The 576,716-nt window shown below is 45.4% G+C and overlaps 2 protein-coding genes and 2 long non-coding RNA genes across 7 annotated transcripts; 2 read left to right on the top strand and 2 right to left on the bottom strand.

The window, feature by feature from the left end:
• Positions 1-52,475: 52,475 nt before the first annotated feature.
• On the top strand, positions 52,476-85,492 carry LOC143930462 (uncharacterized). Its single transcript, XR_013262774.1, has 3 exons — positions 52,476-52,597; positions 73,646-73,698; positions 84,517-85,492. It is a non-coding gene; the product is annotated as an uncharacterized LOC143930462 (long non-coding RNA).
• Positions 85,493-155,216: 69,724 nt separating this feature from the next.
• Positions 155,217-256,440, bottom strand: RPS6KB2 (ribosomal protein S6 kinase B2). 3 transcript variants are annotated; one of them, XM_077454777.1, is made up of 16 exons: positions 256,174-256,440; positions 250,286-250,320; positions 248,596-248,716; positions 232,703-232,771; positions 221,090-221,237; positions 212,733-212,790; positions 210,048-210,148; positions 209,648-209,738; positions 208,837-208,927; positions 202,221-202,328; positions 197,000-197,062; positions 195,246-195,323; positions 182,431-182,535; positions 178,687-178,781; positions 169,053-169,192; positions 155,217-157,975 (listed from the first exon to the last, which is right to left on the bottom strand). In XM_077454777.1, exons 1-15 carry the CDS (start codon positions 256,408-256,410, stop codon positions 169,081-169,083), a joined length of 1,512 nt encoding a protein of 503 aa, XP_077310903.1. In that variant the 5' UTR covers positions 256,411-256,440; the 3' UTR covers positions 155,217-157,975; positions 169,053-169,080. The 3 variants fall into 3 exon arrangements, with proteins under 3 accessions (XP_077310903.1, XP_077310902.1, XP_077310901.1); XM_077454776.1 differs by lacking the exon at positions 155,217-157,975 and adding an exon at positions 165,067-165,518; XM_077454775.1 differs by lacking the exon at positions 155,217-157,975 and having other exon boundaries at positions 165,067-169,192.
• On the bottom strand, positions 155,217-351,159 carry LOC143930456 (uncharacterized). The gene is made up of 2 exons (XR_013262773.1): positions 351,048-351,159; positions 155,217-157,441 (listed from the first exon to the last, which is right to left on the bottom strand). It is a non-coding gene; the product is annotated as an uncharacterized LOC143930456 (long non-coding RNA).
• On the top strand, positions 290,099-556,517 carry RAD9A (RAD9 checkpoint clamp component A). 2 transcript variants are annotated; one of them, XM_077454778.1, is made up of 12 exons: positions 290,099-290,263; positions 323,270-323,340; positions 342,386-342,456; positions 344,247-344,366; positions 346,262-346,376; positions 372,583-372,682; positions 378,882-378,991; positions 381,227-381,333; positions 462,788-462,852; positions 500,541-500,639; positions 554,519-554,735; positions 555,815-556,517. In XM_077454778.1, the coding sequence occupies exons 2-12, from the start codon at positions 323,295-323,297 to the stop codon at positions 555,896-555,898; spliced, it is 1,134 nt and encodes a 377-aa protein (XP_077310904.1). In that variant the 5' UTR covers positions 290,099-290,263; positions 323,270-323,294; the 3' UTR covers positions 555,899-556,517. The 2 variants fall into 2 exon arrangements, with proteins under 2 accessions (XP_077310904.1, XP_077310905.1); XM_077454779.1 differs by having other exon boundaries at positions 290,101-290,292.
• The last annotated feature ends 20,199 nt before the right edge of the window (positions 556,518-576,716 follow it).

Here is a 576,716-nt window from a genome sequence, read left to right as displayed (position 1 = left end):
ACCCGCGTGCTGAAAATTCTATATCCCTAACCAAACTTGCACACTACTCAGCGCTTCAAGATGAATAAACTTTAAGTGAATAGAAACTACCTAAGCACTTAAATATCAAAATAAACCGTAAGCATAATGAAAAAACAATAAAAAATAGCTGCTGCTTGTTTTATGACAAATATCGTAGAAAATATATAAATAGTTCAAGTCCTAAAAGCAAGAGTCCACTTATTATATATAGCAGCGCGTAAACATGCACGTCTGTTCAAAAGGACTTCATCAAGTGCTCATGAGATAATGGTGATTGGATACAGTTCAGTTTGTGAAAGGGGAGAGATACAAAAACAGCTTCCACCTCACGATCCACCTTTTGTGCTCCAAAACAAGAGCCCCTTTTGAGGATACACTCACCAAATCTCTAAATGGTTTGAACCTTCATAATATCAAAACCAATTACTCCTTGGCCGCTAGATGTCTCTATGATAGGAGGTCCGATGTTTCTCATATAAAAGGAAAAAATGTGCCAACATAGCATAATATTGCTTCAACCTTTTTATTTTAAACCACCCATACAAATAAAATATGCGTACCAAAAAAATCAAGAACAATCGTTTAAAATCTAATTGTGTACTGTGCTTTTCCTTGTTCGGTGTACCCAAGCAATCACGGACGTCCGCTCTATAGCCACTGATTCACTTCCTGGTGCCTTGGTTATCCAGAACTTGGAATGTGGAACGCACACGTCACTTCCGGTGTGTATTACCTCCTGACACGTTTCGTCACTTCCGACTTCGTCCAAGGACGTCCAGTTCCCCAATATCCCTTTTGAGAATTGGTGCCCAAAACTGAACTGCATATTCCAGATGATGTCTTAATAATGATTTGAACAGGGGCAACATTATATCTTTCTCTCTGGAGTCCATACCTCTCTTAACCACTTTCAGACCGGACCATTTTGCTGACTTAAAACCAGAGCACTTTTTTGCGATTCGGCACTGCGTCGCTTTAACTGACAATTGCGCGATCGTGTGACTTGGATCCCAAACAAAATTGACGTCCTTTTTTTCCCATATATAGAGCTTTCTTTTCGTGGTATTTGATCACCTCTGCGGTTTTTATTCTTTGCACTATAAACAAAAATAGAGCGACAATTTTGAAAAAAACGCATTATTTTTTACTTTTTGCTATAATAAATATTCCCCAAAAGTATATAAAAAAACATTTTTTTCCTCAGTTTAGGCCGATATGTATTATTCTACATATTTTTGGTTAAAAAAAAAATCGCAATAAGCGATTATTGATTGGTTTGCGCAAAATTTGTAGCGTTTACGTAATAGGGGATAGTTTTATGGCATTTTTATTAATATTTTTTTTTTTTACTAGTAATGACGGCGATCAGCGATTTTTATTGTGACTGCGACATTATGGCGGACACATCAGACATTTTTTACACATTTTTGGGACTATTGTCATTTATACAGCCATCAGTGCTATACAAATGCACTGATTCCTGAGTAAATGACACTGGCAGTGAAGGGGTTAACCAGGGGTGGCAGTGTAGGGGTTAAGTGTGTTCTAGGGGCGTGTTACTAACTGTGGGGGGCTTGGCTGTGTGTTAGTGAACACTGTGATTGGAGCAGAGATCAGTGTCACTTGTTGCCTGCCAGAACGGGGAGATGCTGTTTACATCAGCATCTTCCCATTCAGCCTTCCCGTGAGATGATCACGGGTATCCCCGCGGCGATCGAGTCAGCGGGACCCGCGACCGGACTCACTGGGGTCCCGACCGGCACGCGCGTGTGGCACGCACGCGATGGCAGGGCGGCAAATACAAATGGACGTACCTGTAGGCCAATTTGCCTGCCCATGCCTTTCTGCCGACGTACACTGTTGTGCGCCGATCGGGAAGTGGTTAGTACAAGAAAGGACTTTGCTCGCTTTGGAAACCGCTGCTTGGCATTGCCTGCCATTATTGAGTAAAACTCCCAGATCCTTCTCCACTATGGATACCCCCAGTTGTACTCCCCCTAGTATGTATGATGCATGCATATTCTTAGGCCCCAAGTGCATAACTTTACATTTATCAACATTAAACCTCATCTGCCACATAGTCGCCCAATTAGACAGAGCAATGAGGTTGGCTTGTAAATCGGAGACATCCTATAAGGACGTTATTCCACTGCATAGCTTGGTGTCATCTGCAAAGACGGAAATGTTACATTTGATCCCAGACCCAATATCATTTATAAAGATATTAAAAAGTAAGGGTCCCAGCACTGAACCTTGGGGTACACCACTGATAACCTTAGACCATTCAGAGTAAGAATAATTAACCACTACTTTCTGAATTCTGTCTTTTAGACACTTTTCTATTTATTTACAAACTGATATTTCCAAACCTGTAGACTTTACCTTACACATGAGCCCTGTGTGCGGAACTGTATCGAACGCTTTTGCAAAGTCTAAGTATACCATGTCCACCACCACCTCTCTGTCCAAGGTTTTACTTATCTCCTCATAAAAAGAAATCAGGTTTGTCTGACAACTTCTGTCTTTCATGAATCCTTGCTGTCTGTTGCTTAAAATATTTTTTTCCTACAAGAACCTGTCTACGTGGCAGAACAATATCCTGGTTTAGATGAAAAACTGAAACCACCTTTGGCAGAAAGCTAGGATGAGGATGCAATACTACTCTATCGTTGTGAATGATTAAATATGGCTTTCTACAAGAAAGAGCCCCCAATTCTGTTACCCTTCTTGCAGAAGAAATGGCTTACCAGAAAAACGTTGAACCACGCCGATGCTGAGGCTCAGCCCCCTTCTTCCAACCACCCCCTTTCGCCCCCTCATCTTTTTTCAAGAGAGACTGTTTTCCCACGCGAGTGGGGGCTCAGATCCGACTGGATCGCACGTGGACGGGGGCTGGGGTGGAGGAGAGGAGGAGAGCTGCTGAATGGAGAGCCGTCGTAATGGTGGTGGCAGCGGGAGTGGTGCGGCATACCGCCGACTGACCCATGCCCTCTTTGCCTGAAAATAAGCTGTGGGGGGACATTCCAAAGAGAAACCCCCCCATCCCACATCCTACCTGGAGCTTGGGCTCAGAGGAAGCGTGCAGCTTGTGACACAGAGCGAGAGTCATATGCATGGAATCAGCTATGTGCTCTTGACAGCCCCCCGATGGTGACTTTAGGCATAACACATTTACTTAAAGGAAAAAACCCACAATTAGAACAATTCCTTAGGAATCTGCCTTACCTTATCTGGCTGCAGGGTTCTGTGTTAAACCAAACAGACCCAATCTTCACCACTCGCAGACAGCTCCGTTAAAAAAACCTTCATGAACCGGGGTTTCTTTTTATGGGGGGATTCACAATCCTAGGCCTGTGAAGCACCCTGCCAGGAAATAGAGCTGAAAAAACCATACACTGGATCCCGGGGTCCAGCGCTCTAAAAAGAGAAGCCTTACAGGCAGAACCCCTTTCTTCCGACATGAGGCCTGGGTACCATTCGATTCGGCCTGGAAAAGACACTTTGAATGGATCCGGTTACATGGCTTGCCCCAGAAAAGATTCCTTCAGCCGAGCTCAGCCCAGAACATCTTTATACGTGACCAACACCTAAGACACTGGCGAAAAAAGGTACTCCCAGTTAGTGATGTAAGTAACTCAGTTAAAATAAACAGAGTTACTTAATGCAGTTACTTTAGAGGGTAACAAGTAATCTAACTGTTTACTCTTCCCCTCATGGTAACTCACTATCCATTACTTGGGCGCCATTACCGCAATTACATCTACCACCCGGGAGGCCCACCGTGGTCGCGCTGCCTGGTTGTTCATTCCACCACGGGGAGGGTGGCTTTCTCACGCTGAGCTGAGAAGAGGCTGAGACTCAGAGAGACTGTCTGGACCGCCCCAGCCCGGCCTGCCTATCCATTGAGCGAGAATGTAGGGAGGCGGGCGGACACTGAAAAATGAAGTCAACTGACCAGCTGACACCATTCGAGTGAAGGGGAGGGTCTCTCTCTCTCTCCCCATGAGGAAAGGCATCCCTGGAGGCATTCAGGTAAGTGACTCTCTGACGATTCGAACTGCAGTGCAATCGATCCATCCCAAGTCCTCCACCACCTCTGCTTCTTACTGATCCCATCCCTACCCACCACCATCACTTCTACAACAGAGGTGATGGGGGGGATACGGTAGGGATGAGATCAGTGGTGGCGGGGGATGGGATCAGTAAGAGGCAGAGGTGGTGGGGAGAGAGGATGGCACCACCATCGCTGCCACCCCCCCAAGAACCACCGCTGCCTGCCACCCCAAGTACTGTACACCACCACCACTGCCATCCCCCCTGTATACCACCACCGCCACCCCCTCAAGTACCACCGCTGCCAACCCTCAAATACCACCGCTGCCACCCCTCAAGTACCACCGGTGCCAGCCCCTCAAGTACCACTGCTGCCACCCCTGTCACAGTTAATTTGCTGAGTAACTAATTACTTTTCCAATGTAGTAACCGAGTTACTAACGCAATTACTTTTTGGGGGAAGTAATTTGTAACTTAACTAATTACTTTTTTAAAGTAAGATGACCAACACTGCTCCCAGTAAGGGGAGGGGTTTACAACACTTCACTTCTAGCCTCTCTGGACTCATTGGCCCCCCTCACTACACACAGAATCAAGCCCCGACCCCTTCAACCTTGGCAAACAGATGTCACTAGAAGTCTGAAAAAACTAAGTCGTGCTCATGAGCGCCTGTGGCGCAAGACCAAGTCTCAGAGAGACAACCTATCATCCCGTCCCCGTCAACTCTTCTCTACTTTCAACTCTCTACTTCGTCCTTCACCGCCTCCACCCACCAACTCACTCACTGCCCAGGAGATTGCTAATCACTTCAAACAGAAGATTGACACAATTGCGCGGCGATCTCTACTGTTCTGATACCCTCCACGCTTTACGCATCATGCCCACAGGCACAATCATTACTTCCCTCTTTCAACCCCACCACTATAGACGAAGTTGCTAAACTACTTGGTAATGTCCACCTTACCACCTGCCCTCTGGATCCTGTTCCCTCGCAAATGCTGCGTTCACCCTCTGGCTCTATGCTACACTCTCTAACTCACATCTTCAATCTCTCCCTCTCTTCTGGCATCTTCCCCAACTCTCTAAAACATGCACTTGTCAGACCCATATTTAAAAAACCCTCACTGGACCCATCCAATCCTAACAACCTACGCCCCATCTCCTTGCTCCCCTTTTTATCCAAACTACTCGAACGTCTGGTCTACAATCGACTGAGTGTCCACCTCGCTGATAATAGCCTTCTTGATCCCCTTCAGTCTGGATTTTGTCCTCAACACTCCACAGAAACTGCTCTCCTAAAACTAACAAACGATCTACTAATGGCCAAAACCAATCGACATTATTCTGTACTCCTCCTCCTGGACCTCTCTGCTGCCTTTGATATGGTTGACCACCCCCTCCTTCTCAAAAAACTCCACACCTTTGGTCTCCGTGACCTTACTCTACGATGGTTCTCTTCCTACTTATCCAACCGCACCTTTAGCGTTTCTTACAACTCTACTTCCTCCTCTCCTCTTCCTTTCTCTGTTGGGGTCCCCCAAGGTTCTGTTCTTGGACCACTCCTATTTTCAATCTATACCTCCTCCCTGGGTCAACTGATAGCCTCCCATGGCTTCCAATACCACCTCTATGCTGACGACACCCAAATCTATTTCTCTACCCCTCAGCTCACTCCCTCTGTCTCCTCACGTATCACTAATTTACTATCAGATATATCAGTCTGGATGTCACATCACTTCCTCAAAATCAATCTATCCAAAACCGAACTTATAATTTTTCCTCCCCCATATGCCCCTTCCCCTGATCTCACTGTCAAAATTGATGGCACAACCATAAGCCCATCCCCAAGGTTCTGGGTGTAGTCCTGGACTCTGAACTCTCCTTCAAGCAACACATCCAATCACTGTCCAAATCCTGCCGCCTCAACCTCCGCAACATCTCCAAAATACGCCCCTTTCTAACCAATGAGACAACAAAGCTCTTAATTCACTCGCTGGTCATCTCCCGCCTCGACTACTGCAACTCCCTTCTCATTGGCTTACCTCTACATAGTCTATCACCTCTTCAATCCATTATGAATGCCGCTGCCAGACTCATCCACCTTACCAATCGCTCGGTGTCTGCTACTCCTCTCTGTCAATCCCTCCACTGGCTTCCGCTCAGCCAAAGAATTAAATTCAAAATACTAACAACTACATACAAAGCCATCCACAACTTTGCCCCCAGCTACATCACTAGCTTAGTCTCTAAATACCAACCTACTCGTCCTCTTCGTTCCTCTCAAGACCTCCTGCTCTCTAGCTCCCTCATCACCTCCTCCCATACTCGCCTCCAGGACTTTTCCAAAGCCTCTCCAATCCTATGGAATGCCCTACCCCAATCTGTCCGCCTATCTCCTACTTTATTAGCTTTTAGACGATCCCTGAAAACACTTCTCTTCAGAGAAGCCTACCCCACCCACACCTAACTGTATTTTCATTTTCTCCATCAGCTCATCCCCCCCACAGTTAATACCTTTTGTTTCAACTTGACCCTCCCTTCTAGATTGTAAGCTCTAACGAGCAGGGCCCTCTGATCCCTCCTGTATTGATTTGTATTGTAAGTGTACTGTCTGCCCTCATATTGTAAAGCGCTGCGCAAACTGTCCTGAATAATAATAATAATAATAATATAGGGAGCTAAACTTCCTGCCTAGGGTGTGCCAGTGTCCATCACCTAAAGGTGCTTATATAACCCATATAGTTACTACTATGGCTCTGTGTCCCGCGATGTACGATAAAGAAACCTTTTTTTTATATATTTATTTTAGGTATGCTTTGTGAATGGGAACACTTAATAAACATATAGAGGGGTTTTCTGAAATTTGACTTCAAAAGTGGGAACTGAATAATTGTATGTAAATGCTAAGAAACACTTCTCTTATTTGCTGCCTTTTAGTCTGTTAAATATATTACTGAAAGCATTATGGTATATCTGTTCAAATGCAAAAATACTGGTTAATCCTGCCAAAAATCTAGTAAGATGTTAAGTGACACTGGCATTTTCCTTATTCCATACCTCTCAACTTTTTGAGATGGGAATGAGGGACACCTATAAGAAAAAGTATGTAGGCATATGATACACACCCCCTGCCACGCTCCCTTAAAGGGTAAATATACAAAAAAAATTAGTTAAACCCAAAAGTGCTTTTATTTTTATTTATTTTTTTTACCACTATGTACTATTCCTTTTTACTGGCTTTTGCAATTTACAAAATCCAACAATTAAGAAATTGGATGAAAGGTTTAGCACTGTGAAACACTATTTGAAAGATAGATAGTGCCTTTTTTATACAACTATGTAGATCAGATTAAAATGAGGGACAAATGAGAAGGAAAGAGGGACAGCGGGACTTTGTTGCAAATCAGGGACAGTCCCTTGAAATCAGGGACAGCCAGGAGCTACATTATTCTCCCCTCACCTCCTCACAGCCTCCCTTCCTCCAAGAGCCCCTTAGTCTCCTCCATCCCTTAGAACCTATCAATCCCCATTCTTCTCTCAGAGCCTCTCCAGATCCATTTATTTCCATGCCCAGCTTCCAGCTCCCCCCCCCTCATCCCACAGACATAGATACCAAAGCATTCTTCCTCAGATTGTCACCACAGATGCATACATTCCCCACTGACACTGATGCAGCTCAATTTTTCCTGTTTACAACATCACTAATGCAAGAATACATTTCCCTTCCATTGACAGTACAGATGCAGGGACATTTTTTCTATTCAGTGACACCACTGATGCAGGGACATTTTTTTTGTGACACCACTGATTAACTACTTCTTGCCCAGCCTAATGTCAAATCATGGACGTGGGGCTAAGCTTCAGTGTGATCTGTCATCTACTGTGTCCACTAGACACAGCCAATGGCTGATCAGTGTACCGGTCCATTACCAGTACCATGTGATTACTGTGACCAATCATAGCAGATCACATTACAATTTTAAGCAATGGATGGCTTTAATTCATGCCATTCATTGTGCACAATTGTGTTGCTACCTATGATTTGTCACAGTGTTCACATGGTATAGACATGGCCAATCACAGCTTATCTGTACCATGTCTTTAGCTGTGGCCAATCACAGCTAACCACAATAGTAAACACTGAATGAATCAGTTTCATTCAATAAAAATGGTTCTTATACCAGTACACTGGTATAAGCAATCATAATGTGTAAAAAAAAAATACAAATCCTGGTCACTTCCCCAGAGTAAAACAGTGTTACTATGTTTTTCTTTTTAATATAATCTTTATTTTCAAAACTTATGCAAACAAGATCAAGCTGAACATGATCATCAACCATGTGCAATCAGGCCAGATAGAGTATCTCACAAAAGTGAGTACACCCCTCTCATTTTTGAAAATATTTTATTATATCTATTCATGTGACAACACTGACAAAATGACACTTTGCTACAAAACTACTGTAAAGTAGTGAGTGTACTGCTTGTATAACAGTGTAAATTTGACGCCCCCTCAAAATAACTCAGCACACAGCCATTAATGTATAAACCGCTGGCAACAAAGGTTAAAATACCCCTAAGTGAAAATGACCAAATTGGGCCCAATTAGCCATTTTCCCTCCCTGGTGTCATGCGACTCGTTAGTGTTACAAGATCTCAGGTGTGAATGAGGAGCAGGTGTGTTAAATTTGGTGTTATCGCTCTCACTCTCTCATACTGGTCACTGGAAGTTCAGCACTCATGGCAAAGAACTCTCTGTGGATCTGAAAAAAAGAATTGTTGCTCTACAGAAAGATGGCCTAGGCTATAAGAAGTTTGCCAAGACCCTGAAACTGAGCTGCAGCATGGTGGCCAAGACCATACAGCAGTTTAACAGGACAGGTTCCACTCAGAACAGACCTTACCATGGTCGACAAATAAAGTTGAGTGCATGTGCTCAGTGTCATATCCAGAGGTTGTCTTTGGGAAATAAACGTCATTGCTGCAAAGGTTGAAGGGGGGGGGGACAGCCTGTCGGTGCTCAGATCATACGCCGCATACTGAATCAAATTGGTCGGCTGTCATCCCAGAAGGAAACCTCTTCTAAAGATTATGCACAAGATAGCCTGCAGTTTGCTGAAGACAAGCAGACTAAGTGGTTCTGTGGTCTGATGAGACCAAGATAAACTTATTTGGTTCAGAGGGTGTCAAGCATGTGTGGCAGTAACCAGATGAGGAGTATAAAGACAAGTGTGTCTTGCCTACAGTCAAGCAGGGTGGTGGGAGTGTCATGGTCTGGGGCTGCATGAGTGCTGCTAACACTGGGGAGCTACAGTTCATTAAGGGAACCATGAATGCCAACATGTACTGTGACATACTGAAGCAGAGCATCATCACCTCCCTTCGGAGACTGAGCCGCAGGGCAGTATTCTAACATAACGACTCCAAACACACTTAAGGCCCATACACACGATCAGACTTTTTGACAACAAACATGCAAATTAGCTGTTTTGGAGCAACATCCGACCGTGTGTACGCGCCATCGGACAAACCTTTTTGGTTTTCATCAGACTTTTGTTGGCTGTGCGAACAGACAAACTTTCTGGCAACAAAAGTCCGATGGAGCAAAGTCTGATCTTGTGTACAGAAAACCATAGGACTTTTGTACAAAGTACAAACAGGCATGCTCAGAACCAATGCAAAAGATCAGCCAACAATACAGAAGTTGACCAAAGGTGGTGGTAAAGAGCAGAAAAACCACATGATTTGGTGAAAGTTGGCTGAAAAAGTCCTGCCATGTGTATGCAATACAAGTTCTTGGCCAACGCCCTTTGTACAAAAATTCACAGGAAAGTTTGTACAAAGTCCGATCGTGTGTATGAGGCTTTACAAGATGACCACTGCCTTGCTTAAGAACCTGAGGGTAAAGGTGATGGACTGGTCAAGCATGTCTCCAGATCTAAACCCTATTAAACATCTGTGAGGCATCCTGAAATGGAAGGTGGAGAAGTGCAAGGTCTCTAACATCCACCAGCTCCGTGATGTCATTATGGAGGAGTGGAAGAAGACTCCAGTGGCCACCTGTGAAGCACTGGTGAACTCCATGCCCAAGAGGGTTAAGGCAGTGCTGGAAAATAATGGGGGCCACACAAAATATTGACACTTTGGGACCAATTTGGACATTTTCACTTAGGGGTGTACTCACTTTTGTTGCCAGCTGTTTAGACATCAATGTCTGTGTGTTGAGTCATTTTGAGGGGACAGTAAATTTACACTGTTATACAAGCTGTACACTCACTACTTTACATAGCAAAGTGTCATTTCTTCAGTGTTGTCACATGAAAAGATATAATAAAATATTTACAAAAGAAGGGAGAAGGCGGAGCCTAGCCGAGAGGTAATGCTGGCTTAGAGCTCCATTCTCAGCAGGACAACGGAGCCATATAACGGCGGAGGTAACTTGACCCTCCGCATATATATCATACCAAACGGTAGATAAATATCCCTACCTTACATTGGTGACATTCGGGGGGGTCAGAGGAGACTCATGAGGCAGAAAATTAACAAGAAAATGCCGCCTCACACACACAGCAGTATGGCACTGAAACCCTCCCCCTCTGAGGGGAGACACAGTGAGGAGAACAAACACCTCTTCTGCTGCTTTACATAAAGATGTTCTCTCATTAAAAGCACATAGTCTCTCTAACCAAATACCTGAGAAAAATATGTCAGTTCTGGAGAATTTAGAACTTTCCACACAAAAAGACTTATCCCCTCCTGTAACGCTGCAACAAATAGAAAATCTGCTTCAAAAATCACTAAAAACCACTGCAGATATCATCACCACAAACCTTACCAAAGAAATTAGAATACTTGGTCAGCGTACATCAGCACTGGAAATTAGAGCAGACGATCTGGAAAATTATACATCTAACATTGCCTCAGAAATTGATTTTCTTAAAGAGGAAAATGACATATTACAATCCAAATTAGAGGATTTCGAAAATCGTGCAAGACGCTCCAATATACGTATTAGAGGAATACCCGAATCTGTGACTGATTTAAATGGTGCTATTACTGCACTTTTTCAAGAATTACAACCAGCTATCCCACTAGAGCGTCTTGAAATGGACCAGGTTCATAGAGCCCTAGCACCAAAGAAAATAGATGGTCCTCCCCATGACATTATCGCAAAATTGCATTTCTACCGCACTAAGGAACTACTGCTAAATACAGCTAGAAATAAAGATCCCCTAATTCTCCAGGGTCATAAATATCAATTATTCACAGACCTCTCACAGATTACAGTCAGCAAAAGAAGAACCCTGAAACCACTACTGCAAATATTACAGCGAAATGACATAATCTACCAATGGGGCTTTCCTTTCTCAGTGCGTTTTACTTTCCAAAGTCGCAAATATATGTGCCGAGCAGCTAAGGACCTGCAAACTACTTTACAGAAACTAGGGATGATAAACACATCAAGAGATTCTGCGGACACTCGCCAAAAATCATCCTCATATGCTGATACTCCCTCCTCTGCTTCCAGAAGAGAAGAAGACTACAATCCACAGAAAAGAAGTCGCATACAATCTCCACCTCCAGATCTGGCTGACACTATGGACTGATAAACACTTGTACTGAGGCTACTATCTTGCCTTTTCAACAGAATGGCTACTGCCGAGTTTTTTCTCTGACTTCCAATCAATATTTTTATCATAATCTTATTTAAGAAATGTTCCTAATAATTTAGGCACCTTATTATAACTGTTTTTTCTCTCTCTTCTCTTCTTTGTCTCTGAGGTTGCCTTAATCTTACATTTGAATTTTTTGCTTGAAAAATGAAATGATATGGTTGGCTCTTGGTGTCCTGCAGGGAAGTTCCTTGCACCCTCTCTTGTTACCCTCAGCAGCTCGGTGTACACCGGGCAGTTGACAGTGGCTCATGTACCCTTGGAGGGAGAGATTTTCTCCTCCCAACGGACACATTAAGAACATAGATATGTTAAGATATATTTCAATATTGTATATTAATTGTATTTTCTTTTTCAGTCATTATCTCCTTTCCCTCCACCCCTATACTCTGGAGACAAATAATTTCTTATATGACACACGTTCTAACATAAACACCAACACATATTTACTTTTCCCAACTCCATGGCCCCATTAAACATCATATCATTAAATACTCAGGGACTAAACGTTCCACACAAACGCACTAAAGCCTTCCGCACATTTTCATCCAAGAAAGCACATATAGTTTGCCTCCAAGAGACTCATTTTGCGTCACAATCCACTCCCAAATTTTTCAGTAAAGACTACTCCCAAGTGTACACAGCTTCGGCCTCCTCTAAAAAACGAGGCGTGCTTATAGCTTTCCATCGCAATACACCATTTTCACTAATGAAGGAAATCAAGGATCCAGAAGGTGGTTACTTGATTCTTAAAGGACACCTACTTGATACCGCTATCACCATTACATCATACTACGCTCCTAACAAAAATCCTATTTCTTTTCTTTCTCATTTATTTCAAACTATAGAACACCACAAAATAGGTACTACAATTCTATGTGGAGATTCTAATCAGACCATATTCCCATTTTTGGATAAATCACCAATCCCACAGTCACATACAGCAGACAAACAACTCTTATCAAAACTAATTACAAAACATAACCTAGTAGATACTTGGAGAGAATTGAATCCAACCAAGAGACAATACACACATTACTCGTTCCCTCATCGCTCATTCTCTAGGATAGACCATATATTTATGTCCATAGGGCTAATTCCAGAAATAATATCTACAAAAATGATTCCCATCCCATGGTCCGACCATAGTGCACTCTACATTACTGTTGCCTCTATAATTCCAAAAAAAAAAAGATCCAACATGGATATTAAGAGATTTCCTACTCAAAAATCCAGCTCATAAAAATAATATTGAAATTGCGCTCAAAGATTATATAAAATATAACTCCACACCTGACGTCTCTCCGACTACATTATGGGAAGCACACAAACCTGTTCTCCGTGGCATATGTCTACAGCAAGCAAACATATTCAACAGAGAGCGGAAAATCCTTTGTCAGACTTTAGAAACAAATTTCAATAAATGTCACACAGCTTTTTTTAAAATAACCCTTCTTCTTTATCTAAAATAAAATCTTGACAAAGCTAAATTGGAATTTGATCTATTCCTTACTTACTGAAGCAGCGGATAAAACCATCAAGCGAGCACAACACAATTTCTATATCAATGCGAATAAACCTCACACACTATTAGCCAGGGCATTAAAATCCTGCCAGAACCCAACGAAACTGATACGTCTGAAAATCTCTAGGGGGGTATACACAAATAATCCTTTAAAAATAGTACAAAAATTCAAAACACAATTAAAAAATGTATACTCTTCTAATAATGAGTTGGACCCTTCTAGAGCAAATGATTTTTTCTCTCATATATCTCTACCGACACTATCTAAAACACAAATGGAAATGATGGAGGAACCAGTGTCAATTATAGAGGTATCTGAAGTTATCAAAAATCTGAAACTAGGGGGGCATGGCCGGCCGAGACCGAGGACGGGCGCTTTTTAGCAGAGCTCCGCCAGGCCTCTGTTAATCTGGTGCCATCCTCCGCTCCAGGACGCCCTAAGTGCCAAAAAAACACCTCATCTTGCTCCTCGGACGCTTCTCCACAGGTCGGGGTGCATTTGTTGGCCATTTCTCGCTCGGGGACTGCGGGATTTGATCCGTTCTGGCCGCTGGAGGCCGCCGCGCCGGGCGCCATCTTGCGGCCTACTAGGCCTCCATAATCCCCGGACTTTCCTGCGGGGCTGCCCGGCAGCGGAACCAGGCATCCCGGAGGAGACATACTCGGCCGCCGCACCGCTGCACCGCTGCGCACAGGAGGCTCCTGGGATCACCTGCCCTGCACCCCTCCGGCCTGGTGAGTCCCCTGTGGGGATATTTGGACTTCCACCTGCCTGCTCCCCTCCAATTGTCTCTCCCCCCCCTCCCCACACCGTCAGGAGGATCCCTTGCTAGGCCACCCCTGGGGGCTTATGAGGACTGGTTCACTGCTATCCTTTTACCATTGCATCAGGCAACAATCATCCCTGGCAACACCCTCCAGGCGAGACCCTGGCTTCGGCCTATATTGGTTCCTGGTGGCCATCTTGCTACACCCTGCTACACCCAGATTTTCACAGCTCCCATTGCCACAGCTCCACAGGGTGAAGGGGTTAAAACAAAAATAAGCCTCCTGACATTGACTGTACCTGTCGCCAGTAATTAATATGACCACGATCAACTTTAACCTCCGTGGCTCCTAAATGAGTTAGGGGGCCCATCTGCTCTCCACGACCCCCGCTAAACAACGCTAGCTACTAATAGATCCGGGGGTAAGCTTTTCTTATCTCTACAGTACCAAAGCACCCCATGGGAAAAATCGGTCAGCAGCAGGAACATTACAAGCATATCCCTGAACAACAACAGACAGGGCCTATTATGGATCGTTTTGTCATCAGATCTCAACTTGCGCCCTCTCATTATCCGCCGGATCCCTTCGCCATTCTGGATTCAACTCTTGGGACTGAGGGCTCTAGCTCCTCCTCGGCTAATGCTCTCCAGGCCCCTGAACCGGGTCCCCCCTCAGCGCAGGGGGTTCTTACCCCTGCTATCTTGGATGCCAAATTGGACGCCAAGCTGCACCTTTTACTTCAACAGATCGCGACTAATGTCTCGGCCGAGGTAAATAAGCTTGCGGTGGAACTGAGAAAGGAGATCAACCAGATGGGTGAGCGTACAGACACACTTGAAAATAAGTTTGACGAGATGGTTAGCTATGTCCAAGCCGTTGAAGAAGACAATCACAACCTCCGCCTCTCTGTCTCCCAACTACAGCTGCAACAGGAGGACCTGGAGAATAGAGAGAGACGCCAGAACTTACGCTTTAGGGGTATCCCGGAGACTGTGGGTGACTCTGATCTACGTTCTTACCTCCTGGGCCTTTTTAACACCCTGGCCCCCACGGTCGTGGACATAGACTGGTGCCTTGACAGAGCACATCGCTCCCTGGCCCCCAAACCTCCAGCTGGAGCCAGACCCAGGGACGTTGTTGTCCGGTTTCACTTCTTTGAAAGCAAGGAGGCACTGATCCGCTCCACACGCAATAAACCTCAAATAACCTACCAAGGGGTGAAACTGCAAATCTTCAGTGATCTTTCTCCCATCACTCTGGCTAAACGTAGGAACCTCCGGCCGATCACCTCCCAACTGCAACACCACAAGGTCCCATACTTCTGGGGGTTTCCCTTTCGCTTGATGGTGTAAAAAAATGGAACTCAGCACGTCTTACGGGACCTTCCGGAAAGCGAAACCTTCTTAAAGAACCTTGGTCTTCCTCCCCTCCCTGAGGAGGACATACATCCCGCTGAAGTCCAGATTCGTCCGTTACCCAACACTCCAAGCCGCATCTGGACGCCCGTGCGAAGCAAGACCAGGAGGCACCTCTCTACACCTCAGCGCCCACGGTTCTCCAAGCAACCTCCCTGAACCCTCTCGACACTTCTCTTGTGGTTCAGTTTATTTGCTACTTTGACCCTCTTATTTCTCCCTTCCTCCTGTGTATGGGAAGGGAGAAGTTCCTGTTGCTGTGGCATCAATCTGTTTGTCCTTTGCCTTGACTCGTCAAGCTGGGACTTTTTTCCCCACCCCATGGGGCTCCGTTTGTTTTTTGTTTTTTTTTCTACGAGAACTATAGGTTGTTAATGCTATTTGTTCATCTACGAATTCATACGGAGAGTTGATGGCCCTTCCATTTTTTCAGTCCGACCACCCCTGGTGCTCGTCCGGCCATGACCCTCTTGACCTGGGTTGACTCCCTAGGTCCCCTGAGGCACATGATGCCCTCAGGTCATGCTAATGTTTTTTTCTTTTTTTCTGCTCTTCTTATTTTTATTTTTGTTGTTTATTTTTTGTTGTTTTTGTTACTGTATTTTACTAATGTTTTATGTTCTCCTGTGTCCATTTGTAGAGCTCAGTTTCATTACTCTCCTATGCACTACAAAGGTTGGTTAGGCCTCAGGCTATCCTGGCTTTGGGCGCTCCTATTTTTTTCTCTTTGCCGGGGTATATCTGACGCCAAAGTCGCATTTTCTTCAATGATGCCCCAGTATAATGTTGTTTACTATAATGTTGTTTACTATAGGCTGTGCCACTACTCTCAGGTACTTACCATTGCTTATCTTAATAACGCATCCTTATGGCTTTAAAAATTCTGTCCTATAATGTTAAAGGCCTGGGTTCCATACGTAAGCGCTGGTTGGCCCTGAAGGAATTCAGGTCTTCCGGTGCGGACGTGATTATGCTGCAAGAAACTCATTTTAGAGCGGATGGCTCCCTTAAGTTTGCCTCCAAACATTTCCCTACCTCCTTCCTGGCCTCTGACCCCACAGGCAAGGCAGGGGTTGCAATTTTGATTAAGAAGTCGTGCTCTATTAAGGTTACAAAATCCCATGCAGATCCCCATGGCAGGTACCTAGTTTTAGAATGTCAGCACTTGAGCACCTCCCTGACCCTTGTCAACCTGTATGCCCCTAATGTTGGGCAGCTTGACTTCCTTAGTACCTTGCTTGACTCCCCTCATTGCCCATCCCAGCCTTTCATGATAGTTGGGGGGGATTTTAACTTCGTCATGTCTCCCTCCAGGGATAGGAAAACTCTGTTCTCATCCACACCCTCCAGGAAGTTGGCTTCCCAAGCCACCTCTTTCCGTCAGCTCATCAGGTCCCATCGGCTCTTCGACTCATGGAGGATCAAGCATCCCACAGCTCAGCAATTCACCTTTTATTCTCCAGCCCATAAAATGTACTCGCGGCTCGATCACTTTCTTATTTCCGCCCCTCTCATCCCACACGTGGTCGACTCTGAGGTGCTACCGATTACCTGGTCCGACCATGCCCCCATTACCCTAAACCTCTTGCTCACTCAGGCTTATCCTAGATCCTGTCACTGGAGGCTTAACAGCCACCTCCTACATTCTGAAAGCTCCCGCGCGGTCCTTGCGAAGAGTCTCACGGAATTTTTCCAATTGAACACTGGGTCGGTCCCGGATTTTTCCACCCTGTGGGAGGCCCATAAGGCCGTCTTCAGAGGCGCTTGTATTGCAGAGAGCTCTAGATTGAAGAGGGATAGGTCCGCACTTATCCGATCACTAACCTCTGCTCTTCTCACGGCTGAACGGAAGCTCCTGGCCGCCCCCACGGTGGAAAGACTCCGGAGGGTCACTCTCCTTAGGGAACAGATTAAAACAGCACAACTCAACCGGGCAGCCAAATCGCTGCTTTGGATGAGGCAGAAATTCTACGAATTTTCCAATAAACCTCATACAATGCTAGTCAACAAATTGCGCCCACGTGCATTCAATTCTTTTCCTGAGTTTCTTTCCCGACCTGACGGATCTAGGACCTATTGCCCTCGTGAAATTTCAAACATTTTCGGTAAATTTTACCATAAACTCTACAACTGTCTTTCCCCGGAAAACCATTTTCACTTTACTCAAGAGAAATTTAGAGCCTTCTTCTCCAATCTTAAACTCCCCAAACTCTCGTCGAGCGATCTGGAGACCCTTAATAAGGCGGTATCGGCGGAGGAGCTTTCTGACGTAGTGCGGGATCTTCCATCGCATAAGTCACCTGGCCCTGATGGACTCCCCTATTTCTACTATAAAACCTATCTAGACATTTTAGGACCTCACATGCTCACTCTATTTGATACTTTACTACAGGGGACCCATCCCCATCCACATTTCTCACATTCCTTCATCTCAGTGATCCCCAAACCGGGTAAGGATCCCTCCATCCCAGATAATTATAGGCCCATAGCCCTTCTGAATTCTGACTACAAAATATTTACTAAAATTCTTGCCTCCCGGCTATCGGTTCTTGCCCCCAAACTTATTCACAGAGATCAGGTGGGGTTTGTGCCTGGCAGACACGCAGGTGACAACACCCGCCGCACGATCAACCTGGTCGATCTTTTGGATAGGACCAACACACCAGCACTCCTACTTAGCTTAGACGCCCAAAAGGCCTTTGATAGGCTCAGCTGGCCTTATATGTTCGCCACGCTCAGGGTTTATGGGTTTCGGGGCCCTTTTTTGAGGGCATTGGAAGCTTTATACTCAACGGTCACTGCCCAGGTACAGATGTCGTCCTTTCTGTCGCCTCGCTTCCCCCTGTTGAATGGTACTCGGCATGGCTGTCCTCTATCTCCGCTAATATTTATTTTATGTCTGGAACCCCTGGCCGAGGCTGTACGCTCTCATCCAGATATTCGTGGGGTGGTGATGCGACAGGGGGAGTACAAATTGTCACTTTTTGCTGACGACGTCCTGCTAACTATTACCAACCCCCAGATATCCCTCCCCTCATTGCACAAGCTACTAACATCCTTTGGGGGTATTTCTGGGTACAAGGTTAACACCTCTAAGACTGAGGCCCTCCCCATACACATCCCTGCCACACAACTTTCTAGACTAAAAGAATCTTACCCCTACAGATGGTGCAGTGATTCACTCAAGTACCTGGGGGTTTTTCTGACCCCTTCTTATTCCCACCTGTTCCGTGCGAACTTTCCTGCCCTGTTTCAGGATATAAATAATTCACTACTGACCTGGTCTAAATACCCTATATCCCTGCTAGGCAGGGTCAACGTCCTTAAAATGTCAGTCTTGCCCAGACTGCTCTATCACTTTGAGACACTGCCAGTTGCCGTTCCGTCCCCTCAGCTTAAACTTCTCCGACGACGTTTCCTTAAATTTATTTGGGCTGATAGGTCTCATCGCTTTGCCAGCTCTGTGGTGTTTGCGCCCGCGGGTCGGGGGGGGGGGTTGGGTGCTCCGGATATTGTGAAATATTATCAAGCTACCCATTTACGAATTATTGCTACCTGGTCCTCTCTTAATGCCACGAGTCGGTGGGCTACTATTGAAAAGGGGGTCCTGTATCCGGCTCACCCATGCTCCTTGATCTGGGGCGCACCATCCCCACTACCCTCCACCCTCAGACGTCAATGTACGGCCCCGATGTCATTTACCTTGGACTTGTGGCAGAGGTGTAACAAAAAGTACTCCCTCTCTTCGGCCTGCCCCCCCCTCACGAATGTCTTATTTAATCCTAATATCCCTGATGGACTGTCCATGGGTAGGATTTCCCCGTGGCTAGACCCCCCTCTTTTCCAACTTAGAAACCTGGTACACCCTGTCTCCCGTAGACTCCACGCCTTTGAGACCTTGCGAGAAAAATATGACATTCCCAAACATTCGTTTTACTTCTACCTACAGGTGAGACACTTCTTTAACTCTAAATCTCCGACCTTAACCCTTGACACTCCCACAGCTTTTGAGCACCTCTGCGCTCAAGGCCCACATCAACCTAATTTAATTTCCTCTATTCACCGCATCCTCCATGAGTCGACCCCTCTAACTGAATTTACGCATCTGTATATGAGTAGATGGTCTCAGTTGTTGGACAAGCCTATCTCCCTGCAGACGTGGGATAGGATTTGGTCCTCTACTTTCAAATCCTCTAAGTGTGTTACGCAAAGGGAAACAGCAATAAAAATCCTTATGTTTTGGTATAAGACCCCCGATGTTATCCACAAATACGATTTTTCAGTCTCGCCATCTTGTTGGCGATGTGGCCTTGACATTGGGTCATTGTTCCATATCTTCTGGACATGCCCTTTGATACGGCCTTTCTGGATAGCGGTGGGGTCTTTGGTGGTGGAGTTGACGGGGGTATCCCTCCCGATTGATCCCCTATATTGCTTGCTGGGTCTCCCTATACCAGGTATACCTAAAAACACCAATCGACTGGTTTCCTACATTTTGCTTGCTGCTAAGAGGCTTGTCCCATTGTGTTGGTTGTCCAATGCAACTCCCCCCTGGCCTAGGTTACTCCAACTGGTGTCTGAGATTCGGAGAATGGAGTATTTGACAGCCTCGGTACATGATTTGGTTCCCCAGTTCGATAAAGTGTGGGAACCCTGGGATCGATCAGCATATGGGGCCCCCCCTGCCGGTACGTCCATCTGACTGCAGCTACCGATCGGGGCCCTTTGTTGATGGCTTCCGTCCCCCCCCCCTTCCCTACCCTGTCTTGTCCCCCTCCCCTCCCGGGGACATACTATGCTGACCATGTGAATATTCGTTTTTTATTTTATTTTTTTTTCTCTTTTTGCCTCTTTTTGGCCTCCGGCCTCTTGATGCTCAGAATGGTTTGTTTGATTTACACTGACTGTTTGTTATTTATAGTACGAGATATGGATACGCAGTTCACCCTTGTGCCTGCGTTTGTGGACATTTTTCTCTGTCTGTTGTAACTTATGCCTTACATCTTGATCTATATCTTTCTATATTTACTATATTTACTGATTTTTCTAATGCTCTAGTGTATTGTTTTTGTTTTTGCTTTAAAAATTAATAAAAATTACAATTATAAAAAAAAAAAAAAATCTGAAACTAAATAAAAGGCCAGGTCCTGATGGTTTTTCTGCGCTGTATTACAAAACGTTTGTAGACACCCTATCTCCAGTCTTGACAAACACTTTTAATTCCCTTTTGGAAGGTCATTCTTTTAGAAGAGAAACCCTAACTGCAATTATCTGTATGCTCCCTAAACCTCACACAGACGATTCAATATGGTCTAATTATCGCCCTATTTCGTTATTAAATTTGGACATAAAAATTTTAGCCAAAATTCTAGCTAACAGATTAAATACTATTATAGGCAATCTAATACATCGTGATCAAGTGGGCTTCATTCCATTACGTCAAGCAGGAGATAATATTAGACGTGCAACACTCCTGTCACATGCCGCTAAAAAAAGACGTATTCCCACTTGTTTTCTTTCTTTAGATATTATGAAAGCTTTTGACACAGTATCTTGGTCATATATGAACTATACCCTTTCCAAATGGGGATTCGGCCCTCATTTTTTACGATGGATCTCTAATTCGTAAAGCTTATATCAGATATGCAGGGTACAAATCAGACGAGTTTAATATACTGAGGGGGACTCGTCAAGGATGTCCACTTTCGCCATTATTATTTGCTTTACTCTTTGAACCTTTAGCACAAAGAATTAGGATGGAACCCACTATAACAGGTATTGAAATGGGTGGCTTTCATCATAAGCTCTGTTTATTCGCAGACGATATTCTCCTTTTTCTATCTTTTCCACATGTTTCGGCCCCAAATCTTATGGTTGTACTACAAGAATTCTCATTTATTTCGGGCCTTAAGGTCAATATTCAAAAATCTTCAGCATTAAACATTTCACTTGTCGAAAAATATAAACAATCTTTACAAAATTCACTACCCTTTAAGTGGGTAGATCATAGCCTCCCATATCTGGGTGTGCAGTTTACTCCTAACCCCTTCGATTTATTTGAAGCTAATTACCCAGCTCTATTAAAAAATATTACAAGGTCGTTATCTAATTGGTCATCAATGCCGATATCATGGTTTGGAAAATCAATATCATAAAAATGTCTGTTCTTCCGAAATTTTTATAATTTATTCAGAACTCTCCCGATTCATATTCCTGCATATTTTCTTAGGCTGATTCAACAAAAAGTAACTAAATTTACTTGGGGGAAAATAAAACCCAGACTTCACAAAAAAAATACTTGTTCTCCCCAAAGCTTTGGGGGGTTTGGGATTCCCAGACTTCAACATATATTATAAGGCAGCTCAATTATCTCAATTAACAAAATATCACTCTTCTACAGAGATTCCTTTATGGGTCCTCATTGAAGCTGTAGACTGTGATCCTCTTCCTATAAACAATATATTATGGTTACAACCTGCGGATCGTAAGTCTATAAATAACCCCATTTCTAAGCACTCTCTATCTATATGGGATAGGTATAGAAATTCACATGGTCTGCAATCTCCACAAAATCCGCTATTATCTTTCCACAAGAATCGGACTTTTTACCCATCCTGGAAATATCCCAAAACCTTTAAAGCTTGGTCTAAGGCTGGTATCACTTGTCTATATAATTTAACTTCAACTATATCAATAAAATCTTTTACAGATCTATGTGAATTATATAAGCTTCCACAATCAGAAATATTCAGATATCTCCAAATCAAAGATTTTTATACTCCTCTTCTCAATTTAAATGTAAACTTACATAATATTTCTCAATTTGAAAGATTTTGTCTCAAGGAACCACATGCTAAAGGTCGTATTACATCATTGTATACACAATTGATATCTAATTCTAATACTGTTATACCTAAATATGTGGCCAAGTGGGAAAAAGATTTGGATTGTACGATCGATTCTAGGTCTTGGTCCAACATATGGTCTTTCACAAAATCTTCCTCTATAAATATATTGGCGTCTGAATCATCATATAAAGTTCTCACACGCTGGTATTTGGTTCCTGCGAGAATCGCCAAATTCTCAACAGACAACACTGGCCTCTGCTTTCGTGGCTGTCCAGAAAAAGGTACCTATATACATACCTGGTGGCATTGCTCAATTGTACAATCATTTTGGAAAAAGATCTTTCTGATAATTACAAAATTTTTTGATCGTCCAATTTTTCCAGACCCAATTATAGCTCTCCTTAATTTAAAACCAGCCTTTCTGAATCAGAAACAATTCAAATTAGTTCTTACACTCCTGATAGCCGCAAAGCAGACTATAGCCAATGCGTGGAAAACAGATGTGGTGAATATTGCAGAAACCAAACGTAGAATGAATCAATCTTTCATCCATGCTAAAATGGACGCTATAGATAAAAACCAGATGACAAAGTTTGATATCATATGGAAACCCTGGATTAAATATTATACGTCAGATAATATTGACAACCGAGTTTTATTGTTATGGTGATTAAGATTTTTTATAGAATTACAACATTAGATGATATATAAAACCTCCTGCGGAGAATTATTCCCTCCCCTTCCCCTCCTATATACCTTTTATGTTCTTCCCTTACTATATAATACTTACTATAAACATACTTTAGAAGTTATGGTCAAAACTTTAAAATCATATATTTTGTTTTAGACATATTTATATTTTCTTGGGATTAAAATGTTTAAAACTCAGCTATAAGAATGTTTTCAAATTCTAAAATATATAAGGCCATTTATTGTCATTCCCACGAGAATATCTTGAAATTCTTCTTTGCTTTGTATCATCCGTACTTCAATATGTCTACTTTTTATTTCTGGTATCACATAATTTATCTTATATTCTGTACATGTAATTTATTTTAACATAAAATAAAAATTTTTGAACAAGAAATATTTACAAAAATGTGAGAGATTTGTTTACTTTTGTGAGATACTGTATATAATTGCAACAAATATATCGTAAATCAACCTGAAGTTATATAAAGTATGAAAGAACAGCAAAGAAAAATAAAATAAAATAAACGGCATAACATCAAAGAATGTAAGAGTGGCAAATACTCTAAAATATCGCATGGCCTGGGATAGGGGCCAGGAATTGGCGACCTTGCAAGTAACGATGTTGGACAAGGGCCGACCTGGCAGGGTAAGGAGCCCGCCTTGGCCCTCCTGATTGTCATAAAAACAGTTAACTGACTACAGAAAGGGAGCACCATTCAGGCATATGTAGTATGTAGGCATATGATAGCCAGGAACGTACACGGCAGGTGCCGGCAGGGGCCAGCGCAGAGGTGGGTGGAGACAAAGAGGTGCAGGCACTAGCAAAGAGTAGATGGGTGACAGTCAGGAAGGGTAGAGGGGCAAGTGCCAGGGAGGCCAATCCAGGGCTGGAGCATCCCAATAAGTACGCTCCATTGAGTGACATTGGTTATCCCAGTGAGGGACCAGCACTGCTGGAGCTGAGGGATTCTCCTAGCTGCCGGGGGAAGAACTCCTCCAGTGAGAGTGGGGGGGGAGCGAAGGGAAAGAAAAGACAGATTCTGGTGGTAGGGGATTCAATTGTTAGGAGGACAGAGAGGGCAATCTGTAACAAAGACCTGAAGTGCAGAACTGTATGTTGTCTACCAAGCGCTCGGGTTCGGCACATCACTGATCTCGTGGACAGATTACTGGGAGGGGCTGGGGAAGACCCAGCTGCCATGGTGCACATTGGCATCAATGACAAAGTCAGAGGCAGATGGAGTGTCCTAAAGAATGATTTTAGGGACTTGGGAGCTAAATTGAGGAAAAGGACCTCCAAGGTAGTATTACTACCTTGTAGGAATACTACCGGTACATCGAGCCACACCAGAAAGGAGGAGGGAGATTAGGGAAGTAAACAAGTGGCTCAAGAGCTGGTGTAGTAAGGAGGGGTTTGGGTTCCTGGAGGACTAGGGGTGACTTCTCAGTCGATAACCAGTACTATAGAAGGGACGGACTGCACCTAAATGAGAAGGGTGCAGATCAGCTGAGATTAAGGATGGCCAAAAAGTTAGAGGGATTTTTAAAAAAGGCAATGTGGGGGGAGGGTCCAGAGATAGAGATAGTCAGCGTGGAGCATATTCCAGAGGGTAATATTAGGAGCATTAGTGGTAGGGTAACCAAAGCACATAAACCCAAGGTAAGTATAGTAACAAGTCCTAATTGTAATCTCGGAACACCCAAGAGGATAGTATGTGACCGGTCAAAATATATTAATGCATTAAATGTTTGTTCACCAATGCCAGAAGACTGCCAAACAAAATAGGTGAGTTGAGAGCTCTGGTGCATCAGGAGAGCTATGATGTAATTGGTATTGCTGAAACTTGGCTTTATTCCTCACATGACTGGGCTATTAATATTCCTGGCTATGCACTCTTTCGGAAAGACAGAGTAAAAAGGAAAGGTGGAGGGGTCTGTCTGTATGTGAGAAGTGATCTCAAAGTGAGTGAGAAAGAGGACCTGTTGGATGGAGAGTGTGATGACTCTGAAGCATTATAGGTGCAACTGTATACAGATGTGCGTACTTCAAAGTTAATCATTGGAGTTTGTTATAGACCACCCAATGTTAATGAGGAGGTGGAGACTCAGCTCCTTGCACAGATAGAAAGGGCTGCAAGGACTGGGACAGTGATAATAATACCTTTAGGCACTGTAGCCTCAGGTAGGGCCCATATGCGTATGTTTGCTCGCCTGCTGCGATTCATCTAGCTGACAGAGCAAGGCCTCAATTTCCTGAACCTGGGCAATGCATTGATCTTTCAGTAGAGCAATGGAAGTGAGGGTCTCCTCAAATTTCTGTTCTAGAGTCTCCATCCTGCCCCCCAATTGTGTGATGTCTGCCTTAAGCTACTTCAAATCTTGTTTGAAAGCTCTCTTCACCTGGCTGGCAAAATGCTCCAGGTCCTCTCTGGTGGGGAGAGACCATATATGCTGCTTTAGGGCTCTGTCCCCAATAAAGCCAGATACATCAGACCCCAGGTCTTGGGATGCAGTAGAGTGAGGAGAAGCAGGAGGAGTCGTATCACTCGCCATGCAAGGTGAGGAGATCAGTGATATTGTAGGCTGGTCAGGCAATGGCAGAGCTGCGGCATTTGCTGGGTCTCCACGCCCCAGCACCATCTTGGAATCTCCCTTCTGTACCCGCTGGCTCTCCAGGAAGAACAACTCCAGCGATCCCTGTCTATCGTGGCCGGTTCAGTGCGGCTAGGAAGATGCCCGTCAGCATTTTGGCATTGTAAGCGGTGTCTGGGATTGTAGAATCACTCCTGTGGCTTGATTATAGCTGCAGTGCGAGGGGAGATTGGAGCTGAGCTTCCTCGCTCCTTCATAGCCAGGCCACGCCCCCAGTGTTACTATGTTAACTGTGACTGCATTGGTCACAGTGTCCCTGATCACCACCATACCAGTTATATAACAACTCTGTACTGCACTGGTTACAGTATGTAAAAAAAAAAAAGGGATTGTGACAATAAATTACAACTTTAAAAACTTGACATGTCTCTTTATAAATACACTGGACTGTCTACTTTCCAAAAAGGGGTAATTTGTGGAAAATTTGGCATTTTCAGGCCTCAAGAAATGAGATCAGATTGAGATCAGGATCAAATTTCCTTGTCAAAAAATGCAAGTAATTAGTTAACAATTTTGAACTAAACCAATATTGATGAAGACATTCAAATATTATGTAAGAGTTACAGTATTATTATTAAGAGTATGAAAAAAAAAAAATATTTCCTGAATAATCTTGATATAATGAAATATGTTACATTACTAATGATTTCTTTGTAGCCGAAGGTATAGCTAAATAATGAGGTATAGTAATAATGAGATAACGCCCCTCAGGGTCTTTAATTTCTGATTTGACTAAGGACAGGGTAGATCTGTGGAAGACTATAAGGGTACCTCTTTTTTTGACACTGACCGAGGCTATAAAGACTTGAGGGTAAAAAGGACTCATATATTTAGGAGTAGAATTTTCGGTAAAGTGAGTTTCTTATAGGCATATTATATGAGCCTTCTTAGCTTGAAAAGAACAAAATGCTTTTGTTCTTTTTTGTGGTATGTTGATTCCCTGAATATTCAGGGAAAAAATGTTTAAGGGTGCTATAATAAATGATTCGAAAGGTAATTCTCACCATAGTCTGTTAGTGTCTGACTGGAAGAATCGCCCCATGTGTACCCAAAGAGGGGATAAGGAGGACTAAAGCTGTTAGGAGTCTAGAAAGATAGAGAAAACTGAAAATAAAAAGGATAAAGTTAGACAAGATGCATAAAAGCATGTAATGAAAAGTAGGGTTTACCTGTGATGGGGGGAATATGCCACCATCAGGGGGAATGTTGCCTGTGTCATCCGCCCACATATTATGTATGGGCGGATGAGGAGGGCTAATTGGGGCACACTGAATTTCTGTGTGAGGTAGAAAAGCCCTATTAATATTATTTAAACAAAACAAGAAACAAGAAAATGCGGAATGATTTGACGTAAAATTAATACAAATACAGGATCAAATTTCAGATGCACTGAATACACAATAGTTTTTAGACTCTATAACTTTCCTACAGGCTAAATAATATACACTAACTTGGGTTATTTTCACCAAAGAAACGTAGCAGTATACATTTATAAATTCAGAAATTTATGAAGGAAGATTATTTATTAGCAAACTTTTATAACAGAAACAAATTATTATTAATATTTCAAAATATTTGGTATTTTTTAAATGTATTTAGCAAAAAATAAAAAACCCAGTAGTGATCAAATACCACCAAAAGAAAGCTCTATTTGTTTGAAAAAAGGGATAACAATTTCATATATGTACAGTGCTGCATAACTGCACAATAGGGGTGTGGAATTTAATCGCTGCATCGATGCATCACGATTCGGGGGTCCCCGATGTGACATCGATGCATGCGACCCCGAAAAATCGATGTTGGGTGACGTCATCCCGACATGCCCCGCCCCTCCCGGAAGAGTGATCAGAGCGTTTTTATCAAAATCCTTTTTTTTTATACATACAATGACCATCCGTTAAGTGGTCACCTCTGTGTGTGTTTTTTTTTTATATTTGCAGCTTTATACCTTGTTTTATAGCGTGTGTATATAACTGTATACACCCCTCATGTGACTGCTCGGTCCGGCCAGCCCCTCTCCTCTCACGTCTCTCCTGACGTCAGCCCCGCCCGCCTCTCTTCTAATCTGATAGTTACAGTCGGTGGGCGGGGCTGAGAACTCCTACTGACCTGAGGAGAGACGTGAGCTTGAGAGACGAGAGAGGCGGGCCAAAACGAGGAGAGCAGAGAGCAGTCACATGAGCGGCTTATACAGTTACACACACACTAAGAAACAAGGTAATTAATAATCGCATTCACCTCTCGCATGGTCCATCGATGTGGCCGCACAGAGCATCGCTCCTCTCTCCCTCCTCTCCTCAGCGCCATCATCTACTGTCGGCAGTGACACGCACTCGCGACAGCTTACGGCCGGGCGTGCACTGCGCTCTGCCATTGGCCAGACAATGGTCCCAGAAGATCGCTGGCAGAGAGGGGCCGCCTACTATTTTTGTTGTTTATTAAAAGTCAGCAGCTACAAAAAAAGTTTATCTTCTGACTTTTAAAAAAGACACTCACCTGTCCCACAATCCAGCGATGTGGCCACCCGAACCCTCCATTCTCTCCCCTGCCTGTCAACAGCGCTGGCAATACTACTGTGGGCATCCAGGTGCGCATGTCTCACTGCGCTGTCCTGCAAAGCCGGGCAATCTTCTGGGAAATGTGATGTGTCCCAGAAGATTGCAGAGAGGTAGGTGGCCCAAGCAGAAGTGGGAGCATGTCGGTAATCGTGATGCATCGCCGAATCGAATCGAATCATTGACCAGATAATCGTAATCGAATCGAATCGTGAGACCATTGAAGATGTGCACCCCTACTGCGCAATGGTCATTCAAAGTGCGACAGTGCTAAAAGCTGAAAATTCACCTGGGCAGGAAGTTACTGAAGTGGTTTAGGGACATTTCTTTCTTTCCAGTGACACCAGTGATGTTGACACTTTTTTTCCTTTCTATGACACCACTGTACACAGGTAAATTTTTTCCTTCCAGTGACAACACTGATACAAAGACATTTTTTCCTTCCAGTTACACCACCAATGCTGGAACAATTTTTCATTCCAGTGGCACCGCCGATGCTGTGCCATTTTTGTCCTTCCAGTAACACCACAGACAAAAGGACATTTTTTTCTTTCCAGTGAAACTATTGACACTGGTATATTTTTTTATTCAAGAGACACCACAAATGGAGGGACATTTTTTCCTTCCAGTGACACCAATGATGCCACCAATTTTCTTTCAACTGACACCATCAAGGAAGGGACATTTTTTTTCTTTCAGTAACACCACTGATGCAGGAATTTTTTTTCCCTTTTAGTGATACCACTGACCTGAGGAAATGTTTTCCTTCCAGTGACAGCATCAACACTGGAAAACTTTTTCCTTTTAGTGACACCAGCGAGGCAGGGACATTTTTTTTTCCTAGCCACTCTTATACCCATATTTGTGCAACGTTTTTTTTTAACTTTTCAGTTTGATGTAGTGCACCACAATATTTGTACTTTGTCCCGGCATTGCCACCAATATAAATATCATCAAAAGTGTTAAATATAAAAAGATATATAATTACCAAGGGGGTCCCAGATCCCGATCCCCCCCCCCTCCACCCTATGTGAATGAGTATGGGGTAAAAGTGTCAAAGTGTTTTTGACAAAGTCATTTATTGAAGCAGCTACGGTATCTCTTCTCCTTCTGATTTCTTTTCCCTCTGGTTCTTCTCCCTCCGCTGGTGACATCCTCCGTTTCGGTTCTTCTCCCCCTGCCGATCTCTTCTTCCACTGCTGGTTCTCCTCTCTCCACTGTCTTCTCCCACTGCCTGTTCTCCTCTCTCCGCTGTCTTCTCCCTCTGTTCTTCCTCTGATCTTCTCCTGACGCTCACTCCCACTCTAATACTAGGTCCACTGTGTGCCATTACTTATATAGCCATGAGGTGTGGCCACCCAGTGACATCATCCCGGAAGCCCACCCCCTTGTGACATCACTGTCCATGGAATGATAGGGTGGTGACATCACAAGGGGGCGGGGCCTCATGATGCCTTCACTGGGTGGCAATGCCCCATTGCTATACAAGTAATGGTATACGGCGGACCTAGCATTACAGTGGGAGCGAGCATCGGGAGAAAACAGGAGGAAGAACAGAGGGAGAAGACAGCAGAGAGAGGAGAAATGGCAGTAGAATAGGACATTAGCAGAGGGGGAAGAACCGAAGTGGAGGAAGTCATCAGCGGAAGGAGAAGAATCGGAGGATGAAGAAATCGGAAGGAGAAGAGCCACCAGAGCTGCTTTAATAAATTCTTTGTCAAAAACTTGTATACTGTTTTTTATTTTTGACACTTTTTTTTGTTGAATGGGTAGGGGTATGATATCCTATACTCAATCACATAGGGTGCGGGGGCTGGGATCTGGGAGCCCCTTGTTAAATATGCAATAAATAAATAAGCCCCCCCCCAACCACGCAGACCCCCTCAACCACCACCTGGGGTTTTAAGGAAGAGGTGCTTTGGGGTGGAGGGGGCAGGGTCCCCCCTGCCCCAAAGCACCCACCCTCCCATGTTGAGGGCATATGGCCTGGTATGGTTCAGAAGGTAGGGGGGCTGCTCATTCCCACCCCCTTTCCTGACCTGCCTGGCTGTGTGCTCGGATAAGTGTCTAGTATGAATTTTCTGCCTTTTTTTGGAGTGGGGGTTCCCCTTCAAATCCATACCAGACCGAAGGGTCTGCTATTGTCTTGGAGGGGGAACTCCTATGCTGTTTTTTTTTATTATGATTTTAGCGTGGGGTTCCCCTTCAAGATCCTCAGAACACAAATTCGGATCAGTTAAGACGAGACGATAATCCGACTTTGATCCTCCTTCAATGATATTCAATGGGCTGAAGTAGGATCAAAGTTGGACCAAAGTAGTGAAGGAACTTTTTCAAAGTCGGACCGACTTGTGTCAGACCAGCTAAGACGGCTTTCATAGGGAACCATTGATTTATACACGTCATGCAACATGTGCTCCCAATGTCGGAGCATTTGTTGCACCAGTGTGAACCCAGCCTTTAGGATCAAATGTAAAACCAAATATTCATTTCATCATGACATTTCAATTATTTCTAGCCTACTCCTAGTAATCTGAACAATCTTGAAGTTTGCAAACTTACTTTGTGAAGATCCTCACACAGTTACTTTATTGGATTCTGTGACATACAATATATGCACCATGCCATGTACAGTAAGTATGCAATGTTGTCACACATTTCACACAGCCTGTTTTCTGAAATACAGAGGCGCTAAGAGGAGGAGTTTCTAGACGTGGGTCAGTGCAGGAATTTTGTTTACAGGCGGTACCATGTTTATTGGCAGTACCATATCCCATCGGTACCATGGGATATGCAATTTCTTTATTTCTTGTCAAATATAACTATTGTTTGTATTAAAATTAAGGTGTATGCTGTGACCATAGAACTCCTTTAGGCCCGGTTCACACTGGTGCGATGCGAGAACCCTGCGAATCTACTGCGGGTTCCCGCATCACACCAACTCGCATGGCAGGTCACACTGCCATATGCGAACTGCTGGGGAGTGTCAATACACTGTTAATGACACCCCCAGTTAAGCTTGCATATTGCTCTGCGAACTGACAGTTCGGACATGAATCGGATCACACAGGTGTGGGCACCCATGCGATCCGATTCTGGTCCGAACAAAAAAAAAGGGTCCTGTGCGTGTTTGGACCGAATGCGGTGTGATGATATCAGCCATACTATCTGTATGGCTGAAATCGCATTGCACAGACATCGCATGTGATGTGAACAGCAGTGCGCTGCGGATTACATGGCATTGCAGCAGTTTGAACCAGGCCTTAAGATCACCATCTCAAGGCCTCAATCAGGCCCTGGATTTTTCTCAGTATATTGTATGCCATTTCTGATCCTGTATACAGGAGACCTTGTTAACAGATTACTGGACCATGTGTTTAACCACTTCAAGACCGGACTTTAAACCCCTTCCTGCCCAGGTCATTTTTCATATATTTACACTAACACTTTGATAATTACTCAGTCATGCAACACTGTACCTAAAATAATTTTACACATTTTTTGAGACAGATAGAGCTTTCCTTTGCTGGTATTTAATCACCCCGGGGGTTTTAATTTTTGGCTATGTAGCGGGGTCTCTTTAAGGACTATAAAACTACTTTTCCCAGAACCCCGCTGGTTCCCAGGATGTTTGGAGTTATGCCCCAGAGACTCATGGGGGAGGGCATATAAGGAGGGGGAGAGGCCTAGTTCGCTCTCTTTGGACACCCCCCTCTCCTAGCAAGAGGAGGTCTGTGCTGAACTGCTGGAGGCACAAGGCCTGAAGCCTGGGCCTTGTGCTCTTTTCCAAAAAGCCCTCTGCCAGCCTAGCTGCACCTGAGAGACATTTTCTCATCCTTGCTGCAGTACACCAGAAGGATTGAAGACTCGGAGGTCGGTGGATTCCTGTTCCTAGACGAATCGGCGGAGGAAACGGACTTGGACTTGTCCGGGTGGTGAGAGCTGTTTAAAGACAGATACTTTATCTTTATTATTCGTTTGGATTACAAAGTTGTTCTTCAAGTGCACCACCGAAAGATTGCTAGCGAATATTGTTTCAATGGACTTCCATCTAGATCAGTCAGGCCTGACTGCATAGGTAGATAGTGCTGGGTGTTAGTTTACCCATGCGGGGAAGTAGCTGAAAAAGGGCAGCGCTAGAGTTGCATAGCAATACTTTATTATGCTGATTACTCTGTTTATCTTTATTACTGGTTACTGCAGGGACCTGCTTATGTGTTGCAAACCAAATGTTCGATTCATGTTATTCCTTTTATAAAAACAACAAGTAAAGTCAGTTATATACTTTCAAAGATTGTCTATGAGCTTGAGTTATCCACCCACGCACACACACATATTTAGAGTATAAGCGATTTAATGTGTATTGCTAGATACTAACTGTGCCAGAGTGGGTAGAGCAGATTGCCGGGGGGGGGGGGGGGGGGGGTTGGCGGAGCTGTGCTCAGGGCCCAAACCAAACTTGCGGCCCTCTTAAGTGAGGGTATCGCTATACGTGGGGGCTCGTAAATCCGGGATTTCTGAGACAGCGGTGAACACGCCAGAGGTACCGGCATGGACCCACATGGAGTCAGAGCGTGGTGTGAAGCGGCTAAGGCCGACCCAAGTCAGTCAGTGGTCATTAGCCTCCCAGGGGAGAAATGGTCGACTGAGACCGTAGAGAAGTTAATGAAGTCAGTGTCCCCAGACCATGAACCATGGGTGATGGAGATAAAATCAGACCCAGACATCTCATATCAGTACGCGCTAGTGGAATACTGGGATGGGATGCCGGAGGCTTGCAAGCGCAACTGTGTATGGACACAAGACAACAGATCCTATAGGTTGGCGCACGCAACAAAGGAGGAGCCATCGCCAACGGGATCACCGCAGGCTGCGGCCCGTACCTCACCCGAGAGTCTCAGATCAGCACCGGCCACCCTTAGCGCAGAACTGTGTGCTGTCCTGGGGGAGATTGTGGCCCAGTGCAAGAAGGATCCCACAGATTACCCGATGTCGGGGTACAGAAAACTCTGGATGTTTTCAGGGAGGAAACCTGTACCTTCGGAAGAAGAGGGATTTTAAGAGTGGTTAGATAGCGCAACTCAGGCACTAGAGGAATGGGAAGTTCCAGAGCGCAGAAAGAAGCAGAGGATTGTGGAAAGTCTAAAGGGGCCTGCTCTAGAGGCCGTACGCAACCTGAAGATGAGCAAGACAGACTGTAATGCGCAGGAGTACCTAGATGTATTACAGAATGTGTTTGGTGGGACAGAGAAAATCTCTGAGCTTGCTTATCAGTTAGAGCATTGCTACCAGAAGAAAGGTGAAAAACTATCAGACTACATTGGACGTTTAGATAAAATCCTGCATAGGATGATCCTAAGGAAGGGGATCAGCCCAGGGAAAGTAGACGAGGCCCGTGCTCAACAGGTACTGAGGGGAGCTCAACCCATGGATCCTATTGCATGGACACTGCGTGCCCGACAGGATGGGAAGAATCTGGAGTACACTGACCTCATCCGAATGATCAGAGAGGAAGAGGCCCTACTGGAAGAGAAAAGGGAAGAACATCTCACCGAGCACGTCAAACAACCGGTAGCAATAGTTACACCGGCCATGACTCCCGCTAGAGATAAGGAGGTGGACACTTTGAAGTTACAGATGTCCCAGGTGATGGAGATGTTGACTGCTATGATGGCGAAAGGTCAAGGGGGAGCCGAGAAACCAAGTCCTAGGAAGGAGTTGTTGTCCAGATACACCAACACCAAGCCCCACTCGAGACCGAGAAGAGATGCTATGCTACAACTGCGGGGGCAGTGGCCACTTCGCCAGTAGATGTTCCAGTCCCAAGAAGAAGAAGATAGATAACCGCCAGCCGGCGGGAAACTCCAGAGGGCCCCGGTGAGGGAGTCAACCGGGTGCCCATGCCTTTCAGTGAACTCCAAACTGAATAGAAGGAAGAGAAAGAGAGAAAACCAGACACCTCAGAAGGAATGTCTACAAATAAGAAACAATAACATCCCTCAGCGGGTTTGTACTCCCATTACTGTGGGGAGGGTCAATGCATACCAGGCTCGAAAAAGAATAAAGTCAAAAACCAACTGGATGAAGACGGGTCCCCAGAAGAGGGTGGCCTCAACCCGGCCCTACCCAGAAGAATTGGTCGGCCCGTCCCCCACTGTCTCCATCCAGGTGGAAGGAGTCTACACGAAGGCCCTCCTGGACACTGGAGCTCAAGTGACTTTGTTGTACAGAGACTTCTATGATAGGCACTTGAGCCATTTGCCTATACAGAAGATAGAAGAGCTGGAGATATGGGGCCTGGGAGCTCAGAATTTCCCCTACGATGGTTACCTGCCCATAAAGCTGACCTTCGATCCATCTGTGGTGGGGAAAACAGAGGTGTTTGACACCCTGGCAGTTGTGTGTCCTAGACCGCCCGGGGCCAGCAAGATGTCCCTCATCATAGGGACCAATACGGATCTGGTGCGAAGACTTCTGACCCCTCTAGTGAAGACGAGAAACCATCAAGATCCCAATATCCATCCCATGCTGAAGACAGCCTACCAACGGTTGGTCCTAGAGCAAAAGACCCCAGGAGAGGGGATAGGGAAGGTGTGGAGGCTTGGGAGAGAAGGAGTGGTGCTGCAGCCCGGAGAGGTAGCCTGCCTCAGGGCCACGGTGAAGCTTACCTGGGAGCAGCCTGGCCCCTTTGTCATGCTGGAATCCGATCCAAGGGAGGACCACTCAGGCCTGGAAGTGATACCGGAAGTGATTCCAATCAAGGCCCTGAAGAAGGCTCGAGGAAGAGTCCCAGTGAGTGTGAGAAACCCTACGGAGAGACCCATAGAGATCCCTGCCAGGATGCTGTTGGGGCAGGTGAGTCCTGCGGCCCCAGTCAGCTGGTCAGAAGTAAAAGGAACGGGTGAAGGAGGAGATGTTTGGGAAAAACTTTCCATGGAGAACCCGGACCTACCTGGAGCCTGGAAGGAGAGAGCCAAGGCCCAGCTGACTAGATGGGAGAGGATTTTCTCAAAGGATGAGTTTGATGTGGGATGTGCCAGGAGTGCCACCCACCGAATCCGCCTCCAAGAAGACAAACCCTTCAGGGAAAGGGTTAGGCGGGTCCCTCTAGCTGATCTGGAGGATCTGAGGGAGCAGCTTGCGGAGTTGAAGAAGACTGGTGTGATTCGGGAGTCTAGAAGTCCCTATGCCTCCCCCATAGTGGTGGTCAGGAAAAAGAATGGGTCGTTGAGGCTTTGTATCGACTACAGGACTCTCAACAGGAGGACCATCCCTGACCAGTATACCACACCGAGAATAGAGGATGCCCTACAGAGTTTGTCTGGTGCCAAGTGGTTCAGTGTAATGGACCTCAAGAGTGGGTACTACCAAATCCCCATGCACCAGGAAGACCGAGAGAAGACAGCTTTCATAACCCCAGTGGGATTCTTTGAATTTAACAGAATGCCTCAGGGCCTGTCTGGAGCCCCTGCTACCTTTCAACGCCTCATGGAGAAGACCGTTGGAGACATGAACCTCATAGAAGTCCTTGTGTACTTGGACGATGTCATTGTCTTCGGGAAGACTTTGGAAGAACATGAGGCCAGGTTGAAGAAGGTGTTGAGAAGACTCAGCGAAGAGGGACTCAAGCTTTCTCCCGAGAAGTGCCGGTTTTACCAATCCTCTGTGAACTATCTGGGACACATAGTGCCTGAAAAGGGAGTGGCTACAGACCCTGAGAAGTTGGAGGCAGTTACCTCTTGGCCAAGACCGACAACAGTCACAGAGCTCAGATCTTTCCTGGGGTTCTGCTCCTATTATAGAAGATTTGTGGATGGGTTTGCCCGGATTGCCAAGCCACTAAACGAATTGCTCAAGACTGAAGGAGAAGAGGATGGCTTGGGACCTAGGAGGGCCGGTGAGTCGGTTCAAGATCAGTGAAACCCAAGGTGTGAAGAGGCTTTCCGAACCTTGAAGAGGAGCCTTACCACGGCCCCAGTCCTGGCCTATGCCGACCCCACCAGACCATATGAGCTACATATCGATGCCAGTCATGAGGGCCTAGGCGGAGTGCTCTATCAAGAGTATGAAGAGCAGCTGCGACCAGTGGCCTATGTGAGCCGGAGCCTGACTCCCTCGGAGAAGAACTACCCCACTCATAAATTGGAGTTCTTGGCCCTCAAATGGGCAGTAGTAGACAAACTGAAGGACTATCTCTATGGGGCGGAGTTTACCGTAAAGACAGATAACAATCCTCTGACCTACCTCTTCACTACTGCAAAGTTAGATGCAACCGGACACAGATGGTTGGCTGCATTATCCGGATTTAACTTCAGTCTAAAGTACAGACCAGGGGCTGGAAATAGGGATGCAGATGCCCTGTCCCGAAGATCTCATGTCATGGTCAATGACTGGGAAGACTGGACCCAGGTAGCACCGGAAGGAGTGCGAGCACTCTGTCAGGGTGCTGAGTTTCAAGCAAGAGGGGGCTCCAGAGCAGAGGAGATAGGAGTCACCGCAGTGGGAGTCCCTCAACCCTACTGTGGGGTAACTCAACTAGCAGAGGAACTCCTGCCAAAGCTGTCCAGAAAGGAGCTGAGCTATGACCAATTGGAAGACCCCATGGGGAGATTGGTCCTTGAAGCTTTGGAGAACGAGAATCCAGAGGGACTTCGACATCACCCTTCCAAGGAGGCTCGCCTGCTGAGGAAAGAGTTGGATAAGCTACAAGTACATCAGGGAGTGGTCTACCGAAGGGGCCCCTCTGATAACTAAGGCAATAAGTGGCAGTTGTTTCTCCCAGAGAAGCACCGAGAGACGGTACTAATTGCCTTACATGACCAGCATGGCCATCTAGGGGCGGAGAGAACTTTCCAGCTTGTCAGAAGCCGGTTCTATTGGCCCTGTATGAGGGCAGAAGTGGAGGAATATTGCCATTCTTGTGCACGATGCATCCAGAGGAAGACTCTACCCCATCAAGCTGCCCCAATGGGCCACCTACAGAGTCAGGGTCCAATGGATCTGGTGTGCATTGACTTTCTCTGCCTCGAACCCGATTTGAGTGGATTGGGAAATGTTCTGGTGGTAACCGATCATTTCACCCATTATGCCCAGGCTTTCCCCACCAAACACCAAAAGGCCTCCACTGTGGCCAAGGTGCTCATGGAAAAATACTTTGTCCACTATGGATTACCACAGAGAATCCACTCAGACCAAGGAAGGGACTTTGAGAGCCGTCTGATCCGGAACCTACTGGACTCATTGGGAGTAGAGAAGACCAGGACTACACCTTATCATCCACAAGGAGATGCCCAACCTGAGAGGTTTAATTGGACCTTACTAAACATGCTTGGAACTCTAGAGACAGAGAAGAAGCAACACTGGAGCCAACACATATCAGCTTTGGTGCACGCTTACAACTGCACCACAAGTGATGTGACGGGTTACTCCCCCTACCGGCTCATGTTTGGGAGAGAAGCAAGATTGCCGGTGGATCTGGCCTTTGGCATTTCCCTAGACCATGCCTCTGCTACCTCCCACAAGGGATATGTGGACCGACTTAGACACAATTTGAAAGTGGCCCATGAACGAGCTCAGGCGGCCTCGGACCAAAGGGGAGCCCGCAACAAGAGGAACTTCGATCTGAAGGTTCGAGTGCAAGACCTGCAGCCTGGGGACCGTGTACTGCTACGCAATCTGGGGATCCCTGGGAAGCACAAGCTTGCTGATAGATGGAGATCGGAGCCCTATGTCATTTGCAGAAAGCTACCTGGATTGCCTGTGTATAAGTTAAAACCAGAGGGGAAAGTGGGGCCCTTGAAGACTTGGCACAGGAATCATTTGCTCCCGCTTACTGAAGCAGTCAGAATACCTCCAGTGAGAAATCCATCTGAATCTGTTTCCATTCTGGATACCCCGGGACCTAGCACTCGGTCTCAGACCTCCCGGGTTAGAGATGGACAAGATTCCCAACGAGGTGAAGGTGGAAGAGGAGAGCTTGAGTGGCTGTGGCCTTCATCAACTCCAGGAAATTCTGCCATAGATCTCCCACCTACTGAGGATACACAGGATGGGACGCTGAACCCAGAAGCTACAGAGTTCATTCCATCTAGTGGTGTGCCTGAAGGCTGGGAAGATATCCCTAGCATTTACTCAGAAGAGGAAAGGACCGATGTTCCAGAACCAGTGATGCTGTCAGAGTGTGTTCCTGAAGTAGAGCTTGTGGCACCAGAGCCTGAAGTCCCAAGAGAACAGAGAGCTCGCCGAGTTGTGAGACCCCCCAAGAAGCTAACCTACTCTCAAATGGGGGAGAGCTCTGAGGACTCTGTTGTGACTGCTAGAAGAAGTGCTGAATGCTCTAATCCCTCCACTGACCATTTGGTGGAGGGCAACCCCAGCTCACTCTCTGGCACAGTTAGGCAGGCCACTCATGCCAGTGTGACCTGTGGGACAGGGAATCCCACCTCTGAGTTCTGGTGGAAATTCCCTGTACCAACATCATACCCAGCACTTTCAAAATTGGTACAGGATATGTGTTAAAAGTTTATCTTTGGGGACCAAAGAGTTTAAGTGGGGGGAGTGTGTAGCGGGGTCTCTTTAAGGACTATAAAACTACTGTTCCCAGAACCCCGCTGGTTCCCAGGATGTTTGGAGTTATGCCCCAGAGACTCATGGGGGAGGGCATATAAGGAGGGGGAGAGGCCTAGTTCGCTCTCTTTGGACACCCCCCCCCCTCCTAGCAAGAGGAGGTCTGTGCTGAACTGCTGGAGGCACAAGGCCTGAAGCCTGGGCCTTGTGCTCTTTTCCAAAGAGCCCTCTGCCAGCCTAGCTGCACCTGAGAGACATTTTCTCATCCTTGCTGCAGTACACCAGAAGGATTGAAGACTCGGAGGTCGGTGGATTCCTGTTCCTAGACGAATCGGCGGAGGAAACGGACTTGGACTTGTCCGGGTGGTGAGAGCTGTTTAAAGACAGATACTTTATCTTTATTATTCGTTTGGATTACAAAGTTGTTCTTCAAGTGCACCACCAAAAGATTGCTAGCGAATATTGTTTCAATGGACTTCCATCTAGATCAGTCAGGCCTGACTGCATAGGTAGATAGTGCTGGGTGTTAGTTTACCCATGCGGGGAAGTAGCTGAAAAAGGGCAGCACTAGAGTTGCATAGCAATACTTTATTATGCTGATTACTCTGTTTATCTTTATTACTGGTTACTGCAGGGACCTGCTTATGTGTTGCAAACCAAATGTTCGATTCATGTTATTCCTTTTATAAAAACAACAAGTAAAGTCAGTTATATACTTTCAAAGATTGTCTATGAGCTTGAGTTATCCACCCACGCACACACACATATTTAGAGTATAAGCGATTTAATGTGTATTGCTAGATACTAACTGTGCCAGAGTGGGTAGAGCAGATTGCCGGGGGGGGGGGGGGGGTTGGCGGAGCTGTGCTCAGGGCCCAAACCAAACTTGCGGCCCTCTTAAGTGAGGGTATCGCTATAGCTATATAATGGTAAAAAGGCCGAAAAGTTTTAAAAAACTTGTCTCTCTTAGTTTCTGTTATAAAATACTGCTAATAAATAATCTTTTGTCATAAATGTAACCCAAATGTATTCTGGCACATTTATTTGTTAATAATAACCCAAGTCAGTGTATATTATTTAGTCTGTGTGAAAGAAATAGAGTCTACAAATTATAGTATACAGTATGTATTTGAAAATTGATCAATCCTGATGTTCTGACTGCCTATCTAATTTCTGGAGGCCCTGAAATACCAGGACAGTACAAATCCTTATAGAGATGGCAACGAGGGACAGCTTTTAGCAAAAGTATATAGGCATAGGACACACACCTGCTCTGCCCCCGTAAAGGAGAATATGCAAAAAGAACAAAATGGTTAAATCCACAAGTGCTTTTATTTTTATTTTATTATTTTTTACCACTATTATTCCTTTATACCGGATTTTGACATTTACAAATGCAGCACTTTAGAAACTGAATGAAAGGTTCAGTACTGTGAGACACTATATGAACAATAAGTAGTGCATTGCATATACAACTACCGTATATACTCGAGTATAGGTCGATCCGAATATAAGCCGAGGCCCCTAATTTACCACAAAAAAAATGGGAAAACGTATTGACTCGTGTATAAGCCGAGGGTGAGACATGCCTGTCAATCCCTGTGTGTCCATCCCTGTGTGTCCATCCCTGTGTGTCCATCCCTGTGTCCAGCCTACCTGTGTCCTGTGCCTCTTTGTCCTTCTGCAGCCTGTGTCCTTCTGCAGCGATCTGCATGTAAAAACATGCCAGGATCGCCGCACCTCTTCTCCTCGTCTGTGACAGACGGTGGCCATTCCACTGTTCAAAAGCCGCGCCTCCGTCTGTGATAGGCGGAACACTCAATTTCCCAGCAGTCAGTGTTCCGCCTATCACGGACATCCTCTCATCCTCGTCCGTAGTATGAGGATGAGCGGATGTCCGTGATAGGCGGACCACTGACTGCTGGGAAATTGAGTGTTCCGCCTATCACAGACAGGGAGGCGCGGCTTTTGAATAGTGGAATGGCCGCCGTCTGTCTGCACGACACGCTGATCGGGTAGACAGACGGCGGTGACTCGAGTATAAGCCGAGGGGGGCACTTTCAGCCTAAAAAAAGGGGCTGAAAATCTCGGTTTATACTCGAGTATATACAGTATATAGATCAGAAAGAGAAGAAATTAGGAGGATAGAGGGACATTGTTCCAAATCAGGGACAGTCCCCAAAATCAAGGACATTTGGGAGCTATGCAAATCCCACATATGCATAGTTGCCAACTGTCCCAAATTTCCTGGGACATTCCCGGGATTAGGACATTTGTCCCAAATTCATTTTGTCCCGGGAAATGTCCCGGGAAATTCGGTTTGTCCCGGGAAATAGAATTTCCCGTTTTTTTGGCGCTGGCCGCTAGAGGTCGGCGGCCGGCGGAGACAATGTCTCCGCCGGCCGCCATTTTTAAGAAGACCAGAAGTTGGTCTACAATATAGAGTACCTGTGGTGCACTGTGTGTATATGTGTAAAGTGCAGTGGGGGCGGCGCCACACTCTCTGCGCGGCAACGGCGGCATGTCGGGGGGCCAGTGTCTGTCACTGTGGATGTCGGGGCGGGGGCCAGTCGTCGGATGTCGGGGGCCAGTCTCTTAATGTGGGGGCCAGTGGTATGTTGTGGGCCAGTCTGTGAATGTGGGGGCCAGTGGGATGTCAGGGGCCAGTCTGTGGATGTCAGGGGCCAGTCTGTGGATGTCGGGGGCCAGTCTGTGGATGTCGGGGGCCAGTCATATATCGGGGGGCCAGTCATATGTCGGGGGGCCAGTGGTATGTCGGGGGCCAGTGGTATGTCGGGGGCCAGTCTGTGGCTGTCGGGGGCCAGTCTGTGGCTGTCGGGGGCCAGTCTGTGGATGTGGGGGCCAGTCTGTGGATGTGGGGGCCAGTGGTATGTCGGGGGGCCAGTCTGTGGATGTGGGGGCCAGTGATATGTCGGGGGCCAGTCTGTGGATGTGGGGGCCGGTGGTATGTCGGGGGGCCAGTCTGTGGATGTGGGGGCCAGTCTGTGGCTGTCGGGGGCCGGTGGTATGTCGGGGGGCCAGTCTGTGGATGTGGGGGCCAGTCTGTGGCTGTCGGGGGCCAGTGGTATGTCGGGGGCCAGTCTGTGGATGTGGGGGCCAGTGGTATGTCAGGGGGCCAGTCTGTGGATGTCAGGGGCCAGTCTGTGGATGTGGGGGCCAGTGGTATGTCGGGGGCCAGTCTGTGGCTGTCAGGGGGCCAGTGGTATGTTGGGGGGCCAGTGGTATGTCGGGGCCAGTCTGTGGATGTGGGGGCCAGTGGTATGTCGGGGGCCAGTGGTATGTCGGGGGGCCAGTCTGTGGCTGTCGAGGGCCAGTCTGTGGATGTGGGGGCCAATGGTATGTCGGGGAGGCAGTCTGTGGCTGTCGGGGGGGCAGTCTGTGGATGTGGGGGCCAGTTTGTGGATGTGGGGGCCAGTGGTATGTCGGGGGGCCAGTCTGTGGCTGTTGGGGGGCCAGTCTGTGGCTGTTGGGGGGCCAGTCTGTGGATGTCGGGGCAGGTCTGTGGAGTATGTGGGGGCAGGTCTGTGGAGTATGTTGGGGGGGCCGGTCTGTGGATGTCAGAGGGGCACCAGATGTAAGGAGGGGCTCCGCTGATGGACACAGATGTGAGGAAGGTACCTCTGATGGGGCACATGATGTAAGAACAGACTCCACTTGGGACACCTGATGGCATCTGGTGGCAGGCAACGTGGCTAGTGACGTGCTCAGGGCTCCCACTGATTCTGCATTATGGTGAGTTGAATGATTTCATTTCATATTACAATGTAATAATAGAAATAATGCGCTTCAATCATCCTGACACCATAACAATCATGGCGCCGGGATGATTGAAGCGCTAACACCAGGTATTTGGAGTATCTTTATCTGCTGATTGTCAAACTCTGGAAAACACATATTGCTATTGTGGTGTAGGATCGGGGGGCTGCTGTCCCTCCTTTCTCTCTCCCCCTCCTTTCCCTCTCTCTCTCCCCCTCCTTTCCCTCTCTCTCTCCCCCTCCTTTCCCTCTCTCCATCCCCCTCCTTTCCCTCTCTCCATCCCCCTTCTTTCCCTCTCTCCATCCCTCATTCATCTCAGACTCTAACCACACCCCTTTGAGCCACGTCCCATGTAAGCCACATTTTTTACCTTTTCTTATGCCACACCTATAAACGCATACCCCGCCCCCTAATTATACCACGACTCCACCTACTGCCAAAAAAGTGTCCTGAATTTTTTTTTTTACAATATTGCCAACTATGCATATGTTAAAGTGGAAGGCAACCTTCTAAAAAAAAAAAAAAAAAAAAAAAAAAAAAAAACAGCATTAATATTAGTAAAAAAATTAAATAATCTTCTCTCCTCCACGATTTGTCTTCTGGGTAAAGTGCGTCCGTTTCACAAAGAGCCACGCGACTCACGCATGCGCAGTAGGAAATGGGCAGTGAAGCTGCAAGGCTCCACTGCCTGTTACCCTTAGTGAGGATGGCGGTGCCAGGACCCGAGAGCCGAGGGGCGGGTAGGCCTCGGACAGCCGACATCGCAGGCACCCTTTTTTAGCTGCTGACTTTAAAAAAAAAAAATTCCCCGCTGGAACACCCCTTTAACATCTAATTTACTGACTGCTTATCACATTTTTGAAAGCCTTGGAGCACCAGGACAGTGGAAAGCATTCTTTTGAAGATGTCATTTTTTTGCCACACGTTTTTGGGAAATGCAGAAAGAAAATGAAAAAGTATTGTTTTTACACAAAGCTGTAAATGAATAAGATATTTTAACACACGGTATAGGTGTAGCACCCTCTAGTTAGGTAAATGCTAGAGTGAGTTTTTTTTTTCCTGGAAAGAAGGAAAATTTGGGCAGGCCTAGCTGGTGGCTAGGCCTGTACATTTTCATTCTTGGCTGGGAGTGGCTCAGGGCAGTGTTGCCAACCGCCCATATTTTTACGGGCAGCCCATAAAAACAGGGCACTTTTCTCCTGCCCCTAAATGTCCGTAGCAGAAGAAAAGTGGCAGAAAAAATGGCTGAGACTGGCTCAAGTCGGAACTGTGCATGCGCAGTTCCCGGAGATGCCCGAGCTGCTTCAATCAGATTTGCCCTTTATTCTTTTGGCGGTGCCGGGCGGGGCCCAGTGCGTCGGCAGCGGGTGGGGCTCAGGGCGGGTCTGGCAGAAGTTGTGCAGTGCAGCGAGACAACTGGTCAAGGAAAGATGTCATGGCAGTGTTTCATCAGACAGCGGCTGTGCATTCCTGTCACACACACCTCCTCTACCATGCCCTGCAGCCTCTGACATATTCTCTTCCATGCCTGCAGTCTCTGACATCTCCTGTACCATGCCTGCAGCCTGTGACATCTCCTGAACCATGCCCGCAGTCTCTGACATCTCCTGTACCAAGCCCGCAGTCTCTGACATCTCCTGTACCAAGCCCGCAGCCTCTGACATCTCGTGTACCATGCCCGTAGCCTCTGACCATCTCCTGTACAATGCCCATAGTCTCGACATCTCCTATACCATGCCCGCAGTCTCTGACATCTCCTGTATCATGTCTACCGCATTGAACCATTACTTGTATCAGCATCTACAGCATTGAACCATTACTTGTATCATGTCTGCAGTCTCTGAGGGGGAGCTTGGAGAGGAGTCAAGAGCTAGAGCACCGCTGGATGGGAGCCATGAGAGGAGTCCGATGTGTGTGGACTGTGGGGAGGAAACTAAAGGATAAAATTGGAGCCGCCAAGCTGGAGCCTGGAGAGGATCGACTGACTGAGCCCTGCATGGGTACACCTGACAGGAGGTCAGCGACAGTGCCTAGTGTATGGTGGGAGTGAATACAATGATGTAAGAGGGCACTGATATAAGGGTTCCCCTTTTAACAGTAACCCCCCATGCCTTAGTGTATTCACTCCGCGGAAGGTGGTCTATGGTCCCTAGAGCCCCCCCACATCAGAGTTCCCTGCGTTCCCGTTTGCATCAGAGTTTGCAGGATTTCCCTTTACAGTGCAACGGGGAACTCTTATGTAAAGGGGAATGCAGTGGACTCTGATATAAAGGTGATCTCTGGTCACTAGAGCCCCCCTCTTACATCAGAGTTCCCCCTTAGATCATGATCTGCAGCCTTCCCCTTTACATCAGAGTTCCCATTCACTATAAGGGGAAATCCTGCAGACTGATGTATGAGGGATCTCTGTGCTGGCTTGGATATATTAACCTGGCCTTCATGTAAATGGAGAAATATGTTTTTTGACTTTTGTTTTAACTTAAACACCTTGCTAATAGCACTAGCTACATGTTTATAGTTTAAATGTTGACATTTGTACTGTTCTGCACTGAAAATGGCCCTTTTATGTACTTTTTTGTAGTGTCTGTAAAAAATGTGGCTCTGCCAGTAAATTTCATAATTTTTGCCAGTAAAAAATTGATGCAGTTTGTAAATTTTGATGTCCTGATGATAAATTTCACTTCAGGGGGTTGGCAATGTTGGCTCAGGGTAGCTGGTGACTCACAGGTAGCATCACTCTTGCCTCCCTCTTCTTTCTAGAAGGTACTAGAAGGAGAGGAGAGGTGGGGCTGTCTGAGGTATTTTAAGGAACCCTGACCAACCCTCAACTTGGATTGGCAGGGGGCAGACCTCCTTAAATGCCTAGGGTCAGCCCAGCTGGGGAGGAGTTGTCGGGCAGAAGAGCTGGAATGAGAGATTGTGGAGGCTGTTGGCGCCCACAGGGAGCTCCCCAGTCTGGGGAAGTGACCCTGGGCCAGGGCTTGGGTGCTTCCAGGAGGAATGACGAGAGCAAGGAGAGGACAGTGGGAGAGAACACTTCTAAAAGTCTCCAGAGAGGACAACTGGTCGCAGCCAAGAGGGCTGGTGAGTGAGCACAGTCATGAGGACTGGGGAGGCATGTCTGAGAGAACCGGGACATTGCAGTTTGGGTGCAGAACCAGAGGAGAGGACTGTGGGAAGGGCAGTGGAAAGAGGTCTTTGCAGCCAGGCTGGCTGGCAGGGCCTGAAGATAGCTATCTGGGAGTAGAAGCTGAATATAGGACAGCTAGCACCTGAACTATTCTACACCACAGGGGCCGGAGGTCCCTGCCCGCAAAAGGCAGTTCATGAGGTCTGACTGCAGTAGTGTCAGGCCTAACCATGTGGTGCTAGCTAGTCTGGAGGAATAATGTAATGAGCAAGTGAAGTGCTGGAGAAGTGAAGTATAAGAGGCCTTGAGCAAGTGAGGCATTGGAGTGTATATACTTGATTGTATATAGCAGTCCCAAGCAAGCTTGCACTGAATATTCCTGGGCATCTCAATTCCAAATTTCCCATCCAAGTTTAATCCCCTCAAATAAAGCAAAACAAAAAAACAACAAAGCTATGGACTGTCCTTTGTCTCTGACTGGGAGATGGATGTCTGGCTGGGTAGGGTGACAAGTGAACCACTACAATTAGCAACCCCTACGTAGGCATGGCTACAGTACATAGACATACTTAGAATTATACCCCAAAACACATTCTAATACTCCTTCCAAGTATAGTGATACCAAATGTCAGACACTTTTTCACAGCTTAACCACATAGAAGGCCCAAATGCCAAGGAGCACCATCAGAATTTCTAGGGGTATACATTATGCAACAAATTTTCTGACTACCCATCACCTTTTTGGAGACCCTGGAGCACCAGGACAGTAGAAACACTGACAAGATGACCATATTTTGGAAAATAAAAACCCCAAGGTATTTTTTAAGAAGCATGGTGAATCTTTTGAAGACTTCTTTTTTGCCATAAGTTTTGGAAAATGTGAAAGGAAAAATTAACATTATTTTTTTTTTTTTTTACACAAAGTTGTTAGTTTTATAAGATATTTTTCACACACAGCATAGGCATACCTTGAATTTCACTCCAAAACTCATTCTGCTACTCCTGCCGAGTATGGGGATACCCCATCTGAGATGTTCAGTGTTTGGAGGGATTATGTACAGAACATTTTTTTTCGTGATACACAAAATGCAATCAACACTGCATAGAAAACAATGTATCATAATGGTCGCCTCTGAACGAGTGGTCAGGTAATATAGCTTAATGTAGCATCGCCCATAGCAGTCTGGCTGGGACTGGTGTCTCACAGGAATGTAGTCAGTGGGACGTGCAGGTGGGCCAGTTTAGGCAGCAGGCAGTAAGATGGTCAATAAACAGGCAAAAGATTGGTCCAGACAGCAGGCAGAAACGTGGTCAATAAACAGGCAAGGGTCATTACAGGCGGCAGGCAAGGGCAACTGGTGGTGATTATGAATGTTTTGCTGTCTGCGCTGGCTCTGGTGACACTGTATTGATGTGGCAGAGATCATGGACACTGTTGATGGCTGTACTGGTCTGGTGACATTGTCACTGGTGTGTCAGCGATCAGGAATACTGTGACTGGCTGTACTATTAGGCCTCATTCATATGGGGTGTATCGATGTGTACTCAGTGTGAGGGCAAAGGTGTTATGTGCATCCCCGTGCAGGCAGTCCTATTTATAATTATTGCAATGCAGTGGCTGCACGGACACAGCCACTTTTTCCAATCTTACATTCATACGGTTGCATGTGCCCAAAATCACACTGTCTTTGTTTGGGCCTTGCACCTACATGGATGTCAGATTGAGAGCAGTGGCTGTGTCCGTGCAGCATGCATTGATATGCTCAATGTAAATGAGGCCCTATGGTGACACTGGGACTGGTGTGGCAGTGTTCAGGGACACTGTGACTGGCTACACTGGTGTGGTGAGTGTGTAAGGGTTTGTTTACATTTGTGGTTTGGGGGCAGTAAAACCCCTCCATTGAGCCACATTTTTAGCTCTGCTCAAATCCTCCTGCCCAGCCGTTTGTATAAATATAGTAGTTATAGTGGTTAAATTCCCCTGCTCCAGCTTGCCTGCCCCTCATATCCCCACTACAGACTTGTTCTGCCCCACTTACATGTATTTTTGTTTTATTGAAGAGCTAATCTGCCTGTGGATAGTGCCAAGTCAGCAGTTGACCATAGTGTCCAGATAAACTGGGTCTAAGAAGGTATGTCACTGCATAAAGCAGCATCTAGGGGCAGCATAGAGGTGTAGTGGTTAGCACTCTCACCCAGCAGTAAGAAGGGTCGCTGGTTTCGAATCCCAACCATGACACCACCTGCCTGGAGTTTGCATGTTCTCCCTGTGCCTGCGTGGGTTTCCTCCAGGTACTCCGGTTTCCTCCCACACTCCAAAGACATGCAGGGAGGTTTATTGGCTTCTGTCCAAAATTGGCCCTAGTATACAAATGGGAAAACAACAAGGCCTGGGGAATGCCCAGGAAAAACCCAAGCCTACTTACCACCAGCTCACAGACAACCAACTTAACCTGTCTAACAGGGGTTTAGTCCACACGCATTTGCAAAAGCATGCGTAAGCCACGGAGCCTCATCAAGGCACCCTGGTATCTGTGGTCCTAACACTAAAATGAGTGCCCCCCCAGGGGTGGACTGACAACTCATGGGGCCCCCGGGCAATAGGAGATTATGGGGCTCCCCAGGCAATCAGAGATTATGGTGCCACACAGTAGACACAAACACACACACACAGTATACAATCACACAGTATACACAGACATGTACACACAGTATACACAGACATGTTTCTATTGGCTGAGAAGGTACTGGAGAAGTGGGGCAGCTATAATGTCAGGATTTTCAGACCAAAAGGATGTCGGTAAGAGACATTTCAGAGACAGATGTAAAAAAAAAAACACAAATTTTTACATACTGTCCCTGGTTTTACTGAGGCTGGCAACCCTGATGCGGCCCCGTAGTGGCATGGGGGCCCTTGGACAGTGCCCGAGTAGCCCAATGGTCAGTCCACCCCTGTGCCCCCACAGTGGAGGCACATGCATTCTAATGGACAGATGAGGTCAGGTGGACTGAAGGGGAGCCCACCCCTTCTTAAAGGTACATGCAGCACACCAAACATGCTGTTATCTGTACCCAAATGAAAATGTTATCATCTTTTTCCCCACAAATAGAGCTTTCTTTTGGTGGTATTTGATAATCTCTGCGGTTTTTATTTTTTGTTTAAAAATTGAAAAAGACTGAATTTAAGAAAATTTTTTGTCTATATATATATACATATATATATATATATATATATATATATATATATATATATATATATTATATTTTGTCCTAAAATTTTGTAAACAGGTCATTTTTCTTCTTCATTGATGTACGCTGATGAGGCGGCAGTGATGGGCACTGATAGGTGGCAGTGATGAGTGGCAATAATGGGCACTGATTGCTTAGGCCGCGTACACACGCGCGGACTGTTTGCCCAACCTTGTTCGTCAAACAGTTTCGGCAAACAGTCCGCTCAAAATTTGCATGAGCGGACTTGCCCACACACGAGCGGACTGTTTGACGAACAAGGTTGGGCAAACAGTTCGCTCAACTTTTGAAATGAACGGACTCGCCCACGTAAGGAGGAGGCAAATCCGCCCATTTCGAGCGCGTGTACAGGTAGGCGGGGCCCGCGAAGGAGACGTCGCGGGCTCCGCCGCCTGGAATGGGCTTAAAGGGGAACCCCAACGCCGAAAAAAATCGGCGTGGGGGTTCCCCCAAAGTCCACACCAGACCCTTGTCCGAGCACGCTACCCGGCCGGCCAGGAAAGGGGGGCGAGCGAGCGCGCCCCCCTCCTGAGCCGTACCAGGCCGCGTGCCCTCAACATGGGGACAAGGTGCCTTGGGGAAGGGGGGGCCGCGCGGCCCCCCCACCCCAAAGCACCTTGTCCCCATGTTGATGAGGACAAGGGCCTCTTCCCGACAACCCTGGCCGTTGGTTGTCGGGGTCTGCGGGCGGGGGGCTTATCGGAATCCGGGAGCCCCCTTTAAGAAGGGGGCCCCCGGATACCGGCCCCCCACCCTATGTGAATGAGTATGGGGTACAATGTACCCCTACCCATTCACCTGTGAAATAAAGTACAAAAAAAAACACAACACAGGGGAAAAAATATTTTATTGCACAGCTCCGGGGGTCTTCCGTCTTCGGGGGTCTTCTCGCCGGACTCCTCCGCTATGTGTGTGTAGCTCTTTTACTAGCGGAGGAGTCCGGCTTTCTTCCTCCCCGCCGCCGGCCTCTTCTCCCGACTTCGGGGGTCTTGTCCCCCTCTTCGGTTCTTCTGCCGGGCCACCGCGCCTTCTTGTAGCTCTTTTGCAGGCGGTGGCCCGGTCTTCTGTCGCCGCTGCCTTCCGTTCTTCTGTCGCCGCCTTCCGTTCTTGTTCTTCTTCTTGTTCTTCTTCTTCCCCAGGAGATGTTGACACGTCGCTCCCTCCGGCCGGAATGCCAGAGCCGCGCTGTGCGGTCACTTATATAGTGACAATGGGGCGGGGTCACATGGTATATGTCACATGGGTTGGTCACATGGGTTGATGTCACATGGGGACTATGACATCGTAAGGGGGCGGGGTCACCATGTGACCAACCCATGTGACATATACCATGTGACACCGCCCCATTGTCACTATATAAGTGGCAGCGGAGCGTGTCCCTGGCATTCCGGCCGGAGGGAGCGACGTGTCAACATCGCCTGGAGAAGAAGAAGAAGAACAAGAAGAAGAACAAGAACGGAAGGCGGCGACAGCGACAGCGGCGACAGAAGACCGGGCCACCGCCTGTAAAAGAGCTACAAGAAGGCGCGGTGGCCCGGCAGAAGAACCGAAGAGGGGGACAAGACCCCCGAAGTCGGGAGAAGAGGCCGGCGGCGGGGAGGAAGAAAGCCGGACTCCTCCGCTAGTAAAAGAGCTACACACACATAGCGGAGGAGTCCGGCGAGAAGACCCCCGAAGACGGAAGACCCCCGGAGCTGTGCAATAAAATATTTTTTCCCCTGTGTTGTGTTTTTTTTTGTACTTTATTTCACAGGTGAATGGGTAGGGGTACATTGTACCCCATACTCATTCACATAGGGTGGGGGGCCGGTATCCGGGGGCCCCCTTCTTAAAGGGGGCTCCCGGATTCCGATAAGCCCCCCGCCCGCAGACCCCGACAACCAACGGCCAGGGTTGTCGGGAAGAGGCCCTTGTCCTCATCAACATGGGGACAAGGTGCTTTGGGGTGGGGGGGCCGCGCGGCCCCCCCTTCCCCAAGGCACCCCCCCATGTTGAGGGCACGCGGCCTGGTACGGCTCAGGAGGGGGGGCGCGCTCGCTCGCCCCCCTTTCCTGGCCGGCCGGGTAGCGTGCTCGGACAAGGGTCTGGTGTGGACTTTGGGGGAACCCCCACGCCGATTTTTTTCGGCGTTGGGGTTCCCCTTTAAGCCCATTCCAGGCGGCGGAGCCCGCGACGTCTCCTTCGCGGGCCCCGCCTACCTGTACACACGCTCGAAATGGGCGGACTTTCCGAGCGGGAACAGTCCGCTCATTTCGAAAGTACAGCGGACAAGCCCACACACGGGCGGACTGTTCGCTCAAACACAGTTTCAGCGGACAGTTTTTCGGAATTTCTGAAAGACTTTGTCCGTCCAACTGTCCGCTGAAACTGTCCGCTGAAAGCCCACACACGAGCGGACTGTCCGCCCAAACACTGTTCAGCGGACAGGGTTGGGCGAACAGTCCGCCCGTGTGTACGCGGCCTTACACTGATAGGTGGCACTGATTGGCACCACTGGTGGGCATTGATAGGTGGTATTATGGGCAATGGCAGGGGGTACTGATTGGTACAGGTGAGGTGCCTGTGTTCCTTCCTCTTTGGGACCGATGTCCCTTTAACATAAGGCAGCGATGGGCTTTTTTTTCTCCTCATGATTACCGAGCTTTTGTTTACATCATGTGATCAGCTGTCATTGGCTGACAGCTGATCACATGGTAAAGGGCCGAGACCGGCCCCTTACTCGGATCTGTGATTACCTGAGTCTCAGTGAGCGTGCACAGGGGAGTATGTCCTATGACAACCTCCCGGAAATTGAGGTCCGCGCTGTAGCTGTCATTCGGCTATGGCGTGGACCTCAAGTGTTTAAAAGACATTAGATGTGGGGGCTGTATCAGTTTTCTTTTCTGTTGCTTTTTCACTTTGTTTTCACCTGGTGATCTGGCCAGTAACACACCTCCTGTATTCGTGAGACACAGCTCTGGATGAATTAGAACAGTAGGCACAGAAGACAGATGCATTGTCAGTCTGGGGAGGAGGGTAGTGTTACATGTATTAGCAGATTTGGATGTACTAATAAATTGAAGCCAGACCCCACTTTTTTAAGCAGTTATAGCAAACAGTTTTTTACCTTTTGGTAAAGGTATTGCATGAATATATAAAATCTGATAATTCCAATAGCCATTGCCAGTGTTAAGCTGTTTGTCTCATTCATATAAAGCAATACATTCTGCTGGAGAGCTCAAGTTTGTGAAAAACAACAGACTTGCTGGCTGGGTCACCAGAAGGAAATAAAAGAAAGAAAGCCAAAAAAAGGAAACAAATGTAACCATCACATCTAAGACTAGTTAAGCTGCAATATATCAAATGTTTGCTTTTGGGTTTAATATTGCTTTAAAGAGGACAATGTAACATGTAAACCCACAGGGGCTACAGATGATATTGTATGCATTAATATACAGATGTTTTTTTTTATGTCTGAGTAGTCTTTGCATTACTGTCACTTCTGATTGTGTTACTAAATATCTCACTGCCTACATTCTGTCACCCGCCTCTGCCTCTCAAAACTTGCTCAGGCGTGGCCTTGCCTTCAAACCCACAGGAAGTATATTAAAATAAATGTTAGCAGAAGACTGAAATCATTTTCGGTGAAGAAACCATCAAAGCTGGAGTAACAAGTGCTTCTCACAACCAGTGGTCAGTACATTGTATTTGTCGATTATGCATCTGTTCTCTCTTTAGAGCTGTGTCCATGGGCCTTTTATTCAACTCTTGAGCCCTTTTTTGTAAAATGTATTTTAAATGAATTAAAATTCACACAGAAGTAGATACAGATAGAATTAAAAAGGTATCAAACATTAGGTTTACACAATACATAACTAAAAAGGTATATATTCCACCTTTTTCAGTTGTATAAAATTGAGTATAGACAGATGAGCTGTAAAATATTTCCCATCATTCTCTAATGGGTGAGGATTTTACATTATCCAAACTTTGGCTATTAGTGACTTACACACGATTAGCATTGGGTTAATAATGCATGGTGTACAATTTTCTATGGGGATATAGAGTATAAACTCTTCCTTTTAAAAATATTTTTATATCTCTGATATGTATTAAAGCAGATATTCACAGAAATTATTAGGTTTATGGCATATAACCGTATGTTGCTGTATGCGCCTTAGTTGAACATCTTCAACATTCAGTACATAGTTACATAGTAGGTGAGGTTGAAAAAAGAGTCCAACCTATGTGTGTGTGATTATATGCCAGTATTACATTGTATATTCCTGTATGTTGTGGTAGTTCAGGTGCTTATCTAATAGTTTTGTTTAAACTATCGATGCTCCCCACTGAGACCACCACCTGTGGAAGTGAATTCCACATCATTGCCGCTCTTAAGCTCCGTACACACGATCGGACTTTACGACGGTTGGATGTCAGGTTGTTGGCAGAAAACCGACCGTATGTACACTCCATCGAACAATTGTTGTCGGACTTTCCGCCAACAAATGTTGGCTAGCATGTTTTCAAATTTTCCACCAACAAATGTGTGTTATCGGATTTTCACAAGTCCGTCAGACAAAAGTCTAAAGTACACACACGCATGCTCGGAAGCAGAAACGGTCAGTCTTGTAAACTAGTGTTTGTTATGTAGAATTAATATTTGTGACGTGACAAATTATGAAATCTCCAAATGAAGCGCATAATTATCTTCTTCTTTAATGGGATAATATTGAAACTACTTTGCTGGTGATACTGATGGAGTTATTGCAAACACAACACTTTTTTGTTCTAGTGATATCAAGAATAATATTATTATGTTTTTTTTTTATTTGTTCGAGTTACCACAACACCATTATCCCATAGTTTATAAGATCAAAGATACAACTATGTTGGTGTCCCTTGTCAATTTTACATTGTATTTTTTTTTAAATGTAACTGCCTACTCCCAAACTGTCATTTGAAGTAAAACACATAGCCAAGTATTATTCTGCACAATTTTTTTTCATTGTGCATAACAAAAAAAAATAGACATGCCATCTGCCAATAGAACTTAATCAAAAAGTGCCTTCTATGCATCCAAAAATATAGAAAATATACCAAATCAAATCATTATTCAACCAAAATAATAATGTCAAAGCAATAAAGCCAAGGTCAATAATAAATAACATGTTATCTCCGATTCCGCAACAAATCTGGTTGACGAATGGGCATTCAGAAACTAACTGAAAAGCACAAAATGAAAAGCGCGAACTGAAAGGCACTAAATGAAAAATGCGAAAAGAAAAGCACGAATCAACACTCACCAAACTTCTACTCACATGAAATTAGCAGAAGGAGCCCAAAGAGTGGCGCTAAAGAGCTGAAAAGCCACATAGTACGTCACTATGTTCGTAATTGTTGGCCAACATTTGTGTGGCCGTGTGTATGTAAGACAAGTTTGAGCCAACACCCTTCGGACAAAATTCCTGTGTTTTGTTGGCCAACAATCCGATCATGTGTATGAGGCATTACAGTAGAGAACCCTCTATGCAGTTTAAGGTTAAAACTCTTTTCTTCTAATTTTAATAAGTGGCCACGTGTCTTATTAAACGCCCTTCCGCAGAAAAGTTTTATCCCTATTGTAAGGTCACCAGCATGGTACTTATAAATCGAAATCATATCCCCTCTCAAGTTTCTCTTCTCCAGAGAGAATAAGTTCAGTGCTCGCAACCTTTCGTTATAGGTAGTATAATCAGGACTGAATTTAGATATCTCTATGGGTGTTGGACACCAACTGTGAAGGATCATGTACTGTAGTTTTTGAAATATTTTTGTAGTCTGAAATTTTATAAAGGTATGGTTGTGATAACTTTTTTTTTTTTTTTTTTAAGGTGTTATTCTGTAAACTAATTAATGCTCACCATTTCTGCCATATGTCTAAATTCATGTCTAATGGACATAATAGTACTATTTTGAAGTTAGTTATCGTTTTGTGTGATTTATTATAGGATTTCTTTGCACTGCTCAGAGCTTAAACCAAAAGAAGGAGCACCGGACCAAAACATACCCACTCCCCCATCAGGGATATGCAAGAGAAATACAAATACAAAAATCCCAAAAAATATATATTAAAACATTTATAAATATTGGAAATAAAATGATGGCAGAGAGCATATTATGAACAAGACCAAAACATGTCTTGCATAGAAGTACCAAAATAATTTGTGAGCTGAATAAGTAATGATATAATGGTCTAATCCTGTCACATCCTGTTAGAATTTTCTCTGATTCACCTGTTGGTGTGGATTCTTGCCATAAACTGGGAGACAGATTGGAGGGAAGGCACAAACCCCTTATCCACCATAGGCAGAAAAAGGAAGAAACAATGCAGAGCTGTGCTGTGAATTGACCAGCTCTCTGCTAATCTATTTATAGACCAAACCCTGATACAGAATTCAGCCTGGTTTTATCAGAGTTGTCAGAAGATATCATGCAGAAGAAAACCACGGAACTGAGGGCGTTGAAGAGAGATAAGAAAACACTGCAGAAATTTCATTAATCGGGTTTACATCAATTTTAAGGATGTTTTGGACTCTTATCTGAATTTGGTCTGGTGCTCCTTTTTGTTTAAGCTCTAGTTAATGTTCCTGGGTGCATATTGAAGTGTATCCCTGCTTGCATATGTAAGCCACCTAACCACAGCCAATTAGCTTTTTGAATGTTATCGTTCTCTTTACTATCCTGTATTGAAACCCCAAATCCTCTTGCATGCATCTCTTTGAACCTCTTTACACTGCTAGCAGCAAGATTAAAATAGATCCTACAGGGATATTATAAAACAGAACAGTGTCAGATGCTTATTTATTCTCCTTTCTGCCCAAATGCACCCCAATGAATATAACGTATTTATCGGCGTATAACACACACCCCACGTTTAGAAGGGAAATTTAAGGAAAAAAACTTTTAGGAGGGAAGTTTAAGGGAAAAAAACGTACATTTAAATGCCCATCAATGCAGCCTTATCAGTGTCCATCTGCAGCCTTGCCCATCATTGCAGAATGATCAGTGTCCATCTGCAGCCTTGCCCAGTGTCATTTCAGCATTATTGTTTAAAATTACCGCTGCCGAGATACACAGATCCGGATGTCCTGTGTACTTGGCTCCTCTCGCAGTCCCGCCCAGTTGGGTAAGAATTCTGGTTTCTGTACTGCCATCAGCTAGGACCGCATACTTTTTTGCTACTACGAATTCCATTATAGTACCAATAAATGGTAATGGCCTACGCATCAATGTTTAGACAAGTAAGTAATTATTGTCCTTGGAAGCCAATAAAGGATAGGTGCATTTTTATTTATTTTTATTATACAATTAAAAATCATCCAATGATCTAACTTCACAAAATATTTCATAATGGATTCTCTGGTGAGATCTTTCTACTTGCAGTACTATTTCAGAAAGCTTTTTCCCCTCTAGAGAAACATTCTGATTTCAAATGCATATTTACAAGATCAAGAATCCAAAAAGCCAGCACTCAATTCAAATTCACTTTAATCTTTATTAAACATGTGAATAAAAAAAAAAATGGGTGCTGGCCTAATAAGGACTGTATGCACCTTTAAGGGAGTGTTGCTGTACACCGTACACTAGGTGAGCTGTTCAGTGAGACTGGTATGCATCATCACAAGATCAAATAACAACATCGATAAGAAAAAAAGGATAATACAAAAATCAAAAAATTCGTTTAGCATAATGGTGTGGTTAAAAAAGGAAATTTGTGTTTATCCAACCACATCCTTCAGGTTTGTAGAGTCATTGAATATGTGGACATTTATAATTACATGACTTTCACATAACCCATATTCTAGGCTTGTTTGAGCTTACCCACATATAAAATGGAGCGAAGAATAGGGAGGGGCATACAGCTTCTTTTACCACTAATCCTGGGAGTATTATAGTAATCAAATTAGACTCTCTATGGCTCTTCTGCCATTACATTTCTAATCTTTCCCTCAAAAATAAAAATATGTACTAACCATGGTGCTGTCAGAAACCATGAATCAGACTGAGACAGAAGTACAGTTAAATCTCACTAGTTTAATAATAATAAAAAAAGGTAAACAGTGAATGTAGTCAAAACATAGCCAGAGTTCAGGATTCGATATGGATAGTCAGACAAGCCAAAATCTCAGGGAGCCAGAGATGAGTGCAGTAGAACGGCAAGCAGACGGAAATCCAAGCAAGTCTTTAACAGGAACACAGGAGAGCAGATGTTGAGATGTGACCAAAGTGAAGGCAGAGATCATCTGGGCTGGACAGCTTAAGTAGGCCGGACTGACAAGAAGGATATCAACAGGTGAATCACTGTGGAGAGATAGGAGCTGGCAATTAGCCGACAGCAGAGCGGCCAGCCCAGAGAAGGAAGGGCTGAGCCCAGCCATGACAGGTGCATGCCCAAAGCTGTGTACAATCCCAAGCAAAAGCTTGGAGCAGGAACAATGTAGCTCCTGTGTACATGGCTGGGAATTGTATCATCCCTGTTCAACCAGTGAAGAAGACTCCAGACCAAGAAGACGACCTAGAGAAGATGATGATATCTGCAAGGAGAAGAATGGACATTGCATTGCTGAAGGAGGGAACAATAGGAAGTAAATAAGCCACCCATGCTGTGTATACTTGCGTCTTATGACAAGAGCTCTGGGCACCAGCAGTGAATACAGTCCCACTTTAACCACTTCGCGCCCACGCTATAGCAAAAAGACAGCCACAGTGCGGACGCTAACTGCCGGGAGGGCGTCCCTGGACGTCCTCCTGTTTACTTTCCCTCTACGCGCCGCCACGGGCATGCATCAGGGAAGTTCTGTGTTGACGATGTCCCTTGGACATAGCCAATCACAGATCGTGCTAAATGGCCAATCACAGCGGCCATTTAGCACTCGATCGGCGTGTCCAATGAGAGGTGATCTCATATGTAAACATATGAGATCATCTCTCATCGCCGGCTCTCCCTCCTCACACAGAGACAGTGTGTGAGGAGGGAGAGCTTTCGTACTACCTGTCAGTACCATATGTCCCCAGTGCCACCTATCAGTGTCATCTGTCCCCAGTGCCACCTATCAGTGCCACCTGTCAGTGTCTCATAGTTTCATAGTTAGTAAGGTTGAATAAAGACACCAGTCCATCCAGTTCAACCTGAGTGAGTGTCTACAATTGTCCCTATCCCTGTACATTGCACACTTACATTTGTCCCTACCCTCAAGGAGCCCACAATACAAGGTCCCCACTCATATACTAGGGCCAATTTTTTTTGGACAGAAGCCAATTAGCCTACCTGCATGTCTTTGGAATGTGGGAGGAAACCAGAGTACCTGGAGGAAACCCACGCAGGCACAGGGAGAACATGCAAACTCCAGGCAGGTAGAGTCATGGTTGGGATTTAAACCAGTGACCCTTCTTACTGTTAGGTGAGAGTGCTAACCACTACACCACTGTGTCACGTGTCGTGGCACAGTGGTGTAGTGGTTAGCACTGTTGCCTAGCAGTAAAAAGGGTCGCTGGTTCAAATCCCAACCCTGACTCTACCTGCCTGGAGTTTGCATGTTCTCCCTGTGCCTGCATGGGTTTCAGCCGGGTACTCCGGTTTCCTCCCGCGCTCCAAAGACATGCAGGTAGGTTAATTGGCTTCTGTCCAAAATTGGCCCTAGTATATGAATGGGGACCTTGATTGTGGGCTCCTTGAGGGTAGGGACTGATGTGAGTGTGCAATATACAGGGATAGGGACAATTGTAGACACTCGCTCAGGTTGAACTGGATGGACTGGTGTCTTTATTCAACCTTACTAACTATGCAACTATGTGTCATTAGTGCCATCTGTCATCAGTGTCCCGTGTCATCAGTGCCACAAATTAGTTCCATCTGTCATCAATGTCACGTGTCATTAGTGCCATCTGTCATCAGTGTCACATGCCGTCAGTGCCACGTGTCATTGTCCTGGTGCTCCAGGGCTTCACAAGTGTAATAAGTAGTCAACAAGTTAGATGTGTAATTTCTGCTCCTAGAACACGTGATGGCGCTCCCTGCATGTTGGGCCTCTAAGTGGCTAGGCTGTGAAAAAGTCCCACACATGTGGTATTGTAGTACTCAGGAGGAGTAGCAGAATGTATTTTGGGACATCATTTGTGGTATACACATGTCATGTGAGAGAAATAACCTATTAAAATGACAATTTTGTGGAAAAAAAATCTTCATTTTGCAAAGAATTGTGGGAAAAAATTACAACACCGAAAACCTCACCATGCCTCTTACTAAATACCTTGGAATGTCTACTTTCCAAAAAGGGGTCATTTGTGAGGTATTTGTACTTTCCTGGCTTGTTCAGGTCACAAGAAATGAGATAGGCCACCAGTACATCAGGTGTGATCACTTTTTTTTATGATTTGCACCACAGCTTGTGGACTCTATAACTTTCACAAAGACCAAATAATATCCACTTATTTGGGTTATTTGTACCAAAGATATGTAGCAGGATAAATTTTGGCCAAAATTCATGAAAAAAAAAATCATTATTTGCAAAATTTTATCACAGAAACAAAGAAAAATTCTTTTTTTTTTTCAAAATTTTCGGCCTTTTCCATTTATAGCGCAAGAGGTGATCAAATACCAACAAATGAAAGCACTATTTGTATGAAAAAAGGACAAAAAATTAATTTGGGTAAAGTGTTACATGACTGAGTAATTGTCATTCAAAGTGTGAGAGCACTGAAAGCTGAAAATTGGTCTGGGCAGGAGGGGGGTTTAAGTGCCCAGTAGGCAAGTGGTTAAGAACAATATAAACACAATGGGGGTTATTTACGAAAGGCAAATCCACTTTGCACTGAAAGTGCACTTGGAAGTGCAGTCGCTCTAAATCTAAGATCTGAAATGAGTGCAAGCTAAAATGCTGTTTATTTTCCTTGCATGTCCCCCTCGGATCTGCAGTGACTTTACTTCCAAGTGCACTTGCAGTGCAAAGTGGATTTTCCTTTAGTAAATAACCCCCAAATCCCTGATGAAGTCACGTGATGTGACGTAATGCATAGGGAAGTAAATGGACTATGAGAAAACCGGAAGTGATGTAAAGGGGCACCTCTAATGCTGTGTAAAATTACAGATCTGCTGTTTTTAACTCTTGTCGTTGCAAGTACCCATTTGGCTGTTTAATAAACTAGTGAGTTTTTATATACTACACTATGGGAGATTCCTTTTTATCCCTTGTTTATACTCACTGTGAATGAACGGCCGTATGGACCGATTGGATGCGATCATTCATAATACACCATTTTGAGCGTTATCATCCTTTGTTGCTGGATCCAGGGGAGGCCCCAAACGGTGATCTCTGTGGCGTTTTTTTACCCATATTGTGGTAAGAATATAGAGAGCACTAAATGGAGCACAGGAAGATCGCGCATCGGAAACCACCTATTGAAGACTTTATTTTGATACTTTGTTACACATAAGCACTTTTTGCACCTTTTATTATTATTTTTCAGAGCTAATGGACTATTATACTGCTATTATCATCTGATTATATAGAATTGTTTATTTCATTACTCATATACTGGGAATAGCAATCATTAACCTTATATATAGGATTAGTTATTGCACTGCGTTTACGTATATTTACCCATACAGGATTACTAGTACATCATTGTTTATTGAAGCTGCACATAGTTATTTGGTTGCACAGTAATATTCACAGAGCAATATTTACACATTTATTTTAAGATATACACAGCTGTTAATAAGTTGCGCTGATCACTCTTTATATCAAACCAACCCCCAATGTGTATCAAAAATATAATCATAGTAAAAAATTTGGGACTTTTGAGGCATAGCATTTTAGTAAAAATATGTAACATTTTATTTAATTTCTTTAAGGTTAAACATGTAATAGCAGACTTATAATAAAATACAATTATAAACAGTTATTTCCAGCCACTGCAGTGATGTATATAATATAGGGGGTCATTTACGAAAGGCAAATCAATTTTGAGCTTCAAGTGCACTTGGAAGTGCAGTTATAAATCTAAGGGGTAAATCTGAAATGAGTAGAAGCTCTGCTGATTTTATCATCCAATCATGTGCAAGCTAAAATGCTGTTTATTTTCCTTGCACGTCCCCCTCAGATCTACAGCGACTTTACTTCCAAGTTCACTTGCAGTGCAAAGTGGATTTGCCTTTAGTAAATAATCCCCATAGTCTTTCCGCTCAACACGTTTCATGGACATGAAGGAGCTAACAGACTTTGGTTGCTGCCATCTAAATAGAGTGACAAAATCGATCTTAAATAATCATTTCAATATAGCACATTTCCATACATTATGCCATAGCACCTCCCTCAGGGACAGCAACGTGTACCCAAATATTCCTCGCAGTTCAGCTGTATATGGCATGGGGGTCCCAAAGGTTACTAAACAGGATATGACTTATACATACAGTAGATATACTTTAACCCCCCTAGCGGTAATCCCGAGTCTGGCTCGGGGTAGGAATATACTGACAGGAGCGGTAACCCCGAGCCAGACTCGGGATGGCTTCGCTCGATGCAGGGGAGGACACAGGGAGAGTTACTCACCTTGTCCCCTGGATCCAGCGATGTCCGCCGTGCTGTGTGATCGAGCTGTCCTGCGCTCGATTCACAGTGCCGAATGCCGCCGAGCTCCGTTCCCTGCGACGTTACGGCGCACGGGAGCGGAGAACGGCGGCAAATTCAAAAAAGTAAAAACACACAAAACACACACAGCACTGTAATCTTACAGATTACAGTGCTGTATTAAAAAATACACACCCCCTTTGTCCCTAGTGGTCTGTGCAGTGGCCTTCATGCACTTTTATATTATAAATACTGTTTTTTACTGCCTAGAATTTGTAGATTGTCCAAAGCAACCAAAAAGTGTCAATTTTTCATTGTTTTTGGATTTGATTACATTATTGAATAATTTTTATTATTCTTTATTATATTATAAACTTTATCTTCCCTGGGAAGACTGCTAGACTCTGGTTTGAACAGATTTAAGAGCGTTATTCCTAAGAATTACAGGACTACAAAATAAAAGCCAGATTTCCGTGCAAAATAATTGTACCACTTTCAGCACCTAATTCCAGACTCAATCATACCGCCAGGGAGGTTAAGACCCAACAGGGACAATAAGTAAATGCATCAAGGAGAGAGAAATTTAGGTCCAAAAACAGGATAATTATGAACAATTTAGCTCAACCTTTACCCCGGCATTTGAAAAATGTAACTTGCAAGTGTTTTGCTTTTAGGGTATGTGGTTTCGAGATTAATCAGCAGGGGAAACATCTACTACTCTGCATTTAGCACAGAGTCACATTATCTACACATACTGTAGGTTTTCTCTTTTGCAAATTCAAACTAGCCGTACTTCCCCTATCAGCCTCTAGGGACCACTGATAGATAACTTTTTCCACACCTTTAATTAATTAGAATTCACAAGTTGTTTAGTTACATAGGTTGAAAAATAACGACACCATCTAATTCAACCAATAGAAAAAGAACAAATAGAAAACCTACATATACAGAATTTTATACCCACATTTACCCACAATTTATCCAGAGCAAGGCAGGGAACCCTATAAACAATGGTCCAATTTAGCTTTAAAGAAACCAAAAAAGCTCTCCTATAAACCAGTATGAAGTACAGTAGAGCCTGCTTAAAACAGCACGTATCTACGTCTTTCACTTCTGTTACAAACCAAAACATAAAAGGGGTTTACTTCTCTTTTTTTTTTTTTTTAAAGGGCAGACCCACGCTAATAATCTTTTTTGGCCTCAGGCCAACAAGATTAAAGTATTAAGCCAGCTGTATGCAGTTTGAATAAATAGCTCTGATATTGGGCTCCATCTGTACACAATAGTTCTGGATACAGAGTTGGCCCAGGGGCAATGGAAGAATGATTAGCGCGATTCTTCCCACTACCTTACAATGAGCAATAAACCCTTATTTTTTGTTATTTTCAGATTTTATACTGATTTTTCCTTCAAATTTACCAAAACCATATAATATGAGGTCAAACCTTAGGAGTTTCCATTTGTATGCAATCAGGCAGCCCCTTGCACTACATGGTTTCGGTAAATCTGAAGACAAAAATCAGCAGAAAATCTGATAGTGTGTATGGGGCTTAAAAGTATTTTCCACTGCGTATTTAGAAATTTGGTTGGCATTCTGATTTTTAACAACCTGTTCAAAAGTTGGTTGTTCACATGCTTTAAACAATGCTGCCCAGAAAGATAATATTTTCAGTGCAACTTTCCTTAACCCATTTCGGATGGCCGCATATGTCCTTACTTATATCTTAGCCTTAAGACCAAAATTGAAAATATTGTATCTGTTGGCTGCATTTTTAAGTTTCCTTTATTTTATTATTCTACAAGTAGCTCACTTCCTGTTCTAGTGCAATGATAGGTTATGCACATGCAACAAAGCATAAGGTAGCTACCCATTCAGTTGTTCCCATGCTTTAAACAATGCTACCCAGAAAGATAATATTTTCAGTTCAACTTTCTTTAACCACTTCCGGACGGCCGCATATGTCCTTACTTTGAAGCGGAATATTGTTCTTATGGCAGCAGCTAGTTGCCGTAACCCTGGTATCCTCTTCTTCGGCCGGCGGTCCGTTTTCTGATAAGAGTCATCTCTGTGGTGGATTCGCTGCAAGATCACTTTTAACGGCACCGGGAGAAGGGCCTCCCTCCCACCGTGATCCGGTTCCCTCCAGCAGCAGCGAAGGCGATCGGATCTTCACCATTACTGGGCATGAAAACGAGTGAGGGGAAGATGGTCCCCACCCGTCTCCATAACATTGCAGGGTCATCAGCGACATCAAAACCTCACTTCTGCCCATAGCTCTTAGCCACTTAAGGACCGCCACATGCCAATGTACGTCATCAGAATGGCATGTACAGGCACAAGCACGTACATGTACGTGCTTGCCTTCCAGCGGGTGGGGGGTCCGATCGGACCCCCTCCTGCTGGATGCGGCAGTCCGTTTCGCTTCAGGAGCGATCCGGGATGAGGGGATGGCCGTTGGTTTCTGGCCATCCCCTCTCGATCGCTCCTGGCGAATGAGAAGCTTCCCCCGCTGTGTATAGTAAACACAGAAAGGAAGGAAATTAATGTCAATCTCCTCGGGCGGTCTTTTTGACCGGACTACGAGGAGAAGAGGGAAAGTAAGTGTGCACCAACACTACACTGACATGTAGGCACACAACCCCCCCCCCCCCCCCCCCCCAGTCACAGTGTCACTGATTGCAGTGATCATTTATTTTCTGATCACTGCATTCAGTATCAGTTGTAAAAGTAAAAACTGTCAGGGCAGTTAGTGTTAGGTCCAGGGTAGCCCCCTACCACCCCCCAATAAAGGTTTAACCCCCTGATTGCCCTTAGAGTTAACCCTTTCACCCCCTTTTGCCAGTGTCACTAAGCAATCGTTTTTCTGATCGCTGCATTAGTGTCACTGGTGTCGCTAGGTAGTTAGTTATTTTTTTTAGGTTCACCGCCAGGTTTTTATAGCGCTAGGTACCCCGATATACTACCCGATAATGGTTTTAAACCCCTGATTGCCCTAGTTAACCCTTTCACCCCCTTTTGCCAGTATCACTAAGCGATCGTTTTTCTGATCGCTGCATTAGTGTCACTGGTGCCGTTAAGTAGCTAGTTATTTTTTTAGGTTCACCGCTAGGTTTTTATAGCGCTAGGTACCCCCATATACTACCCAATAACTCCCCGATTGCCCCTAGTTAACCCTTTCACCAGCCATCACCATATAAGTGCCACTGGTGACGCTGGTTAGCCAGTTAGTTATTTAGGTTCCCCATCAGGTTTTTATATAGCGCCAAGGACCCCCATTCACTACCTAATAAAGATTTTAACCCCCCGATTGCCCCTAGTTAACCCTTTCACCAACGATCACCGTTTAAATGTTACGGGTGACTCTGATTAGTTTGCTTGTTATAGCATCAGGGCACCCACCATTTATTACCTAATAAAAGTTTAACCCCCTGATCACCCGGCGGGTGATATCAATTAGGTTTTAGGGTCAGGGTCTGCGTTGCCCCAGGCAGCGCTAGGTCAGTGGCAGTACCGCTAACACCCACGCACAAAGCATACACCTCCCGTAGTGGTATAGAATCTAAACAGATCAATATCTGATCTGATCAGATCTATACTAGCGTCCCCAGCAGTTTAGGGTTCCAAAAAAACGCATTGTTAGCGGGATCAGCCCAGATACCTGCTAGCACCTGCGTTTTGCCCCTCCGCCCAGCCCACCCAAGTGCAGTATCGATCAATCACTGTCACTTACAAAACACTAAACACATAACTGCAGCGTTCGCAGAGTCAGGCCTGATCCCTGCGATCGCTAACAGTTTTTTTTGTAGCGTTTTATATTTAAATCCGGAAGGCAGTGCTTGGTTTTCGGGGTCCCGTACGTGGCTAGACTCCCAAAAAGTCCCCCACATGTGGTATCCCCGTATTTGGGAGAAGCAGCAAAATTTATTTTGGGGTGTAATTTCACTTATGCCCTTAGCATGTGTGAGCAATATATCATTTAGTGACAACTTTGTGCAAAAATAAAAAAACATTTTAATATTCCTGCAACTTGTGGCAAAATATAAAATATTTCATGGACTCAACATGCCTCTCAGTAAATAGCTTGGGGTGTCTACTTTCCAAAATGGGGTCATTTGGGGGGGGGGGGAGGGTTTGTGCTATTTTGGCATTTTATGGCCTTCGAAACTGATAGGTAGTGAGGAGTGAAATCAAAAATTTGCACCCTTATGCCGCGTACACACGAGAGGACTTTTCAACATCCAAAGTCCGACGGAATGATTCCGTCAGACTATTCAATCCTGTGTGGGCTGCAACGGACTTTTGATTCGCAAAAGTCTGACGGACTTTAGAAAATGGAACATGCTTCAAATTTTTCCGACGGAACTCCGCCGGACCCGGTCCCTCCGAAAAATTCGCTCGTGTGTATGCTATTCCGACTGACTAAAACCGACGCTAGGGCAGCTATTGGCTACTGGCTATGAACTTCCTTATTCGAGTCCAGTCGTACGTCATCACGTTCGAATCCGTCGGAGTTTGGTGTGATTGTGTGTGGCCAAGTCCGCTCAGTCGAAAAAGTCCGTCAGAACTCTGTCGGAACTCCGGCAGAACTCCTTCGGAAGTCTGTCGGACATAAGTCCTCTCGTGTGTACGGGGCTTTAGAAATCCTGAAGGCAGTGATTGGTTTTCGGGGTGCCGTACGTGGTTAGACTCCCAAAAAGTCCCACATATGTGGTATCCCCGTACTCAGGAGAAGTAGAAGAATATATTTTGGGGTGCAATTCCACGTATAACTATGGCATGTGTGAGCAATATATCATTTAGTGACAACTTTTTGTAAACTTTTTTTTTTTTTGTGTCATTATTCAATCACTTGGGACAAAAAAAATATTCAATGGGCTCAACATGCCCCTCAGCAATTTCCTTGGGGTGTCTACTTTCCAAAATGGGGTCATTTTGGGGGGTTTGTTCTGCCCTGCCATTTTAGCACCTCAAGAAATGAGATAGGCAGTCATAAATTAAAAGCTGTGTAAATTCCAGAAAATGTACTCTAGTTTGTAGACGCTATAACTTTTGCGCAAACCAATAAATATACACTTATTGACATTTTTTTTTACTAAAGACATGTGGCTGAATAAATTTTGCCCTAAATGTATGACTAAAATTTAGTTTATTTGATTTTTCTTGTAACAAAAAGTAGAAAATATATTTTTTTCTCAAAATTTTCGGTCTTTTTCCATTTATATCGCAAAAATTAAAAATCGCAGAGGCAATCAAATATCATCAAAAGAAAGCTCCATTTGTGGGAAGAAAAGGACGCAAATTTCGTTTGGATACAACATTGCATGACCGCGCAATTACCAGTTAAAGCAGCGCAGTGCGAAATTGTAAAAAGACCTCCGGTCCTTAGGCTGTCAATTGGTCCGGGGCTGAAGTGGTTAAAGGGCCATTTTTTAAAAAAATTGCATTTTAGTGTAAATATGAGATCTAAGGTCTTTTTGACCACAGATCTCATATTTAAGAGGTCCTGTCTTGCTTTTTTTTTCTATTACAAGGGATGTTTACAAAACCCACCCTCCTCCTAGACCAGCTTGTGTGATAGACACAGTGTTCTGTCTATCACACAAGCTGGTCTAGAAGGAGGGCGGGACTTTTGTCACAGCGCGGTCAAAGCGTTTTTTTTACACTCGCCTCTGACTGCTGTGTGACTGACGTAGTGGAGAAGGAGGGAAGGGAGCGCCTCCTGTCATTCAGCCACAGACAGAACAGCCCAATCGCCCATACACCATTCGGCCACTCGGTCTGCTCTGTCTGCGGCTGAGTGACAGGCCCAGCCGGGATGCACCCGGGGACTAGGTGCCCGCACCCAAATGCGGCTGACTCCCGCAACTCGCGGGAGAATCAAGATGAGATGTTGAGATGTCTGGTGTATGTATATATGTATGTATATATGTATATATATATATATATATATATATATATAATTTGTGATATTGTGGCAGTGGGACCCTGTGCTACCTGGAAGATTGCTGGTTTACTCCAGATTTTGGAGAGACAGGCACGCTGATTGCACAGCTGTGTGCTGGGCTATTTAGTTGTGACCAGACTATGGCTTAGGGCCCCATCCAACAGATAGGAAGTCTGTGCATGGGAGTCAGGTGGACTAAGGTGACCAGATTTTTTAAATGAAATCCGGGGACACATTTTTTTTTACTAGCAATGGCTAGGGCTGGGGAAAAATTGATTTAAATCTTGAATCGAGTTGAGAGGTCAAATCATAGTTACATAGTTAGTCAGGTTGAAAAAAGTTCATCCAGTTCAACCACAAAAAAAAAAAAAAAAAAAAAAGAATAATATCATATAATCCCATATACCCAAATTCTATACCCACAGCTGATCCAGAGGAAGGCAAAAAACAATAGCAGAGCATGATCCGATTTGCTAAAGCAGGGGAAAAAAATCCTTCCTGATCCCTTGAGAGGCAATCGGATTTTCCCCCTGGATCAACTTTACCTATAAATGTTAGTACCCAGTTATATTATGTACACTTATGTAACTTCAGCAAATCAATTTTTTTAGATTATTTTTTTTTTCACCAGGACTGGCGCTGACACCACGCCGGTCCTGAGGTGCTGGACGCGGCCTCGCCTAAAAAATCCTGCCCGCAGCTCCTCAGGACCGGCGCGGTGTCCATAAAAACAAAACAAAAACCCTTGATTTGAATTGTGAATTTTTGGGGAGAAAATGACGGCAACGATGACGGAGTAATGGCGGCAACTAGCGCCTTTCTGTCCTTCGCCACCACCGCCCGCCTCACAGCCTGTCAAGTCTTACTCTCTGGGCCCCGGCTACTACTGGGTGGGGAGCGGAGGAAGGTCACTCTGCCAGGGAAGGCAAGGAGATGGGCAGGTGGCTGGCCGGGACTACAGCCAAGGCAGAAGAACATGTGAGCAGGAGCTGAACGGGCATGAACCCGAAATGGAAGAAATATTCTCTCTGCTCTGACCAGCACATGATCAGAAAAGGGCACAGATAATGAAAAAAAAAATACACCCCCACCCTACTGTAATATTTTTTTTTTTAAATTCTGCGGTGACTTCCCCCATGTTCAAATCCAATCCGGGGACAAAACCGGGGACATACTTTGTTCCGTGGACTGTCCCCGGAAGTCTGGTCACCCTAAGGTGGACTCCCATTCCTCTGCAGGAGTCAGAGGCTGCATGGGTGCAGCCTAGGGTTGCCACCTTTTCTTCAAGTCAAACCCGAACACTTTAGCAGCGCACAGCAATCTTTTTTTATAGTATAAATTATACATATTTTGCAATTAAATAACATTTCTAATCAAATTAAGTTAATTACAAGAGTCCCCTTTACATCAGAGCCCACAGAGTTCCCCCTTTACATCAGAGTCCACAGAGTTCCCCCTTTACATCAGAGTCCACAGAGTTCCCCCTTTACATCAGAGTCCACAGAGTTCCCTTTTTACATCAGAGTCCACAAAGTCCCCCTTTACATCAGCGTCCACAAAGTCCCCCTTTACATCTGTACTTGCAGAGTTCCCCTACACTGTAAGGGGGGAACTATGCAGATTCTGATGTAAGGAAGATCTCTGGGGGCTCTGACATGAGAGATGTTCTGGGAACTCTGATCTAAGGGGGAACCCTGAGAACTCTGAGGTACGGAGAGGACTCTGATGTAAGGGGGAACACGGTGGCCACTGGTGTAAAGGGGAACTCCGATGTAACGGGTGCTCGGAGAACCCCGATTTATCTTATTGTACTCACTCAGACGCAGGAGAGAGAAGGGGGGGGGACTTCAGTCAGAGACAGAGATGGATGGTGAGCTCACTCACCCCTTGGCAGTCAGCACCTCTCATCTAGATGTAGCTGAGGCTGCTGGACTTCAAATTTCTGGCCCCCATTTTCCTTTTCTGAGTTCTGAGGCACAGCGCCAGGGATTGAAGTGTGGACAGACACAGAGGAGTAGGGTTGGGAGGAAGAGGAGCATATCAAGCCCTCTCTCCTCTCCTGTCTGTGTGTGGGGGGGGGGGAGGATATGGTTTGTTAGTGCTGGCTTTGGGCAGTGTGAAAGAGAGTGTAACAGACACTCTCGGCTTAGACAACTGCAGCCAACAACCCTGCTGGAAAGCCACAGTCTGGTCTGAATAATGTGTCCGGGTTGCAGGTGGTCTGAAACCCGAACGCATGATTCCAAACCCGAACTGTCCGGGTGAATCCCGGACAGGTGGCAACCATAGTGCAGCCAGAACATGTATGTCTGCAGGAGGCAGATGTAGTTTGTCACAGCGCAGCAAGGAGCTGATCAGGAGTAAGCTAGGAGAGAGCTTGACTCTAAGAAAGTCTTTTGGTATGAGGAGCAGACCTAAGGCCTAAAGCAGCCGTGTGGTAAGAACATAAGCCAGGAGGCTTAAGTATTTTGAGTGTGCAAGATACAGTAATGGTGGAAACCTTTGCATTGGCTACTGATGTCTTTGTAAAGCTTTCCATGCTTTTACATAAAAGTGGGCTACCATGCTCTTAAAAATACAGTTTTGGACTGGCGCTCACTGAAAACACACCTACCGCTTGAGTCTGATCACCCCAATCTTTATATATATATATATATATATATATATATATATATATATATATATATATATATATATATATATATATATATATATATATATATATATATATATATATTTTATACATATATACACACACACACACACACACACACAAACTATATGCTAGTACTTGAATAAAGACCTGATGGTCTGAAACACAAGATCACAAGGTTCAAATTCGGTATTTTTTCTCTGTTAAAATAGAAACTAGCTTTTGTGAGATCACTGGAGAGGTACTGGTGGACCAAATTTGCGTGTGCATGATAAATCATGTAAATGTGGGGATGTGGTGTTTTATTTATTTTGCAGTGGGCAACAGTACTTTTTTTTTTTTTTTTAACCAAGTCAAAGTTTATTGAGCATTCAAAAAAAAAGGAGTAGACATAAGGATACACAGTCGAAAACAGGTGCAACAGGCACCAAACATCAGGGAGGAGCACATAGTCCATGTCTGACATAATAAAAGAGAAGACATAGTGTACAAGGTGCAATATCCATAAGCAGTATACAAGTGAACCCCACTAGCCCCCCGGAAGGATACCCTGAGGGGTGACAATACACCCCCTTCCCACATCCCATCACACACAGCTGAGGGAACTCTCTAGCCACCTATCCCAGATCTTGTGGAATTTCTGTGGGCACCCACGATTAGAATAGATGAGTTTTTTATATGGTATAGTTCGGTTGATGGCACTCTTCCACTGCTGAATCGTTGGGGATTGGGGTCGAAGCCATAGTTGAGCTATTTGCATCCTAGCAGTGAAGAGAACCTCTTGAAGAAATATCCTAAGATATTTGCTCTCTTCGCGGGTAGGGAGAAGGCCAAGAATACATTGGCGAGGGCATAGAGTGAGGGGGGAGCCCATGTGATCGTGCAGAAATTGAATTATTTGTGCCCAGTACCGCTGTATGGGGGGGCAGGTCCAGATAAGATGATAATAAGTGCTAGCCGCGTCGCCACATCTAGGGCACACAGGGTCAAAATCGGGTTTATATTTTGCTAGACGGGTGGGGGTGACATAAGAACGGTGTAGTATGTAAAGGTGAGTGAGTCTGTCCGACAGCTTGGGAGAGACCTCGACGGACACCACCAGGGCCTCCCCCCATTGCTCGTCATCCACCTGCCCAACGTCAGCCTCCCATCTTGGCTTGAGATTATAAGCATAAGCTGTGGCCGCAGGGGTAAGGAGATGCGAATATATGGCAGAGATAAGTTTACGGGAGTCATCACCAAGAATCAGTTGCACCAGGGGCGAGCGCGGCAGGGGCGGGGACGCATTCCCAAACTGGGCCTGCAAGGCATGGCGAACCTGTAAATAACGAAAAAACGCGTGGTTGGGGAGGCCGAATTCCTCCTTAAGCATCTGGAATGACTTGACACCGTGAGGCTCGTAGACCTGGGACAGATAGACGACCCCCCTGCATATCCACACCTTATAGTCCGGTATCCCCAGCAATTCAGGCAGATCCAGGTTGTCCCAAAGGGGCGTGTGCGCATGCAGGGGGGTGGCGCCAGCCCTGAGCTGCGCCTCCCGCCAAACACGGGCATGGTGACCAAGCATGGTACGTCCAGTCCCCAGTCCGGAGAGACCCCGGTGTTTACAAAAGATAATTTGGTAGGGGTGCGCTATTAGATCCGTCACCGAGGTGCACACCAGGTGGGAATATCTCAGTTTGTCGTGGGAATTGAGGTAGTACAGGTGAGAAAGCTGGGAGGCCAGATAGTACAACTCCAGATCCGGCAACGCAGCTCCCCCAAGGTGGACAGGGCATTTGAGGGTCCGCCAGGCCAACTTGTGCCTGGAGGAGCCCCAAATGAAGGAGTTGAGAATGGACTCCATGTCACGGAATAAGTGACGTGGTAGATAAAGTGGGGCGTGCCAGAATAAATAGAGCAACTTGGGCAGGAGGATCATTTTTACAAGACCCAGTCGGCCCATGACCCCGATAGGGAGTCTGGACCAGACCTGGGTCCTGCGCTTCAGAAATGAGAACATGGGTTCCACATTAAGGCTAGCATAGTCCGCGGGGGAGCGGGAGCAGTGAACGCCAAGGTACTTAATCTGAGCCGTACACTCGAGGGGTAGCAGGGACTGTTCTCTCGTGGGAACGGAAACGTCAATGGGGAGAATTTGGGACTTAGACCAATTGATGCGAAGGCCCGAGTAAAAACCGAAGCGACGAATCACATCCAGCACCGCCGTCAGAGAGGGGCCTGCGTCTTCTAAGTACAGCAGCATGTCATCCGCATAAAGGCTGATAACCTCTGTGATCTGCCCCATGCGGAGGCCGCGGATGCCCGGGTGCGCTCTGATGGCAATAGCCTGGGGCTCCACTGCAACAGTACTTTTTTACAGTGTTTCTCCAATCAGAGTGTATTTCCTCTGCCACGTGCTATTTGAGCATGCTCCTGCAAGGGTTGGGAGGAACCCCTGAAGGTGTTGGCTGCTGGATTAAGAGAATAAAAATGTAGAGAGGTAATGGCAAGTGCAAAGTTATGCAAAAGAAACCTTACCATGCTGTCCTTACCTGGAAGTGAAGATTGTGATACCACTGGAATCTCAGTTTTCAGGAAGCCCGAGGTCTGCAGGCATCAGCTAGCACAGTTTGTGATTTTAGTATAACCATTTAAGACTTTGAAAGATCTAGAGGAGATTAAGGCCTAGTCTAATGTGGGTGATCTGGTGTACTTGGGGATAATCCTGACCATGCTTCACCCTTCATCCCTCACTGCCACGTACATTAACCTCTTTTTCTATTTTAAAACCTAATAACATTGCTTTCTGAACAGTCAGATAAAAGAATCACACTAAATGTTTCTAGAACATTACTGTAGGTAAATGCAGCTGTTTAATAACTGAAGATCAATATTCAGGCATAAACTATTGAAGTGCAGTAAGTATTAAAGTGGTTGTAACGCTTTGAGTTTTTTTGTTTATATAAAAATAACAAACATGCCTATACTTACCTGCTCTGTGCAATGGTTTTGCACAGAGCAGCCCTGACCCTCTTCTTCTGTGGTACCCCATGGCACTCCAGGCCCCTCTTCATCGGGTGCACAAGTGCGGGCTCACTCCCAAGTTCTGCTGCTGCGTCCATTGACACAGACAGTGGGACTCGGCCACACCCCCTGCTCCCGTGTCACCAGATTTGATTGACAGCAGTGGGTGCCAATTGTTTCACCTGCTATCAATCTGTCCAGTGAGAGAGACAGCTGCGCTCATGCACATCGCTGGATCGGATGGGCTCAGGTAAGGAAAAAAGGGAGAGGGTCTGGGGGGCAGCTGCAGCACAGTAGGTTTTTTACCTTAATGCACAGAATGCATTAAAGTGAAAAGCCTTAAGGCTTTAGAACCATTTTAATAAGCTATCCCATTTACAAATCTTTACACATTTTCTTTTTTGCCCTTTAGTCAGACCCATGTTTTCTCATCAATTACAATTAATTAGCCACATTGTTAACTGTATTAATCTGTTCTGTATAATTGTTTTATTATTTTACTTATTTCAGTTCTCCTCTCCAGGTTTAATCTGAAATCCCAGACCTTCTATTATGTACTGTCAAATCAGTAATATGGTAAGATGTTTATGGTGTAACTGTATTCATTCTATGACCATAGAATATCGATCTGTAGATACCTAGGCCAAATTTATCATATTTATAATGCATATTTGTAAAGCAGTGAATGTGACATTCACCAGTCATTCATATTAGGCGAGTCTTCTTGGTGGTTTAAATTACATTAAGGCCTCTTCCACACAAGGCGGAGTCCGCTAGCTCAGCAGGAGATTGCGCCATTAATCTCCGCTGAGCCGGCGAATGACAGGTCTGTCTCTGCTCACTGAGCGGGGAGGGGTCTGTCAGAGCGCCGCTAATTCCTATGGAGAGATCGGATTTCTATGAACCTGTCCTTTCAGCATACCAGCATCCACTAAAACTAAAATACCAGTTAATGTCTGGGCAAAAAAAAAGTAATACAGTACATCACTACAATACATGCATGTTTCCCCATGTATTGTCTCTTTATTAATCCTGCAAGTACAGAAAAATACCTGCTGATCTGTCAAAAATCTGTTTATGCTGCTAACTAAGCAATGCTGCCTCTGCTGCACTAAAATCCCAAGCAGTGTTGTCAGCACTTCCCAGTTCTCCCCTGATGGGCTACAGACCAACCCCTCTCTTCATCGTGTAACATAAAGAGCGCATTCTGTAGTCCAGCAGAAGAAAACTTGACAGGGCTGACTTATCAGTGCTGCAGAGGCAGTGATGTCAGATCACTACATAGAGTTATGAGCTTTCTGGATTTTTGGAGGGTCAACAGTCATTTTTCTGTACTTGCATCAATTTAAAGAGAGAAAATATAGAAAAATGTGCATAGATTGTATTTTATTTTGTTCAGATGCACTATTGGGATGGACACCCACTTTAAATGAGAAATTGAAATACAAAATACATGGGCAATACAAGTTTCCTTATGCAAACAAAATATTTCCATTATTACAAAAACTAGAGCTAGTTAAAGTACTGTCATGAGTGAGATGACATTAAAACCACATTTATTGTTCAGGTTTCCTGTAACCCATATCTTAACTATAGGTATGCTGTCTAAGCACTTCCCCAATGGCTTAAAAGTGTGATGTCACAGCTTCAGTCTTGAGCAGAATACATGCATCGTTTGATTTTAATATTTCATGGAGATATTTTATCATATTTAGGGCCATTTTCTTTCAAAGGTACCACACATCTGCTTTTTTTCAAGTTGCTCTAAATTTAAAAACTAGAGGAAAATAATTCCTAATAAATTGCATTTACATTTATCTCCAAACAGTTTTCACATTCTAAGCAGGGCTGGTGCAAGGATTTTTGACACCCTAGGCGAAACCTAATTTTTCTGCCCCCCCCCCCCCCGGCTCCACCCCCTTTGCCCTGCCCATGTATACCCTGCCTTTTTAAGGAAGTGCCCATCAAAGGCAGTCTCACCAGCGCCCATCAAATGCAGCCTACCAGTGCCCATCAATGAATGTTTGCTTGCTTCCATTCATTCAGGAGTCTGGACACGGGCACAGCCCTCCGCCGCCGCGCCTCAGACACTATGCGGGAACAGAGCAGCGGCTGCCTGCTGATGCTGAGATTTAGTTGCTTGCTGCAGAGAGAAGGGAGTAATAACACCAGTGGCCGGGTGCCCTAGGTGGCTGCCTAGTTTGCCTAGTGGTAGCACCGGCCCTGATTCTAAGAGATCAAATAAAAAACAAATACATTTAATTATGTCCCACATGGTACAACTGTATTGAAAACAAAATTGGTTAACTTATCCAACTGCTTTTTATTTGATTTATTCAAAAAAATTAAAATGTATGAAAAGCTGCACATAGTTTATTCTTTCTTGGATCCTAACTTAACAATTGGATTTGATTGTGTCTAGACACCTTATGGTCCCGTTTGGACAGTAAGTTCATAACATGGTTGTGGTTATTTTAAATGGTCTACCAATGCATCTCAGCATGTCTCAACCTGGACCTAACCCTCTTTGGCAGCCCAGCATACCACAAGTTTATTACATAATAATTCGGGGTGTCTTGAAATGAATGCCATTACACTAATAGTACATGATGTGGCACTGTATGTTACTGCAATGCAAGGGTGTAAGGCCAGCTTATTTGGAGCTTTATACATATATTTGCAACATGTTTTGTACACATATCTTAACTAAATTAACTTTACATACATAATTCGATCAACACAAATAAAAATTTCCAGGCAAACGGTTAAATATGTAGTTGAAGTACATAGCCATTTTACCTGCTAAAAGGATTTATATTTCTCCATACTTCTATGGAAAAGATTAAGATTTGTGACCTGACCTTTCTGGGTTGCAGTGAAGAACTACAGTTGGGTTACCTCCCTGCCTCCAGACTGACTTGACAGTGTAGGAAAAGCAGTAGGCTGAGGAGCACATCCCCTTGTTTCCCTACTGTCAGCACCTGTGCCTTCCTCTCCTACTCTTAAGGCTGGGTCAGACTAAGGTCTTGTACACACGGTCGGAGATTCCGACAACCAAATCCGTCGGATTTTGTCCTACGGATCGTGTCCGAAACTGTTGCATAGCATACACACGGTCGGACAAAGTTGTCGGAAAATCCGATCTTTCAGAACGTGATGACGTAATTTCATTACAATGGGACTACGTTCAGGCTAGTAGCCAATAGCTTTGATGTAGGAATTTGATCTGAGCATGCGTGGCACTTTGTCCAATCGGAATTCTCTACACATGATCGGAGTCTGTCCGATTGGAGCATTTTGTCGGAAAATATTTCCGGCAAGTTGGAAAATTTGGTCCGACGGATATTCCGACGGAAACAGTACGATGCAGACCACACACAGTCGGAATATCCGACAAAACGCTCCGATCGGACACATTCCGTCGGAATCTCCGATCGTGTGTACAAGGGTTTACTGGCACAAATCTTTGCCTGATTTTGGACCTAAAACTGAGCCAAAGTTACACAAGACCCTTGTGCAATCCACTCCACGGCCACCACGGAGATGTGTGAACCGGCTCCGTTGAGAGCCGGGCACACTCTCCTGTCATGCGAATTGGATGCAGAGAAATCCTCATCCAATTCACACTAGTGTGAACCCAGCCTAAAGGCTATACAGAGGATTGCAAGAGGCCAATGCCAAGTCTGACCCCAGTACTTACACAAGTTTAACCACTTGACCACTGGGCACTTAAACACCCTTAATAACCAGACCAATTTTCAGCTTTCGGTGCTCTCACATTTTGAATGACAATTACTCAGTCATGCAAAACTGGACCTATATGAAATTTTTGTCCTTTTTTTCACACAAATAGAGCTTTCTTTCGGTGGTATTTAATCACCGCTCTGCTTTTTATTTTTTGTGCTATAAAAGAAAAAAGACCGAAAATTCTGTAAAAAAAATGAATTTTTCTTCGTTTCTGTTATAAAATTTAGCAGATTAGTTATTTTTCTTCATAAATTTTGGCCAAAATTTATACTACTACATATCTTTGGTAAAAATAAATACAAATTAGTGGATATTATTTGGTCTTTGTGAAAGTTATAGAGTCCACAAGCTATGGTGCCAATATCTGAAAATTGATCACACCTGAAGTACTGACGGCCTATTTCAATTCTTGAGACCCTAACATGCCAGAAAAGTACAAATACCCCCCAAATGACCCCTTTTTGGAAAGAAGACATTCCAAGGTATTTAGTAAGTGGCATGATGAGTTTTTTGAAGTTGTCATTTTTTCCCAGAATTCTTTGCAAAATCAAGATTTTTTTTACTTTTTTTTTTTTTCACAAAATTGTCATATTATCAGTTTATTTCTCACACACAGCATATGCATACCACAAATTACACCCCAAAACACATTCTGCTATTACTCTCAAGTACGGTGATACCACATGTGTGAGACTTTTACACAGTGTGGCCACATACAGAGGCCCAACATGCAGGGAGCACCATCAGGCGTTCTGGAGCACCCAATTCTGACATTTCTCTCCTACATGTAAAAATCATAATTTATTTGCTAGAAAATTACATAGAACCCCAAAACATTATATATGTTTTTTTAGAAAACACCCTGTAGAATACAATGGTGGTCGTTGCAACTTTTTATCTTGCACGGTATTTGCGCAGCAATTTTTCGAATGCTTTTTTTTTTTTATATATTTTTGCTTAAAAAAAAAAAAAAAAAAAAAAAAACACAGTAAAGTTAGCCCAATTTTTGCATAATGTGAAAGATGAAGTTACGCCAAGTAAATAGATACCTAACATGTCACTCTTCAAAATTGCACACGCTCGTGGAATGGCGCCAAACGTCGCTACTTAAAAATCCCCATAGGTGACGCTTTACATTTTTTTTTACTGGTTACATGTTTTGAGTTACAAAGGAGGTCTAGGGCTAGAATTATTACTCTCGCTCCAATGTTCGCAGCGATACCTCACGTGTGGTCTGAACACCGTTTTCATATTTGGGCGGGACTTACGTATGCATTCGCTTCTGCATGTGAGCACATGGGGACAGGGTCGCTTTAAAAAAAAAAACATTTTTTATTGTTCATTTTACTTTATTTTAGTTTGACATTTTTTTTCCCCAAAAATACATTTTTTGATCACTTTTATGCCTATTACAAGGAATGTAAACATCCCTTGTAATAGGAATATGGCATGACAGGTCCTCTTTACAATGAGATATGCGGTCAATAAGACCCCACATCTCACCTCTAGGCTGGGAAGCCTGAAATAATAAAAAAAATAAAATAAATAAAAGATTCTGGCTTTGATCGTATTGGCGAGTCGGTAGAAGCACCGGAGGGCGGCGGGAGGGGGGGGGGATGTCTATGGTTGGGTATTGCAGGGTATCACCGAGTATGGCTGGGTATCTCCGGGTATGGCAATTAATGGCAGGGTATTGCAGAGTATTGGCAGGGTATTGCAGAGTATTGGCTGGAATTGTACTGCAGAGTATTGGCGGGTACTGCAGAGTATTGGCTGGTATTGCAGAGTATTGGCTGGTATTGCAGAGTATTAGCGGGTATGACGCCTGTTTGTTTACAAATGATCACTCTGTCATTTGACAGAGCGATCACGTGGTAAACGGCCGCAATGAGCGGCCGTTTACCGTGATCCTCTCGAGTGTGCGCCCCAGGGGGCGCACGAGAGCGGAATTCTGGGAGGACGTCATATGACGGCCTCCCAGAGTTAAACAACCACCCTGTAGCCGTCATTCGGCTGTGGGCCGGTTGTTAAGTGGTTAATTAAAAAATATATTTATAAAGGATAAATAACTGTGTTTAATATTATGTTTTAATGTCTGCTTTGAGGCCAGCTTTAACTGCTTCAGCCCTAGAAGATTTTACCCCCTTCCTGATCAGAGCACATTTTTTTCCCCCTACAAATAGAGCTTTCTTTTGGCGGTATTCGATCACCTCTGTGGTTTTTATTTTTTGCACTTTAAACAAAAAGACCGACAATTTTGGAAGAAAAAATGCAATATTTTTTTACTTTTTGCTATAATAAATATCCACCCCCCCCCCCCCCCCAAGAAAAATAAATAAATTATATATATATATATATATATATATATATATATATATATATATATATATATATATATATATACACACACACACATATATATACACACACACACACAAACACACACACACATATATACACACTGCAACATTATGGCGGACACATCGGACAATTTTGACACATTTTTGGGACCATTGGCATTTATACAGCGATCAGTGCTATAAAAAGCATCGATTACTGTAAAAGTGTCACTGGCAGGGAAGGGGTTAACACTAGGGGATGATCAAGGGGTTAATTCCCTAGTGTGTGTTCTAACTGAAGGGGAAGGGGACTGTGTAGGGGAGATGACAAATCGCTGTTCATACTCTGTATGAACAAACGATCTGTCTCTTCTCCCCATTAGAGAACCGGAAACAGATCCCGGTTCTCCGTGTGTCAGCAGCAATCACGGGAGCCTGGCGGTGAGCTCGACTGCTGGGCTCTGGGGGCGAGCAGCACGCGCCCCTAGTGGCCACAGGGTGAAGCAACGTAACATAACGTTGTTTTGCCCAGCCATGCCATTCTGCTGCAGTAGAACTGGGGCGGTTGGTTGGCAAGTGGCTAAAGTACAACAGGTCACATATGCCAGTTTAAACCTGTACCAAATCAAGTTACTAAGTGATCCACAAGCTTCATAAAATAGACGAAAAACTTCATTTACTTTCCCTAACTGACCAAACTCTCCTATATTTGTACCTCCCAAACACTGCAGTTTACAATTTGAGGGTTTAAAATCATAAAATATATAAATACAGCGCTCGCAAACATATTGTCCCACATATGTTTGCGAGCGCTGTATTTATATATTTTATGGTTTTCAAGCGATTAGCACTTTGTGTATAGCAGATGCAATTGTTTTCACATCATTGATTTTGTTTTTATATCATCAGCGAGAGTTTATATTTAGTTTATATACATTTTTCAAATTTGAGGGTTTAAGCAACAGAGTAGACATGTGCGGTTTATTCTGAGATACCAGAATTACAATATAAACAAATTTTACCAAATGCTCTGAATAATGAAACTAAATTTGTCCAAATTTCGAAAATTTGGTCTGAAATTCAAGTAGCATTTTACATTAAACTCCAGTCGAATTCTAACTGTACACATAGTGCTGAAATCAAAGACTGTGGGGGTTATTTACTATAAAGAAAAATTCACTTTGCACTGCAAGTGCACTTGGAAGTAAAGTTGCTGTAGATCCGAGGGAGACATGCAAGGAAAATAAAAAACAGCATTTTAGCTTGCACATGATTGGATGATAAAATCATCTGAGTTTCCAATCATTTCATATCTACCCCTTAGATTCAAAGCGACTGCACTTCCAAGTGTACAGTGGATTTGCCTTTCGTAAATAACCCCCTGTGTGTGTTATTGCAGTACCATTTCAAAATAATGCTGTTTTTGTTAAGCCAAAAGGTGATTCATCAAGAGTCATTGTATTCATTTGATGAAGATTTTTCTTTTTTTTGTTCACTTGCCACATTTGAATCGAAAAAAATAAATAAAAATCTAGTTTTCGATTTGACTGATTCAAAATGTATAGATTTGAACATTTAGAAAAAAAATTTTGTAAATTCAAAGAAAATTTGAAAAGACATAGAACGAATTTCCGAATATGAATGAATCAACCGAATTTATCAGAACTAACTAGATTAATGAATCGAAACAAAAACACATTTTTTAGTCATGCACATGTCTACTATAGAGGCAGTGCAGTCAATCCAGAAGGCAGTGAGCAGGACTAGGTGTGGGCAGGTGCTGATTGACAAGCTACAGGTTCTGAATCAGCAACAACAATGCTGGTAGCCATGCCCCTGTCAACAATTTTTCATCCCACTGAATAGTGCTTTCAGGCACAGCTTACATGAAAGTGGCAACTCTGCTGTGACATGAAGAGCCATTCAGTATCATCATCATATCAGAAACCATCACATAAAATTTGCATTAGGTGGTCTTTTCTTGCAGGCTTAAAAGGAGAAGTCCAGCCTGAGCTTGTTTGGCTGGGCTTCTCCGAAGGGTCACAGGAGTGCAATTCGTTTTGCACTCCTATGACCCATTTTCAGCAGAGAGCCGTCTGAAGTCCGCTCTCTGCTGACGCAGGGCCGTCTTTAAGGCAGGGCAAAAAGGGCAACTGCCCTGGGCCCTTTCATTGTTGTGGGGCCCAAAGCAGCTGCCTCATACTTGCCAACTATCCCAGTTTAAATTCCCTTATCCCTTGAAGTTTTAGCCCTGTGCTGTGTCCTGATATCTTAGTGTGAAGTGCTGGTACTAATGCTGCCCAGCCCTGCCCTATTGTTGTGTACAGATGACTCACCCGCAGACCATGTGTTTACATGTAAATAACTGGCATTCAAACGTAAATAGCGGCAGCATTACTAAGTAAATACCGTATATACTCGAGTATAGGCCGACCCGAATATAAGCCGAGGCCCCCAATTTACCCCCAAAAAAACTGGCAAACTTATTGACTCGTGTATAAGCCGAGGGTGAGACATGCCTGTCCATCCCTGTGTGTGTGTCCGTCCATCCCTGTGTGTCCGTCCATCCCTGTGTGTCCGTCCATCCCTGTGTGTCCGTCCATCCATCCCTGTGTGTGTGTGTGTCCATCCATCCATCCCTGTGTGTGTGTGTCTCCATCCATCCATCCATCCATCCCTGTGTGTGTGTGTCTCCATCCATCCATCCCTGTGTGTGTGTGTCTCCATCCATCCATCCATCCCTGTGTGTGTGTGTATCCATCCATCCCTGTGTGTGTGTGTGTCTCCATCCATCCATCCATCCGTGTGTGTGTGTCTCCATCCGTGTGTGTGTGTGTGTGTGTGTGTGTGTGTGTGTGTGTGTGTGTGTGTCCAGCCTACCTGTGTCCCGAGCCTTTGTCCCGAGCCTCCGTCCCGTGTCGTGCCTTGCCTTCGTCCCGTCCCGTCCCGTCCCGTCCTGTCCCGTGCCGTGCCTTGCCTTGCCTCCGTCCCGTGCCCTCTTCGTCGGCGGCCATTGTAAAATTCAAAAGCCGCGCCTCCTCCTTCGCCTGTGATAGGCGTAACACTGAATTTCCCAGCAGCCTGTGTTCCGCCTATCACGGACGTCGTATCATCCTCGTCCGTAGTACGAGGATGAGACGATGCCCGTGATAGGCGGAACACAGGCTGCTGGGAAATTCAGTGTTCCGCCTATCACAGGCGAAGGCGGAGCCGGAGGCGCGGCTTTTGAATCATAGAATGGCCGCTGTCTGTCTGCTCGACACGCTGATCGAGCGGGCAGACAGCGATGACTCGAGTATAAGCCGAGGGGGGCACTTTCAGCCTCAAAAAAGAGGCTGAAAATCTCGGCTTATACTCGAGTATATACGGTAGCTGCGGCTGGCAGCATTGATATGTAAATAAAGGTGGCATTCATATGTATATCATGCGCCCCTGCAGTGAGGAGATGATGTCCTGTAACCTCTAGCAACCAATCAGTGAGCAGTATTATTGTACAGTAATCTCTAACAAGCAGAAATCATTTGCTGTAACCTCTAGCAACTAATCAGTTAGCCGTAACGTGTGCTGTAACCTCTAGCAATCAGTCATTAAGCAGTAATGATATGCTGTAACCGCTAGTAACCAATCACAATTAAAGCTGCCTGATCTGATACAGTAAACAGATCTTAAGTCTAGCTGCTATTTATTGTATGTCTCAGAGCAGGTGGAGAGTGAAATTGCAATGGGGGGGGGGCCCAAGAATTTTTTTGCCCAGGGCCCAATCAATATTAAAGACGGCCCTGTGCTGACGTCACACAGATCAGTCCAGGTCATAACACGATAATGGAAGTCGGAATCCCCCAGGTGCCTGGACTGATAGATGTCTCAGCCGCTCTGAGTATGGAGGAGCAGAGCAGGAGAGCTGCTGATTGACAGGCAGCAGCTCTCCACTCGGGGAGCTGAGAGAACCGAGCCATCGGCAATGTTCGATGGCTCGGTTCTCAGTGCAGAGGCCTCGGGGGACAGAAGCAGCATTGGACCTAGGTAAGTTTGATTAAGGGGAATTTTTATTGCCCATACTTTTTTTAATAGGCATTTGTGGGATTTCTCAGTCGTACTAGGACAAAACTAAGTGCAGACACACTAATTAAGTGCTGCAACACAATTTTATAATGGGAGGCCATAGTTCTACTTTAGGGTTCTCAAAGCCATGTTTGTTTGTATAGTGCAGCATAGGCCACTTCTCTGCCTCACCTCCCACCTACTCACTCATAAAAAAATCATTAGCATCACCTCTATTTAAATTAACAGAAATGTTATCCAAGAAGCAGTACAGGGACTGAACATTGTAGAATAGGTGTCTAAATCAAGAGTGACTGAACAAAATTAGAAATTCTTTGGCATGTAAATCTTTGTCCAAGTGCCTGCATGATCTAAACAGGCCTACTTGGGTTTTCCAAATAACAGTCCAGGGTAGTATGCCTCATCCTAACTATGACTTTACAAGCCCTGACGAAGGAAGAGTGTTGAGCCCCTGAAACATGTTGGTTTTTGTAGCAGAATAAAATCTTTTTATGGTCTGTAAAAACGACTGTGGTGGTCCCATCTTTTTGGCCTGTAAAAGACACTACATGTGTGTTTTAAAATTCCACTTTACTCAAAATGTTGAACTTGCTGACAAAACTCAGCAACAACTTTAAGAAACCACTGTGCATTTTTTATTGGCAAGTCAGGGACATTGTATGCTGGTATGTGAGGAAAGGGATTAAATAAAATAATTTAAATTTTTAGTGGCTGAAAATGTATTTAGTACATTTACTATTGTCTACATAATACGTAGTTAGTCTGGCTGAAAAAAGGCACAAGTCCATCCAGTTCAACCAATAGAAGGGAAATAAAAAATATATGCAATCATATACCCACAGTTGACCCAGAGGAAGGCAAAACATCCCAACAAAGAAGGATTCATTTTTCTCCAGCAGGGGAAATTTCTTCCCGATTCCCCCCAAAGGGCAATCGAATATTCCCTGGATTAACTTTACCTATAAATATTAGTATCCAGTTATAATATGTGCTTCTAGGAAATATTCCAGGCCTTTCTAAAAACAATTTACTGAATGGCCAGAACCAGCTCTGGACGGAGTCTATTTGTATTTGGAGAATAAATCTCTTTTTCTCCAGACGTAAAGTGTGCCCCCTTGTCCTCTGTTATGACCTTAAAGTGAATAACTCAACACCAAGTTCACTATATGGACCATTATGCATTTATACATATTGATCATATCCTCCCTTAATCTCTTCTTCTCAACTATGTTTCCTGTTCCCTCAGATGACTTCAGTTTTGAGATCATGGACCAGTTTGCTCCTGATGCTACCAGTTGCACTAGCTGCATCCACAGGACAGGGCAGCACAACCACAGTTGTGTTACTTTTTCTGCTTTTAATTGTGATCTGCATTGCCCTTGTCCTTGCCTGGAAAAAACTTGTCCATACTGAAGGTGGGCAGGCTTACCATCCATGGGAGCTGTGGCAGAGAGCACAGGAAAAGGTACAGAGTGTGAAGAACAGATGGACTCATGAAGATGAGGAGGGGAGTATTGGAGAAGATCAAGATGATGAAGAGAAGGAGGCTGATCTACAGGGGGAGGAACCAGACATCACAGCTTTGTGATGGGACTTTTACCTGAATAAGATGCAGAAAAACATGACATTGTTTATAACAGTTTTAATAAGAATCTAAAGTCTTTTTTTTTTTAAAGAATATATTATATTGTCTTTCTTGCCTTTCTACTGAAATTCTTGCATCACCACTGGTTATGAGGCCTCTGCTGAGGGGCTTGGGGAAGTGATGTTCAGGCCCACACATTGCCTTTAACCAGACAGCACATTGCCTCTTTTGGAGAAGAGCGGTATTGCAAGGATTCCAAAAGCAGACTTTTTCTAAGCTCACTTTTCTTTTAATAGCAATTGGGAGGGTTGTATATAAAAAAAGATAAGGGCAGGGTTATGAATCCAATGTAAATAATTTTATAAGCATGTTATAATTCTTAAAACTTGTTTCTATATACAGTGTAGAATGTATAATTGTATTTGGACATTAGTTACATTCAGGGGTCAAATCCTGGGGAAAAAAGTGTGGGAACTCCCACCCAAGATCCACTCCCCCACCAAAAATAAAAAAATGATACGCTCATATGCACGAATGCTTCAAAAGTGGTATTTTTTATCCAATTTTTGTATTGTGTGTATGAAGCTTAACTGTAAGTACATAAAAAAACAATCCTTAATAAACCTAAATATGGTAATTCTCTGAATAATCAGCATTCATTCAATTGTGCTTCCAGGCAAATGTGAACATCATGTTCTGTTTTTTATTGGGTAATGCTATTTTGTATATAGAGTGTTTATGTGGTGAGTTTACACTTTTCATTGAACAGAGTTTGGATAACACAGGGATAAACCGAAAGGTCATAAATTAACTGCTCATTATCTGGACAGAATGCTTGGGGAGATAGTGATGTGTTCCTGCTTAGGAGATGTATGTTAGCTTGGGGGGCTGCAAACTCTGCAGGGCTCCAACACACACTCGCTGCTATTGCAACCCTTCACATATTTCCACATAAACTTCCCTCCTGGCATTAAACTTTGCCAGGTATTGTGCTCAGCTTACCACCCCAAACTGATGTTCCTCAGCTCACCTCTCTCCCTGTATGTCCTGTGAGCAGAATAGCTGATCTACCCGTCAGCTAGCTGTGATTGACAGGTAGATCGAAGCGGAAGCTGTCATGGGGCCCCCTAGTGGCAATGCCTGAATGGTCAGTTGTGTGGCACTTATTATTGAGAGCTGTGTCGGCAGCTGCTGGTGTAGCACCTGCCACACAGCTCGCATACTTCATAGTCTTGCAGGACACGGCTGCTAACGGGAACTGAGTTCCTGTTGTGGGAAAAGTACAGGAACTCGGTTCCCATGCGTTCCCGCAGGACTTGAGCCCTGGTTACATTTGTGTCTCATGTACAGTCGTGCTCAAAAGTTTGCATACCCTGGCAGAAATTTTGGCATTAATATTGAAAATATGACTGATCATGCCAAAAAAAAACCTGTCTTTTATTTAAGGATAGCAATCACATGAAGCCGTTTATTATCACAGTTTTTTTGGATTGGCATCAATAAAAACCTATTTGATAATAAATGGCTTCATGTGTTTGCTATCCTTAAAGTGTAAGTTCACCTTTACAGAAAAGTCTGTAAGGTGAACTTAAACAGGTCCTGTGTAAGGTAACCTAAAGCCGCGTACACACGGGCGGACTGTATGGCCAACTTAGTCCGTCAGACAATCCGACGGACAGTCCGTCCTACTTTCGAATGAACGGACTTGACCACACACGATGCACAAACAGTCCGTTGAAAGCTTGCGCAATGACGTGTACAGCACGTACGACGGGACTAGAAATAGGACGTCCAATACACAGCAATGCAACCTTCGGCCGTGTAAATCCTTTCTGAGCATGCGCCATACTTAGTCCGTCCAACTAGCCTACTCACGAGCGGATTGTCCGCTGAAACCAAAGTCTGACGGACAATATTACGGAAATTCCGAAATACTTAGTCCGCCAGACTGCACGCTGAAAAAGTCAGCTGAAGCCCACACACGAGCGGACTGTCCGCTGAAATGTGTTTCGACGGACTAAGTTGGCCAGACAGTCCGCCCCTGTGTACGCGGCTTTAGAGAGTTTTCTGTGTAGGTGAATTTACCCTTTAAACAAAAAGACAGTTTTTTTGGCATGATCAGTCATATTTTCAATATTAATACCCAAATTTCACAATTTCTGCTAGGGTATGCAGACTTTTGAGCACAACTGTATCCATACTGTGCTTCTTGCTTGGCAGGGCCTTACAGGAAATATGGCTTGAGAGTTGGTATCTGTAGGTTTTAATTTGGTGGGGTGTGCAACACGGACTGTTCTTATTTAAAAAGTACTGATCATAATTAAAATATGCCACTGTCACTTGCTTGTAAATTTGCAGACTAGGGGGCTATCATCCCAATACTTGCTACACTACTTTGTGAGCCATTAAAATGGAAAAAAAAACAAAATGTCAGGGGTTTGATCAGCTACATAATTGCTCCATATTTAGGAATAAGTGGTTAAGTATGATAAAGATGACTGCCTTAAAGTCTGCAACTTCTAAAACAAGCCAGCATTGTCATCTCTCATATTTCTTTACAAGTGTGTTAAACGGACCCCATTTTTTACACTGCACTGTTTATATTTTGAAACACAGCCAACAATTTTGCCAATACATTGTATAAATCTGGGCTAATGAATAAAGAAAAAAAAGTTACCTGGTTTAACCCTTTGTGATTGCTCTAAAAGGACCACCTGAGAAAAAAGGTTACATTTACAAACCTACTTGGTGTGTGTAGATTTAATGAAAGAGAATGTGTTTTATAAATGCCCGATGTAATGTAATGCAATTTCCTTATTAAAAAGAGGGTCATAATGTAAAAAAAAAAAAAAAAAAAACTGTTGCTAAAGGACTTACAGAAAACATACCATTCAGAAACAAATATGTAATATTAGCATCTATTTAAATGTGTCTAATAAGAATTATGTTTTTGACCTGCAACTAGAAAGCAAGGATTATTCTATGGGTGCCTGACAGGAAACTGAACACTACCAATGAAAACAAGCAGCTCCTTCCCCAGGAAACTTGCCTTTGTCCTATACTATACTATAACTGCCATGGCAGGTGAGCAGACCTGGGAGATGAAGCCCAGAGACAGTATAAACTTGGCGGTTTAATTCTTCTGCATGTGAAATATCAGTTTTGAAAGTGTAGATACCTCTGTAGCCCATAATGGAGATATGCCTGGATACGATACAGTCAGTCTTCGCATGGCAATGAAAAATCTCCCAGTAATTTTTTAAATTGTCATATATTTGATTTCAGTTTAACAGAAGATTAAAAAACAAAAAAACTTTATTTACCGATTAATCTTTTCTTGGAGTACATTGAGGAACACAGAACAAAGTATTCAAGCACACTGGTAGAGAGTGAGTAGGTGTCTCGGGAGCCACCCATTAAGTCAAAGCCTGCTGTATGATGGTGAATGGCATCGCTCTCTACCATTGCCTGGAGCATAAACAAGCTATATTCCCAGCCAGCACTTACAGTGGTGGGCACAGGACTTCATTCCCATACAGCCTGAGCAGCTCACACATATATCTTGGTTGAACTTCAAGTACATTGGGTTATGCTGTTGGGTTATGTATGAGCAGTGAGCGTGTACCCACAGCCGTGCACAGCAACTCCCCCCCATAATTGGCCGTTCTTCGCCAAAGCGAATATATTGGAATTCCTGGTGCAGGGTAGCTTTGACATGTGCACATTGACTGGGCCGTGCGAGCACACTGGGAGTGAGGCGTACTCTACTGTGATTTATGGGGGCGTATACACAAGGGAGGAGAGTCAGTGATTTCACAAATCCACTTCTCCAGTCCTGACTCGTGGACATGCTCAAGGACCAGAGACATTCACAGGGCTGTGACAAGCACTAACTAGGATTAAAAAAAAGCGGAGGTACAGATAATGCAATTTGGATTTGTATGGAGCAAAGTGTAAAAAGATGCGTGTCTTTTAAAATTGATGACGATTGGGTTTACAACTACTTTAATGTACTTCCAAAAAAAATAATCTTAGGGAAATTAAACCAGTAATTTATAAATAAAAACATAAGGAACACAGGATGAAGTATTCAGGTACATTGTGCACAACATAGCTAACTAAAAGAACCTTACGATTAAACTGAGCTTCAGCTGAAGCCTGAACATCCACCTGGTAAAACTTAACAAATGTGTAACAGAATACCAGGCAGCAGCCTTGCAAATCTGAGAAACAGATGCATGATGCTGAAAAGCAAACACATTAACTGATTTAGTAGAGGGTGTTTTGAAAGGAAAAAAAAGGCAAAAACCTTATACTTGAGTTTCTAGGCTTAAATAAGGAGTTGTTGAATCCCCCTGGCTATAGTGGAGCGTGAAGCAGTTTGTTCCCTATTGGGACCTTCATGATTGGAAAAGCATCAGATTGTCGAAAGGGAGCAGTGGCTGAGAGGCAGACTCAACAGCAGGTATCACAAATCAGAGAATAAAGGGAGATCTTCTAAGGTGAATGGAAGAAACCACAATGGGAAGAAAAAGCCTTGGGCTGCAAAACAACCCTGTATTGTATAGCACAAGAAAGGGTTCTTTACGTGTTAAAGCACAAAACAAGGAGGCATGCCTCACAGAAGTGATGGCAAAAAGAAAGGCAACCTTATGAATAAGGGCAGACAGAGGAATATCTCTGATAGTTTCAAAGGGTGATCGAGATCCAACAGAGTCTCTGGGGAACATAAACAAAGCATAATGTTAGCTGTCTCTGGAAAATGAAATAAAACAAAAGAGTGGCACAAAGGATTGGTACTTGCAGACTACGGCAATGTATAAGACAATATCAAAGGACATGCATAACAAAGATACTAGGTCCAGGGTGATCAAATGGATATGGTAAACCAAGAAAGAAAAAAAGTCCAATGGAACGTTGTAGCAGCACTCGTGGCAGCTCCCTTAAGTAGTCCCACAGAAGACAGATAGAAGAACAAGGTGCGCCAGACTAAGTGCAGCATAAAATCAAACAAGGGTTTATTAAAAGTATCAGCCAAATGGCTACTCACAAACTGTAGAATATAAAAGAGCATATAAACCAAGAGGAGTCCGTGGTCACTCTGGGGGGGTCCAGGGGTATAACACAGCAGTTCAGCAATGTTCGTGGCAGGGTAGATGGAGACGCTGGCCTGAGTCCTGCCTCGCAGTCGAAGACCCAGCATGGAACGCATGTGGAGCCCTTCCGGAAGTGACATCAGGACACGTTTCAAAGCTTACGCTTTTTCATCAGATCTGATTGCCTGTTAGCATTGTCAGTCTTATATATGCTTGCTCAAAGTCAAGCAGGAGACGCAGTGTCAAATAAATCTGTGGAGCTCAATTTAAAGGGGACCAGCACATTATTATAGGGAAAAAAACATGCACGTATAGAAAAACGAACTGAATAGACATGTTGAACATATAGTCAACCCATTATAAAATGAGTATAGTAATTCTTGTAATTAATATTTCTGGGTCACAATGAATACAAAAATGCTTAAAAACATACATGGAAAAGGGAGGAAATTATTAAAAAACACGTAGCAACCTCTACCTAAAAGGTAGGTGCTAGAGTAGGATTTTTCTAAGGACAGGGCTCAAAGGTAAATTTAGCCAGGCCTGTGCTTTAGGCTGAGCCTGGTTGATGTGCTTTGAAACTGGGAGTGTTCAGTGTAGTGGGGAGTGTGGCCACCTGTGCTCTGGCTCAGATTCCTCCTGTGCTTTCAGATGGATGGTTCTGGAAGATAGGTTGGACTTGAGACCTGAGTGGCAGGCAACTCATGGGAGGAGCCCTGAACAATTATCTTTCTGTATTGGCAGGGGGCAGGCCTCTCATATAAGCTGGGGTCACATTCTTCTAGGGGGGGCTTTGGAAAGTAGGAACAGACAATGGAGTACTGAGCTGCTGTTCCGGGCATCCCCAATCAAAGATACGCCAAGCGCGGAGGAGGGATTGAGGAACTGCTAGGAGGGAGCCCTAGATAGAGATCTTCATCTCTGAAAAAGTATCAAGCTGCTGTGCCCAGGGAACACAGGATTTGCATGCTGGAGGAGATTTGGAAGGAAGAGGTAGCTGTTAAGCGGAGGAGAGTAGAGCAGAGTTCTGTGACCGGGGACAAAGAACGATTATCCTCCTAAAGAAAGGTCAGTGTAGAATGCTGTGGCCGGGGGAACACAGTGTCGTTAGTCCTGGAGTGGCTGAAAGCAGTGGTCCGCTCACTGCCATGTGTCAAGTCATCGTATGAAGATAACAAGTCATCTCCAGCCTGGTTAGCACAATGGTAGTGCCTTCCAAAGACTGTGTGGCTGTCTGATTCTCTGGGCCATCGGGGAGAAGCAGTGTGTGCTTTTGGCTCTTTGATTCGTATGGGCAATCCCATCATGGTCAACAAGAATGAGTTATTCAGAGTGATTCTTTTTGTTCAAATGGAAGGAAGAAATATAATGTTTTGCAGTAAGGATTTGCACAAGGAAAGTAGAAGCAATAGTCTGCAGAAGAGTTGCTCAAAAGGAAGAGATTGAGGTGCAAGCAGTGTATTCAGTCTTCCTTTGCAAGGCCACGGCCACTGAATAACTACATCTAACTTGAAATGTGTTAAATACTATGGACATCTCATGTCACCCTTTTTCCCCAAGTTCGAGTAAAATCCCACAATAAAAGCAACAGAACCATGAAATTGACTGTTCTTTGAGTTTATTGATCGTGGGGTGGATGGTAGCAGGGTGATTGGTGGATTGCTAAGTAACCAAATCAGCAGCCCTTACGAGGGTACCGCTACACACACACAAAAAAAAGAATCCAGCTATGGGTAGATAATTGTATATAACCTAATCAGTGGTCAATGATATGGGCCTGAGCAGAAAACATGTCTCTATTAAACTGAATAATCAGCAATATCTCTCTAATGGCAGTTGTAAATAATAACCATGTTAAACATTTTGAGCTGTCTACTTACCACCCTACAATCTACAGGTGGTGGAGTCACAACAGATGAAAAAAAACGAGAAATTACCCCAAACAGCTAGACAATAATGTGAAAATGTCAGTGGAGAAAGCTATGCATTGGGAAACAATATGAAACTAAATTATAACATAAGGACAATTTTTATAATATTATATCTTTAATTACTTCATTAAGGCCTGTTGGCATCAAAGTATTTACAGTGTAAATCCAGGTGGTTTCTTGCTTACAGAAACATTGAAACCGTTCAGCTGGCAAGTATTTATCTGGCATGGATTAAATAATCTCAGAAGAAGTTGTGATGATGAAACACATCAGGCATGACATATAGCGACCACAAGTGAGGTTTGCGTTCCACGGTCATGAAGAGACAGCAGGAAGTAAGCGGTGGACGCTGTCTTCCTTTCTTGTGCTGTGAATAACACATTTTTAAGTGTTGACATAAGAACCATCTTACTGTCAGATTTTATGGAGCCTGTCATTTGAGATCAATAAAAGGATAAGAAAACGGAATTACGCTATTTTGAGCCTTTTTTCTAACGAAATCTATTGGATATTTTAAACTTTTTTAGCAAATAAAAAACTGAAAAGTGGTGTGTGCAAAATTATTCGGCCCTTTTACTTTCAGTGCAGCAAACTCACTCCAGAAGTTCAGCGAAGATCTCTGAATGATCCAATGTTGTCCTAAATGACAGATGGTGATAAATAGAATCCACCTGTGTGTAATCAAGTCTCTGTATAAATGCACCTGCTCTGTGATAGTCTCAGGGTTCTGTTGAAAGCGCAGAGAGCATCATGAAGACCAAGGAACACACCAGGCAGGTCCGTAATACTGTTGTGGAGAAGTTTAAATCCGGATTTGGATACAAAAAGATTTCCCAAGCTTTAAAACATCCCAAGGAGCACTGTGCAAGCGATCATTTTGAAATGGAAGTAGTATCAGACCACTGCAAATCTACCAAGACCTGGCCGTCCCTCTAAACTTTCAGCTCAGACAAGGAGAAGACCGATCAGAGATGCAGCCAAGAGGCCCATGATCACTCTGGATGAACTGCAGAGAACTACAGCTGAGGTGGGAGAGTCTGTCCATAGGACAACAATCAGTCGTACACTGCACAAATCTGGCCTTTATGGAAGAGTGGCAAGAAGAAAGCCATTTCTCAAAGATATCCATAAAAAGTCTCCTCTAAAGTTTGCCACAAGCCACCTGGGAGACACACCAAACATGTGGAAGAAGGTGCTCTGGTCAGATGAAACCAAAATCGAACTTTTTGCCCACAATGCAAAACGATATGTTTGGCGTAAAAGCAACACAGCTCATCACCCTCAACACACCATCCCCACTGTCAAACATGGTGGTGGCAGCATCATGGTTTGGGCCTGCTTTTCTTCAGCAGGGACAGGGAAGATGGTTAAAATTGAGGGGGGAAGATGGATGCAGCCAAATACAGGACCATTTTGGATGAAAACCTGTTGGAGTCTGCAAAAGACCTGAAACTGGGACGGAGATTTATCTTCCAACAAGACAATGATCCAAACACATACAGCAAAATCTACAAAGGAATGGTTCACAAATAAACGTATCCAGGTGTTAGAATGACCAAGTCAAAGTCCAGACCTGAATCCAATCGAGAATCTGTGGAAAGAGCTGAAAACTGCTGTTCACAAACGCTCTCCATCCAACCTCACTGAGCTCGAGCTGTTTTGCAAGGAAGAATGGGCAAGAATTTCAGTCTCTCGATGTGCAAAACTGATAGAGACATACCCCAAGTGACTTGCAGCTGTAATCGCAGCAAAAGGTGGCTCTACAAAGCATTAACGCAAGGGGGCCGAATAATTTTGCACGCCCCACTTTTCATTTTTTTATTAGTTAAAAAAGTTTCAAAAATCCAATAGATTTCGTTCCACTTCACAATTGTGCCCCACTTGTTGGTGATTCTTCACAAAAAATAAAAAATGTTATATCTTTATGTTTGAAGCCTGAAATGTGGCAAAAGGTTGAAAAGTTCAAGGGGGCTGAATACTTTCGCAAGGCACTGTAGAACTTCAACATCCCTATTAATACCAACACACCTGCTACTGTCAAATTTCTCAGTCTAACCTCCTCCTTTGATCTGAAGCAATCGATACATGCTTCTGCTCACTCTGAAGGAAATACTCTTGACCTTGTTTTCTCCCACCTATGCATTCCCTCGTTCTGATCACTACCTTATTAGTTCCACTCTTTTCCTCTCCCTCCAACCACCAAGTCAACCTTTCTCTTCTCTACTCTGCTACTGACCACCTCTATGACAAAAATTCACCAGTCCTGCAAAGATCTAGCCACTTCTGTCTACAACACTTTTTGCTGCCTTTAATACTGTTGACCACCCCCTCCTCCACAAAAAACTTGGCGCCTTTGGTCTCCATGACTGTACTCTTCACTGGTTCTCGTCCTACTTTTCCAACTGCACCTTTAGCGGTACTTACAATTCTACTTCCTACTCTCCTCTTCCTTTCTCTGTTGGTGTTCCCCAAGGTTCTGTTCTTGGACCTCTCCTATTTTCAATCTACACCTCCTCCCTGGGTCAGCTGATAGCCTCCCATGGCTTCAAATACCATCTCTATGCTGACGACACCCAAATCTATTTCTCTACCCCTCAGCTCACTCCCTCCGTCTCACAGATATCAGTCTGGATGTCACACCACTTCCTCAAACTCAATCTATCCAAAACCAAACTTATAAAACTTTTCCCCCCCACGTGCCCCTTCCCCTGATCTCGCTGTCAAAGTCAATGGCACAGCTATAAGCCCATCCCAGCACGCCTAGGTTCTAGGTGTAGTCCTGGACTCTGAACTCTCCTTTAAGCCCTATGTCCAATCACTGTCTAAATCTCAAAGGCCCCTTTCACACTAGCGCCGTTTTAGCGGTTGTATGCGCCCGCTAGTGGGCGGTTTTAACCCCCGCTAGCGCCCGGAAAAGGGTTAAAACCGCCCACAAAGCACTGCTGCAGCAGCGCTTTGCCGGCGGTATAGCCACGCTGCCCCATTGATTTCAATGGGTAGGAGCGGTGTATACACCGCTCCTTCACCGCTCCAAAGATGCAGCTAGCAGGACTTTTTTCACCGTCCTGCTAGCGCACCGCTCCAGTGAGAAAGCCCTCCAGCTTTCACACTGGAGTGAAAGGGGCCAGATTTTTTCAGGTGCTATACAGGCACTATTTTTAGCGCTGTAGTACCTGAAAAACACCCCAGTGTGAAAGGGGCCTAAATCTTGTCGCCTCAACCTCTGCAACATCTCCAAAATATGGCCCTTTCTAAACCAATGACACAACTAAGCTCTCAATTCACTTCCTGGTCATCTCTCGCTTTGACTACTGCAACTCCTGCAGCTCAGCTTGGCCAAACTGCTGGTTGGAAGCTAAACAGTGGAGCTTTGAGTAGAATGTGAACAAGTATTGCTTTTTGACTGCTGGTGACTGCTAGGTTGCATTTTTAGGTTCTTTTTGGGGCTTTTCCTTGTAGCTTTTTAATACCCTTTTCTGACACTTTTTAAACAGGTTTTTTTTTCTTTGCTTCCTTCAGCCTACTAATTAAGGGGAGTGGTTAATTGGGCAGAGGTGCTTGAGGCCTATATAAAAAACTTTGTGTAGAGCTCATTGTGAGCCTGCTCATCTGTAGTCTGTGGGAACTCTGTCTAAGTGGAACTGGTCAAAGTGGTGAGTTAAAAACTAGAGTTTATAACAGGGGTCCATAGTACCTGTGTAGTGTGAGTACCTGAGTGTTGCCTGAATAGTGTGTGTGGGTGCACGCTGGTCTGTGAGTACCTGTGTACTGTCTTGTTGAGTATTAGTGTCAGGAAGCTAGTTGTTAGGTAATTTGGACTGGGTATAACCTCTAATCCTCATTAAATTAATAGGTACGATGCCCAGCGGGTGTGGAGTGCCAGCGATCCAGGGCTGGAGCATCCCAATAAGTACTCTCCATTGAGTGACATTGGTGATCCCAGTCAGGGACCAGCACTGTTGGAGCTGAGGGATTCTCCTAGCTGCCAGGGGAAGAACTCATCCAGTGAGAGTGGGAGAGGGGAGCGAAGGGAAAGGAAAGACAGATTCTGATGGTAGGGGACTCAATTCTTAGGAGGACAGAGAGGCCAATCTGTAACAAAGACCTGAAGCGCCGAACTGTATGTTGTCTACCGGGCACTCGGGTTCGGCACATCACGGATCTGGTGGACAGATTACTGGGAGGGGCTGGGGAAGACCCAGCTGTCATGGTGCACGTTGGCTCCAATGACAAAGTCAGAGGCAGATGGAGTGTCCTAAAGAATGATTTTAAGGACTTGGGAGCTACCCAAGCTGGAATACTAACAGTACATTGAGCCACACCAGAAAGGCAGAGGGAGATTAGGGAAGTAAACAAGTGGCTCAAGAGCTGGTGTAGTAAGGAGGGGTTTGGGTTCCTGGAGGACTGGGATGACTTCTCAGTCGATAACCGGTACTATAGAAGGGACGGACTGCACCTAAATGAGGAGGGTGCAGATCAGCTGGGAATAAGGATGGCCAAAAAGTTAGAGGGGTTTTTAAACTAGGCGATGGGGGAGGGTCCAGAGATGGACATAGTCAGCGTGGAACATATTCCAGAGGGTAATATTGGGGGCATTAGTGGTAGGGTAACCAAAGCACATAAACCCAAGGTAAGTATAGTAGCAAGTCCTAGTTGCAATCTCGGAACACCCAAGAGGATAGCATGTGACTGGTCAAAATATATTAATGCATTAAAATGTTTGTTCACCAATGCCAGAAGTCTGTCAAGCAAAATAGGTGAGTTGGAAGCTCTGGTGCATCAGGAGAGCTATGATGTAATCGGTATTGCTGAAGCTTGGCTTCATTCCTCACATGACTGGGCTATTAATATTCCTGGCTATGCACTCTTTTGGAAAGACAGAGCAAAAAGGAAAGGTGGAGGGGGTCTGTCTGTATGTGAGAAGTGATCTCAAAGCGAGTGAGAAAGAGGACCTGGTGGATGGAGAGTGTGAGGAGTCTGAAGCATTATGGGTGGAACTACATACAGATGTGCGTAGTTCATCATTGGAGTTTGTTATAGACCACCCAATGTTAATGAGGAGGTGGAGACTCAGCTCCTTGCACAGATAGAAAGGGCTGCAAGGGCTGGGACAGTAATAATAATGGGGGATTTTAACTACCCAGAAATTGACTGGAGTAATGGCACTGCTGGGACAGTTAAAGGGCAAAAGGTTATGAACCTATTACAGGACAAATTTTATGGTCCAGTTTATTGAGGCCCCAACTAGGAATGATGTTCTGTTGGACCCAGTAATCTCAAACCATGCAGAGCGTATTACTAATGTTCAGATAAAGGAACACCTGGGTAGCAGTGACCATAACATGATTCCATTTGATGTTAGCTGCAAGCAAAAATCACATACGGGAAAGATAAAAACACTTGATTTCAAGAGAGCAAATTTTCCAAGGATGAGGACTGCTCTCCAGGACCTAGACTGGGAGAGAATATTGGCATCAATGGGCACAGAACAGAAATGGGAATTCTTCAAAAAGACTGTTTGTGATCTCACTGCAAAGTATACTGCCATGGGCAATACGTTTAAAAGGCTAAAAATAAAACCTATGTGGCTCACGGCCAAAGTTAAAAAAGCTATAAACTATAAGAAAAGAGCCTTTAAAAAAATATAAACATGAAGGAACACTAGTGTAATTTAACTGTTACAAAGAATATAACAGAATATGGAAAAAGGAAATCAAGGATGCAAAAATTCAAAATGAAAGACAGATTGCAAAAGATAGTAGGACAAACCCCCCAAAAAAATCTTCAAATATATTAATAGTAAAAAGGTCAAGTCTGAGCATGTAGGCCCTTTACAAAATAATCTGGAATGGGTGACTGGGGACAAAGAGAAGGCTAATTTATTGAATACTTTATTCAGCTCTGTGTATACAAAGGAGCATGGGGGAGCTCATATCCATAATGGGGGTGGTAGTGACACAGCCCTAAATCCACAATGGCTAAAAAGTGATATGGTCCAGATACATTTGGACAGAATAAAGGTGGATAAAGCACCTGGACCAGATGGTATCCACCCACGGATCCTAAAAGAATTGAGCTCTGTAATTTCAAAGCCATTGTATCTAATTTTTAGGGACTTAATGACAGTAATAGTACCACTGGATTGGCAAGTGGTGCCTATATTTAAAAAGGGAACAAAGTCTTTACCAAGTAACTATAGACCTGTTATATTTAAAGGTGTTGGATGAAGCTTAGTTCCTCAAAAACATGGTAACCACATCCCAATTGTTGAAAGTGAAAGAAGTTGGAGATACAGGACTTTAACGATGTCAAAGTAAAAAATACAAAATAATGAATAAAATAACAATGAAATGTTTATTGAAACACATTTAAAAGAACATATGTAATGCCTGGAACCATATCTGTTGTTGTAGGCCTATACACATAGCTCATTAAAAACATGACAGGGACTACAATGTTCAAATGGCTAAATCATTCTGTTCCCATTTTTCAACATGTTTCGCCCATAGGGCTTCCTCAGAAAAAGGAAACAAAATTATTTGTCTCAGTATACAAAAGGGTAGGTCCTCAAGGTGTATATAACTAGAAAAGAACACAAAAATGAGTACTTCCAAATATATTTACACAATATTCACATAAACACAAATTTGCAAATGCGTGGCTTCAGAACCCCATATCCCTAACAAAATTTATGAAGGCATATATTCCAATGCACAACATGATATTACATGTAGCCCCTACCTCCAAAATAGGGGGCACAGGGATCAGATCCAATGCAGAAATAGTTCCCAAAGAAAAAGGTCCTGTTTCGCACATATACCAGAGAGATGGTCCATAGAGTGCTAGATAACCATATGGTGGCTAGAAACCAATGCGTCTCGAAGAGAATGCGAACGTTTAAATGTAATTTCCGGATAAGGATGGATACATTTTGAAATTCTCTCATCTGCCACTAGGAGGTGCCAGAATTTTTTTTTATAAATTCTGGCACCTCTTAGTGGCAGATGGGAGAATTTCAAAATTGAAATGAATGAATTGAGAGATGAGAGAATTTTGAAATTCTCTCATCTGCCACTAGGAGGTGCCAGAATTTCTTTTTTCTGGCACCTCCTAGTGGCAGATGAGAGAATTTCAAAATTCTTCCATCCTTATACGGAAATTAGATTTAAACGTTCGCGTTCTCTTCGAGATACATTGGTTTCTAGCCACCATATGGATACAAGAGCTGTCAAGAATAGAACACCGGGTACATATCAATGTGGCAAATGCGACTTTTGTCACTTCATCCTGGTGGGTAAAAGTATCTCACTTCCAGATGGCAATACATGGACTCCCAAACATAGAACGACTTGTCAATCAATAGGCCAGTCTATATTATGAAATGCTCCTGTGGAGCCTTTTATGTGGGCAAAAAAAGATGGAGACCCCGATAAGCCACCATGTAGGGCTATATCCAAATCTTGATTTGGGTACTATATGTTTTTTTAGCCTAGAGCATCTACCGCCACAGGGTCGGAGAGGTGATCTAGATAAAAAACTGTTGCAGTTAGAAACTAAATGGATTTATTCATTACGGGTGACTCGGTTTCCGTGCTTGAATGAGGTAATTAGTTACAAACCTTTTCTGTAAATGGGACAAAGTCTCCTCCCCAGTGCGGGCTCGGATACAATATCATGTGAGTGATGAGTCCATGAACGCCATTGCCTAGGTTTGTCTGCTGTTGGTTCCCTCCGAATGGAGGGGACCTGTATATATTTGGATATTCGATATTTGAGTGTAAAATAATTTTTCCCTTTTAATAGGGAACTTTCTCAAGTGTAACTTGCTAATTATTTTTGTAATGCAGTTGCGTGGCTCCGGAGTGAGGTATTTTTATGTCTTGGATTAGATATGTGGAGATCTCCCCTCTTTGGCCCCTCCCCTCCCCCCCTTTCCCCCCCCTTTCCCCCCCCCTTTTTTTTTTCTGCTTTGCCATTGGGTCCATGTGCCATAGATACCCACACGGACGCCCAGGGGATAGTGTATGGGAGCACTCGACCGTCACACTGTCATTTGATAGGTCGGGTCACCTGTTCCCCATGCTGTCCCATTCTTGGAGATCCCTGACTCCATCAAGCTCATTTGCTTTCAAGTGGCCTTCCCCTTTAACATCATCAGGGCTCTTTGCTCCTTGGTATCAGCAATAGGGTACTTTCCAACATGTCTTGTAAGTTTGCACTGGAAGTGAATGCTCACTTCCGGTTCCGGCAGCTTCCTGGTAGGCTGTGGACTTCTGGTTGAGCGTCCGCATGGCGCCATACCGGCGTGATGTCACACGATGGTGTTTGGCGCCATGGAGAGGTGCTATTTAAACCCGGTCTATATTTATAGCCGCTGTGGTATACAGAGGAGCTCGGGTCACTCTCTTATTGCGACGTTAAGGTATTGAACATGTTTCTGTGAAACTATTTCTGGGGATTCTTTGATTGGAATACTTTAGTTTGGTGTGTTTGCCATGCTCCGATTTGCATCATTACTGTTTAAATTTAAATTCTGTTCAAGGGTGTGGGCATTCGTGTGTACTTGCCCCTCCCTTTGTGGTGTGGGGGGGGATCCATTGAGATACCCCACGTTGAAGTTATGGAAGTCTTAAAAAGGTGAGAGATTTTGTATCGTGGATAAATATAAGCAATAGCTCTCTTCTTTTCCAGTTGTCTTTGCGTGCTACAGCACCAAAATTGTGACAAACCCCTATGTATATTATTTGTATACAGACTTTGTTGATGTCAGGTCACCATTTATCTGATAATTGTGCAGTGCATCGTCAACCCGAGCTCCTGAACTTTTTCTGATTTGTGTATTCATCCATTAGTGGGAGGGAGTTTTAGTCAGTATCAGAAGCCTGTCTTGATCTTTTTCCTCCTTCCTTCTATTTATGTTTTATTAAGTTTATTTTAATTTTTGTTCTTGGTGACTTGATGTCTCTACAGGCAATATATATCTATGATATTGAAGCAAGTTTGCAGTAAATTTTTACCCCTCTCTGCGGGTTATCTGGCACTCCATGGACCATATCTCTGGTATATGTGCAAAACAGGACCTTTTTCTTTGGGAACTATTTCTGCATTGGATTTGATCTCTATGCCCCCCTATTTTGGAGGTAGGGGCTACATGTAATATGTTGTGCATTGGAATATATGCCTTCAGAAATTTTGTTGGAGATATGGGGTCCTGAAGCCACACATTTGCAAATTTGTGTTTATGTGAATATTGTGTAAATATCTGGAAGTACTAATTTTTGTGTTCTTTTCTAGTTATATACACCTTGAGGACTTACCCTTTTGTATACTGAGATAAAGCATTTTGTGTCCTATACTGAGGAAGCCATATGGGCGAAACATGTAAAAAAAAAATGGGAACAGAATTGTAGTTCCTGTCATGTTTGTAATGAGCTATGTGTATAGGCCTACAACAACAGATATGGTTTCAGGCATTACATATGTTCTTTTAAATGTGTTTCAATAAACATTTCATTGTTATTTTATTATTTTTTTTGTATTTTGTACTTTGATATCGTTAAAGTCCTGTATCTCCAACTTCTTATAGACCTGTTAGTTTAACTTCTATAGTTGGGAAGATACTGGAGAGATTAATAAAAGACCACATAGACGAGCTCTTCCAGGAAAAAATTTTAAGCAACAGACAGCATGGATTCATGAAAGACAGAAGTTGTCAGACAAACTGGATTTCTTTTTATGAGGAGGTAAGTAAAACCTTGGACAGAGGGGTGGCGGTGGACGCAGTATACTTGGACTTTGCAAAAGTGTTCGATACAGTTCCGAACACATGGCTCATGTGTAAGGTAAAGTCTACAGGTTTGGAGATATCAGTTTGTAAATGGATAGAAAACTGGCTAAAAGACAGAATTCAGAGAGTAGTGGTTAATGAATCTTACTCTGAATGGTCTAAGGTTATCAGTGGTGTACCCCAAGGTTCAGTGCTGGGACCCTTACTTTTTAATTACTTTATAAATGATATTGGGTCTGGGATCAAAAGTAACATTTACGTCTTTGCATATGACACCAAGCTATGCAGTGGAATAACGTCCTTACAGGATGTCTCCAATTCACAAGCTGACCTCAATGCTCTGTCTAATTGGGCCACTATGTGGCAGATGAGGTTTAATGTTGAGAAATGTAAAGTTATGCACTTGGGGGCTAAGACTATGCATGCATCATACATTTTAGGGGGATCCATAGTGGAGAAGGATCTGGGGTTTTGTAGATCATAAGCTCAATAATAGCATGCAATGCCAAGCTGCGGTTTCCAAAGCGAGCAAAGTTCTTTCTTGTATATATATATATATATATATATATATATATATATATATATATATATATACGTATGTTCGAATCATTAGTAAGACCTCATCTGGAATATTCAGTACAGTTTTGGGCATCAGTTCTCAAAAAGGATATTGGGGAACTGTAGAAAGTGCAGAGAAGGGCAACCAAACTGATAAGAGGCATGGAGGAGCTCAGCTATGAGAAAAGAGTAGAGGAACTGAATTTATTCACTCTTGATAAGAGGAGATTAAGGGGGGATATGATCAACATGTACAAATATATAAGGGGTCCATATAGAGAATTTGGTGTTGAGTTTTTCACTTTACAGTCAACAAAGAGGACAAGGGGGCACTCTTTACGTCTAGAGGAAAAGAGATTTCATCTCCAAATACGGAAAGGTTTCTTCACAGTAAGAGCTGTGAAAATGTGGAATAGACTCTGCCTCTTGGGGGATCAGGAAGGAATTTTTTTCTCCTGCTTTAACAAATTGGATCATGCTCTGATGGGGTTTTTTGCCTTCCTCTGGATCAACTGTGGGTATAGAATTGGGTATATGGGATTGTATGATATATTATTATTTTTTTTTGTGGTTGAACTAGATGGACTTGTGTTTTTTTTTTCAACCTGACTATGTAACTCCCTTCTCATTGGCTTATCGCTATATAGTCTATCCCCCCCTTCAATCCATCATGAATGGGGGGATAGACTATATAACGATAAGCCAATGAGAAGGGAGTTACATAGTCAGGTTGAAAAAAAAAACACAAGTCCATCTAGTTCAACCACAAAAAAAAGACTCATCCACCTTATCAACCGCTCAGCATCTGCTATTCCTCTCGGTCAATCTCTCCACTGGTTTCCACTCCCCCAACAAATTAAAATTAAAATTCAAAATGCTGACAACTACTTACAAAGCCATCCACAATTTAGCCCCCCAGCTACATCACTAGCCTAGTCTCAAAATACCAACCTAATCGTTCTCTTCTTTCCTCTCAAGACCTCTTGCTTCCTAGCTCTCTCGTCACCTCCTCCAATATTCCCCTCCAGGACTTTTCCAGAGCCTCTATTAGCTTTTAAAAGATCCCTGAAAACCCTTCTCTTCAGAGAAGACTATCCTACCCACACCTGTATGTCCATTTTCTCCATCAGCTCATCCCCCCCCCCGTTATTACCTTTTGTTTCACTTGACCCCCTCCCTTCTAGATTGTAAGCTCTAATGAGCAGGACCCTCTGATTCCTCCTGTATTGATTTGTATTTTAACTGTACCGTTTGCTCTCATGTTATAAAGCGCTGCGCAAACGGTTGCCGCTATATAAATCTTGTATAATAATAATAAATTATAATAATCTAATGTTAACCTAATATTTTTTGGCAATGCCCAGTGATTAGACAGTTTTGGGAAGAGGTTCAGAAAATTTCTCAATTGTTTACTGAATATCATCTTGAGGAAGACCCAGCCTTTTTTCTATTACAATGTACACATATCCCATTAGAGAGATACAAGAATGCAATGCTATGTAATTTGGTGAATGCAGCTAAAAGCTGCATCACCATTTGTTGGAAAGAAACGGGGGCTCCACGAATTCCGCAATGGTTAAATAAAGTAAGGAAAAGTGGGATCTTGGCGAGTCTGATCCCTATGCCTCCCAAGGAAAAGGAAGCTATAGCGCAAGTCTGGGCCCCATGGGAAATATTTTTACAGTCAGAGGAAGGGAAGAGGTTGATTGGAGAGGAAACTTAGGACTAGATCAACTGGTTGAGTGATGTAAACCTTACCTCTTGGAGGGGCGACGCCGGACTCCTCCCCTTTTCTCCCTCTTCCCTATCCTCTTTCTGTTCCCCCCCCCCTTTTTTTTTTTCTCTCTTCCAAAGGAGAAGGTAGGGAATTGTTGAGGGGAATTGATACTGTATTGATATCGTACGGATATTGTTTTGTTTGTTTATAAAAATGGCAAGATATGGTTATTAGAAAGTGTTTCTTATATATAATTATTATTAATAACCCATGTACTGTTTTGTTCTTGCAAAGAAATAAAGAATTAAAAAAAAATAATAATAATCTAATGAGACCCATAGGCAAGAGGGCTCCCAGGTGTAGGGACGTAGCAATTCTAAAAGATGGGTGCCGCCCCGGATGGGCCTGTGCTAGCAGTTGGAGAAAATGATCAATATACTGTATAGAGAATAGCTGGAGGTAATGCTATCCATGAAGGCCACAGTGGGCCACCCTGGTGGACATGGGCGTCCGCAGAACTTTTTCCAAGGGGGGGCATCATTTCAAGGCCACTCATGCTCCGCCCCTTTTTGGCAATCTCATGAAAATCTTTCCACTGGTAATACATATGTGTTATATAACAGATAATTCATCTTCACTTTGTATTGGAAGTTACTCTGGTGGCTGCTGTGTTCCATGCCCATATAGCCTAGAGAATGTACATCTTTTTACATTGCAATACATCTGTTGTGGCCATATTTTGATCTCATATTGTTACTGTATAGGCTGTTTTCATCAAGATAAAAATATGGCAACAACAGATGTATTGCAATGTAAAAAGATGTACATTCTCTAGGCTATATGGGCATGGTACGCAGCCACCTGAGTAACCTTGCGGACGCCCATGCTTTCAAATACCAGCCCTGGAAAAAAATTCATATCAGCCTCACAGCATTATTATACCAGCCCAACAGCATAACGTCATTATTTTCTTGTTCATGAAAGGGAAAAACCATACATTTTAAAGCACATTTGATGAAGAGAGTATTAGATATAGATATGAAATCACATAGGGCCTATATATATATATATATATATATATATATATAAGAAGGCCAGTATGGTGGCCTGAATTTATGGGAGGAGCCCGGGGGGTATTTAACCAGCCCACTCGCCTGTGGTCTTTGTCGGTTTCCTGTGCGCAATACTACGTTACTAGGCCGACTGCTCGAGTTTCGTTGCCATTCGGATAACTTCTCTCTACTAGAAGTCTCGTGGTTTTAGTTCCCGTTCGTGTTTTGTACAACGTCTCTGGGTCGACTGCCGCAGGTAAGGGTCTCGATTGACCTTCCTTTACTAGAAACATTTCTATTTTTGAGTGTCGTTAAACCCTGAAATCTCAAGTCATTCGTTGCGAAACCGGGTTGTTAGTCACTCAAAACGCACCATTCTCGCAGCGCCCTTCATTTCACGGGCCTCATTTCAGTAGAAATTGCTTGAACAAAAATATTGCACTATTTTCGTAACTTGTTATGTTGTCTGCCTCATCACCGTGTTCCACAGACAAATCGTTGCCAGTCGCATCACACGGCACAACGATTCGTGCCTCTGCCACGCTGGCTCACGTAGGTCATTTCATCATTTCACTCATTTCTGTCACACACTGCGCTCCGATTCGAATCCAGTCGCATCCGCTAAATGCGCCGATTCGTTCCAGTGTGCCCCTAGTTGCTCGGCCTCATTTCGGTACATGCTCCAGAGCCCACTCGTTGCTAATCGATCCGGGTCTCTGTCATGGGAATCATTTCACTGTCACCTATTACGTCTGAATCGAAACCAGTCGCATTCTCAACGCACAGGTTCGATCGACGTGTCCCAGTTGCGTTGGCCTCATTTCAGTACATGCTCTAGAGCCTGCTCGTTGACGGTCGCAGGCTGCGTCCTCTCCGATTCGCATCTCTATCATGGGAAACATTTCATTATCACGTAGTACGTTCAGTTCGAATCCGGTTGCATCCCTGTGCATCGATTCGTCTGGACGGCCCCAGGTATTTTTTCAGCCTCATTTCAGTGCATGCTCCAGAGACCAGTTCGGTTCCAGTCTCAGTTCACGGCCGGCCGATCTAGGCCTCTGTCATGACAGAAGTTGTTCGTTTCATTTCACTGTCACGCTCAGCGCTCCGGTTCGAATCCAGTCGCACCTACACATGCACCGATTCGTTCCGGTTCGCCCCAGGTTATTTCCCACATTTCAGTACATGCTCCAGAGTCCGCTTTGTTGTCAGTCGCACTTGCGACACGACCATTTCGTGCCTCTGTCATGGCAATCATACTTCATTTCACTGTCACTTACAGTGCTCCGACTCGAATCCAGTAGCATCCGTGATGCATCGATTCGGTTCGGCGTGCCCCGGATGGAACGGCCACATTTCACTTTCTCCACAGGTTGCCTTATTGTACGGTCACAATTACAGCACTTATTCGCGCTCCCGCATTGGACACGGGTCATCCCACACTTCATCCTTTACGCAAATGATACGTCGGATTGGGACAGCAGAATACAAAAAAAAAAAAAAAAAATGATGATGAATAAATGGTGGTGATAATGAAAGAATTATGACGAAAACTGTCTACTCACCGGTGCAGCTCGGTCGTATTAGCCAGCCGTTTACGTCACTCTTCAGTTTACTTGTTAGGCTCCTCACCAGTTGTCATCTGTTGTTTCTCTCTCCAGGTCAGTCAAGTTCAGTAGGTCCACCCTGCACCAGCTTGGACGTTATCTTCCCAGGTAAAAAAAAAAAAAAAAAAAGGAGAGAGGAAGGCGTGAAAAATACATACATGCTGGCATACATATATATGTATGTGAAGGCACGTGACAATATATATATATGTATACACGTTCGCTCCCGCCTTAGTACTCAGCAACAGGTGGATTCGCTTGGTAAAATAGAGAAACAGTCTTGACTTATGTCACCCTCTATAGGTTCCGGTCGTCCATCCTTCATCCCCAAAGAGATAGGACATCACTCCTAGGGCACGATTCACCTGGAGCCATGTCCCAAGTCGGCAGCGAAGACCTTACCGCCCCCTTGTCTCCTCGCCCGCCTTCAGTGAGCGACAGCATACAGTCCTTCAGGGGTTGGACTATCCCCAGGCTGACAGCAGAGCTGAGACGCAGGGGCATTCCCTTCCCCGCTACGGCTAGGAAGGCAGAGCTTTTCAGGCTCCTCTCTACCCCGCCGGGCCCAGTACCCCGCCTCAGGCTTCTCTCCAGTCCATCTCAGCGGCTATAGGCCAACTGCATTCTATGGTGTCGTCCTTAACCAATATGGTCACGGACGTCCAGGCCAGAGTGACGCTCCTAGAAACTCACCCAGCCACAACCACCCCTGTTCCAGTTCCAGTCCCGTCACCACTGCCGACAGGTAACGCAGGGACATGTCCCATTGTCTGTCCAGCACATCTGGTGCCAGCCGGCATAAGGAAGGACATCTTGGACGGCAAGGATGTCAACCTTGCCTCCCTGCTTATTTCGGTCCATGACCTCGCAGAGAACAAGGCTTACACCTGGGGAGATGTCTCCGTAGTCCTCAAAGCTAAGGACCCCAGGCTGAATCGTAAACTTTCCATCCCAGAGTTTGCCCTAGCCTTTGGGGTGCTGAGAGACGTCATTTGCTCAGCATCCCCCGCCAGGAGGGAAGAGCTGGATTTGTACCTCCACACGGTGGTGGACCTAGGGTACAAATACGGAGGCTTCTCCTTTTACGATTATCATCGTTCGTTCTCAGCCAAAGCAGCCGCTAAACTGGCACAGTTCCAGTCACCCACAGACTGGAGCCTTATGGACACCGAACTGTTCTGCCGGCATTTTGCCGGCCTTCGTTCACCCCTGTGTGCCATCTGCCAGTCCTCCAACCACACCGCCTCCTGGTGCGCCAACATGTCGGTTAGCCGCTCGGTAGAGTTCCCCTCCACCTCTGGTGCAGCCCAAGGCCCATCAGGCCCTGCGCCAAAGAATCAAGTGGACAAGTTTGGACGTTCGGTTCGAACCGTAGGGGGAGCGGCCATCTGCAACAATTATAACTATGGCTCATGCAATTTTAGCCAGTGCCGCCTACTGCACGTCTGTGTCATATGTCACAGAGCGCACCCCAGAAATTTGTGCGAGGTCAAAGCTCACAAGGGCTCATGACTGAGCCGCATAGACGTCCTATGCTTGGGCTTCTACCTCACCATGCACCCCACTCCTTCACTAGCCACCTTCCTCATCGGTGGCTTCACGACAGGCTTTCACACCGGCCTCATGTCCCTGCCCCACACAACCTACGAGTGCAGAAACCTCCGCTCAGCAGCCTCTGATGAGCAGGCCATTGACCAACTGCTGCAAAACGAGGTAGAACGAGGCTTCGTCATAGGTCCCTTCACACAGCCCCCCTTCAATACGTGGAGAGTTAGCCCTATTGGGCTCGTCAAGGGCAAATTTTCGAATAAAAAAAGTTTGGTGTACGACCTGTCTGCGCCTCATTCTTCCCACATTCCCAGCCTAAATTCCTTGATTCCTTCCGAAGAGTTCTCATTAAAATACGCCTCTGTGGACATGGCGATTCAGGCCATCCTTAAAGTAGGCACAGGTGCGTGGCTGTCCAAAGCCGACATATCCAACGCCTTCAAGCTGTTGCCTATCCACCCGTCCCTCTGGTGCTGGCACGGCATTAAATGGAGAGATCAATATTATTTCGCCACTAAGTTAACATTTGGCTCCAAAAGCAGCCCTTGGCTGTTCGACACATTCGCTCAGTCTCTTGCGTGGATCCTCCTGCACAAGGCTTGTTGTCAGCAAGTTATCCACTACCTGGATGACTTCCTATTGATTGAACAGCCGGGCACACCTCCAAGGGACCTCGACAAATTAAGGACCGTCTTTGGGAACCTCAACGTTCCCATCGCTGAACATAAGGTGGACGGGCCCGCACAATCGATCACCTTCCTCGGAGTCAATCTCGACACAAGCTCCATGCAGGCCAGCCTGCCCCTCGACAAACTGACCCACATCAGGTCAGTTCTCCGCAAATTCACCCACACCAGGGGATGTACAAGGAGGCAGCTACAGTCGCTATTGGGCATGCTCAACTTTGCCATGCGAATAATTCCACAAGGTCGCTCCTTTATCTCGCGCCTGTTGGTCTACCTTTCTCAGGCACAAGACCCGGATCAAATTCTCAGCCTGGATACCGCAGCCATAGCAGACCTGTCAATGTGGGACGAGTTCCTGTCCACCTGGAACGGTATCTCCCTGTTCATCCCGTGTATCTCACCTCTCTCGCCACAGGTAGTGACAGATGCCGCAGCCTCCACAGGGTTTGCGGCAATTTTTGGCCACCATTGGTTCGCCGGACCCTGGCCTTCTCAAATACTCATGATCCCTGGGTTTAGTCAGTCTTCATCCCTTTTCGAGCTCTACCCCATTGTAGCAGCCGCCCAGCTCTGGGGTCATACCTGGACAGGACAAACCGTAGGTTTTACCACAGATAACCAGGCCACAGCCGAAATTGTCAACAAAAGCAGGTCTAAGTCTCTCTCCGTGATGTCCTTCCTACGCAGGCTGGTGCAGCTGTCTCTGCAGCATCAGTTTAATGTATACTGCACGTTTGTCACAGGAAAGTACAACCTTGCAGCTGACATACTGTCCCGCTTTAATTTCCTGTCCTTCTTTCAGCAGGTTCCCGGAGCAGATATGGTGTCAGCTCCTATCCCGCATTGGTCTCAGTTGACCCTGGACTAGAGCCGCATCTACATAGAGCCACTCAGCTCATCAACCGATCACTCTCAGACAATACTCTGAGAGCCTACCGGGTAGCCTGGAAAGCGTTAAATACATTTCTGGTTGCCTCCACAGTAGGCACCCCCACAGATGCCAGGCATATACTAGCCTTCACCTCATACTGCCATAATCAACTGGCCTTGTCCTTCAACACCATCCGTTTATACTTAGCTGGCATACAGCACTTCCTCTCACTTCAGGATCCTACCAAACCATCCATCTTCTCGTCCCACGCGATCCGAGCCATCCTGCACGGCATCCAGAAGCAACAGCCGCCAATAAAAGTCAAACGACTCCCCATCACCAGTTCCATCTTCAGGGACATGCCCACCATGCTTACCAGCTACCCCTTTGGTGTTCTCCCCAGTCTGGTCATACAGGCAGCCATTTACCTGGCCTACTATGGCTTCCTATGGCCCAGTGAGTTCACTCATAACAGCCCACACAGTCCAGTCCTTCGCAGACGTCATCTGCTCCGTCACCAGGACCACTTCATCCTCCACCTCTCGGTAACCAAGACCCAGCAGGCAGGCACCGGCGTAGATATCCACCTCTACAAAACCAACAACGCCTGGTGCCCGGTCGCTGTGCTTACGCAGTTACTCTCTCTGCTACCCGAGCTCCCGGACTCTAGCCCTCTTTTGCCCTTCCCGGTCAAACCACTAACGAACTGCCAGTTCATTAAACATGTTAGAATTCTCCTCCGCAACTTGCTCCTCAATCCCGGTGAGTACTCCGGCCACTCCTTCCGCATCGGAGCAGCTTCATCCGCATCCCGATATGGGGTCCCGGACCACGTCATCAAAAGATTGGGCAGGTGGAAATCGGCCTGCTTCGCTCGATACATCCCTAACCCACAGGCAGAGATGTCTCGGGCATTCACCCAACTGGCTCAATAAAGATTAAGCTGGAAACAATAAAACTCTTACCCCTACCTAAGTGTTTTGCCCCCTTATTTTGGTATACCGTCCATTAGACCAGGGCACACTTTCAGGTCCATTTCATATAGGGTATCTCATGATAAGTTTGTATTGTTCAGATACGTATCGGTCATAGGGCTTCAGCCATATATATATATATATATATATATATATTCAAATTCCAGTTTATAGTGGTGAGTGATCAATCATCAAGGGGGACCCCAGAAACTCAGAACGTGGGGGGGGCACCTTCTGCAGAAAGAATACTCTAAGGTAAGGGGTGGGTTACTAATATAAGGAGGAAACCCTTTATATCAGTGCCCCTTACATTATCGTATTCATTCCCCCTTACATCAGTGACCCCCCCCCCCCCAACTGGCCTGGCGGTGCTTTCACTGACCTCCTCTCAAGTGCACTGTGCAGGGCTCAGTCAGTCGGCTCCAGCTTGGAGGTTTTATCCTATAGTCTCCTGTCCACAGTCCACACAAGTCTGACTTCTCCCATGACCCCCATCCCGGCGGTGTTCCCACTCTTGACTCCTCTCCAGACTCCCTCAGAGACTGCAGACATGCTACAGGAGATGGTCAGAGACTACAAACTTGATGCAAGAGCTCAATTCAGCCTCACCAGTGCCCATCAAATTCAGCCTCACTGTGCCCACCAAATGCAGCCTCACTGTGCCCATCAAATGCAGCCTCACTGTGCCCATCAAATGCAGCTTTACTGTGCCGCGAATGCAGTCTCACTGTGCCCATCATTGCAGCCCCTCCTGTGCCCCATATGCCAGTCTGCAGTCCCTGTCTGTGGGTAGGTGTGTTGTTGATGCTCAGTACAGTACCTTGCATGCCAGCAGGATATCCATGACGGCCAGCAGCAGGCAGGGTCTGTTCTCGTTTTGGATGGGGGCGGTGCTCCTTCCAGAGGATCTGTCTGCTGTGAGATGGAGTGGTCCCTGGCCACCTGCACCTTCAGCCGTCCTCATTTTCCGGCCCCAGTCAGCCTGCCCTCTGGTCCTGGGGAAGTGGAGAGCACTGAGTGGGAGTTGGAGAGAAGGGGGAGCAAAGAGTACTGGCGGGGTTGGAGAACACATGGGTGGGGGCAAAGAGCGATAGGGAGTGGAGATCACAGGGGTGGGGAGCAGAGAGCGCTGGGGGGGAACTTGAGAGTACTGGGGGGGGGCAACAAGAACAGGGGTAGAGAGCACGGTAGGCTGAGAGCACTGGGGGCGCTAAGAGTGTGGGGTGGTGAAGAGCACTGGGGGGGCAGAAAAACAGGGGTGGAGAGCACGGGAGCTGGAGAGTACTGGGGGGGTACAAAGAGCAGGGGGGAGTGGAGAGCAATGGGGGGAGCTTGAGAGCACCAGTGGGGGCCAGAAAGAACAGGGGTGGAAAGCACGGGGGACTGGAGAGCACTATGGGGGGTGGAGAGCACATGGGTGGGGGCAAAATGCAGGGGGAGTGGAGAGTACAGGGGTGGGGAGTGGAGATTGCTGGGGGGGGGGAGCCAAAAAGAACCGGGGTGGAGAGCATGGAGGGTAGAGAGCACTGGGGGGACTGAAGAGCACCAGGGGGCAGAAAGAACAGGGGTGGGGAGAATGGGGGCTGGAGAGTGATGGGGAGAGCTGAAGAGCACTGGGGGGAGAACGAACAGGGGGGAGAGCACTGGGGGGAGTGGAGAGCACTGAGGGGAGAACAGGTGGAGAGAGGAGAGCACTGGGGGGGAGAAAGAACAGGGGGAGGGCACTGGGGGGGAGGGCACTGGAGGGAGTGGAGAGCACAGGGGGGAAAGGACAGGGGGGAGAGCACTGGGGGGAGTGGAGAGCACTGGGGGGGGAAGAACAGAGGGAGAGAGGAGAGCACTGGGGGGCAAAGAACAGGGGGGAGAGCACTGGGGGGAGAGCACTGGGGAGGAGAACAGGGGGGAGAGCACTGGGGAGGAGAACGGGGGGAGAGCACGGAGGGGAGAGGACTGGGGGGAGTGGAGAGCACTGTGGGGGGGAGAACGGGGGGGAGCACTGGGCGGAGTGGAAAGCACTGGGGGGGGGGGAGAGCACTGGGATGGTGGCTAGAGAAGGATGGGGAGAGCTGGAGAGCAGCAAGGACAGGGGAGGAGAAAACTGGGGGGGGCAGGAGAGTGTGGTGGAGGAGAGCACTGGAGGGGGTGGCAGGAGAGTGTGGTGGTGGAGGAGACCACTGGGGGGGGGGGGCAGGAGAGTGCGGCGGTGGAGGAGAGCACTGGGTGGGGCAGGAGAGTGTGGTGGTGGAGGAGAGCACTGGAGGGGGTGGCAAGAGAGTGTGGTGGTGGAGGAGACCACTGGGGGGGAGCAGGAGAGTGCGGCGGTGGAGGAGAGCACTGGAGGGAGGGCAGGAGAGTGTGGTGGTGGAGGAGAGCACTGGAGGGGGTGGCAGGAGAGTGTGGTGGTGGAGGAGACCACTGGGGGGGTGGCAGGAGAGTGCGGTGGTGAAGGAGAGCGCGGTGGTGGAGGAGAGCACTGGGGGGGAGGAGAGTGCGGTGGTGGAGGAGAGCACTGGGGGGGGCAGGAGAGTGCGGTGGTGAAAGAGAGCACTGGGGGGGCAGGAGAGTGTGGTGGTGGAGGAGAGCACTGGGGGGGGCAGGAGAGTGTGGTGGTGGAGGAGAGCACTGGGGGGGGCAGGAGAGTGTGGTGGTGGAGGAGAGCACTGCGGGGGGCAGAAGAGTGCGGTGGTGGAGGAGAGCACTGCGGGGGGGCAGAAGAGTGCAGTGGTGGAAGAGAGCACGGGGGGGCAGGAGAGTGCGGTGGTGGAAGAGAGCACTGGGGGGGGGCAGGAGAGTGCGGTGGTGGAAGAGAGCACTGGGGGGGCAGGAGAGTGCGGTGGTGGAAGAGAGCACTGGGGGGGGGAAGGAGAGTGTGCTGGTGGAGGAGAGCACTGGGGGGCAGGAGAGTGCGCTGGTGGAGGAGAGCACTGGGGGGCAGGAGAGTGTGGTGGTGGAGGAGAGCACTGGGGGGGGGCAGGAGAGTGCGCTGGTGGAGGAGAGCACTGGGGGGCAGGAGAGTGTGGTGGTGGAGGAGAGCACTGGGGGGGCAGGAGAGTGTGGTGGTGGAGGAGAGCACTGGGGGGCAGGAGAGTGTGGTGGTGGAGAGCACTGGGGGGGGGGCAGGAGAGTGCGCTGGTGAAGGAGAGCACTGGGGGGCAGGAGAGTGCGGTGGTGGAAGAGAGCACTGGGGGGGCAGGAGAGTGCGGTGGTGGAGTAGAGCACAGGGGGGGCAGGAGAGTGTGGTGGTGGAGGAGAGCACAGGGGGGGGCAGGAGAGTGTGGTGATGGAGGAGAGCACGGGGGGGCAGGAGAGTGCAGTGGTGGAGGAGAGCACTGGGGGGGCAGGAGAGTGCGGTGGTGGAAGAGAGCACTGGTGGGGCAGGAGAGTGCGGTGGTGGAAGAGAGCACTGGGGGGGCAGGAGAGTGCGGTGGTGGAAGAGAGCACTGGGGGGGCAGGAGAGTGCGGTGGTGGAAGAGAGCACTGGGGGGGCAGGAGAGTGCGGTGGTGGAGGAGAGCACGGGGGGGGGGCAGGAGAGTGTGGTGGTGGAGGAGAGCACAGGGGGGGCAGGAGAGTGTGGTGGTGGAGAGCACTGGGGGGGCAGGAGAGTGCGGTGGTGGAGGAGAGCACTGCAGCCCCCCTCCCCCCTCGATCCTCCTACTCTATCATACAAGCTGGTCTGGGGGAGCGGGACTGTGTTACAGAGCGGCCGCCGAACACAGAGGCAGCGCTGTGATCCAGAGGAGAGAGCGGAGGATGCCGCCGCCAGCGGACTCAGAAAAAAAAGCAGCATGGCGGCGGCAGCAACACCTTGGGGATTCCAGGGGGGGGCACTTGACCCCCCTTGCCCCCTGCTGCGGGCGCCCATGCTGGTGGATTATTTATACTTTTGTGAACCTTTGGCAGATGGTAGAAATAAGGTACGTGGAAGAATGGCCTGCGGAAAAAAATCTGCCTCTGTTTTATGGCGTACGCCTTCGGCCTGAGTGTTGGCTACTATTTTATTGGACTCTTCACTGAATTTGGGTAAGGGGGTCTCATGTTTTAGGTTCCTTGAGGTGTAAAGCTTGTGAAAGGTAGTCCGATATGTTTTGTAATATAATACCCCCTCCCTTACCAGCTGGCTTTATTATTATGTTGGGTGGTCCTTATGTCATAATTTAGTTTCACATCGTTTCCCAATGCATAACTTTCTCCACTGACATTTTCACATTGTCTTTAGGTGTTTGGGGTCAATTCTCACTTTTTTCATCTGCCCGCCGCATATTAAATAAATATATATATATATATATATATATATATATATATATATAAAATAATTTTTGTTAGGACAGGTAAATTTAGGCAGGCCTGGCTGGTAGTCAGGCCTGTTCATTTTGTTCTGATCTGAGCTGAGAGTGGCTCAGGGTAGCAGCTGGTGGCTCACAGGCAGCATCATTGAGACCTCCCTCTTTCCAGAGTTTGTGAGATCTGGAAAGAAGTGGTGAGGAGAGCTGGAGCTGCCTGGGGTTTTTGGGGAGCCCTGACCAATTCCCAAACTGGATTGGCAGGGGACAGGCCTCCTGAAATACCATATTCCACCCAGCTGGGGAGGAATTGTCAGGTGAAAGAGCTGGGAGTGAGAGAGTGTGGAGGCTGTTTGGGCCTTTAAAGGAACTCCCAGTCTGGGGGGGGGGGGTCGATCTTGGGCCTGGGCGTGGTCGGGACCACCTTCAGGAATGCACGAGGAGGTCTTGGACCAGAAGCAGATCAGTCAGGTAAAACTAGCGTTCGTAATAGTTATAGCACATTCGTCACGCTGCAATGTTAAAAATTGTTTAATGCAGTGCATTCTTTTTCTTTATAATGTTACGAGAATGAAGTTGTTTTGCTGCTCATATTCACACACACTTCTCCAAAACATATTCTTTTTCCTGATTTCATGAATAGAATATTTTTAGTCATCAGATCTCCTGAATCATTTTGGTTTGGTTTAAATTTTGTGGTTTGTTTTTTAATCAAGATGTCCTTTTTTTTTTAATTTTGCTCATCTTCGTAATTTTTTTGGTGCGTTTTGTGTGTCAACTTACCAAAATACCATTATTACCTTTTTATTTTATTGTTTTTTTTTAATCTCTAGGAGGTTGTTGGTGCCCCTTGTTAATTTGACTTGGTATTTTTGAAATGTACCTGCCTACTCACAAATAAACTGTCCTTTTTGAAGTAAAACACATAGGCAAGTATTTCTTGAACAAAAAAAAAAAAAGTGTTAAACAAATAAAGAGGGAGGCAACGCTGGAGAAACTGGCAAAGCCTTTGGCCCCCAGGGTACACATGAATTATTTAACCACTTCCCGACCGCCGCACGACGATGTACATCGACAGAATGGCACGGGCAGGCATAAGGGCTTACATGTATGTCCTTGCCTGCCCGCGGGTCGGGGGCCCGATCGGGCCCCCGCCCGGTGCCTGCGGCGGTCGGTATTCGTTCGGGAGCGATCCCGGACGAGGGGACGGCCATTCATTCATGGCCACCCCCTCGCGATCGCTCCCGACGAATGAAAATGCTCCGTGACATCACTTCCTCTCCTGTAATGTAAACACAGGAGAGGAAGTGATGTAATCTCTCCTCCGTGTCGGTATTTTTCGTTCCGACACCGAGGAGAGAGGATCGGTGACAACACTACACAGTAGAACATGCCAGGCACACTCACACCCCCCGATCACCCCCCCAATTACCCCTGCCCCCCAGTCACAGTGACACCAATGTCATTTTTTATTTTTTTTGCATTGGTGTCAGTTGTGACTGTAATAACTGTTAGGGCAGTCAGGGTTAGCCCCCTTTAGTTCTAATGTACCCCCCTAACCCCCCCAATAAAAGGTTTAACCCCGTGATCACCCCCCGTCGCCAGTGTCACTAAGGCTGGGTTCACATTGCAGCGGTTTATGAGAACGAATGTGATTCGCACCGCACTGCAGTGCAAATCACATCCGATCTCTGTGCGATTCGAGTTCAGCCATACAGATAGTATGGCTGAATTCGCATCGCACCCGCCGCAAATTCGCACGGGACCCTTTTTTTGGCCCGCAGCAGAATCGGATCGCATGGGTGTTCACTGCACTGCGATATGCGAACTGATCTGGGGGTGTCATTAACATTTCACTGACACTCCCAGCAGTTCGCATAGGGCAGTGTGAACTGCCGCCGGGAGGCATGCAATGCGGGAACCCGCCGCGGATTCGTGGTGTTCCCGCATCGCTCCAGTGTGAACCCAGCCTAATAAGCGATCGTTTTTCTGATCGCTGTATTAGTGCCACAGGTGATGCTAGTTAGGCAGGTAGGTATTTAGGTTCGCCGCAGCTTTTTATAGCGCCAGGGACCCCCATATACTACCGCATAAAGCCCCCTGATTGCCCCCTAGTTAACCCTTTCACCAGTGATCACCATATAACTGTTACAGGTGACGCTGGTTGGTTAGTTATTTTTTTATAGTTTCAGGGCACCCGCCATTTATTACCTAGTCTCACTAGTGTACCCCTAAATTTAGGGGTGTCTACTTTCCAAAATGGGGTCATTTGGGGGGGGGGTTTGTGCCATCTTGGCATTTTATGGCCTTCAAAACTGTAACGCCCTTAGAAAGCCTGAAGGCGGTGCTTGGTTTTCGGGGCCCCGTACGCGGCTAGGCTCCCAAAAAGTCCCACATATGTGGTATCCCCGTACTCAGGAGAAGCAGCAGAATTTATTTTGGGGTGTCATTTCACATATGCCCATGGCATGCGTGAGCAATATATCATTTAGTGACAACTTTGTGAAAAAAAAAAAAAGTTTGTAATTTTCCCGCAACTTGTGGCAAAATATAAAATATTCCATGGACTCAAAATGCCTCTCAGCAAATAGCTTGGGGTGTCTACTTTCTAAAATGGGGTCATTTGTGGGGGTTTTGTGCCATCTTGGCATTTTATGGCCTTCAAAACTGTAATAGGTAGTGAGAAGTGAAATCAAAAATTTACGCCCTTAGAAAGCCTGAAGGCGGTGCTTGGTTTTCGGGGCCCCGTACGCGGCTAGGCTCCCAAAAAGTCCCACATATGTGGTATCCCCGTACTCAGGAGAAGCAGCAGAATTTATTTTGGGGTGTCATTTCACATATGCCCATAGCATGTGTGAGCAATATATCATTTAGTGACAACTTTGTGTAAAAAAAAAAATATATATTTTTTTTGTCATTATTCAATCGCTTGAGGCAAAAAAATAATATATTCAATGGGCTCAACATGCCACTTATCAATTTCCTTAGGCTGTCTACTTTCCAAAATGGGGTCATTTGGGGGGGTTTTGTACTGCCCTGCCATTTTAGCACCTCAAGAAATGAGATAGGCAGTCGTAAACTAAAAGCTGCGTAAATTCCAGAAAACGTACCTTAGTTTGTAGATGTGACAACTTTTGCGCAAACCAATAAATATACAATTATTGACTTTTTTTTTACCAAAGACATGTGGCTGAATACATTTTGGCCTAAATGTATGACTAAAATTGAGTTTATTGGATTTTTCTAATAACAAAAAGTAGAAAATATTTTTTTTCAAAATTTTCGGTCTTTTTACATTTATATCGCAAAAAATAAAAATCGCAGAGGCAATCAAATACCATCAAAAGAAAGCTCTATTTGTGGGAAGAAAAGGACGCAAATTTTGTTTGGGTACAACATTGCATGACCGCGCAATTACCAGTTAAAGCAGCGCAGTGCCAAATTGTAAAAAGACCTCTGGTCATTTACCAGCAAAATGGTCCGGTCTGAAAGTGGTTAAAGGCAAAAATTGGTGGCCTGAGAAGTACATATCTAAGGGAGAACAGTCTTGTCCAGAAGTCCAAGAAATCCGGAACAGCAGCAGAAGACATCTATGTCCCCAGGCTGTGGTCATACAAGAGCCTGAATGTTCTGTCAGACCAGACTGAACCCAGGTCATCACACTCTGGTCTTTCTTTCACGCTTCCTTCCAGGCTGTGGTGCTGGAGGTGTGGCAGAAAGACGAGGAGGAGGAGGAGGAGCACAGTCCAAGTCACACAAGTGTGTTGTTTGTGTCATTATTTAATATTCTCACAATGGATTTCCTCACACGAGGTGTTGCCCCTCCTCCATTTGGTCCAGTTTGCACACAGCTAGGCTCCCAAAAAGTCCCACATATGTGGTATCCCCGTACTCAGGAGAAGCAGCAGAATTTATTTTGGGGTGTCATTTCACATATGCCCATAGCATGTGTGAGCAATATATCATTTAGTGACAACTTTGTGTAAAAAAAAAAATATATATTTTTTTTGTCATTATTCAATCGCTTGAGGCAAAAAAATAATATATTCAATGGGCTCAACATGCCACTTATCAATTTCCTTAGGCTGTCTACTTTCCAAAATGGGGTCATTTGGGGGGGTTTTGTACTGCCCTGCCATTTTAGCACCTCAAGAAATGAGATAGGCAGTCGTAAACTAAAAGCTGCGTAAATTCCAGAAAACGTACCTTAGTTTGTAGATGTGACAACTTTTGCGCAAACCAATAAATATACAATTATTGACTTTTTTTTTACCAAAGACATGTGGCTGAATACATTTTGGCCTAAATGTATGACTAAAATTGAGTTTATTGGATTTTTCTAATAACAAAAAGTAGAAAATATTTTTTTTCAAAATTTTCGGTCTTTTTACGTTTATATCGCAAAAAATAAAAATCGCAGAGGCAATCAAATACCATCAAAAGAAAGCTCTATTTGTGGGAAGAAAAGGACGCAAATTTTGTTTGGGTACAACATTGCATGACCGCGCAATTACCAGTTAAAGCAGCGCAGTGCCAAATTGTAAAAAGACCTCTGGTCATTTACCAGCAAAATGGTCCGGTCTGAAAGTGGTTAAAGGCAAAAATTGGTGGCCTGAGAAGTACATATCTAAGGGAGAACAGTCTTGTCCAGAAGTCCAAGAAATCCGGAACAGCAGCAGAAGACATCTATGTCCCCAGGCTGTGGTCATACAAGAGCCTGAATGTTCTGTCAGACCAGACTGAACCCAGGTCATCACACTCTGGTCTTTCTTTCACGCTTCCTTCCAGGCTGTGGTGCTGGAGGTGTGGCAGAAAGACGAGGAGGAGGAGGAGGAGCACAGTCCAAGTCACACAAGTGTGTTGTTTGTGTCATTATTTAATATTCTCACAATGGATTTCCTCACACGAGGTGTTGCCCCTCCTCCATTTGGTCCAGTTTGCACACAACCAAGGCAGCAAAGGCCTCTCGATATGTGGGGGTGGCTTTGAGGGCTGCAGAAGCCTCCTTAATTAGCTTGAGTGCTGACTCCTCCACATTCCCCCCCTTTCTGGCCCTTTTGGAAGGCGGAGGGGAGGGACTTATGATTGGGTCAGGCTCCCAGGCCTGCCCACCTCTTGGCTGCCACTTACCCCTGCCTCCTCCTGGCTGCCACATTCCACAGCTACCTCCTGGCTGACACATTCCACACCCTCCTCCTGGCTGAGGTCTTCCTGTGTATAAAAAGGGACATAGTTTTAGTTTTTGGTTCAAACACACACAATTTTCAGCTCTTGACTGTTGCAAATTGTTAACAAATAGAAAAGACTATCATTCTTGGCCCAAATATTTTGGCCACTACTGTCTATTGATATGTAAAACACTATAAAATCAGCAATTAGTGAGCAAAAATCAAGTTAACATCATTCATATTTACTCCAAAAATATTTAGAACAATACTATACCTGGCTCAAGCTGGACTCCTCCACACCTTCCTGGCTGGAAGGCCCAGGTTGGGCATCGGAAGCCTCAGCAGGGGTACAATGAAGCTTAGAAGGAAGCGTGGAAGGAAAAGTGGAGTGTGACCCCACTCTGGTCTGCCAGAAAATGCATCCTCTCATAGTACCACAGACTGGGGACTTAAACTTCATCTGCTGCAGCTCCAGTTTTTATGGCCTCCTGCACCTTCTTGTGCTCCCTCAGATATGTACTCCTCAGGCCTCCAATTTTCGTTCTTAAATAGTTGATGTCTGCCCTGGGGACCACCGGCTTCACCAACTCCAGCAGTTTCTCCATCGCTGCCTGCCTCTTTAATTTGTTGCTGTAGAGGGGATGTTTAGCTTGCCACAGACAGGGCAGCTCCCTGTACTTGTCGATGAACAGGGGGAGAAAGCTGTGGTCGTTAAACCCATCCATATTATCTGCAAGACACAACACAAGACAAAACCTAATGTTAGGCCAAACGCTCCTAATCTTCTCCCAATATAGGCCTCAATCTAGAAGCAGTATAGGCTGGTGATATACCAAGTTAAAATTGTACCTTCGTTTGAATGATTGGCGCGTCAGTTCCTCCCTCTGCTCACAGATCGTATGCACGACACACGCGTGTTGCAGTTTATATATTGTGCGCATGCGTGAAACTCTGCCCGTCCCTGGCGTTCTTTCTAGTCTATTCCCCACCCCTTCTCTTTCGGCGCAGTGGGGAGAGCACATGGCGGAGACACAGCAGGTGCGCACAAAGCATACCAGTAACGAGGAGGAGAAAGACGAGGAAAGCCAGAAACGTCCCGATCCTGGAGGAGAAGATTTAAGGCCTCAAATATGTATTTTGCAGAGATGTTGGACATACTGAAGAGGAACGACTATGATGGGAAGTATGGACCTTACCCAAACCCAAATGTCAAAAAGACCAAGATCATGACTAAAGTTGTGAAGAGTGTTCAGAAGAATTTTGGGGTACGACGATCTATGGATCAACTGAGGAAACACTGGTCAGACCTGAAACTGAGGGAGCACGATCAGTACAGAAGGATCAAGTGAGTTCTTCAAAAAAGTAAGTAGTTATCGTGTGTTCATATTAATATTATTGCTTGCATACTGCTCCATGTGCTTTGATTTAATGTTGTACAGTTTAAAATGGCCACATTCATATTCATGGGTTCAATCGTTCGTAATAAACATCGTTCGTTAGCCCACTACAAAGACGATGTTTTGGCAAGTTGCACTTGACTACATTTGTTCACAAAACAGGTAAGTATTCCAGCTTTAGAAAGTGTCAAAAATAATGTTTTCAGCTTTGAACTTTGCCGAAAAACACAATTGTACGACACTTCAAAGCAATATTTCATATTCCTATTTCTGCCCTCAAATATCTGTGTGCTAAGAATTCCTTTTTTACATTCTGATAGGGGAGAGAAGACTCTGGACTTCTGAGGACACCAGGGACCCCCCCCCCCCTCCTCCCAAAGAAGGGGAAATACCAACACCAGAAGCAGAGGAGGAGGAGGAGGAAGGAGAGATTGTAGAAATTGGCACCACAACAGGTGAGTGTCTGAGACCACAGCTTCAGGTAAGCTAATCAATGTATGCCTGCATATGTATAGTTTTTTTGGTTTATTTTTAGGTGATGTGGATGTTGTGGAAGAAAAATCACATTTTACCAGTGAAAGTGTCCAGATCCTCATCAGGGAGATAATAGGGTGCAATCGCGATTTAAATAATATCAAGAAAAACATCAATGATGTTCAACAAAAAAAATGAAGAACATCATTGATGTTTTAGGGAGAATCTGAAACACCCAATACTAGCTAGCATCCATTTTCATTTTTAAAAAACACTTATATTTTTAGAGAAGCCAAATTTGGTAGATGCACACAGTGTGTCAACATGCACTATCTCCCATCATGGGGGATCAAAGTATGGGTTTTGTGGGTGCAACCCCTTCCTTGCTACTAAAGGAGAGGAAGAGAGTTGGCTGAAAGGAAGGTGTTGCACCCCCAAAACACGTACATTTATCCCCCATGATGGGAGATAGCACATGTTGACATTAGGCATGGGATCAGGAGGAAAATGGCCACTTTTTGATTCACAATTTGTGTGCATCTTCCAAATTTGGCTTTTACAGGGGTGACACCCCATGTGATGAAGGCAATATCAACACAGTTTGTACATACTCATGTCTGATATTGTCTTCACTTTTTGAAGTTGAACTTTGTAAGTTCCTGTGTTCTGTATGTTATGCTTTGATACATGCCTGTTTCCACAAAAACGCCAAGTTATATTAATGTTATCAAAAATAATGTTATATACACCAAACATGTTGGTTTGTTGTAAAACCCTTCTAAAACGCACATATGAAAGTGTTTTGAGTAAAAAGTTTAATTATGAACAATGTGTGGCTTCCTTTTTCAATGCGCAAAAACAGTATTTATAGTAAAGTTGTTGTTTTCTGTGACAATGGGTGTTATTTACTAAAGGCAAATCTACTTTGCATTCCAAGTGCAGTTTCAGGTGCACTCATTTTCAGCACCATGACAGAAATGTGTGGAGTCCTGAAAATGGCGTGATTGGGGAAAATTATAAAGCACTGTGGGTGTTATTTACTAAAGGCAAATCCACTTTGCACTCCAAGTGCAGTTTCAGGTGCACTTTTGCAGTGCACTTGTAGTGCATAGTGAATTTGCCTTTAGTAAATAACACCCACAGTGCTTTATAATTTTCCCCAATCACGCTATTTTCAGGACTCCACACATTTCTGTCATGGTGCTGAAAATGAGCAATATTTTTGTCAGTAATGCACTACATACATGAACAACAAAAACAAGGTGTGTGTGTAGTAGACCCACAACATAATATTATCTGAAGAAGAGACTGTCACCTCATCTCGCACAGAAATTGGGTTTGCACGGTTGAAGAAAAAGGCCCAAAAAAATAACCAAAAAAACAAAGCTAGGAGACGCCTTAAAAAAAACCCAAAGCAGTAAATGAAAACAAATATTATTGCAGTTTGAAAGAAAAATGTATTTAAAAAAATGCCTCTCAGACATTGTCTGGCATATCAATGGCCCCCCTACCCACAAAGTACTCCATATATCTTGTTCTGACTTTGCGGGCATTTTAGGGGGGGCAAGCCAGGACAGCCAGCTTCAAGGGCCATCAGGTTGGCATTTTCAGGTAAGTCTTCATCAGGCCCAACTGAGGCCACATAGTTCGATGAGTGTTTCTTAAAAAAATTGTGCAGAATGCAGCACGAAAAGCACAATATGATTAAGTTTATATTCCGCCATGTGGATTGGAGTTAAAAATAGGCAGAACCGGCTGGCCATTATCCCAAAAGTGTTCTCCCCTACTCTTCTGGCTCTGGCCAGCCGGAAATTAAAGACCCTCTGGTCCGGGGTGAGGGTCCTCATCGGGAATGGCCACATCAGATGGTTTCCCAGCGCAAACGCCTTATCCGTGACAAAGTCGAAGGGGAATCCTTCCACATTCTCCTCTGGAGGTGGCAAGTCCAGACTGCCACTCTGGAGATACCAGTAGAACTCAGTCTGCGTGATCACTCCACCATCCGGCCATTTTCCCCATGTCCACATACAAGAAGTCCTATGTCGCTGACACCACCTCCAACATCATACTATTATACCCCTTGTAATTATAATAGTAGGACCCCGAGTTGGGGGGTGGGACACGTTTCCTATCAATTACACCTCCGTAATTGGGAAAGTTCCAACGGGTGGCAAAGTGAGAGGCCACAGTCTGCCATTCCTGTAATGTTGAAGGAAACTGTGGAGTCAAATAAACATATTTAAAGCCAAAAGTATAAGGTCCCCTTATCACATTCCTCAACCCCCCCCCCCCCCCATCTGATGGCCCATTGCAAAAAATTAGGGGGGGGGATGTTTTGGACGGGTAACCCTCTCCACTTCATTGAGAGCTGAATGCATAAATAATGTGATACTTTGGCCAGACCCTCCTTACTTAAACTACTGGCAGCCCACCGGTCAGGTAAGAAGTGTCATAATACAAAAAAAAAAAAAAAGGAACAAATGGAAGCACATTTTTACATTTTGCTATTACCTATCAAGATAACAATAGGAGAAAAAAAAACTTAAAACGGTAGCATTTGAAAATATTGAGGCAGGCCCTTGCACTACAAGCTTTGGTGAATTCATCCATAAATCTGACCACAAAAGAGGTAGGTATAGTGTGTATTAGTTTTGGCAAAGTCAGCAGATTGCTATGAGCTGACCTAGCAGTTGGGGGAGGGGGGTTCCTAATGAGTTTGGCCCACCAAAAAAAAAAAAAACCTCTGGCGCTCTGCATGAATTGAAGCACACACATTCAGTAAATAGTGTCAGGTTCCAAATCTTGAGTAAGTAGTATAAAGAGATAGAACCATATAGTGTAATTCTGTATAACCAGTATTGTTTATTATAATTATTGTAATATCACACTTACATTTTAAAAGAAGTTTTAAGCGCTTTGCAAAAAATGGCGGCAATGGAGTCCTTCCGTCGCGTACCTCCATTGCAGCCTTACTCATATTTATAGAAAATTTGGTGCCAGTGACGAGAATCCATCTCTGTGTCACCGCAGTGCATTTCCGGTTGTCACCAACAATATGTCGGTTGCACAATAAGGATGTTTTCTGTGAGAGTAGGCGAACATATTGCTTTAATCAAGAGCAAGGGTTCTAAACATGGTGTCCCCAGACACTACAAGGAATTTCATAATAGCAATCCAAAGGGAACGCAATTTGTTGCTATAAAAAAATACGTTCCCCCTTGGAGAGGGGGTGCTACGACCAGAGGAGAGACTTTTTGGATTTATGGAGCTTAAGTCCCACTCCCCGTTCAGTATGAACATGTAGTGGGAGATTAATGCTTTCATCAATGAATCTTGAGGGGTATATCGTGGGAGTAAATATAAAAAGAGGAAGGAGGAAAGGGGGAAGGAGGAAAAAAAACAAATAAAAAGGTAAAATTTTCCCCCCTTTCCCTTTATCATTATATACATTTCATATAAAATGTTTATATACAGTGCCTTGCGAAAGTATTCGGCCCCCTTGAACTTTTCAACCTTTTACCACACTTCAAGCTTCAAACATAAAGATATAACATTTTTATTTTTTGTGAAGAATCACCAACAAGTGGGACACAATTGTGAAGTGGAACAAAATCTATTGGATTTTTGAAACTTTTTTAACTAATAAAAAAATGAAAAGTGGGGCGTGCAAAATTATTCGGCCCCCTTGCGTTAATACTTTGTAGAGCCGCCTTTTGCTGCGATTACAGCTGCAAGTCGCTTGGGGTATGTCTCTATCAGTTTTGCACATCGAGAGACTGAAATTCTTGCCCATTCTTCCTTGCAAAACAGCTCGAGCTCAGTGAGGTTGGATGGAGAGCGATTGTGAACAGTAGTTTTCAGCTCTTTCCACAGATTCTCGATTGAATTCAGGTCTGGACTTTGACTTGGCCATTCTAACACCTGGATACGTTTATTTGTGAACCATTCCTTTGTAGATTTTGCTGTATGTTTGGGATCATTGTCTTGTTGGAAGATAAATCTCCGTCCCAGTTTCAGGTCTTTTGCAGACTCCAATAGGTTTTCATCCAGAATGGTCCTGTATTTGGCTGCATCCATCTTCCCCTCAATTTTAACCATCTTCCCTGTCCCTGCTGAAGAAAAGCAGGCCCAAACCATGATGCTGCCACCACCATGTTTGACAGTGGGGATGGTGTGTTGAGGGTGATGAGCTGTGTTGCTTTTACGCCAAACATATCGTTTTGCATTGTGGGCAAATAGTTCGATTTTGGTTTCATCTGACCAGAGCACCTTCTTCCACATGTTTGGTGTGTCTCCCAGGTGGCTTGTGGCAAACTTTAGACGAGACTTTTTATGGATATCTTTGAGAAATGGCTTTCTTTTTGCCACTCTTCCATAAAGGCCAGATTTGTGCAGTGTACGACTGATTGTTGTCCTATGGACAGACTCTCCCACCTCAGCTGTAGTTCTCTGCAGTTCATCCAGAGTGATCATGGGCCTCTTGGCTGCGTCTCTGATCAGTCTTCTCCTTGTCTGAGCTGAAAGTTTAGAGGGACGGCCAGGTCTTGGTAGATTTGCAGTAGTCTGATACTCCTTCCATTTCAAAATGATCGCTTGCACAGTGCTCCTTGGGATGTTTAAAGCTTGGGAAATCTTTTTGTATCCAAATCCGGCTTTAAACTTCTCCACAACAGTATTACGGACCTGCCTGGAGTGTTCCTTGGTCTTCATGATGCTCTCTGCGCTTTCAACAGAACCCTGAGACTATCACAGAGCAGGTGCATTTATACAGAGACTTGATTACACATAGGTGGATTCTATTTATCACCATCAGTCATTTAGGACAACATTGGATCATTCAGAGATCCTCGCTGAACTTCTGGAGTGAGTTTACTGCACTGAAAGTAAAAGGGGCCGAATAATTTTGCACACACCACTTTTCAGTTTTTTATTTGCTAAAAAAGTTTAAAATATCCAATAGATTTCGTTCCACTTCATAATTGTGTCCCACTTGTTGGAGATTCTTCACAAAAAATTAAAATTTTATTTTATATCTTTATGTTTGAAGCCTGAAATGTGGCAAAAGGTTGAAAAGTTCAAGGGGGCCGAATACTTTCGCAAGGCACTGTATACATATTTATGTATATTTTATGTATCAATTTTAATGTAATGGCCCGTTTAAGAGAATCCATCTTGATTAAATGCCGGCAAAATTACAGTACTGGACCGTATAATTGACGATCCAGTGTTTGAATATTCAACTTGACGATATCCATGTAATTTAAGGATTTATCGTGGGTTCCTTTTCTTTTTCTCCTGTTTTGAGTGAACAATGTTTTTTCATCTGTTTTTTTTTTTTTTTTTATAATTTTCAACGAAGGACTTGTGTTAATTTCTGAAAATGACCCCCGAGGCTGACTGCCTATGGGCAGTCAGTGTCTGGTTATACACTTCAGAAATGTTATGTCCATTTCATTTATTCACACATACAGGGTTTATTGCAATACAAGCCTCGATTTCATACCGAGGCTTGAAACACAAATTGACGCTCTGCCCTGGATGGACCGGAAGTATGTCCATGGAATGCAATTTTTGATGCGGTGTACAGACGTAGAACGTTCTTCACATAAAGGTTGTGGTGTAGATGTCGGAGTATACTTTTCGATGTGGAATAAAGGAGTGGAATGCCTTTCACATCAAAGCTTATAATATAGATCGGCCCCCCATGTAAGGAGAACCGGAAGTTCCTAGTTGGAACGCAATCCTAGCTTTCAAACAGAGGCGTGGAACACACGCCTAGCGGCCATGTTGGTGACAACCGGAAATGCACTTTAGTGACACAGATGGATTCTCGCTATTGGCACCAAATTTTCTAAAAATGTGAGTAAGGCTGCAATGGAGGTACACCCCAGACGAAGTCTACTGAGAGGAAACGCATCGGGAGGACTCCATTGCCGCCATTTTTTGCAAAGCGCTTGAAACTTCTTTTAAACAGTGTGATATTACTTTTTAATAAACAATACTGGTTATATGGAATTACAATATATGGTTCTATCTCTTTATCCTACTTTCTCATGATTGGAACCTGGCACTATTTACTGGAGAGAGACCTTTCAGAAATTTGGGGACGCAACGTCAGATGCCAGAATTGTCTATTGATATTATACAGCGTGCAAGACTCACAGAACATATGTTCTTGGGGGTCCGAGTTATTTGGTAAGCCTACATCTGCAGAGGTGGTGGTGTTGTCACATTGGTTGCTATACGTTGCATCCTCCGGTCTGGTGGTCTATTTATCTTTCAGCAATTTTCAACATTTGGTTTAGGGCGCTGCCTCTGCGCATTATTCTAAAAGTTCTTTGGTGTGGGCCTTTTTTGAGACGAGTGCATCAGATCGCACCGCTGCTATTTGCAACATATGTCTCAAGTGTATCTCGCGTGGCCAAAACATCAGCCGCTTGGGCACCACATGCTTGACCAGACATATGTTGACCTGCCATGCAGCTCGTTGGCAAGTGTACCTCAAAGACCCACACCAGAGAACAAAGCGGACCTCTCCTTGCTCCTCATCATCTGGGATCTCCAACCCCACTAGACCTTCAGTCCTCTCTGAAACCTGCTCTGAGAATGAAGGTGTAGAATTAGGTGTGTCACAGCCAAGTGCCTCCGGGTACTCTGCTAGCAGTACACCCACGTCCGATTATAGCAGGCAAATTTCCCTGCCCCAGCTGCTGGACCGTTGAAAGAAGTTCACTCCCAGCCATCCACATGCCCAGCGGTTGAATGCTAGCTTGGCTAAATTGCTAGCACTTCAACTGCTGCCTTTTCAGTTGGTAGACTCGGCCCCCTTCCGTGAGTTTGTACAATGTGCGGTTCCTCAGTGGCAGGTCCCCAAACGCCACTTTTTCTCACGGAAGGCGATTGCGGCTCTCTACCGGCATGTGGAAGGCAATGTCCTTGCCTCGCTGGACAGGGCGGTCAGCGGTAAAGTGCATATTACCGCTGACTCATGGTAAAGCAGGCAAGGACAGGGACGTTACCTGTCTTTCATGGCCCATTGGGTCAATCTTCTGGCAGCTGGGAAGGATGCAGGACAAGGTGCAGTAATGTTGGAGGTTGTTCCACCACTACGCCTCCAAAATGCTACTACTGGTTGTGACACACCTCTCTCCTCCACCCCCTCCTCTTCTTCTTCCTCCATGGCCTCTTCCAGTGCTCTGTCCTCAGAACCAGCGGTGCTCTGTAGGCGTTCAAGGGGCTACGCAAGTACGCAGGCAAAACAATGCCATGCCGTGCTTGCGCTGGTTTGTTTGGGGGACAGGAGCCACACTGGGGCAGATATTTTGTCAGCTCTGCAGGGGCAGGACGAGAGGTGGTTGATGCCATGGCAGCTTAAGCCAGGAATGGTAGTTTGCGACAATGGCACCAACCTCCTCTCCGCCCTCTGACAGGGACAACTGACCCATGTGCCCTGTGTGGCTCACGTCCTTAACCTGGTTGTGCAGCGGCTCTTGGGCAGGTACCCGGGCTTACAGGATGTCCTGAAGCAGGACAGGAAAGTCTGTGTGCATTTCCACCGATCATTTAATGCCTGTGCTCGGCTGGCTGAGCTCCAAAAGGAGTTGAACCTGCCCAAGAACCGCCTTATATGTGACATGCCCACCAGGTGGAACTCAATGTTGGCCATGCTGCAGCGGCTGCACATGCAGCAGAGGGCCATCAATGAGTACCTGTGTGACTACGGCACCAGGACAGGGTCAGGGGAGCTCGGTTTTTTCTCACCACGCCAGTGGGGCATGATCAGGGATGCATGCACTGTCCTGTCACCGTTTGAGGAGGCCACAAGGATGGTGAGCAGTGACAGTGCATGCATCAGTGACACTGTACCTCTTGTCCACCTGTTGGAGCATACGCTGCGTGGAATAATGGACAGGGCACTCGAGGCAGAACAGAGGCAGGAAGAGGAGGACTTCCTTGCCTCTCAAAGCCCCCTTTATCCAGACAGTGTTCCTGTTGTCCCACCCATAACACAGGAAGAGGAGGAGGAGGAGGAGAATGATTGTGTCAGCATGGAGGTGGAGGCTGGCACTCAGCATCAGCCATGTAGGGATGATTTACAGTCCCAAGAAACCCATGGACTTGTACGTGGCTGGGAGGAGGTAGCTGCGTATCATGTTGTCCTTAGTGACCCAGAGGACTTCGGACCAAGTGCCTCAGCTAACCTACGCTGCATGGCCTCCCTGATCCTGCGGAAGGATCCTCGTATTCTTCGGATCAAGGAGAGGGACAATTACTGGCTGGCCATTCTCCTTGATCCACGGCACAAGGGTAAGGTTGCCGACCTGATCTTGCCATCGCAGAGGGAGCAGAGGATGAGACATCTCTGGGAGGCCTTGCAGAAAGGTCTGTGCAACGCGTTCCCAGAGACTGGGAGGTTACAAACTCCTGGTCCTGGACAACGTGTTGCTGAGACATCGGTCAGAAGGAGCGGTGGAGAAGGTGGCCATCTGACCGATGCGCTCAGACAATTTTTTAATTCGCAGCCCCAAGGTATGATCGGTTCCAGCAACCATCGCCAGCGTCTGATTTACATGGTACAGGAATACCTAGGGGCAATGTCAGACTTGGACAACTTTCCCACCGAAAATCCTCTGGCTTACTGGGTCTTGAGGATGGATCGCTGGCCAGAGCTTGCACAGTATGCAATTGAGCTACTGGCCTGTCCTGCATCCAGTGTTCTTTCGGAAAGCACCTTCAGTGCTGCTGGAGGCTTTGTTACCTATCACAGGGTGTGCCTGTCCACCGACTCGGTTGATCGACTGACCTTCATAAAGATGAATCAGTCTTGGATCACCCACAGCTACCAAGCACCTGAAGCTGATGTAACCGAATAATTTTTTTTTTAAATATCACATCCCTTCAAGACTGCCTATGCTGATGCTGAGTGACTGTCCTGTTATGTTGATTGTCTATCCTCTTCCTCCTCCGCTGATATGTTGGAAGAACATTTTTGGTTCTAGGTGATGCCACCAGCCCAATTTTTCATCCCCTGTTTAACAGGGGTGTGCAATTACAATTTTTGATGCAATGCTTGGCAGCAGGACTCATTCCTGCACCACAACTAGTGTATATGGGAGAGGTTGCAGTGTCGTGGCACCAACACCAGCGCCACCAGCCCCTGTTTAACAGGGGCGTGCAATTACAATTTTTGATGCAATGCTTTGCAGCGGGGCTCATTCCTGCACTACAACTAGAGTATATGGAAGAGGTTGCAGTGCCGTGGCACCAGCACCAGTGCCTAAGGTCCAATTTTTCAGGCCCTGTTCAACAGGGGCATGTAATTACAATTCTTGATATAATATTTCACAGCAGGGCCCGTTCCTGTGCCCACCGAGAGTAACTGAGGACTTATAGTGTTGTGGCACCAGCACCAGCACCAGCACCAGCACCAGCACCACCAAAGGCCCAATTTTTCTACCACTGTTCAACAATGGCATGTAATTACAATTCTTGATATAACTGTTCACAGCAGGGTGCTCCAGCGCCCACCAAGAGTCACTTTGAGGGCTTACAATGTTGTGGCAACACTAACACCTTGTTCCGCCATTTCTTCAGAACATATAGGGCAGGTCCCTACTTTCAAACATCCAACTTACAAACGTCTCCTACTTGCAAACGGAAGGAGACAACAGGAAGTGAGATGAAAAAAGACGGACGGCAAAACAAATTATATAGGGGTGATAACCCTTCCCTATGTTTTCCAAAAAGCTTTAAAATAGATTTTTTGACTGGAGCTACACTTTAAAAAAATGTACCAGTTCAAAATTACAAACAGATTCTACTTAACACAACCAACCTACACAGTCCCTGTCTTGTTTGCATCGCCTGTATACTACTGTTCTGAGTATATAGGGCCTGGGGGCCCCACGTCTTTCCTTTTATTTAATATGGGTACAGGGTTCCCCTTAATATCCATGCAATACCCAAAGGGGCTGGTAATGGGCAGGGGGGGCTACCCATGCCATTTTTCTCAATGATTTTCATCCATATTGTCGGAACCAGATATTACATTAAAAACGCAAGCAGTTTTAAATGACTTTTTTTCTGTTAAATGTCATTCTGTGCAGGGATTGTTCTAAACACGGGAAACACGTGGCACTTCACAGGCATACTATAGAAACCCCCCAGGCACGATATTTAAAGGAATATTTCACCTTTTTTTTTCACTTTAATCGTCATTAAAATCAGTGCTCCTGCCAAAACTGACATTTTTAAAAACATTCTAGGCATTGACCCATGTCCTCTGGGGCAGGAGCCAGGTCCCCAAACCCTTTTTAGGACAGTATCTTGCATATTAGCCATTAAAATGAGCACTTTCGAACGTTCGAGTCCCATAAACTTCAATGGGGTTCTAAAGTTCGTACGAATTTGCGGTCCGTTCTAAAGTTCTGATGCAAACCGAACCTAATGTGGGTTTAACCACTTGCTTACTGGGCACTTAAAGCGGGAGTCCACCGGGACTCCGCGTTTTTTTTTTTTTTTTTTAAAAGCCAGCAGCTACAAATACTGCAGCTGCTGACTTTTAAATAGTGACACTTACCTGTCCAGCGCGCCCGCGATGTCGGCACCCGAAGCCGATCGCTCGCTCGGCTGCCGGGTCCCGCCGCCATCTTGGGTATGGGAATCAGGAAATGGAGCCTTTCGGCTTCATTTCCCGGTTCCCTACTGCGCATGCGCGAGCCGCGCGGCGCAATCCGGACGGTCCCCGCTGCCTCTGGGAGCTGTGCGTTTCCCAGCAGGCAGCGGGGCACTTGCTGAAGGGGGCGGGCGCTTGCGGAACGGGGGTGTAACGTACGCCCGTTCCGCAGAGAGCTAGCCCGGAAGTGGGTGCAGTTACCTGGATTATCCAGGTAACTGCACCCCCCTCCCCCCTGAAAGGTGCCGATTGTGGCGCCGGAGGGGGGGGGGATTCCGATGAGCGGAGGTCCATTTTAGGGTGGACCTCCGCTTTAAACACCCTTCCTGCCCAGACCAATTTTCAGCTTTTCTGTGCTCTCATACTTTGAATGACAATTACTCAGTCATGCAACACTGTACCCAAATGAATTTTTTGTCCTTTTTTTTCCACAAATAGAGCTTTCTTTTGGTGGTATTTGATCACCTCTGGGGTTTTAATTTTTTGCGCTATAAATGAAAAAAGACCGAAAATTTTGAAAAAAAAACGCATACCGTATATACTCGAGTATAGGCCGACCCGAATATAAGCCGAGGCCCCCAATTTACCCCCAAAAAAACTGGCAAACTTATTGACTCGTGTATAAGCCGAGGGTGAGACATGCCTGTCCATCCCTGTGTGTGTGTCCGTCCATCCCTGTGTGTCCGTCCATCCCTGTGTGTCCGTCCATCCCTGTGTGTCCGTCCATCCATCCCTGTGTGTGTGTGTGTCCATCCATCCATCCATCCCTGTGTGTGTGTGTCTCCATCCATCCATCCATCCATCCCTGTGTGTGTGTGTCTCCATCCATCCATCCCTGTGTGTGTGTGTCTCCATCCATCCATCCGTGTGTGTGTGTGTGTGTGTGTGTGTGTGTGTGTGTGTGTGTGTGTGTGTGTGTGTGTGTGTGTGTGTGTGTGTGTGTGTGTGTGTGTGTGTGTCCAGCCTACCTGTGTCCCGAGCCTTTGTCCCGAGCCTCCGTCCCGTGCCTTGCCTCCTTGCCTCCGTGCCGTGCCTTGCCGCCGTGCCTTGCCTCCGTCCCGTGTCGTGCCTTGCCTTGCCTCCGTCCCGTCCCGTCCCGTGCCGTGCCTTGCCTTGCCTCCGTCCCGTGCCCTCTTCGTCGGCGCCTCGGCGGCCATTGTAAAATTCAAAAGCCTCCGCCTTCGCCTGTGATAGGCGGAACACTGAATTTCCCAGCAGCCTGTGTTCCGCCTATCACGGACATCGTATCATCCTCGTCCGTAGTACGAGGATGATACGATGTCCGTGATAGGCGGAACACAGGCTGCTGGGAAATTCAGTGTTCCGCCTATCACAGGCGAAGGCGGAGCCGGAGGCGCGGCTTTTGAATGATAGAATGGCCGCTGTCTGTCTGCTCGACACGCTGATCGAGCGGGCAGACAGCGATGACTCGAGTATAAGCCGAGGGGGGCACTTTCAGCCTCAAAAAAAGAGGCTGAAAATCTCGGCTTATACTCGAGTATATACGGTATTTCTTTGTTTCTGTGACAAAATTGTGCAAATTATTAATTTTTCTTCATAGATTTTGGCCACAATTTATACTGCTACATGTCTTTGGTAAAAACCCAAATTAGTGGATATTATTTGGTCTTTGTGAAAGTTAGAGAGTCTACAAGCTGTGGTGCGAATCATACAAAATTGATCACATCTGATGTACTGGTGGCCTATCTCACTTCTTGCGACCCGAACAAGTCAGGAAAGTACAAATACCCCCCAAATGACCCCTTTCTGGAAAGTAGACATTCCAAGGTATTTAGTAAGAGGAATGGTGAGCTTTTTGATGTTGTCATTTTTTTCCCACAATTCTTTGCAAAATTAAGATTTTTCATTTTTTTTCCACAAAATTGTCAATGTAATAGGTTATTTTTCTCAGATGGCATGTGTATACCACAAATGACACCCCCAAAAAAAATCTGCTACTCCTCCTGAGTATTACAATACCACATGTGTGGGACTTTTTCACAGCCTGGCCACATAGAGAGGCCCATTATGCAGAGAGCGCCATCAGGTGTTCTAGGAGCATAAATTACACATCTAACTTTTTGACTACCTATTACACTTTTGAAGGCCCTGGAGCACCAGGACAATGACACGTGACACTGATGACAGATGGCACTGATACGTGGCACTGATGACAGATGGCACTAATATGTGGCACTGATGACACGTGGTACTAATACGTGGCACTGATGACTCGTGACACTGAAGACAGATGGCACCGATAAGTGGCATTGATGACACGCGACACTGACAACAGATGGCACGTGACACTGACAGGTGGCACTGATGACAAATGGCACTGATAGGTGGCACTGATGACAGATGGCACTAATATGTGGCACTGATGACAGATGGCACTGGGGACAAATGGCACTGGGGACAGATAGCACTAACAGGTGGCACTGGGGGCAGGTAGCACTGGGGAGGATGGCACTGGGGCGGATGGCACTTTTTTTTTCCACTTACGGCTGCTGCAGCCGTTCATCTCTCCCCTCTCACACGCTGTCTGTGTGAGGAGGGAGAGTGGAGCTAAGAGATGATCTCATATGTTTACATATGAGATCATCTCACATTGGACACGCCGATCGCGCTGTAAACGGCCGCTGAGATTGGCCGTTTACAGCGATCTGTGTTTGCCTGTCTCCGGGGGACACGGCAAACACAAAACTACCCCTATGCATGCCCGTGGCGGCACGCATTGCGGAAGTAAACACCAGGACGTCCAGGGACAGCCTCCCGGACTAAAGCGCCTGCTCTATAGCCGTCATTCGGCTATAGGGCGGGCGGGAAGCGGTTAATGTTTCACTACAGGAGCCACATTACTATGAATTGTGTATTATATACGTTTGATATTATAGTATATTCACTATACACATTTTATTTGTTCACTTATTTATTTTTGTTATAGGATTGCTTTTTTGACACCAATTCAGTTTAGGTCATTAAACCGATAGTTCTAGCGCTACACTTTATGTAATCACCTATTTTGAACAAAAATAATCTATTTTGTTGTGTGAGCTGCTATTTGATAGGTTGACAGCGCAGTGTTTGGATTCCCTTTTTTCTTGCACATGAGAACAAAGGGGCACAGCATATCAATTACAGCATATTACAATTGTAGCACTAACCCCCGAAGGAGCCGCTGGTTATTTTTGGGCTTACCATTACCTTTCGTTCTCCTTGTGACATGTCTAGGGGATGTCCCGTGGTAGATGGCCCAGTAACTTGAGACGGACAATAGATCGAGTTGAATGGATTTTATTTGCAAACGTCAACCATTGAACAGTCTTAACTTGGGATCAGAGGGTTGGAAAGGAAAGCTCAGGTACTCTCAATGTCAAAGTCTATAAACGTTAAGGAACTTGCTTACTTTGACTGCATCCAGAGAATAGCCATTTGCAGCTGGATGAGCACTCAGGTTGGACAGTCCCTCTCTCACAAGGTCTAGCAGCCAACAGGGTGCTTACTCAGGAACAAAGTCTTTATCACCGATGTTGTAGCAGAACACGTAGCGAAACTAAGATGTAGAACACTTGTAGGATACCTGGATCTTTGAGCCCACTTGGCGATATCCCCAAGACAGGATTCTCTCGGTTACTTTAGCCCTTCCAGGCTCTTGTTAAGAAACCAACCTCACGCGTGGTATTCTTCCAAAGAGTCCTCCTCTGGAAGTATATTGGGTCTATACACCTCAGACTCCTTCCTCAGTTCCCTTGCCTTGGGCTAGACAGGCCAGAGGCATCAAAGAACCGCACCCCAGGTCATAGCCTTCCTGGGGGCTGGTCAGGACCATATACTCAGCACAGCATACTGGACCGGAACCCAGAACCACGTGATGTCCATGTCTTAAATACCCTCTCCCAGGGGGGCACAGCGGGAGGGCCTGACTCTGAGAGGGAATAATTCAAGCGCCTAACCCAGGCATGTCCAAAGTCCGGCCCGCAGGTCAATCGCGGCCCGGTTTTGAACGGCCTGCCTGGTGTGCTGCGGGGTCAGGGCTGTCAGATAAGCCCGATCCCAGCACTGTGTGAAGCTCCGTCGGCTTCAAAAGTGAAAGTAAAGTGCAGGGAAGTGTGCTGTGCTCTCTGCTTCCCCCTACAGTGCAGTACCCGGCTGAATGAGGAAGCTGGAAAGGCACTGTACTGTGCTACAAGCTACATTTGTTTTAAAAAGGCTTTATTTATGCGTTTGTCAGTATGTGTGTGTGTGCGCGCGCATGTCTGTATGTATGTGTGCGCTCATGTCTGTCTGTATGTATGTATGTATGTGTGTGCGTGCATGTCTGTATGTATGTGCGTGCATGTGTGTCTGTATTATGTGTGTCTGTGTGCGCGCGTGCATGTATGTCTGTATGTGTGTGCATGTATGTACGTGTATGCGTGTCTGTAAGAATGTGTGTGCACGCATGTGTCTGTATGTATATGGATGCATCTGTATGTGTGGGCATGTGTCTGTATGTATGTTCGTTCATGTGTCTGTATGTATGCATGCAAGTATATGCATGTGTCTGTATGTATGCATGCAAGTATATGCATGTGTCTGTATGTATGCATGCAAGTATATGCATGTGTCTGTATGTATGCATGCAAGTATATGCAAGTGTCTGTATGTATGCATGCAAGTATATGCAAGTGTCTGTATGTATGCATGCAAGTATATGCAAGTGTCTGTATGTATGCATGCAAGTATATGCAAGTGTCTGTATGTATGCATGCAAGAGTCTGCATGAGTCTGCATGAGTCTGCATGAGTCTGCATGAGTCTGCATGAGTCTGCATGAGTCTGCATGAGTCTGCATGAGTCTGCGTGTTACTTTTAATCCAGACCCCCCCCTATTCTTGTACCATCAGAACTGCTTTTGTGAGACTTGTGTGTGTGATAGCAGCCAGGACTGCTGCTCCTCTGAAAAGCAATCCATACACAGATCGCTTTTCAGAGGCATTTGAAAGGTGGTAAAGAGGCATTATGTTGCCTCCTAACCACCTGTTTTAAGCCCGTAAATGCAGCATCACTATACCACAGCTGTGCAATCCACACAGTTGCAGTGCTGGCCCATTCACCCTAGGTATACCTCCAGCTGCAGCCACAGCATGCGTACACCCCTAGCTGCTCCCTCTGCAGCTAAAAGGGGAGAAGTTGGGGGTGGTAAAAACAGCTTAACCATGTGGTTTTACTGCCCCTCCAACAAGCACTTGGTTCACATGTGCGTGGCTGCATGCTGCGTGTAAGGCAGCCCATGCATTTCAATGGGCTTCCCTACCCACAAAAATGCAAGGAAAGAAGTCCCAGAGCTTTTTTTTTTTTTTTTTATTGCACTGCACCAAAAGCACCCTATGTTTCCAATGTGTGGGGTACCATTAAGAATTAACGGTACCCCTAAAGAGCAGAGCATTCATCTGTGTGTCGGGAACGAGTGTGGCAAAGGCAAGAGAATACTTGTTGGGCAGTGTAATGAGTGCTCGAACGACCAAATTTTAATGGTTCAAAGAATGTCAGGCAAAATGGTCGGCCCTCACGCATGTTCACTTCATCAAATCTGGCCCTCTTTGAAAAAGGTTTGGACACCCCTGGCCTAACCAGACCATAGTTCCATGCCTGCCACCAAAGACCGTGCCCCCTGTGGCCAGGCTGAACATTCCTCAGTCCAGTCAGACTGACACAGCCAAATTTAGTCAAATAGACCCAAACCAAACTGCAGCTTGGGTAAAGCTTTTAACTTTGAAAAACATAGCACATGCTCTTCAGGAGCCTGCTGCTACACAATCATGGTAATTAGGGAATGATGAAAGAAATACAATACATTAGCGAACCTTAAATGCAGGACCTGAATGATGGCAGAACAGGTCTCTGGAATAATGATCCCCAGAGCCTGGAGGGAGATGCCTGTGGAGAACTTGAAGTCCTGAAGGCTTCTCCAAGTCGCCAAGAGGCAACTAGCCTCTGCTCCGGAACGATGGCTTGCCGCATGCAGGTATCCTGCCTGCTGATACAAGGGGACAGCAAAGCCAACAGATGGTGAAAAACGGGGTCCGTCATCCAGAGATAATTCCTGAAATCATCAGGATTATTCTCCCGGATCTCACGAAGCAAAGGCATGTGTGAGAATTGGTCACGCTGGAGCAACCAATTCTTGCTCCATGAACTCCTCCTCACCCTGTTCATGGACTGGGCTTGTGTCAAAGCTAAAAGCCCAACACCAAGCCCCTGCACAGCACGAACTCTACGACGAGTACGTACACAAACATGGCTTCAAAACGGTCGGCTGGTCAGAACGGACTAACAGAAAGCACCGATAAAAAGCAAGGCTTGAAAGCACGAACTGAAAACCAGAAACGAGCGGACAATAAGCACTGAAAATCAAAGCGTATTATATGAAGATATAGTCCGCAATGAACAACAAATGTGAACTGATTACACGCACTGATAAGCACATACGCACCCACAAGCACAAACTGTAGAGCAGTAACGATCTGAAGCACAAATCTGAAAAAGAGCGAATCATCTCTAAACTTCTACTAACATGCACTAAACACAAGATCAGCAGAAGGAGCCCACGTTCTTGGCGACTGGAAATTCCATAACTTTGTCCGACCATGTGTAGGCACCACCAGTTCCGGACTAAATCCGTCGGAAATTATCCAACGGATTTGTGATCGGAATGTCCCACCGTGTGTACGGGGGCTTATTCCTGATGAGTGGCATTAGCAGCCAACAGTAAATTATGTGCGGTATCGTTTTCAAATTAGAATTTGCTAGAGCAACCTGACGACGATTTTTTTTTTTTTTTTTAACCAATGACAGTTTTGCTTAAAACGATAACTTTTCAACAATTACCTATATTAATAAGCACCTGTTACAGGAAACCTGAAAAAGTAGGTAGTCACTGCTGACTTTCCCACAATGCCAGCTACCTGGCCTCAATACCTTCTATTTAATTTACAAAAAACAAGGATGCAATATTCTGATGTGCATACTAGTTTGTCAATCCAGTAACCTTTGAAGTTACTGGATTAGACTGGCACCTCAGCAGCTGGCATTTTCAAAAGGAGAGTAAGGGTCCTTTCACACGGGGCGGATCAGTTCTGATCCGCCCCGTGGATATCCGTTTGCTCAGCGGGGATCACTCCGTCGATCCCCGCTGAGCAGGCAGATGACAGGTCTGTCTCTGCACACTGTGCAGGGACGGACCTGTCACAGCGCCGCTCTCCCCTATGGGAGATCGGATGACGACGGACCGCAGTGCCCGTCGTCACCCGATCCGATCCGCAAACGGATGGAAAAATAGCTTTTTCCTCCGTTACACTTTTTCGGATCGGAGCGGGTCGGATGTCAGCGGACATGTCACCGCTGACATCCGACGCTCCATAGACCTCTATGGAGCACACGTTCAGGTCCGCCTGAAAAACTGACAGGCGGGCCTGAACGGGACGTCAATGTGAAAGGACCCTAAACCTGTGCTTCTCTGCTCTCTCAGTGAAAGCTTTATGGCAAAAAGTTATTTTTTTTAATATCTAAGATATATTTTAAAGTGGACATGGTGGGGTTGATTTACTAAAACTGGAGAATGCTAAATCTGGTGCAGCTCTGCATAGAAACCAATCAGATTAAATTTTTTTTCTTGTAAAAGCTTAATTGAAAAAGCTGAAGTTAGAAGCAGATTGGCTACCATGCACAGCTGCATCAGATTTTGCACTCTTCCGTTTTAGTAAATAAATCCCACTGTATATTCTGGCAGACTTATCCTCGCACTTACAATAAGGTGCTCTTTTGCCCATCCCTACTTTTCAGAGCGTGTGTGGAACAATGCTATTCCTAGACTCTGTCCCCTAATGACACCATTAATGTAATCTAGTAATCAGAAGCATGGTTGGACAGGATAAACTCCTAATAGGCTCCTGTAAAGCTGGAAGAGCTGTGTTTATCTAGGCACTGTCACATGTAAGAAATTGCTCAGATACTTGAGACCCCATTAAATGCCTGAGTAGCTTGTTGCACAATTCTTGAAGCATGCGAATGCTCAAGATGGAGAATCCCAATATTTTCAATGAACTCATTCACACATGATTGCGACCAGGAAGACAACTTTTAGTGTCAGGTACCAGAGGGAGATGTTTTCCAGCGGAAAAAAGGGTTCTTTGGATAGTACCTCTAAGACGACTGATAGGTCCCATGTTGGAAAGGAGGACATCCTAGGTGGTCTTAGTTTAAGATAGGCCTTCTGAAATTGCATAACAAGGGGATTGTGAGCCCATTTTACCCCTGTCAGGGCAGATAGAGCTGACACCTGAACTTTCAGAGTACTAGAGCTAAGAACTTTGTCTAAGCCTGATTGCAGGAACTCTAGGCTCAGAGGAGCCGAAAGGGAGGACAGATCCCGGCCAAGGTCCTGAGAGAAGGTAACAAACTTCTCCCAGACCCTGCGGTAGGTGCAGTTGGTGGTAGGTTTTCTGGCCTGGAGCAGGGTATCAAGTACCTTCTGGGAGCAGCCCTGATCTAGATACCTAGCCCTCTCAGCCTCCAAGCCATCAAGTGCAGCCTCCCCAGATCTGGATGTAGTAGCTGGCCCTGGGAGAGCAAGTCAGCTGACAGGGGAAGAGCAAGAGGGTCTGCCGTGCTCAGTTGGAGGGTGGTGAACCATGGCCTCCTGGGCCAAAAAGGAATCACCGCTATCACCAATGCTGTTGATCTCTTGAGCCTTAAGAGTAATCTCGCTATCAGGGGAGTCGGAGGGAAGATATACCCGAGATGGAAATTCCAGGGATGCTGGAGGCAATCTGTCCCCTCCGCTGAGTGAAAGGGAAACCTCGACAGGAACAGGAGCAGATGAGGGAGAAGGCCTGAGGGCTCAGGGACCACTCGTTGTTGGAGGCGAACTCCCTGCTGAGCGTGTCGGCTAAGAGGTTCTCGACCCCCGGGATGTAAGTCGCCCTCAGGTCTGACAGGTTCAACTGTGCCCCTTCCATCACAGGGAGAACTTCCTGCATCATGGAGAGACTCCTGCCCCCCCCCCCTGTCTGTTTATGTAGGCGACAGCAACCTTGTTGTCCATCCTTAAGAGGACCTGCTCCCCCCTTAAAAGGGAGCTGAAAGCCAGGAGAGCCTGGAGGGCTGCCCTCATCTCCAGCACGTTCGATACCGAGTCCCGTACTTCGAAAGGCCAACGGCCCTGCACTACACGGGACTGGTAGTGGGCTCCCCAACCTTCTAGACTGGCATCCATGGTCACTACCTCCTGAGGAGGGATGACTATGTGTTTGCAATTGTTTAAGCTGTGGGGACGAGTCCACCAACGCAATAAGCGCCTGTCTCCGAGATCCTGATCGTTTGGGTCATGGATGAACCATCCCACTGATGTAGGAAGGAGTTCTGCAGAGGTCTGGTGTGCCACTGCGCCCAACGGAACATAGGAATGGTCACTGATAGGGAGCCTAGAAGGCTGAGGCATACTCTGGCCAACAGGGATCTTGCTAAAATGGCCTTCTTCACCTTCCGAACCAACAGGGAAGACTTTTCCGGAGGCAGCTGCACTGTATTCAACTGGGTATCTAGTTGGGCTCCTAAGAAGATCATTCTCTGGGTGGGCCGAGTCTGGCTCTTCCCCCAGTTTATCAGCCATCCCAGATTCTGCAGAGTGGAGACGAGGATCTTCCGATGTTGTAACAGCGACTCCCTGCTGTCTGAGAGGAGGAGAATATCGTCCAGATAATGGTGGACTCGCAGCCCCCTCTCCCTCAGATGCGCGATAACAGGAAGAAGGACCTTTGTAAAGGTCCTGGGAGCCGTAGAAATTCCAAACGGAAGACTTCGGAACTGAAAGTGTCTGTGGTTTAGCGAAAAACAGGGGGAACTTTGGAGTTCTGAATGGATAGGGATATGGAGGTAGGCGTCATGTAGATCTATGGAGAGCATCCAATCTTATGAGATTTATGGCCTGGAGGATAGACTGGAGGCTCTCCATTTTGAAAGCTTCTACCCGGATAGAGCGGTTTAATTTTTTTAGATCCAGGACCAGACGTAGGTCCCCTGATTTCTTTTTTACTAGAAATAGAGGGGAATAGAACCCCTGACCTCTTTGGGATAGGGGCACCTCCATAATTGCTTCCTTTTGGAGCAGATCCTGAACGCATCGAGCCAAGGCTAACCTCTTTTGCCGGGATGACGGGAGGTTTGTTGGGCAAAAATGGTCCCCCGGGGGAAGTCCCCTGAATGACCATCTGTGCCCGACGTGAATGGTGGTTAACGTCCAGGGGTCGCTTATCATTTCCGCCTAGACCAGCGTGAACTTTGAGAGTCTGGCCCCCACCACTGCTGGCTGGGCGGACACACCTTCAAAAGGACTTCTGGTCAGTAAATGCTGGTGTCCTGGGCTTCTGGAACTTCAGGAAGGACGTTTGAGGGGCCTTCCAGTTCCTTCTGTACTCCCTACCAGGCCTGTAGGACTTGGCATCCCTGTACCTGTTCGGGAGGTTACGCTTAAAGGGAGGAGGCCTCTGAAGCTTTGGCTTTCTATCCGAGGGGATAAGCCCTGATTTTCCGCCAGTAACCTTAGAAATAGCAGAGTCCAATTTGGCGCCGAAAAGGTTCTCGTCATCATACGGGATGCGGCACCAATTGGACTTGGAAACAGGATCTGCCGCCCAGGGTTTGAGCCAGAGAGCCCGTCTGGCCATTACCGAGGACAACATAGCCCTGGATGCAGACTTTTTTTTTGCATAACCAAGTTTATTAAAACAAGAGAAAGTGCATACATATTACATACAGCCAAGGTGTCACTGATATCAGAAGGGTGTACAGTAAGTAGAGTACAGCCGGTTCAAAACCGGTGTCATGAATAACAAACATTTGTAAGAGGGAACAAAAACCTCTGGATGCAGACTTAATAGCATCCACAGATGCCTCTGCCACAAAATCCCCTGCAAGGCTTACTTGCTAATCAGTGCCCACCATTGTGCACCAGTGCCCATTAGTGATGCCAGTCAGTGCTGGCCATCAGTGCTGCCCATCACTGCTGTCCAATACCCAGTGTCGCCCAGTGCCACCCAATGCCCATCAGTACCCACCAGTGTCACCTATCAGTGCCACCTAACAGTGCCTATCAGTGCCACCTATCAGTGCCCACAAGTGCAGCATATTAGTGCCACCTAATCAGTGCCCATAAGTGCCACTTCATCAGTGCCCACCAGTTCAGCCTATCAGTGCACATCAGTGAAGGAGAAAATTTACTTAGTTTCTGTCAGTAAATTTTGTAAGAAAAAAAAAGAAGGATTTTGGTACTCACCGTAAAATCCTTTTCTCTGAAATTCATTGACGGACACAGCTCCATTAAATCTTGACCGTAGGGTTATCACGCCACCTTCAGGAGAGGACTGGGCAGAACATGTAATACATGTTAACAACAACAACAAAACTGTGCAGTTCCGCCCAGGGGGCAGTCCCTCTGGCTATAACCCCTCAGTCTGCTTCCTGCAGCTCAGTATGTCAACAAGAAGTTCAACGTAAAATAGGAGTGGTGGGTGCTGTGTCCATCAATGAACTTCAGAGAAAAGTATTTTACGGTGACTACAAAAATCCTATTTTCTCCTTCGTTCATTGAGGGACAGCTCCATTAAATCTTGACTGTAGGGATGTCCCCAAGCAGTGTCAGAACGAGGGGTGGAAACAGCAAACATAACTTCACCCACAGGCGCTCCTCAGAGGCGTTGCCACCTGAACCGACCGCATCAGAACTTGCGGCCAACGTATGCATCAGAATTAAACACCTAAAATAAAATATAACTGCGCTACCAGAAATTCAAAACACAATACAAGCAGCCAACATTGACAATAATACAATTGCATAAAACATAAAAACCAAAAAATGTAGCGCTTATGATAGAAAACACCTCGTGGAGAGAAGTGTTATTGTAACACAAAAAAATATAAATGTAATAGATAGCGTAGCCAAGCTACACCAAATAAAGTGTGAAAAAGTCTTTGTGACTCGTGACATGAAAAAAACAAAAAAAGTTCAAATAATGGATGTACCAAGTGGCCTGGGACTATACCAAGACCCTACATAAGAAAAGACAATAGTCTCTATAATCCTAGATTATCACTTCACGGTAGAGAGTAGTCAGGATCTGTTGCAATGCCACACGTCAAAATACCCCAGAGGGGAATACAGCAGCTGGATGTCACCCTTCATACAGATACCACGTTATAAACAGGAAAGGTAATGGATACGCTTACCCGAAGGTGTGGACCCACACACCTTGGTGGTGAGTCATTCAGACATCAAATTGCGATAGACAGCAATTCCTCCATCCAGGTGATGTAAACCTCAGCTATGCCAATACACCATCCAATCTCGGGGTATCCAATCCGGGATGTTTTTCGGCTCCAAGGTGGTAAAAAAGGACAATCACACCCCAAATAGGTGCGTAAAAAATACAAACAGAAAAAGAGCGAAAAAAACAAAAAGCCTCTTCATAGAGCAGATTAATCCGATAGGAAATGTTTTATTAAAACAAATTTAAAAAAAAACAAGATACATGTATGTACAAACCCTCAATGAAGGGTACAAAAATACAGATATCAATAAAAAAAGCGTAGAAAGTCTGCAGGCTATGTACCCGACATGTTTCGCAATAAACTTGCTTCAACTGGGGCATAACCTGCTGTGAAATCCCACGCTCATATATACTGCTCTGTCATCACCTCAAAATTAACATCAGCTGCTGTTCAAAGACTGGGGCGGCAAAACGAATACAAAAAAGTTACTCCTACACACCTTTGCTGACACTGACAGGGATAAGCCAATCAATGAAGGGGCAGTATCACATCTAGCTTCTGTCCCTCCCATTCAAAACCAATCTACCGACCAATCAAGGGGGGGATGGACATGGACCCAATCAAAACGGGTATAAGGGGAGGGGCGGAGTGAACCCCCAGTCAAAACCGCCCACCACTCTACTATCACAGGGGAACATCATAGAGGCAGACATCATAACAATAATATCCGCCTCTAATCTAATCTACATGGCAGAACATGTCTCTCCTCCTCACATAGGGGAGAATCGGCAGTCGGACGTAGACATCCTCACACTGAGTGCCACAGCGTTGCCCTATACAGGCATCAGACACTGACACATACGAATGTCACTGCATCACGCGCATTACGTCATCACGCATCGCCTTCCAAAAGGCGATGCGCTCCAAGCCTCCCTGTGAATCATTCTCTACCAAATGGAGTGACTGACTCGCTCCTGGGAAGCTAGACAACACGGGGGAAAGTATATATATATATATATATATATATATATATATATATATATATATATATATATATATATAAAACCATAGCATAATACACCATGGTTTCAAATATCTAACAATAGTACTCAACTGTTGATATGTTGTCAGATATTCGAAACCATGGTGTATTATGGTATTATTACCCAAGGTCACCGAGGCCAATCTGGGGGGACCAGAATCACTGGGATCCCCTCGACTTCCAATCTGCGGAGCAGATGCGATAACAGTTTCAGTGGAGGAAAGGCGTAGATCAGCTGGTACTGATCCTACGGAGCCACCAGCGCGTCTGACGCGTCTACCCAAGGATCTCTTGTCCTGGACAAGAATCTCGGCCACTTTGCGGTTGAGATGGGAGGCCACGTCTGGAGTGCCACACCGGAGGCACAGTAGCCTGAATACCTCCGGATGCAACGCCTATTCTCCTGGGTCCAGCATCTGGCGACTCAGATAGTCCGCCTACCAGTTCTCCAGTCCCGGGATGTAAATGGCCGACAGGGCCGGTACGTGTCACTCTGCCCATCGAAGCGGCTGAGCTTCTTGTTCCTCCTTGATGATTGACGTATGCCACAGCCGTGGTGTTTGACTGGATCCTGAACGGACGCCCCTGTAGTCTCATTGACCATGTGGAGAGGCATATCCTGATCGCTCTTAGCGCAAGCAGATTGATCGGCAACTTGGATTCTTCCATCGACCAGAGGCCCTGAGCCAATTGAACTCTCATCACTCCACCCCAGCTGGATAATCTGGCATCCGTTGTGATCACTGTCCACTTCAGAGGTAGCAACGACTTTCTGGACTTAATCACTGGGGACCTCAGCCACCAGGGACAACTGAGATTTGTCCCACTTTGTCAAAATATCCTTCTGCAGGACTATGTGGAACTGGGCATATGGTACTGCCTCGAAGGAGGCTACCAGGAGTCCCAGGACTCGCATGCAGAAGCGGAGCGACGACCACTTGCGGTTCATCAGCAGTTTTACCACAGATCTGAGAGTCTGCATCTTGTCTGAAGGGAGAAAAACTCTCGCTTCCATGGAGTCCAGCAGCAAGCCTAGGTACTCCAGACGATGAGTCGGTACAATCATCGACTTCTTTAGGTTCAACAGCCACCCAAATTCTTGCAGGGTCTGCATGGTGATCGCCACATCCTCCTCTAATTCTGAGGCGGAAGATGCCTTCAAGAGGAGATCGTCTAGGTATTCCACGTTGTCGCAGCAATGCCAAAACTGGAGCCAATACCTTGGTAAAGACTCGGGGGGCTGATGCCAGACCAAAAGGAAGAGCCACAAACTGGTAGTGGGCTTCCGACTGCAAATCGCAGAAACTTTTGATGCCGGAGGCATATGGGTATGTGCAGGTACACATCCTGGATGTCCAAGGACGCCAGGGAGTCCCCTTGATTAAGTGCAGCGACTACTGAGCAAACTGATTCCATTCTGAACCTCTGCACTTTTACAAATTGATGGAGGGCTTTTAGGTCCAATATTGTAGTTCCCAAGGAAGGGGTACATCCACACATATTTGAGTAGAATCCCTGGAAACGTTCCAATTCCGGAAATGGTACAACCACACCGCGACTTTGCAAGTCCCTTACTGCCCCCAAGAGGGCCTCCCGGCGAGCCGGGGATACGGGTATGCTGGAGGGGAAGAATCTGTTTAGCGGCCAAGAGAAACTATCTTGTAGCCTGAGAAAATCAGATCGCAGACCCATTGGTCAAATAATCAAGAGGACCACCCGGCTGCAAACTCCCGAAGGCGACCCCCCACCTTCATGCGGCAGTACTTTTGTTCGCAGGCTTGCGGTTCCAGGGACGTTTGTCCTTCCGTGGTCGTCTTGTCGGGCTGGGGACATTTAGCTAAAGCTCCGGGCGGACGAAAAAGCCATTTGTGAGTGGAAAAAGAGGGCCCTTGCCTACGGCGTGGCTCCTTAGCCTTCCTGGCCTGTGGGAGTAGGGTACTCTTACCAACAGTGGCATTTTTAATAATGTCATCCAAAGAGGCTCCAAAGAGCCAGTCGCCAAGGAAGGGAAGATCAGTCAGGGCTTTCTTGGATGCCTGGTCAGCAGACCAGCATTTTAACCAAATCAGGCACCTCAGCACCACTGCTGACACTGAAGCCCTGGATAACAGAGGAAGAGTATCCAGGGCCACGTCACAAACGTACTTAAGGCCTTGCACTAGTTGGTCTGCTAGTTCCACGCAGACAGGAGAAGCCTGTTGCACCTCGAATTGGGAGAGTAACAGTTTTGCCCATTCAGTGTCTGCGACACCAGTGCAGATGCCAGTACTGGTCGCACAGCGGACCCCACAACCGTAAACAAGGAACGAGCCACTGCCTCGGCCTTCCTGTCCCTGGGATCCTTAAATGCAGGAGTCCCCTCTACTGGGATCGTAGTTACTATATTTAACCTGGATACTGGGGGTCCATGACCGGAGGAGCCGATCACTTCTTGAGTAGGCTCTCCTCAAAAGGGGGTAACGCAACGCCATGGATTTGGGGACCGAAAAGGTCCATTGCGGGCGACCCCATTCCTTGTAAATTAACTTGTCAAAATAAGTAAGATACGGGAACACCTTAGGTGAAAGTGCTGGCTTACGGGACCCAAAAGGGACCGCTACTTCAACAGAGGAATCTGCTGGCTCCTGAATCTTCAGGGTATCGCACACAGCTGTGATAAGTGCTCCAACAAGCGCTTTGTCGCACACAGACCTGGACGGGGACTCATCCTCACTGTCTGAACGGTCCTGGTCAGCGTCTGACGAGACAGAACAGCGGTCACTAGGCTCAGCAGGGCCCAAGTCTGTCAGAGCTCTCCCCAGAGGACAGGGGGGGGGCAGGGGCCACTTTTTTGCACCTTTTTGCCCACTTACCGCCTCCATCTTGGCAACTAATGAATTGAGGACCGCCATCAGGGTGTCCAGGGGCACTGCGCAGTCTGGGCAACCTGGTTGCAATTGCCTGGATTTCGGGGGAAGAAACACCAGTTTCTGAAGCCATGCTGACCCTACCCTGCCTGACACCTGAAGGGGACTTAGGACAGTGACAGTCCCACCCTCCTTACTGCTGCTGGCTGAGGGGCACTTTCCCGCAGGACTCACCACCCTGAGGGGTTCTGCACTATCCAGTAGGTAGTGCCTGCAGTCTGTTGGCTCCCAGGTGCAGAGAAAACGGCGCTGAAACTGCTCTGAAGTGTGATCAGGCTCCAAGAAAATGGCAGCCCAGCGTCCCGCATAAGGACATAAAACACAGGAAAAATGGCCATCAGAGCACAGGTGTACATGCTGCCGCTAGATAACACTGAAAAAAACTTGTTCAGGCTTCAAAATAATGGCTGCCGGCGTCCTGTATAGGGACAATACAAGGAAAATGGCCGCCGAAGCCTAGGAGAGCATGCTTTCCCTTGCCCACACCTAAGGTGGCCGCCAAATGCAAGAGCCATGAGGGATAGGGAGCAAAAATGGCGGTGAGTACAGCGCTGCTCAGGACACCAGCATAGCCTCAGACACCTTCCAGGGACATGAAAAACGGGACCCAGGACTCAACCAGCCAGCACCACCCCCCCAGGTGAGAGCCCCCCGGAGAGCCCCTGCACAGACACACACACCGCTCAGCAGAATCCCCCCAAGGGAGGGGGGGGGGAAGGGACAGGGAGAGAAGAGCGGGAGGTGAGGGACCCCCGAATTGACCTCCCAGGGAATGCCCAGCCCCACTGAGGCAGGGAGAGCTGTACTTACCAGTTGCCATGGTTATGCAGTGATCTTCCTGTTTGCTTACCTCCCCTCATGTGTTCAGACTAAGAGGCCAGCCACTTCCACCTGGTGGTTTTTATAACCTCTCCTCTAAGCATGGCTCCACCCCAGGCCCTATCAGGGAACCTTATATTAACCTGTGCACTGCAAGCCAACAGTGCTGATCAACCATTGTGTATTCCTTTGTGCGTTAGCTTCCTGTTACCTGCCTCGTGCTCTTCTGTTGTTCCGTTACCGACTTTCCCTGACTATCCCTGTTTGCCTGTGATCCTGACCTTTTGGCGTGTCCCTGACTATTCCTGTCTGTTTGTGGCCCCGACCTTGGCTTTGTCCCTCACTATCCCTATCCTCCTGTTGCCTACTGTGGGTGTGAGCTGGGGGACCCTGGGGGTCGTGACCTGGAGCCAGTTGCAGCCAAGTCCATCCTCACCACTAGAGGCGCTGGTGAACACCTTCTGGCTCTTAGACTCAGCGCCCCAGGGAATCTTACGCTCTAACCCCAGTGGGATCTGTCCCCCGTCTGCAGCAGTCAGCCGTAGGGTCTACAACCTTGCGGTGCACTCCTGATCCCTACGGTGTGCATCTGTCACCTCACCTCAAGGTGACCTGACAGTTTGATCAGCCATTGACCCGGCTGACGTGTCGCTTCCTACAGTCGATCCGTTGCAGGGCTTAGTTCGCAGACTTGAGACCCAAGAATCGCATCAGACCCAGATGATGCAATTCCTTCAGGATTTGGCATCCCGTTTTGAACAGGTTCAGGCCTCATTAGGACCTCCAGTTCAACAACCTCAACCGCTATCTGCTGCTGCACCTATCGCATCAGTCTCAGCCACACATTCATTACAACTACCAGCTCTGGTCCGTTTCTCTGGGGACTCCAAGGCTTGCAGGGGGTTCCTTAGCCAGTGCACAATTCATTTTGAACTTCAGCCCCAAAAAACTTCCTGTCCGATCAGGCAAAAGTTGCATATATCATATCCCTCCTGTCCGGCGAGGCGTTAGCTTGGGCTGCCCCTCTGTGGGAACTGAATGATCCAGTGGTTTCTAGCCTGTCTGATTTCTTGAAACTTTTTCGGAATATCTTCGAGGAACCGGGTCGTGTCTCCTCAGCGGCTAGCGCTCTTTTATGTCTCCGTCAAGAGTCCGCGTCTGTGGGACAGTATGCTCTTCAGTTCCGTATCCTCACAGCTGAATTGAGCTGGAATAATGAGGCCCTAGTTGCAACCTTTTTACATGGCCTCTCTGATAGAGTGAAGGATGAATTAGCAGGAAGATCCCTTCCTGCTGATCAGGACAGTGTCATCACCTTGTGTAACCAGATCGATATTCGCTTTCAGGAGAGGGCCCTGGAAAAAAGATGCCAGCACTCCCCGTTCTTTAGGTAGCCTGAGCTCCCAGTCCCTTCTCTTCGATCCGAGGAACACCCCCTGCCTACTGAGGAACCTATGCAGTTGGGCTGGACTAAATTATCTCCCGAAGAACGTGATAGGCGCAGAACTCTGGGCCTATGCCTCTATTGTGGGGCCAAAGGCCATTTCCGTGACACTTATTCTCTTCGTCCGGAAAAATGCTCAGGGCTAATACATCTGGAAGGTGAAGTATTAGACTCTGAAATATCACCTTCACCTTCTCGTCTTCTCCTTTCTGTGTTGCTTCATGTCGGTGCTTCCTCTCGTTCGGTCTCAGCACATATGGATTCCGGAGCCGCTGCCAGTTTCATGGATTGGGAAACTGCATCCTCCATGAGACTTACCCTTTTGCCCCTTATAACGCCATTGGTGGTCTTGGTGATTGATGGCACTGTTCTCCCAGGGGGCCCTATCCGCTTCCAGACTCTTCCTGTTAAGATGTCAGTAGGGACACTCCACCAGGAGTGGATATCCTTCCTTGTCTTACCTAAGGTTTCATCTCCTATCATATTAGGTCTTCCTTGGTTACGGCTCCATTCTCCACACGTTGACTGGTCTGCTGGACAGATCCTGGCTTGGGGTTCCTCCTGTTGCTCTTCCTGCCTACTCAAGAGTACCCCAAAAGAGAAACTTCCTGTTACCACCATCCCAGTATCTTCTGCTCTTCCCGATGTATATAGCGATCTCTGGGATGCGCCCTGCAATAGTCAGACTGATGCACTCTCTAGGTCATGTGGTACTCTGGATGAGGGGCCCACCTATGAGCTTGAGTCGATCATTCACTCCAGTTTGCATAACCATTTACCTGTGCCTGTCCCTAATCTTCATTGTACGCACAGCCAGGCTAACTTGTCTGCAAGTTCCACAGTCGCTATGCCCTGTGATGTGATTGAGATGGTCGCTACACCCGACAATACTATTCAGTCGGCCTCTGCACCAGTTATGCCAGTCCAGCCCATGCCCAATGAGCTTCCTGCTTCTTGTTCAGGACCTTCTGTGACCTGGCCTCACCCTACTGCTACTATGTTCGTTCAAACCCATTTAAGAGGCTCAATCCATCCTTTGAATAGAATACCTCATTCGGCCAGGTGGGGTTTTCAATCTTTTTCTCAGGGCTCTCTGCATTCTGTTTGTGTTTCAGCTATCTAGCTTGACTCTTGTGACAGGTCACCTTCTAACCAACCTGACCTCAGGGATCCACTGACCTCTGCCCAGTCTGGTGGTCCTGTGCTGGATGTCCAGCTCCTCTTTAAGGGTGTGGGGGACCCTGCTCAGACTCCTGATCTTCTCATGCCATTACCCACTCCTAAAAAGCCTTTAGTCCTCAAGTCCTCTCGTCCTCTCCCTACCTCGGTTCCAGTCTCTGAGGATAATCTAAAATACGAGGTTAGTCAAGTTTTGGATTCCCGGCTCCGTAAAGGCATTCTACAGTACCTCGTACATTGGAAAGGGTTGGGCCCTGGAGGAGAGGTCTTGGATCACTGCATCTGAGGTATTTGCTCCTCCTCTGTTGAGGAGGTTCCATCTGGAGTTTCCCTTTAAGCCTGGACCCAGGCGGGGGAAGGGGAGGCCTCGTAAGAGGGAGGGTACTGTCATGGTTATGCAGTGATCTTCCTGTTTGCTTACCTCCCCTCATGCGTTCAGACTAAGAGGCCAGCCACTTCCACCTGGTGGTTTTTATAACCTCTCCTCTAAGCATGGCTCTACCCCAGGCCTGATCAGGGAACCTTATATTAACCTGTGCACTGCAAGCCAACAGTGCTGATCAACCATTGTGTATTCCTTTGTGTGTTAGCTTCCTGTTACCTGCTGTGTGCTCTTCTGTTGTTCCGTTACAGACTTTGGTGTGTCCTTGACTATCCCCGTTTGCCTATGATCCTGACCTTTTGGCATGTCCCTGACTGTTCCTGTCTGCTTGTGGCCTGACCTTGGCTTTGTCCCTCAATATCCCTATCCTCCTGTTGCCTACTGTGGGTGTGAGCTGGGGGGACCCTGGGCGTCGCGACCTGGAGCCAGTTGCAGCCAAGTCCATGCTCACCCCTAGAGGCGTTGGTGAACACCTGCTGGCTCTTAGACTCCGCGCCCCAGGGAATCTTACGCTCTAACCCCAATGGGATCTGTCCCCCGTCTGCAGCAGTCAGCCGTAGGGTCCACAACCTTGCGGTGCTCTCCTGATCCCTACGGTGTGCATCTGTCACCTCGCCTCAAGGTGACCTGACACCAGTCCTGCAGAGTAGGGAGACATTACAGTCACTTTGATAAGAAGATTGTCTTTATCACACAGTGGCCTCACTGTTTCCCTTTATATTATTACATGATTTTTTTTATGGAATTTATCTGCGCTGCACCATTTAATTTTGTATCATACTACAACGCAAAGCATTTGCTTTAGTTTGGGACTCTTTGAAATCTTGTTTACCCAAATATAATCTTTACCTTCCCAAACTTAAAGGTGGACTAGGGTTTCTTAATTTCACTGCATATTACCATGCAGCTCAAATAGCACATATATCTAAATAGCACGCAACACAGCAAACTCCGCTTTGGGTATCGCTAGAAGCGACAGATCGTGACCCATTTTCCATAACAAACCTAATATGGTCTAACCCAGACTGTAAAACTATCAAATGTTATAACTAAACATACAATGGCTATCTGGGATAAATTTAAATTAGTTAATGGACTAAAATCAAATGTTCCTCTATCATTTATTAGAAACCCACTTTTTTACGTGACATGTTTGTTTCCTACATCTTTTAAAGAATGGACCTCCTCTAATCTAACCTAACTGTGCGTTATCATCCACCTCATTTAAAACATTTCTTGAATTATGCGCTATATACAAGGGAAAAGTAATCTAGAAAAATTTACGAGTTTTGAAAGAATATGCAAACGTGATCCCCATTCAAAGGGTCTCGTAACAATAATCTACAACCATTTTATTAATTTACCTAATATTGAATCGCCATCATATGTAACAAAAACGGGAGAAAGACCTTGGATTTCAGGTAGCAGCAACAGGATGGGATACAGCAAAATCTTCTTCACAGAATATTACTGCCTTAGAGACAAACTATAAAGGCACTCGCACACTGGTATTTGGTCCCTATCGGAATCGCAAAATTTGCTCCCCAATATTCTCCATTTTGTTTTTGTGGCTGTGGTGAACTAGAATCACATATTCACATATGGTGGGATTGCCCGGTTGCAAAAAAACTTTTGGAAAGATGTTTTTCTTATGATCAAAAGTATTTGAGATTTCTATCAAACCCGATCCTACAATTGCACTTCTAAAACATAAAAAAAATGACCAATAATAAGACTAATTCTTATAGCAATTTCAAACTCCTACTACAAATAACCACTGCCGCAAAACAATTGCAAGCTTGGAAATCCTCATCCTTAATAAAATAAAGAAGGTGTGATGCGCTAATTTCAAAAAGTTAAATAGCCACAGTAAAACCAATAATGTGCGATTAAGAAATTATATAAAGTGCAGCCATGCATGAATAAATGAAAAAGTGACTCTGTGCATAATCTATAACAATGAGCTTAAAAGCCAAAATTAAGCTACAATAAATCATAAAGTGACTATATGTGCAAAAACACGAATTCACCATAAGTATCAAAATTCATATACAGGAATGTGTAAACATCATTAAAATGTGTAAAAAATTGAACCAAAATATTAATGTGAACAATAAAAAACAACAAATTCTTGATCCAAGTGACAACCGTGATTCGTAATGGAGTGTCCCATACACAATCAGATCAAATCGTGCAATTTGGTAAACACACTAAATTAAACGTGCAACGTGCTGGGCCGCCAATCCATCCGTGATGATCCGTGCAAATAGTGCTAATGCTATGCAATTACCTCACTGCTGTGGGTAAACAGCAAAATTGGTAATGGACACCAGAGTAGCCAGGGATGATTGCAGGGATGGCTGTATATCAGGCTCTTATGGAAACTTCTCTAACTTCCTCACTTGTGTTGAATGGTGGATAAACTCAGGGGAAATAGACCAGAGAGAGCCGCCATAGTGTAGTATTTAAAATATATGAATTTTATTGCAAAGATTAAAACTACTCACAAGTAAAGCAGGAGTATGCACATTGACAGACAGCAGATAGACCGGATATGGACGTCACTTCCGGGTTCCTACGCGTTACGTCGTCAAGACTTCAACTGAGATATTTTCAAAGGGTACCGGAAGTGGTTTATAGGTGTACTGGGCGGGACTACGCCGCCCTTCCATTAGCATACCATCGCTGTGTAAGCATACTGGTGCTAGGCGGGGACGGGCCAATTCAAATGGGCAGGCGTGTCTATAGCTAACTTCCCCTCCCATCTGAAAGCACACACAATTATGGGCGGCCGTCAGGAGAGGCGAACAGGCAAAGGGGCGTGGAGGGCGGAACAAACAATATAGTTACTAACATTCCGACGGACTGTTGATGCAAACAGATAATGCATTCCGTCCGCTGCAAGTGGCGCCGTGTTAGATCTTACAGCGTAATGTCTATCGATATGATATTTAAAGGCGATAGAGCGCGCCCGGCGGCCATTTTGTTGGAGTTGATTTAGAGCTATGTAGGCGGCCATTTTTTTGGTGGTATACCAGCATCTAAAACAGCAGTTCTATGTAAACAATAGCTGGTAAATATAACTTATAAGGAAACATAACAAATATATTTAGAACGCTGTGTCAGAGGTCAAGAAGGGAAATGGCTAATAAATAGAGGATGCCCACCCTATATCCATAGGTACAGATATGCATACAAAATATGTATGCATAAACAGCTAAGGCAGGGAAACAGAGAAAAATAGAGTAATTACAAAACATGTTTAAAAATGTTTTAAAAAATATATGTTTTAAAATAAAATATATCTCTAAAAATTGTTTACTAGGCAAAAATTTATATATATATACATACGTGTATATAATTTCGCGGAGACACGGAGATGACGTACATATTACAAATATCATCAAAACATAGCAATTATTATAAAAGGCATATTGGTATATAATAGGAATATATGTGAAAAAGGTATATATCTAAAAACTTAAAATATATAAAAATCACAAAAATATTCAAACCATATGCACTAAAAAGCAGAGAGATGTGTCTTAAAAAGTCGCATGGGACTTAATAAAAACGTATAAATGATAAAATGGAGATGTCTGAAAAAACCTAAAAAAATCCATGAAAAAAAGGTCACGCACCAGAATATCTCTAGGGGGCTAAAAATCGCTAATAAAGCAGTTCAAATCGAACTCTATATTCAATCCCCTGGGGGCAAAAGTATCAAGGGTATATATCCATTTGGACTCTATCTGACTTAGAGTCCTCACCTTGTGTCCCCCTCTCCAATGTTTGACGTAGGGGACAATGCCCCAAAATTTTAGATACTTGGGGTCTCTGTTGTGGTGAATAGCGAATGATTTCTGAAACTAAAAAGTAGAATAAACCAAGCATTGATTCATTCCAAAACAGAAGCCATATTCCATGATAGAGTACACAACTTTGAAAAAATATTGAGTCCTTGGTTTCCTCCCAACTTTGACACCTCCCTACTAAGGCCTTGGTAATTCTACTTCATACATCTATTCTATATATGTTCATAGTGCACAGCTTCCACCATGTGATATCCTGAGGATTCCCACCATTTTTGAGGTCTTCTCTCATTTTCCCTTTTCAAACTTTCTTCCTTCAATTTACTTTATACACAAAGTTGGTAGTGGATTTCTTATTTTGTGGTTTCCTTGAAAAGCATTATACAAATGTTATAATGTTCCATTATACAATGCAAACCTATTGATTCTACACAAAGCCAATCTTTATTATCTTCTACATTATATTTAAATGATTTATGTGAGTTAATGTTTAGATTAGGGCTGTGGAAATTAAAGATGAATTCCTCAATTCATTTTTTTGATTGATCAAAATTCTTTTGATCGGTACTCGCCTCTCTGCCGGCTTCCGGGTCTTCAGGGAGTTCCATCAGAGATCCTGTGACGTCATGGACATCACTGTCACTGGACTCCTTCGCCCTTCACCAAGTACCTCCATCTGCCAACGAAGGCAAGGGGGGGGGGGGGGGGGTTCTGATTGAATGTAACGTGTACAGGGGAGGAGCTACACATGACGTCACCCGCTGCTGCCCTACAAAACCAACATGATTGTCAGCTTTACATGCTGTGTTTTTATCATCTTTATGTGAGTACATAGTAAGGTTGAATAAAGACACCAGTCCATCCAGTTCAACCTGAGTGAGTCTACAATTGTCCCTATCCTTGTATATTGCACACTCACATCAGTCCCTACCCTCAAGGAGCCCACAATCCAAGGTCCCCATTCATAAATTTTGGACAGAAGCCAATTAGCCTACCTGCATGTCTTTGGAGTGTGGGAGGAAACCGGAGTAGCCAGAGGAAACCCACACAGGCACAGGAAGAACATGCAAACGCCAGGCAGGTAGTGTAGTGGTTGGGATACGAACCAGCGACCCTTCATTACCGCTAGGTGAGAGTGCTAACCACTACACCACTGTAGTAGTTGGTGTTTGAACACAAAAACGTAATCTTATACATAAGCGGTGAGCACTTAAATCTTTTCTTTCTACCCATGACCTGGCGTCCTTGCTGAGAGCTGAGGAGACGTGAGAGAAGTTTATGGTCCGTGTTAACCCTTTGGATATCCGCTTGCATGACCACCTGTTTGCACAGGGGTCCATGCCATAATGTGAGAGAGATTAGTTAGACCAGAGGTGGAGGGATTGTCAGCCCCATCAGGTCCGCTACTGTGGAAAAAATTATAATATATATATATATATATATATATATATATATATATATATATATATATATATTACTTACGTCAGTGCTACAGTTTGAATTTAAAAACTTATTTGTGTGGACTGTGAAGTCAAGTCTTGGATTGTGGAAACTAACTAGTATGTTGGGTGATTGTATATAGTATACCACATTTACCACCAACAACTGCAGAGTTGCAAAGCAAGGAGATCAGCTAAAAAAGTAGTTGGATCTGTATGTGCGTTATTATTAAATCAAAATTAGTCGATTTAAAAAAAAAAAAAAAAAAAAAAAAAACCCACACACGATTAATTCGTACACAAAAATTTTAATCAGTAACACTAGTTCAGATCCCTTCTTTTTCTCTCCATCACTTGAGATAATATAACTATGTACTCTATTTTTTTAAGTTTTAACCTCTCATTTTCAACATAAAACATTTTCCTGTCACATCATGGCAGCATACACTCTGGGTTGTGACTCCGCCCCTACAACCTGATAGGGCCACATAGCTATAAGATGAAGATACGCCCCACCTCCCCGGTATTCTCTTATTTTTCCTCACCTGTTGGGACCGCACGGATCATCACCCTCTTACCGCTTCGCCCCAGCTAGGTTCTAGCCTCTCCTGGGAGGAAGTCCTTACCGGTACAGCCTCTAAAGGAAGCTAAATGGAAGGAACCCCACTCTGGTGATCTCAGGGGTGTGAATACTTTTTCTCTGCAAACAGAGCCTTGCCTCTATAGTCATTGGAAGTAAGCCTTAAACAGGCTGAAGGCATATAATAAAAAGATTGGTCTTGAAGTCTTAAATAGGCTTAGTACCTGCGGTGGTCTCCGGTTTCCTTTTCCTGCCTGGTGTCACTCTGTATGCAGCTTGACAGCATACTCTCTGCCTTCAGTATCTCTTGACACCTTAGGTTGCCTCTCTGCCATATTTTACTTCCTTTTGCTGAGCTCTGTAGTCCCACAGCAGCATCAGCACTCTTCCTGGTCACTCTGCCGCTTTGCACATGCTCACTGTGCACTTTGGGCAGCCTGTGTCTTTTCCCTTTTCCAAGATGGCGCCGGCGGCCATGCTGCACTACTGAGCATGTGTGGGCTGGACGTGACCCCGGCTCCAATTTTAAAAGGGGAAGATGCTTTTTTTAATGCAGATGCCTTTTTTGCCTGTTTTTGTGCTTAGCTGAATTTCCTGACTACTGCACTTTAGTTTTTTCTGCCCCCGTGTTGCCTCTGTTTGGCAAGTGTCTCCCCTGTATTTTTCTTCCCTCTATTCCCCTCTTGTTTCGGTTGTGGCTTTATCTTCCTTACCCTTTTTGTGTTGCCTGTGTCTTCAGGCTTCCTGTTTCCCATCCATGGAGACCCCTGCTCCAGCAGATCACCACCAGCATACTAGGTAAGAGGGGAGGAGTTTGGTAAGTAGAGAAGATCGAAAAAGAGCAGGACACACTAGCGCTACCTAAATGGTTAGCCCCATCAGGTCCGCAAGATCATCTCGCAGAGATTCCTCGCATAGAAGAAGCCACTCTGGCCATAGGCAGAGCCATTCGGGTGGAGGAAGTCGCTCAGGGAAAGGGAGTCGCAGGAGGAATCGCTCCAGGTCTCGTTCAAGGCGCAGCCATTCCCGCCGAAGAAGATCCCCTGACCGGAGGCGCAATTCACTAGCACGCCACTCCCATCCTTCTGAAAATACCTGCTAAGTATGCGGGGCCATCGCCCTTCCAGACAGGTTGGCATGCCGCAGGTGCTTTGAAGAAGCCACCAGAGAGAAAGGACAAGAACACAGAGAGCTCACGGAGTCGTCTGGCCCACGTGTCACTCCAGACACCGAGTTATCTCCACGGGGTGCTTCGCCGACTCCCAAGTACTTCCAGAGAGCAGGATTCTCCTTCAGATGAGGAAGAACTAGAGGCTTCAGCGGGCTTTGACTTCTCCCTAATAGAGCCTTTTGTGAGGTCAGTGAAGGAGGCCATTAGCTGGGAGGAACCCCAGGAGGCCCAACCCAAAAAGGAGAAAATATTTCCCGAACCTGAAGAGAGAACCCAAAGCCTTCCCCTTCATTGAGGAGTTGGAGGAACTTATCAGAGACGAGTGGCAGAGACCCAAGAAGAAAGTAAGTCTCAATCGGCTTGCCAAACTATATCCTCTAGAGGAGGCTAAAATTTAATCTCTCATGTCCCCGCCAGTGGTGGATGCTTCCCTCATGCGCCTGGCCAGGCGCGTTATGCTCCCTATCGAGGACGCTGTGTCATTCAAGGACGTCCTGGATAGGAAGATCGATATTGATCTCAAAAGAGCTTACCTAGCAGCAGGAGATGTATGCAGACCAGCAGTGGTTCTTGCAGTTGTGGGTGAGGCTATTGCCAGTTGGTCAGCAAGCACAGAAAAGCTTGTATCCGAGGACGCTGATCAGGACCAGATAGTTAAGGCCCTGCAAGAACTAAGCCTTGCAGGGGATTTGGTGGCAGAGGAGTCTGTGGATGCTATTAAGTCTGCATCCAGGGCTATGTTGTCCTCGGTAATTGCCAGACAGGCTATCTGGCTCAAACCCTGGGCGGCAAATCCTGCTTCCAAGTCCAATTGGTGCCGCATCCCGTATGATGGCGAGAACCTTTTCAGCGCCAAATTAGACTCTATTGCCAAGGTCACTGGCGGAAAATCAGGGCTTATCCCCTCGGATAGAAAGCTAAAGCTTCGGAAGCCTCCTCCCTTTAAGCGTAGCCTCCCGGACAGGTACAGGGATGCCGAGTCGTACAGGCCTGGTAGGGAGTACAGAAGGAACTGGAAGGCCCCTCAAACGTCCTTCCTGAAGTTCCAGAAGCCCAGGACACCGGCATCTACTGACCAGAAGTCCTTTTGAAGGTGCGGCTGCCCAGCCAGCAGTGGTGAGGGCCGGACTCAAGTTCACACTGGTCTGGGCGGAAACGATAAGTGACCCCTGGACATTAACCACCGTTCACGTCGGGCACGATGGTCATTCAGGGGACTTCCCCCGGGGGACCATTTTTTTCCCCCAACAAACCTCCTGTCAACCCGGGAAAAGAGGTTAGCTTTGACCCGATACTGTCAGGAAAACCCTTCTCACGGGCATCCGAGTGGTGTAAAAAGCAGAAGATCATCTGTGCGCAAGAAGAGCGTTATTGCGGTCGGCGGTGCAATAGCGCTATTTAAAGTGGATCTTTGCCTTGCTGCCCGATCAACAGCGTTCCTGTGTGCTCTGCTATCCTGTATCTGAACTCACCTGATCCGTATTGAACCCGGCCTGTTCCTAACTTCTGTTTGCTGCCTGCCCCCCATTTTTGGCTTCCTACCCGACTACTCTTCTGGATTTCGTTTCTGTACCTGATCTGCTCGCCTGTGCCTGACCTGGACCGTTGTACTACTTTGCTACCTGCCAGTCTCCAGTTTACCATTGCTGGACTACAGAACACCTCCCAGTCCGCCACCGTACCCGGCTGTTGTCTTCCACTGTGTCCTGTTACCTCTTGCTGCGGACTACAGGACTCCTTCCACTATCCGCTGTATCCTGTTGGCACCTGCACTCCGCTGCTGGACTACAGAACTCCTCCCGCTGTCCACTGTACCCTGCAGTCACCTGCATTCTGCTGCCGGCCTACAGGACTCCTCCCGCTGTACCTTGCTGTCATCCGCACTCCGCTGCTGGACTACAGGACACCTCCCATTACCAACGGTCTCCTGCTTCCTACACCGGCCATCCAGTCAGGCACTTGTGCTCCTCTGTGCTCCCGAGCCCCTGTCATCTCTACCAGGGCCTCCCGAGTGAGGTTTACGAGAGGCCGCTCCCTGCATTCCGGGCTCTACTTTAAAGGTACGTGACAAATACGTTCAGGATCTGCTCCAAAAAGGAAGCAATTACGGAGGTGCCCCATCCCAAAGAGGTTGGGGGTTCTATTCACCTCTATTTATAGTAAAAAATTAATCAGGGGACCCAAGTCTAGTCCTGGATCTAAAAAAACAAAAAAAATAACTTAAACTGCTCTATCCAGGTAGAAGCATTCAAAAAATGGAGAGCCTCCAGTCTATCCTCCACGCCATAAATCTGGGGGACTGGAAGCTCTCCATAGATCTACAGGATGCCTACCTCCATATCCCTATCCATTCCAAAGTTCCTCAGTTTTTCGCGAAACCAGACACTTTTAGTTCCGAAGTCTTCCGTTTAGAATTTCTACGGCTCCCAGGACCTTTACAAAAGGTCCTTCTTCCCGTTATTGCGCATCTGAGGGAGAGGGGGCTGCGAGTCCCCCATTATCTGGATGATATTCCTCTCCTCTCAGACAGCCGGGAGTCACTGTTACAACATCGGAAGATCCTCGTCTCCACTCTGCAGAATCTGGGATGGCTCAAACTGGGGGAAGAGCCAGACTCGGCCCACCCAGAGAATGATCTTCTTAGGAGCCCAACTAGATACCCAGTTGAATACAGTGCAGCTGCCTCCAGGGAAGTCTTCCCTGTTGGTTCGGAAGGTGAAGAAGGCCATTTTAGCAAGATTCCTGTTGGCCAGAGTATGCCTCAGCCTTCTAGGCTCCCTATTAGCGACCATTCCTATGGTCCGTTGGGCTCAGTGGCACACCAGACCTCTGCAGAACTCCTTCCTACATCAGTGGGACGGTTCATCCATGACCCAGACGATCCAGATCTCGGAGACAGTCAGGCGCTCATTGCGTTGGTGGACTCGTCCCCACAACTTAAACAATTGCAAACACATAGTCATCCCTCCTCAGGAGGTAGTGACCACGGACGCCAGTCTAGAAGGTTGGGGAGCCCACTACCAGTCCCATGCAGCGCAGGGCTGTTGGTCTTTCGAAGTACGCGACTCTGTATTGAACGTGCTGGAGATGAGGGCGGCCCTCCAGGCTCTCCTGGCCTTTAGCTCCCTTTTAAGGGGGAAGCAGGTCCTCTTAAGGATGGTCAACAAGGTTGCCGTCGCCTACATAAACAGACAGGGGGGGGGACCATGAGTCCCTCCATGATGCAGGAAGTTCTCCCTGTGATGGAATGGGCACAGTTGAACCTGTCAGACCTGAGGGCGACTTACATCCCGGGGGTCGAGAACATCTTAGCCGACACGCTCAGCAGGGAGTTCGCCTCCAACAACGAGTGATCCCTGAGCCCTCAGGCCTTCTCCCTCATCTGCCAGACCTGGGGTCAACCAGACATAGACCTTGCTGCGATGCCGGCAAACTCCAAGTGCCAAAGGTTCCTGTGGAGGTTTCCCTTTCACTCAGCGGAGGGGACAGATTGCCTCCAGCATCCCTGGAACTTCCATCTAAGGTATATCTTCCCTCCGATTCCCCTGATAGCGAGATTTCTCTTAAGGCTCAAGAGATCAACAGCATTGGTGATGGTGGCAATTCCTTTTTGGCCCAGGAGGCCATGGTTCACCATCCTTCTACAACTGAGCATGGCAGACCCTCTTGCTCTTCCCCTGTCAGCCGACTTGCTCTCCCAGAGCCAGCTACTACATCAAGATCCGGAGGCTGCACTTGATGGCTTGGAGGCTGAGAGGGCTAGGTATCCACGTCAGGGCTGCTCCCAGAAGGTAGATACCCTGCTCCAGGCCAGAAAACCTACCAAACAGCACCTACCACAGGGTCTGGGAGAAGTTTGTTGCCTTCTCTCAGGACCTTGGCCGGGATCTGTCCTCCCTTTCGGCTCCCCTGATCCTAGAGTTCCTGCAATCAGGCTTAGACAAAGGTCTTAGCTCTAGTACTCTGAAAGTTCAGGTGTCAGCTCTATCTGCCCTGACAGGGGTTAAATGGGCTCAGGATCCCATTGTTATACAAATTCAGAAGGCCCGTCTTAAACTAAGACCACCTAGGAAACCTTCCTTTCCAACATGGGACCTATCAGTCATCTTAGAGGTACTATACAAAGAACCCTTTTTTCCCCCACTGGAAAATATCTCACTCTGGCATCTCACACTAAAAGTCACCTTCCTGGTTGCAATCACATCAGCGAAGAGAGTTTCAGAGATGCAAGCATTACTGATTAAGGAGCCATATCTGATCATCCATCCGGACAGGGTAGTTCTAAGACCCTTGGATCACTTTATCCCAAAGGTGGCATCCTCTTCACTTCAACCAGGAAATCAACTTGCCAGCTCTTAACACAGACCAGGGTGACCCTCATCCTCTGGATGTAAGGGGCAGCATCATAAAATATATCTTTCAGTGTCCGAATCCTTTAGAGGATCGGAGAACCTCTTCATCATTCCCTACGGCCTTAGGAGAGGTCAAGCAGCGTTGGCCCGAACCATTGCCTCCTGGTTGGTGAAGAGCATTAAATAGGCCTACTTGCTGAGTGAGCTGCAAATTCCTGAAGACTTGAGGGCTCATTCCACCAGAGCAGTGGCCACCTCTTGGGCAGTGTATTGTAGGGTTTCAGCGGAAACCATCTGCAGAGCGGCCACTTAGTCCTCCAGGAACACTTTTATCTCTCACTACAAGGTGGACTCAGCTTGGCTATCAACAGTAGAATTTGGAAAGTCCATTATTCAAGCCAACTCTACTATTCCTCGCTAATAAACGTTTGCCTTTACATCTCCCACCCAGTCTGCGAGTTAATCCCCAGAGTGTATGCTGCCATGATGCGACAGGAAACCGGAAAATTATATACTTACCTTTCCGTAATTTTCCTTTCCTGACACATCTTTATGGCAGCATACAATATCCCACCCACAAAAGGTGATTCATATATACAGAGAATACCGGGGCAGGGGGGGGGGGGTGTATCTTCATCTTATAGTTATGTGGTCCTATCAGGTTGTGGGGGTGGAGTCACAACCCAGAGTGTATGCTGCCATGAAGATGCGACAGGAAAGGAAAATTACGGAAAGGTAAGTATACAATTTTCTGGTTTTTGTGAGATGTTAGATTTTTACCTAAATAGGTTAAGTCACAATATCTTAATATAATATTGGAACTCTAGATTGATACCATCTACCTGTATATGATCTTTATTTCTGCTACCATGAATTGTATCCATGTATGTTACTTATCAATTACACCTATGTTGGTAATGCTTGAAATGCAATAAACAAAATTGACCACAAATACTTAAGAGATGAACATTCCCTTTTGTGCGACTTTATTTGCTTTCATATACACACAAACACTTCATGCCAGTAACAAATTTAAAGGAGATTATTAAAAGCAGTGTCAGTTGTTAATAAGGTCTGTATTAACAGTCACATACAGCCTGAAAACAAATGCACATCATTTAGCTTAGTTCCAAAGTAGATATCTTTAGTTGGGTTACTTGAAATTTTTTCATTTTCCAGACAGGAGTAGAAAACTAGTTCACTTGCCCCTCTCTGCTAGTTCACAAGAGTGTCCTGCTGAGACACCCCACTTGGAACACAATCAGCTGATTTACTTTCTCCAATGAGCAGCCCAAATGTTACTGTAAGCTTGACACTGCTTTGCTTTCATCAATGATCTTGGCCTCCCTCCAAAAAGGCCTATAGATTTCCAGAGCAGGCTAAATCATGTATCCCGCTGATCAACAGCTGGAAAACAGGGAGTGGGGGAGATGTCAGTATATAGCTTTCTTTCTATCCTTTATAAAAATATATCAATACTATTTCCACAGTTGACTATATAGTATGTAAACTTCAGATTTCTCATCTTAAATCTCATTTCAGGCATCTCTATGCCATATTTCTATCCACTGCTGATAGCTCAGTAATCGGAGTGCATCTATGCGTTTATAATGGTGCAATGTTAAGACACATAAGTTGAATGAATTATTATAACACAAGGTGCCAATTCCATGTGTAAATGAAGAATAATTTATATATATATATATATATATATATATATATATATATATATATATATATATATATATATATATATATATATATATATATATATATATATATTATACATCACTTAAAATCACAACCCATAAAAAGTACTCAAAGATTCTAAAAACAATTGTAATTTGATAAATAAAGTGCTGACAACTATGTCTGAATGATATTCATGCCATAAAAGCATTCAAAACTGATCCTACAGTGCTCTTTTTGCAATGTCCATTCCCTTTGTTATAGTCCACAGATAAATCATACATATCTTCTGTGCAATAAAGAGTCACTCAAAAGGTGCTTTCCTCTAAAGAAATTAGTGTCCGTGTGCTACTCACCTCACCATGTGCGAGTTACACCTCACCAGATTTTATATGATCTCTTGTCACATGTGAATAAGAAGGTCCCAAGCACTTTATATCACACACTCCCACTCTTCCAGGTTTCCGCCTTACACAGTGTTTAAGGCAATTTTCTCAAATCATTTTCTAGTGCCATCTTGTGAATGATTGATATACTACATTGTATGCACAAACTAAAAATGTAATATATGAATCATCTACAAGATGGAGCTAGAGGGAATTGTTGTATAATGCTTTCGGCATGTGGATTAGGATGACTAATCTACATGCCATGGCATGGCATGACTAGAACAAAAGAAATGGACATTGAACTAGGAGCAATTTAGAATCAGTTTTGAATGCTTTTTTTTGTTGCACAAATATCATTAGCCATAGTTGTCAGCACTTTATTATATTAGAATGGTTTTGAGAAGCACTTTATGGGATGCGATTTTAAGTGAAATATAAGCATGCTTTTAATTTACAGAATTGGCAGTTTCATTCATTTCAATCATTTGATTTGCAGCATTGTACAATATTTTAATACACAATTGTAATCCAGGGTATTCTATATATAAAAAGGGAACATGGTTTATATTTAGTAATTGTTGTATATTAATGCCCTAAAGGCACAAAGATGCTCTAGATGCCCCTGTTGCAGCTAGTTACATGACCTGGTTCTTATTGCTATGGGAAGCATGTGACCTCCTTCTGCAACAAATCAATAGTTCCAAGTGCTGACAAATGACCAAGGAAGTGACATTTCCACTTTCCTTAGCGCCTGACCTCAGCTAACACAAAGCATTTGAATGCCAGCTGCAATAGAGGTAGGAACAGAGAGGGAATTTGGCATGGTGAGCAACAGGGATTTGGGGACCCCACCAAACATCCCCTTACGCTGCATGGGCATAAAACAGCGTTTCCATAATATTCCCATCTAAACATCTCTATTAACTGAAATACAGTATGGACCCATTCACACCATGCCAGGATTGGTGTGTGTTGGGCACACATGGTGTGATGTTAGAACGCACCGCAGAGTTTGCTTTTTCTTTTACGTTTATTTAAATAAGATTTAAGTAACTCCAAGCTTGACAGTGCATTGCAATACATTTCCTTGTGTTGTAAAAGGCTTCATTATGATAACTTCCATACCTGCATCATTTTAATGCAATGCACTCCAATGCAGCACATTGGTGTAAATAAGCCCTAAGAAAAAAAAGCCAAGGCATTTTATTTCTTGCTTTTGCATTGGGACTGTGTAGGGCAATTCTGCCCAAAAGTGCTGGAATGAATGAGCCCTTAAACAGGCTGCGTTTATGCATTTAGTAAACTCACTCAAATGGGTATTTTTTCCTGAGGGCAGGAATGAAAGAGCAATAAGCAACAGATTTGCTTAATAAATCATATAGCTTATGACTGAAAAATATTATAGATAACAGACAAAAATAAATAAGTGAGAGGTATATTTTGCATAACTTGTTTGTAGCAAACAAGAATATGCGTTTGAAGCTCATGATGCAAAGTAGTTTTCCCTACACTCTTACATGAGGTATGCTATCAGAGTATGAGGTGGAGTAGTGGGGAAGTCACAGATTATGGGCATGTTGGGTACAGGACTGCATTTTAGTGTTTTTTTTTCCCCATTCTAGCCAAAGTAAAATGGTCATCTGCATCACTTCAGACGAAACAAATCTTGATATTTACTTAGACTCTAGTCCATGTTCTTTAACATATTAGGAGATAAAGTTACTTGGTGGTGAGATTGTAAAAGTAATCTGTGCACTGTAATAGGTTAATGGTAATACTGTGCAGTGAAGCAGTCTGTTATTTCCCTGAGTGCTGCATTCTGTATAATTAAAAGTTAACAAAGCTGCTTAACGGCCTGGTTGCTGGCTGATGCATTGTGTGAATACTTTTTGGGCCGATTCAGTAAGGTAAAGGACAGTATAATGTAGCAAGCAAATAGAATTCACCATTGCCAACCTAATTAAAAGTTTAAGTAAACCCCCCTATCGTTCAAGGAAGCCGCCACCTTTGCCTCGGTTTAATCTACAACTGCCATGATGCTGCACATGTGATCAGTTATGACACCAGACATTGGATGGTTTGACAGTTTGGTTGAGAGCACAACCAGTGGGAGGGTTACATTTCTGTCACGTTCTGGAAATTAAACTGTTTTATGGATGGGTTTACTTGCGCTTTAAGAGAAACTCCAATTTAGTTGAGGGAACCAATCAGATCTATACACATACATAGCTTTCATATTCTAATCTTATGTTTTTAAAGTGGTACTAAAAACTTAAAATTTAGAATGTTGCCCTACCGGTAACCATATAGCTTACCTGTGGGTTCTGTTAAGATCTACTAAACTTGCGCTTAGTAGACATTCACACTGACCCCAGGTAGTTACATCACTGTGCATGCGCAGTATGCTCTGCATTCAGGGCACATTCAGTGTGGCCTGAATGCAGAGAGCACTGTGCCATGATAGTGACTCCTATACGTATGCGCAACAGAAGATATGACCTGGCCAGAGTGCTCTAACCCAGAAGGAAGACCGGGCAGAGCTGATCAGACCTCCCTTTGGATGTCCAGCACTCTTGATAAGGAAAGACTGCTCACAAATACTTTGCAGGGTATGCCTGTAATAGGACTTCAAAATCTCTGCTGACTTCTGCTAAAGGACATATGAGCAGAATAAATCAGAATTCTGGGTAGTCTGTCCTACAAACAATACTAGCTGGTAAAAAAAAAAAAAGAAGTACAAATTTTTCTTCTTTACAACTATGTCACTAATTTTTTATAACATAACATAGGTAAAGTGGAGTTTCCCTTTAACTGTAAGAGGATAGCTTGTTACAGGCTGCTTTATGTATGACCATTGCCTTACAGAACAAGCCCATTTGTGTTGATATGTATTATCTGGCTCGCCTTCCTTTATCCTTGCGACCTTTGGAGGAAATCGGAAGTGGCTGGGAGGACTCGAGGGGTTTTACTTCATGTTGACAAACTTGAGGAGCACTTCCAGGGCTGCAAAAAAATTAAATAGAATTAAAAAAAAGCCAATAAATATGCATGTGAGTGAGCGAGAGACACTAGGCATTGAAGCATAGGTAGTCATGGCCACTTCCTACATAAAAACAAGTCAAGAATAGTAGCTCACATTTACAGCCTTAGCCAAACGTTTGAGAAAGACACAAATATTTATTTTCACAAAGTCTGCCGCTTTAGTGTTTTTAGATCTGGTTGTCAGATGTTACTATGGTATACTGAAGTATAATTACAAGCATTTCATAATTGTCAAAGGCTTTTGGCAATTGCATTAAGTTTATGCAAAGAGTCAATAGTTGCAGTGTTGACCCTTTTTCCAAGACCTCTGCAATTCACCCGGTATGTTGTCAAATTCTGGGCCACATCCTGACTGATAGCAGCCCATTCTCGCATAATCAATGTTTGGAGTTTGTCAGAATTTGTGTGCGTTTTGTTCACCCGCCTTTTGAGCATGGACCACAAGTTTTCAATGGGATTAGGTAGAACCACTGAGATTAGCGCACATACAAAAAAAAAAAAAAACTTTTTAAATCTCTGCAGGCCATTTAAAAACACCTGATCTTAATAAATATGGGGATTGGCCATACCATGCTTAAGCCCACCACTGAGTCAAAGTACCCCATTTTCAGTGGGTCCTACACTATTCATAAAATTAAAGCGAAATCCCACTTCTCTTAAACCATTTTTTGGGGGGGGGGGGGGGTTAACAGATTCTATACCTTTAAGGCATGTTATACAGCACAGTGTTTGTGCTGTGTAATTTGTCACCCTGCAACACCTGTAATAGCTGTAATACCTGGCTGATGCTGCCTAGCTATACCCTCCCCTCTGCAAACAGACCACATTAATCATGCCAACTGAGCCACTGACGTTGTGGTTTGTTTGCGTGCCTCCATCTGCAGCCTGCTCTTCTGTGTCCTCCTTCCCCCTCCCTTCTCTACACTAATATTTCATTAAAAAACATCCCATGTGTGCTCTAATATACCAGTAAATGTTCTTTTGTTAGGTAAAAAATATGCTCATCTATGTGTATGACTTGGCTTCCACTCTCCTCTCTGGCCGACATCAGCGGAACGCTCGGCCCTGCCAACTGGAGTTGCAAGTTGGATAGAGGAGACCCCAAGAGGCAGCCGAGCGCTGGGAGCCACGCTGTTATACATACAGATAAAAAATATGCTTCTCTAACACTTTACTGGTTTATTACAGTGAAGATGGGACGTTTTTATATAAGTGGGTTAACAACCACTTTAATCATAGGAGATAATCACTCCTTACATGGGAGAAATGTGCTAGCTGCAGATTTACTGCTAAACTGTGCTATACACGGAATATAGGTTCATTACACACAGAATAATGCATTTCATTCTTTTAAATTTTGAGGATTACGACTTACCACTAATGAAAACCCAAAATTCGGTATCTCAGAAGATTAGAATTTGTGAAAAAGTTAAATATTGTAGACTCATGGTGTCACTCTAATCAGCTAATTGAAAACATTTGTAAAAGGTTACACAATCATGGGGTATACTGCTGACTTGGCAGTTCAGAAGACAGTCATTGACACCCTCCACAAGGAGGGCAAGACACAAAAGGTAATTGCTAAAGAAGCTTGTTCAGAGTGCTATATCCAAGCATAATAATGGAGTGTTGAGTGGATGCAAAAAGTGGTAGAAAAAAAGTGTACAAGCAACAGGGATAACCCTTGAGGATTATGAAGCAAAGGCCATTCAAGAATATGGGGGAGATTCACAAGGAGTGGACTACAGTGGTTGTGAGTGCTTCAAGAGCCACCACACAGAGGTATTCAGGACATGGGATACAACTGTCACATTCCTTGTGTCAAGCCACTCCTGAACCAGAGACAATGTCAGAAGTGTCTTACCTGGGCTAAGGAGAAAAAAGGACTGGACTGTTGCTCAGTGGTCCAAAATCCTCTTTTCAGCTGAAAGTAAGTTTTGCATTTCATTTGGAAATTAAGGTCCCAAAGTCTAGAGGAAGAGTGGAGAGGAACGGAATCCAAGTTGCGCGAGGTCCAGTGTGACGTTTCCAGTCAATGATGATCTGGGGAGCCATGTCATCTGCTGGTGTTGGCCCACTGTGTTTTATCAAGTCCAACGTCAGTACAGCCCTCTACCAGGAAATTCTAGAGAACTTCATGCTTACCTCTGAGGACAAGCTTTATAGAGATGCTTATTTACATTTCCAGAAGGACTTGGCACCTGCCCACACTGCCAAAAGTACCAACACCTGGTTTAATGAACATGGTATTACTGTGCTTGATTGGCCATCAAACTTGTCTGACCTAAACCCCATAGAGAATCTGTGGGGTATTGTCAAGAGGATGATGAGAGCTGGGCCTAACACTGCAGATGAGCTGAAGGCTGCTATCAAAGCAACCTGGTCTTCCATAACACCTCAGCAGTGCCACAGGCTGATCACCTCCATGCCATGCCATGCCATGCCGAATTGATGCAGTAGTTTATGCAAAAGGAGCCCAGACCGAGTATTGAGTGCATAGTGTACTGTACGTGGACACCTTTTAGTAAGCCAACATTTCTGTATTAAAAAAACACTTTTTGGCCTTACGTTTTATTCAAATTTTTTGAGATACTGAATTTGTTTTTCATTAGCTGTAAGCCATAATCACCAAAATGAAAAGAATGAAATGCTTGAAATATATACCACTCGGTGTGTAATGAATCAATATAAAAATTTGTCACTTTTTGAACTCAATTACTGAAATTAACTTTTTGATGATATTCCAATTTATTTTTTTAAATGCACCTGTATCTTGCCAAGTTTCTTTTAAGTGTCTGCAGTGATTTACCAGGATTGACCAAAGATCTAAAGCTTTAGACATTGGTCGCATCTCTGCCCTTGCATACCCTTACACTACCAAACTATTGCCAACAGCACTCAGGACCCTCCCAATAACGGATATTAAAGTGGAACTGCACTGCATCTGAGCACCACAAAACTAAAAATGCTATTTTTTAATTCATTTGTATTATGCAAAGCAATCTCCCCCATCCATCCATGCTTGAGATTGCTGAGAAATCATTTGAAAAACATCCTAACATTTGTGGCTATGGCCATCTTGAGTAAGGGCAGGGGATTTGTGTATCGTTTACTTCTATCTGCCCTTAGTTCATGCATAGGATGAGCAGAGAACTCTCCCTCCTCTCCTGAAAACTCCTGGGATGCATGACATTTGCCTAGGCATGGAAACCAGGAAGTAACATTAAAAAGTTTAAACACACGTAAATACGATATACTTCGCTATCTATTTACGAATGCTAGCAGCATAAGGATTAAAAATAGTCTCTGTTGATAGAGTGAAGTTCCACTTTAAGGGTTAAAGACCTGCTGTAAGGTGGTATGCAAGCTCACCTAAAGCAACACCAAAATGAACTATAAAAGAACCAAAAATTCTCACACATTTCATCAGACCCACACAACAGGATGCAGATATATGAGCTGGCTGCAGCTTGGTAGAGCAGGAAACACTCACCACATATACCACATGCAGCTAAAGAACACAATTGTATGAGTGAGGTGTAGTAAAACAAAGGAAGAGCAGTGCAGAGTGGAAAATTACACATGCACAGGCAATCTCAACTTTTGCAGAAAAGCCAATCACTACATTATATTGTATGAAGAAAGCACAAGACTGCATCTGTCCTGCAATTTCTATACCATGAAAGTGAACCTAACACATTTAGACGGTGAAGGTGGGGAAAAAAAGTAAATAAAGTACTTTTTTTATTTTTCAATTTTCTACTTCTAAAACACTTACTCAATATTTACCTTTACTGGGCAGATTTCTGAAATGGTTAGTGCCGGTTGACACCAGCGCAATTTTGAAGCAGTCATCCCTGCCCGACTTCATTGCTGCTTGTATACAACTTCAACACAAGTCAATGCAAGTTGTGAATAACTCAAGTAGTGCAGGAACCTTTTTCTAAGTCGGAGCGACTTGAGTCACACTGATTAGAAAAGTTCCATTGCTGTTAATAGGGCGCAACTTGTCATGTAACTTTGCCACATAAGTCGTGGCAGTGTAAACCAGCCCTTAATAAGGTAAAGTGATTTCATTACAGTTCCTTATTTACAAACTGGTGCATATATAAAAAAAAAAATAAATAAAAAAAAATATGCATCTAAAACAATCACATAAGCGAAACTCCAGACCAATAGGAATTCCTACTTGGATAAAAACTAGTTGCCACCATTCATTGTGGCTTAAAATTAGTTCCTAAAAGTCAGTTTCTACATTTAAGGAATAATTGTTCTAATATTGAAGAGTTCTGGTTCCAGTCTCAACATGTTCTTAATGAGGTTCATACAGAAAGGAGAGTTTGATCCTAGGTTTTGGTACAGGAGGTGACCTCGGGAGAGAGGGAAAAAAGTTGAACCAAGATAGATAAGAGCTCTTCTGTTTTAGATAAATTTAATCTGGTCTTGTTTACTTCTTACTCTGTCCAGCTTATGGGCAATACAAAGATCAAAAGGCATTGCCCATTTTGAAAAAAGAATCGGTTCTGGGCCATCTGATGTAGTGTTTAGAGGGAATCCTTCCTTGAGGAATCTGATAGCCCCCCAATGTTATTAATCCCCCTAACAAAAAACTTCTTACATGACTTTAAACAGGTTTTTGCCCTTGCCAGAAATATGAGGTCTGTAGGGTAAATAGTTTTACAAGTAGAAAACAAACGTCCTTCACCGCCAAACAGGAAGTTTTTAGGATATACAATCTTTTGTCACGTGTATTATAAAGAAAGTTGTTCACACGATCATTTGCCCTTTTGGTCATCAATATGTTGGAAGAGTGGCAAGGAAATGACAAACTAGGTTATAGGAACATGTTGCCGATATTAGGTCTGGATCTTTGAAAGCATAGTTTTCCTAAGCATTATGCTAAGGTTTTTGGTTAGAATCCTGCCGATACAACATTTCTGCCGATTGATACCTTTTCTCCTCATTAGAGGGGTAGTCAAATCAGAAGGTAAATTTCCGATTTAGAGACCAAATAGATCTATGACCTAAAAACCTATTTTCCCATTTGGCTTAAATGTAGCATGGGAAATAAATATAGTTTCATTAACATTAGTTTACGTGGTAAAAAGATGTATTTGAAAATTTGGGGTGTTCGTCCCCCATTTATATAGTGATGTCCTTAAAATTATTTGAATAAAAAAAAATACAAAAATATTACATTCTTATTCCTCTGAAATTACGCTTTTAAAATGTTATTATTTTAGATCATAGTAGGTGAGGTTGAAAAAAAAAAGAAAAAAAAAAAAAGACACAAGGCCATAAAGTCCAACCCATGTGTGCGATTATAAGTCAGTATTACATTGTATATCCCTGTATGTTGTGGTCGTTCAGGTGCTTATCTAATAGTTTCTTGAAACAATCTCTCCCCGCTGAGACCACCGCCTGTAGAAGGGAATTTCACATAGTCGCCGCTCTTACAGTAAAGAACCCTCTACGTAGTTTAAGGTTAAACCCCTTTTCTTCTAAGAAGAATGAGCGGCCACAAGTCTTGTTAAACTCCCTTCTGTGGAAAAAAGTTTTCCCCCTATTGTGGGGTCACCAGTATGGTATTTTTGTTTGGTGAAATCATAAACCCTCTCAAGAGCCTCTTCTCCAGAGAGAATAAGTTCAGTGCGCACAGCCTTTCCTCATAACCAATATCCTCCAGACCCTTTATTAGCTTTGTTGCCCTTCTTTGTACTCACTCAATCTCCAGTACATCCTTCCTGAGGACCGGTGCCCAGAACACTCTAGGTGCGGCCGGACCAGTGGCTTATACAGCGGGAGAATTATAATTTTATCTCTGGAATTGATCCCTTTTTAATGTATACCAATATTCAGTTTGCTTTGTTAGCAGCAGCTTGGCATTGCATGCCATTGCTGAGCCAATCATCTATGAGACCCCCAGGTCCTTTTCCCATCCTAGATTCCCCCAGTGTATAGATTGCATTCATATATTTTTGCCATCCAAATGCATTATTTTACATTTTTCATTAAGGTTTGTAAACAATGTAGTGGGCTGGTGAAATTTTTCACCTGTTATTCTTAAACATTGATTTTCTTTTATATATTATATATTATATATTATATATTATATATATATATATATATATATATATATATATATATATATATATATATATATATATATATATATATATATATATATATATATATATATATATATATATATATATATATATATATAGTGGGGGGGGTGTTAGATAAGTCCGCTGGTGGGGGGGGGGTGTGTTAGATAAGTCTGCTGGTGGGAGGGTGTTAAGCCTGCTGGTGGGAGGGTGTTAAGCCTGCTGGTGGGGGGGAGGGTGTCAAGTCTGCTGGTGGGGGGGGGGAGGGTGTCAAGTCCGCTGGTGGGGGGGGGGGGAGGGTGTCAAGTCTGCTGGTGGGGGGGGGGGGGAGGTGCTAGAAAAAAAAAAAAATAATAAAAAAAAAAAAAAAAACACACGCTGCCACTGCCAAATTTTTAAATGGTCTTGATGACTATGCATTATTAATAAAATTTACAACTGAAGCGGATTTTCTCATTCTATTCCATTTTGTGAAGGTTATCACAGATGCCTTACTTCAGGTTGGGGAGCATTGATTCAGTGAGGACTGAAGACACTGAGCCAGGTCCTTGCCACTCTTCGGGGGGGGGGGGGGGGGGTGATGATCCTGAAGCAGGTCTCATCTTCTCTGCAGATTGCAGCTAGCCACTGCTCCCCATAAGCCCAGCAGGTCACGTGCGACGTGACGTTCTTGACGCCGGGCGTCCCCTCCCCTAACGTGCCACACACCTGGCCTGCCTCTGAGACTCCTGGGAGGTAGGAGTTGTAGTCTGTTGTGCTCACACCAGGGGCGTACCTAGAGCATTTGGCACCCGGGGCGGATCCTATATCTGGCACCCCCCCCCACCATAAAATGTAAAAACACCCACTGTGTCCCCTGCATACCTCTGCATCCTTCAATATCTTTTTGTCACTACTGTGTACCCCCCCTCTCCACAAGTGCATCTCTGGACCCCTTTACATTACACAGCACCCTGCACCTCCGGACCCCTTTACATTACACAGGACCTTGCACCTCCGGACCCCTTTACATTACACAGCAGCCTGCACCTCTGGACCCCTTTACATTACACAGCCCCTCACAGCTCTGGACCCCCTGCATGGTACACAGACCCCCTACAGTGCAGACCCCCCTCCCTACCATACAGACCCCCCCCATCTACAGTGCAGACACTCCTACAGTACAGACCCCTCCACCCTACAGCGCAGACCCCCCTACAGTGCCGAATCTTCCCCTACAGTACATACCCCTCCCCCTACAGTGCAGACCCCCCCCTACAGTGCAGGACCCCCCACAGTAAAGAACCCCCCTAAGGACCCATAATGTACCTCGAGCCCAAGGCAGTGGCATTGCAGGGGGGAGGTGCGAGCAGCACCCGAGTGGAGTGACATCTGTCGGCTCAGTGATCCGGGACCCGGCGCAATAATCCTTCTGTCTGTGGTCACGTGACTCACGTCGCGCCGTTCTGATCAGTCTCGGGCAGTGGCTGTCACTCACAGCCGAGCAGAGTGAAGCCGCCTCCCCCTCCTCCTTCATGTCTACACAGTGCTGTGCATGGAGGAGGGGGGAGGCGGCTTCACTCTGCTCGGCTGTGAGTGACAGCCGCTGCCCGAGACTGATCAGAACGGAGCGACACAACCACAGAGAGAAGGAGATTATTAAACCGGGTCCCGGCTGCCCGTCACAGCGTAAAAAAAGAAATTAACAAACGGCCAGCGGCCGTTTTAAACATAATGTAGGTGCCGGCCTGGGGGGGAAATTTCCACCCTGCCCCCCGGCCCAGCCCGCCCCTGCACTTTACAATTATGTGCAACTGTGTTGGTCTAGTACATAAAATACATGCATGTTTTTGGTTGTAACATGACAAAGTGTGCAAAATTTCAAGGGATATGAATACTTTAAGACACTGTATTTGTCTTTATTTAGGAGCTCAGCTTAGTGTTAGACCAGTCCCAATGACAATTTCCAACAAAAGACTTTGGGCCTGGATTCTAATAAGACATCATTACACATGCCCGCCAGAGTCCGACGGCATCTATACAGCCTGCTATATTGGATCCTTGCGGTTCACCTGTCTTTCATATTTCATCACTGTGGATTGCACTGTTGGCATTTTTTTTATTAGGTGCTTTACTATTTCACAATGAGCTTTTGTTATTGCATTTTATTCCACCAGCCACCTTTTGCTGTGGCAGAGCTGATCCATGTGGGATGGTCACATTGAACCGGTAGACTGGATTATTCTTGTGCTTTTGACAATTTAGAATTTAAAAAGGTCTTGGCTGTTTGGCAAGAGGCTTTTATACCAGTGATCAGTGGTGGCAGAACTTATTTTTCCAATGGAGTGGAAGACTTCTAGACAATAGCACAGCACAAGATTCCGCACAGGACTCGTTTGCAATCTTTTTTGCACCAAATTAGGTGGTGCATGTGGTGGACCACTTTTATAATCTGTGCACATTTTTAATATACTGGTTTAGGAGTCATCATAAAATGTATTTGTAGGTGGTTTACACATTTATATTTTAGTTATTGGATTGCAATGTATATTGATCAATGAATTGTTTGATTTTTATTTGTATATTTTATTGCTACTTTGAATATTAAGTTTCTGACAATGTTATGTACTGAGCCACATACAGTATATGTGCATCATTGCATTATGAATAATGGATGTTTGTACTTATCCAAAAATTTCTTTCATGGAGTCCATTGAGGGACACAAGATTTAAAAAAAAAAAAAAACATGGGTTATACTGCCACCTATATGCTCACTTTAACAAGCAGCATCAAAAGCATCAAAAGCCATGAGGCACAAACAGGGACTACTGCCAATGGACAAAAGATTTTTTACAGGGACTACAAAAATGATAGAGGGGCACAGCATTCTTAAAATCATGTAGTCCAACAAAAAAAAGACAGGCAGCACAGCAATACAGACTACCTGCATCAGCATCCACTTGGTTTGCAAAGACATCCATCCTCCTAATGACACTAGTAATAACTGAGCATGGTGGATGTAAAAGAGGCTATAGTCCCTATGACTAGCCTAATGTTTGTTTCTGGTCCAGTGCTCCTTGTAGGTGAGAATAGAACAAATGGTTTTCAGAACCCCGTTCCCTTAATGGACGATCAAAAAAAAAAAAAAATAGGGCTTTTTTTTTCCTGGTTTTGACCTATTATGCTTTGATATCCTGAAGCAAAGTAAAGGTTATACATGTTAAGATTTAAATGTATGCACATGTTTGTTGATTGACAAGTTGTGCAGGTTTAAAGAGACCATGTTAGGCCTATGCAGCCATTTTAGATATATCAAGTGCTGAGCCAAGTTCTAAATTTAAAGAGAAATAGCATGTTACAGTGCTCACCTCTGAGATGGAAGATGAGGAGACTGATGCCATGATTGGAAGCTGAAGACCTCACGAAGATTTTCCAAAACTGAAGGAGCGATGTAAGTGAAACCCTATTCAGTGGTAAAAAGATGCAAGTTTACAATCATAAAAATGGGGGGAGAACAAAACACCACCCAAAACATAGGAAATCATTAACTGAGCCCCAACCTCCACCACCCACCATCACCACTGTACAAGCTAAAATTGAAAATCTATGCCTTCAACTCCATGCCTCACTTGCTTCAGATACAACAACACATTATTGCACCTCTGTATTCATTAGCAAGGTTATGAATTTTATCTTTGAGTACCCAAATTTGACTTGATAGCTTCTCGCAGTCCCTGTACAACAAAGCTCAGGCTAGGAGAGGGGGATGGGAAAAGCAGCACAAGGAGCCAATTGGTTGTAATGCAGTGCTCACAGGCAAAAAAAAAAAAAAGTCACAGGTTTGAGAGTGATCCTGTCATTGGCATCAACGCACCAGCTAAAGAATCACTATAAAAAAAAAAAAAAATAAGTTAGAAGGCAGGAGAAACACTCGCCTGTTTCCATCTGTGTGACTTGCTACTACTTTGCTGGAGACTTCTAGATTCTATAAAATTTCCATCAATGAGGAGCAATGTACTCCTTTTCAGTCACATGGGGGCGGGAGGGATCTGGGGGCCTCCTCTTACAGATTCTAATAAGCCCCCTGCCTGCAGACCCCCACAAACACTGCCCAGGGTTGTCGGGAAGAGGCTCTTGTCCCCATCGACATGGGGACGCCCCCTCAAAATCCATAACAGAGCGAAGGGTCTGGTATAGGGCTGCACCTAACGATTTTCATAATCGATTAGTTAGCAGATTAGGGTAACCTTGAGAGAGAGTGTGGTGTGTAATTTAATTAATATGTAAAGTAAAAAAAAAAAAAAAAAAAAAAAAAAAAAAAAAAGATTTAAGAATAAAATTTCCTTTATGCAGTGGTAAATATAAATAACTAACTATATGGTTAGGGAGCAAAATCTCTACTCCACTCTGAGAATGACAGAAGAGATATACTGTATATACTATTAGGAGGTTGAATCTGGTAAATATCAAACTCCGATCAAATTTTTTTATTTAAAGAAAAAAAAAAGTTAACTGGTTGCCGACCAGCTGACGCAGTTTTACTGTGGCAGAAAGGCACAGCTGGGCGAAACAATACTACCTTACGTTGCTTCGCCTTTTCGCCACTAGGGGTGCGATGACTGCCAGGCACCTGCGAATGCTCGTGACAGAGAGAATGGGGATCTCTGTGTGTAAACACACAGATCCCAGTTCTCACAGGGGAGAGGAGAGAAATTGTGTGTTCATACTATGCATGAACACCGATCTCTCTCCTCCTAGACAGTCAGTTAACCCTTTGATTTGATCGCCCCCTAGTGTTAACCCCTCCACTGTCAGTGATTTTTATACAGTAATCAGTGCATTTTTATTGCACTGATCGCTGTATAATTGTTAATGCTCCCAAAAAGGTGTCAGTGTCCAATTTGTCTGCCGCAATATCGAAAAAAAATTAAAATATTATAATAATAATAATAATAATAATAATAATAATAATAATTCTATCCCCTTCTATCCCCTATTTTGTAGACCAACTTTTGTACAAACCAATCAATATACACTTATTGCAAAAAATAAAAAAAAAATTACCAAAATATGTAGAAAACAGATCGGCCTAAACTGAGGAAAAAAAAAAAGTTTGAGGGGAAAAAAATAAATAAAAAAAAGGGGTATATTTATTATAGCAAAAAAGTAAAAAAGATAGTGTTTTTCCAAAATTTTCACTCTTGTTTATAGCGCAAAAAAACCCCCAAAAAAACACCTCAATTTTGTTTGGGTACAGTGTTGCACGACCGCGCAATTGTCAGTTAAAGCGACGCAGTGCCGTATCACAAAAAACGGCCTGGTCATTGAGCCACCAAATCTTCCGGGGCTGAAGTGGTTAAAGACCGTTTTGCAGATCTTCAAACAGAACTGTAATATATTTTATGCTGGCCATACAAAAACAATGTCTTGCTTCAAAAAATAATAATAATTTTTTAATTTTAACCACGTGACCACTTAAACCCCCTTCCCAACCAGATAAGTTTTCAGCTTTCAGTGATCACATTTTGAATGACAATTACTCATTCATGCAACAATGTACCCATATGAAATATTTGCAATTTTTTCCACAAATATAACTTTTTTGGTGCCATTTAATCACCTCTGGGTTTATTTTTTTTTTATAGAAAAACACAGCAAAATTTTATAACAAACTAAAATGCTGTGTGTGTGTGTGTGTGTGTGTGTGTGTGTGTGTGTGTGCTAATTAGTATTTTTTCTTCATAAATTTTGGCCAAAATTTATACTGCTCCATATCTTTGGTAAAAATAACCCAAATCGGTGTATATTTGGTCTTTGTGAAAGTTATAGCGTCCACAAGCTATGGTGCTAATCTCTGAAAATTGATCACATGATGTACTTATGGCCCATCTCAATTCTTGAGACCCTAACAAGCCAGGAGAGTTCAAATAACCCCCCAAATAAGCCCTTTTTGGAAGGTAGACATTCCAAAGGTATTTAGTAAGAGGCATGATGAGTTTTTTGAAGCTATAGTTTTTTCCCACAATTCTTTGCAAAAATCAAGATTTTTTTTCACAAAATTGTTATATCAGCAGGTTATTTCTCACACATAGCATATGCATAGCACAAATTACACATTCTGCTACTCCTGAGTATCGCTATACCACGTGTGAGACTTACACAGCATGGCCACATACAGAGGCGCAACATGCAGGGAGCACCGTCAGGCGTTGAAGCATAAATTACACATATAATTTCTTGACTACTTCTTAGCCCTTGTACACACGGTCGGACATTCCGACGGAAAATGTCTGATTGGACTGTGTTGTCGGATAATCTGACCGTGTGTGGGCTACATCGGACTGTTTCCGTTGGAATATCTGACCGACAACATTTTAGAGCTGGGCTATAAAATTTTCCGACAACATGATCCGATCGGACTTTGTCCGATTGTTTGTAGAGAATTCCGATCGGACAAAGTGCCACGCATGCTCAGATCAAATTCCTAGACCAAAGCTATTGGCTACTAGCGTGAACCTTGTCCCGTCGTAACGAAATAACGTCATCATGTTACGAATGATCAGATTTTCCGACAACTTTGTCCGACCGTGTGTATGCAACACCAGTTTTGGACTAAAGCCGACGGATTTTGTTGTTGGAATTTCCAACCGTGTGTACAAGGGCTGACACTTTTGAAGGCCCTGAAGCACCAGGACAAAGGAAACGTCCCAAAAATTACCCCATTTTGACAAGAAAACAACCCAACGTATAATCTATGAGGCATAGTGAGTCTTTTGAACATGTCATTTTTTTCCACGAGTTTCTGGAAAATGTGTAAAGAAAATGAACACTTTTAGACTTCTGGAGCAGGCGGTCACGGATGCTCCCGGGTGGGCGCCTGGGAGGAAGTCAATGTACGCCCTCCCAGAGTTATCGAGCTAAGTTGTAGCCGTCATTCAGCTATAGCGCAGTCGTTAAGTACGTTCATTCTATTTTCGAAACGTTAGTGTTGTCAAAAGCGACATTTGTAAAATTACATTCATTTTAAAAACGATGTTAAAACGAAAATTAGCCCTTTATAGAAAATAATCGCTACTATACAGGGTTCATTATAAGAAGGTTGTTAAACTTACCAAGAAGGCTTGGCTTGCGCTCTCACTGATAACAGCATCAGGACTGTCAATAGGGGTCAGTCGGGTAAAATGGGCACCAAAATGGCTGGCATCATCCTCAGACAGCTAAAAAGAAAAAAGGGAAGGAAGAACAGTAAAAACAGTAGTACTGCCGAAGTAAACAATGGTTAAAGAAACAAAATATGGTCTTATTAAAACAGAAGTGCCTAAAATAATTATATATATATATATATATATATATATATATATATATATATATATATATATATATATATATATATATATATATATATATATATATATATATATATATATATATATATATATATATATATATATATATATATATAAATAAAATATAAAATTTCCCCATCATACTTACCGGTACCTGGAAAATCCTTTCGAGTACATTATGGGTTTATCACCTACTTCCTCTCCAGGTGAATGGACACTGGTAGACCAAAAGGTCTTTTAGACAGGAAGTGATCCCCTATACAACCCCTACCATACAGGAAGTACTTCAGTTTTGAAGCAAGCACCGAATCCTCAAAAAGAGGGGCGGGACCTCCGTTTCATGATGTACTCAAAGAAAAGGATTTTACAGGCAAGTATGACGTAAAAATAAGATTTTTATAACAGCTTACCTGTAAAATCCTTTTCTTGGGATTACATCATGGGACACAGAGCAATCGTATTAACTATATGGGTATATAGGCAACTTCAGGTGATGGACACTGGCACACCCAATACAGGAAGTTCACTCCCTATATAACCCCTCCTCCTACCAGGAGTACCTCAGTTTTTGTAGCAAAGCAATATACCTAAACCCCAGAAAGAGGGGAGGGACCTCTGTGTCCCGTGATGTACTCCAAGAAAAGGTTTTACAGGTAAGCTGTTATAAAATCCTATTTTCTTTAACGTACATCATGGGACACAGAGCCACAGTAATAACTGTATGGGATGTCCCACAGCAATGCCACCTGAGGCGAGGGGACACAACAAAATTACGGGGCAATCAGACCTGAGGACCTATACTGCTGCCTGCAGCACACTGTGTCCAAAGGCAATATCCTCATGCCTTCTTACATCCACCATATAGAATCTGGTGACTGTATGGACAGGTTGCGGCCTTGCAGATTTGAGCCATGGAGGCTTGGTGATGCACTACCCACGAAGCACTAACAGTCCTGGTGGAGTGCGCTTTGACCTAAAAAGGTGGAACCTTTTTCTTCAAGCCATAAACTTGAAGTGCCTGCCGAATCCATTCGGCAATAGTGGATTTTGAGGCTGCCTGTCCTTTCCTAGGACCTTCAGGCAACACAAAGCATCTGTTTTTCGAATCTGAGCAGTCGCCTTCATACAGACCTTGACTGCTCTCACTATATCCAAAGAGTGTAGTAACTTTCTTCCTTAGAACAGGGTTCTGAAAAAAAATTAAGGTAAAACAATATCCTGGTTTAGGTAAAAACCTGAAACGACCTTTGGCAGGAAGCTAGGATGAGGATGCAATACTACTCCATCCTTGTGAACAATTAAATGTGGCTCTTTACGAGAAGGAGCCACCAACTCTGATACCCTTCTTGCAGAAGAAATGGCTACCAGAAAAACTAGTGTCCTTGTCAAAAAGGACCAAAGGAATGTCGTATTGGCTCAAAGGGCTGTTTCTGCAATGCTGATAGAACTAAATTCAGGCTCCAAGGGTTCAGGGATGCTCTAACCGGTGGATTAAGCCATGTTACCCCCTGTATAAAGTTTTGAATCAAAAAATGCAAAGCAAGCGGATGCTGAAACAATAGTGATAAAGCCGAAACCTGGCCTTTGATAGTACTCAAGGCCAGTTTCCTCTCTAGCCCCACTTGCAGAAAGGCAAGAATTTTACCCATGGCATACCTCCTAGAATGCCAACCCCTGGATTCTATGATAAATGACTCTGGAAGCTGATTTTCTTGCATCAATCAAGGTAGTTATGCCCACGATTCCTTAGAAAATGAGTTTCAATAGCCAAACGGTTAAATTTAGTGTTTGTAATGTAGGATGGAACACTGGTCCCTACTATAGCAGGTCTGGATGTGGTGGTAGGGTCCATATCACCATCTTTACTATTTCTGCATACGAAGATCCTCTGGGCCACAAGACTACAGACTTCCTTTTCCGCTTGATCCTACGAAGAAGTCCAGGTAGCAGCAGAATAGGAGAGAAAGCATAAATCGTGAGAACTGATCCCACAGGGTCACCAATGCATCTGTTCCGCATGTGAGTGGATCCCTTGTTTGACACAAAGTTGTCGACTTTGTTGTTGAACCTGGATGCAAACAGACCTACATCCAGGATCCCCAATCTTGGCATATAGCCAGGAAGACTTTGAGGTGAAGGGACCATTCCCCCAGGAACAACTGCTGGTGACTTAAGTAGTCTGCCTGACAGTTCTCTACCCCTGGAATGAAGATTGCTGATATGCACGGCATGTTTTTCTTCCCAGGTTAGGATATGGGTTACCTCTGCCTGACTTCTGGTGCCCACTTGGCGATTGACATAAGCCACTGCTGTGGCATTTTTGGATTGAATTCTGACAGGAGAATTCTGCAACCTGAATGTCCAGGCCTTTAGGGCTGGACGCGCTGCCCAAATTTCCAGAATGTTAATGGGCAAGGTCCTTTCAGTTCTGATCCATTTCCCTTGGACAGACCATTCTTTCAGGAGAGTCCGTTGAGGATTTCCTCTTCTGCAGATTCTCAGATAATCTCCCCCAACTGAGGCTCTGGCGCATTTTTTTTTTTTTTTTAAATCTAGTGCCTGAATCTTCTTGTTCCAGGCCGATAGGATACTGTCTTGCAGCAGTCTTGAATGAAACTGAGCATAGGGAACTGCTTTGAATGAAGCCACCATCTTCACCAACAAATTTATACAAAAGGCGAATAGAAGGGCCCTTCTTTGCCCTGACCCCCTGGACCAGCTCCTTTACGACACTGACCTTTGCCTGGGGTAAAAACACCTTCTTCTGGGCTGTATCCATGACCAGACCCAAGTACTCTATTCCTCTCCAACCTAGAGAAATCTTCTTTAATTACCCAACCTAGGCATTTCAGGTAATTGACTGTGGTGACCACTCTTTGGTCCAAGCGGACTACCGACTTGTCCATCAAGCAGGTTGTCCAGGTATGCTATTATTGCTATACCTCGAGTCCTTAATTTGGCCAGAAGAAGAAGTTTTGGAAACAGCCGAGGTGCAGTAGCTAGCCCGAAGGCAAGGCCACAAACTAAAACTGAAGTTTTTCTACGCAGATGCTTCTGGTGAGCAGGGAAATGGGTAAATGCAGGTATGCATCCTTGATATCGATTGTGGGAGAGCTTTTGGCATCAATCTATTCAGAAAGATGGAGACTACTGAATAAATTGATTCCATCCGAAAACAAATCTTCAGGAACCGGTTTAGATCTTTCAGATCAAAAATTGTTCTGACATCCCCATTTGGTTTTGGTACTGTAAAAGGTTTGAATAAAACCCTGATCCCTGCTCATCCACGGGGACCACGATGATCACTTTTGCGGCAAGTCGGTTTAACGCTAGAAAGACTTCTCTCTGGATCTTTGGGGACATTTGACCTGTGGAAAATGGAGGAGACGGGAATTCTCGGAACTCCCAAAAGTCTTTCGTGCCAGACCTTAGAGAGCTGCAGAAGTCTTCCCCCTACTTGAGCTAGCGGGGTTGCCTCCTCATAGAGGCTTTAGCGTTCTGTATTGCGGGTTTCCTCCCCCAGGACTTTTGTCCCTGGGGTTGACCCTGAGGTTTACCTCTTGAATCTGACGGCAGAGGCCGCCACAACTGCCTGGAGGCTGATGCTCCTGGCACTGGGGAAAAAATAAAAAAAATAAACAGTTTAAATGAGGGGCGTTACTCTTTTCCTTAACTGGCACAAAAAAAAAACAAAAACAAAAAAAAAAAGGGTACTTTTCCCCCCATTTGATATTTTTTGGATATATTTGTCCAGATCCTTCCAAAACAGCTTTTTACAGCGGAAGGAAAACCAGACAGGAGATTTTGCATGACGCTTTGGCTGACCAACTTTTCCAACCATAAGATTATACGTATATGTACCAACCCAAGTGTAAGGCGAGATGTTTGAAGAATAGAATATCTGATTGCGTCATTTATAAAACACAAAGCCACTGGCAGCTCAGCTAATTCCTGGGCCTGCTGTTCAGGGAACACCTTGAGTACCTGTTTCAAATGGTCTCTGAAGGGTTGACATACCCCAATTGCCGCTCCTGCAGTTTGAGCCACTGAACCTGCCAAGGAGAAAAATGTTAAACAGGAATTCCATTTTTTTATTAGTTGGATCCCTAAGCATTTGTGCATTGTCAAGCAGACAAGTCAAACTTTTATTCATAGAGGATATTGTAGCCTCAATTGCTGGTATAGTCCACCCCTTAGTAATTTTTTTCCCCCCATAGGATAAAGTGTTAAAAACTTTTTGGGAGAAAAAAAAAAAAAAAAAAAAGCTCATCTGGGTGAACCTACTCAAAAATTAGAGTTACGCTTACCGGTAACGTCTTTTCCAGTAGTCTTTCAGGACAGCCACTATGAGAGATAGACTCCTCCTCTTCCTCTGGAAACACTGCGCCAGCCCATAAATTCTTACTTCCCCTGCCGGACCTCAGTTTATATCGAGAATACCTCCGGCCAGCTGGGGAGACACAAGAACACATTAATAACATTTATCAAATACCATTATCTTGCTGCGCTCTGGTCTTTTGTAAGACTCCCCCCAATTTTCGGGTGAGAACTAGGGCTGTCCTGAAAGACTACTGGAAAAGACATTACCGGTAAGCGTAACTCTAATTTTCCCTAATCGTCTTTCAGGACAGCCACTATGAGAGGATAAGCGAGCACTTATAAGTTAGGGTGGGACTACAGCTTGCAAAACCTTTCGCCCAAAGGTCTGCTCACCTGCCGACACCAGATCCACTCTGTAGTGTTTTACAAAAGTGGAATAGCTGGACCATGTTGCTGCTCTGCAAATCTGCTCTGGCGTTGCTCCCGCTCTTTCTGCCTGGGAGGCTGCCATAGCTCTAGTGGAGTATGCTTTAATACCCACTGGGATTTCTTTCCCTGCAACTAAATAAGCCTGCTCGATGGCTACTCTGAGCCACCTAGCAATAGTGCGCCGGGACGCCTTACAACCTTTCCTGGCCCCGGAAAACAAAACAAATAAGGAATCTGACCTTCTAAATGACTTGGTCAGTTCCAGATAGTGTAGGATACATCTCCTAACATCCAAATAATGGAATTTTAGTTCCTTCTCACCGGAGGGATTGGGACAAAAAGAGGGCAAAACAATTTCCTGGCTTCTATGAAAGCTGGATGCCACTTTCGGCAAAAAGGCTGGATCGGTCTTTAAAACTATCCGATCCGGAAAAATAACGCAAAAGGGAGCCCTGACCGATAAGGCCTCCATCTCACTAACCCTCCTGGCAGTCGTTACTGCTACCAGAAACACTGTCTTCAGAGTAAGCTCTCTCAGAAAACACTCCTTTAAAGGCTCAAAGGGGGGTCCAGTTAAGCTCTGCAAAACTAAAGATAAATCCCATCTGGGAAAGGACAGACCCTGGACCGGTCTCTGTCTGGACAGGGCCCTAAAGAACCTGACTACCCATGGGTTGGCAGCCAAATGATCCTCTAAATAAACACTGAGGGCTGATACTTGACCCCTAAGGGTACTAATGGATAAGCCCTTATCTGCCCCACATTGTCTTTCCCTGCCATTGTTTCTGGACGCGAACAGGTCCACCTCCGGAGACCCCCATCTCTTTATTATGAGATTGAAGACCTCCTGGTTGAGAACCCAATTGCCCTCCCTCAGCCTCTTTCGGCTGAGAAAGTCTGCTACCACGTTTTTCTCTCCCCTCAGAAAAACTGCTGAGAGCGAAAGGGTGTAGGTTTCGGCCCAGGACAGGATCTCTGTCGCTAAAGACAACAGGGCTCCGCTTCTCGTGCCACCCTGTTTGTTCAAATAGGCCACTACGGAAGAGTTGTCCGACCGCACCTGAATGTGGTGACCCCGGAGCTCTTTTTTGAAGAATTTGAGGGCTAGTCCCACTGCCCTTAATTCTTTCCAGTTGGACGATCGAGTCAACTCGCCGTCCCCCCAAGTGCCCTGGGCTAGAAGGGAACCCAAATGTGCCCCCCAACCTTTTCCACTTGAGTCTGTGGTTACTACCCGAGAAATCGGGATGAGCCACAGATGACCTTGCGACAGATTTGTCACTTTCTTCCACCACCAGAGGGATCTCTTTACCTGGTGTGGAATATGTACTAGGGTGTCTAGGGCCTCCTGACTGTGGTCCCACACCCCTAGGATGAAGGACTGTAGGGGACGAAAGTGTAGCCCTGCCCACTGCACTGCTGGAAGGGTGGATGTAAGGAGACCCAGTACTGACATCAGAACCCTTATGGAAACCAGCTGGTTGCTCTGAAGAGCGGCCACCGCACTGTCCAGTTTTTGTACCTTTTCTCTTGGTAGAAAAACTCTCAGTGTTGAGTCCAACAGGAAACCTAGATAGGAGATCTGTTGTGAGGGGATCAGGCTGGACTTTTCCAAGTTCAGAAGCCACCCCAGGTCTGTAAGGACCCCTTTGGTTAGATCGAGATCCCTGACCAACTGTGTTGGGGATGCTGCAAATAAAAGCAGGTCGTCCAGGTAGGCAATTATACATATCCCCTGGAGCCGAAGAAAGGCCATGGCTTCTGCCAGGACTTTGGTAAAAATGCGGGGTGCAGAGGATAGCCCGAATGGCAGGGCCTGAAACTGAAAGTGTATTGTTTCTCCGCCCAGATCTATGGCAAGGCGTAGAAACCTCTGCGAGGCTTCCGCTATAGGGATGTGTAAATACGCGTCCCTTAGGTCCAGGGATACCATGAAACAGTTGTGGGGCAGAAGCGCCTTTACTGAAAAGATCGATTCCATGCGGAATCTTTTGTATGTCACTGAAGCGTTCAGGGGCTTTAAGTTCAGAATCAACCTGAACTTCCCTGAGGGTTTTTTTCACTATGAAGATGTGAGAATAAAACCCCCTTCCCTCTTCTGCTTTTGGGACCCTGAGAATAACATCCTGATTCTCCAATTCCCTCAGAGCTTCTAGCAAGGCCTCGGCCTTTACCATGCACCTGGGTAGATGCGTGACAAGGAGCCTTTGAGGGGGTGGTCTTAGGAATTCCAAGAGGTACCCCCTTCTTATTACCCCTAAAATAAACTGATTGGGGGATATTGTCTCCCACTGTGGAAGAAAGGGCCCCAGTCTTCCTCCCACTGTAGCTGGAAAGTCACTGGGTTTTACAGGGCTGGATAGGAGGGCGAAAAATCGCCCCTGCCTTTTTGGGGCCAGGTTTTCTTTTTCCCCTCTGGTTTAGAGGTTTCCCTACGCCCCTGCGGACAGAACCCCTTTTTTGTTGGTACAGGGGTTTTCCGTTTGAGAGGAAAGGACTTTTTCCTGTCCGCTGTCCGGTCTAGAACCGTCTCTAGCCCTGGGCCAAAAAGGAGGTCCCCCGTCAGGGGTATCCCACATAGCTTTATCTTGGAGGCATTATCCCCTGGCCATGTTTTTAACCAGAGGGCCCTTCTGGCCGAATTGGCTAGAGCCTCCGTTCTGCCCGACATGCGGACGGACTCAGCAGAGGCATCAGCTATGTAAGTGATCCCTCGCATCATAGTAGGGAAGGATGACAGAATGGTTTCCTTATTCTGTGCCTGCCTCAATATGTTGTTGGATCTGAGAGAGCCAGTGCTCTAAATTGCGAGCCACAACTGTAACTGCCATTTCAGGCTTTAAATTGCCGATAGCCGAGTCCCACGTCTTTTTAAGCAGAGAGTCAATCCTTTTGTCCATGACATCTGCCAAGGCCCCCCATGTCTTCAAACGCCAAATCTGTGTGTCTGGAGACCTGGGAGAACGCGGCATCCAATTTGGGATTTTTATTCCAAAGGCATGCCGGGTCCTCTGAAAATGGGAACCTTCTTTTGAGGGATCTAGATAAAAAGGGTTTTCTCTCCGGATCCTGCCACTCTTTTTTAACTGTTTCCATTAAAACTTCGTGTACTGGAAACACCCTTCTTTTTGGCTCCCCTAAACCTGAATCATTTGGTCATGCAGGGTTAGGGGCTTTTTATCCGTCTGGATACCGAGGGTTGCATAAATTGCCTTTAAGAGGTCCTCTACCTCATGAAGGGATAACTTATATCTGGAGGCTTTCCTGGACCCGTCCTGGTCCTCCCCCTCGGAACCCTCCTGGGAATCGGAAGAGGAACTGTCTGGAAGTTCCCTCCCTGTCCCTGAAGGGCCTGCAACCTCTGTCCCCCCTGTACTAGCAGGTTGGACTGGAGCAGAACTCTGTGCTAGAGGTGGGGTTGTATCCTGGGGAGATGGACCCGTGGGAAGCTGAAATTTTTCAAAAAGGGACCTAAAAGAAGAGAAGGTGGACGAGAGCTCCTTGACTGAAGCTGCTAGTCCTGACTCCTGTTCTGATTCCCTTTCCCTAACGAGGGAGTCAATACAGCCTTTGCACAACACTTTGGTCCAAGATTCCCCTAAAATGTCCCTACAGGAGGCACACTTCTTTTTAGAGCTATGCGTAGACCTAGTTTTTTTCCGTAGCTTTCTAAGGAAAAAAGAAAAAAAAAAAACAGAAAAAGACAAAGTCAATCAAAAGCTTGGGATACAACCCTGGGAGTGCACTAGACCCTTTTTTAAAACGAAGGGATCTGAGCCTCCCCTCCCCCCTGGCCACCCAGGGGGTCTGCCCCCCCACCCATGATAGAACCATACATTGGGGTGGGGGGATCCTAGATAGAGAGTACCCCTCCCCAGGGTGCTCTTACCTTAGGAATGCTGGAGATGGAGTCTGTCGTTTGAGCCTCAGCTTCCGACATGACTGCAGGTGGCTGCTTACTACAGAGTTCCACGCTGCCTGTGCACGTTCTGAACTCATCTCCAGCTTGTGCCCGGCCCTCCTATCAGCTCCACGACCCGGAACTGGAAGTCGATCGTATTCGAGGTCAAGCCTTCGTTTCCGCCGGATACGACGTCGCCCGTCGTTCGGCCCGCTCGGTTCAAAGAAAAAAAGGGGGCGGACTGTACCCATGTACAGGGAAATCTTCCGAACGGCTTGCCAGCTGCGTCCCTGTAGACGCGATGGGAGTCCCCCACGACCTGAAGACGCGCTCGACTTCGGAAGGGGTGGCAGTACCTGGTGAGGTAAGTAAACCGTTTGACCTGTCCGACACGCGGACGTTGGTTTCGAATGGTTTGAACCCAGCTTTTTCCAAACGAAGCCCCTGCTTCTTTCAACCGGGTTCTTTTAACGACAAAACGGCCACAGCCTCCCCGACTGATCGCCTGGTTCCTTGCACAGTGTCTCCCCGCCGGAGGAAACACTAATAACTGAGGTCCGGCAGGGGAAGTAAGAATTTATGGGCTGGCGCAGTGTTTCCAGAGGAAGAGGAGGAGTCTATCTCTCATAGTGGCTGTTCTGAAAGACGATTAGGGAAATACATAATCTCTTAGTAATGAATGGACAGGAAAAAGGCACACAAGGCTTGCGGAGGCTTTAGTGAACCCAAACAGGAAGTGGGCTCTGAAAGCTACCTTTTAACAGAGTCGGTTAAATGTGCAGCGGACCCAATTTCTCAGCATGAGAAGCTGAAGAAAGTCCTTTCCAACTTGATCCCACAGAAGAGGAATCAGCCTCTTCACTGTCCCCTGAGGGGGATTCATCTTCCCTCTCCAACAGTTCCTCCGTTTGAGGACCCTGTGTAGTAAAAACGGGACCTAATGCGTTTTTTCCCCCACTCTGAAGATGCGATTAAAGCTGCTATTCGGCTAAACCACTCCTAGCTGAGGAGAAAGCCTGCTCAGTGTCGGAAGCAATTGCAGCCCCTGATGACTAATGGTTCACTCTGACCAGCCTCTAGATCGGGATGGTGTTGCAGAGGGAGGATCCCTAGGACCCAAGGGCAACCCCTTTGTGTCCTTGGTCTTTGTGGCATTCGAACCACCTCCTCTGGTCATAGTGCTGAGCAAAAACGCTACCACAAAAAAAAATAAAAAAAATAAAATGCACCCATTGCTGAGTAATAGTCCAGCAACTGCCACTGCTATGAAGCTCAGCCTGATGCTTTAAAATAAACGTGCCTGGGGGAATGCCTGTGTCACCCACTCACATGCCTCTCGTCCACTCTGTGTCCCTCCTAGCTGTATGCATCTGAAAAAGGTGCATTTTATAACTATGCAGCCAGCGTTGTGGAAGCTCAATTAGTGCCCTGCCCCCCCCCTTCCTCCAACCACCCACCGTGCCCCCCCCCCACCCCATCAATTTTAAATTAGATTGATTCCCATGCAAGTGGGCTCCGATCCGGACCAAGCTGCATGGAGGACTGGGGGAGGAGGAGAGCCGCCGAAGGGAACCACCGTAATGGAGATGGGAGCAGAGCGGTACAAAACACTCCCTCTGCCTGGAGGAAGCCTTCTAGGTGGGGGGGGGGGGGGGGAACATTCCTGGGAGAAGCAAACCCCCCTTTCCTACAACTTTACCTGGAGCCTGGGCCGGAGGAAGCATGCAGCTTGAAACACAGTGGCGAGACTGACAAGCATGAACAGGTACGTGCTCGACAGCCCCTGGTGGTGACTATAGGCATAGCAACATTTACTTTAAAAAGGCAAAAGCCAACAAGAATCAGAAAAATTCCTTAGCAATCTCCTTTACCTTATCCAGCTGCAGGGTTCTGTGGTAACAGACTTCTTGAACTTTGACCCTCTCACGCTGGGCTCCGTTAGAAAACTTTCAGGGCTGGGGTCCCCCTTAAATGTGGGGATCCACAGCCCCGGGCCTGTAAAAAGCACCTCGCCAGGAATATGGCTGAAAAAAATAAATAAATAAATAAATAAATACTGGATCCCAGGGTCCAGCTCTCTAAAAAGAGAAGCGTTACAGGCAAAACCTCGTTTCTTCGGTCACGAGGCTCGGGTACCGTAATTTGGCCTGGAAAAGACCGACACTTTGAATGGCTCCATTTGCATGGGTTGCCCCAGTAAGGAATAAGTCACCCAAGTCACTGGTGAAAAAAAATGTAGGTAATCCTGATAAGGGGAGGGGTTATATGGGGAATTGAACTTCCTGTTTAGGGTGTGCCAGTGTCCATCACCTGAAGGTGCCATATAATCCATAGAGTTATTACTGTGGCTCTGGGTCCCGTGATGTACGTTAAAGAAACTTGAGTTGAGCAAATGAGAAGTACACCGAGCTTACATCCATTTCAAACTAGAAGATGTGTGTCACCCACTATCAGCTCAAAACTGGAAGAGACCACTAGAACCCTGGTACATCCACGTACAATTCAATATAAGTTTAGAAGTGGCCTTCAAAGTTTTGACCACAAAGCATTACTGTAAGGTCCTTTAACAAAATTGTCTTCAAAAGAAAAAGTTTAAAAATGTTTGATTTACAATGCGCTTCACCACTTACCACAGTTGTGAGACCAATCACACCAAGTCTTTAAAAATTGTCCACTTCCACTACTCACATTACATAAATCAAACACTTACACTAAGTGAGGAAAAGGTATTCTTTAAGCCAAACACCTCTACCAATGATAGGACACCATTCTTCCGCTGACACCAATGACAGGCATTCCTACTACTGACCACAAGCGCTATGCAAGTTAACTCCCACTAATCACCAAGATTGACATATTTTTTACTCCCACTGGCCACAGTCTGGTCCCCTAAAATCTAAAGTACAGTAAACTGGCCTTTTGTCTAGAAAGTTTAGCGACACCTGCCATGGAATGAAGGCTGACATTCAGAAGCTAGTTCATAAATATGTGCCTGCACTCCTTTAACTTGGGCAGCAGCAACCTACAGTGCCAAGAGGGGAGCTTCCATGGTAAAAGCTGTCCTTAATAGATCACTTTAAAATATGTCCAAGGAAGATCTTTCAAGTGGGTGTGCTATTCTGTATTTTATCACAACAACTGTGAAACAACTTCAGTGGGTTTTGAACCTGGTGCTAGAAATGCACATAGAACGTGGGTTTCCTGAACTGCTTTGTGGTGTGAACAGGAACCAAGTTGATCTATCAGGGGCAATACTTGGTCTTGGAGACTAGACCTCAACAGCTACTAAGTGTTGGCCCCCCATCAAAGAGAAGCAGTCAAGACAAATCAATTCAATGTAGTTCTAGCAGCAGACAAAAGTTGCCTGTACTGTGGCCGAAACACAGCACCTCTAACTGATGCAGCTATTGCTACTACAGTGCACACATTGGCCACATCAGTTGTTAATGAACATTGTTTTGGGTTAACTTGGCCCAAACAATTTATTGTCAAGGTAAATCTGGCAGCTATAAAAAAGGAGAGTAAATTCAGGAGCCATTTTGCTTTCTTTACATATATAGGCAACTAGTAAAAACATGTTTTTTTTTCTGAGGGGCCAAAAAAAAAGACACAGACACAAAAGCATCAAGAAGCATGAACAACAAGGGAGGAGAACAGAATATATATATATATATATATATATATATATATATATATATATATATATATATATATATATATATATATATATATATATATATATATATATATATATATATATATATATATATATATATATATATATATATATATATATATATATATATATATAAAAAAAAAAAAAAAAAAAAAAAGAAGAATTCCGGCCAATAAGAAAGAAAAGTGACAAGAAAAGTGACATTGGTATTGTTCAATGCTTCCGTTTGTCTGCCAACTTACAGTATGTACTCACCAGGTAGGGTTTGTATGGGGGCTCAATTCTACAATGCAGCAGGTCATCCCACTGAATGTGTCTGAAAAAACGGTGCTTCTGCAATTCAGAATGAACAGGAAATGGGGTCAGCAAGAAAGACAGACTTGGCAGCAAAAGTGGCCTAGCCAAGAAGTATAATACTTTTCTTGCAAGGACTGAACAGTTTTAAATCTTTAGACATCTGACAGGGTCTGTTTAACCCTTTAGCTGCCAAAAGCCTGTTTTGCAAACATTTAAATAAAACCATTTTATGCCTGAAGATAACAGAAAACATCAAAAACATTACATATTTTCTGAAAGAGAATACCATATAAAATAAAAAATAGGTCAGATTTTTGTGTCACAAGCTATTAGTACAAGCGTTTAGTGTATTTACTGAAATGGTGCATTTAATAAAAGTTATTTAGGGCACACAAACTCCACTAATTACTACATCTTTAGTAAAATATAAAAAAGATAAGGTTGCATCAAGTAAATAGATAACCAAGCATATCAAACCTTATAACTACACAAGCTCGTGAAATGACAACAAACTTCAGTACCCTATATTTTCCATAGGTGACTCTTTTAAAGCCCCTATAGGTCATCCGTTTAGAGTTAACTGTGAATAATGGGTCCAGAATTATACTCACTCTGGCCAACACGGTGATATTTAAAATATGTAGTGCAAAGCATTTACGTTCAAACATTCCTTTATGTGGGAGGTAGATTGTAAAGGCAGAAGCTTCTTTTCATCTTAATGTATTCTATACATCAAGATAAAAATCCTGTGTGCAGCAACCCTCCTAACACTTACCCTCTTTGTCCAGCGATGTTATGATTGTCTCAGCTGTCCAAGATTTTCCTTCTGGATTACCGTGTCTCAGCCAATGGCATCATTGGCTCCCGCTGCTGTCAACGTGGGATAGCCAATCAGGGGAGAGAGGGGGTGGGGCCGGGTCAGGGCTCCGTGTCTGAATGGACACAGGGAGCGGTGACTCGGCTCGGGTGCCCCCATAGCAAGCTGCTTGCTGTAGGGAGACTGAACAGGAGGGAGGGGCCAGGAGCACAGAAGAGGGACCAGAGAAGGAGGATCTGGGCTTCTCTGTGCAAAACCATTTCACAGAGGAGGCAAGTAGAACGTTTGTTTTTTATAGGAAAAAAACAAGACTTAATCACTTTATTTTACATCAATTCATTAAAGAGGTCTATTGAAGTAAACGGTAAATGTGCAAAGGTGGACAATACACGAGGACCTCATTTTTTATTGTTGTCTGTGCTCCCATTGGGGAGATTCATCCTATTTACCAATATCACTTAGAGTGAAAAATTAAGGAAATTCACAAAATTGAGGAATTCACCAAAATAGGACTAGAAGGGAAATCTTTTGATGGAGATACTAGTTCTGGTGACTAGGGATACTCACTTGTGGGTTTTCCTCTCAAATTAATGCTTTGTTTATGGGACAGGAAGTGAAAAGAAACATCCCCAATGAAACAGATGGCAAAAAACAAAACAAAAAAAAAAACAAACAAACACTGACAGGGGTTACAACTCCCTTATTCTAACCAAAATGGAAAAAGTGTCATTAGTTTTAGCACAACTAAATTACGTTTTGGTTAATTGGTGTCCTTTAACCCATAAAATTGATTATTCATTCAAAGGACTATCAAATGCCTTACTTGTATTAACTGAAAGCGACACTTGAAACAAACATTTGTCAAATATTAAAAATATTGATTGATTTAGGAGACCTGGATATCTGCCACATCAGAAGGTCCTGATCCGAGTCTCTGCGTAGGATTCTTCTTAAACAACTGAAACAGAATGAAAATAAAAATAAAGCATGTAACAGTTACTATGAGCAGGGACTTCCTAGGTAAGGTTGGCTAAGCTGTGAAAGGGTTTACTGCATGAGGTAGTCATTGCAAAGTAAAAAAAGATTTTTTTCAAAACAAAAAAAATAAATAAATAATAAACTTCATAGTCATATCCACAGTCATGTTTACCAATTACAGTTTAGAAATATTTTAAAGCGATAGTAAAGTCTGCTTTTTTACTTGTACCTCCAGGTAAGTCTATAATAACTCTTACCCAGGGGCGGACTGACCATTGGGCCACTCGGGCACTGCCCGAGGGCCCCGTGCCACTAGGGGGCCCCACCAGGGTAGCTAGCCTCAGTAAAACCAGGGATAATATGTAAAAATCTGTGTTTTTTTACATCTGCCTCTGAAATGTCCCTTACCGACATCCGTTTGGTCTAAAAATGCTTATATTATAGCTTCCCCACCTCTCCAGTACCTACCTGTCTGATTGCCTGGGGGCCCCATAATCTCATATTGCCCGGGGGCCCCATGAGTTGTCAGTCCACCCCTGCTCTTACCTGTAGGTACAGTAAATATCTCCTAAACATGCATCATTGAGGAGATATTCAGATATGTAGCAGCCAGTAAGCATGACTTCTATGCATACGTGCGTGTGTGATGTCATCGTGGCCTGACCTCTCAAGCTGCTGGAGCCGTCATATGACGTCCTCCCAGAATTCCGCTCTCGCGTGCCCCTTGGGGCGCGCACTCGACAGCATCCATGACCGCCGGGTCCACAGTATCATCGCGGCCGTTTACCACGTGATCGCTCCGTCAAATGACGGAGTGATCACTTGTAAACAAACCGGCGTCATGTTATGACGCCGGTTCCTCCCTCCCCCTCTCTGTACCATTCGGTACAGCGGAGGGGGAAGAGATTGGTGTCAGCAGCGCTGTGGGCTGCATCTGCAGTGCCCACATCGCTGCTCACCGAAATTTAACCCCACAACACCCTGCAATAAATGGCCATACTCGGAGATACCCAGCCATAGTCGGTGATAACCTGCAATTCCCCCCCCCCCCCCCCTCCCGCCGCCCTCCGGTGCTTCTACCGACTCGCCAATACGATCAAAGCCAGAATCCTTTTTTTTTTTTTAGTTCAGGCTTTCCAGCCTAGAGGTGAGATGTGGGGTCTTATTGACCCCATATCTCACTGTAAAGATGACCTGTCATGCCATATTCCTATTACAAGGGATGTTTACATTCCTTGTAATAGGAATAAAAGTGATCAAAAAATTTATTTTTGGGGAAAAAAATAAAAAATAAAAAATGTCAAAACTAAAATAAAGTAAAGCAAAATGAAAAATAAAATTTTTCTTAAAGCGCCCCTGTCCCCATGTGCTTGCATGCAGAAGCGAACGCATACGTAAGTCCCGCCCACATATGAAAACGGTGTTCAAACCACACATGTGAGGTATCGCTGCGCACGTTAGAGCGAGAGCAATAATTCTAGCCCTAGACCTCCTCTGTAACTCAAAACATAACCAGTATAAAAAAAAAAAAAAGCGTTGCCTATGGGGATTTTTAAGTAGCGACGTTTGGCGCCTTTCCACGAGCATGTGCAATTTTGAAGAGTGACATGTTAGATGAAGTTACGCTGAGTAAATAGATACCTTTCACATTATGCAAAAATTGGGCTAACTTTACTGTTTTTTTTTTTTTGCACAAAACTTTTTCCAAAAAAAAAAGCGTTCGAAAAATTGCTGCGCAAATACCGTGCGAGATAAAAAGTTACAACGACCACCATTGTATTCTCCAGGGTGTTTGCTAAAAGAAAAAAAAAAAAAAAAAAACACACATATATAATGTTTTGGGATTCTATGTAATTTTCTAGCAAATAAATTATGATTTTGATGGTGCTCCAGAACGCCTGATGGCACTCCCTGCATGCTAGGCCTCTGTATGTGGCCACGCTGTGTAAAAGTCTCACACATGTGGTATTGCCGTACTCAGGAGTAATAGCAGAATGTTTTGGGGTGTAATTTGTGGTATGCATATGCTGTGTGTGAGAAATAAACTGATAATATGACAATTTTGTGAAAAAAAAAAAAAAAAAGTAAAAAAATTAAACTTGATTTTGCAAAGAATTGTGGGAAAAAAATGACAACTTCAAAAAACTCATCATGCCCCTTACTAAATACATTGGAATGTCTTCTTTCCAAAAAGGGGTAATTTGGGGGGTATTTGTACTTTACTTTGGCATGTTAGGGTCTCAAGAATTGAAATAGGCCATCAGTACTTCAGGGGCGATCAATTTTCAGATATTGGCACCATAGCTTGTGGACTCTATAACTTTCACAAAGACCAAATAATATCCACCAATTTGTACTTATTTTTACCAAAGATATGTAGTAATATAAATTTTGGCCAAAATTTATGAAGAAAAAAAAATTACTAAACTGTTAAATTTTATAACAGAAACAATTTATTTTTTTTATACAGAATTTTCGGTATTTTTTCTTTTATAGCACAAAAATAAAAAACCGAGCAGTGATTAAATACCACCAAAAGAAAGCTCTATTTGTGTGAAAAAAAGGACAAAAATTTCATATAGGTCCAGTGTTGCATGACTGAGTAATTGTCATTCAAAATGTAAGAGCACCGAAAGCTGAAAATTGGTCTGGTTATTAAGGGTGTTTAAGTGCCCAGTGGTCAAAAAAAAAAAAAAAAAAATTACAAACATGTCATCCTGTGCAGTGGATTTGTACAAAGCTGCTCCCATTCTCTTCTCAAGTCCCTCGCTGGTGTACTTGGCCCCTCCCTCCTGCTGAGTGCCTCCAGAGCAAGCAGCTTGCAATGGGGGCACCTAAGCAGGCTCTATCCCAATATGTGTGTGTTTCTGTGGCTTGAACTGGATGGATTAACTACAGTATGCAATTAGTAATCTCGCTCTATATTTGCTTCTGGGTCTTGTGCTAAGCAGCTTGGAGACCACTACAGGAGATTGGACACTCATCACCAGTCAAAGAACGCTTCGCATTTTCTGAATGAATGCAATCGTTCTGTTTGGACAAGGTAGAAAGAGGCAGTGCAGTGTCATCACACTTTCCACCTTATTAAATCAGAGGATACTTTGCATTCATTTCAGAAAGTTTGAGTAGCGGACTTCCTGTGCTTATAATGCAGCAGGCCAGAAACTCAGCATGGGACCCAGAAGTAAAGATCCTTGGAAGAGTGAGGTCTACTTTAATGATTTCCAGCTTGCAGGGACATCGACGATGTACGAATATACCACACATGAAAAAAAAAAAAATTCTTTAACGGCTTCTGGACCGCCCAGCATACATTTACTGCGGCAGAGAGGCCCGGGTGTGCAAAATCACGTACCTGTATGCGATTTTGTGCATGTGGTTTAGGGGGGTGCGTGCGCCACTCCTGCTGTGACTGCACACAGCAGGAGCCAATCAGTGAGTCCAGTGGCCACTGCAACCCGCTGATTGTTCACACGAGAGACGGCACAGGAAACACATTTAACCCCTTGATCGCCTCTGTAGTTAACCCCTTCCCTGACAGTGTCATTTATAAAAAGTATCAGTGCTTTTTTTTTTTTTTTTTTTAAAGCACTGATCACTGTATTGGGGTCATTGGTCCCCAAAAAGTAACTTAGGGTCAGATTTGTCGGCTGCAATGTTGCAGTTCTACTAAAAGTGGTAGATCGCCACCATTACCAGTAACAAAAAAAAAAAAAAAAAAAGTCCCTAAAATCAATCCCCCATTTTGTAATGGCTATAACTTTTGTGCAAACCAAATCACTATACACTTATTGGGATTTTTTTTTAACAAATATAAGTAAAATAATACATGTTGGCCTAAATTGATAAAGATATTAGGTTTTTTTAACTTTTTTTGGATATGCATTATAACAAAAGTAATTTTTTTTTTTTAAACAATAAGGGTAGTCAGAAAGTGGGTAAAACCTTCCAGGGCTGAAGTGGTTAATAGTCTCATGCTTTATGTAAACTTATTTAGCTATATATGCAAGAGAGAAGAAATTATATATTCAGGCAGAAAAAAACGCAATGACAATATGCAAACTGCAGTAAATCTACAATAATCACATTTGCCCTTATAAGCTTAAAGCTGTTAGTTCAGTGAAGAATGACTGTTCTTGGTTAATGTAACGGATGTCACAGTCCTGCCTATTAAAGCAAAAGTATAGCAAAAGCCATTTTGGCTATACTTCTATGAATCACTGGAGTGCAGTTAGTTCTGCACTTCTGTGACCCAGTTTCAGTCGGCAGCAGGCTAAATTCTGCTGTGGGCTGATGTCACTCAACTGGTTCAGGCTCGGGAAAGATCCCGACTTTACAGTAAGGATCCACCCAGATGCCTGGACCAGCATTGGATTCAGCCTCAGGGACATACTGAGCCATCTGCAGCTCCCTCCACAGCCCAGTGCCTCAGAGCACAGGGGAGAACTGACCGATCAGCAGTGTTCCATCACTCAGCTCTTGGGGTAGCACCGGCAGGGGACAGCTGCAGCTGGGATTGGTGCTGCAGCCATCTAGGAGAGTTGGGGGCAAATAGAGGCTCGCTATTTTCTCCAAGAAGACCTATGTAAGCTGATAGAGAGATCTCTCCAACACAAACATATATATTTAAACATAAAAAAAAAAAAAAAAAAAAAAAAAAAAAACCACACAAACAAACTTTATACAATGAAGCATCTATACTGTCACTGGGAGCAAGCCCCTGCTGAACAGCTGGACAATAAAGCCTAGTACACACTAGTAGTTTTTTTATGCCAACCGGGAAAAATAAAATAAAAAAAATGGCAGCTCAGGAGGAGCCGATATACTAACTATCCAATGTTAGTACAGCGATCCCCCCTGCTGTGCTATTGTGTTCTTAGAGGGGAATACCCCCCCCCCTCCCCCAGAATACTCTGGTTAAGGAGCTGGTCAGCAGACCTTTCAGCCATGACCTTTCCACAGATACTGGCCGAATGGCTGGCTTCTGTCAGACCAACTCCAGTACACATGGGCCAAATGTTGTCTAGTTTCTATTGGCTTTAGGAATATTGCAGGCCAATGCTCTAATACTAGGCAACTGTCAGCCCACTTTAAAAGTACAATGTAGAATTTATTATGCCTGAAACTGTCAAGGCTACCTTCTTCAGGAGATCACTGGCATCAGGTGTCAGGTATGGTGGGAAGAATGGTTTGCCCTTTAGAATCTTGTCAATGATTTTCTTCCTGTTATTTCCAGTAAAAGGAGGCTATTCATCACACAGGGATGAAAAAAAAAAAAAAAAAAAAAGGGGAAGGAGAGACAGAGGTCAGTTACATACTGCTCAGGCATGTCTGTGCTCAAGAAACAGGCCACTCTTACTTGCAGAGTAGTCCCCAGAAACATTTAGCCTGGTTAACACCAGTACAATTTCAAAGTTGCACAAAAAATGGAGTTACGTACCGGTAACATCCTTTTCCGGGAGTCTTTCAGGACAGCCACCTTTGAGAGACACTGGCTCCTCCCCTCTTAGGAAACACCGCCTTCAATTTCACAATTTAAGCCTCCTCCTCTCTCCGTCCCTCAGTTCTTCCAGAGTACCTCCGGCCAACTGGGGAGACACAAGAACACGTCAAAATAAACAATCAAACTTCTAATCTTACCTGACGGTCTCATGTGATGAGTTCCCGAAGATCTCCAAAAACCTGGGTGGGAACCGGTGCTGTCCTGAAAGACTCCCGGAAAAGGATGTTACCGGTACGTAACTCAATTTTTCCCCAAGTTCGTCTTTCAGGACAGCCACCTTTGAGAGGATAAGCGAGTACCTTGTCTTAGGGTGGGACCACTGCTTGCAGCACTTTACGACTAAAGGCTTGGTCTTTGGCTGACAGAAGATCCAGTCTATAGTGCTTCACGAACGTAGAAAAACTGAACCACGTTGTGGCTCTACAGATCTGTTCAGGAGACGCACCAGCCCACTTTGCCTGCGAAGTTGCCACTGCCCTGGTTGAGTGTGCTCTAATTCCAACTGGAGACTCTAACACCCCAACCACGCAAGTCTGCCCCAATGGCTGACATTAACCATCTGGCTATCGTACGTCTAAAGGCTTTGGAACCCTTCCTAGCCCCTGAAAAGAACACTAAAAGTGAATCAGACTTGTGCAATCTAAATAATGAAGGACACATCTTCTAACGTCCAATTTATTAAGATGTGTTCCTGTTCTCTCACTGCTTTGAACGAAAAAACAGGCAGCATAATCTCTTGGACTCTGAGGATTAGAGGCTACCTTAGGTAAAAAGGCCGGATCTGTCTTAAAAACTGAATGGTCCGGAAAAGGAGTGCCCTAACAGACAGGGCTTCGAGTTTACTCACTTTCCTTGCCGTAGTGATCGCCCCAAAAAACAATTTTGAGAGTGATCAACCATAACGAGCAAGATTCCAATGGCTCAAAAGGTTCTTTTGTGAGAACCTGTAAAACTAATGAAAGATCCCGACTGGGAAGGGGGCGACCAAAGGCTTGGTCTTTGCCTACTTAAGGCTCTAAGGAACCTTACTAACCCAAGGTCTGATATTAGATGCCTTTCCAGAAATACGCTTGAAGCGAAAACCTGACTCTTCAATGTTTCAGGGGCTAAACCTTTATCTGCCCCTGACTGCAGGAACTCTAGAACGGCTACAAGGCTGTGCACATTGAAAGAGTTCTCTGAGAACCAGCTATTGAACCGCCTTGGTGCCGTGACCCGGATACGAACCGGGGGTGCTGCGGACACAACGCAGAGTACTAACCACTATACGATCACGGCCCCCTACCTTCAAGAAAATGGTCTGAGTTTCTATTTACCTGCCATACAGAAGAAGAGTGGCTACTAAACAGTCTGAGACTTTGCCCTTAGGCAATTCCTCCTCAGTAGCCAAGCTGCAAGGATCCACCTGGGGACAGCAGATTGGACCCTGGGAAAGGAGACACTCCTAGACCGGGAAAACCCGGGGGGGTTCCACAGACCGGCCCTTCAGAATGGAGAACCACGGCCTCCTGGGCCAATGAGGTGCGATTAGAAAAAGGTAGTAATCTCCACCTGAAACTTCCTTGACCCTGCAGGAATCAGAATGGGAGGGGGGAAAGCATAGCACCTAGAGAAACCCTAACTCTGTGCTTTAGTGCGTCTGCTCCCGACCTCCCATCTCCCCTGTTCATGGAACAGGAGATGGCTTCTTTTGCGTTTTCCCCTGAGGCAAAAGAGGTCTATCGAAGGAATCCCCCACCTCTGGGTGATCTTTTCGAAAAACCTCCTGCTTGAGAACCTGGTTGCTTTCTTCCCGTGTTCTCCTGCTGAGGAAACCTAATACCAGAATTTGCTCTCCTTTCAAACGGATTACTGGAAGGACAGGAATTTAACATTCGGCCCATCTGAGGATGGCTTTCGCTAGGGCCCATAAGGATCTGCTCCAGGAGCCCCCGTTTTGTTGACGTAAGCCACTGTCACGGGATTGTCTCCATGACTCTTACATGAAGTCTCCAGAGCACTCTCTGAAAGGTCCTGAGAACCAGATCTACTGCTCTCAACTCCCTCCAAATTGAGGATCTCTTAGACTCCTTCCTCTCCCAGGTACCCTATACCAAAACGGGAGTCTAGGTGTGTACCCCAACCTAAGCCGTTCGTATCGGTTGTAACCATCCTGGATATTGGCAAAATCCATTCTAGGCCTTGTGACAAACGTGCTCCCTTTCCCAAAGGGATCTCTTTACCTGAGTTGGAACCGAAACCAAAGAGTCCCAAGACCCCTGACTGTGGTCCCAAACCTTCAAGATGAATAGTTTGCAGAGGACGGTAACGTGACCCCGTCCACTGAACTGCTGGGAGCGTGGATGTCAGTAAGCTCAACCTGCCCTTCCTCATTGAGTTCTGACGGTTGCCCTGGAGAAACAACAGTGCTTTGTCTACCTTCTGGATTTTCTCCAAGGAGGGAAGACCTTTTGTTCTGTTGAGCCCAGCACCTACCCCAGGAAGGTGACCCCTTGGGAAGGATTTTAAGTTGGGTTTCTCTAGGTTCAGAGGCCAACCCAGGCTCACTAACAGGTCTTTTGTTACCTGTGGAACCCAAATCAACTGCGCCAGAGAAGGGACAAACAGGAGAAGATCGTCAAGATACACGATCACAGAGACTCCCCTGAGACGCAGGAAAGCCAGAACCTCTACCATCACTTTGGTGAAGATACGAGGGGGAAGGGGATAGCCCAAAAGGGAAGTGCTTTGAACTGAAGGTGTAGCACCCCTACAGAGGTTATCACTGCCAGCCTGAGGAAACGCTGGTGGCTCTCTGCGATGGGAACATGCAGGTATGCATCCTTACTATCGATGCCCTAAAACAGTTTTGGTGAAAGAGGTGCCCTCACCCAGTGACCAAAACCAACCAAAGCCTTCTGTAGGCGACTAAGACACACAGACGCTTCAGGATGAGCCTGAACTTTTCCGAAGGCTTGTGAACCACAAAAATGTGAGAATAGAAGCCTTGCCTGACTATCCTGCTGGGACCTGTATTACCACCTCCTGTTCCTCCAACTCCTGGAGAGGAAAGAAGGGCACACTTTGGCAGCTCAGTGACAAGGAGTCTCAAAAGGGGGGAGCTCTGCAAACTCCAACCGGTAACCTCCTCTGATGATCCCCAACACAAACTGATTGGAGGCGATCATCTCCCACTGGGGGAGGAAGGCCCCTTTTTTTTTTTTCTCTGCTCACCCTATTTCCTCTTAAGGGAAAAGGCCTTTTTCTTATCAGCCGTGCGATCTAGCACTGCTTCAAGACCTGGCCCAAACAGCAGGTCTCCTGTAAAAGGATTCCACAGAGCTTTGCTTTGGACGCCTTGTCCCCCTGCCATGTCTTCAGCCTTAAGGCCCTCCAGGCTGAGTTGGTCAGAGCCGAAGACCTTGCATACATTCACCTGGATTGAGCCGAAGCATCCGCAGTGTATGCTAACTCCTTAAGCAGCATGGGAAAGGAGGGTAAAAAAGTCTCCTCTGCCGTCATTGCTTCATGCATTAATCTGGATAAGCCAACACTTCATATTACGAGCCACCACTGTGGCTGCTATGGCAGGCTTAAAGATTTTCTTATGAGAAATCCCATGCATCCTTCAGAAGTGAATCCATCCTTCAGACCATAGGGTCTGAAAGTATCCCCATGTCCCCAAGGACAGGTCAGTATGCCTGGACATCTGAAGAAAGGCAGCATCTAACCTGGGAGATTTTATTCCAGACAAGAGCTTCCTCGTCCACCCAAGGAAACCTTTGTTTTAATGCACCAGAAAGGAAAGGTTTTCTTTCGGACCCTGCCATTCCTGATGGCATCGATCAAGATGTCATGAACCGGGAACACCCGCTTCCCCCAGGCCCTAGTACATCTGATCGTGGGGTGACAATGCCTTCTTTTTCTCTTGTATACCTAAAGTGGTATGAATAGCTCCCAAGAGCTTATCCACTTCATCCAGGGGAAGTTTATACCGTGAGGTTCTTTTGGGTTCCCCATCCAAGCCCTCACCATCAGATTCCCCTTGGGAGTCTGAGACGGCACTGTCAACTTCTTCCTCAACTTCCTCTCTGAAACCCTCTGGATTCTCCCTTAACCTGCAGGAGGAACATCCATCGGGTTAGGTGGAACACTCTGCTGTGCTGGTGAAAGAGTGCTTTGGAGCTGAGGCCACTGGAACCTTCACAGAAGCCGCCAGATCTGCACCCTGTTCTGCTGTCTGCTCCCTGATGGCACCCAAATAGGGACCTGAACCCTGGACCCTCAGGTTAAAGGTCTGATGCTCCACCGACTGAGCTATCCGGGGCTTCAAAACACTCCTTACAAAGTGCCTTGAACCAGGAATTCCCCAAAAGAGGCTCTATATGAAGGACACTCCCTCCTAGAACCAAGGGGGGACTTGCTCATGTCTTTCTGAGACATAGAAATAAAAGAGAGGGCAGCATAAAATTTAAAAAAGAAAAAGAAACCCCAGCACTACTTAAGAGGACCACCGGGAGTGCCCCCCCCCCCCCCAGGATCAATCTCCACCTGGATCCCAGACGCACTGCCCTTCCCCCCGACCACCTAGGGGGAAAAAAAACACCAGTGGAGCTACTGGTTATAAAGTAAGGGAACCCCTCCCCAGGGTTTTCCTTACCTTTGAGTGGCTGGTGCCGTTAACTCCAGGAGCTCCTGAAGCCACTGCTTCGGACATTCTCCTGTTGAGGAAGAGTGGTACGAACGTGCCTCCAACAGCTGCCTGTACAACTTAGAAAGAGAGGCCGCACCAGCCGAACGCTTGGTCCTCCTTCCGACCGCGTCCGGAACCGGAAGACGCGGGTCCAACGAAGATGTCTGCCCCCACCAGAACTGACGTCGCCCGTCATCTGGTCCGGCCTCCAGCTCCAAGCCGACTGCAAACACAGGGGGACCTTGGACGTCTTCGTTGCAGCGCCCCACTGGGCGAAACGAAAGGATGGACCTCCCCAAAAACTTCCTGCTTTCCCCAAGCGAAGATTGGAGTGCGTGTAAAAAAAGGTCAGTACAAGAGTTCAGCTCCTCAGCCGACCGGACTGCCTAACCCGTTGAAGCACCCTCCTGGGCGAACGAACGGATGGACCTCTCAAACTTCCTGCTTTCCCCAAGCGAAGTTTAGAGCACATGTAAAACGGTCAGTACGAAAATCCAGCTCCCTGGCCGACCCGACTGCCGACCCCGTTGTAACACCCGACTGGGCGAACAAACAGATGGACCTCACAAACTTCCTGCTTTCCCCAAGCGAAGTTTAGAGCACATGTAAAGCGGTCAGTACGAAAATTCAGCTCCCCAGCTGACCGGACTGCCGAAAGTAGACCGATAGACGATCGGACTGCCGAGTGGGGCCGGAGCCCCGCTCAGATAGCTTCAGTCTCGCCAACTGATTTAGCTAAGGTTCAGTAGCGGTGTCTCCCCACCGGAGGAAACACCATAACTGAGGGACGGAGAGAGGAGGAGGCTTAAATTGTGAAATTGAAGGCGGTGTTTCCTAAGAGGGGGAGGAGCCAGTGTCTCTCAAAGGTGGCTGTCCTGAAAGACGAACTTGGGAAAAATCACATTACAATGGAAATCACATGGTTTTCAATGGTGTCCATTCACATCAAATCAGCACAGTGCTATTTTAGATAAGGTCCTGTACTACTTTGGTGCAATTCCAGCACAATTTTAGTCCCGAAGAACATGCAAACCAAATCTAAAGATGCAACCAAGTTGCACTACATAATTGGCCATCAGGTCAAAATCGCAGCCACAGTAGTGTGAACCTGGTCTTAGAGTTGAAATTCAGGCTAAATACACAGTTAAAAATTCATATAAAAAAGGAAGCGGTTTTACATGCCAAAGAATTTTGATTTCTCTCTATCCAGTTAGGAAAAGTACCAACAAAAGTATCTGATAAAAGTGCTAAACACATTTATAGACAGTATGAAATCCTGACTGTGTGATGTTTCAAAGCTATCGAGGGGGGGGGGGGGGGGGGAAGACGACGACATTAGACCTATACATATATTAACATTGGATTGTTAGTACATCTGCAAGCTTGTACTGTTGAAAAACAGACTTAATAGCTGGATCACCAGGTGAACATAAAAGGAAAGATAACTAATGCAGCCATCACATCTAAGAATTGTTAGGCTACAATACAGTAAAATGTGTGCATTTAGGTTTAATAAGACTTTCATATTTAGACAATTAGCAATGTTTGGACAATTAACCCTGTATCAGAGAATGCTTACTGAGCCGGTTAGCATATCATATAAGAGAATCCCCAGACTCCACCAATCTACTGCTCGGTTGTGTCCTTTGTGTGCCAGTATTTCAGGTGCCCTAGAATTAAAAAGGTAAATGATTAGGATATACTTAATTCACGAGTACATCTTCGATCAATTAACCAACTTGTCTTATGAAAGGCGGATGCTCTTGAATGTGGGCCAGACAATATACTGTCGAGGTGGGATATAACTTGTATAATCTAACTGCAAATCTCTGCACAGATTGTGGTACAAAGATGCATTAATATGGAATATGCATTTGGCTGTAGTATGTACCACCTGAAGCCTGGCCAAAATTTTTTTTTCAGAGATGGAGTCCACACATCCTGCCTTGTTGCTAGGACTTTGCTGCCATTACTACTCATCTTGTGGTCTCCTTCACATTTGGTGCACATTTACTGTAACATGGAAGAGGGAGTGCACATGCACAGGGATTTGAATCAGAGACAGCTCACTGCTGTGATAGAAGGGGTATTTAATGTGCCTGGTGTCTACAAACCTCTGCTGATAAACTGATATCACTTCTTACAGCTGTAACTACATTGAAATGTCCAAAACACATAGCACCTAATTGCATTTCCAATTTTCAGAAAAAGAGGACTACTCTACATTGCCCCTGGCAAGAAGATTTTTCCTTTAAAGCTCCGGTGTGTAGAAGGTAACAAAAATGGGAATATGACTGGTTGAGGTTGGTTACTGCTCTGCGGCTTACCGAATAAGCCTTCAGGAATTCCCTTTTTCAATTCTAGTGCAACAAATGCTGTCAAATACATACATATATTCCACAGTTCCACAGAATGTGTGTGTCACACTGTCTCCATGAATGGACTCCTTGCACATTCCAAAGTCGGTGAGCTTAATGTGGCCTAAAGAAAAATAAACAAAAACTCAGCTAGAATAAAAATGGAACCAGCGCTAAAGAAGGTGTCAGGGCTGTATGCTAATGACTACCAATCCCTCCTCAATTTCCCCAAATAGGAGCATTCATGCAACAAAAAGGGAGAAATTGGTCAAGAAGACACCATGAGAGGGTTGCATTATACAATTATTTGTGTTTACTAAAATATAAAGATGGTGTATACCCACCAAAACATGGTAATCAGTACGGGGTGGCCGTTTCTTTTAAGATGTCTACATAAATCAAAAAATAAATCAAAAAAAATTCTCAGGCATACCATGTACACTAAGCATAACATTTTCTGGCTTCAGGTCCCTGTAGATAATCCCCAAAGAATGCAGGTGTCCAAGAGCCAAAGCAATCTCTGCCAAGTAGAAGCTGCAAAACAAGCAAAAAAATTATTACCTAAAGTAAACTTGCTACAGGAGTACTCATGCGGGCTCACACTGCATGCTGTGTGTCCATTGATAGACAGTGAAGCTCAGCTCCACCCCTACTCCCTCCGAACAGGCTGTGATTGACAGCAGAAGGAGCCAATGGCTCCCACTGCGACTTCCTTCATGGCCAGTGAGGAAAGAGCACTGCTCTCAGGCACAGGTAGGTATTTAGGGAGGGGGCTAAATACAGAACTTTTTTTTACCTTAATGCAGAAAATACATTAAGGTAAAAAAACCTTCTAACTTCAGATGAACTCTAAAAATATTCGATTTTGTATTTTCCATAAAGTGGAAAGGAGGGACACAATTTTGAAACTTAGGTCAAACTGCCATTCACAGGAGGCAGAGAGGCTGGGAAACTGTAAAGTCATAACCCAGCCCCTGTATAACTTCTCCTTTACTCAGCATGCCTCAGTTTAATGAGAAATACACAGCACCAGCAAATAAACAAAAAATAAAAAATAAGGTGGGACTGGTGTCCCTCAGTTAACTGAAGAAAGAAAAAAAAAAAAAAAAAAATTCACAGTAACTACAAAAATAGTATTTCTTCCAGTTGTCCATTAGGAGACACATGAGCTTAGAAACAGTTGGGGCACCCAAAAGCAAACAAATGAGGGATGAGCAACAGCAAGTGACAGACACAAGTTATTATTAGGAACCATCTAGAACAAAGACATACCTACAGAACCTACATCCAGAAGCTGAAACAGAGGAGAACCCTCGCAGGACAAGATCTGCCAGGACCAGAGGGAAAGCGAATCTTGCCCCCCAGATGTTTTGGAACTATGTTTCCCATGATGCTCAACTACACTGCAGAGTGCATGAGCATCATGGGAAATGTAGTTCCAAAACATCTGGGGTGCCAAAGTTCGCCATCACTGTCCTAGAGGATCAACCTGGTGCCCCAGACCAGGACAGATGGTACAACCAAGTGGAATGACACGTGGTAGAACACTGAGCTTTAGAAAGTGCAAGGCTGTGGGAACATATCAGCAATCCACCAGAACAGGTGGAACACCATAACCTGAAAAAACAGGAACTTGACCAATAAGAAGTGTGGTCAACAATATGGGATAAGTCTTAAAATAAAAGAATGGGACAAAAACAGGTCCACTACATTTTTCAAAAACACTCCAACGCTAAATCCAGGGGTTTTCTTCAAACAATGCTTCAATTCTCCATGCCTCTTTGGGTGCAGCCCTCCCCAGACTGGGAAATCTTCAATAAACTGAAAAAGCACAGGGCGCAAACACATTGAACATTACCATAGACATTTATTGAATCCCCCCCCCCCCCCCCAAGACAAAATGGATACGCACAAGCGGATAAAAAACAGCAGACAACTGGTGTAATTCAGCCAAACAAGGTGCAATCCGCCCGGGAAACAAACGTTTGGATGGCCGACATTTCGGAGACAGCCCCCTTCCTCAGAGCTAAAGCTCTGAGCTACCGCCCATGGGTTTCCCCATTCCAGGATCTGTGAGCCTCTTACACCAAGAGGCAGGCGTGACATTTACTGGCATTCAGAACAATCTCCCAACCCGTTAGGGAGGAAGTATGTCTTTCGAAAACCAGAAAAAATGGTTGCATGCAAATGTGCTAGCTGAAACCAGCTACTGCTGCACAGACTGAGGAGGGAAAAAAAATAAATAAATAAATAAAAAAAAAGTTAACTCAACTGGACATACCTGAAGGAAGGGTGTGCTCACCATTCCTAGTGCCACATATTGTATAAATCTGGCAACAAAAAGCCACTAAGGCCCTTTTCACACAGGTTGGATCTGTTATGACAAACTGCTTGCTCAGCGGAGATCACTCCGCTGATATCCAGGCAGATAACAGGTCCGTCTCCATTCGCTGTGTAGAGACCAACCTGTCAAGAGTCCACTCTCCTCTATGGGGGGGGGGAATTGGATGAAAAACCGACAGCCTGTGAACTGAAATGAGTGAGGAAGCCACTAGGTCCACAAAAGCAAAAAAGGAGAATAGTTGCCTTTCCAACTAGGAAAGGTGGAAATTTTAGGTAAAACTGTTGCAAAAAAAAAAAAAAAAAAAAAAAAAAAAAAAAAACACCACACCTCTACCTCTTCTGAAAAGAAATTTTGCTCACCCTTTACTTAAAGCATTCAGACTGACGGACCTGGAAAACTCCTTGGACCTGGTGGGGTCCTGTGCATACTAACAAAGTAGCCTGTATGCTTTGTTTTGCCTATATTAGGTGAGCAAAGCCATGCTCTCTCAAGTACTATCCTGGAAGAGGATTAGGGAAAAATTCAGTTAGACTTTTTGCAGGAGGTGGGGGAAAAAATGTAATAAAAAAAATTTATAAAGAAAAACCTGAGGCACGCTGGGCACAGGAGGGGTTGTACAGAGGCTGGCTTATGTCACAACCTCCTATAGGCAGCAGTATAACCCAAGTGTTTCTGAATACTGTGCACCCCATCAGGTGATAGAGAAAATAAACCTTGATAAGCCATATAACAAATGACTCACTATGCACACTATATCTATGCTAATATACATACCAGGCTGTATCTTCCATAAAAATCCTCTCTCGCTCCAGCTGCAGGAACAGTTCTCCACCTGCAATAAGAGCCAAAAGTACTCATTATGATTAGCAAATCTTCTGATATGCAACCTATGTTAGCTGCACTGAAAGTCTTAACATTCCAGTGTACAGTATAAAGCGGCTACATGGCTAGTCAGACTGTGCAATCCTGTTTTTAATACATAGTTAAAAAGGACACCAGTCACTTGGTAAACAGCAGAAATTTGTAAAGGAGTAAAGTAGGGATAGTATGTACAATTTTTGTTCTCCAAAAAACTCGAGATATGCCTGTAGGCAAGCAAATTAACACTATTTATATTGCATAATAAGGTTTTGTCAGGAGTTAAGCTTTGAAGTGCACCTAAATTCAAGAACAAAAATGTTATATTGCAGCAAACCAGTCCTCAGATGTGGCAGCTGCTTTATTTTATTTTCACCTGGTAACCCTACCAGGAACACTTCCTGTCCTAGGGTGACACTCACTCGCTGTACAGCAATTAGCCCCTGTTCACACCTGTGGGACCGACAGGTCCAAATCACATGACAAGCCACATCCCATTGTCAAATGTTCAAATAAAAAACAAAAAAAAAACAAAAAAAAACACCCGTTCACTACTTTTGCCGATTTCAGGTGTGACTTGCAAAATAGACATCTGTGCATGAAGTAGCCAAGTCGCACTGACATGTGGCTGGGAAAAGTCAATCAAAAAAAAAAAAAAAAAAAAAAAAAAAACACACACACCACACACACACACGTCCTCCTATTTAGCTTATCCTATTAAAGTTATACACTTTGTGCAAAATCACTTACCTGTACGGCATGAAGTTGTACGATGAAGTTATACTGGGGTGATGCCTGCAGCAGGAGGCATCACACGGTTACGTTTTTTTTTTTTTAAGAAGCCTGTCAGCTTTCATGTGATCACAACCGATGTGGCTAAACAGCTCGGCTGTTATCACAAGCAGTGACATGCGCCCGCGCTTCCCCCCCCTCCCAGCTGGCTGCCCACTGGGAAACCTGAGTGACCAGCTGGCACATCCACTGCCTGGCTGGAGTCTTGAACAAAGCCAGAATCCGCTTAGATTGGGTCTGCGATGTAGTAACCTGGAACCATCAGCATTGGTATAAAAAAAAAAAAAAAAAAAAAAAAAAAAAAAAATGCAGATTTTGGCGTTTTGAATACCTTGAAGTGCAGACCCCAGAACCCTCCATAAGGAGTACCTGTCACTGCCTATTACTGTCACAAAGGGATGTTTACATTCCTTGTGGCGGCAATAAAAAGTGCTCATAATTTTTTTATTTTTTTTTAAAAAGGAACAGTAAAGAAAAAAAAAAAAAAAAAAGAAAAAATTATATATAAATAAGAAAAATAATTTTTTTTTTTAAAGTGCCCCCATGCACCAAAGAAAGCGTATAGGCAAGTTGCGCCCAAAAAGGTAAACCGAGTTTAAAAATCACACGTGAGGTATCGCAGCGATCCTTAGAGCGAGAGCAATAATTCGAGCAAAAGCCCTCCTCTAACTCTAAACTGGTAACCGTAAAAAAAAAAAAAAAAAAAAAAGAAAGCGTTGCCTATGGAGATTTTTTTTTTTTTTTTAAGTATTGTAGTTTGTTGCCACGCAATTTTAACGTGTAACATGCTGTTAGGCATGTATTTACTTGGCATAATATCATCTTTCATAATACACACATTTTTAAAATCAGTGAAGTGTAATTTTTTTTCCCCCCCAAAAAAGTTGCATTTGGAAGACTGCTGTGCAAATACTGTGCGGCATAAAATATTACAACGCCCCCCCATTTTATTTTCTAGGGACTTTGGTAGAGAAAGAAGAAAAAGAAAAAGAAAAAGAAAAAGAAAAAGAAAAAGAAAAAGAAAAAGAAAAAGAAAAAGAAAAAGAAAAAGAAAAAGAAAAAGAAAAAGAAAAAGAAAAAGAAAAAGAAAAAGAAAAAGAAAAAAGAAAAAGAAAAAGAGGGGGCGTGGCCTGGACATGTCTGAATAGAGGTGTGTTAGCAGGGCTTCTGGCAGTCTCCCTCCTGCCCGACCTTTTCAGCTGATATAACACACTATGCACTCCTCAAAGAAGAGGACAACAAAAAGGAATACCAAGCCAGCAAAATCCTCTCCCCTCACTCAACCGTCAAGTGAAATAAAGAGACTATAGCAGCCATCACATTCGGCCTCACCAGAAACCAAGATGGTGACCGCACTTTGCGATGGGATGAAGGGACAGACCCCAAGTAGCTCACCGACTACATACAGAGGCTTCTGGATCCGAGGTATTTCTCGGCACCCCCCTGGACTTCCACTCTAGCCTTGGAACCATCGCAGCCCTGTATTCAACCCTGCACAGCAGATGGGGAGCTACGTGCCCCAATTCAGGCGCTCCCTACCAAGGTGGATATTATAGCTCTGATTGGGACAGTGGAAGCTACTCGCGTAAAGAGCTAAATATAGTGAAATCTGAGGTGAAAGCACCCACCAGAATTACGACGGGTGAGTCCTCCCTGACAGCACTGGAAAACAGAGTTTCAGCCCTGGAAGAACTTCAGGATGCCTATGTAGAAGCCCTCATCAACCAGCAGTTACATCTTGATAACTGGAGCCGCAGGAACAACCTGCGACTCCGAGGTCTTCCAGAGGCTGCAGGAGCAGAAGACCTGGCCGACGCTGCCTTTGCCATCTTCCGCAGCATTGACGAGGTGGATCTGCTTGAGCGTTTGGTCCTAGATTTGATTCACAGAGCTCTGGGACCTAAGCCAACGGACACATCCTGACCCCAGGCTGTGATCTGAAGGATCCACCATTACGTGCACAAGGAGCACATCCTCCGAAAGGCTTGGGAAGCACGTTATCCAGAATTTGATGGAGCAACCATTAAATTAAAATCGGATCTCCTGAGCTACGCTTCAATGGAGGGCTATGCTCAAGCCTCTATTGGATCTTACCCGACAGGCAGGCACTACATACCGATACCCATTATTGGTAACATTCAGAAAAGACCTGAGATTTTAACATACGCTCAAGGAGGCCTTACCTACTCTTTACGTTTCTGGGAACGGACCCGATTGCATTGCCAAACTGGCTAACCCTGCTCCCACGACCATCCGGCCAGATGAATCAGAGAGGGGACCACCCGCCCAGACAGCAGCAGAGCCACCGCCAACTCAGAGACATCTCTGGAAGATTCACACGAGTCATGATCTTCAGTAAACCTACGCTGTCTCCCGCCAGTAACTTGCAGATTACACATCTGAAACTGCAATTTTCCCTTTTCTTTTGATTTGGCTGACATTTATTTACTGCCCCCATTGAACAAACTGTTACTCTACGTGGTACACGGAAAGTTATGCCCAGCCTACAAAAGAACATTCAGGTAATTCGTCTGTCATGTTGTAAGTGTTCCCAATCTGCATCCGGGTCATTTTGTGAGGAAATCTCATTTACTCCCTCACATCAACCAAAAAAAAGGAAACCAATCTGATACCTGCTAAATGATAGAAGGAAGCCGAGATGCGAAGGCTCTAAGAAAAAGGTCTGCGGGGTTGGATATGGAACCCAGAGACAGACATGATCTCCAACACCATGAGGAACTTATCCATATGCGGACATGGTACAGGAGATGGTCAGAGACTGCGGACATGGTACAGGAGATGGTCAGAGACTGCGGACATGGTACAGGAGAGGAGAGATCAAAGCAGCCTCACCAGTTCCCCTCAGATGCAGCCTGCCTGATAAAAATACATGCAGTGTTTTCCATGTATTCCAATGGCTTTAGTTCACACCATGCAGTCAGTTTCCGGTGCAGAAACTGACTGCATGGTGTGAACTAGAGCCATTGGAATACATGGAAAACACTGTGCATGTATTTTGTGAAAAAAAAAAAAAAAGCACACGGAACTGCATCTGGTGTGAACTGGCCCCCCAAGCAAGCTACCTGGTTCCGTTCCAACAGACTTCTATTGGGAATACTCATATCGTTACCTCTACTAGTAATAACTTAACCCTTCCCCATTCCATCACATGGTGATAAAAACCTAGCTGGGTCAAAATCAAGATTATTTTTTTTTTTTATATGGCAAATAAAGGGAGTACAGCCTTTGTCCTGTGACCTGGTTTATATAGAATGGCTACATTCACACAAGTGGCCAGAGGTAGATAGTTTCAGACTTGTACTTTATTTTTATTTTTTTGGGCCAGTTTGATATATGCAGTAAGCAGCATGTTGCATCAAGTACCAATGTGGTCTCTAATCAATTTGATTAGTTCTATTACTTTGTCCTAAAAAGGGATGATTAAGGCACACTGCCACCAAATATGTATTAAGGATCCAATGTAACACATGCATCTCCGCTTACCCATGCCCGGATCAGTGCATTGAATTTCCCGGGGCGGATGCAGTAACAATGTCCCGCCTCCTGTAATATCGTCACGCTGATTCAATGTCCCGCCATTGGATCAGTGTACCGTCTGTCACAGGAGGCGGGACATTGTTACTGCAGCCGCCCGGGAAATTCAATGCACAGCTCGGTGACACGGAGATGACCGCACTGTCGGGCGGGAGGAAAGGAGGAGGGAGGAAGAGCCAGGAAAACACCCGTGCAATGGGCGGCACCAGGGGGCGGAGCCCCGCAAGGCCCCATCCCCATTTTCGGCCCCATTATCGGCAAGATTTTCCTTTCGGCAATTTGCCGAAAACACCATTTTCGGCCGATATGTTTCGGCGGCCGAAATTTCGGTGCATCCCTAGAAAAAACTATGGCAGGATAGTGTCTTGGTTCAGGTGGAAACCAGAGACCACTTTTGGTAAATAACCTAGATGAGGGTCGCAACACCACTCTGTCCTCATGAATAATCAAGTATGGCTCTTTACAAGAAAAAAAATAGCCAATTCCGAAACCCTCCTTGCTGAGGCTATAGCAACCAAGAACACCAATTTCCTTGTTAGAAGGATTAAGCGAGCAAGTTATATTGGTTTGAATGGCTGTTTTTGTAACACTGACAAAACGAAGTTCAAGTCCCAAGGGTTCAAAGGAGGCCTGACTGGCGGACTAAGCCGCATCACCCCTTGCATAAAACCCTGGACCAAAGAATGTGTAGCAAGCGGCCTTTGAAATAAGACCAATAAAGCTGAGACTTGGCCCTTAATAGTACTCAAGGCCAACTTCATCTCTACCCCTAATTGTAGAAAGGCAAGAATTCTGCCTACGATATACCTCAAAGGGTGCCAACTCTTGGATTCACACCAGGAAACATAAGCCCTCCAGACTCTAATATATAGTTCTGGAAGCTGGTTTCCTTGCATTAATCGAGGTAGAGATAACTGGCCTGGAAAGCCCATGTTTTCTTCAGAATATGGGTTTCAATAACCAGGCCATTAAATTTAGCGTTCGTAAGGTAGGATGGAATATCGGCCCCCGTGAGAGCAGGTTTGGCCATAGTGAAAGGGACTATGGATCCTCCACCGCCATCTTTGCGATTTCTGCATACCAGGACCTTTTGGGCCACACTGGGACTACCAGAATTACCAGCTTTCTTTCCAGCTTGATCCTGCAAAAAAGTTTTGGCAGAAACTGAATGGGAGGTGGGATGCATAAATCGGTGAGAACTGATCCCACGAGGTCAGCAATGCATCTGTTCCGCATGCGAGTGGATCCCTTGTTCTGGATACAAAGTTTACTATGAAACTGGACACCAGAAGAAGATCTACGTCTGGAGTACCCCATCTTTGGAAAACGGCCCAAAAAAAATGTTGGGGTGAAGAGACCACTCCCCCGGGAATAACTGCTGGTGACTCAGGTAGTCTGCCTGTCAATTCTCTACTCCCGGAATGAAGATTACCAATAGGCAAGGAACATTCCTTTCTGCCCAAGTTAGAATATGGTTCACCTCTGTCTGTGCTGAGAGACTCTTGGTGCCCCCTTGGTGATTGCCACAGCTGTGGCCTAAATCATTGTCAGATTGGATCCTGACATGACAATCCCATAACCTGAAAGTCCAGGCCTTCAGAGCCAGACGCACTGCCCGAATCTCTAGGATGTTGATGGGCAAGGCTCTCTGTTCTTGACTACTGTCCTTGAACAGTTGTCTTCTCTAGTACTGCTCACCAGCCTGCAAGGGCTTGCATCTATCTTTACCTCCTTCCAGATAACTGGTCTGAAGGATTTTCCTTTCAGCAGATTCTGGGTTAGTAACCAACTGAGGCTTTGGGACACCCTTGGGGACAGTCGCATTGGCAAGTCTAAAGCTTGAATCGTTTTGTTCCAAGCAGACAGGATAATATCTTGCAACAGTCTCAAATGGAACTGGGCATAGGGGACAGCTTCAAAATGAAGCCACCATCTTTCCCAACAACCTCATGCAAAGGCAAATTGAGGGATATCCTTTTGACCTGACCATCCGCACCAGCTCTCGTATGGAGTTGATTTTTGCCTGAGGCAAGAACACCTTTCTCTGGGCTGTATCCATGATTAGACCCAAATACTCGATCTTATTAACTGTATTAAGGAAGACTTCTCTAGGTTGAGAATCCAACCCAGATTTTTCAGGCAATTGGTTGTAATGCATACACTTTGCTCCAAAGTAGCCATTGATGGGTCCATTAGCAGTAGATCGTCTAGGTATGCCAAGACTGTTATGCCCTGAGCCCTTAACCTGGCTAGAGGTGGGGCCAGCACTTGTGAATACTTGGGGTGCTGTAGCTGGCCCGAAGGGCAAGGCTGCAAACTTAAATGCTGTTCTACGTCGATCCGCAAAGACCTTTGGTGAGCAGAAAATGTAGGGACATGCAGAGATGCATCCCTGATGTCGATAGACACTAGAAGTTCTCCTTGTAGGATAGAAACTACTGACCTGACCAGTAGGAGCAGATCTTCAGGAACCAATTTAGATTCTTTAGATCCAGAATGGGTCTTTTGAATAAAACCCTAAAGCTTGCTCTTCTGTGCATGTACAGGAAACGCCTGAAAAGACTGAAGATTTTAAGGAACCTAAAAAAGAAACAGATCAGTTGACTCAGCTAGCCGTAGCTTGAAAGAGGCACCAACCATCTCTGTAAGAGATTGTACCCACAATCTCTCAGATTGCAAGGCTGAAAAAAGATCATCTACCGTTGTTTCCTCCGCAGGGGAGTAATCGGTATACTTTTCTTCCTGATCACCTGAGGGTAACCCTTCATCCTCTACCCGCTGTTCCCTTGATAAGGGATCTAACGTGGGGAAGGGGAACTCTAACACTTCCTATTATTTTGTATAGCGGATGTGATTAAAGTTGCTAATTTTCCTTCTAGGTCCTGTAGAGCGGAGGGAAAAAAACAAACAAAAAAAACAAACACATTTTCAGTCATGTATATAGGGGCTGAATTTTCTGTGCCTGACAGAAAATTCCTCTACAGAGTTTGACAGAAGCCTCTGGCGCAGGGGAAGAAGTCAGTTTAAATGAAGGATGTTTATACTTTCTTTTGGGTAAAAGTACCTTTCCCACTAGAAATCATTTGATTGACCCATATGAAAAGGGAAGCTAGTCAGAAGCTTTTTGCAAGGTGCTTCGGCTGACCAAAAATAAATAAAAAATTATCCACATTGCATGACTTCAGATCAACTTTCTTTGCAAACATTCTGCACGCAAATTCTGGCTCTGTTATGCAATAGTCATCCCACCACAGGGGTCACTGTGGCTGAATTTTTATGCTGTAGACTTGCAGAGCTCTTTCTGTAGACTCATCACTGCAACTTTGCTCTTGCTCGAGACTTGCAAGAAATTGGAAGTGTCGACTAGAACTTGTGCTTCAAGTGCTCTGCAAGTGGTCAACTTACCAGTGAAAGTGCGTAGCAAATTAACAGACTTACAGATCAACACTGCCAAAAATTTGTAGCAAGTTATCCTTGCCATCTGGGTGGTGATTTGGCAAGCAAGTCTATTTTTCAACAGGGCAAGTTCTCCTGCAGATGTAGCAGTTTGGGACACAACATTTATAATGGACAGCGGGTGCTGACAATGATTAGCTTTTATGTAAAACCTTTACCCCATAAAGAAGAAAAAAAAAAAAAAAGCTGTTGCTGTAACTTTAACTTGTTAGTATATTTTATTCTGCTAGTATATTTTACGCTCCACTCCCCCCAGACTGTCAATGTTGCTCTCCAAAAAGGTGCCTCTGTGCTCCATTTTGAGTGGAGCATTCTAATAAAAGAGGGTGTTACTAGCTAGATCACCAGGTGAAAACAGAGGGGGGAGCCTAAAAATAACTAATGCAGCTACCACATCTAATTGGTAAGCTGCAATATATTACATTTTTGGAGAAGGAGAAAGAAGAAAAAAAAAAAAAAAAAAAAATTACCACTGAGGCACTCCAGAATGAGATAGAGTTTTCCATGGGTTTGAAATGCATACATGAGATCCACTATAAAGGGATGCCTAACAGATTCCAGGACATTGCGCTCTGCTGTTGCATGCTCTGTGTCTTTAGCTTCACAAATCAGCTTGGCCTGTTTAAAAAATAAAATAAAGTTTAAGTACTTGGGAGCAAATATTTATATACAAAACAAACTAGGAGGAGCTCATTACTTATGGATATCTCTTTGCGTTTTGCTATATACAGCAGCGTTACCCCCACACTTCAGACCCCATTAATAAAATGCAGGCAGTAGTATGTCACAGATTTCTCTGCTTAACACAGCAGTAAGAATTCCATGCCAACATGGCTGACATGTGACGTATCTTCATTATATACCCCATGCAAATGGTGATACAGCTTTAAGATTCCATGTAGAGGGGCATAGTGGCTAGACTAGTGACCACTAGATTTTGTTGATTAAAAGTGGTAAAATTCCAGTTGATACACAATGTCTTTTTGGATGGACAATACTATCTCTAAGGATGTAGTATCATTACAGGAAGACATTGACTAAATTTGAGGTTGGGCAGCTATATGGTAGACGAGTGTCAAAAATAAACATGCAAATTACACATTAGGAGGGTGTGGAGACCAAGAACTGAGTGACCAGCAGTCTTTGATTGCTCAGTTATCAGTCTTATGCTGCGTACACACGATCACAATTTGTTGGAAAAAGCTCTGATGGTTTTGTCGACTGAATTCGGACAGGATTTCACTCAAGCTGTCTTGCATACACACGGTCACACCAAGTTCCGATCTTCAAGAACGCAGTGCCGTACAACACGAATGATGGGACTAGAAAAAAAAAAAAAAAAAAATATATATATATATATATATATGAAAAATTAAGGCGAGCCATGCACTCACACACAGGACCTCTGCCTGGAGAGAGCGCAGCCCACCCACAGTTCCTTGCAGCGCTCCACCATGGAGGAGGAAACACTACAACTGAGGCCATGGTGGAAGGGGGCTGCCTTAAAAGGAATTATTTGCAGTGTTTGCTGGAGCTATGCTCTCTCCAGGTGCTGTCCTGAAAGACGCTTTGAGAAAATATGTAATGACTGATGAAACCAAGGTTAAAGTTTTTGGCCATAATTCCAAAAGACAAGTTTGCTGCAAAAGCAACACTGCACATCAAGAGAATACCACCATGCCCACAGTGAAGGATGGTGGTGGTAGCATCATGCTTCGGGGCAGTTTTTCCCTATAGCTGGAACAGGGACCTTAGTCAAGGTAGAGGGAATTGTGAACAGTTCCAAATACCAGTCAATATTGGTGTTTTTTTTTTAATTGCATTTTATTCTAAATTATGAGATTTGAGGTCTTTTTGACCCCAGATTTCATATTTAAGAGGTCCCGTTGTGTTTTTTTTTTTTTTTATAATTTTTTTTTTTATTTTTTTTTATTTCTAGCCCTAGACCTCCTCTAACACAAAACATGCAACCTGTAGATTTTTAAAACGTCGCCTATGGAGATTAAGGGCAATTTTGAAGCATGACATGTTAATATCAATTTACTTGGAGTAACATTATCTTTCACAATATGTAAAAAAAATAAAAAAAAAAAAAAAAAAAAAAGCGCACACACACACACACACACACACACACCTTGGTCTAACTTTACTGTTGTCTTATTTTTTTATTCAAAAAAAGTGTTTTTTTGGGAAGGGTATAATGTTTGGGGTTCAAAGTAATTTTCTAGCAAAAAAATTTAAATAAACTGGGTTTTTAACTTGTGAACGACAAATCTCAGAAAGAGGCTCTGTCCTTACGTGGTTACCAACGGTGTGTAGACTTTTTATATCCACTGTAGGTTTGTTTTTCTTTACATCCCAAACTTTTTTTTAAACGCATTTTTTGATTAAATTTTGTTGTGCAGGGCTAGTTCCTGAAATTAACTCCGTATCAGTCTTTTACAGTCTCTGTACTGTGTCCTCAGCTCAAACTAGGGAAGGGAGAAGCAGCAGAAAGCCATTAAGTTGTGCTGCAGTGCTTGTGCACCAACAAGGAGCATGCTTAACTTAACCACTTTCAGACCGGACCAATTTGCTGGTCAAAGACCAGACCACTTTTTGCGATTCGGCACTGCGTCACTTTAACTGACAATTGCGCGGTCGTGCGACGTGGCTCCCAAACAAAATTGACGTCCTTTTTTTCCCACAAATAGAGCTTTCTTTTGGTGGTATTTGATCACCCCTGCGGTTTTTATTTTTTGCGCTATAAACAAAAATAGAGCGACAATTTTGAAAAAAAACGCATTATTTTTTACCTTGTTATAATAAATATCCCCCAAAAATATATAAAAAAAAAACAATTTTTTGCCCTCAATTTAGGCCGATACGTATTCTTCTACATATTTTTGGTAAAAAAAAAAAATAAAAAAAAAAAATAAAAAAAATCGCAATAAGCGATTGATTGGTTTGCGCAAAAGTTATAGCGTTTACAAAATAGGGATAGTTTTATAGCATTTTTATTAATAATTTTTTATTATTTTTTTTTTTTTTTTACTAGTAATGGCGGCGATCTGCAATTTTTATTGTGACTGCGACATTGTCGGGGACCCATCGGACATTTTTGACACATTTTTGGGACCATTGTCATTTATACAGTAATCACTGCTATATAAATGCAGTGATTCCTGTGTAAATGACACTGGCAGTGAAAGGGTTAACCAGTGGGTGGCAGTGTAGGGGTTAAGTGTTCCTAGGGGTGTGTTACTAACTGTGGGGGGGTTGGGCTTTCATTTAGTGTACACTGATCTCTGCTCCAATCACATGGAGCAGAGATCAGCGTCACTAGTTGCTAGGCAGAATGGAGAAATGTTGTTTATACAGCATTTCCTCCATTCGGCCGCTCTGTGAGACGATCGCGGGGATGCCCGCGGTGATCGAGTCCGCGGGTCCCGCGACCGGACTCACAGGGGTCCCGACCAGCGCGGGAGCGCGCCGCCGGCGGCGCGCTCCCGATGGCAGGGCGGCATCGAATATTGGACGTACATGTACGCCAATATGCCTGCCCGTGCCATTCTGTCGACGTACATCGTCGTGCGCTGGTCGGGAAGTGGTTAAAGTGGTTGTAAACCTCAGACATGAAATGTGAACAAAGCATGTCTATAGTGAGTAGGGCTGCAACTAATGATTATTTTCATAATCGATTAGTTGGACGATTAAGAACCTTTAAAAAAAAAAATAAAGGGGGGGCGTGACCGGAAGCCGAGCTGGAAGGACGCTGTGAGTGAGAGCTCTCCTCCAGCCCAGCGCTACAACGGCCTATTTCGGGGGTTTTATAGCACAGCACGATGGGGAGATCGCGAGCCACCAGGTCCTCGTCTGCCCGGGGATCATCCCAGCCACCCCCGGGCCCGTCATCCTCCCTGAAATCATATTTCCAGCCGCCCGTGCTCCCGCCGGGCGAAGGCCGCAAGATGGCGCCGGACGACCCGACCACGATGCCGCGGGACCTCCCACCGCCGCCGCCGCTGATGGGCGAACGCCGAGCGGTGCACCTGCACCCGTCTGCCGTGGACCCCCCTTGGGAGATGGAAGACTTGGGACACCCCCCGTGTGATTCCGGCCGTAGCCAGGCCGCGGGTGTGAGCGGGCCGCGATCCGGCCTAGGCCGCGCGGACGGCGTGGAGCCTGCAAGCCTGGAGGCCCAGCGTAGGCACACAGAGCTTCTTTACCCTCCTGGCCACACGGGATCCTGGGATGGCCGGAGGGCCCAACAGGAGCCTCTGCTCGCTACATCAGCACAAGGGGTGAGTCAACAGCCTCCCCCCCACGCCTTCTCCCCCACCTCTCCAGGGACTTATACTGCCATCCTGCAGCCCCACCTGCCCTTCACACAATGCTCAGAAGCATTCCCCCGTCTGTTGCGAACGGCCTCGGACCCAGAGATGAGAGGGTCCTCTCCCCCCGTTTCTTCAGGAGCTACAGGAGATCCCCATGGCCTCCCCAGCCGAGCGGTAGCAGCAGCTCTCCCCCTCTCTGATGTGGGGCCCCAAGATGCCTTGAGGCTACTCGCTCCCCCCAAGGCCCAGAGACAGCCCCGCTCCCGGGAATCCAGCGCAGTCAGAGGCCAGGACACTGCCCGTCTTTCTTATGCCCAGGCAGCCCACCCCCGCTCCCCACGGTCCCAAGGGGCCTCTCCGGACCCTATGACTCTCTCTCCCCATGCTACATCCTGGCCGGACCATGGACACCCTTTGTCCCCCTGGCCCCCCTCCACGGCCTCGGGACCCCCGCAGGGAGGCTCCCCCCACCGTCCCCCCCAATGTCCTGCGAGTCCCCGCTTCCCCACGGAGCGACATGGGGATGGACACCCCCCCTGGCACGCATATTTGACCGCTATCCCAACTAAGGACGACTTCAAACAACTGGTGGCGGACGTGAAAGCCACCTGCCGAGCTGAAATCCAGACTCTGCATGCTGGCCTTAAACACCTAGCTGAAAGGGTTGAGATGGCGGAGGAAGAGATTCAGGAGACTAAAATGGCTGTACACCGCACCCAACTGGAGAACTCGGATCACCGCCTCCTCCTGCGGGACATGCAGCGCCATGTAGAGGACCTAGATAATAGAGGTCGCAGGAACAACATTCGTGTTCGGGGACTCCCGGAGACAGATGGACCCGAGGACCTACAGACTTCCCTGCAAACGCTATTTAACGAAATGCTGGGAGAGGACCCGGCCAAACATATTGAGATGGACAGAGCACACCGGGCCCTACGTCCTAAAGGCCCTGCTTCCAAACCAAGAGATGTTGTTTGCAGGATACACTCCTTCCCCCTCAAGGAAGACATTATGTCCAAATCCCGATCAATTCGCAACCTCATGTTTGATAACGCCCCGATCCAGGTGTACCCAGACCTCTCCTGGATAACCCTCCAAAAACGTCGGATGCTGCAGCCTCTCCTCCGCACCTTGCAAGACAGGAACATGCCATACAGATGGGGTTTCCCCTTCTGCCTCACGGCCAGACATCAAGGGAAATCGGCCTCCCTTCGCTACCCGGAGGACCTCGACTCCTTTTGTGACACCCTGGGCATACCTGTCCCTAAACTCCCGGCCTGGGACTTGATAGCCTCCCCGCCACCCCCGCCAGTGCTCTGGCAGAAGGTACCCTCGGCCAAGAGACAGAGGACCGGACCCGGATCGCAGATCGCCTACGCACAAATGACATGGATTCCCCCGCCGGTGGAACTCCCTGCAGTTTATTTTTGACCCGCTTTCCTCCTTTTTTCTTTTTTGTCCTCCCCGGAGTGCTCTCTCTCACTTTTTTCTCCCCACATAGGGTCTGCTCCCCATTCCCTCCCCCGAGGGCCTGAGCTTTACAAGGTTTCTACTTGGAACTGTCTTTTACCTAGGGCTGGACTAGGAAGAGTCCGAGAGCAGTTCGACTCCCAGGTTACTGATCCCCCCCGTGGTTCATTCCACCCCTTGGTTCCTCCAGAGACTATTAACTGTTGGTGTCTACCTGCCCAGACCCCCCCCTCCTCCTTTTTTTGGTGTTTCCGGGCCAGGAGACCTATTGGAACCGTTTAGGCTCGGTGTCCCTGTAGGGCACCCGGACCTAGCGTATGTTACAGCTAATGCTGGTTATGTTCTTTGTCTGTGTTTCTCTCTTTTCTTTTTCTAGGTCTTCTCTCTACCCCGCCCTCTGTGTGGATATCTCTCAGAAGTCGTCTTGGTCGCCAGTCCTTCCCCGACGGTCGTCTCTCTCCCCGGGACATTCGTCGCTTCATCGGTCTCAGCTAAGTATGACTACCCCCGACCACCCCTCTGACTATGGCTAAGATACTGTCGCTCAATGTCCATGGGCTAAACTCCAACAAAAAACGCCATCTTGCGCTTCGGGAATTCCGGCAATCCGGGGCGGACATAGTGATGGTCCAGGAAACTCACTTTAACCAGGGCGATTCCTTTAAGTTTGCCTCTAGACATTTCCCCCAGGTCTTTCAGGCCTTCAGTACACGCAAGCGGGCGGGGGTGGCTATACTTGTCCGGAAGGGTTCCCCCTTTACGTGCACGTCGACATACCTAGACCCAAAGGGCCACTATGTCATACTCCGAGGTACCTGGCACACGCAGGCCCTCACCCTGTGTGCCCTTTATGCCCCTAACGCACGCCAGCACCGTTTTCTGTCCGGAGTTTTGTCCCGCCTTTTTAAAACACACTCCGAGCTTCTGGTGATAGGGGGGGACTTCAACCTTGCTCAGTCAGTCCCACAGGATCGCCATGTGGGAAATCCACAGGCGCCCCAGCCCAGAGTCCTGAAGGACTCCAAGTTGTTCCCGCCAGATCACCAGAAGACGAGCCTTGTTTGACGTTTGGCGAACCCTGCACCCCCAAGCCCGCCAATATACGTTCTACTCGGCCCCCCACCGCACTCACTCACGCATTGACCACTTTTTTGTAAACAATCACACGTTGAGGGCTGTCCGCTCCGCACACATCCTACCTATTTCCTGGTCTGACCACGCCCCGATAACCATGACGCTAGACATTGATGTCCCGCTTCGCAAGCCTTGCAACTGGCGACTGAATAATTACCTATTGCAGCATCTCCCGTCCAAAGCGGAGCTGGAGTCTTCACTCCAACTGTACTTTGCTGAAAATGACACTCCAGACGTTACCCCCCCCACCTTGTGGGCTGCCCACAAAGCCGTTATACGGGGTCGCTGCCTTGCCCTCTCCTCGGCACTGAAGAGAGACGCACAGGCCGCCAGGCTGCTGGCTGAAGGTCGATTGAAGACCCTCGAGGCTAAGCTCCAAGGAGCCCCTTCCCTGACACTGATTAAGAAAATCGTACAGACGAGAATGACTCTAAGGGATCTTGCTCTGGGATCAGTGGAGAAGGCGCTTGTCCGTCTGCGACAGCTCTATTATGATAAGGGGAATAAAGCACAGACCCTGCTGGCTAGGAAACTGGCTGATCAAACACAAGCCTCTACGCCTTCCCAAATCAAAACCAATAAAGGGGACCTTCTGTCTCATCCACAGGCCATCGCGGACACATTTGCGGCCTTTTACACTGATCTCTATAACAAGCAGGATATACCCCATAATCCACCCTCCCCCGCATTGACTGCCCGCATTAACAGTTACCTGGAAAACATGACACTGCCCCGACTGAAGGACTCGGACCTTCACGACCTTAACGCCCTTAACGCCCAAATTACAGATGAGGAACTGCTGGAGACTGTAAAAGCGCTCCCGGCTCACAAATCCCCGGGCCCTGACGGATTCCCATACGAGTATTATAAGACATTCCTACCTATCCTGAGTCCCTACATGACCAAGTTGTTTAACTCCTTCCTAGCGCGCACCCCGGTCCCGACTGAGATGCTGGCCTCCTTTATCTCTGTCATTCCGAAGCCAGACAAGGACCCGACTCTCTGTGCCAGCTACAGGCCTATTGCTCTATTGAATTCAGATTTGAAAATTTTTACAAAAATTCTAGCGAAATCGCCTTAACGCGATTCTTCCGGCTCTGATCCATAAGGATCAGGTGGGCTTCGTACCTTGCAGACAGGCGGGTGATAACACTAGGAAAGTCATCGACCTAATAGATGTAGCTAATAAGACTGCTCTCCCCTCCCTGGCCCTGAGTTTAGACGCAGAAAAGGCATTTGACCGCCTGAGCTGGCCTTTCATGATGGCGACTTTACGCCACATGGGATTTCAGGGTCCTTTCATGCAAGCAATACGGCACCTCTATACCACCCCCACCTCGCAAGTTAAAACGCCGTATGCTACGTCTCCAACCTTCTCCATTGCCAATGGCACCCGCCAGGGCTGCCCCCTTTCTCCTTTGCTGTTTGCTCTCTGTGTAGAGCCCCTGGCGGAGGCCATTAGAAGCAATCCAGATATCAGGGGCATTTTAGTTCGGGATAGGGAATTTAAAATATCTTTATTCGCTGACGATGTCATCCTCACCCTGACTCAGCCTAGGACATCCCTGCCCATCTTGAGTGCGGAGCTGCAGCGATACGGGGAGATCTCGGGTTACAAAATCAATGCCTCCAAATCAGTGGCCCTCCCGATTAATATGCAAGCGACGGAAGAGGCTCACCTACGAGCGGTGTTTCCCTACAGATGGGAGAAATCCTCTCTTAAATACCTGGGGGTTCTCATTACCCCCTCCTTCCCCCCCCTCTATAGGGAGATCAGGGCACTTCTCCATAAATGGAAGGCTCACCAAATATCGCTCTTAGGGCGGCTCGCTTCTATTAAAATGGTGATCCTCCCCAAACTTCTTTACTTATTCCAGACGCTCCCAATCCCGATCCCTTACGCGCACCTCCGTATGCTCCAGAGGGACTTATTGAAGTTCCTATGGAACTATAAAAAACATCGGGTTCCCGCCTCTGTCATGATTGCCTCGCGCTCGGATGGGGGTCTGGCGTTCCCCGACCTGGTTAGGTACTACCAAGCGACGCAATTACGGGCTATAGTCTCATGGTACACGCAGTAGTCATACAACAAATGGTCGGAGATAGAGAAGCTATGGTTAGCCCCGATGCACCCGAATAGCCTCCTCTGGGGCACGGACACACAGGTTGATACGAATCGCCTACTGGGGCCGATGGTCCAGCTTAATCAGCTCTGGAGGAAAATCTCCCGGGAACACAGGCTCCACTCGGAGGCGTCCTTGCTAACCTCGTTTCTTTGTAACCCTAAACTCCCGGACGGCCTTACTCACCAGATGTCTTGGCCCTGGGCGTCCCGGGGTCTATTTCATCTGGGACATCTAGTGGACCCCAGATCGAGAAAACTGCTGTCTTTCTCGGACCTACAGACTAAACACGACCTCCCCCAACGGACGTTCTACAGTTATCTACAGATCAGACATTTTGCGCAAACAATAGCTCCGAGACTCCAATTTTCCCCGCCCACCCCCTTTGAACTGATCATACTCGAGGGACGGAACCGTCGGGGCATGATATCAGATATATACCGCATCCTTAACGCGCACCACTTTCCCACAAAGGGCAAGCACAAGTATATGCCGAGATGGGAAAGAGAGCTGGGTGAGGAACTCCCCCTCGAAGCTTGGCAGGGGGTGTGGAGGCAGGCGGCCAAATCCTCCTTGTGCACACTTTACAAGGAAAATTTTTATAAAATTCTCTACCACTGGTACCAGACCCCAGCCGTGCTCCACAAAATCTATCCCTCTGCCTCTGATCGATGCTGGCGCTGTCTACAGGATAGAGGTACCCTACTTCATATATATTGGGCTTGCCCTTTGATAGCCCCATTCTGGACATCAACCCAACAGCTCCTTGGCCGGGTATTTGAGGTGCCTATCCCGTTTACGCCCAAGTCATATCTCTTTGGCCTGTCCCAACCGCGGATGGCTAAGCCGTCTCGGCAGCTCCTGCGGCATATTCTTACTGCAGCTCGTTGTCTAATAGCCCTTAACTGGAAGAGTCGACTGGCCCTATCTATGGAGGCCCTCTACTCCAGGATTAAGGATGTAGAATTAATGGAGAAGATGACGGCCAGATTGAGGGACAGGCTGGAGGAATTTGACCGAATATGGGAGAGATGGCGACTGCGGGAGGACTAGGGGCGAAATGGGTGAGGTATGACGACCTGGATTTCTGGCACTTTCTTCTCTTTCTTTTCTTTCCCCTTTCTCTGTTTTTCTTTCTCATCTCTCCAGTTTTTATAGCGATTCTCACTTGCTATGCATTTTAGGTTTGGTTTAGGCCACTTGGCAGCACGTACTGGGTCGTGGGGGCTATGGATGACTGATTTTTGGTGCCTCCCGCCCCATGACACTCCATCGCCCGAAATACTGGACTCTATTGCACATGTCTGTGCTCCGCTGCTGCCTGTCACATATCTATATTTACTTTTGCATAGCCCTATATGTGATTGTCTTTTATTGCACTACTGTACTGTTTCTATGCCTCTGTTTTCACTGATGGTGAATAAAACGTTATTTGGAAAAAAATAAAAAAAAAATAAACAAATAAACAAATAAACAAAGTGGGTCAAATTGATGTTCACTTCCAACCACAATGATGGGAAAATTTGGAAATAGAAAACTTCTAAGGAATTTTCAGACAGTATGTGGTTTTCGTTCAGAAATTACATTCATTTTAAAAACAGAATGTTAAAAACAAGTGAAAATTTAAAAAAAAAAAAAAAAAAAAAAAAAAAATTCTTTCATTCAGGGAATGTACAAAGATTTTTAGTCGGAATATTCTCATCTGAAAATTGATCCGTGCGGCCAGCATAAGGCTTAGTACACACCTATGCAGTTTGCTTTTGATCTGTTTCTGCAGTGCTTTTTGCTGTACGTTTTGATTTTTGCGCATGTGATTTTACTGCAATTTGCATTTTTTTGGGGCAGATTAAAAAACACAAATTTCTGCAAAAAACGCATTACATGCTTTTCTGCAGCTTCTCCATTGAAGTATATTGAACCAATAAAGCACCATTTTGCGTTGAAAGTCCCTGGCCCTTTCAGATGTGAGCGTGTCCCATAGGAAGCCATGTAAATGAACTGTAGTGCATTTCTGCAAAAAGCACCAACAAACACATAGATGTGAACCAGGTCTAAGACGTTTAGTAACATAATGGGGTTAAAAAAAAAAAAAAAAAAAATTAAATCAGCCCTTTATAGTAGAAAAAAAAAAAAAAGCAGATAATCACTACTGTAAGGGGTTCATTTTCTACTGTAGAACAGTGACAGTAATATTTACAGTAGCGATTATTTGCTCTTTTTGTACTATAAAGGGCTCATTTTCGTTTTTTTAACCCCAATATGTTCCTGGTGATTAATAGATTATGAAAATAGTAAGCAATTAATTTCATAATCGATTAGTAGTTTCAGCCCTAATAGTGAGTACTTGTCCCAATTAAAAGCATTAAGTGTCATTTCTGTCCGCTTTGTTCCCCTGCTATCAGCATGAATCACTTCTGAAATTTTTTTACAGACACCAAGAGAAAAATGGTGACAAGGGAGGGATCTCCAGCAGATTGACATCCTCAGCTCTGTGAGTCTTCCCTCCAATCAGGTCTGCTTGATTGAGAAGACTTAGAGAAGCGTTTGGGGGGGGGGGGGGGGTATGCTGTTCTTCTAGTGGTTGTAAACCCTTACATATACCCAGTGATATGACTGGACCAGTGAAGGGACTGGCCTCAGGAGAGGCAGGTTGTACCCATCTATCTGCAGTCTTCTCTACATACGTTCAAAGTTCAGAATTCACACTTGTCTGAGCTGGGGGTGGGGAGCTGAAATTACACTCTGCAGAGCTCTGTGAGCAGATTGGAGTGAAGGGACACAACCATCTTCACACTGCTCACAGGAACATAATTGAGGCCGTCAATCACAGACTGTGTGCTGGAGTTTCACAGTCACCTTTTTACCTCTAGGGGACAGAGAAACCTGTCAGAAGTGACTAACGCAGATAGCATAGGACTGAGGCAGCAGACATAAATGACAATTAGTGCTCTGGATTGCAACATGTACACACTACAGAGGGATATGCTTTATTCATATTTAATGTCAAAGGTTTACAACCACTTTAAGTTATAAATCTTACCTTCTGTAACACCTTCATGGCGAAAATCTTGCCAGAATTGGAACCAATCACCTTCCTCACCTGAAACACCTGCAAAGAAAGCGACATCTTTAGAGCAAACATGTGGGTATTGCTGCTATGAGCATCCAGCATAAAAAAATTAAACAAAAACAACAGTTCAAAACTTACAGTTGGCAGGAGTCTATACCTCACTTCACAGGAGCAGCAATCAGTGTGCAATAGAAAAAAATAATTACTAGGATAGGAGCAAGAGAAACTTTTTTTGGCAGAAGAGACATGCAAACTACCTCCTAATAAAATTTTTCCATAGGTTAGTTACAGTATAGTTGACATAAAAGGCATTCTCTGGTTGGGTGAGATGGAGACAATTTGGTGCCCTTCACCATTTTGAGAAAGTGCATAGCATTCTAAATGGTGGCTGTACTGAGCAGCTCCCTGCATTCACCATGCAGCCACTTAGCACAGTACCCAGAAGACCAGCTACAGCAATTCTCCACTTCCTCAGGGATTGGGAAGATATGGAATATGCATACTTACATACTGGAAAATTAATTATATTTAAATAAATAAAAAAAAAACACACCTGGAAGGCATTTTTCAAATGTATCTGAAAGAGCCCACAGAGCTTCCACTAAAAAGTCCAATCAGGTTACAGTACAACATCCACCTGGGACTGTCCAGACCTACAGAGGATCACTTCAATACCCTTTATTTAAACCATGCACAGAAGATGGAGGAATAGGATAGCTCAGCTGTACTGATCCCACAGAGCATCCACAGATATATGCTACCGCTGTGGCACTGTCTGACTGCAACTGGATCAGGTGACCCCTCAGACTGAACATCCAGCATTGCAGGGACAACCAAGTCTCCTGAACATTATTCATGAGATGAAATTCCTCCAGAGTCTTCTGCACCAATAAGGGGTCTAGGACTCCTCCCCAGCCTAATAGGCTGGCATCTGTTGTAATGATCATCCAACATATTGGAAGGCGGGACACTCATAACTCCAGAACTGGATTCCTGAGCCACCAGGTCAAGGACAACCTGGTCTTTGGTGACAGGTAAATCAGTTTCCAATTTGTCCCACAATAACAGAATGTTAAGTTGTAAGGATTTGGAGTGGAGCTGGGAAATGATATAATCTGTCAGTAAACTTGTGCAGAAGTAAGGTGAACCTGCGGTGCCAAGGACAGTCCAAAAAGGAAAGCCCACAAGGTGAAAGTACTGAGGGCCCACAGCAAAACGAGAAATGCTGGTGCACTGGAAAAATAGGGACATGTAGGTACACATTACTTGACCACACAAACAAGAAAGACTCCCTAGTGAAGAAAGGCTATGACAGATCTAGATGATTCCATGTGAAATTGCTGGGCCAGAACAAATATATTTAGTAACTTGAGATCCCTGATGGGCAACTGCTCCCTTTTGGTTTGGAAATAGTCAAAAGCTGAAGCAGAACCCCAAGAACCTATCCACCACTGGTATTTTGACTACAACCTCTTGATCTAGAGAACCTGCAAGAACTGCTACTCTATGCAGTGATAATGGTAGGTTGAAAGACCGGAACTGATTAAAAGGAAGAGAGCAGAATTTGAATTTGTAACACCCGGAAACTCCCTCGATACCCAGAAGTCAGACGTGGCTGTCCAGATGTCATGTAATGCAGAAGAGGGTTTATAGGTGGGTAGGACCTCAAATCCAAGGTTTGTGGCTAAACTGGGTGCCTGGCTTGGGTTTCAAAGCAGCAGTTTGAAACTCCTTGGGGACAATATCGTCTAGTAAAAAGGATTTTAAAGACTCAGCAATGTCGAGCTCAGTCAGTCAGCTGCTGCTACAGGGAGAGGGACACCAGACTGTGCATGAGCAGTTCTTGAACACTGTTGAGCATGCACTCTTGTTTTGCTGGGGGGAGAGCACTCAACATATGCCACACCCTAGCAACTATCCAGGATGGGGAATGCTAACAATATGGGAGTTTCTGTAGGCTTCAAGTGGCCTACAGGTATAGCAATTAAATTAATACTTTCAAAACTGAATCGTGTATATTTTACCTACTGGGGCCCCATTTGACAGCATAGTTTAAAAAAAATAAAAAAATTATATGACAGTAGCCTTTAAAGTCAGTTACATTCTGCTTAAAGTCACAAACATTTGACCAGATAAAAAACAAAAAAACAAAAAGGGGATTCTGTTGTTATAGCAATTGCTAAATGTCCTAGTCAGGCATACCCCCTCCCCTTTCTCACCACAAGTCTTTTTTTAGGATGCCTTCTATGAGGAAAGTGGGCTTTATGCATTTACACCATCACAGACCACTGGAGTGGGAAAGCAGGAAAGAGATTTCCAAGTACAGAAAAATAAAAATTATATTCATATACTATGGGCTTTGAGTCCAAGTATCAAATCGTACCATGTATGCTATATTGTTAAATGGCTGGTTGTCTAGGAAAAGCTCTAAGGACTCATTAACAAATAGCTACATAGGTTGGTTCATGGGGATCAGGTGGACCTGATACATCAACATTGCTTCAACATCATAGGATTCCAGGCTCTCTTCCCTCGGCTGATATCTACAAACCGTTTGATTCGCTTTCCTGGCAGTACCTGCAATATGTGGATACCTAGAACGTCGGGGCTTTGGGGAAATCAATCCTTCAGTGGAATTCAGCTCTCTTCTCCTACAGGGTTGCCCTCTATCACTAGACTCTTCATCCTGGCTCTAGAGCCCCTGGCCATTGCCCTTAGATGATCCCTGTATCTCAGAGAGCCCATATGCCGGCACTCACCATAAAGTCAGCCTCTTTGTGGATGATGCTCTCTTGACGCAAACTAATCCTTTGACCTCCCTACCCAATCTCCAAGCCCTTCTTTCACGTTTTTTCAGCTTTCTCCAGGCTCCACAGCAACCCTCACAAGACCTCTGCCTTAAATAATATTTCCTTGCCCCCCTCCACGGTGAACCAGCTACAAGCCTTCTTTCTGTATCATTGGAATTCCTCCTCCCTGGACTACCTTGGCATCAAGCTGACCCCTCACTATTCATCCCTCATTGCCAGGCAATTACTACGCCTTATGCAATCTTGGGGTCCCCCCCCCCCCCACTATCCTGGGTAGGCCGCATTCATGCCATTTTTCCCAATGCCCTCTATTTCTATACCCTCCCGATCCAGGTTTTTTTTTTTGTGCCTACTGCAGAACAGGATCTTAGCCTTCATCTGGGCTTATAAGTGCCCCCGATTGTCACGCTCCACCCTTTACAGACACAGATTGGAAGGAGGTCTTGGGGGTCCTAGCATACTTCTCTTAACTATGGCTTTTTTTTTTTTTTTTTAAATCCATCATACTTACCTAGGTGGATGCAGCATCGAACCGGTGCTGCATCTGTCCCCTGGTGTCTCTGCACTGAGAACCGAGCCAGCGAACTCTGCTGATGGCTCAGTTTTCTCAGCTCCCTGAGCAAAGAGCTGCTGCCTGTCAGCAGCTCTCCCCTCTGCTCCTCCATGCTCATTGGAGTGCTGAGTTGTGGAGGGGCAGGGAGCGCCCATCTCAGTCTCAGAGGCTGAGACAGGCATCAGTCCAGGCACTTGGCGGATCCAGACTTTGTTGTGTTGACCCGGTGCCTGGACTGATTCCAGTGACGTCAGAGAGCGGACTTCAGACCACTCTGCTGAAAACGGATCACAGGAGAAGCCAGCCTGAGCTTGTTTGGCTGGGACTTCGCCTTTAAGTATTACCAGGCTGCCCAAATCTCCCAACTAACTTTATTCCATGCAACCTCAGACATGTTGTGGGTGCTCCTCGAACTGCGCCAAGATTCCCCTTACAGCCTTGCTGTGGCTTTCTCAAACTTCGCCCCCCCCCCCCCCCTCTTCCTTAGCCCCCTTATGTTCCACAGCTTAAATCTTTGGGACTCTGTCCGTTGCTGGAGCAATTTGATGTCCTCTTTTCTTTTGCTTCCTCCCATGGATTTACGGAGGTTTGACATTTTCTTTAATTCCATACTCTTCCCTCCTGGTCTTTTCAGAACACCCTTGAGGTTACCATTTACGATGGTATTGGGCTCCGGCTGGAATAGCAAGCTCAAACCCATCTTCTAGCGACCGGTGCTTCAGAGGGTGTGGCCGATGAGGGGATGTGGTACACATCTAGTGGCCCTGTCCCCACACCACTGGGTTCTGGTCCCCGGTGTTTTGTCTTCTACATTACTTATTCCATATACCCATACATAGGAAGCCAAAACCACCTTGTTGCATTGCCCAATTCAGGGATTGTTCTCTTATCAGCCAAAACTGGCTTCTTATCCATTTATAGCTGCTAAACAGGTAATAGCCAGTGCATGGAAGAAACCCTCTGTTCCGTTTGCTATGGTGAAGAGCACTTTACCCTTACTTTTTAATATCTTTATAAATGATATTGGGTCTGGGATCAAAAGTAACATTTCCATGTTTACAGATGACACCAAGCTATGCAGTGGAATAACGTCCTTACAGGATGTCTCCAATTTACAAGCCAACCTCAGTGCTCTGTCTAATTGGGCGACTATGTGGCAGATGAGGTTTAATGTTGAGAAATGTAAAGTTATGCACTTGGGGGCTAAGAATATGCATGTATCATACATACTAGGGGGGAGTACAACTGGGGGAATACATAGTGGAGAAGGATCTGGGGGTTTTGGTAGATCATAAGCTCAATAATAGCATGCAATGCCAAGCTGCGGTTTCCAAAGCGAGCAAAGTCCTTTCCTGTATTAAGAGAAGTATGTACTCCAGAGAGAGAGAGAGAGAGAGAGATATCATTTTGCCCCTGTTCAAATCATTAGTAAGACCTCATCTGGAATATGCAGTTCAGTTTTGGGCACCAGTTCTCAAAAAGGATATCGGTGAACTGGAGAAAGTGCAGAGAAGGGCAACCAAACTGATAAGCGGCATGGAGGAACTCCGCTATGAGGAAAGATTAGAGGAACTGAATTTATTCACTCTTGATAAGAGGAGATTAACCTCCTCCCACCCGAATGACGGCCTTAGAGCGGGCGGGTTCCTTCGCCTGGCCGTCCCTGGACGGCCTGGTGTTTACTTCTGCAATGCGCACCGCCGGGGGCGCGCATCGCGGAAGTATTGTATTCGCCGTGTCTCCCGGAGACAGGCAAATACAGATCGGCGTGAACGGCCAATCAAAGCGGCCGTTCACAGCGCGATCGCAGCTGCCAATGGGAGATGATCTCATATGTAAACATATGAGATCATCTCCCATTGCAGTGTCTCTCCCTCCTCACACAGAGACAGCGTGTGAGGAGGGAGAGCGATCTGTGTGTCAGTGCCAGTGTCAGCCCCAGTGCCAGTGTCAGCCCCAGTGCCATCTGCCACCTGCCAGTGCCTGCCGCCAGCCCCAGTGCCACGCGCCAGTGCCACCTGCCAGCGCCACCCGTCAGCCCCAGTGCCATCTGCCAGTACCACCTGCCAGCGCCATCCGTCAGCCCCAGTGCCACCTGCCAGCGCCGCCAGTGCCACCTGCCACCAGTGCCGCTTGCTAGTTCCACCTGCCAGCACCAGTGCCGTCAGCCCCAGTGCCGCCAGTGCCAGCGCCACCTGCCAGCGCCAGTGCCACCTGCCAGCCCCATTTGCCAGAGCAAATAGCCAGCACCATCTGCCAGTGCCAGCGCCATCTGCCGTCAGCGCCACTTTGTGGGCATTTCCATTGTCCTGGTGCTCCAGGGCCTTCAAAACTGTAATAGGTGGTTGAGAAATAAGATGTGTAATTTATGCTCCTAGAACGCCTGATGGTGCCATTTCAATATTGGGCCTCTGTATGTGGTCAGGCTGTGTAAAAGTCTCACACATTTGGTATCGTTATACTCAGGAGGAGTAGTAGAACGTATTTTGGGGTGTCATTTTTGCTTTGTACATGCTATGTGTTGGAAATATCTTATAAATGGACAACTTTGCGTAAAAAAAAAAAATGCGTTTTCATTTTTTTTTTCCACATTTTCCCAAAACTTCTGGAAAAAAAAATGAACCATTCAAACGACTCAATATGCCTCATAGATTATACGTTGGGGTGTTAGCTTTCCAAAATGGGGTCACTTTGTGGGCATTTCCATTGTTCTGGTGCTCCAGGGCCTTCAAAAATGTAATAGGTGGGGGGCGCATGCGCAGCGCGATGGAGAGCGGACGTCCATAGAGAGAGCTCCAGAGGCACGGAGACTTCTCGCCTTCCCGCAGGGCTAATATCCCACCAAACCTAACCGAAATTGCCAGACACCCCTGCGGGAACTCCGGGTGTATGCCGTCCCGCAAAAAACTGAAAAACAACAAGCCGCAAGGGTCGCTTTCAACTTACCTCCTCCGCACAACTCCCAGAACAAGCATGGCTAAAGATGGCGCCCAGGCGCGGCGATCCGCTTTATCTCCGGAGGTCTGCCCTGGAATCTCCTCTCCTGTCCAGGATGATGGCAAGTGCCCCGCACATCTCACTAAAGCAGATTTGGAAGATAGCCTGACATCCATGTACGAAAAGTTAGCTGGGACTTTCCAATCAGAGCTGCACAAAGCTACGAACACTTTATCATTGGAAATTACGAACCTAGGCAACCGAACGGATATCCTAGAGACCAAACACGATGAGTTGGCACTAGCGCATGCGGATCTTCGTAAAGAATACGAATCCCTTGCCGACAACTTTCACATGGTTCAATCACAGGTCGAGGACCTCGACAATCGTAACCGCAGAAATAACCTTCGTTTGCGTGGCATTCCCGAAACTGTCACCGACCTCACTGCGGTGGCCATTAAAATATTTCCATCTCTTCTCCCCACTACCCCTTCTTCAGCGTTCACATGCGACAGGATACACAGGGCTCTCCGCCCCAAGCCTCCCGCAGACAAACCGCCTTAAGACATCATTCTGTGTCTCAAAGACTATTTAACTAAGGAAGAAATCCTGCGCTCGGCAAGAAATTCCACCAATATTGAATTGGAGGGAAACAAAATTCAAATCTATCCAGATATCTCCCAAGCTACATTAGACTGTAGACGTAAGATGAAAGAAGTCACCTCTGTGCTACAAGCTGCTAGGATCCGCTACAGATGGGGATTCCCGTTTAAACTTACGATACCTCATAATGGTTCAACATATACAGCATACAACGCAACAGAAGGAAAGGAGATACTGATTAAGCTGGGCCTCATGGAACCGAATACTCCAAACCGCCGCCCTTTTACACCGGCACCCAGTCCTATTTGGAACACACCTTCTTCACGCCGTGGTCAAGGTAGTTGGCGCCAATCCCTCCGTGACAAGCCAGCCTGATTCATCATTTCCCTCACGTTTTTGGTCATCACGATCTCAAACTTTAATCCAACAGCTATTTTTTACCCACTAGCCGTTGGCCACTTGGCCTATTTGTTCACCACTTAACATTTCAATCCGTCCTCTATGACCAGTCTCTAGGTCTATGGCTGAACATTGGATTTTCCCCCCCCTACCCCCCCCCCCCCCCTGCCCTGTGTGTCTACTTTTTTCTCCACCCTTTTCGCCTTTTATATCCAACAAAATGGGGACGGCCTTCCTACACCTATGCACTTTTAAGTTTGTTACTGTAGTCCTGTTGGGCGGCTGGTCTCCCCTCGTCCGCTGTTATGCTCCCCTATCAGCCACTGGTATCCTCCTTTTTCTGGATCCACTGGCTGATATTGGACGTATTGTCCATGGTTATTTTGTATTTTTTGGTCATTACGATTTTTTTTTCTTATGACCCCATTGCCTTCAGATTAATGAGAAAGAGATCTGGCCTTTTTTCCGGCCTCTCATTGATCCACTTTTTTTCTCTGGGTCTTCTCTTTTCAGATTTTTTCAATGATGCTAGAAAATTTAGTTACATCATTTTGTTCTTTTTACACTCGTTTAAATATTCAGTGTGTTATAGTCGATCAGACGGTTACTCGTAAAATACTAACACATGGATTTGGTCATTATTTCTGTTACTATGTATGCATTCTGCTTATGGTCTCTCCACGATACGTAATCCCCCTCTATCCTGTCTATGCTATCCTAATCAAAGTGTTGATATTTTACCAATGGCTTTAAAAATTTTATCACATAATGTTCAAGACTTTAACCTACCACAAAAACGCAAAAAAGCCTTTTATCAATATAAAAGCCTGGGAGCTGATATCCTCCTGCTCCAAGAGACCCATTTTTCAACCGATAAACACCCACAATACTTTGATAAATCATTTAAACAATTTTTTGTATCCTCTTATTCTTCCAAGTCTCGTGGAGTGGCCATATTCATTAGAAACTCTCTATTTTTTGACCCCGAACATATTTATAGAGACCCTGATAGCAGATTTATAATTCTACAAGGCAAACTGCAAGGCCGTACCACAACAATTGCCTCTGTCTACGCCCCAAATGTCGCACAAGCAACTTTTCTTCAACAATTTTTTACCATTCTGGATAGGTACATATCTCCCCATATGATAGTAGGTGGCGACTTTAATCTAACAGCACACCCCACCCTTGACAGAAGCAGTGTTACCCCTTCCTCCAAGGCCTTCCCTAAATCACTCTCACACAGTTTATACACACATCAACTTTTAGACGCATGGCGAGCACACAATATCGGCTGTAAATCATACACTTTCTATTCTCATCCACATGATAGCTCAGCCCGCATAGACTACATCTTCTGTACTCCTTTAGTTCTTGCAAATTCCACCAATGCTGACATACATGTCTGCCCATGGTCAGACCATCAAATTGTGGCTTTCAGCATCTCTAGATTAGGTCTTAAGCCCACCACTTACACCTGGAGACTGAATGACTCCCTGCTAACTGACCCGTCAACCATGGAGAATCTTACAACACATCTCCATAACTACTTTAATGAGAATCAGCTACCAGACACCCAACCTGGTTCTCTTTGGACTGCCCACAAAGCAGTGATGCGTGGTCATCTCATCAACAGCCTCCAAGAAGAATAAGGCTAGGTTGTTGGAACTCAAATCACTTACTAAAACACTTGATAAACTTTACAATTGTTACAACCAATCACCCACCCCTGACTTATTACAGCAAATAAATAGCAAAAAACAAACCTTAGACCTTTTATTATCTGACAAAACAGAAAAATCCCTACGTTGGGCTAAAGCTAAGTTCCTCCTTTACAGTAACACTGCTTCTACAATGTTCGCTTGCAAACTCAATCAAACGGTTAAACCGACTCACAATTACAAACTCCGTAACTCCACAGGCTCCTTGGTTACACACCCTGAAGATATACTTAGAATCTTTGTAGATTATTATGAAAAACTTTATGCTGCTCCCTCTCCTACTAAGGATCCTTCCTCCCAATCTTGGTTCTCCAACCTCTCACTGCCATCTTTGTCACCTCAACAAATAGAGTCATTGAATGCCCCATGCACAGAGCTAGAGATCTTGACGCTTATCAAATCACTTAAAACTTCTACTGCGCCAGGCCCCGATGGATACTCAGCCTCTTACTACAAAAAATTTGCACACATCCTATCACCCAAACTGACCTCTCTATATAACCATGTATTAAAGGGTAAGGACTTCCCTACAGAAAATGTTATTAGCCAACATGTCCCTTATCCCCAAACCCCACAAAGACCATACTCTCCCCCAAAATTTTCGCCCAATATCAGTGATTAACAACGATTTGAAGATTTTCGGTAAGTTGTTAGCCAACAGGTTGGCTGCTGTTATATCTTCTCTCATCTCACCTGACCAAACCGGATTTACTCCAGGCAGACAAATTACCGACAATATTCGCTTGGTCACCAACATAATCCAGGAAACCAAACACTCCTGCTTAGTCTTGACGTTCACAAGGCATTTGACAGCGTCAGCTGGTCCTACTTAGACCACCTATTACCCAAATTCGGTATCTCTGGCGAATTCTTACACGGCTTCCACGCCTTATATAGGGAACCCCAAACTAGAATCAAATTACCAGGTAATAACTCCCAATTTTTCCCACTGCAGAGAGGCACAAGGCAGGGATGCCCTTTATCCCCCCTCCTCTTTGCCCTAGCAATAGAGCCCCTAGCCCGTGCCATTAAAGATAACACTAACATTCAAGGTTATCACAAAGGCCCAGATGAATTCAAAATAAGCCTATATGCTGACGATGTACTTTTTATAACTAACCCCTTAATTGCGCTCCCCAACTTGATTACTCTGTTAGATTCTTTCTTCACTATCTCAGGGTTAGGAGTTAATTTAGCCAAATGCTCAGCTATGCCCATTAACATCCCTAACGACTTAGCCTTATCATTACAACGCCTCTTCCCCTTTGCTTGGTGCACCCAAACGTTTCGCTACCTAGGCATACAACTTACCCCTGATTTTAAAACTTTGTTCCAAGCAAATTATCACCCGGTAGTTGCAAATATTAGATCGCTTCTACTTACTTGGGATAAGTATCATATCTCATTTCTTGGCAGGGTCACAGCCATTAAGATGGCTATATTGCCAAAATTACTCTTTTTTTAGATCCCTACCTATTTATATCACAAAAATCTACATAGACTCTATTCAAAGAGACATCAAATTTATTTGGCACCATAAAAAGCCCAGATTCCACAAATCCTTGCTATACAGACCTCTTCATGTGGGAGGCCTGGGACTTCCAAATTTATGGCTTTACTATTTATCCGCCAGACTAGCCCAATCGGCTCAATGGCATAGCCCTCCAGCCGATATCCCTTGGCTTAAATTTGAAAGCAACTCCATCTTCCCCTTCCTACCCTCAGGATTACTATGGTCTAATTCAATCAAACCCAGTTGTTTCACCTCTCGCAATACAATCATCTATCAATCCATATATTTATGGTCACTCTATAGAAAGAAATTCCATCTAGCCTCCTCTATCTCGCCCTTACTGTCATATCTAGGAGACCCTGAGTTTCCCCAAGCGTTCCATGACTCCTCAGTTTTTTTTTTTGGCGAAAGGCTAACCTAAACACACTCCAGTGCTTTATAACAGGATCTCACTTTAAGTCTTTTCCTCAAATACAAATGCAATACAAACTTCCTTCCTCACAACTACATAATTACACTTTAATTAAACAATTTTTTCAGTCTAGAGGCCCCTTAGACTCACGCCTACAAAGTACCTGCTTTGAACATATTTGCTCTCATTCCCCTAGAGATAGAGGTATAATTTCTATCTTATACCGCTCACTTATGGAGACCACAATAGATGATAAAACCAAACCAATGCTCAAATGGGAAACAGATATGGGCTTATTTAGTCCATCTGATTGGCAGAAAATGCTGTCCAATATGTTCAAAAGTACAAGATCTTACTCGATACGTGAGACCGCTGTCAAATTACATATGAGATGGTACATGACCCCTGCAAAAATCCATTCGATTTACCCTGCAGTTTCCCCACTTTGCTTCCGTGGATGCAACGAAACAAGCACACTATCACATATCTTTTGGAGCTGTAGCCGCCTTTCCCCAATATGGCAGAAAGCCTCGGCCGTGGTCTCCTCCATAGTAGGCCGTCCTATTACCTTTACGATGCAAACCTGCCTATGTTTTTCTTCCATCCCTAATATACCAAAACACTGTAGAAAGATTATTTACACACTCTTTATAGCGATCCATTGGGTTATTGCTTTTAACTGGCGTTCTCCATCTCTTCCTTGGGCACAAGTCTTGACAAGAATGGAAACTATTAAGTTATCTGAACGCATCCACCATATTTTATTCGACACTATGCAGTTATTTGATGATAAATGGAAACTTTGGAACACATCACTACTATAAATGCCTTGTACGTTTTCCAAACTTCCACCCCTCAGTTTTTGTCTTGCTTTTTACCCTTTCAGACCAATTTCTGTACCTACTAACCTTTTATATCCCATCCTGTATATGTAAACTTTATCTCACTCTGTATGCCAAATCCGTTCTGACGCTACTGTTGTACTCATTTTTACATTCATTGAATAAAAACTCTTTGTAAACAAAAATGTAATAGGTGGTTGAGAAATTAAATGTGTAATTTATGCTCCTAGAACGCCTGATGGTGCTATTTCAATATTGGGCCTCTGTATGTGGCCAGGCTGTGTAAAAGTCTCACACATTTGGTATCGTAATACTTAGAAGGAGTAGCAGAACGTATTTTGAGGTGTCATTTGTGGTATACACATGCCATGTGAGAGAAATAACCTATTACATTGAAAATTTTGTGAGAAAAAAAAAAAATTCTTCATTTTGCAAAGAATTGTGGGAAAAAGATGACAACATCAAAAACCTCACCATGCATCTTAGTAAATACCTTGGAATGTCTACTTTCAAAAAAAGGGGTCATTTGGGGGGTATTTGTACTTTCCTGACTTGTTCGGGTCGCAAGAAATGATAGGCCACCAGTACATCAGGTGTGATCAATTTTGTGCGATTCGCACCACAGCTTGTAGACTCTCTAACTTTCACAAAGACCAAATAATATCCACTAATTTGGGTTATTTTTACCAAAGATATGTAGCAGTATAAATTGTGGCCAAAATTTATGAAAAAAAAATTATAATTTGCAAAATTTTATCACAGAAACAAAGAAATATGCGTTTTTTTTCTAAATTTTCTGTCTTTCATTTATAGCGCAAAAAATAAAACCCCCAGGAGGTGATCAAATACCACCAAAAGAAAGCTCTATTTGTGGGAAAAAAAGGACACAAAATTCATTTGGGTACAGTGTTGCATGACTGAGTAATTGTCATTTAAAGTGTAAGCATCAAAAGCTGAAAATTGGTCTGGTCAGGAAGGGTGTTTAAGTGCCCAGTAAGCAAGTGGTTAAGGGGGGATATGATCAACATGTACAAATATATAAGGGGTCCATATAGGAAACTTGGTGTCGAGTTATTCACTTTACAGTCAACAAAGAGGACAAGGGGGCACTCTTTACGTCTAGAGGAAAAGAGATTTCATCTCCAAATACAGAAAGGTTTCTTCACAGTAAGCTGTGAAAATGTGGAATAGACTCCCTGCAGAGGTGGTTCTGGCCAGCTCAGTGGATTGCTTTAAGAAAGGCCTGGATTATTTCCCAAGTGTAATTAATATAACTGGGTACTAACATTTATAGGTAAAGTTGATCTGGGGAAAATCTGATTGCCTCTCGGGGGATCGGGAAGGAATTTTTTCCCCTGCTTTAGCAAATTGGATCATGCTCTGCTGGGGTTTTTTGCCTTCCTCTGGATCAACTGTGGGTATAGAATTTTTTTTTTGTGGTTGAACTGGATGGACTTGTGTCTTTTTTCAACCTGACCAACTATGCAACTTTAACAGACCTCATTATTAATGAGAAAATGTCAAGTATTCTCAATGACTCTCACTCCAAATTTCTCAAAGTATGGTCACCTTGGTGGTCCTATGCTCTTCCCACCTTACACCTGAGCAGGCTGGGTCTATCCTAATTATTAACTTGCTACCTTAACCTCTCCCCCCCCCATCCCTGTATTCCCTTTCATGATCAATCTGCACTGTCTTTCCCCTTTTCTTCTCTTCTTCACTGCAGAAACCAGGCTCATGGCCACCCTTGGTCTTTTCTGTTCTAGGGTGGCCCCAAGTCCCTGGATTTGGGACCTATTCTTGGTTGGCAGGCAGCAACTGTTGCCAGACTCCAAAAGGTTCCTCTCTTGTGTACCTCCCTATAGACAGGTCACCCTGACCTGTGTAGGGGATGTCCAATAGATCAGTTCATGCATCACTCTCTGCTGTAAACCAGTGCACCTGCAACCTGAGCCCCTGTTAGATGGCCCTTAGTGACCTTTGGTTTATCCCAGTAGGCAGTTATATATAAAAAGTTATTTCGACCGGACTTCTCCAGCCCACACCTTTCTGTTAAAGTGGTCGTTAATCCAATTTCAAATGGAAACCTAATCCATTCTGTCTCCCAATACAGTGCCCCCGTCTGTTTTATTAAAAAAAAAAAAAAAAAAAAAAAAAAATCCTCCTTTATCGCATTTCAGGATGGCTCCCTGCGCTCATGTAACTGGCCATGTCTCCTCTGTCCATCTGACAGAAGCAGCAGGCGGGGCCAAGGTTTCCCTGCTGACGTCAGCGGGACACGGGGTGGAGAGGAGACAGCTGGTCACGGGACCACCAGGAGCTGCCATGAGATGCGGTAAAGGAGGATTTTTTTTTAATAAAGCACTGTATTAGGAGACAGAATGTCTATATAAAAATATACTGGTTATTCATGCAGCAGGAGGGAGATGGGGGCGACACTGTCCCTAGGTGACACGCAGAGGGGGGAGGGGACAGACATCTGCGGATGACGTTGCCATGCAAACAGACCACAGTGTCAGGGCTCAGCAGCCATGATTATTGTGGTCTGTTTGCAGAGGGGAGGGTATAGCCAGGGAGGATCAGCCAGGTATTACAGGGTGCCAAAATTACAAAGCACCAGCACTGTGCTGTATAAAATTCTTTAACCACTTGCTTACTGGGCACTTAAACCCCCCTCAGTCCCTGACCAATTTTCAGCTTTCAGCGCTGATGCACTTTGAGTGACAATTACGCGGTCATACAACACTGTACCCAAATGAAATTTTTATCATTTTTTTCCCACAAATAGAGCTTTCTTTTGGTGGTATTTAGTTACAGCTCGGAGTTTTATTTTTTGCTAAACAAACAAAAAAAGATGCAAAAAAAAAAAAAAAAAAATCATGTTTTAATAGTTTGTTATAAAATTTTGCAAACGGGTCATTTTTCTCCTTCATTGAAGTGCGCTGATTAGGCGGCACTGATAGGCTGCATTGGTGGGCACTGATGGGCTGCATTGGTGGGCACTGATGGGCTGCACTGGTGGGCACTGATAGGCATAGATAAGGCGGCACCGATGGGCACAGATAAGGCGGCACTGATGGGCAAAGATGGGCACAGATAAGATGGCACGGATGGGTGGCACGGATAAGTGGCACGGATGGGTGGCACGGATGGGCACTGATAGGTACCACAGATAGATGGGACTGATGGGCACTGATAGGTGGCTCTGATAGGTGGCTCTGATGGGCGGCACTGCTGGGCACTGATGGGCGGCACTGCTGGGCACTGATGGGCGGCACTGGGGTGCAGCACCTTTGAGGCAGATTTTGGGTGGCACTGTGGGTGGCACTGTGGGCACTGACAGGGGGGCACTTACTTTATTTCAGGATGGCACTGCGGGTGGCAGGTGTCCGTTTAAATTGCTGGCCGTGATCGGGACTGATGTCCCGAACACGGCCGCCGGCGATCGGCTTTTTTTTTTTCTCCTCGCGCTGTCAGCGCGAGGAGGAATACTAGCCGATTACCGGCTCCGTTTTATCACATGATCAGCTGTCATTGGCTGACAGCTGATCACGTGATAAGGGGTCGGGATCGACCCCTTACACGGATCGGTGATCAGGCGAGTCTCACGGACTCGCCGATCACAGAGCGCGCCGCGCGCGCCCCTCAGGGGGCGTGCAGGCCGCTCGTAACCGGGACTACGTCAATAGACGTAGTCCCGGAAATGTGGGTCCGCGCTGTTGCCGTCATTTTGCAATAGCGCGGATCCCAAGTGGTTAAAAGGAGCAGGATTCATATTTTTTTTGTGTTTTAACAAACTATTTAAGTCCATTGTGCTGTACCCCTGCATGGGGGAATGTTTGTCAAAATGGTATACTTGTTACAATAAAAATAAAAAAATGATCGTACCAGAAAAAGGTTGGTTGTCAGGAACAGAAGACTTTTTTACCCATCAATGTATAATTGTCCAACAGAAAACATGTTTTATTGCTGTGACTGCTCTAAACTCTAAACTTGCTGCAGGCAGTAAAGTGAAATCTGGCAGCTCAGGGTTGCAGCACTTTGCAGAATAAGCTCATGAGTTACACACTCACCTTTCCATAGCTGCCACATCCAAGTACTCGCAATATGTGAAAGCACTGGGGAGACAGGGTCTCTTGCCCTGGGCACATTCTGCTATCTGACAGGTCATACTCGGTACAAGGAGAAACAGGCCTGGAAAGCAAATAAATTTAGGTTTAAATTAATAAATATGTAAATAAAAGTAAAAAAGGGAATACTTGCTACAAGTTTCTGCTATGCAGTCTTTAGTTTTCAGTGCAATGCAGAGAAGAACTGTTAAAGCTTGAGTTTAATGTATACCCAACATCTACTCCAGAGGAGAACACAACTACTGGATGTATATCTACATTTAAAGTGTTACTTAACCCAGGACCCTGCATTCACTATATTTGGTCTCCCACAGTACACAGAACATGGAAATGCAATAGAGTTTGGAAATAAACTGCTAAATACCCTTTCTCATCAGCAGTTAGAGCAGTCTTGTGACTTCTATCAGCATCTGGTTAAAGCTTATCGGAGGACCATTAGGGGCGAACGGGTAGACTGTAGGCACAGCCCACAGCATACAAAGGCCAATAGTGGGCCTATGTTTCAGTCCTTTGTTAACCTGTTTTATTGGTTCTGTATTAATTCTACTTGTGTTCACCCTCAGTCATAAGCGTACATATGCTACTGTCCGAAGTGATTGTATCCCATGTGACTGTTTATAAACTTTTCTGCCTTTCTTATATATACACACCTTAATAAAAACATTGAGCAAGAAAGCTTGTCAGAGGAGTTTTTCTTCTCCCCAGATTGTCCAATGAGGCTGCAGGACCCCTGACCCTGTCTGGACAGTGCTGATTGGCCCTGTGTTGATCACATGCACTCATCCAAAAAAAATAAAATAAAAAAAAAATAAAAAAAAAAATAAAAAAAAAACCCCACCACACACATGCACTTTTTTACCTTATATCAGAGAGTCCCTGTCGCTCACGTGACTCCCAAGCTCTCTCCTCAGCCCATTTGACAGATACAGCGGGAGGGGCCGAGAACTCCTGCTGATATCAGCTGGGAGGAGAGGGCCAAGGAGTCACGTGAGCGCCGGGAGACACTCTGGCAGTGTAGAGGCATAACACTATTTTACAAGCTGGAGGGGAGGATCGTGGAGTGGACAGAGGTGACAGGTGGGGGGGTATTGGGGGGGGGGGGGAGAGAGAGGAGAAACTGCGGAGGCACGTGAACTGACCACACACTGTCAGGGCTCAGCAGCCATGATCAACCGTGGTCAGTTTACAGGGGGGAGGGCAGAAACTGACAGGATTTTTGGGGGCGATACAGGGGGCCAAATGACACAGCACAAGCACTATGCTGTATAAAAATGCTTTAACAGGGTCATTTTTTTGGCTTACAAACACTTGAATAAACTGTACAAACAAGATTAGTCAGTTTTCAACTGTCCCTGAATTGGAACAAAGTCCCTCTGACCCTTTTACCTCCTCATTTGATCTGATCTACTGTTTATAGTTGTATACAAGTTACACTTTTTATCAAAAAAGAAAAAAAAAAAAAAAAAAAAAAAAAAAAAAAAAAAAGAAAAAAGGAGGACACTGATCATATTATTTTGTAGAATTTTCCTTTAAGGGGGCGTGGCAGGGTATGTGTCCTATGCTACATACTTTTCCTTATAGTTGTCCCTCATTCCCATCTCAAAAAGTTGGGAGGTATGGTTCTTGTACTTACACATCGCAATACCCAACGCCTTCTGTGTCGTCATCCTGGAACAAAAGAAAAGATTTAGTGAGTGCAATATATACAACAGTGGTAAGGGAACAGCAACAGAAGTGACTAGGTCTGTGCCACTAGATGTCCTGTAGAGTGTCTGTTCCCCATTAATAAGTGCAACTGGAGTTTCTTAGGTAGGCGTATTAATTTAGGACCTCTAAGACATCATGTAAAATATAATTGTATGAAACATGGGTGGACCACTGACAAAGGACGCAACACATTTGGGGAATTAGGAGCCAGACCCTTGGATGTCATCCTGCGGCCACTGATAACCATTTGAAGCATCAACACTGAAGAAATGGCTGCACTCCAAGATCCATCAAAATTCTTATTTAATAAAAACGAACATCCCAAGTGTTACAGACAATACAAATGGTAGACACACTAACAGGTGGGCTTATTCATTACCATTACTATTTGAAGCATGCTGGGACAGTGTTGCCCATTACACTGGCACGGTTGAGTGCCATTTATGTGAGTTTACAACGTAGGTTCTAGCCGCTATTATTTAAAAAGAAGTATACAGAAAGCACAAAAAAATACAATTTATAATTATATATATTACATGCACATGTGAAGCTTACATCTGGTGTCACAGCTTACATCCCTATTCGGGAACTGCATGCTTGGACCTGCTGGTGAAAGTGGGTCTAAGCGTAAGGTGAGCTGCCAGCTTACCCCTGGTGGAGCATTTTGAGAGCACTTTTGCATAAAAGTATACGTTATGCACAGAGGTGGAAGATATATGTTGGATTTAAGCAGCCTTGTTTAATATGGTTTCATTTTTGGACACTTATCCACCAGGAGTTACTGCCATTTATTGGATACTATGGTTACAGGTTTATGTTATTTTCACTCTGTCCAACAAGATAACTACAATAACCTTAAACCACGCTACGGAGGAAACACTCAACTCCCTGAACAGGGCATTGCTGCAATCAGTAGACTCGGTAGCACCAAAACGCAGGGCTCTCATCAGGAAGAAAAACTCTGGATGGTTTAATAGCTCCCTCGCCGTACTAAAGCAAGAACGCAGAAGAGCGGAAAGAACGAGAAGAAATACCACTGAGGAAAACCACTTTAACTACAAAGGTCTCACAGAGAATTATCGGAAAGCAATCTTCAAAGCCAAAAAGGACCACTTCTCATATACAATCTCAACGGCCGCAAACCAACCACGGGAACTGTTTAAACTGGTTAATCAATGAATCCGGTGTGCCTAGAACCCCCAGAAAGTGAATCCCAGGATTACTGTGACAAACTGTCGGATTTTTTCATCGATAAAGTCAAAACCATCAGGGAAACAATTTGTCAGAAGAAAACATCCAACCTCAGCCAGCAAATACATAAAGAGGATGTCTGCACCAACATACAGCAAATGCCGAAATGTTCACTATCCCCAATTACCGTAGACACCGCAAAAAAACATCACTAATAAACTGCGTGACAGTACCTCACCTATTGACATCATCCCCACAAAACTACTGAAAGAATGCTCCGACATCGTGGCTCCAACCATAACCCACCTCATAAACCGATCATTCCACGAAGGGATTGTTCCCAGCATCCTCAAACAAGGCATCGTCAAACCTCTACTCAAGAAACCAAACCTGGACCCTCAGGATCCAAACAACCGTAGGCCAATTACAAGCCTCAACACCATTTCTAAGATCATGGAGAAAGCTGTAGTACATCAGCTACAACTTCACCTGGATACTCACAAACTCCTGGACCCGCTTCAATCAGGCTTCTGCCCAGGTCGTGGAACAGAAAACAGCTCTCCTCAAGATTTGGGATGACGCCCTCGAAGCAGCAGATGACGGAGAGCCGTGTCTCCTCGTACTGCTAGACCCAAGTGCAGCGTTTGATACAGTAGATCACAATACTCTACTCGTCCGACTCACAGAAGTAGCCGGAGTCCAAGACATAGATCTCCAATGGTTCGCATCCTTCCTAGGAAATCGGTCACAGACAGTGAAACTAGGAAAATTCCTCTCTGAAACTCAGGCAGTCACCTGCGGAGTCCCTCAAGGCTCTCCTTTGTCACCCGTTCTCTTCAACATTTACATTCGCCCACTCCTTCAAATCATCAGATGCTCAGATCTCTGCTTCCACTCTTACGCCGACGACACGCAACTTTATTTCCGGATCAAATGGAAAAAAAGATCACCAACAACAAGTTGAAAACTGCCTCAAATCAATAGAGGACTGGATGACCACTAACTCCCTCCAGCTGAACGAATCAAAGACAGAGCTTCTTATCTTACACCCAAATCATAAGCCCGCAACCAAAACCTCCTGGTCTCCACCAACCGTCTTTGGGCAGACTATCTCCCCAAAGACCAAAGTAAAGAGTCTCTGGGTTATTTTAGACGCACAAATGTCAATGGATGCGCAAATAGGAGAAGTAGTTAGTGGATCTCACCATCTGCTGCGCATGCTTCGCAGACTCATCCCTTTTATCCCAAAGAATGACAAAGCAGTGGTAGTTGGAACAATCATTAATTCATGACTGGACTACGCAAACTCACTTTACATAGGATTACCACAATATCAACTTGCGCGATTACAACTGATCCAAAACACGGCGGCAAGGCTGATAACAGGAAAAAAACCCTGGGAATCCATCTCTCCTTCGCTGAGGAGCTTACATTGGCTAACCGTAAAAAAAAAAATCGGATCACGTTCAAGACCCTTTGCCTCACCCACAAATGCGTGCATAGAGAAGCTCCGCAATACCTAATGGAGAAAATAAATCATTACACACCAAACCGCAGTCTTCGATCAACCAACAAAAACCTCCTCCTCGTGCCCAAAGCCCGGTATAAATCCAAGGGGGATCGGAGATTCGCTGTCCAAGGGCCTCGGCTATGGAATGCTCTACCAATCAACACCCGCCTGGAAGAAAATCACCTGGCTTTTAGGAAAAAACTCAAGACCTTCCTCTTTTAGTAGATGATCAAAGCTCGCCACAGCGCCTAGAGGCGATTCAGTTCACATTGTGCGCTATACAAGTATTTAATTCATTCATTCATTCATTTTCCTTTGACACACCTTTACTGATCTCAGCTGCAACCATTTGTGGACACATAAGCTGGCCATACACCATACAATTTTCTTTAGAATTACCTTCAACTATGTAGTTGAAGGGCCTGCCTGATTGCATACAAATTGAATGGGTTTAGGTCTGGCCTCATATTATATGGTTTTGGTAAATCTAAAATGAAAATTGTACAATGTACGGACAGTCTTACGCCCCATACACGGTTGGACATTCCAACCACTCTTGTGTTGGCCGAAACTTGTGTTGCATACACACGGTCGCACAAAGTTGTCAGAAAATCCGATTGTTCGGATAGGGTGACGTACAAAATGTACGACGGGACTACATAGTTAGTCAGGTTGAGAAAAGACACAAGTCCATCCAGTTCAACCCAAATAAAAAAAAAAAAAAAAATTATTATAATATATATTTATATTTTAATTAAATACCAGCCCATATACCCAATTCTATACCCACAGTTGATCCAGAGGAAGGCAAAAAAAACGCAGCAGAGCATGATCCAATTTGCTAAAGCAGGGGAAAAAATTCCTTCCTGATCCCCCGAGAGGCAATCGGGTTTTCCCCGGATCAACTTTACCTATAAATGTTAGTACCCAGTTATATTATGTACACTTAAGAAATAATCCAGGCCTTTCTTAAAGCAATCCACTGAGCTGGCCATAACCACCTCTGCAGGGAGTCTATTCCACATTTTCACAGCTCTTACTGTGAATAAACCTTTCCGTATTTGGAGATGAAATCTCTTCTCCTCTAGACGTAAAGAGTGCCCCCTTGTCCTCTTTGTTGACTGTAAAGTGAATAACTCGACACCAAGATCCCTATATGGACCCCTTATATATTTGTACATGTTGATCATATCCCCCCTTAATCTCCTCTTATCAAGAGTCAATAAATTCAGTTCCTCTAATCCTTCCTCATAGCTGAGTTCCTCCATGCCTCTTATCAGTTTGGTTGCCCTTATCTGCACTTTCTCCAGTTCCCCAATATCCTTTTTGAGAACTGGTGCCCAAAACTGAACTGCATATTCCAGATGAGGTCTTACTAATGATTTGAACAGGGGCAAAATGATATCTCTCTCTCTCTGGAGTCCATACCTCTCCTAATACAGGAAAGGACTTTGCTCGCTTTGGAAACCGCAGCTTGGCATTGCATGCTATTATTGAGCTTATGATCTACCAACACCCCCAGATCCTTCTCCACTATGGATTCCCCCAGTTGTACTCCCCCTAGTGTATATGATGCATGCATAACTTTACATTTCTCAACATTAAACCTCATCTGGGACTAGGTAGAGGCCAGTAGCTAATAGCTACTCCAAATTGTTTCTGAGCATGCGTGGCACTTTGTGCATCCGAATGCGCTATAAACAATCAGAAAAAAAAATACGATCGGAATTTGTTGTCTGAAAATTAGAGATCCAGCTCTCAAAATTTTTCCGTTGGAAATTCCAACAGAAAAAGTCAGTTAGAGCCCACACACGATCGGATTTTCCAACAACATAATCCGATCTGACTTTTTCTGTCGGAATTTCCGGCCGTGTATATGAGACATTTACACGGGACAATGGGTCAATTTGTTACCAGTTGCACTGTACTATGTATGTAGTTTGCTGAATTGAAAAGCGAGTGAGAACACTTGTGAGCAGCAATTAGGCCCCTTTCACACCGGGGCGGTGCGGCCGTCGGCGGTAAAGCGCCGCTATTTTTAGCGGCGCTTTACCGTCGTTTTAGCGGCGGTCTGCGGGCGCTAGCGGGGTGGTTTTAACCCCCGCTAGTGGCCGAAAAAGGGTTAAAACCGCCCGCATGGCGGCGCTTTGCCGGCGGTATTGCCGCGCTGTCCCATTGATTTCAATGGGTAGGAGCGGTTTAGGAGTGGTGAATACACCGCTCCAAAGATGCGGCTAGCAGGACTTTTTTCACCATCCTGCCAGCGCACCGCTCCAGTGTGAAAGCCCTCCAGCTTTCACACTGGAGTGAAAGGGGCCGGTTTTTTCAGGCGCTACACAGGCGCTATTTTTAGCGCTGTAACGCCTGAAAACCGCTCCAGTGTGAAAGGGGCCTTAGGGAATTTTTAGTTTTATTTCAATTTTGCCTTTACCTTGATTAATGCCACTGTGGTTGAGGGAAGGCTATTCCGATTAAGCTTGCGATTTTAAATAGAAGAGAACATCCTGTCTATTTACTAATGCTAACAGAATATGGATTAAAAATAGTTCATGTTGATTGCGAGAATTTAGGTTCACTATAAGGATTTCAGTCAACCTGCGGCTCAGCCGCGTTTTTACCCCCCCCCCCCAACAGCAACTGTAAAGCAATGTCATTTATTTTTAGATAGCAGATGCTGAAATATTGTTTTGTTTCTTTACTCCAGCACTCAGCTTCCACTTTGTCCTCTACAATTACATTTCACATGATGGATAATAACCACCCTACAAACAGGATCTGCCTGGGTTGGCCACACATTCCAAGCCAGTGACTCAGAATATACCAGCACCCAGTGACGTCAGAGCTCCTGAGAGATTTTCATACATACACACACACACACACACACACACACACACACACACATAAAAAAAAAATCAGCAGGACAATCGTGAAATGGGTAAATAGTTTGACATTAAACCACGCCCACATACACAGCAAGCCAGCCCATCAGAGGCTGATCCATTCAGCCTTGTGTATGTTCATTAGCCACTCCCCACTATATCCCCGCCCCCTATCTGTGAGACCCTCTGTCCCCCCTTCTTCCCCAGCAAAGTTGGGCTCCCCGTGGTCCTCACCACTTCGTTCTCCTCACTCCCCTCCTCCGTTTCCAGGTCCAGATCAAAGACCCCTGCCATCGTGGTAGCAGGACCGGAACAAAAAGGACTCCTGGTTTCCGGGATCCGGGAAATATCTCCGTAGCCGTGGCAGGTTTTAATCATCTGGTTGTCTTTACTTCCTGTCTTCGGGAAAGGTGGTGTTGCATTGCGTGTATCCCTATGACACTTGGTCTCCGGTATCATGGCGTCACGCATAGACTCGGCTCACACGAGTTAGAGACACTTTTTTAGTTTTCACTCAGCTGGTTTAGCGGCTTTTAAAATGAATGACGTGTATACCGCTGCTCTCTAGTGGAAGGTATGGAGACGTGCAGGAGCTAGTATTATCTATGGACACGTACTAATAGGGATAACAGAACACTACACTATATTGCCAGAAGTATTGGGACGCCTGCCTTTACATGCACATTTTACTTAGTCTGTAGGGTTCAATATTGAGTTGGTCCACCCTTTGCAGCTATAACAGCTTCAACTCTTCTAGGAAGGCTGTCCGCAAGGTTAAGGAGTGTGTCTATGGGAATGTTTCACCATTCTGCCAGAAGCGTATTTGTGAGGCCAGGCACCGATGTGGATGAGAAGGCTTGGCTCGCAGTCTCCCCTCTAATTCATCCCAAAGGTGTTATATTGGGTTGAGGTTCGGGACTCTGTGCAGGCCAGTCAAGTCACATACCTCCCAATAGTCCCTCATTTGGAACAATGGCCCTCTGTCCCTCTTTCCTCCTCACTTGTCCCTCATTTTGGTCTGATGTATATACCTGTATTAAAAATGCACTATTTGTCTACCAAAAAGTGTTTACAGTGTTAAACCTTTCATTCCATTTCTAAATTACTGCATTTGTACATTTCAAAAGCCAATATAAAGGAATAGTATTGTTAAAAAAAAAGGGTGGGTTTAACCAATTAAAGTGGAGACTGTGAAGGCCTTCTCATCTACATCAGTGCCTGACATCACAAATGTGCTTCTGGAAGAATGGTCAAACATTCCCATAGACACTCCCAAACCTTGCGGACAGCCTTCCCAGAAGAGTTGAAGCTGTTATAGCTGCAAAGGCATAGTTGCCAACTGTCCTGAATTTCGCGGGACATTCCCACCATTAGGACATTTGTCCCGGGAAATGTCCCGCGAAATTCGGTTTGTCACGGGTCGGCGGCCGGCGGAGACATTTAAGAAGACCAGAAGTTGGTCTACACCTGTGGCGCCGCCCACCCCTGCTGCTAGTGTGTGTTTGTGTCAGTGAAGGGCGGTGCCACAGTTATGTCTGCGCGCGGCAACGGCGGCCAGTATGTCAATGTGTATGTCGGGGCGGGGGCCAGTCAGATGTCGGGGGCCAGTGACAGTCATGGTATGTGGCCAGTCTGAGAATGTGGGGGGCCAGTCTCTGAATGTGGAGGGCCAGTCTGTGAATGTGGGGGCCAGTGGTGTGTCGGGGGCCAGTCTGTGGATGTGGGGGGCCAGTCTGTGGATGTCGGGGGCCAGTCTGGAGATGTGGATGTCGGGGGGCCAGTGACAGTCATGGTATGTGGCCAGTCTGTGAATGTGGGGGTCCAGTCTGTGAATGTGGGGGCCAGTGGTATGTCGGGGGCCAGTCTGTGGATGTGGGGGCCAGTCTGTGGATGTCGGGGGCCAATTGTATGTTGGGGGCCAGTCTGTGGATGTTGGGGGGCCAGTGGTATGTCGGGGGTCAGTCTGGAGATGTGGATGTTGGGGAGGGGGCCAGTCGGATGTCGGGGGTCAGTCGGATGTCGGGGGCCAGTGACAGTCATGGTATGTGGCCAGTCTGTGAATGTGGGGTTCCAGTCTGTGAATGTGGGGGGCCAGTCTGTGAATGTGGGGGCCAGTGGTATGTGGGGGGCCAGTCTGTGGATGTGGGGGGCCAGTCTGTGGATGTCGGGGGCCAGTTGTATGTCGGGGGCCAGTCTGTGGATGTTGGGGGGCCAGTGGTATGTCGGGGGCCAGTCTGGAGATGTGGGGGCAGGTCTGTGCAGGATGTGGGGGGGCGGTCTGTGGATGTCAGAAGGACACCAGATGTAAGGAGGGGCTCCGCTGATGGACACAGATGTGAGGAAGGTACCTCTGATGGGGCACCTGATGTAAGGACAGACTCCGCTTGGGACACCTGATGGCATCTGGTGGCAGGCAACGTGGCTAGTGAGGCGCGCATGGCTACCACTGATTTTGCATTATGGTGAGTTGAATGATTTCATTTCATATTACAATGTAATAATAGAAATAATGCGCTTCAATCATCCTCACACCATAACAATCATGGCGCCCCGGATGATTGAAGCGCTAACACCGGGTATTTGGAGTATCTTTATCTGCTGATTGTCAAACTCTGGAAAACACATATTGCTATTGTGGTGTAGGATCGGGGGGCTGCTGTCCCTCCTTTCCCTCTCTCCATCCCCCTCCTTTCCCTCATTCATCTCAGACTCTAACCACACCACTTTGAGCCACGCCCCATGTAAGCCACGCCCACTATTTTACGTAAACCACACCGCATTTTTACCTTTTCCTATGCCACACCTATAAACGCATTCCCCGCCCCCTAATTATACCACGACTCCGCCCACTGCCAAAAAAGTGTCCTGAATTTTTTTTTTTTTACAATGTTGGCAACTATGCAAAGGGTGAGCCAACTCAATATTGAACCCTATAGACTAAGCCCTTGTACACACGGTCGGAGAATCCGTCGGAATGTGCCCTATCGGAACGTGTTGTCGGATAATCTGACTGTGTGTGGTCTGCATCGGACTGATTCCGTCCGAATATCCGTCGGACCCAATTTTCCAACTTGTTGGAAATATTTTCCGACAAACTGCTCCAATCGGACATACTCCGATCATGTGTAGCCTACTCCGACGGATAAGGTGCCACGCATGCTCACATTCAAATTCCGACACAGAAGCGCTCGTTCAGGTAAAACTACTGCTCGTAAGCGATATAGCACATTTGTCAAGCTGCAATGTTAACAATTCTTTCATGAAGCGCATTCTCTTGTTCTTTACAATGCTACAAGAAGGAACTTCTTTTGATGCTCATAGTCACACACACTTCTCCCGAACGGATTTCATTACTCTTTTTTAACCATTTCAGCAATACAATTTTAGTTTGCGTCACATCTACACAATTTTAGATTTGGTTTATTCATTTTTGGATGCTTTTTTATTTTTAATTCCTAAAAATCTCCTTTAAAGACAGTTTGCTAATTTCTCCTTTTTTTTGGGGTGTTTTTTGTGTGTAAACTTACCACAACAACATATTTTAGTTTTTATCTTTGGTTTTTCTTTTTCAATCTACAGGAGGTTGTTTAGTGTTGGTACCCCTTGTTATTCATTTCACTTTATATTTTTGAAATGTACCTGCCTGCTCACAAATAAACTGGCCTTTTTGAAGGAAAACACATTACACAAGTATTTCATCAAAGAAAAAAAAAAATTATTTTGTTTGCTAGAAAATAAAACTAGGAACGCAGCACTGGAGAAACTTCTTAACTTTGGTGCAGCCTTTGGCCCCCAGGGCAGACATGAACAAATTAGAATAGAAAAAATTGGTGGCATGAGGAGTAGATATCTCAGGGAGAGAAGTCTGGTCCCAAAGTCCTAGAGAACAGGAAATTCAGATGCCATTTCTGTCCCCAGGATGGTGATCTTCAAGAGGCTGCATCTTCTGGCACACCAGACTGAACCCAGGCCTTCACTCTCTCGTCTTCCTTGGGCACGCCATGATGGGAGATAGCACATGTTGACACACTGTGTGCATCTTCCAAATTAGTTTTTTTCAGGGGTCACACCCCATGTGATGAAGGCAATATCAGTCCAGTTTGTACATACTCATGTCTGATATTGTCTTCACTTTTCAAAGTTGAACTTTGTAAGTTCCTGTGTTCTGTATTTTATGGTTTGATACATGCCTGTTTACACAAAAACAACAAGGAAACAAAATTCTGATTAAACTCTGTTTTGGATACACAAAATCTCTTGGTTTGTTGTAAAAACCTTTTCAAAACGCACATATGAATGTGCTTGTATTAAAAAGTTGAATTCCCAACAATGTGCGGCTTCCTTTTTCATTGCGCATAAAATGTATTTGTAGTAAAATTTGAGTTTGTGCTGAGAAGGAGTGTGATTTACTAAAGGCAACTCCACTTTGCACTCCAAGTGCAGTTTCAGGTGTACTTTTGCAGTGCACTTGTAGTGCATAGTGGATGTGCCTTTAGTAAAAAGCACCCACAGTGAGGTGTAAATTTGGACAATCATGCCATTTTCCTGCCATGGTGCTGAAAATGAGCACGATTTTGGTCAGTAATTCACTATATATATTAGTTATCAAAAACAAGGTGTGTGTGTGTAGCAGACCCACAACATTATTGGATTATCTGAAGAAGAGACTGTCCCCTCATCTCGCTCTGAACTTGGGTTTGCACTGTTGGTGAAAAAGGCACAACTTAAAAAAAATGGCAAAGTGGGAGGCCACAGTCTGCCATTCCTGTGGCGTTGAAGGACACTGTGTAGTGACACAAGAAAACAAACTAGTAATTTGACAAATCAACATTGCAAGCAGATTAGACACCCACATTTTTGGTAAAAATTCTTATAACATTTTGGGAACTGAGTATTTAAAGCCTAAAGTATAAGGTCCCCTTATGAGAGTCATCACCCCCCCCACCCCATATGATGGGCCCTTGCTAAAAAAATTAGGGGGGATGTTTAGGACAGGTAACCCTCTCCACTTGATTGAGAGCTGAATGCCTAAATAATGTGTGATACTTTGGGAAGCCCCTCCTTAGTTACACTATTGGCAGCCCACCGGACAGGTAAGAAGTGTCATAATAACAAAATGGAAGCACATTTTGACATTCTGCTATTACATAGCAAGAAAATTAATGAGTTAAAAAAATAAAAATAGCATTTGAAAGTATTGAGGCAGGCCCTTACACTACATGCTTTGGTGAATTTGTCCATAAATGTGATCATGAAAAAGGTATTTAGAGTGTGTATTGGGTTTGGTCAAGTCATCAGATAGAGGATTGCTATCAGCTGAGCTAGCAGTTGGGGAGAGGGGGGTTCCTAATGAGTTTGGCACAACTCCAAAAATAAAAAAAATGTCACTGCATGAATTGAAGCACACACATCACATTTGTAGACATTTTAGGGGGTGTTTAGGGGAAAGCAATACTATGGAGCTGCCAAAAGACATTGTTAAGTGACTAGACTATAGTTTTATGGGCCAAGAAGAGCATGGTGGGGAAGTTAGTGAGGCAAATATGCATGAGGACAAAGGGGCAGAGTATATGAATTGGAGCATATTGCAATGATGGTAATTAGGGAATGAGGAAAGAAATGCAAGACATTAGCAATCATGAAATACATAGAATGTGATGTTTAAGGATAAAACTTAGCTTCATATAGTCCTTCTGCAGGACCTGAATAATGATCCCCAGAGCCTGGGGGGAGATGCCTGTAGAGAACTTGAGGTCCTGAAGGCTTCTCCCTGTCGCCAAGTAGTGCAACGTGGCGATGAGCCTCTGCTCCGGAGTGATGGCTTGCCGCATGCAGGTATCCTGCCTGGTGATATAAGGGGTCAGCAAAGCCAGCAGACGGTGAAAAACGAGGTCCGTCATCCGGAGAAAAATCCTGAAATAATCAGGATTATTCTCACGGATCTCACGGAGCAAAGGCATGTGCGAGAACTGGTGACGCTGGCGCAGCCAATTCTTGGTCCACAAACACCTCCCCTCCCTGTTGATGGACCGGGCTTGTGTCAAAGTAAGAACCCCAACATGAAGCCCCTGCACAGCACAAACTCTACGATGAGTACGTAGACGTAACATGGTTTGAAAACGGTCGGCTGGTCAGAACGGACACCAGAAAGCGCCGATAAACAGCAAGGCCTGAAAGAACGACCTGAATAGCAGAAGCAAGCAGACAATAAAAAATTCCTTTCAAAGCGTACTATACCAAGATATAGTCCACAATGAGAAACAAATACTTACTGACTGCACACACATGGGCACACAATCCGTTGGACAAAATCCAACGGATTTGGCTGGCAGAATGTCCGACTGTGTGTACAGGGGCTAAGACTTGGGTGCCATTAAAGTTCATTTGCGTGTAAAGGCAGGCGTCTCAATACTTTTGGCAATATACTGTATATGATGAGGACATAGCAGAAGCTGTTTGCCTTGTAAAACAAAATCTATGAAAAGTCTTCTAATAATTTAAGATTGTAATGAAGTATACACATTAATACCCATTCACTCTTTGGCATTCTGGGAAACATAGGTTTGGTGGGGTTGCTGCTGCAGTTAAATTTTGTTGTATGCATATGCTGTGTGTGAGAAATAACCTGATAATATGACAATTGTGTAAAAAAAAAAAAAAAAAACAATTCATTTTGCAAAGAATTGTGGGGAAAAAAATGACAACTTAAAAAAAACTCACCATACTACTTACTTAATACCTTGGAATGTTTACTTTCTAAAATGGGGTCATTTGAGGGGTATGTGTACCTTCCTGACTTGTTAGACTCCATTCACACAGGGGCAACTTTGGATCCCAAGTCGCCCCTAGTCACCTCAAGTCGCACTACATGTAAAAATCAATGTAAGTGAATGAGAGCCGTCTTAATGCACACTACTGAAGTCGCTCCGACTTCAGAAAAGGTTCCTGTACTACTTATATCCAACTTCTAGGTGACTTGTACCCATTGATTTCAATGGAAGTCGCCTCCAAATCGGATCTCCATCTATATTGAAGCAACAATGTCGCCTCTCTCACAGAATAATCAGCTCTTGATGGGGAACTCCACGCCAAATTTTTAATAAAAAAACGGCATGGGTTCCCCCTCCGGGAGCATACCAGGCCCTTAGGTCTGGTATGGATTTTTAAGGGAACCCCCTAAGCCGAAAAATCTGCGTGGGGGTCCCCCCAAATTCCATACCAGACCCTCATCCGAGCACGCAGCCTGGCCGATCAGGAAAGGGGGTGGGGACAAGCGTGCACCCCCCCCCTCCTGAACCATACCAGGCTGCGTGCCCTCAACATGGGGGGGTGGGTGCTTTGGGGAAGGGGGCGCCCTGAGGCTGTTCCGCAATGCCCTTGTCCCAGGCTGTGTCCTTGTAAGTGAGCTCCAGTTCTCTCTTAGCAATGAATGAATGAAGGCAGAGTTTAACCCTTTCCCGCCGAGCGTACGCAGATCTGCGTACTCGGCTTCCGGGGGTTATACCGGGATGATAAGAAAAAAAAGAAAAAAAGAGGAGAACTGCGCAATTACAAATATTTCTATTGGGATATAAGCTACCCAGAAAAACTTCATAAAGCTTGGATCTGGGAACTACATGTGACAAAATATATGTGTATAGCCTACAAAACATATACAATGACCCTTATAAACTCTAAATAAAATACATGATGCTAGGTCTGTGATGCCAAGCATTCAAAAAAGAAAACATGTGGAATTGAAACCAATATAGCTGTACATTGTGAAAAAATTAGAACAACATAAATGTGTCATGTGAATACAGACGTCGTAGAATCACAACGTCCACGGCCATCAGGCCGCCTCCCTCCATACTTCCGGTGAGGAACCAAGCCTCACTCTCACGTCCAATGGCGTGTGGGGTCAGAGAACCAGAGCGGCGGAAGTGACGCATGTCGTGCGGTCACTCGCCCATCTCTGGTGCGTAGCTAGTTGGCACCGCCCCCTACAACGGCACGTTGTAGGGGGCGGTGCCATCTAGCTACGCACCAGAGATGGGCGAGTGACCGCACGACATGCGTCACTTCCGCCGCTCTGGTTCTCTGACCCCACACGCCATTGGACGTGAGAGTGAGGCTTGGTTCCTCACCGGAAGTACGGAGGGAGGCGGCCTGATGGCCGTGGACGTTGTGATTCTACGACGTCTGTATTCACAACGTTACACATCGATTAGCGTTCCCTCCCCTTTTTTATGTACATTGGGCCCATATTATTTAGTGCTTATTTGACTCATTGATTTACAATTTACATGCTACACTTCCGGTTTGACCCCGGAAGTGAATTGTGCCCGTGTAAGAGAGGAGGTGGCTTGTGCTAGTCATTTATTATTTAATGGAGGCAATATGGCGTGTCACCCATACCCCAGACGACGTGACTCTTTCACGAAACGCGTTGAGTGGCGTGACACGCTTTTCTGCCTCAACTGAACTGGTACCTGAAGGGATTTCGTTTGGGCTCACGATCGGCCGACGCCTGCCCAATTTTGATGATATGCCCTTTTGCTTCCTTACGTTTGTAAGTGCATTTCCTTTTACTTTTGTGGTTTTATTAAACGTTTTTACACTATTTGGAGTATTTTTTCTTTTTATGGCGGACCTTTTTTGATTCTCCAATGAAACATATATGAGTCCCGCTTCATAAGTGTTCCCCCCTGGTTTGGACGATTCAAGGCTGGCGTATCCCCTAATCTGGTCTACGGTAGAGAGTTCCATTGGGATCGCTTAGGATTGATCTATCTTCTGACCTGATTTGTGATAAGCGCTCCTTACTGAGGCATCTGGTAAGGGGCTAGGGTTATCTGTTTGGTGGAGGTACACTGTGTCTGGTCTCACGCCAATTCATAGGGCTTTGGATTGGACCTTCTTCATCAACACGTGGTGTTTTTACTTCGGACTCACAAAAGGACTTTTTAATATTGACACATTTATGTTGTTCTAATTTTTTCACAATGTACAGCTATATTGGTTTCAATTCCACATGTTTTCTTTTTTGAATGCTTGGCATCACAGACCTAGCATCACGTATTTTATTTAGAGTTTATAAGGGTCATTGTATATGTTTTGTAGGCTATACACATATATTTTGTCACATGTAGTTCCCAGATCCAAGCTTTATGAAGTTTTTCTGGGTAGCTTATATCCCAATAGAAATATTGGGGATTGCGCAGTTCTCCTCTTTTTTTCTTTTCTTTACACGTATATCACTTTTGGTATGTACTAGAATTGCTGCATCAACTATTTATAACAATTTAATATTTTCTGGTAATACACTGTAGCGCAGATTTCCTTTTTCCCTTTATACCGGGATGATGCCCGCACCTGCAGGCATCATCCCGGTACCATTTTTTGCAGCAGGCGATTGGCTATCCAGGCATAACAACCGATGCGGCTAAAAGCCGCTCGGCTGTTATGCCGGAGGAGCGGAAGGGGACGTCCCCTCCCGCCGCCTCTCGCCGCTGTTACCGGTGCTCCCGCTCGATCGGGAGCACCGATTAGTGATCCGACGCCTCCGACTGCTGGGGAGGAACTGTAACGAAGCCGTAATCGGCTTCGTTCCAGTCTCCTCATCGTAAACACGGAAGCGACGTCATGACGTCACTTCCCGTTTACTCGGCTGCCAATGGCGCCGGTTTTAAAAAAATATCCGGTATTCAGAATCACTGTTTTCAGCGATCTGAATACATTGAAGTGTAAAGGAGGGGTGGGGGGTCTTTTAGACCCCCGATCCCTCCATAAAGAGGACCTGTCACCACCTATTACTGTCACAAGGGATGTTTACATTCCTTGTGACAGCAATAAAAGTGATCAATTTATTTTTTATTTTTTTTTAAAAACAATTTAGTCATTTTAAAATAAATAAAAAAATAAAAAATAATTTTTTAAAGCGCCCGCCGTCCCCGCGAGCTCGCAAAGCAAAGAAAACGCATACGGAAGTCGCGCCTGCGTATGTAAACGGTGTTCAAATCACACATGTGAGGTATCGCCGCGATCGTCAGAGCGAGAGCAATAATTCTAGCACTAGACCTCCTCTGTAACGCTAACCTGGTAACCGTAAAAAATTTTTAAAGCGTCGCCTATTGAGATTTTTAGGTACCGTACTTTGTCGTCAATCTACAAGTGCGGGCAATTATAAAGTGTGACATGTTTGGTATCTATTTACTCGGCGTAACATTATCTTTCACATTACGCAAAAAAATTGGGCTAATTTTACTGTTTTTTTTTTTTTTTATTCATGAAAGTCTCCCTTTTCCCAAAAAGTTGCATTTAAAACACCACTGCGCAAATACCGTGTGACATAAAATATTGCAACAATGGCCGTTTTATTCTCTAGAGTCTCTGCTAAAAAAATATATATAATGTTTGGGGGTTCCAAGTAATTTTCTAGCAAAAAATATGGATTTTAACTTGTAAACACCAAATTCCAAAAATAGGCTTAGTCATGAAAGGGTTAAACAGTCCCTCAAGTACCTTAATACAGTGACCAGAGGCAGGACACTACTTTTCATACTCTGCCCACTATTGTGATATCATTCAGCAGCTGCGGAGTGGGGGGCACGTTGTTAGAGAGAGGACATGCAGTGATGCAGAGTACAGATGTTAAGTAGTATTAATGACCTCAGTACTCTGCGTCACTTATCACTGACCTCTGTACTCTGCGTCACTTATCACTGACCTCTGTACTCTGCGTCACTTATCACTGACCTCTGTACTCTGCATCACTTATTACTGACCTCTGTACTCTGCGCCACTTGTTACTGACCTCTGTACTCTGCGCCACTTGTTACTGACCTCTGTACTCTGTGCCACTTATCACTGACCTCTGTACTCTGCGTCACTTATCACTGACCTCTGTACTCTGCGTCACTTATCACTGACCTCTGTACTCTGCGTCACTTATCACTGACCTCAGTACTCTGCGTCACTTATCACTGACCTCTGTACTCTGCGTCACTTATCACTGACCTCTGTACTCTGCGTCACTTATCACTGACCTCTGTACTCTGCGTCACTTATCACTGACCTCAGTACTCTGCGTCACTTATCACTGACCTCTGTACTCTGCGTCACTTATCACTGACCTCAGTACTCTGCGTCACTTATCACTGACCTCTGTACTCTGCGTCACTTATCACTGACCTCTGTACTCTGCGTCACTTATTACTGACCTCTGTACTCTGCGCCACTTGTTACTGACCTCTGTACTCTGCGCCACTTGTTACTGACCTCTGTACTCTGTGCCACTTATTACTGACCTCTGTACTCTGCGCCACTTATTACTGACCTCTGTACTCTGCATCACTTATTACTGACCTCTGTAATCTGCATCACTTACTACTGACCTCTGTAATCTGCATCACTTACTACTGACCATTGTACTCTGCGTCACTTATTACTGACCTCTGTACTCTGCATCACTTATTACTGACTTCTGCAATCTTCATCACTTATTACTGATCTCTGTACTCTGCATCACTTACTACTGACCTCTGTACTCTGCATCACTTGCTACTGACCTCTGTAACTCTGCATCACTTGCTACTGACCTCTGTACTCTGCATCACCTACTACTGACCTCTGTACTGTGAATCACCTACTACTGATCTCTGTACTTTGCGTTACTTACTACTGACCTCTGTACTTTGCATCACCTACTACTGACCTCTGTACTTTGCATCACCTACTACTGACCTCTGTACTTTGCGTCACTTACTACTGACCTCTGTACTTTGCATTACTTACCACTGATCTCTGTACTTTGCGTTACTTTCCACTGATCTCTACTTTGCGTTACTTACTACTGACCTCTGTACTCTGCGTCACTTACTACTGACCCCTGTACTTTGCGTCACTTACTACTGACCCCTGTACTTTGCGTCACTTACTACTGACCCCTGTACTTTGCATCACTTACTACTGACCCCTGTACTTTGCATCACTTACTACTGACCTCTGTAGTATGCATCACTTATTACTGACCTCAGCCCTCTGGATTACTTATTACTTACCTCAGTATTCTCCGTCCCTTATTACTGACTTCAGCACTCTGCGTCACTTACTACTGATCTCTGTACTCTGCTATACTTACTACTGACCTCTGTACTTTGCGTCACATCAGAGGGATGGAGTTAGAGAGAAAAAAAGAGAAGGAAAGAAAGGGAAAAAAAGAGGGAGGGAGGGAGAGAGAAATAAAGAAAAAAAAGTGTGGGGGAGAGAGATCAATCTGGGTTCCATGCAAAGCGGCTGTCCCTGCTGCCTACTAAATACAAGTTTGGCCATAACACACTTCGTTCTTTGCAGAGAAAGCGAGATTCTAGGACTGTACAGCAATAACACATTGGGGGGTTATTTACGAAAGGCAAATCCACTTTGCACTACACGTGCACTTGGAAGTGCACTCACTGTATATCCGAGGGGGACATGCAAGGAAAATTAAAAACAGCATTTTAGCTTGAGCTTCCCCTCATTCCAGATCTTCCCTCATATTTACAGTGCATTGCAGTGCACTTGTAGTGCAAAGTGGATTTGCCTTTCGTAAATAACCCCCATTGTGTTTGTGTTTTTCCTCACTTCAGTCACTTGCAGCTTCTTTCCACAGCAACTCCATGCCACAACAGCAGTAATGGACAGCACAGCCATTGGTTGGGACATGGTGCAGCCCGTCTCATGCTACCCGCTCAGCCAGTAGCTGGCTGAAGTTTTCTCTTACATCCATCCCTCTCCCTTCATCACCCAGTCCCGACTCCCAGCCCACGCAGCTTACTATGTGGGTGGCCCAGGATAACACCCTTTTTCCAGCCATTCAGCCATGCTCACGCTGCACCAAGTGACGGATGGTTTAGACCCCCCAGCCCATTCTGCCCCTGCCCAGGACAAAGCCATTTTTCTGGGATTTTGTCCAGGACAGGCTCAGGCTGGGACATGGGTCTGAATTCCGTCAATGTCCCAGGAAAATCAGGACAGTTGGCAAATATGCACTCTGCCACTTACCACTGAACCTCTAAAAGGGAGGGGCTGACCTCAGCACTCTGCGTCACTTACCACCTGGGTTGCCAACCGTCAGTAAATTTACTGACAGTTGTGAAAAAGCTGTGATTTTTACAACTGTCTGTAAATATCAGGCTAATAATTTGTCATGTTTTGTTGACTTTTTCAGTATAAACCAGACAAATTACTTGTTATGGGTATTGTCAGTGTTTCCATATTGTGTTTATACTGTTTAACCCCTTCGTGCCCATGCTATAGCCAAAAGACGGCTACAGCACGGGCCTAAATTGCCAGGAGGACGTCCATGTAAACAGTGCGCTCTGTGATCAGCAAGTCCATGGGACTCAGCTGATCATAGATCTGAGTAAGGGGCCGATCCCAACCCCTTACCATGTAATCAGTTGTCCGTCAATGACAGCTGATCACGTTATGTAAACAGAGCCTGTAATTGGCTATTTCTTTATCGTACATCACGGGACACAGAGCACCATAGTAATTGCTATGTGGGTTATAGACCACCTTCAGGTGATGGACACTGGCACAACCTAAACAGGAAGTTGCCTCCCTATATAACCCCTCCCATACCAGGAACACCTCAGGTTCAGAACAGGTAGTCAGCCAGTCCAAAGTTCATTAACCAGATCGGGTAATCAGCCAGGCCGGAAGTCAGGGATTCAAGGAGAGCAACCGCAAGCAGGATAAGAAGCCAGGTGGGATGTCAGCAAGCCAGTCTTGAAACAAACAGCAGGAGATGGTTCCCTGTGATGTGACCAACGCGAAGGCAAATGAAAAAGTGAGCAGGAAGGCTTTAAATAGGCAGGTCAGATGAGCATCATCGGGAACAGCTGGTAACTGTGGAAAGAGAAGAGAGCTGGCAATTAGCTGACAGCTGAGTGGCCAGCCCAGAGGCGGAAGGGCTAAGCCAGCCCTGACACCTTGATGGATTTAAACAGCCTCCACAGACCAGATCCAACCAAAGTGACACTTTGGCCAAGGTGGATGGTACCTGGGCCTCGTATACAAAGCACACGTTTTTTCCTGTAACGCCTCTTTTCAGGGCTGGACCCCGGGACCCAGGACTTTTTAGTCATGCCTACATTACCTAAAGTTTTTCCTGGTGGGGTGCTAATACAGGTCCAAGGGAGTGGAACCCCTACAAAGGAACCCGGTCCTTAAAGGTTTGCCAAAGCAGCCCGCCGTGATGGGTGAAGTTTGGATCTGTCTGTTTACAGCAGTATCCTGCAGCGAGGATAAGGAAAAGGAAGAAGCCTAGGAACTGTAAGCCCTTGTACACACGGTCGGACATTTTGACAACCAAATCCGTTGGATTTTGTCCGAAAATGTTGCATACACACGGTCGGACAAAGTTGTCGGACAATCCGATCGTTCAGAACGTGGTGACGTTATTTCGTTACGATGGGACTACATTCAGGCTAGTAGCCAATAGCTTTGGTCTAGGAATTTGATCTGAGCATGCGTGTCACTTTGTCCGATCGGAATTCTCTACACACGATCGGACAAAGTCCGATCGGATCATGTTGTCAGAAAATGTTATAGCCCTGCTCTAAAACTTTGTTGGTCTGATATTCTAATGGAAACAGTCCGATGGAGCCCACACACGGTCGGATTATCCGACAACACGGTCCGATCGGACATTTTCCATCGGAATGTCCGACCGTGTGTACAAGGGCTAAAAAGTCCACCTTTGTTTTTTTTCTTCCATGAGTAAAATGTTGTATGCCGTAAAGTCTCCACTAGAGGGAGTAAATGCACATACCTTGGTACGTTGCTCTCAGTTAGGTCAGTGTCCAGCTAAAACAGCATGCATGTGGTCTCAGCAGCCAGGGGTTATTCTTAAACTAAGTTGGCATGTTCCTCTCCCCCCTGGGGGAACTAAGGGGCATGGGGTACAGCAGCAGTTTGTACACTCTCTCCTCCCCTCCACCCTTCACCCTCCTGGGGGGAGGGGCGCGGTGGCGGCTCCCTCTGTTGTATTTACTTTACAGCTTTGCATACCTAAACAGAGTCTGTGAGAGATTCCCCACATAGCCATGTCAGTGCTAGATATTGTCCTGCCATAACCCCAGCCCTTGTCTCCCTATTCAGTCATACTTGTGTTCTTCTTAATGATCAGGTGATCACAGAGCCTCCCCTTCTACAGATCTGCACTGCCAGACCTGAATGCTGTCCATGCGCATGAACTGCTGTTCATTTGAAACAAGGAGGGAGGCGGGTTAGTGGTGAAGGGGCGTAGCTTAGGCATGGTGTTGTGTGCGGGACATAGCGTCCACATGGAGCACTCCGCGCTGGCACTAGGGGTGCTGAGCAGAGCTCGCACCTGAAGCAATTAAACAGACACTTCACATTAACTGCAGAAGCTCTCCATCAGCAACTGAAGAGATGGAAGTCTGGCACACAGGACACAGGAGCGCTGGGGCATGTAAGGGATGCATGCAGGCATTTCCAGAACAGGAAATACATTGTTAGTCAGCACCAAGCTGAACTTTATAGCGGCATTGTATTGCTAGACTATTGCTCAGCAAATAGTACATTTACTTAGTGCCTCTGCTTTTGTGCTTAGCACTATGACTTTCAAAAAAGACACCACAAAAAGGTACTAAAAATTCAACCCCATGCGCTGGGAACTCAAGATGTGCCTCCACACTGTCATACTCTCCGGAAATACCAGATATGGCAAGCCAGGGTGAATCATTGGAACCAACTGGCGGTGCAGCTGCTTCTCACATATCAGCCCCTGTATATGTGACTGAAGATGCATTTTCCTCTGCCTTACAGGGCCTAGAAGGAGGATTAGTGGCTTTGATCACATCCTCCAGCCAAAAGGATAGGAAGCGTGTTAGATCCCCCTCCCCACCTCAGACCCCTTACAAGGGAACAGTGGGTACAGGATGAGGTATTACCCTCAGGTGATCAGGAGGAAAGGCAAATCGATTACTCCTCTGTGGAGGAGACAATGGTGGATGAACCTTTTTCAGCCTCGCAATCTGAGAAATTGCTGGTACAATCTCTTACAGGGTTTGTTCCTCTTTCAAGCTACCCGTAACTGAGTCAGCTGAAAGTTATGTTTCTTCCTTAAAACCTTTATAGCCTTTTCATGCATTTCCTGTACATGCATTACTAGAAAAATGTATTTATGCTGAATGGGATCACCCAGATAAGCACTTTCACCCTCCAAAGAGATTCTCAGCTCTCTACCCCATGGAGGGTAAATTCACCAAAAAATTGAATGTATCAGCAGTTGATGTTGCGATTTCCAGTGTGAATAAAAGTCTAACTTGTCCAGTAGACAATGTACAAATGCTTAAAGAACAAACAGATAAAGGGTTGGAATTCCTGTTAAAATCCCCTTTTTTCCTTGGCAGGGTCCGTTACTCAGCCTGCAGCCGCTGCAATAGGCATCTGTCAGTCCCTAAAGGACCAATTTAGATAGGCCCTTAACCACTTCCCACCCGGCCAATGCACATATACGGCCGGGTGGGAGCCGTCTACTCCTGATAGGACGTTCAGGAACGTCCATCAGGAGGAGCGGGATCGCGCGCGCGCGTGCCCGCGCAGCGGCGCGATACCGATGCGCCCGTGTCACCAGGACACGGCGCATCTCAGATCGGCAGGAGGGCTCTGTGATTGGCCCTCCTGATCACATGACGGCCGTGTCCAATCACGGCCGTCATGTGATGTAAACAAACAGCCGGTTGCTAGGCAATCGGCTCCTCCTCTCCTCACACAGAAGTCATCGCTGAGGAGAGGAGAGCAGATTGCTGCAGCCGGCTGATGATCAGTGAGTATGAGCTGTTTTTTACAGCTTTTTACTCACTGATCTTCAGTCTAGTGTAAACACACAACACACCACACAGTGTAAACACAGTCCCCACATATGTCCCCATAACACACATGTCCCCAAAAAATAAAAACACATGTCCCTAAATAATAAAAACATGTCCCCCACATATGTCCCACTAAAATCACTTGTCCCAATGATTATGTGCACACATATGTACGTGATCACCTGCACACATATGTACATGATCATTTGCGTACATATGTCCGTGATCACACAAACCAATTATTATACACTTAACGAAATTTTTTTTACCAAAAACATGTAGCAGAATACATTTTGCCTTAAATTTATGACAAAATTTGATTTTATTGGATTTCTTTTAACCTCCTCGCGCCCGCCCTATAGCCGAATGACGGCCGTAGAGCAGGCGCGTTCGTCCGGGCGGTCGTCCCTGGACGGCCTGATGTTTACTTCCGCAATGCGCGCCGCCGCGGGCGCGCATCGCGGAAGTTCTGTGTTCGCCGTGTCCCCCGGGGACAGGCAAACACAGATCGCTGTAAACGGCCAATCACAGCGGCCGTTTACAGCGTGATCGGCGTGTCCAATGGGAGATGATCTCATATGTAAACATATGAGATCATCTCGCAGCGCCGCTCTCCTTCCTCGCACAGACAGTGCGAGAGGGGAGAGATGAACGGCTGCAGCGGCAGCCGTTCTGATTGTGGAAAAAAAATAAATAAAAAAAAATGAAATAAAAAGTGCCATCCGCCCCCAGCAGTGTCATCCGCCCCCAGCAGTGCCATCCGCCCCCAGCAGTGCCATCTGCCCCAGTGCCATCCACCCCAGTGCTACCTGCCCCCAGTGCCATCCACCCCAGTGCTACCTGCCCCCAGTGCCATCCACCCCAGTGCTACCTGCCCCTAGTGCCATCCACCCCAGTGCTACCTGCCCCTAGTGCCATCCACCCCAGTGCTACCTGCCCCTAGTGCCATCCACCCCAGTGCTACCTGCCCCCAGTGCCATCCACCCCAGTGCCACCTGCCATCAGTGCCACCTGCCCCCAGTGCCACCTGCCCCCAGTGCCACCTGCCGTCAGTGCCACCTGCCGTCAGTGCCACGTGTCATCAGTGCCACATAGTGCCATCTGTCATCAGTGCCACGTATCAGTGCCATTTGTCATCAGTGCCACCTGTCAGTGTCACGTGCCATCTGTTGTCAGTGTCACGTGTCATCAATGCCACTTATCAGTGCCATCTGTCATCAGTGTCACGCGTCATCGGTGCCATGTATTAGTGCCATCTGTCATCGGTGGCACATATTAGTGCCACGTATTAGTGCCATCTGTCATCGGTGCCACGTTTCAGTGCCACGTGTCATCAGTGCCACGTATTAGTGCCACGCGTCATCAGTGCCACATATTAGTGCCATCTGTCATCAGTGCCACATATTAGTGCCATCTGTCATCAGTGCCACCTGTCATCATTGCCACGTATCAGTGCCATCTGTCATCAGTGTCACGTGTCATTGTCCTGGTGCTTCAAAAGTGTAATAAATAGTCAACAAGTTAGATGTGTAACTTATGTTCCTAGAACACCTGATGGCGCTCCCTGCATGTTGGGCCTCTCTATGTGGCCAGGCTGTGAAAAAGTCCCACACATGTGGTATTGTAATACTCAGGAGGAGTAGCAGAATTTTTTGGGGGGTGTCATTTGTGGTATACACATGCCACGTGAGAGAAATAACCTATTACAATGACAATTTTGTGGAGAAAAAAAAAAAATGAAAAATCGTAATTTTGCAAAGAATTGTGGGAAAAAAATGACAACATCAAAAAGCTCACTATACCTCTTACTAAATACCTTGGAATGTCCACTTTCCAAAAAGGGGTGATTTGGGGGGTATTTGTACTTTCCTGGCTTGTTCGGGTCACAAGAAGTGAGATAGGCCACCAGTACATCAGATGTGATCAATTTTGTGCGATTCGCACCACAGCTTGTAGACTCTCTAACTTTCACAAAGACCAAATAATATCCACTAATTTGGGTTATTTTTACCAAAGACATGTAGCAGTATAAATTGTGACCAAAATTTATGAAGAAAAATTAATAATTTGCATAATTCTGTCACAGAAACAAAGAAATATGCGTTTTTTTTCAAAATTTTCGGTCTTTTTTCATTTATAGCGCAAAAAATAAAAACCCCAGAGGTGATCAAATACCACCAAAAGAAAGCTCTATTTGTGGGAAAAAAAGGACAAAAAATTCATTTGGGTACAGTGTTGCATGACTGAGTAATTGTCATTCAAATTGTGAGAGCACCGAAAGCTGAAAATTGGTCTGGGCAGGAAGGTGTTTAAGTGCCCTGTAAGCAAGTGGTTAAAATAGAAAAAAGAAAATATTGTTTTTTTTCCAAATTTCCGCTTTTTTGCGCTTATATCGCAAAAAATAAAAAACGGAGTCGTGAATAAATACCACCAAAATAAATCTCTATGTGTGCGAACAAAATGATAAAAATTTCATTTGGGTACAGTGTAGCATGACCGCGCAATTGTCACTGAAAGCACTAGAGCGATGAAAGCTGAAAATTGGGCTGGGAAGGAAGGGGGCGAAAGTGCCCTGTATTGTAGTGGTTAAAGAGGTTCCTGCACAACATGCCCACTATTTGGCCGAACTACCAAAGGCATTATGTTTTGCCATAGACGTCATGAAAGACTCTATTCACCAGGCGCCCCACCTTTCGCTTGTGCTAGTACACATGTAGGATCCTGTGGTTCCTTGCAAAAGCACCTTGCAAAGGGCTTTTGACTAGTTTCCCTTTTCATGGGGCGTGACTATTTGGGGATGATTTGGACAAATACATCCAAATGATTTTTAGTGGGAAGAGTACTCTTTTGCCAGTCAAAAGAAAGTATAAATGTCCTCCATTTAAGCAGACTCTTTCACCTGCGCCAGGGGCATCCACCTCTAGGCAGTGGTGATGGCCTCCACCGCCAGACCCTAGAGGAAAGCCTCAGGGTCAGGCCCAGTCACAGAAGAAGACCTGGGGCGGGAAATCTGCAAAGCAGAATTCTAAAGCCTCATTATGAAGAGGTGGTTCCCCTCACTCACAAGTCTGGCAAGAGGAAATTCAGGACAAATGGGTCATCTCCACAGTGTCTCTAGGATACAAACCCCGGGTGTTTACAAAAGTTCTGGCCCCACCTCTAGCCAGGTTAAGGGCACAGGGTATAACAGTCTTGGCATACCTAGACGATCTATTACTAATAGACCAGTCAGTGGCTTGTTTGGAGAAAAGCGTGCGCATTAAACCAAATACCTGAAAAATCGGAAATTCTCAAATTAGAGATGTCTTCCTTAAAACCGCTAGAAAGGCTGGAATTAGGGCCGGTGCTTCCACTAGGCAAACGAGGCAGCCGCCTAGGGTGCACTACCATCTAGGGCACAGCCAGTGCCTCTGTCTCAGTGAAGCACCAGGTGTGGGTGACCTTGGCTCTCCTCTCCTGGTCACTGTGAGCCCCGTTCACTGCCAGAACACATCTGCTGCAGGTACCACCATTCCTCCGATGTCTCACTGAGCTCCCCGCTGTCACATCTCCTCCTCACAGTAATTTGTGACAACACCGGCCCCGGGACTCCTTTGCTCCAGTCTGTCCCTCTGGTGTGACCTGTGTGTGAGTACAGTGGAGGGGGCTAGGCGGGGCTCGGTGGAGATCATGGGAGCATTGGGAGAGGTGCAGTGGTTGTTAGCTGACCTCCCGGCCGGCTGGGGACACCAAGGAGTGGCCTTAATGGCACTGGTAGGGACTCCTAAACAATACTGCCCGCCCGCTGCTGAGGAGAGGCCTAATGAGATAAATGATGAAGCCATGAATAGGTAAGGAGGATGGATCCTCTGATCTACATTGAGCTGTGTGGGTGGAGGGGTTGGGGGAGTGTAAGTAGTAGGAAGTACAAATCAGGTAGGTCAGTGTAGTGGTCAGGTAGGTCTGTATAGTGGTCAGGTGGGTCAGTGTAGTGGTCAGGAGGGTCAGTGTAGTGGTCGGGTAGGTCAGTGTAGTGGTCAGGTGGGTCAATCTAGTGGTCAGGTAGGTCAGTGTAATGGACAGGTAGTTCAGTATAGGTAGGTAATTATAATTGTCAGGTAAGACACATGTGTTACATGGGCATGGCAAAGGGGGCAGAGTCAGGGGCAGAGCCAAATGGGGGGGCGGCAAAATTAGGTTTTGCCTAGGGTATCAAAAATCCTTGCATCAGCCCTGGCTGGAGTACTTGGGTCTGATCGTAGACACAGTCCAGAAGAAGGCGTTCTTGCCTCAGGCAAGATCAACGCCATAATAGAGCTGGTGCAGATGGCCAGGTGGAAAAGAGATTCTTCCATTCGCCTTTGCCTGAGGTTGTTAGGAAAGATGGTGGCTTCATTTGAAGTGGTTTCCTATGCCCAGTTCCAATCGGGACTGTTGTAAAACAATATCTTGCCTGCTTTCAACAAAACGGTTCAAGCTCTAGATTTGCCAATGCGTCTGTCCTCAAAGGTGTTCCAGAGCCTCAGTTGGTGCTCGGTATCTGGGAATCTGCAGAAGGAAAAAACGTTCATACCAGTTACCTGGACAGTGGTAACGACAAATGCCAACCTTTCAAGTTGGGGAGCAGTACTGGAAAAGACCACTGTCCAGGGACAGTGGTCCAGAACTGAAAAAGTCTTGCCCATCAACATCCTAGAGATTCGGGCAGCGCGTCTGGCTCTGAAGCCCTGAACATTCAGGTTACGGGATTGTCCTGTCAGGATCCAAGCCGACAATGCCACAACTGTGGCCTATATCAAATCAATACTAAGGGGCACTAAGGGTTACGTAGCTCAGAGAGTGGTGGACCATATTCTAGCTTGGGCGGAAAGGGATGTTCCCTGCCTATCGGCAGTCTTCATTCCGGGAATAGAGAATTGGCAGGCGGACTATGTGAGTCGCCAGCAGTTGTTCCTGGGGGAGTGGTCCCTTCACCCAGGAATCTTTCTGGCTATATGCCAAGGATGGGGGATCCTGGACGTAGATCTTTTGGTGTCCAGGTTCAACGTGTAGTTGGTCAACTTTATGTCAAGGACAAGGGATCCGCTCGCATGTGAGACAGATGCGCGTTAGGCTTTATTCCCTATTCATTTAGGCTTTATTCCCTATCCTATCGTTGCTGCCACCGCTTCTTTGCAGGATCAAGCTGGAAAGAAAGCCGGTAATTATTGTAGCCTCTTCCACCATGGCCAGACCTACTCTCGTAGGGGCCGATATTCCATCCTACCTTAGAAACTCTAAAGCCGCGTACACACGTAGCCGTCTGTCCGACGTACTTAGTCTGGCGGACTTACCGCCAGACTGTCCGTTGGACTTTCCGAACGGGGTACTTGCCCACGGGGTACTAAGTCCGCCGTACTATCCGCCCTACTTTTGAAATGAACGGACTCGCCCACACACGCGGAGGAAAGTCCGCTCATTTCGAGCGCGTCTCCAGGTAGGCGGGGCCCGCGAAGGAGACGCCGCTGGCCCCGTCACCTGGTATGGACTTAAAGGGGAACCCCAACGCCGGAAAAATCGGCGTGGGGGTCCCCCCAAAGTCCACAACAGACCCTTGTCCGAGCACGCTACCCGGCGGGCCAGGAAAGGAGGGGCGAGCGAGCGCCCCCCCCCTCCTGAGCTGTACCAGGCCGCGTGCCCTCAACATGGGGGGTGCCCCCCCACCCCAAAGCACCTTGTCCCCATGTTGATGAGGACAAGGGCCTCTTTCCGACAACCCTGGCCGTTGGTTGTCGGGGTCTGGGGGCGGGGGGCTTATCGGAATCCGGGAGCCCCCTTTAATAAGGGGGCCCCGGATACCGGCCCCCCACCCTATGTGAATGAGTATGGGGTACAATGTACCCCTACCCATTCCCCTGTAAAATAAAGTACAAAAAAAACACAACACACAAGATAAAATAGTTTATTGCACAGCTCCGGGGGTCTTCCGTCTTCGGGGGTCTTCTCGCCGGACTCCTCCGCTATCTTCTTGTAGCTCTTTTACTAGCGGAGGAGCCTGGCATTCTTCTTCGTCGCCGCGGCCTTTTCTTCCGACTTCGGGGGTCTTGTCCCCCTCTTCGGTTCTTCTGCCGCGCCACCACGCCTTCTTCTAGCTCTTTTACAGGTGGTGGCCCGGTCTTCTGTCGCCGCCGCTGTCGCCGCCGCTGTCGCCGCCGCCTTCCGTTCTTCTTCTCTTCTGCAGACCCGCTCGAAATGAGCGGACTTTTCTCCGGGCGGGAAAAGTCCGTTCATTTCAAAAGTACGGCGGACTGGCGCACACACGGCCGGATTGTCCGCCGAAATGCGAGTCCGGCGGGAAGATTGGAGTGTAAATCTACATTCTAAGTCCGCCATACTTTCGGGTCAAAAAAGTATGCCGGAGGCTACACACGGGGGGATTGTCCGGCGGACTTGAGTTTGCCACCCGCTTGTTTGATCGTGTGTACGCGGCATAAGTTTGACGGTTTGGCTATTGAAGCCCACATTCTGAAGAGACGTAGTCTCTCCGAGTCAGTGATTTCTACCTTCATTAATGAAGCCATCTTCCAGAGTCATATATTATAGACTTTGGAGGGCTTATGTTTTCTGGTGTGAATCCTTGGAAATATAACATAGGTAGAATTCTTGTTTTTTTCTACCACTACAGATGAAGCTGGCCTTGAGTCCTATTAAGGGCCAAGTCTTGGCTTTATTGGTCTTATTTCAAAGACCACTTGCTTCACATTCTTTGGTCCAGGGTTTTTATACAAGGGGTAAGGCAGCTTATTCCGCCAGTTAGATCACCCTAGCCCACGTACACACGGTCGGAGATTTTGCCAACCAAATCCGTCGGATTTTGCCCGTCGGATTTAGTCCGACGGATTGTGTCCGAAACTGTTGCATACACACGGTCGGGCCAAGTTGGTGAAAAATCCGATCTTTCAGAACGTGATGACGTAATTTCATTACGATGGGACTACATTCAGGCTAGTAGCCAATAGCTTTGATGTAGGAATTTGATCTGAGCATGCGTGGCACTTGGTCCGATGAAAATGCTCTACACATGATCGGATTAGGTCCGTCCGGCCCAGTTGGTCGGGAAATATTTCCAACATGTTGGAAAATTGGGTCGGACGGAGATTCGGATGGAATCAGTCCGATGCATTACAAAAGCAGCAAATTCTCAGATTGCCCTTTTTGGCTCTGAAGAAAGGGGGTCACTCCCGAAACGCGTTAGCCATTTCCGTAGCGGTATTCACCAAATTCCTCGGACATCTGGTCTGGATTCGCCAAACGTTTGGTGCGATGGATCTATTTGTATTGATTTTGCCTTTGATCAATACTCGTTTGTGAGTAGCCTTTTTGCTATTTGATTTAATTTTAAATAAAGCTGTTTTATGGTAATGCACTAGGTCTCTTCCCCTCTTTTGTATCAGTCCGATGCATACCACACACAGTCGGATTATCTGACGACACGGTCCGATAAGACTCATTCCGACTCTCTGACCGTGTGTACAAGGGTTTAAACCCTTGGGACTTTTGACAGCCTTTTGAACCGTTACAGCATACTCCCATGGTCCTTCTGACAAGGGAAATAGTGTTTCGGGTTGCTATACCCTCTGCAAGAGGGTATCGGAGTTGGCTGCTCTTTCCTGTAAAGAAGCCATATTTAATCATTAAGGTGGTTTTAGGTTTTCAGCTAAACCAAGATATCGTCCTACCGTCGTTTTTTTTCCAAAACCAGGTTCTAGGGTACTAGAGAACTTACTACGTTGTCTTGATGTAGTGAGAGTGGTCAAGGTCTATTTAAAGACGACTGTTCAGGTCAGAAAGACTGATGTTTTATTATGCTGCCAGAGGGTCCTAGGAAGGAACAGGCAGCGTCAAAATCCACTATTGCTAAGTGGATTCGGCAAGTTATAATTCAGGCCTAATGGTTAAAAGGTAATATTTCACCTTTTCATGTCAAAACGCACTAAAAACAAGAGCAGTTAATGCTTCTGGGGCAGTGCATCACCAAGTGTCAGGGAACTCACCGTATGTATGCCCGTCCCCGTATAGCAGCAGTTCATCTTCATTCTAGGCGCCATGCGCGGTGTCCCTGTCGGAGGCGTACGAGTTCCGGGACGAACGGACGCACGCTAATCCGAACATGTGGATGTACACCAATCCAAACACGCGGAGGCATCCGCGCAAACTGAACGTATGTACGTACTCACGCACGGACGGCCACTTCCACCAATCCTGGCTCACTCCTCTCTATATAAACAGGATCCTGGCCTGACACCAGTGCTGGATCGTCTTCAGCTACTCCTGAGAGACCTGATCGTTGTTCCTGTGACCTTGTTCCTGATACCCATTCCTTGGATACCCCTTGTTACGACCTCCTGGACTACCACTGACCTTGGCTTGGACTTTCGACTTTGGCTTGCTTCCTGATTCTGTACCTCATTTGCTAGCACGTTACCAGACCTTTGCTCGTCCTTGACTACGCACCTGCCTCTCGATCCTGTACCGCATTGCCCGCCAGTTGCCGACCTTGCCTGTTCTAGACGTGCAGTGCTTCCTGCATACCTGCTGAACTTCCGCTGCCTACCTCCGTGACCAATCTACACCTCTTCCTTCGTGAGGACCCAGCGTCTCCAGGTCTTCAACTTCCACCTGCACCCTTTCGTTGTCTTCACGCTCCCTGTTACCACCTCCAGGGATACCGGAACCGTGCAAGAGGCCACCCTCAACAGTCTGACTCCGCTGTAAGGTACGTGACACCAAGCCTCCATGGCTCAGATCTGCAAGGCAGCAACTTGGTCTGCAGTCCGTACATTCACCAGATTTTATCAAGTGCATGTAAAAAAGGGCATGACGATATCGCCTCTGGGTGCAGTTTAGAGCTGGGCGATTTAAAAAATTTTAATTCGAATTCGAATCAAGTTTTTTTTTTTTTTGATGGACACCTTCCCGGTCCTGAGGAGCTGCGGGCAGGAGTTTTTAGGCAAGGCCGCAGCTTCGGCCTAGTCTACGGCATCCTGCCTCACGAATTAGGCTGAAGCCGCGGCCTCGCCTAAAAACTCCTGCCCGCAAAAAATAGATTTTCTTAAATTTTGAATCCATTGGATCTCTCGACTCGATTCAAGATTTAAATTGATTTTTTTCCCCAGCCCTAGCACAGTGTGCTGCAGGCAGCAGTATAAGTCCCCAAGTCTGTTGGCGCCCATACGGGTTGTGTGGCTCCCTCATCCCACATAGTAATTACTATGGTGCTGTGCCCCGTGATGTATGATAAAGAAAATAGGATTTTTATAACAGCTTACCTGTAAAATCCTTTTCTTGGAGTACATCACTTGAAACAGAGGTCCCTTCCCTCTTCTTCTGGGGCATATGTATATGTATATTGCTTTACTACAAAAACTGAGCTGTTTCCAGTATGGGAGGGGTTATATAGGGAGGCAACTTCCTGTTTAGGGTGTGTCCGTGTCCACCTCCTGAAGGTGGTCTATAACACACATAGTAATTACTATGGTGCTCTGTCTCCCGTGATGTACTCCAAGAAAAGGATTTTACAGGTAAGCTGTTATAAGAATCCTATTTTGTTTTTCCTCGCGCTGACAGTGTGGGGAGAAAAAAAAAAGCCAATCACCGGCTTTTGTCAGAGGGACATTGGTCCCGAACATGGAGATCCATCGCTGCCACATCTGTGCGCACCAGTGCCACCTGCCAGTGCAAATCAGTGCTGCCTAGCAGTGCCCACCAGTACCACCTATCAGTTCCTCATCATCTGTGCTGCCTATCAGTGCTACCTATTAGTGCCCTTAAGTGCTGCCCATCAATGCCACTTATCAGTGCTGCTTCATCAGTCCCCAACAGTGCCACCTATCAGTGCCCATCAGCGCACATCAATGAAGGAGAAAAATTACCTGTTTGCAAAATTTTATAGCACACTATGAAAACTGTTTTATATATTTTTTTTTAATGTTTAGTCTTTTTTTGTTTGTTTAGCAAATAATAAAAACCACATAAGTGATTGAATACCACCAAAAGAAAGCTCTATTTGTTTGGAAAAAATATATAAAAATTTTATTTGGGTAGAGTGTAGCATGATGCAATTGTCATTCAAATAGTGACAGCTGAAAGCTGAAAATTGGCCTGAGCAGGATGGGGGTTTTAGTGCTTACTAGGCAAGTGGTTAAATATTGATTGTCTTTGTTTTTAATAGGAGTTCTGTCATTTTTCAGGTTGCCAGAAAAAAAAAAATAGGCTTTTGTACTCCTTTTCTCTGAAGTGCACTGACTGACACAGCTCCATTAATCTTGACCATAGGGTTATTACGCCACCATCAGGAAAGGACTAGGCAGAACATGTTATACATGTGAAAAAGCAGAACTTTACAGTTCCGTCCAGGGGGCGGTCCCTCTGGTAATAACCCCTCAGCCTGCTTCCTGCAGCTCAGTACATCAACAAGCAGTATAACGTAAAACAATAGTAGGGGAGGGTGCTGTGTCAGTCAGTGAACTTCAGAGAAAAGGATTTTACGGTGAGTACAAAAATCCTATTTTCTCTATCGTTCACTGACTGACACAGCTCCATTAATCTTGACAGTAGGGACACCCCCAAGCAGTGTCATAACGAGGGGTGGGAACAGCATAAAAACTTCACCCACAACCAGAAGTGCTCCCTAACGGGAGTTACCATCTTATCTAGCCGCATCATAACTTGCGGTCAACAATGCAACAGTGCATTAATACTCAAAAGTAACTGTATTTTTAAAACAGGGTAAAGAATGCAGAATTGCAACATTACACGGCTGCCTGGAAAACTTTGCGGCCAAAGCAGGCATCAGACGATGCGCTTACATCCACTTTGTTGAATTTGGTAAAAGTGTGAACGGACAACCAAGTCGCCGCCTTACACACTTGAGTGACTGACGCTTGATGTCGGAAAGCTCAAGAGGTTCCAATTGTTCTGGTGGCATGGGCTGTGACAGTAAAGGGGGGCACTTGCCCCTCCAAGGCATAGGCCTGTACCACAATCTGTCTGATCCACCTGGAAATGGTGGCCGACGAGACCGCCATACCTTTTTTCAGACCAGCTACCAAAACGAACAAAGAGTCTGACTTCCGAAAGGGAACCGTGGCAGACAAACACACCCTTAGAGCCCAGACCACATCCAGGGAATGAAGGGCCACCTCCTTAGGATGCGTCGGTTTAGGACACAGAGAAGGTAACACAATGTCTTTATAGATGTGAAATGCCGAAACCACCTTCAGCAGAAAAGAAGGTTGTAGACGCAACACTACCTTATCTTTATGGATAACCAGATAGAGCGACTTGCATGACAAGGCCGCCAGTTCCGAAACTCTCCTGCCCGATGTAATGGCCACTAGGAAGACCCCTTTCTGAGAAAGTCAACAAGGGACTACATGCCGGACCCCTTTAATAAAGGTGCTCACTAGAGAATGATATGCCAGGGAACCTTGGAAAAAAACAGCCAAGGCTGATATTTGTCCCTTAATGGTGCTTAAAGCCAATTTCTGGTCTACTCCTTGCTGTAGAAACAACAGGATCCTGGAAACGGAATAGGTGCGCGGATGCCACCCTTTCTCCTCACACAAGGAGATGTAGGCCTTCCAGGTATGATAGTATATCTTCCGAGAAGAAGATTTTCGTGCTCTCAACACAGCTGAAATCACTGAGTCCGACAGGCCCCGGTTCCTTAGCACCTGGCTCTCAACAGCCATGCCGTTAAAACTAGTGATGGTAAAGCAGGATGGAGATTCGGACCTTGAGACAGAAGGTCCTCTCGTAACGGTAGTCGCCAGGGAGCATCCGCAACCAGGTGTACTAGGTCAGTGTACCAGGGGCGCCAAGGCCAATCTGGGGCAATCAGTATTACTGGAATGCCCTCGGCCTCCACTCTGCGGAGCAGACGTGGTAGCAGTTTTAGCGGAAGAAAGGCGTAGATGAGTCGGTACTGACCCCACAGAGCTTGCCCAAGGATCTCTTGTCCTGGATTTGAATCTCAGCACCTTCCAATTGAGACGGGAGGCCAGAAGATTCATGCCTGGTGTGCCCCACCGCAGGCACAGTAGCCTGAACACCTCTGGATGCAACGCCCATTCTCCTGGGTCCATCATCTGGCAACTTAAGTAGCCCGCCTGCCAGTTTTCTACTCCTGGGAAGTAAATGGCCGACAAAGCCGGTACATGTCGCTCTGCCTACTGAAGGATGTGAACGACCTCCCGTGTTGCAGCCAAGCTTCTTGTTCCTCCTTGATGGTTGACATATGCCACCAATGTGGCGTTGTCAGACTGGATCCTGATCAGACGCTCTCGTAGTCTCCTCGACCATGTGGAGAGGCATAGCCTGATCGCTCTAAGCTCAAGCACATTGATTGGCAACTTGGATTCCTCCCCCGACCAGAGGCCCTGGATCGACTGTACTCCCAGTACTCCACCCCAGCCAGTCAGACTGGTGTCAGTTGTGATCACTGTCCAATGTAGAGGTAGGAACGACTTCCCGGACCGAAGTGCCGGGGACCTCAGCCATCAGAGCAGGGAGTCCCAGACTGACTGGTTCACCCGAATCTGGTGATCCAGGGATAGCGGAGATTTGTCCATTTTGTCAATATCTCCTTCTGCAAGACTCTGGTGTTAAACTGAGCGTACAGTAACGCCTCGAAGGAGGCCCCCATGAGGCCCAGAACTTGCATGCAGGAGCGCAGCGACGACCACCTGCGGTTCATCAATAGTTTTACCACGGCTCTGAGAGTGTGCAGTTTGTCTGAAGGGAGAAAAACACTCGCTTCTATGGAGTCCAGCAGTAAGCCTAGGTAGTCCAAGCGCTGAGTTGGTATGATTACCGATTTTTTTTTTAGGTTCAACAGCCACCCAAATTCCTGCAGAGTTTGCATGGTGACAGTCACATCCTCCTTTAATTCTGAAGAGGAAGATGCTCTCAGGAGGAGATTGTTTAAGTAACCTAAGATGGAGCCAATACCTTGGTAAGGACTCGGGTGCTGATGCCAAGCCAAAGGGGAGAGCCACAAATTGGTAGTGGGCTTCCCCAACTGCAAATCGCATAAACCTCTGATGCCTGAGGCATATGGGTATGTGCAGGTACGCATCCTGAATGTCCAAAGACGCCAGGGAGTCCCCTTGATGGAGTGCAGCGACTACTGAGCGAACTGATTCCATTCTGAACCTCTGTACTTTTACAAAGCAATTGAGGGCTTTCAGGTCCAAGATTGGACGTACCACTTCCTTTTTGGGGACTACAAACAGAATGGAGTAGAACCCCTGGAACCTTTCCGACTCCGGAACAGGTACTATCACCCCGAGATTTAGGAGGTCCTTAAATGCAGGCATCCCCTCTATCGTGGTTACTTTCTTTAACCTGGATACTGGGGGTCCACAACCGGAGGTGCTGACCATTTTTTAAGAAGGCTCTCCTCAAACGGGTAACACACCTCCATTCTTTTTGGGACTGAGAAGGTCTGTTGTGGGCTTCCCCATTCCTTGTATATGAACTTATCTAAATAAGTCAGATATGGAAACACCTTAGGTGTACGAGCTGGCTTACGGGACCCAAAAGGGACCGCTACTTCAGCAGAGGAACCTGCTGTATCCCGAATTTTCAGGATATCACACACAGCTGTGATAAGGGCTCCAACTAGCTCTTTGTTTTGCGCAGACCCGGACAGGGACTCCTCCTCACTGTCTGATCAGTCCTGGTCAACGTCACCTGAAGCAACAGAGCAGGCGGGGCCCGAGTCTGCATCAGAGCTCTCCCTGGAGGACGGGGGGCAGGGGCCACTCTTTTGACACCTTTGTGCCTGCACACTGCCTCCACCCTGGCAATGAACGTTTCAAGGACCGCCGACAAAGCGTCCAAAGGCACTGCACTGTTTGCAGACGAGCCTGTTGCAATTGCAGGGAGTTCTGGGGAAGAAACGCCAGTTTTTGAGGTCATGCTGACCCACCCTGTCTGCCACCCTTGCAGACTTAGGACAGGTGCATAATTCCACCCTCCTAGCTGCTGCAGACTGAGGGGCCCCCACCACAGGACTCACCACCCCGACTGAGTGCTGCGCCATTCAGTTACAGGTGCCTGTGTCCAGTATCAGCTCCCAGGTGTCCTGAGTGAAAAACTGTGCTGTTCTGAGCAGCAGGGACCAGCACTGAGCATAAAAATTGCGCTGGACTACAACAAATTGGTTGCTGGCCGCCCTGTATAAAGGACATAATCACAGAGAAAATGGCCGTCGAGCTACAGAAAAATGGCCCCTGACCATGCTTTCCACTGAGGCAGACCAAAAAATGGCTGACAAACAACTGTACACAGTGAAAGGACAGAGAAAATGGCAGCAGAATAGCGCTATTGTGATCAGCACATGCAGACCTCCAGACAACCAGCGGGGAGACCACAGACACCCAGGGACATATACACCCAGCACAGCCCATAGTTGCCAACTGTCCCAACTTTCCTGGGACATTTGTCCTGAATTAATTTTGTCCCGTGAAATTCGGTTTGTCTGGGGAAATTCAAATTTCCAGTTTTTCGCCGCCGGCCGCTAGAGGTCCGCTGCCGGTGGAGACATGGCCGCCATTTTTAAGAAGACCAGAAGCTGGTCTTCAATAGAGAACCTGTGGCGCCACCCACTCCCACTGCCAGTGTGTGTGTGTGTGTAAAGTGCAGTGGGCGGCGCCACAGTTCAAAGTTAGTCTCCGCGTGGCAACGTGAACGACGGGATGTCAGGGGCCAGTGGTATGTCGGGGGCCAGTCTGTGGATGGGATGTCAGGGGGGCCAGTCTGTGGATGGGATGTCAGAGGGGGCCAGTCTGTGGATGGGATGTCAGAGGGGGCCAGTCTGTGGATGGGATGTCAGAGGGGGCCAGTCTGTGGATGGGATGTCAGAGGGGGCCAGTCTGTGGATGGGATGTCAGAGGGGGCCAGTCTGTGGATGGGATGTCAGAGGGGGCCAGTCTGTGGATGGGATGTCAGAGGGGGCCAGTCTGTGGATGGGATGTCAGAGGGGGCCAGTCTGTGGATGGGATGTCAGAGGGGGCCAGTCTGTGGATGGGATGTCAGAGGGGGCCAGTCTGTGGATGGGATGTCAGAGGGGGCCAGTCTGTGGATGGGATGTCAGAGGGGGCCAGTCTGTGGATGGGATGTCAGAGGGGGCCAGTCTGTGGATGGGATGTCAGAGGGGGCCAGTCTGTGGATGGGATGTCAGAGGGGGCCAGTCTGTGGATGGGATGTAAGAGGGGACCAGTCTGTGGATGGGATGTCAGAGGGGGCCAGTCTGTGGATGTCAGAGGGGGCGCCAGTGAGTCTGGATGTCAGAGGGGGCACCAGTGAGTCTGGATGTCAGAGGGGGCGCCAGTGAGTCTGGATGTCAGGGGGGGGGGCGCCAGTGAGTCTCGATGTCAGGGGGGCGCCAGTGAGTCTGGATGTCAGAGGGGCGCAGTCAGTGTCTGGATGTCAGAGGGGTGCAGTCAGAGTCTGGATAAACCATGCCCATATTTTTCGTATGCCACACCTATAACCGTATGCCCCACCCCCTAATTATAACACAACTCCGCCTACTGCCAAAAAAGTGTCCCGAATTTTTTTTTTACAATGTTGGCAACTATGGCAGCCCCTAATCTAAGGTGAGAGCCCCCAGGGGACCCCTGGCTACAGGTAAACACACCGCTCAGCAGCCCATCATGCAGTATCCCCCATGGGGGGGGGGGAATAGGGACAGGGAGAGAAGAGAGGGAGGAGAGGGACCCCCTAATCGACCTCCCAGGAAATGCCCAGCTGTTCAATACCGCCGAGTCAGGGAGAGCTGTACTTACCATCTGGATGAGCTGGGGACATCTCATCACAGACTCACTCTCCAAGCAGTACGGGTGGCTGCTGGCTATGGCACACTGACAAGGACATCAGTAGTCAGGTCATATGTGTGCCCCAGAGAGTTGCACTCACCGGCCGCCTAGAGCCTGAGGTTCATGTCGTGGCGAACCCAGCGAGTAGCTTGGGTGTGCACACGCTCGATGGCCAGGCTGGGGAGACTACAAGGATCTATATTATCCAGCTTGTCACCCAGCCGGCTGTTGATAGCAGATCACAGGATCTTAACATCTTGTGCAAAAGGGAAACATTCAGCAAAAAAATACCAGGAAAAAACTGACCTGCAGGAAGCAGGCTGAGGGGTTATCACTGGAGGGACCAGCCCCTGGGTGGAACTGTAATGTTCTGTTTTCTCACCTGTTCTGCCTAGCCCTCTCCTGAAGGTGGCGTAATAACCCTACGGTCAAGATTAATGGAGCTATCTCAGTCAGTGAACAATAGAGAAAATGTGCTCCGTCAGTAAATTTTTTATGTTTTGTCAGTAAAAAATGCTGCTGGAGGTTGACAATACTGCCTACCACTGAACCTTTTACAAGTGAAATTGTGTCTTTTTAATAGCGAGGTAGAAAATGGGGTTGGGCTGGCCATTCCACACCACCTGAAGAGGACTTCTGTGGTAGCTCTTTATGAATGGACTCCACTTGCGACCCTCCATACAGGGTGCCAGCCTCCTAATCCATGCACCCGGCCCCTAATTTACATGCAGGGCGCCGGACGCATGGATTCCAATGGTTAATGTTCACTATTGTCTTCTGATTCTCCTCCTGGCCAATCCCAGCTCAGTGAGCGGGTCCTGAGACCCGATTGGCCGAGAGCAGAAGCGATCCTATTGCTTGCTGAGGAGGAGACGCAGGGTTTGCCACGCTTCCAAAGAAGGAGATGAAGGGTGAAGCTGCCGCCGGAGGAATCCTACAACCTAGATGGGGACCGACCAATTGACTAACAGGGGGGTGGCCACGTGCCACTGGCCCTGCCCACTCTCATTATGATTGATACTCTTTCCCTGATCACTGAGGACAGTAAAAGTAATTAGTTGGCTGTAAAGCTGCCCGGTTCATGTTCTCTGAACACATAGTGCATTTTCTACTTAGTATCCACCTATGTTGCTGTGGTGTGCTTTGAGCAATGGTGACAACCCTGGCCACCATCCTGCATGGAGCACACAGGACGGTGTTCTCAGAACACAAACTTATTGGAAATAAATCAATGTTGGGGATCTGTTTCTGCACTGCAGATGAGACATATAAAGCATGTAAGCTGTTGTCCCTGTATGCGTTTCATGGTTTTAGTTTCATGCCTAACAAGTTGAGCGCCACCGGAATCTACAGCAACTCCATCTCTGAGAACTAAATACACGCCCCTACAACTTCATCGTTTGGCGCGCTGGTCCTAGAACCAATAAGCGGCGCCAATATGAAACCACGCCCTTGTACGGAACAAGAGTCTCAGGAAATAACGGCGATCTGTGAGTCGCTACCTAGGAGACTCCGGAAGGCGGAAGTGATTGGTTTCCATGTGAGAGCCGCATATATAAATATGGACACAGGTGACGCGCATTCTGTGAAGAATGACTGTAGCTTGTTGGCCGGATTGTAAGTCGGGAATCATTTGCTACCACATGGTATAACTTTAGGATTTTTTTTTATTTTTTTACTGATTGTGACGATAGTAATTTTATTGGTTCCATCTACCTTCCATCTAAGTCCAGTCTGAGTAAATAATGCAATAAACCCCCTTCCCCAGAAGACTATAACGTTTGTTTTTCCAGAGAGTGTTCCTTATGGTCCTGACTTCCATTGTGACCTCAGGTTCACTTGTTAGCCTTGTCGCTGCCCCCCCCCCCTGTTCCCTCGTCTCATCTGTCACTGTCCCCCCCCCCCCTTCCCTCGTATCATCTGTCACTGTCCCCCCCCTTCCCTCGTATCATCTGTCACTGTCCCCCCCCTTCCCTCGTATCATCTGTCACTGTCCCCCCCCTTCCCTCGTATCATCTGTCACTGTCCCCCCCTTCCCTCGTATCATCTGTCACTGTCCCCCCCCTTCCCTCGTATCATCTGTCACTGTCCCCCCCCCCCTTCCCTCGTATCATCTGTCACTGCCCCCCCTCCCTCGTGTCATCTGTCACTGCCCCCCCCTCCCTCGTGTCATCTGTCACTGCCCCCCCTCCCTCGTGTCATCTGTCACTGCCCCCCCTCCCTCGTGTCATCTGTCACTGCCCCCCTCCCTCGTGTCATCTGTCACTGCCCCCCCCTCCCTCGTGTCATCTGTCACTGCCCCCCTCCCTCGTGTCATCTGTCACTGCCCCCCTCCCTCGTGTCATCTGTCCCCCCCCCTTCCCACGTGTCATCTGTCCCTCCCCCCCCCTCCCAGGTTTCGCCTTCCTCTGGATCAATTGTGGGCATAAAATTGGGTATTTGGATTGTACGATTATTTTTTATTTTATTTATTTGTTTTTATGGTTGAACTGGATGGACTTTGTGTCTTTTTTCAACCTGACTAACTATGTAACTATGTGTCATCTGTCGCTGTCCCCCCCCCCTTCCCACGTGTCATCTGTCCCCCCCCTTCCCACGTGTCATCTGTCCCCCCCCTTCCCACGTGTCATCTGTCCCCCCCCTTCCCACGTGTCATCTGTCCCCCCCCTTCCCACGTGTCATCTGTCCCCCCCCTTCCCACGTGTCATCTGTCCCCCCCCTTCCCACGTGTCATCTGTCCCCCCCCTTCCCACGTGTCATCTGTCCCCCCCCTTCCCACGTGTCATCTGTCCCCCCCCTTCCCACGTGTCATCTGTCCCCCCCCTTCCCACGTGTCATCTGTCCCCCCCCTTCCCACGTGTCATCTGTCCCCCCCCCCCGTTCCCACGTGTCATCTGTCCCCCCCCCCGTTCCCACGTGTCATCTGTCCCCCCCCCCCCCGTTCCCACGTGTCATCTGTCCCCCCCCCCCCGTTCCCACGTGTCATCTGCCCCCCCCCCCGTTCCCACGTGTCATCTGTCCCCCCCCCCGTTCCCACGTGTCATCTGTCCCCCCCCCCGTTCCCACGTGTCATCTGTCCCCCCCCCCCGTTCCCACGTGTCATCTGTCCCCCCCCCCGTTCCCACGTGTCATCTGTCCCCCCCCCGTTCCCACGTGTCATCTGTCCCCCCCCCCGTTCCCACGTGTCCCCTGTCCCCCCCCCCCGTTCCCACGTGTCCCCTGTCCCCCCCCCCGTTCCCACGTGTCCCCTGTCCCCCCCCCCGTTCCCACGTGTCCCCTGTTCCCCCCCCCCCGTTCCCACGTGTCCCCCCCCCCGTTCCCACGTGTCCCCCCCCCCCGTTCCCACGTGTCCCCCCCCCGTTCCCACGTGTCCCCCCGTCCCCCCCGTTCCCACGTGTCCCCCCGTCCCCCCGTTCCCACGTGTCCCCCCGTCCCCCCCGTTCCCACGTGTCCCCTGTCCCCCCCCCCGTTCCCACGTGTCCCCCCCCCCCCCCGTTCCCACGTGTCCCCCCCCCCCCCCGTTCCCACGTGTCTCCTGTCTCCCCCCCCCCCCCCGTTCCCACGTGTCTCCTGTCTCCCCCCCCCCCCCGTTCCCACGTGTCTCCTGTCTCCCCCCCCCCCCGTTCCCACGTGTCTCCTGTCTCCCCCCCCGTTCCCACGTGTCTCCTGTCTCCCCCCCCCGTTCCCACGTGTCTCCTGTCTCCCCCCCCCCGTTCCCACGTGTCTCCTGTCTCCCCCCCCCGTTCCCACGTGTCTCCTGTCTCCCCCCCCCCGTTCCCACGTGTCTCCTGTCCCCCCCCCCCCCCCCCCGTTCCCACGTGTACGATTTAGGAGATATTTACCTTGCATTAAAAAATCTTTTTGGCCAGAACCAGCTTTTGAGGCACATTTTCACATCTCTTACTGTGAAGAAGCCTTTCCGTATTTGTAGCTTAAGGCTGGGTCCACACTAGTGCTAATTTGATGTGGATTTCCGCATCCAATTCGAATGACAGGAGATTGTGACCGACTCTCTACGGAATTGGTTTGCACACCTCTGGCGGCTGCGGAGGGGCTTGCACAGGGGTCCTGTGCATCTTTTGGTCCATTTCAGGGCTTAATTCAGGCAAAAATTCGGCCCTAATTCATCCCTGAAATGGAGAACAGGGGTGCACCGAACCCCTGTGGGGAGCCACATCCATTGTCGGTGAGAACCCAGGCTAAATCCCTTTTCCTCCAGAGTGTCCTCCATGATGATCATCCAGACCACCGCGGTTGCGCCATTTAGGAGCTGGTTCTTTTCACCCAGTTGCCACTTTTCTCCCCTTCATTCAGCCGATGATGGAAGGCAGGACATTTCTGGACGGAGGGCAGGATCTGCCCAAGTTAACAAGCAGGTGATTGGTTGCTAGAAATCAGGGAGGTCCTAGCAATCAATCGCAGCTCCTGCCCTCCAATCTGTCTGTATAAGGTAGGTACTGTTGGGAGGAGGGGTTGTGAGAACAATACTGTGAAAGGGGTTAGGGGTGATGTGAAGGCAGACTGTGATATGCATTGGGGGCACTGATGTAAAAACAGGATTATGTTATGAGGCTTGGTTCAGATCTGCTGACTTGCATTTGCTCACAGGTCAGCCCATCTGCGACCCCCCCCCCCCCCCCCCAAGTTGCATGGTGCTGTGGCAGTCCTTGCACAAACATGCGATTCAGATGGCACTGTTGATAATCGGACAATCATACATTACTTTTTTTTTTATTTATGAATTTTCAAAATCATACAGAAGAAAATATACGTGAAACATTAACATTTGGAAACGATGCAGGTATATATTGACTTAGAGAGCTACAAGGCACATGTAATCTGAACTTATAGAGGTATAGCGATGTGATTAAAGTGTTAAAGGAATTGTAAAGTTAATTGTTATTTAAAAAAAAAAAATGTTATACTTGCCTCCATTGTGCAGCTCGTTTTGCACAGAGTGGCCCCGAACCTGCTCTTCTGGGGTCCCTCGGCGGCTGTCTCTGCTTCCTCCCGCAGGTACTTCTCACGTTCGTGCGAGCTCCCTCGCATGGTGAGAAGCATCTGTGGGCGCGCTCCCATGATACAGCCGGCGGCTATAGCCGCTCGCTGTATCACACGGCCCCGGCGCTCCGCGTCAGTGGATGTGATTGACAGCAGCGCGAGCCAATGGCTGCGCTGCTTTCCATCCATCCACTCCAGCCAATCAGTGGCCAGGCAGAGTGGTGAATTAGAACAGCGGGGGCAAGCGTGGGATTTTTGAGGGGTGAGGTAAGTAAAACGGGGGGGGGGGGGGGGGCGGGCTCGGGGCGCAGGCACTGTCGGATGTTTTTTCACCTTAATTCATAGAATGCATTAAGATGAAAAATTTACCTTTACAACCCCTTTAACTTGAGTGGGAGAGAGATAGTCACACCCCTAAAAGAAGAATAAAAATTGAAACAACCCTCTACCTTAACCGTAAAGGGGTTATAGAGAAAATATAACCCTACTATTTAACCTCACAAAAAGGAAAATAGATAGAATCAAATAGAAGCATACCGTCTCACAGGAATATGTATGTATCTAAATTTAATTAACTAGGGTCATTCCCTTCAGAGCCATATACAGACTTATCCCATGTTGACCATGTTTTAAAAAATTTCTGCTCCATACCCTCCACTACAGCCGTCATGTGCTCCAATCTACGTATGTCAGCCACAGTGGTGATCAATTGTGGAAGTGTTGGTGGTGAGGTGGACAACCATAACCTGGGGATGACCCTTTTAGCAGCCAATAAGATAAGACATCAGTCTATGCAAAGCCTTAGAAATACCAGGAAAAGGGAGGCCTAACAAATAGTGCATGGGCGTCAGGGGAACAGGGTTACCAACCAATGTTTCTAACAAATTTTGGACTTGGAGTCAAAATTGGTGAACGAGGGGACACTCCCAAAAAATATGGTAGTGAGAGCCAACATCACTATTACATCTCCAGCAGTGTTTAGAGATTGATCTGGTACAGGCATGTAGAATACCTGGGGTCCAGTACCAGTGCATTAGGACTTTGTATGCAGTTTCCTTATGAGTCACACATTGAGAGACTCGAAGTGTGGTCCCATATGCTCCCCCAATCTACCAGGGAGATGTCATGCTGCAAAATCTGAGACCATTTTCTCATGTAGTGGTGGTTATTTACCGTCATAGGAACCGCTTCATGCAATATTTTGTGTATGGTAGAGATCATTTGGGGCTCATAAGGACCTTTAGCGCATAGGGTCTCAAAATTAGTTGGTTTATCCAGAGTCAAAGAAGGGGATCTGGTGGAGAAAAAATGTCTAATATGTTAGTATGAATGTAAAAGCTTTTGGGGGATCTGATGTTGACTTTGCAAGGTAGGAAAAGTCAGTAAATGTCGTGTCGCTGGATTAACAAAATGTCTTAGTTGGAAAAGCCCAGCTTGGGTACATGGTAGCATACGGTCATAAGAAAGGCTGTCTGGGTTGAATAGAATATTCAAAAGAGGTGGACACGGTGAGGATAGGGAAAAGCGATCAGAATATCTTTTCCAAATAGCGTGAACAGCATGGTAGCCAAACAAATATTCCATAATTGGGGCATATGAAGAGCAGTAGAAGGCCAGAGCATATAGCAAGGATGGACGGTGGCTGTAACACTCATTCCTATTTCTGAACACCTGTTTGGGGCCTTTCCGAGAGGTCCAGGAGGTAAGAACTCTCAGGTGTGAGGCATAATAGTATATGATGAAACCTGGGCCTCCTAGCTCTCCCCCCCCCCCCCCCCATTCTTCCGGGCCAGGACCACCGTCCCTGCCATCCTGTGGTATGCGTTATTCCAGATAAAATGAAGGCTTCTCCATTGAAGGGATTTCAGCTGTGTCAGTGGGTCCACCGCCGGCAAAGTTTCAAACAAATATAATTTAGGAAGGATGGACATTTTGAGTACATTAATTTGCCCCAGCAGGGATAGGGGAAGGGAGGTCCAGTGTGTCAGCAAACGGTTAATTTCCGAAAACAAGGGAGGGAAGTTGGCCCGATAAAATGTATCATAGGAGGCAGTGAGTTGAACCCCCAAATATTTAAGCGGTTGAAAACACCAATGGTAATTATATTTGCTTTGGAGGGAAGATGGGAGAGCTGGGGGGATATTGATAGGTAATGCTTCCGTTTTTAGTATCATTCATTTTGAAACCTGAGAGGCCACTAAAGGTGGATAATATGTTATGTGGATGTGTGTGGGTGGGTGAGTGTTAGAACATCACCCGCGAATAGGGATAGTTTATATTCCACGTTTCGGAGATGTACTCCCTTAATATCCGGACATTTCCGTATAACCGCAGCTAGGGGTTCCAAATTAAGCATAAAGGGTAATGGTGATAAAGGGCATCCCTGTCTCGTACCATTGCTAAGGGAAAAAGGGCGTGATAGATGGGAGGAGAGTTGTACCTGTGATGTGGGTTTCAAATATAGGGCCCGGAGAGCATGAATAAAGGAGCCAGAGAATACAAAATGATTTAGTATTGCAAACATAAATGGCCAGCTAAGGTGATCGAATGCCTTTTGGGCGTCTAAACTGAGTATCAAATAAGGGTTTTTGGTTTTTGTAAGCAGGTCTATAAGATCAATTGTGCGACGGGTATTGTCACGTGCGTGCCTTGTGGGAACGAATCCCACCTGATCTCTATTAATTAATGCTGGCAGTAGTAGAGCGAGTCTGTTCGCTAGGATCTTGGTAAAGATTTTGTAATCGGATTTCAATAGAGCGATGGGATGGTAATTGTCAGGGAGGGATGGATCCTTGCCTGGTTTAGGGATAATGGTTACAAATATGTGTGTAAAAACAAAGAGTGCGGTATTGTACTCTGGAGCAATGAGGGAAACAAGGTTAACAGGTATGGGTAATCAGTGACTCTTTAGAGGCCAATGGGCTTGACAGCCTAAAAATGTATTGCTGCCGAGGGGGAGGAAACAGGAATGGGACAGACCATACCGAAGGAGGACAGATTAGGGTGAGCAAAAAGAAAAGCCGGAGCGATGACTGCATCAATTCTGCTGCCAGGGAGACACGAGTTACAAGGCTAGTGCTTGTTATTTCTCCTGAGCACTGTCCTGCAGCCTCCTCCTCTTGCTGAGTTGAGACATACAAACAAGGCTGGAAGTGAATGCATTTTTTTTTTTTTTTCAGAAAGTGACATCGTTTTTGAGACCAAGGAGAGGGGTAGAATTTCCAATAAGGAAATCTGGGCTTTAACAAAATGGCTGGAGGTTACTTACAGTACACACTAATATTGGTATTATAATTGGAATGTATGTTCTTTGCTAAAATACTCTTAAATAATATTCCAGATATTTTTTTTTTTTAAATGGTTACAATGGCACAGTTTGGCTACAGCCAAGGAATGGCAGCTCTGAAACCATAAGTGATTTAATCATAGTCACTGAGGACAGTAAAAGTAATTAGGTGGCTGGGCTGTAAAGCCACCCAGATCATGTTCTCTTTTTATTATTATTTTTTTTTGGGATCCTTAACCACTGGTGCATCCTTCAATGGGTATGGTCTGTTTTCTTAAAGTGGGAAGTCGCTCGATCCACAGTAAAAACCCACTTCTTTAAAAATGCCTTCTCAAATGGGTACACTGGTCAGTAAAACTTTAACCACTTAACCCCCGGACCATTTTGCTGGCCAACGACCAGAGCACGTTTTGCGATTCAGCACTGCGTCACTTTAACTGACAATTATGCGACGTGGCTCCCAGACAAAATTGACGTAGTCCCCCCCCCCCCCCCCCCCACAAATAGAGCTTTCTTTTTGGTGGTATTTGATCACCTCTGCATTTTTTTTTGTTTTATTTTTTTGGGGCTATAAACAAAAATAGAGCGACAATTTTGAAAAAAAAACTCATTATTTTTTACTTTTTGCTATAATAATATCCCCAAAAAATATGTATATAAAAAAACAAAACGGAAACTATTTTCTCTTATATTCACCGACCAACACAGCTCCTCTCTTACCCATTGGGTTGTTATGTCCTATTACTAGGAGATAATAGGCATTAGTTGTAATACAACACTCAGAACTCTTAGTTTCGCCCAGGGGGCGGTCTCTTGGGCAACAACCCTCCAGCCTGCCATGCAGTCATCAGTTTTATTTTGCCTAGTGAAGGAGAAGGACCTAGGAACCCTGCAGGCCCATCGGTTCGTGCTTTTTTTTTTTTCTGCAGAAGCTTGACTTTTTGTGCAAGATGATTGATCCTGTGATCTACTATCAACACCCGGCTGGATACTCTTATCCTTCTAGTCTCCCCAGTCCAGCCATTGAGCGTGTGCAGGCCGCGGCTACGCGCTAGGCAGGCCATGACGAAACCTCAGCTCAGTGAGCTTTTATGCTCTGGGGCATACATATGACCGGGCTACTGATGTCTGAGTCACAGTATGCTGGGCCAGCAGCCACCCTGTACTGATCAGCGAGTGGGTCTGTGATAGAATGTCTTCCCTGCCTCGGTGGGGCTGAGCAGCTGGGCATTTCCTGGAGGTCGATTCGATTGGGTGGCTCTCCCTTTTGGTCTGGCATCAGCCCCCCCCCCCCCCCCCCCCCCGAGTCTTTACCAAGGTATTGGCTCCAGTTTTGGCATTGCTGCAGCAATGTGGGATCGCGATCGTGGAATACCTAGACAATCTCCTCCTGAGGGCATCTTCCGCCTCAGAATTAGAGAATGCTGTGGCGATCATCATGCAGACCCTGCAAGAATTTTGGTGGCTGTTGAACCTAAAGAAGTTAGTGATTTTACCGACCCAGCATCTGGAGTACTTGGGCTTGCTGCTGGACTCCAGGGAAGCGAGAGTGTTTCTCCCGTCAGAAAAGCTGCAGACTCTCAGAGCTGTGGTAAAACTGTCGATGAACCGCAGGTGGTCTTCGCTACTCTTTTGCATTCGAGTCCTGAGGCTCATGGTGGCTTCCTTTTTGAGGCAGTGCCATACGCCCAGTTTCATACCAGAGTCTTGCAGAAGGAGATCTTGACGAAATGGGACAAATCTCTGTTATCCCTGGATCGGCAGATCCAGATGAGCCAGTCAGTCAGGGACTCCCTGCTCTGGTGGCTGAGGTCCCCGGCACTTCGGTCCAGGAAGTAGTTCCTACGTTCTACATTGGACAGTGATCACAACGTACGACAGCCTGACTGGCTGGGGTGGAGTACTGGGAGTTCAGTCGACCCAAAGTCTTTGGTCGAGGGAGGAATCCAAGTTGCTGATCAATGTGCTCGAGCTTACAAGCGATCAGGGTATGCCTCTTCACATGGTCAATGAGACTTCGAGGGCGTCTGACCAGGATCCAGTCAGACAACGCCATGGCGGTGGCATATGTCAATCATGGAGGAACGAGAAGCTTGGCTGCAGCACACGGGAGGTCGACATGTACCGGCCCTATCAGCCATTTGCATCCCAGGAGTGGAGAACTGGCAGGCGGACTACCTAAGTCACCAGATGCTGGACCCAGGAGAATGGGCGCTACATCCGGAGGTGTTCAGGCTAATGTGCCTGCGCTGGGGCACACCAGACCTCATGATCTCCTGGCTTCCTGTCTCAATCGGAAGGTGCCGAGAATTCGTATCCAGGACGAGATCCTTGGGCATATGCGTCAAGCACGCTGGTGGCTCCGTTGGGTCAGTACCAACTGATCTAAGCCTTTCCTCCGATTAAAGCTACTACCATGTCTGCATTGCAGAGTGGAGACCGACGGGATTCCAGTAATTCTGATTGCCCCAGATTGGCCTCAGCGCCCCTGGTATGCCGACCTAGTATGTCTGGTTACGGACGTCCCCTGGCGACTACCGATGTGGGAGGACCTTCTGTCTCAAGGTCCAATTCTCCATCCTGCCTTACCATCGCTGGTTTTAACGGCATGTATGTTGAGAGTTTGTTGCTAAGGAACCGGGGCCTATCGGACTCTGTGATTTCAACTAAGTTGAGAGCAAGGAAATCTTCTCGGAAGATGTATATCGTCGTACCTGGTAGGCATACATCTCTGTGTGAGGAGAAAGGATGGCACCTATTCCATTTCCAGGATCCTGCTCTTTCTACAGTGTGGAGTAGACCAGAAATTGGCTTTATTTGTCCCATTAAGGGACAAAATATCAGCCTTGGCTGTCTTTTTTTTTTTTTTCAGTGACTCCTGGTGTCTCGCTCTCTAGTGAGCACCTTTTTGTTCATGGGGTCCGACATGTAGTCCCTCCGGTGCGTCCACCGTTACCCTTGTAGGATCTGAACCTGGTGTTATTGGCACTTCAGAAACCGCTGTTTGAGAATATCAGAGAAATTCCCTTGCTAACTCCTTCCCAGAAAGTGGTCTTTCTAGTGGCCATAACATTGGCCAGGAGGGTTTTGGAACTAGCGGTCTTGTCTTGCAAGTCGTCATATCTGGTTATCCATAAGGATAAGGTCGTGTTCTGCTGAAGGTGGTTTTGGCGTTCCACATCAATGAAGACATTGTGTTACCATTTCTGTGTCCTAAACTGACACATCCTAAGGCTCCGGGCTCTAGGGGTGTATTTGTCTGCCACGGCTCCCTTTCGGAAGTCAGACTCTGTTTCAGTAGCTGGTCCGAAAAAGGTATGGTGGTCTTGTTGGCCACCATTTCTAAGTGGATCAGACAGGTTGTGGTACAGGCCTATGCCTTAAAGGGGCATGTGCCCCCCTCCTTTCCTGCCATTCAACCAGGGAAATTGGAACCTCCTTGAGCTTTCCGACATCAAGCGTCAGTCGCTCAAGTGTGTAAGGCGGGGACTTGGGCGTCTGTTCACACGTTTACAAAATTCTACAAAGTAGATGTAAGCGCATTGGCTGATGCCTGTTTTGGCCACAAGGTTGTGCAGGCGGCCGTGTAATGTTACCATTGTACTTATCAAAAAAACAAAACGAAAAATATAAGAAAATAGTTACCTTGAGTATAATGCATTGCATTGTTGCGGTTCTGATATGGATAGATAAGGTGGTGACTCCCCTGTTGGGGAGCACTTCGGGTTGTGGGTGAAATTTAATGCGGTTTCCCACCCCATAAGAGAAAATAGGATTTTTGTACTCGCTGTAAAATCCTTTTCTCTGGAGTTCACTGACTGACACAGCACCCTCGCCTCCTAATGATTACGTTATACTGCTTGTTGACATACTGAGGCCGCAGGAAGCAGGCTGGGGGGTTGTTACTGAAGGGACCGCCCCTTGGGCGGAACTAGAAAGTCCTGTTTTTGTACATGTTAACATGTTCTGCCTAGTCCTCTCCTGATGGTGGCATAACAAGCCGATGGTCAAGAATAAAGGAGCTGTGTTTAGTCAGTGAACTCCAGAGAAAAGGATTTTAACCAGTTGCCGACCGCCGCATGACGATGTACGTCGACAGCATGGCACGGGCAGGCATATGGGCGTACCTGTACGTCCCTGCCTTCCCGCGGGTCGGGGGCCCGATCGGGCCCCCGCCCGGTGCCTGCGGCAGTCGGTTTTCGTCCGGGAGCGATCCGGGACGAGGGGGCGGCCATTCATTCATGGCCACCCCCTCGCGATCGCTCCCGACGAATAGAAATCCCCCGTGACATCACTTCCTCTCCTGTAATGTAAACACAGGAGAGGAAGTGATGTATTCTCTCCTCCGTGTCGGTATTTTTCATTCCGACACGGAGGAGAGCGGATCGGTGAGTTGCACCAACACTCTACACACACAGTAGAACATGCCAGGCACACTCGCACCCCCCCGATCACCCCCCCAATTACCCCTGCCCCCCAGTCACAGTGACACCAATGTCATTTTTTTTTTTTTTTTTTGCATTGGTGTCATTTGTGACTGTAATAACTGTTAGGGCAGTTAGGGTTAGCCCCCTTTAGTTCTAATGTACCCCCCTAACCCCCCCAATAAAGGTTTAACCCCGTGATCACCCCCCGTCGCCAGTGTCACTAAGGCTGGGTTCACATTGCAGCGGTTTATGAGAACGAATGTGATTCGCACCGCACTGCAGTGCAAATCACATCCGATCTCTGTGCGATTCGAGTTCAGCCATTGGCCCGCAGCAGAATCGGATCGCATGGGTGTTCACACCATGCGATCCGAGTTTGCAGATCGCACTGCGATATGCGAACTGATCTGGGGGTGTCAGTAACATTTCACTGACACTCCCAGCAGTTCGCATAGGGCAGTGTGAACTGCCGCCGGGAGGCATGCGATGCGGGAACCCGCCGCGGATTCGTGGCGTTTCCGCATCGCTCCAGTGTGAACCCAGCCTAATAAGCGATCATTTTTCTGATCGCCGTATTAGTGTCACAGGTGACGCTAGTTAGGCAGGTAGGTATTTAGGTTCGCCGCAGCTTTTTATAGCGCCAGGGACCCCCATATACTACCGCATAAAGCCCCCTGATTGCCCCCTAGTTAACCCTTTCACCAGTGATCACCATATAACTGTTACAGGTGACGCTGGTTGGTTAGTTATTTTTTTATAGTTTCAGGGCACCCGCCATTTATTACCTAATAAAGGTTTAACCCCCTGATCACCCGGCGGGTGTCATTTGTGACTAATAACTGTTAGGGCAGTTAGGGTTAGCCCCCTTTAGTTCTAAGGTACCCCCTAACCCCCCCAATAAAGGTTTAACCCCGTGATCACCCCCCGTCGCCAGTGTCACTAAGGCTGGGTTCACATTGCAGCGGTTTATGAGAACGGATGTGATTCGCACCGCACTGCAGTGCAAATCACATCCGATCTCTGTGCGATTCGAGTTCAGCTATACAGATAGTATGGCTGAATTCGTGTCGCACCCGCCGCAAACTCGCACGGGACCCTTTTTTTGGTCCGCAGCAGAATTGGATCGCATGGGTGTTCACACCATGCGATCCAAGTTTGCAGATCGCACTGCGATATGCGAACTGATCTGGGGGTGTCATTAACATTTCACTGACACTCCCAGCAGTTCGCATAGGGCAGTGTGAACTGCCGCCGGGAGGCATGCGATGCGGGAACCCGCCGCGCATTCGTGGCGTTCCCGCATCGCTCCAGTGTGAACCCAGCCTAATAAGCGATCGTTTTTCTGATCGCTGTATTAGTGTCACAGGTGACGCTAGTTAGGCAGGTAGGTATTTAGGTTCGCCGCAGCTTTTTATAGCGCCAGGGACCCCCATATACTACCGCATAAAGCCCCCTGATTGCCCCCTAGTTAACCCTTTCACCAGTGATCACCATATAACTGTTACAGGTGACGCTGGTTGGTTAGTTATTTTTTTATAGTTTCAGGGCACCCGCCATTTATTACCTAGTCTCACTAGTGTACCCCTAAATTTAGGGGTGTCTACTTTCAAAAATGGGGTCATTTGGGGGGGGTTTGTGCCATCTTGGCATTTTATGGCCTTCAAAACTGTAACGCCCTTAGAAAGCCTGAAGGCGGTGCTTGGTTTTCGGGGCCCCGTACGCGGCTAGGCTCCCAAAAAGTCCCACATATGTGGTATCCCCGTACTCAGGAGAAGCAGCAGAATTTATTTTGGGGTGTTATTTCACATATGCCCATGGCATGCGTGAGCAATATATCATTTAGTGACAACTTTGTGGAAAAAAAAAAAAAAAAAAAAAAAACGTTTGTAATTTTCCCGCAACTTGTGGCAAAATATAAAATATTCCATGGACTCAACATGCCTCTCAGCAAATAGCTTGGGGTGTCTACTTTCTAAAATGGGGTCATTTGTGGGGGTTTTGTGCCATCTTGGCATTTTATGGCCTTCAAAACTGTAATAGGTAGTGAGAAGTGAACTCAAAAATTTACGCCCTTAGAAAGCCTGAAGGCGGTGCTTGGTTTTCGGGGCCCCGTACGCGGCTAGGCTCCCAAAAAGTCCCACATATGTGGTATCCCCGTACTCAGGAGAAGCAGCAGAATTTATTTTGGGGTGTCATTTCACATATGCCCATAGCATGTGTGAGCAATATATCATTTAGTGACAACTTTGTGTAAAAAAAAAAAAAAAAATATATATTTTTTTTTTGTCATTCAATCGCTTGAGGCAACAAAATAAAATATTCAATGGGCTCAACATGCCTCTTGTCAATTTCCTTAGGGGGTCTACTTTCCAAAATGGGGTCATTTGGGGGGGGGTTTGTACTGCCCTGCCAATTTAGCACCTCAAGAAATGAGATAGGCAGTCGTAAACTAAAAGCTGCGTAAATTCCAGAAAACGTACCTTAGTTTGTAGATGTGACAACTTTTGCGCAAACCAATAAATATACAATTATTGACTTTTTTTTTTACCAGACATGTGGCTGAATACATTTTGGCCTAAATGTATGACTAAAATTGAGTTTATTGGATTTTTCTAATAACAAAAAGTAGAAAATATCTTTTTTTTTCAAAATTTGCGGTCTTTTTACGTTTATATCGCAAAAAATAAAAATCGCAGACGCAATCAAATACCATCAAAAGAAAGCTCTATTTGTGGGAAGAAAAGGACGCAAATTTTGTTTGGGTACAACATTGCATGACCGCGCAATTACCAGTTAAAGCAGCGCAGTGCCAAAGTGTAAAAAGACCTCTGGTCATTTACCAGCAAAATGGTTCGGTCTGAAAGTGGTTAAGGTGAGTACAAAAATCCTATTTTTTTTTTTTTTTTTTTTGGAAGTTATTTCGGAAGCTTCAGATTGTGTTATCTGTGACTGTGTGGCAGATGAGGTTTAATGTTGATAAATGTAAAGTTATGCACTAGGGGTCTAAGAATATGCATGCTTCATACATAATAGTGGGAGTTCAACTGGGAGGATCTGTAGTGGAGAAAGATCTTGGGGTTTTGTTAGATCATAAGCTAAATTTATAGCATGCAATGCCAAGCTGCGGTTTCCAAAGCGAGCAAAGTCCTTTCTTGTATTAAGAGAGGTATCATTTTGCCCCTGTACAAATCATTAGTAAGACCGCATCTGGAATATGCAGTTCGGTTTTGGGCACCAGGTCTCAAAAAGGATATTGGGGGGGAACTGGAGAAAGTGCAGAGAAGGGCAGCCAAACTGATTAGAGGAATGGAGGAGCTCAGCTATAAGGAAAGATTGGAGGAACTGAATTCATTCTATCTTGAGAAGAGGAGAATAAGGGGGGGGGATATGATCAACATGTACAAATAAGGGGTCCATATAGTGAACTTGGTGTTTGAGTTATTTACTTTACGGTCAACACAGAGGGCAAGGTGGCATTACAAACATGTGGTGTTCAATCACCTACTGAGGCAGCCGGTCATTCTCTTCAAAATTGACCAAAAATGTGTTGGACAGTCCAAACCATAAAAAGGTTCAGTTGGATTCCTCAGTCAGTGCTGGAACCAACACACAGTAAAGCCTTGGATTGCGAGCTTAATTTGTTCCGGAAGCATGCTTGTAATCCAAAGCAGTTGTATATCAAAGCAAAATTTCCCCATAATAAATAATGGAAACTTGGATGATTCGTCCACAACCATTTATTCATAGGTCTTTCAGCTTCTTATAGTCCATATAAAAAGATCTTAGCAATGTGATAGGTTGTGTAACCATAAAATGTCCATTTACAAATGGAAGCAAAATCCAGCAGGAGCTACAGAGTATAAAAGAAAAGAGGGGCGCCTTTTAAATGTAGCAATATGGTTACATTTAATGAAGGTAAAACATTTAGTAACTCCAAATGTTTGATTAAAACTGGCACCTGTAAGTATGCAGGCATCTAGGTTAAAGCTGTCCGCATAGACCATCCTTTCTCAACCTTTTCAACCAAGAGGAACCCTTGAAATTGTTCTCCGGTCTCGAGGAACCCCTGCTAAAAATTAGAAATCTACAACTCCTGATACAATAGTGTGATCAGTGGGAAGAATGGTCCTTACACTTGTGGTCATTGGGAAGAATTACCTCCTTACAGATAGCTAAAAAGATCAATGGTGTCAGTGGGAACTTATCCGAGAGGCTGAAGGAATCCCTAGCAACCTCTGGAGGAACCCCAGGGTTCCACGGAACCCTGGTTGAGAATGACTGACTGACTGACTGACTGACTGACATAGACCATCACCCACACTATAGGCTCTCACCGCTGTCAGTCTGCAATTGTGACCGGGAAGACTACTATGCAGTAGAACGATCTGAAAGTGAGGCTTGAAGAGCTCGTGGAGTGAAGCATGGAAGGGATGGCGTTGATGGCAGTGCGGAGGATGATGAGTTGGGAGGATGTGAGTTGCTAAATGTTATACCTTTATTAAATGTAACCATATTGCTACCCTTAGAAGCTCCTCTCTTCACTTTTTACTCAGTTGTGACTTGATGCTACTTGTATATCAGTCAAGAACCCCTGTTACTTACCGGTAACAGTATTTCCATGAATCTTCAAGCACAGCTTCTATATTCCCACCACATTCTTTATTCACTGGTCTCCTTATTTATTTAATCTATTGGTGGTGTTTCAGTTTATTTTATTTTTTTCTCTTTCGTTTGATGGACACAGCACCTTTTTTAATCTTGACCTTAGGGTTATATCGCCGCATTCAGGAGAGTACTAGGCAGAACATGTAACAACAAAACTGCACAGTACCACCCAGGGGGCGGTCCTATTGGCTATACCCCTCACTCTGCTTCCAGCAGCTCAGTTTTTTTTTTTTCTGCCTAGTATAGGAGAAGGACCTGGCTCCCTGTGGGGACCATTGGTCCTTGGGATTTTTTTATTTTTTCTGCTTTTTTAATTCTTGTGATCTACAATCAACAGCCGGGCTGGGTGACAGGCTGGATAATATAGATCCTGGCAGTCTCCCCAGCCTTGCCATCAAGCGTGTGCAGACCTTAGCTACACGCTGTGTAAGCCATGACATGCTCCGTCTGGTCCAGGGGTGGCCGGTGAGTTATATGCTCTGGGGCACACATGACCGGGCTACTGCTGTCACAGTGCGCTATGGCCGACAGCCACCACATACTTGCTTGGGTGATGGGTCTGCCCGTGGAATGCGTCAACAGTCCCTGCAGGAGGGGTAAGTATGGTTCCACCTGTCTCTGCAGGATGGAGCAGCTGGGCATTCCCTGTGAGGTTGACTATTGGTTCTCTCCCTTTCATCTTTCCCTGTCCCTTTCTTCTCTCCCCATGCTAAGGGGTAGCTGTGTGACTGGGCATAGGGGGTGCATTGCATGTATCTGGCAGGGGGCTGCGCTGGGCGGCTGGTGGTCTGCTAGCTTTCTCCCTGTTTTTTAGGCCATTTTTTTTGAGTATCTGTGTGTTGCCAAGTGGGGACGGGCCGCCCCGGGAACCGTGGCCATTTTCTTGTAGCCACAGTCAGTTTCTTAACCATGGACATTTTCTTGAAGTCCCGGCGCTCTCACACTTTTTTTACTGAGGCAGCCATTTTCTAGTAGCCTCAGTTTTGCTTTACTCTAGCGCTGGGTGGCTGGTTCAGTCTGGAACCGGGCAAAACTGACACAGAACACCTTGTGGCTGGCACAGGAGAGAGCGGATGGCGGCAGCACAGCACAGTACCTGGGTCAGGGTGGTGAGTCCTGCGGGGGCCCCTGTGGCAGCTAGGAGGGTGGGCATTTAATGTGGCTTGCCTTAGGTCCCTAGTGGTGAAAAGCGAGAGTGGGGCAGCATGGCGTCAGAAGCTTGCGCTTCTTCCCCAGACATCCCAGTTATTGCAACCGGTTCCCCTGCACCTGCGGTGCCAATGGACCACTCGGTCGGCGGTCCTTTGTTGCAAGGGGGAGTAAATAACGCCTGATGTGAGCGCATCTTCGGATGCATGCTTTGGCCGCAAGGTTCTGCAGGCGGCCGTTAAAGGTTGCAACTCCTCTGTTGAGTTCTTTTGGTTATGGATGGAGTTTATTTTCTTGTTGTTCCCACCCCTCGTTTTTAGGGGTGCAAAAGATCAAAAAACTCATGGATTGGATCATTTTACGGATCGACAAATAATTGAATTTGCAAAAACCTGTGAAAATTCCACCACCATATAGTCCCCACTGTAATATCCACATCATCTCCCCCACTATAATATTGGCTGATTATGGGCAAGGGTGGCTGAGCATGGAGGGATGTGACTGCAATTGTTTGTCACAGAGCAGCCATCTGGGCACTACAGATCCAGCCCACAGCACTGCTTCCATCCGATCTCTTCCCCTCCACTGTACAGATCAGTATACCGAGGGGAGAGAGGAACCGGTTTACAAGTGATCACATTGTAAATGGCCGAAGCCACAGCCTTTCCTAAGGCCGAGGCAGCGGAGCGTGGGGGGACCGATCCGAACAGGTTGACCTGTTCGGATCGGTGACGAAGCATTGCACCCCTACTCGTTTTTGACACAGCTTGGGGACATCCCTAAGGTCAAGCTTAAAGGTGCTTTATCCGTCAATGAACGAAAGAGAGAAAATAGGATTTTTATACTCGCCACTATTTTTGTGGAGGTTTACTTGATCTTCAAACAACTGGGGGTCAGAGGAGGGCAAAGGGCTTTTTAAACTGTCTGGTTTGTTTCCTGTAGAGGGCGGAGCCAATAATTTTTCAAGTAGCTGTCCTGGAAGATTCACGGAAATAATGTTACATCTAAAAGAGGTTTTAGCAAGGAACATACATTTCACACTTAACCAATTTGTAAAATTCATGTTAAATTTTTTTTTTCTCCCTTCGTCTTTCAGGACAGCACCTGGAGAGTGCGCAGCTCCACCCATGTGCTGTCCTGAAAGACCCGTGGAAATACTGTTACTGGTAAGTTTAACTAGGGTTTTCCTTTTCTTTTTTTTTTTTTTTTTTTTTATTTCTTTTTTTTTCTCTTGTATTCACCGACTGACACAGCTCCTCTCTGTAACTAAATGGGTTTGTTAGCCTGCCACTAAGAGAACTAGGCAAAATTGTAACACAATACACAGAATTGTCAGTACCGCCCAGGGGGCCTATCCTGTGCTAAAACCCTCCCTGCTGCCCCAGCAGCCTCAGTTTTTTATTTTGCCTAGTGAAGGAGAATGACCTAGGAACCCTGCAAGTCCTTTGGTCCATCTTTTTAGATGCAAGATTTATGCTTTTGCGCAACATGACAGATCCTGTGATCTTCTATCAACTATCGGCTGGGTGACAGGCTGGTTGAGTTATTGTAGTCCCCCAAGTCCGGCCATCGAGTGTGTGCAGGTCGCAGCTAAGGCTCGGCAGGCCACTACATACCTCAGCTCCAGAGGTGGTCGTGAGCTTCAATGCTCCGGGGTATACATATGACCGGGCTACTGATGTCTGGATCACAGTATACTGAGGCCAGCAGCCACCCTGTAACTGCGCAGGAGTGGTACTGTGATGGAATGTCTCCCAGCTCTTCAGGACTGTTAAGCACGTCTCCCCGTTTTGGGGGGTTGGGCAGCTGGACATTCCCTGGGAGGTCGATTCGGGGGCCACCTCACCTCCTTCTCTTCTCTCCCACCTCCCTATCTTCCCTCCTCCGGTGGCCATTTTGGATGAGGGCAGAGCAGGTTCCCCTTGTGAGCCTCAGTGGCCATTTTCTATGAGATTTTCCTATTAGTATCATTTTTTTTTTTTTTTTTAAGCCTGAACACTCTTTTCACCGCAGCTCTCTTGTGACAGCATACCATGTGCTATCACATGCTGTTTCCTGTGTTCCCTGTGTATACAGGACGCTGGATGGCCATTTCCTGAATGCTGGTGCAAGCTCTGCAGATCGTTTCACCGCTCTTTTCTACAGCTGCTGCCGACAGTTTCTTCATTCTGCACTTTGGTAACCTCCTGGGGTCTACAGGAGTGGCTATTAACCATCTCAGAACGCCCCAGGGTGGTGAGTCTGGCATTAGCAACCCCCCTCACCCCCCCCCCCCCCCGGCAGCAGGAGGGTGGGACCTTCACTGTCCTTAGTCCCCTTTCAAGTGGCAGACAGGGTAGGGTCAGCATGGCTTCAGAAACTGGTGTTTCTTCCCCCGAAATAAAAAAATTCAGGAAAGCCTTCTCAATAAATGGACGGCACCTCCGGTCGTAGACCCCACCAGTATCCAGGTTAAATAGAGTAACCACGATCCCATGTGAGGGGACTCCTGCATTCAAGGATCCCACAGACAGGAAGGCCGAGGTGGTGGCTCATTCCTTGTTTACCGTTGTGGGGTCAGCCGTGCGACCTGTACTAGCATCTGCACTGGTGTCGCAGACACTGACTGAGTGGGCAAAAGTTTTGCACTGCAAATTGGGAGAGCAACAGGCCGCCCCTGTCTGCATGGAACTAGCAGACCAACTAGTGCAAGGCCTTAAGTACGTTTGACGCGGCCCTGGATACTCTCCCTCTGTTATCCAGGGCTTCAGTGTCAGCTGGGGTGCTGAGGCGCCTGATTTGGCTAAAATGCTGGTCTGCTCACCGGGCATCCAAGAAGGCCTTGACTGATCTTCCCTTCCTTGGCGACCGGCTCTTTGGAGCCTCGTTTGATGACATTATTAAAAATGCCATGGGTGGTAAGAGTACTCTACTCCCACAGGCCAGGAAGGCTAAGGAGCCATGCCGCAGGCAAGGGCCCTCTTTTTCCGCTCACAAGCGGCTTCTTCGTCCGCCCAGTGCTTAGACAAAACGTCCCCAGCCCGACAGGACGCCCATGGACGGTCAAACACGTCCCTCGAACCGCAAGCCTGCGAACAAAAGTGCTACCGCATGAAGGTTTGCCCCCACCCACATCTCGGGTGGGGGGTCGCCTTTGGGAGTTTGCAGCCCGGTGGTCCCCCTGGTTATCCGACCAATGGGTCTGCGACCTGATTTCCACAGGCTACAGGATAGAGTTTCTCTCTTGGCCGCCAAACCAATTCTTCCCCTCCAGCATACCCTCATCCCCGGTTTGCTGGGAGGCCCTGTTGGCGGTGGTGAGGGACTTGCTAAATCAGGGGGTGATTGTACAAGTTGCGGAATCTTGGACTTAAAAGCCCTCAATCACTTTGTAAAAGTGCAGAGGTTCAGAATGGAATTAGTTTGCTCAGTAGTTGCTACACTCCTTTAAGGGGACTCCCTGGCGTCCTTGGACATCCAGAATGGGTACCTGCACATACCCATATGCCTTCGGCATCAAAAATGTCTGCGTTTGGCAGTCGGGGAAGCCCACTACCAATTTGTGGCTCTTCCTTTTTGGCCTGACGTCAGCTCCCCGAGTCTTTACCAAAGTACTGGCTCCAGTATTGGCGTTGCTGCGACAACGCGGGATCGCGATTGTGGGTTACCTAGACGATCTCCTCCTGAGAGTATCTTCCGCCTCAGAGTTAGAGGAGGATGTAGTGATCACCATGCAGAACCTGAAAGAATTTGGGTGGCTGTTGAACCTAAAGAAGTTGGTGATTGTACCGACCCAGCGTCTGGAGTACCTAGGTTTGCTATTGGACTCCAGGGAAGCCAGAGTCTTTCTCCCTTCAGACAAATTGCAGACTCTCAGATCTGCGGTCAAACTACTGATGAACCGCAAGTGGTAGTCGCTCCGCTTTTGCATGCGAGTGCTGGGACTCATGGTGGCCTCCTTTTTTGAGGCAGTACCTTATGCCCAGTTACACACCAGAGTCCTGCAGAAGATTTTGACAAAATGGGACAAATCTCTGTTGTCCTGGGATCGGCAGATCCAGGTGAGCCAGCCAGTCAGGGACTCCCTGATCTGGTGGTTGAGGTCCCCAGTGATTCAGTCCGGAAAATCGTTCCTTCCTTTGAAATGGACTGTGATCACTACGGACGCCAGTCTGGCCAGCTGGGGTGGAGTGATGGGGATTCAGTCGGCGCAGGGCCTCTGGTCTACGGAAGAATCCGAGTTGCCGATCAATCTGCTCGAATTGAGAGTGATCAGGCTGTGCCTCCACACATGGTCGATGTGTCTTCAAGGGCGTCCGATCAGGATACAGTCGGACAACGCCACGGCTGTGGCATACATAAATCACCAAGGGGGAAACAAGAAGCTCAGCCGCTGCTCGGGAGGTCTCTCACATACTTTGGTGGGCAGAGCGGCACGTTCCGGCCCTGTCGGCCATTTACATCCCGGGGGTGGAAAATTGGCTGGCGGACTATCTGAGTCAACAGATGCTGGTCCCAGGAGAATGGGCGTTGCATCCGGAGATATTCAGGCTACTGTGCCTGAAATGGGGCACACCAGATGTGGATCTATTGGCCTCCTGTCTCAATCAGAAGGTGCAGAGATTCTTGTCCAGGACAAGAGATCTGTGGGCAGACACGTCAGATGTGCTGGTGGCTCAGTGGGATCAGTACCAGCTGATCTACGCCTTTCCTCCGCTAAAACTGTTACCACGCCTGCTGCCTCAGTGGCCCTGGTACACAGACTTGGTGCGTCTGGTGGCAGACGCTCCCTGGTGACTGCCACTGCGGGAGGATCTCCTGTCTCAAGGTCCAATCTTTCACCCTGCTTTACCATCGCTGGCTTTAAGGGCATGGCTGTTGAGAGCCAGGTGCTGAGGAACCGGGGTCTGTCGGATTCGTAGAGTCCAACTATGTTGAGGGCGCGGAAAACTTCTTCACGGAAGATATACCATCGTACCTGGAACGCCTATATCTCCTTGTGTGAGGAGAAAGAGAGTGGCATCCGCCCTCCTTTTCTATATCCAGGATCCTGCTGTTTCTTCAGCAAGGTGTAGACCAGAAATGGATGTTGAGCACCATTAAGGGGCAAATTTCAGCTCTGGCTGTCTTTTTTTTTTTTTTTTTTCCAGCGACTCAATCATTAGTGAGTACCTTTTTGTTCAGGGGGTACGACATGTAGTCCCTCCGATGCTTCCACTGTTACCTCCGTGGGATTTGAACCTGGTGTTGTCGGTGCTTCAGAAGCAGTCATTTGAGAATATCAGGGAGATTCCCCTGTTGACCCTTTCACAGAAAGTGGTCTTTCTAGTGGCCATCACATCGGCCAGAAGAGTTTCGGAATTGGCAGCCTTGTTCTGCAAGTCTCCTTATCTGGTTATCCACAGGGATAAGGTGGTGTCCTTTCTACCGAAGGTGGTCTCAGCTTTTCATATTAATGAGGACATTGTATTACCATCACTGTGTCCTAGGCCGAAGCACCCCAAAGAGGTGGCCCTTCACGCTCTCGACATGGTAAGAGCTCTTAAAGTGTATTTGTCTGCAACGGCTCACTTTCGGAAGTCAGACTCGCTGTTTGTTTCGGTGGCTGGCCCAAAGAAGGGTATGGCGGTTTCGTCTGCCACCATTTCCAGGTGAATCAGACAGATTGTAGTACAAGCCTATGCCTTGAAGGGGCAGGTCCCCCCCCTTTCCGGTCACTGCCCACTCTACAAGGGCAATCGGAACGTCTTGGGCCTTCCGACACCAAGCGCTGGTCGTTCAGGTGTGTAAGACGGCGACCTGGTTGTCTGCCCATACGTTAGCCATGTTCTACAAGGTAGACGTCAGTGCATCGGCTGATGCCTGTTTTGGCCGCAAAGTTTTGCAGGCGGCCGTGTAGTTGCAATTGAGATTTTTCCTGTTTTTTTTTTTTTTTTTTTTTTTCGATAAAATCGCAGTACTGTTTGTTAATGCACTGTTGTATTACTTCCGCAAAACGGTTGCGGTGTTGGGGATCTCTCCTGTTGAGAATACCCAGTTATATAGCGGTGTGTTTTTTTTTTTTTGTGGGTTTAGTTTCACTAGTTCCCACTTGCCATGGTGGATGAAGTTTTAATGCTGTTCCCCCCCCCCCCCCCCTCGTTTGGCACTGCTTGGGGGGACGTCCCATTTAGTTAGAGAGGAGCTGTGTCGGTCAGTTAATATAAGAGAAAATAGGATGTTTGTACTCACCGTAAAATCTTTTCTCTGTAATTCACCGACCGACACAGCACCCACCCCTCCTTTTTCTTTACGTTTGTACTGCTTGTTGACGACGTACTGAGGCTGCCTGGGCAGCAGGGAGGGTTGTTAGCACAGGGTCCGCCCCCTGGGCGGTACTGACAATTCTGTGTATTGTGTTACAATTTTGCTTAGTTCTCCTAGTGGCAGGCTAACCAATCCATTTAGTTACAGAGAGGAGCGGTATCGGTCGGTGAATTACAGAGAAAAGGATTTTACGGTGAGTACAAAAATCCTATATATATATATATATATATATATATATATATATATATATATATATATATATATATTGAATGATCCAATGTTGTCCTAAATGGCTGATGGTGATAAATAGAATCCACCTGTGTGTAATCAAGTCTCTGTATAAATGCACCTGCTCTGTGATAGTCTCAGGGTTCTATTGAAAGCGCAGAGAGCATCATGAAGACCAAGGAACCCACCAGGCAGGTCCGTAATACTGTTGTGGAGAAGTTTAAAGCCGGATTTGGATACAAAAAGATTTCCCAAGCTTTAAACATCTCAATGAACACTGTGCAAGCAGTCATTTTGAAATGGAAGGAGTATCAGACCACTGCAAATCTACCAAGACCTGGCCGTCCCTCTAAACTTTCAGCTCAGACAAGGAGAAGACTGATCAGAGATGCAGCCAAGAGGCCCATGATCACTTTGGATGAACTGCAGAGAACTACAGCTGAGGTGGGAGAGTCTGTCCATAGGACAACAATCAGTCGTACGCTGCACAAATCTGAAGAAAGCCCTATATATATATATATATATATATATATATATATATATATATATATATATATATATATATATATATATATATATATAAAGTGTGTGTGTTTGTTTTTTGTTAGCAAAGACCCTAGTGAATACAATGGCGGTCATTGCAACTTTTTATCTCGCACGGTATTTGCGCAGCAATTTTTCAAACACTTTATTTTTTTATTTATTTATTTTTTTTTTTCATGCTTTAAAAAAAAAATTATAAAATTAGTTACCCCAATTTTTTTGCATAATGTGAAAGATGAATTTACGCTGAGTAAATGTATACCTAACAAAAACATGTCACACTTCAAAATTGCACACGCTCGTGGAATGGCGCCAAACTTTGGTGCTTTTAAAATGTTTTACTGGTTACATGTTCTCTCGCTCTAATGTTCGTGGCGATGCCTCACGTGTTGGTGGGACTTGTGTATGCGTTCGCTTCTGCGTGCGAGCTGATGGGGACAGGGGCACTTTAATTTAAAATTTTTTTTTTTTTTGTTAATTTGACTTTTTTTAGTTTGACACTTTGATCAAAATGTTTATTTTTTTACTTTTATTTCTCTTATAACATACCTTGTAATAGGCATATTGCACGACTGATCCTTTTTACAGCGAGATACAGTGGGGATAGAAAGTATTCAGACCCCCTTAAATTTTTCACTCTGTTATATTGCAAACATTTGCTAAAAATCATTTAAGTTAATTTTTTCCTCATTAACCACTTTCAGACCGGACCAATTTGCTGGTCAAAGACCAGACCACTTTTTGAGATTCGGCACTGCGTCGCTTTAACTGACAATTGCGCGGTCGTGCGACGTGGCTCCCAAACAAAATTGACGTCCTTTTTTTCCCACAAATAGAGCTTTCTTTTGGTGGTATTTGATCACCCCTGCGGTTTTTATTTTTTGCGCTATAAACAAAAATAGAGCGACAATTTTGAAAAAAAAACGCATTATTTTTTACTTTTTGTTATAATATCCCCCAAAAATATATAAAAAAACATTTTTTTTCCCTCAGTTTAGGCCGATACGTATTCTTCTACATATTTTTGGTAAAAAAAATCGCAATAAGCGCTTATTGATTGGTTTGCGCAAAAGTTATAGCGTTTACAAAATAGGGATAGTTTTATAGCATTTTTATTAATAATTTTTTTTTTTTTTTTTTTTTTACTAGTAATGGCGGCGATCAGCGATTTTTTTTTTTTTTTTTTTTTTTTTTTTTTTTTTTTTTTTTTTTTTTTTTTTTATTGTGACTGCGACATTATGACAGACACATCGGACATTTTTGACCCATTTTTGGGACCATTGTCATTTATACAGTAATCACTGCTATATAAATGCAGTGATTCCTGTGTAAATGACACTGGCAGTGAAAGGGTTAACCAGTGGGTGGCAGTGTAGGGATTAAGTGTTCCTAGGGGAGTGTTACTAACTGTGGGGGGGTTGGGCTTTCATTTAGTGTACACTGATCTCTGCTCCAATCACATGGAGCAGAGATCAGCGTCACTAGGCAGAATAGACAAATGTTGTTTACACAGCATTTGCTCTATTCGGCCGCTCCGTGAGACGATCGCGGGGATGCCCGCGGCGATCGAGTCCGCGGGTCCCGGGATGATCAAAAGAAATGAACAGCACCTCAGTTAAATGAGTCACAACAAAGGGTCTAAATGCGTAGGACCATGTCATATTTCAGTTTTTCTTTTTTAATCTGCAAAAATGTCCACAATTCTGTGTTTTTCTGTCAATATGGGGTGCTTTTGTGTACATTAATGAGGAAAAAAAAAATGAACTTAAATGATTTTAGCAAATGGCAGCAATATAACAGAGTGAAAAATTGAAGGGGGTCTGAATACTTTCCGTCCCCTCTGTATGGGTTCAAAAAGACCCCATATCTCGCCTCTAGACTGGGAAGCCTAAAATAATAATAAAAAAAAAGGATCACTGCTTCCCAGCCGAGGCAGCACCATTTTTTTTAATGTGGAGGCTGGGCGTGATGTCATAACATCACGATCATAGTGACCATCTAGACCATCTGAACGATCATAGTGACCATCTAGTCTCCTGGAGATCTCTATGATCACCATCCAGGGCAGGTGCATCCATTCGCTGATGGAAGCGGTGAGTCGGTAGAAGCACCGGAGGGTGCCGGGCGGCGCTGCCCGTAAGAACGATCAAGCGGCGGAACAGCAGCTTTGATCACTCTTATAGTGCTTGCAACCTTTCCTCATAAAAATGTATTATTAATAATATATCCTCCAGATGCTTTATTAGCTGTGTGCCCTTCTTTGTACTCGCTCCATTTACATTTCTTCTGGCTTCTTCCCGAGGGAGCCTCGGAGGGGTGAGTGCTGGGGGGGGGACAGTTACTTTGGGGAGTGCCGGGGGGGGGGGGGGGAGTAATCCAGCCAGCTGCACTCACCCCTCCTTTTTGAGGCAACCCCACACACACCCTCAATATTTTTTCTACTCGCCAAATAGAAGCAGGCGAGTGGAAATTTTGAGAGGTGATATAGAGTACATAATATCAGAAGATTCAGAGACTCTGGGGAAATTTCTGTGCCAAGGGACAAGGTCGAAACGCAATATCGGATTGTTATTCCTATGATCTTCAGGCACCCAGATGGCATTACAATAAAAACCAGCATGATTCAGTAATGGACATCACTGTGTGGGGTCAGGAATACTTCTAAAAATCACTGTCTGATACCTGTGTGCAAAGGTAAAAGTCCCATCATACAAAGAAGAAGCCATATCTTCTCTAGGCCAAAGTTCATTTAAAATGGACATTTGTAAAGTAAAAAACTGTTCTGTGGTCAGAAGTTTAGTAACATAATGGGTTTAAAAAAAAATCTAAAATTAGCCCTTTATCCACTTCAGCCCTGGACCAATTGTCAGCCTAAGGACCAGAGGTCTTTTTACAATTTTGCACTGCTTTAAATGGTAATTGCGCAGTCATGCAATGTTGTACACAAATGAAATTTGCGTCCTGTTCTTCCCACAAATAGAGCTTTCTTTTGATGGTATTTGATTGCCTCTGCGATTCTTATTTTTTGCGATATAAATGGAAAAAGACCGAAAATTTTGAGGAAAAAAATATATTTTCTAATTTTTGTTATAAGAAAAATCTGAAAAAGAAAAAATGACACCAAAAAAAAAAAGTTTACAAAAAGTTGTCACTAAATGATATATTGCTCACACATGCCATAGTTGTATGTAGAATTGCACCCCAAAATATATTCTGCTGCTTCTCCTGAGTACGGGGATACCACATATGTGGGACTTTTTGGGAGTCTAACCACGTACGGCACCCCAAAAACCAATCACTGCCTTCAGGATTTCTAAGGGTGCAAATTTTTGATTTCACTCTTCACTACCTATCACAGTTCGAAGGCCATAAAATGCCAAAATAACACAACCCCCCCCCCCCCCCCAAATGACCCCATTTTGGAAAGTAGACACCCCAAGCTATTTGCTGAGAGGCATGTTAAGTCCATGAAATATTTTATATTTTGCCAGAAGTTGCCTAGCCACGTACGGGACCCCGAAAACCAAGCACTGCCTTCAGGATTTAAATCTAAAAGGCTACCAAAAATGTTAGCGATCGCAGGGATCAGGCCTGACTCTGGAATGCTGCAGTTATGTGTTTAGTGTTTTGTAAGTGACCAGGATCGATCGATACTGCACTTGGGTGGGCTGGGCGGAGGGGCAAAACGCAGGTGCCAGCAGGTATCTGGGCTGATCCCGCTAACAATGCGTTTTTTTGGAACCCTAAACTGCTGGGGACGCTAGTATAGATCTGATCAGATATTGATCTGTTCAGATTCTATACCACTACGGGAGGTGTATGCTTTGCGCGTGGGTGTTGGCGGTACTGGCACTAACCTAGCGCTGCCTGGGGCGACGCAGACCCTGACCCTAAAACCTAATTGAAATCACCCGCCAGGTGATCAGTGGGTTAAACCTTTGTTGGGTAATAAATGGTGGGTGCCCTGATGCTATGAAAAGCAAACTAACTAACCAGAGTCACCAGTAACACTTATACAGTGATCACTGGTGAAAGGGTTAACTAGGGGCAATCAGGGGGTTAAAATCTTTATTAGGTAGTATATGGGGGTCCCTGGCGCTATATAAAAACCTGACGGGGAACCTAAATAACTAACTGGCTAACCAGCGTCCCCAGTGACACTTATACGGTGATCGCTGGTGAAAGGGTTAACTAGGGGCAATCGGGGTTAAAACTATTATTGAGTAGTACAGGGCTCGACAAACCCCAGGCGCCAGGTCGCCAATGCGACCAGAAATCGTGACCTGGCGCCTAAGCTGCCACCAGCCCACTCACTATCGATGCCCCAGACATGCAGCAGCATTAACACTGACTGCCGTCCTCCTCCCTCCTTCACACTCTGCAGCACCGCACTGTGTGTGAAACTGACACGCAATGGAGAGAGGAGGATCTGTCAGCCTGATGTCGGGGTGGGCGGGACCCGGCCGGGGTGGGGGCGGGACCCAGCAAGCTATCAAACACCAGCCAATGGGATCTGGGCGGGCCGCTACGTGTATGTGGCCCGCCCTTTTTCTTAAGCAGCCCAATCGTTGGCTGGTGTTTGATAGCTGCTGAGTCCTGCCCACCCCGGCTTCAGGCTGAAATCTGACATATCCACCTCTGTTACCTGTCAGTTTCACACCCCGGCAGGGTCCCGCCAGCTCCTCCGTTACATTTCAGTAACAGAGTGCTCCGTGTGAAACCTGCCAGTGCCAATCAGTGCCACCTGCCACCAATCAGTGCCAACCAGTGCCACCTCCAACCAATACCACCTGCAACCAACCAGTGCCACCGCCAATCAATACCACCTGCCACCGCCAATCAGTGCCAGTGCCAACCAGTGGCACCTGCCACCGCCAATCAGTGGCACCTGCCACCGCCAATCAGTGGCACCTGCCACCGCCAATCAGTGGCACCTGCCACCGCCAATCAGTGCCACCTCCAATCAATACCACCTGCAACCACCACCCAGTGCCACCTGCCACCACCCAGTGCCAGTGCCAATCAGTGCCATCTGCCAGTGACAACTAGTGCCATCGCCAACCAGGGCCACCTGCCATCGCCAACCAGGGCCACCTGCCATCGCCAACCAGGGCCACCTGCCATCGCCAACCAGGGCCACCTGCCATCGCCAACCAGGGCCACCTGCCATCGCCAACCAGGGCCACCTGCCATCGCCAACCAGGGCCACCTGCCAGTTTCAAACCAGTGTCACCTGCCAGTTTCAAACCAGTGTCACCTGGCAGTGCCACCTGCCAGTGCCAGCCAGTTCCATCTGTTGCCAGCCTTACTCTTTCTGGTCAGCCCATACCCCTGATGTAACAGCGTTTCAATGGAGTTATTGTAAAATTTACAGTAGCGATTATTTGGCTCATTTTAGATTTATTTTTTATCCCATCATGTTACTGGGCGATTAATCGTACATGAAAATAGTAATCGATTAATTTCATAATATCTTCGTTGGTGATTAATAGATTAGTTGCTTCAACCCTAACTCTATGCACGATGGTAAAAAAAAAAACCCTCTTTAAACGGTGGCTCCCCCCAGCCCCCCCAATCTTTACCAGAGTCCCCTTCAATCCAGCGATGTGCACAATAGCCTCGGCTGTATGGGGCTCTCTCCTCATTGGAGGAGACGGCAGGATGGAGTGGGTGGGGGACCCATAGAGAATCATAACTGCTCTGGGCTCTGGGCAAAACCACTGCACAGAGAAGGCAAGTATAACGTTTTTCTTTTTGTAAAAAAAAAAAAACAAAAAAAAAAACGCACAACTCACAGTAAAGCTTTAATATCACTTTCAGCAAGGATGGGAAGTGTTATCTTAATGAGGGATTTTAACTATACAGACATAGAGAGGTTAGAGGGAACCACCCATTCATCTAAAGCTTGCCAGTACCTAAACGTCTTGCAGGACAATTTTATGGGTCAGATAGTAGACGCACTAACTAGAAATAAAGCGTTACTGGATCTACTGATTACCAACAATACAGACCTCATGGATGTTGGAAATACGGGGCAATTTAGGTAACAGCGATCACAGGTCAATTGGCTTCAGTATAAATCACATAAATAGGAAACAGAAGGGGAATACAAAGACACTGAATTTCAAAAGAGCCAACTTCCCTAAACTATGAGCCTTTGTAGAAGGCATAAATTTGGATAAAGAGATGGCAGCCGCGCTGTGGGTACTACACATCCAGCCCTGCTCAGTGATAATACTCTGCCAATGCTCTGCCAATAAATTTAACAGAAACAAAGAATTTTTTTTTGTTGAATTTTCTGTCTTTTTTTTTTTTATTATTTTAAAACCCAGCGGTGATTAAATACCACCAAAAGAAAGCTCTATTTGTGTGAAGAAAAAGACAAACATTTCATATGGGCATCACAGTGGTGTAGTGGTTAGCACTCTCGCCTAGCAGTAAAAAGGGTTGCTGGTTCGAATTCCAACCACCAATTTATTCTTCTACCTGCCTGGAGTTTGCATGTTCTCCCTGTGCCTGCGTGGGTTTCCTCCGGGTACTCCAGTTTCCTCCCACACTCCAAAGACCTGAAGGTAGGTTAATTGGCTTCTGTCCAAAAAATTGGCCCTAGTATATGAATAGGGACCTTGGATTGTGGGCTCCTTGAGGGTAGGGACCGATGCGAGTGTGCAATGTACAGGGGTAGGGACAATTGTAGACACTCATGTTGAACTGGATGGACTGGTGTCTTTATTCAACCTTACTATCTAACTATGTAAGCTTTGCATGACTGCGTAATTGCCATTCAAAGTGTGAGAGCACCAAAAGCTGAAAATTGGTCTGGTTAGGTGCCCAGTGGTTAAGTATGCAAACAGTAAATAAGGGAGGACAGATCATATTGGCCCCATAAAAAATGAGGAAGGACATCTGGTTAAAAAGGATGGGGAAATGGCAAAGGTATTGAATTTATTCTTCTCAGTCTTCATGATGGAATCGGGGGGCTTCATTAACCAAAACTGCAGTGTTAATCCTCATGACACATCACAGAAAGCATCTACATGGTTAACAGAGGACAGAATTAAAGTTAGACTTGGGAAACTTAACATTAATAAATTACCGGGACCAGATGCCTTGCACCCGAGAGGGTACTTGGGGAACTCAGTCAAGTAATTGCCAGACCATTGTTCCTAATTTTTACTGACTGGAATGGTTACTAGCTGATTGGAGAAAAGCCAATGTAGCACCATGATTAGAAGCCTCAGGCTCTAATCATGTGGCGTGGGGGGGGGGGGGGGGGAGACTCACTCAAATGTATTAGTCTGGCACTCTGCTGGGGGGCAGCACCCCTAATGACCCGCTCCTGGTAAGACCCCTTTGACATGGAGCGTACTGTCAAGGGGATCAGTCTGCTGATCCCTGCTGAGCAGGCGGATGACAGGTCCGCGCCTGCTGTGCTAAAGCAGAGCTGACATGGACACAGCCTGCTATTCTCTTGTCCAGTTCCATTGGATTTCATATGATCCGATCTGTTAGATGGATAGGGAATGGGATCCCCATCCCTCTGTTTTTAGTGAACTGGACTTTATCGGATGCAGGCGGGTGTAAACGGACACATGTCCATTTACATCAGCCTCTCCATAGAGAACAATGGGTGGTCCAATTGGGCCTGCCTGAAAAATGGCCAAGCACATCCGATTGGTGTGCTTGTGTGAAAGGGGCCTAAGGCCTTGTTCACACAGGTCATACACAGTGTACCTTTACAGGGATGCACAGGTGCTTCGTGCATCCCTGTGCAGGCAGTCCCATTGATGTCATTTGGGATGTAGCACCTGCACAAACAGAGCCGTTGTTCGTAATTTTACATCCATGTAGGTCAGCATGCATGTCCCTGAGCTCACACTGTCTGCGTTTGGGGTCATGTACCCACACCCACACGGATGTCGGATTGGGAACAGCAGCTATGCCTGTATTAACTCCATACTGGCCAAGCTTTTATATTTCGTTAGAATTTAGCAGGAATTTTTGTAAAATTTGCTGTGTTTATCTGCTAATAAAGGTTTGTGTCACTCTTCCTTTTATTTTTTTTATTTTTGCGAAATATATTGGTTTGATAAACATTTGCGCAAACACCGCAGGGTCTAAGAAATCGGTAGCACCTTCTTTTTAGTCTAGTGATCATGTGATTTTAGAAAACATATGGTTTGCGGTGGGGGGGTCTTTTACAAACTCTGAAAGCTATGAGTAAAAAATTCAAAATCAAAGAAAAAAATGCACGTGTACAAAATGGAGCACAGGGCCTGGCAGCGAAAGAGTTTAACAGTTGATATGTTTTCTATCCTGAATAAAATATGAGTTGGAGATTTGCAAATCATTGCATTCTGATTTTTATGTAGATTTTTACCCAGTATCCCAACTTTTTGGGTATTGGAGTGGTACATCTACAATCGCTTGGTCTGTCTAGCTCTCATGCCGGTGAGAGCTACACGTTAATTGGTTTTGACACAGACACAAGTAGGCAGATCATTCACAAACTCGGAGCTCACTCATGCTGCTGGAATATGTGTTATATTACATTAGCACTCCTACTTATGTGATGCAACACAGGATTGCGTGGCATGCATTGGATGCTGTGTGACCCAGTTGTCCTGTCCTCTTGGCGCATAGCTGCACACTACCTGCAGCAGTACATAGACATAGGGGAATCAATTTGCCATGACACTACAAATTGCAGCCACAACATGTGAGCTCATCATTTAAAAGATAAGGCAAAGACTCAATCCGGGTAATGTGGTTACACTGATGTCTAATTTAAAACAACAAAAAGATTTTAGCTCAAATATCCCTTGACAGTTGTTTGTTTACTAATGACATCATGCTACGGGCTCAATTTAAATTAGCGGTGAGTGGCATATTGTAGATCTAGCATATTATTTTGTATGGGCTGTTTGTTTTTGTTTTTTTTCCTTTTCGTCATTAACTTTATTTGGAAAAAGCTTCTTGTATTTTAATGTAGTTCAATTAAACCCTTTTTTTATTTATTTTTCTGTTTTGTACTTTCAGGTTTTAACATTCCCCTCTGGTGAACATGGGAGCAAGTGTTAAATGTGTTATCACTGGAGCAAACATTAAAGGTTGGTTAAAGTGAATTTTGTATAAAACAGACAGTTATTGATGGACACTTAAAGTGGAGTTCCACCCATAAATGGAACTTCCGCTTTAAGCACTCCTCGCCACCTTACATGCCACATTTGGCATGTCATGTTTTTTGGGGGGGTGGAGTGGGGGCTTCGTCAGGAGGGGGACTTCCTGTCCAACTTCCTCCTTCCGCCAGGGCAACTCCTGCTTTCACCTTAGGCGGCCCCTCCCTCTAGGCGAACTCCTGAGACACATGACGGGTCCCAGGAGATCGCCTGTCCACTCCGGGAGCGCAGCGCGACTCACGCATGCGCCATGCGTGCCCGGCCGTGAAGCTGAAAGCTGTCACGGCTGGGTGCCCAGAGTGGAAATGGAGGTGCCGGCGGAGAGGAGCGGCGCTCTGTTCGGCCTCATCGCTGGACCGTGGAACAGATAAGTGTCTGTTTATTAAAAGTCAGCAACTACACTTTTTGTAGCTGCTCACTTTTAATAACATAAAAAGCCTGGAACTCCGCTTTAACATCTGGATTATCTACAGCTGTGGCCAAAAGTTTTGATAATGACCGAAACAATTTTCACAAAGTCTACTGCCTCAGTTTTTATGATGGTAATTTTGTATATACTCCAAAATGTTATGAAGAGTGATCAGATAAATTGCAATTATGGTGCCTTGAAAAAGTATTCATGCCCTTGACATTTTCCAAATGTCATGTTACAACCAAAAATGTAAATGTTTTTTATTGGGATTGTATGTGATAGACCAACACAATGTGGCACATAATTGTGAAGTGGAAGGAAAATAATAAATGTTTTTTCAAAATAGTTTGCAAATATCTGAAAAGTGTGGTATGCATTTGTATTCAGACGCCTTTACTCTGATACCCCTAACTAAAATCTAGTGGAACCAATTGCCTTTAGAAGTCACTTAATTAGTAAATAGAGTCCACCTGTGTATACTTCAATCTCAGTATAAATACAGCTCTTCTGTGAAGCCCTCAGGTTTGTTGGCAGACCTTGGTGAACAAACAGCATCATGAACGCCAAGGAACACACCAGACAGGTCAGGGATAAAGTTGTGGAGACATTTAAAGCGGGGTTAGGGTGTATAAATAAAAATGTCCCAAGCTGTGAACATCTCACTGAGCACTGTTCAATCCATCATCCTCTACCAAGACATGGCCGTCCACCTAAACTGACAGGCCGGGCAAGGAGAGAAGCAGCCAAGAGGCCCATGATAACTCTGGAGGAGCTGCAGAGATTCACAACTCAGGTGGGAGAATCTGTCCACAGGACAACTATTAGTCGTGTACAAATCTGGCCTTTTACGGAAGAGTGGCAAGAAGAAAGCCATTGTTGAAAGAAAGCCATTAGAAGTCCCATTTGCAGTTTGGGAGAAGACATGTGGGGGACACAGCAAACGTGAAAAACAGTGCTCTGGTCAGATGAGACCAAAATTTTACTTTATCGTACATCATAGGACAACCTTAAGTAATTAATGGGTTATGGGCCACCTTCAGGTGTTGACACTGGTATACCCAATCAAGGAAGCTCACTCCCTATATAACTCCTCCTCCTTCCAGGAGCACACCAGTTTTTTCGCCAGTGTCTAAGGCAGGCATGTCCAAAGTCCGGCCCGCGGGCCATTCGCGGCCCGCAGTCCGGTTTTGAACGGCCCGCCTGGTGTGCTGCGGGATCAGGGCTGTCAAATGAGCCGATCCCCGGCACTGTGTGAAGCTCCGTCGGCTTCAAAAGTGAAAGTAAAGTGCAGAGGAGTGTGCTGTGCTCTCTGCTTCCCCCTACAGTGCAGTACCCGGCTGAATGAGGAAATGGAATGGAAAGGTACTGTACTACAAGCTAGATTCGTTTTAAAAAGGCTTTATTTATGTGTATGTGTGTGTGTGTGCATGTGTGTCTGTATGTATGTGTGTGCATGTGTGTCTGTATGTGTGCATGTGTGTCTGTATGTATATGTGTGCATGTCTGTCTGTATGTATGTGCATGTGTGTCTGTATGTGTGTGTGCATGTCTGTATGTATGTATGTGTGTGCATGTGTGTGCATGTATGTATGTGTGCATGTATGTATGTGTGTCTGTATGTATGTGTGTCTGTATGTATGTGTGTCTGTATGTATGTGTGTCTGTATGTATGTGTGTCTGTATGTATGTATGTGTGTCTGTATGTATGTATGTATGTGTGTCTGTATGTATGTATGTATATGTGTCTGTATGTATGTATGTGTGTCTGTCTGTATGTGTGTGTGTGTGCATGTCTGTCTGTATGTATGTATGTGTGTGTGTGTATGTGTGTCTGTATGTGCATGTGTGTCTGTGTGTGTGTGTCTGTGCATGTATGTGTGTGTATGTCTGTCTGTATGTGTGTGCATGTATGTGTGTTTGTATGTGTGTGTGCAGCATGTGTGTCTGTATGTATCTGTGTGCATGTATGTGTGTGTGTGTATGTATGTCTGTATGTGCGTGTATGTATGTGCGTGTATGTCTGTATGTATGTATGTATGTGTGTGCATGTGTCTGTATGTGTGTGTGTGCATGTGTCTGTATGTATGCAAGTATATGCATGTGTCTGTATGTGTATGCATGTGTCTGTATGTGTGTATGTCTGTGTGTATGTGTATGCATGTGTGTTACTTTTAATCCAGACCCCCCCCCCCCCATTCTTGTACCATCAGAACTGCTTTTGTGGTGCTTGTGTGTGTGTGATAGCAGCCAGGACTGCTGCTCCTCTGAAAAGCAATCCATATACAGATCGCTTTTCAGAGGCATTTGAAAGGTGGTAAAGAGGCATTATGTTGCCTCCTCACCACCTGTTTTAAGCCCGTAAATGTAGCATCACTATACCGCAACTGTGCAGTCTACACAGTTGCGGGGTAGTTGCAGTGCAGGCCCATTCACCCTGAGCATACCTCCAGCTGCAGCCACAGCATGTGTACACCCCCAGCTGCTCCCTCTGCAGCTAAAGGGGGAGAAGTTGGGGGTGGTAAAAACAGCTTAACCATGTAGTTTTACTGCCCCTCCAATAAGCCCTTGGTTCACATCTGCATGGCTGCATGCTGTGTGTAGGGCAGCCCATGCATTTCAATGGGCTTCCATACCCACAAAAATGCAGGGAAAGAAGTCCCAGAGCTTTTTTTTTTTTTTTTTAATTGTGCTGCACCAAAAGCACCCCATGTTTCCAATGTGTGGGGTACCATTAAGACTTAACGGTACCCCTAAAGAACAGAGCATTCGCCTGTGTGTCAGGCAAACGAGCGCGACAAAGGCACGAGAATTTTTGTTGGGCCAGGTATGAGTGCTCGAATGACCGAATTTTAATGGTTCAAAGAATGTCAGGCAAAATGGTCGGCCCTCACACATGTTCACTTCATCGAATCTGGCCCTCTTTGAAAAAAGTTTGGACACCCCTGGTCTAAGGTGTTGGTCTCCAGTGAAGATGTGCTCTGAGGCATTTTAGTAGGGACTCTTGCTGGATTAAAAAAAAACACTAAAAAAAAAAAACCCCTCCACAACCGGGTCCATCCACGCCACTGCGGCCACAGGATGGTACCTGGGCCTCGCATAAGAAGAACAAGGTTTTGCCTGTAACTCTTCTCTTTGAGGGCTGGACCCTAGGAGCAAGGACTCCATATATATATATATATATATATATATATATATATATATATATATATATATATATATATATATATATATATATATATATATATATATATATATATATATATATAAATATAAATTTTTTTTTTTTTTTTTCCATCTTGCTACATTACCTAAAGTTGTCCTGAGGGGTGCTATACAGGTCCAAAGGAGTGGAACCTCTATGAAAATATATATCTCATCTCTCTATCTTTAAAAATGTCTCCCCTAGAGGGAGTATATTATGCTTGCCTTATACAACGCATTTTTCAGCAGCCCTGTGTCCAGCTATAGCAGCAGGTGTGGTCCCAGCAGCTAGAGGGGGGTTCTTAATTGAATAGATGGTGTTCCTCTTCTGCAGGATCTAAAGGGGGTACAACAGTAGTTTATGAACATACAAAAAAACAGCCATTTGCATGTTTTTGTACAAAGTGATATCTTCCTTTTAAAGTTGGGAGCCAAACAAACACTGCTGACATAAATTCCCCTCCTGGAGAGGTGCATTACCAGATTCCCCTGTTTGTATTATCAGACTATCCCTTGTTGAGTCTGGGCAGGCATTCAGCCCATGTATAGCATTGCAGATTGGCGTCCATCGTGGCCAGTGCTGCCTCCTCCCCTTTGGGTCTGCACCTACAGACCTGAATGTTTGCAGGTGCGAACTAGTGTTATTTAAAAAAAAAAGAGGGCGGGTATTGCAGAGGGGCGTTGCTCACAGAAAGGCGGCGCTGGGTGTGGGACGTCACGTCCATGTATACACTAGGGTGGAAGACGCCGAGGATGCCTAAATCGGGTTCTCATCTGTGACTTAACACAGACTCTCTCAGTTCATATGCTGAAGACAAGTCTGTCACATTAAGGGACACAGGAGCACTGGGTATGTATAAAGGTGTGTAAACTGGCATTTCCAGTACAGGAAATATGATTACTTGGCATCAAAGGCTGATCCTTATGGTGACATTGTGTTTTTGCTAAAACTATTGTTCAGCAAATTCCTTAATTTTTTTTTCTTAAAGTACCTCTGCTTTTGTGCTTAGCACTATGACTGCCAGAGCTACCACAAAGGTACCATGGATTCCACCTCTAGGCACTGGGAGCTCTAGTCATGTCTCCACACTGTCCTCCTCTCCGGAGATACCTGACATGGCAAGCCAGGGTGAGTCATTGGAAGCAATTGGTGGTGCAACTGCTTCACACTTCAGCCCCTGTATACGTGACTGAAGATGCATCTTCCTCTGTCCTGCAAGGTTTAGAAGGAAGATTAAGGGCTTTAAACGTATCCTCCGTCCAAGAGGATAGAAAGCATGCTAGATCCCCCCCTCCCCCACCTCAAACTCCTTTTTCCAAGCTAACAGTGGGCACAGGATTAGACCTCAAGTGCTCTAGGGGGAAAAAAAGCCAAATTTTCCTCTGCAAAGGAAACGACAGTTGATGAACCTTATGCAACCTTGCAATCTGACATATTGATGGTACAAACTCTTACAGGGATGGTTCATTCCACTTTTTATGCTATTCCTAACAGTCAGCTGAAAGTTCGGTCCCTTCCTTGGGTTTTTTGAAAAAAAAAAAAAAACTTTTTACAGCCTTTTTTTATGCATTTCTAGAAGGGCTTATTATTTATGCTGAATGGAATCATCTGGATAAGCATTTTTTCCCTCTAAAGAGTTTCTCAGTTCTCTATCATGGAGGAAAAAATCACAAAGGATGGAAAGTACCAGCAGTAGATGCTGCAATTTCCAGCATCAATAAAGATGCACAAATGCTTAAGGATCCAACAGATAAGAAGTTTGGAATTTTTTGTTAAAATCCTCCTACCAAAGGCGCTATGTTTTTGCCATAGACTACTCTATCCACAAAGCATCCTGCCTTGCGCTTGTGCTAAAACACACGTGTAGGACCCTGTGGTTAAAAAGTTGGTCAGCCGAAGCAACTTGCAAAAAGGCTTCTGACTAGTTTTCCCTTTTCATTGTGGAAGATTTGGTCAAATACATCCAAATGATTTGTAGCAGGAAAGGTACTCCTTTGTCCAAAAGAAGGTATAAACGTCCTTTTATTTAAATGGACTCCTTCCACTGCACCAGGGCAGCTGCCTCTAGGCGGTGGTGACTGCCTCCACCATCAGACTCCAATGCTGTGTATTTCTCGTTGGAAGAAGCTCTGATGGTTTTCCCCGACGGAATTCCGCTCAAGCTGTCTTGCCTACACACGGTCACATCAAATTCCAATAGTTTAGAACGCGGGGGCGTACAACATGTACGATGGAACTAGAAAAAGGAAGTTCAATAGCCAGTAGCCAATAGCTTCTGTCTCGTAGTTGAATCTGAGCATGCGTAATTTTTTTGAGTGTCTGAATTGCATACACAAGATCGAGATTACAGATAGAAAGTTTTTTCCGTTGGGAAAATTGAGACCATGGTATCAATTTTTGGCTGGCGGAAATTCGGACAGCTAAATACCGATGGAGCATACACATGGTCACATTTTCCGATGAAAAGCTCTCCTCTGTCTTTTTTCTGGCTGGAATTCCGACCGTGTGTACGTGGCATAAGAGGAGAAAACATTCAGCCCCTGTATACATGATTGAAAATGCGTTTTTTTCCTCTGCCCTGCAGGGCCTAGAAGGAAAATTTGTGACTTTAACTGCATCAACTATCCAAGGATAGGAAGCATGTTGCATCCCTTATCAAGGGAACAGTGGGTAGAGGATGAAGGGATACCCTCAAGTGATCAGGAAGAAAGGCAAACCCATTACTCCTCTGCGGATGAGACAACTGGAGTTGAACCTTTTTTTCAGCCTTGCAATCTGAGAGATTGTTGGTACAAATCTCTTGCATGCCTCTTTCAATTCTACCTCTAGTAGTCAGCTGATAGTTCTGTTATTATTTTTTAAAACTTTCACTGCCTTTTTCATGAGTTTCCTGTACATGTACAGATCCACACAGAAATTCATCAGATCCATTCTAGATCTGAAAAAATCCAAATCAGTTCCCGAGTATCCGCTTCTTTCTATGGAGTCGATCAGGTCAGTAGTTTCTATCCTACAAGTAGGAAAACTTCTGGCGTCTGCCGGCATCAGGGATGCATATCTGCATGTCCATATATTTCCCGCTCACCAAAGGCCCTGCGGTTCGATGTAGAACAGCACCATTCCAGTCTATAGCCTTGCCTTTCGGGCCAGCTACAGCACCCCGAGTGTTCACAAAAGTGCTAGCTCCACCTCTAGCCAGGTCAAGGGCACAGGGCTTTAAACAGTCTTGGCATGCCTAGACGATATATTGCTAATAGAATAATCGGTGTTTGGAGTAAGGTACGCATTACAACCAGTTACCTGGAAATCTGGGTTGCGTTCTCAACCTAGTGAAGTCTCCCTTAAAACTGCTAAAAAAAGCTGGAGTATTTGGGTCTGATCATAGCTACAGCCCAGAAAAGGTGTTCTTGCCCAGGCAAAAAAAGCAATTCCATAAGAGAGTTGGTGCGGATGGTCAGGTCAAAAGGAGATCCCTTCATTCGCCTTTGCATGAGGTTGTTATAAAGGATGGTAGCTTCATTCAAAGCAGTTACCTATGCCCAGTTCCATTCGAGACTGTTGCAAAACCGTATTCTATCTGCTAACAAGATGATTTAAGCTTTGGAATTGCCAATGCGGCTGTCCCCAAGGGTGTCCCAAAGCATCAATTGATGGTTACTAACCAGAATCTGCTGAAAGGAAAATCCTTTAGATCTGTTATCTGGACCCTAGAGATTTGGGCAGTGCATCTGGCTCTAAAGACCTGCACTAATGGATTGTCCTGTCAGGATCCATGCATATCGGTCTAAACTGAGAAAATTGCTTTTTTTTTTTCGAAATTGTCGCAATTTTGTTTATAGCGCAAAAAATGGAAACCACAGAGGCGATCAAATACCACCAATAGAAAGCTCTGTTATTGGGGAAAAAAGACGTCAATTTTGTTTGGGTGCAACGTCGCGCGACCACGCAATTGTCAGTTAAAGCATTGCGTGGCGAATCGCAAAAATGGCCTGGTCATTCAGCAGCAAATTTTTTTGGGGCTGAAGTGGTTAAGCTACGTAGAAGATTTTCACTGTCCAGGCGGCAAGGTTGTGGAACTGTGCATGTTGACGTAAACCATATAGGGGGAAATGGTAAATTTTTCTACACACACTAAACTGGATGGACAGTTGTCCTTACTCAACCTTACCAACTATGTAAAGTTTGAAGGCTCGGGGGGGTGGTCCAGTTGTGGCGTACCTAGATGACCTGCTTTTCAGAGAGCAACCAGCTGTCCTTGGCCTTGAAATCAAAGTGTTGATTTACTAAAACGGGAGAGATAAAAATCTGTTGCAACTGTGCATGGTAGCCAATCAGCTTCTAACACCAGCTTGTTAAATTAAAGCAGTTGTAAATTCAGGTTTTTTATCTTAATGCATTTTATGCATTAAGATTTAAAAAAAAAAACCTTGTGTGCAGCAGCCCCCCTAATACTTATTTGAGCCCCTCTCCATCCACTGATGTTGCACGAGAGACTCTGCTATCTGGGACTCTCCTTCTTCATTGGTGACAGCACGAGGCACCATTGGCTCCTGCTGCTGTCAGAGACCCAATGAGGAGGGGGGGGCAGGCTGGGCTGAATGGACACGGAGCTGTGGCTTGGCTCGGGATGCCCCCAAACATGCAGCTTGCTGTGGGGGCACTCGGCAGGAGGGAGGGGCCAGGAGCGCCGGTGGGGGACCCGAGAACAGGAGGATCTTGGCTGTTCTGTGATTTTGCTCAGAGCAGCCCAGATCCTCCTTCTCGGGTCCCCCACAGAGCAGGAAAGTATGACCTGTTAGTTTTTGCTTTTAATTTTGTTAAAGGAGATTTTAGTATCACTTTAAGCTTTGCCAAAAATAAAAATGGAAACGGACTGGTTTCTATGCAGAACTGCGCCCAATATTTCACACTCCCAGTTTTTTAGTAAGTCAACCCACAATCAATTGGTGCAGGTCCTGAAAAGGTTTGGTTGGGTATTGAACCCTCAGAAATCTGCTCTGGTGTGATGGATCGACTAGAGCAGTCATGTCCAAAGTCCGGCCCGCGGGCCATTTGCGGCCCGCGGTCCGGTTTTGTATGGCCCCCACCTTGCCCCCAGCTTCTCCTGTATTATGGCCCTCCTGGCTCCGCACACCCCGAGCGCCTCACTGACAAGCTGGGGCGCGTGCGGCAGGTCCGGAGCCTGTGATTCCGACGGGGATTGGTGGCGGTGATTGGCTGCTAGTGCCTCTCACCCCGCCTCTCACTGACAGTCAGGGGCTGGGGGCGGTCCAAGGCCTCCGGGAAGCTGACAGCACACGCCGCCAATAGCAGACACTGAGCTGTCCCTGCAGCAGCTGCAGATCTCTGTGCCTTTGATTGGCGGTGCGGATTGGCTGCGGTGCCGCGCACTGTCAGCTTTCTGAAGGACAGAACGAGAGGAGAGAAAAGGTAAAGAGAATTACAGATAAAGAAAATTAAAGGGAATTAGAGAGAGAGGAATAAAGAGAAATAAAGAGAGAGAGAAAGAGAGAAATGGAGAGAGGGGGAGAGAAATAGAGGGGGAGAGAGAGAGGGAGAAATTAATAGAGAGAGAGGGAGAAATTAATAGAGAGAGAGGGAGAAATTAATAGAGAGAGAGGGAGAAATTAATAGAGAGAGAGGGAGAAATTAATAGAGAGAGAGAGGGAGAAATTAATAGAGAGAGAGAGAGAGGGAGAAATTAATAGAGAGAGAGAGAGAGGGAGAAATTAATAGAGAGAGAGAGAGGGAGAAATTAATAGAGAGAGAGAGAGGGAGAAATTAATAGAGAGAGAGAGAGAGGGAGAAATTGAGAGAGAGAGGGAGAAATTGAGAGAGAGAGGGAGAAATTGAGAGAGAGGGAGAAATTGAGAGAGAGGGAGAAATTGAGAGAGAGAGGGAGAAATTGAGAGAGAGAGGGAGAAATTGAGAGAGAGAGGGAGAAATTGAGAGAGAGAGGGAGAAATGGAGAGAGAGAGGGAGAAATGGAGAGAGAGAGGGAGAAATGGAGAGAGAGAGGGAGAAATGGAGAGAGAGAGGGAGAAATGGAGAGAGAGAGGGAGAAATGGAGAGAGAGAGGGAGAAATGGAGAGAGAGAGGGAGAAATGGAGAGAGAGGGAGAGGGAGAAATGGAGAGAGAGAGAGAGAGGGAGAAATGGAGAGAGAGAGAGAGAGAGAGGGAGAAATGGAGAGAGAGAGAGAGAGAGAGAGAGAGAGAGGGAGAAATGGAGAGAGAGAGAGAGGGAGAAATGGAGAGAGAGAGAGAGGGAGAAATGGAGAGAGAGAGAGAGGGAGAAATGGAGAGAGAGAGAGAGGGAGAAATGGGGAGAGAGAGAGAGGGAGAAATGGGGAGAGAGAGAGAGGGAGAAATGGGGAGAGAGAGAGAGGGAGAAATGGGGAGAGAGAGAGAGGGAGAAATGGGGAGAGAGAGAGAGGGAGAGAGAGAGAGAGAGAGAGGGAGAAATGGAGAGAGAGAGGGAGAAATGGATAGAGAGAGAGGGAGAGAGGGAGAAATGGAGAGAGAGAGGGAGAGGGGGAGAAATGGAGAGGGAGAGGGGGAGAAATAGAGAGAGAGGGAGAGGGGGAGAAATAGAGAGAGAGGGAGAGGGGGAGAAATAGAGAGAGAGGGAGAGAGAGGGAGAAATAGAGAGAGAGGGAGAGAGAGGGAGAAATAGAGAGAGAGGGAGAGAGAGGGAGAAATAGAGAGAGAGGGAGAGAGAGGGAGAAATTAATAGAGAGGGGGAGAGGGAGAAATTAATAGAGAGGGGGAGAGGGAGGGAGAGAGAAATATATCCAAATAACAGCTCATCTTCACCACACACAGCCGCAAAGGTAGGAGAATTCTTGCTGGGCAGTGTATTAAGCCCCGTACACACGACCAGACTTTTCAACATCCAAAGTCTGACGGAATGATTCCGGCAGACTATTCGATCCTGTGTGGGCTGCAACGGACTTTTGATTCGCAAAAGTCTGACAGACTTTAGAAATGGAACATGCTTCAAATTTTTCCGCAAGAACTCTGCCGGACCCAGTTCCTACCGAGAAATTTGCTCGTGTGTATGCTATTCCAACGGACTAAAACCGACGCTAGTGCAGCTATTGGCTACTGGCTATGAACTTCCTTATTCGAGTCGAGTCGTACGTCATCACGTTCGAATCTGTCGGAGTTTGGTGTGATTGTGTGTGGCCAAGTCCACTCATTCGGAAAGTCCGTCAGAACTCTGCCGGAACTCCGTCAGAACTCCTTCGAAAGTCTGTCGGACATAAGTCTGGTCGTGTGTACGTGGCATTAGTGTATCGGACGAACACGCTTAGACCAAAACCTCTGACACTGCGCTCACATAATCATTTCCCATTCTGGTCAATTTCTAAAATGGTGACTGTAAACAAGAGAAGGAAAGTTGACAGTGAGGGCCGCCGCTTCCAGGACAAGTGGAATATTTCTTTATTGAAATACGGAATCACTGTGTTTGTCTGATATGCCAAGAGACTGTGGCTGTTTATAAGGAATTTAATGTCAAGAGGCACTACCAGTTGCGACATAGCACATACGACAAGCTAACAGGGCACGACCGCAGTGAAAAGTTGAAGCAACTTGAAGCTGTTTTAATGTTGCAACAGCGATTTTTCACAAGAGCCCGTGTGTCAACGTGGCAACGTTAATTGCTAAAAATTGCAAATCTTTTGCTGAGGGTGATTTCATCAAAGAATGCGTTATGAAAATGGTGGATTATATCTGTCCCGAGAAGAAGCAAGAGTTTGCCAACATTTGCCTTGCTCGTAACACTGTAGCACGGAGAATTGAAGAGATTTCATCAGATATTAAGAGACAGTTGACATCCAAAGGAGCGGATTTTGACTTCTTTTCAGTAGCCTGTGATGAAAGCACGGACCTATCTGACACGGCTCAGTTGCTGATTTTTATGAGAGGGGTGGACGATGAAATGAATGTGACTGAAGAACTACTTGACCTCCAGAGCCTTACGGACCAAACAAGAGGAAAAGATTTGTTCGTTTCTGTTAGTTACGCCATAAATGACATGAAACTGCCTTGGAACAAACTTACTGGGATTATTACTGACGGGGCACCTGCCATGGCTGGTGAGAGAAGTGGATTAGCAACCCTAATCTGTAACAACGTGATTGAAGGAGGAGGCAAAGCTATTCAACTCCACTGTATCATTCATCAACAAGTTCTTTGTGCTAAACATCTCAAATATGACCATGTTATGAAACCGGTGGTGAAGACTATTAATTTTATTCGCTCTAAAGCCCTGTGCCACCGCCAGTTTAAACAGTTTCTACTGGACATCCAGGCTTAATACAAAGATGTTTTATATCACAACGATGTAAGATGGCTCAGCCGGGGGTCTGCACTGCAGCGTTTCTACTCTCTCAAAAAGGAAATTGGAGAATTCTTGGAAACAAAGGGACAACCGATGCGAGAACTATCTGATCCGATGTGGCTGGCCGATTTGGGGTTTCTAGTTGACATAACCAAGCATCTGAATGTCCTGAACACGAGTCTTCAGGGGAAAGATGCAGCGGTGAACCAGCTTTATTCACACCTCAAAGCCTTTGGAACAAAGCTGCAACTTTTCATAAGGCAGTTGTCACAAGCACAACCCAATATTATACATTTTTCAGCGTTGCGGGAAATAATGGCCAGTTTTCCAAAGGACAATATCGGTGCACAAATGAGCAGATATGCAGCAGACATCACATCTCTGGCTGGGGAGTTTAAACTGCGCTTTCAGGATTTTGCAGCTATTGAAAAGGAGATGAGCCTTTTCTCCTCTCCATTCTCTGTTGACCCCGATGATGCTCCAGATCAGCTGCAGCTTGAGCTCATTGAGCTGCATTGTGACAGCGAGTTACGCAGTCGTCACCAACAACTCTCTCTTGTGAACTTTTACCGCCAACTGGATAAAAGCCGGTTTCAAGAGATTCGAACATTGGCTAAGAAAATGCTGAGCTTGCTTGGCTCAACGTGTGTGTGTGTGTGTGTGTGTGTGTGTGTGTGTGTGTGTATATATATGTGTGTATATGTGTGTATGTATATATATATATATATATATATATATATATATATATATATATATATATATATATATATATATATATATATATATATATATATATATATATATATATGTATATGTATGTGAGAAGATGTTCTCTGTTATGAACTTTAACAAGAACCGCGTGAGGACAAGACTAAGTGACTCTCACCTGCGGGACATTTTGCGCATCAAAACCACTGCCTTTGACCCAGACCTGGCCTATGTGCTGCAGTCCAGATCTCAGTTTCACCATTCACATTAATGCAGACAAGTTTTCTTTTTCAATTCAGATTAATGTAAAATCTCAGTTAGTATCAGTTGGTCTAAATCAGTTATGACTATATTTCACAAGATGGACACTTGGTTTTATGTTTCTGTTCATATATATTTTTTTTTTTTTTTTTTTTTTTTTTTTTTTAGCTTAAAAGTTAAGACAGCCTTTATTAATGTACTTTAGAATGTTCCTGACGACATATATTTCAGCTTCCTGAATTTTTTTTATTTTCATCCGGCCTTCATATATGAAAGGCAGAGTGATTTAACACCTGTGTAGATTTTTCATCCATGTGACAAAATGAAAAGTATGCTGTTTGCAATAAATTTTTGGTTAAAAATTTAGTTTGCATTTCATTTTAACGGTTCAAAAAAAGTCAGGCAAAATGGTCGGCCCTCATGCATGTTCACTTCATGAAATCCGGCCCTCTTTGAAAAAAGTTTGGACACCCCTGGACTAGAGTATTTGGGCTTAATTCTAGACACGCCACCAGCAAAAGTGCTGCTTCTGCAGGAGAAATGTCTGTTTTTACTCCAGAATGGAGTCTGAGGTTTGTGGAAAGTCCTGTTTTTATTCATGTGTGCATGAGGGTGTTTAGGAAGATGGTAACTGCCTTTTTTGTTGTGATTTTGTATGCCCAGTTTCACTTCACTTCACTTCAGGGCTCTACAACTCAAAAATGTTGTCAGTATGGGACAAATGTCAGAAGTCCTTACTGCCAATGCATTTGACTCCAAAGACCAGATTGGACCTAAAAATTATGGAATTGCATGCATATGTTGGATGCCTTTCTTTCTGATGCTTTGGAAGGTGCTGACAACAAATGTCAGATTTGGGAGGTGTTCTAGAGAGCCTTTCAGTTTGGGGAGCATAGGATGCCAATTTGGCATCCTGGAGCGTTGAGCAATTAATCTAGTTCTACTACACTGATCTGTCTGCCTTTATCGCTTTCCCATCAGGGTGCAGTCGGACAAAGCCATGGCAGTGGCATACATCAACAATTAAGCTGAGACCAGAAGTTGTGCCACTCAAGACTTGTTCGGGCAGGAATTCACATGCCGGCCTTCTAATCTGTACACATTCCTGGTGTGGAAATGGGTAGACAAATTTTCTAAGCTGTCAACCACTAAATCCCAAGGGAGTGCCTTCGCTGGGAGGTGTTTTCAGAGATTTGTCTGCTGTGAGGGTCGTTGTATGTGGATCCCTTGGCGTCCAGATTCAACAACCAGCTGGACAGGTTTTATGATGGATATCCTGGTGTATCCTTGCATTTTACCTGGTCTATTCCTTTCCCTTACTGCAGCTTATCCTCTCCTGTTTGCAGAATGATGGTGGAGCGCATTCCAATGATTCTGATAGCACCTGTTTGGGCAAGAAGTACTTGGCATACTTACACTTTAAATATCTAGGTAGACAGGTCCTGGACTCGTGCAAATCTGCCAGATGTGCTCTCACAGGCACTGATCTTTCATCCTGCTTTATGGTCCCTGGCTTTGATGGTATAGGCGTTGAAGCCCAAGCTCTGAGGCATAGGGGTGTGTGTTTGTTTGTTTTTGTTATTTTCTTTCTTTCTCAAATTTTTATCCTTAAGGCAAGAAAGTCAACCAACAGGACGGTAGGTTACATACATACATACATACATACATACATACAGTGGGAAAGTATTCAGACCCTCTTAAATTTTTCACTCTGTTATATTTCAGCCATTTGCTAAAAAAAATTGACAAAAAAAGACATAATTGTTGACATTTTTGCTGATTTATTAACCGATTCGCGCCCGCCCTATAACCGAAAGACTGCTACAGAGCGGACGCTAACTGCCGGGAGGCCGTCCCTGGACGTCCTCCTGTTTACTACCCCTCTGCGTGCCGCCGTGGGTGCGCATCAGGGAAGTTCTGTGCTGGCCGTGACCCTCGGACATAGCCAGTCACAGATCGCTGTAAACGGCCAATCACAGCGGCCGTTTACAGCGCGATTGGCGTTTCCAGTGAGAGATTATCTCATAAGTAAACGTATGAGATTATCTCTCAGCGCTGCTCTCCCTCCTCACACAGACAGCGTGTGAGAAGGGAGAAATGAATGGCTGCAGCGGCCGTAAGTAAAAAAAAAAGTAAAAGTGCCATCCTCCCCCAGTGCCACCTGTTGGTGCTATCCTCCCCCAGTGCCACCTGTTGGTGCTATCCTCCCCCAGTGCCACCTGTTGGTGCTATCCTCCCCCAGTGCCACCTGTTGGTGCTATCCTCCCCCAGTGCCACCTGTTGGTGCTATCCTCCCCCAGTGCCACCTGTTGGTGCTATCCTCCCCCAGTGCCACCTGTTGGTGCCATCCTGTTGGTGCCATCCTCCCCCAGTGCCACCTGTTGTCAGTGCCACCTGTTGTCATTGCCATTTGTCCCCGGTGCCACCTGTCCGTGCCATGAGTCAACAAGTTAGATGTGTAATTTTATGCTCCTAGAACACGTGATGGCGCTCCCTGCATGTTGGGCCTCTCTATGTGGCCAGGCTGTGAAAGTCCCACACATGTGGTATTGTAATACTTGGGAGGAGGAGCATAATTTTTTTTGGGGGTGTCATTTGTGGTATACACATGCCATGTGAGAGAAATAACCTATTACAATGACAATTTTGTGGAAAAAAAAATCTTAATTTTGCAAAGAATTGTGGGAAAAAATGACAACCTCAAAAAGCTCACTATGCCTTATACTAAATACCTCGGAATGTCTACTTTCCAAAAACGGGTCATTTGGGGGGTATTTTGTACTTTCCTGACTTGTTCGGGTCGCAAGAAGTGAGATAGGCCACCAGTACATCAGATGTGATCAATTTTGTATGATTCGCACCACAGCTTGTAGACTCTCTAACTTTCACAAAGACCAAATAATATCCAGTAATTTGGGTTATTTTTTACCAAAGACATGTAGCAGTATAAATTGTGGCCAAAATTTATGAAGAAAAATTAATCATTTGCATAATTTTGTCGCAGAAACAAATATGGTGTTTTTTCATTTTTTTTTTTCATTTATAGCGCAAAAAATAAAAACCCCAGAGGTGATCAAATACCACCAAAAGAAAGCTCTATTTGTGGGGAAAAAAAGGACAAAAAATTAATTTGGGTACAGTGTTGCATGACCTGAGTAATTGCCATTCAAAGTGTGAGAGCATCGAAAGCTGAAAATTGGTCTGGGCAGGAGGGGTGTTTAAGTGCCTAGTAGTTAAGTGGTTAAAAAATAAAAACTGAAATATCCCATGGTCCTAAGTATTCAGACCCTTTGCTTTGACACTCATATATTTAACTCAGGTGCTGTCCATTTCTTCTGATCATCCTTGAGATGGTTCTACACCTTCATTTGAGTCCAGCTGTGTTTGATTATACAGGTTGGACTTGATTAGGAAAGCCACACACCTGTCTATATAAGAGCTCACAGTGCACGTCAAAGCAAATGAGAATCGTGAGGTCAAATTAACTGCCTGAAGAGCTCAGAGACGGAATTGTGGCAAAACACAGATCTGGCCAAGGTTACAAAAAAAATTCTGCTGACCAGAACCCTTCCTAGAGTTGGCCATCCGGCCAAACTGAGCTATCAGGGGAGAAGAGCTTTGATGAGAGGTAAAGAAGAGCCCAAAGATCACTGTGGCTGAGCTCCAGAGATGCAGATGGGATAAAGTTGTAGAAAGTCAGTCACTCATCGCTGCGGCCCTCCACCAGTCGGGATTTTATGGCAGAGTGGCCAGACGAAAGCCTCTCCTTAGTGCAAGACACATGAGGGCCTGCATGGAGTTTGCTAAAAAAAAACACCTGAAGAACTCCAAAATGGTGAGAAATAAGATTCTCTGGTCTGACTTTTTGGCCTTAATTCTAAGCGGTATGTGTGGAGAAAACCAGGCATTGCTCATCACTAAGGATGAACTCAGACGTGTTCGCATGGACTATGTGCAGAGCCCGCCAGGAAGTCAGCGCTGCGCTATTTACAGGCAGTGAGACATTGCCCCGATGTGTGGCTGCTGAGATCGGCCAATGTCTCACTGCCTGTGATTAGTGCAGCGCTGCGCCAACTTCCTGGTGGGCTCTGCACATGGTCCATGCGAACAAGCCTGAGCTCATCTCTACTCATCACCTGTCCAATACAGTTCTGACAGTAAAGCATGGTGGTTGCAGCATCATGCTGTGGGGGTGTTTTTCAGCTGCAGGAACAGGACGACTGGTTGCAATCAGGGGAAAGATGAATGCGGCCAAGTACAGGGATATCCTGGACAAATAACTTCTCCAGAGTGCTCAGGACCTCAGACTGGGCCAAAAGTTTACCTTCCAACAAGACAATGACCCTAAGTACACAGCTAAAATAATGGAGTGGCTTCACAACAACTGTGTTCTTGAATGGCCCAGCCAGAGCCCTGACTTAAACCCAATTAAGCATCTCCGGAGAGACCTAAAAAATGGCTGTCTACCAACGTTTACCATCCAACCTAAGAGAACTGGAGAGTATCTGCAGGGAGGAATGGCAGAGGATCCCCAAATCCAGTTGTGAAAAACTTGTTGCATCTTTCCCAAAAAGATTCATGGCTGTATTAAATTAAAAGGGTGCTTCTACTAAATACTAGGCAAAGGGTCTGACTACTTAAGACCATGTGATTTATTTCCGTTTTTTTTTTATTTTTTATAAATCTGCAAAAAATGTGTGTACATTTTGAGGAAAAAATGAACTTAAATGATTTTAGCAAATGGCTGCAACATAACAGAGTGAAAAATGTAAGCGGGTCTGAAAATATATTATATATTATACTTGTGTGTGTGACAATGGGAATATTTGGCTGTGTCAATGATCAACATTTTCTTCCAGTGATACCCTGCACAGTAAAAGTACTCCTAGCGGCTTCAGAGCCGTTTGATTGTTTTTACAAGTGGCCGAAGGGAGCCCCCCCCCCCCCACTGCCTTTACTGGACTCTCCCATGCAATCGTCTCGGTTCAATCAGATGCTTCAAAGGCTAGAGGAGAGATATGGGGTATATTGGGACCCCAGATCTATACAATAAAGAGGACCTGTCATGGTCCAGAAAGACGTTAGATTGTTCCCAAATCCAACTGAACAACCGAGACCAGTTAGAAAATGTTATGTCTTTTAGGTCCCTTTTAAAAAAAATGTTTTTCAAATGCTAATCTATTGATCAGTAAACAGACATCCGAAATGAAGTACCGTATTTATCGGCGTATAACACACACCCCAAGTTTACGAGGGAATTTTAAGGAAAAAAACTTTTAGGAGGGAAGTTTAAGGGAAAAGAAAAACTTACATTTATATGCCCATCAGTGTCATCTGCAGCCTTGTCCACCATTGCAGCCTTGCCCACCATTGCAGCCTTGTCCACCAGTGCAGCCTTGTCCACCAGTGCAGCCTTGTCCACCAGTGCAGCCTTGTCCACCAGTGCAGCCTTGTCCACCAGTGCAGCCTTGTCCACCAGTGCAGCCTTGTCCACCAGTGCAGCCTTATGCAGCCTTGTCCACCAGTGCAGCCTTATGCAGTCTTGTCCCCCATTGCAGCCTTATGCAGTCTTGTCCCCCATTGCAGCCTTATGCAGTCTTGTCCCCCATTGCAGCCTTATGCAGTCTTGTCCCCCATTGCAGTTTTGTCCCCCATTGCAGCCGTGTCTTTTTTATTTTTTTAAAATGCCGCCGGATGTGTATCTCGGCGGCGTGCGGTAGTTCTCAGCGGGCCTCCAGCCGCCTTCGGCTCTTCTCGGCAGCTTTCGGCCACCTTCGGCTCTTCTCGGCAGCTTTCGGCCGTTCTCGGAAGCTTTCGGCCGCCGAGAAGAGCCGAAGGCGGCCGAAAGTCGCCTTGATGAGCCGACGGCGGCTGAAAGCTGCCCAGAGGCTCAGAATGTCAGGGGATCGGCGTATAACACGCACCCACGATTTCCCCCTGCTTTTAAGGGGAAAAAAGTGCGTGTTATACGCCGATAAATACAGTACCTGTTTTGAGCATTGTCATGTAAGTTATGAAGCTAATGTATAATTATGTATTTATTTTTAGCCCTTGGACGTGCTATTCACTCCCTCTCAAGAATCGGAGAAGAGCTATATTTTGAACCTTTGGATGATGGGGTAAGTGCATGAACTTTGAAAAGCTTTCAACACTCTTAGGTATCAAGGTGGTAGTTATGGTGCTCTCCTATGACAGTGCAAAAATTGCATACTAAAATATTCAAACTATCTCAAGGTGCTAATATTGCATATGCTCTAATGTGTTGAAGCACAATTCAAATTACTAGAAAACTAAAAAAAAATTATATATAAAGAAAACCTTAAGAATTAATAAAATTTAATAATTGTGTTAAAAAAAAAAAAAAAAAGTGCTTCCGTGCTATAGTGCAAATTCCGTGCATCTAGAGCGTTTTCCGTGCGTAAGAGCAAATGACCGCACTCACCAGCTCCAGACGACGTCCAATGACGAAACGTGTAGGGCGTGGCCTAACGTACACACTCTCTCCCACAAGGCGGTGGCGGTGTTTTGTGATGCTTTACGAACGTTTTTAATCTGTGTTTATGTGAGTAGCCATTTTTTTGCATACAATAAAGGTGCTAATTTTAAAAACACTACTGTACTATGGATGTTCTATATCTTTTTTTTTTTTTTTTTTTTTTTTTTTTTTTTTTTTTTTTTTATAAACACGAGGAGCTGAATAATAACCGGACCAGCTTTATACAGCAGCACAGGGGCTTACACTGTGGATGCGAGTTAACCCCTGCAGGGGCAGGGGAGCTGGTGAGTGTGGTCATTTGCTCTTACGCACGGAAAACGCACCGGTTGAGATTCAGCATACATCAGGCACTGGGCACAAGTCACCTTTATTGAACTTTTACAAAATCCTTTAGAAAAAAACTCTTTGCATGAAATTTCCCCTGAGTATTCCTGTCTTGTTTTTGTGTTTTTTGTATTTTGATTTTTTAAAGATATTTTCTTAATGTATTTTTTTTTTTTTTTTTAAATGGTTGTTGGCAGGAAGATGATATAAGCTGTATAGGCTCTAGATGCACGTAATTTGCACTATAGCACGGAAGCACTTTTTTGCACAATTATTAGTTTTATTAATTTTTTTTAATGTTTTCTATATATATAATTTTTTTTTTTTTTTTTTTTCTAGTAATTTGAATTGTGATTCAACACATTAGAACATATGCAATATTAGCGCCTTGAGATAGTTTGAATATTTTAGTATGTGATTTTTGCACTGTCATAGGAGAGCGCCATAACTACCACCTTGATACCTATAGTTTTTTCCAACCCTTTAGGTTGGGATTTTTTGGTAGTGGCAGCCTCCCTCTTATATGTGACTTAATAATTTCAAGCGATTTTAAGCAATTTTTGGCCTTTTTTTCCTAAAATCTTTTGTCTCCATAGCGCAAACCCTACCCTTCTCTCTTCTCCCTTTCAACACTCTTGTTCTCCATAAAAACCTTGGGAGCCATATTTGACTTTCATCAGTCATTGTATGTTGCACTTCACCAGCTTTTCGCAAGAACACAGTCCTTGCATATACATTAGTCTTGCTGTCAGTTAAATAAAGGTCCCGACAGAAATTATCTGCAAATAAAACTGTAAATACTTGCCTCTACTGCTTCCTCAACCTCTGAATTCTGCTCTGAGGCACAAATTGTTCCACAAAGTCTGTTTTGGTAACCACAACCTGAGGAGTTTGTCTCCTATGTCCCCTGTTGTGCTCAGTCATTCAATACTGTGTCCTGAAGTGCTATAGGGGTCGGTGGGAGTAGCCACTGAGTGTAAGTAAATATTGTCTTTCTGACATGGTTTGCAGTGCTTTTTTATTGCCTTAATACTTAAACTTTCTAAATGTATCACCATTTATGAAAATGTATCTTTATTCCGTCATCAGCTCTGCCTGCGTTCAGTCAACTCCTCAAGATCGGCTTATGCTTGCTTCAATTTTACGCCCCTCTTCTTCCACAGTTTTGAGGTCACTGGGGGATCCTGCCACTGCAAGATCTACATGAAGGTAACCATATTCCACAGCACAGGTCTCAAATTCATTCTTTGAGAATGCAGGGGTCATCAAAGACCAGATGGACTGGAAGGAGGAGGCCCTGCTTCATGGAGCTTGGGATTCTTCTGCCTCCTCCATGGCACTTGCTTTAGTTGCATCCTGTGTAAGTAGGACCTGAGTGGACATGAGCAGGCACTCAGGAGGGGGGGAGGGAAGAGAGCAGGGCTGTGTATGACGGAGGAACGCACTGACTCTGGTGTCAGAGCTCAGCAGCCCTGATATATTGGAGTCAGTGCAGAGAGGGGAGGGTAGGAAGACAACAGGATCTGCTCTGTTAACCCCCCCCCCCCCCCCAAAATAAAATGCTGTAATAGCTTTGCAGCAAGGAAAATGGACTGTGTGTTTGTTTTTCTTTTTGTTTTCTCTCTAGAGGTGGAGAAAGGCTTGGGAGTTTGATCTACGTGGTTAGGTTGAAAAAAAGTCCCTCTAGCTCAACCAATAAGAGGAGAAAAAAAAAATAGTCTCTGGCTTTTGTATCCCCCCCCCCCCCTCCCCACCTCGCCGACTTTTTTTTTTTTTTTTTTTTTTTTTTAAAGCTGTAGTAAACCGCACCCCTTGTTTAAAAAAAAAAAAAAAAAAGCTCTGACCGAGCTTCCATCTTCACCTGGTCTTCCTTCCGGATTCGAGTGCTCCAGCCTTCTTAATGGCCTAGCCACAATGACATCACTCCTGTGCATGCACGCAGGAGCCGTGGCATGAATCTCTGAAGGGAAGGCACAGATATGCTGTCCCCTCAGAGCATGCGCTGAAGACATCACTGGCTACATGCATTGTGAATATCTTACCACCAACTATGTAGTACAAAGACCTGCCTAATTAAATACTACTTAAATTGTTTGTTTAGGTTTGTCCATATATTACAAAATTTTTGTAAATCTAAAGGAGATTTTGCAGAAATTGTACAATCAGATAGTATAGTGTATGCTCGCCTACAGTATAGTGTTCTTGTGCATACAATGAGAAATGTTTTCCCGGTTATCTTTATAAAACCTATAATATCTTTAACACCTTGACACATTTTCTAAGCTGGGTACACACCTAGAGTTGCTCCAATACAGGCATACCCCACTTTTAAGTACACAATGGGGTTTATTTACTAAACCTGGAAAGTACAAAATCGGGCTCTCTGCTGCATAGAAACCAATGAGCTTCTAACCTCAGCTTGTTCAATTAAGCTTTGGTAATAAAACCCGGAAGCACATTGATTTCTATGCAGAAGTGAGCCTGATTTTGCACTTTCCAGCTTTAGTAAATAAACCCTATTATGTACTTAAAAGGGGGGTATGCCTGTACCTGTTTTGTACTGGCAATTACAAGTACTGATGCCAGTTACTGAAACCTTTGTGGTGAGATTTGAGCCCATACAAAATGAATGGGCTCAGATCACACTACAACAAATCGCGTGTGATTTGAACAGGAATGCGGTGCGATTCCTGCCCAAAGCACACATGGTTTCCAGCACCGCTACTGTGTAATCCCAGGCTCTGACAAAGATCAAGAAAGCATTGACAACCAATGCCTTCCCAACCTGATGTGCCCCCCGCTCCACTCTCCTGTCACTCAGAGAATAGTACAGTGAACTGTGCAGGCAGGAGGCGGGTGTAGTGCTACGATGTAGCCTACATGCAGGGACAAAGCTGCTCTCTGCCTGTGTTACATTTGGCAACATATTCTGTGCTGGGCAGGATTGTCCCTGGCAAACTGTGCCCTCTTCACACTGCAAATCATTCCGCCCATGCAGCTTTCCCTTCCGCCCACCCCTAGTACTGGCCCTGACTATAACTATACATTATACCATTATTTTGAGAGTCCTATTACTTCCTTTTTTTTTTCTTTCCTTGTCACAGTCAGTGGTCAGCGTCTTCCGCTCCTTGCCATCACTGGAGAAGACTGTGGAAAAATGCCTTATAAATCTGAACACCAACAGTAGTCGTTTGGTGATCCAGCTGTTTTGCAAATATGGTTAGTATCTCTCTATATTTATATATGAAAATATGGAGGTATGTGTGTTTTTGGTTTTTGTGCTTGGTTTATTAACCACTTCGATACAGGGCACTTGTACACCTTCCTGCCCAGACCAATTTTCAGCTTTCAGGGCTGTCGCACATTGAATTACAGTTGCGCGATCATGCTACACTGTACTCAAACTAAATTTTTATTATTTTTTTTTTCCCCCACAAATAGAGCTTTCTTTTGGAGGTATTTGATCCCCCTCTGGGATTTTTATTTTCCGTTAAACAAGAAAGAAGGCAATTTTGGGGAAATTTTTTTTTTTTTTCCACTGATGGGGTCACTGAAAGGTGCCTCGGGTGGGCACTGATAAGTGGCACAGATCTACACTAATGGATGGTACTGATGGGCATCATTGTTTGGCAGGCATCTATTGTGGGCACTGATTGTATTGCCTTGTGGCCATGAGTGGCATACCTGGGGGTGACTAGTGGTGGCGTCCCTGGTGGTCCAGTGTGGGCATCCTCAGGAGGGGGGGGGGGGGTGTATGCGCTGGTAATCAATCAGCACATACCCCCCCGTCTACTAGCATCATATTGCTATATGGCGAGCGGCAAGTTGTTTATATCTGTGAGGAAGATATGACATTTGTGATACTTAGCAGAGTAGTGCAAGACAGGAACAATGAAGCAGATTGTGGATCCCTGACTAGAGGTGGTCTTGTGCAGATCTCCCCTTACACCTCCCCCTTCAATACTCTGCTTCTTGTGGATCGCAGTGCTCTCTGAATCCTGATTTAGGATGTGGGAGATTATGTGGCAGGGGTTCTCCCCTCTACTTAAACACCCTCAACTGGATTTTCTGATAGATAATTTCGTGTTGACCTGTCTTCCAAAAGGGGTTAGGATTTATGTGTGTTTTAATCCTTGTCCCTCTGTTATAGCATTTTCTAAGGATATAGGACCATTACCTTGCATATATTCCTTTTTGAAATTATACAAAACTTTAAAGGTCTGTCCCCTCACCAAGCAGCCCATTCTATTTTAAAGGGAGTCGGAAGCTTTTACTCATGAATCCTGTTTTATTTCTTCTGAGCCTGCTGCCACTGATGGGCATGACCTGAGAAGAATTTGTTTGCTCTAGCAAGCCTTTCTCCATGGTCATCTATGACCCCTGCACCCCCTCCATGTTAACCTGTGGACAAGCTGAACCCTATGCTGTCAGCAAGTGTAACTTGAGGATGTTCATGTGTGTACTGTACAAGGCGATAGAAAATTATCCATCTCTTGGGAAGCCTTGTAAACAATTTCTCTCTTTATTTTAACAACAATAATTTGTATTGGTTTTAATTGGAGTCATACAGTATTCAATGAACATGCTTGTTAATAAATACATAAGCCAAGTATATCGAATATACAGTCCATGTGGCAGTCATTGTGTAGTGTTAAACATATAGCAGGAAACATAAGTGAAACATAAAAAGATCCTGAGGTAGCAAATAAGGGGGGTTGGAGGTGTACACTGGAAGCACAAAAGTAGAGTCAATATTTTCCAGTAAAGGTTTTATATGGTGAGGTTATCAGAAAATAGAAGTTCCTAAGGAAGGCAGGGACGGTGAATTAGTTACTCTGTGTTAGTTATGTAGCAGGTCTAGTTAGGGATGTGTACCATGAGGACCAGGTGGACCATTTTGATTTTATTTTGCCATAGTTGCCTTGGGTTGCGGCAAACATCACTTCATAAGTTGCGTGGGTGTTAACTGTCTCTATTATTTCCTTGAAATTCGGGGGGAGTAGTGTTCATCCAGTGTCGTAGAATCACTAGTCTAGTGCCTAGGAGGATGTGAGTAATTACTGTTCTGACCCCTAATGGTATGTTTTCTTTGCCAAGAGATAAGAGTGCCAAGGGTGCATTTGGTGTGACAGGAGTCCCAACTAATGTAGAAATAAAGGTTAAAATTTCGGCCCAAAGTCGATGAAGTCCCAGGCAATCCCATAGGACATGATACAAGGTGCCTACGTTGGTGCATTTCCTCCAGCACATGGGAGAATTTTGGGGGTTAAATTTGGACAATCTTTGCGGGGTTAGAAACCACCTTAGGGTTATCTTATGGGTGACTTCCCACAAATTGGCACTCTTGGTCTCATTAAGGTTGGTTTGTAAGGCTTTCCGCCATTGGTCTTCAGTATACCCCATGTCTAGGGCCTGCTCCCATGCCCTGATATTGTTAGATTTTTGAAATGTGGTTTTAGAGTGGATAAGGGAGTAGAATAGTGATATCCCTTTGATGTTAGTGGTCGCATTTGTAAGGTAAAGTGTTACCCTCCAAGGCAGTGAAATGTCGTGAATGGGGATTTTGTGGAGTAAATGGGTTATCTGGAGGTATCTGTAATAGTCACTATCTAAGTTGTATTCCAACTGGAGCTTTAGTAGAGGGCCCCATCATCAGGTCAGTCACTGTGCGTATGCCTTTGGTTGACCAATGTGCTATGTTTAAGTCTGGTATGAGGAGTGATAAACTAGCAAGTGGAAGGTGCATTGTTTTTAGGGGACAGTCTAAAAATTCCAGAGACACGAAAGTGTTCCAGGTATGGAGAGTGGCTCCGATAGTAGGTGAAAGGTGTGATGGGGCCCGTGTGGAGTATTTGCTGGTAAGAAGTAGGTCCACCAAGCTATGTCCTGAGATTTTGTGATTGTTCTAGTTCCAACCATCTTGGGCCCTGCGAGTGTGAAAACCATGTCCTGGTTTGTGCAAGGATAGTGGCCAAGTAATAATCTTTTAGTAGCACATGCCCTATACCTTCTGCAGTCTTGGCTTTTATTAACGTTTTAAAGGCGCATCTTGCCCTTTTTGCTTTGCCAGAGGTAGTTGTTAAGAGTGAATTGGGCCTTGGTAAAAAAAAAGGAGTTGTTGACCGGAATAGGTAAGGATCTATATAAATACAGCAGTTGAGGGAGCACCAGCATTTTAAACGCTGGTAGGCGGCCTGTCCATGACATTTCTATTTTGGATAGCTCTAAGAGTTTGTGCATTAGGGTAAGGAATGGAGAGTAATTAGCTGCATACAGATCATCAGTGTGTGATGTGAGTGATCCCCAAGTACTGCAACCCATCGTGTTTCCATATATATGGGTATTTAGCGCTTAATCTCGATTGGGTGGTTGCGTCTACACCAATGCCCATGATATAAGACTTTCTTTCGTTGACTTTATAATAAGAGAGCCTATTAAACATTTCTAGGGGCCTGTGAACCGAAGCCAGGGAAGATTCCACATCTGTTAAGATCATAATAATATCGTCTGCGAATAGACAGATGGTATGGGTGTGATTGGCCATAGGGAATCCTGTGATTTTAGGATGGGTGCGGATATAAACGGCTAAAGGTTCCATTAAGGGATTAAAGATTAGGGGTGACAGGGGGCAACCTTGCCTAGTGCCATTTGTTATAGCAAAGGGTTTAGAGAGGACTCCCGATGTGAGAACTTGTGCTGAGGGTTTGGAGTATAGGGCTAAGATGGCATGCAATATAGTTCCCGAGAAGCCACATTTCTGCAGGACCAGGGTAATATACTGCCAATGTATACGGTCAAAGGCCTTCTCTGCGTCCAAGACCAACAGCAGAGAAGGCCTCTAGCTAAGTGTATGATATTTGTCAGTCTGCGTGTAGCATCAGACGTCTGGTGGCCCCTGGTAAACCCTGTTTGGTCTGGGTGTATGAGGAGAGGTATTATATCAACTAAGCGGGAAGCTAGGACTTTGGCATATATCTTCAAGACTATATTGAGTAGGGATATAGGTCTGAGGTTGGGGGGTGTGTTCGGTTCCTTCCCCGGCTTCGGCAGTGCCACAACTACAGCATTCAGCATCTCAGGAGGGAAGGAGGTCGAGGCAGCAGCAGAATTAAATATCCATTCCAAACATGGGACTAGTATTTGTGAGAACATTTTATAGTAGTCACCAGAAAACCGTCAGGTCCAGGGGATCTATTGGCTGGTAGAGAATCAATTGCGGTTTGGATTTCATTGGCATTGAGTGGCTGGTTTAAGGACTGCAGTTGGTCCTGTGTTAAGTTGGGCATGTTCAGTTTCGCTAGAAACCGATTGATTTCAGCTGTGTCAGGTTGGGCGGTGTTTGGGTCAGTTTGTAAATTGTAAAGGGAGCCATATTAGTTACTAAAGGCATCTGCCATATCTTGAGGGTGATACAATTTCTTTTTAGTGATAGGGTGCAATATATACGTGATTTTGTTTTTTCGTCTGAGGCCCTTGATACGTCGTGATGGTGTCTTGCCAGCCTTGTTGCCTGTGGCATAGTGTGTCATTTTAAGTTTTTGGGCTGATTTGTCAAAGTTCTCCAATAGGAGAAGCCTCAGGTCATATCTCAGTTGGGAAATTTGGGTAGAGTGTGGTAGAGGGCTTACGTTCTCACTTTCTAGTAGAAAGATTTTATCAGTCAGGTCTTTTAATTTTTTGCGCTGCTGCCTCTTAGCCCTCGCCCCCAGCTGGATGAGAATACCTCTGATAAACGCCTTATGGGCATTCCATGAAACAAAATTGTCTTGTACAGAGGATTCATTGAGAGCAAAGAATTCTTTCAACGGTGTTTCAATTGTTAGCTTAGAGTCTCATAGCTTCATAGTTTCTAAGGTTGAATAAGGACACCACCAGTCCATCCAGTTCAACCTGAGTGAGTGTCTACAATTGTCCCTATCCCTGTACATTGCACACTCGCATTGGTCCCTACCCTCAAGGAGCCCACAATCCAAGGTCCCCGTTCATATACTAGGGCCAATTTTGGACAGAGGCCAATTGGCCTACCTGCAAGTCTTTGGATTGTGGGAGGAAACTGGATTACCCAGAGGAAACCCAAGCAGGCACAGGGAGAACATGCAAACTCCAGGCAGGTAGTGTCGTGGTTGGGATTCGAGCCAGTGACCCTTCTTGCTGCTAGGTGAGAGTGCTAACCACTACACCACTGTGCCGCTTCAGTCTCTTTTGTAGAAGAAAAGAGTTAATCCGCCATAAAGGCAGTGGGACACTGGTCCCTGCATCACCCAGATTCAATGCAACCGATGCATGGTCTGACCATGTGATTGCATTGATGTCTGCAGATGACACATTGACCAGGGTGCTCTGGTCCACCAGGAAGAGATCAATACAGGAGTATGCTCTATGCGGTGAGGAAAAAAAAAGTAAAGTCTCGTTCCCCTGCGTGCAGGCACCTCCAAGCATCAAATAGACCCTGTTCATGGGGTATGGGCACGAGGGAAGGCCCCTTTCATCTAGCTCCTGATGTGGAGTCTGCAACAGGGTCAGGGGTAGCATTGAAGTCTCCACACAATTGGTCTGCCTTTTTGATGTTTCCTAGTGATCTTCATCACAATTCCCTTCTTTTATGGACTCCTTTGTACCACATTTTGGGACCCTGCTTGACCCCTGAGTGTATCACATGATGGCATTTGCTTTACTCCTGTATGTAGCTGGCACTGCTAACCTGTAATGGGTGGAGACTTCTGTTGATTTTTCTTGCCTCTGAATGAGAGGGAGAGCCCAGGAAATGAGCTTTCATCATTAACCACTTCAGCCCCGGAAGATTTGTCTTCTCAATGACCACAGCACTTTTTATAACTTGGCACTGCGCTACTGGTAATTGCGCGATCATGCAATGCTGTACCCAAATTATTTTTTTTTTTCCACAAATAGTGCTTTCTTTTGATGGTGCAGGGCAGGAAACCCCCCCCCCCCAAATTACCCTCCCCATTTTGGAAAGTAGACAGCCCAAGGAAATTGCTGAGAGGCATGTTGAGCCCATTGAAAAATGTCCAAAAAATAAATAAATTAAAAAAATTACACAAAGTTGGCACTAAATTATATATTGCTTACACATGCCATGGTTATATGTGGAATTACACCCCAAAATACATTCTGCTGCTTCTCCTGAGTATGGAGATACCAGATGTGGGACTTTCTGGCATTCTCACTGCATCAAAAAAGGCCCCGAAAACCAATCACCGCCTTCAAGCTTTCTAAGGGTGTTTTGATTTCACTCCTCACTACCTATCACAGTTTTGAAGGCCAAGAAATGCCTAGATAGCACAATTTTTTTTCCTGCCTAGTGAAAGAGAAGGACCTAGGAACCCTGTGGGCATATCGGTCTGTGGATTTTTTTTTTCAGAAGCTTTGCCTTTTGCGCAAGATTACAGATCCTGTGATTTGCTATAAACAGCTGGCTGGGTGACAGGCTGGATACGCTTATCCTTGTAGTCTCCCCAACCTGGCCAGCAAGCGTGTGCAGACCAGAGCTCTGCAGCTCTCCCTGCCTTGGTGGGGCTGAGCAGCTAGGCATTTCCTGAGAGGTCTACTTGGGGGTCCCTCACCTCCCTCTCTTCTCTCCCTTTCCCCCCCCCTCTTCCCTGTGGGGGATGCTGCATGGGCTGCTGAGCGGTGTGTGTGTGTGTGTGCTATAGACAGGGGCTCTCGGGTGGGGGGGGGCTCTCACCTGGGGGGGACTGCGCTGGCTGGCTGTGCCCTGGATATGTGTGTCGGTCTCTCCCTCGAGGTGTCTGGAGGCTGTGTCTATTGATCGCTGTAGCGGTGTCCACCGCTATTTATCTGCCTGTTTTTTGTTCACTGTCCCTCATGGTTTACAGTGCTCGGCGGGCATTTTTGGTGGGGCAAGGAGCAGCATGCTGTCTGACCATTTCCCTGTAGTTCGGTGGCCATTTTCCCTGTGATTCTGTCCTTTTATACTGGACGCTCAGTGGCCATTTTCTTGAATTTTTCTTGAAGCCTGAACACGTTTTTGGTCAGTTTCAGCGCCATTTAGTGCAGCGCAGTGTGGTCTCCTATGCATCTGGGAGCTGACACAGGACACAGGCACTACTAGCTGGACAGCGCAGATCTAGTCAGGGTGGTGAGTCCTGAGGGAAAGAGCCCCTCGGCCAGCAGCAGTTAGGAGGGTGGGACCATCACTGTCCTAAGTCAGCATCAGGTGGCAGACAGGGTAGGGTCAGCATGGCATCAAAAATTGGTGTTTCTTCCCCCGAAATCCAGGCAATTGCAACCAGTTCACCTGCAGACTGTGCAGTGCCTCTGGACGCTTTGTCGGCGGTCCTCAATTCGTTAGTTGCCAAGATGGAGGTGGTGCGTGGGCGCAAAGATGGTAATAAAAAAACGGCCCCTGCCCCCGTCCTCTGGGGAGAGCTCTGAAGCAGACTCGGGCACTGCTTAGGCTGGTAACCCCTACTGTCGCTTCAGATGACGCTGACCAGGACCGATCGGACCGATCGGACAGTGAGGATGAGTCCCCGTCTGGGTCCGTGCACGACAAAGCGCTTGTTGGAGCACTTATCACAGCTGTGTATGATACCCTGAAGAACCAGGAGCCAGCAGATCCGTCTGCTGATGTACCGGTCCCTTTTGGGTCCCGTAAGCCAGCCCGTTTACCTAAGGTGTTCCCGTATCTGACTTATTTTGATAAGTTCATTTATGGAGTCGACCACAACGTACCTTTTCGGTTCCCAAATACATGGCAGTGCTTTACCCCTTTGAAGAGAGCCTTCTCAAAAAGTGGCCAGCTCCTCCGGTCGTGGACCCCCAGTATCCAGGTTAAACAAAGTAACCACGATCCCGGTAGAGGGGACTCCTGCATTTAAGGACCCCATGGACAGGAAGGCGGAGGCAGTGGCTCATTCCTTGTTTATGATTCTGGGGTCAACTATGCGACCAGTACCATCCGCACTTGTGTCACAGACACTAACAGAGTGGGCAAAACTTTTGTACCACGAATTGGGAGAGCAACAGGCTTCACCTGTATGCGTGGAACTAGCAGACCAACTAGTGCAAGGCCTGAAGTAAATTTGTGACGCAGCCCTGGATACCCTTTTGTTATCCAGGGCTTCAGGGGTGCTGAGGCGCCTGATTTGGCTGAAATGCTGGTCTGCTGACCAGGCATCCAAAAAAGCCCAGATGGATCTTCCCTTCCTTGGCGACCAGCTCTTTGGAGCCTCAATTGGATGACATAAAAAATTCCACAGGTGGTGGGGCGTGGCCTGCCGCAGACCGGGATGGAAGCCTGAAGCCCAAGCTCCTCATCCACGGCCGGATTCTAGCAACCTGCCACAACTTTCCTCCCTGCTCGTTGCCTCCACAGAGCAGGGAAGACTTGGGGACAACTCCAGGGCATGACAAGGCAGCGATGCAACCTGCCAGCCCCACGCCCGACTGACTGATTTTTATCCGCCAGCCGCGGCCATGCAGTCTCTTCAAGATGGCGCAGCCCTCAGCAACACGAGGCATCCTGGCCTAGCCTCCACCTCGGAAGCCTCTTCTCTGCCGCCACAGCACACTGCTGATCCACCAATGATGAACAGGAGAAACAGCATGGACACTCTTCCTCCCCCAGAAGATCCCATCACAGGACAGCAATCAGACAGAGGTAAGAGGTTGACTAACTCCCCTGTTAATTCCCCTAAAAAGGAGCCCCAAGCTAAAAAGTGGCTATGGTCATCAGTAGTGGCAGGTACACAGAACACTCAGCAGGGCCCCTCTCTAGCAGCTATTCCTGTCACTGACAACCGTCTCAGAAGCAATGTTAAAGTCAATGCTTCTTACACTGCAACAAGATTTGTACAGAGAGCTGCAGCATTCCGTGTCCCAGATTCATGACAGGATTGATTGTCTGAAGGAAAGAACAGATGTGTTGGAGGACAATTTGCAGGACTATTCTAAGGCACACATTGAGCTCCTAGACCCTCATGATCACCACTCAGAAGAAATCCACAGCATCAAAATGAAGCTCGCAGATTTAGAAGATCGCTCCAGGCGAAACAACATTAAATTTAGGGGTATTCCAGAGTCGCTCAAGCCAAACAAATTAACCCCCTACCTGCAACAAGTTCTCACCTCTTTGCTCCCCCGTATTAATGTCCGTGAAGTGCTCATAAACGGAGCTCATAGAATTGCGAAACTGTGACTCCTCTCAGACTATGCCCCTAGGGATGTTCTGGCTCAAATTCTTTTTTTTCCATATTAAGGAACCAATCCTGACAGCCGCCAGAACAATCAAACCTCTCCCAGCTCCATATACCAACTTAAAGCTCTTCACTAATTTATCTCCAGCAACGATGGAAATGCACAGAGCTTTTAGCCATATTACTTCTATCCTCCAACAGAAGATTATCTATCTACAGATGGGGCTTCCCAACTAAGCTGCTGGTTTCGCACCAGCAACAAATGGTGCCAATCCTTACGCCAAAAGACGGCTACAAAAAACTGACAAATCGGGGTCTTCTCCCTATACCTCCTGGAGATGCAGGACAAAATAACTCCCCCTGTGCTCCTCCTAGCTCAGCAAAGCTGACCTCCAATACTTCTGGAAAGCGTTGATCAACGCCCACCTCAGTCCCCTCAGCTACCGGAATCTAGCCTGGATAAGGCTTATATTTACCACCCTTTATCACCCCCAGGTTTAAAGTGTGCTAAGCACACTGGTTTTGTATTACTGTTGCTGCTACTACAGCTTATTTAAGCATTAGTCAACACTTTGTATCTACATAATTGTTTTGTTTTTCTATTATACTTGTTTATTTTGCACAGCATTCCTTGTACCATTAATCGTAAACCTGTGCAACCACTGCATTTTTTTGACACCTGTAGCTCTCAAAGGCAGTAGTCTTTCCATCTCTGTACTTTACCTCACCCTCTTTCCCAAAATGGCCCTTACTCTAACCTCCATAAATGTAAAAGGACTACTGCGTCACTTTGGAAGGAGGCCCTGCAAGAGACCCACTTCTCGAATCTCAAGCTGCCGCTATGTAGTCACAAAAATTATCCTCTTACTTTCTTTGCTAGTGCCCCCCTCAAGAAAAGAAAAGAGGAGTGATGATTGCCATAAGTCACAGAGTACATTTTTTTTTATTACACCACACTGAAACTGATCAAGATGGCAGATACTTAATCCTCTCCACCACAATTGATAACCACCCTCTTACTATAGTTAATATCTATGCCCCCAATATAGCCCGTAAATTTTTTTTACACAGCCCTCTTTGCCAGACTAGAACCTTACAGATCCTTGTCCTTGATAATCTGCGGAGACTTTAATGAAGTTGTTGACCTAGACACCTCAAACACGACACGTCGTAGGACCTTTGCACTATCTGCCCTACTCAAAAGAGAAGATCTATATGATACATGGAGATGCCTTCATGATATGGAAAGAGACTACACCTTCTTCTCTCCCCCTCACCTTTCTTACTCTCTGATAGAAATTTTTGTCACAGATAAATACTTTCTACAATCCATTACTGATGCCAAGATTGGAACAATCTCCTGGTCTGACCATGCATCGGTCACGATCAAACTGGCCCCTCTCTCCCATACTCCCAAACACGCAATTTGGAGACTGAACACCTCTCTCCTCAATAATCCCAAATTCGAGACCCAAATAAAATCAGAGATTGAGAATTATTTTCGATAGCATGGTCAGTTACAGAACCTACATTCTATCGCCTGGAACGCCCACAAAGCCTGCCTACGAGATCTATTCACTAAATTGGGTGCCCAAGCCAGAAAGAATCAATCCCTCATCAGAGACCCTCCTACATCAAATACGAACCCTAGAAACAAGCAACAAAGCATCTCCCTCTAAAGCCAGATATTCAGAATTAAAATTGCTTAGACACCAACTTAGTGACCATCTTAAAAAGAATTTTGACTATTACATTAAACGGCTTAAACTACGAACCTATACTTTTGCCAATAAACCTGGTGCTTTCATCGCTAAACAACTTAGGAGATGGCTCTCCAACAAAAAAATCTCCTTTCTTACCAGTTCCCAAGGCAAACGCATAAGCAACCCGCTAGATATAGCTAATGAATTTTGTAGTTTTTATGCCAAACTTTATAACCTCACCGAGACAGGACCCGCCCCTCCCCCCCAACCAAATAGCTGTCAAGCAGTTTCTATCTTCCATATCTTTGCCCTCTATCTCTCAAGAACCACTCGCCCTTCTTGCGGAACCCTTCTCCGCCACGCAGGTCCATGCCCTTATTAAAAAGCTCCCCCATAACAAAGCCCCAGGCCCAGATGGACTCCCCAACAAATATTCTAAGCGATTTTCCGACCTCCTAGTACCTCACCTCTGCAATGCATATAACAAATTTGCGAGTACCGGTAATATCCCTAAAGAGTCCCTAGATGCATTAGTAGTCGCCATCCCTAAACCAGGAAAACCCACTGACATCCCTGCCAACCATTTCGCTCCTCAACACAGATACTAAGCTTTATGCTAAACTCCTTGCACAACACCTCGCCACGATTATTCCACTAATTATACACCAGGACCAAGTTGCCTTTGTGCCAGGTAGACAAGGCCACTGATGGCACTAGGCGATTCATTGACTTAATTCATTGGGTGGAGCACAATCAAACTCCTTCTCTCTTCCTTTCCTTGGACGCAGAGAAGGTGTTCGATTGTCTATTGGCCCTATATGGAGGCAATTCTCTGTAAATTCGGAATATCAGGTACCTTCCTTTCGGCCATTCTTGGTCTATATGCTCAACCAACCGCACGAGTATGGACCTCCGGGGTTGTAGCACAAGCAATCAGATCTGTACCCTCAATTTCAGGCATAACAATTGGAAAAACCAAACACAAAATCATCTATGCCGATGGCGTTATTGTTGCCCTAACGAACCCTAAGGTCTCCCTCCCCGCAGTCCAGGCAATTTTAGACTCCTTCAGTAAGAGTTTCATGTACAAAATAATTCGTAGTAAATCGCTCATGCTCAACTTTGTGTCAACCAACAAAACAACTTATTTCCACCAATTTTCCATTTGCTTGGGCCCCAAATGCCTTCTTACCTTATTTGGGAATCCAATTAACATTCCCCAGCCAAATTTTGCTTAGAACCAACTTGGAAGATCTCGTGGGCAGACTGGCATGATTAACGAGAGAACTGGGCCATGTTCCTGCCTCTTGGGCTGGAAGGATCTCCCAGGCCAAAATGTATTTGCTACCACATATTTTATGCCTGTTTCCTACAATTCCCCTCCCATTGGTACAAAACCAAATAAGAAAACTTCAAGGAATTATCAATAAATTTATATGGCAACAGCAACGCCCTAGGATTAAAAAGGCCATGCTCATCACCCCTGTCCAACATGGAGGACTGGGTGCCCCAAACATTCAAGCATACTATTGCGCAACAATCCTAGATTGGCTAAAAACATGGTGGTCAGGCCAGCAACAAACAACGTGGAAACAAATAGAAACAACAGCACTTAAGGCAGACCCCAAACTAGTTCTTGCCGCAACATGGCTTAGCCTGAAACCTAAACATCATTTTCTAGACACTATCACTTGTTCACTTAGGGTATGGTCTGCACTCTCACAAACAGTCTTGCATCTCAACTGACATTTTACCGGCACTTTCTATTGAATCACTAGCTCTCCTAGCACCTGACCTACCCCTTCAGCAATGGTCAGAGGACGGGATCTCTAACTTGGCAATGCTTGTCTCTCCAGCCTGTACCCCTTCTCCCATCTTCAACAACAGTTCGTTCTATCCCCCAAAACCTTCTTTCTCTATCTTCAGATACGATCCCTCCTCTCCAAACTCCAGTGGTCGACAACGGACTCTCTCAAAAGCCCTACTAAAGTTTTACAACAACAAGGACTCTAAAGTAAAAAGAAATTTCCCTTGTTTACAAATTGATTACTATACCAGCTCCGGATCTCCTAACCTCAGCCATTCATTATGGGACACTATACGAGGATCAGCCATCTCCGGAATCCCTATGGCTGAAGGCTCTCACGTCCCCTACGACTATCTCATTGTACACATTGGGAATCGCTCCAGAAACGGTTTCATAAATGGTATCTCCCTCCAGAAAGGCTCGCAAGGATCTACCCGTCGTCCTTCCCAAGATGTTGGATGGGATGCAACGACATTGGATCTCTAGTCCACATTTGGTGGGATTGCCCTGCCATCAAAAATTTTTTGGAGGAAAGTCGAACAACCAATTCACTCTTTATGCTCAGCGACTTTTCCGATGTCCCCCCTAGACCTACTCCTAGGCCTGTCCACCCCCTCCTGGCCTAAATAGGAGCAAACACTGGTGACTCGCATCTTAATTGCTGCCCACCTGGCAATTGCAAGAAACTGGAAGTCAACCCAGGCCCCTCTTTTAAAAGATGCAATCCAGCTACTCAACTGACACTTCCAAATGGAATACTCGTTTGCAAGAACTAACCATTCCACAACTTCCTTCATCGATCTCTGGAAGCAGTGGATTGGTGATCCAAGAATCACACCTAATGGAATAGGCACCTTTCACCCAACCGTTCCTCTAAAGTTGGGCTACCCCAGAAATTCCCTGCTATTTTGGGCAACAAACTAACCCTCTAACCCTAACCCGAGCATAATCTCTTTGCCTTTGCTCTGGTTTATCACTAGCACATCTCCCGACTCCTGGAACAAAATCTTACCGAGAGCGTCACCTCCACTACTAGCACACAGGTGATTGAATCTGTTGTCCATTGACTGTTCACTTTTAGCAGCAAGTGGTCTAGCATATGCAAAATTGTTTATCTGTACCCTTTACTTGTTATGTACATTGTGCCAGGGTATACCCAATTGGCGCTGTTTTGTGAAACCATCTTTTTCTTCTTGAACTAATAAAAAATGTTAAGTATAAAAAATGTAAAAAAAAAAAAAAAAAAATCCACAGGTGGTAAGAGTACACTACTCCCACAGGCCAGGAAGGCTAAGGAACCAAGCCGTAGACGAGGGCCCTCATTCTCAGCTCACAAATGGCTTTTTCGTCTGCCCGGGGCAAACATGCAGCAGCGACAAACTACATAAATTTTTAAAAGCCTTTAAAATCCTTTACAGGTTACCACTTTAGATTTACAGAGGAGATCTACTGCTAAAATTGCTGCCCTCGATCTGATCTTCACGGTGATGCCTCACATGCATGGTGCAATTGCTGTCTGCATGGAACGCCAGACCGACGCTTGCTTGCCTTCCTTCTTTTTTTTTTTTTATAAGATTTAATTTTGCTATTTTATTTTTAAACTTTCACAAGATCAGTGTGATAAAATGCTTTCCCAATGGCACTGTTAATATCCAGTGAAACCCAAGTCATGAAATGCTTCCAGTTTCTTAGGCCATAGAGATGATTGGAGATGTTCTGGTATCCAATCAGCTCTATGGTCAGCTGGTCTCAGGTTCGCTGTTGGGACAGGAGAGCCCAAGAAAACCATGGAAGAACAACGTTCCCTCCCACTGCTTGTAAAAGCAGTCTAGAGGCTAATTAGCCACTAGGATTGCTTTTACATGAAAGCCAACCACTGGCTGAAAAGGATGATACCTAAACCTGCTGGCATCATACTGCTATAACCACTCAAAGCCCAGCAACATACCAGTAGGTTTTTGGTCCTTGTTGGGCATGTAATGTTTTTTTATTTTTTTGAATGCAGCCTGTGGGCTGAAAAAAAAGATTGATCAGTGGTTATGCCCACCATTAGAATACTGCTCTTCATCCACCCACTTCTAATTTCTAATGAATGGCATACATGCACCATTTTTTTTTGTGGTTGTGAAATCGCCTCCTACTGCGCTGGAGTCGCCGATTTTCGTATCGTGAGAGCAAACACTGTTGCTGTCAAAATAAAATCAGTGCTGCAGCTGAATGGCGTACCTGAAAAGCAAACAATGGTAATGATAAAACATTAACTCAATAAAAGAACTTGATATTTTTTTAACGCAATCTATGCCTAAAAATATATGCCAAAGTGTGGGGACAATCTGCCCCTAATGTTATGAGCAAATCACTCCTCCACCCCTGCCCCCATGCTTCGACATGTATTCTTCTTTTTTTTTTTTTTTAAACTGTGGTGGTGAAATCACCACCTACAGCGGTGGAGTAATGGCTTTACGTATCGTGGTTACTGTCATAATTAATAAACCCATGCACCTGAATGGCTTACCTGCTAAGCAAATGATGATGGTTTACAAAACAAAGTAACATTACGATATAACAGTAAGACATATACAATAAAACAAAATTTAAAACATTACAGTTCTAAGATACAATAACATTAGAGAGAGGAAAAATAAAACTATTGTCCTAGTGCCCTAGGACTGTGCAATGCTATACCCTACGCTAATACTCCACTTGTGTGTGGTAGCATTCAAAACATTCACCAATGCCAAGACCGGGTTGGTCGGGATAGGAGGACAGAAGCAGGTGTTCACGCCTATATCCGCGCTTTCTACAGACACAACATCTTTGGGGATTTCTTTGGGTAGGGGTACCAGGGAAGAAATGCAGCCGGCTCACTGCATATAGATTGGGAATTTTGGGCTATAGCGCCGTCTGGAAACAGGTTGTGGTGATCGCTTCTATGAATTTAAGGAAGGATCCAGTTCATCCTGAAGCTTTGCATAGCAGAGCCAATTGGAATAAATATACAATGTCTGGCCTTACGGGCAATTGGGTATGGCACCAACAACTAGTCATTGAGGTCCACCCCTCCCATATTAAGGTTATATTCATGGACACAGTGAGTTCTCCACAATACCAGTCGTCGTTTGAATTTGGACCGTCGTGTCTGCATGAAGGGAAGACAGAACGAAAACACTTTTTTATTATCACTCCACTTCACACCGAGCAAATTATTACATCTCAAGCAGGCTCTATCCCCCAGCCTAAGACGGGAATCTACAATCCGCTGGGCGAAGCCGGTGATTGGATCACATGGTGCCACGTGCGCCAATTCCATGGTCAAACAAGTTACTAAAAAAGTAGCATGCTTGTGTAATAATTATCCACATACAAGTTGTACCCCTTTCCAAAAAAGGGTGACACCAAGTCCCACACAAGTTTACCAGCGCTCCCAATGTAGTCTGGTCGGTTCTCCGGCTCTACGTAACTATCTCTTCCCTCGTAAACCATAAAACTATATGTATAGCCTGTTGCTCTGTCACAGAGCTTGTACATCTTGACCTTGTATCTGGCACGCTTGCTGGGAAGATACGGTTTGAAGGACAAGCGGTCAGAAAACTTAATCAGGGACTCTTCAACACAGACAACTTAATTGGGAGTAAACAAGGCTGCAAACTACTGGTTGAAGTGGTTTACGAGGGGCTGAATTTTGTACAGCCAATTGTAATCAGGGTCACCCTGAGGATCACAGAGTTCATTGTCATTGAAATGCATGAACCGCAAGATCTATTTTATTGTGTCCTGGTCATGGAGGCAGAGAACAAGGGCATATGGTTAATTGGGTCAGTGGACCAATATGACCGCAGCTCACTTTTTTTGTTATGCCCATGAGGAGGGATAGGCTCAGGAAGGTCTTTAAATTCAGAGACAGTAATAAGTCTCCAATCTCTGCCAAGGGTCAACTGGTGATTAGCGGTGATTAATTGACCAGCATACAAATTTGCTTTGGTCCACAATAGATCTATAGAGATCTTCCGTGAAAAACTGCAAATAAAAATCAAGTGATGTAATATCTGTTCCCACCTGCATTTCTGGTTGGCCGGTGAACGGGGGAAGTACGAGTGCTGCAGAAGATGTGGGCTCCAAATTCAGATTGGCAAATGCAGCTGGAAGGGCACTATGGCCTTGACGGGTCTGTCTGTCTTCTTGGTGGCTGTGGGACACTAGGCCGCTGGTGCTTGCCAGTTCACCAAAAGGATGAGCGGAACTAGTACTGGCTCTCTGCTCCATACGAGAGCCCTGCGGTTCTTGCAACTCAACAGCAGAAGAACGGGGTCGGGTACACCTGACCTTGGCAGGGAACACTACTCCATTGTCTGAGTTATCTGCCAGGGTGCCGCTGCTGTCTACAAGTTTGTATTCTGAATCTGACAGATGGGTGAGTTCCTTTTTACCCTCATCTGTCATGCTCAGAAATGTGTAGGCCTCTTTACTAGTGTACCTTTTGATTAGACATTTTGGCCTTCTAAATGTACTGGTACACTAGTGTGGCTCACAGGGAAAAAAGAGCACATGACTGTCAGCGACTGCTTCAAATGCTGCCAAAAAAACTGTTAGCGTTCGCAGGGATCAGGCCTGACTGCGAATGCTGCAGTTGTGTTTAGTGTTTTGTAAGTGACAGTGATCGATTTGATACTGCCCTTGGGTGGGCTGGGTGGAGGGGCTAAACGCAGGTGCTAGCAGGTACCTGGGCTGATCCCGCTAATGCTGCATTTTTGGGAACCCTAAACTATTGGGGACGCTAATATAGTTCTGATCAAATATATCAATCCTAAAACTGGCGACAGCTCTGAGTTTTAGCCTAGATATTGACTCAGGTGAGTACTTGTTTCCTGGAGATTTTCCAGAGGTTTGGCTGGATTATAAATTCCAGATATCTTCATCTCTCCTAGCCCCTGAAATACTTGACTGATTCTAGACACTAGCTTGGAGAGCATCCTGATTATTCCTTCCAAGTTATCTGTCCCGCAGACTAAATCCTCTCTGTACCCAGTCATAATGATTACGTATCTCCATATCTTTACAAGGCAGAGCATTTTATCCCAGCTTTCTGCAGTTCACCTCCCTGGATAGCATTGTCCGCTGCTAACAAAAAGTAGATTTTTTTTTTTTTTTTTGCTAAAAAAATTACATAGAACCCCCAAACATTTTTATATATGTTTTTTTAGCAAAGACCCTAGAGAATACAATGGCGATCGTTGCAACTTTTTATCTCGCACGGTATTTGCGCAGAAATTTTTTTAACACTTTTTTTTCCAGAAAAAAACAGTTTCATGCTTAAAAAAAAAAAACAGTAAAGTTAGCCCAATTATTTTTTTTTGCATAATGTGAAAGAGGAAGATACACCAAGTAAATAGATACCCAACATGTCACGCTTCAAAATTGCATGCGCTCGTGGAATGGCGCCAAACGTTGGTATTTAAAAATCCCCATAGGTGACGCTTTACATTTTTTTTTTTTACTGGTTACATGTTTTGGGTTACAGAGGAGGTCTAGGGCTAGAATTATTGCTCTCGCTCTAACGTTCGTGGCGATACCTTACATGTGTGGTTTGAACACAGTTTTCATATGTGGGCAGGACTTGCGTATGCGTTCGCTTCTGTGTACGAGCTCACGGGGACAGGGACGCTTTAAATTTTTTTTATTTTTTTTGTTAATTTTATTTTAATTTTTTTAGTTTGACACTTTAAAAAAAAAAAAAATGTGATTACCTTTATTCCTATTACAAGGAATGTAAACATCCCTTGTAATAGGAATATGGTATGATCGGACCTATTTACAGTGAGATATGGGGTCAATAAGACCCCACATAGTTTCATAGTTTCATAGTTAGTAAGGTTGAATAAAGACACCAGTCCATCCAGTTCAACCTGAGTGAGTGTCTACAATTGCCCCTATCCCTGTATATTGAACACTCAAATCGGTCCCTACCCTCAAGGAGCCCACAATCCAAGGTCCCCATTCATATACTAAGGCCAATTTTGGACAGAAGCCAATTAACCTAACTGCATGTCTTTGGATTGTGGGAGGAAACCGGAGTACCCGGAGGAAACCCACGCAGGCACAGGGAGAACATGCAAACTCCAGGCAGGTAGTGTCGTGGTTGGGATTTGAACCAGCGACCCTTTTTACTGCTAGGTGAGAGTGCTAACCACTACACCACTGTGCCGCCCCACATCTCACCTCTAGGCTGGGAAGCCTAAAATAAAAAAACAAAACAAAACGATCCTGGCCTCCCAGCCAAAGCGGCGCCGTTAATTTGAATGCAGAGGCCGGGCGTGACGTCATAACATCGCTCCTGGCCTCCGAACGATCATGGAGACTCCTGGGACCATCTGGTCCACCGGAAATCTCTGATATCATCCGGGGGCCGGCAGATCCTGTGGCCGACTCACCGATGGAAGCGGTGAGTTGGTAGAAGCGGCGCCTTCCCCTCCCGCCACCCGTAAGAACGATCAATCGGCGGAACAGCCGCTATGATCGTTCTTATGGTGCAGGAAATCGCTGGCTGAAAATGCCGATATCCGAATGATGTCTGTAACCTCAGGCATCATTCAGATATACCACCACAAAGCCCACAACGTCATATGACGTAGCTTGGGCGCCAAGTGGTTAATGCCTAAATAGTCCATCATTGTCAACAATATTTGTTGAGGATTATAGTTTTATCTCTTGATATATCCCCTTTTTTATACATGCTAAAATTCTGCTGGCTTTGGCAGCTACAGCTTGACATTGCGTTCTATTGCTTAGTAGGTCTTCTACTGGGACCACATGATCTTTCCCTTTCCCCATCCTTGATTCCCCCAGAGGTTCTCCCCCAGCCATTTTTTATCTTTTAACCACTTAAGGACCACCGCATGGAGATATACGTTGACACAATGGCACCGACAGGCACAAGCACATACCGATACGTGCTTGCCTTCCAGCGGGTGGGGGGTCCGATCGGACCCCCTCCCGCTGGCTGGCGCAGTCCGTTTCGCTTCAGGAGCGATCCGGGTTGATGGGATGGCTGTTGGTTTCTGGTTATCCCCCCCTCAATCGCTCCTGGCAAATGAGCAGCTTCCCCTGCCTGTGTAGTGTATACACAGGCAGGGAGGAAGTGATGTCACTCTCCTCGGGGCGGTCTTTTTGACCGACCTGCGAGGAGAACACATAGTAAGTGCACCAATTACTACACTGACATGTAGGCACACAAATCGCCCCCCGATCCCCCGCAGCGCCCTGCCCACCCAGTCACAGTGTCACTGATTGCAGTGATCATTTATTTACTGATCACTGCATTTAGTGTCAGTTGTGACAGTTAAAAGTGTCAGGGCAGTTACCCCCCTAATAATAAAGGTTTAACCCCCTGATTGCCCCTAGAGTTAACCCTTTCACCCCTTTTTTCCAGTGTCACTAAGCGATCGTTCTTCTGATCGGTGCATTAGTATCACTGGTGCCACTAGGTAGCTAGTTAGTTATTTTTTATGTTCACTGCCAGGTTTTTATAGCGTTAGGTACCCCCATATACTACCTAATAAAGGTTTTAACCCCCTGATTGCCCCTAGAGTTAACCCTTTCACCAGTGATCACTGTATAAGTGTCACTGGGGACGCTGGTTAACCAGTTCCTTATTTAGGTTCCCTGTCAGGTTTTTATATAGCGTCAGGGACCCCCATATACTACCTAATAAAGCTTTTAACCCTCTGATTGCCCCTAGTCAACCCTTTCACCAATGATCACCGTATAAGTGTTACGGGTGTCTCTGGTTAGTCAGTTTGCGTTTTATAGCATCAGGTCATCCACCATTTATTACCCAATAAAGGTTTAACCCCCTGATCACCCGGCGGGTGATATCAATTGCGTTTTAGGATCAGGGTCTGCGTCGCCCCAGGCAGCGCTAGGTTAGTGCCAGTACCGCTAACACCCACGCGCAAAGCATACACCTCCCGTAGTGGTATAGTATCTGAACAGATCAAGATCTGATCAGATCTATACTAGCGTCCCCAGCAGTTTAGGGTTTCAAAAAAATGCATTGTTGGCGGGATCAGCCCAGATACCTGCTAGCACCTGCGTTTTGCCCCTCCGCCCAGCCCACCCAAGTGCAGTATTGATCGATCACTGTCACTTACAAAACACTAAACGCATAACTGCAGCGTTCGCAGAGTCAGGCCTGATCCCTACGATCGCTAACAGTTTTTTTGGTAGCGTTTTATATTTAAATGCTGAAGGGCGATGCTTGGTTTTCGGGGTCCTGTACGCGGCTAGGCTCCCAAAAAGTCCCCCACATGTGGTATCCCTGTACTCAGAGGCAGCAGAATTTATTTTGGGGTGTAATTTCACTTATGCCCATAGCATATGTGAGCAATATATCATTTAGTGACAACTTTGTGCAAAAAAAAAAAGTTTGTAATATTCCTGCAACTTGTGGCAAAATATAAAATATTTCATGAACTCAACATGCCTCTCAGTAAATAGCTTGGGGTGTCTACTTTCCAAAATGGGGTCATTTGGGGGGGGGGGGGGGTTGTGCTATTTTGGCATTTTATGGCCTTCGAAAGTGATAGGTAGTGAGGAGTGAAATCAAAAATTTGCACCCTTAGAAATCCTGAAGGCAGTGATTGGTTTTCGGTGTACCGTACGCGGCTAGACTCCCAAAATGTCCCACATGTGGTATCCCCATACTCGGGAGAAGCAGCAGAATATATTTTGGGGTGCAATTCCACATATAACTATGGCATGTGTGAGCAATATATCATTTAGTGACAACGTTTTGTTAAATTTTTTTTGTCATCATTCAATCACTTGGGACAAAAAAAAAATATTCAATGGGCTCAACATGCCACAATTTTCTTGGGGTGTCTATTTTGCAAAATGAGTCATGGGGGGGGGGGGGGGGGGCTGTACTGCCCTGCCATAGGCAGTCATACATTAAAAGCTGTGTAAATTCCAGAAAATGTACTCTAGTTGGTAGACGCTATAACTTTTGCGCAAACCAATAAATATATATACGCTTATTGACTTTTTTTTTTACCAAAGACGTGGCTGAATACATTTTGGCCTAAATGTATGACTAAAATTTAGTTTATTCGATTTTTCTTATAAAAAAAAGTAGAAAATATATATATATATATATATATATATATATATATATTTTTTACATTTCTGTCTTTTTCCTTTTTATATCGTAAAAAATAAAAATCAAATACCATCAAAAGAAAGCTCTATTTGTGGGAAGAAATGGACGCAAATTTAGTTTGGCTACAACATTGCATGACCGCGCAATTACCAGTTAAAGCAGTGCAGTGCGAAATTGTAAAAAGACCTCTGGTCCTTAGGCTGACAATTGGTCCAGGACCAGAGTTTAGCCACCCATGTTTAGCCACCCATGTTTAACCTTGGCTCTTCTATATGCATTGCAGTTCTGCAATGTTAGTAGTGAGCAACCAATGTTTTCATGTCCTAGCAACATGTCGGAAGGCGGGGGGTTACTAACTAGCCAGGCTTCTGAGGGGACCGGAATGGCCTACAGGTTAAACAAAAATAATGATGATTTTACAAATCTGCCCAGATATTGATGTCTACTGGGGCCCCTTGACTGCATACGCCATTTTCTGGAAAAGGTGAACTTGGCTTTTAACCACTATTACAAGCCACGGGAGGGGGACTGGCCAGAGAGCCAAACAAAGTTGGAGTTGGCTTTGGCTACGTTAAGCCCAGAAGTGATAACCTGACATTGCTTCCAATTTACCCAGATGTCAACGGCACCATTTAAAGAAAAATCCAAAAGCATTCAAACACCAATCTTGGTGTTTTAAATGCTTTTAAGGGCAGAAGAGAGATTTGGGGTCTAGTAGACCCCAGATCTCTCCATAAAGAGTACCTGTCATATGCCTGTTGCAGTCACAAGGAAGTTTACAAGGGATCAAAAAAAAACTAGCGGCAGTGTAAAAGAGCCCCTGTCATCCTGTGCTCACATGCAAAGGTAAACACGCGTGTCGACACAAACTCAAACAGCGATCATCCAACACGTGTGGTATCCCTGTACTCGTCAGATCATGGGCAGCAATTCTAGCATCAGACCTCCTCTGTACGTTTAAAGTGGTAACCTGCAACGGCTTTTAAAATGCTGCCCATGGGTAGTCAAATTTACATTATTTGTTGACATTGCATGAGCATGCACAATTTTCAAGTATAGCATGTTTGTTATCTGTTTACTTGATGTAACAACATCCTTCAATTTAAAAAAAATAAATAAAAAAAAGCGTTTGAAAGTGGAAACGTTAGGCAAAAAAGTAAACAAATCAGTCCCCAACATCTACAGTACAAAAAAGCAGCTCTGGCATTTACCTGCCCTATTTTATGTCCTATCCCTCTTAGGCTTTAATCCAGTTCTAGTCTTCTGGGTTGAATGATGATCAGGCTTAACCCACTTCTCATAATCCCAGGGTATCAAGGAGAGCATCATTTTTTGTGCCATTCAAGAGGGAGTAGAGGACGTCTCACACCGAATATCTGTTTTATTAATTGTATAGCCCAGGACACAGGGTACCTCACGTTCATAACTACTTGGGTTATGCTGCCACCCTTAGGTGTTTGAACACTAACCAAAAAAAATTCTCTGCCCAGACATAACCACTCTCAGCTAAGCCTCAGTGTTTAGCTAGTGTCCTTGGGTGATGGATGTGCCTATATTTGTCTCTCTGGGGGCTTAATTTCATTACCATATTCATGGCCTATTTTGAACACCCCTGCTGGGGAAGGTAGAGGCTTAATCTGAATCGGTTGCCTACATCCCTGAAGTCAAGAGGACCTTGACCCTGCATGCAAAAGCAAAGATGGCCTTTAATGTTGTTGGGCAGCACTGAATCCTGTGGATATCGGTTTTCAGGGTACACTGTATTTGGCAACGTCACTGGCAGAGTGCTGTACAGGTGGTGAACAAGGGGGTAAATCTACAGCTTAATTTCAAAAGTCTGAACCCTTGCTTGTTCTACCGAATGGTCCCCACAAGGATCAGACTGCTTCGCTATCCACTTTTTTTTTTTTTTTTTTTTAATAGTGGTATTTGTCAGCTCATTTCACAGGCCTATGTTATTGAGGGCAATGCTCCTCCCTCTGGTCAATGCTCAATCCATCAGGAGTGTCCATAATTTTTAAATGATTCAGCAACAAGCGTCTGTTCAAGTTTGTAATGTTGCTACCTGACCTTCCCTTCATACGTTTTGGTTAGATTAACCAGGTACATGTTTATGCATCTGCTGATGCCAGTTTTGGGCAAAAATGTCTTGCAGTTATCTAATGTAGTGAGGTTTTCCCCCTATTCTGTTTGGAGTGTGTTGGCCTTGTTGCTGTATTGTCCACCTCCCCATGTTTAGGTCTATGAAACATAACTAGTAGTCATGAATATGAAGTACCCTGTGTCCTGTGATGTAGGCACAATAAAAGGATTTTAGAGGTAAACCAAAAATCCAAAATTTGAGTACATCACCCACCATCCCCACTTTGAGTTCTCGTTGCTTTCTACAAAACAATGAACTTGAGAACACTTAACACATCATGTGCAAACACCTCTGCAAAGATCAGATGAAATTTGAAGGCGAGATTCATTCTGATCTTCTGTCAAGATTCAAGGCACCATCTTTGTGGAAATCTTTCTCCTTCCCAAATCTTCTGTTCTACTTCGATCTGAACGTACATTTGCATTTTTGGCTGCCCATTTCTTGCATTTTTCTGGACATCTACTTACCCTTCAGACTGCCTATGCCTTTCAAAAATACTTAATTTCTTAATGAAATGGAATAAGCCTTTTGTAACGGAGCTAAAGTTTCACTCGCACTTGCCAATTTTCACGCAAAATCTGCTGCTCCAAATTCATGTCATTCATTTTGCACCAACAGCAGAACACACAAAATACTCCCCAATGCACACGTTCCTGCACAAATTGGATGCATCTTGGTGTGCTGGTGACACTTCCTTCTCATTAAAACAGCAGAACACACACACGTGTTTTCTTCTACTACTCTTATAAATACTGAGTCAACTGGTCTGTAATCCAGGCAAGTACAAGTTGGAGCATGTCAGAACAAACTGAGTGCATTGGCCGGCTGTGTGACTCGTCTCAATAGTGCTACCCCACAGGAATTCTGGAAATTACTTTGTCACACCTCCTTAAAGCAAAGGATTGTTACAGGAAAATCAATTATCCAAATTTTTATGCAGCTCCTGTTGATCTAGCTTATTTTTCTCAGGCAAAAACTGGGCTTTAACCCTTTTGCTGACAGAGCCTTGTTTGCATATCTTTTGGCACATGTTTTAAAATGCACTATTTGTAGGTCTGAATGATTATCTAAGTATAGACATTCTACATTTTGTGAAAACGAACACTGGAGGATAACAAATGGTGGTAGTTGAAATTTTTTGCCATACATTAACGCAACAGTTTATATTTTAGTGCACACAACGCAGTATATTACCCCTTTCTTTGTTTTTTTGTAAAACCTAAAAGATGAGCTTGAGTCAAGTAAACTGATGGCCAACATGTCAACCTGTAAACATTGTTCATGTGTGCCTAAAACCCCATACACACTATCAGATTTTCTGCTGATTTTTATTTTTTTTTTTTCCTTCAGATTAACCAAAACCATATAGTAGAAGGGCCTGCCTGATTGCATACAAATTGAAACTCCTAAGGTTTGTCCTCATATTATATGGTTTTGGTAAATCTGAAGCAAAAAATCAGCAGAAAATCTGATAGTGTGTATGGGGCTTTATAGTAAACACTTTGATACCCTATAGTGCCCATAGGTGAAGCTTTAAATGTTCTTGTAGGGCAGAGGAGCAATAGTTTCATATGTGATGGCATATTTGCAATGACAGATTCTCTGTAATAGTTGTCTCTCTACAGCTCATACTCCTTTTTAGTTGCTGCCGTACCTAACGCTGCCAGGAAAGGATTGCACTGAACTGGAAAGTGACATATTGCACATTTCTTCCTGTTTTTTTCACCAGAGGGAGGATCACAAATAGATTTTAGCTCCTTTCAACCCAGAGACGCCTACTATGCTAGGTCACACAGCTGAGCCTGGGATACATGCTGATGGGATCTCGTTGAAAAGGGAGACAGGTTGGGTTGCATCTTTTGGTGCCTGAGTGTGTATGGGATCGGCCCAATCAGACACATGACTCCCACTGATCAGAAAGCAGACAGCTTGTGTGTATAAAGCCAAATCTTCCGATTGAAGCCTCACATTAATGGCAGCGCAAGGGTTAAAACAAAACATCTGCATAGACTCAAAATGCAAATATAATTATATATCCATGTCAACTATATTATATAGTTACATTGCTAGTTTCAGCAAAAGACCTAAATCTGCATTCTCAGAATTCTACCGGCAGTTTATAGAGGGAGAGGCAAAAAAAAAACCCTTCCTGATCAGGCGTACAATGTTATTACTTTATATTATTAGACAGTTATATTTTGTTCATTTAAAATGCATCATAACATTTTATTTTTTGTTAGTCAACAAAGTTGACTGCAAAGAAGCGTTCAACATCTTTTCCCCTAGGCACAAAGCGTGTCCTTTTTGTGATTTTGATTTTAAAAATGTTTAATCATTAATGTGATAACTTTATGCATGTTTACCAAGTTTACCACATGGACCATTTAGTGCTGGAATGTAATTGAGACCTATTGCCAATTACTTATCTTCATATTTCAGGTGTAACAAAAACGCACAACCTCTCATATCAGGACTGTGAGTCTCTTCAAGCTGTATACAATCCAGACGCCTGTCCGAATGTGCTCCGAGCACCAGCCAGGTTACTAAATTAATATATATTTTTTAGTCTTTACCAGAGATGCTGTAGATATGCTTCATGTATTATAGTGGAATACTAGGCTGTGGTCAGGAGTGTGGGCATTCAATTTTCTAATTTTTATATTGCTTTAACACCATTCAACATAAAGCCAGTTAATAATCTTAATAAAATAAAAAATCTTTTAGGCTTGGTTGATGCGGTTATGCTTCAGCAAAGTGCATTCTTAAAAATGCCCCAATGTGTTATATACCTGCGTTGCAGCACGTGATCGTGCATGGTAAGGCACTTTCTTTCTACATGGTGCATTTTGTTATGCTTTTATATTTTTTGCTTTTATAAATACATCATGACTTTTTTTACATGTACTAAAAAGAGTCTTGTTTTTTTAAAATAAGTGGAGCTTAATGCAACAGTGTGAATCTACAGACTATTACAGTACATTGGTTTTGATACAATTTGTTTATTTGTGTGATGAACAAGATACAACATTCGGTACATAATCAGTCCAGATAGTGAGTCTCATAGGTGGTATCCCCATACTCGGGAGTAGCAGAATGTGTTATAATTCTAAGGCCAGCTATACATGGTTCGAATTCTGAAATAATTTTCTTTCGAAAATATTTTCAAAGAATTTTTATTCGAATTTCGCACCATTAGTGTGCCGCAGCAACAGCCGATTTTCATGTGGCCATCAAATTTAAGTGATCAGGCATCTTGGAAATTTTTTGAAAAACTAACAATTTTCTAATCCATGATGGGAGAATCATGTGAGAAATATAATCGGAAAAGGAATGCACATGAGTGCAAGAAAAGAAAATTCCCGGAAAGAAAAGAAGGCAAGACACAAATTATTTTCTGTAGCGACATCAAGTGAAATTGAAGGCTTGGTGGTTCGAATTTAGAAAATCGGTGGTAGCATTCTCCGATTTACAAAACGCACGAAATTTCAGATTTTGAAAAGAAAATTTGTTCAGAATTTGACCATGTATGGCCTGCCTAAGTATGCCCATACTGTGTATGAAAAATATCTTCTTAAATTGACAACTTTGTGTTGTCAACTTTTGCAAGAACTTGTGCAAACAAAAAGTCTTCAAAAGACTATGCACAGCTGCACCAGATTCTGTGCGCACCAGTTTTACTAAATCTCCCCCCATGTCTGTCTGTATATGTGTATTGTGTGTGGTTACTATAAATGTCCACTGGGAAGTATCTGTAAATGCCTATCCTTATATAAAGATGTAGTGGATCAAAGGCTAAGATGGCAGCTTCCTTGGCTGTAAGGTATATAAAGGGGTTAGATGTACCGTTAGGTTTGGACACTAGTAAACCAAACGGTAATCCAACCCCCATGTAACCCCGCCTCCAAACATTTTTCTAGTTTCCGAGGAGGGGGGATTTTTTTTCTCCGCTTTCTGAGGAAACTACAAGTCTGTAGAGCCTTATAGGACATGTTTACTAAAAGAATGACTTCCTCTCTTTATTTCAGGATGCTTATGCATATACAGTATCTCAAAGTGAGTACACTCCTCACATTTTTGTAAATATTTTATTATATCTTTTCATGTGAGCACACTGAAAAAAATGACACTTTGCTGCAATGTAAAGTAGTGAGTTTACAGCTTGTATAACCGTGTAAATTTGCTGTCCCCTCAAAATAACTCAACACACAGCCATTAATATCTAAACAGCTGGCAACAAAAGTAAGTACACCCCTAAGTGAAAATGTCCAAATTGAGCCCGATTAACCATTTTCCCTCCCGGGTGTCATGTGACTCAGTGTTATAAGGTCTCAGGAGTGAATGGGGAGCAAGTGTGTTAAATTTGGTGTTATCGCTCTCACTCTCTCATAGTGGTCACTGGAAGTTCAACATGACACCTCATGGCAAAGAATGTTCTGAGGATTTGAAAAAATTGTTGCTCTACATAAAAATGACCAAGGCTATAAGAAGATTGCCAAGACCCTGAAATTGAGCTGCAGCAATAGGACAGGTTCCACACAGAACGGGCCTCGCCATGGTCAACCAAGGAACTTGGGTGATCATGCACAGTGTTGTATCCAGGGGTTGTCTTTGGGAAATGGACGTATGAGTGCTGCAGAGGTTGAAGGGGTGAGGGGGTCAGCCTGTCAGTGCTCAGACCATACACCGCACACTGCATCAAATTTGTCTGCATGGCTGTCATCCCAGAAGGAAGCCTCTTCTAAAGATGATGCACAGGAAAACCTGCAAACAGTTTGCTGAAGACAAGCAGACTAAGGACATGGATTAGTGAAACCATGTCCCGTGATCGGATGAGACCAAGATAAACCTATTTGGTTCAGGTGATATCAAGCATGTGTGGCGGCAACCATGTGAGGAGTACAAAGACAAGTGTGTCTTGCCCACAGTTAAGCATGGTGGTGGGAGTGTCATGGTCTGGGGCTGCATGAGTGCTACCGGCACTGGGGAGGTACAGCTCATTAAGGGAACCACGAATGCCAACATGTACTGTGACATACTGAAGCAGAGCATGATTCGTCCCCCCCCCCTTCGGTGACTGGGCTGCAGGGCAGTATTCCAACATAACAACCACAAACATACCTCCAAGACAACCACTGTCTTGGTAAATATGATGGACTGGCCAAGCATATCTCCAGACCTAAACCCTATTGAGCATCCGTGGGGCATCCTCAAACAGAAGGTGGAGAGCAAGGTCTCTAACATCCACTAGCTCTGTGATGTTGTCATGGAGGAGTGGAAGAGGACTCCAGTGGCAACCTGTGAAGCTCTGGTGAACTCCATGCCCAAGAGGGTTAAGGCAGTTCTGGAAAATGGTGGATGGCCAATTTTGACATTTTCATTTAGGGGTGTACTCCCTCTTTTTGTTTCCAGCAGTTTAGACATTAATGGCTGTGTTATTTTGAGGGGACAGCAAATTTACACTGTTAGGCCCCTTTCACACTGGGGCGGTTTTCAGTGCCTGTGTAGCGCCTGAAAAAACCGACCCCCCTTTCACTCCAGTGTGAAAGTCCGAGGGGCTTTCACACTGGAGCAGTCCGCTAGCAGGACGGTGAAAAAGTCCTGCTAGCCGCATCTTTGAATAAACCGCTCCTACCCATTGAAATCAATGGGACAGCACAGCTATACCGCCGGAAAAGCGCCGATGCAGCGGCGCTTTGTGGGCAGTTTTAATCCTTTTCCGGCCGCTAGCGGGGGTTAAAAACGACGATGCCCGCACCGCCCCAGTGTGAAAGGGGCCTTATACAAGCTGTACACTCACTACTTTACATTGTTGCAAAGTGTCATTTGTTCATTGTTGTCACATGAAAAGATATAATAAAATATTTACAAAAATGTGAGGGGTGTACTCACTTTTGTAAGATACTGTATATTCGGACAACTTGTGGTGTTGCTATCACACGTCTGTACCATTTATTGATGTGAAATCTCTTTTTGTCTATTGTGTTTACAGTATATCCTCCTTATTTTTCCTTTTTAATAGGGGTATGATCTCTCCACCCATTCCTTAAAGTGGTTGTAAACCCTTACAACCAACTTTGACCTACAGGTAAGCCTAGATTAAGGCTTACCTGTAGGTCCAAGAAATATCTCCTAAACCTACACGGTTTAGGAGATATTTGCCGAAAGACTGGCGCCACTGTCAACTGCGATATGCCGTGAGTGGCGGCTCCCGTGCGCATGCACGGGAGTGACGTCATCGCGGCTTCACCGAATGACAGCTGCGGAGCAGCGAGACCCACCGAGAAGATGGATGCTCCGGACTACAGGGAACAGTGGTGACTTTGCGATGCATAGTAGTCCATTTATGCTTTACCTTTGCAGGGAATCAAAGAGGAAGTAAACTCATCAGGGTTTACTTCCTCTTTAACTACTTGACCCCCAGGCCAAATTACTCAGAACCCCCAAGCATTATACAGTGCCTTGAGAAAGTATTCGGCCCCCTTGAACTTTTCAACCTTTTGCCACATTTCAGGCTTCAAACATAAAGATATAAAATTTTTATTTTTTGTGAAGAATCACAAACAAGTGGGACACAATTGTGAAGTAGAACGAAATCTATTGGATTTTTGAAACTTTTTTAACTAATAAAAAAATTAAAAGGTGGGGCGTGCAAAATTATTCAGCCCCCCTTGCGTTAATACTTTGTAGAGCCATCTTTTGCTGCGATTACAGCTGCAAGTCGCTTGGGGTATGTCTCTATCAGTTCTGCACATTGAGAGACTGAAATTCTTGCCCATTCTTCCTTGCAAAACAGCTCGAGCTCTGAGGTTGGATGGAGAGCGTTTATGAACAGCAGTTTCAGCTCTTTCCACAGATTCTCGATTGGATTCAGGTCTGGACTTTGATTTGGCCATTCTAACACCTGGATACGTTTATTTGTGAACCATTCCTTTGTAGATTTTGCTGTATGTTTGGGATCATTGTCTTGTTGGAAGATAAATCTCCGTCCCAGTTTCAGATCTTTTGCAGACTCCAACAGGTTTTCATCCAGAATGGTCCTGTATTTGGCTGCATCCATCTTCCCCTCAATTTTAACCAGTCCCTGCTGAAGAAAAGCAGGCCCAAACCATGATGCTGCCACCACCATGTTTGACAGTGGGGATGGTGTGTTGAGGGTGATGAGCTGTGTTGCTTTTACGCCAAACATATCGTTTTGCATTGTGGGCAAAAAGTTTGATTTTGGTTTCATCTGACCAGAGCACCTTCTTCCACATGTTTGGTGTGTCTCCCAGGTGGCTTGTGGCAAACTTTAGACGAGACTTTTTATGGATATCTTTGAGAAATGGCTTTCTTCTTGCAACTGTTCCATAAAGGCCAGATTTGTGCAGTGTACGACTGATGGTTGTCCTATGGACAGACTCTCCCACCTCAGCTGTAGTTCTCTGCAGTTCATCCAGAGTGATCATGGGCCTCTTGGTTGCATCTCTGATCAGTCTTCTCCTTGTCTGAGCTGAAAGTTTAGAGGGACGGCCAGGTCTTGGTAGATTTGCAGTGGTCTGATACTACTTCCATTTCAAAATGATCGCTTGCACAGTGTTCATTGAGATGTTTAAAGCTTGGGAAATCTTTTTGTATCCAAATCCGGCTTTAAACTTCTCCACAACAGTATTACGGACCTGCCTGTGTGTTCCTTGGTCTTCATGATGCTCTCTGCGCTTTCAACAGAACCCTGAGACTATCACAGAGCAGGTGCATTTATACAGAGACTTGATTACACACAGGTGGATTCTATTTATCACCCTCAGTCATTTAGGACAACATTGGATCATTCAGAGATCCTCGCTGAACTTCTGGAGTGAGTTTGCTGCACTGAAAGTAAAGGGGCCGAATAATTTTGCACGCACCACTTTTCAGTTCTTTATTTGCTAAAAAAGTTTAAAATATCCAATAGATTTCGTTCCACTTCACAATTGTGTCCCACTTGTTGGTGATTCTTCACAAAATTAAAATTTTATATCTTTTTTTTAATCTTGTTTGAAGCCTAAAATGTGGCAAAAGGTTGAAAAGTTCAAGGGGGGCCGAATACTTTCGCAAGGCTGTGTGTGTGTGTTTTATTTATATATATATATATATATATATATATATATATATATATATATATATATATATATATATATATATATATATATATATATATATATATATATATATATATATATTAGAGAGAGAGATATATAATGTGTGTGTGTGTGTGTGTATATGTATATATATATATATATAATACTTTTTTTTTTTTTTTTTTTTTTTAAGCAAAGGCTCTAGAGAATGAAATGGTGGGTGTGTTTTTGGGCAAAAAAATACTTTTATTGAGTTTTAGTGAACACAAACCTAATTTAATTTTTCTTTCACTGGGCTTTTCGGTGGCTATTGCCCATCTCTCAGATGGACTTACTAATTTTCGAGGAATTCCTATGTTTCTGTATCCCCAAAAGGATAATAAAGAAAACAGGATCTTTTCTTTTTGATGGCTATTGCTGTCAAAGTTTGAGAAGAAAAACAATAGCTTGTGGGGAAATGTTAGGTTACAAATACTTTGTCAACAGAAACAAATGGAATAGGCCCTGGTTCCGGCTTTTATGGTTGTCGTGTGTGTGTGTGTGTGTGTGTGGTGGTGTTGTGCGTTTTTTTGTGTTTTTTTTTTTTTTTTTTTTCCTGTAAACTTGCTATTTTTATCATTTACTCGTGGCTTTCCTTTTTAGGCTACTTTCAGATGCTGTTGTGCATTTTCCATTGACACTTGCAGAGGTGACACTGATGGCCAGTCCTTGTGGAAAGGTCACACTTAAGAACTATGTGGAGGATGAAGTAGGTAAGAGGATGTTTTATCTTTACAAGGATAGTTTTAGCACGAAGTGCATTTGTTAAAAACTTTTTTGGATTAGTTGTGATAAGTATGTTAAATGTAAGGAAATTCCTGATGTAGCATTAATGCTGTCTTAAAACTGTGATGTGTTCATACAGGGGCTCTGTTTTTCACTCCTATACTGCTTACCGTGCAGGCAGGATGCTGGGTGCATGCTAGGAAATGCACAGTTGTTATTATTATTATTATTATCCCACAACTCCTAGTGGAATGTCTGAGCAGCTGGGTTAGCAAATTTCACCTGTTTTGGCTACGTACTCTTAATTGCAAGCTGGTAGCACCTAGAAGTTGGTAGTTTTTGTTGGGTAAATGCTAGACATTTCTTGGGCTACATACGATTGCCAGCAAAAAGCAGTGGTTTCCTGCAGGTAGTTGTAAACACTGCCTGAACACACTGGGATTGATTCACTAAAACTGGAGCGTGCAAAATCTGGTGCAGCAGTGCATGGTAGCCAATCGCCTTCTAACTTTAGTTTGTTCAGTTTAAGCTTTGACAAAGAAACCTGGAAACCAGTGCTGCTGCCGTTGGCATGTAACCACTTAATCTTAGGGGGTCATGTGAATGGAGCTCCTGCACCCAGGGTTGGCATTTCTGCAGCTAATTCAGCCATAGTTTTATTCGGCCATAACGCAGATTGGCACAAAGAGCTCCTTTGGCTTTCTGGGCCTCTGTCTTTACATCTTTCAGGCACCCGGAGAGGGTGGAAACTAACAACGCAACATAAAGGTCTTGTTTTTAAGGGAGGAAAACCATAGAGGTAAGGAAAAATAAGGCTTTCTGGTAATAGTAGAAGAGGTGAAAATAGTAACCTGGATATTATTTTCTAAGGCCAGAAACTTGAAATGCGATTACATTTTATTTTATTATTCAAAGCAAATCCATCCATGTGCTTTTTTATTTTGTTTAGAAATATTTTTGAAAAACACCCATCTGGAATAAGGGCAGATGATTCACATAGCATTTTCTTCCTGTAATTCATTTGATGTTAGCTCATGCATGCAGGATATGCTTTTTCTTATAAAAGATAAATGTGCCAAGAGAAATATGGGAGCTTATCCCTCCTCCTGGAGATGTCAGGTTGTGAGATGTCCTGCTCATCCACTGACTTCAATACTTGAATTATTGTGGTCATCTCCCCACTGAGCTATTGTGTTCTGACAGGGGGCCCCCCGCCATAACACAGTGATCAGCACTTGCAGCCATTGGCTGCGAGTGCTGATAGGATGCTGTTTTTTTTCAGCATGCTTGTTCGGAAGCTGGTCATTTAGACAGGCTTCTGTTGGTCGAGGAGCTGTACACGCTTTCTGAAAGTGGCTCCGTTCCTACCGGAACTACCATTTTTCTGCCCGTGTGTACCCAGCCTTAGTAAGTAAATTGGATGTCTCCAATTGTTTTGCAGTTTCAATAAAAAATGGAAAGATTGACTGCCCTATCTAGTTGCTGCTTGTAAAGCCAGCTTTAGTGTGTGTGGTGTGGGTTTTTTTTTTGTTTTTTTTGTTTTTTTTATTGACCTGCATTGCCCTTGCATGTGCTCCTTGCTGCAAAGGCCAGTTATAAGTTTGGGTGGCTGCCATTTGTTTATGCTGACCCTGCCATTAACACACGTCTCATCCTAGGGTAACTGCTCCTTAGTGAAACCTGAACATGGCTTATACTGTTAAATAGGTTGTAAACCAAGTTACACCACGTTTACCTACAGGAAAGCCTATAATGAGGCTTACCTGTAAGTACTGGGAACTGTGCAGGTTTAGGAGGTTTACCGCATACGCTTGTACCGACGTCATCGGGCGCATGCACACTGAAGAAAGGGCATGTGTCTAATGAAGGAAATCTCACGCTGAGCAATAATATGGCTATTTGCAGTCTATAAACAATAGAAATGCAGATATATTTGTATCACAAAGTGTACCTGGGACATGGTCATGAGTGTAGACACCTCCCAGCAGCCAACCCCTAAACACCTAAAAGGTGGCGCTCAAGAGCTGAAATTCCACATAGTACATCACTACGTTTGTGTTTGTTGGCCGACAATTGTGTGACGTTAGTATGCAAGACAAAATCCAGGCACACTCCCTTCGGACAAAAGTGACGCTTTGTCTGCCAACAATTCGATCGTCTGTACGATGCTTTAGTGTGTTTGTGGTGCTCTTACTTTTTTTTTTTTTTTCCTTCTTCTTCAGATCCAAGCAAAGCAATGCTAACAGAGTTGTCCCTAAGCAGAGAGGAATTCCTAGTGTATCAGCTGAAGAAGCAGAGTCAGATCACGTTTTGCTTGCGCGAGTTCAGGGTAAGAAGGCCTTTAAGCATTTTCCCACAATATATTGTGAAATCTAATGACTTTAGCTACCTTTTTAACCTTACGTTAATCAGTTCATATAGTTATAAGGTTGACCTGATATTATGTTTGTTACTTTTATCATTCACTTGGGTATGAAGCAATTTATAGACGGCTGCCTACAGGAGGATTTGGACTCTTTCAAACAAAAAACACAGTCTAACTCCTACTCCAAGCTTAGTTTTAGTTTTTTTTGCTGGTGCAACTACTATTGCTCGACTACTATAGACGACTTCAAAACAAAAAATACAGAAAGCGAAAAAAAAAATTACAACCATGTTCCTATTAAAAAGCTTTTTTTTTTTTTTTTTTTTTTTTTCTTTTTTTCTTCCCAAATTGTACAGACTGCAACCCTTTTCAAAGAAATGTAACATTTTATGCACTATTCACCAAAACAAATTCCATAAAAATCAAATTTTATTTGTACAAAGATCATAACATATATTTTCAAATAAAAGCAATGCCTGATACATAGTTGTATGTAATCAAAAAGTTTATATTCAATCTCCATAGCTCCACAATCTATATCCAGCTATATGGCATTGACTGACCAACTTGTTTGAAAAGTTCTTTGTACTGGGCTGAAGCTAGAACTAGCTATAAGGAATGTACAAACCGTAATCGATATAGCGATGTGATCAAAAATAATGCAGACTTGTAGGTAGATTCTACATTTTAGTGGTGAGAGTCACATTTATCAGCCAAGTTTATAATAAGTCCCAGTTCTGGACACAGATTTGCCCAAAGGGTTGCAATAGGAGACGGGACACACACAAGGACCTGTGAAGAACAATGGAAGGTAAGCTGTAATATAGGATACAAATAAGTATAGTATCATTACACCTAGTGGGGTTGGAAACTAGATCAAACCCCTTACAAGAATGTATGAAAAAGTGGACATGGATATGATCTATGTGGATGAGTAAAAGTGAAAGGCCTGCCAGATATGTTTCTGATAGAGTGGGGCTTATCCCCTACTTTTATTTCCTGCTATTGGAAGAGATGCATGTCAGAAAAGGGGGTGCACTGTAAACTGATGAGCTGCAGTGCTCCACTGCAAAGGACAGCTGTTGTGATGACACCAATATATTCCCACTGCTGCTGTTGAACCCCTTAAAAATGAATGGGCCATATCAAAATAAAAAAACAAAATAAAGTTCAAACACAGAATGAAATTGTAAAAACGATCCCCAAACACTCACATGAAAACACTACAAAAAAAAAAAAAACTTTACACTTTTTTTTTTTTTCCCACTTGGCTAAAGGGGAAGAGAAAAAAAAAAAAAATATTGAGGAAAAGCAAAGAAACAACAAAAAGAGGTAACCGCAACACAACCTGATGCACACAAAAAGTCCTAAAAAGGACTGTTGGGCTGGAAGAAATTCCAGTGAATGCAGATGGACTTACACCAGGGGTGCCCAACGTTTTGAAGAGCGAGGGCCACTTAAGCGACTTGGTAACAAGTCGCGGGCCACAATTAACAGAGCAGGTGGATGACAGGTCCGTGCAGAGTGGACACGGGCACAGCCCACTCTACTCTATGGGTCCTCCAATCCACCCTGGCGGAAGGGGATTGAGCCTTCTGTGTTTTTTTTTTTTGCAAATCAGATTGGAGGTAGTCGGGTGTAAAAGGACACAAATCTGTTTACATGCCGTTTCATAGAGGTGAATGAAAGGTTCCATTTAGTTGGACCGATTGTGTGAAAGGGGCCTTTTACACTAATGCAGCTCAGTCTACCTGTGTCTTTCCTATGGGTTAGCTACACATTGCCCTAGACTTCTATTATATCCTGCAGGTGTGGTGCACTTTCTGAAAGCTCACCAAACCCGCAGGTAATAACAGAAGTCTATGCCTCAGTGCAGGTAACCTGAAGGTGCACTGCACCTGCGGATCAGTTTGAAAGCAGCCCATTAACCACTGCACAGATATGCCCATATATACACTGCAATTTTAGTAGTAAACTGACCTTTATCAACAGTCTTCCATTCAAGTATTGCCTGCTGTTGCTGTCTCCGGCAGAGCGCATTTGGTATCACTCCGCCTGTGGCAAGAGACAGCGTTATACAGGAAGCATCAGCTTATACAGCTCTGCTCCACAGCTGCTTGCTTTGCCGGGTTCATTAACAACACAGGTACTCTGGGATGGCGGGTCGGCAATCCATGATCTGGGCTTGCCAATCTGCCATCCCACTGAAGGAGGTCGCGGGCCACATCCTCACATATGGCCCCCGGGCCACTGGTTGGGCACCCCTGACTTACTCTACTCTCCGTAGCCACACAAACTGCAATTCACTGCAAAGTATCAGTATCAAATATACAGCAGTGGACATAGTACTGTATGTCACTCTGAACTATGTAAAGCACAAAGCAGTAACAGTACACTACACTAATCAACCCTTTCCCCATAAAAGCAAAGTCAGCTGTTCCACACACACTAAATTCCCAACATGCTGACAAAGGGCTTGGGTCAAAACCATGACTGTCCAAAATCTTGCCCCTGAACAGAGGTCGGGGGCAAAACTTTTGGCTAGTGATGCCTTTGGCCATGCATTATAGAACATTCCTGGCGTCGTTCCTGCCAATGTCCCAAAAGTTTGTTATTCAGCTGATTGTTCAACCAGCGAATGTTTGTTCTGAACGTAACTAACATTTAGCTCATCCCTACAGACTAGGTTCCATTATTTCTTTATCATACATAGTTACATAGTTGGTCAGGTTGAAAAAAGACACAAGTCCATCTAGTTCAACCACATACATCATGGGACACAGAGTTAGGCTAACATTCATTACCTACTGGGTTAAACTTCACCTCCAGGTGAATGGACACTGATAGACCAAAGGTCTTTAGACAGGAATTGTTCCCCTATATAACCCCTCCCATGCAGGAAGTATCAGATCCATTTGAAGCTGAAATGGGTGGAGGAAGGGAAAGAGCTAGATGCAAAGGACTCGGGTGATGGCCCAGCAGATGAGTCTGCTTCTGAAGAATCTGGACCAGAAGATGTCCAGTTGGTATCAGCCTCTCAGTCGCAGAGGCTTTCGATCCAGACTTACCCAAATGGTTCATTCTGCCCTTAAGTTACCTCCTGCAGAGGTTTCTGAGCCTCCCTTGTCCTCTTTGCGGTCCCTGAAGCCTCCTCAGGCTGCACAGGCTGTCTCGTTGCACCCGCTGTTGGAACAGGCGGTGTATGCTGTTTGGGAACATCCTGACAGGATTTTGGTTTTCCCTTTTTTATATCTCAAGGAGGAAAAGTTCATTAAGAAATGCCAGCCATAGATGGGGCAGTCTCTCCTTAAACTAAAGAACTTAACTCGTCCAGTGGATAATGCACAGGGCTTGAAAGACCCTGTTGACAAGAAACTGGAGTCCTTATTAAAGACTTCCCTTTCCTTGGCCAGTTCAGCTGTTTAGCCAGCTGTCTCAGCAATTGGAGTCTTCCAGTCCATAAAAGATCAGGTCAGATGGCCTGACAGACCTAACCTGGAGGTTGATCTTGCTGAAAATAGGGCAGATATTTCTTGAGCACTGTTTTGCTGTAGATACCTTAAAGGATTTTATACAACAAGTGTCTCATGGGTGTCTTCTGTCAGTACACATGCACAGACTTAAGAACTGGTCAGCCAAGCTTCCCTGGTAAGACGTTATTGGCAGGGTTCCCCTTCCATGGGGAACATTTGGTGATTATCTGGACAAATACATCCAAAAGATTTCCAGAGGAAAGAGTTCTTTACTTCCTGTAAATAGGACCAGGTATCCCTCATTTTTAAACCCTTTGCGGACTTCCTCAGGTATTTCAGCACCAAGGCAGTTTCGGCTGCCACCAGAGCGCTAGAGCCAGGGGCAAGCCGCAGGGCCTGGGTGCAGAACTCTTCTAAACCCAGCACCAAGCCATACTTTTGAGGTGACGCCCTCCACTCTATCTGGGAGGGCGAAGGCTGCTCCAATTTGCGGACATTTGAAGAACAGTGGCGCATGACGAGTGGGTCACCTCAACAGTGTCCCGTGGTTACAAGCTGGAATTACGGAGGTTTTCACGATCCAACATTCCTGCGGATCCTCCAAAAAGAAACTTATTGTTCCAAGCACAAGAGCAGTTTGTGCATCAGGGAATAATCATACAGGTTCTTGGGTCCAAAAGGGGTACAGGGTTTTATTCAAACCTGTTCACGGTTCTCAAGCCAAATGGGGACATAAGGCCGATCTTGGACCTAAGATCCCTGAACCAACGTCTGTTAATCCAATCCTTTGGGATGGAGTCAGTCCGCTCGGTATTGGTCTCATTCCAGATGGAAGACTTCTTGGCCTCCATTGATATCAAAGAAACGTATTTACACATAATCATCTTTCAGCCTCATCAGAGGTTCCTGCGATTTGCAGAGGAGAAATGTAATTTCCAGTTAGTGGCACTGCCCTTCAGGCTTGCCACAGCACCTCAAGTGTTTACAAAAACCTACGCTCAATTCCATTCCAGGCCTATACAACAAGATATTTTGTCGGCTTGGAACAGGAGAACACAAGCCCGGGATTTCCCCATGTGCTTATCTCCCTGGGGACGCTTAAGCCTAAGCTGTTGGTTGCAGGATCAGAACCTGCAAAAGGGAGGAGGGAGGAGTCTAGTAATGGAGCGTGCCTGCACCTAGCATAGCTAAGTGAAGACCAGGTCTCTGCTCCCAGCTGCAGTTGTTAACATCTCTTAGAGGCTGCTTGTGTCTCCCTGATCCCGGCATTTGCTCTGGCTCCTGCTCCCCCCCCCCATATACCTGTCAGCCATGTCTGCTGTGAGACCTGTGCTTGGGCACAGGACATTGCTGTGGTCGTGGGCTGCATCCTGTCTCGGAGTGTGCCTGTGTGAGTGATCATCGGAGAGCCTCGGCGGCCAAACTGAGGAAGGGGGATGGCCTTCGCTGAGTCCCCGTGAGGAACCGCTGTGTTTTCCGTGTGTGGGCCGAGTTCCAGAGAGACTGTCTGGTATTGGGTTCCAGACGCCCTCTGCTGTCTACTGTCTGGGAGTAGGTGCAGCTAGACTGCTGGATTGGAGTGGCTGGCGGCTGTACTAGGAGGACGATGGCAATACCCTAGGTGGTGGATGTCTCTTGGCATGTGGGGAGAGCTGGCCGCCCAGTGGAAAGACAAAAAAAATGGGTATGTGATTCCATCCTGAGTTATACCTAGCACCCTGACGCTCTGAAAATTTGCCTCTCTAGAGTTTTTTTTTCTTTTCTTTCTTTTTTTTTTTTTTTTTCATACCAAATATCAGACTTCTCGTGCTGTTTATAATTGCTATGTTCCAGCGGTACTGATATTTTTCCTGTGTTGTGACCACGGACTTAAAACAAATAACTAAATGAAAAAAGTTTCTCAACAACAAGCACACTATAATATTGCAAGTCCAAACAGGATATGTGCTATGGTACTGAGACCTGTGTGCTGTTAGTAGATAAGGGGGACCTCAGAAATCAAGGAAAAAAAGTTTGCCGTCTTTCCTTGCTTTATGTGGTTTAAATGAGGCAGCAAGTGACCCAGAACTATATTTATTAAAGAAACTGCCTTAGTGAAATTTACATGCCTCATTATAAACGTATGACATTGACAATAGAAGCTGCTGTGTTGGAAGTTACATTTGAAACAGTATCCCCATATTTGCTCATACTTGTTTTATCTCCTCATACTTATCCCTGTCTGAGTGGCTTTATTTGCTTCCCTGGGACTATAGTTTGATTTTATTTATTTTTTTCCAATAACAGGGCATAACAATACTATGAGAACTACTAACTGTCATTGGATATTTAAAAGACTGTTGTAAGAACACGTAAAAAGGCACTCTGTTAAATGGCTTAAAAAGTTTTAATATTGGATATAGTACCCTAGATGAGGTTTTTGAGAAACTCTAGGATACAGAATAATTACATAAGGAGTTATAACCTATGGGGACCTACAGCAGCAGAACAAAATAGTGACCTATAAGGAGGATATAGCAAGAAGCAATGAATATGCTACAGTGGTGGTAAATACTACAGAGTAACTCTATCCAGATAAATGAAGGGAAAGACAACTAGGACAGGAGTAACCCCCAAATCGCCCCATTTCAGCTTAGTTACTAGTCCCGGCCCAATGAATAACTACGTCACGCAAATGGGATTGACTGAGAAACAATTGACAGAAAAACAACAAAATAGTAGAAGCACTCAAGCTGAAAATAAAGATAAAGAGGAGAAGGAAATTGGGGGGTGAAGCACCATGACGTAGGCGCGTGGTGAGGACGACTCCCTCCTCCCTTCTCCGTCTGACCTCCCACGATCCCCGCGTCATGTCGTAGCCTATGACGAGCGCCGGCGAGTGAGGTGAGCATAGCCGACGCTGAGTCCGAGAACGAGGCTGAGACGCTCGGAAGGACCCAGCAGCTGCGCACTCTGCGGTGAAAAAAGTTCAGCAGAGCCCGATCCAGCAACAGCGTCCCCCGATCCACTGGCTGGTGGAGAGGGGTGGAGAGTGTGGAACAGCCCGGCAGACGGGGGAAGGAGTAAGAGGCATAGGAGCCAGCCGCCCGGAGAATGGAGTGACCACGGCACCTAAACGGCAGCCCACAACCGGCAGAAGCGCTGAGCAAGGAGCCTGTGGAGCCTGTGGACGGAAGCGGCAGAGGACGGCACTGCAGAGGAAAGGTACCGGACGGGGAGGGGGAGAATGACCAGGAACATGATGTGAATAGACTGTTTGAAAAGGGCTCAATAAATGGAGGACTGTCACAGGGATGGCCTTTGGGGATGTCAATAGTCAAGAGTCAAATTGGCTGAGTACGGTATGCCAACAAGAAGGGAAAAGGTGCCATTTCCCCTACAGGTTGCTTAAAGGGCAATATTACACTCAGTATATGGCTATCCCCTATATGCCTATGCGGCCCAGGTATATTACGCAAGAAGCAATAAAGACAAAGACTGTGGCTAGCTTTGAAAATATATAGGCCGTCCCGGGAGTACATGGACGTACACCGACCTTTGTGTACACACCTAGAAGGTTCCAAGTTATATCCTAACCAGACCTATCCCCAAGAGTGAAGGTACCCCCCTCGTCCGAAAGGTGAGAGAAAGAACTGAGGCAATTGTAAGGAAGCGACTCCCTTGGATTATTAAAGTGGGGAGTTAGAGTGCCTGTATCCTTTCTAGCTCTTTGTGGATTAGAGGGCCTCTCTCCCAGCATATGGACAGGTCTCGACTTGGATATTCTCACCTCTTTTTTTTCTTTTTATGTCTGCCTCCCTAATCCCGCTTCAGAAGAGTATGCGAGTATTAATGCCTCTTCCAGGAAGTAGCAGGACCTAAGGCTCGACCTCATCCATCGAGCCGAAGATAGAGGCACAGAAAACAGAGGCATTAATCAATTCCCAGCCTGGGAGGAGGGAATCGTCAAAGGGATAGGAGAGTGTATGATTGGCAACTGGAAAAATTTTGGAAGATCCTGTCGTCCCAAAATACCTTAGAATAGACCATTTGCCTTAGCCCTCTGACCCCTCCAGGAGACATTTTCTTCAATCTAGTTTGATTAGGAGGGCACCATCCTCCCATTTCTGTATTCTTCCTCTGGGTACACTGAAGGTTTATATTGGCATTTCTGTATATTTCTGTGTATGTAAGGGGGGCACAGGCGGATCCCAGAAAGGATTAATCCCTCAGGGGTCTATACGTGTCCCTCGGAGGGGACGTCTAGGCTATAGAAAGGTGGGACAGCCGTAGAAACAGCTCAGGAAAGAAAAGTAGGGAGAAAAAATGAGGGGGAAGGCAAAATCGGGTAAAAGCGCCCCTCCGATATCCAGCCCTGGAGGGATCCAGAGATACATGCCATGTAACACTACAAATACCAGTACGCTGGAGGAGGGGCAGGAAAGTCCAAAACAAGGAGTGGGAAGGAGGTCAGGTCCGAGTAGACAGAAGTTAGGAGAGGAAGGTAAAGGAGCGAAAGTAAACGGGACTAGAAGTGGGGGGACAAAAGAGACAAGCCCCACAATTCAAAGCTTTGCCAGAGGCCAAAGGGATAAAGAGGAGGAGAGAGCAATGGGAGAACCTATCCCCGAGGAAGGGACCTTGCGATCAGGTCCCCAAGTGGAATCTACTCTGATAAAAGAGATGCTGGGGGAAATGTTCGCAAAAATGGAGGTGGCTCTAAAGACAGAAATAGCTGGAGTGCGTGCTGATATAGGTAGGGTACTGGAGAGGGTAGAGGAGATCGAAGATAGAATGGACAACCAGGAGCTTAGGATAGAGGAGATGGCAGAACAGGTACAGAACCTCCAAAGAACAAATAGGTCCCTCCTTTATAAATTAGAAGACCAGGAGAATAGGAGTAGGAGGAAGAATGTATGCATCAAAGGTATCCCTGAAAAATATGGTGCCGCAGAGCTGAGTAAAATAGTGCAGCAGGTCTTTAATCCGCTATTACAAAGGGAGCCAACCGAAAGTATAAAGTTAGGGTTCACAGGATCGCAGCTAGAGGGGTAGTAAGTAGGGAAGCCATACGGGACGTGATAGTCAGGTTTCATTACGTAGAGGAGAAGGCGCAAATAATGGAGAAACTAAGGGCAGTGTCAGATTTCCTTTGAGGGTGCAGAGCTGCGAGTGTTCTCAGACTTAGCCCCAGAAACGCTGAGGAGAAGAAGATTGCTAAAACTTTTAACGGAAGCCATGAACGCTGCGGGAGTCCCATATCAGTGGGGCTTCCCAGCGTGTTTGAGGGGGTGAAGAGATGGCCGCTCCGCTTCCCGGAGGATTTAAGAGGGTTCTGTGAGAGCTTAGAGATCACCCCCCCCCTGCGCTACCAGGTTGGCAGGAAGAAATAGATACGCACCCCCCCAAAGAAAGCTAAGATGGCAGAGAAGGAGAAATAGAGAGATGAGTGATGGGGAGGGGGACAATAGAAATGGGGGGCAGCAATGTTGAGGGTCAGGCAGGTCCGGGGAAGGAGGAGGGGGAGGGTAGTGGGGGGGGGAGGGAGTTGTCGTCGCTGGGTAGGCGCTACCAGGTACGAACCCCCGGGTAAATATGAAGTACAGACGTTATCAGAGAGATAGGGTCGGGTTCATATACACACAAAAGGGGGGAGAGACCCCGACCAACGGCTGCAGTTGCAGAGTTGGGGGGGAGGGAGGTGGGGGGGGGGGTGTGTTTTTTTTTTTTCCTTCTTTTTTGGGTATGGTGTCCTTCGCGTCCCCCCGATCCCCCGGAATGGGAAAGCCCCCTCTGGGTCAGCACTCGGGAAACGATAGAATAATACAAATAGAGGTCAATGGTTCTTATTAATGTGATAACATACAATGTGAGGGGACTAAACACAAAGGAAAAAAGGTATAAAATTAATAAAGAACTCCAATTTATGGGGGGAAAAGTTATGTCTCCAAGAAACATACATTACCAGTAGTTCAGGGATAAAACTGTCATCACCCCAATTCCCAATGTGGTTTTACGGAGACTCCCCCCTCCGCGCACTCCAGAGGAGTAGCAATTGGCTTTGATAAATCAGTAAGATTTGAAATCGAGGAACGATTGACTGACCCAGAGGGGAGATATTTATTTTTAAAGTGTAAATTGGGAATTATGCAATGCACCATTGTTAATGTGTACGCACCAAATAGTAACCAAGAGAAATTCTTATTGAGAGTATTAAGTAAACTGGAGGAATTTAGAATGGGCATGGTAATTTTAGCAGGTGATTTAAATTGGTGTTTAGACCCTAAGTTGGACTCCTCAGGGGGTGGTACACGGGGGGCAGAACATCGGTACAGAAAAATAAATAAAGCACTTACCAACGCCCAGCTACATGACGGTTGGAGGATTAACCACCAGAAAGAACGGGATTATACCCATTTCTCCTCAGTACATAAAACCTTTACAAGACTAGACTATATATTTGTAGGACAACAATTAGTGGCCAATTTAAAAAAATCAGAAATTAAACCAATCACCTTGTCCGACCATGCCCCGGTAAAAATTCAACTAGAAATACAGGGCCATATGGGGACAGGAAGTGCCTGGAAACTGAATGACTCACTTAATCAAGAACAAGATGTAAGCACAAAAATCCAGCAGGAATTAAGCGATTTTCTATGAGGCGAATGATACAGGAGAATGTTCAAAGGCTATTATCTGGGAGACACATAAGGCGGTTATTAGAGGGATCTTGATTGGAATTGGCGCAGGGAAAAAGAAAGACAGGGAGAAGGCGAAGGTACAGCTATACAAGGAGATTGAGGAATTAGAACAAATGACCAGACCCAGAGGGCTCCAGGAATCCCAGGAATTACAAAAAAAAAAGAGTTAGAAGAATTTTTAGAACAGGAGAGGACAGCTTTCCATAAAATAAATAGGGAGAGACACCTGTGGGGTAACAAGTCAAGTAAGTGGTTAGCTAGAAGAGTAAAAGAACAGAAAAACAGGACCTACATACCGAAGATCAGCGATAAAGAGGGGGAGATGAAGTTTGCAACACCGGATATTGCAGAGAACTTCCAGCTATATTACAGCGCTCTATATAACATAGGCACGAGAAGGGAGGAAGGGAGGAAAAGGAAAGAAGCTATCAGGGAATATCTAGAGAAGTTCGACCGTTTAAAAGTGATACGTGACGAGATGCAGGAATTAGAGACCCCTATCTCAGTTACGGAAGTGGAAAGGGCAATTAAAGAAATAGCTCTTGGGGGAAGCCCTGGCCCGGATGGCTATTCTATTTTATATTACAAAAAATTTCAAAATTTTCTGGCACCCAAGCTCTGTGACTATTTCAATGAGGTGGGGGACGGGGGGGCCTTTCGTGAAGAGGCCCTGCTCGCTCACATCACATTGATCTTAAAGGAAGGTAAGGACCCGGCAGCAATGGAGAGTTATAGGCCGATTTCATTGTTGAATATGGACGTGAAGATCTATGCGAAAATCCTGGCCGAGCGATTGAAAACACTCCTCCCCGAGTGGATCAATACCGATCAGGTGGGATTCGTTCGGGGACGAGAGGGGAGAGATAACTCTTTGAAGTAAATTATGCTGATACAGGAAGCATCTAGAAGAGAGACTCCCACGCTGCTCTTGTCGGTGGATGCCGAGAAGGCATTTGACAGAGCAGACTGGGAGTTTATAAATGAGACTTTAGAATATATGGGCTTGGGCGGGAGAATGATGAAGTGGGTAAAAGCGCTATATAATAAGCCGACAGCTAGGATCAAGGTGAACGGCTCCCTGTCTCGCCCCCTGGAATTGTGCAACGGGACGAGACAGGGATGCCCCTTGTCCCCGATCCTCTTCGTGATTGCCTTGGAGCCGTTATTGGCAGCGATCCGGGGTAACCAGGACCTGCGAGGAATCGTAGTGGGAGGTAGAGAGTACAAGGTCTCTGCATTTGCGGATGATCTGCTACTATATATTACACACCCCAGCATATCAATCCCGGCGGCAGTGAAGGAAATGGAACAGTATGGTCGATTATCAAACTTTAAAATTAATCTATCCAAAACAGAAATATTAAATCTGAATCTGTCTGAAGAAGATCAGAGAGACTTAACCGCCAGCCTACCTTTTAGATGGAGTGGAGGGGAATTGAGCTACCTGGGGATAAAACTAACGGCAAAAAGGGCGAATTTGTACGAAGCCAATTATATACCTCTGCTTAATAAAATCAAATCACAAATGGAAAATATGAAACATAAAGGAATATCTTGGATGGGCAGAGTGAACGTAATGTTCATACTGCCGATGGTATTTATATACATTCCAAATGGTCCCCATCTCCCTGCCGGGAAGTTTCTTCAGAAAATTAAAATCTCTAGTCCTTGCATTTATATGGCACCCAAAAAAAACCCGCATTGCGCACAAGGTCCTTGTAAAGGAAAAGGAAAAAGGAGTGGGTCTCCCAGACTTCAAAAAATACTATGAAGCTATAATATTATCCAGGATAGCAGATTGGAGACACAACTTAGAGGGGAAGAGTTGGGCGGAGCTGGAAACTAGATTAAGTGGGACGGACTTAACAAAAATGATATGGATACCGGCCCAAGCACGGAACCTAGGAACAGGCACTAGTATAATCACAAGACACACACTGAGAACATGGGATAAAATAAATAAGCTACACAATTGGACATGTAATTCCCCCTTAATGTCACTACTAAACACTAAATATTTTTTGCCAGGAATGGAAGAGCGGATGTATTATAGCAGATGGGCACAGAAAGTAGAAGTAACACTAGGAGAGGTGATGAAAGGGGATAAGATCTTGACGTATAGGGAAATCACTCAAGAATGGGGACACAGACCATTAGACAAATGGAGATATAATCAATTATTACACTTTACACAAGGGCTTCCACATCCCCATCGAGGAATGAATGAGTTAAGGCCACTAGAAAAATTATTTAAGGAGGCACATAGTATAGTGAAAAGGGTCTCTAAATTATATAAAATATTAAGAGGTGAGGGAGAGGGGGAATTACCTGTATATCTAGGGAAATGGAAACGGGAATTGGGGACACTTAGAAATGACGAACACAGAAGGAAACTATTAATAATGACATATGCACTAGCGAAAGATGCACGAACATATGAAATGGCATACAAATTAATAGCGAGGTGGTACATGACACCCACAAGAATGCAGAAGCTAAGAGGGGGAGAGGAATTGATGTGTTGGAGGGAATGCAAGGAACAAGGCTCGTTTAAACATATATGGTGGGATTGCCCAAAAATAAGACCTTTTTGGGATAAGATAATTGAAAACATATCCTTGATAACCGGAAAGAGGATTAGGAAATGCCCATGGGCCTGCCTGTTCCACGATACAGACATGGGAGTAAGGCAGTACAAAGCCACTCTCATCCCTTATCTTTTGAATGCAGCCAAAGCCTTAATCCCAAACCATTGGGGAGACCCTCAGGGGGGCCGACAATTCTTGAGTGGGTGAAGAAGGTGGAGCAGAGTAGGCTGATTGAAGATTCGATCAATAAAACCCAGGAGATAGAAAGTGAAGTCCAAGGGAAATGGCAAAAATGGCTGACATTCTTAGAGAGTGGGAACTGTCATGTCTGATCAGTAGGGGAAGGGAGCAGGGAGGAGGACAAAGGACACGGGTGGAGAATGGGGGGCAAATCTCCACCCTTTTTTTTATTTTTTTATTTATTTATTTATTTATTTTTTTGCCCAAGGGGAGGAGGGAGGACTGGGGTTTTTAAATGCATTTTGTAAGCTGAGAGGTGTAAGGAGTCTTTGTCTCTGTGATATACTGTGTGACTCCACCCTCAAGATTTGTATAAACATGTTTGAATAATGTATTAAAAAGAAAAATAAAGAATATATAAAAAAAAAAAGAGAAGGGGAAAAAAAACAGGCACAAGCGCAAAATAAATCTGTACAGAAGAGAGAAATACCATTAGAGGTGGACATGGAACAACCCTTAGAACTAGAGTATGAAACAGAAGGGACACAGACCCAGCAAGAAAACCCCCTATCCCTGCCAACCAAAAAGGAAATAACATCTATGTTTGCTGCCCAGGAAAAATCCCTGAAAACTGAAATGGAAAGATTGCATAAAAATCTCGGATATATCTTGGAACGAGTAGAAGAGATCGGAAAAAAAAAACTGAAAATTAGTAATATGATTGAGAAATTAGAATTAGAAATCGCATCCCTAAAAAAAATCGCAGCAAGAACAAGCGTATAAAATTGAGGATCAAGAAAATAGGGATAGAAGAAAAAATATAAGAATACATGGGGTCTTAGAATTGCTACATCAAGAAGATCCAACAGACATAATAAAAAAGATTTGTAATCCGTTGAAGATCTAGCGAAGCCAATAAAAATTGAGAGGGCGCACCGGTTAAGAAAGCCAAAAGAACTCCCACAAGAGAACCCCCGGGATATTATAGTGCGATTTCAGAATGAAGATAAAAAATCATATATGGAGAAATATAAGAGCGAACGCACCCATAGAATACGAGGGGAGGGGTATCCAGATATTTCAAGACCTATCGCAAGACACTTTGAGAAGAAGAGCCTTAAAACCTTTATTAGCAATTCTGATAGAGAACGAGGTTCAATATAACTGGGGTTTCCCCTCATGCCCAATCGGCAGAAAGAATAGTCATACAGCAAGACTAAAGCCCCGTACACACGAGCGGACTTTTCAACATCCAAAGTCCGTCAGACCGAGTCCGTCAGACTATCCGATCGTGTGTGGGCTGCAACGGACTTTAGCTTCGCAAAAGTCTGACGGACTTTAGAAATGAAGCATGCTTCAAATTTTCCCGACGGAACTCCGCCGGACCCGGTCCCCTTCGAAAAATCCGCTCGTGTGTATGCTACTCCGACGGACTAAAACCGACGCTAGGGCAGCTATTGGCTACTGGCTATGAACTTCCTTATTCGAATCCAGTCGTACGTCATCACGTTCGACTCCGTCGGAGTTTGGTGTGATGGTGTGTGTCCAAGTCCGTTCGGTCGAAAAGTCCGCCAGAACTCCGGCGGAACTCCTTTGGAGGTCTGTCGGACATAAGTCCTCTCGTGTGTACGGGGCTTAAGATTCATAGAAGATACTATGGACTTTTGTAACAAACTTGATATTCCCATGCCTAAGATATAATATATATATATAGTTGAGAGTGTTAACATAGGCCAGAGAAAATTCTTTAATAGGGGGGGGTGGAGAGAGCAAGGGAGAGTAAGGGGTGAGCGGAGATGGGAGGAAATGTTTCCTCCCCCCCCCCCCCTTCCCTTTTTTTTTTTTTTTTTTTGTTTTGTTGTCTTTCTCCCTATCTCTTTCGCTCTTTCCCCCCTCTCCCCATAAGGGGAATCCAAGGTAATGTGGCAGGGGTTGGGGAGGGGAGAGGAGTCGGGGCAAAGGAGTTGCTATTGGAATTTCACATTTTTTTGATCTTTGTAGTTGAGGAAAGGAAGGTGGACCCAGATGGGAGGTTCTTGTTCCTAAAAGGAACGCTACAAAGGAAAAGATATACATTCGCCAATGTCTACTGCCCTAATGCCCCAAAAAAATATCTAAATGGGATTTTGAACGCTCTAGCGGTTTTTAAATAGGGACAAGTGATTTTAGCAGGAGACTTCAATTTTGCAGTTGATCCCAACCTAGTGCACCACCTCAGGAAAATAAACAAAGAATATTAAAAAAAATGTATACGCAACAACTCCTAGATATATGGAGAATAAACCATTTTGGGGAAAAAAAGGATTATACATATTCTTCTATGGTGCACGATTATGTATGCGAGATTGGATTACATTTTTGTGGACCATGAAACGCTGGAAAGTATGGTAGACGCGGAGATTGGCATTGTCACCTCGTCGGACCACGCACCAGTGAAAGTTAAAATTAGAGTGGGGAAAACAGAGTGCAGAAAAGGTACAGCTATAAAAACTGAGATTGAACAATATTTTAAAATTAATGATACAATAGATGTGTCCAAAGCAACACTCTGGGAAGCCTATAAGGCCCAGATACTGGGGAAATGAATTGCCATCGGAGCTGAGAAAAAGGAGGGAGAACAGGAAACTAATATAAAAAAGAAATATGAGTTGGAGCGTAATCACAAGAGGCATTTAGATAGAAAAATACAAAAGGAGGTCATCATAAAGTGTGGACAACTGAATATGTTGGAACAGGAGACTAGAAAATGATTTAAGAATGTAGCCAAAGGAAGATATATGTGGGGAAATAAGTCAGGGAAACAGCTGGCAAGGATCTCAAGGGGGAAAAAAAAACCTTAAATTACATTGACGAGATCAAAAATGAGCATGGGGAAATGAAATATAGAACATCTGAGATAGCCAATGCCTTTAAGACATATAGTGCATTATATTCAATAAGAAGTACTGAGACAGGAGAAGAAAAACAGATTAGAAGAGATGCAATACAAGAATATCTGGTTGAAACAAATTTAACAAAAATATCATTAAAAGCGTCAAGAGACTAGACGAGCCAATTACGCTAGAAGAAATTTCTAAAGCTACAAAGGAAACCTCTAGTGGGAAAAGTCTGGGCCCAGATGGTTTCTCAATTAAGTATTATAAGAAATGTAAAGATCAATTGGCCTCAGAACTTTGTAAATACTTGAATATAATAGGAGAGAACTAGGAAATAAGGAGAGTCTCTATTGGCAAATCTAACTGTTATTCCCGAAGCTCAGTAAGGATAAATCAGTTTGTTCTACTTACCAGCCTACAGCGTTATTAAACGCAGACACAAAACTATATGCGAAGGTGTTATCAACAAGATTAAAAAATCTTATGCCGGAATTAATAAACGAGGATCAAGTAGGATTCGTTCTGGGCAGAGAGGGGAGGAATAACAGTATGAGAACCTTGCTACTCTTGGGAAGAGATGAGGAAAACAAACCTCCAATGATACTAATATACAGTGCCTTGTGAAAGTATTCGGCCCCCTTGAACTTTTCATCCTTTTGCCACATTTCAGGCTTCAAACATAAAGATATAAAATTTTTATTTTTTGTGAAGTGTCCCACTTGTTGGTGATTCAATTGTGAAGTGGAACGAAATCTATCGGATTTTTGAAACTTTTTTAACTAATAAAAAAAATGAAAAGTGGGGCGTGCAAAATGATTCTGCCCCCTTGCGTTAATACTTTGTAGAGCCACCTTTTGCTGCGATTACAGCTGCAAGTCGCTTGGGGTATGTCTCTATCAGTTTTGCACATCGAGAGACTGAAATTCTTGCCCATTCTTCCTTGCAAAACAACTCGAGCTCAGTGAGGTTGGATGGAGAGCATTTGTGAACAGCAGTTTTCAGCTCTTTCCACAGATTCTCGATTGGATTCAGGTCTGGACTTTGACTTGGCCATTCTAACACCTGGATACATTTATTTGTGAACCATTCCTTTGTAGATTTTGCTGTATGTTTGGGATCATTGTCTTGTTGGAAGATAAATCTCTGTCCCAGTTTCAGGTCTTTTGCAGACTCCAACAGGTTTTCATCCAGAATGGTCCTGTATTTGGCTGCAGCCATCTTCCCCTCAATTTGAACCATCTTCCCTGTCCCTGCTGAAGAAAAGCAGGCACAAACCATGATGCTGCCACCACCATGTGTGACAGTGGGGATGGTGTGTTGAGGGTGATGAGCTGTGTTGCTTTTACGCCAAACATATCGTTTTGCATTGTGGGCAAAAAGTTGGATTTTGGTTTCATCTGACCAGAGCACCTTCTTCCACATGTTTGGTGTGTCTCCCAGGTGGCTTGTGGCAAACTTTAGAGGAGACTTTTTATGGATATCTTTGAGAAATGGCTTTCTTCTTGCCACTCTTCCATAAAGGTCAGATTTTTGCAGTGTACGACTGATTGTTGTCCTATGGACAGACTCTCCCACCTCAGCTGTAGATCTCTGCAGTTCATCCAGAGTGATCATGGGCCTCTTGGCTGCATCTCTGATCAGTCTTCTCCTTGTCTGAGCTAAAAGTTTAGAGGGACGGCCAGGTCTTGGTAGATTTGCAGTGGTCTGATACTCCTTCCATTTCAAAATGATCACTTGCACAGTGCTCCTTGGGATGTTTAAAGCTTGGGAAATCTTTGTATCCAAATCCGGCTTTAAACTTCTCCACAACAGTATAACGGACCTGCCTGGTGTGTTCCTTGGTCTTCATGATGCTCTCTGCGCTTTCAACAGAACCCTGAGACTATCACAGAGCAGGTGCATTTATACAGAGACTTGATTACACACAGGTGGATTCTATTTATCACCATCAGTCATTTAGGACAACATTGGATCATTCAGAGATCCTCACTGAACTTCTGGAGTGAGTTTGCTGCACTGAAAGTAAAGGGGGCGAATAATTTTGCACGCACCACTTTTCAGTTTTTTATTTGCTAAAAAAGTTTAAAATATCCAATAGATTTTGTTCCACTTCACAATTGTGTCCCACTTGTTGGTGATTCTTCACAAAAAATTAAAATTTTATCTATTTGTTTGAAGCCTGAAAAGTTCAAGGGGGCCGAATACTTTCGCAAGGCACTGTATATTCCACCCCAGTTTACAGTTTCTAAACTTGACGACATGGCTATTGAAGCCAGGGTGTTAAAGGACCGTGGCATCTTGGGACTGGTGGTGTCTACCCTAGTGAATGCCAGAAAACCGTTCACTAGGAAGATCTATTATAGGATGTGGAAAGCCTATATTGCTTGGTGTGAAGCCAAAAAATGGCATCTTCAGAAATACGTGATTGGAAGAATTCTCTCTTCTACAGTCAGCTGTGGAAATCAGACTGGCTTTGAGTACAATCGGGAGTCAGATTTCGACCTTGTCAGTATTCTTCCAAAGCCTCCCATCCACTGATCCGAACCTTTTATGTGGGGACTAAATTTTTTTCTTCCCCACCCCCAATTAGCTCACCTATGTGTCCTTGGGACTTGAACCTGGTACTGGAGGACCTTAGTTGTGAGTAAAGGTTATGAGCACTGAACTTGTTCTCTCTGGAGAAGAGACTCTTGAGTGGATATGATTTTCAATATACAAATACCGTACTGGTGACCCCACAATAGGGATAAAAGTCCCTATAGTGGGGGACGGGGGCTAAGGAATGGCCGAGTGAAGCAGCCTTTTTCTCGAGCTCCCGGATAACGGCCTCATGCCCCGGCAATTTACAGGCATTCCCACCGGTATGAGCTCATCCAAGAAACACCGGACACGGGCAGTGACACGGGGGACCCCCCACGGCAAATCAGCCGGTGAATTCCGCCGTTACTTCGGGAGCAACGAAGGGACTCCATCGGGCGTGACTGTGGCGTCGCCACGAGGCACCGCACAGGCCTCCCTGCAACAGCCATGAGCAGCGTCCTCCGGCTCACTCCTACCCGCCAAAGGGGCACCGCATGCATACCATATGACCGACACAGCGGAGCAGGGAGAGGAGGTGATGACTACCCCGCTTGCATCCGCACCCTCCGTGCTAGATCAGGACATCAGGGAGATGCTCCAGGCCCTCCCAACGCAATCGGCGATAGAAGCACTAATTCTGCGCTTGGAGGAAACCCACAGAAGGGACATCCAGGAGGTCTGGGGGGAGGTCCTCCAGCCTAGCAGATCGTGTATCCACAGGGGAGACATCCCTGATGGCCAGAGTATCGGCGCTGGAACAGTCGCGCCACCACCACCACCACCACCTGTCCCGATCCACGCTGCGATGGAGGGCCCTCCTCAGACCGCTTCTGGACTTGGCCAGGCAGCTCGGCAGTACATATCGCTGGGGATACCCTTTGTCAATCACCTTCCGCAAGGAATCTGGAAGCTTTACCCTGCAGACCGCCGCCGACCTGCCGGCACTTTTTAGATTCCTGGGCACGGAACCCATCCTGGTACCGGACTGGTTACAGCTGCTTCTGCGGCAGCTGGGCAGATCGGGCGCTTTGGCCAACCGGGGCCCCCTGCCCCCCCACCAACAGCGTGGATGACGGCGACACCGGTCGGCGTCAGGAGGCGCTTCACATGAGTAGGCCACAGGCCACCCTCTCTAGACACTCATTCCTCATCCATATGGCAGGAAACACACTGTCATAGACGGTAGGGGTACCCTGCACCACCCTTGTTTGTGCCCTTGACCCCTTCTCTAACAAGCTCCCACATATGAAACCTCTTGCCCCCTTGCCGGGAGACCACCCTATTAATCGTATTGAGTCCCCCCCCCCCCCCCCCCCAGAGACGCACCACGGCTATGCTGGATTGGGCCGGTTATATGGGCACGTTGCTCCGCATTTCAGGACAGAACTCATTTATTGCTAAGATCCGGCATCCCGGCCAGAACAAACCGGCCCGTGGTGTTATGGGTTCATCATGTCAGGGTGTCACCGTTGTCGCCCACTTTGCCTCGGGCAGGGATGCTTTTCAATGACCCTGCAGCCCTACTGTATCTTGAGCCACGGTGCGGAGGAGAACAATGGCGGCCCTGGCTGTGTACCTGCTGGGGAGAGGGGATTTGGATAGGGCCCCCTCACTTGGGACAGGAAACCCTAGGACAGACAGCAGGTCAACTACCTGAATGTACATTTTGCACCCGGGTTCAAGGGGTGCCGCTGGGCTTTCCTTCCCTGGGGACATGTCAAATGACACGTATCGAACATATCACATAGGGGGGAGGGGCCCAGGGGTTGCATTACCCTGCTACCATATTGCAATGGGGGAGGTGGGGGAAATCAAACAACCACCAGAGGGACATTGAAGGCCTTCACGCCTGCTTGAGAACTTGGTCTGAATGTAAAGGGGAGGGAGTTTTAACTTGCATTAATCTATGCTTCCTCACCAGGCTATGCTTTTTTGATGACATGGGATTGCCCAGCGGAACTGGTGGCTGAATCGGGGACGCGAACCCCACTAGTTTTACAGCTCGGTGACAGGCAATACCATCCCTTGGCGGCTCCCGCTTCCGCATGGCAATCCTACATGGTCCGTGTGGCCTCTTGCCCTTGGTTGTATGCCTTACACACTGTTAAACTTGTTGGTGCAGATGTTAACGCACATAAATGCTAAACTGTTGTCCTAAACTTTTTGTTTATCTTGATATACCTGTTCATATTTATTTTCTTTCCTTTGTATAGTTGTAAATTGGGGGGGGGGGGGGGGGGGGGTACTGGGGAGTGCCAGGAGCTGACCTCTAAACTTGGTTTACCCCATCTCCCACTTAGGTCTACGCTCAGTAATCAGATATCTCTGTAGAGCGTTGCAGCCGCATAGGCTAACCTAGTTTCCCCTTTTAACCGCACAATTTAGTGGCGCCCCCCCCTCCCCCATTCAACACACCTATTACCTACTTCCTTCTCCCTTCCTTCCCCTTCCCATTTATTCCAATCCCCCTCCCCCCTTTTCTTTTTTTGTTTTTCTCTCCCCTTCCCCTCCCCTGACTCGACGTACTGCTTCTTATAGCAATGGACTCCCCCCCCCCATATAGTATCCATCAATGCAAAGGGTCTTAATATACCTGAAAAACGTAGGACCTTTATCCATGATATGCGACACGCCAAAGCGGACATTGTGTATTTACAGAAAACTCACTTCAAGGAAAGTAGTCTACCCTTACTTAAAAATAGACACTACCCACTAGCATACCACTCCAAATATACTGAAGCCAAATCTAGGGGGGGTGACGATCCTTATCTCGGCGAGGGTGCCGTGGACACTAATAGAATCTCAGACAGATAAAGAGGGATGCTTCCTATACCTGAAAGGACTGATTGGGGGAAGGAAGGTAAAGTTGGCAAACCTTTTATGCCCCGAACGACCGTCAAGACGTATTCCTTAAACAACTGAAACACCTTCTACGTTTTGCTGACGGTCAGCTAATAGTGGGGGGTGACCTGAATATTCCCCTCAACCCCATGGAAGACACTTCTTCAGGCACATCTACTATCACGCGAGACACACGAAAACGTATAGGCCTCTCCTTACATTCAGCACAACTTATAGACGTCTGGTGACTCTTCCATCCGGGGGAACATGACTACACATTCTTCTCAAAGCCACACCAGAATTACTCACGTCTGAACTATTTTTTGATACCACACGGACAACTGTACGCAGTTGCACACACTTCCATCGGGTCGATTAGGTGGTCTGACCATGCACCGATCAGCATGCAGTATAATTTGTCAAACACACACGCGCACCCTCAGACGCAGTTGCACCTTAATGAGTCTACTCCAGGACCCCACGGTCCTGGCAGACGTGGTCAAGGAGATAGGCCATTACTTTGACACCAACAACACCCCGGACAGCGATATGGGGGTGATGTGGGAGGCCCATAAAGCGGTGATCAGGGGAGTCCTCATAAAACACGGGGCCAGACTGAAAAGACTGAGGACTAAAAATACTAGACTCCCTCCTTGCCAAGCTCCATTCTGCGGAACAGACACATAAAACAACCCCAACTCGAGCCCTTGGTATTGAACTAGACGTTGTTCGCTCACAAATAAACGAGCTCCTACAGTATAGAGCTAAAGCAGCTTTACAGAAGTGTCGGCAGACGGTGTACGAATCGGGTAACAAATTCAGAAGACACCTTGCATAGGCCCTGATAACGCAAGGTATAGCATCCTACGTCCCACATGTAATGACACAATCAAAACAGAAACAGTCGCTACCCCTGCAGATCTCAGAAGAGTTCAAGAACTATTATAGCTCTCTGTACAACTTAGCCGAGCCGATGCCGTCCCCCGACGCTATCTCAAACTATCTCGTAGAATCCAAAATGCCATCCCTAACGCCAGAAATACGGGATTCCTTGGAAGCGCCCATCACGTTAACGGAAGTACAAATAGCCTTGAAGAGTGCGAAACCGGGCAAAGCGCCAGGCCCAGATGGCTTGACACTCGCCTACTATAAGACCCTGCTTCCCTCCTTGGGCCGCCACCTGGTAGATCTCTTTAATGGCCTTGGGACAAGGACTAGACTACATAACACCACTCTGCAGGTGCATATATCGGCCATTCCCAAAGAGGGTAAGGACTTGTCCCAATGCGGGAGTTACCGCCCGATCTCCCTTCTAAACACAGACCTAAAACTTTTCACCAAAATACTGGCCACGAGATTGCAGCAGCATCTCCCTCAGCTGATCCACCTGGACCAAGTGGGATTTGTCCCTTCTAGAGAGGCACGGGACAACACCACGAAAGTCCACAACCTACTCCACATAGCCTCCAGTACCAAAACCCCGAGTGTATTTCTGGGTACGGATGCCAAGAAGGCATTCGATCGGGTTAAGTGGTCATTTATGTTTAAGACACTAGAACATGCGGGCCTTGGACAAAATGTTACAATGGATAACAGCAGTCTATACGACGCCGTTGGCCAGGGTGCGAGTGAACGGGATACTTTCCGATGTATTCCCCATTACGAACGGAACTCGGCAGGGCTGCCCCTTGTCCCCCTTACTGTTCGCTTTGACCTTAGAGCCCTTCTTATGTCACGTTCGTATTAACTTGGATATTACGGGAATAGGGACCAAAGAGACTCAGCATAAAGTATCTGCATATGCAGACGACCTCATGTTTTTCCCTCTCAAAACCTGAGACCTCCCTTAAGACCCTCATGCAGGAGTTTCATGTTTATGGCCAACTATCTAACCTGAAGATCAACTTCTTAAAGTCGGAAGCAATGGGCGTGGGGCTACCACAGGCGCAACTACAACAAATTAATAACTCTTTTAAACTAAAGTGGACGGACGTAGCCCTGAAATACCTGGGCACTCGCATACCCCCTTCAATGTCTCACCTTTTTAAACTCTATTTCCCCCCTTTACTGAAGTCAGTACAGAAGCTTCTAGACAGTTGGGGGGGGGGGGGGGGCAGTTTGCACTCTTGGCTTGTCCGGTGTAATATCCTTAAAATGTCGATACTACCAAAGTTCCTCTACCTATTCCAGGCCCTCCCAATCCACATCCCCAGAGACTTTTTTTAGACAAGTCCATTCACTTTTCACCCACTTCCTATGGGCAGGTAACCATCCACGTAGGAAACTGCTTTCCAACCCCAGACATCGAGGGGGCTTAGCACTCCCAGAGATCCGTAAGTACTACCACGCCACCCACCTCAGTAGACTTCTGGACTGGTGTCGCCATAGAGACACCAAACTATGGACGCAGTTGGAACAAGACCAATTTGATGTACCCCTACTGGGTAGTCCTTGGTGCTATGAAGCCCTATCCATTGGGCTTAAACGACACCCCCTGATAGGCAATACTGCGAAAATCTGCTCGCAGCTCCTGACTAATCCAGAAATGTCAATGCATGACTCACCAGTACGACCCATAATTGGACATCCGCGTTTTGTCTCGGGGACTTACAGACAAACAATTCCGGGACCTTTGTATGCTAGGCCTCTTCCAAGCCTCACATTTTAGTGTAATGGGTAGATGGAAGACATGCATGGAACTGTCGGATGCCAGGGGCCTATACAAACTAGGCTTCCTGAGAGCTTCCCTGCTTACCCGTTTTCTCAAGGATATGCAGCCAACTCCCAATGATTCATGGAGACTCCTTACGAACCTAGAAACGCTCTGTACAGAGAGCGGGACTCTTACTCACGCATTGTCCGTAACATAAGCGATGCTGATAGAACCCCCCGAAAGACTTTCAACCCCCATATCTAAGTGGGAGAGAGACCTAGCTAGTAATTCCACAGACAATCAGAAACAACAAATACTCAGTTTCACCCACAAATCCTCTCTATGCAACAGGAAACTAACTACAAAATTCTCACACATTGGTACAAAACCCCCACTCTTTTACATAAAATGTTCCCAACGACCTCGGACCGTTGCTGGCGTTGCCACTCGGACGAGGGCACTCTCCTGCATATATTTTGGTCCTGCCCCCGTTTGCATCATTTCTGGAGAGAAGTTTGGCGTATCACCCAGACATTCACTGACCAAGTGGTACCGTTCTCATCGGCCTATTTTCTCTTACACGTGACGGCTATACCACCCTGGAAATATGGAAAAGCTGTGATACGACACCTTCTGGATGCAGCTAAGGCCTGCATACCACTTAACTGGAAATCCCCGAACCCACCGACTACCGCCCAATGGCTTCATAAAGTAGATATTAGCCGACTGGAAGACTTGATCCTCACCAGCCAACACCGACAGGAAACATACTCTAAAACGTGGCAGGCATGGAATGCCTAAGGCCTCATGCACACGAGACGCAGTTAAACGCGCGTTCAGATGCAGTTGGACAGTTTTTTCAACTGCCCCTAAACTCATTCAATGTTATCCTATGTGTCCATGCACACAGTCTAGTTTTTTTCCGTTTTTATGCAGTTGCGTTTAATCTCGTTTTTCCAGAAGCAAAAAAATGCGTTCAGAAGCAAAAATTTCCACGTTTCAGACGTAAAACGCGGCAAAACGCCGCTACCGCGTTTAGCCGCGTTTGCGTTTATATGCGTTTTTAAAGGTGACCTTTTTTTTACATAAAAAATCTCAAAAATGATTGCAAATGATGAAAAACCATTAGAAAAATATTTTAAACAATTGCAATTGCAAGTGGACAATCTACAACGTGTGGCAAGTGACATGGCAGGTGGCAAGTGACGTGGCAAGTGGACAATCCACAACTTGTGGCAAGTGACATGGCAGGTGGCAAGTGATGTGGCAAGTGGACAATCCACAACTTGTGGCAAGTGACGTGGCAGGTGAAGTGGCAAGTGACGTGGAAAGTGGACAATCCACAACTTGTTGCAGGTGACGCGGCAAGTGACCTGGCAGGTGACGCGGCAAGTGACCTGGCAGGTGACGTGGCAAGTGGACAATCCACTTGTGGCAGGGGACGTGGCAAGTGACGTGGCAAGTGGACAATCCACTTGTGGCAGGGGATGTGGCAAGTGACGTGGCGAGTGGACAATCCACAACTTGTGTCAGGTGACGTGGCAAGTGGACAATCCACAACTTGTGGCAGGTGATGTGGCAAGTGATGTGGCAAGTGGACAATCCACTTGTGGCAGGTGACGTGGCAGGGGACGTGGTCCACAACTTGTGGCAGGTGACGTGGCAGGTGACGTGGAAGATGATGTGGCAAGTGGACAATCCACAACTTGTGGCAGGTGATGTGGCCGGTGACGTGGCAAGTGGACAATCCACATCTTGTGGCAGGTGACGTGGAAAGTGGTGTGGCAAGTGGACAATCCACAACTTGTGGCAGGTGATGTGGCTGGTGACGTGGCAAGTGGACAATCCACAACTTGTGGCAGGTGGCATGGCAGGTGACGTGGAAAGTGGACAATCCACATCTTGTGGCAAGTGACGTGGCAGGTGATGTGGCAAGTGACGTGGCAAGTGGACAATCCACAACTTGTGGCAGGTGACGTGGCAAGTGATGTGGCAGGTGATGTGGCAGGTGATGTGACAGGTGGACAATCCACATCTTGTGGCAAGTGACGTGGCAAGTGACGTGGCAAGTGGACAATCCAAAACTTGTGGCAGGTGACATGGCAAGTGATGTGGCAGGTGACGTGGCAAGTGGACAATCCACATCTCGTGGCAAGTGATGTGGCAGGTGACGTGGCAAGTGGACAATCCACATCTCGTGGCAAGTGACGTGGCAGGTGATGTGGCAAGTGACGTGGCAAGTGGACAATCCACAACTTGTGGCAGGTGACGTGGCAGGTGATGTGGCAAGTGATGTGGCAGGTGATGTGACAAGTTGACAATCCACATCTTGTGGCAAGTGACATGGCAGGTGACGTGGCAAGTGGACAATCCAAAACTTGTGGCAGGTGACGTGGCAAGTGATGTGGCAGGTGACGTGGCAAGTGACGTGGAAAGTGGACAATCCACATCTCGTGGCAAGTGACGTGGCAGGTGATGTGGCAAGTGACGTGGCAAGTGGACAATCCACAACTTGTGGCAGGTGACGTGGCAAGTGGACAATCCACAACTTGTGGCAGGTGACGTGGCAGGTGATGTGGCAAGTGATGTGGCAGGTGATGTGACAAGTGGATAATCCACATCTTGTGGCAAGTGACGTGGCAGCTGACGTGGCAAGTGGACAATCCAAAACTTGTGGCAGGTGACGTGGCAAGTGACGTGGCAAGTGACGTGGCAAGTGGACAATCCACATCTCGTGGCAAGTGACGTGGCAGGTGACGTGGCAGGTGATGTGGCAAGTGACGTGGCAAGTGGACAATCCACAACTTGTGGCAGGTGACGTGGCAGGTGATGTGGCAAGTGATGTGGCAGGTGATGTGACAAGTGGACAATCCACATCTTGTGGCAAGTGACGTGGCAGCTGACGTGGCAAGTGACGTGGCAAGTGGACAATCCAAAACTTGTGGCAGGTGACGTGGCAAGTGACGTGGCAGGTGACGTGGCAAGTGACGTGGCAAGTGGACAATCCACAGCTTGTGGCAAGTGATGTGGCAAGTGGACAATCCACAACTTGTGACAGGTGACGTGGCAGGTGATGTGGCAAGTGGACAATCCCCAACTTGTGGCAAGTGACGTGGCAAGTGACGTGGCAAGTGGACAATCCAAAACTTGTGGCAGGTGACGTGGCAGGTGACGTGGCAAGTGACGTGGCAAGTGGACAATCCACATCTCGTGGCAAGTGACGTGGCAGGTGATGTGGCAAGTGACATGGCAAGTGGACAATCCACAACTTGTGGCAGGTGACATGGCAGGTGATGTGGCAAGTGATGTGGCAGGTGATGTGACAAGTGGACAATCCACATCTTGTGGCAAGTGACGTGGCAGCTGACGTGGCAAGTGACGTGGCAAGTGACGTGGCAAGTGGACAATCCAAAACTTGTGGCAGGTGACGTGGCAAGTGACGTGGCAGGTGACGTGGCAAGTGACGTGGCAAGTGGACAATCCACAGCTTGTGGCAAGTGACATGGCAGGTGGCAAGTAATGTGGCAAGTGGACAATCCACAACTTGTGACAGGTGACGTGGCAGGTGATGTGGCAAGTGGACAATCCCCAACTTGTGGCAAGTGACGTGGCAAGTGACGTGGCAAGTGGACAATCCAAAACTTGTGGCAGGTGACGTGGCAAGTGACGTGACAGGTGATGTGGCAAGTCACGTGGCAAGTGGACAATCCACAACTTGTGGCAGGTGACGTGGCAGTTGGACAATCCACAACTTGTGGCAGATGACATGGCAAGTGACGTGGCAGGTGATGTGGCAAGTCACGTGGCAAGTGGACAATCCACAACTTGTGGCAGGTGCCGTGGCAAGTGACACGCTAAATACAAGTACACTGCAGCTCTCACAGCTGCTGCTACTCACTCTGGTCTCACAAAATTGCTGAAATAGTTAATTTTTGAGCTGGGGAGGGTCTATGATGTTAGCTTAACTAAACGCTTCTAGACGCAAACGCGGTAAAACGCCGCTAAATCGCGGTAAAAATCGCGGCAAAACGCGCGTTTCTAAACGCCGGTTTTAACATGTGTCCAGCAGCGTTTGCATCTGCGTCTCGTGTGCATGAAGCCTAAAAGTACTCTAATGAAGGCCGCACTCTCAGGAGGGTTGACTGACAACCCTCTCATGATACTTAGTCAGTACCCCCCTCCTGGACCCTCCTCCCAACCCCCCCTCTTTATCTCCCCCTTCTTATGACCCATCCCATATTACTCTGTCACACCCCTCCCCCCCCCCCCCCCCCCCCGGACCCCCACGGTCCACAAACCTGTAAGAATTCTAACCTTAGAGAAAACCCTAGAGAAAAAAATAGACAAGACCATGCCTACAGGGTCAAAAACGCCACTGCTCTCTCCACCTAGATGAGCCATACCCCTCCCCGGAGGGGATAGTGTCGGCCGTGGATGTAACCCGTGTTTACTCGGTATAGATGAATAACCGTTTGTTTAACTACCATTGTATTGTTAGTTATACTGTTGTTGTTTTGATCCCCGTGGACTGGTCTCCTTGTGTTAAATAAAAATTAAAAAAAAAAAGTCCATATAGTGAACTTGAAGTGTCAGTCCAATTGTAATCAGTGCAAACACCCGGTGCTCCCCACAGGATAAGTATGGGAACTATATCTGCTTACCAGATACTAAGACCTCCAATGGTCTATAAGCACATCAGTGAGCATTCACCCCTCACTGCAGGTATAACCACTCTAGCTGTCCAACCAACTTGATTGGATTCCAGGTGGCTATCCCGCACAGTGATTACCCTGTAACATGGTGTTGTCCTTCTTTCCTTGGCTCGCTTGCTTGTTACTTATTTTTTGTTTTATTTTTTGTAATTCCTTTATTTCTTTTCAAGATGATACAGTTTAACAGTCAAAAACAGATGGCAGTGAATATAATAAAAACAGAATCATGTAATAGGGTTACATGTTCTATCAGCAGTGTCAAATATCAATTCTCCCGGCTATGCACTCTGTAGAATACATGTAAGGGTGAGGCTGTGTGACGGAGCGGTCTGTGTGCTAGAACAGGGTGGCTTCCATACTGTTATCTTAATAACCATGGGGCACAACAGATGGGCGATGTAAAATAGGAAGTTCATATTATCTGACTAAACCAGCCCATGACTGGGAGCAATTTGGGGAAGGGAGGACAAGAGGAGAGAGGTGGGGGGGGGGGCCTCCCTGGATGGGGAGGAGGGGGGGGCAAGGTGTAAGGTAGGGAGGAAGGTAGCGGGGTAGATGGGTGAAGGGGGGAAGAGGAAGACGGTGCATCCTGACTGGGGAGTAACCCAAGCCTCAGGGATTAATCAGGCTGTACAACCTCTCGGAGGTATGCTTTGGTGGGATGTAATGTTGCCATGGTCGCCATCTCTCCCGGAAGGGACCCAATTCAGCTGCGGCTTAACTGTATCACATAACTACAGAAAAAACACATAGATAAATAAAAAAGCTGCGCTAAACCATAAATATAACACAAGATATTTAAAGGGTTAAAATGCATATACTTTGCAACAATATGACCATGTCAAATAAGCATATTTCACCCTATCCCATGGGTAACATAGGAAATTCAAAATGAATGAATAATAAACAGTGATCCAAGTGAAAAAATATAATAAACACCCAGTGTATTAGTAAAAATATATAGTTTGTGAAAAAATACAGAAAAAAGTCCTTCCAAATAAAATTAAATATAAATAAATGAAGAAATTAAATCTTCCACTTGTGAATAGTGCTTGATCCACCACCATATATCCAGATTCACTTCTTGCCACAAATTCATGACCCCCCACTACAGAGGGTCACATAAAGCGTGTAGGTATACAGTTATCCCCCACTCCGAAAAGGATCCTGGCTGCTCTCCTCACTCCACTGTTTTTGTAACCAGATTATTAGATACACTTCCTCAAACCATCTCCCGTATACTTAAAAGCCTCTCCGCACACCACTTCCACTTGGATGTGACCCTCTGTAGTGGGGGGGTCATGAATTTGTGGTAAGAAGTGAATCTGTATATATGGTGGTGGATCAAGCACTATTCACAAGTGGAATATTTAATTTCTTCATTTATTTATATTTAATTTTATTTGGAAGGACTTTTTTTTTTCTGTTTTTTCACAAACTATATATTTTTACTAATACACTGGGTGTTATATTATTTTTTCACTTGGATCACTGTTTGATTCATCTTGAATTTCCTATGTTACCCATGGGATAGGGTGAAATATGCTTATTTGACATTGTCATATTGTTGCAAAGTATATGCACGGCAGGTTTTAACCTTTTAAATCTTGTGTTATATTTATGGTTTAGCGCAGCTTTTTTTTGTCTATTTCTTAGTTCATTCACCTTGGCAAACCACTGGGATTTCTTTGGTGGAGTCTCCGATCTCCAACACAAGGGAGGCTTTGTATTTCTTTTTTTTCAAAATAATTTTTATTGAAATTTTCAAAAATAGATACAAATATTGCTTTAGAGCCAAAATAGAAAAGAAAGTAGACAGAGCGATTATCATATATACGTACAAATCTTAAACAATGGAATCATATGAGATCTGCCTATTAGAAATGTAGGTTAGACATAAATATAGAAAAGGCAAAAGGAATTTAAGACGTCGACCATAATTCGTCACGAATAACAACGAAATTGAGTATACTATTGTGTGTGATACATTAACAATATTACATAAACAATTATTTCTTATTCAGAAAAGCAAGACAGATAATTCAGATTAAGGCAATATAACAACGTGTAGTCATAAGGTCTAATTAGTTTTGTATTTATCCCATAATGACCACTGGGCAAGGACTTTCTTGTGGTTGCCCTCCTTCCATGCAATCGTTTTTTCATAAGCGGCTTTGTATTTCTTGATGGGTCGCCTGGAGAGGTGCAGCAAGCAAGCCCCGGTATCCCCCTCCAGAGTGACATCAATCAGGTTCCTGATCGTCCGTGCCAGCTCCAGCCAGTAGGGTTTGATTTTGGGGCAGTCCCAAAGATGTGGAGCATTGGTCCCTCTTCCACACCAGAACGCCAGCAAAGACTGGGGACTTGCGGGAAGAAACAGAGTAGTAGGCACGCTATACCATCGGGTCATAATTTTATAGCAGGTCTCTTGGCTATGGATGACTTCTGGGCAAAGTGTAGGATCTTCTCCCTCCTGTGAGTCATTGAATCAATCTCCTAAATCTGCTTCCCAATTAGAGAGGAGGGGGGGGGATAAACCCTTCTGGTGAAATCAGGGAGGAGTAGATTAGAGATAGACAATGACAGATCAGTTCTCTGCAGGGGCAGATTTGTTCCAGTTCCGTGAGCTGGCGTGATATGCCCAGGATCCGAGCGCATCAACACAAAAAGTTACGCAGTTGGAGACCACTCCAGAAGTCCAGTGGGGGGGTCTGCAGCCGATACCCCCGCTTCTGCTGTGAGTTGGCCGTCCAGGCCCAGGAAGTCGTGAAGCTGAGGCTGCCCCAGACATCCAAACGCTTCAAAATAGGTCCCTGGCAGCAGGGTGGGAGGTCCGGATTATCCTAGATCAGCACCATAGGAGCATAAGGGATACTGCGGAGTGTTGGAAGGCATCTCTGGCGACTTGTATTGTACTTACTAGAGTGGGATGGTCGGTGAGGTCCCTCGGCAGGGGTGGTGATCCACGGCCAGCTGTTGGCCATTCTGTCAGAGTCCTCCAACTCCATTGCCACCCATTTTTTAGCCTCTGCGTGGCAATGCCAGTTGACCACTCTAGTGAGATGTGCCACCCTGTAGTAGGCCTTCATGTCTGCGAGGCCCACTCTGTCCCTGTGCTTTGCCATATGGAGGAGTTTCCGCCTAATACAGTTTTTGGTGCGACCAGACAAAGTCACAAAACATCGAGTCGATTCGCTTAAAGAATGAATGGGGGAGGTGGATGGGAAGGGCTTATAGCAGGTAGAGTACCCTAGGCAAAGCGGTCATCTTAATGGCATTGCATCGTGCAAACCATGTTAAAGTAAGGCAATACCAGTAGTGGAGGTCCATTTTTGAGACTAAGGAGTAGCGGGTGAAGTTTGCCTGATAGAGGTTGGCAGGGTCTGAGGTAATGTCAACTCCCAGATAGGGAATAATGTTGGTCGTCCAGCGTAGTTGGTATTCTGAACGCAGGCGACGGACAATGTCGTCGCCAACTGTGATGTTAAGGAGGGAGGATTTGGTTAGGTTGATTTGAATCAAGGAGAGGGCCCCATATTCCTGTATGGAATGAAGTAGGTTGGGGAGCGAGGCGAGTGGGTCTGTTAGGAAGAAAATTAGGTCATCCGCTACTTTATGGGACCCAGAAGATTTTGTGGTATTTGATAATGACTGAATTCGCCCTTATTCTGCATAAGAGGGATTCCAGTCAGAGTATGAAGATCAGCGGGGACAGGGTGCAGCCCTGTCGTGTACCGTTGCGAAAACTTGTGTTCTTTTTCAAGACATAAGAGCGCAGAAGTTATGGTGTGGATATGTGTGTGTGTGTGTGTGTTTGTTTTATTTTTTTTTTGTTTAGTTTTCTCCCAAGGTTTGAAGCTTTTTTCTTCTCAGTGATGCTGCATTTAGCAAGTTATAGACTGGACTAAATATATTGTATATCTATATCATGGAGTAACAGCACAACACTTTGATTTTTATTTTCTATTATGTGTACATATGCACAAGTACTGCTGATTTTTATTTTTTTTATTCACTTGGAATCTCCATCATCCGTCATCATCATTGCCACCATCGCACATTTTTTCTTTTATATTACTATGTAACAGAAACAACTGTTTGAGCCTATCAAGGAAATTCCATTAGTCTTGCTGTCACGCAAGCTAGCCTTCCTGATAGCCATCACCTCGGCTAGAAGGGTGTCGGAATTGGCCCTTTCGTGCAGGGAACCATATTTGATCCTTCACCACAACAGGGTCGTGTTATGACCTGTTCCATCCTTTTTGCCAAAAGTGGTGTCGGCCTTTCATTTGAATCAGGACATTGTTTTGCCTTTTTTCTTTCAGACTCATTCGTTGGAAAAGAGACGTCTGCACTCCTTGTATGCAGTGTGAGCAGTTGGAGTTTGTCTACATCTGAAGACTCCTTTTTTTTGTTTTAAAAGAAGGACTCCTAAAGGGGCAGGCAGGTTCAAAAACTTCCATTGCTCATTGGGTCCGTCAATTGCTCATTCAGGCCTATGGTCTGAAACGCCCTCCCTTCGGGGTAAGAGCTCATTTTCTCTTATATTTACCGACTGGCACAGCTCCTCTCTTAGCCATTGGTTTGTTACGCCACCTTTAGGAGAATACTAGGCATTATATAAATATAGAAAAATCAGCGCAGTACAACCCCTTTACGAAAAGCTGCTGAACACCAAGGATCAATTACCAAATCCCAAAATACAATCTATCAAGCAGATGGTACGGCGCTCTAACTAAAATAAAATGATTACTAACATATTAAAATTAATTAAAAGTCCAAAGATAGCTTTTGATTCAAAAAGTCCACGTGAGGAATCTTCAGTGGTATACAGTCAGTTCATGCATAAAGTGACTTGGTGCCAAGGGGGGGACCACCACCAATGGTAAAATTGGCTGCTCACCTCATCGTATGGACGTTTTAAATTACAGAGGGTCGTATGCACTTAAATATCAACGAATGCTTATCAACTTGTCCAATTGCTGTACTCCTCTCAGACAATATCCGACCGGTTCACAAACGAAAACACAGCTTTCTCCCATTCAGAGTCAAATGAACTGACACGTTTGTGGAATACCCACACTGGATCGGTATATAGCAGTATTCACATTCCTCAGACCATGTGGATAGAAAGACAGGCCATAGTGCTCGCCATAGGAAAACATTTTAATGAATATACATAAAAAACACACTTACAATAACGAAGCTTCATACAATCGTTAAAATGAACAATGACCGCGGGTGACGTCACGTGATCTCCCCCCTTGGCACTAAGTCACTTTATGCATGAACTGACTGTATACCACTGAATATTCCTCACGTGGGCTTTTTGACTCAAAAGCTATCTTTGGACTTTTAATACTAGGCATTGCATGTTATGTAAAACACAAAACTTTCCAGTTCTGCCCAAGGGGTGGTCCCTTAGGTAACAACCCCACAGCCTGCCATGCAGTCATCAGTTTTATTTTGCCCAGTGAAGGAGAGGCCAGCAGCCACCCTGTACTGATCAGAGAGTGGGTCTGTAATGGAATATCTCCCAGCTCTTCAGGACTGGTAAGTACAGCTCTCCCTGCCTCGGTGGGGCTGAGCAGCTGGGCATTCCCTGGGAGGTCGATTCGGGAGTCCCTCACCTCCCTTTTCTCTCCTTGTCCCTATCCCCCCCCCCCCCCCCGTGGGGAATGCTGCATGTGGCTGCTGAGCGGTGTGTGTGTCTTGTGCAGGGGCTCTCACCTGTAGGGGGGCTGCGCTGGCTGTGTCCTGTTTTCTCATGTCCCTGGGGGTGCCTGTGAGGCTGTGCCTGTGTCCCTTGCAGCGCTGATCACCGCCATTTCTTTCTGCTCTGGCCCTCATGGTTTCAGTGTCAGCGGCCATCTTAGGTGTGGGCAAGGCGGCCATTTTCCCTGTGATTTGTCCTTATACTGGACGTCGGCCATTTTCTAGAAGCCTGAACACGGTTTTTCAGCTTTCTGTAGTGGCAGCATGTGTACCTGTGCTCCGGCGGCCATTTTCCCAGTGTTTTATGTCCTTATACTGGACGCTGGGTGGCCGTTTCCTTTGAGCCTGAGCACATTGCAGAGTGGTTTCAGCGCCATTAGCAGCAGCTTCCACTGACAGAGTGGATTCCTCTGCACCTGGGAGTCAACAGAGACCACAGGCACTACTTGCTGGATAGAGCAGACCCTTTCGGGGTGGTGAGTCCTGCGGGAAAGAGCCCCTCAGCCAGCAGCAGTAAGGAAGGTGGGACTGTCGCTGTCCTAAGTTGCCTTCAGGTGGCAGACAGGGTAGGGTCAGCATGGCTTCAGAAACTGGTATTTCTTCCCCCGAAATCCAGGCAATTGTAACGGGTTTGCCTGGGGAATGCGCAGTGCCTATGGACACCTTGTCGGCGGTGCTCAATTCGTTTGTTACCAAGATGGAGGCGCTGCGTGGGCGCAAAGGTGCTAAAAAACGGCCCCTGCCCACCCCCTCCTCTGGGGAGAGCTCTGACGCAGACTCTGGCCCTGCTGAGGCTGGTGACCCCTGCTCTGTCATTTTAGATGACACTGACCAGGACCATTCGGACCGTGAGGATGAGTCCCCGTCCCCGTCCGGGTCCGTGAGTGACAAAGTGCTTGTTGGAGCACTTATCACAGCTGTGCGTGATACCCTGAAGATTCAGGAGCCAGCAGATCCCTCTGCTGATGTAGCGGTCCCTTTTGGGCCTCGTAAGCCAGCCCATTTACCTAAAGGGGTTCCCGTATGTGACTTATTTTGCCAAGTTAATTTACAAGGAATGGGTTTGCCCACAACGGACCTTTTCGGTCACCAAATACATGGCGGTGCGTTACCCTTTTTTACGAGAGCATTCTCAAAAAGTGGTCGGCTCCTCCGGGCATGGACCCCCCCAGTATCCAGGTTAAACAAAGTAACCATGATTCCGGTAGAGTGGACTCCTGCATTTAAGGATCCCACAGACAGGAAGGCCGAGGCAGTGGCTCATTCCTTGTTCACGGTTGTGGGGTCAGCCGTGCAACCAGTACTGGCATCCGCACTTGTGTTGCAGACACTGAGTGGGCAAAACTGTTGCACCGCGAATTGGGAGAACAGGCTTCTCCAGTCTGCGTGGCACTAGCAGACCAACTAGTGCAAGGCCTTAAGTACGTTTTGTGATGCGGCCCTGGATACTCTTCCCCTGTTATCCAGGGCTTCGGTGTCAGCAGTGGTGCTGCGGCGCCTGATTTGGTTGAAATGCTGATCTGCCGACCAGGCATCCAAGAAAGCCCTGACGGATCTTCCCTTCCTTGGTGACTGGCTCTTTGGATGACATTATTAAAAATGCCACAGGTGGTAAAAGTACACTACTCCAACAGGCCAGGAAGGCTAAGGAACCACGCCATAGGCAAGGGCCAACCTTTTCTGCTCACAAACGGTCCTCTCGACTGTCCGACCAATGGGTCTGCGATCTGATTTCCTCTGGCTACAAGATGGAGTTCCTCTCTTGGCCACAAAACAGATCCTTCCCTCAAGCATACCTGTTCTCCCAGCTCGCCAGAAGGCCCTTTTGGGGGCAGTAAGGGACCTGCTGAATCGTTAGGTGATTTTACCTGCTCCAGAATCGGAAGGTTTTCAGGGGTTCTACTCAAACCGGTTTGTAGTTCCGAAGTAAGAAAGAAGGGGTACGTCCAATCTTGGATCTAAAAGCCCTCAATCACTTTGTGAATGTGCAGAGGTTCAGAATGGAATTGGTTCGCTCGGTAGTCACTGCGCTCCATCAAGGGGACTCCCTGGCGTCCTTAGACATCCAGGATGCGTACCTGCACATACCCATATGCCTTGGCATCAAAAGTTTCTTTGGTTTGCAGTCGGGGAAGCCCACTACCAGTTTGTGGCTCTCCATTTTGGTTTGGCATCAGCCCCCCAAGTCTTTATCAAGGTACTGGCTCCAGTTTTGGCATTGCTGCGGCAACGCGGGATCGTGATCGTGGGATACCTAGACTATCTCCTCCTGAGAGCATCTTCCGCCTCAGAATTAGAAGAGGATGTGGCAATCGCCATACAGACCCTGCAAGAATGTGGGTGGCTGTTGAACCTAAAAAAGTCGGTGGCAGTACTGACTCAGCGTTTGGAGTACCTAGGCTTGCTGCTGGACTCTAGGGAAGCGAGTGTTTCTCCATTCAGACAAGCTGCAGACTCTCAGAGCCACGGTGAAACTGCTGATGATCCGCAAGTGATCGTCGCTTCGCTTCTGCATGCTAGTCTTGGGTCTCATGGTGGCCTCCCTCGAGGCAGTACCATATGCCCAGTTCCACACCAGAGTTCTGCAGAAGGAGATTTTGACGAAGTGGGACAAATCTCCGTTGTCCTTGGATCGACAGATCCAGGTGAGCCAGTTGGTCAGAGATTCCCTGATCTGGTGGCTGAGGTCCCCGGTGCTTCAGTCCGGGAAGTTGTTCCTACCTTTTTGAAATGGACGGTGATCACAACGGACGCCAGCCTATCTGGCTGGGGTGGAGTGATGGGGGTTCAGTCGGCTCAGGGCCTCTGGTCGACGGATGACTCCAAGTTGCCAATCAATTTGCTCGAACTAAGGGTGATCAGGCTATGCCTCTCCACATGGTCGATGAGACTGCAAGGGCGTCCGATCAGGATCCAGTCAGACAACGCCACTGCAGTGGCATACGTCAATCACCAAGGAGAAACAAGAAGCTCAGCCGCCGCATGGGAGGTCGCTCACATTCTTCCGTGGGCAGAGCAACATGTATCGGCCATTTACATCCCGGGAGTGGCGAACTGGCAGGCGGACTACCTAAGTCGCCAGATGCTGGACCCAGGAGAATGGGCGTTGCATCTGGAGGTATTCAGGCTACTGTGCCTGTGATGGGACACACCAGACGTGGATCTTCTGGCCTCCTGTCTCAATCGGATGGTGCCGAGATTCGTGTCCAGGACAAGAGATCCGCGGGCAGACACGTTGGTGGCTCCGTGGGATCGGTACCAGCTGATCTACGCCTTTCCTCCACTAATTCTGTTACCACGTCTGCTTCACAGAGTGGAAGTCGAGGGGATCCCAGTAATTCTGGTTGCCCCAGATTGGCCTCAGCATCCTTGCCCCAGATTGGCCCCAGACCTAGTCGCCTGGTGGCAGACTCCCCATGGCGACTGCCGTTGAGAGGACCTTCTGTCTCAAGGTCCGATTCTCCATCCTGCTTTACCATCGCTGGCTTTAGCGGCATGGCTATTGAGAGGGGGATAAGGGGGGGGGGGGGGAGAGATAAGAGGACCTAGAACAAGAAAGGATAGAGGAAAAATGAAGGAAAAAGAAAAGGTAGAGGAAGATAAAAAAGGGTATGGTAGGATGAAAAAAAAAAAAAATATTATATATATATATATATATATATATTATTATAGCACACTTTTATATATGATCCTATGTACATCTTTATATTAGTGCGTAATGAGTATGCATGTGATAAAAGGCCATAGCTAAAAGGGAAAAAAGCAACAAGAAGCATGTGTCAAACGAGACAAATGACTATGGAAGGACGTAAGCAGAAGCATTCATACACATATAGGTACAAACAGGCACATGTGTCTCTCCGTGCAAGAAACTATAGTAAATTGCATGTATATATAAATGAAATATGGGTTAAATGAGAGTAAAAATGGTAAGAATAAAATCAGAAATTACAATTCAAACAATATGTAATGGATATGTAAAGAAGATATATACATATACAAGACAGGGGCTAAAGGGGGGTAGGTAGGCAGTGTATATGGTCAGAGAAGGATATTTATTTCAATTCCCTTGTTTAGACCTCCTGGTGATAGTGTCTCATTTGTATATTCCAATAGTTCTCCCTTTCGCATAGGTGTTTATATCTTTCAGCGGTTGGGAGAGTCTGTGGGATTGATTTGATTACTTAAACGCGTAAACCTATCGATGATTGATTGTTCGTGGCATCGTCCTTGCCCTTTTCGACTAGGTTATGGTGTTCTCCAAACCTTTTGCAGAGCGCCCGTATAGTACGGCCTACATATAGTAGGCCGCAAGGGCAAGTAAAGCAGTAAATCACATATTCCGAACCGCAGTTGAAGAAATCAGGAATAATGTATTTTCCTTTTTATGGTAAAAGTCTGTCTATGGTTAACATGGGCGCCGGTGAGGCATAACTGTTTCCTGCATTGATACATGCCTTTAATGTCAAAAGGAGAAGCACTAGCAGGGAAACGTGATCTTTTTAATTTTGCTAGGTGCTATTTTGTGATTTTATGTTTTTAGCCCGTCTGTAGGTGACTAAAGGCTTATCGCTTAGATTATGTTTAAGATGCGGATCTTCACGTAGGATGGACCAGTGTCTGCTAAGGATCTTTTCCATTGTCCTGAATTTGTTATGGAATTTGGTAACGAATCTAACCTGTTGAATTGTATTGGTGGTGTGTGTATCAGCAGAATGAGAAGGACGTGTCTCACTTGCACAATCATGAAGATAATGTAAATAGGCATCATCGATCATGTGGTCGGGATAGCCCTTTTCTTTAAATTAGTTTTTTTTTTACGTTTGGCCATGGGTGGTGTAGTCCTGTATTAATGTGCAATTGTGCTTCAGGCGATAGAATTGGCTTTTTGGAATGTTTTTGAGCCATCGTGGATGGTGACAGCTATTAAAGTGTAAATATGAGTTTCCTGAGGTAGATTTAGTATAATTTTGAGCACACACAATTTTTTTCTTGATGGAAAAGTTCTAGGTCTTAGCCCACGTACACACGGTCGGAGATTTTGCCAACCAAATCCGTCGGATTTTGCCCGTCGGATTTAGTTCGACGGATTGTGTCCAAAACTGTTGCATACACACGGTCGGGCCAAGTTGGCGAAAAATCCGATCTTTCAGAACGTGATGACGTAATTTCGTTACGATGGGACTACATTCAGGCTAGTAGCCAATAGCTTTGATGTAGGAATTTGATCTGAGCATGCATGGCACTTGGTCCGATGAAAATGCTCTACACATGATCGGATTAGGTCCGTCCGGCCCAGTTGGTCAGGAAATATTTCCAACATGTTGGAAAATTGGGTCAGACGGAGATTCGGACGGAATCAGTCAGATGCATACCACACACAGTCGGATTATCTGACGACACGGTCCGATAAGACTCATTCCGACAGATTCTCCGACCGAGTGTACAAGGGCTAAGAATGCTAATTTGTCACTATCGGTGACAGGCCCATGGTGGTGTTGCAGTGTTGAAGGAAATGTGGAATAAGGGTGTCGGGGCCGTCCCAGAGGATAACCACATCATCTATATACCGGGCGTAGAAAATTATGTTGGCAGCATACGGATTGTTGGTATGTATGTGTCGTAATTCCTAGGGGCCCATCGTGAGGTTGGCGTAGCTGAGGGCAAAGTTGGCCCTCATAGCTGTGCCCTGTGTTTTTGGATGTGGAAGTTTCCTTCCGATTCAAAGTAATTATGTGTTAGAACTTCAAAATTTCCAGTAGAAATAAATTCTGACGTAAGTTGAGTTGTGGCTCATTATTGAGGTAGTGCTGTACGGCTTGTAATCCAATATCATGAGGAATAGAGGTATACATGGAGATGACATCTAGGGCAAGCCAACGATACGTCGGTTCCCAGGTAGTGTTGTAGCATGGTCAATTGGTGGATGCTGTCCTTTAATATAAGATGGCAAATTTTGAACTATACTTTTTAAAAAAATGGTCAATATAAATGGAAAAATAACTGGTCACGCTTTCAATAGCAGCCATTATGGGTCTTCCAGGGGAATGTGTAGGATCTTTATGTATTTTAGGTAAATGGTAAAAGTATGGTCTTTGGTAAAAGTAGTGTTTAAGTAATGCTGCCACAGCTGTAGTGACTATTCCATCCTTAGTGGCTTGATCAATTATCTCATGAGCTTCTAGAATGAACTCGGGTAGAGGATTTCTGGGTAGTTTTTTGTAAGTGGTGGTGTCTGATAAAAGTCTGGTAGTTTCTTGCATATAGTCAGTGCGGTTTAGGACTACGATACCCCCTCCTTTATCAGCTGATCTGATTGTTATAGTTTTGCTATCTGAGTGATTTGAGGGAGGTACGTTCTGCAGAGGTTATGTTGGGTTAGGTTGGATGAAGGATGTGTTGGCACATCCTAAGAATGTCGCCAGATTTTAGAGTGGGGAAAAATTATTTGATCCCCTGCAGATTTTGTAAGTTTGCTCACTTAAAAGGAAATTAAGGGTCTATAATTATGATAGGTGTAATTTAACTAAAGGTAGAATATCAACCAAAAATCCAGAAAAAACACATGATATAAATGTTATAAGTTTGAGTTGCAGCTTAATGAGTAAAAAAAGTATTTGATCCCCTACCAATCAATCAATAATTCTGGCTCCCACAGACTGGCTATATTGCTGTCCGATCAGGTCCACCTGTCTGTTTTTCAGGCGGACTTGAACGGATGCTTCATTCACCTCTATGGAGCGACGGATGTCAGCTGTGACATCACCACTATTCGTTCCGGTCTGCCAGATTCAGACGGATGGAGACCGTATTTTCCATCCATATATCAGATCGGAGGAAAACTGAGAGCGGGGCTCTGACAGATCCATCTCTGCACCGTGAGCGGAGATGGACCTGTCATGCAGAGATTAACGGATTGATCCCTGCTGAGCAAGTAGAGTCCATCAAAACGGATGTGAAAAAGGGGCCTTAAGGGACTTGTTATGTGTATAAAAGACACCTGTCCACAGAATCTTTCATCCATTCAAATCCACCATCATGGGCAAGACTAAAGAGCTCTCAAAGGATGTCAGGGACAAGATTGTAGACCTGAACAAGGCTGGAATGAGCTACAAGACCATCCAACTTCAAAATAAATCGGCTGAAATCTGAGATATTGAACATCAACATTAATAAGAAAGAGGCGCGAAGTATGCAGCGGGAATGGAATTTCCCGTGGAGGAGTGAACTTAAATATTTGGGTATAAAGTTGACAAAAACAGAGAAGATAATGTTTCATATTAACTACATCCCGCTATTAGATGAGATACAAGCAGAGTGTAAGAGATGCAGTTATAGACCATTATCGTGGTTGGGGAGAATAAATTCACTAAAGATAATATTCCCAAAAATTCTGTACAGGTTTCAGATGTTGCCGTTACCATTGCCCAATGTTTATCTGTCAAAATTAAAATCTGTCCTAATGAAATTTGTTTGGAAAAATAAAAAAGCAAGGGTGGCTTTCGCTACCTTACGACAACCAAAGAATAGGGGCGGATTAGCAATTCCAGATGTACAGACTTATGAAGCAGTTGTGTTGTCTAGGGTGAGTGAATGGACTAAGAGGAATAACACAGAGAAAAGGTGGGTAAGCCTGGAGCACGCAATGTGTAGAACACGTTTAGGGAAGCAAATTTGGAATCCCCCACACAAGAGGAGCATATTTTTGGAAGGAAATAGTATTACACGAAACACTTTGCGGATTTGGGATAAGACATATAGGCAATTTAATGGGAAATATAATTCACCACTAATAGCACTGAAAAATAATAAATATTTTTTACCTGGATGTCAAGAGATTGGAGGGAATTGGGTGAAGGAGGAGGCACAATTAAAAGATGTAATGAGAATGGGAGTCATAGCACCATATCACGAGTTGGCACAAAAAAAAGAGATGATGGTAATTGACGGATGGAGATACGCGCAGCTCTCCCTCTTCGTAAAAAAAATTGCCGCCGCGGATTCGAACGGCGGAAGAGTTGACCCCCTTGGAACAGATATGTATATCAAAGACGCCAAGGAAGAATGTTTCGAGATGGTACAAAATTTTATTGGAGGGGATAGAGCTGGGGGTGCCTTCGTTCATCAAAAAATGGGAGAGGGAACTTGGGACACAAATAGACAATGCAACAACAGGAAAACATTTTAAATTAGTCCATAGTTCGGCTGTAGATTCGAAAACGGCGGAAATGAGTTACAAATGTTTGAGGAGATGGTACTACACCCCAGAAAAGAATACCGTATATACTCGAGTATAGGCCGACCCGAATATAAGCCGAGGCCCCCAATTTACCCCCAAAAAAACTGGCAAACTTATTGACTCGTGTATAAGCCGAGGGTGAGACATGCCTGTCCATCCCTGTGTGTGTGTCCGTCCATCCCTGTGTGTCCGTCCATCCCTGTGTGTCCGTCCATCCCTGTGTGTCCGTCCATCCATCCCTGTGTGTGTGTGTGTCCATCCATCCATCCATCCCTGTGTGTGTGTGTCTCCATCCATCCATCCATCCATCCCTGTGTGTGTGTGTCTCCATCCATCCACCCATCCCTGTGTGTGTCTCCATCCATCCACCCATCCCTGTGTGTGTGTGTGTGTGTGTATGTGTGTGTGTGTGTGTGTGTGTGTGTGTGTGTGTGTCCAGCCTACCTTTGTCCCGAGCCTCCGTCCCGTGCCTTGCCTCCGTTCCGTCCCGTGCCGTGCCTTGCCGTCGTGTCGTGCCTTGCCTCCGTCCCGTCCCGTGCCGTGCCGTGCCGTGCCTTGCCGTGCCTTGCCTTGCCTTGCCTTGCCTTGCCTCCGTCCCGTGCCCTCTTCGGCGGCCATTGTAAAATTCAAAAGCCGCGCCTCCTCCTTCGCCTGTGATAGGCGGAACACTGAATTTCCCAGCAGCCTGTGTTCCGCCTATCACTGCCTTCGTATCATCCTCGTCCGTAGTACGAGGATGATACGATGTCCGTGATAGGCGGAACACAGGCTGCTGGGAAATTCAGTGTTCCGCCTATCACAGGCGAAGGGGGAGCCGGAGGCGCGGCTTTTGAATAGAATGGCCGCTGTCTGTCTGCTCGACACGCTGATCGAGCGGGCAGACAGCGATGACTCGAGTATAAGCCGAGGGGGGCACTTTCAGCCTCAAAAAAGAGGCTGAAAATCTCGGCTTATACTCGAGTATATACGGTAGTAAATTTCAGCCTGATAGTTCCAGGGAATGCTGGCGCGGATGTAAGGAGTTGGGTACGATGACACATCTGTGGTGGGGTTGCCCGAAGATAAAGAAGTACTGGAATCAAATTTTATTATATATCAGAGATCACCAACAAAGCTGTGAGTGCGGACCCCTGGGTAGTGTTATTTCATGGGATAAAAAGTGGGGTTAAACAGTATAGGGAATCTTTGGTCCCACACCTGTTGAATGCGGGGAAAAAATTAATCCCAAAATTGGTACAAATAAGGTACAAAGAAGGAAAACAAGGAAAAGGTGGTCCACAGAATAGGAAGGGGGAAGGGGGGTGGAGGAAGGTTGGGGAAGATTTAGCGGAAATAGAGGCATGGGAGGGGAAGACTGGGTCCCAGTTGTTTACCGAAGATTGTATGGTAATAAGCTAAATTAATAACCCTGGGGCAAAAAAAAATGTGTATATATATATATATATATATATATATATATATATATATATATATATATATATATATATATATCTATCTAAAAATTGCCACAATGAGGTGATTATATGGAAGGGACGCTGAGCGTAAAGCTGAGGTAGGTCCTATGGCTATTAATTGATTTCACTGAGTTGGCAAAAAAAAAGAAGAAAAAAAAAAAGACCATCAAGAAGCATAGTGAGAAGGAGACAACTGTTGGAGTGATTATTCGCAAATGGAAGAAATCCAAAATGACCATCACCATCTGTCTCTAGCTCCATGCGTGATTTCGTCTCATGGGGTAAGGATGATCATGAGAAAAGTGAGATATCAGCCCAGAACTACACAGAAGCAGCCTGTGAATGATCTCAAGGCAGTTGGACCACAGTCAACAAACAAACCATTGGTAACACAATACCCTGCCATGGATTGAAATCCAGAATCCACAAGATCCCCCTTCTCAAGAAGGCACATGTACAGGCCTGTCTGAAGTTTGCCAATGAACTTTTAATTGATTCAGAGAAGGATTCGGAGAAGGTGCTGTGCGATCAGACGAGACCAAAATTGAGCTCTTTGGCATAAACTCAACTCGTTGTGTTTGGAGGAAGAAAAATGCTGACTATGACCCTAAGAACACCATCCCTACAGTCGAGCACAGAGGTGGAGATGCTTTGGGGCTGTTTCTCTGTCTAAGGTAGAGGCCAGCTTTGCTGCATTTGAGGCATGTCGGGGCCATGTATTGTAAAATCTTGGATGAAAGCCTTCCCTCAGCCAGGGCACTGAAGATCGGTCTTCCAGCATGACAATGACCCAAAACCTACTGCAAGGCAAGACAGGAGTGGCTCAAGAAGAAGCACATTAAGGTCAGAGTGGCCTAGCCAGTCTCTAGACCTTAATCCTATACTAAGTCATGTTTTGCTTGGGGATCAAATACTTATTTTACTCACTGATCTGAAACTCAATTTATGACATGTTTTCTCTTTCGTTCATTGACAGACACAGCACTTTAATCTTGACCTTGGGGTTATATTTCCACCTTTAGGAGAGGACTAGCCAGAACACACAAAAAATAAGCACAGTACCACCCAGGGGTCGGTCCTACTGGCTATAACCTCTCACTCTGCTCCCAGCAGCTCAGTTTTTTTTTTCTGCCTAGTCTAGAAGGACCTGGCTCCCTGTGGGGACCAGTGATCTTTGAATTTCTTTTTCTTTTTTGCTTCCTGTGATCTACAATCAACAGCTGGGCTGGGTGACAGGCTTGATAATATAGATCCTGATAGTTTCCCCTGCCTGGCCATCGAGCACGCACAGACTTTAGCTCCATGCTGGGTCGGCCGCGACAAGCCCCATTCTGGTCCAGGGCGGCCGGTGAGCTATATGGTCCAGGGCACACATGACCAGGGTACTGCTGTCCGAGTCAGTGTTGCCTTGGCCAACAGCCACTCCGTACTATTCTGTCTGTGGAGTGCATCCAGCAGTCTCTGCAGGAGGGTTAAGTATGGTTCAACCTGTTTAGGCAGGATGGAGCAGCTGGGCACTCCCTGGGAGGTCGATTAGGGGGTCCTTTCTTTCCCTGACTCTTTCCCTCCTCCCCATTCTAAGGGGGTGCTGTGTGACTTGGCGTAGGGGGTGCGGAGCACGTACTTTGCCCGAGGGTCCTCCGGATGTTCTCTGGGTTCTGGCAGGGGGTTGTGCTGTGTGTGCGTTTGTTCCTTCATTTTAACTTTGGTTGTTCTGCTCGTTTATTTCTTAGTTTTATCGTCATTTGGGCTGCTCGTTTATCCCTTTGTTTGCCAAATGCGCGGGGGGGGGGGGGGGGGGGGTGTTCGCAGCAGGAACCGTGGCCATTTTCCTGTCGCTGCGGTCATTTTCTTGTAGCCACGGGTGACAGTTTGTTAGTTCTCTAGTGCCGGGCGGCTGTTTAAGCCAGGAACAGCGTGAAACTGACACGGAACACCTCGTGGTTTGGACGTAGGCAGAGGGGTGAACGGACAGCCGCACAGCGTAATGCCTTGGTCAGGGTGTTGAGTCCTGCGGGGGGCCCCTCAGTCTGTGGCAGCTAGGAGGTTAGGCATTTATTTCTTTTATTGAAGATAATGGTAAACAGAAGTAATACCATACAGCAATGCCATATTCAAGCAAATAGAACTTTCATTACAGAAAAGTATATAGTACATCATCTTTTACAAATCCAAGTTTGGCTCTATATGTGTGCCCATCACTTATACAAAGAAAATCTATAACGCGTAGTGAAAACTTGGTAAATGTAATATCAGTAGTGTGGGCCCTTAGGGTAGCTCCCATCCTCATTTGATCACTCAATATTCGGGGGGGGGGGTGCCGACCGCAGGTCCACTCCATATTAGGGCCTGCTATCTGCACCCCTCCCTTGGTTAATGCCCTGCGCAGAGGGATGGGGGGGAGTTCGGAAAGCAAAGGTGGGAGAGGGGGACAGGAAAGGTACATTCAGGAATGTTAGGGGGAGGTTTGACGGTAGTCAGCCCCCACCCTCCCCGTCTACCTTGTAGTGAGCTTCTGTCACTTTGTCAGTGACAATTCAGTATGCAGTTGGTGAATCTGAGAAGCTATAGTGTCCTCTTTCATCGCCTGTTACGAGCCAGTAGCTGCTGGAACGCCTGAGAGTTACGAAATTTGTGCCAATTTTCCCAAATTGACGTGTATATGGTGATTTTGTCCTGAGAGGAGAATATCGGCTCCTCCATCCCTGAAATATGGTCAATACGCAAAATCCATTCAGTCAAGGTTGGGGTCGTCGTAGACGTCCAATGCACTGGCAGGCAAAGCCTGGCTGCATTTATCATATGCATTGCAATTGATTTGAAATATTGCTTCTTGGTTATTTTTGAATGGTGAAGGAGATATTGTGCTGGTGTAAATTCCAAGGGGAGCAACGAGACTGAAGACGTTACTTCATGAACTGTTTGCCAGTATGATTGAATCTGAGGGCAGCTAAACCAGATGTGTAGAAAAGTGCCTTGCTTTTGGCCACATCTCCAACATTGGTCAGTAACTGAAGGTATGAATTTGTGGAGTACCTCTGGCGTTTTGTACCACCGTGTCTTGATTTTGTACCCATTTTCTTGAGTGTGGCCATTCAGCGAGCCTTTGTGAATGTATAGGTGGATTCGCTCCCAGTTTGTGTGTGAGATTTCAGTAGTTGCTTCCCCCAAAAGACATGTTCGGCTTGTAGGATGCTCTGAGCTTCTTGGAACATGGAAGCATAAAGCACCGAAATAACGTGTCTCTGGGGGGGTGGCCCCAGACACAGTGATTCAAATGCCGTTGGGTTTTTTGTGAATTTTCCCTTGGCCCCTGAGCTGGCTAAATTGTGTTTTAAGTTGTAGATAGGGCCATAGGGGGAAAGATTTAGTTGGCGATTGGGCTGCCAGTTCTCTCTGGCTAAAGAGTCTACCTCTCGAGAAGTGCCTGGCTTGTATCTCTTCGTGTGGCCATTCCCGAGATAGACAGCCCTTAGCTAGCCCTGGAGTAAAGGCTGGGTTCCCTCTGATAGGGGTGAGGGCACAATCTATGTCCGAGACTGCATGTATTTTGCACACTCGATCAAACGCCTCTAGGGTTGCATTAACGAGTGGGTGAGTACGTATACCTATCGTTCTGTGTTTTTTGGCTAACCATGGAATCGCTCCGAGGTGAGTCCACCATTAAGTTCTCCAGGCGCACCCAGCCCTTACATTTAATATGTACTCTCCAGTCTACAATTCGGGCTAGCTGAGTAGCCCAGTGATATCTCTGCAAGTCTGGCAATCCGATACCGCCCTCGGATTTTGGTAGCACCAATTTCACCCATTTGATTCTAGCCCCTCTAGTTCCCCAAAGGAAGGTCCTACAGAGTTTTTTATATGTAGCAAAAAAGGAGGGTGGCAGGCCGATCGGCATGGTCTGAATTTTATACAAGATACGTGGGAGCACTGTCATCTTTAAAATCGCCGCACGCCCAAACCAGGAGAAGCCGGGTACATCCCATTTATTCAAGTCTTGGCTCAACTTTCTCAAGTCTGTCAGGAAGTTTGTTATATAGATCTGCCAGCTTACTTGGCAGCTGAATACCCAAATAAGTAATAGCGTCTGTTTTCCAAGTAAAAGGGAAATTCTTCTGACAGTGTTTAACCACGTGAGGAGGCAAGGTAATATTTAGGGCAAAAGATTTAGAAAAGTTGATTTTCAGATTCGAGATAAGTCGGAATTGTGTCAGTATTTTCATCAGGTTCGGTAGGGTCGTTAGGGGAGAGGAAGAGAAGGACGTCGTCCGCGAACGCTGCAGCTTTAAATTCCCAGCTATGTACCTCGATTCCTTTTATATCAGGGTTTGCGCGAATGCATCTCAAAAGGGGTTCCAATGTAAGTATGTAAAGTATGGGGTATAGGGGGCAACCCTGTCTGGTGCCATTCTGGATGGAGAAGGCCTCTGACAGGTGGCCGTTGACACGGACCTTGGCGCTTGGATTCGTGTACAGGGACTTAATATATGCTCGCATGCACGAACCCAAGCCCAATCTCGCCATGACCGCGGCCATATAATCCCAGGCCACTCGGTCAAAAGCTTTCTCCGCATCCATAGACAGGAAAAATCATGGGCTGCGTGTAGAAGTCAGCCAGTGGTGTAGGTTTAGAGCTTTAATGGTATTGTCCCTGGAGTCTATGCCAGGGACAAAGCCCACCTGGTCCAATCCCACCCACGCCGGTACGTGATAAGAAAGCCTATTCGCTAAAATTTTGGAAAAGATTTTTACATCCACATTTAAAAGTGAGATCGGTCGGTAATTAGCTACATTGCTCAAGTCTTTGCCGTCTTTCGGAATCACTGCAATGTGTGCGGCTAATAGGCTATGTGGAGGGTGCACAGTGCTTATCGGGGAGTTAAAGGCCTTCAGAAAGTGTGGTCCTAGAAGGTCCGAGAAGCATTTATAATACTGAGAAGAGTAGCCATCCAGCCCCGGACTCTTACCCGGTTTTGTGGACTTTAGAGCTGCCAACCATTCCTCTGAGGACAAAGGGGCCTCAAGGGCTTGCTGGTCTTCAGGTGATAAGGCCGTAGGGCTGTGCTGGTGGAGAAACTCTCCAATCAGACTCGCCCTCTCCCCTACTGGGCCTAGATTTGGTTCAGTCTTCTGTAAGTCATAGAGACCCTTGTAATACTCGTGGAACTGACGTGCTATCTCTTCGTTTTTCATATGTATCCACCCCTTCCTTGTCTACTATATGATGAACAGTATGGGTAAGGGTGCGTTTCTGTGTGCATCTTGCTAGGAGCCTTCCTAGTTTGTTACTATTTACATAAAATAACTTCTGTGACCTCAACAGCTGTTTCCGCGCCCTTTTGTACAGTTCTTCTCGCAGGATTACCCGAGTTGCGGGCAGCTCAGTCGCCACTCTAGCTGCCCGTGAGCATTTATGTTGCGCTTCCAATTTAGAGATTTTGGCAGTTAACTCCGAAATTAGGGATTGATGTTCCCGTTTTCTTTTTGCAGTGAGGGCCAACAAGTGCCCGCGTACCATGCATTTGTATGCTTCCCATTGTACTATAGGGGAAACGTCTGGTGTGTCATTATGTTGAAAAAAGTCACTAATGGCTTGCTTAATAGTGGTCACGTCCCCTACGTCCGTGAGGAGTCTAATCTCCAGATTTTTGAGAATGTTTCCCTCTGGGGGAACCGGAGGGTCATGGTAACCGGATGGTGATCCGAGATGTGTAGGTAATTCAAATCTCTCTGGGCTACGAACAGGTAATCTAGCCGCCAGTATCGGTTATGAGGGGCCGAATAGAATGTGAAATCTTTCCCCGTTGGATTCAGGGTACGCCACGAGTCATGGAGCGCAAGCGAAGCTAGTTGTAACTTTGCTTGTCGTAAAGCTGAGAATGGTGCCCGTGGAAGTGTCTAAAAGGGGATTTAGGACCATGTTTAAGTCCCCTCCCATAATCACTACGCCTGACATGAATGAGGTCAGTTTCAGTAAGGTCTCCTTTAGAAAGTTTACTTTGTTTCGAGTTCGGACAATAGACGTTCGCCAAAGTCACCAGTTTATCTTTCCAGGTACCTTTCAGAAAGAGTAATCTGCCCTCCAAATCCACCAATTGATCAGTGAGATTTGAATGTAAACCTCTTTGCCAGTAAAATAGCTACCCCTTTAGTCTTTGAATCAGCACAGGTTGCGTGGTACACTGTTGGAAAATGGTGATTGGGAAGCCGGGTTATGGACCGCGTCTTGAAATGTGTTTCTTGAATAATACAATTTGGGCTTTCTGTCTCTGGACTCTGGTTAGCAAACTGCTACGCTTTTCTGGGACATTAAGTCCTTTTGTGTTTAGAGAGTAGACCTTGAGGGATAGAGGAGCTGAGACCTGCATCTTAAAAGGTGTTCTACTGTACTACTACAAGGTAGGAGTCTCTCCAGATAGTGGTAGACGGGGAGGGTCTGCGGCAGTAAGGGGGGGAGAGTAGGAATGGGGGAAAGGGAGACAAGGGTAGGAAGAGGGGAGAGGGGAGGGAGGGGCAGGTGGGTAGGAAAGGATAAGCAGGCGTGATCGGAAGTTCGAGCAAGGGTCCCAACCGGGTCTTTCCAGAGGGATAACCAGCCTACTCCGGCGCAGGGAAGAACACCAGAACCAACACAATCGTCCGTCCTCCATTCCCTCCAGAGAACCATGGCAAACCTGTGAGGGGAAATCCTCCGTGTCGGCCCACAAAGAGCATGTGGAGCCCGCCATCACGGCCCACCCCCGGCTAGGAGTGTGGGCCCCAACAACGTGCCCCCGTAAAGTACTGGTACCGGTGATGGAAAACCAAGAGCACAAGGTTCCTGACCGCCCACCACAAACCTCGGGGAGGACTCCTCTGTGGCCGGTGTCCCAGAATTCCGGTGTCCTGAGGCCCCACCCATGGTGGGGGGGCCCAGAAATCGGAACGCCACAAACCTAGTCCACCCATAATCGGGTGGTCGGCAAAAGCATATATATAAAGCACAGGCAAAAACATTGTCAAAAGCAATACAAGTAATAACAGTAAACCCGAAACAGATAATCCATTAACTTATTCAACCTGCTTACCCGGAACTTCAGAGCTCCTCAGTAATGACCTTTAGCTTCAACCTTAGTTTCATCGGCACCTTAATCTTCAACTTGGGGCCAATCTATTAACCAGGGCTGATGCCACAGTCCCCCTATCCGGGGAGCCTAGGATCTACTCTGAGCAAAGGGTAAGGTACCACTCCCTGATGTTACCTAGCGTCTGCCCCGACCCTCGGACCGTTTAGAATATTATGTAAGGCGCTACTGATGCTGAGAGCTATAGCATAAAATAGAGTTCTACAACTATCTCGTCCATTCACCTGTCTTCCTGCTTCCACATCTACCCCTCACCTAGTCGACATGGACCCTCGTTCCCTGGTGCCTCGACCAATTAACTGAGGGGCATAAATCCCTTGTAGCCAGCGCCCCTTTGGGTTGTTTTAGTCCCCCGTACCCTCAAAAGATGGGGGAAGAAAAAAAAAAAGGGGGAGATAACAACCTCCACAGTGAAGTTCGATGTCGGTCAATTCCTTGTCACAAAAAGAGGTGTCCATATAGTCTGGGACCAACTACCTTATGAGTTCCAGGCCCAACACACTGGTGGGGGGGGGTATAACCCCACTTCAAGCAGTCTGGGCTACGAGAGATTAGCGCACAGGCCTCAGCCGGGTTCACTCCTTAAGGGGAAATGCACTCCTCCCGCTCTCCAGTTACGGCTCTGCATCAGTCCAAGTAATGGATGACCGCTCCTAAGGCATAAAAGTGTTCAATACGCCTGGGAGCCTGTGAAGTGCACGCTCACTCCATGACCGTAGCGATGCAGCGCCAGAATATAGAAGTCTCCTTCCTCGCAGCTGGCCAAGCTCGGTTGTAGCCGGTAGTCCAGCAAGTCGTTCCCCCCCCCCCCAAACATAATGGAGTGAAGGCCCAACCATACATTGTAACCCCGGGGTGCTTCCTTAAGTCTTAAGTAGTTTAAGGTTGTGAACAAAGGCTAGGTGTCCTGTAGTTAGAATAGCAGGGCTAGGTGTACTCCCGGGACTCAGGAGCAGCAGGGGGCCAAGGGGTGGGATTGTAGCAATAGAGAACAAGGGCCCAGTCAAATCAGTCAGGGGGTCTGCTTACCAAACTGGACCGGATGTTAGAGCCGATCAGTTCTGCGGTGTACTGATGACGGTGAGGCCCGTGAGCTCTCTTCTGTCTCCATGTCTCCACGCCTTCTTGGTGGGGTGATTGATGAGGATCTTCTCCGCCATTGTCTGCTTCTTTGGGTCTGGGGTGTAACTTCTTGCCGGGGAGAGATCCAGGGCTCCGGTTGCAAAAAAGCGCCATACCAATCCGGCACCTCTACATACGGTATGTTAAGAACGTCACAAAATTGTCGAAGGTCCCCTGGTGTCCTCAGCATCGCCGTGCGATTCCCAACTGTAGCTTGCAGGCAAAATGGAAATTTCCAGCGGTAGGGAATGCGATGCTCTCTGAGAACTTGGAGAAGCGGCCGAAGGTCTCTTCTGTGCTGGAGGGTAATGGTGGACAGATCTTGATATATCTGGATATTGCTCCCTCATGTTCCAGATTAGCGTGGGTACGTGCAAGTCGCAGAATTTCTTCTTTCTGTGCAAAATTCACCAAGCAGCACACTGCATCTCTTGGTGGATCAGTGTCTCTGCCTCTTGGTCTAAGCGCTCTGTGGCACCTCTCCATCTCCACAGGGGCGTCCGGTGGTCTACCTAAGAGTGTATTAAAGATCGCCCACACTGCAGCTTGTAGTTGGGGGCTGTCCACTGTTTCTGGGATCCCTCTGATGCGAAGATTACGCCTGCTGCCCCTATTGTCAAGGTCCTCCATATGTCTGTGCATATCAATAAGGTGCTGTGCCTGTACAGTAGATGCCTTCTGTAATTGCTGAATGGCTGCCCCATGTGTTATGGTGGATGTCTCTACTTGTTCTAGCCTGCCAGCAACCCCTCTAATCTCTGATTTTAGGTCAGAGACTGCTGCACTTAGTGAGCGTTTAATGTCTGCTGCCACTTGTTGGAGGTCAGCCAGGCATAAGAAGGGTGAGTTATGTGGAGCGCCCCTACCTGACTGATGGCTGTCCGTGCGATCTATGTCCGCCGGGCGGTGTCCACTCTGACTCGCGGCGCGGCCTGTGATTCGGCGTGCTGCGAGCGGAACATCGCCGGTATATGCATTCCGAGTGGCGTAGCTGGGTCCTGCTGTGACCGGGAGGCAGAGCGGCTTCTCCCAGCCATCTGTGCTGCTTTTGCAGATGATTCCCTGCTTATGAAAGGGCTGTTAGGAAGAACGGAGGACGGAGCTCTTCTAAGCGGCCATCTCGCTCCGGTGCCAGGCCACGCCCCCCTAGGCATTTTTTTGTCTCTTGCCTTAGGTCCCGAGTGACAGGCGAGAGTGGGTCAGACATGGCTTTGGATGCTGGCGCTTCTTCCCCAGACACCCCTATGATAGCAACCAGTTCCCCTGCACCTGCGGTGCCCATGGACGCTCTGTCGGCAGTCCTGGAATCATTCGTTGCCTGATTGGAAGCGGCATGCGGGCCCAAGGTGGGTAAAAAAAAAACACCCCCCCTGTCTTCCTGGGAAAGCTCTGATTCTGACTCAGGCCCTGTGGCAGGTGGCTCCTGTTCTGATGCTTCAGAGGTCGAGGACCATGACCCATCAGACAGTGAGGAGGAAGCCTCCGCGTCTGCTTTTAGCGCAGGAAAGCGCTAGTGGGATAGAGAGTACGGTTGGGGCATTTGCAGATGTCTGTCCCTTTTTGGGTCCCACAACCCGATCCGCACCACTAAGGTGTTTCCCTACCTTATTTATTGACGAGTGGGAATGCTCGCAGCGTTCCTTTTTCAGGGCACTTCTTCCCCAGACACCCCTATGATAACAACCGGTTCATCTGCACCTGTGGCTCCCATGGATGCTCTGTCGGTGGTCCTGGAATAATTTGTTGCCAGGGTGGAAGCGAGGCGAATGGCGGTGGGTTACTGAAAGAATGGACATCTCCGGGCACTGACCCCCCCACTATCTAGGTCAAATAAGGTGACCATGATTTTGGTGGAAGGGTTCCCCTCTTTCAAGGACTCGCCCGTGCCATGTGTACGGTTGTGGGGTCAGCACTTTGGCCGATATTAACCAAAGCCCTGGTGTCAAACACTCATTGAATGGGCGAAGTTGCACCACGAGTTGGGGAAGGAACAGGTTTTGCCAATTTGTGTGGAACTGGCAGGCCAGTTGGTGCACGGTCTTAAGTATATCTGTGATGCGGCCTGGGGTACGGTCCCTTTGCTTTCTAGAGCCTCGGTATCTGCAGTAGTGCCGCGTCACCTGATTTGGCTTAAGTGTTGGTCTGCGGACAAGACTTCTAAGAAAGCGCTGGCAGAGTTGCCCTTCCAAAGTGGAGGTGATTTAGTGCCTTGCTGGATGACATTATAAAAATGTTACGCCATAGGCAAGGGCTCCTTTTTCTTCTCAGAAGCGGCTTTTTCATCCTCCTGGGTCAGCAGGTAAGCTTCCCCAGTCCAACAAGGTGCCCGCTGAGGGACAAAAGCATCCCTGGTATCGCAAGCTGAACAAGCTTGCAAACAAATCGGCTTCCGCATGAAGGTTGGCCCCCTGCCCTGCTCTCGGGGGGGGGGGGGGGGGGGGTTCGCCTTTGGGAGTTTGCAGATCAGTGGATTTCTCTTCTTTCCGACCAGTAGGTCTGTGAGATGGTTTTGTCAGACTACAAGATAGTTTCTTGTTTGCCAGACAGGTATTTATTTATTTTTTTTCCCTCCAACCTTCATCTCCTCCTGGCTCGTCGGGAGGCCCTGTTTGGGGCAGTACAGGACTTACTACTGCATGGGGTAATAGTACCTGTACGGACGTAGTAAAGATTTCAGGGATGCTACTCCAATCTGTTTGTAATCCCAAAGAAGGAAGGGGTCCGTCCGGTCCTGGATCTCAAGGCCCTCAATTGTTTTGTGAAGGTTCGGAAGTTCAGGATGGAATCCGTTCTGTGGTCGCTGCACACCAGAGGTTCGGGGACGAGCACTACCAATTTGTACCTCTTCCCTTTGGCCTAGCGTTGGCACCATAGGTCTTCACCAAGGTGCTGGCTCCGATTCTGACATTGCTGAGACAATGAGGGATCGTGATTGTGGGTTACCTGGACGATCTCCTCCTGAGGCCGGCTTCTGCCTCAGAACTTAAGGGAGGATGTGGCGATCACCATGAAGATTCTTCAGGAATTTGGCTGTGTTGAGTCTCCAGAAGTCGGTGTTGCTGCCGACCCAGTGCCTGGAGTACTTGGGGATGATCTGGACTCCAGACTGAACAAGGTGAGAGTCTTTCTTCCTTCAAGCAAGCTGAAGCTCTCCAATCTGCATTGTGGTTACTGATGTCCCACAGGTGGTTGTCTGCGTTTTTGCATACGAGGTCTGGGCTTCATGATAGAAACTTTGGAGGTGGTACCGTATGCTCAATTCCACACTCGGGTCTTGAAGAAAGAGACCCTGTCCAAAAGGGACAAGTCTCCGACATCCCTGGATTATCAAATCCGGGGGAGCCAGCTAGCCAGGGCTTTCTCTGGTGGCTGAGGCCCCCGGCCCTTTGGTCCAGGAAATCATTCCTTCCTCTTCTTTGGACGGTGATCACAACGGACGTCAGCCTTACCGGCTGGGGGTGAATTTTTTTTGGCATACAGTTGGCCTGGGGTTGCTGGACACAGGAAGAATTCCACCTGCCGATCAATATGCTGGAGCTGCGGGTGATCAGGCAGTGCCTCTCCACATGGTCGCAGAGGCTGCAGGGTCATCCGGTCAGGATCCAGTCGGACTACTCCACGGCAGTGGCATATGGCATTCATCAGGGAGGGACAAGGAGCTCAGCGGCGGCACTTGAGATCTTCCACATCCTACAGTGGGCAGAGCGGTGTGTGCCAGCTCTGTCAGCCGGGTACATTCTAGCAGGCAGTAGTTGATCAGAAGTTTGCATTAAGCACCATTAAGGGGCAGATATCAGCTTTGACTGTCTTCTTTTTTTTTTTTTTTTTTTTTTCAGCGCCCCCTTGGTGACTCACTCATTGGTGCATTGGTTTTGTTCAGGCGGTTCGGTGGGTGGCCCCTCTGGTACACCCACCACTGCCCCCATGGGATCTGAATCTGGTTCTTTCGGTGCTTCAGAAACCACCGTTTGAGAACGTTAGGGAGATCTTTTTATTGACTCTCTTTAGAAAGTAGTCTTTCTAGTGGCTATTATATTTGCAAGGTGGGTTTCTAAATTGGCAGCCTTGTCATGCAAGTCTCCATATGTGCATAAGGCGGTGCTGCATCCGCAGCCCTCTTCTCTTACAAGGGTTGTTTAAGCCTTCCATTTAAACAAGGACATTGTGCTTCCGTCTTTATGCCCTTGGCCGTTGCATCCCAAGGAGGTCGCTTTACATTCGTTGAATGTGGTTCGGGCCCACCAGGTGCATCTGTCTGCTATAGCTCCTTTTTGGAGATCAGACTCTGTGTATCTCGGTGGATGATTCGAGGAAGGGCCTGGTAGTCTCATCGGCCACCATTTCTCAGTGGATCAGAGAGATTGTGGTTCAGGCTTATGCCATTAGAAGGAAGGCACCTCCCTTTCCCATCACTGTGCATTCTGCCAGGGCAATTGGTGCTTCCTGGGCTTTCCGGCATCAAGCGTCCGTTTCTCAGGCATGTAAGGCTGGTCGTCCTTGCACACTATCACCAAATTTTACAAGGTCGATGTGGGCGGAGTTTATTTTCTGTGTTCCCACCCCTCATTTTTGGGACTGCTTGGGGACATCCCTAAGGTCAAGATTAAGGTGCTGTGACCGTCAATTAACGAAAGAAATAGGATTTTTGTACTTACCATAAAATCCTTTTCTCTGAGGTTTTCTCTGAGTTCATTGACGGACACAGCACCCACCCCTCCTATTTAGGTTTGTACTGCCTTTTTTTTTTTTTTTTTTCAATAGAAGGTTTTTTATTTTGCATTGATACAAAGTAACATCCAAGATAACATTTGAGTCCTATTATGGCATTTGTAAGTAGCAGAATGGAAATTAAATGAGAAAAACACACAAGACTTGCAATATGAGTAAGCTCTAACGAGCAGGGCCCTCTGATCCCTCCTGTATTGATTTGTATTGTAAGTGTACTGTCTGCCCTCATATTGTAAAGTGCTGCCCAAACTGTTGGCAATATATAAATCCTGAAGAATAATAATAATAATAATAATATGAGAACATCATAGTCTGGGATCTCCCCTATGGGAAGTTAAAGCACATTGTGTGAATTAAAGAAAAAGGAGTTCTCTATGCTGGAGATCTGAGGACCACATCCTCCGCCAGACACCCCTAAAAGGAACACACTGTCAGCCGAGGAAACCGGACCTAGCCCCCCACGCTTTTGTGTGGGGAGTGATCTACAGCTTCTGCGTAATGAAGGCCTGTAGATATTTTGTACCAAAACATGAGCTTGTAACTGGAATATTGTATGTTTTGAGGATTAGATCCAGATTGGTGCCAGAGACGACCAATTCTAGGATGCACTATGAGCACTCATCCATAACCTAATTAAACAAGCTTGGATAATAGAGGAGGGAGAGAGAGAGAAACTCCCTAAAACGAACCACCGAAAACAAATGAAGACCCAAAGATAAAGGGGAAGAAAAGGAAGGGCTGAGAAAAGCAAGAAAGAGAAGGGAAGAGAGAAGAAAGTGAGGGTAGGTAAGGTGTCCTACCTGATGCATGACTCTAAAGCCGGAGTGGCTACTTGTTATCAATGTCAGGAATCGGTGAAATACCAAGGTACTGAGCCCAGGGAGTCCATATTGCTGTAAACTGCTCGGACGTGTCTAACAAGGAACTCGCCAGTTTTTCTTGTGCCATCACCCATGAAACCTTCCTCTTCATGGATGATAGCGAAACTGGGGGTGATTTCCATGTTTGGCAATGGTTAATTTGGCAGCTGTCAAAATAAAAAGTATTAATCTGCAAGTGAGTTTAGGAATGCCTAGTGCTAGGCCATTAAGTAATGCTGTTGCGGGAAACTGAGCGATAGTACATCCCATTACCTTATGGATAAGATAAGACCCTGTTCCAGAAACCTCTAATCCTAGGGCATTCCCACCATATGTTGAGCATGATACCTAGGCCTTGACATCCTCTGAAGCATAGAGGAGATCAGGAGGTATACATATGGGTTAATCTGGTCGGGACTAGGTACCACCTTGTCAAGAGTTTAATATTGGCCTCTATGAGAGAGGCATTGTAGATGCCTTTGAGGGATCTAGAGTAGGAGTCATACCAGTCCTCCACTTCCCAGGAGGTCTGAGAATCCCTTTCCCAGGCCATCATATATGGCAATTTGTGTGGATTAGTGGCAAGTGACTCATAGATTACAGAAATCCCTCCCCTCTGCTCCATGGCTTGACCACACCGGGATTTGTATTTTGTGAACCCTGGGGGATTAGGTTTGTTTGACCATAAAGAATGAATGAATCCAGAGATTTAGTGGAACCTAAATTTATCGGTGGTAGGGAAGCCATGCTCCTTCACAAAATGCTTAAAGTGGTTGTAAACCCTTACAAACCACTTTGACCTACAGGTAAGCCTAGATTAAGGCTTACCTGTAGGTCCAAGAAATATCACCTATACGGTTTAGGAGATATTTGCAAAAAGACAGCCACCGCTGTCTACGGCGCATGCGCAATAGACAGCGGCACGCAGGCGCACTGGGCAGACCGTAGATCACGGCGATATGCTGCTCTTGACGGCTAATGTGCGCATGCGCAGGAGTGACGTAATCGCGGCTCCGGCGAATCACAGCGCTGGAGCAGCGAGACCCGGAAGTCACTCCGGGATACATGGCAGCTGCGAACATGAAGACGGAAGACCGCTTCGGGGGCTTCGTTCTCAGGTAATTTATTCATAATGAGCTAGTATGCTATGCATACTAGCTCATTATGCCTATGCCTTTGCCTTGCAGGTTGCATTTTTTTTTTTTTTTAAATAGCCTTTACTTCCTCTTTAACCACTTCAGCTCCGGACCAATAAACACCTTAAGGACCAGAGGTCTTTTTGCAATTTCGCACTGCGCTGCTTTAACTGGTAATTGCGCGGTCATGCAATATTGCACCCAAACGAAATTTGCGTCCTTTTCTTCCCACAAATAGAGCTTTCTTTTGATGGTATTTGATTGCCTCTGCGATTTTTTTTTTTTTTTTGCGATATAAATGGAAAAAGAGCGAAAATTTTGAAAAAAAAAGATATTTTCTTCTTTTTGTTATAAGAAAAATCGAATAAACTAAATTTTAGTCATACATTGAGGGCAAAATTTATTCAGCCACATGTCTTTAGTAAAAAAAATGTCAATAAGCGTATATTTTTTGGTTTGCGCAAAAGTTATAGCGTCTACATACTAGAGTACATTTTCTGGAATTTACACAGCATTTCTCATTTCTTGAGGTGCTAAAATGGCAGGGCAGTACAAATCCCCCCCAAATGACCCCATTTTGGAAAGTAGACACCCCAAGGAAATTGCTGATGGGTATGTTGAGCCCATTGAATATTTATTTTTTTTGTCCTAAAGGATTGAATAATGACAAAAAAAAAAAAAAATTTTTTACAAAAAGTTGTCACTAAATGATATATTGCTCACACATGCCATGGTTATATGTGGAATTGCACCCCAAAATATATTCCGCTACTTCTCCTGAGTATGGGGATACCACATGTGTGGGACTTTTTGGGAGTCTAGTCGCGCACGGCACCCCGAAAACCAATCACCACCTTCAGGATTTCTAAGGGTGCAAATTTTTGATTTAACTCCTCACTACCTATCACAGTTTCGAAGGCCATAAAATGCCAAAATAGCACAAAACCCCCCCAAATGACCCCATTTTGGAAAGTAGACACCCCAAGCTATTTACTGAGAGGCATGTTGAGTCCATGGAATATTTTATATTTTGCCAAAAGTTGCGGGAATATTACAAACTTTTTTTTTTTTTTTGCACAAAGTTGTCACTAAATGATATATTGCTCACACATGCTATGGGCAGAAGTCAAATTACACCCCAAAATAAATTCTGCTGCTTCTCCCGAGTACCGGGATACCACGTGGGGTACTTTTTGGGAGCCTAGCCACGTACGGAACCCCGAAAACCAAGCACTGCCTTCCGGATTTAAATATAAAATGCTACCAAAAAACCTGTTAGCAATGGCAGGGATCAGGCCTGACTCTGCGATCGCTGCAGTTATGTGTTTAGTGTTTTGTAAGTGACAGCGATCGATCGATACTGCACTTGGGTGGGCTGGGCAGAGGGGCAAAACGCAGGTGCTAGCAGGTATCTGGGCTGATCCCGCTAACAATGCGTTTTTTTGGAACCCTAAACTGCTGGGGACGCTAGTATAGATCTGATCAGATCAGATATTGATCTGTTCAGATTCTATAGCACTACGGGAGGTGTATGCTTTGCGTGTGGGTGTTAGCGGTACTGGCACTAACCTAGCGCTGCCTGGGGCGACGCAGACCCTGACCCTAAAACCTAATTGATATCACCCGCCGGGTGATCAGGGGGTTAAACCTTTATTGGGTAATAAATGGTGGGTGCACTGATGCTATAAAAACAAACTAACCAGAGTCACCTGTAACACTTACAGTGATCAGTGGTGAAAGGGTTAACTAGGGGCAATCGGGGTTCAAATTTTTATTAGGTAGTATATGGGGGTCCCTGGCGCTATATAAAAACCTGACGGGGAACCTAAATAACTAACTGGCTAACCAGCGTCACCAGTGACACTTATACTGTGATCGCTGGTGAAAGGGGGTGAAAGGGTTAACTAGCAGCAATCAGGGGGTTAAAACCATTATTGGGTAGTATATTGGGGTACCTAGCGCTATAAAAACCTGGCGGTGAACCTAAAAAAATAACTAGCTACCTAGCGACACATGCAGCGATCAGAAAAATGATCGCTTAGTGACACTGGCAAAAGGGGGTGAAAGGGTTAACTAGCGGCAATCAGGGGGTTAAAACCATTATTGGGTAGTATATCGGGGTACCTAGCGCTATAAAAACCTGGCGGTGAACCTAAAAAAATAACTAGCTACCTAGCGACACATGCAGCGATCAGAAAAATGATCGCTTAGTGACACTGGCAAAGGGGGGTGAAAGGGTTAACTCTAGGGGCAATCAGGGGGTTAAATCTTTATTGGGGGGTGATAGGGGGCTACCCTGGACCTAACACTAACTGTCCTGACAGTTTTTACTGTCACAACTGACACTGAATGCATTGATCAGTAAAGAAATGATCAATGCAATCAGGGACACTGTGACTGGGGGGGGGATCGGGGGGCGATCGGGGGGGGGGATCGGGGGGGGGGGGGGGGTTTGTGTGCCTGTGTGTACCTACATGTCAGTGTAGTGTTGGTGCACACTTACTATTAGTCTTCTCCTCGTAGTCCGGTCAAAAAGACCCCCCCGAGGAGAATGACATCACTTCCTCCTTCCTGTGTAAACAATACACAGTGGGAGGAAGCTTCTCATTGGCCAGGAGCGATCCAGAGGGGGTGGCCGAAAACCAACGGCCATCCCCTCATCACGGAGCGCTCCTGGACCGAACCGGACTGTCGTATCCAGCGGGAGGGGGTCCGATCGGACTCCCCACCTGCTGGAAGGCAGGCACGTACATCTACGTGATTGTGCCTGCCTGTGCCATTGTGTTGACGTACATTGGCAATACGGCGGTCCTGAAGTGGTTAAGAGGTAGAGGACCTGTATTAGAGAAGAAGTGTCCGATGCATTATACCCCCTTATCGAGCCACCATTTGAAGGCTCTTATGTCCATGCCAGGTTCTGAAATAAGTGAGCTAATGGTTGGAACCGAGAGACCAGTGAGGGAAGCTTCCTTAGTGAGTCCCAAAGGGGAAAATGAGTGTGATAAGGTTGGTGCTAAAATCGGAGGTCTACTTTTAGAGGGACCCCATGGCAGAAAGTCTAGAGTGAACTTGGGCACCGCCTGTTGTTCAACGGCTATCCAGTCAGGTTTTTCGACCTTGAGATAGATGGACAGTTGTGCTAAATGTGCAGCTTGGTAGTACCATAGAAAGTTTGGAACTCCCAGTCCTCCTTGAGAGTAGAGATTGAACAGAGTACGGTGGGAAAGACTAGGTCTTTGTTCCAAATAAATTTAGCGACTTTGCCCTGGAACACTTTAAGATGGTCCCTCCTAATATGGATAGGGAGGGAGCGAAAAAGATATAATAGTCTGGGTAGAAGGATCATCTTGACTGAATTTTACCTATCCAAGAAATGTCATGAGATTCCCGGCTCCTGAGATCCGCCTCTAATTTCCGATACATTGGGGGATAATTTGCCTGGTAAAGGTTTTCAATTTTCAGTGTGAGATTAAGCCCCAAGTAGTTAATAGAGGAATCACTCCATTCAAAATGGTATGTCTTCTTAAGGATGGAAACCAGAAAGCTAGGAAGAGATACATTGAGAGCTTGAGATTAAGGGCATATTTACACGTATGCCTGAAACGGCTGCAAACGTATTCAGTAACGTACAGATCACAGAGAGAGAGGAGGCTGGGGAGGTGACAAAAAGCATGAGCTAATCTGCAAAAAAGGGCGCATTTATGCGTTGTTTGGCCACATTGGACCCCTTTGCTGTTCGGTCGTCCGGATTGCGATAGCCAGTGATTCAATTATCATGGCAAAAATTAGGGGGGATAATGGGCAACCCTGACGAGTACATTTTGTGAAGAAAGTGTAGCGCTTATTAGTTTTTACAAAATTATGATGTGACCAATATAACCGGTGCATATATTAAACTGTGTGAACTGATAAGCACACCAAACACTCTTTGCTGTATATGATGAACAAACAAAGCTGAAATGTCCAAAAAATGAAAAAAAATTTAAAAATAAAACAATATGAAAACAAGTGAAAAGTTCTCCGAAATTTCTGTGTATGACACGATGAAGTGTAAATAATCCTACACCTTCTCCAAGAAACGATCATACAATCACCACGTGAGCCCTCCACCACACGAAATGGAGGCTTACCAGACTTTTACCAGAAATTTCGGAGAACTTTTCACTTGTTTTCATATTGTTTTATTTTTAATTTTTTTTTCATTTTTTGGACATTTCAGCTTTGTTTGTTCATCATATACAGCAAAGAGTGTTTGGTGTGCTTATCAGTTCACACAGTTTAATATATGCACCGGTTATATTGGTCACATCATAATTTTGTAAAAACGAACAAGCGCTACACTTTCTTCACAAAATTTATTATGTCACATTTGTACACCTGGATGTTGTGTTAGCTGCTGTTTGTATATTGTTTACACATTTGAATAGCGCAGTGTTTTTGTTCTTTTAAAATATTAAACCCAGACGAGTACCCCTAGCTATCATCGGTTCAGAATAAAGTCCCTGGAGTCTAACTTTGGCCTCAGGCTTTGAGTAAAGCACCCCCATAAAGTTTGGTCCAAAACCCCATTGTTTGAGCACCGCAAAAAGGTATGGCCATGAAACTGAATCGAAGGCCTTTTGAAGGTCCAACGATAGTAGCATGCCCTCTTGTTTGTGTTCACCCGTCCAATTTGATTGTAAAACCGAGATAAGGTCAACCGTCCTAACTTGGTCAGGGCCTTGTCTGCCAGGGATGAAACCGACCTGGTCTTTGTGGATATAAAGGCCTATACATGACGCCAGACGAGTTGCCATAACTTTAGTAAAAATTTTGAGGTCGTTGTTAATCAATGAGATGAGTCTATAGTTCCCTATTTGGCTTGCGTCTTTAACCTGGTTTAGGAATTGGAGATATAGGCCATGTTCAGTTGATTACCGATGGGGTTACCTTTTGATCATTGAATTAAAGAATCTAGTGAGGTATGGGGCCAAGGTGTGCGAGAATGTTTTGTAATAAGGGGTAGAGAATCCATCAGGCCCCAGTGACGTTTTCCCTTTTAAGGTTTTAATCACCTCCGCTATCTCGGAAACAAAGACGGAAGCCTCCATCTCTGCTCTGTGATCTGCAGAGAGTCTTGGTAGTTCCAGATCTCTCTACTCGGTTAATATTAGAGTGTTTATCTGCTTTGTAAAGCTCTTTGTAAAAGTCCTGAAAAGCTTTCATAATGCTCTGTGGGTTGAGAGTAAGGGTGCCATCTGCCTGTCTGATTTTGGGAAGTGAGTGGGAGAAAAATCTAGGGGATAATTTAGATGCAAGCAAGGGTCCTATATTGTTAGTTTCTGGTAAAATTTAGCCCCGGTCCATCTAATGGATTTCTCAGCCTTTGCTGTGAGGGCCAAGTTAAGGGCCGCTCGGGCTGCATGCAAAATATGTCCAGTAACTCTGGGAGGGTCTTTTTTATGTTGCTTATGAAGATCGCAGAACTCCCTCTCAAGTTTTTCGATGACGCACATCCTGTCTTTTTTTTTATTTTTTGTGCCGCAATTTGGATCAGCTTACCCCTGATCGTCGCCTTATGCGCTGCCCAGAGATTCTTGGCCGAAACATCCCCAACATCGAGTCAGAAATATTCGCGGAGAGCTTCTTGTATCTCGGTGACCCTTATAGGATCATTAAGCATGGACTGAGTTAGGGTCCAACTGGAAATATTCTGTCTGCGAGCATCCCTGCGCAACGCTAGGAGGACCATAGTGTGATCTGACCAAGTTAAATCTAACATTTTAGACTTGAGGGCTAGAAGGGATATGGCATTTGGATAATATGTGATCAATGTGTGAGTAGGATTGATGTGGATTCGAGAAAAGGGTCAAGTCACAAGAAGAAGGGTTCAATTCCCTCCAGATGTCAGCTAAGTGAGACTGAAAAATCAGTCGTGCTTTTTGAATACTATGTTTAATAGGTCTAATCGTTTGTGAATGAATAGGTTTGGACTTGTCAATCCCAGAATCAAAAGCCATATTAGAGTCCCTTTCCATAATTGTGATACCTTCTAACATGGGTCCTAGGGTGTTAAACATTTGCTGAAAAAAACTCGTCTGACCTTTATTGGGGGCATAATAGGAAACGATTGAGTAAAGTTGATCGACAATGGTGCCTTTTACCAGGAGGAATCTCTCCTCTGCATTGTTTAGCGATCGCAACCCCTCTCGTCTTATCATCGGCATTGGCCAAGAAAAACAGTGGGAATTGTGCATGGAGAAAGGAGGAGGGGGTGTACCCCCCCGGAAAGGGAGTTTCCTTTAATAGGAGTACATCTATGTGATGAGATCCAATAGACCTGAAAGGCCTTGCATCTCTTAATTGGGGAATTGAGTCCCTGAGTATTGCGTGAAATTATCTGTAAAGGATGCAAAGTAGTATTGTCAGTAGCCATGAAGCTCGAGGGAAGAAATGTCACTTGTTCTACTGTCAGTTACCCAATCCTGCATAGAGACCAGGGAAAAATTACATGACTGCAGCTTGTGAAAACCTCAGGGACACCTTGTAGAGGAAATATAACAGTAAGTTGGCTGAAAGACAATAGAAAAATCAGAGGAAGAAAGGAAAAAATAAAAATCTGCCAACAATCTAAAAAATTTAACGCCCATGACAGGCCCAGATCAAGGGGAGGAGAGGGACTTCCTCCCCTCAATCAGAACAAACAATTTTTGTATAGCTCTTATGTAGGTTATCTCCCACCACCCAGAGATGTAAAGATCCCTGACTGGGATGTAGGATGGAGCACAAGGCATCAGCTCTGGCTTTATACAGCTTGGAAACAGGCTAACAGTCTCCCTGTGTGATGACTTGGGGGAGCATGGCCGGGGGAGAGCGGAACATACTACTTGAGGCAAAAAATGTTTCCAGCTATCCTTGAGGGTAGGGGGCGCAAGGCCTCAAAGCTGTGCAACAGCAGAGATCAGTGGACTGGGTATATAAGTTCTATCCGATCCCGGATAAAGTTCACAAATAAGACTTCCGTCCTGAAAATGAAAGTGGTCAAAGAAGACAGGAACTTGTCACCAAGTTAACATGGGACAATGTTATGGGGGGCTGTATCTTTGGCTCTCTTGGAGTTGGTCTTCTCCCATAAGATTGACGTAGGGCTCTGGGGTGTGGGTCGGTTTGCAGACCCCTGTTGAGAATTTGACATGATCATTACTGAGTCCAGAGAAATGAGCTTGAGTTCTAAGAGTAAATGTTCGCCCTCAGGGAAGCTATGTATTACATGCCGTTTACCCTTGTAGGAGAATTTGAGGGCAAAAGGGAATGTCCAGCGATATTTAATCTTTCTTGGTAAGGGCTGCCAGAAGAGGCTTCAAAGATCTCAGTTTTTGAATGGTGAATAGGGAAATGTCAGCAAAAATCTTAATTTCCTGGTTGTGAAACTGAATGCGATCCTGTTGACAGGAACGTTTCATTACCTCCTCCTTAATGGAGTAATAGTGTGGTTTCACCACAATGTCTCTCGGGGATCCATCTTTCTTTGGGGGGCCAAGAGATCTGTGAGTGCTGTCCAATTCCAATTTGTGAGAGGGGACAGAGGGAATCGGGTGTTAACCTCCTGCACAGCCAATGGAATATCGGTAACTGTTTCGGGGATCCCTCTCATCCTAAAATTGTCCCTCCTGGAGCGATTCTCAAGATCGTCAATCCAGGCCTGAGCTGCTTCGAACTGCTCTTGTACAAAGTGCAGATGGTCTGTGTTTTGGTTTGCCCTGGAAATGGTAATGTCCAGCTTATGCTCAATATGTTAAATTCTGGAGCCCAGATTCTGGAAATCTGCTCTAATTTCTCCTGTAATCCTGTCTGCATTCTGAGATAAACCTCTGTCCAGCATCTCTGAGATTTTAGTGAAAAGTTGAGATGCATTAAAAGTTACATCAAGAGCCTGCACGGTTTGGGTTGTAATGGAGTCAGGCTGATTAGGAGAGGCTGCAAATGAGGATAATCCATATGGCCCTATGGAGCGCTCTAACAAAGATACGGTGGAGGCTGGAGAGCTGGTTTCCCCTGCTGGGGCTTGTCCTGGCATCAGTGGGGTATATGGGAGGGTGGCTGGTTTCAGCACTTGCCTGGCTGTAATGGAGGAGTCCTCTGCGGCCTGGTCTTGTGGCTGTGTTACGGCCGCCATCCTGGTAATGGTGCGGCCGTCGGCGGACCCGAAGTGAGGACCCAACGCTCTTCTAGCCTGTCCACCCAGCATGAAAGTGGCATCTGATGTCTCTCCTTTCGTCTCCCGCTGCCGGTAGGGAGTCTGGAAGCCGCACTCCACTGCTATCGTCGCTGCGTGGCCAGCACTGTGCGGAGCTCCGGGCTTACGTCGCTATCTTGAGAGACTCCGTGCATGCGCTCCGTATGTTCTGCTTTTTGACGAACTGAGCTGCTGGGAGCAGAGTGAGGAGTTATAACCGGTAAGACCGCCCTCCTGGGTGGCACTGTGCTTGTTTTTTTTATGTGTTCTGCCTAGTCCTCTCCCTAAGGTCAAGATTAAAGTGCTGTGTGTCTCAATGAACCTCAGAGAAAAGGATTTTACAGTAAGTGCAAAAATCCTATTTTTTCTGGATTTTTCGTTACTATTCGCTCTCTCTCATTTAAAATACACCTATAATAAAAAATATGCCCTTCATTTCTTTGTAAGTGGTCATACTTACAAAAATCTGCAGGGGGTCCAATAATTTCAGCCACTGTAGGTTACGTAAAAGCCAAAGTAAAAAAGTGGTACTTTTAATAGAAGCAAAGCAAAGATTGGCGCACTCTTTAATACTAAAGTCCCTGCCAAGAGCACTCAATGATGCCAGGCCAAGGGTGGGTGGAAGATTGTCCCTGTTTATCAGTTAGTGGGCAGAGATCACAGAAACTTCTTTTTGTACTTCTGATTATAAAATCAGGCTACAGGCTGGAATTCAGTCTTCCTCCACCCTGTAGATCTTTTCTCACCCATCTGCCAAGAGACCGTGAAAGGAAACGGGCGATGTTGGAATCTGAACAGGTGGTTGTTCCGGTTCCAGAAGATGAGAAATTCCAGGGCTTCTACTCTCATGTGTTCCTTGTCTGGAAACCACCTGGCAATTTTTTGCATGATAATCTATCTACTACAGTAAGTTTGCCAAACAAGTTTCTGGTGTTCAGAAAATTCCATATTGAAAGTATTTACACGTTGAGAATCTTTTACACCAGAATGCTTATTTGATACCATGGACCTCCAAGACGCTTATCTTCATGTACCTATTTTTCAAGGTCATCAGCAGTTTCAGAAATTGGCAATCCTAACAAAACATGTTCCACGTCATTTGGCCAATCAGATCCTTGCCCTTTGGTCTCTCAGCAGTCCAGAGAATCTTTATAAAATTAATAGCCGAAGTTATGCCTTTTCTACAGCTATGGGAGACAACTCATTAATTTTTTGCTCAGGATCAGCAGAAACTGGTCAAAGATTTTATTTCTGGTTCTCCAGACCCTTCACAATTTGGGCTGGTGAATTAGTCAATGTCCTTCCTGGTCCCCTCTGTCTCAATCAAAAACATTTTCTAGGGCGTGGTCTCGGCTTGGACGGGCAAAGCTGCATCTCTCTGAGGCTCCCGGGCCGAGGCTCTCCAGGGAATGTAAACAGTAGCCATATCGTTTATTTGTACTCCCCGCCAGTGCTCAACATCGTGGGGAAGCGGGACGCTCAATCCAGCACCGCCGCAGCCCGCATGGAGCGGTATCTCGTCCCGCTGCAGCCACCAGCGTCTACACCGGACCCGGCCAAGATGGCGTCTGCCACGAGGACGGAGCTCGGATCGGCGGCGGGGAGAGATGAGAGAACTGAACTATGTAATGACTTGCCACCGTTCTCCCCGCCCAGCGATCTCTCCCCCTGTCTCCCTGGCTCATTGATATTAACACCGCTGGACAGCCCAGGGTGGGGGAGCATAGCAGATCTCTGCAGTGGGGAAGGCATGGTACTCTAGCCTCACAGTCCTCCTACACAGGCACACAGCTCCCCACCACACTGCAGCAGCACCAAGCGCTGAATTCTACACAGGCTGTGTCTATGCAGGCTCCCTCACCCATACCATGCACTGAACAGGCAATTTGGGCTCTCTTGCAGAAACTTCCCACCAGGGAGGACCTGGACTCAGTGGTGTCCAGAATTGAGGGCGCGCTGAGGGGAGAGATTGCGGGAATAAGAAAAGAGGTGACAGACGTGACAACGCGAGTCGCCACTCTGGAAACGGACACCTCAGTCCTCCGACAAGAGGTCGCTGAGCTGCGGAATATCAGGCAAGAAGTGACGGACAAAATCGCAGTTATACCTCACAACAGACGACCTGGAAAATCTCAACCGCAGGCGTAACATAAGACTGCGCGGCCTACCCAAAGCGACCCGACAGATTGACCTCAAAGCGACAGTAATAGCCATTTTCAATAACTGCCTTGAACAACCGCCGGAGACGCCAATTGCAATTGACAGAGTTCATAGAACGCTAGGACCCAGGAGCCCCACAGAAGACAGACCCAGGGATGTACTCTGCTGCCTGCACAATTACACCGTCAAAGAAGACATTCTCCAAAAGGCCTGGCACAGAGGGAGCATCGACTTTGATGGCGCCGCAGTTGTCCTGCTACCAGATGTCTCAAGGAGGACCCTCCAGATGCGTCGTTGAATGAAACCCCTGCTTGAGAGACTCAATGAGAGGGGGATCTCCTACAAGTGGGGCCACCCCTTTCACCTGATTGTACGCAAGGATGGCAGGTCGCACACCCTCCGACATCCAGCTGATGTCCCCGATTTTCTCCGGGCTTTGGGTCTACCCCCCACTGCAAATACCCAATTGGCTCGCATTTGATTTTCCGGCTCGCAACGATAACCCACCTGCTAGCAACACGTCTAGACCCCAAAGATCATGACGCAACCGTCGCTCTCAGCGCAGACAGTCGCAGAATCCGCAGGACAACGAACTCTGATCAGTGCTTGCTGTGTTTTGTTTCTAATCTTTTTGTTTTTTTTTTGTTTTTTGTTTTTTGTTGTTCTTTTTCTCCTCCCCTTCTCGGTCTTCCTTTCTCTCCTTTGCACAGGTACAGCATTTTTGACTTAGCGGCACAGAGTTCAACCAATATCACGGATGCTCGCTGACTTCGCAGGACACTAAACCGTGAGCCCCTGGTCTCAGGCCGGAACATTTCCTCATTATTCTGTTATGTGTTTTTTTTTTTTTGTTTTTCTTTTCCTGCCTTGGTCCGTTTTTTGGGAGTGTGGGGTTTTTTAGAAATGCAGGCCCTCATAAAGCTGGGGGTATGGCCATACGGCCGAAAGGGGCATCACCCCACCGTCCAATGATTGGATTAGAGATAGGCTCTCTGGCGGTGGCCCCCCTGGCCCGCCCAACATGATGCCCTCGACACGCTGACCTTACCCTGCTCTACCCTTGCCCGGATGCATATGGGGAGGAGGGAGGGAACGGGTAGTCTGATGGGTGGGATACTGCCTGGGTTGTGGGATTTTAATCCTGCGGAGTTGAGATACCTCTGGCCTATTGGGAAGGGCACTACTCCACCTATGGCACCGCGACCCTCCTCACCCCTTCCACCTGTACGCCCCCTGATAGCTCGGGATCGGCTCTATATGTTGGTACTTGTGAGCCGGGGACAAAATGGGCAAGGGCTATCATAACAGCTTGGTCTGGGAACATGGGGGAGGTCCCCGTAGGTACTTCCTCGGTTGGGCATTAGGGGCGGGTCATGGGGACACGACTCAGTCTCGGGGGGCCCTGGCCCGGAGGGTTGGGCGATCCCCCTCTTGATAATGCTGTTGCTGGTGCAATGAGTTGGCTGCTGATTGTCATAGTTATATTGCCATTTAAGGAAATAAGTTAACTTAAGGTTTCAAGGTTCATGTTGCGTTCTGTATTGTTTTCAAATGATGCTCTTTTTTCATTTTTTATTTTATTTTTGTTGAGTAGCTGAGTACTCCACAGTGGTTTCTGCTGAGATCGCTGACAGCAAGGAGTACCTGGCAGAGCCCCGTGCTCCGGGGGTCTGGCTCCCGAAGTGCCCTATCGCTTCCCCCACTAGGCCTTTGCTGCCAACAGAGGCAGTCGTTCTCCGGTTGGAGATCTAGTTTTCTCCCAAATTCCCCCTTCACTCCTGCTTGTTCTGTCCTCCCAGTCTTGTAATCCCTCTAAGCCTCTCTCCTCCTTCTCTTTCTAGCCCCCCTACCCTTTCTGCGCCCCTCCTTCTCCTGAACCCTACTTTTCATCCGAGCCCCCGGCGGCCCCTCCCTGACCTGCCTGGGATGTCTCTGAAAATTGTGTCATGGAATGTGAAGAGACTGAATGTCCCAGAGAAACGCACAAGTTGCCTGGCGGATCTCTGGAGACAGAGACCGCAAGTGGTCCTTTTGCAAGAGACCCATTTTCGGGCAGACAAGATTCCTAAACTTACCAGTAAGCGTTTCCCAGTGGCGTACCACAGTGCTTCATCCTCCTCAAAATCAAAGGGCACGAGTATCCTCATGGCCAACACTTTGCCCTGGCAGTTGAAGGACGTCCATGCTGATCTGGAAGGCAGATACCTTTTTGTTAAGGGTACACTGCAGTCGCAAACTTATACCTTTGCAAACCTCTACCTGCCGAATGTGGACCAACTGCCAGCTCTTGACATTTGCCTGGCCGCTTTGGCCTCCTTCACGGAAGGAACACTGGTGTTGGGAGGAGATCTCAACTTCACTATTGAACCCCGGAGGGACTCATCGACGGGCTCTTCTGCCCTCTCCCTGAGGGTCCGAGACCGCATTAGGGATCTACTGCATTCGTATCGGCTAGTTGACATCTGGCGTATTCTCCATCCACGGGAGAGGGATTACACCTTCTTCTCTCCGGTGCATGGCTCCTATTCCAGGATCAATCTTTTTCTGATCTCCCATGATACGATCCCTTTGGTCACGGGAGCTCAGATTGGGCATATTGCGCTCTCAGACCATCCCCCGATTTCCATTACCTTGAATACACAACGTCCAACAACTAAAACGGCTACATGGCGCCTAAATAAGTCCCTTCTGCGTGACCCGGAGGTCAGAGTGGACATTGTACGAGAACTTGGACTCTTCTTTGAGAGCAATAAGGACTCGGTCCCTAACCCCCTTTCTATCTGGTCGGCGCATAAATGTTATATAAGGGGCATATTCATAAAACATGGACCTAGACTCAAAGTAGCCAGGGAGAAAACATTGTCCGAGTTGCTGGCAAAGCTACACGAATGCGAAAAACGCCATAAGCACCGCCCAGATAGGGACCTCGAAATGGAGGTAATTAACCTCCGTGAGAAGATTAAGGAGCACTCTCTGTTCCACTCCAGGAACAACCTTTTAAAGGTACGCAGAACGTTTTAAGAATTCGGAGATAAATGTAGTCGAGCCCTAGCGAATGCCATATGAGCCCAGCGTAACCTTTCCTATATTCCGACCCTATCCACCTCCACGGGACATAAAATCCATGACTCGGCGGAAATGGCGGAGGCCTTCTGGGTTTTTTACGCAGCACTCTATAACTTACATTCTCATCCCATAGGAGACCGTCCCCAGAGTAGTGTGGAGGCTATTGAGACATATCTGGCAGCGGCAGACTTGCCCTCGCTTAATGAAGAGGAGGCGGAATTGCTTTCGCGGCCTATAACTGGAGGAACTCTCAAAAGCTATAGCTGGGGCTCCGAAGGGAAAGGCACCAGGTCCAGATGGCTTTACCAACGCCTACTACAAACACTTCCAGACTCAACTGGCGACCCATTTCATCACAGCCTTTAACGCAATACTGGATGATCATACCATACCACCAGACCTGCTACAAGCCAGCATATCGGTTATCCCAAAACCTGAGAGACCCGCTTCTATGTGCCAGCTATAGGCCTATTTCTCTACTAAATTGCGATTTGAAGTTGTTTACTAAAATATTGGCGGAATGATTAGGGTCTGTCCTCCAACGTATAATCCCTTTAGATCAGGTCGGCTTCATCCGTAACAGAGAAGCGCGAGACAACACAATCGGGACGATTGATGTGGTAGCAAGGGCCAAACACCTTAATGTACCTTTGATCCTACTATCGACAGACGCTGAAAAGGCATTCGATAGGGTCAACTGGACTTTTCTGTTGGCAACCCTGCGACGCATGGCAATGCCAGCCTCCATTCTGTCCTGGGTTTCAGCCATTTATTCTTGCCCTTCCGCATCGGTCAGAGTGAATGGGGTAGCCTCCAACCCATTTAAGATCAGCAACGGGACGAGGCAGGGTTGCCCACTCTCGCCACTCCTGTTCCTAATCTCCCTAGAACCCCTGCTACAACATATTAGGCTCAACCCAGACATAAGAGGACTCGAAACAAGCACTTACCACCACAAAGTTGCTGCATACGCAGACGATCTGCTATTCTATGTCGCCAATCCCCACACCTCATTACCAGTTTTGATGTCAGAAATACGCCACTACGGGACGCTCTCAGATTTCAAAATTAATTTCCAGAAATCAGAGGCACTAAATGTCTCCCTACCCCCCTGCTCCCGGGCTCCTCTTGGCAGAAACTTTCCCTTCCGGTGGTCTCCCCAGGCGATTAAATATTTAGGCACAAGAATCCCATCGGAGCTGCACCTTGTCTATCAACTTAATTTTCAGCCACTTCTGACCACCTTTTCCTCAGCATTAGAGAGGTGGAAGAACCTGGCAATCTCCTGGTTCGGTAGAAGCAACGTACTGAAGATGAATATCATGCCACGGTTGCTTTATCTTTTACAAGCACTACCAGTGAGGCTACCACTGACTTTTTTCCATAAAATGCGCACGATAATGACCAAATATATCTGGCAAGGCAAGCCTGCGCGGCTTAAAAGCTCCCTATTGCACTGACCCAAACTTAGAGGGGGGATGGGTCTCCCTGACCCTGCGTTATATTGCACAGCAGTCCATATGAACAGGGCAGTGGACTGGTGCCGGCATAAATCACATAAGCTTTGGGTCAGTCTGGAACAGGAATCGGTACTAGCACCTCTTGAAGGCTTGCCATGGAGTGGAGGGAGGCCTCCCAGTTCCTTCCCTTCCCACCCATTAATAGAAACCACTCTACAAGAGCTTTACAGATATTTTAGATTTACCAAGACGCTCAGTTTTCCCTCTCCGATGGCACCCATAATCGGACATCTGAAATTCTTGCCAGGGCTCTCTGACAGGTCTTTTCGGACCAGAGCAGAGCATCGTTGGAGCCTCCTCATTTTCCGGTCCTTCAGATTGGAACGACCTTTCGAACATGTACCCTGGCTTTGGCTTGACTGCTCTGGGAAGATGGAAACTTTTACAACTTTCGCACTTTCTCAGATCCCTGCCGGATGCTGAAGGCTTTCGCAGATCACGCACACCCTTTGAAGATCTGTGTATGGGAGAGGAACCGGTCCGGAAATCCCTTTCCTACTCATACAATATTTTGCAGACCAGCACTTCCCTAGATGATCCCCCATACCTGAGGAAATGGGAGAGGGATCTTAATGTCCAGTTTACTGATGACCAGAAAAGTAGAATCCTATTTTTTGCACATAAGTCCTCGCTGACGCGCTGGTACAGGACCCCCTCGGTGCTAGCGTCGATATTCCCAGGGCACAGCCCCCTATGTTGGAGATGTGGAACTCAGAGTGGCACGATTCTACACATCTTCTGGGAGTGCGCAGTGCTGACGCCCTTCTGGAGTCAGGTACTAGGAATCATCCATAAACTCACTGATTATTGATCTGAAAGACAACCCAGTGGCAATACTATTGAATTTGACCCCAATGTCCAGTAGGCGCTATCGTAAATCTTTGCTGAAGCACTTCCTCAATGCGGCCAGGGCATGTATTCCCAGTATGTGGAAGCAGAGGTCCCCTCCGACAGTGATGCAGTGGTTTGCCAGGATTAGCGATATACAGCGTATGGAACGACTAACGGCGGCTATAGGGGAAAGAGAGGAGGAACATAGTGCGCGGTGGTCACACTGGGATCTGTTTCGATATTCAGACGACTACAAATCTTACACATAAACAGGCAGTCCCTTAGGGGCAATGGGGCCTTGGGTCGGCGGCCTCGCCGGGGCCTCACCTTATCCTCCTCCCCTCCTCCCTCCCCATCCTTATTCTTTCTTATAAGCTACCCCCTCTTTTCTCTTGCGACACCATGGGTGTTGTTCATCTTTCCTCCTCATAAAAACGAAAATCCTCCTGAATGCGATACCCCAGCTTGGTGCCGCCCCCAGCCTCATGGGTGCGAGTTCCATAGCCTAACTAAGACAGGGACTTTCTCCAGTCAATTACATTAAGTAACCTGGTCTCCGTAATGTGAGGGGCACGATAGTCCTCCCTTTGGGGGGGCCCTACTACACGTGACCGCCCAGAGTACGAATGCAGCACAGATATATGTGCACCATGTTTAGGGTACCTAGATATTCCCTCCCGGTCAGTAGATAGCATTGTTGGTTAGATTGGAGCTCTTGGACACATATAGTTGATATTGGCTAATCGCATCACTCCATAACAGTATGTCTGGATAGACTTCAGAAGTTTAATCTTAACAGTATATTTGGACTGGTGTGAGTTCTCATGATCCATTATTGTAAGTCCCAGCTGATTGTCATGTCGTTTTTATATGTTTGTTTGTATAATCTGCATTCTTTAAATAAAAAAAATAAAAAATTTCTAACAGAAGAAACATTGCGGAAAATGATTCTTTTAATTCAGGCATTCAGGCTACTTTCAGAAGCTTCTGTATGCCAGATTACACAGTTATTGACAACTGCACTCCAGGGCCCTTCCAGGATTTCTCCTCAGGTCATGGAGTCTGAGAAGAGTGGCCTAAATCCGGTAGTTCCCTTCCATCTCAGGATTCTCTGGTCCTCTCTTGGTGAGAACATTCAAAACATTTTATTAGACAGATACACTATGGGCTCAGGGCTCTACAGTCAAGATTACAACCAACTTCAGTCTCTGGGGTTGGAGTGCCCACTCAGGAGACTGATCTGCTTCTTCTGGCTGCCAAATTCCTTGTGCATGCCTATCATCAAACTACATAAAGCTTCTTGCAGTAGGAAAGCTTTGCTGACATTGGAACCTAACATCCAGGCCACAGACGTTTTGGTCAACACAGACAACACCACAATGGTAGCATATCTGAACAAACGGGGACCCCCGCTCAGACAGCCTGTTATTTGTCTCGACAGATCCTGAGTTGGGCAGAGATAATATCTTCTATCGCAGCAGTACACATCGAGGGGTCATATTGCAGTCTAGCAGAATAGCTGGGCTGTGTGAAAATCCACAAATAATTTAGAGAATAAAATACGGAGGCCTTAAGGGAAATTACTTTAAGGTGGGGTGTCCCAGAGGTAGATCTGTTTGCATCCAGATAGAAGGTGCAGACCTTCTATTCCATAGAGGGAGTCTCTAGAGTCAGATGCTTTAACCTTCCCATGGACCTTCAGCCTAGCATATGGTGATTTGAAAGATCATCACGGAACAGGCAAATGTGATTTTGATAGCTCCTTTGGTGGCTGAGGAGTTGGTTCTTGGCCCTGAAGGCACTGTCCGTGGTTCCTTCCTGGACCCTTCCAGATCAGAGATTTTCTGCTGCAGGGAGAGATTAAGAATCCATGCCCTAAGATATACTGTTTGACGGCCTGGAAGCTGACCGGCGCATCCTACAGCTGATTGACACTATACTTGGTAGCCATAATTAGGTCACTTGAAAAATGTATGGGAAGATTTGAAAGACTTTCATGTCCTAGCAGAGGAATAGGGGTAGTGATTCCTTTTTTTTCTTCCTTTGCGTTCTGAAAGTTCTCCAAAGTGGCATTGACAGAAGATTGGTGGAACCCTCTTTAATGTATGGAAAACAAAATAAACTTCACTATTACCACATTAACGGTCTCTGTGATATGTAACATCACATATAATACACATCAAACTGAAAATAAGACAGAAATTTAACTTTGCAGGGGTGGTGGGTATTAGTGGACAATGTCGGTAAAGCAGTGGACAGTGTCCATCAGTGCCCATAAGTGTAGCCTCATCAGTTCTGCCTCAGTGCCCATAAGTGCAGCCCCATCAGTGCAGTCTCATCTGTGCCCACCAGTGTCACTATGTGCAGCCAGGATCATTAAGACACCTGCCATATGACAGAGTAGAGATCTCTGGCTGTGACAGATTTTGTATGTGAAACACCAAGCGCCGGAATGCCTTGCCTTCTGGACCAGCATCGATGCCGCTCCAGGAGGCTGGCTGTTACGCCGCTCGGTGTTTCACAGACAAAATCTGTCACAGCTGCAGATCTTCCGCTCTGTCATCCGGCTGGTGTCTGTTACGAGATCGTCGCTCTGGACTGAGAGATGGTGGGCTATGCTGGCAAGGAACAGAGGAGGAGGAGGAAACCACCTCCATGTGTGGTACAGACTGGAGTCTGTGAGACCCCTCCGCCCCACTACAGCAAGCAGGGATGGAATTACAAGTCCCTGCTTGCTTTAGAGAACTATTGGGAAGTGTCAAACCCAGTGGCTGAGGGTACATGTGGAAAAGCAGCCACCAGTCTTGCAGGAAATCACTCAAGATTAACAGCTTTTCTGAAAAATCATCAGGCTGCTACAAAGAAACTACAGGGCTCAGAATAAGATGGATGGCATAATTGGTAAAGGTAGATTATCAACAAGGAAATATGGGGGGGGGGGGGGGTCCAGGATTTCTGCTTTAAGGTCACTTTTCTCTTTGCTGTAACTTCAGGTTGAAGGATCTATGACCTGGAATCCCTGTGTTGCAAGAATCCCTTTTTCAGGGTCCTGGAAGATAGAGCCCTTAATAAATCAGATCCTCTATACCTGCCCAAGGTATCTACTTTCTTTCATTAGTCACAGGAGGTGATTTTATCCAGTTTTTGCAGCTCTCCTAAGAACTGTTTACTTGATGTCAGAAGATGCTTGCTTCATTATTTGGAAGTTGCTAAAGAATTCAAGAATTCCTCTCAGGGAAGGTGCTAAAGCATTCAGAAGTTTCATCACTAGATAGATTGGAGACACGATTCTCTGGGCTTACAGATTTTCCAATCGGGGACCTCCTACAAAGATGAAAGCTTGCTCTACTAGGTCCTTAGCCACATCATGGGCCGAACGAGCAGGAGCATCATGGGAAGAAATATCCAAAGCAGCTGTTTGGTCTTTTTCGTAAGCCCTCACCAAGCAATATAGAATTCAGATGCTGTCCAGCCATGACCTCTCCTTTGGAAGGAAGGTTCTACAAACTGTGGTTGCTCCCTAAGGTTTGGAATCTTGCTTATACTCACAAGTAAGCTGTCCTGGAAGATGAAGGGGGGGGGGGGGGGATGGCCATTAGACTTGCTGTTAATTTCCATGAATCTTCCAGGACAGTGTCCGAATTCCCACCCATTTTTTTTAAATAATTTGATTATATTTTTATATCCCTTTTTTTTTTTTTTTTTTATAGTTTGAAGTAATGTATTCACATCCTAGTTGTTCTTTGTGTTTTACCGTGGCTTCTTCCCTTGTGCACATGAGTGGAGGTTTTCTCTATCTTCAATATAATTGAAGTGCAAGGGAGGGGAGGGTCGTTTTTAAATCGTTTTGTTTTGAGTTTCACGTAGAGGGTGGAGCCGGTCGGCTCTCCCAGTAAGCGGTCCTGGAAGATTCATGAAAATGGCTTTACCGGTAGATCTAAGGTTTTTTTTTTTTTTTTTGAGTATGTGTTCTGGAATAAATGTGAGGTGATGTTTGTTAGATCAGAAATGGGCAGAGAAGGTAACTGAGGTCAGGAAATCTCAAATGTGAAATAGAATATCACTAGTCGGCTGTAAAGGCAGCATCTCGGGCAACAATTTTTGGTGAGTCAGCAAAGAAACGGTGAGCAGGAGCTGCAACACTGATGTGATTGACCAGTACTCTACTCTTCTTTTTCTTTTTTTTTTTTCTGATGGTACCTTACACTGTAAATTATAAATAAATACATTTATAACGTCGCCAAGAAATGTTGAAGCAGGGCAGTGGAAGTGAGATAATTGCTTAATTAGTAGGAGTAGAGGTGTGTTTAATGCTGTGTGATTTATGACCTGAGTCATCAGTCTGAAAGTACGTTGAAGGGGGTGGCTATCAGTCCAGGGAGTGTGCAATATTATTTTAAAATTGATGGACATACCATTAAAGTGGAACCAGTATAACTGCTATATACACCCTTTAGAAGCATTTGTTTACTTTTTTATTCTTGCAATTTTTTTTTCTGTACATCCAGTGTTGTCTACATACATCTGTCGCATTGCACATTCAGACAGGTGATCTACTTATTTCATGCTTCAACAAAGTAATTTCCTTTCATGAGGTGTCAAATAATGCATAGATATTTAGATTTCCACTGCTTGGGAATGATAATCTACGGTTGCAGACACTAGCTGGTTAAAGTAAATCTTTCATAAGTGAACTATGGGGGTTTCTATTGGTGAGCTCCTCATAAATTGGTGTTGCTTGGCCGATCTGCTGACCCTCTAGCTTCAGTTGATTGAGTCATTGATGTAAGAAAAGTATGCATTTCAGGTAAGTCATACTAAAGGTTGTTAAACAGGCTTCTGACTCCCTTGCTTCTATCGAATGTCATGTGGTCCCCATATATACCGCATTGCCCTTACATCCATAAAAATGTTTGTGTTTTGGATGCCACGCGCCTCTGGCATTTGTATGGTAGTAAATACGGCTTAGCACCCCGGTCTCCGGTTGGGGTCTCTTTTTTAGGTGACCCTAGATTCATATCGGCTCATAATTCTAGTGACGCATTCCGTATCTGGATTGAATTTGGCCTGCTCACATTGAAGGATTTCCTGGTGGGTGCCCGTTTTGCCTCATTTCAGGAAATACAATCCCTTCATCCCATCCCGAATTCAGAATTCTTTCATTATCTGCAGATACGCCATTTTTTCTCACAACATTACCCTGGCCCCTACTCCCGTCCCCAAGGGTTTTCCTTTGAGAATATTTGCCTCACGGCTCCTAGACAGAAGGGCCTTATCTCTGACCTCTACGTATCCCTGTCCTCTATGGTTGAGACTGTAGAGTTGCCATACCGAGCCAAATGGGAAAGTGAACTTGTATTGGATCAGGACACCCTGGATTGGGACCGAGCCTGGAGGAACATGCGCCAATGCTCTAAATCTCTCTCCCTTAGAGAAACTGCTATTAAGTTGCTCACCAGATGGTATTATACGCCCCAAAGGTTACATCGCATGTTTCCCCAGGCCTCCCCCACCTGTTTTAGGGGTTGCCCCTGTCCGGGTTCATTTAAACACATTTTTTGGGACTGTGCCCGTATTCAACCGTTCTGGGGTTTGCTTTTTGATATGATCAATAAGGTAGCTGGTTATACTATAGACTTGGATGTATCTCATGCCTTATTGTTTGTTGCTCCACCAGACGCCCCTAAACATTTAAGATGTTTGATCCACTCGATCTGCCTGGCCATGTTATGGTCTATAGCACTTAATTGGAAATCTCCCTCTTTGTCATTTTCCCAGATTATCTCCCGTATAGACCTCATGATGCATGTTGAAAAAATTCACCACACTTTGTATGACTCTATCCCTTTATATGATGCTAAATGGAAACCCTGGTCTACCTTTAGACTTCTCTATTAACTGTGCTAGTCTCTCCTTCATTTTGCTCTGCTATTCTGTCACCCTCTCTTCTTTTCCTTATATTCCTTTCTTTTGTCTTTTCTGATTTTTCACCAATATTCTTCTCCCTTGGATTCATGTGGTATTACTTGTCTCAAAAGTTGCTTCTCAGGTTATCCATGTTGTTTTAGTCGTATCACTATTTTACCTATCCGCGATGTTCATTCATTGTTGAACATATACGATATGTGCTATATAATTTGCATCTTTTGCTTTGTATAACTATTTATGCTTCACCACAGTGTATGCTATATTTTGTTTGTTATCTTCCAATAAACTCCTTTGAAAACAAAAAACAGGCTTCTGACTGACAGACAAGCAGCTGCATACACTGACCTGATATTCAGCCCGTGTGTACCCAGCTAAACCCCAAGAAACCTAATGGATCGCTATACCCAAAATGGACATATTTGTTTTCCTTGTACACTTATGCGTTGAATTTTCACCTGTTTATACCTCCAGAAATCTCCAGGGGGTGAAAAAAAAATTCTGAATTTTTTTCTGACTCTTACCACAATGCTATTGCAAAGTTTTCACTGTACTGCAGTTTGCCTTTTTGTAGGGCACCATTCTGAGATCCAGTTTTGCAGACCCACACAAAACCTGAAATCCGTTTTGGCTAAAGCTGACCGTTATTTCATCTGTCATGTTAAATTAAACTTAAGCATTTATGCATTCTATTGTTTAGCTTTTTTTTGTTTGTTTTTTTGTTTTCTCTTTACCCTCAGGGTCTCCTTGGTTTTGCAGAGTCCAGTTGTCTCCCCATCTCAATACACTTCGATAGCGCTGGATGGTGAGTCTTTGTTCATTGTGATTTAAAAGTATGGCAGCTACTTTTTTTTTTTTTTTTTTTTTTTTTTTTTTTTAAGGCTCAGACTCTTCAGTTTATTAACCTTTATTCTTGTTTCTTTTATTATTGCCATAAAAAAAGTGGTTAGACCAGGTACCAAGACATTAAAAAGAAAAATTAACTTAGCACAGCTATCATAGCATTGGCACATCCTAGCATCCTAGGTGAGGACCCAGTCCTCTACACAGCTCACTTAAAGGACCATTTTGCGTTTATACCTGACTGCCCATAGAGCAGAGTGGGCTGTGTCTGCTGTGTATAAACACAGCGGACACGGGCCTGTCATCTGCCCGCTCTGCTCAGCAGGGGATCAGCGGACAGTGTTGGTTTACATTTTTGTTTTGTAAAAATAACTAGCCTTTAACCACTTCAATACCAGGCACTTTTGCCCCTTCCTGCCCAGGACAATTTTCAGCTTTCAGCGCTGTCACACTTTGATAATTGCGCGGTCATGCAACACTTTACCTCAACTAAATTTTTATAATTTTCTTACCACAAATAAAGATTTCTTTTGGTGGCATTTGATCACCTCTGGGCTTTTTATTTTTTGCTAAACAAACTAAAGAAACAACATTTAAAAAAAAAAAAAAGTCTGTCGTAAAATTTTGTTTCTCCTTCACTGGCGGGCGCTGATGAAGAGACACTGATATGTAGCATTGATGGGCATCATATGTACCTTTTGTGGGCACCGATAGGTGGAACTGATATGCAGAACTGATGGGCACTGAAGGGTAGCACTGATGATGAGGTACTGACAAGTGTTACTGCTGGACACTGATTGGCACTTTGGTGGGCTTTGGCAATGTGATGGGCACAGTCTTTATTGAGGGGGCAATGACTGGCAGCTTTTGGCAGCTCATGGGCACATCTGATGGGGGCTATGCTGATAGTCAATGTGCTGATTATCAGCACAGACCCCCCCCCCCCTTCTGACAGGGAGAGCCATCGATCGGCTCTCCCTGTCAGTGTGAACCGGGGAATGCTGTTTACCGGTACTTCCTGGTTCACGCGACAATCAGCTGTGATTGGTCACAGCTGATCACGTGGTAAGGAGCCTCTGTCGGAGGCTCCTTACCACGATAGGAGATGCGATCTCAGCGCTGCATGCGCTTGCATGTTGTCCTGCTGGACGTCATATGACGCCCAATCAGGATAACGGAACCACTTCCCGGCCATTAATCTGCTATAGGCCGAGCAGGAAGTGGTTAAGCATTGTGCATTGCACTGTGGAATATTTTGCCTTTGCCCTGTCAGGATGTCGGAGTATCCATAGGTGGTTTTGGGCTCCTAGGATGCACTTTCCAGATTGGCAATATGAAAGTCAGCAGTACCTGCTGAGCCATGTTCTCTCTCAAAACGGATTACAATATTTAGGACTGTGCACTTCTTATTTTTATTTTTTTCCTTTTTGTTTTGTGGATTGGGGGGGGGGGGGATAATATAAATATAACTTACTGGACAGATATGTCAACCAGAACAAAAAAGGCAGCTGTCAGTGGTATGTAAGCTGTCAATACATCAATAACTGGCAGGCAGATCATTGAGTTTTCAATTGAATAGAGTTAAAGTGATTGTAAAGGCAAATATAAACCTGTTATACTTACCTACTCCGTTGCAGTGGATTTGCACAGGGCAGCCCGGATCCCTCTTCTGTGATCCTGGCTTCACCCTTTTGTTCAGTGCCGTCACAGAAAGCAGCTTGCTATGGGGGCACCCAAGCTGAGTCGCAGCTCCCTGAGTCAGGGGTAGAGATCTGCTGTTCCTGGTGGCTCGCTCTCTCTCTTCTCCTACAGTCAGTACACTGCCCCCACAAGTAGAAACACCTCCCTAATGAACACATAACCCCTTGATCGCACCCTAGTGTTAACCCCTTCCCTGCCAGTAACCTTTATACAGTAATCATGGCTAGTTTTAGCTCTGACCACTGTATAAATGTCAGTGATCCCAAAAAATTGTCCACTCTGTCTGCCACAACATCGCAGTTCAGCTAAAAATTGCAGATCACCACCATTACTAGTAAAAAAAATAAAAATAAAAATGCCATAAATCTATCCTTTCTTTTTTTTTTTTTTTTTTCTTTCTTTTACCCAAAATATGTAGAAGAATACATATTGGAGTAGACTGATGAAGAAATTTTTTTTCTTTTTTTCTTTTTTTTAAATCTTTTTGGATATTATAGCAAAAACTAAAACATTATATATTTAAAAAAACAAAAAACTTGTTGCTCCTTTTTTTGTTTATAGTGCAAAAAATAAAAGCTGCAGAGGTGATCAAATACCACCAAAAGAAAGCTCTATTTGTTGGGGGGGGGAAAGAGGACATTATTTATTATTATTTTTTTTGGGGTATGTCGCACGAGCGAGCGAGCAATTTTCAATTAAAGCGACGCAGTGCCGTATCACAAAAAAATGGCCGGTCATTAAGGGGGCCAACCCTTCCAGTCCTTAAGTGGTTAATGCTATTAATACTTTTGCCACACATCAAGGTTGCCAGGCCTTCACTTCCTGCAGAAAAAACGATCAAAAACAGCGCATCAAAGGGACTAGTAGATTGGTGTGAAAAAGACTTTAAAATGTCATTTATTAAATGTAAAAAATAAACACAGACATCTGATCCCTGCAGGATCTCAAACACATAAAAAACATAAAAAACACCAATCATAAAACGGACAGATGTTTGATAATGAAAAGCTCCTCAGATCTCTCAATTATAACTTTGGAAAGGTCAAAACCAAAGACCAATGTGCACAGCTTTCGAATGCCTAATGAATGCAATCAATCATCTGAAAGAACCCAAAAAGTCAGTGTAAACGAATGGAACAACGTTTCTAGGGACACTCACTTCATAGGTGTTCAATGGGCTGCAGAGCTGATGAGTCCAGTCTGATGACTGAGGGGGAGGTGTTTATTTCAGCTCCATCTGAAGCGTTCGGCTTGGAGGCAGAGGTGTAATGCTGCACGCTAGGTGGTAAGGATCAAGCTTAGTCACCAGATGATATCAGCTGTACACATAGGCAGCTTGGAGAACGCTGCACTGCCTGCAGTGCCGCTTGTCCGAGCGGCTGTGGATCACATGAGAGGCTTGTCACGTGGAAGGCTGTGAAGGGGAAGGTTGCTATGCCGACTCTCCTGCTTACATGTTTCGCGCTCCTGCGCTTTGTCAAAGCTGGAGCGGCATACAGCAACCAGAAAGATAAAGGCATCGGGTAGTGTGTAGGGGCGGGGACTGTCGAAGTCTCTCAGGTTAACCCCTAATGTGTCACTAAGCCTCCTGCAGTTAAAACCTTATTAGACAGGGGTCTGTGTCAGTGAAAGAACTGTTAGAAAACATCTAATAGGAAATGTGGATTGAAACATATGGTTGACACAGTGGTGTAGTGGTTAGCACTCTCACCTAGCAGCAAGCAGGACGCTGGTTCGATTCCCAACCACGCCACCACCCGCCTGAAGCTTGTATGTTCTCCCTGTGCCTGTGTGGGTTTCCATGGGGATATTAAAGGATATACAGAAGGGAGAAGAATGCTATGGATAAAAGGACACTGTAAGTTAAAAAAACACTGTAAGTTAAAAAAAACTCAAGGGGGGGAAAAATTGCGGAGACCAAGGGCAAAAAAACAAATTATTTAAAAGATATATTTTATATTATTATTATTAAGTCCTTTCCTATAGGATAGTTAGAATAAATATATTAGCTACTCTTCGTTCATAAAAAAAAAAAAAAAAAAAAAAATGATACAATAAAGAAATGAAAAAAAAAAAAAAAAATTTTTTATTTATAAAAAAAAAAAAAAAATATATAAAAAAATGAAAAGAAAAAGAAAGAAAAGATAACAAAAAAAATGATTTTAGCACCACTCCTTCCGGTCAGACCCCAAATCACTTTTAGACGCTCTCGTACAATCAAAAATACACGTCACAGGTCCCAGATAATTGCCTGGCTGTGAAGCCACAGCCGGGGCGCCCACAGTGACAATGCCAGTGCCCCAGAGAGGAGGGGGAGATGAGCGGGGCTTTTTTCCCCGCATTGCTGGACCCTGGGACAGATTAGTGTCCGATTTATTAAGTCGGCAGCTGCAGTATTTGTAACTGCTGACTTAATTTTTTATTTCTCTTATATTCACCGACCGACACAGCTCCTCTCTGTAACTCCTATCACTGGAGATACTACTCAAAACATTGGCCTAGTGCACATGGCACAGCCGATACCCCTAGGGATGTTTGAATAGACCAGTCCGTAAAAAAGTATAATACAATAAATGTATTCATCAAAAATATTACATGTATGGTAAGAAACAGTAGTGGCAATACAAAAAATTGCTAGACCAAATATTGATGGTATAAATAATGGACGTGCGACTTATGTATGTTTGGAGAAAAATGCCGACATGTTTCGGACCAACCGTCCTTTTTCCTAGGCATATATTTTATCTTTTATGTACATAGTATAAATATAATTAAATTAGTACAACATGATATAGATAAGTACGTGCAGAAAGCTTGCGAAGAGGTCAAAAATAGTAGTACATAGAATGCAAAAATAAACAATACATGCCAAACACGAATACCAATGAGAACCAGCAGGGGGTGCAAGTCTAGTAGTGTTCAAAAATGACACAGTATATAGAGCTGTGCCTGATGTAGAATAAGCCAATTTACACTCAAAGGAATGAAGATGGTAAGCTAGTAATGTCGAAGGCTGCTGTGGTGACAAGGTCTCAACTGGGAAGCTAAACTGATAGCCTAACCCAGTATAACACCAGCACAAAGTGGGACAGCGTTGGTATATGTCAAAACAACAAGGAGAGTATATAAAAGTAATACTAAGTATATTGAAGTGTACATGAATAAGAACATCAATAAGCGTAATTAAAGTGCTGTATTATCTCACCCAGTCATTAAGGATATGTGGAGATCCAGAGCGACATGCACCAGGCAGCGTACTGAATGCCGTCTGTGCATGCCTTATATAAACCACGAGGGTAATAGTGATCAGCTGTGAGTAGGCAGCAATAAGCCACCTCCATAGCTGAGGCTGATGGGGCTGGTGGAAGCGCCGATGGCTACTTCCTAACCGGCCGCTGTGAGACCTCTGACGGCGCTGGGCCGCGCCATGACATCACCGGCGCGCGGGTATCCTTGGCATCCATGCTCTAAGCTGGAGCGCAAGCACGCCATGGCGAAGTACAACAACCCCGCCAGCTGGGCTAAGAGACTGCACGCATCCCAAATAGCATGGAAGCGTGCAAGTCTCCCGCGCACCGGGTACCAAGCCGTTGTAGACCATGTGTTAAAGGGGAAAGTATAAACGTGTGTTGTAACTAAAACGTACATACTTATTTTTTATACAATTATGTGTGTGCCCCCTAGTGGAATATGGCAATAATATTGGCAGAAAGGAGAGCACAACAGTAGCTGCAGAGATCGACATATAGTTTACAACAATATTGTGTGTAACAGACACCCCCTGGTGGAATTTGTTAATGGTGTTGGCAGGGAACAACATTGCATACAGACATCATCATGAAGATTGAAACAATGTAATATATACCAAACATACACATGTATGACAGTAATAATACAATATACATGTGAGGAAAATAGAATGGGTAGGTAAATAACATAGGCAGTATGGGCATGATGTAGAAGGGGAATTGGCCTGATAATTATAATAGCAATTGCCAAAATATATAAATTTGGTATATCAGAATACCAAAGATAAACGTCAACCGCATCAACAGACGATCACATATCACAAGGACATATAGCACTATCGTAGTGCCAATAAAAATAAACTGGAGATACTAGATAAGTTGAAATACAACAATTCTGAACTTTTAGTTCAGCCCATGGAGCGGTCCCTAGGGCACAACCCCACAACCTGCTCAGGCAGAACTGTTTTTTTCTGGTGGTCAGTGAGCTTTATGCTCAGGGGCGTACATATGAACGGGCTAATGATGTCTGCGTCACAGTATGCAGAGGCCAGTAGTCTTCCCTGTACTGATCAGGAGCTGACTACCATGGAATGTCTCCCAGGACTGGTAAGTACAGCTCTCCCTGGAGCAGCTGGGCATTCCCTGGGAGGTCCCTAACTCCCTCCTTCCCTCACGGGGGGGGGGGGGGGGCTGTACATGTGCTGAGTGGTGTGTGTGTGTGTGTGTGTGTGTCTGGGCTCTCACCTGGGGGTTTTAGCTGTGCTGGGTGCCTTGGTCCTGAAGCTTAATCCTGCTGGATGCCTGTGTAGTCATGCCCCTGTGTTGGTGCAGCGCTGTGCCTTCCCCATGTTCTCTCTAGTCCCTAAGAGCGCTGTTCGACGGCCATTTTAAGTATGGGCAAGGGTCAGACTGGCTTCTGGCTTCAGTTGGCCATTTTCCTAGTGATTCCCTATTGAGAACACCAGCGGCCATCTTCTTGTAGCCAGACCATGTTTTTGTGCTCTAGCAGCTGCCCCTGAACCCTCTACTTCCTGTTTGGTAATCACAGGGCGCTGGGAAGGTTATCCTGTGTTCTGAACATGTGTGTTTGATCGCCCATCGATCATTCACCGATCGCGCGGCCAGCCAGCCACCGACACAGTTTTCTGTTATCTGCATCTGGGAGTGCTGGGGATCACCAGGCATTGCGGTAATACAGCGCGAAACGGCCCAGGGTGGTGTGTCCAGCGGGTTAGAGCCCCTCAGCCAGCGGCAGCAGGAGGGTGGGACGGTCACTGTCCTAAGTCCCCTTCGGGTGGCAGACAGGGTAGGGTCAGCATGGCTTCAGAAACTGGTGTTTCTTCCCTGGAAATCCAGGCAATTGCAACCGGGACACCTGCGGACTGCGCGGTCCCTAAGGACACCCTTACGGCGGTCCTCAATTCATTCGTTGCCAAGATAGAGGCGGTACGTGGGAAGAAAGGTGCTAAAAAGCAGCCCCTTGCCCCCCCCCCCCCCCCATCCTCTGGGTAAAGCTCCGACACAGACTCGGGCCCTGCTGAGGCCGGTGACCCCTGCTCTGTCTTGTCAGATGACGCTGACCAGGACCATTCGGACAGTAAGGATGAGTCCCCGTCCGGGTCCGTGCACGACAAATCGCTTGTTGGAGCACTTATCACAGCTGTGCGTGATACCCTGAAGATTCAGGAGCCAGCGGATCCCTCTGCTGATGTATCAGTCTTTTGGGTCTCCCAAGCCAGCGCGTTCACCTAAGGCAGTGATGGCGAACCTCTTGTCCTGCAAGTCGCCTTATCTGGTCATCCACAGGGATAAGGTGGTGTTGCGTCCGCAACTGTTCTTTCTACCGAAGGTGGTCTCGGCTTTTCATGTCAATGAGGACATTGTATTACCGTTGTTGTGTCCCAAGCCGAAGCACCCCAAAGTGGTGGCCCTTCACGCTCTCGACATGGTTAGGGCTCTGAAGGTGTATTTGTCTGCCACGGCTCCCTTTCGGAAGTCAGACTCACTCTGTTTCGGTGGCTGGTCCAAAGAAGGGTATGGCAGTCTCGTCGGCCACCATGTCCAGGTGGATCAGACAGATTGTAGTACAAGCCTACGCCTTAAGGGGGCCCCCCTTTCCGGTCACGGTCCACTCTACAAGGGCAATCGGAACGTCTTGGGAACGTCGGTCGCTCAGGTGTGTAAGGCGTCGACCTGGTCGTCTGTCCCATACGTTTACCAAGTTCTACAAGGTAGACGTCAGTGCATCGGCTGATGCCTGTTTTGCCCGCAAAGTTTTGCAATTATTTGACACTGTAGTTGCAATTATATATGCAATTGAGATTTTTTTTCCTGGTTTTTCGATAAAAACACAGTACTGTTTTGTTAATGCACTGTTGCATTACTTCCGCAAATGGTTGCGGTTTTGGGGCTCTTTCTTGTTGACAATACCCGGTTATGTGGTTGTGTTTTTTCCATACACTGCTGTTTTTTTTTTTTTTTTTTTTTTTTTTTATTTGTGGGTTTAGTTTCACTAGTTCCCACTTTCCATCGTGGATGAAGTTTTAATCCTGTTTTTCCCACCCCTCGTTTGGCACTGCTTGGGGATGTCCCATTTAGTTACAGAGAGGAGCTGTGTTGGTCAGTGAATATAAGAGAAAATAGGATTTTTGCACTCACCATAAAATCCTTTTCTCTGTAATTCACAGATTGACACAGCACCCTCCTTTCTCTTTACATTTTACTGCTTGTTGACATACTGAGTTCTGCCTTAGCAGGCTGTGGGGTTGTGCCCTAGGGGACCGTCCCATGGGCGGAACTTAAAGTTCTGAAGTGTTGTATTACAACTTGCCTAGTATCTCCAGTGATAGGGCTAACAGCCCATTTAGTTACAGAGAGGAGTTGTGTCGGTGAATTACAGAGAAAAGGATTTTACGGTGATTACAAAAATCCTATTTTTAATCGGAACTCCGCTTTAACTACAGCCTCTGAAGGATTTACCCCTTATGACCAGAGCACTTTTTATAGTTTGGCACTGCGCTGCTTTAACTGGTAATTGCGCGGTCATGCAATGCTGTATGCAAACGAAATGTGCATTTTTTTTTCCCACAAATAGAGATTTCTTCTGGTGGTATTTGATCACATATGGGATTTTTATTTTGATATAAACGAAAGACTGACAATTTGGAAAAAAATTATGCTTTCTAATTTTTGTTATAAAAAAAATCATACTCAATTTTAGTCATACATTTACGCCAAAATGTATTCAACCACATGTCTTGGGTAAAAAATTTCAATAAGTGTATATTTATTGGTTTGAGGAAAAGTTATAGCTTCTAAGAAATTTGGTACATTTCCTGAAATTTACACAGCTTATAGTTTGCCTATCTCGTTTCTTGAGGTGCTAAAATAGCAGAGCAGTACAAAACCCCTCCAAATTACAAATTTTTGGAAAGTAGATACCCCAAGGAAGTGATTGGAAAAATTACAAACACAAGTTATATATTTCTCACACATGCCGTAGGTGGTATATGTGGAATTACACCCCAAAATACATTCTGCTGCTTCTCCTGAGTACGGGGATACCACATGTGTGATACTTTTTGGAAGCCTAGTCGCGTACAGGACTCCAAAAACCAAACCACCACCTTCAGGCTTTCTAAGGTCGTAAATTTATTTCACTCCTCACTACTTAAAGCGGGGTTCCACCCTAAAGTGGAACTTCCGCTGATCGGAACCCTCCCCCCCCCCCCCCCCCCCCTCCGGTGTCACAATTGGCACCTTACAGGGGGGAGGGGGGTGGAGATACCTGTCAAAGACAGGTATTTACACCCACTTTCGGGCATAGACTCCCATGGGAGTCTGTCATTTCCTGTCCTGCCGCGCTGTCTGCTGGGACACACACGGGTCCCAGTGACAGCACGGACAATTCCTTTTGCGCTGCGCGACTCGCGCATGCGCAGTAGGGAGCCGAAGCCGATTCGCTTCACTTCCTGATTCCCTCACCTAGAATGGTGACGGCAGCAGCCGAGAGCCTCGGCTGCCGGCATCGCTGGAACCCGGGACAGGTGAGTGTCCATTTATTAAAAGTCAGCAGCTGTAGTATTTATAGCTGCTGGCTTTTAATATATATTTTTTTTTTTTTAGGTGGAATCCCTCTTTAACACTGTTTCGAAGGCCATGAAATGCCAAGATAGTGCAACCCCCCCAATTACCCTATTTTTGAAAGTAGATACCCCAAGCTATTTGCTGAGAGGCATGTTGTTGTTTTTTTGCAGATCTCGCTTTTTGTCACCATTTTGAAAATGGGGGGAAAAAAAGAAGAAACAACAATGTCCTTTTTTTTTTCTTCGTTAAAAAAAAAAAAAAAAAAAGATAGCTGCAAAATGCCATGCCTCTCAGCAAATATCTTGTGGTCTTGTGGTGTCTACTTTCTAAAATGGGGTCATGGGGGGGGGGGGGGGGGTTGTGCTATCTTGACTTTTCAGGGCACCCGAAACCGTGGTCGATGGTGTGCAGTAAAATCACCAGAAAGACTGAAGGCGGTGATTGGATTTCGAGGTCTTATACACGGCTAGGCTCCCAAAAATTCTTACACATGTGGTATCCCCGTACTCAGGAGAAGCAGCAGAATGTATTTGGGGGGAAATGTCACATATACCCATGCCATGTGTCAGCAATATTATTTAGTGACAACTTTGTGTTAAAAAAAATAAATAAATGTAATTTTCCCGACACTTGTGGCAAAAAATTCCATGAATTAAGCATGCCTCTCAGCAAATGGTTGGGGGTGTCTACTTTCAAAAAAAGGGGTCATTTGGGGGGTTTTGACTGTCATGGCATTTTATGCCCAACATTAGAAGCTTATGCCACACATCACCCACTCTTCTAACCACTTGAACCACCAAGTGCTTTCCGACACTTTTACCCATGGGCTGAGCAAAAATAAAAGAAATTAACAGATTCCTCCATTTACATTGATCAATGTGTATGAAGAAATCTCTGCCAAGAAAAGTAAATAAAAATATATGCCGAAGCATGGAATCCAGACATATAGACCTCTTTAACCACTTGCTTACTGGGCACTTAAACACCCTTCCTGCCCAGACCAATTTTCAACTTTCGGTGCTCTCACATTACTCAGTCATGCAACACTATACCCAAATTAATTTTGTGTCCTTTTTTTTCCCACAAATAGAGCTTTCTTTTGGTGGTATTTGACCACCTCTGAGTTTTTTATTTTTTGCGCTATAAATTAAAAAAGACCGAAAATTTGGAAAAACGCATTTTTCTTAGTTTGTGATAAAATTTTGCAAATTATTATTTTTTTTTTTCAGAAATTTTGGCCACAATTTATACTGTTACATATCTTTGGTAAAAATAACCCAAATTTGTGGATATTATTTGGTCTTTGTGAAAGTTAGAGAGTCCACAAACTGTGGTGCGAATCATAAAAAATTGATCACACCTGATGTACTGGTGGCCTATCTCATTTCTTGCTACCAGAACAAGCCAGGAAAGTACAAATACCCCCCCAAATGACCCCTTTTTTGAAAGTAGACATTCCAAGGTGTTTACTTAGATGCATGGTGAGGTTTTTGATGTCATTTTTTTCCCACAATTCTTTGCAAAATTAAGATTTTTATTTTTTTATTTTTTTCTCACAAAATTTTCAATGTAATAGGTTATTTCTCTCACATGGCGTGTATACCACAAATGACACCCCAAAATACGTTGTACGTTCTGCTACTCCTGAGTATTAAGATACCAAATGTGTGAGACTTTTACACAGCCTGGCCACATACAGAGGCCCAATATTGAAATAGCACCATCAGGCGTTCTAGGAGCATCAATTACACATCTCATTTCTCAACCACCTATTACATTTTTGAAGGCCTTGGAGCACCAGGACAATGGAAATGCCCACAAAGTGACCCCATTTTGGAAATCTAACACCCCAACGTATAATCTGAGGCATAATGAGTCTTTTGAATGGTTCATTTTTTTCCAGAAGTTTTGGGAAAATATGGAAAAAAATTAAAACGCCTTTTTTTTTTTTTTTTTTTTTACGCAAAGTTGTCCATTTATAAGATATTTCCAACACATAGCATGTACATAGCAAAAATGACACCCCAAAATACGTTCTGCTACTCCTCCTGAGTATGGAAATACCAAATGTGTGAGACTTTTACACAGCTTGGCCACATACAGAGGCCCAACATGCAAGGCACACCATCAGGTGTTCCAGGGACCATAGCATGCACATAACAAGAATTACACCCCAAAATACATTCTGCTGAGCAAAGAGTAAACAAAAGATTACCTGTGGTTTTTCCAGGCAACAGGCAGGTATACTGTCCATAGTCAATATAGGCAGCAGGCAGGGATACTGTCCATATACAGTCCAAGGTCAGTGCAGGCAGAGATTGTCAGCAGTGCCAAAATATTGGTCCTGGTAGTAGGCAGGAACATGGTCCATCCTTGTGGTGTGGTCAGTTCATGCGACAGGCAGAGGCATGATGGTATAGGTCCTACAGGCAGCAGGCAGAAGTAAGGCCTCGTTCAGGACAGAATGGGGATGGGGTAGAGGCTTCTCCCACCCAAATCTCTTTGAAGCTTCCGAGTCTCCAGATCCTAATCTAGGAATGAGAAAACAAATGAAATTGTCTTTTTCATCCAGAAAAACAATTCTGGAGCCCTCTATATATATATATATATATATATATATATATATATATATATATATATATATATATATATATATATATATATATATATATATATATATATATATATATATATAAAATATCATACCAGCCCATATACCCACAGTTGATCCAGAGGAAGGCAAAAACCCCAGCAGAGCATGATCCAATTTGCTAAAGCAGGGAAAAAAAATTCCTTCTTGATCCCCCGAGAGGCAATCGGATCAACTTTACCTATAAATGTTAGTACCCAGTTATATTATGTACACTTGGGAAATAATCCAGACCTTTCTTAAAGCAATCCACTGAGCTGGCCAGAACCACCTCTGCAGGGAGTCCATTCCACATTTTCACATCTCTTACTGAGAAGAAACCTTTACGTATTTGGAGATAATCTCTTTTCCTCTTGACGTAAAGAGTGCCCCCTTGTCCTCTTTGTTGACTGTAAAGTGAATAACTCGACACCGAGTTCCCTATATGGACCCCTTATATATTTGTACATGTTGATCATATCCCCCCTTAATCTCCTCTTATCAAGAGTGAATAAATGCAATTCCTCTAATCTTTCCTCATAGCTGAGTTCCTCCATGCCTCTTATCAGTTTGGTTGCCCTTCTCTGCACTTTCTCCAGTTCACCGATATCCTTTTTGAGAACTGGTGCCCAAAACTGAACTGCATATTCCAGATGAGGTCTTACTAATGATTTGAACAGGGGCAAAATGATATCTCTCTCTCTCTCTGGAGTACATACCTCTCTTAATACAGGAAAGGACTTTGCTCGCTTTGGAAACCGCAGCTTGGCATTGCATGCTATTATTGAGCTTATGATCCACCAAAACCCCCAGATCCTTCTCCACTATGGATTCCCCCAGTTGTACTCCCCCCCCCTAGCATGTATGATGCATGCATATTCTTAGCCCCCAAGTGCATAACTTTACATTTCTCAACATTAAACCTCATCGCCCAAGTAGACAGAGCATTGAGGTTGGCTTGTAAATTGGAGACATCCTGTAAGGACGTTATCCCACTGCATAGCTTGGTGTCATCTGCAAACATGGAAATGTTACTTTTGATCCCAGACCCAATATCATTTATAAAGATATTAAAAAGTAAGGGTCCCAACACTGAGCCTAAAGTGTTAAATCACTCTTAAGCCCTTGGGACTTAAGTTTAGTTTTGTCAGTGTTACAAAAACAGCCATTCGAACAGTTGCAACATGTTCCCTTAGTCCTTCTGACTATTGAATATTTTCGTTTGCTATATCCTCAGCAAGGAGGATTTCAGAATTTGCTGCTCTTTCTTGTAAGGAGTCATATTTGATTATTCATGAGGACAGAGTGCTGTTACGCCCTCGTCCAGGTTTTTTGCCAAAAGTGGTTTCAGGCTTTCATCTGAATGAAGATATTGTCCTGCCAGGGTTTTTTCCTAAGACCTTGTTCCAGGGAAGAAAGGTCACTGCATTGTCTTGATGTAGTGAGAGCAGTGAAAATGTATTTAAGAAAACTGCTCCGATTCGTAAGACTGATGTCTTATTTCTTCTGCCAGAAGGGTCCTAAGAAGGGACAGGCAGCGTCAAAATCCACTGTCGCTAAGTGCATTTGGCAAGTTATAATTCAAACTTATGATTTAAAGGGAAAGCTTCCCCCTTTTCAAGTTAAGGCGCACTCTACCAGAGCGGCTTTTGCTTCTTGGGCAGTGCGTCACCAGGCCTCCAGGTCTCAAATCTGCAAGGCCGCAACTTGGCCTTCAATACATACATTTGCAAAATGTTATCAAGTGCACGTAAGATGGAATGAGGATATCTCCTTCGGGCGCAGTGTGCTGCAGGCAGCAGTATAAGTCCTCAGGTCTGGGGGTTACCCTACGGGTGGTGTCTCCCTCGCCTCAAGTAGCATTGCTATGGGACATCCCTCCAAGTGATTACTTGAGACTCTATGTCCTATGATGTACTCCAAGAGAAGGATTTTACAGCTAAGCTGTTTTAAAAATCCTATTTTTTCATCCCCTCCACGGATCCCCAAGTACCATTATTGTTACTACAGCATCTGTGTTTAATTGCCACTCTCGGTGCTACAGTACAACAGACAGCATTTTAGAGTTCAGCCTGGCAATATTGATCAATCTCTTTATCTCCGTTATACTTCTGTCTCATATTACCAGCCCCATACTGCCTGCAAAAGTAACAGCTGATGTGTTTGATATTTGGAGCCATGGAAGAAATCCTACGATGATGGGAGCTAGCCAAGGCAGGGAGGGGAATGCCATTGAGTACAAAGTTATAGCTGCAGGGACCCTCAAGGACTTTAGGCTGGGGGTTTCCATTCAGTTTTTACCACCCGGGACATTTCCGCCACCACAGCGACCTAGATCACCGCAGAGGACAACGCAGACATTTATGCGGATAAAGGTACCCCACACCACTCTCTACCGTGTTAAAATTATATGGACAGTGCAAGTGGTGAATCTAAATGGGGAGAATGCTACAGGGTCTACAGTATTGAGGCCATCAATTAGTGTAAATAAGGCCTCAATAAGGGCACTCCTATCATTGCTGCTGCCATTACTGTACTGTCATACTGCTGCACACCTTGAATGCACCTTGAATGATCGAAGTAAGACCGAAACATAGAGACTGTAGTAGGCAGCGCAGCAATATTTACATAATTTTTGTCAAACAAGTAAGCTGGCGCTAATAGTGACATTGGGCAGGAGATAAGTGCTTAAATGCCTGTAGCAATGACCTGCCTTGGATGACTTGAGCATCAGATATTGAGTCCAGGGACATGGTTAATAACAGTATTAAGTCTGCAACAGCATTGTTGATTGCCATTGGCGCATGTGCCCTCTCTCTCCTCTCTGAAAGAAATGACTGATCTCTGCGTTGGGGGCTAGGATGTTGGCGAGGTGCCTAACCCGTACGGTATAGAGGAGCCTGTCAGAGAGGACTCTGAGTGACAATTGTCTGGACTAACCTATTATGACAATGGGAAAGCCTTCCTCACCGCATACAGGAAAAGGAAGTAGTAAAGGAGTAGTAGAGGAATAGGAGGACGAGTTTGCAGAAAAGCTTTGATTGCTGGACTATTCTCTTTTTTTTCTCTCTCTCTCTTTTCTGGACTCTTGGTCTCTTTTTGTTGGTGGATGACCCTTCTGTAGGTCTAGGGATTGATGTAGGATTGATCCATGTCCCGGGTGTGTTTCATACGCCCAAGCTTAAAACTACAGAGGGTCTCACCGCTACAGCAGGAGAGTCAGAGTTGCTGAATTGGAAAAACATTGTACAGTGCTCTGTCGCTTTTTACCCCCTACATGCTGCTCCCTGCGGCTTGAGGAAGTCAGCATGATGTGATTGTTATGCGATTACTAAAATAACTTTAAGCTAGGGGAAAGACAGGGGGAAAAGCGAGAGGAGAGGGTGAGGAAGTGTTTTACATTAGAAGCAAATAAAGATGAGCGGGAATTCAGGTAAAATGGGTAAAAGTATACCTCCCGCCCCAAGCCCAGGAGGCATCCAGCGGTACATGGAAAATAATACTAGTATAACAGAAGAAGTGCAGGGAAGCCCTAAGCTAGGAATACCCCTGCGGTCAGGCTTAAATAGACAGAAGACTCTGGAAGACAGAAAAGGGGGGGGGGGTAAATGGGGCAAAGGCAGGGGGGTCAAAAGGTGCGGGTAATAGCCCACAAAACAGTGTGTTAAATCGCAGGAGGGGAGGGAGGAGACCAGAGTAGAAGAGGTGAAAGAAGCTCGCAGCCCTCATCACAGGAAGAAGGTCCACAAATAAAGGAGATGCTTGCAGAGATGTTTTCAAGATGGAAGCATCTTTAAAAGCAGAGATGCCTGCGTTAAGGGCAGACAGGTCTGGCCCTTGAGGGTGGAGGAGATAGAGGACAAATATATACACCCAGGATCAAAGGCTTGATGAGATAACAGAACAAGTCATATCCCTACAAAGAGTAAATAGAGCACTCAAGTACAAATTAGAGGGCCAAGAGAACCATAGTAGGAGGAAGAACGTATGCATCAAAGGCCTCCCAGAGAAACATGGTAACACGGAATTAAGAAACATAATTCAACAGCTATTTAACCCGTTATTAGACAGAGAGCCCACAGAAATCCTTAAGATAGAGTTTACAGGATTACACAACAGTTGACAGCAAGGTTGGAGAGCCCAAGAGATGTGATTGCGAGGTTTCATTATGTAGGAGAGAGCGCAAATAATGGGGAAATTAAGGACACTCCCAGGGGTTTCAGAGGGAGCAGAACTGCAGGTGTACTCAGACCTAGCAACAGAGATGCTAACGAGAAGGAGACTATTAAAACCCCTTAGTAAACGGATGGTAGCATCAGGAATATCATACCAATGTAGCTTCCCAGCTTGTTTTGAAAGGAAAAAAAGATGGGCGCTCTGCAGTTCTGCACTTCCCAGATGATTTGAGGGGTTTCTGCGAGCGCTTAGACATCCCCCAACCCCCACTACCTGGATGGGGAGAGGAAGAGGGAGTCAGGTCTCCGGGGGGGGCTGGGGGTAGGGAGGGTTTTTCCCAGAGGGCCGTGGGTGGGAACTATGAAGAGAAGGTGACACCAGGAAGATGTCTGCCTAACCCATATATTCAACAAAAAACAAAAAAAGTGACTCTGGCCAACCTTATCAGGTGTGTTGTTGCAGAGATGGGGGGGGGGGGGTTCCATTTTTCTTATATTTTTTTTCTGTTTTTCCTTCCTCGCTCCCTCTGTCCTACAGTAAGGTGCCCTTTGGGTCAGTTCACGCGGGCCTATGAACTTCTTGAATAGTAATACATGGTAGCGATTAATGTGATTACGTACATTGTTGGGGGTCTAAATGCAAAGAAAATGTAGTATGTCTACAGGAGACGTATATCACCCATGTGTCGGGATCAAATTAGCTTCATCCCAATTTCCACTGTGGTTTTATGGAGACACGCCATCAGCGCACTCAAGAGGAGTGGCCATTGGCTTCAATAGGATATCCAGGTTTGAAGTAGAAGAGCGCTTAGCTGACCCAGAGGGAAGGTACTTGTTTATAAAAGGTAAATTGTTTGATATGAAATGCACGATAGTAAATGTATATGCACCAAATCCTAAAAAAATTGGAGGACTTCAAGGCTGGTAAACTGATCATTGCAGGGGACTTGAACGGGACCTTTGACTCAAGGTTAGATACCTCGGGGGCAGAAACCCGAGTGTCTGAACAGAGACAAAGAGCAGTCAAGAAAGCACTGGCAGTTACAAGACTCATGGAGGATTAGCCACCTAAAAGAGCAGGACTATACCCATTTCTCTGCTGTCCATAACTCTATTTCCAGATTAGATTACATACTAATAGAACACCAACTAGTGACAAATCTTAAAAAGGCAGAGATTAAACCCACTACTGTCAGATTATGCACCAGTTGAAATACAGTTAGAGGTACAAGGAGATATGGGGGCAGGGAGAACTTGGAAGTTAAATGATTCACTCATTCAGGACCAAGAAGTGATCAGTAAGATTGAGCAGGAGTTGCCCTTTTTTTTTTTTTTTTTTTTTTTTAGTTAAATGACTGTAAGAAATTCCCAGAGCTACGCTCTTGGAAACACATAAAGCAGTCATAAGAGGGATCCTGATTGGGATTGGAGCAGGGAAAAAGAAGGAAAGCGAGAAAAATAAAGCCCAGCTATACAGGGAGTTCCAGGAATTAGAGCAAAAAACTAGACCTAAGGGGCGCTGGGAAAGACAAGAGCTGTTCGTAAAAAAAAAAAAAAAAAGAGAGCGTTAGAGGAGTGCTTAGAACAGGAGAGGAAGTCAGCATTTCATAATACAAAAAAGGACAGATGCCAGTGGGGAAACAGGTCAGGTAAATGTATGGCGAGAAGAGTGAAGGAACATGGACCTTCATCCCGATAAGGGATAGAAGGGGGGAGATGCGATTCGCCACCCTGGAAATCGCTGAAAATTTCCACACTTACTATAGTACTCTTTATAATATAAGCCCAAGAGGTGGAGATGAGGTAAAAAGGAAAGAAGTAATAGGGGAGTATTTACGGAGCCTGGACTTCGCAAAGGGGAGAAGGAAGAGATGGAGGCACTGGAGGCCCCCATATCGACAGAGGAAGTTAAGAGAGCAATAAAAAGTACAACCCTACGGGGAAGCCCAGGCCCCAATGGATACTCCATTCTGTATTACAAGAAGTTTCAGAGGTATTTAGCCCCTAAGCTGTGCGATTATTTTAACGCAGTGGGCGTAGCGGAGAACTTCCGTGAGGAGGCACTTCTCGCTCATATCACTTTAATATTGAAAGAGGGTAAGGACCCAGCAGCTCAGAGTTATCGACCAATATTGTTATTAAGCACGGACGTAAACATTTTTGCAAAAATAATAGCAGATAGATTGAAAGTATTTCTCCCAAAATGGTTACACACAGATCAGGTGGGGTTTGTCCAAGGGTGGGAGGGGAGAGATAATTCCCTGAAATCCATATTTCTGATCCGGGAAGCTACCAGGAGGGGTACCCCTCTCAGTACTCACGTCGGTACACGCCGAAAAGGCTTTTGACAGAGTTGATTGGGAGTTTATGCATGAGACGTTGAAGTATCTGGGGTTGGACGAGAGGATGATGGGATGGATCAAGTCTCTTTATGTCCACCCGACGGCCAGAATTGGAGTTAACGGCTCCCTGTCTCGCCCCCTTGAATTGTTCAACGGTACAAGACGGGGATGCCCACTCTCACCACTCCTATTTGTAATTACGTTGGATCCCCTCCTGGTGGCAACCCGGAAAAACCAAGATCTTCAGGGTATTCAGGTTGGTGGGAGAGAATATAAAGCGTTCGCAGTTGATTTATTACTATACATATCCAATCCTTGAACAACTATTCGGACATTTCTTAAAGAGTTGGAGCAGTATGGGCGATTATCTAATTTTAAAATAAATAAGTCTAGAGAAAAGTCAGAGATTTTGAACTTGAATTTGCCAGAAGCAGAGCAGAGAACAATCTCAGCTCATAGGCAGCACAGTGGTATAATGGTTAGCACTTTCACCTAGCAGTAAGAAGGGTCGCTGGTTCGCGTCCCAACCACGACACTACCTGCCTGGAGTTTGCATGTTCTCCCTGTGTTTGCGTGGGTTTCCTCCGGGTACTCCAGTTTCTTCCCACAATCCAAAGACGTGCAGATAGGTTAATTGGCTTCTGTCCAAAATTGGCCCTAGTATATGAATGGGGACCTTGGATTGTGGGCTCCTTGAGGGTAGGGACCAATGTGAGTGTGCAATGTACAGGGATAGGGACAATTGTAGACACTCCCTCAGGTTGGACTGGTGTCTTTATTCAACCTTACTAACTATGAAACTATCTCCCGTTTAAGTGGTGTAAAAGAGAATTGAGTTATTTGGGCATAAAATTGACAGCCCAAACGAACAATCTTTATGAAGCGAACTATATACCCCTCCTTAATAAAATTAAAGACCATCTGCATAGCATGCAATATACAAACAGAAAGAAAACAGCGCCAACCTAAGTGCAGTATTTTAGATCACAGATATTTATTTGTAAAGTAGTACACTCACTCTATCGGAATGTTTCAGGCACATCACGTTTTACGTGTAAGAGAAGGTTCTGGGGGACATCACAGGGCTCCCGGGGAGAAGCGGTCCTCTTTTTGCTGTTATTTTCCTTCCGGTGGCGCCGGTGGTTCCCAGCGTCTCACGGCCCGGTGTCACAGCGTCAGGGAGGTCCGTTCGTTGGTCGTACGGGATCGCGCTGTGATGACGTCGTGCTCCTTCCTCAGGCATATCGACCACCATGTTGGAAGTGGTCAAATAGGGAAAGGGCAGTGCTGATTGGTCAGTAAGGTTAGGGTGCCACCCTCTGTGGGGCGGGGTTATTGCGGCCAGGGCCTGGTGTTGGTAGGCTATGTGTTGCAGGCTGGCTGCGTGTCATCATGCGTGTACCTATGTATAGGACTTGGTCATTGCGAAAAAACCTTTTTAAGAGTGTTATTTTGTGAAGTATAAAAAGAGTTTTATTTATGAATCTATATGAAAAAGAAAATATATGATAAAATGGTTAATAAGAAATGAATTTGGATTTTAGTGTCACGAGAAAAAAAAGGGGAAAAAATGTGGATAGAAAGATTAATATGGATAAAAAATATGGATAAAGAATAATGATAAAAAATGATAAAAGATGAAATTTTATTATTAAAAGCAAGAGGATTTTTGTAAAGAAAATAAAAAATATATTATATAATATATATTATATAAAAAATATAAAAATATGGCTATAAAAATAAGTATATATATATTATAAAAAAATACGCAAAGAGGTCACCAAGAATGTATTTCTTTAGGGGATATTCAAAAGTTGATAAAATAAAAAAATTCTATAATATAAAAATCGATAATAAAAAAAGAGAAATTTTATATATATATATATATATATATATATATATATATATATGAAATAAGAGAAAATATATGGAGAAATAAATATATGCAAAATAGTGTTAATAATTAATTTATTTAGTGATGATAAAAACTTTTTTTGTTAAAAATTGATGATGGTAGAGAATTGATAAGCACACATATGTGTACTTATGGGAAAAAAAGGGGGGGGGAGCACTTTGGATGATAACCAAATAATGTAGAATAGGTAGGTTAGGTAGAATCAGATGATATATATATATATATACACATATATATGCACACACATGCATACATATAATATACATATACATGAGAACAAGGTTAATGAGTGAAGATAATATGAGGAGTGCTTCCGTGCGCTCCTACATACACATGTGCACTCCTATATAGAATCAAATATACAATATGGACAGGGGGAATCTGAAAAGGCGCGTCATTTTGATTTGTGTTGGGGGGGGGGGGGGGGTAATGTTTTTTTTTTTTTTTTTTTAGAAAATGGGGCGGGGGGGGGGGGGAGGAGGGGACTATAAGGGGACAAAGAGAGGGACGGGAGATGTGTTAGGAAGGTATGGTGAATGAAGATTACACAACTGAGTTTATTTCTATTTCTTCGTTGAGGCCTCCAGGCGCGAGAGTGTCTAACGTGTATATCCAGAAGGTTTCTCTCTCGCAGAGCCGTTTAAAACGCTCTGCGAGGGAGAAAGATCCAGGTACCTGTTCAATGGCCCATACTTGCATGCCCTCAGTGGAACCTTGGCGGTGTTCTTTAAAATGTCGTGGGATGGTGAGATTGGAGTCTCCTTCCACCGATCGGCGATGCTCACCGAACCTCTTTCTCAGGGTACGGGTGGTACGCCCAATATAGAGTAGGTTGCAGGGGCAACGGATCGCATATACTACGAATTCAGAAGAGCAGTTGTAAAATTCTTTAAGTTGGTATGTATTGCCCTTAGTGGTAAAAGATTTTTGACGATGGTTGATGAATTTACAGGTCAAGCACTTCAGTTTTTTACATTGATACATGCCCTTCAGGGTGAGAAATGTCCTGGGTGGAAATCCTTCTTTTCCTATGGCTATAACTAACTATTCTTATAACTATTGACTATTGGCTATAACCTATGATTTTACATCAAAACCTGCCAGCTGTTTATTGACTATTATCTGCCATATTTACTAAGAACTGCAAAATTCTGTGGAGCAGCAGATTTGAAACCCTAAAACCACAGTATATACCCCCATTTCCCCATCCCACTTTTCTCCCCTCTGTTTTCCCACAAGGCTCCCCCCTCCCCCCATCCTGGACATATATAACCCAGCAGCGCAACACACAAAAAAACATTATAGCATGCAATATAAAGCACTCGCATGGATTGGCAAGATAAATGCAATCAAAATGTTCATATTGCCTATGGCAATTTATATGTTTCAAATGGTACCAGTCCCCCTCCCTCAGAGCTATTTTAGTAAAATAAAATCTTTGGTGGTGAAGTTTATTTGGGCTTACAAAAGCCCCCGCATCGCTTATAGTATCCTGGTGAAAGACAAAGATAGAGGAGTAGCATTGCCAGAATTTAAAAAATACTACGAAGCAATACTGATCTCTAGACTAATTGATTGGCTCCATAATAAGAAAGAGAAGAGTTAAGCGAAGTTAGAAATTATGTTGAGCAGGTAAGATGATCTGGATACCGCCTCAGTTTCGAGAACTAGGAGTAAGCATGAGCACCTTAACAATGAACACATTAAAAATTTGGGATAGAATAAATAAGAGGCACAAATAGAATTATAATTCCCCACTAATGTCACTTTTAGATACAAATTATTTTCCACCAGGGAAGGAGGAGCGTCTATATTTTAGTAGGTGGGCAAATAGGGAGGAAATAACACTACAGGATGTTATGAAAGGGAATAGCATAAGCACTTACAGGGAAATCACACAGGAATGGGGGCAGAAGCCACTAGATAGATGGCGACATACACAAATTTTACACTTTGCACAAGGCCTGCCACAGCCCCTACGAGGTATGACACATCTTAGACCATTAAAGAAATTATTGAAGTCATCGCAAAGCCTAGAGAGAATATCAAAAATATACAAAATATTAAGGCGGGAGGCAGATTATGAGTATACCGCTTACCTCGAAAAATGGGAAAGGGAGCTAGGCCCACTAAGAAATGACGACCATAGGAATAAAATAATTAGAATGACCCACTCACTACCAAAAGATGTACAAACGATCGAAATGTCCTATAAACTATTAGCTAGGTGGTATATGACCCCTCAAAGGGTACAGAGGAATAGAGGAGATGCTTCGCCTACCTGCTGGAGGGGTTGCACAGTACTGGGGACTTTTAAACATCTGTGGTGGGAATGCCCTAAAATAATACTCTATTGGGATAAAATAATAGAAATAATATTTTTGTTAACAGGGGAAGGGATTGAAAAACACCCATGGGTATGCTTGTTCCATGACTCAGAGAAGGGGGCCGTACAATATAAATGGACATTAATTCCATATTTATTAAATACAGCTAAGGCTCTGATCCCACATCATTGGAAAACCCGACAAAAGAGTGGGTTGGGAGGGTTGAGCGGATAAGAGTCATAGAAGAGTCGATACACACGATGGAAGAAACAAGGGAAAAATACCAAAGGATATGGCAACAATGGCTTGCATTTTTGAAAATGGAGAGATATTTTTAGGGTATCACGGACAGAGGGAGGGGAGTGAGATAAGGGGTGGGGTAGATGTGTGTTGTCCCAAAAAAAAAAAGGGGGTTGCTAGAGGGGGTAAGAAAAGTTATGTCCAATGTAATGCTAAATATAACTGTTTAAGATGTATGTTTAACCACTTCCCGACCAGCGCACGACGATGTACGTCGACAGAATGGCACGGGCAGGCATATTGGCGTACAGGTACGTCCAATATTCAATGCCGCCCTGCCATCGGGAGCGCGCCGCCGGCGGCACGCTCCCGCGCTGGTCGGGACCCCCGTGAGTCCGGTAGCGGGACCCGCGGACTCTATCGCCGCGGGCATCCCCGCGATCGTCTCACGGAGCGGCCGAATGGAGGAGATGCTGTGTAAACAACATTTTTCCATTCTACCTAGCAACTAGTGACGCTGATCTCTGCTCCATGTGATTGGAGCAGAGATCAGTGTTCACTAAATGAAAGCCCAACCCCCCCACCGTTAGTAACACACCCCTAGGAACACTTAACCCCTACACTGCCACCCACTGGTTAACCCTTTCACTGCCAGTGTCATTTACACAGGAATCACTGCATTTATATAGCAGTGATTTACTGTATAAATGACAATGGTCCCAAAAATGTGTCAAAAATGTCCGATGGGTCCCCCACAATGTCGGTCACAATAAAAATCGCTGATCGCCGCCATTACTAGTAAAAAAAAAAATAATAAAAAATTTATAAAAATGCTATAAAACTATCCCTATTTTGTAAACGCTATAACTTTTTTGCGCAAACCAATCGCTTATTGCGATTTTTTTTTTCCCCAAAAATATGTAGAAGAATACGTATCGGCCTAAACTGAAGGAAAAAAAAGTTTTTTTTATATATTTTTGGGGGATATTTATTATAACAAAAAGTAAAAAATAATGCGTTTTTTTTTTTAAATTGTCGCTCTATTTTTGTTTATAGCGCAAAAAATAAAAACCGCAGGGGTGATCAAATACCACCAAAAGAGAGCTCTATTTGTGGGAAAAAAAGGACGTCAATTTTGTTTGGGAGCCACGTCGCACGATCGCGCAATTGTCAGTTAAAGCGACGCAGTGCCGAATCGCAAAAAGTGGTCTGGTCTTTGACCAGCAAAATGGTCCGGTCTGCAAGTGGTTAAAAGAGACATTTGTATAACTGTATTAAATAATAAAATAAAGAATATATATAAAATATATATATATAATGTGTGTGTGAAAGTTACTCACTAGGGGGAGAACCTCTGGGGCAATCCAGGATGGAGAAAGATCTGGGGTCCTAGTTGAAGACAGACTGAGCAATAGTATACAATGTCAAGCTGCGGAAAGCAAAGCTAGCAAACTGTTGGCATGCATTAAAAAGAGAATTTACTCCAGAGATAAAATGATAATCCTACTACTTAAAAAAAAAAAAAAAAAAAAAAACTCTGGTACAGCTAAGATCTGGAGTATTCTGGTCACCAATCGTCGACGGATGTGCTTGAACTGGAGAGAGTCCAGAGAAGGGCAATAAAATGAATATGGTGACTGGAGGACCTCAATTATGAGGAACCAAACAAGCACTAAACATATTCTGCTTGGACAAGAGATGCTTAAGAGGAGATAAAATGGCGATGTACAAAAATGGCGATTGTACAAATATCTCAATGGTGATCCCAACGTAGGTAAGAAACTGTTCAGTCTCAGGGAATGTACGAAGACATGGGGCCATTCAGTGAGATTGGAGAAGCAATTTAACCTTAAAGCGTAACTTTTTTTTATTTTTTTTCTAAACATTCCTCTCTGGGTGATCTATGTACATTGCAAGGATTTTAACAAACTTTATTGCAGATTCCTACCTTTTGCTCTAAAGAAATCACTTGTTTGTTCCTCTGTTCCCCTGTGCTAAGTGAGTCTAATGGGAATGATTTCATAATTAATAACCAGCTTCTGCAGCTGTAGAGCTCTGAAGAAAACTGCGGGGTCTGCATCCCTTTAGGCCTCATGTACACGACAGCTGATAAATGGACATTTAGGAGCAGTTGGGTCTTTTTTACGCAGCCCCTGAACTCTCCTCTGTTATCTGTATACGTACACACTTAACCACTTTCAGACCGGACCATTTTGCTGGTAAATGACCAGAGGTCTTTTTACACTTTGGCACTGCGCTGCTTTAACTGGTAATTGCGCGGTCATGCAATGTTGTACCCAAACAAAATTTGCGTCCTTTTCTTCCCACAAATAGAGCTTTCTTTTGATGGTATTTGATTGCCTCTGCGATTTTTATTTTTTGCGATATAAACGTAAAAAGACCGCAAATTTTGAAAAAAAATGATATTTTCTACTTTTTGTTATTAGAAAAATCCAATAAACTCAATTTTAGTCATACATTTAGGCCAAAATGTATTCAGCCACATGTCTTTGGTAAAAAAAAAGTCAATAATTGTATATTTATTGGTTTGCGCAAAAGTTGTCACATCTACAAACTAAGGTACGTTTTCTGGAATTTACGCAGCTTTTAGTTTACGACTGCCTATCTCATTTCTTGAGGTGCTAAAATGGCAGGGCAGTACAAAACCCCCCCAAATGACCCCATTTTGGAAAGTAGACCCCCTAAGGAAATTGATAAGAGGCATGTTGAGCCCATTGAATATTTTATTTTTTTGCCTCAAGCGATTGAATAATGACAAAAAAAAAATTTTTTTTTTTTTTTTACACAAAGTTGTCACTAAATGATATATTGCTCACACATGCTATGGGCGTATGTGAAATGACACCCCAAAATAAATTCTGCTGCTTCTCCTGAGTACGGGGATACCACATATGTGGGACTTTTTGGGAGCCTAGCCGCGTACGGGGCCCCGAAAACCAAGCACCGCCTTCAGGCTTTCTAAGGGCGTAAATTTTTGAGTTCACTTCTCACTACCTATTACAGTTTTGAAGGCCATAAAATGCCAAGATGGCACAAAACCCCCACAAATGACCCCATTTTAGAAAGTAGACACCCCAAGCTATTTGCTGAGAGGCATGTTGAGTTCATGGAATATTTTATATTTTGCCACAAGTTGCGGGAAAATTACAAACTTTTTTTTTTTTTTTTTTTTTTTCACAAAGTTGTCACTAAATGATATATTGCTCACACATGCCATGGGCATATGTGAAATGACACCCCAAAATAAATTCTGCTGCTTCTCCTGAGTACGGGGATACCACATATGTGGGACTTTTTGGGAGCCTAGCCGCGTACGGGGCCCCGAAAACCAAGCACCGCCTTCAGGCTTTCTAAGGGCGTAAATATTTGACTTCACTCCTCACTACCTATTACAGTTTTGAAGGCCATAAAATGCCAAGATGGCACAAAACCCCCACAAATGACCCCATTTTAGAAAGTAGACACCCCAAGCTATTTGCTGAGAGGCATGTTGAGTCCATGGAATATTTTATATTTTGCCACAAGTTGCGGGAAAATTACAAACTTTTTTTTTTTTTTTTTTTTTTTCACAAAGTTGTCACTAAATGATATATTGCTCACGCATGCCATGGGCATATGTGAAATGACACCCCAAAATAAATTCTGCTGCTTCTCCTGAGTACGGGGATACCACATATGTGGGACTTTTTGGGAGCCTAGCCGCGTACGGGGCCCCGAAAACCAAGCACCGCCTTCAGGCTTTCTAAGGGCGTTACAGTTTTGAAGGCCATAAAATGCCAAGATGGCACAAACCCCCCCCAAATGACCCCATTTTGGAAAGTAGACACCCCTAAATTTAGGGGTACACTAGTGAGACTAGGTAATAAATGGCGGGTGCCCTGAAACTATAAAAAAATAACTAACCAACCAGCGTCACCTGTAACAGTTATATGGTGATCACTGGTGAAAGGGTTAACTAGGGGGCAATCAGGGGGCTTTATGCGGTAGTATATGGGGGTCCCTGGCGCTATAAAAAGCTGCGGCGAACCTAAATACCTACTTGCCTAACTAGCGTCACCTGTGACACTAATACAGCGATCAGAAAAACGATCGCTTATTAGGCTGGGTTCACACTGGAGCGATGCGGGAACGCCACGAATGCGCGGCGGGTTCCCGCATCGCATGCCTCCCGGCGGCAGTTCACACTGCCCTATGCGAACTGCTGGGAGTGTCAGTGAAATGTTACTGACACCCCCAGATCAGTTCGCATATCGCAGTGCGATCTGCAAACTCGGATCGCATGGTGTGAACACCCATGCGATCCGATTCTGCTGCGGGCCAAAAAAAGGGTCCCGTGCGAATTTGCGGCGGGTGCGGCGGGTGTGGCGGGTGCGGCGAATGGCTGAACTCGAATCGCACAGAGATCGGATGTGATTTGCACTGCAGTGCGAATCACATCCGTTCTCAAACCGCTGCAATCTGAACCCAGCCTTAGTGACACTGGCGACGGGGGGTGATCACGGGGTTAAACCTTTATTGGGGGGGTTAGGGGGGTACCTTAGAACTAAAGGGGGCTAACCCTAACTGCCCTAACAGTTATTAGTCACAAATGACACCCGCCGGGTGATCAGGGGGTTAAACCTTTATTAGGTAATAAATGGCGGGTGCCCTGAAACTATAAAAAAATAACTAACCAACCAGCGTCACCTGTAACAGTTATATGGTGATCACTGGTGAAAGGGTTAACTAGGGGGCAATCAGGGGGCTTTATGCGGTAGTATATGGGGGTCCCTGGCGCTATAAAAAGCTGCGGCGAACCTAAATACCTACCTGCCTAACTAGCGTCACCTGGGACACTAATACGGCGATCAGAAAAATGATCGCTTATTAGGCTGGGTTCACACTGGAGCGATGCGGAAACGCCGCGAATCCGCGGCGGGTTCCCGCATCGCATGCCTCCCGGCGGCAGTTCACACTGCCCTATGCGAACTGCTGGGAGTGTCAGTGAAATGTTACTGACACCCCCAGATCAGTTCGCATATCGCAGTGCGATCTGCAAACTCGGATCGCATGGTGTGAACACCCATGCGATCCGATTCTGCTGCGGGCCAAAAAAAGGGTCCCGTGCGAATTTGCGGCGGGTGCGGCGGGTGTGGCGGGTGCGGCGGGTGCGGCGAATGGCTGAACTCGAATCGCACAGAGATCGGATGTGATTTGCACTGCAGTGCGGTGCGAATCACATTCGTTCTCATAAACCGCTGCAATGTGAACCCAGCCTTAGTGACACTGGCGACGGGGGGTGATCACGGGGTTAAACCTTTATTGGGGGGGTTAGGGGGGTACATTAGAACTAAAGGGGGCTAACTCTAACTGCCCTAACAGTTATTACAGTCACAAATGACACCAATGCAAAAAAAAAAAAAAAAAAAAAAAAAATGACATTGGTGTCACTGTGACTGGGGGGCAGGGGTAATTGGGGGGGTGATCGGGGGGTAAAGGGGGGGTGTGAGTGTGCCTGGCATGTTCTACTGTGTGTGGGATGTGTTGGTGCAACTCACTGATCCGCTCTCCTCCGTGTCGGAACGAAAAATACCGACACGGAGGAGAGAATACATCACTTCCTCTCCTGTGTTTACATTACAGGAGAGGAAGTGATGTCACCGGGGATTTCTATTCGTCGGGAGCGATCGCGAGGGGGTGGCCATGAATGAATGGCCGTCCCCTCGTCCGGGATCGCTCCCGAACGAAAACCGACCGCCGCAGGCACCGGGCGGGGGCCGATAGGGCCCCCGACCCGCGGGAGGCAAATCACGTACATGTACGTGCTTATGCCTGCCCGTGCCATTCTGCCGACGTACATCGGCGTTAGGCGGTCGGCAAGTGGTTAATAGGAGTTTAGAAGCAGTTGAGTTTACTAACTTTTTTCAGTACGGTAGTTTACTGCCATTTCTATTGCTAAATGCTTGTAAACTCATGTAAAAGCTGTAACCCGAGTTTATGCACGTTTTAATTTATAACCGTTTTTTAAGAGGAACATGTAAGATGTAGGAAAAACGCAATTTTCACCACATGCTGTTGCCTGCAAGGGAGAGACAGGCAGAGGGAGAAAGAGACGGGCAGAGAGAGACAGCGACAGTCACAAAGCGAGAGAGAAAACGAAAAATAGAGACGCACACCTACAGAATTCATAGTTAACCTCTTGCCACCCGCCATATAGCAATATGACGTCGGCAAAGTGGTTGCGATATCCTGACCGTCATATGAAGTCGCCAGGTTATCAAGCCGCTGCGCACCCCCGGTCGCTCATCTCGGCGATTGTTGTTGCGGTGTGTCAGTCTGATAGACTCTTTACCACGTGATCAGCCATGTTTAATCACGGCTGATCACAATGTAAACAGGAAGAGGCATTGATCAGTTTTTCCTCACTCGCGTCTGTGCTGATTATAAGCGCAGCCCCTCGATGCCCACTCTGGACCAACAGGAACGCCAGCAGGACCAGCAGTGATGCCCACCAGTAGTCACCACCAGGTATGTCACCCTAGACCACCAAGGATGCCAGTCAGTGCCCACAATGGGCATCACTGATTGGCAGGCATTATTTGGCACTGATTGGCATCCATCAGTACTATCCATTAGTGTACATCAGTGCCCATCCGTGCCACCTATTTGTACCCATCAGTTCCACCTATCAGTGCCGCATGTTGGTGCCTATCAGTGCCACCTTTTCATTGCAGCCCATTCAGTGCCCATCAATGAAGGAGAAAACGTACTTACTTACAAAGTTTTGTAACAAACAAACAAAACACTTTTTTCAAATTTTTCTGGCTTTTTTTTTTTTTTTTGTTTAGCAGAAAGTAAACATCCCAGAGGTGATCAAATACCATCAAAAGAAAGCTCTATTTGTGGGAACAAAATGATAAAAAATTTAGTTTGGGTACAGTGTAGCATGACCAAGCAATTGTCAAATTGCAACAGCACAGAAAGCTGAAAATTGGTCTGGGCAGGAAGGGTGTATAAGGGCCCTGTATTGAAGTGGTTAAAGCACATTACTCTCTTCTCTCACTGAATGGCTGAAATAGTTAATACTACTTTCACAAGGCGTCTTTCAGGACAGCACCTGAGAGATAGCGACTCCTCCCTCCTCGTTAGGAAACACCTTCTTCCTCCAGACTTTAAAGGGAGGCACCTCCCTACCACACCTCAGTTATTGTTTCCTCCGGCCCGGAGGGAACATCTTTTGGGAGGGAGTCAGTTCTCTTAGGTGTTCCTGAGGGACTAGGCTTCCTTCCCTTTTTTTCCTCCTTAAGGGACCCGCTGTCCTCCCGTCCTACCCAGGCCTCGGCAGCGGTAGCAAGCGGGCTCCTCTTCCCCTCTTGAGCCGAAGATTCGGTGGCCCGCACGTCTGTAGGCGCGCGCGAGCCGCCGCCATGTTTTTCCGGCGGTCGCGCCGGAAATGACAGAGCGGGTCACTGGATCGGCTGAAACGTCGTTTCCGGCGTGGACGCAGGGGGGAGGAGAGAGGACAGGAGCTGGTGCCTATTTCCGCTTCCGGTCCGGTGTAGCTGCATTATGGGAGTCCGGAGGCGGCGTGTAGCCACGAGTGGATTTCTGCACACCTGTTATGGAGGATTCAGCGTCTGCAGCGGTGGGGACAGGCACCAGCAAAGCCCAGGTAGTAGGCAGCGGTTAAGTCTGCCTTTTTTCTCCTATTTCCTGGCTTTTGGTCTCTCTCCCTTTTTTTCTTTCCCCCCTGGTGGCAAGGGGCCTGTCTGGGCACTAGAAGCTGACTGGTTCCTTCTCAGTGCACCTGTGTGGTGATCCCTATCAAGGCTGAGACTGGGTCTCACTAAGGGTTCCCTGTTTTTTTTTGCTTTTTTGTCTTTTTCTTCATAGGCTAAGAGCTCTGACCCAAAGAAAAGATGTCCATTTTGCAGGGCCAAGCTAGGAGAAAATTGGAAGAAAACCCTATGCAGTGCCTGCATTACCTCTTTAGTTAAGGAGGAATCAGCCTCTGTATGCGAGGATCTGGTTGCCTCTGTAAAGAAGGAGCTATACGCCACGATTCAAAATTTTCGTGACTCACTAGCAAACCTGGCTGCTAATCAGCCTTCCACTTCAGAGTCTTCCCAGGGGTCTCTCTCTATCCCGGTATTGGAATCTCTGCCTGAAGACCCTTCAGAGAGGGAAAAGCAGTCCACTGCTCTTTCCGTTAAAGATTCGGAAGAGGAGTTGGAGGAGTCTGAGGTAGCCCCCTCTAAATTAAAACTGTCCCTTGAAGAGGTTGATGGGCTCCTTAAAGCCATTCATGCTACGCTTGGCTTAAGTGAGGAGAGAAAGGAATTATCACTCCATGACCGCATGTATGCTGGGTTGGATGAGCCTAAGGGCCGAACGTTCCCAGTTCATCCGGTCATCTGAGGCCATTAGGAAGGAATGGCAGGATCCAGAGAAAAAGCCCTTTTTCTCCAAAGCCCACAAAAGGCGTTTTCCTTTTGAGGAGGACCCTGCAGCAGTGTGGAACAAGGTGCCCAGACTGGATGCCGCCTTCTCCCAGGTCTCAAGGTCCACGGATCTGTCCTTTGAGGACATGGGAGTTTTGAAAGATCCGATGGACAAACGCATGGATCTTTTGCTCAAGAGATCATGGCAATCAGTTATGAGCAATTTAAAACCAGCAATGGCCACAACGTGTGTAGCCAGGAATTTAGAATTCTAGATTAACCAGTTAAAGTCGCATATAGCTGCAGATTCCCCCAAACAGGAAATCTTAGATTCCTTTCCTACCCTGACTGCGACAGTGGCTTATGTTGCAGATGCCTCAGCTGAGGCAATTAAGATGTCAGCCAGGTCAGCAGCTCTAACTAATGCTGCAAGAAGAGCCTTATGGCTTAAAACCTGTCCCGGTGACTCGGCATCAAAGAGCAAGCTGTGTGGGTTACCCTTTTCAGGGGACCTTCTCTTCGGCCCTGACCTCGATAATATTCTTGACAGGACAGCCGATAAAAAGAGATCCTTCCCAGTCAAAAAGAAAAAGCAGGTGCCAAAACGTCTTTTTCGACCTCAAAAAGCTCAGGATCAGGACAGCAAATTGCAGGGGAGAAGGAAAAATTGGTCCGCCCCGAAGCCGAAAGGTAGAGGCGGAATTCTCTTCCGTCCTCCTACACAGGCCGAAAAATCTCAATGACTCGTCTCTGCGGGTGGGCGGAAGACTACAGGAATTTCTTCCGCAGTGGTCAGGGATAACTTCAAATCGGTTTATTCTGACCACTCTCGCGCAGGGTTACTCACTCGAGTTTACCAACAACCCCCCAAAAAGGTTCCTGATTACAAACACCCCGTGGGACTCGGTAAGGGCCCTGGCCATGAAGTCCTCTCTAGAGGAAATGATGCAGCAGGGTGTAGTAGTACAGGTGCCCCTGCAAGAACAGCAGGAGGGGTTTTATTCCCATGTTTTCCTAGTAAAAAAACCGACAGGAAAATTTCGGTTGATTCTTAACCTGAAACCGTTAAACGAGTCCATCAGGTACAGAAAGTTCAAGATGGACTCAATTTTTTCAGTCAGTAATCTGTTGACGCCAGGATGTTTTATGGCGTCAGTGGATTTAAAGGATGCATACCTACATGTTCCGATCTCTCCCCAGTCTCAGAAGTTCCTCAGGCTGGCGGTGAGGTTGGGGGGTGTGGTTCATCATCTCCAGTTCAGGGCCTTACCCTTTGGTCTGTCATCATCTCCCCGAATTTTTACCAAAGTAATGGCAGAAGCTTTAGCGCTGCTGCGACTTCAGGGAATCGCAGTTATTCCTTATTTAGATGATCTGCTGTTTTTCGCCCCATCCAGCGAGGAATTGCAGATCAATCTAGGCAAGGCTCGCAGCCATCTGGAGGCGCTGGGGTGGATTTTGAACCTCCAAAAGTCATCCCTAAAACCATCTCAGGAGATTTGGTTTTTAGGGTATCTAATAAATTCGGTGGATCAAAAAATCTTCCTTCCCTTAGACAAAAAGACAGGATTTCCGGTGCAGTGTCTTTACTGCAGACCAGCCAAAATCTGACTGTAAGACAGGTTATGTCAGCTTTGGGGGTTCTAACCTCAACAATGCCGGCAGTCCAGTGGGCAAGAATGCATTTCAGGTGTCTGCAGGCTTTCCTTCTAAAATCTTGGCATCACACAGTGGCATCCCTAGAGGCAGAGGTAAGAGTGTCAACCCAGGTAAAAAGGTCCCTATGGTGGTGGAAAAGACAGGATGTCTTATCGGAAGGGTTAGTCTGGGCTTTTCCAGTCGAGAAAAGACTAACAACCGACGCCAGTTCCTGGGGGTGGGGAGCCCATCTAGGAACACGTTTTACTCAAGGGTCCTGGGCCAAAGAGGAGGCAATAAGGTCTTCAAACTGGAGGGAGCTCAAGGCGATTGCCTTGGCTCTGGAATTGTTCAGGAGCTTCAGTCCCATCACGTTCAGGTCCTAACAGACAATGCCACAGCAGTGGCTTATTTAAACCCGGCAGGGGGGTACAAGAAGCAGGTCGCTTCAGGTACTGGCCATGGAGATTCTTCGGTGGGCGGAAAAACCATTTGTTATCCCTATCAGCAGTCCACCTAAAAGGGGATCTAAAAAGGTTAGCGGACTTCCTAAGCAGAAACGCTATTCGGGAAGCGGAATGGTCTTTAAACCCGGAGGTATTCGCAATGATTGCCGGGAAATGGGGGCTACCAGAGGTGGACCTGTTCGCCTCAAGGGAGAACACCCAGGTTCCCCAGTTCTTTTCCCTGGACAGTCGCGATGGCTCGCTGGGCACAGATGCGCTAGCTTATCCATGGGAATTCCGTCTTTGCTACGCTTTCCCCCCATTTCAGTTAATCCCGTTAATTTTAAGGAAAATTCAGAAGGAAAAGGTGCCAGTTATTCTAATCGCGCCCTTTTGGCCAAAGAGGGCCTGGTTTTCGACAGTTCTAGGTCTGGCAATCAAGCCTTGTTGGCATCTGCCCCTCAGGCACAATCTGTTGTTACAGGGCCCAGTAAACCATCCAGGAGTGGCCAGCTTGGCCCTCACGGCCTGGTTTCTGAAAGGCAGCTCCTTTGGAGCAAGGAGTTTTCCAGGCCGTTTGATCTCTACCCTTTTGGCAAGTAGGAAAAGGGTTACAGAGGCCATTTATTCTAAGGTTTGGAAGCGTTATAAAACGTGGTGTTTTTCAGCCGCCCAGGTGCCAGGGAGCCTTGTCTCCATCTTGGAGTTTTTACAAGATGGAGCAGACAAGGGACTAGCAGTTAGTACCCTGAAAGTGCAGGTAGCAGCTCTGACAGTGTTCTTGGAAAGATCTGTGGCCTCAGATCCGCTGGTGATCAGATTCTTTAGAGCCCTTAAAAGATATAGGCCAGCACCTATTAAAGTTTTTCCTAGATGGGATTTGTCGGTAGTCCTACAGTCCCTAACAAGGGGTCCTTTTGAGCCCCTTGAGGAGGCTTCCCTTAGGTTTCTCACATTAAAGACTGTTTTTCTGATTGCCATTGTCTCTGCACGCAGGATCAGTGAGCTAAATGCTCTGTCAGTTAAAGAACCGTATCTATCCATTTTTCCTGACAGAGTTATTCTTAGAACAGATGCAAAATTCTTACCGAAGGTAGCTTCAGTTCAGAACCGTATACAGGACATAGTACTTCCAACCTTTTGTGTTAACCCCAAAAGAGATAAGGAGACTCTTTTCCATACATTGGACGTCAGGAGGACTCTGTTGAGTTATCTGGAAAGGACGGAGTCCTTCAGACGTTCAGATTCACTGTTTGTACTTTTCTCAGGAAGTAAAAAGGGTTTCCAAGCTTCTAAAGTTACTTTAGCTAGATGGCTGAAATTATCTATCTCGGAGGCATATTCCCAGGCAGGATTATCCCCTCCAGCAGGAATTTGTGCACACTCAACCAGGGCTCTGGCGTCTACGTGGGAAGAGAGAGCTGGTGCCACCCCTGAGCAGATCTGCAAGGCGGCGACATGGTCGAGTTTTCACACATTTGTGAAACATTATAGACTGGACCTCACTTTGGCCAGCGATCAGGCGTTTGGCAGAAAGGTCCTGCAAGCTGTTGTCCCGCCCTAAGGGGTAAGTCTCTGTTATCCTCTCAGGTGCTGTCCTGAAAGACGCCTTGGGAAAGACCAAGTTAGACTTACCGGTAACTTGTTTTCCAGAAGTCTTTCAGGACAGCAACATCCCGCCCTATGGTATTGTATTATGCTACGCTGTGACTAACATATATGTTTATGTGTTCCAGCCGGGGCCAGAGGTTCTCTTCTACAACTGAGGTGTGGTAGGGAGGTGCCTCCCTTTAAAGTCTGGAGGAAGAAGGTGTTTCCTAACGAGGAGGGAGGAGTCGCTATCTCTCAGGTGCTGTCCTGAAAGACTTCTGGAAAACAAGTTACCGGTAAGTCTAACTTGGTCTTTTTTTTCATGCATTGTGGGCATTTGGGGGGTAGTCTCCTGAGGTTATCTATGTAGACTTCTGAGAAAATCAGTGAACCAATCACACAAGCAGGAAATTGTTTCTGGGTGGTGTCCTGTACACATTCCGCGTACAGAGCACCTCCAGGTAGCCATATTGTATTACAGTAGTTGAGATTGAAAAGGAAAGGTCATTTTTTTTATAATTCATTACAATATGACTTGTTGCAATCGTATATATGCTATATGTATTTTTTTTTTTTTTATATGCTATTTTTTTACTCCTATGAAAGTGGAGTTACCTTTTTAAAGCAGAGTTCCACCGAAAAACGGAAGCTCCGCTTATCTGAATCCCCCCCTCCTCTGGTGCCACATTTGGCACCTTTCAGGGGGAGTTTCAGGCCACCTAGAGCCCAGGTGACAGATGCACACCGTAGGGTTAGGGGTGCACCGCAAGGTTGTGGACCCTACGGCTGACTGCTGCAGACGGGGGACAGATCCCACTGGGGTTAGAGCGTAAGATTCCCCGGGGCGCGGAGTCTAAGAGCCGGCAGGTGTTCACCAGAGCCTCGAGTGGTGAGGATGGACTTGGCTGCAACTGGCTCCAGGTCGCGACCCCCAGGGTCCCCCAGCTCACACCCACAGTAGGCAACAGGAGGATAGGGATGGTGAGGGACAAAGCCAAGGTCGGGGCCACAAGCAGACAAGAATAGTCGGGTACACGCCAAAAGGTCAGGGTCACAGGCAAGCAGGGATGGTCAGAACACGCCAAAGTCGGTAACGGAAACCAGTAGCAGAGCACACGGCAGGAAACAGGAAGCTAACACACAAAGGTTGATCAGCAGGATAAGCTAGCAGTGCACAGGTTAATATAGAGTTGTCTGATTGGAGCTAGGGTGGAGCCATGCCAGAGGAAGGAAATAAAAGCAGTCAGGTGAAGCTCGGCTGGTCTCTAGAAATGAACACATGCAGACAGGTAAGCAGACGAACTCTATTGCATAACCATGACAGGGAGCAGGTACCTGTCCCCACTTCCGGGAGATTGCGCCATGGCCTGATCACTCGGAAGTTCAGCCCCCTCCTCCTTTACCCGCACCTGGACCATTCAGAAAGCACAGCACGCTTAGCGTATATGCAGTAGGGAACTGGTTATGAACCCGCAAGGCTTCACTGCTGGTTTCCCTTAGACAATGGTGATAGCAGGAGCACCCAAGATGAAAACATGGCCTGGGGTGCTGCTATTGCTGGATGCCAGGACAGGTAAGTGTCCTAATTTTAAAAGTCTGCAGCTACAGTATGAAACTATTATTGTGTCCACTGATACCAATTCAAGACCTATTTATTACTTCCTCTAGCACAGTGGTCATAACAGGCCAGGTTTGCAAGATAACTGAAATACATCACAGGTGATATCATTTGCTGCTCAGTGATTGCAGTCTGTATCTCTCCAAGGTAATACAATCAATACTGGGGCTGTTGTATTCTGTCTTCTTCAGTGTGCATTGTAATACGCTGCAAAAAAGAAACCCGACTGAAATTTTGAACATTGAGGTGTGTTACCTAACTTGATGCAATGCATAAAAATGTGCTCCTATTGTGCAAATCTCTGAAAATTTCAAGTGCCACACTTGAGGAACTTTTTTCAAGTTGACCCCCACTGCTCTAGTGTGTGTTGTCAGCTACTTTATTTACACCAATTTAAAATTTCCTGTTTACATGTATTTTGCTACGTTTGACAATGTTGACAAAATTTATGCACTATCAAATGTACATTACTTTGAGTTGTTTTCATTCTCACTGAGTAGTATATTCCGAGAAAGGCATTTAAATGCAAATTAATTTATTCTTATATAATTTGTAAAGTTGTGAATGTGTCAGATATGAATAACAAAAAGGTAATCTTGTCTAAGTCTGGCTTGTGTTTGGGTGGACATAGCCTGCCATTTGATTAGCGATACTTTAATGTATGTTATGTGTTTTGAGCAATAAATTCATTAATTACCATTTTTTTAATATATATATATTGTTTATTTTATTTTTTAAACATGTGTATGACAGTCCAGCAGTGTTTAGCGTGGATGACACAGTCCTTGATGTACATTTTGTCCTCGCTACCTTGTCGGATGCAGATCATGGCTTACAGTCTCTGAACCAAAGGTAAATGTTTCTCTTTGTCATAAATCTGCATTTTCTTTTTTTATTGCTATATGTAAACAAGGCACATTAAACAATATGCATAATCGCAAAACTGGGTACAAATAAAACATCTCACATCAGAAGTCATATACAAGACAGCAATGCACAGCTTGGTGTAAAATACAGTTGGACAAGGTACTCCTAGTGTGTGTGTGTATGTACAGTTAAGTCCATACAGGAGGCCCCTATTACAAACAAGGTAGGGTCTGTAGGTTTGTTCTTAAAAAATGTACCTGTTCCGACTTAGATTCAACTTAAGTGTAGCTACAGCCCGAAAAAATTTTTTTTTTTATAAAAAAGTGTATATATATATATATATATATATATATATATATATTTGTTTTTTTTTCCATAACATTTTTATTGAAGAGAATTAAACAAATTTGTCCAAGCAAGACAGCAGTTACATGGACCCAACGGTTTAAAGACATACACAGACTTTACATCTTTCATCAAGAAAACAAGTACATCAACTGTGGCGACATATGACAGCGTTTAATTGTGGGTGTTAGGTTATGAGACCTATTGTGATCCCGGAGGTAGTTTAGCTTTCCCGTGGGATGGGTTTGTCAGATTTCTGAGGGGGTGTGTTCATGTTGGGTATTATCCTGGACTTTAATGTGGTTTGTTAGAATAAGCTGTATAAGTCTTTGGCACTTCTGTGGGGTGATAAGTTGGATATGTATCTGACCTTGACTAAGTCAGTGTGTGTGTGTGTGTGTGTGTGTGTGTGTGTGTGTGTGTGTATCTTGAGTTTTGTATGAGTCAAGATCGCCAGTCCAGCTGGTTGTCTTGGTTAATTCCGTTGGTTGTGTGTGAGAGGGTGGGGAGGGAGGTGGGGGGTGTGCTTGGTTATGGGTAGGTGTAGGAATTGGATTTATGGGGGGGATGCATTTTTTGGGGAGAGGGAGAGATTGTAGAGTCGGATGTGGGGTAGGTACGGCTGGGGTATGAGAGAATGAGATTGGTTGAGTCAGGGGGGCGGAAGCCTCCTATCTGGCCATGAACCTCAACCCAGCCTCCTCAGCCCCTCCGTGTGCTTAGTATTTGATAGTGTTATGGGGTAGTTGAAAGAGTGAGATATGGGGTCATTTTAGGTAATGTGTATTTGCATGGTGTGGGTGTATTCTGGAGTAGTCTTGAAGTATGACCAGCAGGGCCAGCGGGTATTATGTTTGATGTTTTCATGTGAGATGGCTATGAGCTCTTCCATGTTTGTCAATTTTGTTGATTCTCAGGAACCAGTCTTTGATTGAGGGTGCCCTGGATTTGCCCCATAGGACCGGGATGCATAGCTGTGTTCAGCATGTGCATTGTCAGGAATTTAAAATATGCACGTCTCGGTAGTGTGGTAGGGTGCAATAATAGTTGCGCGGGCGAGAAGTCCAGGGTAAGGGTCGTTATCTTTGACGTTATGCTGTGGACTTCCCTACAGAATTTTTGGATGATGGGACAGGACTACCAAATGTGGACGTGGTAACCAGGTTCGGATTTGCATCTCCAGCATAAGTTTGATGTTGTGGGTGTGTATTTGTTGATGAGGGTTGGTACTCTGTACCAACGATTGAGAATCTTGTAACCATTTTCTTTAATTTGATACATTGATCGAGCCCTTGAGAGTGTTTTCGAATATTTGCTCCCGTTGGTCATCTGTGATAGTAATTGAGAGCTTTTTCTCCCAGTAATGGCAATTTTTGTGCTTCCTGGGGTGATTAGCAAAAAGTAGCGAGTAGATGGTGGAGATTAGATGTCTTTGTGGTGTGGATTCAGAGCATAATGTTTCTATGGGGGTAAGAGGTCTGGTCCAGTGTGACCTGTGTTTTGAGTCTTCTGATCTCTCATTTGTGATGCTAGTTTTTCACGGGTTAGGAGAGCGCTTCCTTGGAAGAAATGTTTAGCCAGAATGTTCATATGGCCAAACGATGGATAAGAAGTGCATGGACATCCCGGGGGGAGGGGGGAAGTGGGGATTGGCTCGGAGTGGGGTCATGGGGCCCGGTATTGAGAGCTGTAGCTTGAGGCTTGTTTTATGGAAACAGCGTAAGGTGGGGCCTATAAGTATATGGTTGGAATGTGTTTGGGGGATAGCCAGGGTGCCGAGGCTAGGGGGGCATCTGCCAGGTATTCTTCTAAGTCTACCCACTGTTTTGTGGATGCGTAGATATTCCAGTCTACTATTCTGGTAAGCAGGCAGGGTGTGACTAAGAGCTCAAATTTTATACACGGATGTTTGTTATGCCATAGTAATTTTGAGCATAGGGTTTTGAATGTGGTGATGAAGGTGGGAGGTAGATGTATAGGTATGGCCTGCATTATTATTACACATATAGAAGTCTCAGCAGGATGTTCATTTTTAAGATTGCGGCTCTTCCAAACCATGGGAATGAGGGGTTATCCCATTTTTGTAAGTCTTGTTTGGCGTTCAGGATTGGGGAGAAATTTAAAGCGCATAGGTCAGTGAGGTGGGTTGGGAGTTGAATTCCTAGATAGGTTATCGCTGTGGTTTTCCAAGTGAAGGGGAAATTGTTTTGGCAAAGGGCCACAGTTTCTGTGGATAGGGAGACATTTGCCGCATAGGATTTATTGAAATTTATTTTGAGGTTGGAAATGATCTGGAAGTCTCTTAAGTCCTTCAGTAGGTTTGGGAGTGTGATATGAGGTTCTGAGAGGGAGAGTAGTATGTTGTCAGCAAAAGCTATGACTTTGAATTCATGTTTCGGGGTTGAAATTCCTTTGATGTTAGGGTTACTTCGGAGGTGGTTGAGAAGTGGTTCCAGTGTGAGCACGTAAAGAAGTGGTGAGAGGAGGCATCCCTGGCGAGTTCCATTTCTGACGGGGAAGGCATTCGACAGGTGGCTATTGACTCTCATTTGTGCTGTGGGGTTCGTGTAGAGTGTTATGATTAGGTTGAGTATATTGTCCCCGAGGCCTATCAACCATAGGGTTTCGGTCATATAGTCCCAGGCCACTCTGTCGAATGCCTTCTCCGCCTCTAGTGAAAGGAAGAATCCCTTCTGTTTATATGAGTTTAGATGAGAATGAATGTTGATGGCCTTGATGGTATTATCTCTGGCTTTCTCGGCCATAGATGAAGCCAACTTGATCTGTCGATATGAGTTGTGGGATGAGTGGGAGGAGGCAATTGGTTAGAATTTTGGCAAGGTTTTTGGTTTCTACATTAAGGAGGGAGATTGGGCGGTAATTAGAGACTGATGTGTGATCCTTCCCTTCCTTTGGTAGCACAATTTTGGGCTTTTAAGAGGCGAAGTGGGGGAGTTTTCGTTAAGGTGATGGAGTTGAAGGTGGCTAAAAGAGGGGCGTTGAGTGTGTTTCTGAATGTTTTATAGTATACCGCAGTGAAGTAGTCTGGGCCTGGGCCTTTTCCTTTTTTCGTTTGATTGCTTGTGTGAGTTTTTCCCCTGAGAAGGGGTTTTCGAGGGAGAGGGCTATGTCTTGTGTTGGTTTGGGGGTGTATCGTTTCAGAAAGTCTCTAATGATAGTGGTCCTACGTTCTTGGGCATTTTGGTGTGGGTTCGGTTGAGAGATGTTGTACAAGTTGTGGTAGTACTGCTCGAAGCAGGAAGCTATGTCTGTTACTTGTGGCGAGAGAGCCGTCAGGTTTCTTGATTTGTCTTATCGTATGCCTTTCTTTTTTCGCCCGCAAGGCTCTGGCCAAAAGCGCTCCACTTTTGTTACCGTGTTCGTAGAATAATTCACGTGACAGGGCAGATTTTCGTCTCACTTTTTTAGTTCGTTCATCCAGTAGGAGTGATCGCACATGTGAGTTCCTGTAGGGTTTGTATAGCTTGTGTCTTATGTGTTGCTTCTAGGGTTTTGATTTGAGTTAATAACCCTTGAATGTGTGCTTGTCTCTGTCGCTTGCGTTTGGCTGAGAGGGCTGAGTTCCCCTCTAATCGTGCACTTATGAGCTTCCCGTTGGGTGCTGGGGTACGTGTCCGGTGTGTTTAGTTGGAAGAAAGATTCCAGGCAAGAATGTATGTGATCTAAATTGGACTGGTCTGTCACTAGTGAGGCTTCCAGATGCCAGAGTTTGCATCTGTCAGTGGTTTACGGGAAGTTGAGCAAGATAGAAATGGGGTGGTGATCTGAAAGAAACATCGGTTCAATCGTGGCTTTAGTTACTGTAGGAATTGTAGATCCTGTTGTGATATAAACAGGTAGTCAATTCTGGAGTATCTGTTGTGTGGGGCGGAGAAGGAGTGATCTTTTTCATTTGGCTGTAGAGTGCGCCATGAGTCGTGCAGGAGTAGATTGTGGATTTGAGAGTGGATCTGACGTAATGCTCTGTAGGGAATGGATGAGGCCCCTGTCTAGGATGGGGTTTAGGGGGGCGTTGACGTCTCCTCCCAAAATGACCAATCCCAATTGAAATGAAGACAGGAGGGAGGCTACTTTGCGAAAGAAGGGAACATGCTTCACATTGGGAGCATAGATATTAGCCAGTGTGACTGGTCTATTATGTAGAAGGCCATTGATAAAGAGATAGCGGTCTTCCGGATCTGCCAGAAAGTCCGTTATCTCATTGGGGCTATTTCTCGCAAGTAAAATAGCAACTCCTTTCAATTTGGCTAACTGGTTTGAAGCATAGAACCCTTTAGGAAAGTGGAAGTTGTCTAGCTTCGATGAGAGCACTTGTGAGCGCTTTTCAGGGATGTTTAGGCATTTTGTGTTGAGAGAGAATTTTAACCTTGAGGAGGTTTGGTGAAGTTTCTGGAGACATGATTTAGAGTGGGAGTTGTAATAGAACAATACCCGATGGTGTGTAGTGGGGTATAGCGCAGTGCGTGTGAGCTCTACAGAGAAGGGAGAAAAGGGGGGGGGGGGGAGTGAGTGAGGGTTGTGGTGTTTAAGAGGCTTATCTAGGGTTTTAGCCTGATGATATGTTGATCTGATGAAGTGGGGGAGATGGTGGGTGTTGTTGAGGTGGTACCTGTGGTGCCATAGGTGGACATGTAGGATATAGCAGCAATTCTGATAACATTATGCTATCTTAGGACAAAAGGGAGTCTGGTGGGGTTGGATAAAATCGCGTTTTGGAAGTAGAGTTGAGTAAATGAGTAAGGTGGGAAGATGGTGTTTGTGTTTCAGATTATATTACAGTGTGCCAGGGCCAGTGTCCAATCTGCCCGGATGGGTATATGTGATCTCTCCCCTTCCCCCCCCCCCCCCCCCCCGTATGGGGTGAAAATTAAAGCTCTTATTCAGGTTCCTCCCTCTTGTCCTGTGTGATAATAGATATGGCAACATTAAAAGAATCCTATACGTAAATATTTAGTGCAGTTAGTATATTGTTCATGTTACCACTTCATGTTTAGGTTGAAAGTGGTGCTTTCCTGATGGTTCAGTGGTCGTCATGTTGACCTGTCTGTGTCATCTCTACTTCTTCCTTGTGCTAGGCAAGATTATTGATTCCGGTAGCGTCAAGAGTGATTGTCACTAGAGTCTGTATGCTTCCTACTGTAGAGGTGCAGTCGGATTTATGGGTCCAAAGTGTGGAACCACGAACATATATGGGCAAGTTTTTACAGCAGTTCAGTCTATTCTGTGAGGGAGCGGAATGTCCATCTTGGGTGTGGATTGCACCTTGAGAGGGTGGGTATTGGGGTGGGTTGTTAGAGATCCATCCATTGGCTCCTCTGGAGATGAGGGTAGTTATATTTCCTCATTTAAGTCCTGTAATGTTGCATCAGGGGTGTACCCTGCAGGGCAAAAGTACTTTGTGAGGACAAAGGCTTTCTGTTTTCAGCGATGAGAAGTGTTAAGGCTTGGGTATATGAAATGTCTGCCAGGCACAGTACTCTTGAGGCTGGGTTTTGGAGGCAGTATTATATGGGAACAAACAGGCAATGTGTAACAGAGAGCCAGCAACTGAAAATATGTAACCTATAACTAATAACTTACGATTTGTTGGGCTTCTGAGCGAGTAGGTGGACAGAATGTTCCGTGGGGTGAACAAAGACTGTGCTGCTTCCAAGTCAGACCTCTTGGTGGGATCTCCTGTGTGCAGATGAGGCCGAAGGGCTTCCGTTTGCAGGATGGCGGTGTGTTTGAGGTGGAGGGGTTGCTGGAGGAGATCTCTGGCAACATGGCCTTTGTATGTTCCATTCCATGGGGTCTTCTCCGTGATCTGCATTCCAGGGGGCTGATACGCGATATTCGCTGTACCGGGGGGTGCGGCCCATTGCCGAGGTTGAGAGGCAGAAGGGGAATTTCCACCTGTATGAAAAGTTTCTTGATCGTAGGATGTCTAATAAGGGTCGAAGGTCTTTTCGATGTTGAAGTGTGATCGGCAACGGGTCCTGAAAGAGTTTGATTTCTGAACCCTGACGTCTTTCACTGGCGTGTTTAAGGATTTCCTCTTTCAGAGGAAAATTCACCAAGCAACATGGTGGGTCCGGTCCCTACCCCTGGGACGTAGGGCCCTGTGTATGCACTCTATTTTGATTGGCAAGTCATGGGGTCTGTCTAGCAGGCCATTGAAGATGGACTGTACGCATTGGTGGAGATTGCTGGGGTCGACGGCTTCAGTAAGGTTTCATACTCTCATATTGTGTCTACGACCCCTATTATCAAGGTCCTCTAGGTGTCTACTCATTTCGCTAATCTGGAAGGAGTGGCGATTAGATACTTGCTGGACCTGTGTTATGGTGTTCTCCTGTCTGCTTGTGGCATTTTCTCCACTCTGTCTAGACGTGCTGCCATTGCTTGAATGTCCAGCCTGAGATCTCCTATTGCAGCAGCCAGGGTATTCTTTATGTCTGTTGCGATGCTCTGCAGGTCATGTAGACATAAAGGCTGTGTTGCGCTGGCTGTGTGACAGATTGAGCTGGCTTGGCTGTGGATAGCGCAATCTCGAATGCTGCTGGCAGACCGCGTGGAGTGTGATGGCGCCTATGAGGGAGGTGGCGGGTCCCGCTGCTGCGATCTGAAGATCGTGGGGAATGCCGTTGCTCGGTTGGGTTTCTCCATCCCACAGGGATTGGGATCTCGGCGCGGACTAATTCTGGTCTCCCTTACCCATCTTATGCAATGTCAAGTCCTCTGTTAGGCCGAGATTCGTCCTGTTCGAATGGGAGCCTGAGGATCAAGCGGCGCCAAGCCACGCCTCCCAAAAAATATTTTTAAGCTTTTTGGATAGTATAGGGAAGGGTTAACACCCCTGTAATGTTTGTTTTGCTGTCTGTGCCCCTGATCAGGAGATTTCACTTCACTTTCTGTCCCAATGAAAATTGGATTTTGAAAATTTTGGGTTGTGGAAACAAGCCTTGGTGATAAAGCATCAGTGGAGACACTTTTTTCATAATAGCTCTTACAGGAGTGAATTTCTCTTCCTAGGAGTAGATTTCCCCTCACTTCCTGTTGTCTCCCTTCATTTGTAAGTAGGAGTCGTTTGTAACTAGGGGGGGACAGCCTGTATATATTTGGACACATGCAAAATTTTCTTATTTTTGGCTCATCACACTACCTCCACCATGTTTTTACAGAGGACGTTGTGTGCTTTGGATCATGAGCTGTTCCAGTCTTTCTCCACACTTTTTTTTTTTTCTTCCTGTCATTCTGGTACAGATTAATCTTAGTTTCATCTGTCCAAAGAATGCTTTTCCAGAACTGGTCTGGCTTTTTTAGATGTTTTTTGGCAAAGTCTAATTAGGCATTTCTATGCTTCAGGCTTATGAATGGTTTGTACCTTGTGGTGACTCCTCTCTATTTGCTTTTGTTAAGTCTTCTCTTGACTGTAGACTTTGACAATGATACGCCCACCTCTTGGAGAGTGTCCTTCACTTGTCTTGATGTTGTGAATGGGTTTTTATTTACCATAGAGAGGCTCCTGCGATCATCCACCACTGTTGTCTTTTGTAGACATCCAGGCCTTTTTATGTTGCTGAGCTCACCAGTGCGTTCTTTCCTCAGAATGTACCAAACTGTTCATTTTGCCACTCCTAAATTTGCTGCTATCTCTCTGATGGATTTGTTTAATTTTTGAAGCCTTACAATGACCTGTTTCACTTGGATGGACAGCATTTTGAACGCATGATGTTGGTTGTTTACAGCAATAGATTCCAAATGCAAATACCACACTTGGAATCAACTTTAGACCTTTTACCTGCTTAATTGAGGAAGAAATAACAAAGGAGTAGCCCACTCCTGGCCAAGAAACAGCTTTTGATTCAGTTGTCCAATTACTTTTGCTCCCTTGAAAAAGGCAGGGTGGCTATTAAGAGCTAAACCCCTTCCCTCAGATTTGGATGTACATACAATGAAATTAAACCTGAGCGTGCACTTTCAGCCCATATCCATTATATAACTATAGCTTGAATATGTTTTGGTAATTACCTTAAAAAATATCTTACATTGTGCATGTGTCCAAATATACATGGACCCAACTGTGTATGTATGTGTGTGATATATATTTTCATTCATACACGGTCCCTGGGTTACAAATGGGGTCTTTAGGTTTGTTTTTTCATTTGGATCTGTAAGTCGGACATGTACATTATTTTTAAGTACCGCCAGCTAAAAAAAACTATTTTTAAGCTTTTTGGATAGCATGGGGAAGGGTTAACACCCCTGTAATGTTTGTTTTGCTGTCTGTCCCTGTTCAGAAGATTTCTCCTCACTTTCTGTCCCGATGACAATTGGTTTTTGAAAATGTTTGGTTGTTATGGAAACCTTGGTGATAAATTATCAGTGGAGGTACCCTTTTCCCATAATAACTTACAGGAGTGAATTTCCCTTCCTAGGGGTAGATTTCCACTTGTTTCTTGTTGTCTCCCTCCGTTTGTAAGTAGGTTTGTAACTAGGGGGCCGCGTGTGTGTGTGTGTGTGTGTGTGTATGTATATAGTATATTATATGTATATAATATATAATTTTACACACAGTATCTCACAAAAGTGAAATGAAAATATTTTATTATACCTTTTCATGTGACAACACCATTATTTTCCAGCACTGTCTTTACCTTCTTAGGCATGGAGTTCACCAGAGCTTCACAGATCGCCACTGGAGTCCTCTTCCTCTCCTCCATGAGGACATCACAGAGCTGGAGGATATTAGAGACCTTGAGCTCTTCCACCTTCTATTTGAGGATGCCCCACATATGTTCAATAGGGTTTAGGTCTGGAGACATGCTTGGCCAGTCTATCATCTTTACCAAGGCAGTGGCTGTCTTGGGGGTGTGTTTGGGGTCATTATCATGTTGGAATACTGCCCTGCGGCCCAGTTTCCAAAGGGAGATTATGCTCTGCTTCAGTATGTCACAGTACATGTTGGCATTCATGGTTCCCTCGAACTGTAGCTCCCCAGTGGCGGCAACACTCATATAGCCCCAGACCATGACCCGCTCACCGCCATGCTTGAGAGTAGGCAAGACACGCTTGTCTTTGTATTCCTCACCTGGTTGCCGCCACACACGCTTGACACCATCTGAACCAAATAAGTTTATCTTTGTCTTATCAGACCACAGGACATGGTTCCAATAATCCAAGTCCTTGGTCTGCTTGTCTTCAGCAAACTGTTTGCGGGCTTTCTTGTGCATCATCTTTAGTAGAGGCTTTCTTTTGGGACGACAGCCATGCAGACTAATTTTGATGCAATGTATGGTCTGAGCACTGGCAGGCTGACCCCCCACCCCTTAAACCTCTGCAGCAATGCTGGCAGCACTCGTACGTCTATTTCCCAAAGACAACCTCTGGATATGACGCTGAGCATGTGCACTCAACTTCTTTGGTCGACCATGGTGAGACCTGTTCTGTTAAACCTCTGTATGGTCTAGGCCATCATGCTGCAGCTCCGTTTCATGGTCTTGGCAATCTTTTTATAGCCTAGGCCAGTGTTTCTCAACTCCAGGCCTCAAGGTACCCCAATAGGTCATGTTTTCAGGATTTCCATTACTTTGCACAGGTGATTTGATCAGTTTCACTGCCTTAGTAATTACAACAGCCATTTTATCTGAGGGAAATCCTGAAAACATGACCTGTTGGGGCGCCTTGAGGACTGGAGTTGAGAAATGCTGGCCTAGGCCATCTTTATGTAGAGCAACAATTATTTTTTTTCAGATCCTCAGAGTTCTCTGCCATGAGGTGCCATGTTGAACTTCTAGTGACCAGTATGAGAGAGAGTAAGAATGATGACACCAAATTGAACACACCTGCTCCCCATTCACACCTGAGACCTTGTAACACCGAGTCACATGATACTGTCACATGATACTGGTGAGGAAAAATGGCTAATTGGGCCCAATTTGAACATTTTTACTTAGGGGTGTACTCATTCTTGTTGCCAGTGGTTTAGACATTAATGAACTGAAATATCACATGGTCCTAAGTATTCAGACCCTTTGCTCAGTATTTAGTAGAAACACCCTTTTGATCTAATACAACCATGAGTCTTTTTGGGAAAGATGCAACAAGTTTTTCACAACTGGATTTTGGTATCCTCTGTCATTCCTCTTTGCAGATTCCTTTTTTGGCTGTCCACCAAGCGTTGGTGGACAGACATTTTTAGGTCTCTCCAGAGATGCTCAATTGGGTTTAAGTCAGAGCTCTGGCTGGGCCATTCAAGAATAGTCAGAGTTATTGTGAAGCCACTCCTTCGCTATTTTAGCTGTGTGCTTAGGGTCATTGTCTTGTTGAAAGGTAAACCTTCGGCCCAGTCTGAGGTCCTGTGCACTCTGGAGAAGTTTTTCGTCCAGGATATCCCTGTACTTGGCTGCATTCATCTTTCCCTCTGCCTTTCTGGTGTGGCTCGAAGGTACCGGTAGTATTCCTGAGAATACTACATTGGAGGTTCTTTTCCTCGATTTAGCTCCTAAGTCCCTAAAATCTTTCTTTAGGACATTCCATCTGCCTCTGACTTTGTCATTGGTGCCAACGTGCACCATGGCAGCTGGGTCTTCCCCAGACCCCCCCCCCCCAGTAATCTGTCCACCAGATCCGTGATGTGCCGAACCCGAGCACCCGGTAGAGAACATACTGTTCGGCGCTTCAGGTCTTAGTTACAGATTGGCCTCTCTGTCCTTCTAAGAATTGAGTCCCCCCCTACCACCGGAATCTGTCTTTCCTTTCCCTTCGCTTCCCCCCCCATTCTCACTGGAGGAGTTCTTCTCCCGTAAGCTAGGAGAGTCCCTCAGCTCCAGCAGTGCTGGTCCCTGACTGGTTTCACCACATAAAAGAATAGGATACGTATCCCGTCAGCGTTGGTTTTAGGATGAGGCGTGTCCGTCAGGAAACAGCCCAACCCTTGTGAGGGTAAAGAGCCAATAAAATTGGCTCTTTGGACACAGTGGGTCACATGGTAATCACAGGCGGTCACAAATGTCAAACGGCTGTAGTGCCGTTTCCGGGTTCTCATCCTCAGTCTGTGAGGTGATCCGAAAGAAAACTGTTTCAGTAATAAAGCCATGTGCCCTGATTTGTCCCCCCAAATAAAGAGTACCTGTCACCAGCCTATCAGACTACCCAAGTACCTATCTGCAGCCCATGCCTCAAAGAATATACTTTGAGGTGTTTTCTTTTCAAGATGGGATCATTTTGTGGGTAATTCCATTGTCCTGGTTCTCCAAGACCTTTAAAAGTGTGATAGGTTGTCAGGAAATTATACAGTTAGGTCCATATATATTTGGACACAGGCACAATTTTCATACTTTTGGCTCTGTATGCCACCAGAATAAAATTTTAAACAAAACCATCCTAATGAATTTGAAGTGCAGACTTTCAGCTTTAATTCAAGGGGTTGAAAATTTGTATTATTATATAAGATTTATATAGCGCTAACAGTTTATGCATCACTTTACAGCATGAGGGCAGTCAGTACAGTCACAATACAAGTCAAGTGATTCAAAAGGTAATAGCTGTGGGGGATGATCTGATGGAGAAAGTAAAAGCACAGTTGATAGATGGGGGCCAGATAGGCTTCTCTGAAGAGAAACATAAATATCAAGTACAAATTTTATGAACTGCGGCCATTTTTATACAGTCCCCCCATATTCTGGGGCTCAAATGTAATTGGACAAATGAACATTATAATAAATAAAATGTTTATTTTTAATATTTTGAGAATCCTTTACTGGCAATGACTGCTTAAAGTCTGGAACCCATGAACATTACCAAAGACTGGGTTTCCTCCTTTCTAATGCTTTGCCAGGCTCCAACTGCAGCTGTCTTCAGTTCTTTGTGGGTTTTCTGTGAAATGCACACTCAATTGGGTTGAGATCAGGTGATTGACCCAGCCATTGCAGAATATTTCACTTCTTTTCCTTTCCAAAATCTTTTGGGTTGCTTTTGCAGTGTTTTGTATCATTGTCCGTCTGTACTGTAAAGCGCCATCCAGTTAACTTTGATGCATTTGCCTGAATATGGGCTGGCAGATTCTGTCTTCTGTCTGTGCTTCTGTCTGTCCTTTGGATCATGAGCTGTTCCAAGCCTTTTCCACACTTTTTTTTTTCTTCCAGTCATTCTTGCACAGATTAATCTTGGTTTCATTCGTCCAAAGGATGCTTTTCCAGAACTTGTCTTTTTTTTTTTTTTTTTTATGTTTTTTGGCCAAGTCTAATCTGTCTTTTCTATTCTTCAGGTTCAGGCTTATGAATGGTTTGCACCTTGTTGTGAACCCTCTGTATTTGCACTCATGAAAACTTCTCTTGATTGTAGACTTTGACAATGATACGCCCACCTCCTGCAGAGTATCCTTCACTTGTCTGGATGTTGTGAATGGGTTTTTCTTTACCATAGAGAGGATCCTGCGATCATCCACCGCTGTTGTCTTCCGTGAACGTCCAGGCCTTTTTTTATATTGCTGAGCTCACCAGTGCGTTCAACAAACAAAATCCATTGTTGGAAATTCCGATTGTGTGTACAAAGTTCCATGCATGCTCGGAATCAAGCAGAAGACTGGCTATTGAGCTTCAATTTTCTCGGCTCGTCATACGTCACCGTGTTCTTAACATTCGGAATTTCCGACAACATTGTGTGACCGTGTATGCAAGACAAGTTTGAGCCAACATCCGTCGGAAAAAATCCCATGGATTTTGTTGTCGAAATGTGCGATTGTGTGTATGCGGCATTCAAATCAACTCCAGACCTTTTTACCTGCTTAATTGATGAAGAAATAACAAAGGAGTAGCCCAAACCTGGCCCATGAAACAGCTTTTTATTCAGTTGTCCAATTACTTTTGGGCCCTTGAAAAAGTGGGATGGCTAATCTTTAGAGCTGTAATTCCTAAACCCTTCCTCCGATTTGTATGTACATACTCTCAAATTAAACCATAGTGTGCACTTTTAGCCCATGTTTAACTATAGCTTGAATACGTTTTGGTAAATACCTGAAAAAATCAAAAACTGTGCCTGTGTCCAAATATATATGGACCTAAATGTGTGTGTGTAATTTATGCTCCTAGAACACCTTATGGTGTTCCCTGCATGTTGGTCCTCTGTATGTGGCCAAGCTGTGTAAAAGTCTCATGCATGTACTAGTTTTATGTGTTTTTCTAAGAAACTTGTGGAAAAAATGACTTGTTCAATAGACTCATTATGCCTCATAGAAAGTACGTTGGGGTGTTTGCGTTCCAAAATGGGGTAATTTTTGTGGATAATTCCACTGTCCTGGTGCTCCAGGACTTTAAAAAGTGTGATAGGTAGGAATGAAATTAGAAGTGTAATTTATGCTCCTAGAATGCTTGATGCTGCTCTCTGCATGTTAAAGTAGTTGTAAACCCTTACAACACACTTTGACCTACAGCTAAGCCTAGATTAAGGCTTACCTGTAGGTCCAAGAAATATCTCCTAAACCTATACGGTTTAGGAGATATTTGCCCGAAGACAGGCACCGCTGTCTATGGTGCATGCGCTGTAGACAGCGGCGTGCAGGCGCACTGAGTGCGGCATTCTCAACGACTGAGCTGCCGCACGTGTAGGCTCCCGTGCGCATGCGCGGGAGTGACGTCATCACGGCTTCGCCAAATGACAGCGGCAGAGCTGCGAGACCCCACCAAGAATGGATGCGCCGGACTACAGGGGACAGCGGTGACTTCGCTGGTTCCTGTGTCAGGTAAGTGACACTTAATGGACTACTATGCGATGCATAGTAGTCCATTATGCTTTGCCTTTGCAGGGAATGAAAGAGGAAGTAAACTCATCAGGGTTTACTTCCTCTTTAAGCCTCTGTGACCAAGCTGTGAAAATGTCTCACACGTGGTATCGCCATGATCAGGAGGAGTAGCAGAATGTATTTTGGGGTATATTTGGAAGTATGCATATGCTGTGTGTGAGAAATAACTTATGACAATTTTGTGTAAAAATAAATACATTTCTTAATTTTCCCAAGAATTGTGAGAAAGTTACAACTTCAAAAAACTTTCCATGCTTCTTACTAAATACATTGGATGGTCTACTTTCCAAAAAGGGGGGTATTTGTACTTTCCTGACCTTTCAGGGCCTCAAGAAATTGGATAGGCCTCTCAGTACATGAGATGTGATCAATTTTTAATGATTTGCACCATAGCTTTTAGACTCTCTAACGTTCACACAAACTAAATAATAGCCACTAATTTGGGTTATGTTTACCAAAGATACGTAGCAGTATAAATTTTGGTCCAAATTTAAAAAAGAAATCTCAGAATCCACTGATTCTTTCTTTTCAAAATCTTGATGTAATTTTGACATATGTGACTCATTGATAATATGCCATTGCAAAAAAAAAAGGGGGGGGGGGGGGGTGGAAAGGGGTGAATAGAAGGGGAAACAGTATTTAGAGCTAGATGGTCACAGGAAACCTAGAAAGAGGCAGGTAACTGGTATCTTCTACCCAATAAATGGTTATTCTGTTTCCGGGAAGGGTGTAAGGTACTGCCAACATCCCAATACCATGTGCATAGCACTGGAATAATCCCCTTGGACTTTAAAGGTAGAAATTTGAGTAATATAGAAAGTTTAAAAGGCAGTTTTGCCACTTTAATCGTACATGGCATATACAGAGTGGGCAAACATAGCCTTATAATAAAAACATAACATTCATATATATGAAATATATTGCACAGTAAGATTTGGCAATCAAACCCAGTTGGTACAGATAGTCCCATAAGCTGCCAGTCATGCTGTGGTCAGTGCATGGTGTTTCTTGTGCTTTAATATATTTATGCTATAAAAATCACAGAAATAGCCATAACACACACACGATTTGCATTTAAAGCGATTGTAAAGTCTCTTTAAAAAAAAAAAAAAAAACTTGTTATGCTTACCACCTCTGTGCAGTGGATTTGCACAGGGCAGCCTGGATCATCATCTTTTTGGTACCCTCTTTGCTGCTCCTTGCCCCTCCCTCTTGTCAAGTGCCCCCTCAGCAAGCAGCTTGCCATGGGGGAACCCAAGCTGAGCTGACGCTCCCTGTGTCCATTCAGACACAATGCTGCTGTTCAGCCCCATCCCCTCCATCTCCAGATTTGCTAATGGACTTTGACAGCTGTGGAAGCCACTGGCACGGTTGCTGTGTCTCAGCCAATCGGGAGAAGAGTCCTGGACGGTGGAGGGACTGGTGGACATTGCTGGACAGAGATGGGGCTTGGGTAACTATTTGGGAGTGCTAGGGTGGGTGCTACACACATACGCATAGAATGCATTAAGATAAAAAAAAACTTCTGCCTTTACAACTCCTTTAAGTTCAGGCCTGTATTTTCTGGGGAAGCAGTGTATTTCGGGACCGGGACTTATGTGCAGTTACTATGGCAGTTGTCTCCTGTGCAGCATGCTGAGTACAGTGCCCAACTCTGTGCTCGACTTGGCTCAAGACCCCACTATATTGGTCAGGCCAGAATATCCTGAAATTCTTAGATGAATTGCAGAAAAAGAGCTGTGGTAGTTTATCTGACACTGTTTATGGAGACACTTTTGTGATGCAGTTAGCCACATGTTTAGTCCTGATACTCCTCTACAAATCCCCAGATACACTTGCCTAACTACTCAGGTCAGACCAGTGTATCTGAAGATTCCTGGATGAGTACCAAGATTAGAGATGCAGCAGTTTTTTTCTTTTTTTCTTCAAATTCTTTATTTAGAATACAAAGGTAACCAACATCAACATTTGAACTGCGAAAGTGTAGTCCAACACAATGAGTGCATGAATAACATAATGCCTCAGATCACATGGTGTACAGAAAGTGCATAATATTTCTATATTGACTAATATAAGACCACAGAATGGAAACAAGGTTGGATACATGGGTTTTGTCATATTATTGGGGAGGATGAAAAATAAGTAAACAGAAGGAAAAGGACTAGGTTAGGATGGGATCAAATATAATTTCAAACAAAACAAACAAGCGTGCTGGCCTGGATGGAGTATTTCATTTAAGGGGTTCTATCTAGCAGAGATCTAAGAAAACATGGTTTTTAATGGAATGTATTTATTAACTTCGATGAAGGTAGAACGTTCCTACTTGTTTAGTGCTACGAGTACTCGATCCTCCATTTTATTGATGTCCTCGACCTCACCACACATGAATAGAGAAAGGGTTGGGATTTTTCCATCGCAAATCGATGCAATTTTTGGCAGCGTTAAGTAGGTGGTAGAGTACCGGCTTTATATACATTGTAATAGGAATGCAGAGCAGTGAATCAGAAGGCATGGTCCTCTGGAACCGGATAGTCTGTTAACTATTGTGTAAGTCTGCGTACTTCCCTCCAGGGGGTCTCCAAGCCCAGGCACGCCCTAAATATGTGTAAAAGTGTTCCCCATTCTCCCAGGCATCTCCAGCAACAGTTTGAGGCTTCCGGGAAGAAGCAGTTTAAGATTCATGGGGTATGTTACCATCTTGTAAGCAACTTATGGTTACATTCCTAAATGCGTGTGCATACAGAAGATTTAAGGGCAAGCTGGATGATTTGCCTATCTTCATCAGGGGTGAATGTTTGTCCAAAGTCCGTTTTTCCCCATTTAGTGAGGTAGGGCAACCTAAAGTCTTCGGGTGGCAATATCAATAGGGAATAAATCGGGAAGAGGGTGTGGGAGCGCACCTCTTTCCATACAGTGACACTCAGTGTGGTTGGCGAGCACTTGTACACTGCTGGGGAGCCCCAGCGAACGGAGAAAGTGGTGAAGTTGACGCCCCTTTCAAAAATCTAAGGCAAATCGTCCATCCGGTTGCATCGGGGTCGAGAGGGCCAGCGGTCTGTGAGGAAATGTGACACTTGGAAGAGGCCAGCATCAAGCAGGTGTTGGAATAGGCTTCTACGAAGTCCCGAGGGAAAGTTGTGATTGCCTAAAAAGGGCACAAAGGTGACTTTATGGTGGAAATCACTGGGTTTTTACATGCAAGTATGTCGGTTCCAAGTGTAGGGTGTGTCTTAAGCGGTGGGGGCAATGCCTGGAAGCACCAAGGAGCCCAATGTAGGGGGACCATGCTAAATTGGTTTAATTGGGTCCATAGCTTTTGATCGCCATGTCTGTACCAGTCAGTCACCTGTGTTAAGTGTGTAGCCTGATGTTATTTCTGGATATTCAGGACCACGTTCCCTCCACACACCTAAATCAAAACTACTCACTAGGGGGAGAACCTCTGGGGGAATAAAGGATGGAAAAAAGATCTGGGGGTCCTAGTAGATGACAGATTGAGCAATAGCATGCAATGTCAAGCTGCAGCTACCAAAGCTGGCAGAATATTTGCATGCATAAAAAAAGAATATACTCCAGAGATAAAACGATAATCCTACCACTTTATAAAACTCTGGTTGGACCACATCTAGAGTATTCTGTCCAGTTCTGGTCATCAGTCCTCAGCAGGGATGTGCTGGATAAGGATGAACTGAACACACCCCATCATTGGACCCTGGACCTGGAGAGGAAAGATCATCCATGGCTGGACCCCGGAGAGGAGGAGATCATCGCAGGATACCGAGAGTGGATCACAACCGCTGGAATCTTTATTTAAAAAAAAAAAAAAAAGTACTTATCCCAACGGTGTCTGTGTGTTTATTTTTTTATTTTTTACAATTTTGTAAAAAAAAATTGTGAAATAGGGGTACAATGTTCCCATTACCATTTCAAATGGGGGGCGGGATCTGGGGGGTCCCCTTGTTAAAGGGGGCTTCAAGATTCCGATAAGCCCCCTGCCTGCAGACCCCCACAATGACCGGGCAAGAGTTGTGGGGATGAGGTCCTTGTCCCCATCAACATGGGGACATGGTGCTTTGAGGGATCACAGACCCCCAAAGCATCCTCCCCATGTTGAGGGAATGTGGCCTGGTACAGCTCGGGGGGGCACTCTCTCGTCCCCCCCTCTTTTCTTGTGGCCTGCCAGGTTGTGTGCTCGGATAAAGGGTCTGGTATACATTTTTGGGGGGAACTCCACGCATTTTTTTTTTTTTTTTTTTTTAATCAGTGACTTTCAATGACTGGCAATGTTCAAATCGAACATGAGTTTGACTTGAACTCGAAGCTCATCGCTAGTGCTGGAACTGGTGAGAGCCCAAAGAAGGGCAACAAAACTGATATGGGTACTGGAGGACCTCAATTCCAAGTAACAACTGCAAACTCTACATTTATTCTCGCTGGAGAAACAACGATTGAGAGGAGATATGACTATTTATAAATACGGTGCCTTGAAAATTTTCACATTCAACATTTGTCATGTTACAACCAAAAACATAAATGTATTTATTTTATTGGGATTTTATGTTATCGCCCAAAACAGAGTGGCACAGAATTGTGAAGTGGAAGGAAAAGAATAAATGGTTTTCAATTTATTTTTTATTTTTTTACAACTATCTGAAAAGTGTGACATGCATTTGTATTCGGCTCCCGTGAGTCAAGTCTTTTTGGGTATGTCTCTACCAGCTTTGCACATCTAGAGTGAAATGTTTGCCCATTCTTCTTTGCAAAATAGCTCAAGCTCTGTCAGGTTCACAGACGCTCGCCATCCAATTTTCTAGTCTTGCCAACAGATTTTCAATTGGATTTAGATCTGGACTTTGACTGGACTATTCTGACACGTGAATATACTTTGATCTAAACCATTCCATTGTAGCTATGGCTGTATGTTTAGGGTCCTTGTCCTGCTTCTAAGATTGGCCCTGTATTTGGCTCCATCCATCTTCCCATCAACTCTGACCAGCTTTCCTGTCCCTGCTGAAGAAAAGTATCCCCACAACATGCTGCCACCACCATGTTTCCAGGGTGTTTCATGGGTGTTCATGGTGATGTGCAGTGTTAGTTTTCTGCCACACATAGCATTTTGCTTTTAGGCCCAAAAGTTAAATTTTGGTCTCATCTGACCAGAGCACCTCCTTCCACATGTTTGCTGTGTCCCCTACGTGGCTTCCCACAAACTACAAACGGGACTTCTTATGGCTTTCTTTCAACAATGGTTTTAGTCTTGCCACTCTTCCATAAAGGCCAGATTTGTGGAGTTAACGATTATTATCCTGTGGACAGATTCTCCCAGCTGAGCTGTGGATCTCTGCAGCTCCTCCATAGTTACATATTGGGTCTCTTGACTGCTTCTCTGATTTAATACTCTCCTTGCCTGGTCTGTCAGTTTAGGTGGACAGCCATGTGTCATGGTAGGTTTGCAGTTGTGCCATACTCTTTCCATTTTCGGTTGATGGATTGGACAGTGCTCCGTGAAATGTTCAAAGTTTGGGATTTTTATTTAAAACCTAACCCTGCTTTAAACTTCTCCACAACTTTATCCCTGACTTGTCTGGTGTGTTCCTTGGCATTCATGATGGGGTTTGTTCACTAAGGTTCTCTAACAAACCACCTGCGGGCTTTACAGGACAGCTGTATTTATACTGAGATTAAATTACACAAAGGTGGACTTTACCAATTAGAGGACTTCTGAAGGCAATTGGTTCCAGTTTTAGTTAGTGGTATCAGAGTAAAGGGTGCTGAAAACAAATGCACGCCACACTTTTCAGATATGTGCAAAAATATGTGATAACCATGTATCATTTTTCTCCCACTTCACAATCATGTGCCACTTTGTGTTGGTACATCACATATAATCACAATAAAATACATTTACATTTTTGGCTGTAGAATGACAAAATGTGGTATGATATTTCAAAGGGTATGAATATTTTTTTAAATTTTTTTTTACATTGTACCTAAATGGCGATCTCAGCATAGGAAAAAAACTATTTAGTCTCAAGGAGTGTAAGAGGACACGGGGCCACACAATGAGATTGGAAGAGAAGCGGTTTAACCTTAAACTGCACAAGGGGGGTTTTCACTGTCATGGCAATAAGGATGTGGAACTCTCCTTCCACAATTGGTAGCTGTGGGTAGCATTGATATTTTTAAGAGATTCTTGGATGTTCATCTTAAAGAACACAACATACAGGGATATGGGAAACTAATTATAGGCACTGACACACGTGCACCTACACAGGTTGAACTGGATGGACTATTGTCTTCATTCAACCTTACTATGAGAAACTGAGTCAACACCCCTGAAAACCTAGGCTGCTTATTGGCTTAGATTAACTTAGTGAAGATGGTGCTTACCTGTCTGAAATAAGTCAATGAGATATAGATAAAAAAGTGCCTTAAATGGGTACAGAAACTTGGGCAGAACACAATACAATGGCGGAACCACGAATGAAGATCTTTATGCCATTTATCAAGGAGGAGAGGTATTAGGCTGAGAAGGGTGGAAAGTTTCAATTTGAAGATGTTGATCAGTGACGAGGGGGATAGATGTCCCCAGATATTTAAAAAAAGAGGAAGTCCACTTAAGTTTGAAGTTCAGTTTTAGTTTGTCATTGTGTAAAGGATAATCTCACACCCATGGCCTCAGACTTTGAGAAATTTCTTTTCAGAGCACACTTTACTGCGCAAGTTTCTAAAAAGTTAGGTAAGGAGATGTTTGGATTAGACAAAGAAAATGGCAAGTCAACCATGTAAGCAGAAACTTTATAATGAGAGGTTCCAAATCGTAGTACCCTTATTTGTTCAATCTCAACCTACTCAGGAAAGGTTCCAAGGTAAGAGTGAACAATAACAGAGATAGAGGGCAGCCCTGCCGTGTTCCATTCAATACTGTAATTGGTTCTGAGAATATGCCATTAACCTTAACTGAAGCCCTCGGGGTAGTATATGCACTAGCAATCCACTGAATCATCCCCCATGCCGTAATGTTGGAGGGCTGCAAACATGAAACTCCAGTTCACCTTATGAAATGCCTTTTTGATGTTGGTGCTGAGGAAAACACAGGATTTTGGAATGGTTGGCTAGATGTATTAAATTAAGGGCTTTCATGGTGTCATGTGCCTCCGGGGTTGGGATGAATCCCACTTGGTCCAAATGGACCAGCTGGCTAGATGTAATTAAAAGCCTAAAGCTAGGATTTTAGTGAAGAATTTCAGATCTACATTAAGTAGCAAGATTAGTCTATAGCTACCGCACAAGGTAGGATGCTTGCTCTCCTTGTGTAGAACTAAAATCCAGGGGAAAGATGAAGATTGTCCTAGTTCATTAACCATGTGTGGTCCTAGAAGTGTTAACAGGGTCTTTATAGTATTGAATGTCAAGTAGTCTGGGCCCGGTGACTTGCCAGGCTTAACCAAGCTCACCACTGACTTCACCACCTGGAAGGTTATGGGGCCTTTAATAGGGGTGCTGAAATGAATCATTACATCACGATTCTGGTGTCCCCGATGCAGCATTTATGCATACGAGCGGAAAATCGTTTACCGGGTGACGTCATCCCGACTTGCCTCGCCCCTCTGTATTTGCATTTAAAAAAAAATGGAACGTCATACCGAATTTCACAGTACAATAACATCCCGCTCATGTGATGGCCCGACCCTCCTCTCTGCTCTCACCTCTCATGTCTCTCCTGATGTCAGTGGGGAATTCTCAGCCCTGCCCAAGAGGCGGGGTTGAGAATTCCCCCCTGATATGTCAGGAGAGACATAAGAGGAGAAAGACGGGCCAGGCAGTCACATGAGCGGGATGTATTGTACTGTGAAATTTGGTATGACGTTCCATATTTTGTAAAAAGCACATACAGCGGGGCACTTTGTTCATTGTAACACTGCATTTATTAAAACAGTCATTTATGTGTGTCGGGGGGGGGGGGGGGGGTGTTAGTGAAATTATGGCTGCATTTGAGGGGCACAGTAGCTGCGTTTGGGGAAGGTTCAGTATTTTTCAGTTTGTTTGCGCCTCCCCCCAAAAATTTTGAGCACCAGCTGTCAGCACAGAGCCAGTACAGGGAATTTCACAGGGCAGTTTGTCAGCTGTGGATTGTAACCCTCCTGACGTCCCAGCTGCAGTGTGTGTGAATGTCTGTACCCTGTGGTGCACTGGATTTGTGCACTTTTTAAGGGAGTGAGGTTATTTTTAATTCAAAACGGAGTTCCAGTCAATTTTTTGTTTACTAAAGTCAGCAGCTACAAAAAGTGTATCTTCTGACTTTTAATAAAGACACTCACCTGTCTCACAATCCAGCGACGTGGCCACCCAAACCCTCCCTTCTCTCCCGCGCCTGTCCACGGCGCTGGCAATACTACTGTGGGCATCTGGCTGTTACAGCTTGCAGCTTCACAACCATGTATGCATGTCTCACTGCGCTGTCCTGCATAGCCGGGCACGTCCCAGAGAATTGCAGGGTGAAACGGCGGCCCATACGGAAGTGGGAGCTTGTCGGTAATCGTGATGCATCGCAAAATCGAATCGATGACCAGATAATCGAATCGTGAGCCTCTAAGTCGCACCTCTGCGGGGACAGAAGTCGAGGGAGACATAAGGAGTACTACTCCCCAAAGGACTGGGCTATTTGTTCTGGAAGTGCAACCTTTTGTCCAGTAGAGTTCACTACATGGGGGATATAGGATGCTACTCGCTGATCTCACAAGGCCCTTGCTAGTTTGCCACACTTGTCGCCAGATTCATAGTGGAGTTTCCTGCAGGTTTTGCCTTAAATTTATATTGCAACAGTTCTGTGCCGATGATGTGTAAGATCATGTTTTATAGAGACATCAGGAGCCTGTTAAAGATGTAGTTCAAGCATCTGTATGTTCGCAAGCAGGGTCAGGAGTTTAGCTTCCTGGGCACGTTTGATCCAGGCACCATGCTTAATCAGTACCCCTTGAATGACCGCTTTTATGTGCTTCCCAGATGATCCCGGGATTACTCCCGGAGTGTCGTGGAGCTGAAAGTATGTTGTGAATTCTCTAGTCACATCCGCCAAGACTTCAGGGTCCTTTAGCAGACTTTTGTTTAAGTGCCAATGCCACTTCCAGGAAGGAGAGAGATCAATAAGCCTATATTGCAATGTGATAGGTCAGTGATGGCGAACCTTGGCACCCCAGATGTTTTGGAACTACATTTCCCATGATGCTCAAATACACTGCAGAGTGCATGAGAATCATGGGAAATGTAGTTTCAAAACATCTGGGGTGCCAAGATTCGCCATCGCTGTGATAGGTGAATGGTCCGACATCGTAATGTTACCCATCGTCACTTTTGATATCAGAGAGGTGTTCATCAAGAAAATTTTGCCTCAAAAATAATATGGAAATAAAGGTACCATCATCCTGAATTTCAAATAATTAAGGAGGGGTGAATAGATGTAACAAGGGCTACTCCAAACCTTATTATATCCTTGTTGAGGGAGAGAGGTGTTCATGATGAGTCAGGAAGACATCTATTCCTGAATAGGAATGGTGCAGAGCAGAGAAAAAGGTATACAGGTATACCCCACTTTTAAGTACACAATGGGGTTTATTACTAAAGCTGGAAAGTGCAAAATCAGGCTCACTTCTGCATAGAAACCAGTGAGCTTCTAACCCCAGCTTGTGCAATTAAGCTTTGGTAATAAAATTTGGAAGCTCATTGGTTTCTATGTAGAAGTGAGCCTGATTTTGCACTTTCCAGCTTTAGTAAATAAATCCATTTGTGTACTTAAAAGTGGGGTATACCTGTAGTCTAGTTCTCCGGGGTGAAGTAGGCACCAGCCAGGTGTCAATAAGCTAATTTCTATGAAGCTTCTGAAGGATACACTTTGTGTGTGTGTATGTATGTATGTGTATATATATATATATATATATATATATATATTATTATAAATTTAAATATTTTAATTTTTTTCATCCCTGTTCATTTACTTTTGGCGCTACACTTTTTCTTAAGATTATTTGTAAGTTTGTTATATTATCTGTGCCAGCTGCTGCACCACCACAGTGAACCTTTATTTCCATAAGGCACCCCAATGATAATCTCTTCAAACCAATTTGGCAAGGGATATAGGGGAGGAGGTGCAGTCTGGCTCCTCAGATAAGTCTTGAAAACAGTCTGATTACGCTGCTTAAAGAAATATAAAAACAGTAATTGAGGATCAAATACCTCTCGCTTGGAGAAAAGTTCCTTGTAGCGACAGATGGCAGGTATGCCAGGGAGATGCTTAAGAAGACAGAGTTCAGGTTGGAAAAAAAAATTGTAACTCAGCCCTTGGCATTAATATGCTATAAGGTGGATCAGTAGGTCTGATAACCAGAGCTGTGTCTCTGTCATAGATGTAGTAGTTTCTTACCCTGTCTTTGAATGCTCCATGTTTTACATAGTTCTCAAGTTGTATGCCTTGTTGAAGAGAAGTTCTTCTCAATGTAGCTGCTATCCTGTTCTCACTGGAGTTCCACCTACCTACTGCATAAATTTACAGTGGGGGGGGTGTTTAAACTTCCTAGTGGCGAGGTTAAACTGTTCTATTTTTTTTCTTAGTTACGCTGGGGTACCCTTATTGTCTCACTCTGAGTCCTGGGTCTTGTTCTATTCCCCATGACTAAACGGACATTATCTTTTTTGTACTTGGCTAGTTTAGGTAGAAGCCTCTTGACCTGTAAGTGCTTTTTGGATTACGGGCGGTAACTGGAACACGTGGTAAAAATTCATGCAAATGACCTATAAAACTCAGAGGTCTTTTTGTTTTCTCTTTCTTTCACTGACGGATACAGCACTTTAATCTTGACCTTTAGGGTTATATCGCCACCTTTAGGAGAGGACTAGGCAGAACACATAAAAAACAAGCACAGTACTGCCCGGGGGGGGGGTCCTACTGGCTGTAATCCCTCATTCTGCTCCGAGCAGCTACGTTTTTTTTCCTGCCTAGTCTAGAAAGACCTGGCTCCCTGTGGAGACCAGTGGTCTTTTGAAATTTTTTAGTTTTTTGCTTCCTGTGATCTACAATCAACAGCTGGGCTGGGTGACAGGCTGGATAATATAGATCCTGGTAGTCTCCCCAGCATGGCCATTGAACACGTGTAGACCTTAGCTACGCACTAGGGTCGGCCACGAATTGCCCCGTTCTGGTCCAGGGGTGGCCGGTGGTCTGTATGACCAGGCTACTGCTGTCTGTGTCAGTGTTCCGTGGCCGACAGCCGCCCCGTACTGCTCGGGTGATGGGTCTGTCTGTAGAGTGCGTCTAGCAGTCCCTGCAGGACTTTCCCTCCTCCCCATTCTAAGGGGGCGCCGTTTGGCTGGGCATAGGGGGTGCGGAGCTCGTTTATCCCTTCGTTGTGTTGGTTCCAGTCATTTATCACTTCACTGAACGGTGTTTGGTCCTCTCAGTTATCCCTTTGTTTTTCACCTTTGTTTTTCACCTTTGTTTGCCGACATGCGGGGCGAACGTTCGGTGCTGTAACCGTGGCCATTTTACCTTTGTTTGCCACGTGCAGGACAGAATGTTCGCAGCGGGAACCGCGGCCATTTTCCTGTAGTCGAGTCCATGTTCTTGTGGTCATGAGGGATGGTGACTGTTAGTTCTCTATCACTGGGCGGCTGTTTAAGCCAAGATAGCGCAAAACTGACACAACACCCCGTGTTTTGGAAGACAGAAGGGAGTACGGACAGCAACACAGCACAACGCCTGGGTCAGGGTGGTTAGTCCTGCAGGGGGGCCCCTCAGTCTGTGGCACTAGGACAGTAGGCAGTTTTTCTCTCGGTCTCTTGCCTTAGGTCCCTAAGGGTGACAGGCGAGAGTGGGTCAGACATGGCAATGGATGCTGGCGCTTCTTACTATGATAGCAACTGGTTCCACTGCATCTGCAGTATCCATGGACGATTTGTTGTCAGTCCTGGAATCGTTTGTTGCAAGGGTGAAAGCGGCATTTGGGCACAAGGTGAATAAGCAACACCCACCCAACCCCCATCTTCTGGGGAAAGCTCAGATTCAGACTCTGGTCCCGCTGTGGCAGACGGCCCTTGTTCTGACACTTCAGAGGTCTAGCACCATGACCCACCGGACAGTGAGGAGGAAGCCTCTGTGTCTGTTTTTTTTAGTGCAGGAAAGTGCTAGAGGGATAGCAGATACGCTCTGTCGGTGGTCCTGGAATCATTTGTTGCCATGGTGGAATCAAAGCAAATGGTGGTGCGTTACTCCTTTGAGGAGGGATTCCTGAAGAAATTGACATCTCTGATCACTGTGCCCCTGGTATCTAGGTCAAATAAGGCAAAAAGGCTCCCCTGTTTCAAGGACCCTGCCAACAGAAAGGCCGAGACGGTTGCCCAGGACATGTATGTGGTTGTGGGGTCAGCGCTTTGGCCGGTGTTAGTCACAGCTCTGGTGTCACATACACTTAGTGAATGGGCTAAGTTGTTGCACTGCGAGTGGGGGGAAGGAACAGGTTTTGCCAGTCTGTGTGGAACTGGCAGACCAGGTGGTGCACGGCCTTAAGTATATCTGTGATTCGACCCGGGATACGATCCCTTTGCTTTTGTAGAGCCTCAGTATCAGCAGTACTGCTGCATCACCTGATTTGGCTCAAGACATGGTCTGCGGACCAGACTTCATAGAAAGCGATGGCGGACTTGCCCTTCCAAAGTGGAGGCAGTTTGGCGCCTCGCTGGATGACATTATTAAAAATGTACTGTAGGAAAGAGTACTTTGCTCCCACAATCCAGAAAAGGTAAGGAGCTATGCCGTAGGCAAGGGCTCCTCTTTTTCCACTCAGAAGCGATCTTTTCATCCGCCCGGTCGGCGGGTAAGCATCCCCAGTCCGATAAGGGCCCCACTAAGGGACAAAAGCATCCCTGGTATCTCAAGCTTGTGATTGCAGGAGTCTGTAGACCGGTAGACTTCTCGCCTTTCTGACCAGTGGGTCGGCAAGCTGGTTTTGTCAGGCTACGAGAGTTTCTTTCTTGACTGCCAGATGATGGAATTTTTTTTTTTCCTCTCCAACCTTCGTCTCCTTCCGGCTCGTCGGAAGGCCTTGTTTGGGGCAGTGCAGGACTTACTGCTGCATGGGGTGATAGTTCTTGTACCGACGTTGAAAAGTTTATGGGATTCTACTCCAATTGGGTTGTAATCCCAAAGAAGGAAAGGGTCCGTCCGGTCCTTGATTTCAAGCCCCTCAATTGTTTTATGAAGGTTCAGGATGAAATCCGTTATGGGGTTGCTGCACACCAGAGGCTCCTGAGGTTGGCTGTCAGGGAGGAGCACTACCAATTGGTAGCTCTTCCCTTGGGCCCAGTGTTGACACCCAGGGTCTTAACCAAGGTGCTGGCTCTGATTCTGGCATTGCTGAGGCAACAAAGGATTGCAATTGTGGGTTACCGGGACAATCGCCTCCTGAGGGCGGCTTCTGCCTCCGAATTAAGGGAATATCTGGCAATCACCATGCCAACCCTTCAGGAATTGGCGGGTTGTTGAATCTCCAGAAGTCGGTGTTGCTGCCGACCCAGTGCCTGGAGTTCTTAGGGTTGATCTGGACTTCCCAAAGGCGAGAGTCTTCCTTCCTTCAAGCAAGCTGAAGCTTTCCAATCTGCGGTGTGGATACTAATGTCACGCAGGTGGTAGTCGTTGTGTTTCGGCAAGCTCCAGCCTGTTCGCATGCTCCAAGTGCAGAGCCCGCCAGGAAGTCTGCGCTAATCACAGGCAGTGAGACATTGCCCCGATGCGTGGCTGCAATGTCTCACTGCCTGTGAATAGTGCAGCGCTGAGCCGACTCCCTGGCGGGCTCTGCACGTGGAGCATGCAAACACATCTGAGCTCATCCCTAGTAGCCACTTTTAAAGCGCGGTACCGTATGCTCAATTCCACACTCGGGTCTTGTAGAAAGAGATCCTGTCCAAATGGGACAAGTCTCCAACATCCCTGGATTATCAAATCCAAGTGAGCCAGCTTTGTTTCTCTGGTAGCTGAGGTCCCCGTCCCTTTGGTCTGGGAAATCGTTCCTTCTTCATTGGATGGTGATCACAATGGACGCCAGCCAGATGGCTGGGGAGGGGGGAATTTTTGGCATCCAGTCGGCCTAGGGTTGCTGGGTGCAGGAAGAATTCCGCCTGTCGATCAATGTGCTGGAGCTGCGGGCGATCAGGTGGTGCCTCTCCACATGGTCTCAGAGGCTGCAGGGACATCCGGTCAGGATCCAGTCGGAAAACTCCATGGCAGTGGTATATGTCAATCATCATGGATGGACAAGGAACTTGGTGCTGGAGGTCTCCCACATCCTACAGTGGGCAGAGCGGCGCGGGCCGGCTCTGTCAGCTGGGTACATTCCTGGTGTAGAAAACTGGCAGGTGGACTACTTAGTCGTCAATTGCTGTACCAGGGGGAATGGTCACTACATCCGGAAGTCGTTCAGCTCATTTGCCTAAGGTGGGGCATACCGGATGTGGATCTCCTGGCCTCTCGGCTCAACGGAAGGTGCAGAGGTTTGTGGCAAGGTCAAAGAATCCCTGGGCGGACACATCAGTCGCATTGGTGGCCCCATGGGGGCGTTATCGGCTAATTTATGACTTTCCCCCTCTCAGGCTCCTCCCTCGTCTGCTGCACAGAGCAGAGGCCTGAGGGGTTTCTGATGGCCCCAGACTGGCCTCAATGTCCTTGGTACACCGACATGGTGCGGATGTTCCTTGGCAACTGCTGATGCAGGAGGTTCTTCTGTCTCAAGTTCCTATTCTCCACCCTGCTTTACCATCACTGGTTTTAACGGCATGGCTGTGGAAAGCCAGGTGCTAAGGGACCGAGGACTGTCGGCTTCGGTAATTACCACTATGCTAAGGGCACGAAAGTCTTCTTCCCGGAGGATTTATCTTCATACCTGGAAGGCCTACATCTCCCAGTTTGAGGAGATGGAGTGACATCCACGTTCTTATTTGGTTTCTAAGATCCTGCTGTTTTCTGCAGCAAGGAAGGAATCATCAGAAGCTTGCATTAATTGCAATTGAGGGGCAGGTATCGGCTTTGACTGTTTTTTTTTTTTTTTTTTTTTTAGCGGCCATTGGCGATTCGCTCATTGGTGCGTACGTTGATTCAGGGGGTTCGGCATGTGGCCCCTCTGGTATGCTCGCAGCTGACCCAGTGGGATCTGAATCTGGTGCTTTTGTTGTGTTGGAAACCACCGCTTGAAAACACATTAGGGAGATCCCTTTATTGACGTTCTCTCAGAAAGCAGTCTTTCTAGGGCTATTACATCTGCAAGGCTGGTTTCTGAGTCGGCTGCCTTGTCATGCAAGTCTCTTTATCTACATGAGGATAAGGCGGTGCTGCGTACGCAGCTCTTTTCTCTTCCAAAGGTTGTTTGGACCTTCGATTTAAATGAGAACATTGTGCTTCCGGTCTTATGTCCTCAGCCGTTGCATCCCAAGGAAGTTGTGTTACATTCTTGGAATGTGGTCCGGGCCCTGCGGGTGTATCCGTCTGCTACGGCTCCCTTTCAGAGATCGGTTTCTGTGTGTCTTGGTGGCTGGTCCGAGGAAAGGCCTGGCAGTCTCTTCGGCCACCATTTCTTGGTGGATCAGACAGTTGTTCAGGCTTATGCCATAAGGGGGCCTCCCTTTCCTGTCGCGGTGCATTCTACCTGGGCAATTGGTGCTTCCTGGGCTTTCTGGCATCAAATGTCTGTTTCTCTGGGTGTAAGGCGGCTATCTGGTCATCCGTACACGTTTTCACCAAATTTTACAAGGTCGATGTGGGCGCATCTTCGATTGCATGTTTTGGTGCAAGGTTTTGCAGGCGGCCGTCTGAGGTTGCGACTGATGGGGAGTTCTTTTGGTGGTGGCTGGAGTTTATTTTCTGTGTTCCCACCCCTGGTTTTGACACTGCTTGGGGATGTCCCTAAAGTCATGACTAAAGTGCCGTCAATGAATGAAAGAGAAAATAGGATTTTTGCATTCACCGTAAAATCCTTTTCTCTGATGTTCATTGACGGACACAGCACCCACCCCTCCTATTTATGTTTTTACTGCTTTTTGACGAACTGAGCTACTTGCTGCAGAGTGAGGGGTTATAGCCAGTAGGACTGCCCCCTGTGCTTGTTTTTTATGTGTTCTGCCTATTCCTCTTCCAAAGGTGGCAATATAACCTTAAGGTCAAGATTAAAGTGCTGTGTCCGTCAATGAACATCAGAGAAAAGGGTTTTATGGTGAGTACAAAAATCCAAATTTTTTTTTTCAGACAATTCACACGTGTTCAATTGGCGTTGTCCCTTTGAATTCTGTCACAGTACATTTGCCAGTAGTTCATTTCAGCATAGTTTTGTGTGGGTATACTCTAAAATGCTCTTGAAAAGGTAATCCTTAAACAGAAACTGCAGTCTGCTCACATAATTTGTAATAAAAGCATCTTTGCGATTATGAAGCTTCCCTAAAAAACACTATTTTTATATATAATGTGATTCTGTACTTGACAAATATGCTGCAGAAAGCTCCCTTCACTAAGTCTGGCTGCAACCATTTTAACTGTGGGCAGTTGAAGCTGCTGCCTGTTCAATTCCTGGACACAGACACACAGAGGCACACCTCCAGCTCTGCAGTTCTCACTGGCCCTCTTATGACTCACCCCCCCTCCCTTCCTGGCAAACCCTCACAAGAGAGAGAGCTGTGCACAATGTCCTAAACCTAGGCTTTTTCCTAAAGAGGAAGTGGGCTACATAAGGGATTTATTGGCAGAAAAAACATTTAACTATCCAAAGTTAAAACAACAAGGGCAGAAGATTCAATAGGTGGAAAGTTGAAAAAAATGACTGAACTTCCGCTTTAATTGTATATCAAAGGACACAGGATTTCTTCAAATGCATGACTACTTGAGATATACTGCCATCTACAGGTGAATGGACACTGGCCAAAATAATGGTAGGCTTACCTCCCAGCACAGCCTAAGTTTCTTTGAGTGATGGATGTGCCTCTGCAGACTCTAGGATTATTTTTCTATGGCCATTTTTTTTTTCCTACCTGCCTGTTTCATAAGCCCTGCTTTAGGTGGAAGGGATGAGCTCCCTAAACCCTTCTTCAGTTAACCACTTTCAGACCGGACCATTTTGCTGGTAAATGACCAGAGGTCTTTTTACAATTTGGCACTGCGCTGCTTTAACTGGTAATTGCGCGGTCATGCAATGTTGTACCCAAACGAAATTTGCGTCCTTTTCTTCCCACAAATAGAGCTTTCTTTTAAAGGTATTTGACTCTGCGATTTTTATTTTTTGCGATATAAACGTAAAAAGACCGCAAATTTTGAAAAAAAATGATATTTTCTACTTTGTTATTAGAAAAATCCAATAAACTCAATTTTAGTCATACATTTAGGCCAAAATGTATTCAGCCACATGTCTTTGGTAAAAAAAAAAAAGTCAATAACTGTATATTTTATTGGTTTGCGCAAAAGTTGTCACATCTACAAACTAAGGTACATTTTCTGGAATTTACGCAGCTTTTAGTTTGACTGCCTATCTCATTTCTTGAGGTGCTAAAATGGCAGGGCAGTACAAAACCCCCGCAAATGACCCCATATTGGAAAGTAGACACCCTAAGGAAATTGATAAGAGGCATGTTGAGCCCATTGAATATTTTATTTTTTTGCCGCAAGCGATTGAATAATGACAAAAAAAAAAATTTTTTTTTTTTTTTTTTACACAAAGTTGTCACTAAATGATATATTGCTCCCACATGCCATGGTTATATGTGGAATTGTACCCCAAAATACATTCTGCTGCTTCTCCTGAGTACGGGGATACCACATGTGGTCGACTTTTTGGAAGCCTAGCCGCGTACGGGGCCCCGAAAGCCAAGCACCGCCTTCAGGATTTCTAAGGGCATACATATGTCATTTTACTCCTCACTACCTATCAGTTTCAAAGGCCATAAAATGCCAAGATGGCACAAAACCCCCACAAATGACCCCGTTTTAGAAAGTAGACACCCCAAGCTATTTGCTGAGAGGCATGTTGAGTCCATGGAATATTTTATATTTTGCCACAAGTTGCGGGAAAATTACAAACTTTATTAATTTTTCACAAAGTTGTCACTAAATGATATATTGCTCACACATGCTATGGGCATATGTGAAATTACACCCCAGAATAAATTCTGCTGCTTCTCCTGAGTACGGGGATACCACATGTGTGGGATTTTTTGGGAGCCTAGCCGCGTACGGGGCCCCGAAAACCAAGCACCGCCTTCAGGCTTTCTAAGGGCGTAAATTTTTCATTTCACTCCTCACTACCTATTACAGTTTTGAAGGCCATAAAATGCCAAGATGGCACAAAACCCCCCCACATGACCCCATTTTAGAAAGTAGACACCCCAAGCTATTTGCCGAGAGGCATGGTGAGTATTTTGCAGCTCTCATTTGTTTTTGAAAATGAAGAAAAAAAAATAATGTATATTTTTTTTCTTTTTTTCAATTTTCAAAACTTTGTGACAAAAATGAAGGTCTGCAAAATACTCATCATACCTCTCGGCAAATAGCTTGGGGTGTCTCCTTTCCAAAATGGGGTCACTTGGGGGGATTTTGTGCTATCTGAGCATTCCATGGCCTCCGAAACTGTGATAGGCAGTGAGGAATGAAATCAAAAATTTACACCCTTAGAAATCCTGAAGGTGGTGCTTGGATTTTGGGGTACCGTACGCGGTTAGGCTCCCAAAAGGTCTCACACTTGTGGTATCCCCGTACTCAGGAGAAGCAACAGAATGTATTTTGGGGTGTAATTTTACATATAACCATGGCATGTTTGAGCAATATATCATTTAATGACAACTTTGTGCAAAAAAAATATTCCATGGACTCGACATGCCTCTCGGCAAATAGCTTGGGGTGTCTACTTTCTAAAATGGGGTCATTTGGGGAGGTTTTGAACTGTCCTGGCATTTTATACAAAACATTTAGAAGCTTATGTCACACATCACCCACTCTTCTAACCACTTGAAGAAAAAGCCCTTTCTGACACTTTTTGTTTACATGAAAAAAAAAATTTTTTTGCAAGAAAATTACTTTGAACCCCCAAACATGAAGTGTTTTTTTTAAAGCAAAAGCCCTATCGATTAAAATGGTGGGTGTTTTTTTCACGCGGTATTTGCGCAGCGATTTTTCAAACGCATTTTTTGGGGAAAAAACGCACTTTTTTTTATTTTAATGCACTAAAAATCACTATATTGCCCAAATGTTTGATGAAATAAAAAATATGATCTTAGGCCGAGTACATGGATACCAAACACGACATGCTTTAAAATTGCGCAGAAACGTGCAGCGGCGACGAACTACGTACATTTTTAAAAGCCTTTAAATGCCTTTACCACTTTAGATTTACGGAGGAGGTCTACTGCTAAAATTAGTACCCTCGATCTGACCTTCGTGGTGATACCTCACATGCATGGTGCAATTGCTGTTTACATATGACACCAGACCAACGCTTGCGTTCGACGTTGCGCCTTAGCAGGGGGGGACAGGGGTGTTTTTTTTTTTTTATATTTTTTTTTTTTTGCTTTTTTTTTTTTTTTTTTTAACTGTTCCTTTCATTTATATATATTTTTTTATGATTTTTATTGTTATCTCAGGGAATGTAAATATCCCCCTATGATTGCAATAGGTAGTGACAGGTACTGTTTTTTGAAAAAATTAGGGTCTATCAGACCCTAGATCTCTCCTCTGTCCTCAAAGCATCTGACCACACCAAGATCGGTGTGATAAAATGCTTTCCCAATTTCCCAATGGCGCTGTTTACATCCCGCAAAATCTAAGTCATGAAATGCTCGTAGCTTCCGGTGTCTTAGGCCATAGAGATGATTGGAGCCATTCTGGTCTCTGATCAGCTCTATGGTCAGCTGGCGGAACCACCGGCTGCATTCTCAGGTTCCCTGTTGGGACAGGAGAGCCTGAGAAAACCATGGAAGATGGTGTGGGGGGGGGGGGACATTCCCTCCCACTGCTTGTAAAAGTAGTCTAGAGGCTAATTAGCCGCTAGGATTGCTTTACATAAAAGCCTACCGCTGGCTGAAAAGAATGATACCAAGATGATACCTAAACCTGCAGGCATCATTCTGGTATAAGCACTCAAAGTCCAGCAACATACCAGTATGTTGCTGGAACTGGTTGGGCATATATTGTAATTTTTTTTTCATGCAGCCTGTGGGCTGAACGAAAAAAAAATATTGATCGGTGGGTATGCCCACCATTAGATACCTCCCTTCATCCACCCACTTCTAATGGTGGGCATACATGCACCATTTATATATGCCGAAGCATGGGGGCATCCTCCTGCAAAAGGTAGGAGCAGATCGCTCCTCCACCCCGTATGCCCCCATGCTTCGGCATATATGCTCTTTTTTAACTGTGGTGGTGAAATCACCTCCGACAGTGCTGGAGTCGCGGCTTTACGTATCGTGGGAGCAAACGCTGTTGCTGTCAAGATAAATAAATCCGCGCTGCAGCAGAATGGCGTACCTGCCAAGCAAATGATGGTTAACAATAAAACAAAGTAACATTACAGTATAACAGTAGGACTTACCATACCTGCAAAGCAAATACAAAAAAAAATAGCAAAAAATAACACATTTAACACAATCTGTGCCTAAAATATATATATGCCGAAGCATGGGGGCATCCTCCCGCAAAAGGTAGGAGCAGATCGCTCCTCCACCCCGTATGCCCCCATGCTTAGGCATATATGCTTTTTTAACTGTGGTGGTGAAATCACCTCCGACAGTGCTGGAGTCGCGGCTTTACGTATCGCGGGAGCAAACGCTGTTGCTGTCAAGATAAATAAATCCACGCTACAGCTGAATGGCGTACCTGAAAACAAAAAATGGTTAACAATAAAACATTGCAGAATAGAATACAGTACAAAGGAGCAGAATAGAGAGAGAGAGAACAATAAAACGACAACTATTTTTGTTTTTTTTATTTTATATTACTTTTTTATGCAACTTTAACACTTCTGTTGTAACGGTTCCAGCGGTTTGGGTCTCTCAAAATGCGATGGCATCTTGGGAGACCCTGTGAACGTGTGCCTAGCCTGTGCAATGCTGTACCCTACTCTAAAACTCAACTAGTTCATGGTAGCGTTCAAAACATTCACCAATGCAAAGACCAGGATTGTCAGGACAGCGGGGACAACAATAACGGGTGTCACGCCTATATCCGCGCTTTCTGCAGACACGACATTTTCTTTGGGGGGCTTGTTGGGTAGGGGTACTCGGGAGGACATAAGGATAATGCCTCTCATGCAGCCGGCTTACTGCATCTGGTTGGGGAACGTGAGGTGGAGCACCGCCTGCATACAGAAGGGCTCTGACGATATCCTCCTGGAATTTAAGGAAGGATCCAGTCCGTCCTGAAGCTTTGTGTAGTACATAAGCATTCAGTATAGCCAATTGGAATAAATAAACAGACACTTTTTTGTACCAGCGTCTGGCCTTACGGGCAACTAGATACGGCGCCAACAACTGGTCATTGAGGTCCACCCCTCCCATATTAAGGTTATATTTGTGGACACAGAGGGGTTTCTCCACAATACCAGTCGCCGTAGGAATTTGGACCGTCGTGTCTGCATGAAGGGAGGTAAGAACGAAAACATTCTTATTATCCCTCCACTTCATAGCGAGCAAATTATTACTGCGCAAGCAGGCTCTCTCCCCCAGCCTAAGACGGGACTCTACAAGCCGCTGGGGAAAGCCCCGGCGATTAGGTCGCACGGTGCCACATGCTCCAATCTGCTGATCAAACAAGTGACTAAACAGTGGCACGCTTGTGTAATAATTGTCCACGTACAAGTGGTACCCCTTTCCGAATAAGGGTGATACCATGTCCCACACTATCTTGCCAGCGCTTCCTATGTAGTCAGGGCAGTTTTTCGGCTCTACGTGACTATCTTTACCCTCATAAACCATAAAACTACGTGTATAGCCTGTGGCCCTGTCACAGAGCTTATACATCTTGACCCCGTATCTGGAACGCTTGTTGGGGACGTATTGTTTGAATGACAAGCGACCAGAAAACTTTAATCAGGGACTCATCAACGCAGACAACTTGATGGGGAGTAAACAAGTCTGCAAAACGTTGGTTGAAATGCTTTATGAGGGGCCGAATTTTGTAGAGCCGATCGTATTCAGGGTCTCCACGAGGACGACAGAGTTCATTGTCGCTGAAGTGCATGAACCGCAAAATCTGCTCGTATCGTGCCCTGGACATGGAAGCAGAGAACACGCGCATATGGTGAATTGGGTCAGTGGACCAATATGACCGCAACTCTTTTTGGTTATGCCCATGTTGAGGGAGAGGCCCAGAAAGATTTTAAATTCGGAAACCGTAACTGGTTTCCATTGTCTGGCAAGGGCGGACTGGGGAATAGTGGCGATGTGTTGACCAGCGTACAAATTGGTATGGTCCACAATAGATCTAAAGAGATCTTTGGTGAAAAACAGTGAGTAAAAGTCAAGTGTCGTAAAATCAATTGTTTCCACGTTTAATGCCAGGTTGGCCAGTGAATGGGGGAAGTACGGGTTCTGCAGAAGTGGTGGGCACCCAATTAGGATTGGCGAATTCTGCAGGAAGGGCACTATGGGTACGACGGGCCTGTCTTTGTCTTGGTGGCAGCGGGACACTACTTGTGCTTGCCACCTCGCCAGCTTGAACTGCACTTATGGGACTCGCCACGTCACCACGTGTTACTGCAGTGCTGGATGTACGTCCAGGGTGTATTAGGCCGCTGGTGCTTGCCAGTTCACCATAAGGATGAGCAGCTCTAGTACGTCTCTGCTCCATATGAGTGACCTGCGGTTCCTGCACCTGAACAACAGAATACATTCGGGATCGGGCACACCTGTCCTTAACAGGGACCTCATCTCCGTCGTCAGAGCTATCTGTCATGAAGCCGCTGTCCTCTACAGGATCATATTCTGAGCCTGAATCTGACAGATGAGTGACGTCCTCTTCACTATCTGTCATGCTCAGAAACGTGTAGGCCTCTTCACTAGTGTACCTTCGCTTTGCCATTTTGGGCTCTAAATTTAGGGGTACACTAGTGAGACTCACAGGTAAAAAAGCACCTAGCCTGTCAGCGACTGTTTCAAAACGCTACAAAAAAAACTGTTAGCGATCGCAGGGATCAAGCCTGACTCTGCGAACGCTGCAGTTATGTGTGTTGTGTTTTGTAAGTGACAGTGATCGATCGATACTGCACTTGGGTGGGCTGGGCTGGGCTTGGCGGAGGGGCTAAACGCAGGTGCTAGCAGGTATCTGGGCTGATCCCGCTAACAATGCGTTTTGGGAAACCTAAAATGCTGGCAACGCTAATATAGATCTGATCAGATACTATATTACTAAGGGATGTGTATGCTTTGCGCGTGGGTGTTAGCGGTACTGGCACTAACCTGACGCTGGGGCGACGCAGACCTTATCTGACCCTCAAACTTATATCACCCGCCGGGTGATCAGGGGGTTAAACCTTTATTAGGTAATAAATGGCGGGTGCCCTGAAACAAAAAAAAAAATAACTAACCAACCAGCGTCACCTGTAACAGTTATATGGTGATCACTGGTGAAAGGGTTAACTAGGGGGCAATCAGGGGGCTTTATGCAGTAGTATATGGGGGTCCCTGACGCTATAAAAAGCTGCGGCGAACCTAAATACTTACCTGCCTAACTAGCGTCACCTGTGACACTAATACAGCGATCAGAAAAACGATCGCTTATTAGTGACACTGGCGACGGGGGGTGATCACGGGGTTAAACCTTTATTGGGGGGGTTAGGGGGGTACCCTAGAGCTAAAGGGGGCTAACCCTAACTGCCCTAACAGTTATTACAGTCACAAATGACACCAATGCAAAAAAAAAATGCAATTGGTGTCACTGTGACTGGGGGTGCAGGGGTGATTGGGGGGGGTGATCGGGGGGGGGTGAAAAGTGTGCCTGGCGTGTTCTACTGTTAGTGTAGTGTTAGGTGCAACTCACAGTTCCTCTCTCCTCGGTGCTGGAACGAAAAAGACCGACACGAGGAGAGATTACATCACTTCCTCTGCCTGTGTTTACATTACAGGAGAGGAAGTGATGTCACGGAGCATTTCCATTCGTCAGGAGCGATCGCGAGGGGGTGGCCATGAATGAATGGCTGCCCCCTCATCCCGGATCGCTCCCGAACTAATACCAACCGCCGCAGGCACCGGGGGGGGCCCGATCGGGCCCCCCACCTGCGGGAAGGCAGGGACGTATATATACGCCCATATGCCTGCCCGTGCCATTCTGTCGACTTATATCGTCGTGCGGCGGTCGGCAAGTGGTTAAGGAATGCTGCCTACATAGTTCGCCCTTTAAAAGCTCCCCTGTCAGGGTGAGATTAGTTCTGAATCCCTGCCTTTTTATTTGTTTTTTTTTTCCCCACCATTTCAGGGGCACATTACTCCCAATTCCTTTTTTTTTTTTTTTTTGTCTACTGAGGAAGCCATGGCAGCCATCTGGGGCTTGCTTGAATAACTTTCAGGAAGAAGCTCAGAATCCTGGCTTGTCTCAGGCCCAATGGACCATGTTTGTTTTTGTTGGATGCTGTCAGAACTCATTTTAAAGTTGGCTCCATAATCTGTTTCTCTGAAAGTCCAAAGAGTTTTTTTTGTCCTTCAAGATTAAACACAAGATAAAAACAAAGATATACATACTAGGGCTTCATGTACACTGCTGTTGGTAAACAGACATTTAGGAGCAGTTGGGTGTTTTTTTCAGCTGCCCCTGAACTCCTCTGTTATCTTATCAGTACATGTACACAGGGTCATTTATAGTTGTCTCTAGGCAGTTGAGTTTAGAAGCAGTTTTTGGAAAGCAAAAAAATGTGTTCAGGACGGATGTCCAGAGGCACTTGAAAGGCCAAATCCATTTAACAGCTTGTAAACGTGGTAACTCGCGTTTAGCCATGTTTTAGTTTACAGGCGTTTTTTCATTTTTGACTTTTCTTCTCTTAGCAACAGGGTAATGAGAGGACACTTATCTGCGAGTCCGCTGTCGCTGCGGAAACCTGTGGTGTACAGCCGGCACTGCATTAGGTAACCATCAGTGCAGAAGTTAGTGTAAGCATGTAGGAGCAGGGCTAGGAAAGGAGAGAAAAGCAAGGAAGAGTGATGCAAGGGCAGGAGAAAGATCTGAGATGAGTGAGTCGAAAATGGAAGGAGAAATATAAAAAAAGAAAGCGGGGGAAATGTGGAGAAAACAAAAAGAGAAAAGTACCAGAGGAGAGAAAGACAAAAAGGAAAAAAATATTATGAACCACAAAAGACATGAAACGGGTGGGGGAGAAAAAAAAATCAGTGGAGCAGGAAAACGAAAAGGGGGCAGAGAAGTCAAACAAAATAAATAAAATGGAAATAAAAATGAAATTAAAATGAAACAAAAAAATCTAAACGCAAATAAAAAATAAATATGCAAAAATAAACGAAAAATTAAACCAGAAACACAAGTAACTATAAATAAACATGGGACCAAAGGAAGAGAAATATCAGCTAATCGCTTCTATGTCAAAGCTCATACCGTGGGTTCAGCTAAGGTTATGTCAAATCAAAATGTTTAATATGCAAGCCATCGGTTGACAAATTGTCACCTTCAGAATATATCAGAAAAACCGTAGGTATTCATGACCAATCGGTTACCCTAGGCGAATATCCCAGGTTGAGTATTAGGTGTGGGAAACAGAAAAGGGTATGAACAAGAACAGAAAAAAAGAGAAATACATGACATGGTATGTACTATATCTGTTAAAGCACTGCCCAGGCTAGGCATTAATGGGAAGTGTACAGTATCGCATTATTGTGTATATCAAGGACAAATACTGTATGCCAAGGAAGAAAATCAAGAGATTATCTGTAGTCAATGAAGCATGTAAGATATAGGTTGGTGTTGAGACTACCAGGCTGTACCATGCCCAATGTGTGTAAGCAATATGCCTCACGGCAGAGGAGTGACCGGTCTCGATCACCGCCCCTATTGTGTGGTTTGATGTGTTCGTTCACCATCTCACGTAGTTCATGGACTTGGTGCTTAGATGTCACAAAGTGTACTGCTACGGGTTTGTTGGGGTCAGCCTGTTCCCCATTTTCAGTCTTGGCCAAGACTACCCTAATGTCGCTCCTGTTCTTCTAAAATAGTTTTTTAAAAGGGCCAACAGTTTTTCCCAGATATGCGCAGGGGCATTTCAAAATGTACACACAAAAATCTGTGTTACAAGTGAATTACTCTCGTATCTGATGCTGATTACCCCTATGTGTATGTGAAAAGGGCCTGCATTAAGTGAATTGCATACATTGCAGTTGTAACATTTATAACCACACGTTTTCTGAGGTAACTTTGGCGTATTTATGTCTGGAATCTCCCTGCACCAAATGGTCTTTATGCATATTTATTTATTTTTTATTTGTGTTTTATAAATTTTTTTTTTATTTAAATTTTATATTTGTTTACATCTTTATTTCCCTTTCATTCTTTGTTTTCTCGGGTCCCCCCTTTTTGTTTTCCTGCTCTACTTTTTCTCTTTTCCTCCTTTTTCCTCTTCTCTTTTTGTCCCCCCCCCCCTCCCCACTCAACTGTTTTTTGTCTCCCCTCCCCCGTTTCCTGTCTATTCTGCTTCATAATTTTTCTTTTTCCTTTTTGTCATTCCTTTTTCTCTCCCTTGGTGCTTTTCTCTTTTTTTTTTTTTTTTTTTTTTTTTTCTTTTTGTTTTCTCCACATTTCCCCTTCCTTTTGCCTTTTTTATATTTTTCTTTCCATTTTCGTCTTGCTCCTCTCATCTTTCCCCCACCCTTGTATTACTTTTCCTTGTTTTTCTCGCCTTTCCTAGCCTTGCTCCTACACGCTTGCACTATCTTCTGCATTGATGGTTACCTAATGCGGTGCTGGCCACACGTTACGGGTTTCCGTGGTGACGGTGGCCCCGCAGATGGGCAACACCCTGTTGTTAAGAGCACTGTGGCTTACATGGCACACCGTGATTGGCGGGCGGAGCTCCCATACAGCAAACCGCTAGGTCCTAGCTACTGCTTGTTTGTGATCGGGCGCATCTGGTTGATGTGCTCAATCTATTACATGTACACTGACTCTTTACATGCGGGCTGTATTCTGCAATATTGGAGATTACTCTAAATTATTCTGGTGCCTTTTATGTTTTGAAGTTTTTGACCAGATTCTGACGTCACAGGGTGGGGTCGATACCCTTCTTTAAAACATTTTTTTCAATTTTTGCATGTTCTGATTGGTGGATAATGCATTTATATTTTGCTCTGACACTGTTGCACTTTATCACGTGCTTGGCAGAGCTCTCTCTGCTGTGAATATCCCATGCATGGAAAATTGTGGCAGATTTCCTGTGTCATCAGCAGCTGAACTGAAGCAGTTGGGCCCTTGAACTGGTGGTGTTCGATGTTCTTGTCCAGTGTTCCCCAACCAGGGTTCCGCGAGAGGTCCCCAGGGTTTCTGCTGTTCATCACAAGTAGATGAACGGTGGATCCCATCCCCCCATAGCTGTCAGGCTGCAGTGCACAGACAACTGGCATCACTGTCCTGTGCCAATCAGTCACCCCTCTCCTCCATCCCAGGTGCCTGCATGTTAGTGTGCCATCCCTCGGGAGGGACGAGAGAGGAGGGCAGGCTGGAATCGGACATTTCCGCAGCATTCCAGCAGCTTCCCTGAGCTACTCTGCATGAGGAAAATTACTAAAGATGCCAGTATTGTGCCCACCAGTTTCCTCCTGGCACCCCTGAACTATACTGTTTCCCCCTGGCACCCCTGAACTATACTGTTTCCTCCTTCTCCTGGCCCCCCTATACTGTTTTCTCCTGGCCCCCTATACTGTTTCCTCCTGGCGCCCCCCTAAACCGTTTCCTCCTGGCGCCCCCTAAACCGTTTCCTCCTGGCGCCCCCTAAACCGTTTCCTCCTGGCGCCCCCTAAACCGTTTCCTCCTGGCGCCCCCTAAACCGTTTCCTCCTGGCGCCCCCTAAACCGTTTCCTCCTGGCGCCCCCTAAACCGTTTCCTCCTGGCGCCCCCTAAACCGTTTCCTCCTGGCGCCCCCTAAACCGTTTCCTCCTGGCGCCCCCTAAACCGTTTCCTCCTGGCGCCCCCTAAACCGTTTCCTCCTGGCGCCCCCTAAACCGTTTCCTCCTGGCGCCCCCCCCTAGACAGTTTCCTCCTGGCGCCCCCCCCTAGACAGTTTCCTCCTGGCGCCCCCCCCTAGACAGTTTCCTCCTGGCGCCCCCCCCTAGACAGTTTCCTCCTGGCGCCCCCCCCTAGACAGTTTCCTCCTGGCGCTCCCCCCTAGACAGTTTCCTCCTGGCGCTCCCCCCTAGACAGTTTCCTCCTGGCGCTCCCCCCTAGACAGTTTCCTCCTGGCGCTCCCCCCTAGACAGTTTCCTCCTGGCGCTCCCCCCCTAGACAGTTTCCTCCTGGCGCTCCCCCCCTAGACAGTTTCCTCCTGGCGCTCCCCCCCCTAGACAGTTTCCTCCTGGCGCTCCCCCCCTAGACAGTTTCCTCCTGGCGCTCCCCCCCTAGACAGTTTCCTCCTGGCGCTCCCCCCCTAGACAGTTTCCTCCTGGCGCTCCCCCCCTAGACAGTTTCCTCCTGGCGCTCCCCCCCTAGACAGTTTCCTCCTGGCGCTCCCCCCCTAGACAGTTTCCTCCTGGCGCTCCCCCCCTAGACAGTTTCCTCCTGGCGCTCCCCCCCTAGACAGTTTCCTCCTGGCGCTCCCCCCCTAGACAGTTTCCTCCTGGCGCTCCCCCCCTAGACAGTTTCCTCCTGGCGCTCCCCCCCTAGACAGTTTCCTCCTGGCGCTCCCCCCCTAGACAGTTTCCTCCTGGCGCTCCCCCCCTAGACAGTTTCCTCCTGGCGCTCCCCCCCTAGACAGTTTCCTCCTGGCGCTCCCCCCCTAGACAGTTTCCTCCTGGCGCTCCCCCCCTAGACCGTTTCCTCCTGGCGCTCCCCCCCGCACTGTGCCGTTTGCTCCTTGGGCCCCCCCCCGCACTGTGCCGTTTGCTCCTTGGGCCCCCCCCCCCCGCACTGTGCCGTTTGCTCCTTGGGCCCCCCCCCCGCACTGTGCCGTTTGCTCCTCAAACCCCCCCCCCCCCCCCCCGCACTGTGCCGTTTGCTCCTCAAACCCCCCCCCCCCCCCCCCCCGCACTGTGCCGTTTGCTCCTCAAACCCCCCCCCCCCGCACTGTGCCGTTTGCTCCTCAAACCCCCCCCCCGCACTGTGCCGTTTGCTCCTCAAACCCCCCCCCGCACTGTGCCGTTTGCTCCTCGGGCCCCCCCGCACTGTGCCGTTTGCTCCTCGGCCCCCCCCCCCCGGCCGCACTGTGCCGTTTGCTCCTCGGGCCCCCCCCCCGCCGCTCTGTGCCGTTTGCTCCTCGCCCCCCCCCCCCCCCGCCGCACTGTGCCGTTTGCTCCTCGGCCCCCCCCCCCCGCACTGTGCCGTTTGCTCCTTGGACCCAACACACCCCCCTCCTTGGGGCCCCCTGCCACATCACCTGCCACCAGTTGCAACTTGTCACTTGGCACATCACCTGCCGCCAGATGCAGCTGCTTTTTAAAGTATCTGACCTGTTTATATACGCCGGGTTCGTTTTCGACATTCTTTGCATGCAGCGCAGCCTTTAAAGTGGTTGTAAACCCAATAAAAAAAATTAAATACCTGCAAGACAAAGGCAAAATTTGTCCCCGAAGTTACTTCTGGGTATCGCGCTGTGATTGATGGGAGCGGACGGTAGCGGCACAGTCCAACTGAAGCAATGGTACGTACGTGCCATTGCTTCAGTTTGCTTCAGTGCGCATGTGCCAATGAGGTCAGCACATGCAAATCCAGGGGGAATCGCCTAAACAGTTTTAGGAGATATCCAGGGTAGCTACAGGTAAGCCTTATTATAGGTTTACCTGTAGCAAAAAGTGTGTTGTAAGAGTTTGCAACTACTTTACGTTCCCTGTGAATCCAGGGAGATCTTTTGCAATCTGGCATTCATTTTCGGTTGTCCGATCTGATGGTGGGCGGCCTCCCCAGTGTAGGCATTGGCACTTTTATCTTCCTTCACCATCTTTTTGACAGTTTTCTGCGTTATCCCTTTGACACCTCTGAAGAAGAGTCCGCTAAAGCACTTTAGTTAGTTAGTTTAGTCATTTAATGTTTGTATATGCTTTTCTGTCAAATGTGCCTATATGGCTGCATTGTGCTATTCCAGATGTTTTCCAATTTTAATGTTTTGTATTAATAAACTATTTTTTATATAACACAGAATTTAACCTTTGACTACCAAGTACCTACATGGTCCCAATCCTAGAGGGTAATTGTTTCACAAGTTCAGTGCTTTGGGACATCCCAAGTAGTCAGGAAGATTTAGGAATCCCTGTGTCCTGTGATATAGAAAGGGCTAGTTCATACCAGCTGCAGCCTTCCAATGCAATCAGGAAAAAGTGGAATATACGGCGCTCTGGTTGAAATGGAACATCTGGAGGAACATGTTCAGAATGTAGACCAGGTGGAGAAGACGGATAAAGGCAGGTATTGTCCTGTGGAGCTCTTCCGAAGACAGAAGCACACTCTGTAGAAAAACAACCAAGAAACGATATAAGAAATAAACAGGCTAATCAGATGGTGGTGACCGTCCAGTGGGACATTTTCCTTTCCCAGGGGTTATGAAGAAGCAGCCAACACACCTGCTCCGAAATGCATCACCGCCACCTCTGACATCACATCCGGGGACCAGCGTGGCTGTTCTTCTGGGACTCGCATATACCACCCTACACCTCTGGCTGGTTGGAAGAAAAGGAAAACTCCCACTGGACAGTCACCACCATTTGATGAGCCTGTTTAGCTCTTACATGCATTTTTAATCCTATCTGGGCAAGTAAAGTCTTGTGTTTCCACACTTAGAAGCATCTTCATTTTTTATTTTTTTGTTTTGTTGCCTTCCAATGCAGGGACTGGTATGTGGCGCAGTGCAGCCAAGATCAACGCAGTGATGATGCGCTGATTCCTTTTTTTTTTCTAACTAGTTCCCGCCCAGCCTATAGTAAAATTACAGCTGGGTGTGAGCTTTCCTCCCAGGCAGGCAGCAGTGCGATCTGCAACCATTGTGTCCACAGGTCATACAGGAACTAAGAAATCATTACAGAGGGCACTTTGATCATCCCAGGTAACGTATTCACTGTGACCAATCACAGCAACCACATGCTGACCAAGTAAATAATTATGAATGGCAGCCATTCATTATTTACTACTGTGATGCTGCAATTGGTCACAGTGATTACATGGTGTGCAGGGCCAATCACAGAGGCCCCTGTACCATGTAATGTATGCGTCTAATCACTGCACTACTCTGGTAACTATATTTTAATGGGAACAAAAAAAAATTATCTGTCAGTGTCCCATCCACTTGCTGTCCCTAATCACTGCTGCACCAGTTGCTGTGTCCCTGATCACCACCACACCAGTTAGGCCCCTTTTGTGATGTGTTTGCCAGATTTGACCAGGGTTATGCTATTAGCAGTTTGCATGCAGCCTCGCACAGAGTGGTTAATTGCGGAAAGCCTGCCATTAGTTTAAAATGGGCTGAGTGGACACTGCTGATCGCATAACCCATTCCAGCGGCAAGAATACACAGATTCTTACAGCAGAAATATGGCGGCCGCACCAACCAGACCATGTGAAAAGGGGTCTTGGTGTCCCTGATAACCGTCACAGCTCTCTGAAGAGCCATCCATATTCAGATCATTCTTAAGAGAGCATTTGGCAGTCAGTAAGGAGGCATAGTCTGTGATGCAAAGCTACCCCCCTCCTAGCATGAATCCCTCTGAGCGCCCCTGCCCCCAGAGTCCTAGCACAAACCCCCCCCCCCCCCCAATCCCACCTCTGAGCACAACCCCCACCCCAAATTCCTTCTCCTAGCACAAACTTCCTGCTCCCAGCTCTCCACTCCTAGCACAAACCCCACTTCCATAACTATACTGGAGAAGTGTAGGGAGGAGATCTCACATTGAGATGAGCACAACACTGTATAAACTCCTGCTACAAGTACTATTGCCGGCAAAACAGAAAGCTGTGTGTGCTACCCAACATGTCTTTAGCAACCAATGATGTAATCGGCTGGTAGGACATGGGCAGACAGCCTGCACAGCTTTCTGTTTTCCGGCAATTGTACACAAAGCAGCAGGGAGGAGGATAGAGTCAGGAGGAGGTGTGGATTATGTTCGCTCTCCTCTGTGCATGGGAGTTTACACAGGCTGGGATGTTGCTGCGGAACCCCTGAAGACTCTTTACGGGACGCCGGTTAAAAAACACTAGGCTAGGCTGTGAAATTCTTACGTGGTATCGCCATATTCAGGAGAAGTAGCAGAATGTGCTTTGAGGTGTTATTTTAAGTATGTCTATGATGTGTTAGAAATATATTATATGGACAACTTTGCATTTTCCAAAAACTTGTGACAAAAAATAACATTTTTGAAAGATTCATTATGCTTCTTAGAAAACACTTTGGAGTATTTTCTTTCTCAAATGGGGTCATTTTGTAGGTGTTTCACACATGTGGTATCCTCATACTTGGGAGGCATATCAGAATGTGTTTTGAGGTGTCATACCAAGTATGCCTATGCTATGTGTGAGACAACTGACACCTTTGTGTGAGACAAATGACAACTTTGTGAAAAAAAATGTTTTATTTGCAAAAAATTGCAGCTGCAAAGACTCATTACATCTCTTACTAAACACCATAGACATATCTACTTTCCAAAAAGGGGTAATTTGTACTGTCCTGGCATTTTGGGGCCTTAGGATTTAATGAGATGGGCAGTCAGTACATAAGAATTTATCAATTTTCAAATATACAATATACCATAGATTGTAGTCTCTCTAACTTTATCATGGAAACCAAGAAAATGTTTCCTTTTTTTGCCTCGTGTGTGAGTCTAAGTGTGACATTGCTAAAAACATAAGTGACTTGGGCAAGTAAGGGGTGAAAGTGTCCAGTATTGAGGTAAACAAACTTGGGAGGCCTCACAGACATTTCATAAAGTTCAATTGCCAGCTGCGCTGTGTAATGCTCTGTTCACAGGTCCATACCAGGTCCTTGGCTCTAGTATGGATTCTGAGGAGACCCCCCCATGCCATAATTAAAAAAAAATGGTGTGGGGTGCCCCCCAAAATCTATACTAGACACTTATCCTAGCATACCGCCCGGGTGTCAGGCAAGGGAGGGGACAAGCACCCCCCACCCTAAAGCACCTTGTCCCATGTTGATGGGGACAAGGGCCTCTTCCCGACAATCCTTGCTGGTGGTTGTTGGGATCTGTGGGCAGGGGGCTTATTGGAATATGGAAGCCCCCCTTCAACAAGCACCCCATTTGAATGAGTATGGGGTACCCCTACCCATTCACCAAAAAAAAAGTAGTGTAGTGTGAAAAAATACAGTAGACAGTTTTTGACAAGTCTTATTAAAAATATCATCTTCCCCGCTTCTTCCTCCATCTTAATCTTCCTTCTCCCGTAGGCTCTTCTTTCTTCTGTCTTCTTTGTCCGGTGGTGTTCTTCCTCTGCCGCTGACGACCCTCCTCCGATTCTGCATCCCGCTGATCTGTCTGCGCCATTGTCAAGCATTTCTTTTTTTTTTTTATAAAATCGTTTTTATTGAATTTTCATCAGCACAACAATTGCCCACGTAGGGGCCAAACAGTACCCACGCAGGGGCAAACCTTTAAATGCGGCAACAGGCCACATAGGAACACAGTCTCTTATCATATGGTCTGTCACTTATGCAGCAACGGCCGCATCAGGACAGGTCAAAACAATACAACGTTAACTAGCTAACCCCCAATGTGGGGAGAGGTTATTGCAGGAGGTGTTGTGCTAAGTGTTATAAGTACAGAATAAAATAGCATAGGAGTATTTGGGCAGCCTAACAGCCCACTATGACCTCAATGAAGGATTATGGGTCAATCACTACATCGGTTGCCGTAGTGGTATCATCCAACCAACAGGTCCACACCTTGTCAAACTTTTGTGGGCAACCCCTGCTCGAGTAGGTGGCCTTATAAAGGGGCAAACTAGCGTTCACCAGGTTCTTCCAAAATTTGATAGAAGGGGGGGACGATTGCTTCCAGGTCATGACGATGGCCTTTCGTGCATAGTACAATAACAACGATATAAGCGTTTTCCTAGCTCTGAGGATCGACATTTGTTCCACGAGCCCCAGCAGACAGTATTTAGGGTCACAAGGGATACTGATCTTAGTAGTCCTGCCTATCACCAGGAGAACCTCCTTCCAGTAGCATTCAATCGCTGGACAAGTCCAGAAAATGTGAAGGAAGTCTCCTGGCCGATAGGAGCATCGCCAGCATGCTGAACAATGCGTCAGCGACATCTGATGTAATCTGTGAGGCGTGTAATGGGCTCTATGAACAATTTTGTATTGGACCAATTTGTCCCTGGCTGATACCAAAGGGGAGAATGGAAAATCCCAAACCTCCCTCCAGTCATCGTCATCCAACTCCGGTATGTCCTCCACCCATTTCCTGCAGAGGGAGGACAACTCGGGGACGGCTGCAACCAGCAGGGACCTATAAATCTGAGACATGGGCTTCTCCAGGTATTGTCAAGCATTTCTTAGATAACGGTGGAGCGTGGCCATCAGATTATGTCATCCATAGGCCCGCCCCTTTTGATGTCACCACATGGTGCCATGACTGTCAGGGCTGGCTTAGCCTTCCCTTCTCTGGGCTGGCCGCTCAGCTGTTGGCTAATTGCCAGCTCTCTTCTCTCTCCACAGTTACCAGCTTTTTCCAATGATGCTCGTCTGACCTGCCTACTTTAAGTGGAAGTAAACTCCCCTATCATTTTCAGCCAAGGAAGCTGCCATCTTTGCCGCTGTTTAATCCTCAACTGCTATGGTGCTGCACATGTGATTCGTTATGACACCAGCCATTGGATGGTTTGATAGTTTGGCTGAGAGCACAGCCAATGTGCAGTTAGCATTCCCGGCATGCCTTTTTTTTTATTTATTTTTTTAACTGTTTAAATCAATGGGTTTACTTCCACTTTAAAGCCTTCCAGCTCACTTAACCTTTGCCTTCGCGTGGCCACATCACAAGGAACCATCTCCTGCGGTTTGTTCCAAGACTGGCTTGCTGACATCCCTACTGGCTCCTTATCCTGCTTGCAGTTGCTCTATTTGGGTCCCTGACTTCTGGCCTGGCTGACTACCCGATCTGGTTACTGGACTCTGGCTATGCTTGACTACGCTTTTTCTAGTTACCTTTTTATGTTTATTAATAAACAAGTGTGATTTGATTGTACTTCTGTCTCAGTCTGATTCATGGTTTCTGACAGTGACCTCACAGGGGGTGGGGCCTCTGGATGAAGTATTCCGATGGCCATGCCCCCATCATTATCTACGAAATGCTTGACATCGGCATGGACAGATCAGCGGGATGCAGCATCGCAGGAGGGTCTTCGGCGGCAGAGGAAGAACAACGGACTTAAAAAGCAGGAGAAGCCCGGAGGATGAAGATGTGGGAGAAGATGTATGAGGAGCGGAGGAAGAAGCCAGGAAGGAAGATATTTATTTTTCATAAATCATGGGACACAATCAGCTTAACATTACCTACTGGGTTACAGTCCATAATCAGGTGAATGGAAACTGGTAGACAAAGGTCTTCAGATAGAAAGCCATTCCCTATATAACCCCTCCCACACAGGAAGCAGTTCAGTTTTTTACCAGTGTTTGCAAGGTGGATGGCACGGTTTGTTTGAGCTCTCTGAGCTCCAGGTCTCTAGTCCCACAAACTGTACTTTAATAAATCAAGGGATTGACCGATCAGATCCATTTGACACAAGCTTATATGCTTAGATAAATGGTACCCGAGCTTCGCAAAGAAGAATCAAGATCCTGCAAGGTTTTGCCTGTAATGCAGCTTCCGGGCCCTGGACCCTGCGAAGTGGAATCCTGGACACTACAGCACTATGGCATTCCTGCAGGGTGCTGTACAGGTCCAATGGAGTGGACCCTAAACATGAGAAGGGTATCCAGCCCTTGAAGGTCCTCATATGATAGGAACCCGCCGTGAAGGGTGAAGGTTGGGCTCTTAGCTTCTAAGCTGCCCTGCGCCTGGGTAAGTGAAACCCCTTTACTTACTATTTTGGGGCGTCCCAGTGATTGTAACTGCTAGCTAGATGCTCGACACCTGTCTGTGGTGACCATACGGGGGAGTTTGGGGCTAGCTGTGGGTGTTTGTAAAGTGTACTCTTTTTGCTTGTGTCTGGCGGTTTATCTTTCCTCCCTGGTTCTCAGGGCGCACGTGCATTCGCAAGAGTGCCTCTATGCTCAGTTAGCAGTTTGTTTGGCGGCCACTACAGGGAACACCGATGTCTCCAGTAGTTCCTGATGAACCTAGTCGTATCCCTATTGTATCCCCCAGAAAGACCCAGAGTCTTCTGGGCAATCTGAGCCGCTGTGCCTATCTGGTATTGTGCCTACAGCCAACGCTGCTGCTTCACCCTTTATCACTAAGGATGGATGGTCCACGGCCCTAGCCAGGTTAGAGCACAGGATTGCTGCCATGAATGCCTTCATCCCATCCCGCAGGGAAGCAGGAAGCGTGACAGATCCCCCCTCCCCGGAGCCATCTAGTTTGGAGCAGGAATGGGTATAGGATGGGCGAGAGCTTAAAGCTTAGGACTGGAGGGCCCAGCAGATGAGTCTGCTTCTGTGCAAGAAGATATCAGTTGATGTCTGCCTCTCAGTCGCAGAGGCTTTTGATCCTGACTCTGACCGAAATGTTTTGTTCTGCCTTTAAGTTGCCTCTTGCAGAGGTTGCTGAGCTTCCCTGATCCTCTTTGGGATCCCTGAGGCCTCTTCAGGCCACACAGGCTTTCCCCCTACACCCCCTTTTGGAACAGGTGGTGTATGCTGATTGGGAATATCCTGACAGAATTTTTGTTCCTCCTAAGAAGTTCTCTTTTATATCCCATGGATGAAAAGTTTGTTAAAATGGAGCATGCCAGCAGTAGATGCCTTCCTTAAACAAGAACTTGTCCAGTAGATGATGCACAGGGTTTGAAAGACCCTGTTGGCAAGAAATTGGAGTCATTATTAAAGGCTTCCTTTTGGCCAGTTCAGCTATTCAGCCAGCTGTTGTAGCATTTGGTATCTGCCAGTCCGTAAAGGATCAGGTCAAATGGCCTGATAGGCCTAACCATGAGGATGATCTGCCTGAAAGATATTTCTTGAGTGCTGTGTTTTTGCTATTGATGCCTTAAAGGATTCAGTACAGCAGGTTTCTCATTTGGCTCTCTCGTCTGTACATATGCACAGACGCTTATGGTTTAAGAACTGGTCAGCTGAGTTTCCTTGTAAAAAGTTAATGGCCTTTTCATGGGGAACATTTATTTGGTGATCATTTGGACAAATATATCCAAAAGATCTACAGAGGGAAGAGTTCTATACTTCCTGTGAAGAAAAGCACAAGACGTCCCTCATTTAAAACCTCAGGTACTGCTTCCTCCAATGTCTCGGCGTCAAGCCAACAGGGCGCTAGGGCCAGGGGCAAGCGCCAGGGCCAGAAAAGGCCCTGGGTCCAAGATTCTTCTAAACCCTCAGGACGAGTCACCTTAATTTCATCTTGCGGTTACAAGTTAGAGTTGCGGGGGGAGTTCCCCCTCAGATGTTTCAGATCCAGCATTCCCTCAGACCCTCCAAACTTATTGCTTCAGGCACTACATCATCTAGTACATCAAGGAGTGATTGTAGAGGTTCCAGTATCCAAAATGGGCACAGGGTTTTACTCAAACCCGTTTGCGGTTCAGAAACCAAACAGGGACACGAGGCCCATTTTGGACCTAAGATCCCGATCTACCGATACAGTCCTTTCAGATGGAGTCTGTCCACTCAGTAGTAGCCTCACTCCAGAGGGAGACTTTCTAGCCTCCATCGATATAAACAACGCGTCTTTACACATACCTATCTTTCAGCCTCATCGGAGGTTCCTACATTTTGCAGTAGAGGAACGTCATTTTCAGTTTGTGGCTCTACCCTTTGTGCTGGCTACAGCTCTCCGGGCGTTCACAAAGGTCCTAGCACCAGTACTGGGGCTTTTAAAGGGCCCAAGGGAGCCTAGTGCTTGGGTATCTGGATAACCTTCTACTCATTGAGATCACTCATTACAGGCTCTTTGACTGCATTGCTATTGAAACCAGGGTGCTGAAGGACCCTCGGGACCAATACTGTTTACCCTAGTGACTGCTAGAACAGCTGTCACTAGGAAAATGTTATCATAAGGTCTGGAACATTACATTGCTCAGTGTAAGGCCAGAAAATGGCATCTTCGGAAATACGTTATTGGGAGAATTCTCTTTTCTACAGTCAGCTGTAGACATCAAATTGGCTTTGAGTACAATCAGAGGTAACGTTTCGGCCCTATCATTATTCCAAAGGCCTTTAGCCTCCCATTCACTGATCCAAACCTTTATGCAGGGGGTAACTCGTATGCTTCCCCCATTAGGTCACCTATGTGTTCTTGGGATTTGAATTTCATGTTGTCTGTTACAGAAACGACCATTTGAACCTATCAAGGAAATTCCATTAGCCTTTCTATCACGCAAGCTAGCCTTCCTGATGGCCCTCACCTCGACTAGTAGGGTGTCAGAGTTGGTGGCCCTTTTAGTTCAGGGAACCATACTTGATCCTTCACCACAACAGGGTCATGTTACGACCTGTTTCATCCTTTTTGCCAAAAGTGTTGTCGGCCTTTCATTTAAATCAGACATTATTTTGCCTTCTTTTTGGCTGAAGAGAGGCGACTGCATTCTTTGGATGTTGCCCGGGCATTCAAGGTTTGTCTAGATCTGCGGAGATCTGGATAATTCTTTTACAAAAAGGACCCAAGAAAGGGCAGGCAGCTTCCATTGCCAATTGGGTCTGTCAATTGGTCATTCAGGCCTACAGTCTGAAACCTAAAGCTCCTCCCTTTAGGGTGAAGGCTCATTCTAGGGGTGTAGGAACCTCCTGGGCTTTTTTTGCCTTCATGTATCTGTGGCTCAAATTTGTAAAGCTGCTACCTGGGCTTCAGTGCATATGTTCACAAAATTTTAGCAATTGAATGTTCGAGCAGCCAAGGATTGGACTTTCGGCCGCAGTGTACTGCGGGCTGCCATATAAAATTCTGATGGCTATTGTTTGGCAGGGTGTCACCCTCCCCTCAAGGCTATTGCTCTGGGACATCCCGGTAGGTAATGAATATTAACCTGACTCTGTGTACCATGGGGTATGAAAAAGAAAATAGGATTTTTACGTCATACTTACCTGTAAAATACTTTTCTTTTGAGTACATCATAGGACACCCTCCTCTTCTCAAAAAAATAAAAATAAAAAATTCCATGCTTGCTACAAAACTGAAGTGGGAGTGGTTATATAGGGGATCACTTCCTGTCTGAAGACCTTTGGTCTACCAGTGTCCATTCACCCGATGGAGTATAACCCACTAGATAATGAATATTAGCCTGACTCTGTGTCCCATGATGTACTCAAAGAAAAGGATTTCACAAATAAAACACTAATATTTTGTTTAGGACTCCTAATTTTATATGTAAATTAACCATTTTGCAATATATTTTTAGAGCTGCCTTGCCGCATAATGATGATGATTTCCTGGGTGATGACCTTGATTATATGATTGCTATGGAAACTACCTTGGCAGGAACTTCTTCCCCTCCACCTAGTCCAACCTTCAGCAGCAGACCACCCCCAAGTCCCATCCAGAAAGAGCAAGCTGTATATTCAGAATGTGAAGATGAGGCAGAAAGGGAGGTTCCTGGCACACCCCCTAACAAGAAGGTAAAATAGCATTTTGTGTTGTTGATGTTGTGGGTGATGCACTTCTTCTGTGTGTTTAATGGTTGTTATTTGCAAAGTACGGTAATATTAAAGTAGTATCAAACCTGCAGTATTGTTATCTTAATACACTGAACAAAATACAGTGAGCCCTTCCCAGTAACGATTTGTTAAAATTTTTACCCAAGCCCCTTTCAGTTTACAACTTTCAGTGCTGCTGGCTTCTGCTTTTTCAGTGCTTCTTCCCTAAACTTCAGGGCTTTGCATGAAGTCAACAGTGTGGTCTTGAGCAGTCTGTTAGTTTGGAGGAGGGATTAACTGGGGAGTTCCCTGCCATCCTGAGCTATGGGGCTGTGCTTCTTTTGATGCACACAGTGAAGGGAGACACAGCGCTAGTCCCTACATGCAAAGGTGGTCCCATAGGATGCTGCAAGAGAAAGGAGCAACCATGAAACAAGAAATCTGGGGGGCATACTGCTCTTATTTAGAGGTGTAATATCCTGTTGCAGTTTTAGTTAAATCAGAGCTGCAGCCAAATAATTTATAGCACCCAGGCTGCATAGCCAGCAGGGTAACATCATCGTTCACTGTTGCAACTCTGTAGCTTATGTGTCACATGCTCGCTCTTTGGACTATGAAAGACTTGCAATTCTTGGCTCCTCAAGTAAGCTGCCTAACCCTTTTATCTTCAACTTTATTTCCAGAAAAGCTGTTCAATTGAGAACCTAATACAGTTAAATAGAGTTTAAATCCCAGCCTATAACCTTCCTTTCACATTCTGATTTGTAAGAAAATGTGACTATAGGCACTTAAAGTACATACAGTATAAAGTGAGAACTTATTGTGAATACCATTGTTGCCCTCTGGGATAAGCAGCACCAGAACCGTAGAGTACCCCTAATCTCTCCCCTCTACCCTCTCTATTCACATTACAATGTAAACCGTAAAAGGTCTTCCAAGCAAAATATTCTTATACAAAAACTTGCTATCTAGGACTATTTGTTGTCATAATATTTAGATCTATATGTAAAAAAATTCTTGTTTTGTTTTTGTTGTTTTGTTTTGTTTTTTCTGGCATTCAGTTTAGGTCATTGTTTTTTGGATCCATTCTTCAAAGCTCCGGACAAGCAGCCCAGGAAGTTCTGGCTGAAGACAGTGATGGATGATGTTGAGTCAAAATTTCAGAAATGAACTTTCATTCATGGATTATGTCTGCAACATAAAATGTATGCTCTGGTACCAGTCCAGGCTTTTATTTCAAAATTCTCACCAAAAATAATTTAGGGCACTCATAAACAGGAAAGGATATAAGACATCTACCCCACGAAAGAACACATTTTATTTTGTTACTATGTTAATTTATATTTTGCTTTATGGAAAAAAAAATCAGTGCTTATTCTTGATTATAAAACCTAGGAGCCCAGATTTCTCAGGGTTAAAACTCCAGACAGATGTGTTTCCAAATCAAGATGATGCAGCAGAAGCATGGCTAGAATGAGAGTCTACAGAATGTGGATATTGCTGAGGCTGGCTTTTGTGTATGAAGAGCACAAAAAATACCTTCCCCCATGTAATAAGCTGCCTGATCATTGTCTCTGGTTAAAATCTGTATACTGCCAGATACTTCTTTTTTTTTCAGTCCCTTTTAAGAATTACTTTTAGGATGGTTTGATATATTGCTAACAAAATGTGTTTCTAAAATTAACTTGACCTTCAAAAATCCTTGCAAATCATTCATTAGTGCTTGAACAGCCAATAAATTGCTTTGAGACACCATGACAAAAATGTGTTCGCTGAGTTGTTCACCCAGAAGTTATCTCGGTTATAGTGAAAGTCTGCTGTGCTCAACTCCAGGATAAAGATTCTGGTCCATCTTTTGTGTGTCACTCCTGACCTCTCCTTACCTTTTGTAATTGCTGTAGCAGGTGGGAGGAGCCAGAAGCCCTCATATGTGCCAATATCAGAGTCCTTGAACAATATAGAAACTTTTATTTAAAGTGGATGTAAACCAGATTCATGAAATTTGAGCTGGGCACTTACACTGCCTTGAAAAGGTGTTCATACCCCTTGAAATTTTCCACATTTTGTCATGTTACAACCAAAAATGTAAGTGTATTTTATTGGGCTTCATGTGTTAGACCAACACAAAGTGACACATGTAATTGTGAAGTGGAAAGAAAATGATAAATGTTTTTTCTTTCGTTCATTGACGGACTCAGCCCTTTAACCACTTTCAGACCGGACCAATTTGCTGGTCAAAGACCAGACCACTTTTTGCGATTCGGCACTGCGTCGCTTTAACTGACAATTGCGCGGTCGTGCGACGTGGCTCCCAAACAAAATTGACGTCCTTTTTTTCCCACAAATGGAGCTTTCTTTTGGTGGTATTTGATCACCCCTGCGGTTTTTATTTTTTGCGCTATAAACAAAAATAGAGCGACAATTTTGAAAAAAACGCATTATTTTTTACTTTTTGTTATAATAAATATCCCCCAAAAATATATAAAAAAACATTTTTTTCCCTCAGTTTAGGCCGATACGTATTCTTCTACATATTTTTGGTAAAAAAAATCGCAATTAGCGATTATTGATTGGTTATAACGTTTACAAAATAGGGATAGTTTTATAGCATTTTTATTAATAATTTTTTTTTTTTACTAGTAATGGCGGCTATCAGCGATTTTTATTGTGACTGCGACATTGTGGGGGACCCATCGGACATTTTTGACACATTTTTGGGACCATTATCATTTATACAGTAATCACTGCTATATAAATGCAGTGATTCCTGTGTAAATGACACTGGCAATGAAGGGGTTAACCAGTGGGTGGCAGTGTAGGGGTTAAGTGTTCCTAGGGGTGTGTTACTAACTGTGGGGGGGTTGGGCTTTCATTTAGTGAACACTGATCTCTGCTCCAATCACATGGAGCAGAGATCAGCGTCACTAGTTGCTAGGCAGAATGGAGAAATGTTGTTTACAATGGCACTTCTCCATTCGGCCGCTCCGTGAGACGATCGCGGGGGTCCCGACCAGCGCGGGAGCACGCCACCGGCGGCGCGCTCCCGATGGCAGGGTTGCAAATTTAAAGGGACGTACATGTACGCCCATTTGCCTGCCCGTGCCATTCTGTCGACGTACATCGTCGTGCGCTGGTCGGCAACTGGTTAATCTTGACCTTAGGGTTATATTACCACCTTTAGGAGAAGACTAGGCAGAACGCACAAAAAAACAAGCACAGTACCGCCCAGGGGGTGGTCCTACTGGCTATAACCCCTCACTGTGGGCGGCACAGTGGTGTAGTGGTTAGCACTCTCACCTAGCAGTAAGAAGGGTCGCTGGTTCAAATCCCAACCACGACACTACCTGCCTGGAGTTTGCATGTTCTCCCTGTGCCTGTGTGGGTTTCCTCTAGGTACTCTGGTTTCCTCCCACACTCCAAAGACATGCAGGTAGGTTAATTGGCTTCTGTCCAAAAATTGACCCTAGTAGATGAGTGGGGACCTTGTATTGTGGGTTCCTTGAGGGTAGGGACCAATGTGAGTGTGCAATGTACACGGATAGGGACAGTTGTAGACACTCAACTCAGGTTGAACAGGATGGACTGGGGTCTTTATTCAACCTTACTAACTATGAAACTCTGCTCCCAGCAGCTCAGTTTTTTTCTGCCTAGTCTAGGAGAAGGACCTGGCTCCTTGTGGGGACCAGTGGTATTTGAATTTTTTTTTCATTTTGCTATTTTTGCTTCCTGTGATCTACAATCAACAACCGGGCTGGGTGACAGGCTGGATAATATAGATCCTGGTAGTCTCCCCAGCCTGGCAATCGAGCGCGTGCAGACTTTAGCTCCACGCTGGGTCGGCCACGACAGGCCCCATTCACACATATGACCAGGCTACTGCTGTCCGAGTCAGTGTTGCCATGGCCGACAGCCACTCAGTACTATTGGAGACACCGGGTGGTCTCTGGGTCCTGGCAGGGGGTTGTGCTGTGCGTTCGTTCCCCTAATTTTTCCCTTAGTTTTAACTTCAGTTGTTGCGTTCGTTTATCCCTTTGTTGTTTGCCGCGTGCAGTGGGAAATGTTCGCCGCGGGAACTGCAGCCATTTTCTTGTAGCCACGCCGGACGGCTTCTGTTAATTCTCTAGCACTGGGGGGCTGTTTAAGCTGGTGCTTCTTCCCCAGACACCCCTATGATGGCAACCGGTTCCCCTGCACCTGTGGTGGCCGTGGATGCTCTGTCGGCTGTCCTGGAATCATTCGTTGCCAGGGTGGAAGTGGCATACGGGCGCAAGGTTGGTAAACACCCCCCCGGTCTGCCAGGGAAAGCTCTTATTCGGACTCGGCCCCTGTTCTGACGCTTCAGAGGTCGAGGACCATGACCCATTGGACAGTGAGGAAGAAGCCTCCGTGTCCGTTTTTAGTGCAGGAAATCGCTAGTGGGATAGAGGATACGGATGGGGCATCTGCAGATGTATCTGTCCCTTTTGGGTCCCACAAGCAGATCCGCACCCTTTCCCTACCCAACTTATTTTGATACGTTTATTGACAAGTAGTGGGAACGCCTGCAGCGTGCCTTTTCAGGACACTTCTGCCCAAGACACCCCTATGATGGCAACCAGTTCTCCTGCACCTGTGGTGCCCATGGACACTCTGTTAGCGGTCCTGGAATCTTTTGTTGCCAGGGTGGAAGCGAGGCGAATGGCGGTGCATTATTCCTTTTGAGGAGGGATTCCTGACCCCCCGGTATCTAGGTCAAATAAGGTGACCATGATTCCGGTGGAAGGTCAGCGCTTCGGCCAGTATTAACCACAGCTCCAGTGTCTCAAACACTTACTGAATGGGCTAAGTTGTTGCACCACGAGTTGGGGTTTCTCCAGTCTGTGTGGAACTGGCAGACCAGTTGGTGCACGGTCTTAAGCATATCTGTGATGCTGTCTGCTGTTGGTCTGCTGACCAGACTTCTAAGAAAGCGCTGGCAGAGTTTCCCTTCCAAAGTGGAGACAGTTTGGCCCCTCACTGGATGACATTATAAAAATGTTACTGGGAGAAAGAGTATTTTTCTCCAGAAAGGGTAAGGAGCATTGCCGTTGGCAAGGGCTCCTCTTTTTCTGCTCAGAAGCCTTTCCCCCTCTCGGGCTCCTCCCTCGTCTGCTGCGCAGAGTGGAGGCCGAGGTGATTCTGATGGTCCCAGACTGGCCTTGACGTCCTTGGTACGCTGACATGGTACGAATGGTGGCGGATGTTCCTTGGCGGCTGCCGGTGCAGGAGGACCTTCTGTCTCAAGGTCTGATACTCCACCCTGCTTTACCCTCGCTGGCTTTAACGGCATGGCTGTTGAAAGCCAGGTGCTGAAGGACCGAGGGCTGTTGGCTTCGATGATTACCACTATGCTAAGGGCGCGAAAGTCTTCTTCCTGGAAGATTTATCATCGTACCTGGAGGGCCTACGTCTCCTGGTGTGAGGAGATGGAGTGGCATCCGCGTTCTTGTTTGGTTTTCAAGAGCCTGCTGTTTTCTGCAGCAAAGAGTGGTTTAGAAGCTTGTATTAAGCACCATTAAGGGGCAGATATCGGCTTTGGCTGTTTTTTTTTTTTTTTGTACTTACCATAAAATCCTTTTCTCTGAAGCTCATTGACGGACACAGCACCCACCCCTCCTATTTATGTTTGTGCTGCTTTTTGACAAACTGAGCTGCTGGGAGCAGAGTGAGGAGTTATAGCCAGTAGGACCGCCCCATGGGTGGTACTGTGCTCCGCACCCCCTATGCCCAGCCACATAGCGCCCCCCTTAGAATGGGAAGGAGGCAGGGAGAGAAGAAAGGGAGAGAGAGACCCCCTAATCTACCTCCCAGGGAGTGCCCAGCTGCTCCAACCTGCGTAAGCAGGTGGAACCATACTTGCCCGGACTGCTGGACGCACAGGGAGCCAGGTCCTTCTAGACTAGGCAGGAAAAAAACTGAGCTGCTGGGAGCAGAATGAGGGTTTATAGCCAGTAGGACCGCCCTCTGGGCGGTACTGGGCTTTTTTTTGTGTGTTCTGCCTAGTCCTCTCCTAAAGGTGGCGATATAACCATAAGGTCAAGATTAAAGTGCTGTGTCCGTCAATAAACTTCAGAGAAAAGGATTTTACGGTAAGTACAAAAATCCTATTTTTTTTTCCCCAAATATCTGAAAAGTGTAGAGTGCAATTGTATTCAGCACCCTTTTCTCTGATACCCCTAACTAAAATCTAGTAGAACCAATTGCCTTCAGAAGTCACCTAATTAGTAAATGGTCTATCTGTGTATGATTTAATCTCAGTTCTGTGAAGCCCTCAGACATTTGTTGGAGAACCTTGGTGAACAAATAGCATCATGAAGGCCAAGGAGCACACCGGGCAGGTCAGGGATAAAGTTGTGGAGAAGTTTAAAGTCGGTTAGGTTATAAGAAAAAATATTTCCTAAGCTTTGGACATATCCCTGAGCACTGTTCAATCCATCACCTGAAAATGAAAAGAGTATGACACAACTGCAAACCTACCAAGACATGGCTGTCCACCTAAACTGATAAGCCGGGCTAGTAGAGCATTAATCAGAGAAGCAGCCAAGAGGCCAATAGTAACTCTGGAGGAGCTGCAGAGATCCACAGCTCAGGTCGCAGAATCTGTCCACAGGACAACTATTAGTCTTGCACTCCACAAGTCTGGCCTTTATGGAAGAATGGCAGGAATAAAAGCCATGAGAAGTCCTGTAAATGCACCACAAATGTACGTGAATGCAACTTAGTTAAAATATGCACCATAAAGGCACTGAAGTTGCATTGTAAACACACATGTAGAAATGCACAGTGAGCACAGGAATTGGTGGTGTAAATGAGCCTTTAAAAGCGTAATTAGTCTCCAATTCGAAAACTGAGAGCAGGCAGGCGCACAAATACATACTTGCATAGTTAGTAAGGCTGACAAACCTGAGTGGGTGTCTACAATTGTCCCTATTCCTGTACATTGCACACTCACATCGGTCCCTACCCTCAAGGAGCCCATTCATATACTAGGGCCAATTTTGGACAGAAGCCAATTAACCTACCTGCATGTCTTTGGAGTGTGGGTGGAAATCGGAGTACCCGGAGGAAACACACGCAGGCACAGTTAGAACATGCAAACTCCAGGCAGGTAGTGACCCTTTTTACTGCTAGGCGAGAGTGTTAACCTCTACACCACTGTGCCGCCCTTAACCTCTACACCACTGTGCCGCCCTCACGTGTCTGTGCTCTTAATTGTGCATCACGGGACACAGAGCCTTAGTAATTACTATGTGGGTTATAGACCACCTTCAGGTGATGGACACTGGTACACCCTAAGACAAAGTCCACTCCCTATATAACCCCTCTCACTACTGGGAGTACCTAATTTTGATCGCCAGTGTCTAAGGTGTTGGTCATGAGTAAAGATGTGCTGTGCTAAACTCCACTGGAGCAATCCTTGCTGGGGCAAGCTACGCAGCCGGATCCATTCAAAGTGTCTTTTTAGGCCAAATTGAATAGTACGCAGGCCTTGTGGCAGAAGAAACAAGGTTTAGCCCGTAACAGGACTCCGGTAAGGCACCCCCCACCCGGACAAAAGCTCTCCCCCTCTGAGTAGAGGGAGAAACCAGAACAATCAGTGGATGCTGCTCCGTTCTCCACCACCTCTGTACGGCGATTTGTCACAGCCCTCCCCCCAAAAACGCGCCAATCTCTTTGGATCGGAGGCTCACGCGGGAATACGCTCTTTTTTTTTTTTTTTTTTTTTTTTTTTTTAAAGAGGAGGGCATGGTGGGAACACAGAGTGTTCAGCACAGGGGTACTTTTTAAAGGCTCCATGTTTTGCTGACTGCAGTTGTCGGAGACATAAAAGCTAAAAAGGGACATGTAAGTGGTAACACAGGTACTCTTTTGGCACATTTACTAAAGCATGAGGCTGAGCGTTAACAGCAGCGACAGTTGCTGGACTATTTGCTCAAGCTAAGAATGTGATTTCTTCTGGTAGTACCTCTGCATTTGTGTATCGGGCTATGGTCAGAAGGGGAGGTAGAAACACCCCAAAAAAGGTCTCAAAAGGGGGCTCCTTCAAGCTCTAAACAGCCTAAACTCCTCTCTACAATAGCATCCTCCCCTGAGAGGGGGTAGCTGGTCAGAGTGAGCCATCGGGGCTATCAAATATTGCAATCGTTTTCAACCCTGCAGCCCTTGTCTATATTACTGGAGATGGTTTTTCCCTCAAGCCATAATAGGATTGGTTAGGGGCTTTAATCGCATCCCAGAATGGGATAAAATGCGTCAGCCCCTTTCCATTACCTAGGACCCTCAAACTGAGGATCTGGAAGTGGGAGAAGATGAATTTCCCTCAGGGGACGTGGAGAGACTGACTCTTTCTGAGGGGTAAAATTGACGGGGATCAGCTGATATGACCACTTTTTGTTTGGGTTCAGTTAAAGCCTCCCCAAGCTGTGCATGCCTTTCCTGTCCATTCATTACTGGAAATTCTTATGTGTTCTGAGTGGGATCACCCATATACGCATTTTTTTCCTCCTAAAACACTTTATCCTATGGAGGAAAAATTCACTAGGAAGTGAGAGATATCCGCAATTGTCGCTGCTATATCCTCTGTGAATGAAAGTTTGACTTATAGATAGACAATGCTCAAATGCTTAGGGATCCAACGGATGAAAAGTTGTAATTCCTATTATAAAAAAACTTTTTCTCTGACTCAACCTGCGCTAGCAGCAATTTGTGTATGTCAGTCATTGAGAGACTGGTTTAAACAGGTGCTCAAGATTATTCCTGATCACCAGGCTAGGATTTAGCTGAGTTACCAGCAGTATTATGTTTGACAATAGAAGCCAAAAGAGATTCTATTCTCCAAGCCTCGCTCCTTACGCTTGGGCTGGTGCATAGGCATAGAATCTTGTGGTTGAAAGATTGGTCAGCATCATGCAAAGCTCCTGGCTACTTTTCTTTTTGGTGAACAGCTGTTTGGGGATGATTTGGATAAATACATCAAAAAAAAAAAAAATTTAATGAAAAAAATACCCTTTTTCTAGTTGGGAAGAGGAGTAATCGTGTTTCATTTAAACAAGCTCCTTCTCCAGTGCCAGGAGCATCTGCCTCCAGGCAGTTACAACAGCCTCCTCCGTCAAGTTCAAGAGGGGAATTGGACCCTCCTTATGAGGGGCCGCCCCCATTCGCTCGAGTGGGGGAACGACTTCTGCAGTCCTCGCGGGTCTGGTAGGAAGAGTGTCGTACGGCCACATCACCCTGAAGCGCCCGTTCTCATCTGATCTCAGAAGCTAAGCAGGGTCAGGCCTTGTCAGTACCTGGATGGTGGACCATCTGGGAATACCAGGTGCAGTAGGCTGCAGATAGGTGACTTCCTCAATAACTCTAGGGTACAAACTTGAGTTCCGGAAGTCCCTGTCTCCTCGTTTTCTCAGATTCCAGAGGAAAATAAATCTTTCTTTCAAACATTGGACCATGTTTTGTCTAAAAAAATTGATCTTGGAAGAGCAGGGATTGGGGTTTCATTTAAACCATTTCACAGTACCAAAACCAAATGGGTATGTCAGACCCATTCTAGAGCTAAACCGGTTTCTGAATATCTGGGTATAAAAGGGTATTCTTGCCCCACGCAAAGATCAGGGCCATAAAGGAACTGATTCAGGTGGTTAAGGCAAAGAAGAATCCTTCTATTCGACTTTGCATGAGGTTGTTGGGAAAAATGGTGGCTTCATTCGAGGCCGTTCCTTATGCTCAGTTTCATTTGAGGCTGCTGCAAAACAGTATATTTTTTGGCTTGGAACAAGAATGTATCTGCCTCCCAGGGTGAGCCGAGGCCTCGTGGTTGATGACCCAGAATCTGCAGAAGGGAAAATCTTCCCTACCAGTTACCTGGAAGATGGTAATAATGACCTTGCCCATCAACATTCTAGAGATCTGGGCAGCAGGCTTGGCCCTGAGGGTCTGAACGTTCAGGTTACGGAATTGTCCTGTAAGGATCCAATCCAAAAATACCACAGTAGTGGCCTATATCAATCAACAAGGGGAGCACGAGAAGTCGTGCGGCCCAGAGAGAGATTAATAATATCTTAACTTAGGCAAGGTACATTGTTTTCTGCCCATCGGCAGTCTTTATTTTGGGAATAGAAAATTGGCAGGCAAACTACTTGAATCGCCAGCAGTTGTTCCATGGGAATATTCCCTTCACCCTGATATCTTCCTGACAATGCGCGGAAATGGGGGATCTCTGATGTAGATCTGCATCTGGGTTCAACAAGATCAAGAAATCCACTAGCATGCGGAACAGATGCCTTTTAGTATTCCCGGGGAATCTGTTCTTACCGATTCATGCTTTTCCTTCTATTCGGCTGCTTCCACGACTGCTTCGTAGGATCAAGCAGGAAGGAAAATCTGTGATTCTTGTGGCCCAGAAGATCTTGGTATGTAGAGATCATAAAGATGGCAATAGGGGACTCATGGACCCTACCACCACATCTAGACCTTCTTTCGCAAGGTTTAGTATTCCATCCTACCTTACAAACGCTAAATTTAACGATTTGGCTATTGAGACCCACATTCTGAAGAAGTGTGGGCTGTCAGGTCCTGTGGTATTTACCATGGTTAATGCAGACAAGCTAGGAGGTGGCTTCCAGAATCATAGATTATAGAGTCTAGAAAGCATATGTCTCTTTGCTGTGAATCCAGGGGTTGGCACACCAGGAAGTATGTCATAGGTAGAATTCTTGACTTCTATAGATGGGGTTAGAAATTAAGCTGGCCTTACGTACTATCAAAGTCCAGGTTTCGGCCTTATCGGTATTATTTCAACAACCATTTGCTTTGCATTCTTTGGTTCGTGGATTATTCAGGGAGTAACACAGCTTAATCCACTGGTTGTCACCCCCTGATCCCTTGGAACTTGAATTTAGTTCTGCCGGCATTGCCGAAACAGCCTTTTTGAGCCTTTACAGCATATTCCCTTGGTCCTTGTGACAAGGAAACCAATTTTCTGCTAGCCATATCTTCTGCAAGAAGGGTATCGGAGATGGCTATTCTTTCTTGTAACGAGCCATATTTGATTATTCCAAATCAGCTGGCAATGTGTACCCCTCCAAAAATGCACTGCCCCCACTGCACCAATCAATAACCAGTGACCCCTAACAGTGAACAGTCTTACTGAAAAACATACAAAGAATATATCAATATCAGTGAAAATGGAAAATAAAAAACAAAAGCTGCTACCTTAGTGGAACTAATGTCTGAACTAATGTCTGAACAAATAAATTATACCCCTAATCGTGTACTGCAAAAATATGTACAAAATGTGAAATGATCCAATCTATCACCCCGTGATACATTGATAAAAATTTTTTTAAAGTTCATTGAACAGAATCTTGAAAATCGCAGAAGGGAATCGGTTTTAAAAAAAAATCCTTCAGACTTCCACCACACCAATGTGCTTGTGACACCTTTCCCAATAGAAACGCACTCACCGACTGATGTTGCCTCCCACTTTTGTGTTTGGCAAAAAAGCAGTGTAGACACCCCTTGGGTCTATCTCTCGATCAGTTCAGGCAAGGCTCATCCATATATAAAAACTGAAAATACAATGCTTCACGTCGCGTGATAACGTTTAAAAAATTAATTCAAACACCACACACATCACTTCAATCTATCAACATGTTGACTAAAAAATGCCAGCATCAATAAAAAAGGATCACAGCAAACTTTCACCAAACAAACGGGTGTTGCACTGCGGATGTGGCAGGACCCAAAACGTGCGTTATGAGCTTTCACCACTTCCCAGTCACTGCTCCTGATAAACTAAAATCAGCCACGAGCATCGGCGTCCTTCTCTCATTAACGTTAGTCTCCGCGTGGCCACGCCCCCAACATGTTTCTTCACTCTGACTTCTTCCTGGGATTGGCCACACGGAGACACAACCGCCCACTTATAACCCTCCTTTCCCTAGTCACATGGGGTCATCAATACCTGCTATTGCCCCACGGGGTTGCTGAACGGGGAGATGCCCTTAAACAGTGTCTCCCCGTTCTGCCTAGCAACAAGTGACGCTGATCTCTGCTCCATGTGATTTGAGCAGAGATCAGTGTTCACTAACACAAAGCCCAGCCCCCCACAGTAACACGCCCCTAGGAACACTTAACCCCTTCACTGCCAGTGTCATTTACACAGGAATCACTGCATTTGTATAGCACTGATTGCTGTATGACAATGGTCCCAAAAATGACCGATGTGTCTGCCATAATGTCGCAGTCACAAAAATTGCTGATTGCCGCCATTACTAGTAAAAAAAAATTATTAATAAAAATGCCATAAAACTATCCCCTATTTTGTAAACGCTATAATTTTTGCGCAAACCAATCGCTTATTGCAATTTTTTTTTTTTTTTTTACAAATGTGTAGAAGAATACGTATCGGCCTAAACTGAAGGAAAATTTTTTATATATATATTTTTGGGGGATATTTATTAGAACAAGTAAAACATTCGTTTTTTTTTTTCGAAATTGTCGCTCTTTTTTGGTTTATAGCGCAAGAAATAAAAACCGCAGGGGTGATCAAATACCACCAAAAGAAAGCTCTATTTGTGGGGAAAAAAGGACGTCAATTTTGTTTGGGAGCCACGTCGCACGACCGCGCAATTGTCAAAGTGACGCATTGCCGAATCGCAAAAAGTGGTCTGGTCTTAAGCCAGCAAAATGGTCCAGTCTGAAAGTGGTTAAAGTGTAGTGACACACTGATACCGGAACCCTTTCTTAATATTTGCCAGATGTTCTGCTATTCGGACTTTTAAAAGTCTTTTTGTCCTCCCCACATAAAACATTGCATGGGCACCACATCAGGTAAACCACGTGCGAGGAGTTGCAAGACACAAACTCCTTGATATCAAACGAATCGCCATCTCCATTAGTGATACTAGTCTTCCCCCTAATCATTGTCTTAACTGTCCTACAGCATATACATTTTCTACAGGCATAGAAGCCTCTTAAATCAATCTTTAAAGCTTGTCAGTCTGGAGGGTCCAGGATTTTTCTCACTACCTGGTCACCAAAGTTTTGAGCTCACCTATAAATGAATTTAGGTTGATCGTGTAGTATTGTCCCTAAATGTCGGTCTTGGCATAAAATATGCCAATGTTTTCTGTAGATATCCTCTATTTCTCTATACTGGCAATGAAAGTCAGATATAAAGCTAACTTGGTGCTGATTATTACTCCCCTGATCCTTAATTTTCTTTTTTAGGCAATCCCCCCTTGGAATCTCAGCAACTTCCTGAATGATTTCATTCAAGGGCTTTAAATATTGAAAGGGTTAAATATTGAGGTAGACCTCCAATTGTTTTATTAATAATTTTTAGGTAGTCTCTGTATGGAGTATTAAAGATTAACACTGGATACTACATAGAAGGGCATGGGTTCACTGTTCAGTATAGTTAGTTCATCATGTTGACAGGAGTAGTGATATATTGTATATCGGAGAGGATTTGTTTATTATTTTTATTTCCATTATTATTATTTTTTATTTTATATTTCTATTTTTAATTTTATTTCTATTTTCTTTATTTTCATCTTTATTTTATTTTTAATATATTTTTTCCTTACCATAGTTATTTGGTGTATTTGAGTTAGGGGGATACAGGATTAGGTTGATAGCACTATCATCCATATATGGTGTAGCTGTGATAGTGACAGATATAGAGGTCTGTCACATTGTTTAGGGACAGATTTATTCGTTGGCTTAATGCTTTATTTTTTACACAACGTTTGTTACATAATTATAATGTTTTGCATATTTTAAAGTAAGCATGCATTGCGGTGACATCATAAGCTGTGGTGGTCCGAAGAAGTTCTGTAAGCCGGAGTAGGGCTAGCGATGTTGGATGCGAATGCAGCAAAACCTTTTTACTCTGGAATGATTTCTGGATATGTAAGGGCTGTTGCATTGCGGCTATGGGGACACAGGATGTGCGCAGGCGCATTATGATGAACCCATGTGACTAGGGAAAGGAGGGTTATAAGTGGGCAGTTGTGACGAAACATGTCGGAGGCGTGGCCACGCGGAGACTAACGTTACTGAGAGAAGGACGCCGGTGCTCGTGGCTGATTCTAGTTTATTGGGAGCAGTGACTGGGAAGTGGTGAGAGCTCATAACGCACGTTTTGGGTCCTGCTATATCCGCAGTGCAACACCCGTTGGTTTGGGGAAAGTTTACTGTGATACTTTTTTATTGATGCTGGCATTTTTTAGTCAACATGTGAGTTGATATATTGAAGTGATGTGTGTGGTGTTTGAATAAAAAATTTTAAACGTTATCACGCTATGTGAAGCATTGTATTTTCACTTTTTATATATGGATGAGCCTTGCCTGGACTGATCAAGAGATAGACCCAAGGGGTGTCTACACTGCTTTTTTTTGCCAAACACGAAAGTGGGAGGCAACATCAGTCGGTGAGTGCGTTTCTATTGGGGAGGTGTAACAAGCACATTGGTGTGGTGGAAGTCTGAAGGATTTTTTTGAAAACTGATTCCCTTCTGTGATTTTCAAGATTCTGTTCAATGGACTTTTAGTTCTTTTTATCACTGTATCACGGGGTGATAGATTGGATCATTTCACATTTTGTACACTTGTATTATGAGCGCTACTTAAATTACCTTCTAATATTTTTGCAGTACACGATTTGGGGTATAATTTATTTGTTTAGACATATTTGATTATTCACAAGGATAAGGTAGTATTGTGTCCTCATCCTAACCTTCTACCTTAGGTAGTGTCCAGTCTTTTTATCCAAACCAGGATATTTTTCTATCTTCATTTTTCCCAGAACCCTGTTCTACGGAAGGGAAATTACTACATTGTCTTGATGTGGTGAGAGCGCTCAAGGTCTACTTGAAGGTGACTGCTCAGATTCGAAAAACTGATGTTTTGTTGTGTTGCCTGAAGGTCCTAGAAAAAGGACAGACAGCATCAAAATCTACTATTTCTAAATGGATTCAGTAACTCTTCAGGCTTATGGTTTAAAGAGGAGGATTCCATCCTCTCAAATCAAAAGCGCACTCCACTAGGACTATCAGTGCTTTGTGGGAGTGCATCACCAAGCTTCCATGGTTCAAATCTGCAACGCCTCAACTTGGTCTTCATTCCATACATTTACCAGATTTTATCAGTTGAATGTAAAAAGGCATGAGGATATCGCCTTTGGGGGTAGTGTGCTGCAGGCAGCAGTATAAGTCCTCTAGTCTCACGTTTGCCCTAATTCTGTTGTGCCTCCCTCCCCTCAGTTGGAATTGCTCTGGGACATCCCACATAGTAATTTCTATGGCTCTGTGTCCCGTGCTGTATGTTTAAGAAAATAGGATTTTTTCATAACGGCTTAATTGTAAAATCCTTTTCTTTGAAGTACACAGAAGTCGCCCCCCCCCCCCCTTTCTGGTATACACGTGTATTGCTTTGCTACAAAACTGAGGTTCTCCCAGTAGTGGGAGGGGTTATATAGGGAGTGGACTTCCTGTCTTGGGCTGTGCCAGTGTCCATCACCTGAACGTGGCCTATAACCCACATAGTAATTAATATGGCTGTGTCTATCATGATGTACTTCTTCAAAGAAAAGGATTTTACAGGTAAACTGTTGTAAAAATCCTATTTTACACTGTTTATTGTCAAAAAGGCATCTTCTAGCTTCAGCTCCTGCTTGCTAAGAGTCATGTAGAACTTCACTCTTCAATTTATTCCTACTGCCTGCCTACAGTCATTTTGGTTGCCTACAGTAAGCTGAACCCCCTCACCTGCTATCAACTTTCTTGTGAATACCTGATGCTTTACTGGATCAGATTCAGAATACTTTAATAACCCCAAAGGGAAACTATTGCATTCTAACAGTTGTGGGGCCTACTGATAAGCTGACACCTGCAGTCTGGAATTATGTTATTTATTATGTTTGTCTGTTTCATCCTCAGAGTCCTATTTGGTTCAGTTAGGTGTGGTTTACCCTCTCAGATGATATTTTTTACCAGGGCCATACAAAATGTTATGATCTAAATCACCCAGTTATTTGACTCATTCTGCTGATTGCAGAGGCCACAAGGGTGCTCTCACACCCTCTCCTGCATGTTCTGTATCAAATTTCTCCTGGCTGAGACCTTTTCTTGCCATGTGCGGCTGGTCAAACTTCCTGAAGAAGTCTAACCACTGCCAAGCTGAATCCCTCTCTCATCGAATGTGTGAAGCAGATGGCTTTAGCTTTAAATTTCAGCTGCAACGGCACGTTAGAAACCTCCATCTCTTTTCTTGCATGTCTCATGTCAGTAGTGCATAGAGCACTTTGGCCTAAGTGTTGAACTGCAGAACTCTTGTGTAAAAAGCATTTGATTAGCATGGCTATTAAAGGACAGTCTCTTTGGAGTAGCTCTTGTCAACATCATCGGAGATGTTACTGGTAGCAAGAGCACCTAAGGGCCAAGTTATCTCCCTCATCACCTGTATAGACAGGGGTCCCCAACCCCTGGGCAGCGGATCGGTGCTGATCTGTGGCCTGTTGCGGACGTCTGCGGTCCGCACAGGACTGTCACAGACCTCAGTCGCCACTCGCCTTCTGCTGTGTGGCCATGCCCATGTGTCCTCTCTCAGCTCCTCCGCCCACCTGGTCGACAATGTTTTCCTATCGGCAGGGGGTGAGAGGAGTTGCAGATCAAAATGGAGAGCTCTCCCTGTATTGCTGATAGGATGTCCTTGTCGGCCAAGTTGGCAGACAGAGGAGCTGAGAGAGGACACAGACTGTTAATCTCTGCCCTGCAGGTAGGAGTCCTGAGCAGGAGAGGCAGAGATTGATGTTGGAGAGAAAGGGATGGGATGGGGAAGACTGCAGGAGCACTGTAATATAAAGGTGGGGCTGTGATGCAAAGGGGGCACTGTAATTTAAAGGGGACAGTGCCCCTTTACAGTGCAGTCCCCTTTATACCACGTGCCCCCTTTATAGAGCAGTCCTCGTTACAGTCATGTAAAGGGGGGGCTGTGATGTGAAGGGGAACTGAGGACGCTGGGACTGCTTTAAAGGGGGGAACTGTGATGTAAAGGGGGACTGTGAACACTGATATTAGAGGGGTTGTGGTGTGAAGGGGCTGATGACAGACTTTGTGAATATCTCATCCCCCGACCTGTCCATCACAAGCACCATCCTCCCCCAAAGTGGCCATTCGCACCATTCTGGATCTAAACGCTCCAAATCTCTACATTTGAATAAAAAAATCCAAATTGAAGCTACCAAATCTTTACCAGGGAGACTTTCTGGCTTCTGTGGATATCAAACATGCTGGAAAAGATTACTTGATCCCATCTTTACAGCACATTAGCAATTCCTACGCTTTGCCATGGGGCCTCTCTACTATCAGTCTGCGGTCTTACCCTTTGGTCTTTTTGTCCCCACCTTAGGTATTCACCAAGGTACTTGCTCCTGTACTAGACCTGCTGCCTTCTCATGGCATCCCCACTGTAGGATAATTAGTCTTATTGTGAGACCAGTTAGTGTTGACTTCTTTGGGCATTGACCGCCCAGACCAGTGATTCTGATGGATCCTGAACCTTCAGAAATCATCATTAAAACCGATCCATTGTTTGGAATATCTAGATTTACTCCTGGACATAGCTCAGTTTAGAGTTTTCCTTTACAGGAAAAACTTCAGACTCTCCAGTCCAGGATCCTTGCATGAATCCTAGGTCTGACTGTGACCTCATTTGAGGCACTCCCTTTTTGCCCAATTTCACTCCAGATGTCTACAACACAACATTCCTTTGCCATGGCATAAGTCATCACAGTCTGTGAACAGACATTAGCTTCTATCACGGAGGACCAGGTTGTTCCTGGCTTGCTGGCTCAGGAATCTGGTTCTGGAGTCTTGTCTTTTCTCATGACAGACACCAGCTTGTTGTGTTGGCTAGGTGCCCTGGGAACCTTTTTAATGCAGGGGGCTTGTTCGTCAGAAGAGTCTTGTCACCTGATCAACATTCTGGAATTTCAGGTGATTTGGCTGTCTCTACAAAGTCCTGCTGGAGGTTCATTGGTTTCTGACCATCGGTTACCTCCATATTGGTGACCTACATCAGTAGTTCAAAAGGAATACAAAATCTTAATAAGGAAAGAGATTGATCGAGTCCTGTCATGGGCAGAACTTCACATTCCAGTTTTGTCATCCATCTATATTCCAGACATAGGGAATTGGTGGACAGATTTTCCTCAGCTGGCAATGTCAGGATTTAGAGCAGGGTGTTAAAGGACCTGTGTCACAAGTGGGGGGGACACAGGATCTAGACCTCCTGGCATCCAGGTAAAGCAAAAAAGTGGACAAATTATTTTCAGGAATACTTTGGTAGAAACAGTGGATGCTATGGTAGCTCCATGGGATCAGTAAAGCCCGAAGTGTCTTTTCTCACCTGAAATGTCTTCCTCGCTTGCATTTCAGGATTGAGAAGGAGGGCATTTCAGTGATCTTCATTGCCCTGGACTGGCTCAGTTGGATGTGGCATGCTAACATCTGGAAGATGCTCCATGGGCTCTACTGGATTATATAGTTTTCTGTCCAGAGAACTGATGTACCATCCTACTTCATGGTCTACTGACTTTAACTTAATGCTCGTTAAAGCCCAGGTTATAGATAACGGATATGTTTGAGTCTGTGATTTCTGTGATGCTCAAAGCTAGGAAGTCTGCTTTTCATGAGTAAATGCAATAATTTAAATGTAGTACACGTGTTTATATCAACATGATTGGAAAGTCCACATAGTCCATCGTATACAAAGTTCTGCTAATGCCTTTTTAGATGACCCCAGGCAGGTCAACTCGAACTGGCTCAAAGTCCATGTGAAACATGGAAGTCCATATGGGGAGTAGCGATAGCCAAACATGCAGCCCTTTGTATGGATCAGGGTAATCCAGCTAGTGCATATAATTGAAGTAGAATAGAAGAGTTCAGGAAAAGGTTACAATCCAGAGCATTTATTCATTAAAAACAATATCCACTTGCATAAAAAGTTTACAGAGATAAACCATGATGCGACATTGCTAGAGAACTAGGTTGAAGATTAGCTGGCGAGCTGCCAGTTTGAAAATTGCTTCCCATTGCTAGCTAGCATTTGCAGTGAGGAATCACAAACCTGGATAGGGAAGTTGAGTGGAGATGGCAGGCAATGCGTTTCAGGGTCTCGCCCCCTGGCTTGCGACAGGGGGGTGTGTCTCTTGAAACGCATTCATTGGCATCTCCACTCTCCTTCCTTATCCAGGTGTGTGATTCACCACTGCAGACACTTCTTCTGTCCCTCTGTCCGTCTCCAGTTAATGAAAAATAAATTTTGCTGTTATTGCCTGGATGTGGTTAAACCTTTGAGTCTATATCAACCATGTCAAGTTTGTTCAGGCAGGCTATCTTTCAAACGTATGGGCTTAAAGATTGTCTTCCACTCTTTCCTGTCAATGTGCACTCTTAGTACTACTTTGGCTTTTCGAAAACGAGAAATTTTTTCCAGATTTGCAAGGCTGCCATCTAATGCAGAATGTGAAATACGGGGCAGTTTAGGAAACAGCGACCACAGGTCAATTGGCTTCTGTAAAATCACACAAATAGGAAACGTAAAGGGGATACAAAGACACTGAATTTCAAAAGAGCCAACTTCCCTAAACTACAAACCTTACTAGAAGGCATAAATTGGGATAAAATCTTAGGAACAAAGAACGCGGAGGAGAACTGGGTTTGCTTTAAGAGCATATTAAATAAGGGCATTAGCAAATGCATCCCATTGGGTAATACATTTAAAAGAGTGAACAAAAGTCCTGGATGGATTAACTAAATATAAGGTTGAGGAATCCTCATCAGCATTCAGACTTTATAAAGAATGCAACAAGAAATGTAAGGGTGCAATAAGGACGGCTAAGCCCTTGTACACACGGTCGGAGATTCCGACAGAATGTTTCCTATCGGACCGTTTTTTGTTGGATATTCCGACTGTGTGCGGTCTGCATCGGACTGTTTCCATCGGAGTATCCGACGGACCAACTTTTCCAACTTGCCGGTAAAATTTTCCGACAAAATGCTCCGATCGGACATGCTCCGATCGGACATGCTCCGATCGGACATGCTCCGATCGGACATGCTCCGATCGGACATGCTCCGATCGGACATGCTCCGATCGGACATGCTCCGATCTGACATGCTCCGATCGGACATGCTCCGATCATGTGTAGCCTACTCCGACGGACAAGGTGCCACGCATGCTCACAATCAAATTCGGACACAGAAGCGCTCATTTGTTTTTTTTTTTGCCATTTTTTTATTTTGTTTTTGGGGGGAATTTTGTGGTTGTTTTTTTTCATCAACATCTCCTTTTTTGACAGTTTGCTCATCTTTGCATTTTTTGGGGTGTATTTTGTGTGTCAACTTACCACAACAACATTATTATCTTTTTTGTATTTTCTTTTTCAATCTACAGGAGGTTTAGTGTTGGTGCCCCTTGTTGTTCATTTCACTTTGTATTTTTGAAATGTACCTGCCTGCTCACAAATAAACTGTCCTTTTTGAAGTAAAACACATACGCAAGTATTTCTTCAAACAAAAAAAACCTTTATTTAGGTCTCAAACAACTAAAAAGAGGAAGGCAGCGCTGGAGAAATTTGTCAATTTGGCGAAGCCTTTGGCCCCCAGGGCAGACATGAACTAATTCGAAAAAGAAAAATTGGTGGCCTGAGGAGTACATACATATCAGGGAGAAAAGTCTGGTCCAGAAGTCCTAGAGATCAGGAAAAGCAGATGCCATCTATGTCCCCAAGATGTGGTTCTTTAAGAGGCTGCATCTTCTGTCAGACCAGACTGAACCCAGGCCATCACTCTCTCGTCTTCCTTAGGCACTTCCCGCCAGGCATCCTTCGAGGCTGTGGCTGGGCTCCTGTAGTTGTGGCAGGAGGAGGAGAAGGAGCCTCCTGGCTGCCACTTGCCACAGCCTCCCCCCGGCTGAGGCCTTCCTGTGTATGAAAATGGGACATAGTTTTAGTTTTTTGCTCATCAATCACACCATTTTGAGCTCATGACTGTTGCAAATTGAATGTTGCCAAATAGAACAGGCTATCATTCTGAGCCCAGCATTTTTCATTCTCATCCCAAACATTTTTGCTCACTACTGTCTATTGAGATGTAAACCACTTTGTTAAATCACAACTTGCTGATCAATAAGAACATCTAGTTAACATCATTAAATGTACGACAAGAAATATGTTCAACAATGCAATACCTGTCTCAAGCTGGGCCTCACCACATGTTGCCTGGAAGGCCCAGGTTGGACGTTGGAAGCCTCAGCTGGGGGTGAACGAAGATGGTCGAGTGGTGGCCTGGGTACCCCCTGGTCTACCAGAAAATGCAGCCTCTCGAAGTACAACAGCCTCGGGTAATAAATGGCATCTGGATCTCCTGATCTCAGGGACTCCAGGTGCTTCTTTCTCTCCCTGAGATATGTAATCTTCATGGCACCAATTTTAAACTTCACATAGGTCATGTCTGCTGTGGGGACCATGATCCGCACCAAAGCAAGAAGTTTCTCCAGCGCTGCCTTCCTCTTTCTTCGGTCATGATAAAATGGGTTGTTCATCTGCCACAGGCAGGGCAACTCCCTGAACAGTTCAAGGAATAGCCCCATAAAATTGGCGTTTTTGAAGGGATCTATCTTGTCTGCAAGACGCAACACAAGACAAACCCTAAAATACTAATAATGCCATGATAAACCCTCCTAATCTTGTCCCAACATAGGCCTAGATAGAAACAGTCTAGTCTAGTGATGTACCAAGTTAAACATTTTACATTTGTTTGCACGATCGTCGCGTCGGCTCCTCACTCTGTTCACAGATCGTCCGTACGACGCACGCATGTTGCGTTTTATATACAGTGCGCATGTGTGAAACTCCGCCCGCCCCTGACGTTCTTTCTA

Source organism: Lithobates pipiens, unplaced genomic scaffold, assembly GCF_037356315.1.
Source record: "Lithobates pipiens isolate NorthernLeopardFrog02 unplaced genomic scaffold, aLitPip1_a1.2 Scaffold_25, whole genome shotgun sequence".
Classification (NCBI taxonomy): Eukaryota; Metazoa; Chordata; class Amphibia; order Anura; family Ranidae; genus Lithobates; species Lithobates pipiens.
The sequence above is the reverse complement of the archived record's forward strand: the minus strand, read 5'-3'. Positions and strand labels throughout refer to the sequence as shown.

Coding starts and splice junctions, on each gene's coding strand:
- RPS6KB2 (XM_077454777.1), bottom strand. CDS start 256,410: ATGCGTGACGCCATGATACCGGAGACCAAGTGTCATAGGGATACACGC. Junction 232,772..248,595: donor GATGTGGCAGCTATGGAAAG/GTGAGTGTGTAA, acceptor CTTTCTTTGCAG/GTGTTTCAGGTGAGGAAGGT. Junction 182,536..195,245: donor CCCCATACAAACCCTACCTG/GTGAGTACATAC, acceptor TTTTCTTTTTAG/CTGTCTGAGGATGATGCCAG.
- RAD9A (XM_077454778.1), top strand. CDS start 323,295: ATGGGAGCAAGTGTTAAATGTGTTATCACTGGAGCAAACATTAAAG. Junction 381,334..462,787: donor TTTGCTTGCGCGAGTTCAGG/GTAAGAAGGCCT, acceptor CTTTACCCTCAG/GGTCTCCTTGGTTTTGCAGA. Junction 500,640..554,518: donor TTACAGTCTCTGAACCAAAG/GTAAATGTTTCT, acceptor ATATATTTTTAG/AGCTGCCTTGCCGCATAATG.